Genomic DNA, 576716 nt, shown 5'->3' with positions numbered 1-576716 from the left:
ACCAGTGCTAAAGTGCTTGTGTTCTTTCTCTAAACATGATAACATTGACAGTGCTTAGTTTGTAAAATATGAGGTGCAGGTGCTCCAAATTTTTTAGGAGCCCACACCCACTTCCCTCGGCTCCACCCACTTTCACCAGTAGCCCCACCCACTGACTCTAGTTGCTCTACCCCAGTGCTTAATTTGTAAAAATAAATAAGTGCCAGGGACCTTTTCGGGAGAGCACCGCCCATTGCCCCTGCCAGCACTGCCAGTGACAGTACCAACACAACTATATACCATCTCAGTCCTAAAAGTGATACAATTCAGACTATTTTTATGTATTTTGACTTATTAAACACTGTTGTTGTGCTCTTGTGGGCAATATTTTTCAGGCATTGTTGGGATTTTAATTTCAAGGTAAATAAAAATGAAGAAAAAAGAGACAGAAAGAAAAAAAAACGACGGAGGAAATCATCCAAAACCGGCGTTTGCCCTTTTGTAACATACACTTTAAAAAATATATATGTACAGGAATTATACAATTCAAATCTGTTTTAGACCCATCTCATCTATCCATAAATGATTAGTAACACAAATAAAGACAGAACAAACTTGTTAAAAAGGTGATACAGAAGACTGTAAACAAGTATTGAACCTTCCAGAATTACAAATTAAGATCACATGAAGAAATATTTATTTCACTGAATAAGGGGCAGCCCAGGCCTCAGAAATAGCAAGAGAGGGGAGCAATAGGGAGAAAGAAGAGGGGAGAGATGATTGGAAAAGGACAACGGAGAATAGAGCACCTGCAAGAGCGAGAAATATGTACAGAAGTGGAGCGAGGTGCAGAAAGAGGAATAGGGGAATTAAGCAACCTTGCCACGCAGCTGCGCCGACAGGCCCCAGAAATCCTCGAGGCCCCTGCGCTTAAAATTTTACATGATACGCATTGAGCACTATGCACCTCAATCGTATCCAACAGCAAAACATGGCACCCACGCGCAGCTTCTATGCTAATGCACCTCAACAGTAAACTTGCTATATAAAGAAAGCATAGAACTCCCACAGTTAATGCATGGCAGAATAGAACGGTATAGAAACATAACAACGATGCGAAAACCATCACAAACACCACCCACGCAGTATGGCACCATTATACTTTATCAATCTAATGAAAAACATCCCATTCCACCTGGGCCTCCTAGTGTTAGGTCATAGCTGCGAGACTGGGGCCCCTTCCCCTGGGATTTGCTGCGGTAAAAGATAGTTGTGACTGCAAGGCCTACTAGGGGCCCCTACTACCATGGGTCCTGCAACAGTAGACCTTGGCATTGTATGTGCACATGGACGGTGCTGGAGGCATGATTGCTCAGGGCATGCCGGCTTGGACTCGCATGAAGTGAACCATGAAGTCCACTGTCCAAGGCCTGCCCTGAGCAATCCTGCCTCCGCAGTCGGCACTGTCCGTGTGCAAGTACAATGCCATAGTAGGGGTCCCCAGTAGGCAGCACAGCCATATTTTATAGTACCGCTGCAAGCCTAGGGGGAGGGGCCCTAGCCTCGCAGCCATGACCCAACCCTGCCTGGGACACTGGCCTAGGTGAGGGAAACACGCAAAAAACAACTCTATTGACTGCCAGTGCCAGGAGAAGGCTGGTCTGCTGGATGAAGGGCAGCAGGGCCGGTGCAGCCTGCAGGGCCTTTAAGGTTAACCCCGGAGGGATGGACTTCATCACGCCCGTGGGAGCCGGAGCCGGAGCTAGCCTACGCCTACCACGCCCGTGACCGTCGGTCGCAGACAGTGTCACTCCACCAACCATGCTCCAAAATAAAAAAAAGCAGCCAGCGTTGCTACTTACGGTTTGCTGGTGTTGATGGGCGGCCAGGCACTGGCCTGCCTGCCTGCCTTTATTCAATAGGCGGCCTAGGCCTGCTGCTGCCAGCAGTCAGCGTCGGGCTAACCTTCTGCCTGTGAACCCTGATAAGTAATGGCGAGGACAGGCGTGCGCGTAGGTGTGCTGCAGCATGGCATACTGAAAAAAATACACGCACACGCTTCCTGCCGCAGAGCACAGCCCTACCCCAGCAAAACCAAACTCAGCCCCCTGCCCAATCAGTGTCCCGGGGCCACGGCCAGCCCATTGACAGCAACACTAAAGGGCCGCAGTCCATCCGCTGTGGCGACGCACAGCTTAAAGCAAATTTGAAATGCGTCATCATTGGAATAAGTGAAATGAGTCGGACGGACGGTCTGTGGAGTCAGTAATATGAATCATATGTGATGCGCACCAAGCACCGCGTGCCGCGTCTGAGCCTGAGGTAATTTAATTTTATATACTGACTGACATTCACATTACCTACCATATGACCAATTATATGACGTGCAGAGTCAGAGTTGCAGACGCGTGGTGGTGTTATGTAGACCCGGCCCTGTAAAATAGGTGCCGGCAAGCACCGGCACAAATTAAGCACTGCCCTTACCCACCCCTAAACCCTAAAACCACCTCACCACTCAATACCCTTACCTACCCCTAGACCCTAAAAACACCCTTACCACCCAAAACCCTTACTCACCCCTAAAGCGTAAAATCAACCTATACCCTATACTTCTACCCACCCCTGCACCCTAAAAACACCATTACCATCCAAGGTGTTTTCAAAATTGTATGTACTAAAGCATAGTTTAAAGGGGCAGTTGTTGTTTAAGTATCAAAATAGCCACCACAGACATTTTATAAAGATGTCAGTTTTGGTTCTCTGCTCACTCCATGCCTCTTTTCAGATTCATACCGACCCCACTATTGGCTTTTCTGCATATAAACGCAGCCCACGTTACTCTGAGTATGCCCTGTGTTGTAGTAATTGCGACTTTGTGTATGTGGTCAGTGGGTCTACCTGATAGCAGGTAGGTGCAGAATGTTAAATGTGTGTTTTATGGGTGTATGCACGTATTGAACTGCCATGCAGGTATGTTAATTTTGTTTATTGTTTTTGTTCTGCGCTCACAGTAACCCAAGATCGCTTCTGAGTGCTGTAAGAGAAGAAGGGGCAAACCGTGGCTTTTGAAACAGACAAGTAGAGGGACAAGGCCATCACTAGTCTGAATCTCTGTCCTAGGATGGAGGTCTTTATCTCTCTTCTGTGTTTCCTAAAATCTTATTCTAAGGGGCACAGAAGCAGGAATGAGTTCCAAACAATCACCCGATCCGTGTGGCGAACTGCAAAGGACACTTGTTGGCGCCTGGCCTCAGGTGATATTGTCCAGAAATACAATAAGTCCTTGGTGGCTTGGGGTGAAGAAAGGCAAGGCTTTTGAAAGTTATCCTAATGCAGTAAAAAACAACTTCTATTTTCCTGCCTAAACTCTACAGATATTAGCAAGCATTGTCGAAGCCAATAGCCTGACTTTAATGTGCCAGCACATGGAAACACACACCGGGCATAAAAACAGTCTGTCTTCAGTAGCACATTCAAGCCAGAGCTATCTGCTCCGACAAAAATGTGTGCATTCGTGAGAAACAGAGAGAGCACGGCCTTGTGTGTGCAGGGGCGCAGCTACCAAACGTGCAGCAGGTGCAGTGCACCGGGGCCCTTTGAGACCTGGTAATTGTTGTATTTTACTACTGCAACAACAGTGAAAGGGGCCATTTCTCTTGCTTGCACCAGTGCCCGTGGCACCATTGCTGCGGGACTGTGTGCGCGCACGGACGGAAGCACTCTGCAGTATCTCCTTTCACATCCTCTCTGCACATTCCCATGTCCTCCATCTGGACTGTAAACCAACCTCCAGACAGGGGTTTTGAGGTCAGGCAACACATGTGGCTGCGATTACTGTCTTATTCTCGTAACTCACCAGGAATGCAAGTCTGAGCAAACATGGACGGAAAATCTTTGTTGGCCGTTTCTATTTTTATGGTGTTATGTAGACCCGGCCCTGTCAAATAGGTGCCAGTGCTAAGCACCGGCAAGCACCGGCACAAATTAAGCACTGAACATTGGCTTATACCCAATTGGTATATTTAATTTACTTGTAAGTCCCTAGTAAAGTGGTGCGATCTGTGTCCAGGGCCTGTAAATTAAATTGTACTAGTGGGCCTGCAGCACTCATTGTTCCACCCACTTAAGTAGCACTTTAAAGAACATGTCTCAGGACTGCCAGTGCAGAGCTTGTGTGGGATGCTTTAAACTGCCATGTCAACCTGGCAAAATAAACCTTTTGCTAGGCCAAAACCCTACTTTTTAATACATATAAGTCACCCCAAGGGTAGGCACTGGACAGCCCAGAGGGCAGGGTGCAATGTATTTAAAAAGTAGCACATGTACATTTAAGTTTTACATGTCCTGGCAGTGAAAACGCTTAAATTAGTTTTTCACTACTGCAAGGCCTACCTCTCCCATAGACTAACAGTGAAATTACAGTATTACATTTTATAAGTGTAATTTCTAAATGGGAACAGCTAACCAGTTCATGTTTGGTGTCTTTGGAATCACAATATAAGATCCTATATTATAGTGAAGTCAAAGTTTAAATTGCAATTTTGAAACTGACATTTTTAGAAAGTTGGCATTTTCATGTCTTAGCCGTTTGGTGCCTGCAGCCTGTCTCTGGGTCACATGACTGGATGTGAGTGGCAGATGGGCTTTGTGTATTTCTCCAAGACAGCCGACAGACATAATGGGGAGCTTAGGTGTGACTGGATGAACCATCACTGGCAGGATGGGAGGGAGGAGTTGGGCACAGCCCGCTTTCACTTGAATATGCTGTGTCCTGCCTCCACACATAGAGATGCATACCCTCTCTAGTTAGCTGGAGCCATGGCCAGGAAGGCAGGACATCAGTGCACTTTAAAGGGATGCCTTTAGAAGCTTCTACCCTACTTCAAAGGCACAACTGTGTATAAATTCTGGACCTCAGACTCCAACCCTTCTGTACGCTTCTGGACTTGTGGGTACTCTGCCAGGAAGAAGTACTGCTGTGCCACTGAAAGGACTGCCAATCTGCTGGACTGCTGCTCTGAAGGAACTGCTGAGTTGCTGTCTGCTGCCCTCTTGCTAAGGGAAGAAGTGCTGGACCTGCAACTGAGTCTTGAACTCAGGACACCAGCGTGAATCCAAGAGCTAGTCTGCTGGCCTCCTGATCTGAGCCTCAGGGACATAAATGCCTCACCAACATCCTGCATCAACCCCTGGACCCAGATGCAGCGAGTTCCAGACCCCCAAGTGGTGCCTCAGTGGTCCTGGACCTTTGGTGTGGCTCAAGGGTGTTGAAATCAAGCTTGTGGTCTGTACGCAACTGTGTGCAGGTTTGTTCGCACCAAGACCTCATTGTTCACACCGCAAATCAGTGCAAAGCTCCGTCAGCCCGACTCTTCGCACTGTAGCATCGACTGCTCATGAGGACGGCCAACACAAAGCTCCAGCAATGTCCCCCTCTACTCTGGCTGGCTCTTTGCACTTCACAATGCTCTCTCTGCTCCTCGTGGCCCTCTTCAAAGCGAACAGGACTCTTGGCACAAACTTGAGGAGGTAAACTTCAGCTTACCAAACCTAGTGACTGTATCTGACCTGTCCCCCATTGCGGTCGGCCTGAAAGTGTGACCATGGCCCGGTCCAGTGTGACCAGATATCCTGAGATGGCACTTTGTGCTTTTTGGTGCTATATTCACTAAATTCTTTAAATATTCATATCGCCGGATTTACTATTTTCTATTTATCAAATTTTACTTTATTTTTGTAACTTGGTGTGGGATCCTTTTTATATTTTGTTTTCACTGTTTCACTGCTTGAAGTGTTGCACAAATATCTCAGACATTGCCTCTAAGTTAAGCCTGACCGCTCTGTGCCAAGCTACCAGGGGGATGAGCACAGTTTAATTTGTGCCTTACCCTGACAAGGATTGTGGTTGCTGCTTGACCAGGGCTCATACACCATTCAACCAATAACCCAATTTCTCACACCAAACAATAATGTTTCTACAAAAACCATGACAAAACAAAAGCAGAGAAAAAGCCAAAAGGCTTGAAGCCAAAGCCAGACCCATAGACTTTGATAATGCTTTTAATCACTTGAGTTTCAGCAATGTAGTTTAATGGCTGAAGATCTACTTCGAGATGAAGGCCGTGGAACACAGTGCAGTACCGATGGGCACCACTCTTTTTCAAAATTTGCATCCTAATAATCCTGGTCAAACTCGGATCCAAGCGCAGTTGCAGGGTACACATAAAAGTCAAGTGTAGAAATCTTACTATTAAAACATTAATTAATGGTTAAACAGATAAACCCCCATTTATCTGGTGATCTTGGCAAGACCCCCCTCCCCACATGGTTGCAAGTATGTTACTTGTAACAATCTCTCTACCGAGCTGCCAAAACAGACATAGGCTTACTAATGTGACATTGGCATTTATATCATGTCACTCTTGACAGTTTTTCTGTGCACAGATATAAAAAAGAGAAGTTGTACCTATGACCAAAAACCAAGCCTTGTTTTTCCTGAACATAAGTTGTCAACAGGTTTTTCCTTGCATTACAAAGTGTGACGACCAAGTTTATGTTGAAAAGTCACATTGGTTCTATTGAGACACGATCTTCTGAATATAAGAGAATGTTGAGATGTTAAAACTTTAGGGAGCAACTTCTAGGAATAACCAATGAAGAGGGAAAAATGTGAAGATATAAGAACACAGCAAGGTTATGTCTCACCTCTGCTTTAAACCACATGAAACCAAAATCTTCCTGGTTTGTTATATCCAGTTGAACCTAGAGCCACATTGAGCTGTAAGATTGCCTTATAAGATACAACGTATCTGAGAGATGTCTGCACCATTGAATGTCCACCACGACTGTCCAGTATGTATTAGCATGTTCCACAGAAGTCTACAAATCAGGCACATAGTCAGCCTTTATCTGTCACTATGAATTTCAATGTGAAACACTAATAGGACACTAATGGGATATGTGGTGGAAAGTCCACATCTCATGTCTATATCCTACCCTGTTCCAAGGGATCAATTGATTCAGCACTGAACAATTTTCAAGCTGCATTAAGAGTATTCACCCGAAGACCTTTGCACCTGTATCCAATAGGAAGACTAGACAATAAAAGACTGGGTTAGCTCGATAAAATAATTTTTGGAAATTATTTTATTGATAGAACAAGTCCACGAGGCCTACAGTGAACAAGTCCAACTTATAGAGTAAAGCAACAGAAGATATAACGTAGCCCACCAAGATGGAGACCTCTTTGCTACTGTACTTGGGATACTTCTCAACTAGGATCCCTGCTAAATTTAAGAGATTCAGTTATTTGGATTATATTACTTTTCTACACACTGTCCTCAAAGAAGAAATATATACAATGAGTTGTGAAATTGCCTACTTTTTTCCAGATTTCATGAAGCTCCATGAACATTTTGTGAAATTAATCAAAATACCAATTCCAAAGCAGAATATGATTTGCCGGTATCACACCAAGCATAACAATTCTTGCACAATATTGGGAAAACACAGATTCAAGCTGAAACTGCAAGTCACGTTTTGCACAAACATGTCCCAGGAGGCAAAAATGATGTGATGCACAACAGGAAATGTCTCAAATTTCATGTTGCACGGAATTTGAAAATTTCGCAGCATAATTAAAATTTCACCTATGACGAACCAATACTATAATGAGAGGAGGTTACAAAAGTAGTACTTAAGGGCCAGTATATATATGTTAGATTTTTGATCCAAAATTCCTAAGGGATCTAAAGATCTGAAGACGTTTCAACTAAGGATAAGTCCTTCTACATTCACTGCCAGAATTTCCTGGAATCCAGTTTGGGAATGGCTTCGTCCATTGCAAGCCATGCCCACTGAACACGCATTCTCTTTAACATTCTCAGTAGGCTCTTATAAATGTTGTTTTGGGCCTTCAAAGCTAGTAAATTTTCTGCATAATTAGTTTATACATTACTACAGGCCTTGCTCTGTAATCAATACCTGCTTCTAACACACCCTTTTCTAAATAGCCTTTATAAAATGACTTTGATTTTGAAATTTCTAATGCAGAGGTTGGTTTCAGGATATAATGTCAACACTTAATGTGCCGAGAAATTAGAGGCCACTGGCAAACCAGTTCTTCATAGAGCTCTATTCAAGTCACACTCATCGCCCAAAATGATGTTATCATGCATAATTTTTCACTTATTGAACACAGGGAGGTTAATATAAAGACCGTGCACCAACGTGCCCAACTTATGTTCAGTATGAAAGCATTTGGTGTCTGCTTTCCCTCAGAAAGACTAAATCAATACAATAGGAGAAGACAACTAAAATTCATGGCAATATAGTTGCTTGAGTGGTCCATACCACCTTGTTTAAAAATTAGACAGGCTGAAGTCTCACGCCCAAAGTGACAATTTAAATCACAGATCCTGACCTCACTTAAAATCTGTAACGGAGAACTATGTAACGGAGAACTATCTCTAGATAGAAGGCATTGACAGCATATATTGAATATCTTCTATGGAGCTTTTTTCTCACAGAGTTGTTCATCATCCCACAGAAACTGTACCTTAACATTTTTCATATTTCTGTCTCTCTCTCTCTAAAATTAAAGGAGTTGAAAGAAGTTAACAATTATTTTTCCTATTGTCAATTAAAATAAATCGAGGAGTTCACAGTTTACTCTGGAATTCCAACAGGGCTTCAAATATAGATCTTTATCATATTCACTCCTGCAAAATATTCATAGAGCATTTTTCATTTTCAAAGAAGAGAAACTGCTCTTTCTGTAGTACTAAAGATGGTCCATGCAGCACTGTCCAATTACCAGGCCACTTTTCCCCTTTTTTAAAATGTATTTACCAGCTATACCACAAGGTCATTCAGGGTGATGGGCTCCACTAGTCAAATTTCAGAAAAAGTATGGTGCATCCTGTCAATGTGTTCCTCATACAAACAGACCCTCCACGATTTTACAATTTCGCAATTTGCCCAAAAAACCAAAATTGGAACCTTTGTAAAAATGTAGCGAATTTTACAAAAGCCCCCATGAAATCTTAATATCCTGGCCTCCTTTGGCAGTCTTTGGACCCTTCCCCCTCTCCCCCGCATCCCACCTTGGCACTTATCTTTTGCTCACCTCCACCCTGCAATCTTCCTAGATAACAACTCCCTCCCCAGCCTCCTGCCCCTAGTCTACGCTTCCACTGGTCCTCCTCCTTCTCGCCACTTCATTCCCTGTGGCACCCATCATGCACAATTAATAGTTAAAATGCATGGTGCTGGAGGGAAGCTGTTACTTTAGCCCCCTGCAGCCCTCCTCCCACATTAATTTAAGGTGAGGGCTAAATTAAAAGCTTCACAGCACCATGTATTTGATGCTGGGACGCATGACGGCAGGGTGGTGACAGAAAATTGTAATCTGCACTCTCTCTGGCACCAAACATTTGTCTTCCCAACTTTGTCATGCTGTGCATTGCGGGTTTGATGACCACATCTAGGCCACAGTATTTTTGTGCCTGTCGCAAAAATACAGCAAATTTGGCTTTTTTGGACCACAACGTTTTTATTTTGAGGCTGCAAAAACTGGCAAAAGAGAGCTCAAAATCCTGGTAGTCTGTATAAGAAGATGCTTGCCAAGGGATGAAGCCATGTTCATTCCACAAAACTCCAAGTCCACCAGGGTGCCATACCCAGCTTTAAGAACTGTTTGCAAAGCCTGGTCCATAGGTTCCCCTCTGCCTCAGTATATGAACATGACTTCATATGCCTTCTGTATCATCCAGAGCCTTTGCTAGGGACTACTACTTTCAAAGCACTTTTTAATTACCAATATAATGGCAGGTCGCAGCACTAAATAGTAATTTGTTAAGAGTTCTAATGCTTGAATGTTTGCCTTGTGGTCAATTGAGCCTTACCTCTCAGAATGAGTTCCAGATTCCATTAGTACTGGGTGACTTACTGCTTTCCTGCTGGAAAGACAAGATTAAACAGTTTAACTATGCCTGCCAGAGCAACCTCAAAACTTCAAAACATTTCTTAGACCAGAGATAGATGCACAGTGAATTACTGTTATTTCACCAGCATCTTGGTCATAGTAAAATGCTATCTCAATGGCTTTGGAAGAAATAGGGAACAACCAATGTATTGACTAAAAACTCTCAAGAGTGTACTATAGCTTCAGTACTCAAAGCCAAATGCAGTTTGTCTTTTCCAGAGGGATACGTCAGATCACATTCAATGATGGTCTTTGGCTACTGATGACATGTCCTACAAAGCTTTTATGGTTTTCCTTTTCTGAAAATGATAAGCGGAGATAAGCATTGGCTTAAAAAAACACAGGCCTGTCAAACATCACCGCCAGAGAAAGTGGTTCAGGAGCTAGCTAGAGGATATCTTGCCATAGTGGGGGATTGTTAAATATTGAATGGGTGCGAATCTGTTCTTTAATAAACTATGTAGATCACCTTGGTTGTAAATGTCAGCATAATGCTTCTTTCACTAGATCTCAGAACTTAATGAGAAGACAGATTCAGGGATTTTCCAAAGGTACTTGAGTATTTAGAGTATCACCATTTGATTTGCTTACGGCACCGCTCCGGTATTCCCAAACACTGCGGCACATGATTAATTTGTGCTGGGGTTACAGGCAGTGGACAGCAATCCTCAATTTGGAGACCCAGTCTTATTTTTCGTCATCAAACTCTAAACAAGAGCAAGAGAGAGAAAAATAGAGAATGTGAATATAAGAGGAAGCAAAAGAGAGGAAAACAGTGACAAAGAGAGATAGCAGGGATGAAATAGAACCTGCCAAAGTGAGAAAAAGAGACAGGAAGTGTAGGGTGTTGGAAGAAAGAGACATGGGGTGGAATCAGGAGTAGGCAGCTTTGCATTCAGCAACCCTGACAGTAGGCAGTGCTGGAGGGAGCTCCTAAGGAAAACGTATCAAGAAGGGCGGCAGAAAGCGGAGTTCTGGAATACAGGGCAGTAATCAAATCTTTGTGTTTGTGAGCACTTCTGTCAACAAAACAGCCCAGGAGGGGGCCATACCTTCTCCTACCTTGCTGCCAAGTCCTGGAACGACCTACCCTTCCACCATCAGACCTCCACTACCCTCCCAGATTTCAGAAGAGCACTCAAGACCTGCCTGTTCAACTGACCTGCCAGGATATCCTCCGGGGTGATAAGCAGAGCTTTACAAATCCGAATTGATTGATTGATTGAACTTAAAGATGTTTTCAAATTAATATAAAACAGAATCGCATAGAGCAGAGACCACTTCTGCACCAGTGCAGCGCAGGAGTGTCCCCGTGCTAGGATTCCACACAAGAAGGTGGCTACAGATAACTCGATCTAAACAATTATTGTTTACAGTTGCATAAAGAGCCAGGTTTCTAACTTCTTCCAGAAAATAGTTTCGGACTGTTCCTGCCTGAGATCTACCAGCAGCGTGTTCCAAAGTTTGGCGGCAAGATAGGTGAAAGAGCGCCCTTCTAGACGCGCTCTAGCTATCCTGGGAACCACAACCAAAGCAGCATCAGAGGACCTCAGGCAGCGATTGGGCTGATATGGTTGTATAACAGGTATTAATAACAGGGACTCCTTGAGTTTTAAATTCTATGACAAAAGCATAGAGCCTTAATAGAGATACTTTCCCTCATCAGAAGCCAATGTAATTCTCTGAGGGCAATGCCTGTGGATGAGAATCTAGGGATGTTAAGCAACATCATTCTGCCGCAGTCTGGACATGTTGGAGCATTCTCATTCTACCTTTGGTAATAATGAGATAGAGCACATTGCAGTAGTCTAATCTAGACACCAAGGGGCATATCAACAACAACCGGCGATAATTATCTCTAGGCGCACTTAGCGCTAGGATAATTATCGCCGGCTAGCGTGAATTTTTATCGCTGAGATAGCGTGCTATTAGCAACGCTTATCTCAATAGCGATAAAAATCCTCACACTAACAGGCTAACGTGAGATTATCGCTGGAAACCCAGCGATAATCTCACGTTACCTTGTTGATAGGGACAGGCAAACTTAGCCATGATATCCACCTTACATAGGATATCATGGCTAAGTCAGAAAAATACCAGACGTAAAAAAGCAGCGTTAACCGCGGTTAGCGCTGCTTTTTTTGTCTCTAACAGGGTTAGCGACATTCTTGATAATAGGAGAAATGTCGCTTAGCGACATTTCTTCTATTATTTTACTCTGGAACGCCCCTTTGCATCTCATTAGAGATGCAAGGGGAAGCGTAGAGTAAAAGGGAGCTAACATGCAAATTTGCGTGTTAGCACCCTGTTGTTGATAGGGCGCTAGTTTTATCTCTGCTTTTTTGGCTTTTAAAGCCAAAAAGCAGAGATAAAGCCCTTGTTGATATGCCCCTAAGAGGGCTTGAACCACAGTTTTCTTTAGCCGCATCAGGAAGCAGCCCGAGGATCTCGCACAGCATCTTTAAAATGGCAAAACAAGTCCCTGCAAGGCTGATGATCTGGTCGTCAAAAGACAGATTATTATCAAACCACATTCCTAGGTTTTTGGTCTTGGATTTAGGAGAGGAGATAGGTCCCAACACATCAGGCCACCACATGGTGGACTAGGTGGAAGGTTGTATTTCTACAATCAGCAACTCTGTTTTTCCGGCATTTAATTTCAAACAGCTGCAGTCCATCCACCTTTCTAAGCCTGTCAGGCAGTTCCTAAAATTGGTGACAGACAGACCATCATCCTGCACTAGGGAAATGATTAACTAGATGTCATTGGCTTAAGATACGATTTTGATAGCAAAAGATTCCACCACATCAATCATAGGGTGGAGGTATAGAGGCCGAACCCTGTGGCACCCCCTGCTGCAGGGAGAAGATCTCCGAGACAAAAAGGCCATGAAACACCTGAAAGGTACGGTTTTGGCGGAAATTAGCCAACCATCTTAAGGCTGACCCTCCACACCGAGACCCCCACAACCACTCAAGAAGAAGGCTGTGAGACATGGTGTCGAAGGCTGCACTCAAGTCCAATAAGACTAGCGCAGCAGTCTTACCCTCATCAGCCATGAGTCTCAATGACCCAAAAGCAAGTAGAGGAGCCGATTCTGTGCTGTGTAGGGGATGAAAACTGGATTGAGTCTCATGCAGAAGCTTTTTCCTCTCCATATATTCCATCAGCTAATTTAGCAAAAGACGGAAGCAAGGATATAGGTGTAAAATGTTCATGTTTGGCTGGATCTAGAGAGGGTTTTGTTAGGAGGGGGATGACTGCTGCATGTTTCCACTGGGAAAGGATCTGACCCATAGAAAAATATTGATTAAGTATATCACATAAGACATGCAACAGGGCCTCCATACCAGGCACTAATCTCATAGGAGGGGTGGATCAAAAGGAGAACCAGATTTGATTTTAAGGACCAGAGACTGAAGTTCTTGAGTAGAAAGAGCAGTGTTCTGAATAAAGTCTCCAGAAGAATTAGAAGGAGAGGACGTTGTATATTAAGTGTAGACACTCTGGATTGTTCCAGAAAGGACATAGAGATCTTTTCTATTTTGTCGAAGAAAAACCAAGCAAATTGATTACATGTTCCTACCAAACGGGTGGTAACTGCAGAGACACGCTCTAAGGAAGGAGGAGATTTTACAATCTGGAAGATCTCCCGAGGGGAATTCTTAAAAAGTTCGATCTTCTGGGCAAAAAGTGGCTTTTAGTGTGCCGAATCAGAGCTTGATAGTCTTTTAGAGTTTTTCAATAGATGTCTATATCTGCCGTATTATAGTTTGTTCTCCAAAAGCGTTCAAGATGTTTGCAAGATTTTTTCTTTAATAATAGTTCCTCATTAAACCACTCGGCTGGGGGCTTCAATCAGACAGTATTGCCCTTTTTTTCACACGCAATGTCATCCAAAGCCTTACGGATCCAGGTGTCCACCTGCCGATTGGCTCTGTTCTTCAAGCAAAAGACGCTTGAATTTAAGGCCCGTAGTAAATGCAGTAGCAGTAACCTTGGCCCAGTTACATGATTTGTACTGCCGATCTACTATAGAGGTGGTAATTAGGGAATCAATAGAGATCCAAAAAGGTATAAGATAGTGATAAGACCAAGCTACTGGCTCTGGTGGCGCCACCCTACTAGGGGTAGAGTTTGACAAGGTAGGGTCAAGAGTGTGACCACACATATGCATAGCTGTCTGAACCATTTGAGTGTATTGAATCATTTATAAGTCCTAAATGAGAGATATCGCCACTTGGCAAGTGGGGTCTTCAAGATGAAAATTGAGGTCCTCTAGGGTAAGGAAATTAGAATACTGCAGGGCATGGGCCGAAACAGAGTCCGTCACTGAGCAAAGTGAGTAGCGGGACCTAGTGGATGGTAGATCAGCAGGCCTGTTAAAGTTAATTGACTAGAGAGAGTCATTGAGAAGAAGGCTGCCTCACATGGAAGATGCAGTTTAAAAACGATTGCAATCCCACCTCCCCTCTTGAAAGGCCTATCCCTCCTCAACATGGTATAGTTTTCTGGAACAGATTCCAAAACATGGGTAGCCGAGGAAGACTTAAGCCAAGTTTCTACTAGGAATAATACCTCAGACTGAACATCATTAACTTCTAATTTGTGCCTAGGCAGTGATTTGCCTTTTGACATATAGCACTGCGCAAATTAACTTAGAATCGGAGCAAGAGTCATAATTCTACAGCTACACTTACTGCAGCTTGCATCAGCTTCAGAGCCATCCATAGACTGTTTACAGCTATCTCCGATTTTGGGGGCCAGCTGGAGGAGCTTATACCTCGTGTAGTGTGGGGTAGTAGTTTTCACATGGACAGGGGTACTGGCATCTGGTGCCGTCCAGGCACGGACGGCGCAGTCGGACTTGCCAATGGGAAGTGCAAGCAGAAGTGACCTCCTGACGAGGGCCCTGGCACTTATTTATTTACAAATTAGACACTGATGCCATTCCTGTGATGAGGAAGGGGCATAAGTAGGGGGGCATGGGGGGTATCCAGGCCAAAAGGTTGTGTCAGCACTGTGGGCGGGAGGTGCAGTATGTAGCTATTCATGCACTGGGGCAGTACTAGATCGTGGTTAGTGCTGCTAGTGATATTATAATGGTATCCCATGCTCTCACTGTCTCACTCTTTCAGTCTCTCTTTTCACTTCCCTATGTAGTGAGGTACTCCCACACTTTGCCCATTTGATTCTTGTACCACTTCTGAATACTATGACTTCCCCCTTTCCAGCTCATGGCAATGTGTTGTCTATCCAAGATAAAGCATACATCAGTAAATCTGCCTGTCAACATGTTATGTTTTGACCTTGAGTACAGGCTTCAGGAGCATTCTATATGGTTCTCTCTGCTATTGTGTTAGTCATGTCAACCACCAGTGTCCAACAGTTCTGCAGTAAGAAGCAGCTCCATACCATGTGTTAACAGTGGGGTCTTATTCCTTACACTGGGGGCATTTGGCATTAGCATTGTGATAAAATGTATTAATCACTCTAGGGGTGATGTGCACTCTGTGTAGATACTGGTTCTGTATCAGCTTAACTGTAGCATTTTTAGAGGTATTTGGGGTACATCTCCAAGTCACTCAGAGGTCTATTCATGTCCTCTGCCCATCTATTCCTTAACAAATACAGCAAACGTTTGCTTGAGCTACCAGTGCATGGTAGATTAGCGTAACCAATTTGTGCCTATCGCTAATAGTGTAAATCACCCTCAGCCCTTGGTGTATCAAAGGTTCAATGGGGCCTAGTTTCCACAGCATTCACACTGCCACAGTGTTGGACCTATGGAGGTGAAAGTGCCCACTAGGGATATTATACCTCTCCTGCATGTCCAGGAGATCAATATATGCCCACCCTTCATATAAATCCCCGATATCCTCTAGACGAAGTTCGATATTTATATAATTTCTAGTAGCTATGATATGATATACTATGCAGATAGATCTAATTTAAGTAATGGCATTCACTGCCCATGAAGGAATAAGATGATGTATTGCGACAACAGTTGTTACTGGTGTTTAAATCAAGTGAATACACTTTATTAGAACATTGGACTGTTGGGAGCTCCATTGAAGACAATGGAGTGCTCCATGCTTTTACGTGCCGGTAAAGGCCCGCAAAGCAACATATCAATGTTGTTTTCAAAGGCCTCTTGGAGCCCGAGGGAATTTAAACCCCTCGAACTCCGAGAGGCCTTTTTTTTTATTTGTTGGAACATTCTGCCATTTACAGGCAGAATGTTCTAATAGCCTTATAGCCCTTCGTAGCTGGGCTATACCGGCCATTAAAGTCCCAATCCCTTGTTAAAGTCCCTCACCTTCGGCTCGGGCCATTAACGCTGGAGCGGGCCTTTAATAGCCAGTATAGCCTGCTACGGCGGGCTAGAAGGCTATAATAGAGGCAAATCTTGGCAGAGCACTCAAAAGGGAAAAGTTGGAATTTCTTCGATATTTTATAGCTTTATGTACAAGTGGTGAGATGACTTTTGTTATATGTTAAAAAAAGAAAGAAGCAGAGCTCCTTTTGCAAGGCTCCCCGCATACTGCATTACCTTTACAATTCTTTCATTATGTACCTTTACCTTGATGTAATTACAATGCAAATACAGTTGCAATGCGTGCTGTTACAATGCGTTACTTTCCAATGCAAGTCATTACAACGCATTGGTAATAGATAAATAAAGGGGTTGAAAATTTGTTAATTAGCTTTTAGGTGGTAGGATTTAAGGATTATAGCTTTGGAAAGGGGAGTTGGGAGTGTGTACTCATAAATAAGTATGTTTTTTAGATTTAGGGGTGGGTTGCAAGGGTTATAGGAATAGTAAGAGGGATGGGGAGGGAGAAAATATGGGGCAGATTTACAAGCCCCTTGCGTCACTTTTGCACCGCCGTTGCGTCACTTTTGTGGCGGAACGGTGGTGTAAACAATGCAGCTTAATTGCATGATTTATGTGTCACTCTATGCATGTTTTGACTTATGCCGGGTGCTCCCTTGTGTCTGGACAAAGCTACACCTCTCTGAAGAGCTCTAATGAGAGCAAAACAGGTGTGAGGGTTTGCTTTTATTCATTTCTTCTTTTTCGGAGACTGGATTCAAAGGTTTCGGGTGAATATTAATTTTAGTTTAGGGTATCTGTATGTTTTATTTTTTGAAAACTTGTTTTTCTTAACGACATACTTATGGATTAATTTAAAAAATCATTATGAACTTCTATAGTATGTGATATATTTTTAATATTTTCTATCCATTAATGAAAATAAACAAAACATATATATTTTTTAAATATGTAGCAGACATTAAATAAATATATGTATATCTATATATCATTTTTCAAAACTATTTTATTTATTTCAAAAATACAAATGCATTTGTTAGATTTTATTTTTAAATGGAGTAAAGCACATTAAAGCACGTATTAACATTATATTCTGTTTCCATAATTTTGTGAGAACAGAATTGTTCCTTATTTATTTATACCTGAGCAATTTTTTTTACGTAGTCCTGGTTTGGGCGTTTGTTTCTTCTTTCAGTGGCGCATGGAGCAAGGAGGGATGCTGCTTTTCCAATCAAGTAGGAACTTTGGCCTTCATTATGATGGTGGCTGGAAGAGTGTCTGACCGCCATCGATTCGGGATGGAGACCGCCCGGCATGTAGTTGGCGGCTCCACCTCCCTTATTACGATCCAACTACTGTGAAGGTGGTTGCAAACATGCCTTTTTTAATTGCAGCTTGTGCTGCGGCCCAGCACAAGCCACAATTGAAAAAAGCATGTTTTTAAACATCCATGCACCATGTTCCAGGCACCATATGGTGCCTGGCACACAATGAATGAATGTATGTGGGGATATCACATGTACCTCCTGGGCCACTCTACAATGGCTCACGAGGGACAGAGGCCCTGTTTGGGGCCCCCAAAGTCTTTTTCCGCACAGCCTGTACATGATGGTCGGGCCACCATGAACAGGCTGATCCCTACGGCGGTGCTTGCACAGGCACCACCCTCTTTGTAGGGAATAGGAGTCTGACCGCCGCCTTGATGGGTTGCTTGATCCCATGGACGCGGCAGTCTTTCCCCCTGACAGCCAAGCTCCGACTGCCTGCATCCTAATGCGGCAGTGGGACCGATGGGCGGGATGTTGGTGGGACTGCCATGACGGCCTGTCGGTGGCAGTCCCACCACCATCATCATCAGGCCCTTTAGGTTTTAAACAATAACTCTTAAAAAGGGTGCCTTTATTGTCAGGGGAGAGTAAGGGAGATTTGTCTAGTAAACAAATATTGTTTGCCTGTTTTGTACTTTTTAAAAACTTTTTCTCTACACTATGGTGTCAATTCCGATCCTGGAAAACCCAGGTACGAATAGTCGTATGGAGCGTATTCTCCATACGACTCGTACCCGGGATTTCCATCTTACAAAGCTGCAAGTACGAATCGTACAGAAAATTATTTCCGTACAATTCGTACAAAAGTACTAGCGTAGAAAACTTACCCACAATTCCGATCCGGGACACCACGTACGTGACGTCCGGACGGAGTCAGGCAGCGTTTTACGAACCAGCAAGTACGAATCGTGCCTACGTCACTCCGCACGGATAATATTTTACGGCAGCCAAAAACTGCCGGGAAATTGAGGAGGACGCGACGAAGGAGCACCTGTACGCGATGGACAGCTATGGACCCCATCCTACGTGTCATTCCGGCCCTCATAGCCTACGACCTCGTGCACAGGAACCGACGCAGACGCGGCAGAAGGTCAGAACAACACCCAGGGGCAAAGGTGGGGGGCAGGGGCAGGAAACATAACCCCCACCCAAGGCAAAATGTATACATGCCCTGTACATACCGTACCTCCAGGGTCTGGTCACTTCGGGGGGCGTGTCCACCAAGGCCTGCGTCCCACACAACGGAAGTGGACGTGGACGCATCCCATCACCACAACAATTGTGGTACGCACCGTACCCAGGCCTTCAGAGCGTGGGTACGGGTCGTACCACGCCTACCCCTACGTCACCCCAACAATGGTGGTACGGCCCGTACCCACGTTCTGTAGGCCTGGGTACGGTCCGTACCCCTACGTCACCCCAACAATGGTGGTACGGCCCGTACACACGTTCTGAAGGCCTGGGTACGGGCCGTACCCACAATGTTGGGGTGCCGTAGGTGTACGGCCCGTACCCAGGCCTACAGAACGTGGGTACGGGCCGTACCACCATTGTTGGGGTGACGTAGGGGTAGGCGTGGTACGACCCGTACCCACGCTCTTCAGGCCTGGGTACGGGCCGTACCCCTACGTCACCCCAACAATGGTGGTACGGCCCGTACACACGTTCTGTAGGCCTGGGTATGGGCCGTACCCCTACAGCACCCCAACATTGTGGGTACGTCCCGTACCCAGGCCTTCAGAATGTGGGTACGGGCCATACCACCACTGTTGGGGTGACGTAGGGGTACGGCCCATACCCAGGCCTTCAGAGCGTGTGGGCAGGTGGGTGGGTGTCGTGCTACGATCCACATCAGTGGACAGAGACATAGGGGTGGGCGCCTATCACTCCCAGCAGTGCCCAGACATATGAGGGGTGGGTGCAGAGAACCCCCAGCAGTGCCCAGACATATGAGGGGTGGGTGCCTATCACTACCAGCAGTGCCCAGACATATGAGGGGTGGGTACCTATCACTACCAGCAGTGCCCAGACATATGAGGGGTGGGTGCTGAGGACTCCCAGCAGTGCCCAGACATATGAGGGGTGGGTGCAGAGGACTCCCAGCAGTGCCCAGACATATGAGGGGTGGGTGCCTATCACTACCAGCAGTGCCCAGACATATGAGGGGTGGGTGTCTATCACTACCAGCAGTGCCCAGACATATGATGGGTGGGTTCAGAGGACTCCCAGCAGTGCCCAGACATATGAGGGGAGGGTGCAGAGGACCCCCAGCAGTGCCCAGACATATGAGGGGTGGGTGCCTATCACTACCAGCAGTGCCCAGACATATGAGGGGTGGGTGCCTATCACTACCAGCAGTGCCCAGACATATGAGGGGTGGGTGCTGAGGACTCCCAGCAGTGCCCAGACATATGAGGGGTGGGTGCAGAGGACTCCCAACAGTGCCCAGACATATGAGGGGTGGGTGCCTATCACTACCAGCAGTGCCCAGACATATGATGGGTGGGTGCCTATCACTACCAGCAGTGCACACACATATGAGGGGTGGGTGCCTATCACTACCAGCAGTGCCCAGACATATGAGGGGTGGGTGCAGAGGACCCCCAGCAGTGCCCAGACATATGAGGGGTGGGTGCCTATCACTCCCAGCAGTGCCCAGACATATGAGGGGTGGGTGCAGAGGACTCCCAGCAGTGCCCAGACATATGAGGGGTGGGTGCCTATCACTACCAGCAGTGCCCAGACATATGAGGGGTGGGTGCAGAGGACTACCAGCAGTGCCCAGACATATGAGGGGTGGGTGCAGAGGACTCCCAGCAGTGCCCAGACTTATGAGGGGTGGGTGCAGAGGACTCCGAGCAGTGCCCAGACATATGAGGGGTGGGTGCAGAGGACTCCCAGCAGTGCCCAGACATTTGAGGGGTGGGTGCAGAGGACCCCCAGCAGTGCCCAGACATATGAGGGGTGGGTGCCTCTCACTCCCAGCAGTGCCCAGACATATGAGGGGTGGGTGCAGAGGACTCCCAGCAGTGCCCAGACATATGAGGGGTGGGTGCAGAGGACTCCCAGCAGTGCCCAGACATATGAGGGGTGGGTGCAGAGGACTCCCAGCAGTGCCCAGATATTTGAGGGGTGGGTGCAGAGGACCACCAGCAGTGCCCAGACATATGAGGGGTGGGTGCCTATCACTCCCAGCAGTGCCCAGACATATGAGGGGTGGGTGCAGAGGACTCCCAGCAGTGGACAGAGACATGGGGGTGTGTACATCATCCTCCGATGAGCAAAACTCCATGGGTACATGAAGGCATCCACAATGTGCGACTATGTTGAGAGTGCCAAGACAACACATCAATGACAGCAGTGTCCCACTCCCATGAGGATGGATGTCCTTCCCCCACTGCATGACACACCACATATGGGTGTGATGACAAATTACACATGCATACCCACCCCTGGCGGTGGAAGCACAATACACACACTGAGATCATGCAACAAGACTGTATCCTCATGTTAAACCCCACTAAACTAAGAGAGCCTAAGGGAACACACACTGTCACCCACATTCCAGGACTGATAGGAATGTACAGGTGCTGGGGCAGCCAACAAGTTGTTGCCTCCCATGGGAGGAAAAGGGTGGAGTACCCACAGATACAATGCCCACAATTGTTAGTCAGGTGACCAAATACCCTGCAGAACAAGTAACACATGTGTGCTAGGCTGGGAGTGCACACATGCATAGTGCAGAAAAGGGACCATGTCCACATGAAGCCATGGCAACATACTCCATACACAAGTACAGTGACTACCAAGGATGGCACAGACGATGCATGCGGAGACATTGCTGAGCAGGCATGGGCAAAGTTGAAGGGATCCCTCACACAGCAAGGAAATGTAGACACAGGTCAGCACAATAATTGGGAAACATCCTGCAGGGAAGACATCATTTGCCACACAGGAAGGAACACTCCTTGGGATAATGTCACCATACAGTAAGAGCTTACATGACCAAAGATTATTTGCAGAGACCTTGTGATGGCACGCAGATTCCAGGGTACACCCCATGAGCAGCACACTACAACATTTCCCAGACACCTAACACATTATCACCACCCCAACTCAGGGAGCAGCAGCACCAACAGCAATACCAGAAAAGCATTTGTGTGCAAATGAAAAACAAAATGCTTTATTCAGCATAAAAAATGATTGGATTAGAAATGTACACTATATACAAGGCCCATAGGCCAGTCCATATGCAAATTCCTGGGGGGGGACACATTGGGACGCGTCTCCCCTAGCTTGCCTGCACAGTTCAGAGTTCCTTTTCATCCACAGGGGGGGGGGGGGCATCATGTGGGGGGGAAGGACCAGGCACTGCAGGGACAGGAGGGGCAAGGGTAGGTGTTGTGGGTGCAGGGACGGACGACTCCACCACAGGGGGTGGGGCAGCGCCAAAGGTGGTGGTTAGGATGGCGCTGCACACGGTTGCAAGGTCTCCCAGCGTCTCCCCTGCACCCGAAGGAACCAAAGGCCCCAAGGAGGGGGGGGGGGGTCGGAGGGATGGGTTGCAGCGCTACTGGGGGAGGGTGTGGACAGGGGGGGGGACTCAACTCCCCTGCCTGGGGACTTCCTCGACAGCTTGCGGGGTGGTGTCACACTGGGGCTGAGGGACAGACTGGCCATGAAGGACTCCTTGTCCAACTGTTGGGCAGGGGAGCTAAGGGGAGTGGTTTTGGAGGAAGTGGGTCATGAGGACTGCGGACTCCCACTGTGGCTGCCTGTCTGCCGTTTGCCCCCCGACCCAGTGGGTGTGCCTACTTCCCCCTGTGTGTGCATGACAGGAGGTGTGCGCTTGGCCTTCCCTGTTGGTGTGCTGCCTGTGTCTGGTGGGGTGCGTGCATGGGGATGTCTGGGTGTGCTTGGGGCAGGCATGAGAGTGGGAAGTGTGGATGGTGCAGGGGTAGGGAGGGGGATGGAGCGCTGCAGGAGACCCACTGCTGCCGTCAGTGACGAGTCCATGGACCTCAGCAACATCCGTTGGTCAGACATCGCTGATGACATGCCCTCCATGTACGACACCATCTGTGTCAGCAGTCTGGTGTGGCAATGGAAGACATTAAGCAGCGATGTCTGACCAACCTGCAACTGCCGCAGGATGTCCACAGACTCGGCATTGACGGCAGCAGGGGAGACAGGGGCAGGGGGTGCGGTGCCTGGCACGAAGGAGACATGTTGTCGCCTATCACGGACATGAGGGACCCGAGCAAGTGGGAGGGCGGTGATGGGAATGGAGGGGGCGGCGAGAGATGTACTGCTGCTTTCAGCTGTGGGAGCAGCCTCCGCCCCCTCTGGGAGCTCAGCCTCGGACCCGTCTGCGTCATAGTCGGTGTTGGGACTGGACAGGTCCTCCGCCTGACTCCCCTCGCCCTCCGTGCCACTTGCTGCGCCAGACTCCCCAGCACTGGTGGCACCAGTGCTGGATCCCTCCTCCACGTCCGTGCCGGTGTCTCCCTCGGTGTCCCCTGACGATGCTGTGGGCAAGGTGAAGAGACAGGAAATAATCAGACACCTGTATACATATGACACATGAGTCCAAACTACATAGGTCATAGTGCATAGCATGAAAATCATCATGAGTAACATCTACAATACTACACACATATGTAGGCCCTGCACTACACAGTTGGTTGACCCACCTTGCCACTTTGAAACAATGGAGAGCATGACACAACAGCAAAGAACTTGATATCGAATTATACAGAGAAGCTAGTGTCTGTGGACAGTCGAGCACAGCATCTGGACCACACACCGTTGCCAAAAATGGATGAGCAGGAACCATGTCTTTTAACTTTTGACACATGCTGCAAAGCACAAACATTAAACACTGCACAACATGACTGGGTTAATACTTGTTGAATGTCTGTTCAGACTATCATCACACACAGGCCAGACCTGGCAAGGAGACAAATAAGGTTTGGACATGTAGGCCTTGCCCGCACAAACCCCCCCTACCTGAGACAATGTGATTGAGACAGAAGAAGGACTTACACCTCTTAATCAGGGATCACAGAAATGTGCTCCAATTATTCCTAATTGCACTCCAACTACCCCTCGTGGGGCTGACCACACATATTATTGCCAAACAACCATCATCAGATAGTTGTACACAGACACACAGGCACTGGCCAGTGTGAGGATGCACAGGCCACATTGGGTCACCCTGTACAGTGGACACATGTAGCACACTTTACGTAAATACAAATGAGGCCAGGGTGCAATGCCACAGAGGCCAACCTATGCTGAAGACACTGAGAATGTCCACAGTGTTGGATGACACACATGATTCCTAGGAAAAGGTGTCTCAGGGGACTGTAGTGGCCACACTGCTCCATGGTCCTGGATAGATCTGACTGCAACAGGAGCAACAGTCCCCGCACTATGCATATCTCCCCCTCATGCACATCATGTCTGAGGCCACAACATTGTCATGCATGCTGCAAGGCAGTTCATTTTAAGCCTCACACTCCTATGTTGAGACTCTGCATCAGTGCCAACAATCATGGACCCCCAAATGACTGAACTGGACAGGGCACAGGCAAGGTCCCAACACATGTCACAGACCACCCCAACACATGATGCTGCAAGCATTGGGCACTTGGATTAACTGCCAGCCTAGATTACCTTGTGCAAGAGTGACTACACATAGACCAGGGAACACATGTCAAGGAGGGGAAGGGAGGAAGAACAGCAGTGGATGACTTTGGGGAACAGAATATGTAAAGCACATATCAACCCTAGCAGAGTATCCATGCGACTGAGCACTCCCAAAAGCTGGTGACACACAACAAACACACATGTACCTACCCCCTTCCTGCTGCTGCTTCTTCCGTAACCGCCTATCCATGTCAGGGAAGTCCACTGCCAGGACACGCTTCATCTGGTGGGTCAGGCGCCGGCGCCCGCCGTGGGGGCGTGGTGGTGAGTCCCCCAGCAGGACCCGGGCGATCCTCCTGGTCCAGCACCGGATCTCCTGCCAGCCTTTCCTCACCTGGGCCAGGCGCCGACTGCGACCCTCCACCGACCTCATGGCCCTGACGGCCCGCTTCCATATCTCCCCCTTGGCGTAGGCAGCTACCTGTGAGGATGACAAAGTGAGATAACATCAATACACCTGCTCCATGTCACAGAGACGCACATTAGAACAATTAGGCTTGTTTGAACAGGGCATAGTATGCAGCCAACTCATTGCACCTTTGTCATAGGGACATTCTCCTCTGGGGAAGGCCAAATGCACTACGTGGCATTTAAAGTACACAGGTGGCATGAGGGGTGCGACAGAATCAATGATCATGGCTCACACTGTGCATCACAAGCAACACCAGGATTATGGACAGCACCTCAAAGCAGTCACATGCCCCAGGCCACTGACGCAACCTCAGCGGAGTACACAGACACACACAGGCACAGGACAATCACCTGCCATTGGCTACTGCGGGTACAAACATCACTCTGCACATGTGCCACTTGACTGGGGGGAGTCACAGGTGTGGGGCTAGCTCAGCACGTCAGACACACAGCACGGCTCCCTGCTCAAATCAGATGGGTAGGGCATATGCATCCTCCATGCAGCTGGGGTGCAACACTCCACATAGACACTCACCCACATGACAGGGGACTTACACACACACCAATGTCCAGGGGCCGTACACATCATTTGGATACTATCACCACAGGTACACTCAACTCACACACATCTGTGAGTACAGTCACCTGTCACAATGGGGGGACCACAGAATCACAGCAGGACTATAGAAACAACATTCCCAAGATGATTAGCCAGGCTGAATGTGGCATGCACCATGTAGTGATTGTCACAGTAAGCACAATGCAAGTGAGGAGTGCAGATATGAACCACATCATGCTCTGCATGGGAGACATAAGGCATCCCCCCCCTGGGACTCACCATGAACAACATTGCATGTCTGTCACACCTGGACACAATGCCAGAAGTGACAGACACAAAAAAGGGGCACAGTCAAAGCTAGTGGAGTCAGCACTCACCTGCTCCCCTGGTCTGCCATACAGGCTGGGGTACTGTGGGAGGATGACGTCCAGCAACGCCTCATTCTGCTCCTGGGTGAATGGCTGGGCCCTCTCCACAGACCTGGACATGGTGCCAGAGGACTCACAAGCAGCAGCAGTGGTGTGGAATGAAAGGTTGTGCAGGCAAGTGCTCTCTCATGGGTCCTGGCTGCCTTTTATCTCCCTTGCTGGGCTGTTTCATTCACAGGAGTACAGAGTGATTGGTCAATCTCATTGGCATCCTACGTTTCCTCCAATCCCTTTAAACCTACCACAGTGAGGGCCTTTGCATGGTTCAAAATTTGAGCATGATGTCAAGTCAACAACCACTTTGCAACATAGTATATTGTCTCCAACCGACTTTTGCTGGCCACCTGATGCAAAATTTTGAACTGGAAACTCGGTCTCCATGACAACCAGCATGCATTTAGGCCCTTATACTTGTCCCTCATGTGTCCCCTATGTAATTTCACTATCCACACACAGGTACGGTGCGTTCCACACGTACCCCTATGGCACCACTACTCCAGTGATACGGTCCGTACACGCGTGTGTACGGACCGTAGCACTATGGTAGTGTCGCCATAGGCGTACGCCATAGTGCTACGGACCGTACCCGTGTGTGTACGGTCCGTAGCACTATGGTAGTGTCGCAATAGGCATACGCCATAGTGCTACGGACCGCACCTGTGTGTGTACGGTCCGTGGCACTATGGTAGTGTCGCCATAGGCGTATGCCATAGTGCTACGGACCGTACCCGCGTGTGTACGGACCGTAGCACTATGGTAGTGTCGCCATAGGCGTACGCCATAGTGCTACGGACCGTACCCGCGTGAGTACGGTCCGTAGCACTATGGTAGTGTCGCAATAGGCATACGCCATAGTGCTACGGACCGTACCCGTGTGTGCACGGTCCGTGGCACTATGGTAGTGTCGCAATAGGCGTACGCCATAGTGCTACGGACCGTACCCACGTGTGTACGAACCGTAGCACTATGGCGTACGCCTATGGCGACACTACCATAGTGCTACGGACCGTATACACGCGGGTACGGTCCGTAGCACTATGGCGTACACCTATGGCGACACTACCATAGTGCTACGGTCCGTACACACGTGGGTACGGTCCGTAGCACTATGGCGTATGCCTATGGCACCACTACCATAGTGCTACGGTCTGTACACACGCGGGTACGGTCTATAGCACTATGGTAGTGTCGCCATAGGCGTACGCCATAGTCCTACGGTCCGTACACACGCGATGCTGGGTGAGGGTGCTGTGCTACGGTGTGGGGGTACGGTGCGTACAGTAGCGGTGCTTGTCTACGGTGTGGAGGTCCGGTGCGTACAGGTGCGGTGCTGTGCTACGGTGTTGGGGTGCGATGCGTAAAGGTGCGGTGCTGTGCTATGGTGTTGGGGTACGATGCGTACAGGTGCGGTGCTGTGCTACGGTGTTGGTGTACTGTGCGTATGGGTGCGGGGCTGGGCTACGGTGTGGAGGTACGGTGCGTGCAAGTGCGGTGCTGTGCTACGGTGTTGGGGTACGGTGCGTACGGGTGCGGTGCTGTGCTACGGTGTTGCGGTACGGTGCGTACGGGTGCGGGGCTGGGCTACGGTGTGGAGGTACGGTGCGTACATGTGCGGTGCTCTGCTACGGTGTTGGGGTACGGTGCGTACAGGTGCGGGGCTGGGCTACGGTGTTGTTGTACGGTGCGTACGGGTACGGGACTGTGCTACGGTGTTGGGGTACGGTGCATACAGGTGCGGGGCTGGGCCACGGTGTTGTTGTATGGTGCGTACGGGTGCGGGAGGCTGGGCTATGGTGTTGGGGTACGGTGCGGAGGGGGGGTACGGTGCTGACATACGGGGGTACGGTGCTGACATATGTGGGGTGTGGGGGGGCTGTACGTCTCGTATCCGGGCACGAGTTTACCCGTGTACATGTGTGCTACAGCGTTCGCTCCGTACGGGGCCTTTTACATGCGGTTGTGTATTCGGACGGCCGGTACGGATCGTACTTGCGCGCTCGGACTTGTGTTTTACGATTTGCACGGACAAATTTCTGCCTCCCTCTCGTACGCTTTTCCCAACGCTATTCGGACGTAAAAATTCCCGGGTCCCTCTCGGATGCTTTTCCCGACGCTATTCGTAGGTAATTTTCACGTCCGAATCGTACTTCGCTGTTTGTAAGGTACTTGTACGATTCGTACGTGAAAATTTACGGATACGAGTCGTACGCAATTTTTTTTTACCGGATCGGAATCGACACCATAATGTTGGAGAAAGTACTTGCCAGGGCACATGTATTTGGAGCATTTATTTTAAACAAATTAATTAAGGATAGTTGAGAGTATGTATTTTCCACACATTTGTCCTCTAACCATAATCTTTATCGGGTTATAGTGAGGTTTTTTGTCTCGTCTGGATATCACACTTTATTTTCTAGCTTTTGACTTGCCTTCATGGTGCTTTGTATTCCATTGTAGGGTGGTGTTGGGTGCTAAACTTGACCTAAATGCTCTGTCTCCCGTCTTTATTCCATTTTTAATGGTGCATTGTTTTAAAGTAGTTGCACGGTTTTTAAAGGGTGCCTATACACATTGAACTTCGAAGGATTGAATGTTTTTTTATGTTTCAATTCCACCTTTTTAACATGTTGATTCATTGTTCCTGGAGCTTTTTTAAGTTCAGAATGCTTATATTTTTTGCTAGGCTTTGTATGGTTTTGACAGGGTATTGTATATTTATAATTTGGAATAATTTGGAGTGTTGGTGGCGGAATTTCTAGTACTAATACTTTAAGAAACAAGACATCCCATCAAGTAATGCATTTTTTAAAGTAAAAAAATATATATATGAATGTTATTACAGATGTCAGATTAGTAATGCAAGTGGGTTACAGTTTTAAAATGGCCAATTGAAATTTTTTAAAGGCAAGACACCAGAGTAAGGGAAAGTAGTATGGGCTTACATACCATGGTAATATGGTTTCCTTTATTACTGTAGTATATATGCAATGTATGTGTCCCCAAATATGCCAAACCGTAAAACTGTTGAAAACAGTCATTTATTCCTTTCTTTGTTCTTTTTACTGACTCTGGGTTGCAGACTCCCTGTACAAGATTGTACATGGCCAATTTCCTAGGAACTTTGTTTTTTCTTCAAACTTCCATGCAAATAATGGAAGTTAGGGTCAACTTTACAAATAGAAGAGAAAGTGTATGCCATCGGCTGCACTCCATAGGAACAACAAGCTTTGACTTCCAGTCCCCAACTCTCCAATAAATCTTTTGAATCAAAAAAATCTGAATATTTGCTCTTGGAATATAGATGGTGTGCACAACAGGTAACACAGACCTAACAAATAACTGGAAGAAGTTCCATATTGTGCTCTTACAAGAAAATTGGCCCACCTAATTTCTTCTGCTGACAGGATTATTTGAATTTTACAAACCTTCAATTAAGTCACGAAAGTACGGGTACCCATAGGGTAATCTAACCACTAACATATCAGATGCATTAAAAATGTGAAGTGAAATCCTGCCTGAAGTTGATCCAAGCATACTGTTGGTCTTCCAAAGGATTTGGCTTCCAGGAAAAAACACTCCACTAATGCGTATCATCTTTTACATCCACCCAGGCACAGGATCCCAATAAGACCTTATACAGAAACTTACCTCATTAATCATGGAAAGGAAGAATAAACTGCAAGTGCCAGAATGGAAATCCTAATTACAGGGGACTTCAGTAAGAACTTGATCTTTACCTGATGAAACACTTACATCCCAGACCCTGAAGTGGGGTAACCCCAGAAGGGGTCTTGGCAAACCAAGCTACGAGATGAAAAAGGCGAACACTTTGTTAAAGACCTGGAACAACTGGGCCGGAGAGTATTGAATGGTAGGTGTCAGGCTAACAGGCCACCAGCACTGACTCATCATACTTCAAACTTGTACTCCACTCTTGACTAATCAATAGTCACCTTGTCCCTATTCTTTCAAGTTAAATCATTTCACATAGAAGAGAAATTGGAAAGTGGTCACTTCCTTCAGTTGATTGAGCTGGCTGTCAACCCGGTTTTACATCCCAGGGTAAAAAATCTACCAGTCACCTCGTACACAGTAAACTTTTAAAAAACTAAAGTGGGCTGAAGACTCAATTAGCTCTTTAGAAGCTACAGAAGTACAGATAACAGAAACCTGTCAAACAGAGGAGCTCTCACACATTGAAAACTGGAAGCTCTTTATGACCCAGTTCCCAGACAAGTACCCAGGGAATGTTCAGTTAAGGGCTACCAGCCTCTTGCCAACCGAGCCAATATCAAGGTAAAGACAGCTGTCAGTTATCTGTCTATAAGTAAAAAAGAAACTAGATTAGGCACTGCCCAAACAATCACGAGCAAATTACCAACCTACGTAATGTAAAATCATATAAAATATTATTCTTGAAAGAAAAAATCGAAGATGGAGACTGACATTTAGGCCGAGGCTCTATTGTACAGCAAAAAATCAAACTCACAGGACTTTGGAGATGCTGAATTGTATAAATAGAGCCCACAATTTAATATATAACTCTAACATTACAGAGGCTTGCTTGCTGGGTAACCTACCTAAATAACCATTTCAACTTAGACCCGGGAAACAGCCTGCAAGTTTTGTTGGAAGCCCCTCTATTCTATTCAGGAAAACAAGGTAAGCAACATCTTTGCCTTGGAGAACAACCCCTCAATTTGGGAACTTATGGACTCTAACATTGCGGAGTGGACTTCTATAATCCTCCTTCGCTCTTTTGATTATACTGTCTGCACTATTAATATTGAAGTGACACCCCTCAGAATTCTCCTCTTGCACAAAAATTTCCATCATTAAAGCAATAATTGCCTTTTTGTCACCGTCTCAAATTGCCAAAGCTATACAACTGGGCCGTCAAGATGGAGCACCTCGGCTAAATGGCATCCCCCAGGCCATTTACAAGATCAGCCATGCATACTGGGCTGCCAAAATGACACCAGTATTTAACAACGCCCTACGGGCTATTCCAGAATCCTAGGGAGAATCAATAGTTAATCCAATTTATAAAGGAGGAGATCGGTCGCAACCTGGCAAATACCGACTCATAGCCCTCCTGGAGAGCGAAGTCAAGGCTTTTGATGCACTATTTTTAAGAGAGCTAACAAAGGGGGCGGGGGATAAAAAAATGATACCAATAAATCAGACAGGCTCACTCGAGGAACTGGTACAATATCCAATGTCATGGGACGTGCTCTAATTCTGACCAAATGTTGCAAAAAGAAACAGACTTCATACCTATGCTTCATAGACTGTAAGTCCATATTTGACTGAGTACAATGCATCCTCTTGTGGGCCAAACTAGCACATTGATTAATACCACCTCATCTCCTAAAGGAAATACAGCTACTTTTCATAAATAACTGGCCAAGAATTGAGATAGGAGAGGGCACCTGCCTGTCAAGGAACACCGGAACACCGTAGACGGAGCGAGCACAAGTTGTGCAACCTGCCAATTTCAGCAGGTTACCGAGCCCACCAGTCCCTTGAGGAAGCCCTACTTGGGAACTGTAAGTTATAGGTACTACTGACCAGTAACGATTAAGAAAAAGGGTAAATCACTTACCTACCCTTATTGGGTGCTTAATTAGCAACCTCACATTTGCACAGGTCCTGAAGAAAGCCCCCCGCCCCGCCCGGGCGAATGAAGGGCTGAAACATGACGACCACCCACCCGGACAACAAGGTGCTATAGAACAGTAAAATTTCTATAAGCGCACCGCCCTGTTTTTTTAACCTTACCTTCTCTCCAACTGAATAAAGTTTCTTTGGGATGGAGCTGCAGGCAATTTTAATTCACCTCACTTAACTCTGTCTTATCACTGATCACTACTGTAATCACCAGATGGTCTACCTCCAGGTGGAGGAAAGCATATTGTCAAAAAAAGACCCTATGATAAAGCGTTTTGTAAGAAGCGGATAAACAAGATATACTGCTCTACCACTCCTGTACGTGATTGAAGGTTTTTAAGTCGGTCAACACATCTGACCCTGGTTCTAATACAGGTACAAGTGAGCCATTCCCCTATGATTACCTACCCTTGTCAGGAAGCCGAATGGATCTCAGCTTCTTTTTCCCTCCTCTGATTAAATATTTCAAGGAAAATAGTCACACATCAGTGACTGAATCAGCGGTGTGTCCTGGCTCCATACTTATTCAATCTCTGTCTGGCCGACATGACTACGGTACTGGATGCTGAAAAGTCACACTCACCAAAATTAGGAGGGCTAAACAGTGTAAATTTGTTGTATGCGTTTCAGTCAAACAAAATCTGGACTTCAGCATTTGATTGATGAATTTTACAGCTATTCAAGTGCAAACATGATGTTAATTGATCAGAAAAAACTAAGGTCACAGTTGTCAACAAGAAAATAAGGGGCAATCACAAATAGTATTTACAAAACCAGCCCCTAGAAAATGTAAATGAGTACAAATGCCTCTGGGTATTATTTGATGCGAAAGTCTCTTTTAAACCTTAAAAACAATAGTCGTCAAGGAGAGGCAATGCATTAAAATCAGCCTTCAACACCTTACAGAGAATGCCAAGTCTGGCACTCATATTAAATATCATCTCAGCCAAACTCCTCCCAACTCTGACATACGGCAGAGAGGTTCTCCATGGCCAGGATGCAGCTTTATTAGACTCAATGACTTCATAACATTTCTGATACCTTCTTAACTTACCCAAAAACGCTTCACCAGCACCGACACGTTCGTATTTTGGGCTAATTAAATAAACAATAGCAAGACAAGGGCCCTATACTAAATGGCCCTATACTAAAGGGCACAATAGGCTGACAACCTCAATTGATAACTACCTAAGCAAAGCCTTGCTGTCATAATGACTGACTCAGTAAACCGTCAGGGCTTACTTAGATTCCGCTACACAAGACCTTGGGATACAACCACTTTGGGACCTTACAATGACCTATGCTGCTTTTAAAAGATTTAAAGACACAGGATAGAAACCCTTAGGCCCCTAGACGAAGCAGGGTACAACATGGAAACATACATAAAGTTCTGTTCATTTATGTAACCCCATGAAGATATAATCAAATAATACAATAAAGTCTTCCTCAGAGTCAACAATCACTCCTTCTATTTATTCACCTAGCAGGTGTTAACGTTATTTAAGTTAGTGCAGACGGCACAGTGCTCAAAGGTGCAGTGAAGGGATCACTGACACAATACTGATATACAAAAATATTGGAAAATAAATATTGTTAACAAAAATATCGTCTTCCCATACTTAACTACAAAATATCGAGAACACACATATCATTTTTTAAAGTATTGATTTTTACTGCTAACGACATCAAAAAAATCAGAAGAAAAAATATTATCTTTAAATAAACATATGGTTTGTCAAAAATATCACCTCACACAATATCAACTACAATATTATTGCCAAAATAATGATATTATCTTTAACCCCTTCAGTGCCCCGCCCTTTCCACGCCCTGTGCCGGGCGTTTCATTAGCGGGTGGGGTTCATGACGAGCTGGACTCGTCATGGGCACAGCGCAACCGCGGCCCATGACGAGTCCAGCTCGTCATGGGCACAGAAGGGGTTAAGAAACCTAGAAAATAACGACTTTTTATTTTAACTGAAACATTAAAATAAACATGAAACAATATATCAACGTTTTAACAAAAACAATGACATCATCAAAATAATGATAATTCAGTACCCTAAAAAAACTAAAGACATAACAATATGAGCTAAAAAATGTTTTACATAAACTACAAACATTTATGCTACAATCTAAATATTTATATATAAATAAAATAATATTCAAAATTATCGAACTACATATCAAACATTATGGGGGTTATTACAAGGATTGCCAAACTCGTGGTGGCAGTCCGACTGCCATAAGACCACCGCCTCTGCCAGGATCCCACGGCGGTGGCAATGCTGTACGGGGCCTGAATATGCTGCCGGATTCTCAGACTAGACCCTGAAATCAGAAATATATGCATCTCGACAACTGCCTTGCAAAGTAAATAAAACTTATATTTAAACTAAAACATACTTTTAAATATAATTAAAATTGTAAAATAACGAATACTTAATAAACATTCTCCAACTTTTATCTCTTTACATGTACTTACTAAAAGAAATTACTACAACATTGAGAAAGTGTTAACTTACTGAAAGAAACACAGATCACAAACCAGAAAAAAGACATTTAAAAGTAAGTATATGTAAATTATTATGAAGTAAAAACCTCTACAAATAAGCATTCAAAAAACATTTAAAAATATGAAACCGATACTCTCTTTATCTTCCAACAAAAAAGAAAGCACCTGCTTCACATTACAACACCCCCAGCGGAAAAGCTGCAAAAAAGTGTGAAACATCTAAGAAGAACATACATGTAAGTATAAATAAGAAAAGTAGTTGCATAATTTTATATGTAAATAGCAAATGTATAAAATGTTACATTTGTAATTAGTTATACAATTACACTACTTTCAGACTTAATGACAGAAAGAGCTAGCTACATACCTTCACTGAAAGGAAAACAATTATTAAGTCACATGGGCTACACCTGCAACCAAGAAAGTACATAGATGGAAACTGTGAATTGGAAATGTACTAAATATTACTCTAATGCATGTAATGTGAAGGCCACTACAAAAAAGGATGTTGTAATTAATGTATAGGAACACAACCACCCCACAAATGTGACAGAAATAGAAGTACGGGTGGTATTGCAGGATATGAGAGGCAAGCACAAGCTCCCAGGAGCACACAACAAAAATCCTAAAATATATACTCTCGAATTTCCCCGAAAACATCACAGGCCAACTACCACCTATACCCACTTTAAAATGTTTAGGTATGCACAAAGTCCTAAGTACCTCTTCTCTTCGATATCATTCCTCTAAATTAACTTTTTTTGGCAGTTCCAGGTCTCTTCAAGAAGGAAAGTTCAGCCAGTGTGACCAGCATGCGTAATTATCTTCCTCCGAGCCTTTGCACAACTCAGTGGAAGCTACTTCTCTTCCAAAGGCACCTTCTGTTCTGTTCTAAATTCATCCTTCCAGGTTCTCCTTCCCTTTTATCACTTCCCACTTGCATTTCTGTTCTACACTCGCAGTTATTTTACCCTAAACAGTACACACTGTTACCCTGTAACGCAGTGATAATAAAAGTACATTGTTTTTTAACGTTTCATTACCTAAATATTTTTTGCTTATGTGGACCTGATACATAAACAAGCCCTTGTCACAGAGGTAAGCGTAACCCCTTACATTTTATGTGCCTGCCCGACATCCAAAGAATGCAGAAAAGTTCTGCCAGGGATGTTCTGCTGAAGGGCACCTATAATGTGAGTTTTTATTAGGCACACAGCAGTGCGCTCTTGCGAGTGCTGTAAATTCCTATGAGCAGTATTTAAATTAGCAATAACATCTTACATCAAAAAGCCCATTACCTGCTGTTGGCTTCATTATAATAAACACAAGGAGTGTTTGAAAGCGTGCATGTTCCTTAACAGGACCCCGTCCTGACATCATTTCCTGCCACAGGGTCCTCCACATTGCATTGGTTACTTTCCATGTGAACCACAAAAATATCCACCCCTTACGCAGATGTGCACTTCTGCCTGACATCTTTTCCCGCTACAGCATCCTCCATGTTGCAATAGTGACTATGAGCAGTACCTTTTGGTTAGGTTTAGACTGAATCTCTTTCATCGTTTAGTAGTTTTTCCGTTGAGAAACAACTGGGCTAAAATACTACCACCTTGCCCTTGCGACGGGAGTTCCTCCCAGTCTACAATTCATACCATCCTATTCTGTAAATATTATACGGACCAACGGAGAAAACTACTAATCCCCCTATTAAAACACTTGGGCTTCTGTACTTGCCGCCCAACTTTACTCTTTTTACAGTCACTCGAGGGGGAGGGGCTGGTCTATACTGTTTCTAACTTCTTAAAGAACATCATGCGACACAGACCGAACCTAGGCTGATTTAATCTATTTTTGATCTCACTGTTAAACTAACCGTAACCAATCAAATTGATGTTTCTTACCCAGATATTCTCCCTGCACTGCCACTTTAAATTTGTGAATCGATATCACTGTGATCATTCTTGCCTGTGATGAATTTTCAATTAATGTGACTTTTAATGTGATATTTTATCATGTATTTGTATTTGTACCTGCATCTTTTATGACTTTTCCTCGGAAAGTCGAATAAAGAAAGTTTTGATTTGATGATGATTTGATTTGACTTTCATGTGAACCACAAGAATTTCCACCCCTTATGCAGATGTGCACTTCTGCCAGCACCAGAGGCTGGGTCTCCCATCTGCATAAAATGACTGAAAGCCTGCTTCCCCTGACTACGGTTGCCCCTCGGGCGCACTGGGCAGCAGATCTGGGATCCCAACTTTCCCACAAGATTTAGGCCCATTGTTGTGAGCAGATAAAACATGTCTCTTTCAACCACAGGTATAGACTCCTTCATTTGAACCTCATTAATCATGTATACAAGCCACTCCATGTGCATCAAAAGGCCCAGAACCGGTCCTCTGCATGCACTCGATGCCCTACAGACACTGCCGGCTTTTTACACTTGCTTGAGGGTGCCCCCGATCCAAGTGTCTTGGACAGAAGTAGCCAATACAATCAGTGGAATGATACATGCACCAATACTCTGTGTCCTGCTCCCTATGCTTCTGGGTTATGTGTTAGATATACCTCGCCCCAGGTGCGCAACACCCGTTGGGCAGAAAGGGCTTCAGCCCCCTCCCTTCCCCTGTCGTGTGGGTCAGCCCGGGCTGAGACCGCTTCCCGGGCACACACACAACCGCACCCGAGTACTTCACAGTTCTTTAAAAGACCATTTACTTGGTAACGAGGCTTTGTTGCTTTTCACCCCTTCTTAGAGCCCCTGCCATCTCAAATCTGGCTTTGGCTGGAAGAATTAACCCCCCCCCCCAAATGTGGCTGTGGTTGCGCCTCTGCCTCGCCCCGAGAGACAATTAGGGGCCTTATTGTTTCTGCTAGCTCGGCACCGGGTGGCCCGGACGTGGATGATGGGTTCCCTTCCCAAACTTTGTGGCTAGTTGAAAGGTGTAACATTCTGTGATGAACAGGCCAAAACAAGCATCTCTACAAGTTAAGAGATTGCGACCTAGAGATATTCGGGGATCATACTGGGAATTTATGCTTCAAGTCGCTGCAACTGGCGAAACATCCAATGCACCCTCCTCGGACCTTCCGCCCTCAATGGACCTAGAGATATTCCTCTCTCCAGCACGTTCCATGGTCAATTCCGCAGCCACCTGTTCATGATCATTGCATGACAGTTACACTGGGGTGTACTTTCTCCACTTAGGTCGGCATTTGTGTTTTTTATATGTCCAGTCTTCTTTATATGCAGCATTGTAATGCACCATACTTGGTCGAGCTCAAATTTCCTGCTTTTCTAAAAAGGTTGTAAAGTTTTGTTGTAAGCTAATTTAAATTCGGTAAAAATATTTACACGTTTTAAAAATGAAACTGCGTTATGCTGCTTCTGAGTATGACCACATCGACCTCTTATACTCTGCCCTTGTTCTGGGAATTTATAAAAATGGCTTTTTAGGGAACACATCTTCAGATGAGCAGGAGGTGGTCGTGAGCCTTTTCAATGTTTCACCAAGCTACCAACACACTGCGTGGAGGAGCTACATCTGGGTGGCATGTCTCCCTGGTGAGGTTCCTCATCTGGAACATTTGGGTACCATTCTGCATAATGTTATTATTCTTTCTTGCACATTCTGGGGGCACTTAGATTATGGCGAAGATCCCACCATGTTGGTACAGGCCCTGGCCTCCGCACCCAACAAGACCACTACCACTCATATCGAGAAATCATAGCCGCCTGGCTGAAATCACTGCGATGAAAGTATATATGGTGGTTTGGCAGACAATAGTTTAATCTCTGTTGAATGCCAAGTGTATATTCTGTTTTTCCAGCTCATTTGTAACAAATCCCCAAAGTGCTGCTTCGTCGTTGAAAAACAAACAAAAAATTGCTCCCGACACAGGCAGAGAATTTTCTCCATTTTCCTCACACGATGGCTCCGAAATGGTAAAATCATATGTGGTAGCCTAGCCCATATTGTCACTGTGCCATGGTGGTCATACGGTGGACGGGTCACCAGGTCAAAGGAATCCGATGGCAGAATTAACCAAAACCACAGAGATGTTCACCTACCTTTAAACAGGCAATGGAACTTCAAGTTTGGTAGAGAGGGAGTCATGACATTTTATGGTGGCCTACGTAATAATTGGACACTATAGGGCAAAACACACTAAACTGAGGCTACCAGAAAACTCCATGTCATTGGTTCACCCTGTTTTGAGTCTTGCCCTTTCCATTTACAAATCATTGTAATGTGGTCTTTTAACTAATTGGCATAATTGAGGTAAACCAAGACAACAACTTCCAGAATGCATTACATTATTAAAATAAAGTCTGGGGCACGATGGAATGATTCAAAATGATGGGGGTTCCAATGCAAATTTGTTGGGAGGGGCCAGGGAGACTGCAGAGTCTTGGAATACAAGGTGGGGCCAGTAATGCTCAACATTTCATCAAAGGAACAAGAGACAAAAGAGATGGACAGAAAGTCTACCTCAGAACATCAAGCTTTCAGTTTAATACTGGGTTGTGGAGCAAATGTAAGTGGGGTGTGAATAGCTAACATCCATAGTCTTCAGGAATGGAAAGACGCTGTGGCCAGTTATTTTGTTTTGGTGGATCTTATTGCTTAGTTCTTTGCGAAAATCGGTAGGCGTTTTTTTGCATGCTAGAGGAATGGTTTCCACAGATTTGTCATAAAAAGATATCCAGACTGACAAATGCCAACTGAAGTCTAAATAATGTTGTCTTTTTAATCCTCATTCGCCTCAGACCCCAGTAGAAAAAATAAGCCGTCCATACTATTACTCAATATTAAAGAGATGTAGGCTATTGGATGGGGACCAGGAGGAAGCGCCCCGCCTACCGGTACAGAACAGTCTTAAGATGACACTTGCCCCAAGATGGAAAGGGGTGGTCAAACTCCCCTCTGGTTCCAATGGAAACAGTGACTGTTAATGTTGGGCCATAGGTGGAAGGACTGGGAGGCCCAACACAGTCGAAAGGGGTTTCAAAAGAGGCATAATCATAGGATCAAGACTTCTTTATAGGTGAAGACTTAAAACGTTGATAACACTAATTAATAAATCCCCAAAACTAAGCATTAGACCATGTTAGTAAGAAATCCCATAGTGCTTTATTTTTACTACTGTGCATTCTACACAAATCTAACCTAGATCTTGTAAATAAGAAGGACAACCACTCAGAATGTGAAGGAGGTGCAACTTCCACCCATCTTTTACAGATTTCCCTCCTAGCCAACAGCACTGCATAGAAGAGGAACAACCTAGCGGGGCCACTAATTCCGCTAGATATACCAAAAAGTATCAGGCCAAGATTAATTAATTTGGATTGGAAGTCCCAAGATGTCGGCGACGGTTTCCCCTACTTTTCCCCAAAATTCTGCTATCGCAGGGCATTCCTTAAACATATGTATGTCAGAGGCTCCTTCTAAATCACATTTCTTACAGCAGACTGGAGGCCCCTTTGACATTTTGGTCAATCTTAATGGCGATAAATAAGCCCTATGAACGGTAAACAAGTGGTTCCTCCTCAGCCAAGCTGGTTTTACGGCAGCAAAGAAGTCTAAATAATGTTTGTTTTACCTAACACATATGAACATTTCACACAGGAAGAAATAAACCACTATTTGGGTGAGGGTGCAGAAGATACCATAACTGGATAAATCAGGTAGTTACATATGGTCTGGGCCTACCGAATTTCCCCCTCCCCCCTGCGCATAACCACATTTCTAATGATGGACATGAGAAGGGAATCACTTTTGGAGGCGGGGGTCGTACAACCCCCGGCCGTATTTATTAAAATATGAAAACAAATTTTTTTTTTTTTAAATAAACAATATTTACACAATTATACGCAGAAACATAACACGACATTTGATTACAATTCATATGCACAGATTTCAGATGGCTAACCTTAACATATCTCTAATACATAGTTTTCCTATCTGAATCTAACATAAGGATCATAATCATTTGGGCCTACGGCAAGGTCGCTAACTGGTGTCAGATCCTTATCAATTTGCCACGCCCTCCCGTAGGAGTTGCGCATGCGCAGAGGGCCCGCTTACCGAGAGGGTACTTCCCCACCCCGGTTACCCCCATACGTTCCCTGAGCTCCATTCAAATTTGGGGGGTCTTGCACTCTGCGCCATTTAGTGACGTCCATGCCAGTGCGGGGTGGCCAACCAGCCTAAAGAAAGCTTGACTCCCCCCTTTCCCCGCAACCATCCAGCCAACCGGATGTACCGCCCCTGGAGTTATAGGAGAGACCCCTTGTCCCTCCCCCTGGGCGACCCCATCCGAGAATGGCGCCGCCCCCTAAGGACCTTAAATTTACTGCTCACCAGTCATGACCTTACCGCCTGACCAAGGAATAGCAATAAATACGACGATTGATGACCTGTAAATGGGAAAAACGCCTAAGGAAGAAAACCACACCGTCAACTTCATTCTCCAATAACCATATTGCTACAGGGGATGGAGGGTGGGTAACAAACAGTTAGCAGCCTCCCAGAGGCTGCGTGCGGATGCCTGAGAGCGCGGGACAAAGAGTCCGAGTCCCGCGCTCCCCGGCCTTTTAGTCTTTGTACTGGGGGCAGGCCAGTTCTAACTGGCCTGCCCCTGCCCCCCCTTGACCCGGAAGCGCCTTAATCGCTTCCGGGCCAAGGGTTCGCCGTCACCAGCCAATCCCCGCCGCGGCGCGCCCACCGCGTCATGCTGACGCGGTGGAACGCGCCGGGCCGGGCGAGCAGGAGAGGGGGGGAGGGGGTCGGTGCCCCACCATATCTGCAGCGGGGCCGATCCCGGCCCCCGCCTTTCTCTATGGTCTGGGACTACCGAATTTCCCCCTCCCCCTGCGCATAACCACATTTCTAATGATGGACATGAGAAGGGAATTACTTTTGGAGGCGGGGGTCGTACAACCCCCGGCCGTATTTATTAAAATATGAAAACAAAATTTAATTTTTTTGAACTAAACAATATTTACACAATTATACGCAGAAACATAACACGACATTTGATTACAATTCATATGCACAGATTTCAGATGGCTAACCTTAACATATCTCTAATACATAGTTTTCCTATCCGAATCTAACTTAAGGATCATAATCATACATTAATTAATTTCTGAGTATCCTATTTGGGCCTACGGCAAGGTCGCTAACTGGTGTCAGATCCTTATCAATCTGCCACGCCCTCCCTTAGGAGCTGCGCATGCGCAGAGGGCCCGCGTACCGAGAAGGTACTTTCCCCCCCGGTTACCCCCATATGTTCCCTGAACTCCATTCAAATTTGGGGGGTCTTGCAATCTGCGTCATTTAGTGACATCCATGCCAGTGCGGGGTGGCCAACCAGCCTAAAGAAAGCGTGACTCCCCCCTTTCCCCGCACCCATCCAGCCAACCGGATGTACCGCCCCTGGAGTTATAGGAGAGACCCCTTGTCCCTCCCCCTGGGCGACCCCATCCGAGAATGGCGCCACCCCCTAAGGACCTTAAATTTACTGCTCACCAGTCATGACGTTACCGCCACAGGCCAGCATAGTTGCCCGACTATCTGGCCCCCCCCAACCTGTCCCTCAGAAAGGTCATGTCCCCTCTTTTAAACCATCTAGCCAAGCTATGAAATTCTCTAACATTATTTCCTTACCTAACCTTGTCAAGTGGACCCCGTCTTTTAAGAAGCACGGTTCTCCCCTGACACACCCATGTGCAATGCTCTGTAATTTAGGAGATCTGAAGAGTTTCCCTATTTTATTGTTGACCCTCTTTACCGAGTGATTCAACGCTCTCACAGAGTTCCCCCCCCTCCATTTCAATCTGGGTATCATGTGCGACCAAACTATGTTGCAGCCCTGGCACGCCTTGGCTAACCAGCCGATCTCGGAGATTATGTCCTCAAACAAGACCCTCCTGCCTAACGTCACCAAGTCGTTGCCCCCCAAATGCAAAATAACTATTGTGGGAGGAGGACTGTGTCTCTTAAGAAGATCAGTTATAAAACCCCTAAACTGACTAAGGCAAAGGCCCCCTTTTCCATAGAAAGATACTGTGAAACCACCCTGCTCTGCTCTTTGCCTGTAGATACCTGAAAGGAAAACAGATTTCATACGCCGTACATACGAATGACCCACGACCCACACATTACGTGTTCCTGTGCTCTGTAGTTTTGACCGTCGTTGAGGAGAATCTTGCTGTTGTGGCCACGGCAGTTCCCCTCCTGCGTGACAGGTTTGAGAAACTGTGAAGGAAACCGACAAACAAGACAGGCATCAGTCCACAATTGTATTGTGTATTCACAACATGTGCAGCCGCACATAACGCTTATAACTATTGGAAGCCCATCGTCCAATCCTCTGTACACTACTGCAATGCAACCCCCTAGCTGTTGCCTCAGTGGCAGCCCCTATCCTGAATGAATGCGTCCCAAAAACCTTTGGATTCAAACCTGCTTTGCTGATTGCCATTGCCAATACCTTTTCAAACTGGAATATGGTAAGTGGGGTACCGTCCGTGTGTAGTAACAATGTCCCGCCTAACGCGCTGCTCCTCTGTCTGAGGTAAGTTTCAAGGTGCATTACCGGGCAACATGGGTTATTTTGCGCCCTATGAAGTACCACCCCTTCTCCCCGAGCTTCTTGATCGGTTTTTGATGGTTAAAAGCAAAATGTCACCTTGTATCTTCACGTGCTCCATTAGAAGCCCCATAAAAAGCCAATGCAAAGGCAGGTCTGAATAATAATGTCTCCCCAATTGAACTGCAGATGACGCCCAATGCCGTCAGCAACGCACTCAGCCGCTCCAACCCTATTGGCTGCCTGGTGTCAGGAGCCGCTCCCTGGATGCGTCGCCACCTCTTCAATGCCTTCCTTACAATGAAACTGTTCGTGGGATCTTTTGTGTCTCTGATCTGCGCAAAGAAAGAAACTGCCGCTACATGTCGCCTGGCCGCCGCCACAGAGCGCCCCTCCCTATGTAGGTTGTCTAAAAACAAGAGGAATGCACCCGACGTATCCCATCTATCCTCCCAGTCCTGCACCAAAAAAGTACAGTAAGACCAAAACGCCCCTTCATAAGCTTTCCTGGTCCTGGGTGCAAGGCTAGCAGCCACGAGGTTCTGTAGTTGGGGACACCAATCTGCCAAAGTACTTCAGGGAAGTGTGCTGATGCTGTCTCTGCGGATGGTAGATGTTCCCTGAAAACCTGCATCTTGAAGCGAGAGAGTGCGTCAGCAGCATTATTCCACACCCCTGGGACATGTTTAGCCTTAAACTGTATGTTCAGCTTCATACAGAGCAGCACTATCTCTTTCAACAGGCGGAGAATCATCTTACACCTTGCCGCCTGTTGATTGATGGATTCGACCACTGTCATGTTATCTGACCAGAAAATTACAGACTGATTCTGCAGATAATGGGGCCACGCCGTCAATGCCACCCAAATGTGGAATAGTTCCAAGAAACCTATGTTGGCTGTTAAACCACTCTCGAGCCACCAAGCCGGCCACCGCTGGGCCACCCACTGGTTCCCGAGTATGGCACCAAATCCCACACTGCCCGCTGCGTCAGTCCATAAACCCAACTCAGCAGAAGTAGTGGGGGGACCGGGCCACACTACTCTGCCATTGAAACCCTCCAGAAATGCGATCCAAATCCGCATGTCCTGGCGAACCTCAGATGACAGTCGTGTGTGATGGTGTTTTTCGTGCAGGCCTGTCATGGCCTGTGAGATGGAACGGGGGAATGGTCGAGCCAATGGTATCACCCGTAGCGCAAAGTTCAACTGTCCTACAGCCTGCTGCAACTGGTGTAAGGTTACTTTTTCTTTTGACAAACACTTTTGCAAAGCTGCACGAAATTTCATTATTTTTTGTTCAGGTAACCTAAAACACCCTTGTACTGAATCCACTTCAATGCCTAAAAATTCAATTGTGGTTGTTGGCCCTACTGTCTTTCCCGGTGCCAGGGGGACCCCAAATGTACGCATGAGCACACAGAATTCCTCCAATGCCCCAGAACATTCCTGGGAGCCCGCCGATCCCAGAAAGAGAAAGTCATCAAGATAATGCATGACAAATTGGTGTCCCGTCACCTGCCTGAAAACCCATTCCAAAAATGAACTACATTTTTCAAAGTAAGCACAGGAAACCGAACAACCCATGGGCATGTACCTATCCATGTAGAATTTCCCTTGAAATGAAAAGCCTAGCAGGTGATGATCTAAAGGATGAACCGGCAGCAGCCGGAATGCAGATTCAACATCCGATTTATCCAGCAAGGCCCCTGGTCCCAAAACCCTCAACATCTCTACCGCCTGATCAAAGGAAGCATATTTCACACTGCTAAGTTCCTCATTGATGGCGTCATTCAATGACTTGCCTCTAGGGGCTGATAGATTATGAATCAACCTGAACTCCCCTTCTTCCTTTTTTGGGACCACCCCCAGGGGGGAGCAGACAAAGTTTGGCACAGGGGCGAAGTCAAATGGACCCGCTATTCTCCCTAAGCCCAATTCCTTATTAATTTTTTGCGCTGCCACCCCTGGGTTTGATCTTACAGACAACTGATTTTTGCACTCCGATGTCCCTGTGTAATTCCCAACTGGTATCCTGAAACCATACAAAAACCCTTCTTGCAACATCCTAGCTGTGGCATGATCTGGGTACCTATTTAACCAGGGAGTCATAGCAAATACGTCAATGGGTGAATGCGTTACCTTTTCTCCTTTTCCTTTATTCTTGCTTCTTCTTCCCTCTATTCCCTGAAAAGGCATTCCCTTTTTTTAAGGCATTTTGACTCTAGGTGAGAGGGATGGTTACATATGGAGCAGGCGTGCCTGAATTTACAGGTGCCTTGGGCTCTGGTACATGACTCTCTATTAAAATCCCAGCATACTCCTTTTCGCCTTCCCCCCTTCCCAGTACCCGGTGCCGTGCCCCCGGTTTGCGTTGGCCGAAAGGACTGATGTGGCTGAGAAGTGTGACCCTTGCCCCAAGTTTGGCCTGCATTGCCCAGCTGCCCCGGGCCAAACTGGTCAAACCATGAGATAGAATCCACCCGGTCCCATGTGAGTGAAGGGTCAAACTCTTTCGCCTTCCTGAAATTCATGTCGTATTCCTTCCAACCCACGTCACCATATTTATCATGTGTCATTGTTACCCTGCTATGGTAACATGCCATTTCTGCTTGCAGATTAGGGGAACGTTCAGCTACTATGGCCATAAACACTGAAAATGCCCTTATCCAATTTGTCAATGTCTCCTCTAGCCTGAATCTTGACATTTCTACCCGCCACTCACTGGGAAGCATCCAATCTTTCTGCCTCTTAGCATACTCCATTTCCCTGTTGTCAACCAGTAAAGAAAACATGTTTACATACGCACCAGACCAAATCAATTCCTTCACGTCGCGCGCTACATGCCGTGCTACATATTCCTTCCTGGAGGGTAACACCCCCGCGCCCAACAATGGCAAAGCCAGCTCCTTACCCATTGCCCCAACTCCCGCTGGCTCCGCCGTCTTGCCTTTTTCGCTGTCGCTCTCCTGTAGCGCTGGTTGGGGTTGCCTGGCCTTATCCACGCCCAGGCTCGGCTCCCCACTCAGGGCCGCCATAATCCTTGCCACCATTCGTTGTGCCTCCGCCAGTGGCTCCTCCCCTACTTCTTTGGCGCCCACAGACAGTGGTAACATCCCCCCCTTTCCTAACCACGGAAGAACGGCCGCTATTTGAGAAGCTAATTCCAGCGGCACCTGCCCACCCCCCACTGGTGCTAACACCGGGACCGGGGCAACAAGGTTCAAGAACGGGACACTTGGGCATGGTGGGGGCAACACTGGCATGACACTTGGTACTACCGGTTCGGCCGCTGGAGGCACCGGAATTGGTGCAGATACTGGCACAAGTGTCCCTGGAACAATGGGCGCTAACTCAGGAGTTCCTTGTGGGGTCTCTGGCGCTACAGGAAACCTAGAAGGACGGCCCCCCTCAGGTGTCTCTAAAGGTTGCGCTGTTTTTGGGTCCTGATTCTTCCCCTTCTTGTTTCTAACCCGCTTGGGGAGAGCTTCCAATTCCCCCCTGGGCTTTGGGGGCACTATTGTCCGCTTGGGCCTGCCTGACGGCCCGCCCTGGTCCTCCACCTTCTGCCTGAGCTCCGCTAAGCTGTGCCCCATTTGTTCTACCTTACCCCATCTCCTATCCATTGTCGCCATCCTGCGCATCATGGCCTCCAGCATATGCTCCATGCGGGAACGCTTGGCTCCCCGTTTACCCGACATGCCAAAATATCAGATAACCAACACACTGACAAAAATATCCTGCAACTACACTGCTACTTGCTCCTTTACTGGGACCCAACGGGCCCTTACCTGACGCTGGGAGTACACAAGCTGGCCACAAGCACCACGCTACTGGGACCGCACCACACGAGCTAACCTGGGCGGTAAGGCGAGCGAACTCACAGCCCCGCGGCCCACAGAAGCAGTGAAGTGCAGGCCTGCCTGTGCACCCTTGCTGCGACACCATCAGTCACACCCCCTTCGTCTAGCGTGATGCGCCTCCCACAGTCTTCCTACAATGAAAAACAAGTTAGCATAGGCTTTGCTGGAATAGGAAACCACAGTGTTATTCCCACACCTTACAACCTATCCTCTTAGACTGAATCAATGGTGACAACCTGTAAGCCTGTGAATAAAAGATAAACCTACACAGAATCACTGCAAAATTAAAAATTCTAATCGTAGCCTTTGCTTAAGAAGTGTAAAAAGCGTGTAAAAAAGAAGTGTACTTTTATTTAGCACGTTATCTGAAACACCATATTACATTTCATGGCAGGCGATATGAACATGCAACCTTCTGATCAGGAGTCAGGCGCGCTACCGTTGCACCGCTAGACCAGCTCTTATAAGTGCCTGCGCCCCAACTGATGTATAAACCGTCTCTCAAAACCACACCAACTATTTAAATTAATAATACCCACACCGACTGCCAAAATACACATTGAGCAATCCTTTAAATCAACCGGAACAGAGGCAGTGAGAATCGAACGTGTATCCTTAAGAGTCAGAGTCTCTGGTCTTAACCATTAGGCCACCGTCACTCCGTAGAGCGCTCGCCTTGCTGCACCAGCTCCCCGTGCCCCCCCCCCCCTTCTCCAATACCTTATTGGCGCGTGCGCGCGCCTTACACGAGACCACCCGAGCCTCTCCGGCCGACAATCCACTCACGCCACTGCCCGCCGATGCCTCGCAACTGCAGGGATTCCTCCACCTACGATCCGATCTGGATCGCCTCACGCCACTACCCGCCAGGGAGTCCTCGCCGCACACGATCACCGTCGTTGGAGAGGAGCCTGAAGAACGATCCTTCGTCCACGAATCCGCCGCGCTGCAACCACGAATCCGCCGCTAAAAACCTGCAGTAAAACAAAACCAACAAACAGTTAGCAGCCTCTGGGAGGCTGCGTGCGGATGCCTGAGAGCGCGGGACAAAGAGTCCGAGTCCCGCGCTCCCCGGCCTTTTATTCTTTGTACTGGGGGCAGGCCAGTTCTAACTGGCCTGCCCCCTGCCCCCCCTTGACCCGGAAGCGCCTTAATCACTTCCGGGCCAAGGGTTCGCCGTCACCGGCCAATCCCCGCCGCGGCGCGCCCACCGCGCCGGGCCGGGTGAGCAGGCGAGGGGGGGGGGAGGGGGTCGGTGCCCCGCCATATCTGCGGTGGGACCGATCCTGGCCCCCGCCTTTCTCTTCCTCTGCCGGACATTGTCTAAATTTCCAATGTATTTCAGGCATAGCCTGCCCACAATCTTTACTGGTCCATTATCTGATGGCCTCTTTCTTGCAGTTCTTTAACATGGTGCATTTGAGGGCAGAGGCTGAGCATTGCCGTTGGCATGTTATTTCTCCTCATTCTGGGTTACAAGTGAAGAGATTTTCCTTTCTTCAAGAGTCACTAGTAGAGGGGGCCTGGTCTTGGTGTCTTTCAAGATAGTGGCAGTGTGTTGAGCTCCGTGACGAGCGGGGCAGTTTCCTCACTAATTACTGGCTGAAATGAAGACCAATGAAATTTAACAGGAGACATTGCCTCCTTAGAAGCTGGTGAGTCGTATGACTGGCCTCTGCCCGACATACCTCCGTGCATTCTTCTGCAGCCGGCCCCGAGGGCTTAACGCTTAATTACAGTTTGGCACCAGTCATTTTACATGGCGTTTTCATGCGCTTTCACTGAGGAAAGCTTCCAAACGGAGTACCTAACAATCTCTTCCCAACACTCTACAGCCTCCGGGGAATTGTGGTTGCTGCTCATTACACAGTATTTATGTGAGACAGCGCTCACCGTTTCTTGCAGCAATTTGGGCTCATGTTTTCTCCTCATCGAAGCAATATTCTGAGACAACAATTTTATTTTACGAGGTCACTTTCATCAAATATCATGCCACTAAACATATAAAAGTATTCACCTTAATGCCTATGACAATATATGCAGTCTCCTTTGAAATAATATTACTTTTTGTCAATATATTTATGCTTACTGCCACCCCTGCACGTGAACTTAGCTTCTTGTCATGTGTGTTCAATTGATGGAAGAAACCCCAATGATTCCACCTGCTAAGATGTTTCTGGGGTCTATTTTTTGCATTGTTTTTGGATAACAACTCTTTGGACACTCCTTCAACAGTCAACATTACAAGGTATATGGGTAGAACAAGAACATTTTCAATTATTGGTCCACAAACTACCTATTCTGTTCTGGATCCAGACTGTGCTCTACAAGATATGGAGGACACCACAGCTCTCAAATCAGATGCCACCCCAGTGACAATTTAAAAAACGTTCGCATCAGGTTCTAACAAAAAACCCTCAAAGTTAAATTGACTCCTTTCTCTCTGGAACTGATACTTGATGAAATGTGTGTTTTAAAACCTTTCATGGAGGGATAAGCTCAAGGCCGCTTTGGCCGAATTTCAAGAAGAGGCGGATTGCGAGGTAAAACATATGGGGAAATACGCTTCGGCCTGGGCATATGGGGAATCAGATAGGCAGGGTTCTGTGCTTGCAGCGCTAGCTCGCAGCAGATCCGAGACTAGACGTATTACCGAAGTGCTCAATGAAGACGGGTCTGTCTTGACGGAGCAAGACTCGATTAACACTAGTTTTTGTAACTATTATTGAGACTTCTACAGCTCTAAGATCTCTCCTAGTGTTGATGACATAGCATCGTATCTTGAGTATATTGAATTGCCGTGGCTGCAAAATTGGCACCACGAGTTCTTGATGCGCCCAATTGAGACTGCGGAGGTCCGCCTTGCATTAAACTCTATGCGTGAGGGGAGCGCTCCTGGTATGGATGGACTAACGGTTTCCTTCTATAAAGCCTTTAGTGATCTCCTTATACCTCATATTATCACTCTGTTTCAGGAAATGGGCGCAGATGGGATAATGCCCCCAACCATGTGCGAAGCACTGGTCATCACTCTGCTGAAACCTGGTAAGGATCCTCGCGGCTGTCCCTCTTACCGCTCACTATCTCTAATTAATGTGGACACTAAAACTTTTGCTAAAATATTGGCTAACAGGCTCTCCCCCTTACTGCCCCAGCTGATTGGGCCAGAGCAGGCCAGGTTTATACCCGGACGCACGCTAGCCTCTAATCTCTCTACAGTTTTTGGAGCCATTCAGCACGTACGACCAGAGGTCCAGGCCGCGGCGGTCTTTTTAGAGCCGAAAAGGCATTCGACTCTATAGAATGGTCATTCATACGTGCGGTGTTGCGCCGTATGGGGGTCAGCGAGGTTTTTTTGCAACTTATTTCGGTGATGTATAATTTACCCATGGCCCGTGTGCGCACTGGTGACAAGGTCTCCGCCTCATTTCAGATCTCGCGTGGCACCCGTCAGGGGTGCCCGCTGTACCCTTTATTGTATGCTGTGGCAGCAGAACCCCTGCTGAGGGCGCTTAGGGAATATCATGGTCATCGCGGCCTTTGTTTCCCCAACTACAATTTAATTTTTTTGGCTTACGCTGATGACACACTTCTATATATTCATAACCCTGACACTAACCTTGCCCCGGTCATTCGGGAAGTATTGCGATACGGGGGCCTTTCAGGACTAAAAATCAACTGGAATGAATCCATAATCTTTCCACTGACGCCTGCAACTAAGCCACCCACACTGGACTACCCACTCCAGTGGACGTCAGATCCGGTGCGATACCTTTGTATCCAAATCCATACTGACGCAGATTTGGTTCTGAAGGCGAACTATGGCAGGGCGATAGATAAGCTTGGCGACGACATAGACCGCTGGATTCTGCTTCCACTTTCTGTGGTAGGGAGGGTGGCACTGATGAAGATGGTGGTGCTTCCTCGCCTTCTTTTCCTCTTTGTTAACATTCCCATGGTTGTGCCTCAGCCTCTCTTTCGGGAGTTGTGCTCCCTGATGAATAAATTAGCATGGGCAGGTAAGACGGCCAGGGTACTCTCATGTTGTCTTACACAGCGGGCGTCCTGGGAGCCCCGAATCTAGAACTTTACTATAGAATAGCGCAGGCCTCACATGCTCATAGCTGGGTGCATGGCCCACAGGATCTACCGCATCTTCAGATAGTATGGGTGGTCACCTCCCCCATCCCCTTTCCCGTCTTCTCACTCAGGCCCCTCAGAGAAGATGCGGTACACTGGACTCGGTTAACTCCACGGTTCATGCATGGAACGCCATACTTAACCTGTTTAGCGGTGCTCAATTGTACTCGCCCCTTTTACGGGTGGAGTGGTGCCAATGGTTTGTCCTCAGCTCAGAGGCAGGTATGATCAGCTCCTTGCATCAGTTGAAAATACACACAATGGGGGACCTATTCGGACATGGTCAGGTATGTACATGGGAGGAGGTGTCTGAGGGCGATGTGGCGCCTACGGCTCTCACGAAATTTCAATTCTTTAGAACTCGTCATGCGCTGCGCTCGCTGCTGGGGGCCAATCTCACGGAACCTATGGTAATCCCTCCTTTGGCCACCCTGCTAGGATCTAAAGTGCCTGGTAAATTAATCTCTAGGCTCTACGCTGCATCCTTAGGCACTAAGGTTCCTCCCCATACAAAAGCCAAACTTGCCTGGCAGGCTGACATTGGTGTTCCCATCACTGATGAAATCTGGGTCTACTTCTTCGAAGTCACGTGCAAGATTTCTATTAATGGCCGTCACAGATTGGCGCACTTCAAATTCCTGCACAGAGTCCATTACTCTCCACAACGTCTGCATAGCTATGGCATGCGCGAGTTGGACGCCTGTGAGCGTTGTCATATACCCGGTGCTGGGTTTTTTCATGTTGCGTGGCTTTGTCCACAAGTAGAGATCTATTGGTCCAATATTTTTAATATGTTGAGCAACATCGTGGGTCACGCTCTGACTCCGGACCCCCTGGTAGCGCTATTGGGATATACGAAGCCTCTCCAAAAAAGCATTCGTAAATTAATAGCAATGGGTCTACTGCTAGCCAAGCGCAGACACGCCATGAGGTGGATGCGTGGTCCCGTTCCTACTGTGGCCAAATGGGAAAAGGATATGTTGTTTTGTAATACACAGTCAGACGTTTATAATGAGATGCGTTCTCCCTGTAACCGACCAAAGAGTTTCTGGGGACTATTTGGGCAATACCACCAGTCTAAGCAGGTCACTGATATCGCTCAGGAAGAGTGAAGAGCTGATTATTACTAGATGTTACATATTTTTTTTTTTTTTTTTGTCCTCATTTATGCGATCTTAGAGAAGAGAAGTGCAATCAGGTCCTCTTAAATTTAGGCGCCCTTGGGGTAGAATTAGAGGCCTTGCTTCAATACCAGCAATTTCATAGATCAAGGATTTTGGTACCTACATCCATGAACCGTCGGTTTTGATTACGATATTCAAATCATCGGACAGCCCTTCCTACCCTACCATCTAACATTGTCCCATAAATCCCAATACTCAGTGCTTTTACATACTCCTCTAGATTTATCCATAAACCTAAATTTATGCACTGACCCCACCCATTCATGGATTAGTGGAGGAGAGGGGAGTATCCACTTTATACAGATTTCACGTCTCGCTACCAGTATAAGTATAAATAAAAGATATTTCTGTTTTTTAGTCAAATTAATTTTACAGTCCAGGCTACCCAGGATACCAAAAATAATAGTAAAAGGTCTTACCTTAAAAGTCAAGTTTAAGCATTTGCCAATAAGTTTGTCAACTTCATTCCAGAACTGACCAAGTTGAGGGCAAGAGTAAAACATATGGATGTCATTTGCTTCATTCTCACCACATTTTGGACATTTTCTCGTCGTCTGGATACTCATTTTGGAGAGCTTCCCAGGGGTCCAGTATGATCTGTGCAGGGTAAATAAATGATGGTGCAGAGATAATAGTATACCACAAGTAAGTATAAGATACTTGCCAAGCCTGTTGCAGGTCTTCAGCCGGAAAGATCCTCTTCCATTTATGATCTGGGATATCGTAATCTGATTCCTTCTTCTCTACCAGGGACCAATACCACTTTGCGACTTCTTTCTTTCTAGGGGCTTTATGTAGATCGCCCCCTACAATTATGGAGTCCTCTGGTCCAATGGTTTGCGATTTAACCCAGTTAGTCAATTGGTAAAATTTGAACCTCGAGAATCCATTCGCAGTTAACCTTGCCAAGTCATCCCATGATTTTAAGTTGCCATTTTCTAATAGATCTCCCCATGTTGTTATTCCAGATCTCTTCAAGGGAAGAGCTAAAGAATCCTGCAAACATTCAGGAGTACCGGGGGAATTCCATATCGGGGCTTGTGAACTATAGTATGGATAGCTCCAAATTTTCCTTATCTCAGACCAAAGTTTACATGCTGCTCTCAGTACCTTTAGCTTAATTTTCTTATAGAATCTTGGATGACCAAATTTGTACAAGCAATTACTATGATTTGTTATTGCTTTCCAGTAAAGGGAGTACGAGGCATAATCTAGAAAAAGATGTCTTATGTTTTTAAAGTGAAAAGCCCTATAATACATTAAGAGATCTGGGCTAGCAATCCCTCCTCGATGTTTTTTTTTACTCAAGTTCTTCCAGGCTATCCTAGATATTTTAGATGCCCAGATAAAGGAGTTCAGCTCACTTTGAATCTTCTTTATTTGAAATGCGTTGAACTCCAGAGGGATAGCATTAAAAACAAAGGTAAACTTGGGTAAAATAGTCATTTTTATTACATTGACTCTCCCTATAAAGGATAAGGATAGACAGGACCAAGATTTAAATAGTCTCCTCATTTCTAGATGTTACATATTGGTCTAATTTTTGCGTTATGTGTATATATTTCCATGTTCTTTTTTTAAAATTGATTCTGCCCTCTCCTTTCGTTATGCCTATTTGTCTCTATTTGAACCCATGGGAGTCTAACACTGTCGTATTGCCTTTATTCCCTTCTATTGTAGGCCACTCCGACCCAAGTATGTCAATAACCTTTTTTTTCTATGGAGTCGTCATTGACTATGCGATCTACCTTATAATGTGTCTTTTTGTTTGTAACTTATTGTTTGACTTGAAATTTCAATAAAAATAATTTTTAAAAAAAACAAAACTTTCATGGAACAAACTAATAACACCTTACAACATCTGGATGATAAATAGTCCTCTCTCGACTCACAAATGTCCATGGCTCAGCAACAGATTGATGACTACAAGACACTACTTCACCTATTGGGCATTTTGAATCAGAAATCTCAATGCTCCAAAAATACACTGAAGACCTTGGTAATGGTAATGCAAGAATAATCTCTGAATTTATAGTCTCCCCGAAGACTGGGAAGGCCCTTATCAAATCACCTTCTTTCAATCCTTCCTTTCCAAGCTTCTGGATATGCCTTCCTCTACCCCATTTAACATTCAAAGGGTGCACAGGCTTGGTCCAAAAATTTCAAACAAACTGAGATGGGCCTATCCATCTCTTTTTGCAATATACTGAACTTCTGCTCTCCATGCCACTGGAGTCAAGCTAGCCTGGCTGATGATGGGTGAAACCCCAAAACCAGGATTTTTATTTCCGGTCCAGCGTGGACCTGGCCTGGCAGTTCGGGCTGGATTGTTCCCATAGGGAGCAGGGTCAAAACTGATTTGCATATGGCTAGGTTTAAACTGGAATGGCATGGGGAGCAAAAAAATGATGGATTTAGGCCCAGATCTCTGTACTGGGGTGAATGTTTGACATTGTTCAACATTTTGTCCATCGATTGTTCTTTTTGCACTTCTAAAGATAATGACTGCTGTCAAATCCAACAAGCATTGGCATAGCCAATAGGTCTCGCTTTTGGGACTTCTAAGTATTTAGTTATGCAGCACAATATCCTTGGTGCAACCACATCAAGTGTTGCGTGGCTAAACACTTATAAGGTCCCAAAGGCGAGACCTATTGGGCATGCCAATGCTTAGTGTGGTTGTGTGTGTGGTTGTGTGTGGTTGTGTGTGGTTGTGTGTGTGTGTGGTTGTGTGTATGTGGTTGTGTGTGTGGTTGTGTGTGTGGTTGTGTGTGTGGGCGTGGTTGTGGGTGCGGTTGTGGGTGCGGGTGTGGTTGTGGGTTTGTGTGTGGATGTGTGGTTGTGTGTGGTTGCGTGTGGTTATGTGTGTGCGTGGTTGTGTGTGGGTGTGTGTGTATGGTTGTGTGTGGTTGTGTGTGGTTGTGTGGGTGGTGGTGTGGGTGGTTGTGTGTGTGTGTGTGGTTGTGTGTGTGTGTGGTTGTGTGTGTGGTTATGTGTGTGGTTGTGTGTGTGTGGTTGTGTGTGTGTGGTTGTATGTGTGGTTGTATGTGTGGTTGTGGTTATGTGTTTGCTTGTGTGTGTGGTTGTGTGTGTGTGTGTGGTTGTGTGTGTGTGGTTGTGGTTGTGTGTGTGTGGTTGTGGTTGTGTGTGATTGGGGGTGTGGTTGGGCGTGGTTGTGGTTGTGTGTGTGTGGTTGTGGGTGTGGTTGTGTGTGTGTGGTTGTTTATGTGGTTGGGTGTGTGTGGTTGTGGTTGTGTGTGGTTGTGTGTGTTTGTGTGGTTGTGTGTGTGGTTGTGTGTGTGGGTGTGTGTGTGGGTGTGGTTGTGTGTGTGGTTGTGTGTGTGGTTGGGTGTGGTTGTGTGTGTGTGGTTGTGGGTGTGGTTGTGGGTGTGGTTGTGTGTGTGTGGTTGTTTGTGTAGTTGTGTGTGTGGTTGTGGTTGTGTGTGTGTGTAGTTGTGTGTGTTTGTGTGTGTTTGTGTGTGGTTGTGTGTGTGGTTGTGTGGTTGTGTGTGTGGTTGTGTGTGGTTGTACGTGTGTGTGGTTGTGTGTGTGTGTGGCTGTGTGTGTGGTTGTGTGTGGTTGTGTGTGTGGTTGTGTGTGGGGTTGTGTGTGGTTGTGTGTGTGTGTGGTTGTGTGGGGTTGTGTGTGTGTGTGGTTGTGTGTGTGGTTGTGTGTTTGCGGTTGTGGGTGTGGTTGTGTGTGTGTGTGTGTGTGGTTGTGTGTATGTGTGCGGTTGTGGGTGTGGTTGTGTGTGTGGTTGTGTGTGGTGTGTGTGTGGTTGTGTGTGTGGTGGGTGTGGTTGTGTGGTTGTGTGTGTGGTTGTATGTGTGGTTGTGGTTGTGTGTGTGTGGTTGTGGTTGTGTGTGTGGTTGTGTGGTTGTGTATGTGGTTGTGTGTGTGGTTGTGGTTTTGTGTGTGGTTGTGTGTGTGGTTGTGGTTGTGTGTGTGACAGTAATACTAATAGCATCTCAAAATAAAGGAACACAAACATCAAGTTTGTGGAAAGAAAAGCACGTTGTAAGTCAAACGGCGCAGCAAAGCATTAACACAACAACAAAACAAACAAGATCACTTAGCGAAAACTGAGTGCTGATAATGGATACACACAGCCCATCATCTTAAGAGTTCGATTGCAGCCAATGTGCACTCAAACCTGCCCCCTTCTTGTGAGTTGCACCCCATATTTCATGAGTTGTAACTGCTGCACCCACCATAGCGCTTTGAGATCTAAAGCGCTACATAGGTCTAATCGATTAACCAGTCACCAACATGCTGTGCTTTTAAAGAGAATGTGCCAAAAGTTTCCAGCTTTCTCATCATGTCCTCATGAAAGCGCCGACGAAAGGACTCCCTGAATGGTGCAACAGACATGAAGCAGCCGCTGCGATCAGAAATAAACACTGTGAACGTTGTCCAGTTTCACAGTAACATTTCCTTAATGTTCTTTAAGTCACAAAACAGTAACACTAAAAGCATCTCAAAATAAAGGAACACAAACATCGAGTTTGTGGAAAGAGAAAGCACATTGTAAGGCAAACGGGCGCAGCAAAGCATTAACACAACATGTTCTTTGATGTTTGATGTTCTTTGAACGAGAACATCAAAGGGGCTCCGCGAAAGTGAAAGTGATCGCGGGCGCTTAATGAGCATGACGAGGTTTGCCAGCCCCTGCTCCTAAGCACGCACCCGCGCACATGCACTGTAGCTCTAGGCTAGCCATGGTAGCATTTTTTGAGCCGTCACAAAACGTCTCGCCAGACCAGCACATGTGCTGGGTCAGGCAAGACCTAAAAAGCAAATAAAATGGTCAGGTTGTTGTCTTTACGTCTTTCATGATGTAGCAAAGGCCACAGCTGATCATCAAAAGCAGCTTTTGGATATGCGACCTGCTCTCAGGGCCATGAACACCAGATTTGGTCTTCTCCACCCTTGTTTATTCAAGATGACTTACAAGGATAAAACTTATGAGAATCCTGCTGCTCTAAATCAATTTCTTCAGCAGCATGGAGGAGAAGCAATGGAGACTTCGACAACTACATAAAGGTTCACCTCTTATTTTTATTGTTCATGTTTTGCCTTTTATCTTTATGCTACCTCTTATATGATATGCTACGCTTACATATTTCTCTTTTTCCGAGTATAAGTTTATGTAATTTTGCCTTGTTTCCCCATGGTCTCATTTTGTATGATACTACATTCAACTCCCTAACTGCCCTCCCCGTCTCTTGGGGGTAAAAAAAACGGTGCTGTTATCTCCTCATCTGACCACCCCACTCTGTGTTATTCGTATCTTTCAGTATGTTTCTCAGTCATCATCTGTATGATTTTTACTGTCTCCTTTTCCTCTTTTTTGGAACTCTTTTTTGTATGATCTATTTTTTCTCCTTATCTTGTCCTCCTTCTTCCTCTTGACTTCTTTCACGTCCCTTTTAGCTCACGTTTATTGCCCTTTTCAAACTGACTCCTATATGTTCAGATGTTTTAATCATTGTTACCTCATATACTTCAATTTAGTTTTTCAAATTGTTACAGTAGACATACAACTTGATCATGTTTTCACTTTAGTCATACGTTCAGAGGTACTTCATGGAATATTAAGGGTTTAGGTAACCCTATTAAATGACAGCGGGTCTCATCTCACTTAGCTAGGCTAAAAACAGATGTTACACTACTTCAAGAATCTCTTCTGTTTGAATTTGAAGCTCATAAATTGAAAAAATTTTGGGTTTACAAAGTTTTTGTTTCTCCTGCCATAGGGAAAAGAATGGCGTGTTAATTCTTTTTATAAGAAGCTACACATTTGTCACATGCCAAGAACATGATGGATTATAGTTAAGTGTCTGATCGATAACATTCCAGTTACAATGTTTAATGTTTATGGTCCAATTTCTGTTGATAATATATTTTGGTCTAATATTTCTAACAAATTGAACCAATGAAATGATGAATATATTATCCTTGGGGGAGATTGTACTCAGGTGCTGGACCCTATTTTGGACAGGAGTCCAAAAGTCAAATGTATCCATACTAAAATGCATGCACAATTCAGATCCACTTTTGAAAGTACATCTCTATTAGATGTTTTGGAGATTATGTCATCCAGATCTTTGAGAATACACCTTTTAATCCCCACTTCATCACTTTCAATCACGTATAGATAATCTCTTCTTTAATAAAAATCAATTTCAACTCACTTCCCATTCCGATAAAGGATCTATCCAAATTTCAGATCCTGCCCCAATATACACCAACCTAGATCTTATACCTTTTTCAACACATTCAAGAAGATGGCGCTTCAATGATTCCTCATAATTGGATGCTAATTTTGTATTTCAATTTGAGAATTCACTCAACAATTTTTGTTTTCAACAATACAAATGACTCCACTTTTCCAGTGGTATGGGATTCCTTAAAGGCAGAGGCTTATGGTTTTATCACTTATTTTATCTTAATCTATCAAGTCATCTTCTTGATAAAATTAAACAACTTGAGTACACATATTACAATTCTAGGAATTACGTTTCTTTACGAGAATTAATAGATGCTAAACTAACATTTAAATACTAATGCAGCCTTTACATATTTGTTATAAAGCAGCGCAAAATGTTACAGAGACCCAAAATAAGATGAGGGAAATGCTTGTTAATTGTCTAAAAGTTAAGAAAGACTGCAGAAAAATTGAGTCCTTGAATAACACCAATGGTGATATCCTTCTCAAAGACAACAATCTTAAATGAATTTGTTAACTTTTATACACAGCTGTACACTCCAGAATTACAACCTTCCATGGTAGATGTTTCTAACTTTTTTCAATCTATTAATTCTGCCAAGCCTGACATGCTGACTTTACCTCCTTGGATACAGATACTTCATTAGCTGAGATTAATATATTAGCTGCCACCATACAGAAAGGGAAGGCCCCTGGATCTAAAGGTTTCAATACTGAATTTTACAGTCATTTTGCAAATATTCTTCTTCCCAATCTTTTACTTTTATTTAACTTTTACCTAAAAAATGAGGCATCTCAAGGCACTTTTCAGGAGGCAATACTTTGTTTAATCCCAAAAGAGAGCAAATATCAAAAATCTTGTAAAGATTATCCTCCAATATCTTTAGTTAACACTGAATAAAAGATTTTTCAAAAATACTAGCTGCATGCCCTATTCTACCTGACCTCTTGGCTTAGAACAGTGATACTCAAAGTACGGCCCAGGGACCACATGCAGCCCTCCTGACCTTTACATGCGGCCCCCTGGTCAACAGCAGCACTGGGATGCTGTTTACTCAACTCAGACTAACATGAAAAAGATGTTATCTAAACAGGCAAGCATTTATTTAAAGGTTAATTGAAGTTAGAGACAGAAAATAACTAGGGTGTCCAGCACCACTTAAGTTTAGGAACACCTTCAGTTTTAAAGACAGCTTGAAACCTGAAAACAATGATAAAGTCTCGTCAAAATTCAAAAAGTTTATTTCATTAACATTGAGAACCATTTCACCTTAGTACATCAGATTATATCAGTGCATTGAGAATGTTTTTTTTTAAAGTTAAAGTTTTCAAACTTGAATTTAGTAACATACATTCTTTCCCCCTCCCTGACAACAATACCAATAGTTAACTAAGGGGCAGGTTGGTTCTTATGTGCATTCTTTTGCTGGCCTGAGTTCCTATTATACTGGAACAGCAATGTAGTTTAGTAAATCAATCACATGTGAACATTTTGTAAAGCACACATCTTGAAGCCATGCATTTCGAAGTCCTCTTATATGTGATAATGAGGGAAAAAGAGAGAAAGTGAAATAAAACACTTACCTAGGATCACATAATCAGGTAAATCGGGAAAGCTGGGATTAATCCCAGGTTTTCTAGTTTCACATTGTGCAATTCAGCAACTAGATGTATATGCTTCACTTCCCCTACAACCACGTTACTGCCAAGCCCTTCAAGCCCCCCCTCCCTTCCGGCTACTTGGCTGGCATTAATGTGGCTCTCGGGCACATCACAAACCCAAAATGTTGGCCCCTGGTAAAAATGTTTGTGAGTAACCATGGCTTAGAACAATCCAGTTTTGTTAAAGGTTGCTTGATCTCTGACAATGCCCATCTATTTCTTGACGTCCTAGAAAATGCATCTACGCTGGACTATCCTTTGGCTACTTTTGCTTTGGATTCCGAAAATGATTTTGACAGAATTGGATGAGATTTCATGTTTGAAGCATTAAAATGGAACGGTTTACCTCCTAAAATATGTAGTTTAATTTTTATTTTATATACTGGGCCCAGTGCTGCCATTTCTGTTAACGGTATCCTATCAGACTAATTTTCCCTATCTAGAGGAGTGTACCAGGGTTGTCCTTTATCACCTCTTTTATTTATCATTGTGCTGGAACCTAGCCATGTCCTGTGCAGGTGACAGCAGTGCGGCCGGGTGGGGGGATTTTGACACATGAAGGAAAATTAATTATTTATTTAATTTTCCCCTGCAGTCGTCTGTCGAATCCCCCCAACCTCGCCCTACTGCCCAACTGCTCTTACCTACATTGGCCGCTCCTGCTGGAATCCTTTCTAACTAAAATCCAGCAAGACTCAAACATCTAAGGTTTTGAAACTGGAGGTCAGCACGTTAAAATGTCGGTTTATGTCAATGATATTCTTTTGTTCTGCTCTCATTCAACCACATCTCTTCCAATTTTCTTAGAGCATGTTTTTTATTTTCTCCCAAATGTCAGGCTATCGATTAAATACTGAAAAATCAGAAACATTACCTTTCAATATTCACTGTACTACTACTAAACAACTTTTTGAACGTGCAGATTTCAATTGGCAACCTGTTAATAAAATATCTCAGCTTGTGGTTCACAAAGACTATCAAAGACACCATCAAATTAAAATTTGATCACATTACAAAGTCCTTGAATGACTCAATTTAAAGATTTAACCCACTTTTTCTTTCGTGGTGAGGCAGAATTGACTCAATCAAGAGGATGTTGACCTCTATAATACTATACATTATCTTTATAATCCCAACTCGCATACCAGATCTCTACTTTAAAAACTAGACTCTCTGCTATCTAGATTTTTCTGGAAGGGGAAACCTTCCAGAATAGCTTTGTCAGGCTTAAAGAAAAACAAATCTGAGGGAGGCCTTAATTTCCCAGATTTCAGGAAACACCACTAAACTGTCTCTTTAAAACAATCAACTCACCGGCTTAATGTCACTCACTCCACCCATCTGCTTTATGGTTCCTCTTAGGAGAAATCCCTGATTGCTCCTTTCGACTTTGCAGAATTACTGTAATTGTCAACTAATATCTCCCAATTACGTAACCCTGTTATTGTACATTCCCATTGCATTTTGTTGCCTCTACTTCATTGCACATATCTCTGTTACAAATTTTCAACAACAAGCTATTTGTCATAACCGTAACATCCAAATCAACAATGGCTCCATCTATTGGAAAACTTGGAGAAACAAAGGCATTTGTCGAATCTCTCCTCTTTTTGATAATGGACATATTTTGCCAATTTCAGACCTTTAGGACAAATTTTCCTCCTCATCTCGAAAACAACATGGGCTCCTCTGCAATTCTCTAACTAGCTTAATGTCAAACATACCCCACATTGCTAATGCTACGCCAGAATCGGCTGAGTCATTTCCATCATTATCCACTAATCCCAAGGCCTCTTTGTAGTAACTACACAGACACCGATGTAGGGCTCTTGTAGTAGATTTAATGGTAGCTACACGGTCAGGAGCAAGCTGCTCCCTAACACAGCCCAACAGCTTCACAAATTTTAAACAAACACATTCCACATAATACATCACAATACACATTGAGTGTTCTACAATGGAATAGGATGCCTAGAACACTCATAATCTCTCACCATTGCACAGGCAGTAAACACCAAATATCTTCCCTCCTTCCTAAAAGAAACAAAAACTGGGATTTCTTCTGATTCTGGTAGCGTTGGCTTAGGGAGATGCCACAAATTCATTGTTATCCCCTGACTCACTCCTCAAACGTGGGCTAGACGGTTTTGAAAAAGGTCTCAGTTTAACAACACGATCAAGATTCCACCAATGCCCACCTTGGACCATTACAGCATTACCTTTGATTTTAAGAACTTTGACAGGTTCACTGAATTTACTACAACCTTTTTTGACATGTACAGCAGATTTAATTTTCACAGCACAGCCCAACAGCTTCACATATTTTAAACTAACATATTCCACATTATACATTACAACGCACATTGAGTGTTCTACAATGGAATAGGATGCCTCGAACACTCATAATCTCTCACCAATGCATGAGTAGCAAACACCACATAACTTACAGTTGTTTATGTACAATTGTTCATTTTTTAAAAAGGCTCTTGTAGAAGGTTAAATGGTAGCTACACGGTCAGGAGCAAGCTGCTCCCCAGCACAGCCCAAAAGCTTCACATATTTTAAACGAACACATTCCACATAATGCATCACAATACACACTGAGTGTTCTACAATGGAATAGGATGCAGAGAATACTCATAATCTCTCACCAATGCGTAAGTAGTAAACACCACACTCTTTTATTTACTATTTATTACATTCCCCTAATGACAGATCTAAATCAGAAACTGAGTTAGCGTGGGAAGCGGATTTCTTGGAACATTGGCCTTTCAGTTTGTGGGGCAAAATTAATATACATGATATATCTCTGTCTCAATTTGTAGAATTTGTTATTGTATTATGGATTGATTCTCAGTTTTTTACAACATGTCTACAGTTACAATTAGCCTCTATACAATTTTATATTGTAACATGTTTCCATCAACCCTCCCCCTTTTTTCCACTTTATAATGTTCCTTGTTATGTTATGTTAAAAATATTTATAGAGCGCTCGTACACCAAACGGTTTCATGGCGCTAGTGGGAGAGATGCAGCAGAAGTGAAATGGTCGTGGCTTACGCATATGCCTGTGTGAATAAAAGGGTTTTAAGAAGGGTTCTAAATCTGGAATAAGAAGTTACTAACCTAAGCTCAGTAGGGAGGGAGTTCCAGAGTTGGGGGGCCAGGAGAGAAAAACTAAGGCCGCCGTGTTTTTTCCGCTTGAAGGGAGGGACGACGAGCAAATTTGAGTGAGAGGAGCGGAGAGCGCATGAAGGTGTGTAGCGAAGTATTAGAGATGAGATAAAAGCTGGGCCTAGGCTTTAAATATAGTACAGCCCAATTTAAATGCGCAGCGGTTTGCTACTGGAAGCCAGTGGAGGCTCTTCATCAAGGGGCGGACATGTCGATGTCTAAGTTGGTGGAAGAAGAGTCTGGCTGCTTGGTTCTGGACCAGTTGTAAGCGGTGAAGCTGATAAGCCGGAATGCCAACATACAGTGAGTTTGCATAGTCAATACGGGAGATAACTAGGGCCAGGAGAACCAAGGTAAGGGCCTCAGTGGTCAAAAATCTAGAGATCTTTCGGATTCTGCGAAGGTGAAAGAAGCAAGATGATACAACGGCGCCGATTTGAGCTTAAATGGACAGATCTTTGCTTATAATGACCCCAAGGCTTTTCACGGAATCAGCAGGTTGGGGAGGGTTGCCTAGGAGAGGGGGCCAATAATTGGCGTTCCAGGGGTTAGAGGTACCGCCAGTAAGAACAAGCTCAGTTTTGTCTGGATTGAGTTTCAATTGACTAGTGTTCATCCAGTTACTGATGAGACATAAGGTGGACTGAATACTGGAGACAGACGTGATGGAGAAATCAATTTTAAACACTAGTTGAAGGTCGTCGGCGTAGTTAAAAGTGGCCACCTCGCAGTTACGTAGGGAGCGGATCAGGGGAAGCATGTTCAATTGAAAAGAAGGGGGGAAAGAGACTATCCCTGAGGGACTCCGCAGGTCAGACTTGCCCTCCTAGCTGAAAAAGTGGCCAGGCGAACTGCCTGGGACCGATTTTCGAGAAAGGAGGAGATCCATTTCAGGGCGGTTCCCTGGATGCCTGCGCTCCCGACACGGTCTATCAGAAGATTATGGTCGACCGTATCGAACGCGGCAGAGAGATCCAGGAGGATAAGAGCCTGAGGGATGTTGTTATCGGCCCCCTTTCTGAGTTCGTTCATGACTGCAAGTATGACCAGCTCTGTGGAATGAGCTGGTCTGAAGCCAGCCTGCTGGGGATCGAGAAATAGCGAGAGTTCAATAAAGGAACTCAGACATTTGGTGACATGGGCTTCTAAAATCTTACTGAGGTAAGGAAGTAGGGAGATCGGACGAAAGTTGGTGAGAATTGAAGGGTCGGCGTTGGGTTTCTTAAGGATAGGGACAACCTCGGCAGCTTTAAAAGAGTCGGGAACTAAGCCTAGTTTCAAAGATTTATTGAGAAGTGCTAAAGGGGGATCAGGACATGTGGAGAATGCTTCTTGAAGAAAGTGAGGAGGACAGGGGTCTGTAGGGGAGCCAGATACAACTTTCTTTACGAGTGCAAGAAATTCCTCTTTCGAGATCAGGGGTATCTGATCTAGCACCTGCGGGTTCTTGAACAAGATCAGGGAATTTGTAGGGAGAACGGGCGGGGGAATGCTACTTTTGATAGTGGCGATTTTCTCCAAGAAATAGTCATTAAGAGCATCGCATAACAGTTGGGAAGGGAGTGGTTTAACAGTTACTCTGTCAGGCAGAGATAGTTCATCCACAATAGCAAATATGTCTTTGGTTTTGGTTGCTGAATTGATGATTTTCGAGGAGAAGTACGTGGATTTGGCCTGAATAATGGATTTTTTATAGTCATTTAAAAGACTAATATACATAGTTTTTCTTTCCAAGGAGTAATTACGTCTCCAACTGCGTTCTGCCTGTCTGAGCGCTAATTTTTGTGTTTTCAAGTCATTAGAGAACCAGCGTTGGGCATCATGAGGACGTTTAAGTTTAGATATTTTAAAAGGAGCAACAGCGTTGCTGGCTGAGTCAAGCCAGCACTTGATGGCGGCAGCCTGATTATTAAGGCAGTCCACCTCGGCAGGGATGGAAGTCTTTAGTAGGGAGCGAAAATCGTCCTTGTTGGCCCGGTTCCAATTTCTGGCCCAGTGCTTGCCCAGGGTTGGGAGTTTAACGAGGGAGGAGCAATTCAGGGAGAAGTGGATAATATGATGGTCTGACCAAGGACATGGGGAGATGGAGGGAGGTGTAATAGTCAGGTTGGCAGCCCATACCTGATCCAAGGTGTGACCCTTAACATGAGTAGCAGCATGAACATGCTGAATACAGTTAAGCCCGGAGAGGAGGTCTGTAAATTCTAGGGAGCAAGTGCTTTCCTTAGTGTCCGAGGGCCAATAATTGAAGTCACCTATTATAATAATTTTAGCATTGTTGATGACTAGTTCAGAGATCAGTTCACCAGCCAACTGAGGAAAGGAGGGCATGTGTTGGGGGGGTCTGTAGAAGAGAGCACAGATGAAAGGGAAATGAGGAGGATCGAATTTTAAAATAAGACTCTCAACAGAGGGTATGCCAGTGACTGTTAAAGCAGTGCATCTAAGTTTATGATGAATAATGGCGGCAACTCCTCCACCAGGTTTCCCCAGGGGTCTATTGGTCTGGAGTATATAGTACCCCGTAGGAATTGCTGCCAGGATGTCGGGTAGAGAGTCGGCGGTGAGCCAAGTCTCTGAGAGAAGGAGTATGTTGGGTTTGTTGGAGTCAAGAAAGTGAAAGATTTCTAATTGGTGCTTAGTCAACGAGCGAGTGTTTAGATAATTAAACACCATGTACGTCTTGTTTGAGGGCGGGGGAGAGATATGGTCCGGTGTTTCATCTGAATTGGCCGGTGGGCACTCTCTAAGCGGTAGAGTAGGGAGTTCAAGCGCCCCATACCTGGGGTTGAGGATACCTATAGTAGATAGATAGGTTTTTAGGCGGGGGTCAATAGGCCAATTCGCCTGATTGTTATGCAGTTCAGCAGCTGAATAGGATAAAACTTGGGCATAGTGGGGCGCCCCTAGCCCCGGCCGGCCGCGGACGGGCGCAGACGGGCTTGCCTTAGGCGAGCCTACAGCGCGCCAGCGGCACGCCCTCTGCGCGCGTCCGCTGCGCGTGCGTGTGACCATGTGATTATGTAGTGGTGGGGCGCGAAGAGCTAGTGCGCTAACCCTCACCGGAAATACCTCCTTATTGGAACTCCTGAGAAGCCCTCCGCGCAACGGCACAAGCCGCGTCGGACCGGGGCGATGGAGTTTGACTGAAGCAGGTAGGATCAAGTGCAAAGTGCGAATTAATAATAAGCAGACAAATTTTAAAACAGATTTAGGCAGCGGTATATTTAAAACCAATTCTGAGTAAAAGATTCGATTATACTTAAAAACACCCACGGTGTTTCATGTGGAATGATTGATTAAATACGCAAGGCTTGGCAGCACAACTAGCGGCATCACCCGCTTGTCAGGATTCTGCCGCATCGCCTGTGCATGCGTGTGACCATGCGATTATGTAGTGGTGGGGCGCGAAGTGCTAGTGCGCTAACCCTCACCGGAAATACCTCCTTATTGGAACTCCTGAGAAGCCCTCCGCGCAACGGCACAAGCCGCGTCGGACCGGGGCTCCTTAATGTTATATTTCATTACACCTGTTTTCAAAGCAGGCAATGAATATTTCTTTCAATATCACCAACATTTTCAATAGGTTTGTTTATTGTACTAGCATATTGTCATATTTTCAAGTGTTGTTTCTGTTTCATTATTTTCTTTATTATTATGCAACTGCTGTTAAATGTTCTAAATAAACTTAAAAAAAGAGTCATTGGTGGATTATGACTTTGCTGGTGCTACTTTTCCAGCTGATGTTGAGCACTGAATGTCAGTGGCTGTGCCTGAGCCCGCTTCCTGTTTGAGCCTCATGTCAGTTTATCTTCCTCCGCAGTCCTCACTTGGGCCTTTATTACTTGAGGCCACTTCTGGGCCACTGGACCATGAGTGGGCCTGTTATTTGTCATTCATTGAGACTGGTTCTTCATTTCTGGGCCATGTAGGGTCCTAGCACCTATTCTCAGGGCAGAGTTTGGGCTCTCTTCATCGCATGCTTCATCTTTTTCTCCAGATCACATCTGGTTTCTAGTCTTGATCTTCTTCATCCTTTTCTTCCTCCTGAGCTGTTTGTGTTTAGTCTTCTATGGCCCACATATCTGTTTGCTACTTTGTCTTCTCTGCAACATGACTTGGACATTTGATATTCTCATACTCTGGGCATTCATTGCATCTTCTGTGGTCAGCATCAGATAAGAATTATCTTTTTTCCCTGGGTTGTATCTGGACCATTTTTGGACCCACTAGTTCTTCATTTCGGGGCCGTGTCCAACACTCTTTCCTCCTATAAAGGCCATGATTTCACTCGCTTTATCCGTTATCAAGACCACATTGACTTCAGTTGTATCCTCTTCTCTCTTCTGCCTTCCCTCCATTTCTTGGCCATTTCTTTCTCTTAGGCTGTGGTTCTATATAATATTTGTCATCCCTTAAGTCAAGGGTTACCCTGTATAACTTTTCTTTTCCTCTCTGGTTGTAGGACATGTTCTATATGCTTTGACGGCATGAGGGTCAGCTGCGTGAGGTTCTCCTTCGAAAGATTCTTAGCAGGGTATTTCAATGAATAGTTATGATTTGCACTTGTGAACAACCTCAGTCACTCACAGTCCTAAAATGATTGCTGAAGGCCCTGTTCAGGCAATAAAAAGAAGAGATTTTCGATAAAGATGGCGAATATGTATGGACTCCAGATGATTCAATTTGTAAAGAAAAGGATCGTTTGCCTAGGGGTCTTGTTCTGCCCTTACTTTCCATGCTCTGTGATATATTTGAAGATGCCCTGAAATGCATCAATGATGAGCACTCACACTGTTCTTGCTTTCTACCTTCCTGAGACGGGAAGGTACAATTTGTGCAACTTTAGTATTCATAAAAAGCCTTCCCTTTTGCTGTTTAGGATTCAGATAGCAAAACTCTAGTAGTTATCAATTTCTCACAATTGGCACAATGTACTAGACTTATCTGTCCTGAGAATTTCTGGGACCCACTGTGTAGGTGTGCCTGCTAATGGGAAATGATTTTCACTTTTAACTCCAGAACTACTGGACTTGAAGAATCATAACCCATGATGGTCACATAGAAAGGTCATTCTTTTCTGGAATTGCATTTTTTTTAATTACGATGAATTTAGAAGATCTCAACATTTAATTCTGCCTCAGTAAAGGCTACTTTATTCTCCTTCACATAATATTTCGACATGGAGTGACAATTGACCCATGTGCTAGGGATTGTGATAACACACACTTCCTGATCCCCACTGGCATTACAGGGTTGTCCTCTTCTCCCACCTACATCTTCTCAACAAGGAGAAAGGGAAGAGCAAGGGTGGAAACAACAGAAACCAAACGTGGCTCATACAGTTCAGCTTTCTTTATGTTCCTCCCATTGTCTTCATGATATCAAGGGCAATACCTGGGACACCAAAGAGCAGGTGCAACCCCTGGTAACTTCAGTTATCACCTGTTGTGTAGAGCCAGATAGAAGCAGTAAACCAGCCTAAAACATTTACAGAAAAAACACTTATAGACAATCACCTCCTAGCAAGGAGTTTGTCTGCTCTATATGTCAAAAGTTTATTACTAACACAAATACTTTCACATACCTTAGTGCCTGCAAAATGTTATTAAATGATAGCCATACTCCTCTTGTATATCTCCCACCTCCCATCTCTTGGATCTATAAAGAGCCTCTTTGTTTAGTTTGGTTCAGTCGTATCTGACTAAGGGCTTGATTACGAGTTTGGTGGTATGGCAGCGGGCCGCCATGTCAGTGCCCTGCTGCCACAACAACAAACTCGTCCTCACACCTCCCACCAGATTAAGAGTTTATTCGTGGTATGGTGAGTGGTGCTTTTGCTGTCCCATGGTGGTGCCTTTCAAAGGCTCTTATCTGAGCCTTAGAAAGGCTCTGCAATGGGAGCACCTAAGTACATCTGTGCACTGCATGGATTGTGAAGTCTATGCCGTGCAGGAACTGGAGTTGCATACAGACAGACTGTGGTGGTGAGGAAACTCGTAATATGCTTGGCGGTGCCACAGTGGCACCGCCAGCTTATTGCTGACTTACACCGCTGCAAAACCGCAGAGGGATCACGGATCCCTGCGGTAGCAGCATTCTTATGGCGGTCCGACCGGCAAACTCATAATAGGGCGGTCGGACTGCCGGTGCAGCAGTGCCCGCTCCACCACTGTGATTTTGGTGTTTTCTTGGACCGCCAAACTCATAATTAGGCCCTAAGTGTCCTCATATATTCTATCTGTAAGCCTGAACATATATCTTTAACTACGATGCATTACTTACTTCTCCTGCCCCTTTTCTATAGCAGGAGCATGTACAAGAGCATGTGGGGACTGAGCCCCGCTGTTCTCACTAGAAGGGGAAGAAGAAAGGGGCAGAAACAACAAGGCAACGCCTGAGAAAAAGGATATCAGTAAGGGCGGGAAATGAGTGGTGTTGGGGCTAATAGCCAAAGAGCTAGGCGCCAATAAAGGAAGGGGCAGCGGTGTCAAAGGACACTGTAGCTGCCACCAGAAAGGTGGGAGGCTAAACTGCAGAGCAACCGGAGGGAGATCACAAGGACACGAAAGACGGCCTTCATGAGCACGTCCTTGTAGCCAATTTACGGTGGAGGCCCGGAATAAGATGATAGCAAGTGTCGCCTAGAATCCCGCTACCAATTGCCACCGTTGAAAGGCGGGAAGAGTTAGAGAGAACTTTCTTGATGTGTGTAGTTTATGTAGAGGAATGATAAGTACAAGAGAAATGTGAAATATTGAGATTATCAAACCCCCGTGTGAGTGGACAAGTCTGCTCAATTTAAGACTAAGCCCACCTGCGAGTGAGAAGAAATGCTTAATAAGGTACAGCCAATTAATCCCAACAACATCTTATGGTGCTTTAAAAAAGAGTGATCCGAATGCAGGGATTAGCAATAGAGGGTATCATCTCCTCCACAGTCTTTAAATTATTTTCCTGACCAACACCCTGTTTCTAACTTTGTTTTCTACTCCATCTTTGAAATTGGTTTTCTTGTGTCGCTCCAGAGTCTTTGAAGATGCTCTCTGTAATACTATCACATTCTCACACATCGCTATCCCTTTCCTCCAGTTGAGTATTTCATTGGAGAACCTATGATTGAAATCATTACATCCGGTACATTAGGCTGATCGCCCTCTATGTGCTGGCTCCCTTCTGTTCTCACCCTTTTGGAAGTGTTATATCAGAGATGGATGTAGAAATCCTTCCTAATGAATACAGTGGTACAGACATTCCCCTGACCTGTCTCCTGCTTGGGGCCTTTAAGATCTTATCTTCCATCCTTGCTCAGGTGTGAGTATGATTTTGCTCTTGTCTGCATTAAACATCCAATTTCAACACTGTCTTAAACTGTCTTTTGTGTGTCCCAAACCCACTAACTAGCCATGCATTTAACTGATATGTTTGGTTCATTAAATTCATTCTCCTCTGCAGCAGTATTATTTTTCAAGACTATTATAATAGCTGACCGGTTGACGCCCAGAGCAGCTGTCATGATGTACACAGAATGCACATCTGATGAGATTTTGGGGGGTCTGCAAAGGAGAGCTACAGTAAGTACACTGTACTTGCCCAAAGATGTTGAGTAGGAGATTACATTTCTCATTTGCGAGATCTCTGCCTGGCTTTTTTTGACTCCCTACTAAAATAATCCTTTTTACTTGTTTCAGTCTCTCTATCCCACCGTATTGATGCAGGCATGGTTACTAAGGAGCATTTCTAACCTTTCAGGGCTCGCATATTATTCATGACACCTTTTAACTGAAACCATGACCAACCCACACAGTGACATCTGGTGAGCCTTTTCCGCGTAGTTTTCTTTATCTGCTGCTCTTTGCTTCTCGGACAATTTTCTAGCCATTTGTTTTATATTTTCTCATTGTTTTGTTTTTTCCATATAGTTCTTCTGACTTTGAAAATATGCAAGTTATATATGGGATTCTTTAGCCCTACATATTAGCCACTTTTCTTACTTTCTATTTTTCTACAAATTTCAGCTCTGCCCTCAGGCTCCACCGTTCAGAGCCCTGAATATGATCCAATTTTTCTTGCAGGATGGGGTCTGGGCTAGTTGGATGCTTTGGGGTGCTGGCGGCCCATGGTGGTTTGGTGCACAGCAAAGGCCATGCAAAGCAGGGTGTTGGCCGCCTGTGTGGTGTTGGGCATTGGGCTTGGCCTCCAACTCCCCCCAGCTGCAAATGGCCAAAGGAGTGCGCGTCGAGGGATGTCTGCTGGCGCATGGTTATAAGATCTTACTTTTCGTTAATAAACACATAGAAATTCATTGACAAAACACCAGGGTTAGAGTGGAGTTATTCATTTGTACGGTCGGAAGATTTTAACTTACGTTAAAAAACATCTTAGAAATTAACAGGAAACAAATAAAGTTTAAAGTGGAGTTATATGTAGGTCTTCGAATAATAAAAAACAATAACATTTTAATACCAAAAGAACACTGAAATTCCTAAGTATAACTTGCAGTGGTTGGGGCAGTGGAAGAGATGTTCCCTACTAGCTAGAGTTGAGAATTTAGAGCATGGGGTATATGTAGGCTGTCTGTGTTAAGCATCAGAAGAATTAGTGCTGTGAACCTATTTTCTGTAATGTTAGCCTTTCTGGTATGTGGATGGCGACCAGTGAATCTGCTTTGAATGAGGATTCAAGATAAACAAATGTGTTGCAGGTATATGACGCTTGGACCCGACTTGACACCAGCAATTGGGCTGGAACATTGCCTTGATATGAAAGAAACACGTTAGGCAACAAAAGATGAAATATAGTGTTACTGTAGGCCTCATGCATTAAGATAGTCCCATAAAATAAGTGAAGTTCAACCTACTGGAGTGCACTCCTACCCAGATAGCTCTATCTGTTGAGGTCCAATATGGCGTACATACACGTTGAAGGATTTTAAGTAACTGGTGTTGGTAAGCATGTTTATAACATTTGAACGCGTGCAAGTGGGCAGGCACGATGTCAGCAGGAAGGTTCACACTGACGTGGTTGAACTGGTCAGCTGGGTAATAGTAGCTTAACTTACACAGAGACTGGAGGCAGCTTTCTTGGAATGTGATTCTCATTTCCGGCAGGCTTGTAGAACTATTGCAAAGGTATCTGATAAGGTAATTTGTAATATCTTTAAATGCAGTGATTAGAAGGGCTAACTGCTGCTGGTGAGACACATTTATGGTAGCAGTTAAAGGTAATCTGAACTTTGAAGTTATTTGCGCATTAGCACTAAACCATAATCTCTTTAGAGTTGTGGTTACTCCGCCCAAGCTTCAATCAAGTTTGCATTAAAATGTTTTCATTTTGATAATTTCAAATATGTAATGATTCACTATATGTGTAAAATTTATATGTGACTTGCAATAGTACCAATCACTCACAAAGTCAACATGTTTAAACTGTGTCGTACAGATACACAAACGCACAGAGTATTTGGACACACGCACAGCATGCACATAGGCCATACATATACATATACAACACATTTTCACATGGCTCAATAGCCTTACAGGCACATCAGAACACAGACCACCACTCACACAGAAAAACACCTACTCCCAGCTTGGCAGACAAGCATTCATTCACACACACCAAGAGCCATTAGGGGCCATGTTCAAAAACCAAACAATATGCATCGGGCACCTTTGCTGACCAACCAAAAATCATGCTGGACACAATCATGCATATGAAAACCCATGCAGTTAGACCAACAAACATACAAGCAGTTGCACAGACCTATCCCCTAATCCAATATGTCATAAATATGTGTTCTATTGTAAAGTTTCATCAAGAGCGTGAACACTGGAGAGGAGGACTGTGGTTTGCATTAGTGCACAAGCTATTATAAGATTGCAGTTGACACAGTGTTCCCTCTTTGTATTCAAAAGTGTTTTTAACACAGTTAAGTGAGTTTAGTGAATTAAAAAACCCACTGTGCAACAAGTGCTAAGCCAATTTTGCCTTTCATCTTTCTGAAGGAGCATACTCAAATATGTTATCAGTAACATCCATTAATAATATCATTCTGAATGTTGCTGAGTAATATTTCTATAGATGTTGTAATAATTAATATCACTATGATTGAAATAAAAAAACTGTCTGTAAGAAATTGTTCTAATATGTTCATTGAGACCAGGGCATGTAGCCCACCACCTGTAATTGTCAATGGAGGCAAAATCCCGCCCCTCATGGTAGAGGGGTGCTTGGACAAAATATTGAGTCCAAAAATACTGTGTTAACAAAATATCATGTGAGAATATCGAGGACAAGATTATCATGAAGATAAGTTTCTATGGGTAGGAAACATTTTACTATACTTAATTCCACATGCATGGGCATAAGCAGGATTGTTTTCAGGGGGGGCGCAACATTTTAACGTCATCCATTCTCCAACAGGATGTGTGCAAGATGGGGCATAAGAAACACTGGGGCGCAAGAGGAGCCATGAGGTGTAGGAAACAGGCTGCACATGTTTCCTTATACCGTAGGTTTGTTGTGCCACAGCCGTCTCCATCTTTTGTGGCCTTTGGGAGATATCACACCTTCTAGCAGTTGGCAAAGAAAAAAGCAGAGCTGCAGGCAGGAGCGGCTCTTGGCCAAAGTTGAAAAGGCACAGGCATGTAAAGTGTTGAAAAACCTGATGCAAAAGCTTAATAGAAAGATCAAGCTGCCATTGTCTGATTAGGAATTTCTAATCTGTTTTTATGTCACCACTATTGAATATCACCACACTATTCATACACACATGATCAAGGCACTATAACTGAATTAAAAAAAAACATGTATAATTTGCATTTGGTGTTTACGTGCACAAATGAATGACAAATATATAAAAATAAATAAAATTAAATATATTAACTTAAATGAAATAACAACTGTTCTCATCCAAATTGGAAAATAAAACATATAAACTTAAACAGGATAACTGTTGTAGGTTAGGAACTGCAAACATCTACACTCTTGCTCAAATTTAACAATCACATTTTTCAATGTGTAGTTTTATACAGTTTTTGTTTACTTGTTAGTAATCTCAAAAAAGGAACTGTAAACATATGTAGCCGTGTACAAATGTATAAATTACTTTTTCAATCAGCTGTTGTTTGTTTTCATCAAGTTTTACTTGATGTATGTATGACATAATGTAATCGATTCATATTCAACTCAAACTGATGTATAATGTGTATTAACTGATGTATTTTCCAGATGGTTCTTTAGGATCACATCTCCTGTTTCAATGTGAAATTGGTACAGACTGCACGTTTCCGTGTGTACTTTTTTCCCTCGTAAAGCAATGTCATGGTGTGCCACTAAATAAGAAAGTGGACAAAAATCGGAAATACCTTTTTCCGATTTTCTTCAACTTGCCTTTTCACAGCGCTGTCTATTTGGCAAACAATACTTGTTTCCGGTTTCCGGTTTCTTTCTGATCTCCAAAAAGTGAGTTGCGCCCACTTGTGTGCTTTTATGGCAAGACGATAAAACATGGTTGCATGCACTTTCATGGAAGTCTTTATATATAGTTGAAGGGGTTGTTATGAATGCTACTTGTGTCCCACGATGAACTGGCTGAGGAAAAACTGTGCAAAACTTGCACATCGCACCTTTCAGTTGTGGAGAGTAGCTAAGCCATGGTGAATATTAATTCATCCACACATGACGTGAACAGCGTGGTCCACCTGAATCCTTCTTGAAGTCACTTTTCTGGTGGACTATACATATTTATTAGTGGATTATATTTAAAATCATCAGCTAGTTTTTTTTAATGAATTCAAATACAATCCAATATCATTTACAGGAGTATCAACATCATGGCTACATTCTGTTGGAGCTGAAACTGGACCTGCATAACTGCTCGTGCTTGGTTCTCCCTCTTCTACCTCCTGTTCACCGTGTCTAAATTATTTTCTTGCTTCCTTAACATCTGATTCAAAATCATCCAATTTTCGCTTTGAAATATAATTTGCAGATGTCCATTTCTAAAAAGAAATGGGGATCATTAAATACTCCGCTCATCACCAGGCTGGCTGTATTGATAAAACTGTGAGTTGTGGATGAGCTGCAGGGAGTTAAAAAAATCCCTTTGAATTTCTCCTGCAAGGAGATCCATTTTTTCCTTGCATAATGCATAGTTATGTTGGTAAGATGAGATTTGTGAAGGTCAAAAAACTCACCTACAATGCACTATTTATTGAATACAGCTCTGTATGCAGTAATAGAAACTTGAAAAAGGAAAAGTGTATGTGTGTTGGCATATGTACACACACACATGCACACGCACACACACACATACATATATATTATAGTACCAGATTTCACGTGCCACAGCACCAGACTGCACGCATAGCAGTTGCCAAAGCACTAGATTGCACCCACAGCACCAGATTGCACCTAAAACACTTGCTATGGCACCAGCTATAAACCCACAGCACTTGCCTTGGCACTGGATGGCATCCACGTCATTCACCAGATATAATTCCATATCACCAGGTATAACCCCACCACACCAGATAATCATACAACCCGCCCATAGTGGCACAAAATATAAACCCACTGCTTACTCCTTCTTTTGTTTAGCTTTTTACTGCTTTCTCCTTCCTCTCCCCCATTTTATTGAGTGCTTTCTCATTCTTTTACCTTGTATTTTTACTGCTCTCTCCATCCTCTTTCCCTGTTTTTCGGAGTGCTTTTTCCTGCTTTTGCCTTGTTTTTTACTGCTTTTTCCTTCCTCTCCACCCATTTTTCTGAGTGCTTTCTTCTGCTTTTGCGCTGTTTTTTTTTACTGCTTTCTCCTTCCTCTACCTCATTTTTTTGAGTGCTTTCGCCTTTTTTTCTGCTCTCTCTCCTTCTGTTACCCCTATTTTTCTGAGTGCTTTCTCCTGCTTTAGCCCCATTTTTTGCTGCTTTCTCCCTCCTCTACCTCATTTTTCTGAGTGCTTTCTGCTGCTTTATTCCTTGTTTTTTACTGCTTTTTCCTTCCTCCCCTGTTTTTAGAGTGCTTTCTCCTAGTTTTGTCTCATTTTTTACTTTCTGCACCTTGCACCTTACGCCGTCTGCACTGATGCTTAATATTTTTGATGTTATGATGTTGTGAGAATTATACATCACATTGACATGAGCTTGTGGGCCTGCAAGTTCATTTGTTTGGTCATTTATTAATGCACTGCCACACCCGCAGAGAAGAATGTATCAGCGGTGAGCGGAGATCATTGTGTGAAGTATACCAGTGGAACTGTTGTGTATTATTTTGATCTGATTACCCAGTTTCTGTACAGGGTGTATGGGTCAGTGTTTGTGTTATTTGTCAGTAGATTTATAACTCTGGTACTTTACACATGGACTTAACTTGGTGGCGTTCTCCAGGTTTTTGATAAGTCTTCCCTGAGTCTGGCCCGTTACACAGTCCTATGTGCATCTAGGTGGTAGCAATAGTGTGATCTGTGTAGCATCCCTTGCAATACAATTTGAGCCTCTTCATAATTCTTTTACAGTTCTACTTAGCCTATATATCTGTTGAGACTTGAGAAGCCTGTATGGAGGGATTTGGATTGACAGACATCCCTTTCCAAATCTGAATAAACCGGTATTGACTTTATCTGGGGCTTCTGGTTTTTCCACCCTCAATTTAACCCGCGCCTTTCACCAAGTGAAGCTGGAAGAAGACTCAAAATATCTTATGGCCTTTGTGACACCTGAGAGGATGTTTCAGTTTTGCATGATGCTGTTCGGTTGGCAATTGCTGAGTCAGTCTTCCGGCTCGTCATGAAAGAGACAACGAAGGGAACGAGTGAATGGCGCAGTAGCTTTCCAGGATGACATTCCAGTTTTTTGGGAGTAGTATGGAGGAACACAGCATGAATTAAGAATGCCACAAAACCTAAACAGAACCTAATGTGCGTCATTTTAGATGCACCGATTTCTTAGTCCAAAGACCAGTTGTCTTTTTCGGTCTGAGTTCTATTCCAGGTTTTCAGATAATTATGATACTAAAGTTGAACCACTTTGTTATCAATGAAAGAAGAACACATTACTTGCCAGAGGAGTGAGTACCAAGAAGCTTTTGAGAAGCTTAAGCGAAAAATTGGTTAATGCTTTATTTGTGCGATCATTCATGGGTGGGAAGGCGTGGATAGTTGCAGTGCTTGTTGTTTAGTTGTGGTACTGATGCAACTATATGGTTCTGATGAGTGGGTAGTATTGTAAATGTTTGGTACTATAAAAACATCAGAAGCAAACTATTTTGTAATAGAGAAGGAATTGCTGGCATGTTCTTGGACTGCTGACCATTTTAGACACTCTATTCCTCCTTGGCTCACCCCAAACCTCATTTTACTACTGTGATCTCCCAAACAACCCTTTCTAAATTCTTCCCTCCTCTATCTTTCCTTTGACTCATAGCAAACCTCATCCCAAATCCCTTTCTAGAGGTTTTTCCCTCCTCCATTTCTCCTTTTACTCATCCTAAACCTCATCTTAACACTATAGTCTCCCAAATAACACTTTCTAGACTCTTCCCTCTTCTATCCCTCCATATCCTTTTCAAGCCAACTAACAGACTCCCCTGTCCACCGCTCAAATGAACTGCTATTTCCCTGTACAAATCCACCACTAATCTTTTTTGGGTTCCAGAGTTGCGTGATATTCACCGAAAAACACTTTGACGCCTCGTCAGCTGTATTTAGTGCTATATAATTACAATCACAATTTCTTTTGGGTACTAGCCATACTTTGAGGACTGGCCACAAACCTTTAGGTAATGTTCTATCCCTCATGGAAGGTCTCTCAGGGCAAGATTAGCGCATCTACTTGCCAAATTACAATCATATCCGTTCAAGGTAGAATATGTATCTGAAAAGGATAATGCTCATATTGATTGTGTGTCATGTTTACCTTTGAAACCAGGGTTTATTGCAGATGAGAAGGATATAGAGTGCGAAGTAGCATTAATGTTACGAAATGTCAACAGTTTGTGCATGCAAGATAATGTTTCAACTGTAATTTCCAAGCAATTATGGGAAGTGGAAATTAATAATGAAGTGGAAATGAAAAAGGCAATTGAGTATTTAAGGATGGATTGGCCACAAGATTCAAGGCTCAAGGGAGATTTGAGTGCAATATTCAAAGTAAAGGAGAAATTGATGACTGTAGATGATATTTTGATGAGAGGTGATAGGATAGTCTCTTACTTGGGGTGAAGGAGGATTTTTCCATGGGTCACGAAGCACGTAGACAGATGTCAGGCACTAAAAGGCAGATCAGAGGATTTTATTGGTGGCCTGGAACTGACAGATTGTTAGACAATTGGGTACGTAATTGCAAGGTATGTTCTCAAAGTGACAAGTCTTCTAAACCAAGTGTTACTGAATTTGTCAGCTAAGCGAAAAGTTTCCTGGTTTTTGGAGGAAAGTTGGCATTGATATTCTGGGTCCTTTTGGAGTTTTAACTAAGAGAGAGGCATACACTTTGGTAATGGTGGATTATTTCACCGAGTGGCTGGATGTCAAAATGTTACAAAAAGTCAATTTGAAGACTGTTACAGAATATTTTGGAGAATGTGTTCTGTAGAGAGGGTTTGACGGAGGAACTAGTATCTGACAATGGACCACAGTCTGCAAGTACACAGTTTGGCAATTCTCCTTTGAGTTGTGGGAATAAACACAGGAGAACTGCTAATTATTATCCCTAATCCAAAGAGCAAGTAGAAAGATTCAACCGAGTAGTTAGAGAATCCATACAATTGGCGGGGAAGAGTGTACTGTCCTGTAGAAAAGCACTTCAGTCTACTTTGTTGAAGTATGGGCTTACTTCTAATTCTGCGACAGGTTGTTAACCCTTTGAATTGCTGAGAGATAGAAAACCTGGATCCATGTTGGTACATTGATGGCTTAAAAGGGGCAGGTATAGAGAGAAAGTGGTTGATTTGCATGAAGTATAGAAGCGAGTGCTGAGGTATCAAAGCAGGATGAAGATTGGGATGGATCACAATACTCATCCTAAGGTGTGTGACTGGGTGTATATCAAAATTTACAGTGCAGTAGTGACAGAATAGCCTGGATGGTCAGACCCAGTTAGTGTCCTAGAAGTATTTGTTAGGCTGATAAGAGATGTTGGAGGAAAGATATGGGATCTGAGAAGGGTTTCTGTTTGTAAGAATGTGGGTGTTGCATCTCATTCGGGTGGAGTTTTCTGCAGCCATGAGTGGTTCTGAGAACATGGGCATCTGTGATGAATTAATTCCTGAAAGCTATGCGTGTTTGGACTTACCAACATTACATGTTAATAATGGTAATCTTTAGAGTCTTGTTATGCCTTTAAAAAGTGTGCTATTAATGGCAATGAACATAGCCCCAAATGTCTAAGGATTTCAAACTGGAATGTCTAAGAGAGTCAGTGTTGAGACACAATAAACGTGTAAAGCAGACAGCTGAGAAGTTTCAAGCGCGTGTAAGATACTGATGCTTCTTCTTTACTATGTTATTTTTTCTTTATGAAGTTACTAGTATCTGTATCTGAGGCCATGACTTGATATCTGAGTCACGCCAGTTTAATCCTTTTCGCCTTTCCCTGGGGTCTGGTCGAGTTCGTCTGACGGCTGCCGCTGTTCTGCTCGACGGGTCTTGGCTGATCCTTCTGTCTTGTGGGTACTCACATCCTCTTCTCCAGGACTCTTCTTTCCGTTGTTCCGCCTTCTGCCTTTTCCTGTCATCTGTCCTTTCTCCGTCGATGCCTCCTCTCAGACCGGAGTCGCTTCCGCTTCTTCTGGGCTGTGATGCCATTGTACCGCAGGCTTTGACCTATAAGCGGCGTGACTGCTTGCGAGGGCGTGGTTTGCTCCACCACTAGAACGGCAGCCTGTAGCAAACTCATGCCCCCAGGGTCCCGATTCGGGCTGCTGCTGCCTGCGTCATCGTATGACTCTTCTCAGGGCCATGGGAGGAGAGAAAGAAAAGTACGTGAAAATCATTGTGTCTCCTGTTGTATTTTATGAAAATAAACCTTCAACTTACCATCCAATGCAGTCTCAGCACATCTTTATAATGCTCCCACTTCAGAGCTGTGTGTGCTTCAATTTGGAAAGGTCACCCCTGAAGCCACAATTGTACTTTGTTCCTTTGCATCCAGCAGTTTTGAAATGGGGGACTCCAGCATAGGGACCCCTGCGGATAAGGATGGGATCCGCAGGTGGGACTGGCAGGATTGGCAATGACAATACAGTTGGTATTGTTTATTTTAGCAAATCTGGCTACCACCCTGATTAGTTGGTGATGAGCTACAGGGGAAGCTGAGGCAGTTGCAGGGTGACATGTGACCTTGGAGTTGTAGTCTTTACTCTATCTGGACACTCTGCAGATGCATACCAGAATCATGTCCTGATAATCGTTTTTCGCTGTCAAGCCCTTTGTTCCTTTTGCCATCTGCAGTTTAAGCAGAGCATAAAATGTCTTCCAAGATGTGCAGAGGTGCCCAGCAAAGGAGATACCCTCGCTGGCTGAGTTGAATTTCCAAGCATGGGACCTGGGTGGTGGTGGTGAGTAGGGCCCAGGTGTAGGCCTAAAACGCATGGAAAGATGTCAGGCCTGCAGTGACTTTTGACTGGTTTACATTTCCGATCTTAATTGCTAAGATGGCAGAGGTCAATGGATCTTTACAGTAGGCCTCTTCCATCTGGGGTTAGCCGCAAGAGCGTCCAGACCCATTTTGTCGAAGGGTCCCTCAGATCATTGTGCCTGAAAAGCACAGGTGGATGGCCAGAGCTGCAGAGCAAACAATGAGTCACTTCATGGCTTGTTAGTGGATCATAATGTGTGAATACATCCTTTGGGAATATTTCTGCTTATATGTTATAATAAAACTTGAATATCAGCTGGTACAATGTATTAAATAAAAAAAACATCTAGTACACTTATCAGTGCTATTTTAGATCTTCTTGGCTTTCTCTCCCCATCAATAAAGTGTAGTGATTGGGCTAAGTGAGTTTCACACTTTAAAAATAAATGAGAATGGGATTCGTAGCGTGAGCGCGAGCCCACCAAGATGGCTGCCTGGCTTTAAAGCTCTGTTCTTTACCTGCAGACAATGTAGATTAATAGCCAAGCAGAGATTAGACTCAAAGTCCCTATGGTTTTTGTTCTTCGTGGGAAGCCAGAAGCTATTTTTAGACCAGCATTTCACAAATGGTTTCCTCACGGAGGGATTCCTGTTACAACAAGCCTGTCCTTCCCTCTGTTGACTTCATTGTAAAGTGAGATGTGGCCTCCAGTGAAACACCTCACAAAGCTGGTTTTAGCTGCTGAACAGAGTTGCAAAAGAATTACTACCAGCAAGCAGACATTTTCATTGTGGTGCAACTTTTTCTACCTTTCTGAGGCTTTTATTTCTGACGAAGCAAATTCCTTGGCATAATTACTCATAATGTCTACTCTTCTTAAATGCGTTGTATATTATTCATTTGACATTCTTCTTATTATCATTTGCCTTAGTATATTTTTAGCTATGGCTGACTTTCAATTGTTCAATCTACTAAATGAAAACAATCAGCACCCCCTCCTCTCAAAAGTTGTGATACCTGAAGAACCCCCTTTCACAAACATTCTAGAGGAAATTCAAGTAATATGATGCAATACTGACTCCATAAGTACAGACATTAAATGCATTCATAAAGAATTATCCACAAGAGTCTAGGATAATTAAATCAAAATTAACAATAATATAAAATGGCTGGATAATATAACACCTATTGTGAAAATGCTTGTACCTGTGCGCAAAATGTTGACTGACCTCAAAAATAGAAACAGGCAATATATGTATTTCTAATCCTTCAGAAAATATAGAAGGTCAGAACTGAAAATGATATCTGGAGAATCTTATACCTAAACTATAAAATTTACATTTCACTGATAAGTTTGAAATTGATAAAGCACATTGAATTCCATCTCATTGCAAACCTAATGCTGGTAAACCCAGGTAAGTGACTTTCATCACCTTATTCAGATTACAATAACTTCACTTTTAGTTTATGGTCAAAAGGTATTTATTCATAAGAACTATGATACGGAAACTGCGGAAGCTGGCAAGGAATTTCTTCTCCTCAGACCACGCGTCAAAGAGGCTGATTACACATATGATCTATATGACCCAGCAATAATGAAGATTTGGAAAGGTGAAATCCACAAATATTTTACGTCTCCGTCTGAACTTAGCTCATACCTGAATCTTAATGCTCCCATCTCTATAGATTGTCAAGATTCAGAATAATTATTACTCTTAATATAGACCAGCTCTGCACTCTCTTAAATTGGCCTGAGTGCATTTCCCATTGTACCGTCAATATTCTTTTTTTTCTGTTTTCCATATTTCTGTCTCCTCGACTTTATTCTCTCTTCTTAAGCAAGTAACCTAGGCCATCTTTGGTGTACTCCTCTGTACCCATTTCTTTATACCCTATGTGGTCTCTATCTTGCCACTTTTGTGTGGTCTGTCTTTTCTGTCTTTTTCTTTTTATTGCAGGTATTATGATGATAGTTAACCAATTTTTGTATGGTTTCTAAACAGTTATATTATTTACCTATTTCATTTCACAGATATGCATTGTGACACTAAAATGAAAATGATCATGCTAAATGTGAAGGGTTTGAGGCATCCGGTCTAGCGATGGAAGATTGGCGAATACCTATACAGACATAAAGCTTATATATATGTATGTTACAAGAAACCCATAATGTTTAGAAAACTGTTTCTTTCAAGAAATTAATTTGGATTGGTTATATTGTTTCCTTGAATACTACTGGCCATAAAACCGGGGTGACAATACTTTTGGAAAAAATTAAATGTCCAAATCCTCCATCATCAGTGACCCAGATGGGAGATTCTTGTATGTTCAAGCTAAAACAGACAAATTCATGATTTAACTTAATTAATTTATACGCACCTACTAGTGATGATACTATATTTTGAAAGCATATTACTAAGGAAATAATACATTGTAGGCGGCGTTTTTAATGTGATTACTTATCCCCTATTGGATAGACTCCCTCCAGTTAAATTCAAACCTTCTAAGGCATGCTTGCTCTTTAAATCTTTTTCAATATCAAAAGATTTCAAATTCTCATTCCTTTCTTTCTAGAATTATCTTCTTTCCTCTCGCAATATATGTAATTCCATTACAAATCCGAAAATTGAATCAATAGACATATCAGATCACACATTGATTCCCTCTGGCATTACTTTGCATGGTCTCCCAACCCCTTCATTGAAATGGAGAATTAATGCAAAACTGTTTTGAATGGACTAAATAAGCAACATATTGTTCAACATATTACTAATTTGTTATCGATAAGAACAAATTAGATACTTCCCAAATTACAAGGTGGGATGCTCTTAAAGCATTTCTTGGAGGCATAACCATATCCATTATGTCCAATGAAAACAAAGTGTTTAATACGAATATTGCTGATCTTTCCAGAGTCATCGCTAAATACGAACAACTTTTTATATCTACCAATAGTAATTCTTATATATTTAAACTGCAAACATTGAGATATGAATTCAATAGATTGCACAGTAAAAGAGCTGGAACACACGTTTCTAATGATTATGGTAAACTTTAATATGGCTCTAACAAATCGCGTAAGTTACTAGCTAATTATTTGAGAATTAAAAAAGCCAAAACCCAAATCCATGCAATAAGATTCTCCAGTGGGAAATTGCTTACCAGTTCAAATGCCATTGCAAATGAATTTGTATCTTTTTACAAAAATCTATATACTAATAATTCAACAGTGTCTGGTCAAACTATCGAAGATTTTCTAACTTCCTTTGATTTACCAACAATTTCTCCACAAGACGAATTGGCATTAGAAAAATCTATTTCTCAACAAGAATTTAAAGTGTCTATCAAATGCCTCAATTCGGGTAAATCCCCAAGCACAGACAGTATTGCAGTTGAATTCTATAAGGAATTTTCGGACAACATCTGCTCCCTTTTTGATTCCATTATACCAGTAATTCTCCCACAATGCCACTCTAGATGGGTCATTTAGAGATGACTTGATAGTTGTTCTCCCCAAACCTGACAAAGATCCTTCATCTGTTGTTTATTACAAACCTATTGCTCTTCGAAATCATGATTATAAAATGTACATAAAAATACATGCAAATACATTGTCTACAGTTCTCCCTTCAATTATTCATAATGATCAAACTGGTTTATGAAAGGTAGAGTTTCCTCGTATAAACTAGGATTGTTTGTCATGTTCTAGCTGATGCTATAAAACCTCCTTTTGCTTTGGGATTTATGGCTTTAGACCCTAAAAGAGCCTTTGATAAAATTAATTGGCAGTTCCTATTCAATTATTGACAACACTGATTTTGGAGAAACGTACCTCAATATGACTGAAGCTATATCCATGAATCACAGAGCTCAAATATATGTTAATATTTATACAACTGATTTTTTTCTAGTATATCCTTGAACAAAACAAGGCTGTCCTATATTCCCACTTTTATTTTGATTAGCAATTGAACCTTTTTTTATGTCTCATTGGTAGATCTACACTGATTAAAGGAATCACCATTGCAAACGTTAATTGAAAGACTCTGGCTGATGCAGATGATGTTTTATTATTCTTTGACCCTCCCTCTACTACACTATCACATATTTTTGACATTATTCATATGTAATAACTTGTTTCAGGTTACACTGTAAAAATATCAAAAACAGAATTCTTCCCTTTGAATATTCATTGCAACCCTGATATGATTGTTACTTCTAGTATTAAATGGTTGAGGCATTCCCTTAAATACTCAGGCATTAGTTTTTTTCAGACAAGTAAAGGTACAGTTGACTGAAACTGTGAGAGTCTTATAAAGATTATCAATAAAATAAAAAAATTGTTACCTCTATTCCTTTCATGGCGGGGGAGGATAGAAGCTGTCAAGATGATCCTGATACCGCAAGTATTATATTTACTGTCTATGTGATTGGTTCAATTTCTCACAAAAGTATTTTCTCAGCTCAATAAAACTCTTCAAAATCTATATGGAATAATTAAAAAAAAACTAGAATATGCTACACGAAACTACAAACAGCACAAATAAATGGTGGACTGGGATTGCCAGATTTCTCCAAATATCAGACATCTATTTTAGTGAATGCAAGCACACTTTTGTTGCATAACATTTCTGGTGACTTAGAACCCAAATAGCTTACAATAGAAAAAAATCTGGTCAGCCCTTATCCACTGTTGGCTTTATTTTCTATACAGTAAGTTACTTTCCCCACCTATTATTCGCATGACAACGAAGCCTTTCTTACAATTTGACTCTATCTTTCATGCTAATATCCTTTTGCCATGACACATTTCTCTCTGGTATAATGCACATCTTCATTTTAACATGAATATATCCTTTTTGGACAACATGGATTTCAGTGGGTATATTGTTTCTACATATTTACCATAATGGTATTTCGTAATCCTTTGCTGAACTTAAGACATGGGTATCACCTTTCTTCAAAGGATTTCGATAATTATGACATTTTATGCAATACTATTTTAATTACGTTTCCCTTGAGAATACTCAAACAAAAGTGTCCCGATTCTATACTTTTTCTTATAGCCTCCCATAATATGGCACATTTAGCTTCTAAAATGTATAACAATTTCCACTTAGTTCAGTTATCCATATTACAAGGTGATTTTCTCAGTTGGAATGAGGGCCTACGTATTAATGTTTCTGTTGAAACATGGCAGAAAATATGGTTAGATTGTATAACAGGATTGTCCCCTGTAGCTCTTTTTCAGACTAATATTTGGATTTTACATGTATACCAAAACTTAATAAGGCTAATCTGACAAACTCTGGTTTATGTAGGCACTGTTCTAAAGTTATTTGTTCATTATCTCATATGTTAATTCAATGTCCTTTTATATTTCAATTTTGGATGGAAGTTTGCTATATAATTAAAAGTAATGTGCCTCTTTCTAATGACATCTAATATACTATGATAATCTGTAGAGCACAAATAACTACATCTACTTTATCTGTATCCAATGCTAAAAAGTTACCCTTCATCATTTCAGTAACTGTTAAATCTATTACTTCTAAATGGAAACTGGCTAATAATGTATCCATACATTCTTGGTGTTCTTCAGTTGTTTTTTACAAAAAAGGTTTTGAATTGTATGTATCCAAACTACGGAAACACCCTAATTCTCATATATATCATTCTGAAAACATTTAGATGACCACATTTTGCATAACTCTTAAATGTATCCCAAAATAGGTCACATTTTTAGGTTTGCACAATTGTTTTCGTATTGCTTCTAACTTATTGTATTTCACTACTTGCCTGATATAATTCTTTTTGCTCACAATTATGTTCATGTCTTTTTGAGTAACTTGCTACTATAGCTAATCTTTTCTGATACATGATGTACATTTTTTGTCTCTTTTATTGGACATTTATGAAACAATCTTAATAAAAATATTTGAACATAAAACAAAATATGTGTATGAGCAAGTAGTATTGTCACTGGATTTAGATATATTTGTCATAAAGGTGAAAGGCTCACAGGACTGTGTTTGGCTTGTAAAGTTTTTAGGTAGTTTCTAAATATAAGCTATTCTGCCATGCTGTCGACTGATAGCCAGCCCACGGTTTATAATCAGATATATCAGAGCAGGATAGAGAGAGCAAGAGGTTCAAGTCATCAGAATTCAAAACGATATAGGAAAATGTACTTCAAATAATATACAGAAAAGGCAGCAAGGGATGATTAAAGCCGCACTACCTTGCTCATCACTAAGTAATTGGACACAATTAATCACAATTGGTCTAGATGCCCACCTCCAGGGTCCGCTGCCAAAAGACCCAACAATTATGATACATGAAAACAATGTTCGGAGAGGCAACACAAAAGAACGATTTTTAGTACATTAGTAATGCCACAGAATAAGATCAGGAGTCTTCAATGTCACTGATGCTTCTTTTATTTTCAAAAAAATACTTGAGTACAGGACAAGCAAATGCAGCCAACGCGTTGCACCCTGAATAGGGCTTCATCAGGGCAGTATTTCTTGCAAAAATTATTTGGAAGAGCATTTTTTTGAAAATAAAAGAAACATCAGTGACATCCAAGACTCCTGATCTTATTCTGTGACTTTACTAGTGTACTAAAAATCGTTCTTTTGTGTTGCCTCTCCAAACATTGTTTTTAGGAAAATGTACTTAGCTGAGGATGGAAGGGACATACTAGGAAGTAATGCTGTAGCATATCTTTGCTTTAAATATTACTCGCACATATTCCATTTTCTGTCTTCCAGACTGCTTTGCATCTCTAAGAACCATCAACAATAAACATTCTAGAATGTTCCTCTGTTTACTGATGTCGGCTGGAGTATTTGAGCTGTACTGGAACATGATTGGCTGGTTGGCACATTTTGAAAGTCTTGTTTCAATGTGTAGCTCAATTTCAATGTTAGGAAAAACAAGAGAAGCTGAGCTCAGGTAGATGTGGTTGTTTGTCCAGGACTACCCACTTTAAATGGGGAACACCCAGATTTTAGATGACAGTCTTCCTCCCCAGACCACATAGCAACCTCCAAACTCCAAACTGAGTCAGGACTGTCAGGATTAAAGCCAAGTTCAAATTGCAACAGCAGGGATACACTTCCCATGAGTTATCCCATGAACTACAGCAAACTATTCCGCACAACCTCTCCATTAAACTGTCAATGTAAAATCAATAACTAGGTAACACCCTTCATGACCTACAAGACTATTTGAGCTTTATTTCATGTTTGCGTCTCTATGCCAGTAAAGTGGTGCTGCGTGTTTGGTTTGGATAACCAGAGAGTCAGAAACATTCCCTGGTGCTTGGCTTTGTTTTTTAATGATTGAGGGATAAGTTCATAAATGTTCATGCGGTTTGAAAAGTCCAGTTATCCTGAATGTAGTACTCTTTATTAAACTGCCTAACTCTTGAGCACTTTTATCTTGGTCCAGCACGCATTCCATGTTTGGCACCCTAGTCGGTACTGCGCAAATATATTTGTAAACACCTTCAAGCAAATTTTGGGCTGCGGACAAGTAGTGCTGTTAACTAGTACAAATCCCAGCACTGTTTCATCCATTGGGGCTTGAGGACTTGAGTGTTGGTGAAGTTGGTGAGTAGCAATACCTAACCGCAACAGTGATTGTAACTACAGGTAACTGCCATAGTGCTCTTTGTGCATTCTTCCCCAGCTACTCAATTTTAGCTTTTTAACACGTAACTTACTGCTGAATATATTTAACAATTACCAGACAACAAAACAAAAGTGCAACAAATAATACCTTAATTGTGATGTAGACAGTGTGTACCATTAGATGGAACGGTAACTAGCCATAATATTGGAAAACAAATATCAACTGAACAGAATATCAAGATTTTTATATCGAATGGAGAGAATATCGAATTGCAAAAATGTAGTGGTGCAGAATATCGAAATGCAGGTAAGAAATATCGATTTCCACAATATCGAAGTTAGTAATATCACATTTTTTATAGTGTTTTAAGTGTTAGTATATGTGTTAAAAGTATGTATTATTTTTGTAATGGATGTTTGAATTTTGTAAAAGTAATGAATTTTATGTTAATTATTTTTGTGGAATTTAATTCTGTAGCGGGTTGTGGGTTTATAGGGGAATAGGGTGGGAAGTAATTTAATTATAATATATATTTTTAGCATTATTTAGAACTAATTCATTATATGTTAAATATTTTTTGGCGTAATTTAAATCTGTAGCGGGTTGTGGGTTTATAGGGGAATAGGGTGGGAAGTAATTAATTTATTATTGTATTACTTAATAATTTAATATTTCATAATTCATATTGGTAATTAGGTTAATTAATGTATTACTACTTAATTATCAATTGATTAATAACAATTAATAATTAATTGGCACTTGTGTTAATTGTGTAATTTGTTTATTAATCAGTAATTAATTAGATATTAATTATTAACAATTAATTTGTAAATATGTTAATTGTGTACTTTTTTATCAGTGGGTTGAGGGTTGATACTTTATTTTTAATGTAATTTTTATTATGTGTTACATTATAATTTTATAAAGTTAGTTTATAGTGTTAATTGTGTAACTCAATTTAGATTTGATTGTTATTAATTATATTGTTAATTGTAATTATAATTGTAATTCATTGTTCATTGTTAATTAATTAAGTTAATTTATTAATATGTAACAATATTGTAGGTAATGTTTATAGGGGAAATGGTGGGAGGTAAATTAATTTAAAAAAGTATTAATTGTTAATAATGTTAATTATATTGCAGGAGTGGGTATATTAAATTATTCCCCTACGCTATCCAACACTTTCCTTACTGTTGCACTCACTGGAGTGGGAATAGTAATGTTTACCCTCCCGCTATCCAACACTTTCCCTACTGTTGCACTCACTGGAGTGGGAATAGTAATTTTTACCCTCCCACTATCCAACACTTTCCCTACTGTTGCACTCACTGGAATGGGAATAGTAATTTTTTACCCTCCCGTTATCCAACCCTTTCCCTACTGTTGCACTCACTGGAGTGGGAATAGTAATATTTACCCTCCCGCTATCCAACGCTTTCCCTACTGTTGCACTCACTGGAGTGGGAATAGTAATTTTTGCCCACCTGCTATCCAACACTTACCTTAATGTTGCACTCACTGGAGTGGGTATACAAATTTTTACCCTCCCGCTATCCAAGACTTTCGCTACTGTTGCACTCATTGGAGTAGGAATAGTAATTTTTACCCTCCCGCTATCCAACACTTTCCCTACTGTTGCACTCACTGGAGTGGGAATAGTACTTTTTACCCTCCCGCTATACAACGTTTTTCCTACTGTTGCACTCACTGGAGTGGGAATAGTAATTTTTACCCTCCGCTATCCAACGCTTTCCCTACTTTTACACTCACTGGAGTGGGAATAACATTTTTTAACCACCCGCAATCCAACGCTTTCCCTACTGTTGCACTCAGTGGAGTGGGAATAGTAATTTTTACCCTCCCGCTATCCAACACGTTCCCTACTGTACCACTTGTTGGAGTGGAAATAGTAATTTTATCTTTTATGCTATGCAATCTTTTCAGTATTGTTATATTTAATGTAGTGTAAAATATATATATATATATATTTTAATTAATTTTAATGTTTTAACTTATATATAATTTATTTTTATATTCATATTATAGGTGTATTTGTATATATATATATATGTAATTATATTTAAAATTATGTTTTTAACATTTAATTATTAAAAATATTGATTGTTTTTTAAGATTATTAAGTTAATATATATGTAATAAAAATACAAATCCATGTTTTTTTTTAACTTACATTTATTATTTATTAATTTAGGGTTATTTAAGTATTTTTAAGTATGTTTTACTTAATTATATTTATTATTTCATTAATTTTACATTACTTTTAAGACATTTAAAAAAGTCGATATTTTAGTAAACTTTATTATTTACAACGATATTTAGGATTCGATATTTTTGTACTTACCTGTTTGTAGATAGGAATTCAATATTCTGGTACTCGATATTTTGTCACCGATATTTTTGTAGGTCGATATTTAGCTCCTCGATATTCTGTCAGTGATTCAGATGGAACACATATAAGTAAACTCATAGGCATAATTCATGAACCATCACCTCAACAACCAAAACTGCATTGTGAAAAATTGTAAAAAAGTTCTTTTTAAAATAAATAAATACAAACAAATACATTAGACAAATGGGAACTTTGTTTTGAAATGGAACACTACCCAGTTTGAGCATGTCTGGAATCAAAGTTCTTCCTTGATTCAATGCCTGCCCACCAAAATGTTATGTTTAGTAACTTATACGAAAGCCGTCTTACAAATAATAGTTATGTTAATATGTGCAGTATACACTGGTTTGCTAAATGAACTTCCTGTTGATGAGCCCAACATAAATCAGTAGCATTTATGTTAGAGCATTTCAATTAGAGAATAAGAAATGGGTATTATCATGCCATGCTATAAAAAATGTTTGTGGCTTAACACATAACTGTGCTTATTCTTAGAGGTTTTGTTCACTGCCACCTGGTGCAAGAGTTTGGCAAATTGAAAAAAATAAACATTCCAGCAACTCACTGCTAGAAAAGGAGGGAGTGCTATGAAAAGGGCAAGAAGCACATTCAACACGCTATAAGTAAGCTTCAGGGATGAAATACTCTTTGGCAGCCGCGGTCGGTAGTAGGAGTAACTGCAGTGCGGTGATGTGGGGAGGGGGAGGGGCAGGGTGGGGGGTAGTAAACTATGGATTACGGAGGTTTACAGGTAAGTTAACATATAAATTAATAAAACAAATTTTGTTGCGTGCACTGCATCCCCAAATGCGATGCAGTGCACGCAACTAAATTCGTTTTATTAATTTATATGTTAACATACCTGTAAACCTCCGTAACCCATAGTTTACTACCCCCCACCCTGCCCCTCCCCCTCCCCACGTCACCGCCTTGCAGTTACTCCTACTACCGACCGCGGCTGCTCTTTGGGAACCCATCACAGCTGCCACACTAAAGATGATAATATCAAAATTTGTAAGCAAGAATGCTAATTATTATTGAATAGTACTCTACTCTGTAAGGCTGTAACACTTTTATTGGACAGTACCCACAAGGAGGGGCCGCTCCTCCTCAATGGTGGGTGAAAAATAAAACAATATACTATCATCGTTTTATTTTCCCCTGCTGACTCTGAGCCAGCATGTGCAGGGAGGGTCGGGGCTGGGGCCATAGGAGGGGGTAGGGAGGACTTGTTGTGCACTTCTAAGGGGCAAGGAAGAAGGAAGAGCACCGAGGCGCGATGCAGGAGTTGGCTACCGAGGAGCGACGCAGGAGTTGGCTGGCAGCCTCAGGTAAGTTTTCTTTTTTTTATTATTATTATAATTAAACTCTCCCCCAGTGCTCCCCCTCCTGCACTCTCCCCCGCATCCCCTCCATCCAACTCACCACTGCTTTCACCAAGGTCACAAAGCTCCAGCCAGCATTTGGGTTCTTGGCCAATCATTTGCATGAAGTAAATAAGTTGTGTTGGATTTTGGCAAATCCCGAAGTCAGGCAAAGGCTACAAGTCTCAAAATGAATAAGGCTGACATGGTGGACTTTGTTTGGGATAGACTGTGCCATTTGGTAAAGGAGATGGTGTAAGAAATTGGATTGCTGGTTAAGGGGAGGGGTAAAACCCTACTCAACCATAAACCACAATCCTTGTCAGGGTGAAGTCACAAGCAAACCCTAAACCATGGGTACTCACAAACTTTCTCTCGGGGGCCAAATTTACAGTGTGGTTTCTGGCCGAGGGCCGCACTGGTGGGGGCGGGGTCATTGGGGGCGGGGTCAGTGGGGCGGGGCTATAGGGGGGAAAAAAATCACTGCTGTTTCAAAACATTACTAGACGATGCTGTATTTCCAAAGCAGATGTAACTACATGGAGCACATGTTTATAATGTTTTTTTATTATCAGACAATAGCAATCTTAAGTGGGATTGCATGGCAATTTGCACTAACCGGATATTCAGCACATGCCCAGTGCAGCACAGGCTTCAGAGTCCCAAAAATAGATATGTTAAAGACAAACACTACGAACTTATTTTACATTTCAGGTCACCGATTAGTTTTCTGTAATCGGGTACCAAGTTGGAACCGGCAAGCCTTAAAAGCTGCTCCAGATGTATGTCTGTAAGTTTATTTCTGAGTTTGCTCTTCAACAGTCCCATTGTGGAAAATGAACATTCGCAAGCATATGTTGACCCAAACATACAAATTACCTTCTGGGCCACTGTAAAAAGAAGAGGAAACTTGTCAGGGGGCACAATTTTCCAGAATTCTTCGGGTGCTTGCCCCAAAAAAGATGCTTAGAGGGCTGAATTGTGCTGCATGTCAATGAGCTCTATTTCTGGCGGCCCGCGGGCCGTACTATGAGTACCCGTGTTCTAACCTATACCCAGGGCCACTGGAATTATGCAATTGTGCGGACGCCATGTTTAACGCATGAATATAGATTTGACACATCTGCCCGTAATCCATCATCTGCTGCAGAATCTGCAGATTTTACCAACGAAAAAAATTGTTTCTAGATGAAATGGTTGAAAAGTTACTAAAAATGCAGCAACGTGTGTTGCCGCGCAGTGGAAGGCTCTTTGCCAAGGTTAACTGGTCACCTTTCGGTTGCTTATTGCTATTTTTGGGTGATAAAATGGTACTAATGGAGGTGCAACCAATGTCCTGATAGTCTTAACACATTTAAAAATTACAAAATAATGAAGTAATACTGTTATAAAATGTGTCACATTAAGCCCAAAATGTGCCTTATCTTGCAGCATAATTTACTCAACTCTGCCACATAATTTGGCCCTGCCATGCCAAATAATTCCAGCGGCCCTGCCTTAGCATACAGTTGGCATGCAGCTCTTTGATGACAGTTCATAGCTCACTGTACTATATTAAGGTTGTAGCTTATGAACTGCAATTAACAAAAGGATCATTGTGACTGAAGTAGTAACTTACTGAGCAATCCATATAAAATACAGTTGGGTGATTTGTGTGGTACACGTTCTTTGCAGCAAGCCCATTAACACTCTGGGCTACTTTATCATGAGTAGAAACTGACAGAAGACAACATTCCCATCTATCTCCAGCTGGCAAGTTAATCAGTAAAGTTATCTTGAAATGTTCATTGTTGCCTGAAAACTGGACGCACTGGAAACTCTGAAGCTGATGCTTTTTGAGCCTGTGTTATTTCTAAAATCGGCCCTGAGGTCAGCGCCAGATGCAGCTGCACCGGTCGCACCACCCTAGAGATGGCCCTGGGTAATGCAGTATTCTCCTGGGTGATATCATTCGAGAGTTAAGCCGATGATGTGGTCCACATCCCCCTCACACAAAACCGTCATGACAACACAGAACCAACTAGTGAGCACTGTCAAAAGAGAAACCAATAAGGACTGACTATGGCATCTGCTTTATTTTCTTACTTTCACGAGATCCTTCCTATTAAGGGGACTTTATTTTGTCATGTGTGCTTTTGTCAGACTTTGTGCCTCATATTGTGGCAGCACACAGTTTGCCGTTTTTAAGGACACTTTGTAACGGGTTATTATCACACAATGTAATGGTACACCAATAATCGACTTTAAAAGGATGAAATGCTGCATTGGCCCTGCCAGGGTTCAAACGCAGATGTCACTAATCAATCATGCTTGCACTCTTGATGCCCTTCACCACATGGCACACCTGTAGCCTTAGCGGGCGCTGATTGGAGGAGGGGACAGTATCCTGTCAGCAGAAGCACCCTCGAGCTGGGTCAGTGCTACCCTGGAAACAGAGCTGGTTCTCAGCCTTGGTACAAGCATGGCGACCACAGCCATCTCGAGCAGTCTATCTCAATTAAACAAAAGCAGGCAATCCCACTACATTCACCAGCAAGCAGAACTGATTGCACATTGTTATTTAATTGAACTAATTGGGTGTGATTAAGCACACTGCAGTGCTGTGGATGTGATTCTCATGATGTATTATTGTATTCCTGTTGAAGGCTGTGCTGTGGCTACCGCTGGAGGTTGTTTCGTGAGAATTCACCCTAATTGAATATTTGTTCCCTTTTGTGTGTGTATTATGCCCATTGAATCTTGCTTGACTAGTTTCATGGATTTTCACACGTTTTCTTTCTGACTCTGCTGACTTTGGAAAGTAACAATTTACATTGTATTCAAGCAGCTTGCATGCAAACCCTCCCCTCTCTAACCGGGCATTAATGTGAGCCTTGCTCTAAAATCCGGTCACTATTACAGCATCGCAGCCCAGGCAATCAAACCATTGACGGCGCTGATCAGCAGAGAATTGGCAGCTCGTACACTTTAGGAATTAATGGATGTTACTGACAGACCTGACCACTGAGGAGTTGGCAGCACTGATCATGCGAGGAGGTCGACGTCGACGTCGCCACGGACACTGGAAGCTTCTTCAAAGGTCCTTTAAAAGTCAGCTGTAAAAGCGCTAGTTACAGCTGACTTTTAAAGGGCTTGTGCTTCGCGCCGGGTGCCGTGTGTGACGTCACGTCACGTCTCAGCGGCCCAGGCCAATCCGAGGCGAGAAAAGCAGAGAAGATGGTCGCAGGAGCAAACGTTGTGAATACGTATTGAATACGTATTCACTACGTATGCTCCTGCGGCCATCTTCTCTGTTTACAGGAAGGAATTTGCATACTGTATGGATGTGTATGCAAGGGTCCGCGGGCCGCCGATGAAGGCTGGGCGGGCCGCCAGCGGCCCGCGGGCCGTACTATGAGTACCCGTGCCCTAAACTAACCTCTACTCAACCCTCGGGTAGCTTGGCAAAGAGCAGTCAGGCCTAACTCAAACGCAATGTGTAAAATATTTGTGCAAAACTTCAAACAGTAACACAATGAAAACACAACACAAAAGGATACCACACCAGCTTAGAAGAATTGAGTATTTGTAGATAAATAAAACAAGACCAAAATGGCAAAAATCCAATCAGTAGTACCGAAGATGTGCAAGTTTAAAGATTTCAGAGACAATTGCGCCAAAAAACACAAAGCACCAACTTTGGATATCTGGTCGTGTCAGACAGGGTCAAAGTCACAAGTTTCGACCAATCCCAATAGAGTGCGGAGAGACTACAAGGACCCAGTTAGGCCCGCTGAATAAAGCACCTTAGAAACTGGTATGCGGAGCGTTGCGAGGGCCTGCGTTGAACATAAGACACGTGCTGAAGCAAAGCATTGGTTTTAAGCTGAGGCGAGGCTGCGGTACAAAGTCCTATGTTGTTGTAGAGGATACCATTGATGAGGGCTTGCGATACAAAGTCCGGTATCGAGGATGTGATGCGTATTCAGGACAATGCGTTGGTTCTGATGAGCTGCAAGGCTGCGATGCAGAGACCACCGTCATCGTCAGGGGTTGTGCGGGCCTATGCCGAGGATGCATCGCGCTGTGGAGGTTCAGATGAACCAAAGGGCTGCGATGCGGGTCCTTGCGACAGACCTACTCCACGCAGCAGAGGCGATGCTTCACTTCTGCTCTGGGTTGCGTAGAGGAGATGCACTGGTTCTGCTGGATCCACAAAGGCTGGCAGAGTATCTTAGGCCCACTTCCAGAGGTCCTTGGTTGGGATGGCACCACTTGGCAGGGTAGATTCACAGATGGGAGAGTCCAGGTGCTGGGTTCAAGGTTGTTGGAACCTTCTGTCCCTGAGGCTCTATTCAGGAGGCCAGCCAACTAGCCCTTGGGTGGGTCCTGGGTTCAACAGATGCAGTCCATGCAAGAGGGAAGCAGGCAGCACAGCAAGGCAGCAGTTCCATCAGAGCAGCAATCTATCTGAGCTGCAGTCCTTTCAGCATCACAGTAGTCCTTGTTCCTGGCAAAGGTTCCACAGGTCCAGAAGAATACTCAAGAGTTGGTGTCTGGAGTCCAATATTTATTCCAGGTACCCTTCCTCTGGAAGGTGGGAGGAGCTTCTAGAGGCTTCCCTTTGAAGTCTCCACACTTCCACCCTGCCAGTAATGGCCCATCCAGGCACATCTAAGCTCTCTATTGTGTGTGACTGTCTAGGAGGAATACACAAAGTCCAACTGTTAGCTACAACCAGTCAGGTGACCCAGAGACAGGCTACAAGGGCCAAAAGGCTAGAAAATGCCAACTTTCTATCGAGGTAAAATGGTATTGAAATCTGGGGATCTCCTCCAGATATATTATTTTTTTGTGTCATGATTTAATTTTAGTCAGACACACAGCTTTAGTATAGGTTCAGCATACAGCTATGATTACTCTTTCAATATGGCTGCTAATTTTCACACAGGCGGACTTGATCTGGCGAGTGCATGACACCCGGAAGCATTTATATGCTTCCGGCGTCAGCCTTGAACTCACGGCTCCTGCTTTACTCAGAAACACCGTCGGTGATGGACGCACAGATTGCTAAAATGTAATTAGAAGGATACAGTTTGGGATACAGTTTGAAGCTACTTAAGGCTATTTTTTCATTTGTTGTATCTTTCAAAGCAGGCAATTAATTTATTATCTGAAATTGTGGTTTTCACAGCTCGAACATTGTCTTGCATATAATCAACCAATACAGACAAACACATTACTTCATTGATAATAGTAAGGTTAATTTTCTTTCTTTTTATGATCTATTGGGCTATACAGTGTTATTCTTGTGCGTAGAACTCTGCTCATTGTATAAATAAGATGTTAGGCAGTATCGCACCTCAATACAATTAAATGATGCCCGCATCTTCGGGTTAATGCTTTCATTTGGTGAGACCCAAAATGGGTATCAATTCGGTCAAAATACAAATATAATGTGCCGTCTTTTGGGCCATTCAGTTTGTTAGTGGATCCTTTTTGGGAATGCCTTGTTTTGGATTTTCATTAACCTAGCTTTTAAAGGGAGCTTTGCCTATCTAGAGATCAAGAAGCAGCGCAGGCTGCCATGCTACTTCGCTCCTAGGAAGCTGACTTTTTAAAGCTGATATTTTAAAATTGCATACTGTGTTTTTACTGAAAATCTGATTAAGAGATTACTTGTCTGTGTTCTTCATCCCGCTCGGACTCGATCCGCCTCGGCTTTGTGCCGCTAGAGCGGCGAGTCCCTGGAAGCGGCACTTCCGCCCTCAGCGCTACGGGGAAGGTGATTGGACTAGCCGCCCTCGCCTCGTGGCTTCCCATAGGCTATTTAAGTCACGTGATCGTGACCGGGCATATCTAGAGATCAAGAAGCAGCGCAGGCTGCCATGCTACTTCGCTCCTAGGAAGCTGACTTTTTAAAGCTGATATTTTAAAATTGCATACTGTGTTTTTACTGAAAATCTGATTAAGAGATTACTTGTCTGTGTTCTTCATCCCGCTCGGACTCGATCCGCCTCGGCTTTGTGCCGCTAGAGCGGCGAGTCCTTGGAAGCGGCACTTCCGCCCTCAGCGCTACGGGGAAGGTGATTGGACTAGCCACCCTCTACAGCGGACTATTTAATATGGGGGAGTGGCGGAGGCGCAGCGGACGGGCGCAGCGGGGGTGCCGACTTCACGCCGAAGTTGCGCCTAAATTAAGCCCGTCTGCGCCCGTCCGCGACCAGACGGGACCAGGGGCCACCCCCCCTGCTCCGCACCCCACTAACCCCAGGCTTTACTACTCTAGCCATGCCTTGCGATCTCTTCGTCCCCCTATAAACAACACTTGCCCCTGTCTACGGGCTATGGACGCCCCTACATCTTGCCAGGTTTGCTCCCTGACTCTAATCTCAGTACCCTCACTTACCCATATCCCCAGTTCTACGTTTTGGAAGCCCTCCCCATGTCAAGTCATCCCCTCCCCCACACATCATTCCACCGATTTTACTTTTCTGAGCTTGAATTGCAGGTCCCTGCCTAAGCATAAGAGGGACATTTTTGATATTTTGGTTTCCGACAGTCCGGCGGCCCTGTTCTTGACAGAAACCTGGCTGAACGACTGCACGGGACCTGACATTGCCACAGCTCTCCCTAACAACTACACCTATGTGAGCCGTAACAGACCGGGCAAGGAGGGAGGTGGCATTGCCATTAAATACAAACGGACTTACTCATGTAAGTGGGAAGATTTAGCCATACCCAACTGCGAAGCTGGTTGCTTCAAACTATTATTGAATCCTAACTACACCCTGTCGGGCGTTTTACTCTATCGTCCTCCGGGCACTGCTGGCACATGGGCCTCTTCTTTATCGGAAAATATAGCTCCTCTATTGATGCAAACCTCGAACTTTCTTCTCCTTGGCGATCTTAATATCCACTTTAACAACACACTCTGCCCTATCTGTACACATCTTCTTCAAGATTTGGCCGCTCTTAATCTACATCTTCACAACACTGGCCCTACACACAAGGCAGGTAATCTACTTGACCCCATCTTTTCGAACCTTGACGTCATCACCTGCCTCCCTTCCAAACCTATTACCTGGTCCGACCACTACATTGTCGAATTTAACATCTTGACTAGTGCTATTGTCGGTCCACCAGTTCACATTCAGACCCTCAGACCGAATAGAAACTGGAAAAAACTTAATCTGCCACAACTGAATCGCCAGCTTGTCACAACCCTACCCTCTCTACCCAACAATATCACTACCAAAGATGAAAGTTTAATTAACACATGGCTTTCTTCAGCCATTGACATCTGTCTCCCGGCCCGAAATGGAAAACAAAACTTTACCCACCCCCCTGCCCCCTGGTTTAATGACCAACTCAAATGCGCCAAATCCAAGTGCAAGAAACTTGAACGCATATGGAGATCTGAGTATTCCCCCAATGATAAAGACATTTATAAAACGGAACTTCGATACTACCACTCCCTGTGCAAATCTGCCAGGGCAAACTATGTAAACACCTCTATTCTATCAGCCCAAAACCGTCCAAAAGCTCTTTTTAGAGCAGTCCAAGAACTTTCTGGACAATCAAACTCGCCAAAAGCCCCCTGTTTGGACACAGTCCAATGCAATACACTTGCTGAATTTTTCACGGAGAAAATAGACCGCATCTATGCCGGTTTTGATGCCTCCCCACGAGCATTAGACAACCCCCCCAGTATAGATCCTGACACCACCTTCCCCCAGGATACTACTACCCTTGCCCCTCACACTTCCATTGACAAATGGGATCCGATCTCTTTAGAACTCTTCTTTAAACTCATGGCTAAAATCAAATCTGGCTCCCCACTTGATGCCATGCCCCCTCAAATTCTAAGCACCCTTGACACTCCCGCTCTTTTACCCATCCTAGCCCTCCTGAACGCATCTCTGTCGGAAGCCACCGTTCCTGCAGTTTGGAAACACGCCATGGTGGTTCCCCTTCTCAAAAAAACTAATGCCGATCCCAACAACCCTTCTAATTTCTGACCCATATCTCTACTCCCTTGCCTGTCCAAGGTATTAGAAAAACACATCAACCTCTGCCTCTCCTCTCACATTGAGGACACGAAATTCCTACACCCATCCCAGTCTGGCTTCAGGGCTGGATTCTCCACCGAATCCACCCTCTTAGGTGTCACAGAGGCTATCAGACAGCAGGTGGACAGAGGGGAGACGGTGGCGCTTATCCTGTTGGACTTAAGCGCTGCGTTCGACACCGTCTCCCATGACATCCTCCTCTCCACCCTAAAGGCCGCTGGTATCCATGGCACTGCTCTAGCATGGATCGCCAGTTTTCTGTCCGCACGCACTTTTCAGGTCTTTTCCTCCACTTCTGCCTCCACTGCCCTCCCGTCCCCACACGGTGTACCCCAGGGCTCTATCTTGAGCCCCCTTTTCTTCAATATTTATGTCAGTCCTCTCGCCTCTCTGGCAGAACAATCTGGTCTCTCTATATTTTCATACGCGGACGACACCCAAATCATTTTTTCTCTCTCTTCTAATAAACACGCCCCCATTTCATCTCTCCGATCTGGGCTCATTAATATTGCCAACTGGATGCAGACCAATAAACTAAAACTAAACGGCGACAAAACCGAACTCCTTCTATTCGGTCCTGACACCTCTCTCTGGGGCCCTAAGCATTGGCCTCACCAAATGGGTCCCCTGCCGGTTCCATCCACCAAGGCTCGCAACCTGGGAGTTACATTTGACAACCAACTGTCCATGAAGCAGCATGTTGTGAAAGTCTCAGCCACCTGTACTAATATCATGCGGTGGCTGAGAAAAATAGCATGGATGCTTCCGCCAGACACCCAAAGAACTGTGGTCCAGGCTTTAGTAACTTCCAGGTTAGACTACGGTAACGTGCTCCTCCTTGGGGCTAGCAAGGAGGTAACACGTAAATTACAGGTGGTGCAAAACATGGCAGCTCGCCTGCTCTGCAACCTGCCCAGAACTGCCTCTGCCACCGTTTCCCTGCGCAGCCTTCACTGGCTGCGCATCGAATCAAGAGCAAAATTCAAAGCCCTCTGCTATATGCACCGGATTAAAACAGGCAACTCCCCCCCCTACCTTTCCATTTTGGTTCAACCGTACTGTCCAGTGCGCACCCTCAGATCCTCCTCTTTTGGCACCTTCTCCGTGCCCCGTTTCAAACGCACCAGAGTTGGTGGTCGCTCCTTCTCCTATCTGGCGCCATCACTCTGGAACGCACTCCCCATTTCTTTGCGCTTTGAAACTTGCTACCTGAAATTCAGTAAAGGCCTGAAAACCTGGCTTTTCTCTGCTTAATCTTCTCCCATCTTTTGTCTCCCTGCTTCTTTTCCTCTGTCAGCGCCGGGAAACCCCTGGGTATCTGTGTGCTTTACAAACCCAAATATAATAATAATAATAATAATAATAATAAACTAATGCTAAGTGTCAACTCTTGTATGATCACTAATGATTGCCATTTTTAATGAACCCTCTAAGCTTAGGATCAAACGCAACTGTGCGCATTTTATCAATGTATCAGCACCAATACAATTGGCTGCATTATCAGTATTGATATCTCATCTCCTTGCTGGAATCAGGACTCACATTTTTCCAATTATTGTGACAGCATCAATGATCACCGTTGAGCAGTTCCTATCTGTGATAAGAATTACCATTGTTCTGCTTCTTATATCAACGTTGCCTTTTTCAGTTTATCAAAATTCAGTCTTTTCCATCTTGCAGATACTGGAGGATAATTGATTTATCTCATCCAGATCAGATTGAGCCCTTCAATCTGAGACAATTCTCCATGAGTTTATAAAATGTTCATACTCTAAGTAAGCTATTTTTGAGTTTACTTTGCACAATATAGGTGGATGATGATTTCCTTATCTATTGATTTAATTTAAGGGAACACATCTTGGTAATTTGCAGAAAAAGAGTTTTCCTGCTTTTTTTACTCCTTGGTATATATCTTTCTTTCTTGGATTTCTTCGATTGACAACATTTAATTTTGATTTATTGTTTTCAATGGGGGTCTTCAGTCTACATTTATATTTTTGGTCCTGAAGATGGGCTTCCTGATATTTTACGAGACCGAAATGTTGATAATTATAGCCAACTTTCAGTATCGTTGTTAGAGGAGTTGATCATCATATGTTTAATGACAATTTCTTCAAATATATGAAATGGGTTGTAACAAAATGTTCTTAATCATTTTTGTTTATATGAACTGTCTTTTGTACCCTGATGTTATGCTATTTATTTACATAAATTTGTATAGAAAAAGAATGCACCCGCTTGTTCTATTTTGTTTGGTTTTGTTCTGTTGTGTTGTTTTGTTTTGATTTAGTCCTTAGTAATTTTCTAAATTAAGTTTAACAATTTATTTGATGGAGGCCACTGCTTTCGGGTTGGCAGAATTGGTTAGTTAGAAGTTAATTAGAAATGTATGTAAAATAAATCCCTCGTAGGCACCTTTACCCGACATTAAGGTGCAGATTCCGATCCGTTAAAAATAATTTGCGTACGACCCGTATCCGTATTTTTTTACGTACGAGTCGTACAAGTACCGTACAAACGGCCAAGTACGATTCGTACGTGAAAAATATCTACGAATAGCGTCGGGAAAAGTCTACGAGAGTGCGTCGGAAAGTTTTTACGTCCGAATATCGTCGTGAAAAGTGTACGAGAGTGAGCCGGACATTTTTACGTGCAAATCGTAAAACACAAGTCCGAGTGCGCAAGTACGATCCCGACCGTCCGTCCGAATACACAATCGCGCGTAAAATGGCCCGTACGGAGCCAACGCAGTAGCACACATGTACACGGGTAAATTTATGCCCGTGTATGAGCTGTACAGCCCCCCCACCCCCAAATATGTCAGCACCGTACACCACCCTGTCCGCACTGTACCCCAGCCCCGCAACTGTACGCGCCGTACCCCCCATATACGCGCCGTACCCCCCATGTACGTGCCTTACCCCCCCTGTCCGCACTGTACCCCAGCCCCGCACCTGTACGCACCGTACCCCCCCATGTACGCGCCTTCCCCCCATGTACGCGCATCACTCCCGCATGTACACGCCGTACCTCCGCATGTACGCGCCGTACCCCAGGGCCGCACGTGTACGCACCGTACCCTCACCGCATGTACGCGCCTTACCCCCCATGTACGTGCCATACCCCAGGCCCGCTCGTGTACGCACCGTACCCCCACCGCATGTATGCGCCTTCCCCCCTCATGCACGCACCGTACCTCCGCATGTACGCGCCGTACCCCAGGGCCGCACGTGTACGCACCATACCCCCACCGCATGTACGCGCCTTACCCCCCCATGTACGCGCCGTACCTCTGCATGTACGCGCCGTACCCCAGGGCTGCACGTGTACGCACCGTACCCCCACCGCATGTACGCGCCACACTCCAACACCGTACCCCAGCACCCTCACCCAGCATTGCGTATGTACTCATCGTACCTACGCGAAAAAGACTCATACAGAACCAGGACACTGTAAAACAGCAGAAGGAGGGTCAATTCGACTCGCACAACACCACAAAACACGTCTACATGACAAAATACATCTCAATGACTGACCTGGCACATCCAAACAGGCAAACAGAGGCCCCAAATCACAACCACCTCTTATAACACACCCACCAAAATTCAAACACAGCCACACCCAAAAATTGACCAATAAAAAGGGCCCACACACACAACCCATGAGCCTTTGCAACAGACCCACTGCTGCCAGACCCCACAGAGAAACAACTCCACATTACTCATACCTTCACTACACCTTCACTCACACACCTTCACACAACCTCCTCCACAAACATCCCCCTCTTCACATTCACACACACACCGTCACATTCACACCCACAACCATCCACACCCACACCCACACCCCACACCATGCCCACAGACAAGAATCCAAAGTTCACAACGGCGGAGCTGGACCTCCTTGTCAACGAAGTCATCAGAGTCGAGCCACAGCTGTTTGGAACATTGGTCAGACAGACCAGCATAGCTGAAAAATCTGCCATGTGGCAGAGGATTGTTGATAAGGTGAATGCTGTTGCGCCCATCCAAAGGACCAGGCATGAATGCCAAGCCAGGTGGTACGATCTGCGCAGGGCGGTCAAGAGGAAAATGAACGAAGAATATGCCCAGAGTAACATCACTGGAGGTGGGCCGCCCCGCAGACCCGTACACTACCATCCCTGGGAGGAGAAGGTGATGGCCCTGCTACCGCCGGTGGGAGTACACAGAGTCGAAGGAGTCGCAGAGCCTGGTGAGTACACAAACAACTTATGTAACATGTGGCCAATTGAGTCCACACCACATATACACCAAATGCACGCAACTTCCCCCAAGCACTCACCGCACACAACCACACTCAAAAACCACACTCATGCCACTAACGTCTCCATGCACCCTTCACAAATCAAGGCAAGGCCATGTCCAAGGCTACAACAACCACAAACAGAAGACTGGATGTCCGGGAGGCTGGGAGGGTGGGCCCCACACAACACATTGTGAAAATGAGACGCAGACACCAATGCCCTCAGCCCATATGGCATAGGTACATACCCATGCACAATGCACAGGGACTGGCAAAGTACTGACAAGGTAGCTGACACTTGGCCCTGCTGTATGCAGCACAAGGCCCTCCTGGGACCACTGTACACTCAAACACCAACTCCACAAGCACAGGTATCTAGCACAGGAACTCACACTCACTGTCATGCCAGCATGCACCATGAGGGGACAGACACATCACCTGGGAGACCCAATGACAACTCACACTACACACAACAGCAGGCCCGGTCACAACCCCCCCTAACACAAGCACACACCCCCAGGGCAGGCAACGGATTTACACACTCCCACAATGGACATGTGACACAACAAGACCAATCCAGAGCCAAATAAGCATCAGAGCCAACAATCTACAGGTCAAACACTCAGGAGAACATCCCAATCTGTCCCCCGCAACATACCCATCCCCAAGTGGACATTGAGAGGAATACTAGGCACATCCAACTACCTGGAGGAACTGTGTCAACTTGAATATGTATGAAACATAGATGTCGCATGAAACACCATTAACATTGTCCCTCTCTCACACACAGGGCAACGTCGTCGATCTCCCCCCAACACTGGGGGGGAAGAATCACAGTCCCAGGCTCCGCGTGAAGACGGTCCCACCGGCAGCGATGACTCTCACCACTTTGTGGATGACCCCGATCAACCTGGACCCTCTGGTGCCCAAGCCCCTGCAGCACCTGCGTCAGGTACATCTGTGCCAACCCCTCCCCCATTCCTGCCACATCCCAGGACACACCCAGGAGCCCTGCTCACACTGAACAACAGAGCCAGTCTGACCAGGAGGGACAAGGTTCTCTGGGCACCCAGGAGGAGGCAGGCAACCCTGCAAATGCCATCCCTCAGGGGTCCCGTAGACCCGATGTGCCCACAAGGCCAGGCCAGGCTCAAGTGGGCAGGGATGGTGGGAGTGGAGGCAGGCGGAGGCGCGAACCTGACCAGCCAGCTCAGGACACCGGTATGTCACACATACGCAACATCCTGGACTCATACCGGTGTGACACCAGAGGCATCAACCAGGTCGTGTCAAGACTCTCCAAGATGCAGGGGACCTCAATGAGATTAAGAACCTGCAGGTCGAGCATCATGCCAGTCATCAACAACACCAAGGACGGATGGAGGCAAGACTGGCTGAGCTCCTGGCGGTGCACAGGGACATAAGCCAATCACTCCGTTAGATTGCCCAAAGCATGGGCAACCCTCCCTGTGCTACCAGGCATTGACCAGCACCAGACACAGGGAGGGAGGAGGAGGAGGAGGATTCATCTGACGGAGCGTCCCCAGCATCGTCAAGGTCTGCATCTGAGGGTCCCCGGAGGAAGGTGGGTCATCCACGGAAAAGACCGTGAGAGTCAGCGGACCATCCCCATCTCCCAGGTCACCTGGCCTGGCACCTGGCACCTGGCCCTCTGGCGCAACAGCAGCACCTCATCCAATGACATTCTCTGCCACATGGACTTGCTGGTCACAGTCTGACCAATGATGGCCAACACTGTGCCCTGGACTCTGATGACTTCCAATGCCAAGGATACCATCTCCCCCTGTGAACTTTGGATTCTATTCCCCCGGTAGAGCACCTAATTTCATCTACCAAAACACGTACCCCACCGCAAATAAATATATCACTTTGGTCATGAGACGTTCCTGTCATTTTGCATTATTCAACGACATATGTGTGTGGAAATGTCTAACTATGCCTGAGTGTTGAACTAACTCCAGCCATCCATACCCTGGGATCAGAGTCTGGTACAGGACACACATGGGTCACAAGGTATCATTCAATGTAGGCATGGAGCACAACAATCACCTGTGATGGCCTCTGGCTGCTGAGGGGGTGCTTGCTAAACTGTGCGGAGAGACCTATTTGGGAATTTATCATCAAGGCGTAGTGGTCATGGCTCATGTGGAGGTTCCTGGGGAGGGAGTCCCAGGTATGTGTGGCCAGGTGGGAGAACAATGTCCTGTATGCTGGAGTACGGTGGATGTGAAGAACGGTGGCCTGGGCAAGGTTGGATGCACGGAGATGGCCCAACGGGATCTAGGATGACAGACGTACAGGGTTGGTTTGGGGTCGGGGTTGTGGACTGCCTCCTGAGTGTGGGTGGGGAGTGTGGAGGTCATCCTGCAGCAGACAGTGATCCATTGCAGCTATCTATGGTGGACGGTGAGGTGGCTGGGGCGCAGGGTGTTGAAGCTGAGGTGTTCAGATGCCCCCTGGAAGTGGACCAGTTTTCTGGGAGTTTGGATGTACTTGCTCCGTAGAGGGCAGGGCAGTATTTGACACGGATGTTGTCATGGACCTGGGGGATGTTCTGTCTTTTCTTGGAGTGGATCTATCTGTGGATCATGTGCATAATGCAGAGGGCGTTGCAGCATGAGGTACAGATGCTGTGGACTAGCATGGCATATGTGAGCGAGCCAAACATGATGCACACCATCTTGTGTGTGTGGCCACCGGGTGCTTGTGCAGGGCTCTTGCGGGTGGGACACAGGCACTTGACCCCGCTGGAAGGGGACAATCCTCAGATGATCACCTCAGTCCTGTACAAGTCCAGCCTCAGGTGGCTCGTGTTCAGCCATTCATCAATGGATCTCATGCATACTTGAATGATGGAACTGCCAATGTCTGTGTCTTTGTTGAGGGTGAGGAGCAGCTGGCTGTCACTGGCATACGAGCTGATGATGAGGTGCTGTGCGCATGTGATGGTGGAGAGGGGGGTCCTGGACACTCTGTAGATTGACATGCTGAGAGATGATACCTGTGCCATGTCCCAGACGATGACACCATACTACATGCTAAAGCCTTGAGTCCCACTCCCATGCCCTTGCTGGGCTACAGAGCCTGTGGGGAGTATTAGGGACGTGACCTGGTTGGTGTGACAGGGCCTGGAAGGCGGGGCAGCGCAGTGTAGGCAGTTGGAGTTGCACACTCAGCATGCAAAGGTGTCGTGTGTGTGCCCAGGGGATGTCTGACAGCAGGCGTTAGATGCACGGATGGACATAGCTCGGAGTGTGGCTGATACATCAGACTGTAGTGTGATGTGGGTTATGCAAGGACAGGATGGTGGTGCAATGTGCACCTTGCATGTGCTGATGGTCCAGCCTTTGGCACCGCGTGGCGGCAACAGTGGCATAGACAAGCTGAGGACAGCCAAATGAATGGGTGGAGGAAGTGAGGAGCATCTTGGAGGCGTGTGTGTTGCCAAATCTGGATACTCTGTGGGCCCTTGCTGCAGGGGCCGCAGCAGCAGGCGGCATCTCCTTGCAAAATGATAGAATTTGCACACAAAGACTAGGATGTCATAAGGACAACTGCAACAGGCGCGTGTGTAAAGTAAGGAGTGTCCAGTGTCACATGGGACACCCAGAGACAATGCATGCACAATCACCAAAGAAGTATGACACCGGATTAGGAAACTGAAGGCCAACCTGCGCACAGGAGACACACCCTCAGCAGCTGTTGATGGCCCATTGTGTGCACCAACATGCCAAGAAACATACACGACCATGTACTTCATGCCCAATAGGGAGCCTAATCCATGAGCAACTGCATGCATGTTGCTAAACGACACATGGACTCCTATGCATAATCTTCCACAACTATGCCAGATATGCCGCATGCAAAGTGGCAAGAAACCTGCATTGATAGAGATGAGGCACCTTGGAGTGTGACGAACACCTTTATTACTCAGCCTCACACTAAGGGAAATGCATCAATTGGAACAGACTCACAGGTCATTTGGCTGACCATGTGTGACCTACACTGGACACCCCCTTCAACACACAGATGTGGTAAATCCTACTGAGCTGGCACACAAGTGAAGGGGTTGAGCCTAACACCCCTTGCTGCACATGGAGAGTCTACAATTCCCCATTGAGCCTCATATGGGGATGTCCCACACTATGTCCACCATCAGCATCCCGTATGTTCCTGAGGGACGTTATACACACATTGATGCCTTCATCAGAATCCACAAACCATCACAGATGACTGTCAGGAAGGGTGACTATCAATTAATGGGAGCCATGCAACACGTCATGTGGCCCATGGTGAGTCGACATGTATGCATGGTAACACAACATGCACAGGAGCAGTCCCCACATATCACAAACACGTACCACCCACAAAATGCCTTGCTGCACTCCTTCCCCCAAATGACTTTTCACCATGTCTGTGCATGTAACTCTGATCCAGCACACGTTGTAATACTCATGAGGAATAGCAGGAGGGCAATGATGACATGAGCAGACGACAGCCGCAAGAACCTGGGGAGGCCAGACACACAACAAGTCAGCGAAGAGCTAGTAATCCTCAGACATGTACATGTACTCTACAGGAATGATGTTGTCACCATGCCCTTAATAAATTTAGTGTCCCAGCTAATATGTGTGGAATGACATCATCACTTGAATGACACATCAGAACACACCTCCAAGTCACTTAGCACACAGTCAGCTCGACACACACATTGCAACACATGCCACACAAGGCTCAAAGCGTGCACACTCAGACAGAGGGACTCACCATCATGAGAAGAAGTTGCGGATAAGCTGACTCCGGATGTCCTCATCCTCATCCTCACTTGCCCCGTGCCCGAGCCCTTCATCCTCCACGGGTGGATGATCCTGCTCATCCGGATCAAGGATGAGGGGCACGGCCTTCTCCACTGCCATGTTGTGAAGCATGCAGCACACAATGAAGATTTTGCAGACCTTCACCGGGGCATATGGGAGGGCACCGCCGGTCTTGTGGAGGCACCGGAATCTGCTCTTCAGGAGTCCAAACGTCCTCTCAATCACGCGCCTCGTCTGCCCATGGGTGTCGTTGTACCGGTGTTCTGCGGCTGTTCTGAGGTTGCGGAGAGGCGTCATCAGCCATGGCATGTTGGGATAGCCAGAGTCCCCTACATGGAAACATCATGTGAAGAAGTGGGTCAGGAGATGCCGTAAGATACAAAGATAGCGCTAAACACAGGACTAACAGAGTATACCCACCAACAAGACATGCTCGTTCCGCGTGCAGCTGCAGCATCATTTCTGGCACCCTGCTACACCTCATGATGTATGCATCGTGTGCGGACCCTGGAAAACAGGAACAGACATGGGAAATCAGCATGTTAGCAAGACACACCACAAGGGCATTAATGGAGTGGTAATGTTTTCTGTTTCTATAGGCTACCTCCTGTGCCTGTGGTGGTACCAAAGCCACATGTGTCCCATCAATGGCCCCAATTACATGAGGCATCCCTCCCAGGGCATAGAACTCACCCTTGACACCTGTCAACTGCTCACGAGTGGGAAAATGGATGAATTCATCCAGGTGCACCAACATGGCTTCTATAACATCATGCAGGACACGGCTGAACATTGTCTGGGACATGCCACCGACATCAGCTATGGTCAATTGAAACGTGCCGGTGGCAAAAAAATGTAGGGCTGCCATCACCTTCATCTTGGGGGTCAGGGCTGTAGGATACCTGTGTTGTGGTTGGAGGTGTGGTGCAAGCCGGCGGGTCAAGTCCTCTATCAACTCTTGCAAAAAGCGGTATCTGCGTATGCAGTCATGTTCACGCATGGCATCACGGTCTGGCATTCGTCTGGGGAGAGGCGGTGCCCTGCAGAGATTTGGAAGGAATAACGAAGAGTGAGTACATTACGACACCAATGTCACTGAGGTGAGCACATGTTCAACAGCTAATACACATCTGCTTAATACAGAGTCTGGGCTGTGCAATACATCCAAGACACGTAGGCCAGCCAGGTGATACTCCTACGAAGAGCCAGCCACAATAGTTGCATGGCAATGTTGACGTGACATGCCATTAAAATAGCTGTGGGCCAGTGTAAGTGACAAGCCAGACACATTACATGAGTGACAGACATCCACATATCAGCATTTGAAGGATGTCATCTCATACAGACAGCTGGTAGGAGTCTACACGCACAGGTCACATGTCATCTGAAAAAGGACAGATAACACACATGTCCATGAAGGGGTACATGTCAAAAACTGATGACACAGACATTGAGAGAACGCAGATATTGCCTCATGTCAGGAAGTCATCTTCGAACCATCATGACACATGTAACGTGTGAGTCCACATGTGGCATGGTGTGCGTATATGTGTGTCATGCACATATGCACACAGACACATGTTGGATGCTGCAACAGCAGATGGAGTTGACGGAACACCAACGGAAAGCTCATGGGAACACATGACACACACATGACATAGTCACATCATGGCACGCTGGGAGTCACATGTCAGGTGTAATTATCCGTGTACCTGGCATCAGGGGACAGTTGTGTGTGTTGCTGACTGTGCCATACCAGTGATGCGGTGCCTGACACGTGTGTCGTACATGCACACATGTGCAAAGTGTGAAGGGGAAGTGTGCCATGTAGTGCCCCATCACACATGACATGTGTAAACAGCTCATCACACATCTATTGTGCCACAACATGAGGAGACATGTGCCACATCACTGCCTGACACACCTAGGCCCTGCACATGAAGGACTGCACTGACAATGACTTGATGTACAGCCTTGTGTGAGTCTGACACCTCCATTCATTTCGTGTGCGCCTCCTATCACCAGTGTAAGCTGTGAAAGGCAGTACACACGCTCTGAGGGCATGTGTAGGGCCCGTACTCACGCGTGAGTACCTGCCGTACACGCGTGAGTACGTGCCTATCACTATAGTTGTGTTACTGTAGGTCCGAGTGATACGGCACGTACTCACGCGTGTACGGCCCGTAAACGCGTGAGTACGTGCCTATCACTATTGTTGGGGGTACCGTAGGGCCTAGTGATATGGCATGTACTCACGCGTGTACGACCCGTACACGCGTGAGTACGTGCCGTATCACTAGGCCCTACAGTAACACAACAATAGTGATAGGCACGTACTCACACGTGTACGGCCCGTACACGCGTGAGTACGTGCCATATCACTAGGCGCTACGGTACCCCCGACAATAGTGATAGGCACGTACTCACGTGTGTACGGGCCGTACACGCGTGAGTACGTGCCGTATCACTAGGCCCTACCATACCCCCAACTATAGTGATAGGCACGTACTCACGCTTGTACGGCCCGTACACGCGTGAGTACGTGCCGTATCACTAGGCCCTACGGTACCCCCAACGATAGTGATAGGCACGTACTCACGCGTGTACGGGCCGTACACGCGTGAGTACGTGCCGTATCACTAGGCCCTACGGTACCCCCAACAATAGTGATAGGAACGTACTCACGCGTGTACGGGCCGTACACGTGTGAGTACGTGCCTTATCACTCGGACCTATGGTACCCCCAACTGTAGTGATAGGCACGTACTCACGCGTGTACGGCCCGTACACGCGTGAGTACGTGCCGTATCACTGTAGTGATGGTGCCCTAGGGGTACGTGTGAAACGCGCCGTACCTGTGTGGGGATTTAAGAATTATAATGGGGACACATGAGGGACAAGTATTAGGGCCTAAATGCATGCTGGTTGTCATGGATACCGAGTTTCAAGTTCAAAATTTAACATCATGTGGTCTGGAAAAAGCAGTTGGCCACATTATACATTGTTGCAAAGTGGTTGTTGACTTGACATGATGCTGCAAAATCGAAAGATGCAAAGGCTGTCACTGGTGTATGTTTAAAGGGATTGGAGGAAACGTAGGATGCAAATGAGTCTGACCAATCACTCTGTACTCCTGTAAATGAAATAGGCCAGCAAGGCAGATATAAGGCAGCCAGAACCCATGAGAGGGCACTTGCCTGCACAACATGTCAGTCGATACCACTGCTGCTGTATTGTCTCCCTCTGGCACCATGTCAAGGACTGTGGAGAGGGCCCAGCCTTTCACCCAGGAGGAGAACGAGGCCCTGCTGGATGTGATCTTCCCACGGTACCCCATGCTGTATGGTCGACCAGGGGAGCAGGTGAGTGCTGACTTCACTACCTTTGCCTGTGCACCTTTATTGTGTCTGTCACTTCTGGCATTGTGGCCAGGTGTGACAGACATGCAATGTTGGTTGGAGTGGGTCCCGGGGGGGGTGGGGTGGCTTATGTCTCTCATGCAGGGCTTGATGTAGTTCATCTGTGCAATCCTCACTTGCATTGTGCTTACTGTGACATTCACTGCATAGTGCATGGCACATTCAGCCAACCTAATCCTCTTGGGCATTCTTGTTCTATTGTCCTGCGGTGATTCGGTGTGACAGGTGACTGCACCCACAGATGTGTGTGAGAGTTGAGTGGAGCTGTGGTGAGAGTGGTGAGAGTGTCCAAATGATGTGTACGCCCCCTGGACATTGATGTGTGTGAATGTTTCTTGTCATATGGGTGAGTGTCTATGTGGAGTGTTGCACCACAGCTGCATGGAGGAGGCAACTGCTCAATCCATCTGATGTGTGAAGTAAGCCGTGCTGTGTGTCTGACTTGCTGAGCTAGCCCCACACCTGTGACCCCCCCCTGGCAAGTGGCACATGTGCAGAGTGAGGTTTGCATCCGCTGTTGCCAATGGCAGGTGATTGATGTGTGCCTGTGTGTGTCTGTGTACTCTGCTGAGGTTTCGTCAGTGGCCTGGGGCATGTGACTGCTTTGCGGTGCTGTCCATCAGCCTTGTGTTGCTTGGGATGCACAGTGTGTGCCATGATCATGGATTGTTTCGCACCCCTCATGCCACCTGTGTACTTACTATGCCATGTAGTGCATTGGTGCGTCCACAGTGGAAAAAGGCCCTATGACTAAGGTGCTATTACTTGCCAGCATACTATGCCCTGTTCACCAAATATAAGATGTTCACATGTGTGTCTCTGTGACATGGTGCAGGTGTAGTGATGTTGTCCCACTTTGTCATCCACACAGGTATACCCCTACCACAAGGGGAAGATCTGGAAGGATGCCATCAAGGCCATGCAATAGGTGGAGGGTCGTTGTCGGCGCCTGCCACAAGTGAGGAAGAGATGGCAGGACATCCGGTGCTGGACCCGGAGGATCGCCCGGGTCATGCTGAAGGAGGAGGCTCCTCGCAAGCATGGCGGGCGCCGGTGCCTGACCCACCAGATGCGGCGTGTCCTGGCGGTGGTGTTCCCTGACCTGGATAGGCGGATACAGGAGTTACAGCAGCAGGAAGGGGGTAGGTACATGTGTGTTTGTTGTGAGTCGCCAGCTTTTGTAGCTGCTCAGTCGCCTGGATACACTGCCAGGCTATAAATGTGCAGTGCATATCCTGTTCCCCAAAGTCAACCTGTGCTGTTCTTTCTCCCTTCCCCTCCTTGACATGTGTTACCTGGTCTGTGTGTTATCACTATTGCACATGGTCATGTAGGCTGCCAGTTTAGCAAGGTGCACACTGCTTTCAGCATCATGTGTGGGGGTGGTCTGCCTGTGCCCTGTCCAGTTCAGTCATTTGGGGGTGCATAATTGTTGGCACTGATGCTGAGTCTCAACATAGGAGTGTGAGGGTTCAAATGAAGACTTGCAGCATGCATTACCAATGTTGTGGCCTCAGACATGATGTGCATGAGTGGGATATATGCATAGTGCCGGGACGGTTGCTCCTGTAACAGTCAGCTCATTCCAGGACCATGGAGCAGTGTGCACACTACAGTCCCCTGACACAGCCTGCCCTCCTACTCATGTGTGTCGTCCAACACTGTGCACATTCACTGTGGGTTCATCATGGCTCTGCCTCTGTGGCATTGTTCCCTGGCCTAGGTAGTAGTTTTCACATGTGTGATACATTTGCCCACTGGACAGGGATACACCAGTTTGCTTGTGCATACTCACACTGGGCAGTGCCTGTGTGGCTATTCACAACAATATGTTGATGTTTGTTTGTGACCAATATGTTTTGGCAGCCCTACAAGGTGATGTCGTGTTAATGAAGCTAGTTTTCAAGCACAGTTATTGTAACCCTGAATAAGAGGTGTCACTTCTTGATCGGTATCAGTCACATTGACCCAGGTATGGGTGGGTGTGTGCGGGAGGGGCGTACATGTTCAACCCTGATGTTTCATTGCCAGTTCTGACTTGTGTGTGATGATTCGCAGTACAAAAAGTCATCGTGCAGTGCCCCCGTGATGTTGGCCAGTGCTTAATGTTCGTGCTTCATTGCCTGTGTCAGTTTTTGACAATCATGTATCCTGCTTGTACATTTTTGGCACCTGTGTGCGGTTCAGATGCTACACAGTTGTGACTTTGTGTGCTGACATCTGTGGGTACATTCTGGCTTGCCATGAGGGGGAACCCACAGTACAGCTAGGCTTTTTTGCTTAACAGTTCCAGGCCCATTAGCTTATGCATTGTCCTGGGTGTGGACATGTGTGCCACTCCAGATGACAGTCAGTAGGTCATATGTGTAGCCAACTGTGTGATGAGGTGACGGATAGCCATGTGACAAATGACATTATTCAAGTTGTTACTCAGAGAAAATGTCCATTGGCACTCACTACACCTGTCGACATGTCTCAATGTTTCATATGCTTGACCTTGTTGTTTTGTTGTGAAGGACAATGATGTGCCTGTATGACAGATGTCTCCCAAGGAAGTGCACAAGACACCACCTTTACACTTTCCAGGGACACGCTGGCACATTTTAAAGTAAGGCACAGTTTGAACAAAACTTGTTAGGAGTTCATACATATACATGTTCCCACAGTGTGCTAGCATTTGGGTTAGTCCTTGGTTGTTGCTGATACCAACTTACGAGTGTCAAGTCATCCAGACCACCCTGGTGCCATGTATATGTACTTACTGATACGCCATTTCTGCCTAACAGTGGCTGATTTGAATGAGTCTGACAGCTCAGACAATGACAGTGTACATGTAGATTGGTGTGCACCTCCTTGTGTGACTTCTGCTATACAGACATATGTGTGTTATGTTCACAGAGTGCCACATTCACACATGCTAGACATGTCCATTGTGTAAAGGGTTGTGATACTCCAGGAGTCACAATGTATTTCTTTGGGGCGTCAAAAGTACTCACAGGTCTCTGAGTGTGGGAACACCTTCTACATTGGCATGTGGTATTTGGTCTTGGGTGCGACAATACTGTTTGGTTCACAGTGAACAAGAGGTGGCATGCTTTCATAGTCTTGCTGTGCTCAACTGATCCCAGACACTAGCTTCTCATGATCTTGTGATTTCAAGTTATTTGCTGTTGTGTCCTAATTTTCATTGTTTCCAAGTGGCATGGTGGGTCAACCAACTGGGGAGTGCAGGGCTTACATATGTGAGGAGTATCCTAGATGTTACTCATGATGCCTTTCCTGATATGCACTGTTGCCTATTTTGTTTGGACTCATGTGTCAGATGTATACAGGTGACTGATTTTTTCCTGTCTCTTCACCTTGCCCACAGCATCATCGGAGGACACCGAGGGAGACACCGGCACGGACGTGGAGGAGGGATCGAGCAGTGGTGCCACCACTGCTGAGGAGTCGGTGGAATCTAGTGGCACGGAGGGCGAGGGGAGTGAGGCGGAGGACCTGCCCAGTACCAACACTGACTACGAGGCAGACGGGTCCGAGGCTGAGCTCCCAGAGGGGGCGGAGGCTGCTCCCACAGCTGAAAGCAGCAGTACATCTCTCGCCGCCCCCTCCATTCCCATCACCGCCCTCCCACTTGCTCGGGTCCCTTCTGTCCGTGCTTGGCCACACAGTGTCTCCTTCGTGGCAGGCACCGCACCCCCTGCCCCTGTCCCCCCTGCTGCCCTCACTGCCGAGTCTGTGGACATTCAGCGGCAGTTGCAAGTTGGGCAGACATCGATCCTGACTGTCCTCCATGGCCACACCAGACTGCTGACCCAGATGGTGTCGTACATGGAGGGCATGTCATCAGCGATGTCTGACCAACGGATGCTGAGGTCCCTGGACTCATCACTAACGGCAATAGTGAGTCACCTGCAGCGCTGCGTCCCCCCCCTACCCCTGCCCCATCCACAAGTCCCACACCCATGCCTGTCCCAAGCACACCAAGACATCCCCACACACGCACCCCACCAGACAGAAGCAGCACAACACCACGTAAGGGCAAGTGCACACCTCCTGACACGCACACTCAGGGGGAAGCTGGCACACCCACTGGGTCTGGGGCACACAGGCAGGCACGCAGCCACAGTCCTCGTCCACATGACTCACTCCCCAGTCCCTCCGATGTCACTCCCCTTGGCTCCCCTGCCCCAGATTCGGAGAAGGAGGCCTACTTTGCTGGGCTGGGCCTCAGCCCCACTAGTTCACCTGGCCGGAAACGGTCAAGGCACTCCACGGGTAGGGGAGTTAAGTCCCCCAGCCCGTCCACCACCTCCCCCAGTAGCGCTGCAACCCATCCCTCCGGCCCCCCCCCTTGGGGCCTGTTGTTTCTCCGGGTGCAGGGGAGACGCTTGAAGAACTGGCAGAAGTGTGCAGCGCCGAGCTCGCCTTCACCTTTGGCGCTGCCCCACCCCCTGTGGTGGAGTCGTCCGTCCCTGCACCCACCACACCTACCATTCCCCCTCCTGTCCCTGCTGTGCCTGGTCCTTCCCCACATGATGCCCCCCCAGTCGACGACACAGTCTTGTGATGTGCAGGCAAGCTAGGGGAGACGCATGGCCATGTGTCCCCCCCCCAAGGACTGATGATATGGACTGGCCATTGGCCTTTGTGAATAGTCTCGTTTACACATTATTATTTTCATGATGAATAAAGCTTTTTCTTTTTCGTTAGAAAAGTCTTGCAATTCAGGTATTGATGTTGATGCTGATGCTACAGGAGTTGGGGTGGTGGGCATGTGTTATGTTTCAGGGAAATGTTGTAGTCTGCTGCTCATGGGGTGGGACCTGGTATCTGCGTGCCATCACAAGATCTCTGCAAAGATTCTTTGTTGTGTATGCTCTTTGTGTTTGGAGACATTGTCCCAAGGAGTGTTCCTTCCTCTGTGGCACCTGACATCTCCCCTGCAGAGAGTTGCACAATTGTTGTGTTGCCCTGTGTCTACATTTCCTTTGTTGGTGATGGATCCCTTCAACTCTGGCCATGCCTGCTCAGCAATGTCTCCGGCTGCATCGTCTGTGCCATCCTTGGGACTCACTGTACTTGTGTATAGAGTATTTTGCCATGCCTTCATGGAGAAATTGTCCCTTTTCCGCACAATGCATGTGTGTAATCCCAGCCTAGTACACATATGGTACTTGTTCTGCTGGGTATTTGAACACCTGACTCACAATTGTGGCCATTGTATCTGTGGGAACTCCACCCTATTCCTTCCATGACAGACAACATCTTGGTGGCTGGCCCAGCACCTGAACATTCCTATCAGTCCTGGGATGTGCGTGACAGTGTGTGTTCTCTTTGGCTCTCTTAGTTTATTAGGCAGTGACATGACTATACAGTCTTGTGGCATGATCTCAGTGTGTGTATTGTGCTGCATCTGCCAGGGGTGGGTATGCATGTGTTATTTGTCCTCACACCCACATGTGGTGTGTCATGCAGTGGGGGAAAGACATCCATCCTCCTGGGAGTGGGACACTGCTGTCAGTGATGTGTTGTTATGGCACCATCATCATTGTCCAAAGTTAGGGATACGTACATTCACCCATGGAGTTGTGGTCATCTGATAATGATGTACACCCCCCATGTCTCTCTCCACTGCTGGGAGTCCTCTGCACCCACCCCCATGTCTCTGTCCACTGCTGGGAGTCCTCTGCACCCACCCCCAAGTCTGTGTCCACTGCTGGGAGTCCTCTGCACCCACCCCCATGTCTGTGTCCACTGCTGGGAGTCCTCTGCACCCACCCCCATGTCTCTGTCCACTGCTGGGAGTGATGGGCACCCACCCCTCACATGTCCCTGTCCACTGGTGGTATTCCTCTGCACCCACCCCCATGTCTGTGTCCACTGCTGGGAGTCCTCTGCACCCACCCCCATGTCTCTGTCCACTGCTGGGAGTGATGGGCACTCACCCCTCACATGTCCCTGTCCACTGGTGGTATTCCTCTGCACCCACCCCCATGTCTGTGTCCACTGCTGGGAGTCCTCTGCACCCACCCCCATGTCTCTGTCCACTGCTGGGAGTCCTCTGCACCCACCCCCATGTCTGTGTCCACTGCTGGGAGTCTTCTGCACCCACCCCCATGTCTCTGTCCACTGCTGGGAGTGATGGGCACCCACCCCTCACATGTCCCTGTCCACTGGTGGTATTCCTCTGCACCCACCCCCATGTCTCTGTCCACTGCTGGGAGTCCTCTGCACCCACCCCCATGTCTGTGTCCACTGCTGGGAGTCCTCTGCACCCACCCCCATGTCTGTGTCCACTGCTGGGAGTCCTCTGCACCCACCCCCATGTCTCTGTCCACAGCTGGGAGTGATGGGCACCCACCCCTCACATGTCCCTGTCCACTGGTGGTATTCCTCTGCACCCACCCCCATGTCTCTGTCCACTGCTGGGAGGTCTCTGCACCCACCCACCCACCCACCCACCCACTTGCGCCCTTGCTGTGGTACACTGCTGTCCTGGGCATACACCACCCCCAATTTACAGCTGATGTGCTGCACCAAGCCGTACACCTACATCCGTGGCATGTGTACGCCTTGTATCCATCATGTAATGGGGCTGTAGGGGTACGCGTGGTACGGCCCGTACCCATGCTCTGGGGGCGTGGGTACGGGCTGTACCACCATTGTGGCGGTGACGTAGGGGTACGCGTGGTACGGCCCGTACCCACGCTCTGGGAAGCGTGGGTACGGTCCGTACCACCATTGTGGCGGTGACGTAGGGCTACGTGTGGTACGGCCCGTACCCATGCTCTGGGGGCGTGGGTACGGTCCATACCACCATTGTGGCGGTGACGTAGGGGTACGCGTGGTACGGCCCGTACCCACGCTCTGGGGAGCGTGGGTATGGGCCATACCACCATTGTGGCGGTGACGTAGGGGTACGCGTGATACGGCCCGTACCCATGCTCTGGGGGCGTGGGTACGGGCCGTACCACCATTGTGGCGGTGACGTAGGGGTACGCGTGGCACGGCCCGTACCCACGCTCTGGGGAGCGTGGGTACGGGCCGTACCGCCATTGTGGCGGTGACGTAGGGGTACGCGTGGTACGGCCTGTACCCATGCTCTGGGGGCGTGGGTACGGGCCGTACCATCATTGTGGCGGTGACATAGGGGTACGCGTGGTACGGACCCTACCCACGCTCTGGGGGCGTGGGTACGGGCCGTACACGCATAACCCTACATCACCACTGCAATGGTGGTACGGACCGTACCCACGCTCTGAGGGGCGTGGGTACGTCCCGTACCACCATTGTGGTTGTGACCGGTACGCGTCCACGTCCACTTCCGTTGTGGCGGGATGTGGGATTGGTGGACACGCCCCCCGAAGTGACCAGACCATGGAGGTAATTAATGTGCAGGATATATTAGTTTTTTGTGGGGTGTGGGTTATGTTTCATGCCCCTTGCACCCCCCCCCCTTTGCCCCTGGGGGTTGTTCTGACCTTCTGCGGCGTCTGCGTCGGTTTCTGAACACGAGGTCGTAGGCTATGAGGGCCGGGATGACGCGTAGGTTGGGGTCCATCGCTGTCCGTCGCGTACCGTGCTCCTTGTTCGCGTCGTCCTCAATTTCCCGGCAGTTTTTGGCTCCCGTAAAAAATGCTACGTGAGGAGTGACGTAGGCACGAATCATACTTGCTGGTCCATAAAACGCTGCCTGACTCCGTCCGGACGTCGCGTATGCGCCGTCCAGAATCAGATTTGTATGTATTTTCTTGCCGGTCTGTGTTTTTTACGACTCGTACGGAAATGGTATTTCTGTGCGAATCGTACTTGCGAGTTTGTAAGGTGTTTTTCCCGGATACGAGTCGGACGGAGAAAATGCTCCGTACGACCATTTGTACCCGTGTTTTACAGGATCGGAATCGGCACCTAGGTCTTACTCTAGCCTTCAAGGGTATATTGGGTTACCCAATCTTTGAGTAGTAGAACTTTCAAAAAGCTGCATTTTCAAAATTGCAATTTAAAATCTGACTTTACCATAAGAGAGGATTTCTTATTACAATTCCAAAGACATTGGGCTACACATTAAAGCGGGGTGGTTAAGGGGGAGGGAGACATCCAGGTAATGATGTCACAATATGCCCAAAAACTCGAGCTGACCTCATTAACATAGGAATATTCTAGAATGTTATTGTTGGTGATTGTTAGACATGCAGAGCAGTCTGAAAGACAAAAAGTGAAACGATGTGCCTGAAGTGATCCTAGCAAAGCTAATCCACAGCATTAGTTTCTTATATGTCCCTTTCTTCCTCAGCTAAGAACATTTGCCTACACCCCTCTGAATTCCAAGATCTCAAATCTCTTGCTCTCTCTATCCTGCTCTGATATATTTTGTTACGCCCTGCAGGCTGACTATCAGTCTACATGGCAGGATGGCATGGGTGTCGATTCACCAAAATGCCTGGGGTAGCATAAATGACATCATACACCCTTTCAGCTTACTGACATCAAAGGAAGTGACATTGTACAACCTTTGAATCGGAATCTACCCAGGAAGTGATGCGACTTGATCTTACCCCACATGACATCACAATAATTGACATCACTGAAGTTACATTATAAATGTGTCATTAATTTAAAAAAAATACTAAATTGTACTGAGCAAAGCGAATGAACCAGAGGTCTTTTAAATGGACTCTGGGGTAAGGGGTTCAACAAAAATTAGTCAAATAGTGCATTTCAAAGCAAATGTTTCACATAAATCTACTAAAAAGCTATGGGGGTTGAAAGGGCACTCATTAAATATATACATCTTTTTATGGTGTGCCAAGCCAATGAAACCTGATGTACCACAGGAGTTGACCACCCTTTTTTTCCAATTTAGTAATGGGTGCCCCATATGCCAAAAATAACCTCCATTGTGCCAGGGTCCTCTTTTTGCCATGGGTGCCCCCTATAAGCCATGTGTGCTACTTATGCCAACAATTACATATAATATGCCAGTCCTAGAATTTAGCTATCAATGTTATACATGTAGAGTGGGTGACCCTTATTTCAAAATGAACCTCTAGCCAATATCTTGTCATCTTTGTCTCACTCCTATATGCCACAATTGTCATCCTGTAAGCCAAGAATCCCATCCAGCATGCTAGTGGGTGCATTTTGCCATAGGTGTCCCATACCAAGACTTACCTGAAGTATGCCTGCACCAGCCTTTTGCCCCATATATCAAGTATAATCTCTAGTATGCCAGGTTCCCATCTGTTAATAATTGCCTCCTGTATGCCAACACTAGTAGTTTGCAAGGGTCAAAAGCAGACTTGCAAGCAGACCACATTATCACTCATGCTAATTTACATTCACTCACACTTATTCTCTCCTACTGACTCCTGTTTAACCATTCTCATACACTTGCACTCATTTATTCTCACTTTCTTGCACTCAATCTTACACTCACTTACACATTGTCACTCATTCTTACACTGATTAATTCATCCATGTGAACACACACTTACACTCACACCCTGGCTCACTCATACTTATTGATATTTAATCTCATTTATTGCCACTTCTATGTCTGACTGCTACTTTCACGTATACATACATGCGCACAGACACACACGCTTACACATAAATACTCCCTTTGTCACACAAACACACTCTCACCAGCAAGCACTCACACAACATACATTAAAAAAAAAATACTTACTTGATACTACAATTTTTATTACACTAATAGTGATTCATATACATTTAGTCACTGTTATTATAAATTTAAAAAAATTCGCTAAAATAAAGGAGGGCGAAGTCTCCCCTGTCTTCTTGGCACTGATTTTGCCCGAGGCCAGGGGTTGCAAAGGCAGTGTGAGGGGTTGCAGTGAGCAAACTAGGTATCACAGCTGCGACCCCTGGTGACCCCTAAATGACGTCCATGAAGAATGGCTTGGATTAAGAAATAACCTGGAAACATTTCAAGTCAAACACTGCCCTGTGAGCCTTTCGCCCATATAGCAAGTGTATCCAAATCTAGTATGATACGAGAGGCTCATATATTTTTTAAGTGTGAAACACAATTACTCAAATCACTACATTTTATAGAGGGTGACAAAAAGACAATCTTCTCTAAAAATAGCACAAGGAAGTGAACTAAATGCATAAAACCAAAGGGTTTTTTTGTTAAGCAATTCTGTACACTAGCTGCTGTTCAAGCTTTATTATGATATATAAGCAGAAATATTTCCAAAAGAATATATTCACACATTATAAAACACTAACCCCTGAAGTGACTCATGGTTTCCTCTGCAGCTCTGGCCATGCACCAGTGCCTTTTGGGGAAAAACAAGCTTAGGAATATTTCGCCGATATAGGTCAGGGCGCTCCATCAGCAGACCCCAGTTGGCAGGCCATGCCGCAAGGACCCCCTCACCACTGCAATGCTAGCAATTAGGATGAGAAATGCGAGTAAGCCCAAAGCACTCAGTAGACCTGATGGTTTTCTGAGGAGGCTCATGCCCACATTCAAGAACTACTCTACACTATCACCCTGGAGATCAAAAGTGTGAACACCATCTTTTGCAGCTTAACACAGCAAAACAGATGCCTCTGCCCATCTTGAAAGCCAATCACCGATCCACTTAACCTACAGAAGAGAAAAAGAGCATATGGTGGGTTAGGGTATTAAGATGTATGGGGCATGAGTGCAGGACATCCAGGTAGTGTTGAGGACAACTCCAAGTCCACCTAGTCTAATATTTGTCTGACCTGTCACCCTGCAGCTGTCCATGTAGAAACACCTCAACTTGAATTTCGCTGGCTTTTGCGGCCCTGGGGCAAAATTCAAATGATCCCAATGGCATTATCATTGGTCACCCCTCACTTGCGTCGGGCCTGCACCTAACTGCAGGAGACTCTATGCAAGAGGATCTTGTTTCAGAGATGAGGGACCTGCCGAGGAGTATGAGAAGAACCAAGAACAAGAACTATTACAGGAAAACCTCCCTGTCAAAAAGTTAGAAACATTTGCCTGAGAGGTATTTTATTGGCTTTAAGAAAACACTTCTCAGGATGATGTATTTATTACAGTCAGGAGGTAAAAACATACACATTGCACACAAAATTCTCAACAGTACACAAAATAATTTAGATCAGTAACTTAAAAGCTGCACAGATATCTATACATCAATCCCCTATCTTCTTCTCCGTCGAGTCCTGTTGACCACCAAGCTGGCCCTTCCACCACTGGAGAATTGATTGGAGTCCCTTCTGCTAACTCTTAGGACACTTCCACTTCGTACATTTAATTTAGGACAAATTCACCAGCCACACAACACCAGGGAGCCTTGCCCACTAGTAATTTGAGCCCAAAAACCATCATACTAAAGCCAACCCTAAAGATGGGTGCCCCCTGGTGCCCCTGAGGAGCTGGGCCTGGACAAGCAGGTCATTACATGGTCCCCTGGTTTAAGCACCTTCTACCCACCTTCCCAGGTCAGTACTGTGAAGTATTAACACGAGCTAATGATAGTCACAGTGGCACCCACCCCAACTCCATCTTGATCACTGGAGGTCTACTGCCCATGCTTAGGTTAAAAAATAAGCCACATCCAGAATTCGGCTGACTTTTAGGAGCATCTAATGACAAGGTGCCTACCTGCCTTCAAGCCAACCATGAGTCCATCGTGCAACAGATGCATATAATTATCTGACCCTGTTTTCCTCAATGGGCTACCCCATTTTAGTCTGGGTAAATTGATGCACAGTAAAATGCAAGCAGTGAATTTGCAAAAGCGTATTATCTTGGCAAGGAAAATGTACACAAATCATTATGAAAAATTTGATCAACCCTTAGGCAAGCATGCATAACAGTCATCAAACAAGATATATTATGGAGTTTCAGTACGGTACTGGTTCGGTGCCTGGCAGAATCATTGACACCCCTAGGAAGGGTAGCTACTCTACAGAACTTGTGCAATATATTTGACTAGGCAATAACTATCTCTGGGACCTTTTTGTGTTCAATCGGGAAATCTCTATCATAGGCAGATCAAAATAAGTCCAGCCTACCAAAGATAGCTAAGTCAATACCCCCAGCAAAAAGAATGATGAGCACATGTGGCTAAAACCTCTTACTCAGTATCTCTTTGACCAAATGTAATAGTCTTCCCCAAGCGAAATCCACTATGGTTGCCCAGTGCATTCGGAGATGAGCTGCCTTTGCTCAACTTCCGAATTTTACTAGATCCAACATGATGCCTGTTCTTCTTACTAATGAGTGGCAAAGAACCCAAATGCTGACCGGAGCTGTGCAACCTTGGATAAAGCTTTTGTGACCTAGATTAGAGCAATTGTCTGTGTAAAATCAATATCTAATTAACGCCCTTTACGACCTACAATACTATTGGAACTTTATGAGTTCATAAATTTGAATGCAGTTTGCATAGTACAGTTGTCCTGAGAGTAGTAGTCTTTATTAAACTTCCTAGCTCATTTCTTATTAGTTCAGCACATATTCTACGTAAGCCACTCTAGTTGGTACTGCTCATATATTTATCGAACACCTTTAAGTAAAATATTTGCTCCAGCCATGTAGTCTTTTCGTAACTAGAACAAATCCCAGCACTGCTCATCTATCAGGGCTTAGGAGCTTGACTGTTGTTGAATCACAATAGCGGTTTTACCTACAGGTACCTGCCATAGTGTTCCCTGTGCTTTGTTCCTCAGTTACTCAGCAGTAGGTGGTTATCATGACTAACGGCTGAATATTGACCAAGGCTTTAACCAAGGTCATTGGTATTATTTGAATCAGGGCCAGGAGGTGACAAAAGCCCACAAAATTCAGCTCTCACCCTGGTTGGTAGGGCGCTAAGGAGGCAGCTACAAGGTGGCAGGTATCTCTTAGATAATCTGCATGATAGTGGCGCCCAGATACTGGACCGGGGACTGTGTTGACCTCAAGAATAGATGAGGCAATGTATCCCTAAAGACAAGTTCAAATAACATTGCTAAATACAGTCAAAAAGAAGAAAGGAAGAATGTAGTTCGAGATCAGTAATTGAGATAATTAATTTAGAGAAAACCCATGAAGGTTTAGTACTATGTCAAAGTATAATACAGTATCAAAAATATAGCTCAGTTCAATAAACAATCATAGGACCTACAGGATCAAATGCCATGAAGGTTTTCAAGAATAAAAATGGATGCAATAATGAGCAGGATCAGAAAACTCTCCAAGTCGAAAATGTACAGCAAATTGACAAGAAATCAGGCCCAAGCGCTGGGGTGGAGGGGGGAGGGCAGGGTGGCTCCTATCAACCCGTGGCACCTCCGAGAACCTGCCATACGCAAGGCCCTAGTGGAGACCATGGATAACTATTTCCAAGAGAACGAGGGTACAGTTGACTCCTCCCAGACGCTGTGGGAAGCATTTAAAACGGCACTCCGAGGGCAGGCGCTCTCCTTAATAGCAGGTAAACAGAAAGACAATATGATGGACCTGGTGTGTGTACAGAGCAAGATCCTTGTCCTAGAGAGAAGTTTGGTAGAAGGAGTGACACCCGAAAAGACGCACGCCTTATTGCTTAAAAAAGACTAATATAGGGTTATAGCAACGGTTAGGGCAAAGTCTGCAGCACGGGAGTCGGAGTATAGAGTATATGACCTAGGGGACAAAGCCGGGAAACTCCTGGCATGGTTGGACAAAAGAGAAATGTCATCCACATTAGTGCCGGAAATACTCGATAAAGATGGCCACGTACTCACAGACCCACAAGCCACAAGCATTTGTAAACACTTTCGCTGCCCACCATAGTAACATCTACGAATCGCACACACAACAAACGGAGGAGGATTCCCAGTCCATGCTTATTGATTGTGTCCTTCCCCCCCTACCACCCGAGGACCGAGCACTTGTAGACAGTGAATTCACCAACGATGAACTAGCAACAGCGATTAGAAGCCTTCAGGCGGGCAAGACATCCGGCCCTAACGGCCTACCAATCGAGCTGTATAAACTAGCACCAGAAAAATTGGGCTATGTTCGCGGAGAGTAGGGAGAGTGCAGAGCTGCCATTGGACCAGCGAGTAGCCACGATAGTAACAATCTACAAAGGGGGCAAGCCCAGACTGAGTTGTATGTCATACAGACCCATCTCCCTTCTCAACGCTGAACCCAAAATTCTTGCTACGGTATTGGCCAACCGGCTGATTAAAGTGATTTGGGACCTAGTACACCCGGATCAGTCGGGCTTCATGCCCCACCGAAACACAATCCTGAACCTCCGGCGACTGCATGGAGTAATGGGGAGGTTGGAAACGATAAGAGGACCGGCAATCTTAGTCTCGCCAGAAGCCACAATGATGTTCGACACTATAGAGTAGCCCGGCCTGTTTGCAGTATTAAAGAAGTTCGGATTCGGGGAGGGTTTCATCCGATGGGTTAGGCTTCTCTACACTAAGCCCTTGGCACAGGTCGTGGTGAATAACCGACGATCTGCGCCTTTCGAGTTGGGCCGCGGCACAAGGCAAGGGTGTCCCCTCTCCCTGCTTCTCTTTGCCCTGGCGCTTGAGCCCCTGGCGCCATGGATCTGAAGGGACACGGTCATACGGGGATTAAAGTGGGCTCCGTCATGGGAAGACCGCATATCACTATACGCGGATGATATCTTGTAGTTCCTAGCCGCCCCCAAGAAGTCGCTGATAGCAGTGCTAGACATATTCACAATTTTCGGGAGATTCTCTGGTTATTCAATTAACTGGAGTAAATTCATACTGTATATATTGCATGGGGACCGCCCCGCAATTTCAAGGGACTGCCCAATCCAGGTTGCCACAGAAGGCTATCTATACTTGGGAATATACGTGACGTCTGACTCTCAACTCCGGTACAACCGGAACTTAACCCCACCCCTGCAATGGTTGAAACGGGACACTGCTGCTTGGAGGGCGCTCCCTCTCTCACTCATGGGAAGAGCAGCGCTCTTTAAAATGATGTCTTTGCCCCGCTTTTTATACGCATTACAGAACTTCCCGCACCCGGTTCCGGTCAGCTATTTCAGAGAGATCGAGGGGTTGCAGAGAGAACTACTGTGGAACGGTAAGCCTAGGATCGCACTACACAAACTCACGCTCAACTGGTACGACGGGGGAATAAGCCTCCCCGACCTCAAGAGATACTACAGGGTGGCCCACCTAGCGGCGATAAACCACTGCACATACCGTAGAATAGATGACCCGGGCTATGCCGTGGACCGCTGGGTACTCCCGGGTGGACACTATTACAGAGCCCTATATTCCAAACCAAAGCGTTTTCCCCGGACGGGACCGCCGAAACACTCCGTGCATATCTGGCACACTGCCACTAAGAGTTTAGGGTGGGAGCGGAAGTTGACTGCAGCTACACCTCTCTGGGACTCTGAGATCCTGGGAGATCTTTGGAAGACAAAGGGTTTCGATAAGTGGGACCTTATCGAGATCTCACACATCCAGCGACTTATGGGTCAAGGGGACAGTGATATCATTTCCTGAGCTGCAACAAAAGTATGAGCTCTCAGACACGGAATACTTCCGATACCTGCAGGTCCGCCATGCATTACAGTCACACATACCACCGGGCTCCTCTGTCCCAGAATATACTCCTCTTGAAGACAGATTACTAGACGGCTACCTACCAGAAAAGACGATATCTCTCACCTATAGCAAACTGATTAACAATGTAGCCGACTCCTTACAAGATCTTAGAACAAAGTGGGAAAGAGACAGTTTTGAGCTGGACGACGAGGAGTGGCAGGAGGCCCTATCCTCCCCAAGGGAAGTAGCCATATTGGCCAGACTGCGACTTGTCCAGCTCAAGATACTTCACAGAGTGTATATCACGGGGATCTACCTGGTTCGAATGGGGAGAGCTGAGGAGAGTGTATGCAGGCGCCAGTGTGGATCGGAAGGAACACTCATCTACATAATCTGGGAGTGTGATCTCATTCAGCGTTACTGCCGTCAAATCCACGAGGTGATGAGTGAAGTACTAAATCTAGAAATGCGCCTTGAGGCGAAAAAATGCCTGCTGAACTTGTGGGAGCCTACAGACGTGGGAAGGATGGGCAGGATTTGGGTAACATTGGGACTCATGATCGCAAAAAGAAATATAGTTCAGCACTGGGGAGCCGCCCAGCCTCCCGTGTTAGCAGAATGGAAGAAAAATATGGACTGGTGCATGTTTATGGAAAAGACTGTCTATGTTGCAAGGGGGTGTCCGAAGAAGTGGTCATTAATTTGGGGGGCCTGGAACGAGTTCCGTGGAGAGATTTGTAGTCCACCCCGTAGCACTGATCTAGATGACCAGGACTTAACTTGATCTGTGAATTGTAACCTCGATTTGTGAACTTTAACTGTACAAACTCCTCCATGTCTGAAAGTGCAAATATGTCCTCTATTTTGTGCTGACTGTTTATTGTGTTAAGTTTTAATAAAAAGAAATACAAAAAAAAAAAAAAAAGAAATCAGGCCCAAAAAAGAGTCTGTCTCACCCACACATTCGGGGGTCTTCTATAATAAATTTCACCCTAGAAAATAATGAAGAACTGCATAGTCTGCATTAGATGAACAAATATATAATTTCAATGAAAATTCACTATACAGTATCACAAAACGTCATATATTCCCACCACGTTAGCACTATGCGCTAGTATGAACAAACTGAAATCTTTGTGACTTAATTTTATCAGAGGTCGCAGGGCATATATTTTACAATAAAGAATGGAAAGACTCATATATGGTCCATCACCAGCGTGCAAGTAGGAAGAGCCCTGAATCTAGCAACGTCTTCCTACAGACTTCTTCTAGGACAGTACTACATTACAAAAAATAGTGCACATTTTGCTGTGTTGGTATCAAAATGAGAAAAAAATAAACACATGATTATTATGAGAAAGCAGTCCTCATAATCAAAATGGAGATGACACCTAGTTGAGGCTTGGTTATGAATTGGTCAGAAAATTTGATTTATAAACAGCTCAGTGTTTTCACTTCAATTGTAATAGATTACCATGCACATATAAGTCTAATTAAAAAACTAGCTCCTACAAAATTCTCAATCTCATGATTACAATCATCACCAAAATCCCACAAGTACATTTATGATACATTATGCATCACCTTCTGTCTTTTGCGTCTCGATTTTTCCAGCATTTTGATGTCATCGTAAACTTGTGCTTTGATATCTTCTAGGTCGATCAGATCGCATTTCCTCTTAGACGTTGTTGCGACTTTCTTAATACACCCACATTTTAGTCCCATTTTAGAAAAGATTACTTCAAAGAAATTAAAAAAGCGAATACGACCAATTGCACAAATTAACATAATAGTTTTAGGGGATAGTATTGTACACAAAACACTCCCACCTAAACCATCAAACCACTCTCCACCAACCATCAAACCACTCACCATCCTTATTAAATGCAATCCAGTAAACTAAGAACCAACTGATTCCCACAACCTATACCGCTCAAGAGTTTTTGCCTCATGAGAGATGTTAGTAACGTTAGCCTTAATAAGCTTACTGTTATCTGTACAGCACTGTTGTACCTTTAACATACTGCAGACTCTGCCCTCTTTTACAAGAAGGATATTTAATGCAAAGTGGTTTTGCATAATCATAACATGCGTAGCAATCAATTATTCACAAATTTTAGTTAGCACTTCAGCAGTTTCTGAAGCTCAGCGATCTATAAGTCAATAACCTTCCAACCTTCACATAATTCAGAGCCACACCAATAGACTGAATCATAGCACCTAGTCATTCCAACACAAACTGTCCAAATCCACACCACCCTTTTCAAATCAACAGCATAATTTGTTTCACTCGTATGGTAAACCTTTGGACTACCAATGAAAAATAGCAACTCACAACCCAATGACAGGGCATGTTAAAATAAATAGTCTTACCTCAAACATAATAAATTCCTCTAAATATTGGCTCTTAACCAACCAAAAACATAACTCCTTTCACTCTCAATCTATTCAATAAATTCCACTGTGCACCATACACAACACTCCATTTCTCTCATGCGCCATTCTCAGTACACATTCAAATTTTTTAATTTCTCTTCACCCTCAATCTGTGTCCTACTCTCACGCATCATCCCAATTTCTCAGAATATTTACCCTTCTTTTATTATACTCCTTAATAAACACATGCTCTTCTTCACTCAAACCACAAACAAACTCATTTTTAGTTATTTAAGTTTTTAAGTTATGTTGTGCAATTGTTTTCAAGTGTTTAGAAGAAAAAACACAATTCCTGGAGCCTCCAGATGCTAGTAGATCTTCCAGTGAATGGAGACAAGAACTCTCTACTGTAGAACATGTTAAACATCTCAAGAAAGGATATATGAAAGGGGAAATTGGAAATAGGTTGATACTCTTTGACCAAAGAAGATAAATGCACACAAACAGAATCATTTCTAACTTTCATAATTTCTACATACTTCTGTAATAAATTTGAATACAGATTTCCTTTATACTTGCCTATAGATCTGTATGTATGTGTTAACATAATATGTACTAAATCATTGAGTATAGTGGTCAATTCAACTTGTGATGTTGAAACATAATGGCTTCTAACAAATCCAAAATATATGTCCCATTACAGATTGAAATACCAGAGTGAAGCCCCTTTGTAGCCATAATTGTCCAAAGTTGTGTACCACTCCAAAACCCACACAGGCTATCTGTATAAATTGTCATACTAAGGTAATTAGCCAGTCAACATCCTCTTGTCAGGGGAATCAGTTCAGTTATTTGTGCTGAAGTTACATTACATTTGTATGATGCTTTAACAACTTCAGAATTGGAAAAGACAGTGTAAGCTTAGTACTCCCTGATGGTCTCTCAGACAAGAAACATCCAGAAACATTGTCAGATCAGCCAATTCACTAGGAATATCTCTGACGTTTGGTCTTGGTTAGGTACACAACTCTGTAACATCAATACAATTGTAATCGGGATCTTAATTATTTTTGCCAATCTTCAGAATCAGCAGCAGCATTGCAGGATTGAAAGTATTTCATTTCCTGATTGAGATGTTCTTACCTACCAGTATCGATTGCTCATATTTTGTTAGGTGGTAATATGTCACCTGCTCAGTTTGTCTACGAAAGACACACAATTGATGGACAGAATGCAGACCATGACTCCCCAGTTTAAGACCTGGCCATATGCAAATCAGTCTTGACCCTGTGCCTCATGGGAACAGTCCAGCCTGAACTGCCAATCCAGGTCCTCCCTGGACCGGAAACAAGCATCCTAGGACCGGTTTCGGGGTTTCACCCCTCTTCAGCCAGGATAGCTGGAGTCCAGTGGCACAGTGAGCCCAGGACCCACGTCTGGGCAAACCTGGCGCACTTAGGGCGAGAAAGCAAAAGACACTCAATTGATGGACGGAATGTAGAACAAATCAAAACATTCCCCCCCAGTCAAGAGATCTGGGTTAAATCCATCATTCTTTTGCTCGACATGCCACCCCAGTTTAGACCTGGCCATATGCAAATCAGTCTTGACCCTGTGCCTCATGGGAACAGTCCAGCCCGAACTGCCAAGCCAGGTCCTCCCTAGACCGGAAACAAGCATCCTAGGAACGGTTTAGGGGTTTCACCCCTCTTCAGCCAGGATAGCTGGATTCCAGTGGCACAGTGAGCCCAGGAACCACGTCTGGCCATACCTGGCGCACTTAAGGCGAGAAAGCAAAAGACACATAATTGATGGACGGAATGCAGAACAAATCAAAACATTCACCCCCAGTCAAGAGATCTGGGTTAAATCCATAATTATTTTGCTCACCATGCCACCCCAGTTTAGACCTGGCCATATGCAAATCAGTCTTGACCCTGTGCCTCATGGGAACAATCCAGCCCGAACTGTCAAGCCAGGTCCTCCCTGGACCTGGACCGGAAACAAACATCCTAGGATCGGTTTCGGGGTTTCACCTCTCTTCAGTCAGACACGCTTGGATCCAGTGGCAAAGTGAGCAGGGACCCACCTCTGGGCATATCCTGCCAACTTAGGGCGAACAAAGCAAACACAAAGAGATGACGGACGGAGCGCTGACACTTTTCAGACACTCACCCCCAGTCACTGGCGTCAAGCTAGCCTGGCAGATGAGGGGGCAACCCCGAAACCGTTCCTAGGATGCTTGTTTCCAGTCCAAGGAGGACCGGGCCTGGCAGTTCGGGCTGGACTGTTCCCATAGGGAACAGGATCAAGACTGATTTGCATATGGCTGGGTTCAAACTGGAATGGCATGGGTGCAAAAAACGATGGATTTAGGCCCAGATCTCTGTACTGGGGTGAATGTATGACATTGTTCTGCATTCTATCAATTGTTCTTTTTGCATTTGTGACCCCGAGTGGGAAGGGTATGCCCAGACGTGGGTCCCGTGCTCTCCATGCCACTGGAGTCAAGCTAGCCTAGCTGATGAGGGATGAAACCCCAAAACCGATCCTAGGTTGCTTCTTTCCAGTCCAGGGAGGACCTGGCCTAGCAGTTCGGGCTGGACTGTTCCCATAGGGAGCAGGATCAAGACTGATTTGCATATGGCTGGGTTCAAACTTGAATGGCATGGGGAGCAAAAAAACGATGGATTTAGGCCCAGATCTCTGTACTGGTGTGAATGTATGACATTGTTCTGCATTCTGTCCATCAATTGTTCTTTTTGTAGAGTTATAGGAAGGCACTCATGCATTCATTGTGGAATAAAATTGGATCTGCTATGGCGCTGTGAGCCAGCCTTACTAAAGACTTTGCAATCAGGGAAACGTTTGGAATCCACTGACAGCAGTAGCCAACCATTTACAGAAACATCCTCATTTCCCTCAAGTAATCGTAGGATTCATTTTCAGTATTGCAGAAACACAGTCTTTGGACATTTTCCTCTCCCCTTTTTCAGTGTGGTGGCCAAGGTAAATCACTTCTCTTTGATGACAATACTGCATCTTTGTTGGTGAGACCTTACGACTATTGTCAGCAAGATGGTTCAAGAGTACAACTGTATCCAACTTGCAATCTTCCTATGTCTTTGAAGCAATTAAAAGGTCATCGATGTACTGCACCAGCACTGAGTTACAGGCAGCTGCATATTTCCAAATGTTTCTTCAGGATCTAACAAAAGATTGAAGGACTCTGTATATCTGTATGGATTGCCAAGTGTGCCTTCCCAAACTCCTTCAAAAACATCCTTTGCTCTCTTGCCTCTTCCCTGTTGCTTCCTTTGCTGACCACCTGAGCCTCCCTCCTCATCCTTTTACTGGTCCTAAAGTGCACTTTTTTCTTTAGCACTGATGCCCCTCTCTGGCCCTCCAATCTCACTTCCATCACCAGGGTCCTCATTTTGCCCATGGAAGGCCATACCCCTGCCTTCCCTGACTGTTGCCCTTTGTGTTTGGTCCAATTGATCTCCTCACTAAAAATTTTGTGAGAGTTTTAATTCCCACAAGCTTTCACCTACTTACTAGGTGTGGTCACTGGGCACGGCCTATAAATACTGCACCCAGTCCTCAGAGCCCTGCTTGGCTTCAAAGATTCTCCCCGAGTAGGAGCGTGCGGTCCAATTATACCCGAGGCCAAGACGGATTTGCATATGGCTGGGTTTAAACTGGAATGGCATTGGGAGCAAAAAAACGATGGATTTAGGCCCAGATCTCTGTACTGGGGTGAATGTATGACATTGTTCTACATTCTGTCCATCAATTGTTCCTTATGTAGAGTTCTAGGAAGGCACTCATGCATTCATTGTGGAATAAAATTGGGTCTGCTGTGGCGCTGTGAGTCAGCCTTACTAAAGGCTTTGCAATCAGGGAAACGCTTGGAATCCACTGACAGCAGTGGCCAACCATTTACAGAAGCATACTCATTTCCCTCTAAGTAATCGGAGGATTCATTTTCAGTATTGCAGAAACACGGTCTTTGGACATTTCACTCGCCCCTTTTTCAGTGTGGTGGCCAAGGTAAATCACTTCTCTTTGACGACAATACTGCATCTTTGTTGGTGAGACCTTACGACTATTGTCAGCAAGATGGTTCAAGAGTACCACTGTATCCAACTTGCAATCTTCCTATGTCTTTGAAGCAATTAAAAGGTCATCGATGTACTGCACCAGCACTGAGTTACAGGCAGCTGCATATTTCCAAATGTTTCTTCAGGATCTAAAAAAAAGATTGAAGGACTCTGTATATCTGTTATGGATTGCCAAGTGTGCCTTCCCAAACTCCTTCAAAAACCTCCTTTGTTCTCTCGCCCCTTCCCTGTTGCTTCCTTTGCTGACCACCTGAGCCTCCCTCCTCAACCTTTTACTAGTCCGAAAGTGCACTTTATTCTTTAGCACTGATGCCCCTCTTTGGCCCTCCCATCTCACTTCCATCACCAGGGTCCTCATTTTGCCCATGGTAGGCCGTACCCCTGCCTTCCCTGACTGTTGCCCTTTGTGTTTGGTCCGATTGATCTCCTCACTCCAAATTTTGTGAGAGTTTTAATTCCTACAAGCTTTCACCCAATTACTAGGTGTGGTCACTGGGCACGGCCTATAAATACTACACCCTGTCCGCAGAGCCCTGCTTGGCTTCATAGATTCTCCCCGAGTAGGAGCTTGCGGTCCAATTATACCCGCGGCTTACCTGTTTCCTTTGGAGTCTCCATCAAGCAGACTCTCCTGTCAGCAATTGAATAAAAAAAGACAAAGAACATTATCATGAAGGTTCGACGTTATCCTACAACAAGAGAAAAGGTCAGTGGACTGAACCAAAGAACAAAGAATGATTTAGTTTTTGAACTAACAAGAAAGTTAAAAATTGATTGCTATTTAATATGCAAATCGCTTGCTGTTAAATACGGACTGAGTCGTTCTCTAAAAGACTTAAAATACTTCCTTTCTAGGATCTCTATTAAGCAATAGAGTTAGAGGACTAGTACTAAGACCAAATCTGCATGCCTTGATGAGTACAGTGTTATACTGAAGATGCATGAGTAATATTGTAAAAGACTGGGTGGTAATGTGAAAGAAGGATAACTCAAGCTGTTGTTTTGCTGTTCTCAACTTAGATGTCATAGAAGTGAAAACCCAATCTTAGTGGAGACGAGTCCTTATTGTTGATAAAGACATTTGGATTCAGCTGCCACAAGTTAAGGAAGAAATCAAACTCCACTTCAATCCCAAATTTCTCAACTCCTTTCCCTGGGAAACAACCCCCATTACCTGTAGCAATTCGTGTGTTGAAGGTTGTTTCACCTGGGACTGGCTGGATTCTCTTCACTCCCACAGATGCCTGCCATTCAGGTCAGTGTTTTTTGACAATATACACCAATTGAGGACTTTATTTTAGAACCACAGTGCAAATATATATTTTCTATTCTCATGTAGATGAACAGAGAAAAATGTTTGTCACAATTCAATGACTGTGTACCATTCTGCATCCACAGGAATCTGACACAAAATCACAGGAGGATTTGGTATTACTGGACAACATGGAACTACGATTTCATTTATTTTATGAAGATCTGAACCAGCCTCCATTTTCCACTCGTGTTTTTTATGTCCATCACAGGTGAGTTGTAAGGACTACCTCTCGTAAAATGAACTGGTCTATCAATATTCCTATGACTGGTTTCATTCCTTCCACCGCTTCTCATGAAAGTGTATACTGTCAAGTCCTGGGGTAAATTGCATCTGGTTTGCTGTAATTTTTACTGGTTCTGCACTCTTTATCAGTCTAATCTCTTTATCTGGAAAATTTCATTTCATATCACTTTATTCACTGTGGACCTGATTCATAAAGGTAAACTAACACTTTTGTGTAAGTTTACTACTTTTTGGTATTCACAAATGTAAACTTGGACCAAAAGTCGAAGTTCACTAGTAGTAACTTACCTTTTTGAATACTGAAAAGTAGTAAAATTAAACTTTTGGTCTAAGTTTACTTTTGTGAATTGGGCCCTGTGTCTCTTCAATCAAGAGACAGGTCATCTTTTGTAAAGACCAGAACAACTGAATTCTCGACTCTTGTGGTTTAATTGTAACTTTATTGCTAATTCCTACAATTCTTGACTTCTCTAACCAATAGGGGTAGGTTTGATATTTCCATGGAGCGACCCGTGGAGCAGGTAGGACCAATATCTATAAAGACAGTGACACAAGGTAGCCAATCACCTCACCATGTACATATGGGCCACACTCGTTTACCTCTAGGACTGCATTAGGCATGCAATCCTCCTTCCCCCTCAGGCGCCATCATCGCGAATTTCTGGCAATTGATGTAAAATAGGGATATTCACTATTCAGAATCAATGGACAATGCTGAAACCCTAACTTTTGTGGAATTGTATTTTCTATGTTTTGCTGCAATACTGGAGCTATGAGCATATTTGTATGGAATTGCACTTTTGCATCAGTGTCTGTTGGGCTGGGGCAGCAAACTTTGGCATGTGATTCATATCCCTGCTGTGTCTTTGGAACAAAATTATTTTGAATTGAATCTGGATTCAGTCGGAATTCATACTTCCAGTAACAAAATTCCCCACAGAAATGACATGCAATGCTTTTCTTAAGCATGTTAATGTTTGCAAGTGTTAAAGGATTTTTCACAAATTCTTTACCTCTGCCTTGCATAACTACACTCCAATATTGTGCAGAAAACATATTATATCCTTGCACGCCAACTCCTTGCAACCCAAAATTCAAATTCACACTCACAGCAAGATTCACAGGTGGTGCAAAATCTGCTTCTGATTTCATCTCCTGGTTCTTACCACCTCTCTAAAGCTACTTTGTCTGTGTCACCATCAACCTCTCTTTCATCTTACTCTGCTTATCATCAAAGCAATTACTGAAATATTTGGCATACTTGGTTGATACTCTCGGTTTGTCAACATAACACACTCTGCTGAATATGCACATTGAGCTTTAGATGCAAACCCAAAATAAAAGCCGATACAAATCTGCTAATGCCTGCTCCCACTGGATCTTCAACTCTGCTGTACTTTCTATTGATCTGCATAAGCATCTCATAATAGATAAGCACCAACTCTTACAGCTCTTTTGTGGTTCTCGTTATTTTTACCAAGTTCACCTCTTTTTCTGGCAGCTTTTGTTTCGAACGCTCTATCACTGCCTTGTATTGCTTCATTAGCTGAGCATTCTCTCCATTATTAGGCTGTACACTTTGAGGGTCATCTGTCATCTTCCTAACAGCAAGCTGCCTTGCACTCAGCCCGCAAATCTTTGAGAACGATGATCCCAAACAATTTATTCAAATATGTCCAAAGCACTTTTGAAATAGTCACTAGTCTTTCAACTTCTGTGTACCAGTTATATGGTTCCTCTCTCAGTGTTGGAACATTCGTCATAAATGCATGAAGATCACTTCCAAAAACATTCACATAACTTCCTCCACGTACTTCACACAAATAGAGCTCTGATAAAGCCATTTCAATTTCAGGCTCACTCGTGACCATCATCACTTTATTTTCCGTATCAATACTTTTCTTTATAGAACTAGCCTTTTTCGTCCGCTTCTCTCTGTACTTTAGTGAACCTCTTGTCTTTTATAGACTCAATCAACTCCTTGATGTGAGCTTATAGGGTCAGTATACCCATTTCTCTATTTCTGCTTCACGTAATTCTATTCAAAAGTTTCTATGCAAACTATTATTTCTGTAAAGATCAATGTCACATTCTTCTGCAAAATCCTCAAGGCTGTCGTATGCGTCATGTGCACACCTAGCTGCATCCCTAATCAAATATCCCAGCTCATCTGATTTATACCAAAACAGTCTTCCTGTATGAATTGTATCCTGCACAAAGACTTCAAATTAAATTTCCAAATTGGCAATATTAATTTCCCTTCTGACAGGTGGAGTGGTAGCAACAGCCTCAATAAGGGCTTACCACCATATCCACAGTAATTGCAACTCACTAGGACCAGGTAAAGCTGCCATTGAACTCTCAAGCAGAACACTCTCAAGCAGAGCACTTGCTATACTGAATACTGCTATGTCATGATGTCATGCGTACCCATACCTGCCTATACCTCACCCACATCATGCAGTAGCGGTGATGTTGGTAAGCAGGAGGTCTAGAATCTAACAAGTCATTTAAGTAATTATCGTCCTCATCAGAATCACTTTCTGTATCTCTCTTTCTATTTTCAGTGTTATAATCATCAGATTTCTTCTCAGTTTTCTTTGTATGTGTCTTAATAATTATTGCAGGAAATACACCCACACCTTGCCTTTCTCTGCATTGCCTGACTTGGATTCCAACCATTGATTTTCTGTGTTTCTAACCTGCTTCTTCTTTCTCTTCCTTTCTTTCTTGATGGCCACTCAGTCCCACTCATTTAGTACTCTGAACTGTGTAGGTCAGGGTTGCAGCTTTCACTCACATTACATGTCTCAGGTAATCAAGCTTTCTAATATTAAAAGTAGCCTATAAAGGAAATCGCAAATTGTTATCACTCGATGTAATTTGATCCCAGTCTTTAAACCACAAACACGTACGAAACCCGCCATCTGTCAGCATTTCAAGGGTAGGAGAATCCACAGGAGAAATCTTTTCTATTTACATAATAGGAAACACTTTAGACTTTTTCAGTACTGCATCTATTTTTCCTGATCAAATTATTTGCAAAATAGGAAGAAAAAAAAACATCAACCAACTAATCACAGCGTGGCTATAGCAAAGGTCAACCAATCTCAGCGTGATCTACACTGGTTTAACTAGAACAAATCCCACCACTGATCCATCCAGAGGGATTGGGATCTTGAGTGTTGGTGAAGTTATTTGGCTGCAACAACTATTCATGGCAGTGGTTTTGACTACAGGTACCTGCCATGGTACTCTTTGCGCTTTCTTCCTACTAATCAGTGGTAGCTTTTTAAAATGTGCCTGCCGAATAGTCATTTCATGATTACCAAACAAAGGAATAAATCTAAAAAAAATCAAAACTTAAATGTGAAGTAGGCTGTGTGTACCCTTAGATGAGAAACATGCAAGTGAACTCATAGGAATGATTCATGAACCATCTACTCAACAGCCAAAACTTGACTGGCAAAAATTGTAAAAAGGTGAGCTTAAAAAAATTACTAAATACATTTGACAAATAAGAACTCTGTTTTGAAAGGGAAAGCTATCGAGTTTTAGCATCTCTGAAATCGAAATCCTTTCTCAATGCTGTGAGTGCCCAGCAAGAAGTGAAGATTGTAAAGAAATTTTTAAGATAGCCATCTTAGAAATAATAAATAGGTAAACGTGTAGCATACATTGGCTTGCTAAATCAACTTCCTATTGATGAGCTCAACATAGACCAGCAGAATTGTGTTAGAGCATTTCAATTACAGACTAAGAAATGAGCATTCTCAGGCCATGCTACAAAATAGTCTGTGAATCCGCTCATAACCATGCTTACTTTTAGAGCTGTTCGCTTGCTGTTGCATAGTGCAAGAGTTTGTGAAATAGAAACTCACTGCTGCTAGAGTGACTTCTAGGAACAGAGATAATAGAACACGCTGACAGACTGTAAGTAAGCTTCAATGATAAAATACAATTCAGGAACCCATTACAGGTTTCAAATTTTTATCATGGACATAGGAACATTTGTCTTCAAGAATTCTACATTATTAATAAGTTATATTGACTCTACTCTGTAGGGCTGCAATACTAGGGTAACCAGATGTCCCGGATAACTCCAGGGGACTGTCCCGGCATCCTGAGACTTTTTCTACTTTTAAATATGTGTCCCTGGTTTTCGGAGCATATGTCAAATACCACTCACATTATTTATCTTTTCAGTTTCAGATAGTACAAGAGGAGGTCAACTGTGTGCTCCCAGCAGAGGGGAGACAGAGTGGGAAGGAGGGCAGGGGGGCACAGGGTAAAGGTCCCGCCATTGTTGGATAATAAATCTTCCAAACCTCTTCAGAGCAATGCAAAGCAAACACAGACTCCAGCAGCCACAAAACACAGGAAATCTATTTGAACCTTTCTTCTTTTATTGGCATGCCAAGGCAGAAGGCAGACGCACATCCCAGTGTCACATCTTGGAACAAGCTTCTTCTGCCCCTCATAGATCTTTCAGGGGAGCATATATAGGGCAGAAAGTGCTATCATCAGTAAAATCCTTAGATCTGGACAAGGCCATTTATGGGTATATATATACGAATAGAATTGCCTTGCAAGCCCAAGACATAGAGCAAAATATACCTATTGCCGTAGAAGGACAGAAGGGAACAGAAAATAAGTTTAAGCTAAACTTGCAAGAATTAGAGGCCTTTGACAGCTGTTAACCCAGGATGTGTCAGAGAGGGCAATAAAGGTCCTTGGGTCAGGCTGGAATAGATTTGTAAAAGAGGGGATGTTTTAGGAGCACAGAGCAAGCAGTTCGGTCAGAGACAGACATAGTTAGCTCAGTAGGTCTGAGATAGTGCCGGCAAAATTTGGGATTGATTCCTTTATCTGGCTGGTGCAAACATATAGATATATATTTTTCCCCACAATATCCCTCCTATTTGATAGCAATAGAAAAATATGGATATATATATATATATAGTAGAAAAAGTACCAATAAAGTACATATCTTTGAATTGCATTGCACAGTGTTTAAATAACATGCATATATTGGTGCGTAGACATATCTAAGAGGTATTCGTTATTCAACATAGACAAAATTATATACTAGTACTCAACACATTTATGTTACATATCTATAGCCATTAATTCAAATGTTTCTTTGTGTGCTTTCTCTACATCCTGTTTTATTTGAAGATATCTGCAGACTAGCTCCTGCTCTGTAGGAGGTAGACTTTTAACTGTAGATATTGAAAGGATGCTTTTTCTTCACAATTGCTGTCCCATGGAGCAACAACACTGAAGACAACACAAAAATATCACTATTGTTATAAAGATACCCAGTAGTGCTAGAACTAAGTGTTTTAACCATCCTGTTGGTAGCCATGACCATAGCCAGGACCAGTCATCAGAATCTGTAATTTACTCTGCTCCACAGAATATTTGAACCACATTCTTAATTTGTGCCACATCCCTTGCTATGTTTCCACTTTAAAAAAAAAAAAATAACAGCAAGAGAAATTTAACAAAACACACAGTCCTCCTTGTTGTAGTGTCAGGTGGTCAAGTGCGATTCGAAGTTGAATAGTCATGGCAGCTACTGAATTAATTTCCATCTGCAACTGTTGAAGTGCATCTCTTGTTGCATTGAATGCTACAGCTAGCTCAGCAGACATATTAACAAGGGCCAATTCTAAATCATATACCCCATATCCAGGAATAAATATACCCATTAGTCCAAAGAATAGACCTTGTCTAGCTTCCAGAATGGATGCATGTATATCTCTTTTATATCAATGAGCAAAACTCCCCACATTTTGTGGCTCATGGGCTGCAATGTGAGGCACGACTGAAATGTTTGGTGTAAGATAAGAAATGCCTTTCCAGTGCTGGGGAAGCACCTTGTATGCTTTAGTGCCACAAATAAAATACATTCCGCCCTGTAACTGTGTATCCAATGTGTGATATTTCCTAAGAGGAAGGCCTACCCCTTCAGGAAAAGTGTTTTGAAATTGATAACACCATTTGTAATCAATCCGTGAAGAATTTATAAGCGTAACATTTGCCCATGGTGCCATGTATGAGCAGCGAGCTGACCATAAGGGGTATTCTAATATTTTAGAAATCACATTTGGTGCCCTAGCATGCTTATTCTTCTGCTTAATTAATGGATCGTATAGAAGGCCATCAGGTGTTATTAATAGTGTCTCTCCATCTACAGTGATGTTCTGGTAATGTAAAGTGTAGTTTACTTGTTTTCCATGTACCTTAGCCGTCCAGTTCCTACTTACTAACTGTCTGTCCCTTATGTTCCAATTACCTGTGGTATTATCAAATTCTAATATGTTAGGACACTGGCTACTTTTTAAATGTCCTAAGTATTGGGAAGCTGGGTTACATTGTGAAACATGATGCTTTAAACATACAGGAAATGTTTTTTCCTTGTCATTGTATTCTACTGTAGGTGTCACTTGGTATTGGGCTTGAATATTTGGCAGTATGGTACAACGTGGGTACCATCCAATCCTTCCTTCTCCACAATCCCAAGTTACGTTTGTATAGGCACAGGTGTTTCATATATGCCAATTGGGTTGCTGGGGTGTCTGGATAATTTTCTACAAATCCAGCAATTTTGAAGACCTAAAGCCTGGGCGACTTTCTCATGTACTGCAATGAGGGGATGGTCAGCAGGTTGTTGCAATACAGGCAGCACACACATAATTAAGGTACTAAAAAATAGTGTTAGCACAATGCAATGCAATTTCTTGACACTGGTAAATATCACTTTCAGGAATTAAAATATTGTTAGGCAGTGTCTTTCTGTCTCAGTTCCAGGGGACTTTCTCTAAGTGTCAATAATGAAAATTCTCGTGGTGCGCTGTCATCTGCTTCTCCTCCTGGTCTGTAGTCATCTTGTTCAGGGGCTTTTTCCTGGGCCTGCCCTGTGTTGTCCTATTCAGTCTATTTTGGCAGGTACAGACCATCACCTTTTTCTAGACTGCGTTGCGTGCTTCACTCAACAGCATCAGTTGGTGTCACTGTTCCTGGGACACTTGATGATGGACCATCAGCATTGTTGTTAGCAAAGGTCTGGTCTGTCTCCCCCTTGTCCTGTGTTTCGCGCTGCTCCACAGGTGGCCGGTGCTCATCTGTTATAGGTACCTCTGCCTCAGGCGTTGTTGGTGCAGCCCTGCATCGTGTTCCGTGTAGCCACTCGGGACGTCCCTGCACCTTTAGTGATGTTCGGGTAACCAGGAGCACAACGTGGGGTCCAGTCCACCTAGAACTAAGAGAAAACATCTTTTATTTTTCTCACCAAGACCATGTCTCCAGGTTTAAAAGGGTGTAATTGTTCTGAGGAAGGATGGGGCAAAGCTTCCTTCACTTGGAGATGCCTCAAGACCACTGACAATTGTACAGTATAGTCAGAAATATGCTCATCCATCCACAGCAGTGCTGGTTGGGATGCTGTGAGAGGCAACCTCAACCCCACCGAGATAGGCCGCCCCATCAATACCTCATGGGGGGACAAGAGAGTTGTTCTAGATGGTGTTGCTCTTATGGCATGCAGCACTAAAGGCAGCGCATCTGTCCATTTAAGGCCTATTGCATCAGTTGTTTTAGCTAATTTATGTTTTATTGTGGAGTTCATTCTCTCCACCTAGCCTGAACTTTGGGGGTGGTAAGGGGCATGCAGTTCCCACTCTATTTCCAAACAGTCACACATCTTGTGCACAACTGCAGCGACAAATTCACCCCCTCTGTCACTGTTTATGCTCGGGGAATGCCAAACCGGCGTATGATATCTTTCATCAAGCATCGCACAACAGTTGCTGCATCATTCTTCCTTGTGGCAAACGCCTCCACTCATTTTGAAAATTGATCCACACATACCAGCAAATATTTGAATCCATTCACTGGGGGCATATAGGCGAAGTCTATTTGAATGTTAGTAAATGGACCCTCTGGTACTGGCAAGTGATCATGGGTAGTGGGGGACCGACGTTTAGCATGTTGGGCACAGACAAGACATTGGAAGCAGAATTGTGCAGTGAAATCTGTTATCCCTGGTGCAAACTATTCTTGTCTAATCAAAGCATTCATCCTTCCTTGAGCCATGTGAGTGGGCCCATGAGCAAGCCTAGTAAGGGGGAGGAACATACTGCGTGGGGCTACAGGTCTCCCATCCTGGTAGAACCACAATCCCTCATCATTCGGCTCACATCCAGCATCAATCCACACTCTTTCTTCCTCTGGTGGTGCAGACTAGTATGCTTCTTTCACATCAGCTAACAACAATTGTCTCTGAATAAGCTGTATTTTTGGAATACCTTTTACTATTAAAGGCACCTTCTGTACTGGCTGTAACATGCTCTCTTTTGCTGCTGCGTCAGCCATGGTGTTACCTCTGGCTATCTCAGTATTAGTTCCTGTATGTGCCTCACATTTTATCACTGCTATACTGTAGAGTAGTAGTGTTGCCTGTAGCAAATTGTTTACTAAGGGGCCATTTTGAATGGGGCGTCCGGCTGCTATTATGAAACCACGATACTGCCACAGCTGGCCAAAATCGTGGACAACTCCAAAGGCATAACGTGAATGAGTGTAAATGTTAACTTTTTTCCCCTCAGCTAGGATGCATGCTCTTGTTACAGCATACAGCTCGGCTTGCTGGGCCGATGTGCCAGGGGGGAGGGCTGCACTTTCAACTATGGTGTCTACTGTTGTTATAGCATACCCTGCTCTATAATCTGTGTCTGTTAGTCTGCTGGAGGAACCATTAGTGTACCACTCATGGTCTGTTTTTTCTAATGGTGTTTGCTGCAAATGTGGTCTGGGTGTGGTGCATGTCTCTACAACCTCAACACAGCGATGGTCAGGGGTCTCGTCTGAATCACCTGTTGGAGGTAATAATGTTGTCAAATTAACAGGTGGGCATCTTTTAATGGTGATATTGGCGTTAGACAACAGAGTGACCTCATAACCTGTTTGCCTGGCCGCCGAAAAATGTTGTGTTGCTGCAGATGACAACCACAACTGTACAGAATGTGGCACATAAACAATGCAAGAGTAGTCCAACACAATGGGAGCCGTCCTTTCTACCATCACAGCTACTGATGCCACTGCTCTCAAACAAGCCGGATGCCCAATTACTGCTGCAGGCAAAGTCATAGAGTAGTATGCCACAAGTCTTTTTCCTGAGCCATGCTGCTGTGTCAGCACACTATTCACCATACCCTTTTGCTCTGACACATAGGGATGGAAGGGCAGTTTGTAATCAGGCAGCCCCAGAGCTGGCGCAGTACATAAAGTCGATTTCAGTTTCTTAAAATAGTCTGCAAGTTCATTTGTCCATACAATGTTGTTGGGAGCATCTTGTAGTGTACATTGTCGCAGGATGGCATCATAGGATCTGTACTCAAGGATCCACTGGCGGCAGTAGTTCATCATCCCCAGAAATGACAGCATTCCTTTCTTGGTGGATGGAGGCTGCATGCCCTGAATCATTTTTATCCTGTCAGGTGATATGCGGTGTGTACCTTTGGATACCACATAACCCAGGTAAGTCACCTCTTTTTGACAGCACTGGAATTTTGACAATTAAGCTTTGTGTCCTCTCTCCTGGAGGTGATTCAGCAGCGCTACAGTGTCTTTTTCACAGGCCTCAAGTGATGGAGATGCCACAAGGAGATCATCAGCGTACTGCAAGATGATGCTACCAGCTTCCAGGTGTAGGCTGTCCAGGTCTCTCTTCACTGCCTGCGCATAGACCGTGGGACTCTCAGTGTGGCCTTGAGCTAGTCTTCTGAAAGTATAGTGAATATCTTTCACTGTGAAGACAAAAAGGTACTCGCTCTCTGTATGGACTCTAATACTTCTAATACTGAAAAATGCAGAGGAGAGATCAATGACTGAAAAGTACTCTGCCTCTACAGGTATAGAAGATAATATAGTATTGGTGTAAGGCACAACAGGTGCTAAGGGAACCACAATGTTGTTTATCTGTCGTAAGTCTTGTATGAACCTATACTGCCCCGTATTGCCGCTGGGCAAGGGAATGATGGGACTATTACAGGGGCTGGAGGTCTTTTTAATGATACCCTGTGGCAAGAGAGATTCAATCACAGGTTTTATTCCCTCCTCTGCCTGAGGTGACAGTCTGTACTGATGGACATAAGGTAGTTCTGCATTTTCTGTAAGTGTCACTTTATGGGGAGGGCATGCTTTCAATAATCCTGCCTTATTTTTGTGTTTTTCCCAAACCTCTGAGTTCACTTGCTCTAGGACCTTGTTTTTAGCCAGCTGTAAAGCCATATTGCCTTCAAGCTTGTCGAAAACTGCAGTCCTGTCCTTTCTGTTCATACACAACGTCTAACACCACCCTTTTCCATCTCCCAACACAGACACAATTCCTAAAGGAAATGTAAATTCCTTAGTTCTAGGTAAGTCCTGAAGGCATTTGACCATGGTTCCCAAATCCTTAGGGTAGTAACCTGGTGCTACAGCTATGGATACATGTGGTTCAGAATCTGGCACTTGAAATAACCTCATTTCCTGTGGTCCTAGTTCAATGCTCACTGCACACCCTTCTATTCCTATATATAATGTGTGCTCAAGCAATTCCATTGTCCAGTACAAATGTTTGTCTGCCCTTTAGGCATACCATTCAGGAACTGCTCCTGTGAAAAATGCTGCAGTACAGTGTATGGGCCCAGGTACTAATGTCAACTGCACTAAATGAGTGACCAATTCACTCTCAATGTCAGGGCTGTATTTAAACAGTTCTAGAAAGATGTTCTCATAAAAATCTTCATGTAATGGAGTCCATTGGTAACGTGTTGGAGAGAGAGACAAGACATGCAGTGCACATAACACAGATTTCTCACTTAGTTTGCATGCAGTAAGTGCTCTATTAGCCAATTCTAACCTGTCCACAGGTACTTGTAAGTAAATCCCATTTTGTGAAAAATATAATGTTGTATGCAATTTACAGAGGAGGTCTCTCCCCAGCAAACTGATGGGTGCATCTGGCGACAATAGAAACTGAGGGGTCAGTGTGAAGTAATCAACAGAAACTGGTAGGGGTTCTGACAATTCTTCATGCATCATCATTTCATTTACTGCTATAGTAGTGACAATTTCACCACTACTAGGACCCAACTTGCTTCTTACTGCCGATAGGGTTGCACCACTGTCTATTAGGAAATCAGTCTCTTTACCTCCTACCCTAATTTGGAACATGGGATTCTCGTCAGGTGTGTCTGATACCTTCAACATAAAGTACTGGGCTCTGGTTTCTGCTGTTTGTCCCATCTCTCTCTCTGCGTGGTCCTATGCTGATCCATGTTGCTCCTGGAAAGGATTCCTCAGGGAGTGCTGGGTCTGCTTCAGGTCTCTGGGCATGGGTGGTGCTGATGGCTGGATCTCATTTCTGTCAAGCCTTTCATTCCTGTTGTTTCTATAATTTCTATTATACTTGTCACTTCTCTCATTCCAGTGCCTTCTACCACTATTATTTCTACAATTGCGTCCCCAGTGTCCATACCTCTGGCAAATATAACACTGATCCCTACTCCTGTCTCGTCGCTGGTATCCTTGTCCATTGTCCTGTCTATGCTGTGCCCCCTGATAGTTCATTCCCTCTGGCTCCTCCTCTCTTTGTACTTGCTGCAATATTATTCCTTTGTCATTTTTAGCGATGTCCTTCCTTACCCAAAAAATACCATCTATTTCCATGGTTATTAGAAGCTAGGCCTGGGCTAAAATTTCGTTCCGTTCGCGGAAATTGCGATAATTTGACATTTTCGCGTTCCGCGGAAAGTGAGAAAATGTCATAATTTCCGCATTCCGCAGCTTGGCGATAATTTGTTTCTTGCTCGCGCTGTAAAATAATACATTCTCTCGCGCGCGCGATCGCCTTACCTGAATCCCTGCGTTCGCCGACAAGTTTTCTTGATCCGGTCGCGTTCTCCATGGGATGTTGTATTGTTTTTAGCCATTTGCGCTGTCTCGCGACTGTTCGCGCCCGCAGTGACATCATGCGTCGCGCGATCACGTCTTTCTTCTCGCGATCATGCACCGCGAGACATCTGAAAACAAGATGGCCGCGCCCGCGAGCAACCACATGGGTAAGTTGGAGAGCCGCAACCATGCAGAAAATCTCGCGAACATGCGGGGAAAAAACTTCCGCATCTTCGCGATATTTCCGCGTGTTTGCGATAATTTTTAACATTTTCGCGATCATTTGCGAAAGTGGATTTCGCAAATTCCGCCCACCCCTTTTAGAAGCGTGCACAACTCGTGATATCCTTTAGTGGACCAATCAGGGTGGCGCAGTTTACAACTGTGGGCTACAGAAGCTAGCAACCCATTCATAAGGGTTTGCGTAGCCAATGCCTTATAGGCCTCTGTCGTGCGCGGTACCCCTGCACTGTTATCCAATGCTTCATTGTACCTTAAGATGTATTCAGCCACTAACTCACCTGGCTTCTGCAACATGGCACTGACTTGCGAAAAATCACCATGTTTAACTGCTAGGCCATTAATTGTGTCCCTGATAGACTCTTACCAGTAAATCAATCTATTTTCGGTGACATCCATATTATTAGTCAGTATGGTCAAATCTCTTTCCTGTGGAATTTGGAACGCACTTTTAACTAAAGACCTCTGCTCCCAGATCCTATTTTTAATAACATTTCTACATCTCGGGGGGGGGGGGGGGTATAGGCAATACAAATTTTATGAAGCCACTCATAATATTTCACACTGGCAGTGAGTGGGTCAGGCGCGTCCTTAGTCATCTGAGTTGCCTCCAAGGCTTCCATGTGATAGAGCTAGATTTCATCAAGATTAGGCATTGCTTTATGTTTGTGATTCAGACAGACTCCATTTAACATGATGCAGATTTTGGTGCAAGTGGAAAACGCATGGCACATGAAACATGAAATGAGGCCTAGACAAATGCTTATTAAAAGTGGCACTTTTGGTGCAAAGCAAAGTGAAAGGCATAAAATGAGGCCTGGTCAATGCTTTCAATCTGAAATGCTTGTGCGGAATTAACATGTGTTTTTGTAGTGTAGAGAAAACCTGTGATTTTAGTGGCCTCTTTAGCTGTGAAGATAATCATTGAATGTGTTCTCTCTTCCCAGCTCATTTTCCTTGTAATCTACACTCCCTATTCCTGTCTTAAGAGACTTTGGCTTTGTTGCATATTTTAACAATGTATATTCAGTTCATAACACATCTTTTTATAATGTGTATTAAATTAACCATGCACCATCACTACACGTGGGGCTAAAGCATTTTGCATGAAAAGCTATCTAAAACATTAGCACATGTTGCTATAAGTATGTATTCACTGCTTGTGCTTTGAAAATTTGCACTGGTGCATGTTTTATGCTATGTTGTACATTGCACATTTTTGCATGTTGTGCACAAATAATAGAAAAGCTGCTTTACACTAATAGCTTTTGCTAGGAAAAATAATACAAGGTATTAGTATGGGGGAGGTAAACAGCATGGGTTCTATTTCGTAAATTAATACTATTTTTGTGTTTGTTTTATCTTTGGGCCTAAGATAAATGGCTGCCTAAGAATGCAGCATGGCTAAGAATCTTGCTGAAAAACGCATGCGCAAGACTGCCAAGTGCCTCAAGTACAGAAAGAGTCAAGGCCAATGTGAACTGTATATTCTTGTTACCCTGCCAATGTACCAGTGTTTGTGGAATGTGCTTATCCTGCGTGTGATGTGGCAAGAAGGAAAATATAGACTAAAACATTTTTCCTAGTAAACGTTGCTGAAATATATGATTATATTTATCATTAACGCTTCTTTTGTTAAAACCGGATTTGCAATGAGAACAGGATGGTGAGACCCTCGTGTCATCTATGCTAACCAATTGGTGCAAGCTTTACTGAAAACTGCAACATTATTAGTGTAGTCTGCCAAGAATTAGAGTATAAATAATGACCCCATAGGGGGCGTGTTAGCCTTAGGACTTAAGCCTTAGCTTTAGGAGAGAGGAGAGGCAGCAGATGAGGCCAGGCATCATATGGGTTAGGTATGTGAAACGTCGCGGGTGCAGCCTGGGTTGAGATTGCGTCTGAGGAGAGACAGAGAGAGGTGGGGCCTTTTGCTCATATATTTTTTTTTTCAGAGAGTCCTTGCACGTCATATTTTTGGCAAGGCAGATCACATTCCTCTGTGGTCTGTGAAGGAGGGGCTGTCTTACTCCTTGTGTAGCTCAGAGTGGCAGAGATGAACAGACCAGGGCAGAAGGTAGATTTAGAATGTTAAAACTTTAAGTTTATGCTTTGACTAATTAATTAGTTTTGAAAAGATGTATTTGTCCTATGCATTTATTTCTCTTTTACCCCAAGCATGGGCAGTGGACCACAACTGATCAAGAAAGGGTTAGGGTGGGTGTTTCTGTGACTATCGCTGGCCCTTCTTATTACTCTGTAGTAGACACGTCACTTTGGAACTCCAATTGGTGGCCCGCGATAGCAGGGCCATGCCCCCAGCCCGTAAAGAAGGTAAAAAATCTTGGAGTCCTGATTGATGACCATCTTTCCTTATCTGACCAGGTCAACAGCATTACCTCTTCCTGTTTCTGTACCATTAAAAATTCTTAAGAAAATTCTTCCTTTTATTCCTATGCCTCTAAGGAAAATGGTTGTCACGGCACTGATCCTGTCAAAAATTGACTATTGTAATTCTCTCTACATTGGAGCAAAAAAAAAGTGTGATTCATAAACTCCAGACCCTGCAGAATGTGGCGGCCCTGTTACTATTAGAACTACCCAAATTTAGCTCAATCAGTTTAATTACCCAAGAACAACTATATTGGTTGCCCATATCTGCTAGGATCCAGTTTAAGTCAATGTGTATGTTACACAAGAGTCTGCACGGGATGGGACCTACGCAGATTGGTCAATACTGTAAGCGATATACTCCACAGAGATGTCTCCGTTCCGCGTCAGCATACTTGCTTGTGGTTCCAAGAGTAAAAACGATGAAATGGGGGGGGCAGAAGTTTTCGATACTTGGCCCCAAAGCTTTGGAACACTATCCCTTTGCATCTTAGAACGCAAAATGATCTGCTACAGTTCAGGAAGGGACTAAAAACTTGGCTATTTGGGTGCACCCCTTCGGGGGTTTAATTTCCGGATCAACCTTAACGGTAGCAAGCGCTAAGACGCCACGGCAAGCACGCGTTTTATAAAAACCCATTTTCATTTCCTTCATTCATTTTCATTGACCTGGGGAGGTAGTGCTTGAAACAGGAAACCATGTTATGGCCTGTTTGCCCAGGCCCATCTCCCAGAGGGTACCAGATGACAGCCCTAATTAGGGCAGCTCTGGCATGATGGTTTGAGGCTCAGCTTTCTTGTTGGCCTGCACTGGTGGCTGCTGAGATTTGAAAGTGGTGGGGCGTAAAAGTTTGAGATGAGTGGCCTGTGACGAGTGAGCATAGCGAGCAAGCCTAACTGCCATAAGGTCGGTTTGAGGTGGGATTTTTTTTTTAAATGGGGAAAAAGGTGCATTTCAAGCACCCATGCAAAGCACTCCAACACTCAAATTTGAGTTGTAAAAAAGGCTAGAGACCTTAAGTACACTGGGCATCGGGGAAACAGGACAATGGACCTGCCAGTCTGCACCCATAGTCATACCCCCTGCGTGATCCTCACCGTTCCTTCATAACACCTTTACAACAAAACCCTCATCTGAGCCATCGCAGGTGTAACATGAATTTCTAAAACTAGGATTCCTCAAAGTAATAGGACAAGGGGCCAGAATAAATAAACAATACCTCTTATTTGACTACCAGGATTATGGAGGCAGCACATGGACCATGGAGCTGCGCATCAATAAGGTGTCCCTAACTAAAATACATTAGAGGGGTGATAAAATCTTCTCTGCTCCATAAAAATCGGCGTTTTTTTCCCCCACGAATTAGTGGCACTCATTTTATCCACCACCGATAAAGAAAGACTGAGCCAGCCATTCCGAGCATGAAATCTTACCGGTTCCCTGCAGGTAACTGCAGCAAATGCATTAACCCAACGAGCGGTCTTACTGCATGAAGAGGATTCTGAGGCAGGGCCCGTCCTTTTCCGAAGACGCAAGGGATACCTGCTACTTTCATTGGCAAGGGTTTCCCTTGGTATCATCCTAGGGGCCAAGGAAAGCATTTTTAGAGGACCTGCGAGGCTCTATTCCTGGGAATCATGTAGCCCGGTTGGTAGCCGGACTCTGCAGTTGCAGTCAGCTGCACCCCAAACAGATATCCGGGGAGTCCCAAGCGGCAATCACCGAAGACAGTGCCGGTCAGAAGCAGCCAGGAGACGTAAAGCCCCCCCAACGGCCATGGGTCCCAAGTCAGCAAGCTCACACGCTGTGTCTCATATGTGAAGTGCAGGACCTGTATCAGTTTGCGCACTGTGTAAAACACGGATCCTGCATGCAAGTGTGCGAGTTGTTTCCTGCTCTCTCCATGGCAGTGAAAGTGTCTTTAACCCCTTCGGTGCTCATGACGGAACGGTTCCGTCATGAGCCACGGTTGAGCTGTGCTCATGACGGAACCGTTCCGTCATGACCACGCCCGCGCAAGATTCCGTCAGCACAGCGGCGGAATCTGCGCAGCATGGAAGGGGATAAAATGCCAGCCTCTGCATTTACAAATAAACAGACATGATTCGTGTCTGCTAAAGAATCACACTTTTAATACCACAACCCTCCTCCCCTCGAGGTAGCGTAATAAATGTAACCATCGAAGAAGAGGGCGTGATATCACCAGTCATATCCAGTGTCTGGGGATTAGTGTAAATGATTACCCATCCTGCCGCTAAATTCCCCAGAAGAGATAGACTTCACTACTCAGTCGCTCACACATGAAGGGGCGGCTTTTTTCTTGGAGGGGCAGCCATGTGGAACTCTTTCGAAATGTGAAGCCTCAGGCCTACTGCCACATTCTAATGTGAAGTTGCACGGCAGCACCAGTATAAAGTAATGGGGAGCAACGCTAAACTTCATGTGCACTAGGTCGACCACAGAATCCACAAAGGGAATAAACGAACACTCAAAGGGATGGATGGATGCAAACATGAATGCATGGAAGAATCAGTGTATGGTGGATGGATAAACCGAATATTAAACAGACTGACGTGACGGGTGAGTGGAGGCAAAAAAGCACAAAGGTATTAGTGCATGGACGGACAGATAAATGCGTTGGTGGATGGATGAAGCCATGAATGCATGCACTCATTAATAAATGGATGGATATAAACAAGCCGAAATGAATGAGTAGTTGAAAGGGAGAGAAATTGATTGATACATGAAATCAGCAATAGATAGTAATCAATAAAGACACATGTTTAGATATATGGAGTAAACAATCTGAATGCTCTATTATCATCCTTATCATCCTAGGGTAGGTGATGCCCCCTCGCCCGCTTACTGGCAGCACCAGGCACCCGTTCAGCTGGCCTCTTCCCGGTCATGTCTGTCCCTCAGCGGCGGCCGGCATGCTCGAGGGAAGAGTGGGGGGGTTGCGGGGGGGGGGGGGGGGGTGAATAAACTAACAATAAAATCAAACATTAAACCTACCTACCTGAGTGAGTGCCGGGGTACCGCACCGCCTCCGCTCCAGGCCGGTCACTGGTGAGTCCTCGTGTTCCTGCTGCAGGAAGCAGGCAGCTTCCTGCTTCCCTCCCCTACGCAACGGACGCACTACGCACACCAATGTAAACGCTGGTAGGCGCAGCAGGCCAGCGCCCCGGCCGGGACCTTTTCTCTGCATAGAGAAAAAGGGAGAGTGGGCGGTCCTGCTCGAGGGCAGGGGGGGAGTGGCTTTCTCACTATTGTGGGTATTGACTGTTTGTTCGGCTCAGGGCCGACGGCCAAAAAGTCAGTACCCACAACAGTGGGTAAGCCACTCCCCCCCCTGCCCTCGAGCAGGACCGCCCACCCTCCTGCCCCCAACCAAGCACAGAGGCACTTCTGCTTTCTCGCAATGCGAGAAGGCAGAAACATAAATGGTCGTTTTTACCGTTTATGTTTCTGCCTTCTCGCACCGCGAGAAAGCAGTGGGGCAACGCCCCCACGCCCTAATGGGGGAGCCGCCACTGTTGGCCTGGCTCCCTGGTGTTGTGGAGCAGAGTAATTTGTCCTAAATTGAATTCAGCAAGAGTAAGGAGCCCGAGAATTAGGACAATGGGTTCCACTCAATTCTCTGGTGGTGGTAAGGTTAGCTGGGTGGTCAACCAAATCTGGATTGAGACGAAGGTACGGAATTTATGTTTAGTTATCTGTGCAGGTTTAATTTACTGATCTAAATAATTTTGTACTGTTGATAATTTTCTGTGCAATGTGTATGTTTTTAACTCCCACCTGTAAAAAATACATCCTGAGAAGTGTTTTCTCAAATCCAGTAAGATGCTTCTCGAGCTAATTTTTCTAACTTTTGCACAAGGAGGTTTTCCTGTGATGGTTCCTGTTCTTGACTGTCCTTACCCATGTTAGCGGGTCCCTCATCTATGAAACAAGGTCCTCTTCCATGGAGTCTACAGCAGTTAGGTGCAGGCCCGACGCAAATGGGGTGGCCATTGATAATGCCATTAGGATAGTTTTGAATTTTGGCCCAGGGGCCGCAAAAGCCTGCAAAATTTAGCATGCAAAGTTCAGGAGAGCGCTTGTGGACGGCACTGATTTAGTCTAATGCACTAGTACTACTAAGATGGAATACTTCTGCATGTGAATGAAATAAAACTTTTGGAATTTTTGCAGACTTTTTCATATTTAACAAGTTTTTTGCAAAATACCTCTTCTTTGGTGAGGCCATTTAGTTTGTGAAACTGCCATTTTTGAAACAAAGTACACAACCGCATTTCAGTCTCAGGGTCAGCCTCACATATGGTGATCTTGGACAATTTACAATTTTTATTGCCCATTCACTGTCAAACAAAGCATAACATGTTTTCACAGAAAAGAGTCTGCCACATTGTAACACTACTTAACAATGCTTGTTTTTCACTTTAAAAAAAAAATATATTTTTATTGATGTTTTTTCATGGTATGGGTAGCAATACATCCACAATATCAATCAAGAGACAAAATGGCAGCGTAAAGGATAAAAAAACATTAAGCAGTGCTGTATTGACATATTAATATGGCAGGGTCAGTGCACAAACAATATCCAGTCTAAGAGAGCCCTAAATCATAAGCCCTCTGGAAGTGATAGCAGGGTACACTACAATGATATGAATAACAGTTTAGTAGACCATTTATCAAAGTAGCTGAGTTTCTTAACCATTTATCAATGTACCCGAGGTTTGATCTATACAAGGTCAGAACCAGATAATGAAACTGTTGAGAGGAGAGACATCTCTCTACTGCAAACATCCCGACAATGTGGGCGAAAGCTTCAAAGCTTAAAGTGCATATAAAAGAACAAAGTGCTCTGATAACATGGTCGTCAAGAGTTTAATCTCGTCTCATTTTGCTTCAGTTAAAATAAGGGATTTCTGACTGACCATTTTATCTCGCTTAGTGGCAACTCAAAGAGCAATGATAACAAAACAGCACCGTAAATCTACATAATCAGTCTGCCATTCAGAAAAGTGCACCCGGATTATTAAAGTGCATACAATTACTGGTGTATGCTGATTAGATACTCAACAAATTACATTATTCATTACATTCTGGTTATCCCTAGATAACCACTGCTGCACATAGTGACAGCATAAAGTACAGTGATACTGCCTAGATAAACAAAAAAAAATGTAAACAAGTCCCTAATAAGAAAAAGTTTATGACTAAAAAGCTATATTGTGCTGGTGTTTAGAGAAATGCATAGAGTCAATACAATTGTATCATGTCAGTGATTCAGAAAACAACATGTAATCAACATTAAAATATGTAAATACCAAGGATTCACATAGGCATATATGAATTAATATTTATTGACACTTATATATACAATCAAATTCTTAAAAAAGTCGTAAAATACATATATTATGTATCCTGACCCGGAAGCTGTACATTGGTTGCAAGGAGGCCGGACTTTTTCTGTGAGGTTCCTATTGCTAAAGCTGCGCACACGCCAAAACGACCACAATAGACTGCTGCCTTTCACTTTAACCCAATCTAGCGGCACGTTAGTCTACTTTGGGATTCTCATTGCGATGCTTTCCTTGGTCCTCTGAACCGGTCCAGTTTTCCTCAATTTCGGCACTTGGGGATTTCCAGTGCAATACAAATGAACGGTGGCACCAATGTACATACATATACCGACCTAATTTTTATTTGCAAGGTTTTTGACGAGGTGATCATCCTTATTCCCTCAGTTCTACAGATTGATTTGCACAAAGATCTATGAATACAGAATTCTAGTATCGGTCTAAATACCTTTTAGAAAACTGTCCTGAAGGTGTCTATTTCTCTACTCACCGAAAAGCAGCGTCGACAACTCTGTTTTCTTGTGATTATTTATTGTATTATGAAATGATGTTTAACCTTTTTTAAGAATTTGATTCTATTTAATGCTTGTACTTTCCCTGTCCCCGATTGGACCTGAAGGGTACCTCCCTCATTTTTTTGACTGCTTAGATAAAGCCTAGATATTGCAGACCAATAATGCAGACATAAGCAGCTATAGATGAAACCCCGAAGATTGATAAAGTACAGCAATAATAATGAAAATGAAATTTATAAAGCACTGCTATTACCCAGGGGTGCCTAGGCGCTGGCTCATTGAGGAATTGAAGCTGCAAAAAGAGTGATTGATTAAAAAGCCAAGTTTTGAGCACCTTCCGAAACGTGAGTAAGTTGGTTTCCTGTTTCAATTCAGAAGGAAGGGTGTTGCAGAGTTTGGTTGTGCCAACCAGGAAACTCCTGCTGCCCCAGCCAGCATTTCTGAATTTCTGTACTACCAAATAATTAGCTGAGGTGGACTGAAGTGGTCTAGTTGGAACATACCATTGGAAACTCCGGGACAAATCTGTGGAGTGCTTTGAAGGCCATGCACAGAGCCTTGAAAATAATGCACTTGCTGATAGGTAACCGGTGTAAATCTTTTAGCACGATTTTTGTTTGGGAATGCCTAGGAGTAGACGGGCTGTGGCATCTGCACAATCTGTAATTTGGTTAGGCATTTTCTTCTGATATTAACGAAGAGGGCAATGCAATAATCGAGTTATGGAAACATGTGGCGGTATTCATAGGGTTACTAGCCAAAGATATCACGATTTGCGTGTCGTCGGCGTACAACACCACTGAGACACCAAATGATGCAAATAGTTTAGCCGGGGAAAGGGACATATACATTGAAGAGCGGAGGGCTCAGTGAGGAGCTTGGGATACTCCACAAGGAAGAGAAAACAAAGGTGATTTAAAGTCCTCCAGTGCTACAAAGTGTTCTCTCTCACTGAGGAAAGATTACAGCAGTAATGATGCTCGACCCTGTATTCCGATCGAGGCAATTCAATTGAGTTCAATGTAATGATTAACTGTGTCAAAAGCTGCGGAAAGATCTAAAAGCACATACGCAGCATTACCTCCAGCATCTACTGCTTGTCTAACCTGCTCTGAAGCAGTGATCAAGGTGAGTTTGTTGCTATGATGGCTTCTGAAGCCGAACTGAGTAGGGTCAAGATGTCCATGAGTCTCTATGAAGGAGTAGATTTCCGTATTCATAGCCTTTTCTACAATTTTGGCTGGGTAAGCCAGTCTCGATATGCGCCTGCAGTTGTTGGGATCAGTGTTATCTAGATTTGTTTTTTTTTAAAAAGTGAGCACCGATGCCAGCTTCTAATGGGAGGGGAAACTGCCCAACTTAAATATTAGGTTGAAAATAGAAGGTGTGGCTCTACGATTTCGAGAGCCAGGCGCAAAATCCTTAGGGGGACAGGGATCAAGAGGAGAACCCAGTTTGGTTTGGTGAAAAAGGTTCATAACTTGAATTAAAGTGAGGGACAGGAAGGAAGAAAGGGTGGGTGAGACCTCGGAGATATTATCTCGAACCACCGGGTAAGCTGTCGCTGGGTGATCTGGCACAGCATTAAAAAGTGGTGCCTATCCCACCGAGAGGTTACTAGAGAGATTGTGGTACACAGCCTGAAAAAAGTAGTGAAGGAGTTACAGAAAGTTTGATTGCCATTAGTGAAAGTGTTGAGGGGAGGGCGTGAAAGCTTGTTTACCGTTGCAAATAGTTCTTTGGTTGAGTTTTTAGCAATTTCAATGGCGTCGGTGTAAAATCGGGTTTTTTTGGCACGGATAAGTGTTTTATATGTTGCGAGGGATTGGCTATATGTCTACTTGTCAGTGGAGTCATAATGGAGTCGCCCTTTCCCTTGTTGTCGGTGACACAATTGCTTCTGTGCCCTGAGTTCCGCAATGAATAGTTGTGAGAAAGGGCTGACTTAAAGGTCTCTAATGAGATGGCTCACCAGGGGCAGATAGCTTGTGGCCCTTTAGATGGCTGAGAATTCTGTAATTTGTGCTGAGCCTTAACAATGCAAAAGATCGCTAGATGGTCTGACCAAATCAACAGAAGAGGTGGTAAGGTTTGAAGAGCGTCGTAGTTAGAAAAATGCCGGTCAGCTGAGTGAGTGGCTCCCTTGACTAATTGGGAGAGGCCTAAACTGTGCATAGCGTCCGTTAATTCCACCGCATCCTTATCCTGGGCGTCTTCCAAATGAAGATTGAAATCGCCTTAGATTGTGAATTGAGGGAACTGGACTATTAAATCTAAGAGCTGATTTAATGCTAAAATAGATGCTACACTGGGGCTTGGTGCTCAGTAAATTAGTAAGATCCTTTATCAATACTGCGTCATCTATCATTCCCTACATGATGAGAAAGGGATTTGACAGCTATCCCACAGGATTATAGACATAGCCATACCTTTTGAGCTGTAAGAACAAAGTGGACACTTTTAGAGTTAAAAAATACCTTCATATTCCTCGGCCACAGCCACCATGGATATCCCCTAACCGGCCCACATCTCTCCTCCTGTGCCAGGGCTGATTGCATCATCCATATTAGTAATCTCCATCCATTCATCTACTGGGGCCCAGATTAGATCACCACACTTCCATGATCTCCTCCCCTTCCGCTCATAGAGGACTTTTTCCATGTTGTACACAGCCAGAAAATGTGATCTCCACTCTGTGAACATAGGGGAATGTAGGATGATCTATTCAGATGCTATGCACATTTGGGCCATAGCTATTGCCACAAAAATCAAATGCATTCCCCCTTTAGAGAGGTTTCGATCCTCACAGACTCCTAAAAGAATTACTTAGGGTGTGATATTATATAACATGAATTTGAGAATCAATCTGATCAAAACTGCAATTTCTTTAAAATAGTTGAATAGCTGGGGACTGGAGCTAAACATATGTATTATGTCGGATTCTTCAGCACCGCATCTGTGACACTTTGAATCCAGCCTCTTGCCCCATTTAAATAATTCTTGGCTGTATGGAATAGAACAAAAGCTGTCTTAAAGTGTTGGCTTCTGAGGCCGGCATTCAAGAGTGTCTCTTTAGAGATCAGAAGAGAGCTCACACATACTGGCCCTGTTATTCCCAATCTTAATTTCCACTTCATATTCTGGAATTCCATATCATCTGGTAGACCCTCTATTAAAACATCGTAAATTTGCCAAATTCAGCTTCCTTGATCCACTATATGTATTACCGGGAATTTAGCAACAGATTTTTGATTTTTGTCCAGTTTACTGAGCTAATCTCGAATCTGAAGATACTTATAAAACATTTCCTCAGTCAGCCCGAACTTATCCTGTAACTCCAAAAAGGAGCACAGTTGGTCATTATCATAGAGTTCCCCCAGCTTTGAGATCCTGCAGGCCTCATACCGCTTACACATGCCATCTTGGAATATATCTGGCATGGCAGGGGAGTCCCACAGAGGGGTATGGTGATGTTAATCTTTCTTCTGATCTAACGCCAAACCTTGAATGCCCCATCCACAGTTTTAAACGTGTTCTTTTTATAATAGCTTCTCTCTAAAGTCCTTAAAAAACAGCTCTTGGCATCAGAGCCCAGTGTAAGTTGCTAGATACATGGCGACGCAGCAGGATTACTGTTATAGGTATTGCCAGTTATCAAGACCGCAAAGTGCTCCAGCATGCAAGACCAATAGAAAGTACAAAACTAGTTACCGCCCATCCTCCTCGACATCTACGGAGGATCATGAATTTTGACTCCTTCCTTGGCTTCCTAAACTTCCACATGAAGTCGTAACATACATTTTCCAGCTTAGTGAGCCAACTCCTATCAATCTCGAGTGGGATAGTTCTAAATAGATACCACTCTTTTGGGAGAACAATAATTTTTAATACGTTGCATCTCCCAATCAGTCTAAGATGCAGGTTATTGATTCTATAGAAATCATGCTTAAAGAGTAGTGGGGCTAGATTTAATTTCACTATCTTCTCTAAAGTGGGTGTAATAACCACTCCAAGGTAGGTTGCCTCTTCTACCTACTGTTGATCTCCAGAGTTGGAACCTTCAGTACTTATCACTTGGGTCTTGCCCTCATTGAGATGGTATCCTGCGATAGCACCAGATGCGTTAGCTTCCTCTTTGATAGCCTTTAAAGCATTAACAAGTCAGGTGTTATAACCACAATATCGTCGGCATATGCCAGCACCTTATACTGTGTTTGAGTCACAAAGACTGGTTGGATCCTGTTGTACTTTCCAATCGGGTGATGAACGGATCAATGTATTAGGCAAATAACAGGGGCAACGAAGGACATCCCTGCCTTGTTCCTCTAGTAATAGCAATCTGGCCCGACCCCTTGCACATGATCTGCAGTCTGGCCTAGAGGGCTTGATACAGAGCCCTGATGGATTTAAGCCTGGACAGAGTCCCTCCCACCTCAATACCTCCCAGAGGTAGCCCCAGGAGACTCGGTCGAAGACTTTCTCTGCATCAAGTAACACCAGTCCCGTGGTGATTTAATTACCTCAGCTATGACCAGTAGCATAATTACCCTGAGGACATGATCAACAGTACCCCTTCCCAGGATAAACCCATTCTGGTGGGGAGACAATGACCTTCCCTAGTCTGCAGGATAAGACTTTTGCATAGACTTTAGAGTCTGCATTTATCACCCAAATGGGTCTATGTGATATATATGGATATCGAGGGGGTTTACCCTTTTTCTTAAATACCACAATGCTGGTGTCTTCCCATGAGAGCGGTATCACCCCCTCTGTCTAGGTGGCAAGAAAAGTGAGAGACATGACCTCTAAGAGCTCAGGGAGGAATATTCTGCGAAATTCCAGAGGACTTTTATCCGGCCCAGCACCTTTCCCCCTATCCAAGGAGCCTATCGCAGCTACAAGTTCTTAAACAGCAATAGGTTGTTCAAGGGAAGCCCTTTCCTCTCCATTTTATGAACTCCCCTTAACTGTATTAAAGAAATTTAGTTAGAAACTTGGTTCTGGAGAGATATCTTTTGCATATAGCTCAGAATAATAGCTTCTGAAAATGGTGAGAATCTCTATAGGGATTTTAGCCATCCTGCCTTGTTTGTAGCGGATAGCCTCCACCCCTTTTTCTGCCTCCATCTGCCTGGTGTGGTGTGCCAGCATCCTGCCACTGCCCTCTTCATATTCATAAGAATCAGCCCTACAGCTTTGATATTTAGCCGCCACCTCCTTGCTATATTGACTTTACTTTAATGTGTAAAGCATATGCTTTATTTAAGACATCTGTGGCAACTCGTTTCGGAGAGGTGGTCAAGTTTAAGGTACTTTTCATTAAAGCTTATGTAGTCTGTCTGCAATTGTGCCTTTTTGAGAAAACATATATTAGTGGATATAAACTATTTCCTCATTTGTCCTAGCAGGCACTAGGTTCATGATCCGAATGGTGCAGCAGGTGCAGTTGCAGCAGGAGCCAAAACAACTAGGAAACCCAATTAACACCGATTATTGCTGTATTATATCACTAAATTAGCAATCACAAATGCAATTATCTTACAGGTACTAGGGTCATGATTTGAATGGTGCAGCAGTTGAAGTGGCGCAGGGGCAAATAGATCTATGAAACCCACTGAGCACTGATTTTTTTTTATATTTTACTACTAAACAAGTAGTCACAAGTGCAATTACCTTGTAGCCACTAGAGTCATGATTTGAATGGTGCAGCAGATGCAGTGTTACAGGGGCCATAAGGTCTAGGAAACCCACTGAATACTGGATATTGCTATATTTTACTGCTACCCCCAACTCAGAACCAGCTCTGGCCAATATATCTCCATGCTCCCTACCGACCGTCTGCTGTCCCAGTGCTACCTATGGAGCACTGCGATGCCGCCTACTCCACTGCTGCCGTCGCGCTGCCTGACCCTTCCTCTATCCCCTCACCAGCTTCCTTCCTTGCAGGCTTCCTCTTCTCCTCACCTAGGAAAACTGACACACCTTAAAAGTGTATGGAACACCTTTTTTCACAGTACTGGCAGCTTTTATAAAAAGCACTTAAAAGTTCTATAAAATATTTAAGCAGTTTATAAGAGCACCAGTTATATTGCACAGAGAAACTTTTTATGGCACTGGGTAGATGACATGATTTGGCAAAGATCACAGGATTTGGAGCTGATGCCAAGACTCAAACCAAGTTCCTGAAGTCAGCAGCTCTTTCTTTTATTTCACATTTTTATTATAGTAATCTGCAGCATGTACAAAAAATATTTACAAAGACAATAGATTTCGCACAGGCGACACCTATTGGCTTTGCCAGTGCTTGTTTTTTCTTATGACATATAATACCATCTTGAAATACATACCTCCGGAATGTGCGCTGTATGAAAACTTCTCCAACATGCGATTTTACTAAAATGTGTCCATGTAGAATATCAACCCAGGCCATCCAAAGGATGCACAAAACTGACTTGCCTCTTATTTCACTATTGACATTGTCAGGGTGGGTGGAAGCATGGACGTTTCAAAATTCATGTTTGAAAACTATTCCGTAAAAAAAAATACTTGCACTGATTTAGTCTGATGTACTACTACTACTACTAAGATGAAAAAGTTCTGCGTGTAATAAAGTACATTTTTGAAATTTTTTTTTTTTTTTTTTTTTTTTTATAAATTTTTATTAAACAATAAATCAGTTACAAGCATGGGCCTACAACCACCAGGGCCGGCCGCTAGATTCAGAAATGATCGTACATTAGTTAAGGCCGTAGGCGACACCTGGGGCCCAGCCCCGTAAATGGCTCAGGATAGCTCGAAAGAAACAGGAGACATACAGTTTACATAAATAACAACAAAAAACAAAAGGCGAGGCATAAGGGCAAAAAGCGTGGGTCAGGCTACATCCGGGGGACTCTACTCCAAACCTTCAATTAGCTATCAACAGGAGGGAGTACTGAAAGATCGGGGGGGGGGTAACGGGAGAGGAACATCTATATTCGATTATTACAATCAGTTGCAAGGAACCATCAAGGGTCAGGGGGACAAGGCAATATCGGTGTCCACTAGGGGGGGCGTACAGATACCCCCACGATACACGTTCCATTGCCCCCAAATTCTACCCCATGCCCCGGGTTTACCGCGGGCCACATATACAGTCTTCTCCCTGAACATACACCAGTCCATGTTCTCCTTCCATACTGACACGGTGGGCGGCCGCTGGGAGCCCCAAAGCTGCGCTATATCCCTCTTGGCAATCATGTAGCCCAGGGCCGCCCACCGCGTCTGCGCCGCGTTATAGTCATTGGGCTCCCACACATTCAAGACACATCGACGCACCTCCGGTAGCAGCGCCACCCCGGTGACTTGTCCCATGACCCCATGAACCCGACGCCAGTATTCCGCCACCTCCCGGCACTCCCAAAGGATATGGAGAAAGGTGGCACTAAGCCCACACCCCCGCCTGCAGAGCCCATCTTCCGAGAATCCCATCGCGACCAAACGGGGGCCCGTCACATACACCCGGTGGAGAATCTTTAGCTGGACCAGACGGAGACGGGCTGGAATGGCAACTTCCTTGGGAGACGATAGTGCGGACTGCCAGTCCTCGTCGTCTAATTCCACCCCGTCCCCCGTCCACGCCTCCCGAAGGCGCACCAATAGGTCCGCCCGATTATTGATGAGTTTTTTATAAATTAAGGAGATAGTACTGTCGGGGACATGACCATCAAGTATGCGGTCCTCGAGGGGCGAAGAGGCAGGGATCTTGGTCCCCTCCCCAAAGACAGAGAGCAGGGCGTGCCGAACCTGGGCGTATCGGAAGAACTCCTTTTCCGTGAGTTCGTATTCGCTCTGGAGCGCCGCGAAGGTCTTAACCGCGCCCTTCATCCATAAGTCTCCCACTCTACTGATGCCAATCGTGTCCCAACGGTCAAACCCCTTCGTTGTCCAGAGGCTTCCCAGTCGGTCGGAGGCAAATAAAGGAGTAGCGCATGTTAGTCGCTCACTCCAGCCCATGGCTACATTGGCCGCCTTCCAAATCCGTACCGCGATCTTAGTGGGGCCCGTCAGGTTCCGTCCAGCCGAGCGGGAGTAAAGCGCCCTGTTATAGTTACCGCCGGGAAGCAGGAATTTATCCATCTCGTACGCCGGGTTCAAGCCAGGCGCATACGTGGCATGGTTAATGGCTGATAGCTGTGAGGCCCAATAATACCTGCGAATGTCGGGAAGCGCGATGCCCCCGTCGTACCAGGGGAGAGTGAGTTTGGCCAGGGCGATACGTGCCCGTCCGTCCCACACCAGTCTCCTCTGCAGGCTCTCCACTTCCCGAAAGTAGGCCACTGGAATGGTGTCGAAGGAGTTCTGAAGTGCATATAGGAACCTGGGAAGGGACATCATTTTAAACAATGCGGCCCGACCCAGTGGGGACAGGGGCAGCCTACACCAACGAGCCGTGTCTTCCCTCAAACGCCGAAGTGGAAGCAGGAGATTGTGCTCATAGCGAGCCACCGGGTCCAGCGAGATGTGTATCCCCAGGTATTTAAAGCCGGACAGAGATATTTGGATCGGAAGCCGAGGCGGCAGGAGAGGGGGGCCACCGGAGATAGGATAGACACAGGATTTAGACCAATTAATCGTGAGACCCGAATTTCTCCCGTAGGAAGTCAGAACATCGAAGAGAACGGTAAGCGACTGCTGCGGCGAGGTAAGATACAGGAGGATATCGTCAGCGTATAACGAGACCCGATCCTCAAAGCCCGGGGCCCACCGGATCCCCCTGATCGAGGGCTCCCAGCGGAGCCAAGCGGCGAGTGGCTCCAGGGCAAGGGCAAAGAGCAGAGGGGACAACGGGCACCCCTGCCTCGTACCCCTACCGAGAGCGAAGGGCCGAGAGACCCGCCCATTAACCACCACCTGAGCCATGGGTCCCGTATAGAGAAGCTTCACCCAGCCAAGAAATCCCTCCCCAAAGCCGAATTTGGTCAAGACAGCCCAGAGGAATGGCCACTCGATGGTGTCAAAGGCCATCGTGGCATCTAAAGAAACCAGCACGGCCGGTTCGGAGAGGTACTCTGCCCTGGCGAGGGCGCCATGGAGACGCCGCAGGTTGAGGGCGGTGTTGCGATGTGGGATGAAGCCGCATTGATCAGGATGAATCAGATCGCAGATGACGCTCAACAAACGATTGGCAAGGACTTTAGCCAGGATTTTAGGCTCTGCATTTAGCAGTGAAATAGGCCTGTAAGAGGCACAGCGGTCCCGTGGCTTACCTTCCTTGGGGATCACGACTATCGTGGCCAGTCGCTGGTCGACCGGAAGGGAACCGGCCTCAAGGGACTCCTGAAACATACGACGGAGGAAGGGCGCTAGTTTATCAGGGCGCAACTTATACAATTCGATAAGTAGACCGTTGGGGCCCATGGCCTTGCCCGAGCGAAGGGACCGAATCGCAGTTGCGATTTCATCTACCGACAAGGGAGCGTCCAGCTGCTCACGGTCCTCGGCAGAGAGGCCAGGCAAAGCAATGTCCCTCAGTAGAAGGCGAGAATCTTCCTCATCCCTATCAGTCACCGGGGAGTACACGGTCCGGAGGTGGTCGGCAAAACATTCCACTATCTCACCAGGCTCAGTCACACACACTCCATCCGAGACACGCAACTCCGGGACCACACGATTCACTCTCTCCTTCTTGTCCAGCCACGCAATCAGCTTTCCCGCCTTGTCCCCTGCATCATACAACCGACCCTGCTGCTCCCTATACATAGTTTTGGCAGCGTCAGTGACAAGAGATCTGTATGCAAACTGTTTCAGGTTGAGGGCATGGAGCCCGTCCGGAGTGACACCCACCTCCAAGGCCGACTCCAGCCCCGAAATGTCAGTCTCCAGCTTCACCACCGCCTCACTCCTAAGCTTCTTAGCCACCACTATCTGGGAGAGGGCGCGTCCGCGGATTACGGTTTTAAAGGCTTCCCACAGGGACACTGCAGACAACACCGACCCCTCGTTTTCAAGAAAGTATTGGTCCATAGCCTTAACCAGACTCTCGCGAGTCGTAGGGTCTCGCAGGTACCACGGGTTAATGGGAGCGATCCGCCCGTCAGACCGCGACTCGGTGTCAAAGAGAAGCCACAGCGGGGAATGATCGGAGATACCCCTCGCCAGGTGCCTGACCTCTCGAATTCGACCCGTCTGCGCCGCGGGCATAAGGAAATAATCTAACCTAGAAAGACTCCCATGTGCCCCAGAGTGAAAGGTGTATTGACATTGGGTCGGATGCATTAATCGCCAACTATCCACCAGGCCGAAGGTCTCCAACAGACCACCTAGCCACGCCTGGGCAGCGGGGAGGGCCCTGGGTGGGTGACGATCCAGGTCACCCGAAACCACCGAATTAAAATCCCCGCCCATAAGCAGAAGGCCATCCGGAAGTTCAAGCAGCATTCGACCCAAGTCCGCGAAGGTGGAGTTCTGGAGGCCCGGGGGGACGTAAATTGAGACCAGGGCAAGGGGATGCCCCTCCCACCTCCCAGTCAGACAAACATAACGCCCTCTGTCATCTGAGACTACCCTCGTGATCTCCAACGGAAGTGAGGATCGCAGGAGAATGCCCACCCCCCTGGAGCCAGTTGTGAAACCAGAGTGAGCCACGAGGCGGTATCCCCCCCTGTTCATTGCATGGCAGACATTACCAACCAGATGCGTCTCCTGGATGAACACCACATCAGGAGTCAGACGACGCAAATACTGCAGATCTACACCCCGTTTGATACGGTCCCCCAACCCATTGACGTTCCATGACATCAGCTTCAACCCGTCCCCCCCCATCCCCTCCAATAGATCAAAGGTCCCCCCGCAAGTAGCACAAGTCCCAAAGGTGGAAGAAAATCAATACCTCGCCCTGCAAACAAAAACCACACTACAAAACAACCCCTCCTTCCCCCCCACCCCCCCCAACACCCAACTCCCCCCACCCTGCACCCCTGCGGGCCAAAAAACCCCCCCAAATTGCAGTGTGCCTGTCGCCCAACTAACCCCAGTCTACAAAAAGACCCCGGAGGAGGAAAGGGACCCGTCCCCGCCCGCCCCCCATACTGGTCCTAGCAAAACACACTGAACCAAAGAAGTACAACCCAGCTGAGCAGTGCAAATTAGCAAAACCAAGGACCAAGAGTCACTCCAAAGGGGACCCGTCACCGTTGGCACCCGCAGAGGGCCCGGGACGGCCACCTCTGTCCGGCAGCGAGTCCAACCAGTCACTCACGGCCACAGGAGAGTCAAAGAAGGCAGTCCGACCCTCATGTTCCACTCGAAGTTTGGCAGGGTAGAGCATAGAATACTTTAGGCCCAGCTCACGAAGACGGCGTTTCACCCCCTGGAATCCCATCCGCTGTTTCTGGACAAGTTGAGTAAAGTCCGGATAAAAGTTAATGGATGAGTTCTCATGTCGAACCGGGCCATGGGCCCGTGAGGCCTGCAGAATCGCATCCCGGTCTCTGTAGTAAAACAGTTTGGCCACGATAGGCCTCGGGGGGGCCCCCGGCCGTGGCTGCCCGCCCGGAACTCGATGAGCCCGTTCAACAGCAAAAAATTTACTCAAGCCCACAGGGGTCAGCTGTTGGAGGATAAGCTCCTCGACCAGGAGGTCAACCGGGCGGTCATCGGAGGACTCCGGTACGCCGATGACACGGATGTTGTTGCGTCGGGCCCGTCCCTCGAAGTCCTCCAGCCGCCGGGCCATCTGATCATTGACCACCTTGATGTCGCCAAACGCGGCCTGCAGGTCCGACACATCCGCACCCAGGGTGGAGGTCCGCGCATCGAGAGTTTGAACCCTCTCGTTTGTTTTGGAGAGGTCCGCCCGTATTAAGGTGACATCAATCGCCACCGTATCGATCTTGCGGGCCAGGGCCTCGTATTGCGTGGCGATAGTCTCCCTGATGCCATCAATGGCGCCCATGATGTCCTGTAGGGAAAGTTCCGAAGAGACGGATGTGCCACCACCGGCGGCGTCTGAGGGGGGACCGGCCGGTCCAGGAGAGCCTCTGCCCTGAGTGTAGCGGTCCATGTTGTTGGTCTGGACTGATCCTCCACGGAGGGAGGCCTTAGTTTTACGCCCCTCAGGGCCCCCCTTGTCCCCCATGCGGCCACGGACTCCGAGGGGGACCGCCGATCAAAAGTAGCCGGGATACCGGCCCTGGAAACCAGCGCCTCACCCGAAGCCACAATATGGCGGTGCGGGGGGACCCAAGGCGATAGGCACTCTAGTGGCAGGTGGAGACAAAGCCTTGTGCAGAGGTCCAGGAAACCCCCCGCCACCTCAATCGCTCCACCGGCCAGCCCCCTGAAGTCTGAAAGTGAAACCGAAAGTGGCCGAGCGGCCCCTGGCACCGCGCCGCAGCCGTTGTTGTTCAACTGCGACACGGCCCCACGGCTCACCTTCGCCCCGGGCACCTCCGTCGGGTGGGCCCCAAAAGTTCAAACAACGATAACTCAGGATTCCCGGGTCCAATTAAATTTCTGAAAAGAGATACGTGCTCAGCCGGTCGTCATCTCCCAGATTCCAGGAACCAAATCAGGATATTGTCAGGATAAATTCCGAGGAGCAGCGAGGGTCCGGGGAGCCCTGTGCTCACGCGACCATCTTGGATGCGCGCTAGGCTCCTCCCTCATTTTTGAAATTTTTGAAAAAACGTTCTCATATTTTACACGTTTGTTGCAGAATGTCTTTACAACTGAAGGTGGCCCAAAAGTAAACTGTGCAGAACACCCCAGTTACTTGCTTTTTTTCACGGTGATTATAAATAAATGCTTGCCCATTTTGAACAGGGGGCTGCATGCAAATGTCAGGTGTGCTCCTGCACCCTCTAAGACTATAGATCTACACGTTATAGTATAGATTATACAGCAGCGCTGGATTCAGTACAGCATAGCTGCAAGTAAACAATACAAAATGTTAGAAAACAGTCAATGGTAGCTTTGTCATAAAGCTTTTTTTCTTTACTTTCAGACATTTGCAACATGGCAAAAAACCATTGGCAAAGCCAATAGGTCTCGCATAGGTAAGATCTATTGGCTTTGCCAATGCTTGTAACATTTGGACAGGGAGATTTCCCTGTGATCCTTCTTATCTCTGTCTCTCCTCACCCTCTTTGGCATATCCAACATCTATAAAATACGGGGCTTCCGTATGGGGCCCCTGGCAAGCCTAACAGAAGTGGAGAGATGCCAAACGACGATGCCATTGGTATTGCTTAAATTTTAGATAGAGGCCCCAAAAACCTGAAAAATTAGGCTTCGGCTCCCACCCGGAAGGGTTGGAGGGGTGCTGGGGGGTAGCTGCAGGGTGACAGGTCATCCATATTTAAGGCTGGGTGGCCTTCCATTTGGCCTTTTGACACTACATGACTGCCCTGCAGCTACCTCCCTCACTTGTGCCCCAGACATCTTTATACCCCTCCACCCCCTATGTTCTTATTCTCCTCTGTAACTTTGTAGCTTAAGCACACCAGTGATAGGCTTTCAAAGATGGGCAGAGGCACCCGGTAAAGTGCCGAGCATGGTGTCCATATTTTTGATCACCTGGGCAACAATGTTTAGTAGCCCCTGGGTGTCGGCCTGAGCAATCTGGGAAAACATCAGGGGCCAGATATACAATGTTTTTTTCTGCTGGCAAACGGCCCGATTCGAGGCCATTTGCGACCAGAAAAACGCATTTTCTGATGCACCAAACCCTATTTGCGATTTCCGAACGCAAATAGGGTTTGCAATTCGGTGTTAGGAGGGGGAGTGTTTAGGGCGTCCCTTCCTAATACCCAATCACAGCGGAATGTAAGAATGTTTTACGACCAAAAAATGGTTGCAAAACATTTGCATTTTACCACCACCTTCAAGTTGCTGGTAACCCTTCGCAAATGGGAACAGGTCCCCTAGGGACCCCTTCCACTTTGTTTATGGAAGTACAAACATTGTTTCAGAGCAGGCAGTGGACCCATGGACCACTGCCTACTCTTAAAAAATGAAAAGAAAACTTTTAATTTTTAATTTTGAAATACATCCCATTTTCCTTTATGGAAAACGGGCTGCATTTTTTAAAAAAATGCCTTATTGTAAAGCAATCACAGACATGGCGGTCTCCTGACCCCAGAGGCCACCATTCCTGTGTTGTTATTGATTCCCAACAGGGTGCCAATTGAGACCTACCTCACGGAGTATTAATGAGGCAGGTCTATTGCGACCCCATTAGGAACCGATTATCTGATTGCAAATTGCTAACATTTGCAATTAGAAAATCGCAAACGGGATTCTACGTACATCTGGCCCCAGGTATACAAAGTGCCCTTCCCTTGGCTCACACTGCCCATCTTAAAAACGAGTATTGCAGCGATGAGTAGGGTCCGGGGTTAGCCGATGGAGCAAATGGGGACATATAACCTAGGCAATTAAATGGTCATACATTGACTCGTGTCGAACTCATTGATATGCATGTAGACTCAGTATACTGAAAAAAAAATTCAATTAAAAGCTTCATTTTATTAATGTAAATTCATAATAAAAAAATGTTGTCAAAATAATAAAACATACTATATCTGACAACATATTGAAGACAAAAAATACATTTATACATACAGAAAACACTTCTATACAAATACTTTAGACATACAGCACAATTAGAAATAAAGATGGACAGTTTATCTCGTGTTAAGACATAGTGGCTGGAAGGTGGACAAGTTATTTTTATGTCAGATGGAGCACCCTGACCCATACTGGCGAAGGGTCCCTCAGGTCTTCTTGCCCAGAAGCCCTGGTGGGTGGCCAGAATTGCCGAGCAAACCACAAGTCACTTCCTGGCTTTTAAGTGCTTTATAGCGTGTGAATACGTGCTTTAGAAATATTTCTGCTGACAGGTTATAATAAAACTTGAATGGCAGCTGGTGCACAGAATTACTTAAAAAAATATGTATAAACCTTGGGTTTTATGCATTTAGTAAACTTCCGTGTGCTATTTTGAGAGCTGCTTGTCTTTTTCTTCCCCTCTATAAAATATAATGGTGTAGTGATTGGGGTAATTGTGTTTCATACGTAAAAAATATATGAGCATGTACACATTGTCACTAGATTTGGATACATTTGCTATACCGGTGAAAGGCTCCTTGACTTGATTTTGACATAAAGTTTTCAGCAGGGCAAAAGTCCTAAAAAAAAGAAGTGGGGGGACTAACCTAGTTAATCAGTAAGCAAGTGGCATCACAGCGTGTGACATCATACCGAGTGACATCGCAGCGCGTGATGCGCGAGACTTCACAGGAAGTGACATCACAAGAAGTGACATCAGATCTTAAGCCATCACATACATGTTTAGCAGGTGTATCCTGGGTACATTTGAGCACATTCCGAGTATACTTGCAAACCCTCCTGATTTAGGCAGAAGATTCTCACTTTTCTACGCTACACATAAAACAATGTTGCCTTTTGTCAGCGTAAAGCTTCCTCTAGCTAAAGTGCTTTAAAAGGAAAAATAGTGATATTTAAATTATTACAACGCCTCCTCAGGGGTAGTAAGCACTATATAACACGTTCTTACAGTGAATGCATATCTCATAAACAGGGACTGAACAAAGTGAAAAGTTACCTCTCTTAAGTATGTGGGAAGTGCTAACAAGGTGTGAGCCTTTGTTTCCCCTCTGCTGCATTTGCTTCTAAGTGTGAGGCTCCTGACTGCTGCCAGAATTGAAACTCCAACAAAAGGAGGCCTGATGACCCCTCAGACTCGGCCGTTGTTAAGGGCCCAGCAGGAGTCAGAAATAAGAGAGCCCCTCCCCGCCTGCACGTTGTTGCAGATCGAAAGCAGATAACGTGCAGGCGCTGCTGAAAGTGTCCCGGTGTTTGGATATTACACCGTGACGAATTCAGCATCTTTATCGGTAGGACCCAACTTCTTGGCAGGGTGGACGGTGTCCACCCTGTGAAACAAGCATTGGCATAGCCAATAGGTCTCGCCTTTGGGACCTTATAAGTGTTTAGCTTTCAACAGTTGATGTTGCACCAAGGATATTGTGCTGCATAATTAAATACTTATAATGTCCCAAAGGCGAGACCTATTGGCTATGCCAATGCTTGTTTCTTCTTTTTCCCATGAATGGATGGCAGGCACCTGGGAGTTATGAATTTTGAAGTGATCATTTTCTTTCAGGCCCTCGCAGGACAATGAGAAACTCCTTTTGACTCATGTTCAGAGCTTTGAGAGGCTCTCAGATCAGCCACATTCCAAGCAGACTGGAGTCAGATCAGAGCTGCGCTGAGCAGCGCAAGCGTCTCCCAGAGAAAGACAAGGAGCAGATGGCTACGGCCGCGCTCTCCTCCCCCCTTTTAGGCTGCAATGGGTGGCAATGTGGGAACGCGCTCTTCTGGCATTGCCCATTGACTGCTGAATGGGACCACCACATGCCACCAGCCCGTAGGTATGAACCTCTGTTAACAGATGGTGAGATCATTATAAGCAATTAATTCCTTTACTGTATCACTGGGAACATGCCGGAAGTTGCATGACGCAAGCAGGCATAGAAAAGCGGACTCCACGCTCCTTGGCGGGAAACCGGCCGGGCTCAACCCTGCACGGTGGGAATGTGCTGCTCGCAGGCCTTTCTGCGCTTGCTGAGAGCCGGACCCAGCCGCTCTTGTTCTGCGGTGCAGAGGAATGTTTTGTGTAACGGAACCGGCCCACCCTTTCGATTGACTGCGATTAATAACAGATTTCTAGACGTACTCGAGCCAAATGGCAAAATCCGCAATTCTCGTATGCCAACACGTCTGGTCAGCCACAGACAATGTGGGTAGACATACAGCATGCCCACAGGGACGCCGGTTACTTTTACATTGGTAGCCAACAAAAGTTTATTTTTCTTTATTTACTTACATTTTCGGGGAAATCCTATTGGCAGAAATAGGCCTCAGGTTTTTCTGGCCACATTGAAATTCACATGCTGTTCCGACTTTTGCACTAGTGAAAAAAGTTCCCCAATGCCAATGGGTTCCACCACAGAGTAGCCCAACCCAAAGAGTGGGGTGGGAAAGGTGTCACTCACAGTTGTGAAAATCGAAGATATTTCAAAAGAAAACAAAAAGATAAAAAACGCCTGACTCGAAAGTGAAAATGAACTGGCGATCCTGAGAATGGCCATATTAGGTACTGGATTCGACCACCGTTTGGGGAAAAGAGTGGGATACCCATCCAAAGCAGGTAGGGTTGTAGAACCTGGCAGCAGGGCAAGCTCTGAGCCACCGACTGCTGCACACGGTTGTAGAACCTGGCAGCAGGGCAAGCTCTGTGCCACCGACTGCTGCACACAGCCAAAGGCTAGTGGGGTTGAAAAGAAAATTAATTAAAAAAACATAATGAAATTCACAGTTGAAAAGAAGACAACAGCTAATAACTGAGTTATAGTTCTGACTAAAAAGCATAAAATCACTGAAATACAAAAGTTATGGCAACCAACAAACACACTGTAACTCGTGCAGTCTGCCAAGCTCAAAACGCCAATTTACCATTGGCAGAGGAATAAAAAACAAGCGTGCGCCTCGCGCAAGTAGGAGGTGGGGGGAGTGCGGCCGAGAGCAGGCAGCGTTTACCTTGCGGGAGCGAGCGCAATAATTGCTACCATATGGTGCCCCTCGCACCCGCAAGGGAATCGCCAAACGTGCACGCGTTGCCATTGGAAGCAATGCAACGCGTGCACGCTTTTGCCCGCAAAGCTGTGCCGATGGCTAAAGGTCTCTTTCCTATGCAGCGCATGCGAGACCTAAAAAGAGGGTGGACGTCGTCCACCCGCGTGTACCCCAGACTCGTGCCCTGGTTTTCAGGTAGGTAGGTCGTCAAAGAAACAAATCTGCAACAAATGAAATATTAAAAGTGAAGTAGACAATGTGCACCGATAGTGTGTACCCCTAGATGGAAAACATCTAAATAGACTAAAAGGAATGTTGTGAACTAACTACTCAACAGCTGAAACTGGATTGTTAAAAAATGCAAAATAATGCTCTTAAAAATAAATAAAAAATATACACATTTGAGAAATTAGACATTTGTTTTGAAATGAAACACTGCCCATTCTGAGCATCTCTGAAAATCGAAGTCCCTCCTCGATGCAATGCCCGCCACCAAGATGAGGAAGCTGTGTATAAATTTATACGATGACCATCTTAGAAATAACAGATAAGTACATATGTCTAGCATACACTGAGTTTCTAATTGACCCTCATAGTGAGTGATGACCTCAACATACCACTGGTTGACAAACTATGGTCCGGGGTACCGGGGGGCAGGGTCTGGAAGGTGGGGGTCGACGAATCCTCTTCAGGGGGTCCGTGACTACTTTGAAAATTAAAAATGATTATTAACAGATTATTAAAGCATATATAAATAAAAAAGATACCTGTACAATTTAACATTTTAAAATGTACTGTAAATGTGAAGCAATTGGAAATTGGCGGATAAAAATTATATTACTATCCTCATATTGATTCGTGGGAGCAGTGCAGGTGCATCAAACAGAATATAGTACGGACGGTGAGTGGCCTCAATTGAATTTAGGAAAAGTTTCAACCTTTCTATTAAAATTCAATTTTGATTTTTTTTAAATGTATATGTGTTTTCAAATTAAATAAAATGTGTCATCATTTGTGTATTTGTTTGATGAATGCTTTTACTGTATTTTGTGTGTACTATTTTGTGGTTCAAATCATCGACAGTGCTTAGACCGGGGTCCCCGGTTCCAGTAATGACTCTTGGGGGTCCCTAGATTCCAATAATGATTCAATGATGATCCCAGGGTTCCAATAATGATTAAGTGGGGGTCCCTAGAAGTCAAATGTTTGGGAACCATTGACATAGACCATTAACATTTCTGTTAGAGCGCTTCGATTACAAAATAAGAAAAGGACATTCCCACAACATGCTAGAAAAATGTATGTGGATTAACCGTGCTTACTTTTTGAGCTTTTTGCTCGCGGTTGCCTGGTGCAAGAGTTTGTGAAATAGAAACAAGAAAATATCCTGTGGCTCACTGCTGTAGAACAGGAGTGAGTTCTAGGAACCGGGCAAGCAGCACAAGCAGCCAGCCTGCAAGGAAGCTTCAAGGGTGAGATAAAATCCAAGGACCCATCTCAGCCAACACACTTTCAACATGACCATGACAACACTTGTCAGCATGAATTCTATATTATTAAAGAATAGTACCAGATCTTCCAGGTAGGGTCACACGGCTATTATTGGACAGCACCCGTCAATTCTCAGCAGGGTCCTTATACCTTTACTAGGCTTTGGACAGTACCAGAGCTCTATAATACCAATGGGCAGAACTGGCACTTCTAAGAAAGGCTGAAGATCTTTTAATGGAGCAATGCTAGACCTTCTTAGGAGGATTTTCATACATTTAGTCTGCACTTCTCAGCGGTTGCCACAGTCTCATTGGCAACCGACCTCTCATACTTTTAAAGGAAAGTACAGGCACTTCTCAGCAGGCTCCATAACCTTTTAAAAGATAGTGCAAGCACTTCTCGGTTGAATGACATACATGTAAGGAATAGTATAGGCATTATTCCGAATGACAATAACCATTTAATAGACAGTACCATCACTCCTCCATAGGGCTGCTACACTTTTAATGCATTAGACCTGATACGTCTAAGCAGCAAGTATTTAATTTGTGAGAATTTAACTGAAAATGATCAAATACTACCAATTCCATGTATGAGATCAGAAGATATATTCGTATTGTGAACATTAATCCATTTAAAAGTGCATGTCTCAAGCTCAATAGTCTTTCCATAAAATATCATAAGTGCCAAAACCCTTGCACACTCAGTCCCTCTCAAACCTTACACTTTGAGATAGTCTCATATGGGCACTACGCTTGATTTGCGCTGCAGCACCAACAAGAAGACCTAAACGGTTTCTCTCGACTTCTAAGTCAACCAATTAAAAGTTTTCCTCAGTGGCTGTATGTAATCATATAGCGTTTGTTGTAACTGTAATCATATAGGCAGAAACATTTGTGGATGATGGCTAAATAAGGATGCTAGTGGGCAGAGTAAGGGGTGGCCTATGGCAGCTATTTGACCTGCAACTTATGAGGTTTACCATCGAATTATCAAAATAGGACAAGCATCTATCATCTCTACGCATTATGGTATTAGGATTAATTTTTCTGGGTGTGGCACTTGATTAAAGCATAGGGATACATGGTGGTAGATAATCTCCTTGTGCATAAACGATTTATAAGGATCGAAAGGTGATACATGAATAAATCTAGGAAAGTTAAGGCCATCATGGAGAGTAGATATTGGTCCTCTAAAATCTTAATTGTGCGTTGTCTCCCAGCATCCCTTATCGATGTATTAATGATGCACCTTTGCATAGTAGGGATTCATTCTCCCATTTCAAGTGGTAGCTCTCCAAGACGCCTGACACAGGCACATGGAATCATCTGACATGCAACCGTTTTCTAGGTCCAACACAATCTGAACCCATTGCTCCGTGAATTTGTTAAATTTGGGGGTCACTCTGGCATACATATTAACTGGTCCAAATCCCAACTCTTCCCTCTCACCCCTGCAGCCACTCGATTCACAATGGACTACCCTATCGCATGGTGTTCCGAAGATGTGAAATATTTGGGAATACGGGTCACTGCGGACTGTGAGGAGCTGATGAGGCTCAATTATGGCTGCGTGTTGGACTACGTCTCGGAGTGCATCAACAGATGGATCGCGCTTCCCCTGACCAAGGCGGGTCGAATCTCCCTTATTAAAATGGTCATATTTCCGAAATTCTTGCATCTATTCCTTAACATTCCATATGAACCCGGCTGCCACTTTTTTACCTCTCTCCGATCCGAGCTGATTAGATTGGTATGGGGTGGCAAGCAACCTCGCATACAGTGGGGTGTACTCATGCGACCATACTCACAGGGCGGTTTCGACATTCCCAACTCCGAACTGTACTATATTTGCGCCCAGGCACATTATGCTCATTTCTGGTTTTGGCCGCCCCGATATATACCACATGTCGCTACAGAACACTGGCTTGCAGATCCTCTACCATAGGAAGGGATTATACTATCCAGAGAAGGCACTCTGGAGCCCCAGCCCTCTTCCATGGACTGCATGATTAAAGCTTGGTCCCGGATTACAGAGCGGGTACATGCACCCTGCCTATACTCCCCGTTACTCCCTCTGGTCTATCACCCAGACCTTTCATTTTTACAGGAGGGTTTATTTACAAATATTGCCACTGCTCGGCGGCTTCGATGCTGGGGAGATCTGTACCTTAATGGCCGATTTCGTACGCTCCAGCAACTCTTTACGGAACCCTCGCCCACCACTATGGAAACCTTCTTGTATGCCAGACTCGGGCATGGCATTAGGGAGTGCACTCCGTCGTATCCCCTGGAACCCGAGGTGGTGGCTCCCCTGCATCAGGTCCTCCGCACACTAACTGCCTCGCACCTAGTCTCCGTGCTCCATCACAGCCTGTATGTGGACACTGAGTACCCTCAATGTGCGGCTAGAACTAAGTGGGCTGTTGAACTGGAGCACGATATTACCAATGAACGGTGGTCCTATTGCTGTACTCAAATGGCTCAAATTGCCTCCAATAGCAGGCTTTGTATTATTAATTACAAGTTCTTAGAACGCTGCTACCACACCCCGATGAAACTCCACAGATTTGGCCTACAAGACACAAACAGGTGTGACAGATGCCAGATGGAAGCTGCTGACTTTCTCCATTTGGCTTGGGGTTGTGCCGAAGTATACGTATACTGGCAGCAGGCTTTTGAGACTATAGATTGCATGACTGCATTACATCTTCCTAGATCTCCTATTACTGCTCGAAACAGATACCGGCCTCACATCGTAAATTTGTGTCTTTCAGTTTGGTCCTTGCCAAACGTCGTGTGGCCTGTCGCTGGGGGCGGGGCCACGCCCCAAAATTTAAGGACTGGCTTGATGATAGGATACGTTGGCAAGACCAAACCAGTATCTACGCTGAACTCATTCCCCTCTCCTCATGCCCGAGAGACATTTGGGGACCACTCAAAGCATATTTACTTGCTCACCCAACGCATATCCAACAACCACCCCCAGCGTGCGTTCACCCACAAATGCATGATTCACCCTGCACCTCGCACATTTTGTTTTCTCTTTTCTTTCTTGTTCTTCCCTTCCACAATCCCCTACTGTGCTCCATTTGCTAATCGGTGCTCCCAAGATAGACACTTAAGCCTCCCCTAACTATTCCCTGATGCTGTTAAGGATGTATGTGAGTCCCAATGTAACGCATGTGTTTCTGTTGTGTTACGCCGCATGTCATTCTCACTGCCGATAGCTAAGTGTTCTGCCAATGTTGTATGTACAATGGAAGTGTTACATGTTTACTATGTATTGACAGTAAAAATGCAAAAATAAAGTTTATAAATTCAAAACCCTTTTCTAGGTGCATGGGGCGGCAGGGACCGATGACTCTAGTTTAGATTGCATTCATTGGCCATTGGGGCTGGCACTCCCGCTGTGTGTCTGGTGCTCTGGAAGAGCTACCTACACCCAAACCTCATTGAGGGAGGGCAGTTCTTATGGTTCTGTTTCACTTTGCTAATTTGTCTTAGGATCAACATTTGGACTTTTTTCCCCAGCTTCGTACATTAGGTACTTTGGACCTGGTCAGCGTTTGGGTGCTAGGTCAAGCCCTTTTGCTGTACAAACGTTGCAGTGACTTTTCGCCAAGGTCGCACTGCTACAGCCAGTGTTTGGGTTATTGGCCTCTCATTGTTAAGAACAGGAGTCATGTTGGATCTCAGCAAATTCGAAAGTCAGGCAAGGCAGCTGGTCTCCAAATACACTGGCTTTGTGGACCGTGCCTGGGGTAGGCTGCCCCATTTGGATGATAAGAGGGCTGGTACGGGGGCTACAGTCGCTTGCACTCATCAACCTGAATGCTGGGGGTAATGACTTTGCAGTTCCTGGTAGAAGGGACCTGATTTGATCTGTTTATGATGAGGATTGCCTGGTGGAAAAGAAAAAAGTTGCATGTGGTCTCAGGTTGGCCCCTCTTCTAGGGATCTCACTCTCAATGAGTCTGCCAGGCCCCAGACAGTCACAAGAGGAAATTGCTTAATACATCTTGCATGAGGACAGTTGCTCGGGGTTGCTTGAGGAGTGTTTCTGTTTTAATATTGATTGATTTATAGTTTGTACCTTCAGCATAATGCGCTTTGGGGATTCATGCTGGTATTTCCCTGTGCAGCGCTTTTCCCCACCTTATAAGAGCAAGAGGGTTTTGCATGCGCAGATGGTCAGTGAACCATCTGTGCTTGTGACAGGGTGGACTCAAGGTTGGCCACAAGGTAGACACCTTGACCTCAGACATTCCAAAAAAGTCCAGCGAAATCAGCATTTGGTTCATTTTTTCCCCCTAAGCATGGGCAGTGGACATCCGGTGACAAAAGGGATTGGGGCAGGGTGCTTTTGCGACTGTGTCTAGTCTCTCACAGTCACTCAATAGTACTGTCCTCGGGATGTGGGTATAAGGTGCTTGCACCAGGGTAAAGGTTATATAGCCCATTGCCCAGGCTCATCTCCCAGATGCCAATGGGAAATCCCTCATTTGGGGTGGCTCTGGCATGGTGGGCTTGGGCTTAGCTTTCTACTTTGCACAGCTCTCTAGTGTTCCTCTGCGGTCCTCAACCTATAAAACAGGGTGCTCCCGCCTGATGGCCGCAGCAGAGCGGTGATGTCCCGTCAATATCTTTTTAATTCTGACGGGATCTGGGTGAAAGGGAGGCACAGCAAACGCCCATGAAATTCAGTCCTATCCTGACTGGTTAACGGGGCGCTACAGCGTGTGGGGGAGCTGCAGGGTTACAGGTCAGCCAAGTTTAAGGGTAGTTTGCCTTGGAGTTGGCCTGTTTCCACTAGCTGGGCGCCCTGCCACTGTTTCCCGGAGTTGTGCCTCAGACATTGCTTTAATCCACCCATCCATCCATGGTGTTCAATGTTTCTGAGCAAGTAGTTATACGGGATAAAACAATGGTCTTTTTTCTTAGTGTTTTGTTGGAATTTACAGGGTGAGCTCATGGTTGGCCACAAGGCAGGTAAACACCTTTCCATCAGATTCCCCAGAGTCATGTGAATTCTGTATTTGGCACATTTTTTACTCCAAGCATGGGCAGTGGACTTCCTGTCATCTAAGTATGTTTGGGGTGGGTGTTTCTGTGACTGCCCCTTACCCTTTATGGGCACTCTATAGTACTGACCTGGGGAGGTGGGTATATGGTGCTTGCGCCAAGGGATTGAGTTATGGACCAGTTGCCTAGGCCCATCTCCGAAAGGCTGGCTGGGGGAGATTGCTCATTCGGGTTGGCTTTGGCATGACAGTTTTGGACTCAGCCTTCTAGTTATCCTGGCTCCTGGTGTTTATGGGGGTAGGTGAAATTGTCCTGATTTACATTCAGTTAGGGACCCCACGAGTTAGTGGAAGGAGCCCCTTTCAATTCTATGGTGCTGGAAAGGCCAGCTGGGTGGTCAGCCAGAATCTGGATGTAGAGAAGATTAGCAGATTTTTGTCTAGCCATCTGTGCAGGTTTTGAGTAACTTATGTAAATAATGGTGTGTATTGTTGATAATTTTATGTACAATGTTTATGTTTTTATCTCGTATTTGTAATAAATACGGCCCGAGAAGTGGTCTCCAAACCCTATAGGATGCATCTCAGGGCAATTTTTTCTGAAGTTTGGTCAGGGTTTTTTTTCCAGTGAAGTGACTTTTTGTTGCCTCTACCCACCCTCTTGATCGTGTCCCTCATCTATTCATCCAGTCACCATTTTCTGATGTTCCATTTCTTTTACTACAACCCCATTTAAAGATATTTGCCCCACTCAATTTATCACCAATTCTTTGAGAAGTAGCCTTTTTTAGCATCACGCATTAGCTAATGGGCTTGTGCCCCAAGCACCTCTGTGTCACATAGCATACCTCCACGACTATCTCCAACTCCTTCCACTGAACCTTCAGTATGTCTTACAGAAACAAGCTTGTTAGCCTTTTTCAAAGCAAGTATTACCAATAATGTCCACAAGGAACAGGCCCCCTTAACCAGCTCATGCATGTGTTCATCTATGCAGTGTTACACCAGTCTGGGCACAGGGGTGAAAAGCATGACGGAGAACATGGTAAAAATCCCCTTTCCGATGAATGCCCAGGCTCTGCTGTATCAATGTTGTTCGATTAAAGGCACAATGTCCTAGATTTATTAAAGGTTGGTCAGGCATTCGGTGGTGCTGCCCATTTCTGCTCTGTGCCCAAGGACCTTTTTAGTGGTAAGTAAATCAACACAATCTTTTCTGTTGCATTGCACCACACAGGCGCAATGCAAAATATTGGTTAATAACCCCCAAACTGCACACACTGAGCGCGGATATCTGGAGGGTCCTGCACTAGGTGGTATGCTGGCCATCACCGCCATGAGAAAGAGGATCTAAGAAGCAGTTCCCATAGTGGTATGAGCTAAATGAAGGTCAGGATAGTATTATTATTTAATTCCCTTGTCTGTAGTTTCTCCCCCTTTGTTATACATATTTTACACCTTACATGAGCATCAGATTATATTATACAAAATGTTTTGTATTTTGGAGGCACTGAAGAGATTAAGGGTACGATTATGACTTTTGGCGGTGCAGGAGTGGGGGGCACACCACCGCCAAGAGTCGCCACCACCCGCCCGCCAGATTACAACTTAAAAGTGGTCTGGCGGGTGGGTGGCGTAGCTGTCCTATTGTAGTGCCTGCTTCAGAAGGCGGTGCCTTTGAAAAAGGCACCACAATGAGACCACACAACAAGGTGTCTGCACGGCATGGACTCGAAAACCAATGCTGTACATGAACTGGTGTGTCCCCGGTGTGCATCCACATGCGGAGGAGGCACAGGGGGCCTTGTAGGGCCTCCTTTATTTCCTCTCCGCCACGGTGCTCATGGAGTAAGAATCTCCATGACACCGCCGGTGGAGGGGAAACTCGTAAAATGCTTGGCGGGACCGCCACATATTGCGGCCTCTGACCACCGCAACATCGCAGGGAATGGTAGCTCCCTGGCTGCGGTTCTAGGGAGGTCTAACCTCCCAACTCGTAATGGGGTGGTCGGACCGCCCGTGGATGGACCGCTACCACCGTGACCCCAATAGTCTGTAACGGGGTCTAAATGATTTGCCCAGAATCACTGGATGTTGAGCCGAAGCTGGGACTCAAACCCTATTCCTCAGTTCTAAGACAGGCCGCTCCATAGGAGTAGGAAGTAGAGGTGCAGGGGTGACGCAACACCAATAACCAGGGTGAAGTTTAGAAGATGAATGAGCAATAAACAAAATCAACATTTGCTGCGCATTCAAAGACAGGTCAAACGGAAAGGTATGTCTTCTGACAAATTGCCTCTTATTCTTTTAACACGGAGATTGGTGTTTACTTTCTTTTCTTTCTCTGACTGCAAAGTGAGAGGATTTTGCTAAGTGCACTGTTTGACAATGTTTCTGGGTACAGACAGCGTGAAAGGAGAGGCGATAGGATGTATATTTTTTTGTAGCACAACACATCTAAATACCTGTAAATGACTGCACAAATATTTCAAAATATATTAGCACTCAGAAAAGCACATAGCAGGCACATTTTTTTTGTAATTCTGAAGTGTGATGGAAACAAAGATTTTAATAGAATCAAAACAAATCAAGACACTTTTCTTGGTGCTGCGCAAATGATATATATTTGCTGAAACCCGATTTCCTCTCATTATCGCTTTTATACCATATCATTTTATCAGTAAAACTGCATCTCTGTGTAAACTTAGCGGCATTTTCATTGGCAAATGTGTTGTGTGTAAATGTCAGTGAGCTACTACACTATGCTTTAGTAATATATTTGTGACAGTGTGCTCCAAAATGCGCTAGCAGCCACATACCACACCCTTACCGCTTTCCTGCTGAATGGGCGTGGCTCATTTGCTAAAGTTGTTCTTTGTGATACTTAAATTTTCCAAAATCCCTATGACTTCTGTCTTGGAACACTGATGGCACCACCCCCACGCTAAACATTGATCCAGCACTACTGGGCAGCTCTGGCCATTAAGCCACATCTCCTCACCCACAGAATGTTAGTCTTAGACTATAAATCAAATAACCAGCTGACATAACTTTGTATCGATGTTGGGGACAGGGACATATGAATCGAATCGACCGTATTGTGCAAAAGGTTATTTACACTAACTGAGTAGTGTCAAAACACATACAGTACACGGGAGGGCTTTTGCAAAATGTCAGTTGTTCACTTAAGGGTACAATGGATTTTTTTCATCAATTGATTAGTGCCCTGATTAGAAAGCAATTTCAATTTAATGTTGCAAAGTTTATGTATTGCAGCCTCCTGATTTTATTTAAAGATGCGAGTGCTCTCTGGTTAAAAGGTGCTCTGAAAAGATGGTGAGGTGGGAAATAAAGCACGTGGTTCAGGGCATTTCGGGAGAAATATTAGGAATTAGGGGCATATTATCAACACACTGCGATAAATATCGCAGAGCGAGCTTAGCGCATTTTTTTTTTATCGCCGGCTATCGCTGGATTTCATCGCCGAGTTAGCGCGTTATTATCAACGCTTATCTCAAAGGTGATAAGAAATCCAGCGATAGCAGCAAAAAGCGTGAATAGCGCGGGAAATGCTGCAATAGTTTTTGAGCGATAAGGAAAACCTCGCTGATATGCCCCTGTGGCCTTAGCCCTGCAATTTACCTCCCATTATTAAGATGGCTAAGTCAACTTTATAGCAGTAGTTAAATTCCTGCGATAAAGGGGGCTTAGCACGTTTATTATCATCGCTTTGCGGGTCGGCTGCCGGCTTGATAATATCGCGAAGCCGTGTTAGCGAGTTCTCCCATGCTGTTTTACTCAGGAACGCCTACTTTGCATGTCATTAGCAATGGCATGCAGGGTGATATAAAAACGGCAGCTATCGCGCAAAAACAAGCGCTAACAAGGGTTAGCGTGAGCTTGTAAATGAAAATATTGCTGCATTTTTGGCTTTTAAAGCCAAAAAAGGGGCGATATGGCCCTTGATAATATGCCCCTGTGTCTTTTTGGGAGAATCCGTCTTGTTTAACAACTTGGGAAATGCAGAAATTTGCACTGTGGACCTCACCACACTTTGACCCCGGAACCCATCACAGGGTGTTCTTCACAGATAAAACAGTCAGCAAAACTGATGATCGTGCACAGATAAAAGGCATATAAGACACAGACCCGACCAGGGGCCCCCATGCGCCACCCATGGAACCTGACGCAAAGTAACGCAAGGAAGTGGAAAGCTTTACGTTATTTCTGCGTTACTTTTTCTTACAAGGCTGCACAAATCAACATTTAAGTGGCTTGGTAAGTGCCAAAAAGGATTTAGCATCAGAGCTGCTTCAAAATAAGTTATGCAACCATGGCGCAAAACCTTCGTAAATCTGGGTCTAAATGTATTTAAGTTCCTGATCAAAAAGAATCACAAGTTAAAACCTCTTGATGAAATCAGGATGACAAGAAAACCCGACACAGACACAGCAGCCCCAACTCAGGGTCCCTAGACCCAACTACCAAGCTAACAAGCATTTGCAATACAATAGGTCTTGCATTTGCAGGAGTTTAAGCTATTGGCACTGTAAATGACAATACCTTTTATAGATCTTTTTTGATAATTAACACATAAATAAAAGGCATTGTAATTTACAATGCCAATAGCTCAAACTCTTGTAAATATGAGACCTATTTCAGTTCAAAGAAGAGGCCACCATTGTCCTGGGCAGCTTGGAAAGTGAAAGCGCGCATGGAGCGCTGAATGTTGCAGAGAAGCATGTGGTGCCTGTAGTAGAAGAAACTCGTAAAAGAAAATAGTGCTTACAGACTAAATAAGACACCGTGTAACAACAGAAGTAAGAGGGCCAGTCCTCATGGGAGGCTACAAATGAAGACAAGATGGTACTAAGGAGGGACTAACAAGCCTATTAACGAATCAGAAACCAGCATTTACAAGAGACAATGACACAAGCCAATGATAAATATGGGCGGAGAATATGCGTGGCTTCAAGTCCATAATCGAATACAGCATGCCTCGCAGAGCAGCGCATGCGCTGCCCAGGCTCGACCTAAAAATGTATTTGTTTGGTGGTGTCCCACCTCAAACATCCCCAATGAAGCTATGCACATGGAGCAGACATTCCAGAATTGACCAGTCCTTCCCGCCTTCCCTCCCTCTCCCCTTCGTGGCCTCAGTGTGGTGGGAAGCTTTCCTCGGTTGGCAAGAAACTGCTGGTGAGGGAGTGAGTAAACTTTCTTGGCCTTGTAGTGGTCCTGTACCAGATTATTGGGCAACTAACAGCAAGTGGGTGAGCAAAAGAAGGAGCCAGCCAATACATACAAAGTACACTTTATAGGTTCGCTCTCACTCCTCGTATGTTTGTGCTTACAGCGCCCTGATTCAGTAGTGGAGAAACCAATGGCCTAGAGAGGGTGTCCCAGCCCTGATTCAAGTATGGGGAATGGGCTCCATGATAACCCCCTGTTGGACAGTGCAGAGGGTCCCTCCCAGCCCTGGTACTACTGCACCGGCTCCACCAGTGACAACCACACCCCGGAAAGAAACTTTACTCACTTCCGGTCGCAAGGCATTTAACTGATGACGCTAGAGGGGTGTCTAAATATTTCCTACAGTATGGTGAATAACAAAATGGTTGGAAAACGTCAATTTTAATGTGCAAAAATTAATGAAGCTTTCCCAATAATCTACACGTCAAACAGACCTCTGCAAGCCTATAGCTAAGAAATTGACCCAGAGTACAGGCATGTTTAGCTCCTTATACTCCAAGCAAAAACCTCAGATTAATCTTCAAATGTAAAGCCTGTGTCAAATGTAGTCTTTGTCAGACAAACGCGCATATCTCTCATGCAAAGTCAGGTTTTGCCTCGTCTGTGACACTAACTAGTGTGAGACAAGATTTATACCCATGTATTGGGATGAATAAAGTTGAGACAGAGCTGGAAGGGGGCCTTGTGGTATGTAAACACATAGGAAAGGTGTATTTTCTGCTTTTCTTGCTATATTAAAAGTATCTGATATGGCATTGAATGAACGTGTTGCTCCGCGTATCAACCCAATGTCCTCCTAAAAATATTTATCATTTATATAGCCCACACCACACAGAGAACAGTCTCCCCGTGCTTAGTACTAAGCAGCAGTACTATGGTCTTTCTTGGAACTCATTTCATCAGCCTCAAAACGCAAGAAATGCTGAGCTAATGCTACCAGTTTTCACTCTAAGGGGCATATTATCAAGGACTGGCGATAACTAACGCTAACCTAGGTTAGCGCTAGTTTTTCTATCGCCGTCTATCGCCTATTTCTTCCGCCCTGTTATCGCTGTATTATCAACACGGCGTTAACAGGTGATAGCTTCCGCAAAAACTGCCGCTAACCGCTACGTGATGGCAATAGGAAAACCGGCGATAGCGGGCAGAATCCAGCGATAAACTTTTACCGACAATAAAAGCATGCTAAGTGTGGACTTAGAAAAAATAGCCTATCAGTCCACCTACCATAGAAAAGATGTACAAAAAAAGTTAAATGCAGATTTGAGCACCCAGGGCCAAATGCAGCACACATCAACAACCCCCCTCAAGCCCCCCAACATCCAGGATGAGAGCCTGGATGCCCCGCTGGACTTGCGCCTGAGATGTCTGCGCAGTACCCGCTGTCTTCTTCGTCGCTGCCTCGGTGGTGGTCCTGGGGGTGGTGGCATTGGCAGTGGTCGTGGTTGGCTTTGTGGAACCCCAGTCTCCATGATCGCTATCTCCATGGCGTCTGTGGCTCTCCTAATGGGGCTCTGGTCCAGACTCCCTATGTAGCTCCATTCATCACTAGTTTAAGTCATGTTTTTATCTGGTGTTAAATTCCGGGTGCTAACGGGGCTTAGCACGACTTTTCTTGTCACTTCGCGGGTCCGGGTCATCATTGATAATAGAGCGATGTTGTGTTAGCGACTTTTTTCGCGTAGTTTTTGTAAGGAACGCCTACTTTGCATTTCATTAGCGATAAATATTGCTGGCATGCAGGGCGATAAGAAATCCGGCTGCTATCGCTGAAAAGCTGTCGCTAACTCCTTGGTAATAGTGCGAGAAAAAAAAACACATTAGCGCCACGCGGCGATAACTCACTTGATAATATGCCCCCAAATACTGTCAGGTTACTGTCAGTCTGCTACAGGTGCTAAACCCGCTTGGCTGTAATTACCGGGTAAATTTGGCAGCCTTCGCTCTCCACAAACCCACTTCCGTGTCTCCTTGCTCCTTCGCACGTGGACTCTCACAACAGCAATTTTGAAGGCAAATCAAACGTTTCATCAGTGATAAGAAAATAGACAATCATTAGCTGTCCACACTCCGATTCCACATCCCGCAACACCCTCAAGTAATTTCCAAATAAGCATGGTGTTCTTGTAAAAAATTATTAACAATTATATGGCAATATTCATGTCATGAGTACATTTGAAGGAAAAACCATAATTTGAAAAAAAAATGATCCTAACTGCAGCTCATTTGAACACTCTCTATAAACAGCCCTTGACTAATGTCTCGTTCTGAAGCAGACAATATTATTCTCACAGATAGATAAATGTTCACGCAGCTTCAGTTATATTGTATTCAACAGCGACATCCAGTGGTCACAAGTGAGAATTACTGGTGTAATTTTAGTTCTCATCATTTGTGCTATTAAGCGGGGATACTCAATGAAGAAAAGCAAAGCTAAGTGGAAAGAAACTGCAAATAAGAAATTCAGGCGTATTTTTATTACTGCTGGCATGTTGTTACCTTTAGACCTTTCAAGCCGCCAGTTAATTTCTCTATTTTCACTTCTTACTCACACAATAATTATGATTTCCTAAGCCTATTCAGCGATTCTGGAATCGCTCAATGTCTTTAGTACATTTGAAAAACACATTTTCTTGTTGTAAAGCCTGCAATTTACTTTATCACAGGTTTTAAGACAAGAAAATACGTTTGTACATGTGTCCCTCTGTTTTGTAGAGTTACGTTTAAAGAGTTGCCACCCAAGTTTGATTTCTTGCCGAGGTGTTGGAGAAAAGGATAATGTCATCCGGGGATGAGCCCTTGAAGTAGATCTGGGTCAGCTGAAAGAGGATTCCAGAGTTCCTAAAGCTCTCACAATGTGGCTCAAGATGGAGGTTAAAGAAGGTTGGTGAAAGGATCAAGCCATGAGGAACTCCTCAGTGCAGGTTCTCTTGATTACAGACAGATACCCCAATTTTCACTGCTTAGGAGTGGGTCATCAGACATGAGCTAAATCTGTCGCAAACTACCCATTACATGCCCATTTGATTCATCAGGATGCTGATCATGTTAGGTGGTTGGCTATATAAAAGGCAGCCATGAGTTTGAGGAGAACTAGATGACATGAGCTTCCAGGGATGCAGAGTGAGACAACAATGATCTGCAGAACCGAAGTGTTGGTGCTGTAACGCTGTTTTGGTTTGCTTGTGTTCTGGTTCAGGGAGGACCGTACCTGGCAGTTCAGGATAGACTGTTCCCATTGGAGCAGGGTCAACAATGATTTGGATATGGGTAAGTCCAAACTGAGATGGCATGGTGTCTAAAATAACAATTGACTGGGATGCGGCCTGAGTAATTACCAGAGGTAAGTCCAAACTGAGATGGCATGGTGTCTAAAATAACAATTGACTGGGATGCGGCCGGTGGCTCAGATTAATTCAAGCATTCCAACCAAGTGCTTGCTTGAGACTTCCACTCTCCTACACATCAAGCGGTCAGCAGATATGACTGGGCACTAATTTGCACTGCTGAATATCTCTCTTATGCCTATGATTATGACATATTGCAACTTGACCCATGAGCATTGTTTGGGAATATGTTCCTTCTCTTCAACTTCTGCTGCTATGAGTTTTTCGCTTTTCCTGAAGAACTAATTTTTAAAAAAAGGAACAAAATTTGTTTACATTAAAAAAAGGGTTAATTTAGCCCAGAATGTGATAAATAACGTTCAGTCTTAGACTGGAAGCAGTGTGGTAGTAGCTTTCCATGGGCAAGCACTGGAAGGAGTGATAGCAATTCAAAAGACGGAGACCGTAACTTAGTGAGTTTTTGTGAATGACTGCTACCATGCTTGTCTTCTCAATCGCAGCAAAGAATGGAGTAGAGTGGAGGCAAAGGAAGGTCCAGTATGCTCTTTGTGGTATAATTACACCAAATTTAATAGAGTAACCTGGGACCAGATTTATCAATATATGAAGCAGCGCAAAGCAGCAAGACATCGTGCTGTGCTGCGTGAAATAGAGAGGGCAGGAATGTGCCATATTTACTAACATATGGGGTGTTCCTGCTCTCACTCTGTACTGGTGAATTTCTGGCTGCTAGGCGCCAACACAGGCACTCTGGCATTTGGATGAGTGCTTTACAGCCAGAGTTTTCTTTGAGAGGGAAGGGACATGGTTGAAAATGGCACTTTCTGCAGGTCATCCCCTAACTTTTTGCCTTTATCCTCCTCTTCTTGCTGAATTCATTTTTGATGGCTTTAGGACTCTGTACACTTTACCACTGCTAAAGTGCTTGTGCTCACTCTTTAAAACATGGCAGTATCAACTTACACCCAATTGGCATATTTAATTTACTGATAAGTCCCTATTAAAGTGCGCACATATGCCCAGGGCCAGTAAATTATATGCTACTAGTGGACCTGGAGCACTGATTGTGCCACGCACCTAAGCAGCCCTTTACACATACTGAGACCTGCCACTTCAGAGCCTGTGTGCGCACTTTACACTGCCATTTCGACCTGGCAAAATAAACCTTTGGCCAAGCCCAAACGTTCCTTTTTTAGTACTTATAAGTCACCCCCTGATTTGGGCCCTGGGCAGCCTAGAGGGCAGGGTACAGGGTATTTAAAAAGTTGGACATATACTTTTAAGTTTTACATGTTCTGATAATGAAAAACTCCCAAATTTGTTTTCCACTACTGCAAGGCCTATATCTCATATAGGATAACATTGGAGTTGCCTTATTACATTTTATAAGTGTAATATCCAAATGGTAAGAGATAACTGGTTCATATTTGGTGTCCCTGGAACCTTGATTTAAAATCCTAATTTATGATAAAGCTGGATTTTAAATTCCAATTCTGTAAATGCCTCTTTTAGAAAATTGCCCTTTTTTGCCTTAGAAATGTGTTTCCTAACTCTGGTCACATGACTGGGTACAGTTGGACTTTGTGTATTCCTCCTAGACAGCTACACACCATAGGAGCTTAGGTGTGACTAGATGGGCCATCACTGACAAGATGGGGGAAGAGCTGGACCTAGCCTCACTTACACCTGAATAGGCTGTGTCTTGTCTCCACACAAAGGGGGCTGCATATGCCCTGTAGTTAGTACTCCAGCCATGGCAGGGAAGACAGGGCATCAGTGAACTTCAAAGGCATAGACGTTTCTCCCCACTTCAAAGGCACAACTGTGTATAAAAGAAGGACCTCAGACACCACCACTTCAGTATACCTCTGGACCCATGGATATAGGAAGAAGGACTACTGTGCTGTTGATCAACCTCCACCCCCTGGACTCTCAGGGACATAAACCCTTCCACTCAACCTGCTTCTGGACCTAGACTTTGCCATCTGTGAGTCTACCCTGCTAAGTGGTGCCACCCCAGTCCTGGACCCTTAGAAGTGGGCCTAAGGTGCTTGCCAGTGGAACCGACGCATATCCTCTGCTGAGCGCCGCATCTCGAGCAGAACTGAAGCATTGCTGCTGCTGTGTGGATTGGACCCATTACAAAGACCTGCATCACCTCCGCAGTCCTTGGAACCAACACGTCTCCAAGATGGAGCCTGGATCCCTGACCCAGGTCCTCGCATTGCCTGCAGACAGCAGCCCTGACAACAAATATAGATTTCACATTGCAGCATCGCAGTTCCTTGGAACTGACGCATCGACAGCTGCCCACCGCATCTTGATGCCAGACTATGTATCGCAAGCCCCGTTGATGGGATACTCGATGACGACACAACAGGACCTCGCACTACAGCCTAGCCACATATAGGAACCAACGCAACAAGATGGCTGCGCGGTACAGCTTCTATGCAGATCCACTCAGCAACCAGGATTTAATGTACTTTGTTCAGCAGGGCTAACTGGGTCCCTGTAGCTGGCCTGCACTCCATCGCTATCGGCCTGAACTTGTGACTTTGTCCCAATCCGGCACGACCATATAACCGCAGTTAGCGCTTTGTGTTTTTTAGCTCTATTTTGACCTAAAACTTTGAAAATTAATATCTCTGGTTCTATTAATGGGAGTTTTGTTGTTTTGATCTTGTTTTCTTTATTAAATTAAGATATATCTTTCTAACCTGGAGTGGGATCCTTTATGTGTGGTGTTTTCCCTGTCTTATTGTTTGAAGTGTTGCAAAAATACTTTACACATTGCCTCTACTTTAAGCCTGACTGCTCAGTGCCAAGCTACCAGGGGGTTGAGCACAGGTTGATATAGGGTTTACTTGTGACTTACTCTGACTAGGGTGGTGGTTGCTGATTGACTAGGGCTTACATCCCAATCAACAACTGACCCAATTTCTAACGTTGGTGATCAGTGGTGAGGATAAGACTTGTGTTTGTGCAGTGCCATACAGTGATTTGGTGTACACTACCATCCCATATCTAAATCTAATTCGAATTACATTCTCCCTGAATGGCCTATTTGCTTTTGCTAAATTCTCTCTCTGACAGTTGTGCCTGAACACACCTCTAAAAACAAGGAGTTTGAGCTGGTTAACCTGGAGTCTTACACTGTGGTCCAGCTTAAGAAGTTCTATAAAGAGCAGGGGCTGCCCACAAAGAGCACCACCAGGAAGGTGGCGCAGCAAAAGGCGCTGACGGGCGGGGCGAAAGTCCTCCAATCGTTGGAGACAGCAACAGAAACAGATGATGAGGCAGGAGAGGAGGATGAGGAAGAATCAGAGCAGGACCAACAGGAGGAGCTTGGAATGCAGTCTGTTGAGGAGGGGGTAACCTACCCCCAGGATTGGAAATCCCGCCCAGTGCACGGAGCAGTGTGTCTTCCAGGGGCCTGAACAGAAGAGCTAGAGGTCAGGAGGGGATAAAGGAAGCTCAAATTAGAGCTGGTCAAATTGAAACTGGAGAAAGAGAAGGCTGAGAGTGCCTTGGTGGAGAATAGACTAGCCATGGAGGAAAGAAGGCAGGCCCATCAGCTAAGTCTCAGAGAGCTTGACATCAGAGCTAACCAGCCGAAGTCGAGCAGTAATGGTGGCAGCATGCTTACAGTGCCCTCTGGAGACAAAATGGTCCATATCCCTAAGGGTCTGGTGCCTGACTTTGTTTTGCGGGGCAATTTTGACAAGTGGTTTGAGGCTTATGAGAATGCCTTACAGATGCACAAGATCTCTGAGGAGGATTGGGGAGCTAGCCTGTTGAATCATATCTCTAGTGAAGGGAGGGACACTCTATTGGCCCTAGAGAAGGGAGACAGGTTTAGATATTCCCAATTAAAAGAAGATGTTGTCAGGGAGTATGTTTTGACCCCAGAAAAGTACAGACAGAGGTTTAGGGACAGCTAGAACGTGGCCCAATATCCAATCCAATCCAAAAATTCTTTATTTCGGCCATTGTAGGCCATAAAAGATACAGCAGTGTAACCATTAACATTATATACAAATAAGTATATTCTCACATAAAAACAATCCGTGGGATTGCAAGTTACAGATAAAAATAATATTCATATTTATATAATCCCCATTTTGTGTTAACTAGACATTAGTTTTCAGCAGTAAAACCATTAATATTATATACAAATGGGTATAAACTCACATCAAAGCGGTCCGTAGGATTGCGAATTACAAATCAAGAATAGTGTCCGTATTGATGCAATTCCCTAATTTACGTTAACTAGACATTAGTTTTCGTCTTCTCATCCACATGGCTGTCAAAAACTTACTTACTGCGAACACAACAGAATTCAAGGTACTGGTCTTTAAAATTCTAAATGATTGTATGCAGTTTCTGAAGCCTAGGTTTCTACATAGAGGAATCGGCCAGTACTTCCTATGCTTACTATGGGCAGGACAGAAGAAGAGCACATGCATTTCATCTTCCGTATGTTAAATGGTAGAGGCAGTTTCAATCGATAACCTTTCAAGTATTTGCCCGGCGGTAATCGCCTCTCATACCACTCGATAATTTACCAATGAAAGAGGCAGGCGCCGGAGACTGGAAGGCAGGAAACAAAGTTTTATTCCGTCGGAGCAGAACACATCAGATCAGACAGCAAGGTATCGTCACGAGGTGCTCTAACTGCATCTCTGAGACCTGGTCTCTTATACACAGGTTTATTGCTTTATTACATATGGTACATTCTTGTTGAGGCTTTGATGTACGGAAAGACATTTCTTGGAACCCCCACTTCAAGCTCGTTCCCACACATATCTACAGTAGAAGTCCCCACCCCACCCACAGTAGGAGATGGCTATCACGCAGCTGGATATTCCGCCAATTCCCGGGGGTGTGTGCAACCGGCCGGGTCTCAGGGGGTAGGGGCTTTGATCTACTGTAATCCCTTTGATGTGGGGTGTTTCCCTTACAGTAGGGGCAATAAACTGCATCCGCAGGGCTAGGTGATGGCCTGGGATCGGGTCGGACAATGGGGCGCAGAGGAAGGGGGGTTTATCAAAGAGGGGCATGACCATGTATGGGATGTCGGTCAGGTGTGGGATGTGGTCCCATGGCAGGGTCGTGCTGAATGAGAGGGTTTATGGCCCGTGTATGAGAGAGCGGGGGTGGCCGGCGCGCGGGGGATGCTCGCAGCGCCAGGGGAAAGCGCTGGCGATCGAGAATGAGCGGGGAGAGAGTGGGGTGCCTAAAATGGCGGCCGTGCATTCGCTGTGCGTGGCGCTGGGGAGAGGCAAGATGGCGCAGATAATGTTCAGTTTGCAAGCTAAATTTCCACAGTCCTCCCTTTTAACATATCTCGCCAGCTTGCCTGGCCGACGTTTATCTTCGTTAACCTTCAGCTATAATATCGTTAATGTCTTTTGTACATTCCTTAAAGATACAGAGTTTTTAGGGCAGGCAGGAGTAATCTGACACATTTGCTTATAGTTACATACAGGTGATAAAGTAGGCGAGGAGGTAGTACATACAGAGTTACATCAGCTGTGCCGCATGTCAGGCCCAGGGACAGGAGGAGGGGAGTTTGTTTGAGCACAAATAGGATACTGTAAAGCAAACAGGATGTTTCTGGCAAAACAAGGGATATTTCATACATTACTTAAGGCCCAGACTTCGTGTGGATCGAAAATAGTCAGTATAGTCGTGTACATGGCTGGTGTTGTATGAATGTTACTATACAAAGTTACATTTTCTTAACTTCTCAGTGTACAGTCGGAAGTGATTGATGCAACATCATGAAAACTTGATAGGAAGATAGTTAATATAAAAAGGTGGTTGGGAGAGGATTTTCAACTTTGACATGGGTTCTTCTTTCCAGTGTCCTTTTTTATAAAGAGCCATCACTGGTAAGCTCTTATTGTTGTTCTTCTTTCGTTGGCACTGTTGAGCACCGGCGGTGGAGCTAAGGTCCAACTCAAATCCAATTTCTCACGTTGCAGGGTGTGACCATTCACTGTTCTCCGATCACAGCCCTGTTCCTTAACACAGTTCACCATAGGTACTTTGAGACAGGGTACCTGCTTTTTGTTCTTCTGTAGGTAAGTCAGATTCATAATCCATATAAAAGAGGGTGAGAGAGAGAAGGGTGTGACGTGCTTCGGGATGCCGAGGGAAGAGGGGGTGGAGTGGGGTCGGATCAAAAATGTGGACCAAGGGGAGCAGAATATTCCAGCACTGGGCCCATCAATCGGGCCCGACGGGTTGAGACTTCAGGCACGCTGGTCAGTGAGCAGGGGGGCCTCGATGTAACCCTTCGCGCTTATCATCCTGAAAATGGTGTCTCGTCTCACGCCCTTTTTGCTTCGTAGCTTCCCCCTTGGTCGATGTCATAGATGTTCCATGGTCTGCAGCCAGGCTGTGCGTCACGTCCGACCCCTCCCTTCCGATGGCAGCACGTTATCTTTAAATGAGTACAAGAAACAAAAATCTTAGAGAGTTGGCAGGGAAGACATTTACATACTTCATCCTCTCTCCCAACCACCGAGTAGTTGCGGACATGCTTTTATCGGTTGCTGTATGATTGGTGTCTATTAACTCTGATGTTAGTGTGTGCGTTACTAATCTATTAATCATTGCTGTGGTGCAAGTTTCTGTGGGTGTCCCTGTCCATCGTCTGGCCCTCTAGGTGCCGATTCCTGCGCCCGATACTGGTTGCAGGAAGCCTGACATCTGTCAACCCTCTAGTCTATTAAAAATTCGAACCGGCTTCTCCGGCAGGGACTCGTTCGTCTCAACACAAGTTTTGTTAATACATATTTCCTTCCGAGGACTGCTAAGTTTATGAAAAGAAAGTGCGAGGTGCTACTGTCACGGGTTCACGAGTATCCATTTCGGGGAGGAACATAAGCTAAGCATTATTTTTGCTGGCGACAATAGGTAACCCTTTATCAGTTTAGGCGATGTATTATTAGTGATTAAGGTCATCAGCTGTTTCGTTCGAAATACTCTGAGCCGGCTAGTATAGGGCTGGGGTTATCTTGGGAGAACGGGGTGCTTTAGACATTCTATTTCGGGGTAATTGGGCGGGGGTAATTCTGGGCGGTGGAGATGGTGTTGTTAAAGCTCTGAAAAAACGGAAACCACTGACATATAGTCCCCGTGATGAGGGCCAAATTGGGAGACATCAGTCGTCTTACCTGTCCTTTCTTTACTCCGCTAATTAAGCTCAATATTTGAAGAAAGGAGAGGTAGTAACGTGGCAAAGTACGGTCGTTTTGTTTCAGTCAATTTGTTCGAACACCACCGTGCTCCAGGCCAATTATACACTTACCGAGGAGGTATGTGTCGTTAATTAATTCAAAAAGAAAAGAGGGTAGGAAGGCTTTTTAGTGAGGGAGGGAGTGAGAGAGAGAGAGAGTGAGAGAGAGAGAGAGAGAGAGAGAGAGAGAGAGAGAGAGAGAGAGAGATAGGTGTGCATCAAGTAGGCTATTTGGCATACATACGACACAAAACGAGGGAGACATGGGTAAGATAATAGGCCACTTGGTGCACACACAACATGGAGTAGCATGGGTCTGTTCCATGTAAGAAAACACAAGCGGGGAAAAGACATAGATTCGGTGATCACGTACACACAAATGCCGGATAGGGTGTGACAGTACATGCATCAAGCGCAGAAACTTAAGACGGAGACTCAGGGCTACGCTGAGTATGGGGACCTCTCCTTTCCTGTCCTCCTTTCCTATGCATGCTGCGTACTTTCAGTATTTTGTAGTTTATCCTAGGGGGTGTCGGACCCTTTATTCTCCTCCCTTTGATCGGTGGGCGAGCACTTCAATCATACAGTGACGCTCTCTTCAAGTGACCTAAGCATGAGATGCATACACATTCATACCGTGTAATCATAGCACACACGCACAATCATGCCATACAGTTTCTCATGTTCTCAATGGTGGTCTGCACTTCACACACTATCTCACAACGTTTGTCTAAATTTTCCCTGATATTGAACTCGGTGCGGTCCATGTCCACTTCATTCTTCAGTCGGAGCTTCGTCGTGACCTATAGAGGGGAAAAAGAGGGGAGGGGATGTGCAGCATTCAAAGTACCCTAGCGCGCGCAGACACGAAAAAGTTCTACTTACCACGTACCAGGCTAGTCGCAGGAATGGGTGATACCACAGACCTATTATTCTTTTTGTCCGAGACAAAGATGCTCTAATTTATTTCATTTCCTAAATTCGGGTTCCCTTGTCATACATGCATTTCTCAATCGGTCGTGTATTAAGGTGCAAGATACCATACCTTGCGTTCGGCATATACCCTGAGCTATGGTTGACCATTGTTTAACAACTCTTGGAAAAGATAGGTGTGATGGGTACAAATTCCGTTAATCAAAAAGATTCAGGCAAATGGGGACTGCATTATCTGTTTTCTATTGCTTGGGAGTAACAATCATTTATTTCAAAAGAAGAAATCTTTATCAACCTATGTGATTAGTCATGACACTGATTCCGTAATTCTTTCAAGAGGCCCTTTATTTAAAACAATGTCAGTATATAAGATACGGGCCTACAACCGTTCAGGCCGGCCACGGTGTGAGAGGCGTCGAGTGTCATGAGCAACGCTACTACGGCATAAAATCGGTTCCCTCCCCGCCCCTCCCCGACCATCATGTGTGGAAGCATCGCATATATATATATATATATATATCTCTCTTTTTAACACAAATGTCACGTGACTGGAACGCCACAAGGGTTTGTAGGCCTCTCCTACATCGGCGCCATCTTGGGGCGAGGTCGGGCCAGAGTACAGTCTAAGTCTTTCCATGAATTAGCTGTTGGACCAGAATTCCTTTCAGTAGTTCGAGAACTTTCGTTAGCGTCAACTTTGCGTCAGCATGGCGTCACTGCGACCCCGTAGAAATGCCATGGTTCGTTCTTGGGGCGGGGCAGCAGGCGGGTTCTTCCGCCGACGCTTCGAACCAGTCTTTCTCACTGCACCAAGCGGAGGCAAGGTGGCTGCCGTCCGGGGCAAAGAGCAATGGCGGCGGTTTTGTCCTTACCGGAAGTCCGCGGGAGTCGAGTGTCAAATGACTCCAGCCGATTCTGCAAGGCTGAGGGGAGCATTTTGTCAAGGGTGGGGCCCACGCCCAAGCAGACAAGCTTTCGAGTCCAGAATTGTCTCACGGTGGGCTTTAGGCCTGGATCCGGAGGAGCCGACCGCCGGAGTTCAAGGGCAGCAGTAGCAGCAGCTCTTCGGTACAGCCACCGGAGAGGAGCCAGCAGCAGTAACAACGGCAGTTCGGATGGTACTGCCACCGGGGTGATTCCAGTAGCAGCGACGACAGCAGTTTGGATGGTATCGCCACCGGGGTGGGTCCCCGATTACTTGGCTGCGGGGGCCCACTCCTCGCGTCGGGAGCTAGTGGCGATCCTGGTGAACCCGTGCTTAGGCGGTTGTCCGGTGGTCGCGTGCAGCGGCAGGGTGCAGCTCAGCTGGCCGGTGAGTCAAAGACGGTTGGGTGCAGCTTAGCTGGCCGGCGAGTCAAAGACGGTTGGGTGCAGCTTAGCTGGCCGGCGAGTCAAAGACGTTTTGGGTGCCCTCATCTGCTGGCGAGCCTCCACCTGGGGAGGTGGGGGAGGCCCGTCCGCGTCGCCTCCCCCCGCCAGGGCACCCTCCGTTATTGAAGGAAGAAGAGAATGGGAAGATCCGCACAGCGTGCCAGGGTGCAATTCAGCAGACCGATGAAAAAGATGGCTGGGGTGCCCTCATCTGCTGGTGAGCCTCCACTTGGGGAGGCGGGGGAGGCCCGTCCGCGTCGCCTCCCCCCCACCAGGGCATCAGCCGTTATTGAAGAAAGAAGAAGAAAACGGGAAGGTCCGCACAGCGTGGCGGACTCCGCCTTGGTGCTGCCAGAACTTCGGCGCTTCGTGTAGCCTCCGGCCTATTCGCACAGTCGCCCGCCACTGATGTCAATGGATTTTTGCATGGCTTTTATAGCCCAAAGTCAACTAAAAAGGACCGCCCAAAACAGGCCAATGTTGCAATTTCGAGGAAGGAGAGGCGAGGACGGTGTCACGTGGACGTTAAGGCTTTGGGATCGAGGTTGCAGCAGACTGTCATGTAAATAGTTGTTTTAAAACGTGTTTTAACCTGTTTACCCTGTTGGTGTGTTTGTTATATCTTATAAGTTATTAAAATGTTATAACTATACTACTTCGTTGGAGTGTTTGTACATATTTGCGATCTGGTGACGAGCACAAGGAGGTTACTGTGCAATCGGAAAAATAACATATCCCAATTGTGCGCGATCTAGCCCTAGTTTGGTGACGTCGATGGTGGGTGTCAGCAGGCTTCCGTTTGTGCAGGATTTTGTCATGCTTATTGGGCGGGGTGGGCAGTAGGGCAGACATGTTTAGGTAGCGAGAGTAATGGAGTCGGGCTACCTCGTGGCCGTCTCGACCGTGAGCTTGGCTCCTTCCCTTGGTTTCATATGTCCCACAAAGGGCTAACTCCTAGCGTTACTTTAGTTTTTGTAAGGTCAAAAAGGATCCCACCAGTGCCTTTACTATTTTGTCGATTCCTGTTCGTTCATCCTTTGTTAGTCGATTCATTCTGATGGACTCTTTCTTTCTCATCTCAGGGTCATCCAACGTTATTGCCGACGTTGTGTTCAGTACAGGAGGCTCGGCCGGCACGGAGGCCGTGAGGACCGAGGCCCCTGTACTGCTTTCGTTCGTGTTTGGGGGTTGTGGGTGTTGCACTATTGATTGGGAGGGTGCATATGGAGGGGGCATGTAAATGATCGGGGGACCTAACAGTAATTCGTCATTCGTTCGCTGCTTGGAGAACAACTCAGGGTAGAGCAAAGAAGGGGTCCTAACAGCGTACTGGCCTGATGTTTCGGGCTCCTGTCTTAGTTTAGTTTCCCTTCTCTCCTTTATTTCTTCTTCTAACTTTCTAGCGGCAAGGTGAGCTGCTTTTCGTAATTCCTTTTCTGCTTTTACTTCTTCCCTCTTTTTCCGTTGCGTTGCTTCTTTGCGCCACATGCCGATACTGTCAAGCATAGTAGGCGTCGTCTTATTGCTACGCAGAGCTATTTCTAGCACTTCTATCTTATGGTCGTCGAAGGATCCCATCAGTGGCCACTGACTCTCGGGGTCCTTCTTGGTATATTTATGCCACAGCTTGCTATAAGCTACGGCGACTAGTCCATATTTAGTGAACATGTCCTTATTAGGGGTGCCCTCCAGTGGAGCCGGATGGTTCACCTCTAATAAGCGGTCCGGGCAGAACCAACTACCAATCAGTGGGGAGAAGATAGGCATGACGGGTTTCAACGGGGACAAAAGTCAGCACTACCTATCTTTTCACTGCTTGCAAAGACTAGACAGAATATCTCTATTCCTCGTTATTTGTAAGCAGAGAATACCTCCAAAAGAACCAATATCGAACAACTAGTGTTCGGACAATCAATCAATCAATCAATGGGGAGATAAAGATAGGCACGACGGGTTTCAACGGGGACAAAAGTCTGCGTTACCTACCCTTCACTATTTGCAAAGACTAGACAGAATATTTCTATTCTACGTTATTTGCAAACAGAGAATATCTCAAAGAGCACTATTCTTCAAAACAATCAATGTTCGGACAATCAATCAGTGGAGAGATAAAGATAGGCACGACGGGTTTCAACGGGGACAAAAGTCTGCGTTACCTACCCTTCACTATCTGCAAAGGGAGAGAGAGAGAGTATTTCTACTCCTCCCCGTTTGTAGACAGCGAATATCTCAAAGAGAACAATCAATGAGCACAATCAATGAGCAATACTAGTATTCCAAAGCTTCAAACAATCAATCAATTATTTCGCAATTTGTCGTGTATCACGACCTTACCCGGACCGCGTGGACAGTTTCTCGTCTTCTGCCTCCAGCGCCCGATCGTCCTCTACTCTCCGTATTTGCCGCGGCACTCCTGATGGTTCCCAGTCAGGACCGTAGATCACTCGAGAGAGGTCTGCTCGGAACCAGTGAAGTTCGGATGATCGGCTGCCAGACGAGGGTCTATTGGGCAGGAGCTCTCCCGATCGTTGCAGTCGTTCACTCTGTCGTCGGGACCTCTCCCACTGGATCCACGTGTCGCTGATGGGCCCCACGTTTGGGACGCCAATTGTTAAATGGTAGAGGCAGTTTCAATCGATAACCTTTCAAGTATTTGCCCGGCGGTAATCGCCTCTCATACCACTCGATAATTTACCAATGAAAGAGGCAGGCGCCGGAGACTGGAAGGCAGGAAACAAAGTTTTATTCCGTCGGAGCAGAACACATCAGATCAGACAGCAAGGTATCGTCACGAGGTGCTCTAACTGCATCTCTGAGACCTGGTCTCTTATACACAGGTTTATTGCTTTATTACATATGGTACATTCTTGTTGAGGCTTTGATGTACGGAAAGACATTTCTTGGAACCCCCACTTCAAGCTCGTTCCCACACATATCTACAGTAGAAGTCCCCACCCCACCCACAGTAGGAGATGGCTATCACACAGCTGGATATTCCGCCAATTCCCGGGGGTGTGTGCAACCGGCCGGGTCTCAGGGGGTAGGGGCTTTGATCTACTGTAATCCCTTTGATGTGGGGTGTTTGCCTTACAGTAGGGGCAATAAACTGCATCCGCAGGGCTAGGTGATGGCCTGGGATCGGGTCGGACAATTTGCTGTGCGTGGCGCTGGGGAGAGGCAAGATGGCGCAGATAATGTTCAGTTTGCAAGCTAAATTTCCACACGTACTGCAATTACAGCCTGGACAGATCGTGTCTGTTGCAGTTGACCATTTGCTAGTAAAAACTTTAAGAGGGAGAGTACCATATCTCCATTGAATAAAAAGTGTTCTTGCTAGAATTGGAAAAACAATGTCCATAAAATCCTCAAATTTATAGGAACTTTTAAAAGCCAAAAAAGATACAGTAAGAGTGCCACCATTAGGAGTGCATAGCGCCAAATTCAGGCTCTTCTCCTTAAAGAGGCCTGCCAAGGTCCTGGGGGATAACTCAAAACATCCCCTCTCCGGGTCACTCCACATGTCACGCAAACCCAGACTGAGGAATTCTCGTTTAACAAAAGCCAGCCAAGGTATTTTATCTGGATTACAACGGCTCAGAACCTCCTTTAGCTCCTGTCTGTTGCATGACAGTTCCGCAGTGGTCCATAGCCTGTGCCAGAACCTGAGTGGTTTCAGTGCTAATTCGTCTCCTATGGATAGGAGACCCAAATCTAGTCTTAGCGGAAAAAGTGAAGTACTTTGTGGGAGTGACAATAGCCGTCTAACATAATTGGATTCCAATTTGGAAATTTCGGGACAGGCAGAGTAACCCCACAACTCTCCACCATATAGTGCTGCAGCCCTGGCTTGAGTCTTATAAATCTCCAGAGCTGGACTTACTGGCTTAAATGTAGATGAATTTGAAGCCTTCAGGATACCACCCACCAGTTATGACAACTTTAAACGGGATTTTGCTTGTTGTGGACCCCAAGAAAGGTTTTCATGTAGTGTTACCCCGAGATATTGAAACGTGTTAACCCTTTCCAACCTTACAGTCCCCAGGGTCGGGTTTAAGCGTTTGGAAGCCGTAGGATTGAATATCATGAACTTGGTTTTATCAGCGTTTATCTCGAGACCCCTAGAGCTGCAAAACTACCCAAACCCATCCAATATCCGCTGTATCCCCATGGGGGATTTGGAGAGCAGGAGGGTGTCATCAGCAAACATAATTGCCAGTACCCGCCTGCCCCCCAACCTTGGTGCATCATTATTCGGGACACTGTCAAGATGTGAAATTACACCATTGACATAGAGGCAAAACAGGGTTGGTGCTAAGACACAACCCTGTCTCACCCCTCTGCCAATCTGGAACCTAGATGACAATGTCCCATTTCTTCTGCATCTGACCTGGGCAAAATTCCCAGCATGGAGCCTTATTAATGTATGCAAGATTTGTGATGGAACACCCAACTCCTGAAGAACCAGCCACAGTTTCTTCCTTGGGACTAAATCGAACGCGGCCCTGAGGTCCACAAAAACCATGTAGAGGCTGCCACCCTCTATCTTTGCCGTTTTCCAGTAAAGGAGAATGAGACGAAAGACTTGGTCCATGGTAGATGTGTTCCTCCTGAACCTCGCTTGCAATGGACTTAAAACCTTATTATCCTCCATCCAATCCAGAAGATGGTCCAGTATCAGGCGTGCAAAAAGTTTTTGAGGGACATCAATCAAACTTATTGGCCTGTAGTTGGCTGGGAGCAGGGGAGAACCCTTTTTAAAATATGGGACTATCTCCGCTCCGAGCCAAGTACAGGGAATCTCCATACCCCTAGAAATTGCATCAAAGAGAATAAGTAAGTAAGGGGCCCAGATCTCAGGTTCATGCTTAAATAAATCCCCAGGCAGTCTATCTAAACCTGGGGCCTTGCCCCTCGCAAGTCTCCCTATCGCTTTGTGCACTTCATCCAGCGTAAACTGTAAAGGTTCACATTGTACATTTAAGTCTTTTGCATCAATGGAAATTTGTGAGCAAGGTTCTTTACAATAGAGAGACTTGAAATGGGACTCCCAGATCGAGGCATCAATGTTTGGATCTACTGCAGCTTTGGGGTCCCCTGACCATTTGGATCTACTGCAGCTTTGGGGTCCCCTGACCAATAGACCTGGGTGGATTGTGTGGATTCCTTATGCAAGGCACTGGATGGAGGGGTGAAGGGCAGTGAGGTAAAGAATTATCAGGATTTTGTGCAATTGGGTTACAAGCGGGCACATGTTCAGTCTTTATTTTGCAGATCTGCATTAAAACTCGATTGACAGTAAGCTCTCTGATCCTCAGGCGATTGCTAAGGAGGCCGACCACTGGATCCATACAGGGTCCAAAAGAAGGGTGGTTTAGGTTCCCCCCAGCAGAGTGAAGGGGAGGTCAAGGAAGACTCAGACAGGTCCCAATGGAAGGAAAGGGTTACCATACTCCTGCTAAAAAACAGGGAGAGGTTCTGATGGGAAGTGGCCCACAGCTCTACATTTCCAGCCCCACTGCTCTGATTGTTCCCAGCTGGACACAAGTTGGGGGACTCTGTCTGTCCAATGAAACCACCCACTGATGGGATCTCTACAGGGGTGGCCAATATGACATTAGGAATAAGGAGTCCCCAGGGGCAGGTCATCAGTTATGCAATGATATACCTTAGCTGGGCGATAGCCTCAGAGGGTGAGCTGGTGATTCCTGAGGGTGAGAGTCGTCACTTCCACCAGGGGAAAATGAATAGGGTCCCTGTCACTGCTCTGAGGGACACAGGGGTATCCAGACCATGGTAGCAGAAAGGCTAGTTTCTCCAGAGCAGTACACCAGCCAGGTGTGTATTGTAAATCAGGTCCGTAGGCAGGACTTTTTCCACCCTATGGCCCTGAGGTCCCTAGGGTGGGGGATGGAGATGACCCAGGAGAGGGTAATAGTTAGACTCCAGATGCCCATAGACTGCTTTCTGGGGAATGAACTGTTCCCGGTGTCAGGGTAACTGGAAGGGGCAGCCGCCCAGGATGCCTTGACAGTTCAGTTTCCTAGGGGGTACCACTCCCAAACGGAGGGTACGGGAGCCCTGATGGAGGGGCAGGCTCAGCCGTAAAACTGAATGAAATGTAGGGTCAGTGGCAAGTTGTTGGTGATAAGGGAAACCTCGATCATGCCATTGCCTTTCCAAGATAGAGCATTATAGAGAAATTGGTTTAGACATTAGTGGTCTATATGGGTGTGGAGGCATGAAAAGTGGGTATACTGTATGGATTACTGAACATGGGTCTTTAGTCCCAGATCCTGTGTCTGTACTTCACTTCCATGAAAAAATGTTCACTTGTCTTTAAGTAAGGATGGTCGGAAGGCCAGTAAATCATATACTTGTTGCTCATGGTTTGACAGCTATTGTAGAACGGCGAGAACCAACCGTTTCCAGTCAATAAAAGTAGGGAATAGAAATGAAATCTCTTGGGCCAGGAAAATCTAGAAAATCTAAAAAGATACACTGACTCTGGCCAAATCTGCTTGGGTAACAAAGAGTGTGAGAGGGCCAGATAGTAGTAGCTAAGGTAGGTGACAATAAATCATTTTGGGGTATAGTGGCCCATGCTTGTCGTCATGCTGTTACATGCTTTGATTATGATGGAGTGCAAAAATTTGTATACCTCCTCTATTCTTGCATGAAAATACTAATTATATAATCTAATAACTATAATAATATTAAACGAGTATTGCATGTATACTAATCAACATTATTAAACTTAAATTACAGATGGTATTTGCTATTTTGCATGGCTAAATAACTCTTATGACTAAAATCTGTACACATATTAATGAATAGTTTATGTGGTAATAGAATACTGCATGATATATGTTGCTTTGTGATGTTGCATCATCGAGGAGGACCGAAAAGGGTGAATATAATAGCTTTAAATGTCGCTATATGATAGATAAATACAAGCACATAGAGGGATGAGCAAGGGGTTAACATTAGAATCACCATTTCCATGAATTAATCATTCTTTGTGTTTGTTTCGCTTAAGTTGACATCTGGTCCTAAATCCAATATGGCCGCTGACATCGCACGCAGAAGTGGCCACTGTCTCATGAGGCGCGGAGTGAGCTGCACATGTGCGAGAAATATCCTGAACCGCTTAGCGACCTTTGCTCATCATGTTCCCGGTCAAGGATGTAAATCTGGAGGTTCGCCAAGACAGGGGAACAATCAACCTTACAGTAAACCGGAACAAGTCGACACTTCGCTAACAAATGACCTCACCCCTCGAACTGTACTAAGAATTTGGGAATAAGAATCGGACGATCCCAACCAGCCAATCATGACTGTCCTAAAGCATAAAATTGTATCTTCTTTAACTTGATTTTATTATAAAAAGGGTAGTAGAATAGTGAGGGGTAATTCATCTCCTTTAACCTTCGTTCGTGACGCCTTTCCTGATGGTCCAGATGCTGCCCGACCGCTTGATGACTGCAAACTTTTTCAAAATCCACGGGCTATGAAAGATGCTTGCACGATTTCTGGTCCTTTGATAAATTGGGGACTGTAACGTGCTGAGCAGAGGACTTTGAGCTTTGGCCTGCTTTTTCTGACAATTTACGACAAAATTTGGTTATGCAGAGCCAATGAATTAGAGGACTTCAAATAGCCAGATTAGGTAAATATGATGTTCTGCGATTTACTTGAATTGATCTAGAAATTCTAAACTTTGACGAGACAAATGCAAATATAAATCATTATGAAAATTTAGATAAACAAATATTGATTAACAAGAAATATGAGTTTGTGGTTTTTCATTAAGGGAAATAAGGATTCCGAGTCTTAAAATGTGTTTTAGCTGGTTCTAAATCACCATCAACCAATCCAACTAAATTCGTCCGTTGACCAAGTGGGTGGAGTGCCTTGATGTTTAGGATTAGGGATCTATAGGCGAAGGATGTTAATGTATATTTTGTAAAATACCTTTTCTCTCCCTATAGGTTATAAGGTGTTCCTCCCATGTCCAGCGCTTGAATTACTCATCCCTCCTGTGTGTGCAGACTCGTGAGAGAGCCGTATGAGTGTTGGTGTTATGGGCCCCGCCAATGACTGCGTGTGTGAATGAGCTGGTGTGACGTCGGGTCTGCGACGCAGGGAGGGTATCGGTATATGTTATTCCCCATTTTCCAGTCTTGCGCTGGATCAGTTTTTCTGTTAGCAGAGTTATGGTTTTTATTGTTTTGGTTTGGTGATTATTGCTTGTAAAATTGCTTATTGATTATTGATTGTGGGAAAGTATTGGTTTATGTATTAACACTCTATGTTGAGTCGCGTCGAGTTCTGTGTTGTTTGACGGCTTCTGGGATGTAGGAAGTCAGAAGTTTGTAACGGTTCCATAGTAGAGCAGAGGTAAGCGCTGCTCTCGGGAAAGACGGAATTGTTTTTGCCCTGTAGGTACACGGGAAAACGTGTGACGATTGGAGTTGCACGACGCATTGTCTGGGTTCGATTCGGTAACATCGTCGGGTGTTGCCATTAGGGACATTTTCTGTATGAGAGAAATGTATGGTAGCGAAGGTCACCTGTGAAAATTTGGTCTTAGGTACCAGGAGTCCAAAATGCACTCTGATTACGCTTATCACTGGAAAGGTAATAGGTGTTCCCTAAGCTTGATAGAAGGATAAAGTAGAGGGAAGTGCTACTTTATTAACGTGTGACATAATTCTGTAGTAGGACAGACTGTTCGCTGTTCTTGGGAAAGACAGAATTCTGTATGAATGAACTACATTTTCCGTATGAAAGAGCGTGAATGAAATAGCATTCAGGTTAATTGTGAAACTCTGGTTTTATTTCTCAGGAGCAGAGCGTCTCCAACTAGGTGTCTTATTTCTGGAGAAATGGTTAGCTAATGCTTGTTAGAAGGGTAAAGTAGAGGGATGTGCTACTTTATCAACGGAAGTAACGATTCCGTAGTAGGGCAGAGGTAAGCGCTGCTCTCAGGAAAGACGGAATTCTTGTGAGTAAGGTCTTTAACTATACTTTTATTAGCGAAACAGATAATGGCGGCGTTTTTATCTCGTTACTAACAGATTTGTGAGTCAGAAAGAACGTAAGAAAGTTTGCCGATAAATTTTGTAAAGGAGCGGTCGGCAGAAGCAGAAGTAGCGAGAAGAGCTGACGTCAGAAAGACCGCGCTGGGATTGGCCAGTCAGTAAGAAACGTAGACGCTCCTGATTGGTGCGTTAGTGTATGCCGTGCTGAGAGTGGAGATTTACAGGGTGACGTAGATGCTCCTGATTGGTGCGTTAGTGTGAGTCGCGCTGGGATTGGAGAATTACAAAAGTGACATAGATGCTCCCGATTGGTGCGATAGTGTGAGTCGCGCTACGATTGGTTAAAACAACAAGAATAGTCGTAGGGAAAATCTAGCGATACACGGAAAACAAAATGATGTATAACGATCCACCAGAAAAAGAGAAAAAGTCCTGGTTTGGAAAGATCAAGAGTTCATTTAAAAAGGACAAACCGATTGTGACTAGAGAGGCAGTTGCTTCCCCCGCCAAAATCGCCCGCATCCTTAATGGTTGCGAAATACGGATATCATACATGTATTTGGTTGGACAATTGGGCAAAGTATACAAAAGATGATGGAGTTTTAGCATTTCCGGAACATGGTTAATTTAATTTAGCAGTTTTGAGAAATTTGAGAGAAAGAATGATGAATCTAGAACCGAGACCTAGACCAACACAGTTTGAGGCATTGACAGAATGGGAAGATAAGATGCATGACAGAGAACGACAGAAGAGTGGCGGAAGGTACAAATATATGTTTGGTAGATCATATGGACAGGAGAATCATGATGATAGAATGAGGAGATGGCGAAGCGCAAATATGACTGAGGGTTTGTTTCCTGTGAGAAATGTTGAAGAAATTAGCAATAGAAAATGTATGGAAAAGAGAAATAATATTGAGTCAAAAGGGTATGGTGTGCATGAATCGGAAGATGATGTTCTTGATGACATGTTTTATAAAAATCCACCCCCTTATCAATCAGATTCCACATTATTGACACCAAGTGCCCCAATGAGAGAAACTCCACGAAATATAAAATTTGAATCAGTATCACAAGAAACAGGAAGAAACGACCCTTGTAAAGAAATAGAGAAAAAACAACATGGTAAAACAAGTAATGAGAATTCAGCTGAACTAGCGAAAACCCCTTTAGAATTAACTGAAAAGATTAGGGAATTGACTAAAAATTTGGAAGCCGTAACCGTTCCAGTAGCTATAGGACCTGTAATGCCTATTTTTGATAAACAGAAGGATAGTGAGCATTGTCTGACGATTCCTTATAACAGTAATAAACAGATTGAGAGGCCAGAAAAAATTGCAGACGAGAACCCATGGAGACAAACAACAGGTATTCTAGAACAAAGTACGCCTAAAAACTTGACAGTAAATCAAAGTTTAGTGGATAGAATAATAATGACGACAGAATCAGTCCCAGGATCAACAAAGAGATTAGCACAACAAATTACTGAGAAAGATAGTGTAGGGCCTACTTCAGAAGAATTAAGTGAATGGGTAAGGAGTTTGCAGCAGAAAGATAAAGAATCCCAATCTATAGATGTGGCCAAGCTAAAGATTGTTTTGGAAGAATTAATAGTAGGGACTATCCCCACGGAGAAGTTAAAAGCCTATCAGGATGAAGAATTACTATTTTTATGTAAAAGTATAACATGGAGAGCAAAGAATCTACATGAGAGACTAGAAGAAGTGGCAAATGAAATGGGTATAAACTTCGAAAGAGTAAAAGCTTTACAAAAACCATACAGAGTAGATTTTTCTGAAAAGGATATTGAAACTCTGAATACCGCAGGAAGAACAACTCAGATTAAAGACATAATCATTTTATTAAGAAAATGGGGAGATGTAGATAAATGAAAGAGTAGGTGGTTCCGAAAACTAGATGATGCCTCAGACAAAACGTTTGCAGCCTTCCCCGTAAGAGAAAATGAAAAGGTAGTAACAGAATGTCCCATGAGAGAAATTCCAGGAGGAGGATATGTACATGTCCCTTGGACTAGACAAGATATTTTGTCATTTACCAATGATTTCCGTCGACTACACGAAAAGCCAGTCGAGTGGTATAGACAAGTGGATAGGTTTGTAAAGTTATCAAAAGTTTTATGGATCGATTTAAATAGTCTTTTTGACATAATAGTACCAGCAGATTTATAGGCAGAATGCAAGATCATGATTAGTTGGCCTACACAAGAATACCCTAGAGACCCAAAAACGGGTGCCCCTGACCCTGAAGTTATGAAAAACTATGAACAGGTAATTGCCTTTCTGAAAAACAAAGTACCTCCCAAGGAGACTGATTGGGTAAAAATTGACAGGACTCATCAGGAAGCTAAGGAATCAGTACACGCTTATTATGAGGTTAATCCTCGCCTTTAAGCAGTTTAGTGGTGATGAAAATTTGAGTGAAAAAGATTTAAGTCACTTTGTATACCGATTTGTATATGGGCTGCGTTCAGAAATAAGTGAAATGATTAAACAGCATACAGTGGATTCGCAAAATAAGAAAATAGATGAAGTACTGAGACATGCAAAATATTTTAGTGATGAAATTGAAGCCAAACAGCGTAAGTTAAAAGAAAAGGCTATGTAGGTACAGGTAAAAGTGGCAGAAAGACAGGAAGCTCAATTGATTGAACAGGCAAATGGTGCAGGCATGAAACCAAAATTTAATGTTGTAAAAGGAAAGGGACAATTTAATATAGAAGAAGCCAAAAAGAAGTGGCCTTGTCATAATTGCGGAAGAATAGGGCACTGGAAATCCGAGTGTAAATTTCCCCCAAGTACTAATGGTGATAATGCATCATTGAATTCGCAGGTGCAGAAAGAGGTGAGTTGTCAACCACAGAGACAGCAGCAGGTTGTTGCCCAACAGAATCAGGCGCCAAAACCACCTTTTCCACAGAGCGTAAATCCTCTGAAATGAGACAGGATTCTACAACGAAGAACAGGTAACTAAGCTGCCGCGCGCTAGTGCTGTTTCGCAGTATTGGCTACAACGCGATGAGAGTGAGTCAGAAGAAAGCTATTGACGGTGCCGAGGGGAGGAAGAAGAGTGCGTACTTGGCGCAACTCTAGAAGTAGACCAGACAGGCCCTTTTGTCGATGGAAAGGTAAATGATGAAAATATTACTTTCCTAGTAGATACTGGTGCTACTCGTTCAACTGTCAGGTCAGCTGATGTTAAAAACCTTCCTCTCTCGGATGAAACAATCCAAGTAGTTGGGGTATCCAACAGACAGATTAAAACGTATCTCACTGAACCAGTAAAAGTTAACATAGGGAAATTTTCTGAAATGCACCACTTTTTCGTGTGTGATTTAAGCCCTGTAAATTTGTTAGGAAGAGATTTATTGTGCAAAATGAATTGCACCATATTTTGCACTCCCGATGGTATAGCATTTGAGACCCCTGATGAAGATGTACTATATAAAATGACTATGGCTAATATGGAACCTGAGATTACTGAGGCATTTGCTGTATTTAACCCCGAAGAACTACCATAGGAACTGAAAAAGACAGTAAAGGCAGAGGTCTGGGATTTCACAGGAGAAGATGTGGGATTCATGAAAAATGTAGATCCTGTAAAATTGACTGTAAAGGAAGGAATAAGTTACCCAAATATTCCTCAGTACAAATTGACACCCGAAATAATTGAAGGAGTTACTCCTATAATAGAGAAAATGATTAAACAAGGTATTTTGAGAGAAATAATGAGTAGTCCATGTAATTCACCAATTATGGGCCTAAAAAAGCCTAATGGAACATTTAGAATAGTACAAGATGTGAGAAAAATAAACAAAATAGTTGTGTCATGTTGTCCTATTGTACCAAATCCATCTGTGATTTTGTATCAGATTCCACATGATGCAGAATGGTACACAATAATTGACCTGTGTCATGCTTTCTTTTCCATCCAATTGCATCGAGACAGTCAGCAGATTTTTGCGTTTCAGTTTGGCAAACGTATTTTGGCATGGTGCCGAGTCCCTCAGGGGTATACAGAGAGCCCCTCAATATTTAACCAGATATTGAAAAAGTCCTTAGAAGATATAGAGATGTCCGAGAGCTCAGTACTAGTGCAATACATTGATGACCTGCTTGTGGCGTCAAAAACACAAGAAGCTTGTGTAGTGGATACCATAGCATTGCTAAATCATCTAGCAGATGGAGGACTTAAAGTATCCCCATCGAAATTGCAATTTTGCCAGAAAGAAGTACAATATTTAGGCCACAAAATTGAAAAAGGATTGGAAAAATAACTGCAGAGAGAATCAAGATAATAAAGGGAATGAGTGCCCCAATGACGCAAAGAGAAGTGAGAATGTTTCTTGGAATGGTCGGATATTGTCGTCAGTGGATAAGTAACTTTTCCCTGATTGCAAAACCTTTGGTACACCTGACGAGAAGTGATGTAAAAGACCCCATTGAATTAAATAGAGAAGAATTAACAGCCTTTAAACAATTGAGAGACGGTTTGTGTGAGGCACCAGCACTTGGTATGCCTGATTATGAGAAGGAGTTTGAACTATACTGCAGCGAAAGGAATGGATGTGCACTCTTTGTATTAATACAGAAACATGGAAAACTGAGAAGACCAATTGCATATTTTTCAGCTATACTCGACCCAGTAGCTGTAGCGTTGCCTGGTTGTTTGAAAGCAGTGGCTGCTACTTGTAAGAGTCTGGGACAGAGCGAAGGAATTGTGATAGGATATCCTGTGCGAGTGTTTGTACGTCATGATGTGGCAATCCTTTTAACAAGGAGCCGCACTCAGTTCATGATGCATAGTCGGCGGACTAAATATGAAAAGGTCATATTAGGTGCAACAAATGTGAGCCTTGTAAGATGTCTGAATGTGAATCCTTCAACGTTATTGCCAGATGCTGAGAATGTGGAAGTCAGAGATGATGTGGATCATGACTGTTTGGATGTGCTTGATTTCTGTACTAAACCACGACCTGATATAAAAGATGTACCTTTGACAGAAAGTGACTATGTGAGGTTTGTGGATGGATCATGCTTGAGAACAGACAAAGGAATTCTGAGTGCAGCATATGCAGTATGCATGGTAGCAGCGGTAATGGAAGCATCTTACCTAAAGGGAGTAAAGTCAGCCCAAGTTGCTGAACGTTTTGCCTTAACCAGAGCATGTAAGTTGGGAAAGAATGTGAGAGTGACTGTGATAACTGATAGTCAATATGGCTTCGGTGTCGTGCATGATTGTGGCCAACTTTGGTCACAGAGAGGATTTTTGACTTCAAGTGGAACCCCTATAAAGAATGCTGAAGTGGTTGGGAAATTGCTTGAGGCGATACAGCTGCATAAGCAATTGGCTGTTGTGAAGTGTGCTGCACATTCAAAGACCGGAGATTACATCGAAGCAGGGAACCTATATGCAAACGATATGGCTCAATATTGTGCGAAAAACCAGAATTCAGTAAATCGGGCAAAAGAGAAGGAAATTAATTCATGTCCCTTGTTGTTTACTAACATTGTGAATACATGGGAAGAAGTGAGACAGTTACAGGAAGAAGCAGGAGATGAGGAAATGAGACAGTGGGTAAAAGCGGGATGTGCACCAAGGGAAACAGATCATGTGTGGGTTAATCGGGATGGAAGACCCGTAATGCCTGATAGCATGGTGTCAGCCATGGCCCGGATGTATCATGGACAAGCACACGTAGGGAGAGATGCAATGCTTAGATTATTTAAGCAGACATGGTACAATGCAAAATTCAGACTTGTAGCTGAGAGCCTTTGTCAAAGATGCCTTATATGTCAACAGTTCAATCCTGGAAGGAAAACAGTGGTAAGTCTAGGAACGATAGGTCGAGAAGGAGGGCCTTTCACCAGAATGCAAATTGACTTCATTGAAATGCCTCCCTGTAACTGGTTGAGGTATGTTTTAGTGATGGTCTGCCAGTTTTCTAGATGGGTAGAAGCATATTCCACAAGAATAAATGATGGAATTACAGTAGCAAAATTGCTTTTGAGGGAGCTCATCCCTAGATTTGGGTTTCCAGTCAAAATTGAGTCAGATAGAGGAAAACATTTCCATAACGAAATCATGAAGCTAATTTGTGAAGCATTGAATGTACAACAAAAACTGTGTTGTGCCTATCGCCTAGAGGCTTCTGGTGTGGTAGAACAAGTAAATGGCACTATTAAAAACAGATTAGGAAATATGTGTTTAGCCACAGGACTGAAATTGCCTGATGTCTTGCCGCTGGTACCCATGACTATTAGATCAATTCCAGATAGGAACACAGGTTTGAGTCCCCCCGAGATTGTGATGAGGAGAGCAATGAGGCATTTGTTCATACCAGTCAACAAGTTATTGCCTATCTCTGATGACTTGGTGTTGGATTACTGTAAGGGGCTGGCTGACGCCTTACATTCTGTGTTTCATCAGCTTGGATCGGATGCCACCACCCTTGAAAAGAAGCCAGCTCATGATCTAAGCCCAGGTGACTGGGTGAGAATTAAAGTACACAGAAGAAGGAACTGTTTGGTCCCACGTTGGGGAAAACCACGACAAGTGATTTTAACTACGACAACAGCTGTAAAGTGTGCAGGAATAAAGAATTGGATCCATGCTAGTCATACCTTGCGAATTCCAAACCCAGTGGATAACAAGGAAGGAGAGTATTTTGAAGAATCAGAAACTAGCTCTGAATCTGATACTGAAGACACCAGAACAGGACAAAATTCTGAAAGGGGGGAGTCAGAACCAAATTTGACCATTGCCCCAGAGAACATTCCCTTGAGGAGGAAGTTGCAGATTTCTGACACCAGCTCAGACTCAGAGACTGAAAAAGCACAGGTACATACAGGGAGAGAAAAAACACAGTGAAGAGACAATTAAAGAAGTTTTCGATAAAGAAATTCCTGATGGAAAGTTTAGAGAAATTCCACTTGAAGTAACAAAAGCTGATGGTCAGGTGACAGATACAGAAAGTGAGGGAAAGATTTTTGCGGAAGACCCCCGAGGAGTTGTAGGGAATTCAAACACTCAGTTAGAGGAAGGGATAGTTAGTCAGCAGGAAGATTGTGTGGAAGAAACACGAGGAGGGACAGAAGTAGGGAAAATAAAGAAAGTGGTGTAAAAGAGAACAGTCGAAAGTAAAAGTCAAGTTGCAACAGATTCAGAAAGCAGTGATGATGAAGTACCAGAAGGTCGAGTACTGAGAAAGAGAGCATGGAGAACTGAGAAAAATGATAAAGGAAATAAATTGAAAAGACCAGCAAGAGATGAAATTTGGCCAAACAAACTAAAGAGATTGAGATACTGATTGACACAAGTGAATTCATCTAGAGCTGAACAAGTGAATGAAGTATCTAGTCAAGAAAAATTGAAAGACGAGGGAAAAACGACAACAGAAGAAAATACGAGAACAAGAAAACCTAATCAGAAGTATAAGTCGCCAGAATGGTCATATATGGCGCTGCCTGAAATAAAAGAAGCGGCGGATAGCCAAGAAAATCCAGAGGTGACTGTACCAGAAGTGGTTGAGGAAGACGAAGAATCGGAAATCCTGAGAGTTATCTTGTCCGACATTGGAGAAGAAACGGATGTTCAGGAAGTTCTGTATCAAGATTGTGAAAGAAAAGTAAAGGACGATCAAATGCCAAACTGAAAAGACCAAAAGTGATACCAATGGAAAGACAATAAATTACTGGAAAAGACATAATTGATAGAACCAAGTAGGTGCTTAGATCCTTGGGTTAGACAAAATTAGTTGTGAAGTAGAAGAGGCTAAGTCAAAAGACACTGATCATTTTTCGAAATGGCAAACACAGAAAGTAGAAAAACTAAATGTGTATTTCTTAGAAGATGGTTAAAAATGTGTTATTGTTGTACAGGATTACTAATGCTTCTATGGAGTGCGTTGGCTTTGATGATCTCATTTAAAGTTACACTAGAAACAATAGAAGGTTCTTTCTTACAATATGTGATGGGGAAAATGGGAATAGGGGGCGCCTATGTGAAATGGACCCGGATTCTCTACAATGGGGCCACGGCCAGGGTGAGGACTTGTGCAACACTTTCACGGGCATACAACGTAGAACGGGGGACTCGACAGGGCTGCTCCCTCTCCCCGCTACTCTTTGCGATCGCTATAGAGCCACTAGCGATGCTGGCTCGCACAGGGGAGCAGTATCGGGGACTAGTGCTGCGGGAGAACGTGCATTACATCTCGCTGTATGCGGACGACCTCTTAATGTTTTTGGAGAACGCGGGAGAGGCGGTGACAGCGGCGAAGCATTTGTTGACTGGATTTGGGATTAGGTCAGGGTTGCGGGTTAACTGGTCAAAGACCTGCCTGTTTCCGGTGAACTCGAGCTTCTCGGCACTACCCCAGGTGCAAGAGATCAGATGGGAGGCGCATTGCCTGCCCTACTTGGGAGTTCTTGTTTACCACACACAGGAAGGGCTCATCGAAGGAAATATTAGTCGGGCACTCCGTGGAATTAAAGGGAGTATGGAGTTCTGGGCTGCTCTGAAGCTGTCGGTGGCAGGAAGGGTGGCCCTGCTCAAAATGATAGTATTGCCACGGTTGTTATATTTCTTCAGGACTCTCCCAGTCTGGATACCCGGGGTGATGTTCCGACAGTTGAAAACGATGGTGGGGGACTTCTTGTGGGGATCCGGTAGGAGGCGGGTAGCACTAGATACAATGATGCGCCCGAGGGAGGCAGGGGGCTGGGCAGTGCCGGACTTTGAACGATATTATCTAGCAGCTCAGCTCCAATGGCTCACGCAGGCGGTGGCGGAGACGTTCAGAGGGCCCAATCTGGGCCGGGACTGTTGGGTACCGAGACACGTGATTTCTTATATCTTGATGGGACAACGCCTGCGCAGAGATACCATCACGAACGAGGAGAGAACAATGCAACGTTGTTGGATCCGAAGTAACAGAAAGCATGGAGTGGAGTGCCCTTACGCGCCTGAGATCCCGATAGGGGCGTGTACAGCGCTACCCCATGGCGGCGATTAGTCGGCATTGGGGATGTGGGAAGAGCAGGGATTATTTATGATGGGCGACCTCTATGATGATGGTGTCTTGCTGCCGTTCTCGAGTCTGCGGGACCGGTTTGACTTACTGCGGGGGCACTACCTGATGCATGCGGCACTAGTAGCGGCGATACAACGCAGGTGGAAGACGGGGCTGTCAGAGCCGGCGACCTCGCTAATCTGCCAATATGTGGCTATGACGGCCGGAACCTTTAGGGCTGTCACATGCCTTAATAGGAGAATGGAACAGGAGGGCAGGCAGCCGCTGGGTCGTCTTAAGGAGAAGTGGGAAAGGGACTTAGGTAGGGACATCCCGGACACTACTTGGCCCAAGCTAGTAGAAAGGGCATGGAAGAGCACGAGAAATGCCAGGTTCCAGCTCATACAGTTTTATGTGCTGCACAGGGCATACATGACCCCGAGCCATATCAAACGGATCTTCGGGCGGACGAGGCTCGCTGCCCTAGATGTGGACTAGAGGAGGCGGATTTCCAGCATATGCTGTGGTCCTGCCCGAAGCTGACGGCGTATTGGGAAGACGTGATCGGGGCGTTGGAGCTGGCAACAGAGCGTACACTTAATAAAGATATGGCGGTGGGTTTATTGCACTGGTTCCCGCGGACGAAACGCAATAAAGTAACCAGCAAATTCATAGATTTGGGACTGATACTAGCCAAAAGGGAAATAACCAGCCACTGGAAGCATAGTCAGGGACCTAGAGTGCAGAGGTGGAAACACAAATTCTTTAAGTGGGCGGCGAGTGAGAATGTGATCAAGCTACGACTGGCGCATAGGTCCCAGAAAGAGACGATGTTGGAAGGGGGGCGAGCCTGGGAGGCGCTAATTGAAGCGTTACGCGGTTCTGGAGGAGACCAAGACGATGAGCCGGCCCACAGTTAGACCACGGGTGGTTAACAGCGCAAGGGAGAATGAGGGGATCGTAAGCACAACCGTAGGAGAGGAAGATGGGGGGCAGGGGGAGAGAAGCCGAGCAATTGCAAGAGTGCGCAGAGAACACACACCTATAGATCAAGGCACATTGAGATTAACGACTGGGGGGGGAGCACACTGGTGGGGAGGGTAGGGGTGGGTAGAAATAGTAGTTCTGGATTTCGGGAGGGTTGTGGGGAAAAGGGCGTAAGGGGGATAGTAGAGCGGAAGTTGGCAAATAATAGGCAACGAGACCGTGGGTACTAATGTAAATCATTGTGATTGCATAATCTGACAACTATGTGGGGATGAAGGGTGGAGCACAATCTTCCTGAATGATGCCTACAACAACTGTGTAAGAGATGATGAGGAGATGGAAATGGAAAATAATAAAAAATGTATTTAAAAAAAATAAATAAATAGAAACAATAGAAGGACATAGTGAGAATAAAACTAATGTAGAAAAGTTTCAGAAAGTATATCCGACTAAAATAGATAGAAATTATTTACATAAAGACAGGTCTATAAATGATTTCTCTAACAATGTATTTTCAAAATTACTGTATGAATATGTAAAGACGATGGACGTGAGGGACTGCTACGTCTGCATGCAGTTACCTGCATCTGTGTCTGAGGGAGTGACCTATCATCACCTCCCAGTAACGTATGGAATCAGATGTAGTGTAATAGCGAGTTTGTTTTACAAAATAGGGAAATTAGAATATTACTTTTTGGATGTAGATAACATATTTTCACAAGTACCTGTATTTAACAAATTAAATAAAGTAAAACCTACAAAGATATTAGATGAATTTTTCTTAGAAACTAAAGAATTAACATTAGAGTCCATATTTAGAAATATTCTAACTTGTAGTTTAAAAAAGGAGGAGAAAGTGTTCTTGGATATGGTTGAAGAAAGGAGATTGAAAATGCAAAAGAAAGCATCTGAGGGAAAAGAGGAAAGGACAGTCTGGGATGTTGAAAAAGAAGAACATTTGAAAGGAGAAGCTAGCCCAACAATGGCTTTAGATTGGCCCCAGAAAGGAAAGTTGTGCATTAGAAGGAATCAAACTGCATATGATAATTATTTTGAGGTACAAGTGATTGCCATGATACATACCGAATCATGGGTGGATGGGGATTCAAAGGAGGAAATTATCCAGTTTTCCTGGCTTATATTTTATCTGCGGGAACAATGCATATTATCGATTACCAGATCATTGGTTTGGCACATGTTATGTGGGCCTGGTTTTCCCAAAGATATTCCATGTGGGCAGAGGAAGAGATGGTGTACGTGAGTTAGGTAGACAACTAACATGTAGAAAGAGAGAATCTTGGTCAGAAATTGTGGGAGACATTTTTGGAGCATTGATACCAGCAGTGGGAATATCTCTGAATGCACATAAAATTAGAAAATTATCAACAGTAGTGGATCGCTTGTCAACAAGCACCGCTGGAGGATTTGTATTGTTAAATACTGAGATGGTTGCCATGCGTGCCATGGTAATGCAAAATCGACTTGCCTTTGATATAATTTTGGCAAAAGAGGGCGGAGTCTGTGGAATGCTGAAAGTTCAACATTGTTGTACTTATATTCCTGACGGAAGTCAAGATCTAAAGTCATACATTAAAAATATAACTGATTTGCATCAGGAAATTGCACCACTGGAGGTTGAAGGTGTTTGGGAAAAGATTGGAAATAAATTATCTTCTATTAAAGATTTCCTATTAAAATTAGGTAGTACATTTATAGGTAAATTCCTATTTCCACTAAACTGTGTAATTTTTCTAGTATTAGTTTTAAGACGAGGATGTTTATGTTGCAAAAGGGAGAAAATACAGAAAAATTTAAAAAGAGAAACTTTGAAAAAGAGAGAAAGTAAAAGACGAGAAAGAGAATTTGAAGAAGTAGAATTAGAAGAAATGAAAGATAGTATGTATAGAAAAGCAAGAGGAGAAGAAATAGGGGAAACAGAAATGTGAACTAATAATCTATGAATTCATTTACTTTTTATAATAAATGTACAACATTTTAGGTATTGTGGTGATAAAATCACCAAAGGGGGATTGATGGAGCAGGTAGTGCAAACATTTGTATACCTCCTCTATTCTTGCATGAAAATACTAATTATATAATCTATTAACTATAATAATATTAGACGAGTATTGCATGTATACTAATCAACATTATTAAACTTAAATTACACATGGGATTTGCTATTTTGCATGGCTAAATAACTCTTATGACTAAAATCTGTACGCATATTAATGAATAGTATATGTGGTAATAGAATACTGCATGATATATGTTGCTTTGTGATGTTGCATCATCGAGGAGGATCGAAAAGGGTGAATATAATAGCTTTAAATGTCGCTATATGCTAGATAAATACAAGCACATAGAGGGATTAGCAAGGGGTTAACATTAGAATCACCATTTCCATGAATTAATCATTCTTTAGTGTTTGTTTCGCTTAAGTTGACATCTGGGCCTAAATCCAATATGGCCGCTGACATCGCACGCAGAAGTGGCCACTGTCTCATGAGGCGCGGAGTGAGCTGCACATGTGCGAGAAATATCCTGAACCGCTTAGCGACCTTTGCTTATCATGTTCCTGGTCAAGGATGTAAATCTGGAGGTTCGCCAAGATAGGGGAACAATCAACCTTACAGTAAACCGGAATAAGCCAACACTTCGCTAACAAATGACCTCACCCCTCGAACTGTACTAAGAATTTGGGAATAAGAATCGGACGATCCCAACCAGCCAATCACGACTATCCTAAAGCTTAAAATTGTATCTTCTTTAACTTGATTTTATTATAAAAAGGGTAGTAGAATAGGGAGGGGTAATTCATCTCTTTTCACCTTCGTTCGTGACGCCTTTCCTGATGGTCCAGATGCTGCCCAACTGCTTGATGACTGCAAACTTTTTCTAAATCCACGGGCTATGATAGATGCTTGCACAATTTCTGGTCCTTTGATAAATTGGGGACTATAACGTGCTGAGCAGAGGACTTTGAGCTTTGGCCTGCTTTTTCGGACAATTTACGACAAAATTTGGTTATGCAGAGTGTTAGAATGGGGAACCTCTGGTTGGCACAGGTAGGTACTTGTGACAAGCAGTGGTCCCTTCTTCTATTCAGGGCGAGGGAATTACCCCTTCAGAACAACCCCTGCTCACCCTATAGGTAGTGTGGCGCGAGCAGTCAGGCCTAAACTTCAGGGCGCTGTCGGTTAAGCATTTACAATCACACACAGTAAATCACACCGATCCCCCACAAACGGACACCAGGCGTAAGTTGTATCAAAAATACGGATGCTTTATATAAAAGATTCTTGGTTACGCAGGCATGTACAAGACCATAAATAACGGTTGCGAAATGGAAGCCACAAGATGATAATGAGGCACTGTTCTTTTCTTTGGTAACTTATTCGATCACGAGCGCTTCACAGGGCTCGGTTGAGTCGGTCCGGTCACGATGATGCGCAGTGCACCCGGGGTACAGTGATACGGGGAAAACAGAACGTTGCGGACCCCGAGTCCGATAGAGAGTTCACTGTACCTGGGAACGTGCGATGTGCTTGGACGAGTCTTCGGGGGAGATGCAGGTTCTGCACCTCGCGGGTCTCCGGATCAAGAATTCAGCGGGCGGCTCTCGGTAGACAGGTGCGGCCCAGGGCCTCCGACACGGACTGTGCGGGAGGTCACTGCGGAGGGCGGCACGGTCAGACTCAGGCTGGGAGGTGAAGCGGGGCGGCCGGATACGTTGCGACGTACGGGCGGCCGTCCGAGGCTGGATTTCACTTCCCAACTAGAAATCCGGCGGGAGGGCGAGAGGGCACCAAGCGCGCTCCAGTAGCAGGCAGGTGACAGGGAAGCGGGACGGCCAGACTCGATGGGTCCAGAGCGACTCAGGTAGAGCGGGGCTCTCGGCGAGTGGAGGCGGCCAGGCTTCTGGGTGTCACGGCCCTAGGAGGGATGCGAAGGTGCGCAGAGCACTCCGGCGGGAGAAAGCACACGGCTCGAATTCTCAGACGAGCGGAGACACGGTGAACCCACTGGTCCTGGGGTTCAGTTCAGGGGGCAAGCTCTTCTTCCAAGCCCTTGGAGACAGTTGAAAAACAAAGTGTAAAGTCTCTTTCAGTCTTTTCCTCTCCTTCCTCAGCAAGGCACCTACTGCAGGCCAATCCCCCAGGTCAGGGAAAGTTACTCCTCCTTCAGCTTCTTCCAGGTCCTTCTAGTCGGGCAGAGTTCCTTCGTGGTTCAATCTGGATCTGATTTCCTAGGAGCCAGGCTCCTACTTTTATACAGTGATTCTTTTGTTCTTTAGCGCCAGGGGGCCTGGGCCTGGCTCAGTCCAGTTTTGGAGCACTCTGTTGTGGTGACTCGGCTCTTTCCTTTCAGCAGCAGGGCAGAGACATCAGCCGCTCCACAGGGGGCGGAGCCGGCTTTGTGGTGGCAGAGCACAGGTCTATTCAAGAGTCAGGGTGTACTCCTCCCACCCATCCTGGTGTAATCTTTCTACGCACCACCTGGCAGCCAACCTGTCTCCTGGAATCCCCCAGCCCTGCTCCTGTACTGTTGCTAGGCAGAACACACACCCACCGCAGAGGCGGACTGAGATGGTCAGGCACGCAAAGGATAACTTTCTAAAAGTAGCATTTGCAAACCCAGGGTATTAAAATAACCTTTACTAAAAGATGTATTTTATTATCCCGAGTTCAGGCATACTAAACATGACTTTCTACCATGCTCTCTGAGTCCACTGGGGTCACAGCGCGTAGCGATCCCAGCAGCCCATTCTGGCCTATGGAGAGCAGGTAGCTTTCAATAGTGAAAAACGAAAATGGCTGTAATTCACTACTAAGACATGCCACACACATCAGGGCATGTCCTACCTTATGCCTACAATGCACCCTGCGCTTGGGCCTACCAGAGGGGTGACTAACATGTAGTTAAGGGAAGGTTTAGGGACTGGCAAGCGGGGACACTTGCTCAGTCAGCGCGACGGTACCAGACCGCGCGCAGGTTCTGCAGTGGCAGATCCTAGACACATTTCACCCCGCTGCTTCGGTGGGTGGCACAATCAGTGCTGCAAGCCCACTAGCAGCATTTGGATATACAAGCCCTTGGCACCCCTGGTGCACTCTACTAGGGACTGACAGTAGACCAAATATGCCAAACGTGGAAGTCAATTCACATAATACATTTTACCATAGGGAGCACTTGCACTGTGGCACTGGATGGCAGTGACACAGTGCCCTGAGCAGCTAACACCAACACAAAAACACATTGAGGCACAGACAAAAATGGAAGGGTGACCCACGCCAATGGTGCCAGGTCTAACACGTGTCCCCTCCAGCTGAAAAGTGGGGAGAACTACCCTACCCCAGGGAGTTCTTCATCACTAAGGCGGAAAAACCTGGACAGACCGTCAGCATTGGCGTGATCTGTGCCAGGGCGATGCTCCACCGTAAAGTCCATACCCTGTAGGGAGATGGACCACCTCAACAGTTTTGGGTTCTCACCCCTCATTTGCATCAACCATCTGAGGGGCCTGTGGTCGGTCTGAACCCGGAAGTGAGACCCAAACAAGTAGGGTCTTAGCTTCTTCAGCGCCCAGACCACAGCAAATGCTTCTCGTTCTATCGCACTCCACCTTTGTTCCCGGGGAAGTAGCCTCCTGCTAATAAAGGCTACTGGTTGGTCAAAGCCCTCCTCAGTGATCTGTGAGAGAACAGCCCCTACACCATGCTCTGATGCATCCGTCTGCACCAGGAACTCTTTGGAGAAGTCAGGAGCCAAGAGCACGGGCGCCGTGCACATGGCAGTTTTCAGGGTGTCGAAGGCTTTCTGACAGGTGTCAGTCCATATCACTTTTCTGGGCTGCTTCTTCGAAGTCAGCTCTGTCAAGGGGGCAACGATGCTGCCATACCCCTTGACAAACCTCCTGTAGTACCCGGTGAGTCCTAAAAAGGCCCTCACCTCCGTCTGGGTCTTTGGGGGCTCCCAAGCCAGGATGGTTTCAACTTTGGGTTGGAGGGGCGCCACCTGGCCGCTCCCCACTTGGTGTCCCAAGTACACCACTGAACCCTGCCCGATCTGACACTTGCTTGCCTTGATCGTGAGGCCTGCCTTGCGCAGCGCCATCAACACTTCCCAGAGATGTTGCAGGTGTTCTTCCCATGTGCCGCTGAACACTGCGATGTCATCCAGGTAGGCGGCGCTGAACTCGGTCAGCCCAGCCAACACCTGGTTGACCAACCTCTGGAAGGTGGCAGGGGCATTCTTCATCCCAAAGGGCATCACCCGGAACTGGTAATGCCCATCTGGTGTAGAGAATGCGGACCTCTCTTTGGCCCCATCAGTTAAGGCGATCTGCCAGTACCCAGACGTTAAGTCAAACGTGCTGAGGTACCGTGCAGCCCCTAGCCGATCGATGAGCTCATCAGCTCTGGGGATGGGGTGCGCGTCAGTCTTCGTGACTGAGTTGAGTCCTCGGTAGTCCACACAGAACCGGAGTTCGGGCGTGGCACCCGGCGCTGCAGCCTTTGGGACCAAGACCACTGGGCTGGCCCAAGGACTGCTGGAGGACTCAACCACCCCTAGAGCAAGCATCTTCGAGACCTCCTCTTTGATGCAGGCCCTGACCCTGTCAGTTACCCGGTAGGCCTTGTGCTTCACAGGTAAGCTGTCTCCCGTATCCACATCATGGACGCACCAATTTGTGATACCGGGAACCAGGGAGAACAGGTCAGGAAACTGCCCCAGCAGCTGGCGGCAGTCACCCTGTTGCTCAGGGGTCAGGGTGGGTGAGAGGTTAACTCCATCCACTGACCCGTCTCGCTCTGAGGCTAACAAGAGGTCAGGAAGAGGCTCGGACTCCTCTTCCGTCCCATCATCGGTGGCCAAGAGCATGCCCACTTCGGACCTCTCCAAGTGGGACTTCAGTCGATTGACATGTAGGACCCTTAAGGGGTTCCTAGGAGACCGCAAGTTCACCAAGTAGGTGACAGAACTCTTGCGCTCTACAATCTCAAAGGGTCCGGTCCACTTGTCCTGGAGTGCACAAGGCTCCACAGGGGCCAGGACCCACACTTTTTGGCCAGGTTGAAGCTCAACCAGAGTGGCGTTCTGGTCGTACCACCGCTTCATTTCCTCCTGGATGGCTTCCAGGTTTGCCTCAGCAAGTTGCCTGAAACGCCTAGTCTGGTTCCGGAAAGCCAGCATGTAACTGTATACATTCTGGGGAGGTTTCCTGGGAGATTGCTCCCAGCCTTCCTTGACCAGACTAAGAGGTCCTCGTACTGGGTGGCCATACAAAAGCTCAAAGGGACTGAACCCTAGAGACTTTTGTGGCACCTCGCGGTACGCAAAGAGAAGGCATGGTAAGAGGACGTCCCACTTACGCCTCATGGGTTCCTCGAGACCCATAATCATGCCCTTCAGGGTTCGGTTGAAGCGCTCAACCAACCCGTTTCCTTGGGGATGGTAAGGTGTGGTGAACTTGTAGGTTACACCACACTCTTGCCAAAGGGACTTCATATATTTCGATATGAAGTTGGTCCCCCTGTCAGACACCACCTCTAGAGGGAATCCTACTCGTGAGAAAATTCCCATCAGTGCCCGTCCCACCACGGGGGCCGTCACTGTCCTCAGAGGGATGGCTTCAGGGTACCGGGTGGCATGGTCCACCAAGACCAGGATAAACCTGTTGCCCATGGCTGTCTTGGGGTCCAGTGGCCCCACAATGTCAATCCCCACTCGCTGGAATGGGGTACTGACCACAGGGAAAGGTTGGAGTGGAGCTCTCAGCTTCCTCCCACTCTTGCCACTTGCCTGGCAAGTCTGGCATGTCCTGCAGTGAGTGTCAGAACTCCTGCGCATTTGGGGCCAATAAAAGTGGGTGACAAGCCTTTCAAAGGTCTTGTCCTGCCCCAAATGTCCTGCTAACGGTACGTCGTGAGCCAGCCCCAGTAGGAAGGCTCTGAACTTCTGGGGTACCACCAGCGCACGGGCTGACCCAGGTTCAGCAACCTTAGGCTCTGAGTAGAGGAGGTCGTTCTCCCAGTAGATCAAGTGAGTTCCGGACTGATCACCATTGGCCTGGGCTGCAGCCTGCTGCCGCATACCCTCTAGAGAGGGGCACTCTTTCTGCTCCCTGCAGAATTCCTCCCTGGTGGGGCCTCCTTCTTGCTGCCAATGGGTCAGCTCAGGCAGGTCCCCCAGTTCGGCTATCTGTTCCCCGGTAGGCTCCAGGGCATCCCCCTCAAGGTCTGCTTCCTCCTGGGCCGTGGGAACTTCAGGAGCCGGATTCCCGTGCCTCCCTTGCCCTCTCTCTAAGGCCGGTTCCTGGGCCTCTCCCTCAGGCTCCAGGGTTCCTTCAACACCCCTACTGGCTGCCATTGACCGGGTGGTCACGCACGCCCAATCAGGTAAGCCCACCATCCGCAGGTGAGTTGTCTTCTCCACCTTTTCCCAAGGGGAGCTCTCCAAATCGTTACCTAGGAGACAATCAACAGGCATGGCCTCTCTCACAGCCACTTGCAGAGTACCAGAGACCCCCCCCCCCACTCAAAGGGAACCTGAGCCATTGGACACTGACTCTCTGTGTTGTCGGCGTTGACAACACGGCAGAATGCGTGTGGGACAACCTGCTCTTGAGACACCAGGTGTTGCTTGACAGCAGTCACACTGGCTCCTGTATCTCTAAGAGCCCCCACCCTCTTGCCATTTATGGTCACCCACTGCCCATACTTTTGAGTATTGGGGGGCAGTTGGGCCTCAGCGACCATCTCACTGTCTCCTAATGAGACTAGGGTCATCTGTACGGGATCCCCCGCCCCTTGGACATCTATCTCCCTCCCAAAGGCTATACTATTCACCTGCTTGGGGGGTGGAGCACCAGGGGGTGCTGGTTTACCATACAGGGGGCACTTGGGATCCACGGAAATGTGCCCCAGGTTGTTACACTTGTAACATCTGAGGGGCCCTCTTTGAACAGGGTTACCTGTCGGGGCCCCGGTCTGCTTCGGGGGTGGGGGTGGCTGAGAACCTTTCCCTTGGTTCCCTTGGGAATTACTTTGGGGCCCTCTGTAGAACTCCCTCTGTTTACCCTTGTCCCCCCCACTCTTCTGCTGGGGACCCTGAACACCCTTGGCGGGGCCTCCCACGGGACCCTTGTGGACCCTGGTGCTGATCCAGCGGTCCGCCTCCTCAGCAAGCTTCCTAGGGTTAGTCAGCTTGCTATCGATCAGGTGCTGGCGTAGCTCAGGAAAACAATTATCCGACAAGTGCTCCCATGCAATTAAATCAAACAGCCCTTGGTAATCATTCACTTTGCTACCCTTCACCCAACCATCCAGCGCTCTGCAAAAAAAGGTCACATATTCTACATAAGTGGTACCAGGTTTCTTGGTGCAATCCCTAAATCTCTGTCTGTACAATTCAGGAGTTAACCCATACCTTGTCATAAGAGCCTCCTTCATGTGTGGATAGGATGTCTTGACCTCCGAGGGGAGATCCAGCAGTGTGTCCCGCCCTTCACTCAGGAACCTTCCCCACAACCCCGCTCCCCAATCCTTCTCAGGGACCCGGTGGGAGGACATGGCTACTTCATAGGCCCTGAACCACTGCCCAATATCATCCTGCTTATAATATTCTTTGACTACATCTTTAGGAATGTGCACCCTTGACTCTGTTGAATTGCTGCCACCAGAGGGTGAGTTGTCCAAACTCCTGGCCTTGAGATCCAACTCCCTCATTTTTACCTCATGCTCCATGGCCAGTTTTTGCCTTTCCATCTCCATTCGCAGTTTTGCCATCTCCACCTCATGTGCTCGTGCAGCACTCCTGTCGGCCATCTCCTCTGGCGACAGGCCTCTGCTAGGCTCACAAACACCTTCGGGGGGTATCACCTCCCGTGCATTCTCTGGGAACTTTGATTCGCGCCAGGCTCTCAGCGCTGTCACGTACTGATCCTTGGTGGTTAGTCCACTTTGCTTAATTCTGTACTTGGAGAGATATCCCTTCAAGACATCATTGGTGCACTTCCTCAGTGCGTCTTGCTCCCAATCGATGTCATCAACTCCAGAGAATATAGAGGACGCTCCGCCTCCACCGACTGAGCTAGGCATGGTTTCTTAAAGTGGAGATTCTTCTTTAGCAACAACTGTCAATCAATCTGTGGCTGCGTTATAGGTCTGCTCTACGTGGTGATCAATAATTCACTGTATGTAAATCATAAATGCAAATTCGAAATCCCACCGCTGCCACCAATGTTAGAATGGGGAACCTCTGGTTGGCACAGGTAGGTACTTGTGACAAGCAGTGGTCCCTTCTTCTATTCAGGGCGAGGGAATTACCCCTTCAGAACAACCCCTGCTCACCCTATAGGTAGTGTGGCGCGAGCAGTCAGGGCTAAACTTCAGGGCGCTGTCGGTTAAGCATTTACAATCACACACAGTAAATCACACCGATCCCCCACAAACGGACACCAGGCGTAAGTTGTATCAAAAATACGGATGCTTTATATAAAAGATTCTTGGTTACGCAGGCATGTACAAGACCATAAATAACGGTTGCGAAATGGAAGCCACAAGATGATAATTAGGCACTGTTCTTTTCTTTGGTAACTTATTCGACCACGAGCGCTTCACAGGGCTCGGTTGAGTCGGTCCGGTCACGATGATGCGCAGTGCACCCGGGGTACAGTGATACGGGGAAATCAGAACGTTGCGGACCCCGAGTCCGATAGAGAGTTCACTGTACCTGGGAACGTGCGATGTGCTTGGACGAGTCTTCGGGGGAGATGCAGGTTCTGCACCTCGCGGGTCTCCGGATCAAGAATTCAGCGGGCGGCTCTCGGTAGACAGGTGCGGCCCAGGGCCTCCGACACGGACTGTGCGGGAGGTCACTGCGGAGGGCGGCACGGTCAGACTCAGGCTGGGAGGTGAAGCGGGGCGGCCGGATACGTTGCGACGTACGGGCGGCCGTCCGAGGCTGGATTTCACTTCCCAACTAGAAATCCGGCGGGAGGGCGAGAGGGCACCAAGCGCGCTCCAGTAGCAGGCAGGTGACAGGGAAGCGGGACGGCCAGACTCGATGGGTCCAGAGCGACTCAGGTAGAGCGGGGCTCTCGGCGAGTGGAGGCGGCCAGGCTTCTGGGTGTCACAGCCCTAGGAGGGATGCGAAGGTGCGCAGAGCACTCCGGCGGGAGAAAGCACACGGCTCGAATTCTCAGACGAGCGGAGACACGGTGAACCCACTGGTCCTGGGGTTCAGTTCAGGGGGCAAGCTCTTCTTCCAAGCCCTTGGAGACAGTTGAAAAACAAAGTGTAAAGTCTCTTTCAGTCTTTTCCTCTCCTTCCTCAGCAAGGCACCTACTGCAGGCCAATCCCCCAGGTCAGGGAAAGTTACTCCTCCTTCAGCTTCTTCCAGGTCCTTCTAGTCGGGCAGAGTTCCTTCGTGGTTCAATCTGGATCTGATTTCCTAGGAGCCAGGCTCCTACTTTTATACAGTGATTCTTTTGTTCTTTAGCGCCAGGGGGCCTGGGCCTGGCTCAGTCCAGTTTTGGAGCACTCTGTTGTGGTGACTCGGCTCTTTCCTTTCAGCAGCAGGGCAGAGACATCAGCCGCTCCACAGGGGGCGGAGCCGGCTTTGTGGTGGCAGAGCACAGGTCTATTCAAGAGTCAGGGTGTACTCCTCCCACCCATCCTGATGTAATCTTTCTACCCACCACCTGGCAGCCAACCTGTCTCCTGGAATCCCCCAGCCCTGCTCCTGTACTGTTGCTAGGCAGAACACACACCCACCGCAGAGGCGGACTGAGATGGTCAGGCACGCAAAGGCTAACTTTCTAAAAGTAGCATTTGCAAACCCAGGGTATTAAAATAACCTTTACTAAAAGATGTATTTTATTATCCCGAGTTCTGGCATACTAAACATGACTTTCTACCATGCTCTCTGAGTCCACTGGGGTCACAGCGCGTAGCGATCCCAGCAGCCCATTCTGGCCTATGGAGAGCAGGTAGCTTTCAATAGTGAAAAACGAAAATGGCTGTAATTCACTACTAAGACATGCCACACACATCAGGGCATGTCCTACCTTATGCCTACAATGCACCCTGCGCTTGGGCCTACCAGAGGGGTGACTAACATGTAGTTAAGGGAAGGTTTAGGGACTGGCAAGCGGGGACACTTGCTCAGTCAGCGCGACGGTACCAGACCGCGCGCAGGTTCTGCAGTGGCAGATCCTAGACACATTTCACCCCGCTGCTTCGGTGGGTGGCACAATCAGTGCTGCAAGCCCACTAGCAGCATTTGGATATACAAGCCCTTGGCACCCCTGGTGCACTCTACTAGGGACTGACAGTAGACCAAATATGCCAAACGTGGAAGTCAATTCACATAATACATTTTACCATAGGGAGCACTTGCACTGTGGCACTGGATGGCAGTGACACAGTGCCCTGAGCAGCTAACACCAACACAAAAACACATTGAGGCACAGACAAAAATGGAAGGGTGACCCACGCCAATGGTGCCAGGTCTAACACAGAGCCAATGAATTAGAGGACTCCAAATAGCCAGATTAGGTAAATATGATGTTCTGCGATTTACTTGAATTGATCTGGAAATTCTAAACTTTGACGAGACAAATGCAAATATAAATCATTATGAAAATTTAGATAAACAAATATTTGATTAACAAGAAATATGAGTTTGTGGTTTTTCATTAAGGGAAATAAGGATTCCGAGTCTTAAAATGTGTTTTAGCTGGTTCTAAATCACCATCAACCAATCCAACTAAATCGGTCCGTTGACCAAGTGGGTGGAGTGCCTTGATGTTTAGGATTAGGGATCTATAGGCGAAGGATGTTAATGTATATTTTGTAAAATAACTTTTCTCTCCCTATAGGTTATAAGGTGTTCCTACCATGTCCAGCGCTTGAATTACTCATCCCTCCTGTGTGTGCAGACTCGTGAGAGAGATGTATGAGTGTTAGTGTTCTGGGCCCCACCAATGACTACGTGTGTGAATGAGCTAGTGTGACGTCGGGTCTGCGACGCAGGGAGGGTATCGATAAATGTTATTCCCTATTTTCCAGTCTTGCGCTGGATCAATTACAATCTACAACCAGAGACTTGTGTGGAGCACTTCCAGAAGGACTATGAAGCTAAGTTGGCCCCAACGTATAGAGCCACTGAAGAAAGTCTCTCCCTTCTTGTAAGGGAAGGCACTCCGCTTGTGCTTTAATTTAAAGACATTCTGGAGGCAATACTGGTGAACCCACTCCATAAAGCTCGCGGTTCTAACATTATCCCAGGGAACCTGTTCCAATCGGAACCTATTGTCTGGGCCCCCTACTGCTATCTGCTCTTTCATTTCATCTTGGAAGGTGGCCCTTGCAGACCACCGAGATCGTGATGATATTTAGAAAGGGTAGTAAAGACAACCAAGGGAACTATAGACCAGTTAGCCTCATCAACGCCTCCCAGAAATGATTTCTTGTCTTATCTTAGGTAAATTGATGGAGCGGGTGCAGGCGAACCCCATCCACTCACAAATGAAGGCGGGCTTCAGGAATAGGAATAGTACAATTGATCAAATTTTACGTTTCTACAGTATATACACTCGAAAACAGTAACGCTAGACAAGGGCCACATTTACGTGGTCTTTGTGATCGAAGATCAGCTTTTGATTCGATTCCTAAAGCCAAACTATTGGAAGTCCTGAAGCAGATGGGTGCCCCTGTAACCTTCTGTCAGTTTTAATTAAGCTGCATGCTTCAAATATTGCTTGTGTCAGATTTGAAAGTAAAGGCAGCCTCTCTGACCCTTTTAAGATCGAGACAGCTGTCCACCAGGGAAGCGTATTGAGACCAACACTGTTCACACTTTACATTAATGACCTAGTAAAGGCTCTTGATTTCTCACAGTGATGCACCTAAACTGGGCCCTCACAAAATCTCCAGTCTGCTCTTTACAGATGAGATCAGCCGCGGTCTGTGCAGGTAACAGCGGTGGGGCGGTAGGGCCAGGTGGGCGGGATTTCGAGGGACGATGCTGAGGGAAAATTAAATAAAGAAATAATTTTCCCTCGGCTTCGTCCCTCGGAATCCACCCCCACCAACCCCACCGCCCCACCGCTGTTACCTGCACGGACCGCGGCTGGATGAAATGCTTTTAATTTCCAAAACACTGTGTGGCCTGCATGCGATAGTAAGTTGCATTTTGCAGCAACAGGGGTCTGGAACTTAATATTAACAAAACCAAGTTTATGGTTTTCAACCCCTATAAAACAGGGACGGTGAATATACTGGTGCAGGGCACCGTTTTGGAGCAAGTATAGGAGATTGTGTACTTATGGGTTTGTCTAACGCACAAGATGAACTGGTCTTCGCACACTGGCTAAAGTACCCTGAAACTCCACCAGGAATCTGGCTCTGTGATCATAAGAAAGCTCAGGCCTACCCCCTTCATCTGCAGTGGAGATTTATCATTTAAAGCAAAAATCTAAATTATGCAAGGGTCTGAGCTTTGGGGGTTACACGAGGGTTGACAAACTGATCAAGGCAGAAAACAGGTTTGTCCCCCAAGAGGGCTCCCGGCCTCCCTCAACTCATGGAAATAAGCATTTACCTGATCAATCTTAGTGTGATGCTCTGATCCATCTTGTACTAGTACAGGCTATGGTCCCCTGATGACTTGGAATCATATAGATTAACCATAAAGGTGCTCTTATGATCTGCTGGCAGTGAGAGGATTCCTTGGTTTGCCTATATTAAATTTATATTATATAAGATTGGTTTGCCCTCCTTGTGGGACACTCCAGACGCAGTGAAGTCCGTTTCTCACTTTGTGGTTAAGGAGCCTCTGAAGGAGTGTTTCTGGTTGCGAGAAATGAAGGAGGTTAAGGCAGGGAGTCTGACAGATTCTTTCTTAGACATTAAGATTATTGCTGCCTATGAGTTGCTTCTTGATGTTGTCCGGGGGTGCCCTACATTGCAACTCTGTCTGAAATGGAAGTATGGGGTTCTGTCTGTAAATAGCACCTGTGTTAAATGGGGGGGAGAAATACTGTAGCACCAGCAAGTGCTCCTGGTGCATTTCAGTAGATGAAACTTTCCATCATTCTGCCTTCTTTTGTCCTGCCTATGTTGGACCACGTAAAAAGTGGCTCAGGCCTATATGCAAGCGTCTAGGTTTCAGTCAATAAGCAGCTGCTCTGCGAGCTTTACGCTCTGACCCTAGGGAAGTGGTTGTTCTTGCGGCTGTGGAAAAATATTTGCATGCAGCCTGGCTCATTCATAATGCATTGTTTGCGTGCCGAATGTGCGACATGATTGCCTCAGCGGGCCCAGGTAGTCACCCCATAGAAGTCTTCTATGGTTAGGATACTCTCCTTTTAATCCTTTTTACAGCCCTGGTTCTGTTAGCTGTCGAAACATTGACTTATGTCCTTCATTCGAATGAGCAACTGCAATTTATTTTATTCTAGTTATTAGATCGCTGTCATTACAATGTAGGTACTTTTAAAAGATTTTTAATATGACTTTTTAATTGGAATCTGGAGGTGTCTGCATTTCCAGTGTGCTTAATGTTTCTTAGTGCTCTGGAATATTTTATGTAACTGTGTTTGTGTAAGTCTTCTTCTGTGCATTGGTAACTGCACTTTTCATTGTGATTAACAGCACTTTAGTGTAACTATACTCCAAGTACTGTAGTTTTTAATCTTGTATGCTGTTTTAGCCTCATGGCACATGTATGAAGTTTACTGTGGTTTTATGGATTTCAATATCCAAAATAAAATGATTGAGGATGATGATTATGGAACATTTTTTCAAATTTCCTGAAGTTAATGTTGTAAAACATTTTAACGCCGAAATTGTTTTTGTATTTTTCAAACAAGTTTCCATGAGGGAAGGGATTCCAGAAGCAGTGGTGGAATAGTTCACAATCTGTATTGTAAATAATGGGACATTTCTTGAAGATGTATGATATAACTGAACATAAAACAGACTTACAGCATCCAAGAGAGAATGGACTTATAAAGAAGTTCAACAGACTTTTGGGTGAAGCCTGCTATAATGTGTTGCTCTTGGATCGGAAAGTTCAAACCCAGTTTTCTGATGGGATGATGGTGGTAGGTGCAGCAAAGGTAGAAGCAAATCAGGAACTCTACTAGAAGCAGCAAAATGAGAGATGGTTAGGACCAGAGCAAAAGATTGGAAAAGGGAATTGGGTCAGTGTCTAGTTGGGAACAATGTGTAGAGAAGGTATATCCAAATATTGAGAACTAAAGAAGGGACACAGTGTAAATGGGAACACTGTGGTGTTGGAAAATGGTGAGAAGTGGAATGCTGGGAGATTGTCTAATTGCAAACGGAGAAAGAATGGAAGTGTTGTTGATGAGAAGTGTTCTCCCACAGAGTTGGAAAAGAGGAAGGAAGGAAAGAAGGAGACATACAGGATAAGCGTAAGGGTATAATAAAGATCCATCCCAAATGGTTGACTTATGTTTCATAAGCACTACCACATATTCTGTTCAACTGCACAGTTTTATCTGGTGCAATGGAATTTCTCGTAGAGTTTTTCCTACATGTTGTTTATGTTTAGAAAAGGGTAAATGTTACATGATGTGTTAGAAGCTCATTTTGGAAAAAGAACGTTGTGATATTAGGAGAATATAAAAATGAATGTTTGTACTGCTCGATTTTCCCGGCCTTTCCTTGTGTTAACGGGTGACTAGTGTGACTTCAGTCTCTTTCCATCCAAGTCTAAGGGTTAGAGTAGTGAATGGAGCCTATTTACTAGGCACTTTGACATGATCCGGTGCTCTTCCCCATAGATCAGGGCTTACACACATAGCCTAGGGGATAGATTCGTTAGTATTAGGGATAACCTGTCCTGTAGTGAGGGTATTTCATGGAGCCGTGCTAAATTCAGGCCTGGTAGGCCTCAAACGGGAGAGACTCCATCTTTCTTTCTGCTCCGGCAGCTTGGGAAGCTTCTAGGTCGAGGGTGATGTTTTAGTTATGAGGTGTTATTCGCTTGGAGAGAACCGGTTCAGGCCAGCCCTTATCGAAGGATTGTATTTTTCTTCATGCCGAAGACACTACATCAGGCCGGCCGGCTGGGAACGTGTCCTTGGCACGGGGAGGTACAAGAATTCGGTGGGCGGTAGGTTACGGGCTGGAATTTTCCATGAGAGAATGCACCTCCATATTAGTGAAAGTCTGAGGCAGATACTGGCACTTGCTTGTAGTCCGTAAGCGGCACCTGGCCGTTAGCAGAAAAGCTACTACTTATTTCAGGGAAGACAGATGACGAACTGGAAGGTGAAGAAAGACCAAGAAATAGATATTCCAAAGAGAAGAGAGTAGCCGATGAGGAAGAGGTCCGAGTGACTCGGAGAGAGAGAAGGGAGTAGATCCGTGACTGCGGAGGTGTGACTTCCAGGCGAAGCCGAGGCACAGACGAGAAGGGAACCTAGATGACCATTGAGTGCAGGCTACATACGACCAAGGTGATGTCGACCCCTTTTTACTAGAGTGTACAACTTAATCTTTCGCTTTTCTTTGCAGGTTATGATATATATATATATATATACTATGTTCTGTGAGTGTGTATGTAGTAACTAAATAAAGTATATAGTTTGTAGTGAATCAACATTTGCTGCGTGTTCTTGTATAAGAGGGTAGCCTATTCTTCTAATCAGTTGTGACTTGAAATGAACAGATGCTAACCCTGATCAGGTAAGTGGTAACTGGATAAGGGAGAAGGGAGTCCCTCGAACTGGAGAACAGGTTGTGCTCAACTAGCGGTCTTTGTGTGATCTGATATATAGTAACACTGATTCCCCTGTCGTATGTCATGGTAATAATAGGATGAGCTCGTGCTAAGGCTGCCGGCTGGGCAGGAAGTCCTGGGTCTGTTTGAGACCGCGAGGCTGCCACTTGTCTGAGGCTGCCGTCTGGGCAGGAAGTCCTGGGTCCGTTTGGGACCGCGAGGCTGGAGCTGCCGTCTGGGCAGGAAGTCCTGGGTCCGTTTGGGACCGCGAGGCTGGAGCTGCCGTCTGGGCAGGAAGTCCTGGGTCTGTTTGAGACCGCGAGGCTGCCACTTGTCTGAGGCTGCCGTCTGGGCAGGAAGTCCTGGGTCCGTTTGGGACCGCGAGGCTGCTACTTGTCTGAGGCTGCCGTCTGGGCAGGAAGTCCTGGGTCCGTTTGGGACCGCGAGGCTGCTACTTGTCTGAGGCTGCCGTCTGGGCAGGAAGTCCTGGGTCCGTTTGGGACCGCGAGGCCGGAGCTGCCGTCTGGGTAGGAAGTCCTGGGTCTGTTTGAGACCGCGAGGCCGCCTCTTGTCTGAGGCTGCCGTCTGGGCAGGAAGTCCTGGGTCCACTTAGAACCGCGAGGCTGCCACTTGTATTATAAGAGGTCTTGATATATATATATATAATAGGAATTCCCTGTCCTTAGGTGGTACACATATATGTGGTTATTTAGGTGTAAATAGGCCCTAGGGAGGGGGTAACGTTCTGGTTTGGGTCAGGGAGGCTCTGTTGAGCGGGTTCTATCTGATCCGAAGACCCAAGCAGAACATTTGGCGTCACGAACCGTTTACGAAACCTGTGTGCGTTGTGATTGTCTTGTGTTTGCTTTCGGCGCGTGCGTGGTTCTCTTTGTATTCTCTTTTTCTATATTTGCGTGTATTGTTTTTTTTTTTTTTTTTTTTTCTCTCTTTCTTTCTTTCCTCTCCGTTTCTTTTTTTTCTCTCACGATGTTTTCTAAAAAATCTAAATCTACTTTTAAGTTGCCCGTTGATATTCCCGGATGGGATTCAACGCCTTATGGAGCCTTAGCCCGTGAGTGGGCTGACTCTACTGGTTTGAGTGAAAATTGGAATTCTTCTTTGGAGTCGGCGGAACCGGCTAATGTGATTGCTTGTTTGCAGAAGGCACCCGTATTGAAGGGTGAGGAGATTCCCGTTTTGGGGCGCAGAGGTTGGGTTCTTCTGTCTGCGTATCGGATTCTGCATGAGAGATTATTGAAATTACAGATCTCTCTTAAGGATGTGGAAGCACACTTTGTTGAGGTTCAGAATTCTCATACTTTGTTGCGGTGTCAAAATAAGTTGCTTTCTGACAAACTTGACACTTACCAAACGATTGCCGAAAGGGCGGCTGTGCGGATTGCTCGTTATAAATACAAAAACAGGCGCGGTCGGGTTTCGACGCGAAAGGTGCGTCTAGTCGTGGCGAAAGCTGGACTAGATTGGAATCCTGATGAATGGGATGGTAATATCTGGAACTCGAGTGCCTCTTGTTCCTCGGGTGAGGAGTCTGTCAAGCGCGAGTCCTCTCGTTCCCGTCATGAATGTAAGTCTACTTCCCGCACCTCGGAAGGTGTACCATGTGATGGTGCTCGTTCTTCGGGTGGGATCGATGCCCCTTACACTGATTGTCCCTCTACGAGCACTGATCGGGTTCCTTGTGATGCTCGTCCTGCGGTCTCTGCGCATCCAGTTTTTCGTCGGAAGTTGCAGCAGTCTCCCAATGCTCCGCAGGGTGTTTCTTTAGACTGTTTAGAAGACTTTACTCAACAAGAAATTAGTGATATTTTGCAGCGATTTCGGCAGCGGGCTGGTGAAACCTTACTGACATGGATGGTGCGCCTTTATGAACTGGGCGCTGCTGGTATTATGCTGGATACTGGCGATTGTTTGAAATTTTGTTCTTTGAGTTTGGATTCTACTGTGCAGGATCATTTTCGTAACTATAATGGTGGTGGTCAAATTTCTTTACTACACTTGGCGACTGAGGGTTGTAATATAAAATTTCCTACTGAATCTGACTGGCCTGTCAATGACAAGCCGTGGTATACCTTGCGTGATGCTGCGCAACGTCTTAAAGAGGAGGTGATGAAAACGGCTATTTTTCTGGGTACTGCTGACAGGTTGCTTGATGGGATGTTGACGTCTTCTGTGCGGAATCGTATTATTCGTTCTTCTCCTGTCGCCTATAAGCAGGTCATGATGACTTTATTGATTAACCAGACTGGTAATGTGTTATCTACGGTGTTGGAATCGGTGCGCCAACTCGGTGAGTTGGGTGAATGGTTTAAACCTGAACGTCAGTCCCGGTCTGACACTCGTACTCCTGGTGAAAATAAATTTACTAGACGTGATATCTTTTCTGGTCTTTTGGCTGATGGTGTGCGTCGGGAAGACATTGACGGTGAGACTACTGCTCGTTTGTGGGAGTTGTTTCGCAAACGGGGCTTGGATCGAAAGGAGGGCGCCCGGCGTGTTCGGACGACTGAGTGTGATCGTGGTTGTTCTGACGGTAGCGGTGATGATGACCGCCGTGGGCGCTCTGATCGTCGTGATTATCGGCGTTCTGTACGTGATGTGTCCCCCCATCGAGAGAGAGACAGGGAGAGAGAGGGGGAAAGGGAAAGGGGGAGAAATGATTATGCTTACAGCAGGCGTAGAGATGATAGGGATCAATCTCCTGAGTTGAGGAGGAGAGAGGATCGTCACAGTTTGGTTGATCGTAACCCGCGGTACAATACTGAAGACTCGAACCCGTTCCGTACGGGGAATGGATATGAACAGGAGGTACCGATACCTAAAAAACGTGAGAGTCTTTATCCTGATTTGTCCTGGTACACAGAATGCAGTAAGAATGACTAGGAAATAGGTCAAGCTCCGGTACACAGATGGGCTCATAGAGATAATAGACCCTATGTAGATATTGATATTTATTGGAGACATCGTAATATCCAAAGGGCCCGAGCATTGGTAGATACAGGAGCGGAGGCCACTCTTATTCATGGAAAATCAAAGAAGTTTACAGGTCAGCCTTTTACTATTACCGGATTAGGTGGAAAAGAAACCCCTGCAGTTCAAACTTTGCTTGAAATGAGAATAGGTAGAATCCCTAGAAAAGAATATTCTGTATTAGTGGTGCCACTCTTAGAATTCATAATTGGAATTGACATTTTGAAAGGAATGACGTTGCATCTTGATGATGGGTGTTACCAATTTGGAACGACGCATTATATATCGTCCAGACCTATACGGGTTGGTCGTTTAAGAATGCCCCCCATACAAGTTCCCCAGGCGACCAAAGTGGTCTGTCAGAAGCAGTATCGTATTCCAGGTGGTCATGAGGAGATTAGTACCACTATTCAGGAGTTGGTGGATGCAGGTGTTATAACTCCAGTTACTTCTGCTTGGAATAATCCTGTTTGGCCGGTGCGTAAGAGTGATAATTCTTGGCGCATGACTGTTGATTATCGAGAATTGAACAAACACACGCCCTCTTTGACTGTCGCAGTACCGGATGTTATTACCCTAATTGAAAGAATCCAAAAACATCCAGGTACATGGTATGCGTCCATTGATATTGCTAATGCTTTCTTTTCTATTCCAATTGCCCCTGAGTGTCAGGAACAGTTCAGTTTTACGTGGAACGGGCGTCAGATGACGTTTAGATGTCTTCCTCAGGGCTATGTGCATAGTCCTACTATATGTCACCGGCTGGTGGCAGAGCATTTGGCTGAGGTACCGGTTCATCCCCAAATTCAGATATGTCATTATATTGATGATGTTTTGATCCAAGGCGAAACACAAGAGGATGTTCAGACACAATTAGACAGAGTCATCGAGTGTCTGCGTGAGAAAGGTTGGGAGATCAATCCGGATAAATTACAAGGTCCGTCCCAGGCTGTAAAATTTTTGGGTATTAATTGGCATGAGGGGCACCGTGAAGTGATCCCTCAAGTTAAACAGAAGATTCTTGATTTTTCAGTTCCGAGGAATAGGAAGGAAGCCCAAAGCTTCATTGGTTTATTTGGTTTTTGGCGCCAGCATATTCCTCATTTGAGTCAAATATTGGCCCCCTTGTACCGGGTCACACGTAAAAGGAATGTATTTGAATGGGATAAGCCACAGCAAGATGCGTTTAGCCTGGCAAAAGAGGCAATTCAACATGCTATGGATTTATGGCCTGTACGTGATGGTGATGTGGATTTGAATGTGTCTGTACAGGGCCCTTATGCAAATTGGAGTTTGTGGCAGAAACAAGGCAGAAGTAAAGTACCGTTAGGTTTTTGGACCAAAAAGCTACCTGATGCTGGTGAGCGTTATACACCCTTTGAGAAACAGTTACTTGCTTGTTATTGGGCTTTGGTGGATACCGAGCAATTGACTTTGGGACATGATATATTCTTGCGTCCTGAAATTCCTATCATGCAGTGGGTTCTGAGTTCACCGAGAACTCACCGAATTGGGCATGCTCAAGAGGCGAGCGTGATTAAATGGAAATGGTACATACAAGACAGGGCACGTGTGGGCCCGAAAGGAGTTGCTTCTTTACATGAGCAGGTGGCGCGGGCACCGTCGACTGAGATTGAGAGTGAGTGTTCCGTACCTTTAGCAGGAGTCTCCTGTTAAATGGGGTAGACCTTTTGATGATTTGTCCGCAGCGGACAGAAATCATGTTTGGTTCACAGATGGTTCAGCGAAGTTTATAGGGACGACACGGCACTGGAAGGCGGTGTCCTATAATCGGATCACGCAGAAACTGCTGAGCACAACTGGTGAAGGGAAGAGCAGCCAATTTGCCGAGCTTTACGCTGTTTACCAAGTTTTGAAACAAGAGTTACCTGGTACATGTCATATTTTCACCGATTCTTGGTCCACTGCCAATGGACTGGCTGTTTGGTTGCCGACTTGGCATTCCCATAATTGGAGGTTACACTCCAAGGAATTGTGGGGAAAAGAGTTATGGCAAGAGATTTGGGAGATGCTCCCACAGAGTACTGTTACAGTCTTCCATGTGGATGCTCACACCCCGATAGACTCCCTTGACAAATTTTTTCATAACATTGCAGATGAGAAATCTAAAATTGCTGAGGCAGTGGTGGACAGGCAAGATTCTGATATTGCGGGATTGGCGAAATGGGCACACCAGAAGGCAGGACATTTTGGAGAGAAGGCCACTAGTAGGTGGGCTGCTGATCGAGGAATTTATATTCCACTAGATCTAATTAAAAATGTTATTTTACATTGTCCCGTTTGTCAACATATCAGACAGCGTAAGGTACCCCAAATTGTTAAAGGTCATTTACATCGCGGGAAACTGCCCGCTCAAATTTGGCAGATTGATTACATCGGTCCACTTCCCATGAGTAGGAATTGTCAATATGTTTGCACAATTGTCGACACATATAGTGGCTTGCTGGTAGCCCTCCCATGTAAGCAAGCTACCCAATTGAATACCATCAAAACATTAGAATTGATTATGATGTATTATGGTGTGCCATTCCAAATTCAATCTGATAATGCATCCCATTTTCGTGGAAGATTGGTACAGGAATTCTGTGCGGAAAATAATATTGAATGGATATTCCATATACCCTATTACCCGCAGGCCTCGGGCCTGGTGGAAAGATTGAATGGCCTGTTAAAGGACCAATTGCGCAAGTTAACAGATGACAAGTATAAAAATTGGCGAGACTTTCTACCCCAAGCACTATTGATTTTGAACAATCGTCCTTTTTTAAATGCTGAATCTCCACTTATGCGTTTGTTTCCCCCGAATGTTCAGACTATGCCTAATGAAATCAGAGAAACTGTGATGTATTGGGAAATTACTCTCGGAGCTCTGGCTCCATGCAGAGCGACCCCAGGGTCGGCAGGTTTAGACTTGCATGCCATGGATGACACCGTTCTAGAAAGTAAGAATCGGGTCATCATTGCTACCGGTGTCGGTATTCATATACCACCTGGAAATTTTGGATTGATCGCCCCTAGATCGGGGCTGGCTGTAAAAGGCATCCAGGTGCTTGGAGGTGTAATTGACAGTGACTATCAGGGAGAGATTAAGGTACTTCTGCTAAATAGCAGTGAGGTTGACTTACTGATACACCGCACTGACCGAGTGGCTCAATTACTCATTATGCCTGTTTTCAGTGGTGAAATACTGAAAGGCACTGCCCCAACTTTGCTAACTGTACGAGGCCAGAAAGGTTTTGGCTCTACGGATAACCCTGGGGCCAGGGTTTGGGTGCAGTCACCTAAGAGTCCCCCTGAACAAGCAGAGGTCATTGCCACCGGTCAGGACAATACCATTTTGGTTATGAGGCCAGGGAAAGATAGCTGGGAAGCAGTCCCAGCTGCTAAATGTTATTTACGAGAATGATCAATGCCTGTATTTGGTTCTCTTTCAGATCATTCTTTGGACTGTTGCTGCAGGATGTGTCGGAACTGGACTCCTTTTGGGATGGTTCGACGAGAGAGAAGGGATTCCGTCAACCCGGGATGAACTGAGAACCCGAGTGTTGCGTTCCTTCAATGCGTGGGATTCATCATCGAACTTTTGGACACTACTGGCCAAGAGAGTGACTGATGCCCCTCACTTCTGTTTGACACCGATGAGATCTGTACGCGACATTCTGGCGACTTGTCTAGTTGCTGTCCCCGCCTCATTGGAGACTTTAGTTCATATTTTTAATGTTTCGAAGGCTCGTCCCAATATTCTCCTGGGTGATTATGCTACCCATGCATATTGCCCCTTGTGCACTGAATTGCCGAATGAGCAACTCCCCATCCAGTCCCAAATAATTACGTATAATATCACACGAGGTGATCTATGCTTCTTTCTTACATGTAATCCTAGTGCAATCTCTGAATGTCTACGCCTAAAACTAAAAGGCGCCACTTCATTTACGTCTCATGAACGAACTTTGTGCTTTCAAAGGACACCAACCACATGTGTTTCAGTTCAGAACAATATGACTTGCAATAGTTTGGTAGTTACCCCCAGTCACTATCGTGCGATGTTACTACCTGCCGGATGGCTTTTCTCATGTGGTAATACTTCCTGGCCATATGTCCCTGCAAACATTTCCGGAGGCCCTTGTGCCATTACGAGACTCAGTTTGCTAATGTTTTCGTCACACCCGAATGCCAACTCTCGTGTGCTTCGAGATACTGTGATGTTACAGGAGGATTGTGACTCATCTTTGCATTTATATTCCAAGTCTGAATATCTTAGCCTGGCTGTTTCAATTATTGGTGTTCCTGCCTTGGCGGTTTATAATGCCAAATCCATTGGGAAAATGGCTTGCTGGATGGTGAAATCTATTAATCATACTTCTACAGTCTTGTCTGACTTGCTATTAGACGCCCAGGGTGAACGTAGGGCCATTTTGCAAAACAGAGCAGCCATTGATTATCTTTTGCTTAAACATGGACATGATTGCTCGGACTTTGAAGGCCTCTGCTGTTTTAACTTATCTGATCATACACAATCCATTCGTGCACACCTGGATAAGTTGCATGACTTGACGGAAGAAGTTAGAAAACACATTGATCAGGGCTGGTTTGACTGGCTCTTTAATTGGTTACCGGATATACACATGCTACGCCAAACATTAGGTGGCATTCTGATTGCTGTCGCTGTTTTGATTGTTATCTGTTGCTTCATTCAGTGTATTCCTTCACTACTTCAATTCTGCACACTTGGTACTAGACGTAGATCAGTTAGCTTTGTTTCATATTATTCTTCCACAGATGTTAGCTCCATTTAATGAATGTATAATAGACTGAAGTCAAGGGTGAAATGTACTGCTCGATTTTCCCGGCCTTTCCTTGTGTTAACGGGTGACTAGTGTGACTTCAGTCTCTTTCCATCCAAGTCTAAGGGTTAGAGTAGTGAATGGAGCCTATTTACTAGGCACTTTGACATGATCCGGTGCTCTTCCCCATAGATCAGGGCTTACACACATAGCCTAGGGGATAGATTTGTTAGTATTAGGGATAACCTGTCCTGTAGTGAGGGTATTTCATGGAGCCGTGCTAAATTCAGGCCTGGTAGGCCTCAAACGGGAGAGACTCCATCTTTCTTTCTGCTCCGGCAGCTTGGGAAGCTTCTAGGTCGAGGGTGATGTTTTAGTTATGAGGTGTTATTCGCTTGGAGAGAACCGGTTCAGGCCGGCCCTTATCGAAGGATTGTATTTTTCTTCATGCCGAAGACACTACATCAGGCCGGCCGGCTGGGAACGTGTCCTTGGCACGGGGAGGTACAAGAATTCGGTGGGCGGTAGGTTACGGGCTGGAATTTTCCATGAGAGAATGCACCTCCATATTAGTGAAAGTCTGAGGCAGATACTGGCACTTGCTTGTAGTCCGTAAGCGGCACCTGGCCGTTAGCAGAAAAGCTACTACTTATTTCAGGGAAGACAGATGACGAACTGGAAGGTGAAGAAAGACCAAGAAATAGATATTCCAAAGAGAAGAGAGTAGCCGATGAGGAAGAGGTCCCAGTGACTCGGAGAGAGAGAAGGGAGTAGATCCGTGACTGCGGAGGTGTGACTTCCAGGCGAAGCCGAGGCACAGACGAGAAGGGAACCTAGATGACCATTGAGTGCAGGCTACATACGACCAAGGTGATGTCGACCCCTTTTTACTAGAGTGTACAACTTAATCTTTCGCTTTTCTTTGCAGGTTATGATATATATATATATATACTATGTTCTGTGAGTGTGTATGTAGTAACTAAATAAAGTATATAGTTTGTAGTGAATCAACATTTGCTGCGTGTTCTTGTATAAGAGGGTAGCCTATTCTTCTAATCAGTTGTGACTTGAAATGAACAGATGCTAACCCTGATCAGGTAAGTGGTAACTGGATAAGGGAGAAGGGAGTCCCTCGAACTGGAGAACAGGTTGTGCTCAACTAGCGGTCTTTGTGTGATCTGATATATAGTAACACTGATTCCCCTGTCGTATGTCATGGTAATAATAGGATGAGCTCGTGCTAAGGCTGCCGGCTGGGCAGGAAGTCCTGGGTCTGTTTGAGACCGCGAGGCTGCCACTTGTCTGAGGCTGCCGTCTGGGCAGGAAGTCCTGGGTCCGTTTGGGACCGCGAGGCTGGAGCTGCCGTCTGGGCAGGAAGTCCTGGGTCCGTTTGGGACCGCGAGGCTGGAGCTGCCGTCTGGGCAGGAAGTCCTGGGTCTGTTTGAGACCGCGAGGCTGCCACTTGTCTGAGGCTGCCGTCTGGGCAGGAAGTCCTGGGTCCGTTTGGGACCGCGAGGCTGCTGCTTGTCTGAGGCTGCCGTCTGGGCAGGAAGTCCTGGGTCCGTTTGGGACCGCGAGGCTGCTACTTGTCTGAGGCTGCCGTCTGGGCAGGAAGTCCTGGGTCCGTTTGGGACCGCGAGGCCGGAGCTGCCGTCTGGGTAGGAAGTCCTGGGTCTGTTTGAGACCGCGAGGCCGCCACTTGTCTGAGGCTGCCGTCTGGGCAGGAAGTCCTGGGTCCACTTAGAACCGCGAGGCTGCCACTTGTATTATAAGAGGTCTTGATATATATATATATAATAGGAATTCCCTGTCTTTAGGTGGTACACATATATGTGATTATTTAGGTGTAAATAGGCCCTAGGGAGGGGGTAACGTTCTGGTTTGGGTCAGGGAGGCTCTGTTGAGCGGGTTCTATCTGATCCGAAGACCCAAGCAGAACAATGTTCTAATGAGGCACCCTGTTGCACTGTTGCAGTCCTGCTGATGTCACCATTTAGGAACAAACCTTGCTATCACTTGGCACCTTTGTCTCCTGATAATTTCACTATGGTACATGAAGGCATAGGAACATTGAAGAACAGACACATCTAGTTCCATAAAAATTATTCCGTGAAGTATTTTGCTCAGCAGTTTCAGGGCATCCCTTTTAACAGTCAACAAAACCCTGATGCAAAGATGAAAGACCTTCTGCATCAAGACATCAAGGAATAGGGCAGCGAGGCTGCAGCAAGGGTATGTAAGATTGTTTATTGGACCCAAAAGCAGGAAGCAGGCTGGATCCGAGTCTGAGTGGGCACAAAAAAAAGACCCAATCTTGAGATCCCATCCCCACATTCAGGACATGAAGCACCAGGCGAATGGCACCAAAATTTTCGCCAAACTAGTTCTTACGAAAGGCTATCATTTGGTAGAGCTAAAGTAGTTTTTATACTATATAGCAATGGTTGCTCCGCATAAGGATTTTCAGATATAGACAACCGAGTTTGGTGAATCATTGGTAGCCAGAGTCTTCCACGTGGAAACTGCAGTCATTCAAGACATTCCTGGATGCTAATGCTATTTACAAGAGGCGGGTTTTGGTTTGATGCCATTAGCGGACAACACATGCCCTAGATACTCAATCTCTGCCACATCAAAGCGGCACTTGTCAGCTCTTAAGGTCAGACCTGCTTCACATAATCGTCCTAAGACCACTCTCATCCTACTATCATGCTCTTTGCTGTCAACACCAAACACAAGGATGTCATCTTGGTAGATTTTCACGCCACCCACACCCCTCAAGATTCGCTTCACGAACCTCTGAAATACAGAGGAGGCGGAAATGAGACCGAAGGGCATCCTCAAAACATTTTAGGTGCCAAATGGCGTCACGAAGGCCGTAAGATCTTGAGAGATGGGATGTAGTTTGACCTGATGGTAGGCGGAGGTCAAATTGAGGGACGAGAAATGTTTTGCACCACCTAGTGAGCACAACATTTCACTAATGTTGGGTAGAGGGTAATGGTCCACTACCACCGCCTTTTTTAGCTCCCTCAAATCCACACACAGCCTGACCTCGCCATTGGCCTTATGGGCCATAACAATTGGAGAAAGCCACTATGTGTCCTCGACTTCTTGTATAATGTCCTTAGCAACTAATTTGTCAAGTTCAACCCTCATGCTTTCCTTTGCTAAGAGGGGTACACCCCGAACCTTAGCCACTTTTGGTACAGAATCATGCCTAACCTTGATGTAATGCATGTAGTTCTTGAGACACCCAAGATTGCTGTCGAACACCTCAGGAAACTCCTTGACCCATGGTTTCCAGCCATCACCAACTTGATTAACAGACGGAATCTCCTTCAAGCACACAGGAGGATTCTCATTAGGGTCCATGAACATGTGCAAATCACATTGATGGAACCAGCTTATGAGGGAATCACCCTTCATGGACACATATACCTTTCCGAGGATGATCCTACCCTTAAAATCAATTGTTCCCCAAAAATATCCCAAGAGATCGATTATTTCTCCCCCATACCCCCTTGGCCTTATGTCAGGTTTGGGCAATTTCACCTTCTTCCCAAAATGTTGTTCAAAGAAAGACTTAGGAATTAATGTAACCTTGGCTCCTGAGTCAAATAGCATCTTTACTGGTGCATCATTAATTAGCACCACCTCTACGGGACCATTACTACCAGATCCCTTGATTTGACAGATGTTTATCTCCTCTAATTCTGAATCATCTTCATAAAGATCTACTTCCCTGACTTTCTTCAGATCTTTACCTGATCTGCAGCATTTCGTAAAATGGTCCTTGCGTCCACAAACACTACACATAACCTTCCAACCCGGACAAGCTTTGAAATTAGCCATATGTCCAGGATTGCCGCATCTGAAGTACTGTCCAGAGAAAGGTTTTGAAAAAGAATGTTTGTTCTCTACCTTAACAGGAATTTTGGTTCTAGTCACTTTTTCGTTCTCAACTACCAATACACTATTCACACCACTCTTGTTCAAAGGTTCATTTTTATGAATTGTTTCAACACATGCCTTAGAGTGTTCATGAGTCTTAGCTATAGTAAGGACCTCGTGTAGCGACGGATTGTCCTTCTGCCACAAGTTGTCCCTTGCTTTATCAATACTACAGCCCAACATGAATTGATCTCGGAGTCGTTCGTCCAAAGATGCCGCAAAAATGCACGTAGATGCAAGTTTGCGTAACTCAGTAATGTACTGCTCCACAGACTCATCTTGTCCCTGTATCCAAAATGATACCTTTCGAGAACAGTACTAACTTTTGGCAGATAATGTAAATCCAGTTTCTTTACTGAAATCTCAAATTAATTTAGACCCGTGGCATCACCATCCAAGAGTTCAGGAAGGTGCTCGAAAACCTCTTGCCCCTCTGAACCCAAGCAATGCATTAAAAGAGATGTTTTCCTTTCAGCGCTGAGAGATGTACCACACACTCTCGCATAATGGGCAAAAACCTTCTTCCACTTCACCCAAGGAAGAGCTGGCTTCCCAGGGGAAGATAAGAAAAAGGGTGGAGCGGGTACGTTTTGCATACTGGAATGACTTGAAGCACAGAATCACAGGAAAGAAAGAAGATAACAGAGGAAATATATGTATAGGAGTAGCAGATACCAAAATGTAACTATGTCAGAGTCAATCAATGCAGACCAATAAGAGTTATGTAAAAGGCTGTGCACCCCAACACAAAACATAAAAGGCTGTGCACATCAGTGCATGCTCCTTCTGCAAAATGTAACAGCTGTGCACATCAGCGCAGACTCCTTTGTAGACACTTTTATGAGGATCCACAATATATCAGATGGAAAATAAAAGGCTGTGCGCATCAGCGCAGACTCCGATGATCCACAAAGTGTCAGATGGAAAGTAAAAGGCTGTGCGCATCAGCGCAGGCTCCTTCGTGGACACTTTTACATCAACCCACAATGTATTGGACGAAAATAGTTGTGAGCAACAACAGTAAATTTCTTCGCACGGTTAAGGAAGAAGAGTAGTCAATAGAAAGATGCCATACGGTGACAACTTGCTGTGTGCGTCAGCGAGAATAAAAACGCACAGCATACCATAACAGAAGACGAGTGAAGAAGCTGTGCACTTCAGAGGTGAAATGCCGTGACACGCGTAATTCCCAATCCAAGATGGCGCTGGCAACACGATGATGTCACGCGTCAATAAAAGGAATTGTGGGTGAGAGTGCACACAGTACGGTTGCGAGGCAACAAGTGGCAAGATCATAGCTTAGCAACCCCTCAGCCCACGCGACGTAAAGTCAAGGACACGTGGTCAATGATGTCGTCAACTCACGTGACTTCAAGTGAAGGACGCGTCGTAGATGTCTTCGCGTGCCCCGATGAGTTTTACCAGCACGCGATGTCCTCACGCGCTGCAGCTATGCCCTCCATCGGTTTTTCAAGAGATATCAGGGATGATATCGAACAAGGAAACAGGATGAAGGATACTGGACATCTTCTTTTCCGATCCAGACGAGGTTGGACTCAAAGTAAAGGTAGAAGGGTCTTCTGCAGGATGGTGTGTTGAGGTCTCTAGACGGTAAGGGTTCGTCTTCTTATACTCCGGTCGTCGCCAAATGTAGGATTCACCTCTACAGGTACACAGGAGACTGGAGTAGTAGAGTTGGGTTGAGTCTTTATTAAGTTGCAGAGAACAGAGACCCCATCCAGCACCGGAGACTGTCAACTGTCAACTGACAAGTTCCACAGTCCTCCTTAGCAACCTTGGGATTCCATGTTCCATGGTGACAAGGTAACATTCTGTTAAAAGATAAAGTAAGACACTGCAGTATGCGCCCCAATCCAATTAAAATTGTCACACTCACATATGTATTTGTCCTGGCAACATGTCTGTCCTTGGTCTTTTCTAGACATACTGTGCTAGAAACAATCGAAAAAAGAAAGTCTAGCCATTATGTGGGCATTTGAAAATGTTGATGTACTGTTATATAGGAAAGTGCTTGCTGATGTGACTGATTAAATAGGCTTGTGTCGAGATTTTTATCACCATCTCAAAAAGAGAGATTGGGCCTTGCTTTTAAAGCTATTGTCTTTGCACTGTACATAAGTTTTGGAAGGACAACAATCCTGCGAATTTGTTCTCTTGGTCCCATCTCTTCACCATGCAGTTTTGGCTCTTCATTGCCAAGGAACGCATCTGCTACACTGTGAAACAAGTTTGGCCAGCAGTCAAGAGTAAGAGTGATATCACTGAAGTCACATGAGGTCATTACACATGGTTGCAATGACCTCATTCTGACAGAGGCATCTAGACAGGAGTAGTGATATTCTCCAAGTGACTGTTTTCTCTTACATCCCATTCCCCTTCCCCTGGGTGTATGTCAATGCTTGAGTAAGCAACCAGCATCTGTCTCTCTAGCAATGCCTCCATTGCCATAGCATGTTTGAGAATATGTTAATGTGGACTACTTGGAGCAATTTTTACTGGGTACTTTTTCATGCTTGTGACTACTCCAGATTTTCTGAAGTAATATTACGTTACAGCATTTCAGCAGGATATTCTCAAGATACCAGTGACTGAGAAATGGGCAATGGTCCAGTGACTGTTAAATGGGCAATGGTCCAGTGACTGTGAAATGGGCAATGGTCCAGTGACTGTGAAATGGGCAATGGTCCTCCATTCAAAAGCAAGTAGTTTGCAAACTTCGCGCACTACAATCACCATTCCCATTCCTCAAAAACAGCGCCTAGGCCAATATCAAAATAAGAAGTCAAGCATCAAGATTATCTCAAGAATCAAATGACTGGCCATGCTATCAGCAGAACAGCCGTATTACCACGTGTAAGTCAGGGATACCTTGCATTTGTTTAAAGTGGAGGCTTTGCTTGATCTTGACCCTTACATTGGGGGCAGTTTTCAAAGCGGGATCACAGCACAGCCACAGGGTCACTCACTAAAATAATACTTATCCTTCTACGGGTCCCTGAAAGGAACTTCCTGAAGCATTGCTGATGATGACCTCTTCATTGAGGAACCTCCTGTTAATAGCTGTTCTGCTGGCTTGCCAAGCTCACAACCTCAATCACCTAGTCTTGCCGCCTCTTAACATGTAGCACCCTTGCAACTTGATCAGACCTTCTCAATGGCACCCCACCACAACCACAATTATACTAGGACTATGCATTTTTAGTAGAATAGAGATGTAAACTTGTCAATCTGTGTGCATCCTACAGCATACAGCAGTGCTGCACCCTTTGGTAGTGGTTGCAACAAATGCTCAAACACCCCCTTTCAGCTCCAGCAGGTTCAACTAAATATGCAGGCTTGGGAGACCCACACAACTGACAGGAAGAGACATGCTTAAGAAGGGAGGGTGTTTATTTAGATCTGGCAGATGGGACACCCTGTTAAAACGTGAGAAGTATCCTGTCCACCATATTACAGGTGCCATAGGCTAATCCTTTTAAAATTTTACTCAGAAGAGGGACACCTTTCATACTGAGTGGACACCAGTTTTCATATGGAGGCCATCTTGTAAATAACGTGACAACAGGTCTCATAACTGGGCAACATAAAAAAGGGGCGTTCTGGAATTTTCATTGGCGGTGTGGCCTGACTGTTTTTTTACTGGATAGCTCTTTTCACTCTAACATACAAACTCAATGCCATCACTCAATAATTAACACACACCTCCATGAGGACACCCACCGCCTATGAGCCGCGCAGTGCACTCAGTCCACTCAGCGCATCTTTCATACCCGATGAGAGCATCTTAAGATGCTTTAAAAATTACTATAAGGCAGAACTCTACACTTTTAAAAAACTCTGCATGAGTGAGTACCAGTTAGCATAATCAATGACATCACAGAAAGCAACACCAGATCTGCAACCTTGACATTACAATTAAGCTTGAAAACACTGCATTCAACTTTTGCATTTTTTATCATTACATATTATTTTCTCAAATGCTGTCAAGAATTAAAAAGGTCATTGAAAGAGATATTCATCCATTGGAAGAGTAGCACAATGTATGACCTTGAAAACTGGGTTCAAATCCCAGCTTCCTCAATCAACTCAATTGTGTAATCTTACGCAAGTCACTTTGCTTCACTATCCCTCATTTTACTTGAGGATCTGAGATCCCCTTCAAGAATTTCAGTTCAAGATGTGTGATCTATAAAAACCTCAGGTGCACTTTAGCCAACAGTAGCATTGTTTCACATGCAGCAAAAATATTGCCCATAGGTGCAGTGCACATGGCAAAATAACAGCTCGGCTTTACTTATATCATCTGTGTTAGGGCCCAAGGGATAGTGAAAAGAGCATGTTTAAAACTATGAGCGCCGAACCCCAATCGGCACCTAAACCCCAATAATTGATCACCCCTACTTTTATCAAAATACTTTGTCTCCAGTTGATGTAGTGGTTAGCGACTACACTCCTCACCAGGAAACACAATTTAGCAAAGTTAAACAAATAAAATATTGTAAGCATAAAAGCCAGTTCTAGATCAAAAAATACAGAAAAAACTGAATTTAATAAAGAATAGACAAAATGTGGTATAGAGAAAAATGCATGAAATACCTTGAAGGCTTGACTACAAAAGTACAGATAAATACAAAATCATAGAACTTAATAATCCCTAGATAGGCAGAGTCTAAGTAAAATTTTAAGTGTCAAATGCATAAAGAGTACTGACCAGTCGCGGCTCCTAGTGGGAGTGCTACGGGGCGGTGAGGCGGAGGAGGAGCAGGGTGGAGGGTAGTAAACTCTGGCATACGGCCGACTGGAGTTAAGTACATAAATAAATAATAACGGATTACATTAAAATGGCGCTGCAGTGCACGCAATGTAATTTGCTTTATTTATTTATGTACTTAACTCCGTCTGCTGTATGCCGGAGATTACTACCCCCCACCCTGCCCCTACCCTACCCCGCCCCACCGCACTCCCACTAGGAGCCGTGGCTGGTACTGACAACATCCAATTAGCAAAGTTTAAGAGCAAAATGAACAGAGGAAAAATGGCCACCCACAAGGAAAATAATGAACCAAACCACACAAATTTAAATCTTTAAAATCCCCCGAAAGACAGATGTTTAAAATGAATAGATTCTGCAAATTCAGCATGATATGATCATGGATAGAGCTGCATTAACAAATCAGAAACAACCACGTAATATTCAAAAAATGTAATACTAACCCATTTCTTATGGTAAGAGAAATCTTCCTTCTGCTTTGTCAGCAACTGCACCACAGAATTGTACGATACAAATGAATCATTTTTTAAACAATGGTTCATAGAATTACCATGTCAAGTACACAATAGAGGCTTCATTCACAATGCATGTTCTTTAAGAGCACTGCATATTGGAAATACATTGACGTCATTCACTTGATGCTCTGCGGAAATAAGGGGAGAGATGACTTTGCCTCAGGACTCTGATTGGGAGGGGGAAATTAGCAGGGGCAAGTTGAGTAGAACACCAGAAACTACATCCATTAAAAACATAATGGCGTATTATACGAAAATAAGGTGTATTCATAACATTTTTGACACTTCTAAGAGACCTTGGTAACTCGTTCCATGTACATCATTGTTTCAACGGCTACGACTTTATGCATCATTAAAAACACTAATTATAGAAAATCATTTTTACACATATTTGCACGTTTTGCCTATTTGCGAAAACACTGCAACAAAACTGTTACGTAAAAAATGACAATGCAGTGATATAATCAGCTGTCTCGTGTGACAACTAGTAATGAAATAAATTTTCGTTATTTTCACACGATTCTCACACGGTGAGTGAGGCTTGCATTCTCTTGGAAGGCAATTCTTAGTATATTTTACAGCTCACTGGTTACAAATGGTTTCAATCGGATTTCGTTCCAGTGTTTTTTCAAAATTGAGTTACACGCAGCGGAAAAACAAAAGGCACTTATACGCGGTCAATTAAAAAAAAAAAGCAAAAACTGAAATTAGAAGGCAGCATTGTGGCACTGGGGTTCTCACAAGCATGAGTCTCCATTACGGTAGTCCTTCTTCCTTAGCGGGCAATAAATACATTCATATCACATGCTCAATCTAACTAATGTTGGCCAAAGTTTGGTCCACTCTGCAAAAGCACAAATGACGTAGAGCGAAAAATCCTAACAGCGCTACAACAGAAAGTCTCTTTGATTTAAAATACTAAAAGTATAATAAGCAATAAAATGAAAATAAAGTAAATGTAAATACTTGCAGTTTGGATGAATACACCCAGCAATCATAATCTGTGTGTATCCTACCAGGAGCTAAGGGGTTAAAACTGTAGGACACACCTTTTTGAGGAAGCCCATGCTGTGGCCAATCAGGGAGCGCGCTTGAAGATTCCTGATACTGACAGCGCCTTTTGGCACGCGGAGCGCACGTGCCACTGCGGGTTTTTGGACCGAGTCACTGCACCCACTCCTCGACTAGGACCTTCTGTAATGTATGTATCTTATCTCTGGCTTTTGGTGGTTTTGAAGGCCTGCTGCTTGCAGCACCGCCTACCGGACCTCACCTGCTTCGACCGCCCTCGGACCGTCTGCAGGCCCCAGGCTCACCATGCTGGGTCCAAGTCCCCCGCTGCTGTTAGGCAGGAGAGAGACACGGCCGCCCTTCCCCCAAATAAACCCCTCATCATCTCCTGCAGTAACTAACCGCCTACACTTCTAAACCTAAACCCGTAATTTTTCTACCAACTACTGCCCTCCCCATATTTCCCCCACTAATCCACATAAGATTTAATATTAAATATATATTAGTTATTGGTCTTACTCCATTTTCTACCCATTGTCCAGCTAATTACAATACGCAAGGGGCTGTCTTTTAATATGGTTCTGCTGCTATTAATGAGAGTGATCAAAATACGATATTGCCATTTGACAGTAACGTAGGGCAGATCACTTTATCGAAGTGCTTTCCGTGGTACGGGGAGAACTTTTTTTGCAGACCGTAATTGTACGTCTAATGTGTGCTGATGTGTGTGAGCCAGGATGTTTTTAGAGATACCTACCTGCTGTTCTATGTATGTCACGGTAACATTATTTTCTTAATTTAAATATAAATGAAAAATAAATGCAAAGTTATATATTTGCCCCCATTCTTACTGAAAAGCGAAATTACCCCAGCCAACACCATATGGATGGAAAATTGGAAATCATTTCCATTGGGGTCCATTTGGTAACACAGTTGTTCTGTTGCCAGCATACGCTCACTAAAGTCAGTTTTAAATAGCTGACTTGAGTCCCTCTGCCTGTCTTATCCAGAAAATAATTTCTTGGCACATTTAGAAAGGCATAACTGCCATGTTTTAATTCCGCATATGCGTGATTTGTCAGTGTGCATTGACCCAATGTGTCACATTTACATGCCTCAGGTATGATGACTCTTTAGTGGGTGCTCAGAAGCTGTCCAAACCCTGTTTAGTTTTATTGTTTTTTTAATCGCTTTGTGGCTGTGGTCGCAGCTCCCAAATTTGTAATTTGTTGAGGAAAAACAAATGCACAACTGGTGCCCTCAAAGGCGTTCACATCACTTAACATTGGACTTCAGTAATACCGCCAGAGTTAGCATCATAGAAAGTGGCAAAAATAGCAACATAAACACAGAATTTTAACATAACACTAATACCTTACAAAAATAAATATATAACGTTTTTCTGTATAAATTAAAAACGAATGAAGGTGCCACTTTAAATTTGTGCTGAATATAAAAGCTCTCTGAAGTAGTACTGTCCATAATGCTTTCAAAGAAGGAGTTTGTCAGTAGTGTCGAAACGTATATTGATTTAGAACCCAGTATTTAAGTTTCTGGGCCAAGGTTTAATATCCATCTGTAGTGTTAGACATGAATCCATGAGCCCCGCCCATATTACCATCAGCAACTGTATTTTGAATATTAGCACAAGCAGTGATAGCCTGCATTGGTCCTGGAGACCAGTGTGCATAAATGAAGCATGTCAGCATTATGTATTACTGCCCCTTGTTAGCACTAAGTAGGAACAGTCAATAGTAACTGTAATACATATGAATGGCCCCAGGCAGTATCAGTGCTTCTAGGCAGTGTATGCATCACTTTCCTGAGTCTGTCCCTAGTTGTTCGAGGAAGTCAAAACAATACACTTTCATTCATAGAATTAGTTCCAGGCTGTATATTTATCAATAATGTGTCTCAAGGGACCTAGGCAGTAATGTGCATCAGTGACCCAAAGCATTAATATGCTTTAATGACCACTTATGCCCTCTAAGTCATACATGCCAACATTTTAGGACAGGGACGTGGGAGATTTAAAATAAGATATCGGGAGAATGAAAACTCCCCATTGACTTCTATTGTAGAAAATGCAGTTTCAGGCGGGAGACAGCTAAAATAAAGCCATTTTTGGCTTGAAAAATCAGTAGTCTCCCGCCTGGATCAGGTCTATTGGCATGTATGCTAAGTTCTCCTTCCAATGTCTGTAGCATCTACTGCCATGTTTGGCAAGTCCTCTCAGTAAGTGTAACTCCTGCTTTTATCATATCCTGACAATCGTGCTGCTCTCACTCCGAGTACTGCTATACATTCGTGTAATTCCTGCCTGTCCAACTGCTGGCTTTGGCCAACATTGAAGTATACAAAAAGTGATGGACGGAAGGCGTGAATTAATTTCAGCCACTGGTAATTACCTAGGGCCGCATCCCAGTGCATCATTGCCACCGCACCTTAATTTGGACCCAGCCATATGCAAATAACTCTTGACCCTGTCCACTGGGAACAGTCCAGCCGGAGCTGGCAGACCATGTCCTCCCTGACACAAGCTACCTAGCATCGGTTTCGCACTGATTAGGGACATCAGCCAGGTACATCTTGATTTCAGTGATCTGCCTTTCGCTCTGGCTGCAGACATTGAAACGTCACAAGTCAACTCTAATAGTTTATTTAAGTTGTGCAGCTAGGTCCTTTCTTTATTACAGGTAACTAGATACCTGTAATAAGGTAATTAGAAACAAGCATGTTATACCATTTATACTAATGTAATCGGAAAATTAGAGACAAGCTTCTTATAAATGGATTACAGCTTCCCATATATCGTGATCTATAGCATAATAATTCTGTGGTAATTCTTAAAGGCCATTTCTTATAAATAGGTAGGATTAAACAACCCATCCAACAGGGTCGAATCTTACCGGTTTAGATTCGGAGTTTGATAAGAGGACATAAGATCTTGACCCATTTCTAGTGGAAAAGTATAATAGGCAGTTATTGATATACCACCTGGAACATCTAGACCAGAGGTCTTCATCAATCTGTGTAGCTCGACCCCTTGGGGGCTGCGGCGTCCTGGGAAGGGGGCGTGCATTCCCGAGCCTCACTTGTGTCTTTAATCCAAAACGTTTGCTTTCTTTTTTTTAAAAAAAAGACAACCGTCCCGGGATGGCTCATTTCGATCAAATGCTTCAGCTGAAGATTCATTAATTGAGTCTCCTGTGTTGTGAAAAGCCTTCCTGCCAGGGTGCCTGCTTGCCTGAATGAAATGTAAATGTGCACTATTATTTAATCTGCAAGTGTAAAGGGTGCTTGTGAGCTGGTTCTGGCTTTAATTGATTGAATCACTCTGAGATTTGTGATGACAAAGATTTAGTTTTTTGAGTGATAATGCAAAGAGTTAACAACTGGTATCGTAAAACTATTTGCAGATCTTGTAGCAGTCTATCTTATACTGTGTGTAATGCAAGTATAAAAAAATGACTTACATATTCACAGTCCTCTCTGGCAAAGGCTGTGACCTCGTAGCACTACAAATACCAAAGCCACTATTCTCCACTGACCAACCAAGATTAAATTATGTGGCTCTCTGGTTACACACTGACCTCTGCAGTGCTTTAACTAATAGAGATTTCATAATGTACTACAGTGCATTTCCCACTGAGTAACAACTTTTTAATTTTTCATTGAAGCTGCCCATTATTTTATATGTAGCTACCAGACGGTGAAAGACCTAAAAAACATACAGAATATTTTTGGGCTTATTTACGAGATGCTTGCACTGCCAGAGCATTGCTTTTTTTAATGCACCAACAGCGCAAGTGTCTCAACTATACCTATGAAGCCGCACTAAGTCACCCTCCATGGCTTTGCATGAGCTCTTATATATGGAGTAAGACAAAGCGGCGCAAGCCACTGCGTTGCCTTTCTCTGCGCCAAGAAGGCTTTTCTTGGGCGTTTCATAGGGGTTCCCACACAACACTCATGGATTTTGATGCTGCCCCAGATTAGCAAAATCACGTAAACCTGGGGCAGCGCCAAAAACTTACGCCTCCCCAGTGGAGGCATAATAAGGAGACATGTTTTTATTTCATAAATACAGTGCATTCCTACACTTTCACTTTGGCGTAGGGCATCGCAGCAAGATGACCTGCGGTGCTGCCCTGCGCCAGTTCCTCATAAATGAGGCGGTTTATTTTTAGCTATACCTTTGACGATGCCCCCACGCTTACTGACCTTTGGCGTGCTAAACACTGTTAATATTATTTCTCCACTGTAAAAATGATTAGTTGTAGGACTTGGGAGCGTTTGTGGTTGGCTATATATGTAGATGATGAGGAGTACCAGGTTCTAGAAATTTTTGTCAGGAGGGGTCCTTACACCTAAACAAGTTTGACAAGGGGGCCACGGCCTCAAAAAGTTTGAAGACCCCTGATCTAGACTGTAAGGTCTTATGTGACAAAATTAATCTTGTAGTCATGTGTCCATTAGCCTATAATTACAAGCATTATGAAGGAAAGATCTGCTAGATTCCACTGTTTGTATATTTGAGTCATGATTTGTTTTTTTGTATGTCAACCGAATTAAAGATGCTTCTTCTCATATCTTCTTGACAGATTTTGTCAATAAGAAACTCCTGACCAGGAAATGTTAACAAAAGAGTATGCTATCTAGCCTGTGTACTTACCTGGGTGTCAGATGTTTATGATTTCTAGATCCGAGTTCATTATTATTCTGTTAATAATGATCATCTTGGGTCACCTCTGTGCCTTGTGCTTCCAAGTCTTGATATAAAGCGCAAAGGTCATCTTTGCAATTAGACTCTGCCACAGCATTTTTATTTTCCTACACTTCATGATGTCCCTTTGCTTTGCTTGATTTCAAGAAATTGGATTGCATTTTATTGGGCTCAACAGAATAAGATCAGTTATCCAAATGCTTGTAGATGTATTTTGTATTCGACCTTGATACTCGTCATACTGGTCTTACATCACACATGGTAGGTGTTTCAGCAACTTGTTTGTGGCAGAGGGAACTGGATCCTGTTGTTCGACTTGTACCTCATCTGTAAAACTGTGCGTTTGTTAGACAGCATAAACGTTGGGATGATGTCAGTCTTATTCTTCACACCCCCTCAGGAGATGTTATAGTCCTGGTAGCTCACAGTGCACCATTTGCCCTCCTAACCTTACAGGGTAACAAATGTGTGTGCAACCTCAGAAAATGACAACCCTCACTCCCTCAGGAAATTGTGGTAACAGATCTAGAACCTTTTCATTTGGACTCTCATACATACCCGAAATACATGTGCAAGAAATACATAACCTGCAGTTTCAGTATTTATTGAAGCAGTAACATTCTGAGTAAAATACATTTGCTGCAGTTAATAATAGAATGAAATAATTTTGCCTGATTAGCAATACGAGACCTGTGCAGAGGATGAATAATTCCACCATTGTGTTAAAACAATGAATATAGGCTGGCATATATGTGGTGTAATTTAAAGTTCTCCTACCTAGCAGTCCCTAACCTAATTTTGCCTAAGGTGGGTAATCTGCCAAGAATCCATGCCAGTTGATCTAACTCCCCATTACCTGCAGGCAAGTGTCATTAGGCTGCCAGTCTTGGTGTAGAGCTGGACATCCCTTGTGGAGATGACAGGAATCAGGTGACCTGGGATTCCGGCCCCGAAGTGTCAGCAGAGTGCTCCTCTGATTTAAACAAGGAAGCACATTCGTATGTATAATAAACAGTGCCCATGCCAACATGTTGAGGGCTATGTCGGGACGCAATTGTTTATATAAGCTAGATAGAGTCATTGCCTACTAGGCAATATTAACCCATGACATTTTGTGCTGGGAACTTTATACATCATACTGAATGTTCAAGGTGTCATGATAGTGTGTCTACGAAGTTGAATGTAAGCAAATGCAGTTTCTGGGAACACTATCCTTCTGTTGAAGAAACCCACCCTGTGGCTTGAGGTTTTCTTTATTTTTATTACTATCCCACTTCTTGACAGAAGAATCGGATGCTTGCTTTGAGTTTCTTGTCAGAATTACTCTTTATCTGTGGTTTACTAGGTCTGGCTGCCAAATTAATGCTACCCACTGTTGCGTACGTTTCTTTGATAATATTTGGGAATTTGTGTTCCTCCTGTCATGGAGGTATATCCCTAAGGCACTGGTGTATAGCCTGTGCTGGTGCTTCCCCTCGGAATATAACTTAACATTATGGCAGACACTACGGCAAAATTGCACATCAGTTTTATCCACAAGTCAAGGGCAGGGGCTGCCCCAAAATCATTCTGAATCTGTTTTAGCTCCTCTGGCAAAACAGCTAATGAGGGTGTACCATGAGTTCTGGTATATACTGTAGCGAAGACTATACCCTAAGTGGTGCAATCCTTCACCGGGGAACCATCCCCATTGGTAAGCATACTATAAGGATCCTGTGCTTTTCCTGGGGTCCTGTATGGGGAGACACTGCTTCAATCTGACTTGTTTTTTGAGCAATCCAGAACGGGATGTCCTCCCGCCTGACTGGGACTTTACCCATGGCTGCATTAATCATCTACGGGCGATATCTGGTGTAGCCAATTATGGTTGGGCATCTTGAACAGCGCTTTCAGGATTTATGGTAATTGTTCGCATAACAAACTGTGTCAGGCTTCTGTATAGTCTGACTAAGCTGTTATATAATGTACGCATTTGTACTGATTTTAAATGAGCTACATTTGGATGTGGTGTGTAGCCATCTAAGACTGGCCATGTTGCTCCCTCATTGCTAAGGGGAACTAGTCTAACTTCTTCTATATTGTGTGGTAGGGTGCCATTAAACCAATTTTGATGTTCCTAGTATGTTAGTGGTATTTCTAGATGTTCGTCAGCTGTGTAGTTATGTGGTTGCAGTGTAATTGTGAAACAATCTTTTTCGATCGCCTGTAGCTGGGAATTTAACCTATTAATAGAATACCTTCTCCTAAATGCCTCGTGGGCCTCAACCATGAAGGTAACTTCCCCACCCGTGAATGCAATGCCATGTTGTTGCAGCATCTGAGTAACTGCATGTCGGCAGTTTTCAGGTATGTTTACCGCTGCTGCTTCGGCCATCAGAGCATGTGGAAATCAGTGGGGGTACCACTACGGGACTATCCTTTAAAGGTTCAAACTTGAACAACCTACAGCCAATACATAGGGGGTCCCTATTCAGCTGAGGAGGATTTTCCCTAACACCTTGGACATCTCTTTTTAGTAGGTGGATAGAGTTCTTTGGGTATACTAAAGAAAACTACTCAGGGGATCCATATAATAAGAACCTGAGTTAAAAACGTTGGTGGCGCCATGTCATACGACTTGTACCTCATTGGTAAAACTGTGAGTTTGTTGGACAACATAAACTTTGGGATGGTGTAAATCTGATTCCCCACACCCACTCTGGAGATGTTGGTCTATAGCCCTACTCGCTCACAGTACACCAATTGCACCCCTAACCTCACAGGGGAACAAATGTGTGTGCAACCTCAGAACATGACAACCCTGACTCCCTCAGGAAATTGTGGTAACAGATCTAGAATTATTTCATTTGTACTCTCATGCATACCCAAAAGAAATATGCAACAAATACACAACATGCATATTTATTGAAGCAGTGAGATTATTGAGGAAAATACATGTGCTGCAATTACTAGTACAATGAAATAAATTGGCATGATTAGCAATACAAGAACAGTGGTGAGGATTAATAATTCCTCCATTGTGTTTAAACAATGAATATAAGCTGGCATATATGTGAAGATAATGTGCTCCTACCTAGCGGTCCCTAACCTAGTTTTGCCTAAGGTAGGTGATCTGCCAAGAATCCCTGCTGGGTGATCTAACTCCCCATTACCGATGGCCAACTGTCAGCAGGCTGTCCTTGGTGTAGAGCGGACATCCCTTGTGGAGATAACAGGAATCAGCTGGGCTTGGATTTCGGTGTGCCGCGGCCCGTAGTGTCAGCAGAGGACTCCTCTGATTTAAACTCAGAAGAATATTTGTATATATAAAAACAGAGCCCATGCTGACATGTTGAGTTCTTTGTCAGGCCGCCATGGTTCATATAGCTAGATAGCGTCATCGCCCGCAGGCAATAGTACAATGAACTTTATACATTGTACTAATGCTCATGGTGTCATGATACAGGTGCGTACGAAGTTGAATGTAAGCAAATGCAGTTTCGAGGAATACTATCCTGCACTGACATGCACACAAATGTATTTCAAAAGTCAATGTGTGGCAGAAAAAGGCAACTTAAGAATGATGAGCATGAAAATGGCATAGTTTCTGACCGGGCCACGTATGGTTAATGTCCAAGTTTCAAAACAAAAATCTATTTATGATTAATATGTATATAGGTCCCAGATCATTCATGTGTGTAGCCCTTCCACAAATCATATTATTTGTATTTTTAACTATGCATTAGTTAAGTTCATCAAGTTGAAATGCTGTAGAGAGGTGACATCAAATACACAATGCATGGTAACAAAACACCGTTTTTGGGATTGAGAATGGTTTGAGATTACAGCACATATATAACAGTTATGTTGAACCAACAGTGTCCAGCATTGCCCAAGACGTGCCTTGCGAGGTTTTAGGATAAATATGTAGATTTGTTCTGTTGGACTTGGCCCTTATGGCAAGTTCACCCCTAGAACTTTTTGCATTATCCTAGCCTTTTTCCTATGTTGTACTAGTGGTTTTAGGCCTCTAGGCGCTTTCACACTGTGTCCCAGTGGAAAGTGCGTGCGCTCTGTGTATGTTTTTAGTGAGACTGACCTGCCCTCCCATAGGAATGCATGGGGGATCTGAGTGACCGTGTTAAGTCCTGATGTGAGAGGAGTGCAGGGTCGAGTTTGGTATGTGCGAACTCGTGAGAGTGAATGCTGCGCAATGATGTGTGCGGCGTTACGGTGTCTCGTGTAGAAGTGCCACTTCTAGAAGCTGGCCTGTCTGTATAATAAATGTGCAGTGACTGTCTGGCTTGCGATTGGCTGGTGTGTCTGTCTCTAGGAGTCAGGATGGGTCTGCCCCGGTGGTGAGTGGAGAGAGCTGCATGTTGATGGCAGGGAGGAGTACACCTGGGACCTGAATAGGGCTGGGCTTTCCCTACACAATGCTGGCTCCACCCCCTGTGGTGCGTCTGTTGTCCCTGGCCTGTCCTGTGAATAGGGAGAGGGGCTGAGCAAAACAAAGTGCTCAGGAACCAGTTGCATCTGGTTCGCCCCTTCCCTGCACCTTTGGAGACAAAGGATTCTGTGTATAAAAGAGGGGCTGTGACCCCATGAAAATGTTCTTGTTCTTGCTCTGACTTGAATCTACCAGCGGCGTGCTGCTGCTGGGGCCCAGGGGAAGGCTTGCCTCCCTGGGCCCTGCCCTGTCCCTGGATGCCTGATGGACTTCCTGGACCTGTTGCTTTCTCCCTCTGGTTTTGCCAAGGATTGATACAGCCTTCTAGCGCCCTGGGAGCGCTTTATCTTTATTTTGCCAAGAAGAGGAGCGTGTATGCTCTGCAGCGCTCCGCTGCCGTCTTTGTCCCCAGAGGGAATCCCCAGAGAAGGGATTCCCCCATAATGGCTGCTGAGCGGGAGCCCACCCCGCTGATTGATCGTGGTTGCGGGAGCTCAACCCGCTTGTGGGTTTTAATTAGGAGGGAGCCCACCCCTCATTGCCGCATCTTTATTTTATTAATTTGAATGTGGGAGCCCACCCCGCTTATGGCCGCTTATTTTGATTAGTGCGCGGGTGGCCACCCCGCGACTTTGCTTTATTTAGCGGGTGCCCACCCCGCTTATTTTGTATTCAAGATGAGGGAGCCTACCCCTCTTGCCGCCGAAAAGGAAATCACTGCCGCGGCCCGTTTTGCCGTGAAAAACGGAACTCCGGCCCCCGCGCCTGACTAGGGGCGGAGCCTGAGGAGGAAGTCCGGTGTGTGGCGGCGAGGTCGCAGGAAGAGCGGGGCTCCCGTGAGCTGGTGGGAGCCCCGGTGTGGAAAAATGGTGGCCGAAGCTCGGCGGGAACCTACCCCGCCTTCGAGTGCCCTGCAGAGTGCGGCCACCGGTATCTTAAGTCCCGGTCCCAGGAGAGGGACCGGGTGAAGAGCAGAGCACCCGGGAGCTGCTGGGAGCCCCGAGTGAAGAGGAGAGGTCCTGTGCACCGGCCGGACCAAGACTGGCCGCAGGGAGTAGAGTCCTACCTTCGCCCCAGCCGGCTGGGGGGGGAGAGGGGACTGAGGCACCAGTGCCGGTGCCTACTGCCTGAGCGGCCCCACATGGCAGAGGGCCGCTCCATCGGGGGCGTCTGTCGTTTTGGGAGCCAGCTGCTCCAGTGCTTGGGGAAAGTGTGTTTTGGGCATAAGGGAGCCCAGAGGGGCTCGTGCCATGGTCTCCAGCTGCCCCACTTTGCAGGGGTCAGCTGCAATGATGGGGGCACATTGATTTCCCGAGCGTATGGCTCCAACGGTGACATATTGCTCAGAGCCCCGTGTGGCTCCCACGAGGACCATGTCTGTTGTAGACGGGCCCAGAGGGGCCCAGGCTTGCTCATGATTGTTCTAGAGCCCCAGATGGCTCCAACAGTTGGGGACACATTCCATTTTAAAAGCGCCAGTGCGCTCCACAGTATTGGGGGCACATTCCATTTTAAAAGCGCCAGTGCGCTCCACAGTACTGGGGGACATGTTGTGTTTAGAGCCTAAGTGGCTCCAACGTTTTGGCATATTGTTTCAGTGGCCATTGAGAGCCCATGCCTCCTATTTGCCTTCCACAACTGCGCAGCACTTAGTGCCAGCTGCAGCGTTTAGGCCCTATTCTTGTCCCCAGCTGCCCAGCAAGTAGTGGGCAGCTGCTACGTTTAGGTTCTGGCGCAACCTGGACCCCAATGTGACTGAAGTACTATTGTGTTTTAATGCTTATGGTGTTAGGAAATGTACTGTGTGTAGTATGTTTTGCGCACCCTGGGTTAATGCTTATGGTGTTAGGAAATGTACTGTGTGTAGTATGTTTTGCGCACCCTGTGTTAATGCTTATGGTGTTAGGGAATGTACTGCGTGTAGTATGTTTTGCACACCCTGTGTTTTATACCTCTAGGTATGATTTCTGCATAGGAGGTTGTTTTACCTGGTTAGGTTTATGTTAGGGAGATTATACTTCCCTGTGTGATATACGCCCCTAGTGTAATTATGCTTAGGAGGTAAGGTCTAATGCGTTAGACTTATGAGAAATTGCATGATGCCCCTGTGATTTGTACAGGATAGGTTTTATACCTGATTCTATTGTGATAATGCTGAAGTCATTATTGCGCCAGTGGTTACTGGTTGTGCTCTACAGTTATAATTTGTGTTACAGTTGGTATATGTTCTGCATTTACAATTGGTGATTTGTGCTAATTCTGACAGTGGTCCATGTGGCCCTGTCTTGTGTAAATAGTCCCCTGTAAAATTCTGCCCAGTGCCTGTTGGCACAGTGTAAATTATGTGATTATCATCTAATGTGTTTATTATAATACAAAGGCTATTTTTCATATATAACCTTGTGTGGAGTTTCTTTTGTGGTGGGCCTAGGGTGTTGTTGCTGTGTGCGCGCGCAAACGCTTTACACATTGACTCCGGGATAAGCCTGACTGCTCGTGCCAAGCTACCAAGGGGGCATTATTATTACTCTAAACTCTTGGGTGACTTAGTGTCCTAGTAACTGTTTTCTCTGTTTTTAAAAAACATTTGAGCATAAACCATTTGTTGACAGTTATTATGAACTAAAAGAAGGAAGTATTATTAAGTAAATACTGATCTAATTATGTTTCGGGAATATATGTTTGATGCGGTTGATGTGTGCTTATTGGTTTTAATGGAGATTCTAATCATATAATGGAGATGAATGTTTATTACTTGGATTTATTTTTTGTCGGAGTCACAATGTTCGAAAATTATGATTTTGAAACTAATCTTTAGATTATAATTTTTTTATATGTACTGATTGAGTTCCTGGAAGACTGTAAGGTTAGGTCTTCCCGTGCAGGCCTTGAAGCCGATCCAGATTTTATCAGGGCGAGCTTTATTTAGGGCCTACTCACTCCTGGTGAGCTGACAAACAGGTGTTTTGTTTCTCTCAAACTGAAGGAGCATTAAAGATGCCTTTAAATCTTCGTTTTATCTTGTCACATTTATTCTGTGTTCAGAGACAGTGGTCAAAAGACAGTTTACATCTACAATTACTATTCTTTCTCTGATTGCAAAGTGAACTGTCTGACAAAATACGCTGTGCAAAAAGTGGGAAAAGAAAGGCTGTATGATGTTAATGCTTAAATCTAACATGCTTAAATAACTAAAAGGAGGGCTGTACAAACATTTCAAAATACATTTCAATAGCTATGAAAGCCGTTGTTTTCTCATTACGTGTGATTATAAAAAATATTTTAATAGGATGAAAACGAATAAGATCACTCTACTTGGTGCTGTGCAAATGATAAATATGTTTGCTGAAACCCAATTTCCATAGATTATTGTTTAAAACTGCATGTTAGTGGGATTTCTTTTTGGCTATTTCAATGGAGAATGTTCTGTCTGTAAATGACAGTGCACTACCACATCATACTTTACTAATATATTTATTAAAAGTGAGTTTTTAAAGAGGAACTGAGAAACATTCGTCCCCCTGCTCTAATGGCAATGCTATTAGTGAACTAAGAGGCAAGTCAGTGGTCATGTGTACCCTTTATGTGGGCTAGTATCTTATTATGCATGGAGAAAACGTCTATTGCATCAAACCAAATAGATTTTTTGTACAGCAGGAATGCTTAACTCACATATTGGAAGGTGCTGTTATATGTGATAATGAAGAAAAAGGTGGCTCTGCAAATTAAAATATTTGCCTAGGATGACATAATGAGACCAGTTTATGAGTCAAGTACAATAAGTCGATTAGATTATTCAAGTTATTAGACCTGCTGGTCGAGTAACATTTTTATGATTTATCAAGGCCTGCCATGAATGAGATATTGTGTCAAAAGGTTATATGTTAAAGAATGTTAAGATAATGTGGAGAGACGTATGCAGTTATCTCACTATTGTTATTGAGGGTGTTATTGTAATAACGAAATGAAGTTGATTAGGAGATGTGTAAATATTAGTGGACTTAAATGTTTTTAATGGTACTGTATTGTTATATATGTGTTTTACAGCCCTGATGAAGTCCCATGTGGGGAATAAACACATTGCTGGGCTCTCATTGTCTGTTTTATAGGAAGAAATGAAGAGTAAAAGTTGATAAAGTATTTTTAATCAAAGGCATCTAAGTCTATTTATTGGACATTTCAAAGTATATAGCTATGCTTCAACATTATGGACTTTTAAGAATCCGATTTATATAACATGTGAGTGATTAATTTGAGAATTGGACTGGATGATCAAGTGGTTTTCCTTTGTGAGATTATTCTGGAAAATTGATTGGGGAACTGTTGCACTAATCAATCTAACTAATGAATTGTCCTTTGCAGAATGCATTCTAAGGTGCAAGCAGATTTTGGGAATGCTGAAGCAAAAATAGTAATCTAGATTATAAAGCTGGCCACATTTTTCTGTTGATGCAAAAACAGGTTTGTGGCAAAGGCAAGGGAGAATATAGTCAGAAGGTAAATAGATGGACTGAAATTCTTATGAGAATAGTGGAACATGGCCTTGATGGTGCTTGGCACTGGGTAGTCTGTGAAGTAGTGAGGCAGTACAAAATTAGGTATCTACAAAGTTATTTGTACACTGCATTTAGGAAAGTTCCAGAGTTTTTTCCCTTTGAGACGTTTCCAGAGTTCATGGTTTTACCTTTGTTTATGTAAAGTATTTCTCTTCTCATGGAGATAATTTTCACCCGCACAGTGAGATCATTTCCCCTTCAGTTGCACCTAGACAAGTTGAAATATGTATGCTGGTTTACCTAATGTGGAGCTTTTCTGTGCACAGTGATCTTATGCAGGAGATGAACAATAAGGGCCGGTTTCAAAAAGATGTGTGCATGTGTAGGTGTGACTTAGTCTCATAGTACTTCAAGCACATTATTAAATTACCTGCTTACTCCTGTAAATGCGGAGTAAGATGAGTCATTGTCAGATAGATCTTTATATATCAGGCTCTAAAAATTGAATATGGTGTATATCTTAAGTAGAACCATGCTGTTATGTGTTACATACGAATATGCAACATAAATGATTTCAAAAGGCATGTTCTCGCTAAGTAAAAAAAAGTGGAAAGATTTTCGTGGACGTCTGCAGAGATTGCAAGGAAACTTTCAAACAACCCTTATAAAAAACATGTCATTGAATTGATTCTTTTATGGGGTGTAGCAAGGAAAATTTAAGTCCTCAGCAAATAGATCCGAAGAAAAGTATCTTGTCTCTGAAAGAAGAAGTGGATGAAGATTCTGAGCAAAATTGATTTTTCTAGATTGGAAGAGAGCCGAATCCACTGCCAGTGATGCCCTAATCCAAAACTGTTTATCTAAGTAGGTGGAGCACTCGAACAAAATGCTTAATGTAGAATGGTAATTGTGGTGTTGGGAGGTTATCATCAGAGGCGTAGATGAGTATTACATGTTATTTTGTACGCGGTATTGATTGTTAAGGTCTGCAGAAAGGTCACATTCTATCTGATTGTATCATTGTAGAAGTTTTCAAAAGTGGTACAGATGAACACATGTATTATTAATATCATCAATATAATGTTTAAAGTAGGAAGTATGAAAAGAAAAACTAGCATATATGTTATGTTTAAGTTGTAACGTGTAATTCTAACCATCAGTGTGTTATCTCCTCAAAACAGGCTAATATGAACTGCACCCATAAAGATCCAGAGCAGTTTACAAAGATTAAACAAACAAATGCCTTTTTTGGAAAGACCTCAGGTGGGAAAGCAGACAGGCTATCCAGGATAAGCAAGAAGCACGGTGTTTGTAGAAGAGAGGGGATGAAAGAGATTCATCCCTGTGATGTTAGCACATCTCTTATCACTTCAGACCTTATGAGTAAAGAGACCTATAAGGACCCAGTGACTGACTCAACCAATGGCGATAATCAAATTATTACTCTTCAGCTAGTTAAATTGTTGGCAGAGGAGGACCATCTCAACATGGGGCAATTTACATTGCAACCAGGCACAGGCGTGAGCGTGCCTGCGGGCAGGATGGACTGGCAACCACTGGGGTTGATATGTCACCCTTGTCCGAAACAGACCAACATGCAAGAGCTGAACATTCCATTTGATGGGGATCTGGAGTTCCATGCAGTGCGGCAGCCATGCAAAGGAGGCAAACTTCAGCTGCATCTGCCTGCTGTCAGTGGCCCTCAGGCGGAGGAGATCCATGCGATTAGGACTGAAATCTATGACTTGCATGATGTGTCAGTGGAGATGGTGCAACTTCCTTGTTCGCCAGACAAGATTGAGACACACAGTGATGCCAACACCAATCGTACCCTCCCTTCGGGTAAAGGCTTGGAACTTGTTGAGGTGATTAAACAAATCCATATTGTGATGTACCAGCATGCTGCTTTTCAGCTCCTTCTGTGCATTATATTGTAAAATTGTTACTCAGATATTTATCTCTTCGACTGCTATAAGGCACCATGACAGACTCTCAAATTCCTGCATGTTTGGCTACAGGTAGTTAGGAAGCCAAATGCCAGATTCAGACTCGAGAGCATATCACCCAACCCTTAAATGCTTCTATTTTCTAAGAAACAAGGAACCAGGCCCAATTATAAACCCAGCACTATTTACACAAAATTGTATTGTCATGCTTGAAAATAAATTAAAATACATTAATGTGATATTTCCTAATTTAGCTCCCTCAAACCTGCGGGAGACTGTTTTTGGAGTAAAAACGTAAACACTCCCGAATAGAAAATGATCTATATACAACACGAGAAGCCATAAAAATTCACATGCTTTTCAGTGGTCTATGAGAATTCCAAAGGCACATAACCCTTCAGTTTAGAGAATACTCCTAGAGTGGCTGTTCAGGAATACATACCTAAAATAACTGCCCTAAAGGACCAGCTGATCCTGTCTCTTCTCTCACTTCCCTAATAATCCTTCCCTCACATTTGGCTTACTGCTTTATGAGACATTGATTATTGAGTGATCTGATGAGAATTCTACGTCCTCTCCTCTGGGTGGAAACAAAAGGGCAGTGCAACTCAGGCCCTCCCCACATCTAATTAATGCCTTTGACTGCTTGCTAAGTTCTTTCCTGCTAGTTTGCTTTCCTTTCGAATTTCCCATCTCATTCAAACCTTTGCCATACAGCTTCCTAATGTTTTGGATCTTCTGAAATATAGGCAGAGAATTCCTTAGGATTCTTCGTGACAAAGGTATTTTTGCTTGTTTGAGAAATTAGGATATGTCATTCAGTTAAAAACTGTTTGCAAAACCAGGGCAGATTTGAATCCCAGCTAGGTCACTCAGTAGTTCACCCATTCAAGGTTGAATACATTAGTTATTTTGAGTAATTGCTAAGCAAGTATAATTTTAAAAACATATTATTACTAATCTTATTACTCTAATGAGCAGGTTTAATTTTTTATTAATAGAAATAATAATGCAAATAACAATAGCACCTTATTCAAAGTCAAAACAAGCTTTATTCGGTATATTAGAGAATATTTCCATAAAAGCATTCTACATTACAAAACCAAATCATCAGTAATTTATACATTTTTCAAATATAATTTCACCTATTACATATTACAATAAATATATCATAGCAATCAATTAATACTTATTATCAGTGCATGGGAACTTCAAAACATAAAATACATTTAAACATGTGTAAAAGACCGAATAAGACTGTACAACGTATTCATAAACAAGAGATTCCAAATAGGAAAGCTCCTTTCTTCAATTAATGGCTAATTGAGTATAAGCAATTACCGCATTACATATATAAACATGTTCTAAGTCACAAATAAAATAAAAGGCGGTTTTGTATGAGTACAGTCTATTCGAGATAAAAAGTGGGCGTAAAATGTTTTTCATTAGATCCCTATAAAAGTTACAAAAAAGTACAAAGTGCACAGTGCTTTGGATGGACTTACCATCACACGGACATTTCGGGAGATTTGCACTCCATTTACCCATCTTTGGGAAAGCAATTTGGAAGTGCAAAGTACTCAGCCTTAGTCTAGTTAAATAAAATCTATGTTGAGTATTTCTAGTAAAAATAAGGTATGGCTGAATACCCGGAGACAGGGGTCTGTCACGGTACAATCTAACGTTTGATTTAACACATACTTCTGTTTCCATGGCTGTTTCCCTTGACATAAGGAATCTCCTTTTTAGTTCCCCCTTGCTAAATTTCTCGAAACTCATTGGATCTCCAAAATTAGCACTCACATCACACTCCGTAAGGAGACTGTGAATGTATTTCAGCCAAGGTATATTCTTCCAATAGTCAAGGGTTAAGCAATCACGTATTATGTCCTTAGTAAAATGAGTTTCTTCCTTCGTCCAGATTCGATACCATAAAATTAGGGCGGACACGCTAATCAGGTTACTTCCGTTTCCCTATGTACGATGTAAGTAGCTGTGGAATTTGGGACTGAAAACACTCTTCATAGAAATTTGTTTTCCAATATTTGTAATGGGGAGGTACCCGCCATACCCCAAAGCGGTCCGCCATAACAAACCCCAGTTATACATTTGCTCCCATACAGTTTTAAAATCTCTCGCACTGGCTTATTGCCTATTTTTTGTGAGAATCTAAAAATGGCCTCACTTATTCTTAAAATATTTAGTTTACATAAATTAATATGTGCATTCCATGAGCCTTTGCAATTAAAAAGTGACCCCAGGTAAGAGAAAGTTAATGTCCTTTCAATCCATGCATTATTAACGTAGTGGGTTCTAATTTTAGCTTTACTTTTTCCACACGTCATTACTAGAGTATTAGACAAATTAATCAATACGTTTTTGTTAGTCATAAAATTTGTGAATTCATCAATCAAAAGTTGTAGGCCATTTGCAGTCCTAGAAATCAGGACTGCGTCGTCGGCATAAAACCGGTGTTACGTGTTTACCAACGACAGGGGCATCTGTCTTAGAACTCTGTAATAAAAGGTCCACTCCATTGATGTATAATAAAAATAAGAGTGGAGCAAGGACACAACCTTGTCTGATACCTCGGGTTATTCTAAAGTGCGATGTGCATTCCCCATTCTGTCCAAATCGAATCTTTGATATTAAATGGGCCTACATTTGTGACAGGAGGCTGATAATATTGTGAGGAGCACCCATCCTTTCCAGCGTTTGCCATAACATACTATGATTTACTAAGTCAAACGCACTGGAAGGTCGACAAAGCATACGTGAAGTGAACCAGCTTTAGCCATGGTGTATTTCACCTTATTCATGTTCATCTTCTTTTTCTAATTCTTATTATTGTTATTACATTACCTTTCACTGCCCTTATGACATATGAGTACAAGAAAGTTTTATTAACATTATTATTATTATTGTTAGTTTCTTTTAAGCAATTGTATTGGCATTGCAATGTATGTCATGCAAATTGGCAGATCACACTAGGAAACATCCCTAGTCATAAAAAGATACGCGTTAGCTTGGGTAGACCAGCAGTATGACATCTGGATCATACCCCAGATCATCTATAAACAACTGACATTCTGAAAATAGTTTCTATACTCAGGTGGATTGCTAGCTATTATCCATAACACCAAAATGTTCCTGCCCTGGGCCAAGATTTTCAGATATTTAAGTGCACAACTACAGGCAGTGTATAAAGGTTCTCCTATAATTCTGCACCTACTTGTTCCCCGATCTAGCTATTAATATGCAGTACTTCTGCAGTACACTAATAGAAAGTTTGTTGGCATCTAAATGTTTGAGACTATGCAGCAATGGCAATTTAGTAGCCTGTGAACAAACTACATTTGATTGTGCATGAAGTACTACTGCAGTAGCACTCCTCACGTACATTTTCCTATGATCAAATTTCCTCCAACACACACATATATACGTATTTCATGCATAAATACATATATATATGTATTTTATTTATAGATCTCTCTCTCTCTCTCTCTCTATATATATATATATATATATATATATATATATATATATATATATATATATATATATATATATATATATATATATTATCTACTGGCAGTCGCCAGTAGATAGTTATAGTTAGGATCGTGTTTCCATAGGAAATCTGAAAATTCTATTTTGAATAACTTTTGCGCCGGTTGACGAATCCTTGCGAAATTTTCAAAACTAATGGGGCGCTCCGTTCAGCTCCTACCCTGAAAGTCTCGGGGTGATTCGTCAAGTAGGGGCCGAGAAAAAAGGGGGGTCCCAAAACGCGTTTTCCCCATGCATTTTCCCATAGGACCTTTAGACACAGCTACAGCCCGAACGGCTGAACAGAATTACTTGAAATTTGGCAGAGAGGTAGCCATAAGGTCAAGGAAGTGCCTTTTGAAGGTCTGGTGTAAATATGTTCAGTATTTCCTGAGAAAATTGCATTTAAAAGCATATCAATATCTTAACGCGCGCACCGTGCGAGCACCCTAACGTGCGCGAGCGTAATTCTGATTGGTGGTTACATGTTAGTCAACGTTCGAATCGGTCGAAATAAGGAAGTGTCGGCCGCCATTTTGTTTGTTTTCAGTGCGAGAGTGAAAAAGGAAGATGGCTAACGTGAAAAGGGGGCAGGGTAGAGAGTTCCTGACCCCCTAGCCTTTGTCAGGGGGTCCCTGAAGGACCCCGAAGGCAGGGAAAAAAATATTTTTTTTTGTAAAAATCGCGTGGTTGCGCGCACCGTGCGCGCACGGTGAAAAACCCAAAAAATATATATATATATTTTTTTTAAATCGCGGGGGTGCGCGCACGGTGAAAACCAAAAAAAAACAAACCAATTTTTAATACGTAGTTTATTGTAAATTAAATATATAAAAACAATAATAATACATAAATAAATTAGCATTTAAAAAACCGTACAAATTCACTGAAAAAACCATAGGTTTCACACACGTTATAGTTAGGAATTAGCATTTAAAAAACCTTGCAAATTCACTTAAAAAACCATAGGTTTCACACATGTTATAGTTAGGTGGATATTTCACTCGTAAAAAACCAATGAAATTCCCCCGTTATAGTTAGTTCAGATAACTATAACTCGCGCGACCGCCACTCTATCACAAGGATGATGTCATCAGTGATGTCATGAGTGATGCCACTGACCATGTCATGAGTGATGTAATATGTGACGTCATGAGCAGTGGATTGCGGGCGCGCGAGTTATAGTTATCTGAACTAACTATAACGGGGGAATTTCATTGGTTTTTTACGAGTGAAATATCCACCTAACTTTAACATGTGTGAAACCTATGGTTTTTTAAGTGAATTTGCAAGGTTTTTTAAATGCTAATTCCTAACCATAACGTGTGTGAAACCTATGGTTTTTTCAGTGAATATATATATATATATATATATATATATATATATATATATATATATATATATATATATATATATATTGGGTTCTTCACACGACCAGACGCGTTTCGGCTATCGCCTTTGTCAATGGTAGCCGGCGCCGGTATGAGACACACTTAAATCAATGTTCACTGTTAAACATAAACAAAGGACACCAACCATGCTTTGGTCAACGGTGTCGGCCATTACTGAACATGTTGTTTGTTGCAACAAAGCAAATTAAATCATGTGAATGTGTCTATACATACATTTAGCATTCATAAAACATTCCATTGATATTCTGCCCTGGATGGGCTTAAGTGTGCATGTTGCTATTTGTTTAAATAAACACAAGTTTCCACATGCATATCTTCAGTGAATTTGCAAGGTTTTTTAAATGCTAATTCCTAACTATAACGTGTGTGAAACCTATGGTTTTTTCAGTGAATTTGTACGGTTTTTTAAATGCAAATTTTTTTTTGAGATTTTTGGTAAACCTATGTATAAAATAATATATGTACTATATCCTGCATTATGGAATGGTTAATTTTTTTTTTATGCATTTTTTTCCGTGCGCGTACGGTAAGCTGACGCTACGCGCTCCGTACGTCATAAGTACGGTGCGCTTACGTGATACGATGCGCGTACGGTAAGCTGACGCTACGCGCTCCATACGTCTTAAGTACAGCGCGCTTACGTGATACGTACGTGACGTACGCGTACACGCGGAAGCAACGTCGCTGTTACGCAGGGGCGTGTAATGCGCATGCGCGAGTGCGTCTTACGTACGCGCTCCGTAAGCGCTCCGTAAGCGTCACATTCGCGCATGCGTACTTGTTTCCGAGCGCGTACCGTAAGCTTACGGAGCGCGCACGGTAGGTCATGTGATCCACAAAGAACACTTTTCATTGGTTGAAACTACTTTCAGTTCCAGAAACTTCCCACACCACACCCATTCCCCTCATTACTGCTTGAGATCCCCTAGGAGAAGGAGCTGAATTGACATTGAGATACAATGGCAGAACAGCAGACCTCTTCTGAGAGTGAGGCTAGCAGCACCACCATCATCCAGAGAAGGAGGAAACAAAAGAATTCTTTTGTATGGGAGTATTTTACTTTTCCAGAGGGGGAGAAAAAGGTCAATGCTCCATTGGTCACTTGCACACTTTGTGACCGTGTTTTATCTAGAGGAAATCCAAGGAAGAAGTATTCCTTTGGAAATCACTCTATGATGAGACACCTTAGGGATAGACATCCCAGGACCTTTGCTCGACATACTGGAGAAAACTCTTCAGTAAGTCACCAGAGCCCAACCTCAGAAGCTCAGCCGAGTACATCATCAGCAGCTCAGCTGAGCCCTTCCTCTGAGGTGGGAGCATCACCTTCTTCTGCTCCTCTGGACGTTAACCCTTGATTTGGGAGGGTTGCAATGAGGTGTACAACGTGTTGTGGTCTTATTGTTTTTGGGGAGAACAGTGTTTCCCTTATTAACAATAAGATAGACCAGCACGTTTGTAGACGCTCATAATAATCCCATTCTTTCTTTCCTCCATCCCTGTATGAACCCAACGGCTCTTTTAAGAGCCAACCTTACCTCACAATTTTTTTTATTTTTTTTTAAGCTTTCCTTTTTGAAATTTTTTTTTTGCCGTGCGCGCACGGCACGCATAATTACGCGAAGTTCGCGGAATTTCTCCGTTTACGCCGTGCGCGTACGCTACGCGCATTCGGCGATTTTTCGAAAAAAAATTAAAATTAATTTTTGCCCTTGGGGGTCCTTCTGGGACCCCCTGACAAAGGCTAGGGGTCAGGAACTGTCCAGCCTGCCCCCTTTTCACGTTATCCACCTTTGTTTTTCACCCCCTCAGACTGCGAGAGACAAAATGGCGGCCGACACTTCCTGGTTTCGACCGATTCGAATGTTTACTGAGATCTAACAACCAATCAGAATCGCGCTCGCGCACGGCAGCGTGCGCGTACGGTAAGCTTACGGTACGCGCTCGGAGCGCGCCCATAGATATATATATTGATTTAAATGCTATTTTCTCAGGAAATACTGAACAGATTTACACGAGACCTTCAAAAGGCACATCCCTGACCTGAGGGCTACCTCTCTGCCAAATTTCAACTAATTCTGTTCAGCCGTTCGGGCTGTAGCTCGGACTAAAGGTCCTATGGAAAAATGCATGGGGAAAACGCGTTTTGGGACCCCCCCTTTTTCTCAGCCCCCGCTTGACGAATCCCCCCGAGACTTTCAGGGTAGGAGCGGAGCGGAGCGCCCCACCTATTTTGAGAATTTCGCGAGGATTTGTCAATCGGCGCCAAAGTTATTCCAAATAGAATCTTGCGGATTTCCTATGGAAACACGGTCCTAACTATAACTATCTACTGGCGACCGCCAGTAGATAATATATCTATATATATATATATATATCCGTACTTCGTACCTGGACAAAGGAGTCGGTCGTTTGGTAAATTGCTCCCAATAAAAGAACTGTGGTGAAGCTGAAGAGTGTTCGTGGTTGCCAAGTTTGTCCAGGTACGAAGTACGGAAGGATAACGGCGTTTTTGCAATTTTAGAGGATTGCCACCTCGCCACAAACCGCCATCATAAGTGAGTGAGGGGGGAGGCTAACAACAGCAGATGCTGTTTCTTGCGGTTTAAATATATATATATATATATATGTATATATCCACTCCAACTCGCTTTCATTTTTTTTTGTTCAAAACAAACGAGCGCAGACCCAATAGTTCTTGTGCAGAGTTTATTTAGCCATTATCCGCCATTACGCGTTTCGGGCGATCCCGCCCTTGATATATATATATATTACCTACTGGGGTTGAGAGTAGGTAGTAATAGTTTAGGACCTATTTTCCATAGGAAATCCGTAACATTCTATTCCCAATAAGTCTGGCGCCGGTTGACGAATCATCGCGAAACTTTCCAAACTTTTGGCCAGCTCCAGTCCGCTCCTATCCTAAAAAGTTTCGTGGTGATTCGTCAAGCGGGGGCTGAGAAAAAAGAGGGGTCCCAAAACGCGTTTTCCCCATGCAATTTCTCATAGGACCTGTTGACGCAGCTGCAGCCCGAACTGCTGAACGGAATTACACCAAATTTGGCAAAGAGGTAGTCCTCAGTTCAAACTCTTGCCTTTTGCATAAATGGTGTAAATCCGTTCAGTAGTTCCTGAGAAAATTAGAGTAAAAAAGATAGATATATCTATGGCCTCGGAGGATCCGCGCACCCTATGCGCACCCTGAGCGCACCCTCTGCGAACCGAGCGCGCACCCTTCCGATCACGCGCTGAATGCTAATTGGCTGTCAAGTGTCTGTCAACATCCGAAAGCAGGAACTGTTGGCAGCCATTTTGTGCCTCGGTAGAAGCGAGGCTGATTAAGTAAGGGAAATAAGTGTGTGAAAGATGTAAAGGGGGCAGGGTGGAAATACTCTGACCCTCTAGTGTTGCTTAGGGGGTCCTAGAAGGACTCCCTGGGGCCCCCTTTAAAAAAAAAAAAAACGGCGAAATGCGCGCATGGGGCGCGGATCCGGACGGAAAAAAAAACCCCGAAGCGCGGGCTTCCGCGCTTTGTTAATAATTAGCCCCCGGGGGTGCCAAATCCACGGGGCAAAATCTGTAAAAATGAATGGGGGGGTCCAGGGGGGCCCCGGGGACCGCTACCCCCGGGGCTAGAAAATAGACAGGGTGGGGGGCTGAACGGCCCCCCCAAGCCCCGGGGACCACCACCCCTGGGGCTTTATTGTTTGAGGGAGGGGGCTGCGTGGCCCCCCTCCTGGAGCCCTTGAGGGCCCTGTGGACCGCCACCCCCCAGGGCCGGCTCCTACAGTGTCCTTGGGTGCATGTCAGCAGCTCCCCATGTGGAAAAGCAATGCCGGCTCCCGAAGGACGCGGGGAGTCGGCTGGGACCGTGGGGGCGTTGGGGCTCCCCCCATGGTCACCAACGTTTTTTAATAAACCCCGGGGATGGGGTCCCCGGGGATAATAAAAAGTAGTGATAGGGGCTATTTGTTTTTTTACGGTAAAATTAGGAGTCGCGCATCCTAACGCGTTGGGTGCACGATTTCTCTCGCGTTGGGTGCGCGGTTCCTAACGCGTTGGGTGCGCGGATCCAAGGAAAAAAAAAAGAATTTTTTTTTAGATAAACATCAAGCTTAAGTGTTTTGTTCTTGAGTGGCTCTAAAAAGAGCTGTTGTGTTCATTGAGAGTTTTTGGTACTTATAAGTAAGTACCTATACAGAGTCTAAAGTTGTTGAGGAAGACTCTGTTTCCTTCATCAGTAAAGTGTACTCCATCTCTCCTATACTTCTCTTGCATATGAAAGCGCAGATTGTTATTGTAAATGGACCCCATTCTATAGTCTCGGAGAAAAGCAGGAACAGATTTATTCACATGTTTCCTAGCTTTCTCAATCTGTGGACAAAAATGATTGGACCAGTTCCATGTCTGCCTTTGGCATATGTTAGAATACACAAAGGCAGTTTTGGGAAAAAGTGAAATCAATTCTGCAAAGGTGTCCTTCATAAGCATTTCCAGACCTACCCCAGTAAAAGTGCCTAGGTCATTGCCACCACAGTGCTCTATTATGAGGTCAGGGTGTTGGATATGCATAAAGGATTTTACCAATGGCATCAATTGGTGCCACTTTAACCCTCTCTGTCCAATCCATTTAATGTCTACATTTGGCAAACCTAGGTCTTTGTGAATGCCTTTGTTTTCTGCATACCTTTGGCTCCAGAAAATATAGCTGTGTCCCACAATCCACACTCTAAGCATCTTGAAGGGAGGTCTGGATGCACTCAGATGGTCTCTGTAAATTAAATGGCAGTTTGAAAAGTAAGATTTTTCTAAAATGGTGGCTAAGATGCAGTTTTGAAAAAAGACAAGAAATCATTGGTTGTTTGACAACCTTCTACACTGAAAGGTAGGGTGTATGTTTCTGTTTTTTAAACGCATGATTATTATTGGTTAACAAAAATTGATTGAAAGGAACATTATATATGATAAGCTGATATGTTGAAAAGTCAAGCACACTTGCTGTTTTGATAAGCAACATTGTGTGCTGAACTTGTGACCTGTGTGCTCAGTTCAGTGTTCCATGACCTGTTTCTATGGTAACAGGCAGCAGGCAGATTGGGGGTAGGGTTCAAATGTATGTAATTTGGAAAGGGTTGAAATGTTTAACCAATAGAAATGTGTGTTAGCGTTTGAATTAATGTGGGAAGGAATGTGATTTAATGTTTACATGTATATGTGTGGAAAATGAGAGGGAAACTTTGCCATTCTTTGGTTTTGCTGACAGGTGCACAGTGCAGAGATTCTGTATAAGAAAATCTGGAGTGTGACTGATATACTTCTTAATCTACAAAACAACTTGAAAGGTGAGTTATTTAATTGTGAGGGGATGTATGTGGTCTATTTTGATTTTAATCAGACAAATGTATTTCTCCTGCTAAAGTGCAGGGAGTACTTTTTTTGTCTACAATCTTATTGACAGTGTGTGTGCATGTAGAAACCATTCTGTGATAAGCATTTGTGTTTTTCATGTGTTTGCAGACAGATAACTGTGCTGTTTTTATATTTTGGTAGAATTAGAAACCAGTCATTGTTTATGAATTTGCAAAATGAGTCATGTTTCTACACTAAACTGTAGTACTCGTAGATTAAGAAGTGTGTTTTGGTAAACTCCTAGGGTTAGTGTTGCTTGTCTAGAATCACACTGTGAGTCTGTGTGCATTTGGGTAAGGATTGTGAGAGAAGCATTTGGTAACATCATGTATTTGCTGACAGATAACTGTTTTAAAACCTGTCATGTTGTCAAGTTTTAGTAGCATTAGAAGCCAGTCTTTGCTTATGCATTGATAAAATTAGTCAGGCTTTGACACTAAAGTGCAGTACTGAAATATGTAGATTGTGTGCAGTCCCCTTACCCCTTCCAGAGTAGTGAATGAGTTTGGGTAAACTCCTAGGGATAGTGCTGCTTGTCTAGAATCACACTGTGAGTCTGTGTGCATTTGGGAACCACTGTGAGAGAAGCATTTGGTAACATCATGTATTTGCTGACAGATAACTGTTTTAAAACCTGTCATGTTGTCAAGTTTTAGTAGCATTAGAAGCCAGTCATTGCTTATGCATTCATAAAATGAGTCAGGCTTTGACACTAAAGTGCAGTACTGAAATATGTAGATTGTGTGCAGTCCCCTTACTCCTTCCAGAGTAGTGAATGAGTTTTGCTAAAGTACAAGGGATAGTGTTGGTTGTCTAGAATCACACTGTGAGTCTGTGTGCATTTGGGTAACCATTGTGAGAGAAGCATTTGGTAACATCGTGTATTTGCTGACAGATAACTGTTTTAAAACCTGTCATGTTGTCAAGTTTTAGTAGCATTAGAAGCCAGTCTTTGCTTATGCATTGATAAAATGAGTCAGGCTTTGACACTAAAGTGCAGTACTGAGATATGTAGATTGTGTGTAGTACCCTTATCCCTTCCAGAGTAGGGAATGAGTTTTGGTACACTCCTAGGAGTGTTGCTTGTCTAAAATCACACTGTGAGTCTGTGTGCATTTGGGTAAGGATTTTGAGAGAAGCATTTGGTAACATCATGTATTTGCTGACAGATAACTGTTTTAACCCCGTCAGCGCTGCGCGGATTCCCCCGCGGTGCTGAAGGGTTCTAGCGCGGGCGTGGTCATGACGGAACGGTTCCGTCATGAGCACAGCTCAACCGATGCTCATGACGGAACCGTTCCGTCATGAGCATCGAAGGGGTTAAAACCTGTCATGTTGTCAAGTTTTAGTAGCATTAGAAGCCAGTCTTTGCTTATGCATTGATAAAATTAGTCAGGCTTTGACACTAAAGTGCAGTACTGAAATATGTAGATTGTGTGCAGTCCCCTTACCCCTTCCAGAGTAGTGAATGAGTTTGGGTAAACTCCTAGGGATAGTGTTGCTTGTCTATAATCACACTGTGAGTCTGTGTGCATTTGGGTAACCATTGTGAGAGAAGCATTTGGTAACATCGTGTATTTGCTGACAGATAACTGTTTTAAAACCTGTCATGTTGTCAAGTTTTAGTAGCATTAGAAGCCAGTCTTTGCTTATGCATTGATAAAATTAGTCAGGCTTTGACACTAAAGTGCAGTACTGAAATATGTAGATTGTGTGCAGTCCCCTTACCCCTTCCAGAGTAGTGAATGAGTTTGGGTAAACTCCTAGGGATAGTGTTGCTTGTCTATAATCACACTGTGAGTCTGTGTGCATTTGGGTAACCATTGTGAGAGAAGCATTTGGTAACATCGTGTATTTGCTGACAGATAACTGTTTTAAAACCTGTCATGTTGTCAAGTTTTAGTAGCATTAGAAGCCAGTCATTGCTTATGCAGTCATAAAATGAGTTGGGATTTGACACTAAAGTGCAGTACTGAAATACGTAGATTGTGTGCAGTCCCCTTACCCCTTCCAGAGTAGTGAATGAGTTTTGGTAAACTTTTAGGGATAGTGTTGGTTGTCTAGAATCACACTGTGAGTCTGTGTGCATTTGGGAACCACTGTGAGAGGAGCATTTGGGTACTTCATATCTTTGCATACACATAACTGCTTAAAAACCTTTCCTGTTCTCAAGTTTTGGTAGAATTAAAAGGCAGTCTTTGCTTATGTGTTCACCCAGGAACTGTCCTTGCAATACTGTAAACATTCAGTTAATATCCTGGTAGTAACGGAGTGAGGCAGGCCTTAGCACATGCATTGATTCAAACGCTTATCAACTATGCATGCAGTCCTCTAACCATCTACACAGTTCTCTTTCACACCTTCAGTTCCCCAGTCAGTATCCATACACTTCCAGCAAACACCCTGTCACTCCCCTTGCACTCCTCTAGTGACCCATTCAGCACCATGTACTAATTCATTCACTGCGCCAAAACCCAACCACTTATAAATTCACCCAGGCACTCTCCTTGCAGTACTCTAATCATTTAGTCAGTACCCAAGTACTCATACAGTGAGCCAGGCCTTAGCACATGGACTGCTTCAAATGCCTATTCACTATGCATGTAGTCCTCTAACCACCTACACACTTGTCTTTCACACCTTCAATCCCCCAGTCAATATCCATACACTTCCAGGAAACACCCTGTCACTGCCTTTGTACCTCTCTACTGATCGATTCAGCACCATGTACTAATCCTTTCACTGTGCCAAACCCCAAACACTTATAAATTCACCCAGGCAGTGTCCTTGCAGTACTCTAATCATTCAGTCAGTACCCAAGTGCTCATTCAGTGACCAGGCCTTAGCACATGGACTGCTTCAAACGTCTGTCCAGTATGCATGCAGTCCTCTAACCAGCTACACACTTGTCTTTCATACCTGCGATTCACCAGTCATTATCCATACACTTCCAGCAAACATCCTGTCACTCCCCTTGCACTCCTCAGTGACTCATTCAGCACCATGTACTAATCCATTGACTGCACCATAACCCAACCATTTATAAATTCACAGAGGCACTCTCCTTGTAGTACTCTAATGATTCAGTTAGTACCCAGGTACTTATGTAGTGAACCCGGACTTAGCACATGGACTACTTCAAACTTCTATCCACTATGCATGCTTGCCTCAAATCACCTATACAATTGTCTTTCACACCTTCAATTGCCCAGTCAGTATCTATATACTCCAATAAACATCCTGTCACTCCCCTTGCACACCTCCAGTGATTCATCCAGCACCATGTACTAATCTATTCACTGCGCCAAAACCCAAAAACTTAAAAGATTCATGCAGGCACTCTCCTTGCAGTACTCTAATGAAGTTGAAGTTGAAAAGCATTTATATAGCGCTCTATCACCAAGCGGTTTCTTGGCACTGTAGGCCAGAGACTAAACCTGAGAAAAGAGGGGAGGAGAGAGTTTAGGAGGGGTAGGCTAGGGAGAACAAATGAGTTTTAAGTTTGGCTCGAAAATCTAAGTAAGAAGGGGTGGAACGGATCGCAAGAGGAAGTGAGTTCCAGAAGAGAGGGGCAAGAGTAGAAAATCTGGTGCCACCAGATTTCTTCTTACGGAAACGGGGCACCTCAAGAAGGAACAGAGTGGAAGAGCGAAGGTCTCTGCAGGGGACATATGCAATTATTTTAGATCTAACAAAAGCAGGGGCAGTACCAGTGAGGGACATGAAAGTCAAGCAGCCTATCTTGAAAAGTGAGCGTTCCCTGATGGGAAGCCAGTGCAGAGTCTGTAATACAGGAGTAATGTGACTAGATTTAGGAAGCCTATAGATGAGGCGGGCCGCTTGAGTCTGGATGAGTTGTAGGCGGCGACATTCATAAGCGGGAATGCCGACGTAAAGGGCATTGCCGTAATCCAGGCGGGACGAGATAAGTGCTAAAATGATGAGTTTAAGAGCTTCAACTGAAAAATATCGTGAGATTTTGCGAATGGTTCTGAGGGCCAAAAAACATGAAGAAACTACGGAACTAATCTGAGGGCGCATGGAGAGGTCTTGACTAACTTTAATGCCCAGGGTTTTCACGGAGGCTGAATGTAAGGAAGGGGAGCCAAGGGTGGGGGGCCAGAAAGCAGAAGACCAGGGGTTGGAGGGGCCACCGAAGAGAACCAGCTCGGTCTTATCGGGGTTCAATTTCAATTGGTTGGAATTCATCCAGTTGAATATGAACGTAAGCGTGGAGTGCACCTTGAAAATGGAATCAGGGGAAGGAGAGAGATTGAAGATGAGCTGGAGGTCATCGGCGTAATTAAACGCCGTGATCTCCATATCCTGTAAAGCAACAATAAGGGCGTAAATGTAAAGATTAAACAGGAGGTGAGATAGTGAAGAGCCCTGGGGAACTCCGCAGGTGACGGGGTTGATGGGAGCAAGAAAGCCCTCCAGGCGAACAGCCTGAGTGAGGCCGGTTAGAAAGGAGGTGAGCCAGGCCAGGGCCGAACCCCGCAGGCCGGCGCCTCCGACACGGTCGAGAAGGATGGAATGATCGACCGTGTCAAAGGTGGCAGAGAGATCGAGGAGGACTAGGGCCTGGGGGGAGTTGGTATCGGCGCTGGGCCTAAGCTCATCTACTACAGAGAGAACAACGGATTCCGTAGAGTGAGCCGGCCGAAAACCGGCCTGATTAGTTGCTAGGAGGTCAATGTGGTTGGAGAGTGAAGTGGTAATGTGACTCTCCAAAATTTTGCTTAAGAGTGGCAACAATGAGATGGGTCTGAAGTTTGAAGGGGCAGCAGGATCGGCACCGGGCTTTTTAAGGATGGGTATGATGGTGGCAGATTTGAAAGAGTCAGGTACAGAACCGAGGGTGATGGAGGTATTAAGAAGGGTAATAGGAGGGGCCGGACAACGGGAGAAAATATCTCTTAAGATATGGGCTGGGCAAAGATCAGCAGGGGAACCCGAAGGAACTTTTCCCAGGAGAGAGCGGAAGGCCTCCTCAGAGATCAAAGGGAATTGATCAATGAAGGAGGATGGCAGGGGTCGTGGGGGACAGATAAAGGAGGCGGGTGCCAAAGGGATATTCGGTTTTATGATGACAATCTTCTCAATGAAGAAATTGTTGAGGGCATTACACAAAGTTTGAGAAGGAATGGGCCTAGAGGCGGCTCTATCAGATGCAGAAAGTTTGTGCACAATTGTAAAGATCTCCTTAGGTTTATAAATTGCCAGATTAATTTTCTGAGAGAAATATTCCTGCTTGGCGGAGAGAATGGATTTTTTGTACGCCTGCAACAGGGCCAAATAGTGAAGCTTGGAAACGGGACAGTATTTGCGGCGCCAGAGGCGCTCCACCTAACGAAGTGCGAGTTTCTGAGATTTAAGGGTATTAGAAAACCATCTGTTGGCATCGTGAGGGCGACGAATTCTGACACGTCTGAGAGGAGCAATCTGATTGCAGGCTTCAGAGAGCCAGGTATTGATAAGGGCTACCTGCTTATTTAAAGGGGAATCAGTCAGAGTAGGAGCCGAAGAGGCTAATGAAAGACCTAGAGTGACCGTATCTACTTTATTCCAGTTACGAGCATAAGTGTTTTTTGGACAAGGGGGAAGGTTGACCTCTGCCAAAGGAGCGGAGAAAGTGATCAAAAAATGATCAGACCAGACGCAAGGGGATATGTTAGGTATGGAAATGGGAAGATTGACAGTCCAGACTTGGTCGAGAGTGTGACCGTGAATGTGAGTGGGAACAGAAATATGAGGGGTGAAGTTAATACTATGGAGGGTGTCAGAAAAGTCTTTAGACATAGAGTCTTCACGTGGGTCCCCTGGCCAAAAATTAAAATCACCTTATAACAGAAGAGAGGAGTTGTTAACGACCAGGGTGGCTAGAAGATCCTGTATGGCTGGGATAAAGTGGGACATGGATTGTGGGGGACGATAGAGCAATACAACAGTGAGAGGGGTCGCGAGATTGGTAGAACGTACCACCAAAAGGTCGACTGATGGGATAGAGAGGTGAGGAAGAGGTTGAAATAGGAGGTTAGAACGAACAATCATAGCCACTCCGCCCCCCCCATCTTACCCTCAGGGCGGTCAGCACGGAGGATATAGTAGGAGTCTTGGAGAGAAGTGAGAACATCAGGTAGGGAATCGGCAGAGTACCAAGTTTCAGTTAGACACAAAATCTCAGGACTGGAAGTGTTAAGAAAGTCAAAAAGCTACAATTGGTGCTTGACAGCAGAACGAGTGTTGAGAAGGGAGACCGAGGCCAAATGAGGGGGGCAAACCGATGATTTAGAGGAGGAAAAGGGGGAGGTAAGGCATGAAAGCATGGCGTGGGGCGTAGGTATAAGGTTAGAGGGATCAATGTGGGCGGGGCGTGCAATATCTAGTGAATTGATCTTAGCCAAAGTAGATGGACAGATGGGCCAGGCGTCGTGGCAGGCCAATAGTTGACTAGATGAATATGTAGGGGAACAGGCAGGGTGCAGGGCCCCAGGGCCCGGCCTGGCGCGGACGGGCGCAGACGGGCTTGCCTTTAGCGCGCCTTTGGCGCGCTGGCAGCGCGCCCGCTGCGCGCGTCCGCTGCGCGACCGGGGCAGGCACATCTATGAAATAGGGCCTGAGGGGGCGTGGCCTAGCGATAGTGGGCGTGTCCTCGGCCCATGGATTCCCTCACAATGGCGGCGATCCAAATTCGAGCCCCGCGGCAGCGCCTAGATCGGCTGCGCGGTCCAGAGGACAGGCACTGAGTGAGCACAGAGTTAAGGTAAAAAGAACACAGCACAGGTATGCCAAATATACAATTTTTAAAAGATTAACTAACGCTCCCGGCTTCCGCCTCAGGAGTTGGTTCCGGGCTAATGCGCGCTGCGAAGGGAGGCGCGATTCAAGTAACCTGAGGGGGCGTGGCCTAGCGATAGTGGGCGTGTCCTCGGCCCAGGGATTCCCCCACAATGGTGGCGATCCAAACTCGAGCCCCGCGGCAGCGCCTAGATCGGCTGCGCGGTCCAGAGGACAGGCACTGAGTGAGCACAGAGTTAAGGTAAAAAGAACACAGCACAGGTATGCCAAATATACAATTTTTAAAAGATTAACTAACGCTCCCGGCTTCCGCCTCAGGAGTTGGTTCTGGGCTAATGCGCGCTGCGAAGGGAGTCACGATTCAAGTAACCTGAGGGGGCGTGGCCTAGCGATAGTGGGCGTGTCCTCGGCACAGGGATTCCCCCACAATGGCGGCGATCCAAACTCGAGCCCCGCGGCAGCGCCTAGATCGGCTGCGCGGTCCAGAGGACAGGCACTGAGTGAGCACAGAGTTAAGGTAAAAAGAACACAGCACAGGTATGCCAAATATACCATTTTTAAAAGATTAACTAACGCTCCTGGCTTCCGCCTCAGGAGTCAGTTCCGGGCTAATGCGCGCTGCGAAGGGAGGCGCGATTCAAGTAACCTGAGGGGGCGTGGCCTAGCGATAGTGGGCGTGTCCTTGGCCCAGGGATTCCCCCACAATGGCGGCGATCCAAACTCAAGCCACCGCGGCAGCGCCTAGATCGGCTGCGCGGTCCAGAGTCAGTCAGTACTCAGATACTCATGCAGTGACCCAGGCCTTAGATAATGGACTGCTTCAAATGTCTGTCTAGTATGCATGCAGGCCTCTAACCACCTACATACTTGTCTTTCACACCTTCAATATCCCAGTCAGTATTTATACAGTTTCCGCAAACACCCTGTCACTCCCCTTACACTTCTCCAGTGACCCATTCAGCACCATGTACTAATCCATTTACTGCGCCAAAAGCCAAACACTTATAAATTCCCTGAGGCACTCTCCTTGTACCTCTCTAATGATTCAGTCAGTACCCAGGTACTTATGTAGTGAACCCGGTTTTAGCACATGGACTACTTCAAATGACTATCCACTATGCATGCAGGTCTCTAACCACCTACACAATTGTCTTTCACACCTTCATTTGCCCAGTCAGTATCTATATACTCCAATAAACACCCTGTCACTCCCCTTGCACACCTCCAGTGACTCATTCAGCAGCATGTACTAATCTATTCACTGCGCCAAAACCCAAAATCTTAAAAGATTTATCCAGGCACTCTCCTTGCAGTACTCTAATGATTCAGTCAGTACCCAGGTACTCATGCAGTGACCCACGCCTTAGCCCATGGAGTGCTTCAAACGTCTGTCCAGTATGCATGCAGGCCTCTAGTCACCTACACATTTGTCTTTCACTTTTTCAATTTACTAGTCAGTATCTATAAACTCCAGTAAACACTCTTTCAGTTCACTTCCACACCTCTACTGACTCATCTGGCACTATGTAGTAATATATTTACTGCACCAAAACACAAAAACTTAAAAAGATTAACCCAGGCACTCTCCTTGAAGTAGTGTAATGATTCAGTCAGTACCCAGGTAATCATGCAGTGTCTGAGGTCCTAGCTCATGGACTGTTTAAACGTCTATCCAGTATGCATGCATGTCTCTAGTCACCTACACACTTGTCTTTCACTTCTTTAATTAACTAGTCAGTATCTATATACTTCAATAAACACCCTGTCACTGATCTTGCACTCCTCCAGTGACTGATCCAGTACCATGTACTAATCTATTCACTGCGCCAAAACTGAAAAACTTAAAAGTTTTACCCAGGCACTCTCCTAGCAGTAGTCTAATGATTCAGTCAGTTCCCAGGTACACATGTAGTGAACCTTGCATTACCACATGGACTGCTTCAAATGTCTATGCAGTATGCATGCAGTCTTCTAACATACTATACACTTGTCTTTAACAGCTTGAATTCCCCAGTCAGTTTCCATGTACTTCCAGCAAACACCCTGTCACTCCCCTTGGACTCTTCCAGCGACTTATTCAGCACCATGTAGTAATGCATTCACTGAGCCAAAACTGAAACACTTATAAATTCACCCAGGCACGCTTCTTGCAATAGTCTAATCATTCAGTCAGTACCTAAGTACTAATGGAGTGAGGCAGGCCTTAGCACATGGATTGAATCAAACGTGTTTCCACTATGCATGGAGGTCTGTAAGTACCAACACAATTTTCTTTCAGAACTTCAATTGCACACCTCCACTGACTCATTTGGCACTAAGTACTAATCTATTCATTGCACCAGAACCCAAAAACTTAAAAAGATTCACCCAGTCACTCTGTTTGTAGTACTCTAATGATTCAGTCAGTACTTAGGTAGTTTTGCAGTGATCCAAGTGTTACTCTATGGACTGTTTCAAACGTCTATCCACTATGCATGTAGGTCTTTAGCCACCTACACACTTGTCTTTCACACCATCAATATCCCAGTCAGTATCCATACACGTCTAGCAAACACCCTGTCACTCACCCAGTGTCTCTCCTTATAGTACTGTAATCATTCAGTCAGTTAGCTTGTAGTCTTTTAGTGAGGCAGGCTTTAGGGCATGAACTGCTTCAAAGTAGTATGCACTATGCATGTAGTGTTTTTGCCATCGTCACACTTGTGCTTCAGGGCTACAGTTTCTTAGTCAGTATTTATATAAAATGTGTTTGTACAGTAATAGAATAGTATAAATTTGAAAGTTATTAATATACATTTATTTGTGATTATTTTTTACAGATACTGTTCTTCACCGTTAAAATAGAGAAATCATGCCAGAAAGAAAAAGAAAAGAACAGAGACAGGAGAATTACTTGAAGAAACATCAACCACAAGTATTGAATGTACAACATAATGTGGCTAAAAAGAAAAAATCTTCTGGTAAGATCACAAAGGAATTTATTAAAAATGTTTGTAGGACCAAACAGAATGTACAGAATGCTGAAACCTCTGAGAATACTTCAACTACAAAAAAAATTCAAAATAAGAGGAAAAGCAAAAAAGCAAATGGATAGTTAAAGAAGACAAAGTATGGTAAAAAAAAAAAGGCAAAATCAGTATAAGGAAATGAGCAAAAAAATATTTTCCAAGAGAGTAGGACATAATTTGCTGAAGGATGTAAAGAAATATAAAAAGAGAGCTTATTGAAACCATTGTTGAAAAGGCTTTTGAAGTAAAAAGGAAACTATTCATTTTAGTATTAAACAGAATTCGATCACTAGATAAACCAATCCATTTAATGAAGTAAAAGAGTAATTAATAGAAAAAAATGTTAATTTTTTTTTGGGGAGAATGGAAACACAGTTCCAGTTCAGAGCCTTTCTTTAATGAAGAGAGTTATTTACAGAGCAATAAATTATAGTATGCAGTTGACACCAGTGGTCGAGGTTATGAGGTTAGAGATTGTTGTCCAATTGACAAAGAGAAAATGGTTGAAAGAAATGCAGAAGAAATGACAGCTGATGAAGTTCTAGGGAGACGTCCTAAACACCCTGTGTACACTTGGGATTGCAGTAGTATTTGTAGTGTACGACAAGAATCTATTAATAAATTATGTAGTTTTTTACGAGCATATAGTAAAAAAAGTGTTAAACAAAAGATTAAGGTGTTGCAAGGACTAGACCCTTGCAGAGTGAAAAAAAATACTGCTTTGCAAGGTCATTCTCTGGCTTGTGTTTCTAGGAAAGTTTGTTCTTGTGTTTTTCACCATTTCAGGATGTTGGCAGTACATCATACTCAAATGCGGAAGTTAGTGAGAAGATTGTATTATGCAAAAAGTCCAGCACTAAAGTTAAATGAGTTGAACAGTGCTCTTTTGCGTGGGTCAGTATCAGATGTGAAGAAGGTTTGTGATGATATTGAGTTTGGTTACTTTGGTCCTCAGCAAGAGAGTGCAGAAACTGACACATTAGTAGAACAAAATGTTGAAGACAATGTAGAACCCGTGATTACAAAAAAATTTGAGGATGAAATCACAAAGTTTAAGGTAATTTCAGGTGAAAGACCAAATGTTTCTTGTATTTGTTGTCGGCGAAGTCACTATAAAAATCAGACTAGGGGTGTCAATCTGTATTTAAACAGTGAAATAGAAGATAATGATAAGTGGAAGGAATTTGCAACTTATTTGTTGGTAGAGGATTGTTTTGATTTGGGATCTGAGCAGCGTATTTGCAAATATTGTTATAACAAATTAGATGAGAATAAAATGCCTGCTAGCGCTGCTCATAATAATCTAGAGTTGGTTGCTATTCCTCCTGAGCTAATAGATTTAAATACATATGAGTTTATTCTCATTCAATGTGTGCACCTGTTTCAGGCTATTGTTCGTATGGAGCCTAAAACAGGTAAATTACCTCCATCAGAGTTACAAGGAGGATTAAAAGGAAGAGTTTTGTATTTACGGTTAGATTTAAGGAAAAATATTGAAACTATTGGTGTAGACCATGCAGAAAATGAATCACCAGTCATTCTAGTTAATGGTGTTCCTACTAAGAATAAGAAAATCTGGCAAGAGTTAGTGGATTTTAGAAAAGTGCAAAAGGCATCATTGTATCTGATAAAAAATAATGAGTACTATAGAAATGTGTTTGTAGGAGAAACAGAAATAGATTTAGCAGAAGATACTGAAACATTAAGTGGACAAATTGAAAAAGTGGACATGTCCAGATGTGAAGAAATCTATGAACATTACAGTGTACATCCACTTCATTCCAAAGAGATGATGGGGAATACGATTGAGTTGTTCCAGATGAGAAAAGCAAGAGGAAGTCCCATGAGTGTATGGGAAGAGAGTTTGGAAGCTCGTTGTTTCCCGCAGTTGATTCCAACAGGAAAAGGTGGACGATATGATGAACGTCCTGTGCAGATTCCTGCACCTGAATATCGGACACCAAGATTATATGCAGAAGATCCAAGATTTCGACAATGTATCCCTTATATGTTTCATCTTCTGTTTGAAAGTGACTTGTCTGGACTGTCATATGCAGTAAATCACATTTTAAAAACTGGAATGCATCTGAAAAATGTAACTGCAAAGGATTTTATGGATAAAGTGCATCAGAGAGATGATCATTTGGAATCTCAGTTGATTAATCTGATGGCATGTCAGCGTGGGACTAATGAATATTGGTACCGTCGTCATGGAGAACTGAAATGTATGCTACGGAACTTGGGAACTCCTACATGGTTTGTTACACTAAGCTGTGCTGAGTATGCTTGGGATGATTTACTTGAATTTCTTCGAGAGGCAAATTCCAATATAAAAAATATTGAATACAAGACATCCGGAGAATTGTGCTCTTTGGATCCTTTTATTGTATGCAGATATTTCAATCCTAGATTTGAAGCTATGATGTCTTTCATCTGCAATAAAAAGAATCCTCCTCTTGGAGAAGTTGTGGATTTCTTTTGGAGAAAGGAGTATCAAGCAAGAGGTGCTCCTCATATACATATGTTGTTATGGATCAAGGACGCCCCCAAATTTGGAACAGATTCAGATGAAACTGTTTTGTCTTTCATTGAAGATTATGCCACATGTGCTGTACCAAATAGCAGAGAAGATAAAAAATTAAAACAACAAGTCTTACGATTCCAAAGCCATAGGTGTGGAAAATACTGTCAACGAAAGTACAAGTCAAAGTATAAGTTCTATACCAAATGTCGTTTTGGATTTCCACGTCCTGTATTATCCAAAGGAAGAGTGAACAGTTTTATGTCAGCTATGCGACATACCATCACAAGAAAGTCTCCAAAAATACCTACAACTTAAGAAGAAGCGAAGAATCAAAATACATAAATGACTACAATCCAGTTATTTTATCCATGTGGAACGCTAACATGGATATTCAGTATGTTGCGGACAATTCCATTGCTGTTGTTCGATATGTAACGTCCTACATTACTAAATCAGAAAAGACGGAATTGAAAGAAATTTGGGAAGAGATTTCTCACGAGAAGACTCTAAGTTAGAAATTATACAGTTTCAGTTTGAAGATGTTATCGCATCGTGAAATTGGAGCATATGAATGCTCAGATCGGTTATCATCTGCAAGTCTATATTCCAAAAGTAGAAGAATCATTTGGGTGAGTCTAGGTCTTGCAGCAATGCGAAATCGGGTCCTGAAATCTGTTCAAGAAATTGAATATTTAGCAGAAAAAGAACCAGAAAGTACAGATATTTTGAAAACGAATATGTTGGACACATATTACCCAAACAGAAGTCATCATCTTGAGAACATGTGTCTCTATGAAGTGCTGCAAAACTACACTTTTAAACGGAATACTACAGAGAACATCAATGATGGAAAATATGCAGTGATTGGTTCCGAAGGACGTCTGGTGAAACAAAGGAAAGGAAATTTAATTAATCACAGGAAACTGAGTTGCGACACTGCTGACAAAAGAGAATTTTACTATTTAGCCCTTTTGCAAATGTTCAAACCGTGGTGTTCAGAACTGGAATTACTTGGAGATTTCCAGAGCTATAAAGATTCATTTAATGCTTGTAAAGATAGCATACAATGCAGTGCTTTTGCAAATTATGTGAAAATGTTGAAAGATGAAATTGATCAAGAAGCTACAATTGCAGCTGAGATTGCTAGAGACAGTTCTCAAGAGAGTCAAAGTTCTGCTGCACTGAGTCAAGATCCACTAGGAGAACCAATTGTTGAAAATGAAGCAGCGATTGCCATGAATGAGGTGGAAACAGCAATGTATCAAGCTCAAGATTAAATAATACAGTTAGTAAACTTGGAAGAACAACTAAATGTTGAACAGAAACAAATATATCAACAAGTGAAAGAGCAGATTGACCATGGATTACTTCATGAAAAGAAAGGGTGCTCATGTACATCATTTCAACCTTCCGAATGTATGTGAGTGGTCAAGCTGGAACAGGAAAAAGTTTCTTAATTAAAGTAATTACAAGTTATCTGCAGACAACAACTGAGTCGCATTTGTCTTGTGTTGTCACTGCTCCAACTGGGTTGGCAGCACATAACATTGAAGGAATTACTTTACATCGTTTATTAATGCTACCAGTCGAGCATGAGAACAAATTGGAATACCACAAGCTATCTGGAGAAGCTTGTTGTGAAGTTTCAAGAGTCTTGAAGAAAATTAAACTTCTCATTATTGATGAGGTAAGCATGGTCTCAAACTTGATGCATGCCTTTATGCAGCAAATTCTTAAAACAGAGTATGACGTGTTATTTGGAGGAAATCATGTCATAGTTTTTGGAGATCTACTGCAACTGACTCCGGTAAAAGGACAACCGGTATTTAAAACACTTGCACATGAAGATACCAGAAAGTCTCTTGGTAGTGTTGGTAATGTGAACATTCGGACTTATTTTGAATACAAAGAACTGACAACAAATATGCGACAGGCAAATGATGCTGAATATGGAAACATTCTTCAAGATATAAGAATTGGAATTATGACAGAACATGGCAAACAAGCTTTGGAGAGTCGATAACTTTGCAATTTGTTTCCAAATGAAAATGTAGTTCCTGAGAAAGCATACATGAAAACTGCAGAAAATAAATCAGTGATATGCTTAATGCCAACACTGTGCGTGTGTTTTATATTCAACGAAGAACTATTGAAACTGGAAAATGAAGGAATTATAAAAATGGAAGCCATCGATAAAATAGAGCATGAAGGAATCACTATTATTTTGACGGGAAAGTTGAAAACAAAACTGGATTCTTTAGAAAAAAAATATCTAAAACAGCTGGTTTAGAAAAGACACTATATGCATGTGTAAACTGTCGGGTAATTTTAAGGCGTAATTTGGATGTACAAAAAGGTTTAGTTAATGGAGCAATGGGTAAAGTGGTGGATTTTGTTAATTATCAGAAAAAAGATGGAATTGAATTAAAAAAAATTAAATTTGATCAGATAGAAGAAGTTAAATTAATTGGTCGTTGTTCAGTCCGTTTCTTGCTTGTTAAAGATTTATATGTCCGTAGGAAACAATTTCCATTTTCTCTGGCATATGCAGTGACTATTCATAAATCTCAAGGATTAAATGTAGACAGTGCATTGGTGAACATTGGATCTACCGTATTTAAAGAGGGTATGGCATATGTTGCTTTGTCGCGAGTCAGAACATTATCTGGTTTGTTATTGATTGATTTTGATGAGACAAAGGTTACTGCAGATGCAAAGTGTGTAAAAGAGTATAATAGGTTAAGAAGGGTGTATGCTCCCAATTTAGGTCAATATCCTGTATTTGAAAAGCGTGTGGTTGGTCGAAAAAGAAGGTTTGAGAATATCTGCACTGAAGGTGTAGAGAAGGGAAAATAAAAGATAATGTTGTGATTGCAAGTAAAAAGAAAAAGGACACTATTGATGAGATTGTTGGTCATCAGTTTGAAAATAGTTCAGGTGTCAATGTAGTGGTCAATGTTGTTTTTTATCTTGAAGGTTTGCAAGAACAAATTATGCAGAATCGGCAAAAAAGATTTTGTTCTCTGTTGCATTCTGTTTATGAAAAATTGACAACAGATACAAGTAAAATCCAATCTGTTTCAGATGTTCGTAATCTTTTGGATGTGTGTTCTGATTCTACACAATTTACACAAAATATCCAACAAGATGCTCAGGAATTTTTAATGTGTATGCTTACCATTTTTGAAAATGAAGGTGTAGAAATAGAAAATATTTTTGGCCTTTCCTACAAATGGGAACATCATTGTGAAAATTGCATGTATACATGTACCACTAATGTAGACACCGAAAGATTTCTGTATTTAACATTACCAGACTGTAGATCAGTGTCTTTCAATAAATTAGTTAAAGGTGTAAATCAAAACATGGAGTGTAGCCAATGTAAATCAGAAATGTTATCCACATTATTTTTAACAAAATATGGACAATACATAATTTTAATGATGCAACGTTGTACAGCTGATGGAAGAAAATTGGATACTTTAATAAAGCAATTTGTAGCAACACAACTATCAATATCAGGAAGGACTTTTGTAGCAATTGCAATCATTTTCCATGATGGTCCTTCCACAACATCTGGACATTACACTGCCTATCTAAAATGTGACAAAGGCTGGACACTTTGTAATGATTCCCAGTTGGTTTTCAAACAACGTTTGCCTAGGGAATTACCAAATTCCTACCTAATATTTTTAAAGTCAAAGTTTTAGGAAGATAATTCACTCTCTGTGGAATTTATTATTATAATTTAATAGGATTATCATTGGACAATTTACATAAAAAGGAGTGCAAAAATACCATTTGGCCTCAAGGAAAGGTATATGTTTGAATTATGGACTTTTTCGTGCTCATTGACTCTGTGAATATTTTAAAGCGACAACATTTACAGTTTTTATAAGTTAAAGTTATAAAATGTTGTTAGCCATAAGCATTTCATATATGTGTGATTTGTATTTTCTGGTATTTTACTGAGAATAGCATGTTGTTTTTTTTAAACAATCTTTTTGATTGTTTTTGTTTTGCCCGCTGTTAAGTGATGAGTACGATTGAAATCACTATTTGTAGTGAAATTCAATATATTCTGAGAACAGCAAAAAAGGCAAACAAATTACTTTGTTTAAATTATGCTGTGTTGTAAAAAATGTATTATTACATGTTTTAAGAATTTTTTCTTTTCTTTCACAGATCCTAATTCTAAAATAAGCAATTTACCCCAATTTACATTACAAAAAAACATCTGAAAAAAATGAGTACCATTTTTAATTTCTATTACTGTGAAGGTAAGTTTAACTAAGTATTAATATGCTGAATGGACAGATCTGCAAGAAGCTACAAAGTTTGAACATGTTTTTAAAAACACTCTGTTTATACCTATGTAGTTTTGTTATCGGATATCATGTGACCTCCAAAAAAACAGATTTGAGTGGTTCATAATATTTCCCATTGTACCTATTGAAGGACCGCAATCATTTCAATCATTCTTCTTTGAGCATCTTTGCAGACAAAACTCTGTGCTTACCTTCTATCATTCGCAAGCAATTTTAAAAACTGAAATATGTCACTTTTTGTAACATAGTTATTGCGCAAAACACTCTTTCATATTTACAAAGAGAGGAAAAGGCACTCTGTGTACTTTTTCTACTCAATGTAAATACAACTTCATCATACACACCACTTTGCGTTGAAAGGGTGTTCTATAAGTGTTGTTGTGCGTGATTGCACTGAATACTTATTGAACAAGACACATCTCCAGATTCATCATAAATCATAAATCTCGATATGTGCGTGAATGCTGCACCATTCTCCAATTGGTGTAGGAAAGCAGAACAAGGAGAATTGTTTTCATTTCTCCTCATTTTTTAATCTTCAATGCATGCTAAAATGTTCAGCATACATTGAAGGAGAAAAATGCGTTTTCTGATTGTTTTTGTGCAGGAAGGTGTGTTTTCCTACACAAAAACAAACACCACATGACACAGATATCCTTGCACCATGGTGCAAGGGTGCCTGTGTCACCACATGGCTGCAGTTTAAGCAGCAGTGCAGAGAGAAGCATAGATTTGCTACATATTTATGCACATATTTTGCATCCCTGTGCTTCCGAAGTACTACAGCACACTGCAGTTAAAGAGGTTACTGTGTGATGCTGCAGCACTTCCTCATAGTTCTGCACTTATACATTCACCATATGCTACTAATGCATTCATTCAGTCAATTACATACTACACATACATTCATCTAAACTTTCACACACTAACAAACAAATATAGCTCTTTTTTAAACCAGGAAAGTTGGTTCTTAGAAGAACTTTTTTTTTTTCTTTTATTTTTTTTTGGGTTTTTTTGAACAATTTTTAATTTTTTGGGGGTTTTCTTGAAAAAAAAAGGAACAAAACAGAACTGGAGGAACAAAACAATGAACTTCAGGGGGAAAAAAACTAGCAATGATGACTCTCTTGCTTTCGGCAGATAAGATCAATTGACTGCTCTCCATAGCATAATACAGCATTGCATTTTATGCAGAGCACTTTTAGGGTTTGAAACTGTGGACGGATGTCCAAATTTTGCACAGAAGGATCCACCCTTGAAGTGCTTGGCTGCGATGGATCTGATGGAGCAGGAACAACTCTCATTGTGCGGCATTCCTCCCGAGCAAGGTTCACCGGATGGAGGGTCCTCAGATGCTTCATCATACTTGCTGTTCCGCAGGAATATTTTGTGTTCGGATCCCCACGGGACAGCACTCTCTGGCAGATCTTGCAGGTTACTAAGGTGGCATTGGTTTTCGTTTGCCCCTCAGGAAAGGTGAAACATTTCCACACCACAGATGAATATCTTGGTGGGCGTGGCGGTTCTTCCAAAAAATCATCCTCATATGAATGAGGAGATCCTGGAGATGCCTGCTGCCCTGAAGCCATTGTTTTAAAAAAAAAAAAAAGTTAGAACTAAGTGTAAACTTAGTCCAAAAAAGGTTCTTCTCTGCAAAGAGATGATCCTCCAAAGAAGGTCAAAGAAGAATGATTGAAATGGGTGAGGTCTTTCAATAGTTAGAATAGGAAGTGTAATGAACCAATCAAATCTCTTTTTTTCAGGTCACATGGGATCCGCGCACCATGCGCATAGGCAGCACGCACCGAGCGCGCATCCGCGAAATTGAATTTAAAAGGAATATAGGATCAGAAGTAAAAATATATTACTTTTATGAGTAGTTTAGAGTTTGTCTTCAATTAATATTCACATGAAATACATATATATATGTTTTTATAGATGTAAAATATTTCGCGGGATTCGCACGCCCACCGCGTCATACACGCACATGACGTATGGCGGAAGCGCGCAAGCGTCACGTATCGTTTGTGTCGCGTATAGGCTTGGAGTCGCGTACCAGTCGCATTACAATCGCGCACCGAAATACGTACCCAACATAAACCGTATGCGAATGCTTTCGCGCAAGGATCGAGAAAGGTGCACATAGGGTGCGCGAGTCCCCCAAAAAATAAAAATAATAAAGTATTGAAAATATAGTTTAAAAAATATTTAAAGAAATATATTTAAATATTTTTTTAAAATGTACAATCTTTTTTAAAAAAACATTAAAAACAAATAATATTTTTTAATTTTTAAAAGAATTAATTGTAAAAATAAGTTACAAAAATGGTGCTAAAATTATTTTAAAAAACATAATTAAAGGAATTGACACACTGAAATAGAAAAATTTAGAAATCCAATGAAAATCATTAAACATCATAGCTTTAGAGATAAGTTATAGATAGGAATTAGCATTTAAAAAACCTTTGAAATTCACTGAAAAAACCATAGGTTTCATGCACGTTATAGTTAGGAATTGGCACTTAAAAAACCTTAGAAATTCACTGAAAAAACCATAGGTTTCGGGGGTGTTATAGTTAGCTGGACATTTCCCTCGTACAAAACCCTAGAAATTCCCCCGTTATAGTTAGTTCAGCTAAGTATAACCTTGTGCCCCCGCAATGCACTGCTGATGATGTCACATATTAAATCACTCATGACATGGTCAGTGACATCACTGATGACATCACTGATGACATCTCAAATGACATCACTGATGATGTCATTCATGTGATCATTTGATGCTTCTTGTCACACCCTAATATAACCTTTCATACACCCACTCTAAATTACATACTGCCACTCTCAAAACCATAGACAATCCAACACCAATAAGTACATACCCCATCACTGACTCTTAGGTCTAAACACTCATCCACTCACTCATCTGTACAGTCACTCATACTTATGGTCATTCAGTACAGGACTATCATATGCACTTTTACAACTATATAGACACTCCCACACCGCTATTCATCCATAGAGTTACTCACACATATACTCAGTCATCCAAGTAATTAATCACACACCTATACAATTATACACGCACAAGCTCTAATACTCATACAAATACTAAACATTTTTTATGGTCTTATACAATCAATGATACTAGCATACACTCATCCATACAGTCACTCACACTATCACACATTCTCAGTTATAGTTACTTCTGTACTCCAACATACATATATACTGCTTTTCACATATGTAGTAAATTACACATGTATTAATGAAATATATATTCTCTCACTAACAGAACCATACATACAATCACCTACCCATACAGTCCATCACAGCTGCACTCTTAAAACCATGCACCCACTGAATCACCCACTCACACATCTATGCACAGAGTCACACACACTCCACCCAATCAAACACTCAGGCACCCATACAGATACTTAGACAACCAATCAATAACCCATATAGACACTCATGTAGCTGTTCACAAACCCATGCAGCTGCTTACACGCCAACAGACAGACAGATACAGACATTCACACAGTTTAGTCACTAGTCCGCAGTTACATAGATTTAATCACTCACTTATGGAGTCAGTCACGCATCTACTAAATCATACATTCACACACTTATACACCCACTCATTCTTCCATAGGCCTTTCCCTATATATATATAAAACATACTTAAACTTTACAGAAACACACAGTCACTGGATGATGTCAGCAGTGATGTCATTTGAGATGTCATCAGTGATGTCATCAGTGATGTCACTGACCATGTCACAAGTGATGTAATATGTGACGTCATCAGCAGTGCATTGCGGGGGCGCGAGTTATAGTTAGCTGAACTAACTATAACGGGGGAATTTCTAGGGTTTTGTACGAGGGAAATGTCCAGCTAACTATAACACCCCTGAAACCTATGGTTTTTTCAGTGAATATATATATATATATAGTTACAGGGATGTTATAGTTAGAAAAATAAAATTTAAAAATCCTCAGAAATTCACTGAAAGAGCCAAAGGTTACAGGGACGTTATAGTTAGGTTCAGATTTTACTCACACAAAAACATAAAAATTCAGTCGTTATCTCAATTAACTATAACTCGTGTCCTCGCCATGCACTAATTACCCCACATATTACATCCCTCATGACATCTTCTATGACATGTTTAATAATATCTCTGCAACATTTGCATTCAAATTATTGATGAGAAAACTGTGCATGGCGGGGGCACATCAAGTGCTGTGATGAACTACATGTGATTAAATAGCCCAATGCCAATACTTTCATGAGAATCTTTTAGTCTAAATTACCCTTAAGTGGTATAATGAGAAGACAATTTCACTATTTTATCCCTTGCCAGTTTTTCCTTGATCTCTAGGATATGGGTTTTATGGTGTATAATCAACATCATCCTCTAGTAGGTGGTTGAGAGGATGCTTTCCGGAGCTTTAACTTTCCTGTTATTTTCAGTAGATTCCGGGATATGTAGCTGTTAGTGCTTGATTTAGCTCAATGACATCCTAACAGTGAGGAGCTTCTGGCGTCATTTAGGAGAACACAAAGATATTTGAGTCACTTTATCGTATGTAACATACCAGTTGGTCTTTCATATCTCTAACATATCCATTCTTTTGAATTCTGGAATATGTAGTTCATTGTTTTAGTGCTCTATTTTATACAGTGAAATCACTAAATCGGATTGCTTCTGAATGTAGCACTATTTAAATTACATTGTTATGTTGTGATCCTCCATTTGGTTCTCTGTCAATGTTTATCGTTGCATTTCTAATTAATTAATTTTTTACATCCTCTCTTTCTCATGCATCATTTTTAGTAGAGGCCTAATTTCCTGCCTGTAGTGTGTGTCTTTCATGGTTGTAAACAACTCGGGGTATCTGAATCCCATTGTTGCAATCTACAGTCCACTTCCTTGCCCTTCTCTCATTCTGAAATGAAAAAGTACAACATTTGGACTAATTGGAGCACCAAATTAAGTACTCTCTAAGGGTTTAAAGTATGAGCATTGTTCTAGGACTTTAGGTCTGTGCATTTATATTTTTCTAGCTTTTTTTTAATATTCTATTTTATTGACATTTTGTAAAACAAGGTAACCAAAGTAACATTTGTATCACTGTGACATGGAAAACATTTAATTGCAAATCCAAATATTATCCCCCCCATCAGTTGGTTTAAAAAAATAAAAGGAAAAAAAGGAAAGGGCCTGCCCTTAGCGCTAAGAGTAGTCAGTCCAGTGGTCCTGTCCAATTGCCCCATATTTGTTCATGCTTGTTCAGACACCCTCTTGCCTCATTAACTGCTTTTTCTTGGACAGCACACCAATCAACTCCCCTACGCCATTTTGAAATAGAGGGAGATTTTGAGCCTTTCCAAGCTATTGCAATGTCTCTTTTAGCAATCAACATGGCTGTTCCTAGAAACAACTTGTCAGCTTGAGAACCGTCCATTCACTTTATCACCCCCAGAAGAAGAGCAAGAGGATTAAGGGGAACCTCCCCACTCAATTCAGATGTAATTGACGCCCAGTATTTAGATAATTTTTCTAGCTTTTGTAGTGGAAAGTTCCATTTCTATTAAGGACACAGAGGCGAGGATTATGCTTTACTTTCTCTGCTTTGTTAAACAGCAGCCCTATTAAACCATATTAAAGAAACTTCAAATCCTGTGAATCCCTGGGGATAATGCAACAACAGTTCATTCAATCAATGTGTAGATGTCCCTTCATAGTCTTCTGTTGAATCTCTTTCTTCCTCTTTCTTCATGCGACATTATTCTGAATTCTTGCAACCTATTCCTTTTTCCTCGAGTCAGCTCCTGTGAAATTATAGAGAGCATTGAGTCAAGGACCCTAACACTGAGGGAAGCAAAATATCCATCGAGGCAGCAATGAACATTGATTCATTCTTCACCTAGTGAAACTGTGACTATATCAAAGAACTTTTAGTAAGGATAAATTACTTACTCCGAACTCGTCTATCTACATAAGTCACCGTCGATCCTGGACCCCGGAAGGGATAATCCGCACCTCTGTGTCCTCAAATTTTATATTCTATGTCAGGACGGGAGATGAGGATTATGCTAGTTTATGCGCCGTGCCACAAGGATCATCCCTCATCCCCACCCAGTTCAACATCGACTTGACCTTCCTCGCAGATGTCGTCAGATCCCACGGACTCAACATAATCTCCTATGTGGATGACACTCAACTGATCCTCTCACTCACCGATGACCCCTCCAACACCAAAACAAACTTCTGTAACACCATCACCAACGTAGCCAAATGGATGAGAGACAACTGCCTCCAACTCAACTCTGACAAAACTGAAGTACTGATCTTCAGGAAGAACACCTCTGCATGGGACCACAGCTGGTGGTCTGCAGAACTGAGACCCACACCCACACTGACCGATCATGCACGCAACCTCGGCATCATCCTCGACAGCCAACTGACCAAGAAACAACAAGTCAATGCAGTCGCATCCTTCTGCTTCCATACACTTCACATGCTCCACAGAATCTTCAGATGGATCCCAACCAACACCAGAAAGACCATCACTCAGGCCCTCGTCACCAGCCGCCCGACTACGCTAAAACACCCTCTACGCCAGCATCACCGATCAGCTCCTCACAAGACTTCAGACCATTTAGAGCACTGCAACCATACTCATCCTGGACCTCTGCAAACAAACTCACATCGCCCTCCCCCCACCTCACCTGAGAGACCTCCACTGACTCTCCATGCAGAAAAGAAGAAAGTTCAAGATCCTCACGCACGCATACAAAGCCCTCCACGACCTAGGACCTGCCTACCTCAACCATCGACTGAACTTCCACCAACCTGCTGGACACCTGCGCTCCTCTTTACTCGCACTCGCATATACACCCTGCATCTGTCACAGCCGCAGCAGTGGCCATTCCTTCTCCTACATCGCTGCCAAGACCTGGAGCGACTTTGGCCCACCAGCTCCGTACAGCCTCCTAGCTGGCAGACTTCAGAAAGTGACTCAAGACATGGGTCTTCGACGGCGACACAGTGTCCAGATGCCTCTTGGGGTGACAATGTTGCGCTTTACAAATACTGTTTGATCGAGTATTTTGGTATGGGGACCAGCGATATCCAGTGGTTTGTCTTCGCAGGACTGCCTGAAGCAGCTAATGCCTTTCTTGGGGTCCTGGATGTATTTGGCGAGGAAGATAGCCATCCGGGGGTCTCTTTCCGGACGGATGGCCACTTTGCCTTCCAATGACGGGTGGGGGCATTTCGCCCTAAGACTGTTATGGACCGCTTTGAAATTGTCCAGGGGCTTGCTGGGTCTCTCGGTCACGTATATGGCCACCTTGCCTGCCGGCACCCAGTCTAACAATCGGGGGTGCAACAGGCCATCCGGGTTTAATATGTTGGAGTCTTGCCACTGCGTGCTCTTTCCATCGCTGGGCGACCAGAAGTCAGAAGAGGGTCGCCGGGGTCTGTCTGGCTCAACATCTCCATCTGATCAGGTGGGGGAGTCATTGCTGTCGAGCAGCGCTGGGAAGGCGGGTGATGCTGCCGGACTCGGAAGACTCTTGTCTGGGAGTATTGACTGGGGAGAAGACCCCTCAGGGGCTGGAGGAACAGTGTGATCCATAAAAGCACGCTTCAGCCTGTCAAAGTGATCTAAATAGACACCCAGGTCGTGGTTGCTCTTTTTCTTTCACTTCTGGGGTGCCTCTGGCTGTCTTTGGGTAGATGACCCTTGGGGGTTTTCCCTTGGGTTGAGGGGCTGATGGCACCTTGCAGCCATGTGAAGTAGCTTCTGCTCCAGGGGTGTCATAGCCTCAGAGACTGCCTTTCGTATAGAGGCATCCAATACCTCGCAGAAGTTGTCATCTATTGGGAGGTAGGTAAGAGACTCCTACTCCATGTAGGAATCATGAGACTCATTCATATCAGGGCTGATTGGGCTGGGGAGTTCTCAGGGATTTTTTATGATGAGCCTGAGAGGCCATTGTAAGGAAGCTCTAGGGACACCACACACACTTATTTCTATAGGACAGATGAGAAGTATTTGCATAACAACAATTCCTGGGTCGGTGTCCCTGTTGAATCACTTAGTAGTGCTCCGCCAGAGGCATTAGAGTGCTAAACATTTACTGAGAAATAAGAGCACCTTCAATACAGACCGCTGCCTGGGGCATCTTCAAGCGACCTGTGCAGCGGAGTCTCGCAGTCCCCTGTGTGGCGTCTGACTCCAGGTGATTCAGGGCAAGGAAGGCGGGCGTGGCTGGTCGCATTGCTCCAGATCAGAAAAAACGATCCGAGCAAATGCGGATGTTGCACTCACAAACGAGATGTGCCTCACAGAGAATGCCTGCGAGTGCCCTCTAGCGGTCGGAAGACTGCACCGCCCGACAAGCGTCGAAGAGGCACCAGCCCCCGAAGACCCTCAGCGACTGCATAGGAGCAGCAAGGCATTCCCGCGGTTGCGTTGCATATAAAAGGTTAATGGCCAGTAAAACGTAAAGATTATAAACCAGATAAACGCGGCCCATAGGCATTCATCACCTAACTGCCGGCTGCTGGAGCAATAAAGAAAGATAGTCAACATAGGGCTATGAATGGACATCTACTTACTGATTAGATGGACTGTTGTTGTATTATACCCAAGGTTTCATGGGATTTGAAGTTTCTTTAAAATGGCTAATATGGCTGCTGTTTAATAAAGCAGAAAGAGTAAAGCACAATCCTCGCCTCTGGGCCTGACATAGAATCACAAATACATGGAAGGAGATGGTATGCGGAGAGTGACATTTGATCTTCCACTTAAGCAACCCAGTCAAAACCTTAGACCATAGTATCGACTTGCATGCTACTCTTTCGCAGTGTGGATTGGAGATTTGCCCAGTATACCATTCACCCATAGGTTCCCTGGCCATGGTATACACACATTATTTGTAAATTTTTTAGATGGCTTTCCAAAGTTGACGAGTAAGACAGTCACATCCATCTATTCTGTCTCTGGGCCATCAAAGGTGTCGACCTTGGAATTTATGTTGAGTTTTGATTTGGCCTGGGTCAGATGCTTGGTGGTTTTAATTGATACTTTTGAAGGATTCTGCTGCTGAGTCAGCATTGTGTAAACAAGGAAGAGAATAATGTGAAAGTACTCGCAAAGGACTTGCTTCCGGATTTGGACTACTATCAACATTGTATGTCTATCTTTATAATTAGGGAGTCTTCCAGTCAGAGGCATCAAAGGGACTTGGGAGAAGGTGCTGTATTAGTGCTTGATAAACCTGCTCCCCTCCGCAAATCAGGAAGAGGATTTTTCGGGTGGTGCCAGCTACTAAAAATCTCATTGATTGAGCTCTAATTAACAAGCAGGAATAGCTACAATACTTCGATTATTGCAATGTAACCTCCCCGCTCTACTTACAACCCACAATTTAAGGGATTTAGCGGTTCAAGCTAGGCAAACAACCATCTTCATGAGCTCTCAGACTTTGGCCTCCAGATCAGATACTCGTCTATCTGCGTCAGTCACTCTGGCAGCTTTGTTCCTTAGATCCTGGTGCCGCAGTGCCTCGAACAACTCAATCTCCTTAATCTTCACTTAGAGCACTATACTTGTCTAACAACATCATCTCCATTGAGGAGGTCAGTCCAACCTAATACGTTGCTGCGATAGAGGCTCCCTGGGACAGAGGGAGCAAATTATCCAGCTTCTATTGGCTGGGAAAGAGATCAACTTTGCCCTTGGTCATGGTATTTTAGTTCGTATGACTATGAGCGAATACAGCCGAGCAGAATAAACTTCCCAGGTTTAAGTGCTGTTCCGTCACCAGGTAATAGACATCCCACACAAAACCAGGAGTAAGGAACAAAAAATAACCAGATTGCAATACACTGTCCAATGTGCTTCAACCATTTTTTAGCCGTCAATCCACTTTGTGTGGCCTTCAGAACAGGCACAGGTTTTCAGCCTTTCCACTACTCGCTCCTTGGATCACCAAATACCCTCATGTTAGTTAGAGGGCCTATTCCAGGTGCATTAGTGAGGTCCGAGGCAGCGCTCAGTTCTTGGACCACTTGCCTCCAATAGCACCCTTTAATTTCCCAGACAACAGTTCCTGTCACATGGAAGCTCATCTACATCCATCACAGACTATACTCTATCTTTGACTCATGGCTCTGTCTCTCTTCCCATGTTTTACCAAAGCAGTCCATCATCAGGTTACTAGTAGGGTTGGTATTGCTTCAAGATTAGTTATGGTTCTAAGCCTTCTCTGTCGTTGTGTGAAGTCTCTCAGTGGGTAATCATGTGGGCCATGTCAATCGGGAGGGGAGAAAACTTTGACGACACTGGCAGTCAGCCCCCTTAGCGTGTTGAACAGCCTGGTTCATGGGTACATCCCGTCCTTCCTGAATGGCTTACTTTGTTGATAGTGTCTAGAAGATGACCCAACCCAGAATTTAAACCATTCAAATCACCTGCTAAGGCCTGGTCACTCACCATCCTGTCTCTTCCGATATTACCGCTGTGCATACATCTCACTGTCAAAGAGGAACTCAGTGTCCTATAATCCACCATGCCTGGGATTTGGGGTTGGAGGGTACTGTTCAGTTCCCTGCACACTAGGGGATTGTGCCACATTCATTACAGGTATGTCGCTGATCTTCAGCCTCCCCAGGCTGCTGGGCACCAGTCACCACCCTAATGGAGGAAGGGCCCCAATCCACAAACCACATGGCTCTTGGTACAGTTCGAGTCTTGGGCAAGTCCAATCTCTCCCAGGCCCCCACCATCTAGATTGTTTTACTGTCCCAGCAGCCACTTAGACCCTTCCCACTTTTGTCGCAATGGGGCACTCCGAGAGGCAGGGCACACCCAGAAGCAGACATTGCAATAGATGATCACCTTGGGTACCACATCAACTGGGTTCTTCTGTGTTCCTGCAGGCATTGGAGCCTCACATACTTCAGGCGAGAAGTGAAGTGGACCGGAAGTCAGACTTGCTTGTCACCACCCCGGGACGACATGTAGCTGCCTGTCCAGTGCACCCGAGTCGTGATCCAATGACCATTCACCAGCCGTGCCAACCAAGCTCCAGTTTGGAGAACCTACCACCAAGGAAGGCCCAGGTAACACCATTATTCTTCAACTTTAGTCCGTCAGAGCAATTCTCATGGCTCTATACTAATGCCATGAGTGTAAAGTATTGCTATGAGTCTATAGTAATGTGGTCATGTCTGGAGAATGAAACAGGATAACAAAGCATCTGCTGTCTTGTTCCTTAAAGACACTTCCCAAGTATTATTAATATTGATGATAATAATCATAATAATAGTAATACCAATAGTTTAAATTCATTGAAGTCTCATGCAGTGCTTTGATCACAAAATAGCTTAACCATTGAAGATTAACTTTGCCCTATATATAGTCACTAGCAACCTTGTCAACAAAAGTCTGAAAAGAGTATCTGACGCACAGGGTTCCATTTGAGCAGCCAAGCTGTCTGGCCAGTTTAACTCACCTAGGCAGAATACCAAAAGGGCATCTTGTCCCTTCACTCCGGAATGGTATGAGACAAGGCTTAGAACATGGAAACAAGTTGCAATGTTTTATCTCTTAAGTTTGAGGAAGTTAATGACCATGTTTTTCATAATTCGCTTTTTGTAAATTTTAGGTTTGCCAAACTGTAGCTGGTGATGACGAGGGCCAACAGAAGGTTGTTTTGATGGAGGAGAACATCAAAGACGTTTCACAAGTTAAGAAAACTAAAAGGATGAGTAGATTGGAAATAGAGGAGCCTCTGACAGTTTTTACATCCAGTGAAATACAAGAAGATTTGCTGTTCTCGCAAACAAATGCAAAAAAACCTGTGGATCCCAATGCTCTTGTGACAAAGGGAAGTTCCGGAATAGGTAACTAGATCATTCTGTTTGATTAACCTACAAGACATCTTATGCAGACAGTTAAAGCAAATGGCGTAGGCCTGTGTTGAGCGCTTATGAGTCTACCAGTCTGCTGTCTCCTCCAAATGCTTACTTGTCAGTCTGTCAGTGACACTGACCATTTAAATGCCACGTTTGCTATGCCCTAGAGGAGGTTTTAGCCAGCCCACTATTATTGTCTTTGGGAAAGAAAGTCGCATTGTTGTTGTTATTTAGCTGCAAATACCACAAGCCTTTTCTACAGGTCCCTGCTCTCATTGGATGTTCTGGGGTAGCCCTCTACTTGGTGCATCCTCTCCAATTATTATCTATGAACTAAACTACCCCAGCTTTACATTATGAAAATATTGCAAGTCAGAAAGGAGTTCCATAACCATATAGAGGCATAAAGCTGCATGGACACTTCACACTGTACAGGGCCTGCTGTGCACTGTATTTCCTTCCCTCTTATGTCCATTGCTGTACACCTCTCCATATCTGACCAGCAGTAGAAAAGGCATTTGCATCAGTGAATGCCTGACTTTTCACAGAGTATCTTCTGCAGGGGTGGCTCCTCCACTAAGGCGGAGGAGTGTCGCCCCACTGCTTTTTCGCAGTGCAAGAAGCAGAAACATAAAATGGTAATAACTGCAAGAAAGCAGAAGAGAATGGTTTGGTTGCGGGTGGGCGGGTCTGCTCTGCGAGCAGGGCTGGCAGGGGAGGAGTGGAGTGCTCCCTCCGGAGTGCGCATGACTGGTTTGGTCGGCCCATTGGGGTCGACCAAACCAGTCATGCAAACTCTGCCCTTCTCCATGTAGGCTGAAATGCAGCCTACACGGAGAACGTGGCCGGGCCATTAGCCCCTGGCTGGGCAGCGTCCCGACCAATCACAACGCTGAAAGTGTTGTGATTGGCTTAGGGGTGGGAGCCTGGCTGCCTGCTTCCTGTTTCAGCAGGAGAGGAGCAGAAACGATGTGGGACCCGGCCACCGGGAAGGTAAGTTTGTTTATTATTAAATTAATCCCTGCACGTGAACCCCCTCCCCACGAGTCATGCCAGCCGTAATTGATATACTGCCAGCAGCACAGATGTGCTTCGGACACAGTACTTGAACTTCCATTCTACAAACCCATAGAGAAGGTCCGTGCTTTCTGCTGTAGGTCAGGTAGGCGCCATTGTGCCACCACTGCTTCCTTGTTATATTATCTTTCAGAAGACTAGCAATACGTTTTTCTCATTATAGACTCGTTCAGAATGTGTAATAATGAAGCAAATTAAATAATTGCATGTAGAGATAAGAGGCTCTGTGGGCCTCCCGAGAAGACCCTTGGTTTTCACCTTTACATTAGGTCACAAATACAGTGTTAATATATTGAAGTGCATAAAAGTCATTAACCCTTTGTCCATGAGTAGCCAAATAGTACATATATTTTGCCTAATAAGTACAGTTTTCTTTCATTTATTGTACATCATGCTCTATAAATTGACTTGATACCATCGCAAGTTACATTTCTATTATGCACTTCTTTTCCCCGGCTAATAATTTGGGTGTATATTTAGAGAATATTTTCAAACTGTATAAACTCCTTTTCTAATGAAGAGCACATATATATTGATGTCATTACTCATGGAGATTCTTAATTCTTAATTTGAATTTTAATGTGATTCTTAATATGTTTCAATCATTTGTATTTTCTTTTAAACAATAGATCAACAAATGAATTCACAATTTCCTTTGCTTTTTCTCTCCCTTCCTGAGTTCTCGCGATATTATGTATGATTTTCCTTCAGTAACCCTGCTGAAAAAAGGGAAGCCTAACGTAGCCACTTAACTCATGATCAACAATTTCAAATAGTTTCCTGATCATCTTAAAGGATGTCCTATGAAAGGATCTGAATTGCCCTCAGTGTTCTTCAACATTTAAAATGTCTGGTGATTCAGCCGAAGAAATCTAGCAGCACACTCCCCTGGGTACTGAATTCCCTCTTCTGCCTGCTTTACCAAAGGCACTGTTTTTTCCAATCCCAGGTCTAGCCAAAGCCTACAGTACCATTCCAGTTCAACGGGGTGATCAGCTCTGCCCCATCTTTTTAGCTGTGACTAGTAGCCATAGGACTCTTTGTGTCCCTCTCAGTTGCCCATCCAGGCTAGCATTGTCCTCAGTCCCCTGAGGGGAGCTGCAATACCAGTGATATATTCTATGGCGCTTAGTACGGATTCCTCTCATTCTTTTCAGTTTGTGGATACGCCATAGGATGTGGGTTAGTTCTCCCTTAACACCGCATTCTCTCCAGCATATCTTCGGACGGTGCTTATTCACATTGGAGTGTAGTGCTATCTATAAAGTATTTTCAAGTTATCTTCCCTACGATTGGTATTAATTACTCCTTTCTGGGAAGAGTACCTAAGGGCAGCCCATTGTTTATCATAAGGTGGACCCAAACTCCTTCTCCAATGCCACTTGCAAACTCCATTTGGGATGTATCTCCGCTGTGCGAACTATTGTGTAGAGTTTAGATATTAATTGTTTTCCTGAATGTGAGGACTAGCAATTTTTCAAATGATGTGATGGGTCTAGAGTTGACCTTTCATGCTGTTGTGTACATGGCCCAGTAGATATCTAAATCCTTCTAGCTCTATTAGACCAACATTTTGTTTGATTTGCTCCAGTGAATTTATGTTTCCTTTCTGTAATACAAAACCTAGTTCCATGCATCTGCTGTCTCTTCATGGAAGGTACTTTGTCTAAGCTAGCTTGGAAGCCTGTGTTTTCAAATCAGGGGATAAAAGGAGAGGAATAGCTGATTAAGTATTTTTTAAGATTTGTTGCATCCCAGGTTGCTAGAGTAGCTTCCATCACCTGAAGTGTTTCCTGAGTGGTTTCAATCGATTCTGCTGAACCATGGAATTTACCATAGGGACCTCCCCACAAACATATGGCCTATAAAAAAGCATTGTTTGTTGTTGCCCTGGACCAGTCCCTCTTGTGCCATAAATGAGTCCATTGATTTTCAATGGGAGAAAGCCTTGTCTGAGGCTTATCCTTAACCATTCCCCTCCCCAGAATATTTGGACACAACCTTTGTTGTCCTGAGCCTTCACCCGGTCGGGTCGGCGCCTTCCAACCGCTCAGGGGTCAGTTCTGCAGTCAGCAGCTACTGCGCACATCGGTGCGTCACTTCCCAGGGCACCGTGACAGTAGTTCAGGAGGCAGACCGGCCTCCCTGAACAGACATCGTTGGCAGCCGGGATGCCTCATGGGGTGCACTTGGCTCTCGCCACAGCAACGCTACTTTTCCCTTCCTTCCTCTCTGGGGTACACATGCAGGGCTGCGGATGCCGACACGGGGCTCCGTCATGTCGCGCAATGTCATGAAGGTTTCCCACTTCACTGGGGCTCAAGGCAGAAGGCAGAGCAGCATGCGGGCGCCTCCGAAAGTCTGACTATGGAAGTGCACTGGCCCTTCTGTGCCTTGAGGGTCCTGAAGCGCATTCACAATGTTGGCACTGTTCCTGTTGGCACTCTTACAGGGTGGTCTGAAGAGCTTCACAGTCATTCAGGGCACCCCCTCCTGCTTATGTCACAGTGATGTACGGTTCAATGTCACACAGTCTTCAACCGCATCCTACCCACTTCCACACCACAGTGAGCATTCAGCTCATCGGCAGTGCTGGTTGCCTCCTCCTGTGGCAAGTCCTTCCCTCCAGGGCGGGTGACTACTGCGGCTGCAGGGGTGTCAGCAATGTGGGCGGCTGCAAGGGCCTCATCGGGTGGCGCCGGTTCCTACACTGGGCTGCCTTCTTCTCACCCTGCTTCAGCCGCTTACAGTAGGTGCAGGGGTGAGCCTTAGACTCAGGCCACACTTCCCCCATTACACACTGACGCTGCTGCCAGCGTACAGGCGGGGCATGTCCAGCTCGTCGCTATTTTAAAAGGTTCGGGCCCTAGGCCCACATGCATCATGAATAATGCCACGGGACACTGCATTATTTTATAGGTAACCAGTCTAGGGCATGTGTGCACGGCCCCTTTTATTAGCAGGGTCACCTGACCGGTGACACCTGTGATGGATGGGTGTAAGCCACACCTCAAGGAATTGCTGGCGGAAACACATAGTGTAGAAACACTAGCTCGTGACCAGCTGGTCACTACAGTCGCCTTTATTATTTGATGAACTGGTGAGCATTTCTTGGACTGAAGTTTCTTTTTTACCTTGTCAGTGAACTACTCTCCTACCAACACAGCTCTGCCTAAGTAGGTGCTGCCCCTGACCCTTTCTGGTCTGAGTTCGAGGCCCTCCTTCTCCCGCAGGCACCCACATGTGCCTCATCCCTGGTGGTCCAGAGGGGAACTTTTCTAGTCTACCGCTGCTCTGCCCTTTGTCCCTCTACCTTCTGATCACTTTTATCCCTCCTTCATTTTTTTTATCCTCTCATGTCTCTTTCCTCTTTTTGCGCCTGTTTTCTCTGTGTCCGTGCTGCTGCTCATTACCTGCGGCACACCCTCCTTTCAGCGCCGCCTCTTGCTTTTCTGCCTCCCAGCTGTCCAGCCCTCCCCCTCACACTACCTATGGTGACCAATGTGTAGCCGCGCCGCTTTGGCGCGCCAAAGGCAAGTCCATCTGTATCCGTCCATGCCTGGACCACGCCGAGCACCACAGACCCTGGGTCTTGGACCATCCACCGCCATAACACCAGCACCCTCCACACCCACGTCATACCGCCTGCCGCCAGGCATCGCTGAGTGACATCCAGGGTCCTTTTTCTTGCCGGAACTGCATCTGCACCTTCGCCTGCCACCGCACACCAGCCCCACCCACTGCACAACTGGCAATTACCAGACGCGACCGCCTCAACTGCATCCTGCTCAACACACGTTCCCTCCACAAACATACCATAGAGACCTGTGACCTGCTCGACTCTGTTGACCCTGATATTGCCTTCCTCACAGAAACCGGGATGAACCTCACCTCCACTCCGGTCATTGCCACCAACATCCCGTACGGCTACAAGATCATTCACAAGGACCAAATCAACAAACTGCATCAACAAACCGGGGGAAGGCATCGACATTGTACACAGAAACACCCTCTGCCTCACCACCCATGCGGATGACCACTCGACCAACATGGAGCACCTCCTCTTCCAGGTCCAGGTACAGACCAACCCAAACACCGACCTCCGCGGCACCCTCATCTACCGACCCCCCAGACCCCGCTCACCCTTTAGTGGTTCCATCATCGACTTCATCGTACCACGCGCTCTCGCCTCCACAGACTACATCCTCCTTGGTGACTTCAACTTTCACCTGGACAACCCCAACAATAAGAACACCTCATCCCTGCTGGAGAACCTCTCCACAGTCGGACTCAAACAACAGGTCACCTCCCCAACCCACTCAGCAGGACACACGCTCGATCCCATCTTCTCTGCCAGCGACATCACCTTCAGCCACACCACCGAGCTCCTGTGGACCAACCACCACTGTGCCCACTTCTCCTTCTCCAAATCCACCGTACACCACCACACCCACCGCTACCCTCGCAGAAGTTGGAACAAGATCCCAGAAGAACAGCTCGCCACTTCCTTCAGCAAAACCCCCCCACTTACATCCATGGATGCTAATACCTTCGCACGCGACCTCCACCGATGGATCTCCAACTACGCAGACACTCTGGCTCCCCTGAAGAAAGCCCCAAGTAAGCGACACTCCAAGAAAGCCAAATGGTTCCCTCCCGCCCTTCATGAGTCCAGACACACCTGTAGACTGCTCAAGAAGAGGTGAAGGAGATGCAAGACACTTTAGTCTTCAAGTTCACTGTCACCACACAACACCACCTCATTAGAACAACAATGAAAGCGGCCATACTAGAAAGGATCAATGCCAACACACTCGATAGTAAAGAACTTTTAGCTACTAGAAAGGATCAATGCCAACACACTCAATAGTAAAGAACTTTTTGCTGTGGTCAAAGAATTCGCCAGAGACAGCAGATGACCCACTCTCCTAAGACCTCTGAAACAACCTTTTTCCACCGCAAGATTAAGGAGCTATTCGACAGTTTCAACAGCCTCGATACCCAAACCTTCCTACCCCACCCCACACCCAGTGACACCGGACCCAAGCAGACCCTACTCAGCTGGACTCCCTCACCGCTGATGACACCCTCAAGATCATGAAGAGCATCCACTCTGGAGCACCCTCGGATCCCTGCCCGGACCACATCTTCAACAGAGCTGGCACCACCATCGCACGCAAACGATGTCACACAATCAACTCTGCCACCTTCCTGGAAGACTGGAAACATGCAGAGATTAGCCCTTTGCTGAAGAGACTCTCTGTTGACTAGTCGGAACCCAAGAATTTCAGACTCATCTCTCTTCTCCCCTTCCAAGCCATGGTCATCGAGAAGGCCATCAACGCTCAAGTTTCTGAGTTCATCAAAGCAAACAACATCCTGGACCTCTCTCAATCCGTCTCCCAAAGCAACCACATAATGGTGACCGCCCCCGTCGCTGCCACAGACAATGTCTGCACCCTCCTCGCCCGAGGTGAAACTGCAGCCCTTATCCCCTGGACCTCTCGGCCGCCTTTGGTATCGTTTCTCACTGCACCCTATGCACAAGACTCCACGACGCAGGCATCCATGATAAAGCCCTGGAATGGATCCGCTCCTTACTCACTGGCTGAACACAGAGTCAGACAACCACTATTCCACTCTGAAGCCGCAGAGATCAGCTGCGGAGTGCCTCAGGGCTCCTCCCCAAGCCCCTTCAACATCTCTCAGCCATCATCAGGAACCACGGACTCAACATCGTCTCAGCACACAGGTGATTCTCTCCCTCAACAACGAACCTACAGTCGCCGAGAACAAATTTCATGACGGGATAAAGGCTGTTGCCACCTGGATGAAGAACAACTGTGTTGTGCCCTATGACAGGTTGACACAGGTAGCCAGGTAGAGTTTTGTTGTTCTCTTTATTGGCTCCATGTAAGTATGTACATCAGTCCATATTCCAGTTGCCAGCCTTCACTCCTGCCCCACCAGGAGCATCCTCCCTGCTGCTCAGCCCATCTCCAACTATCACCACTCATCCACACAGGCACCCAGGCATTCCATTCATCACAGTCACACCAACATTCCGATACCATCTCACACTCTGGCTGAGTAGCTAGGAGGAAGCTAGGCTGAGTAACATACATAAACAATATGAGGATATAACAAACTGCCTCAAGTTCCACTCAGAGAAGACCGAAGTCCTCATCATGGGCTCCACCTCATCCGCCTGGGATAACTTCTGGTGGCTCACAGCACTTGGAACCCTCCCCCCTCCACAACCCCCCACCCCAAAAGCCCCGGCCGGAACCTAAGCATCATCCTCGACTCCTCGCTCACCATGTGTCACCAGATCCACACCCTCTCATCATCCTGCTTCCATACGCTACACCTGCTCCAAAATATCTTCAAGTGGATCCCCATCGATTCCAGAAAGATGGTCACCAATGCACTCAGCAGCAGAATCGACTACGGCAACTCACTGTATGCCGGCAACACCCCAAAACTCCTCAAGAAACTGCAGAACATTCAAAACACCTCCGCTAGACTCATCCTCAACATCCCCCGCCACAGCCACATCAACGGCTGCCTGAGAGACCTCCACTGGCACCCAGTCAACAAAAGGATCACCTTCAAGCTCCTCACTGACGCCTACAAAGCTCTACACGACGCGGGACTTGCCTACCTTAACCACCGCCTGCATTCCATGCATCCACCAGAGCCCTCTGCTCCGCCCAACTGGCCCTGGCCACCGTCCCACGTATTCGCAAGACCACGACTGGAGGAAGATCCTTCTCCTACCTCGCAGCAAAGACCTGGAACACCCTCCCTCTCCACCTCAGGCAATCACAGTCACTGCCTCAATTCAGGAAGGACCTCAGACCTGGCTCTTCGACTGAACCACAGCGCCTTAGATGGACCAGCAGTCCCACCCCCCACCCCCCGGTTGAGACCATAATGAGCGAGTAGTTGCGCTTTATAAGCCACCGGATTGATTGATTGGAGTGCTTTGGCTGATGTCATTGGTGTGTGTGTGGGCAGATAGAGTAGAGGCAAGTGCTCCACACCATGTGTTCCTCGTGCTTTCTTGACCTGAAGTTGTTATCATCTATTCTTTTCATCCCACTCACTTGCAACGTGCACGTAGCTGCTAATCTAAGGCCCAAGTAAGCTCCTTTAATTCTCAATCGGCGGTTTCTGAGAATCACAGTCTCAATTCCACTTGATTCCCAGGTTGGGTGGGTGTCACGTGTTAGCACTCTCCATTGATGTCCATCTTCCTGTCCCAGCATGCTGAATCTATTGTTTCCACTTCTGCCCTTTCTGGAGTTTACACCAAATGCCATCTCAGTTCCTTGTCTTGCTCTCATGTGGGGCCCCTCGGGAAATCATAGGGCTTCCTGCTGACAACACTCACTAAGTCCACCAAGTTGCCGCTGCTCCGCGTAAATGTTCTGGTGCTGTACCCTATAATGCCCAGAGAAAACGACTCTCTGTGCTGCTTCCCAAGAGGCTGGTTTCCTCACACTGTCATTGCTGCTCCTCCGGACGGCTCACCTAATGCAGCCACCACCTTATAAGATGTCCACGCAGATAAGATAATTCAAATCCCAGGATGTGCGCTGATCTCCTGTTGCGGAGTCCCTCAGTTCTAGCGCGTCCACACCTAGCCTTGCTCATTCTTGCAACCCCCATCATTGTTGATAATATATGCATCACAAAAGTAGACCACACAGTTTTTGGTTGGAGAAAAAACTGTTTCAGGTTTATTAATCTTATTGACATACAGCCAGGGTTAACTTATGAGCGAACTAAGTGTTCAGCTCTGTGTTAAAGTGTAATTGATGACACCTCAACATGAAGACCACTCCAGAGCGACTGGGAATACGATGATTTTTAGCACATCGACATCCGGTGCTCCCTGTTCACAAGTGGAGCTGCGGCCCCCTGGAATTCTTGAGTAGCTGCACCCCGGAGACATGGAGGGATTAAAAGTCAACTCCCAGTTGTCAGAATAACAACTATCCTTTAAGGAATAAAGGGGTCGCCCTCGCTTTCTTCTCACGACCCCATATTTGTCTATAGGTTGACTCTTTAATCGACATGTAAAGTTGTGATGATAAACCCACGTGCTGGATCCATTTCCTTGTCAACCATTCATTACTTGCATGTTAATTTATTAGTGGTACTGGTTTTAGTCAACTTCCCTTCGGCTGTTACGGAAATCGCTGAGTAAATGGCTTCTGGGATGGTAAACATTTAAGCAAGATGGTACCAGGTGATGTTGTGTGATGGGCTGTTAGCCTGTTAATCATACCGGCTTGCCTTTTCCTTATATCTGACTGCTCTGTTGGAAAGTGCATGCTGACAGCATAGGCCACCACCTCCATATTTTGAGTTTTCTAACAAATCAGTACCACAACAGAAAATCTAAGATCAGGAGAATAATTCTATGAGCTACGACCAAAGAATGGGCCTTAATTCTGCCTTACGATTATGTTAAATATGTTTTCATTTTAACACTTCTTGCATGCAGTTGAGATCACTGACAGTGTACACAAGGTAACATGTCTGAAGGGTTCTTAATTTCAATCTTAATATCTGATTTCTGGGAACATCAATCTTAGGACTAACTTTTTTTAAATCCTCTGCTTAGCAAATTAACTGTGCAAAAACTAAACAGTCATGTCTGAATTTAGTTAATTGAACTAAAGCCACTGTATAATGAATTTAAGAAAATAAGTATTTTCCTTTCTGAGGAAAATTCCCAAACTCAACCCAATCTTAATATCTCAAGATAGACATGTTTTGTTAATAGAGGAAGTGCATATTCCTGTTTTCTCTCCAGCCTATCACGAGTCTGGATTCTGAAACCTTGCTGAAACATCCTGGAACCCTTTCACTATCTGAAAAATTAAATCAATCCCTAAGTAATTTCATACCTGTATGCTCGACTTCAGCCCCTTTGCATAATGAGTACAACCGCTTCGCTAAAGAGATGTACGTAAGACTCAAGGTATAAACTTTAACCGTGTTCTGAAATGTTCAGGGTCACGTTTAGAGGTGAGTGGTAAGGGGGCATCCCTGCCCTGTCAGTCCACCTCTTCCTTTCTCCGCCTCATCTAGTGGTGGCACAACCACCTTGTTACCCACAGCAGAGGGTCACTCACCTCTATGGTCAGAAATGCCTTCACAGCAGGCCAGATGCCTCACAAAAGCCTGCCCCCTTTTAGGGGGGTAACTTTTGTTTTTACCTACTTAACACCTGCCAGGTGCCTCACAGGCAAAATTACCATTGGCCCCTACATCCTAGGAGAAAACTCCCATTCGGTCAGAATTTTCTGTGATTGAATAACAACCCCCCACCTTGGGGGCTTGTCTTTAAAACAAACAAAAAACATACTGGCCAGTCAATCATGCCATAAATTGGCAGCACACTTGCCCGCCCGTTTAGAGGTGGTGGAAATGAGAAGTTTCTACCGCCAGAACCTCAGCTGGCACAGCGTTTCAGACACTTGATCTGCAAGACAGTTTGCTCTACAGCCAGTTTGAGGCTTTGCACCTTTTAGAGCAGGCCCACCATCACTAGATTTTCTTGCCCTGGGTCACCTGGTCAGGCATGGAGAGTATTTCCCAGAGACTAGAAACTCAAACAATGTCCAGAACATGAAAAAACACTCCATGTTTTTCTGGGCCATTGATTTGTTTTCAAAAATAGATCCCCGCTGTGGGAGTTAATTTTTGAAAAACAAAAGAGTTTGCAGAAAGTGGCCAAAACAACGTGTCACAGCTTGGCATGCTCTTCTGCCTTAAGAGCAGCAACTACTCTAGCCAGGCATTCAAGGATCCCACGGTAAGACAGACAGGCCTTTGCCAGGGTGACATAGCCTCCACTTTCCTGTTGGCCTGCCCTCCAAGGTGTAAATTACCCTCTTTGAGTCCAGATTTGAGGTTGGTGGAGCAGAAAAGCTTCGTAAATTGGTGGGACCCCCAAACTCCTGTTTTGTGCTTCTTTAGGAAGTTAGAGATATGCCAGGTTTCACCATAGAAAACCTTTGACTGGTGGACCATGCTGCACTGGGCCATTGGTTAGTGCACTTTAAAGAGCTGTCCTATTAGGGCAGTCCTTCAGATGTATATTTTTCCTGTTGGGTATCTCCAGGAAATGCCCGGTGGTCCAGAACTGGAAGCAAAGCAAATGACCGCCACCCCCTGAAGAAAACGAACTTCCAGCAGGTAATCCTACAAGGACATGGGGCAGCAAGTCATGAGAACTGGACCTCGTCCTTGTCCCCAATGTGTTTCAAAATATTCACAGTTGATTGAAGAAATGTGTGCATTCACCCCTCGCTGTCCATCGATGCAACCATCTGATCAGTTATACTCTAAACTAAACTTTTGATGCACCACACAGATTATGAGTCCCAATCAAATTGCAGAAGGCAACTTTTTCAGTTCTTAATTTTTATTTATTTTTCCATGAAAAAGCACCCAAAGATTTACAGCCAATATGGTTGATGTCTGTCTGGGTGTAGACTGACACATTGTCTAAGATGAGTATATGTATACACTGATTGTCTTATTGTGATGACAATTTATGTTTTATGTATGACTTTTCGATCAATATTTTTAGTTATGTATTGTTTGTTTCATTGATTTACAGCCCTAAAGAAGCCCAGTGTTTGGACGAAATGTGTTGGCTGTTTTGTGCTGTAAATCTTTGGATGCTTTTTCAGAGAAAAATAAAGAAAAAAGAAGAACTGAAAAAGTTGCCATCTGGAATTTGATTGGGACTCATAGTCTCCCAGCAGGTGTCTGACTAAAATAAACTGACATCAGAGTTAATGGAGAGAATCGTAGATTAGTTAAGGGAGAGAAAAGTTGATTGTGTCCCACACCACTGATCATTCCAGGACATGTTATCTGCTAGAAAAAAAACACAGGAATTGAATCAATTGCGACTTGGAGGCCAAGACCTATGCTATTCCCTGAAAAATGCATTGCATAGGTTTTGAGGTTGGTAGGTGAACTAGAACAAAATCTCCCTATGACTGGGAAGACCTAATGTCAGATATCGAAATGTATACATGGATGTATTGAATAATGCATTACAGTGGATAGACTGTATGAATGAAAAGCTTCACAACAAAGTGGGGCTTCGCACTCTACTGCAGTATGTCACGCTGATCTCCATGCAAGCTCAGTTGTGTCATTCTAGACAGGACCGAACTGGGAACAGCAACCAGCCCTGGCAGATTTCTCCTCGACCGGCCCAGAGGGGTGTTGGGCGCTAGCAAGAAATACCGCTCCCACTTTTGCTACAGGGGGCCGATATTGCAGCACTGCGGCATAACCGCCCCCCTGTGACAAAACTGGCCCTCACAGGCATAAAACTAGCCCCTGGCCTACTGGGGAAATGCCCGGTGCCTGCTGCGGCCAGTCCGACCCTTCACTGCCATTGACAAACATACAAACAGCTCCTTCCACTACTCTTCTTATCTGATTACCCTTTGTAGTTACACTTACATTTTTCGTGCTCCCATTTAAAATATTCTGTACATGAAATTACATACTATTTGCTAGGTTATTTTTAGGAATTTAGTTATCAGTCAGTCAAATTTTGTTTATTTCGGATTAAACGGTTCTATAAAAACAACATCAAGGATATAACATTAAAGACAGTATCTGAAGCAAGCAGAAGCCCAAAGTTCATATAATTTCAGACATTTCTGGTAATAGTAGCTTAGCTGAGTATCGCACAAAGGAACATCAAGAGCAGAGTATCTAAAGTAAGTTAAAACCACAGGGTTCATGCCAGTTTAGACAGCTTAGCTGATAATGACATTCTCCAAATAATAGCGCATCAAATCATTATTCATAAAATGCAGGTGTGCAATTTCAGAAAGCATTCTCATGTTAAAAACCCAACAGAGATATTCATTATTGACACCAGACAGTACCCAGGTGGAATAAGCTTCAACAAGCAGCATAGCTTAACATAATTCTTGTAAAGTGTAACGTGTATAGATCACTTTCGACACGGCAAAAAGTGCTAGATGGAGAACAGACTATAAAGCTAGGTAGGTGCAGAACATAAAGTACAGGGCGAGTCACTTAAACAGCTGCTATGTACGATATCAGTGCCTTACATCTAAAAGACTACATCCCGCACAAGATCTTCACAACAGCTCATTCATATATGGGTCTATGATCGGATTTTAAGATTCTTAATGCCGTTACGTAGTTCCTTACACCTAGTAGTAGACAGACAGGCCTAATCCAGGTCTGTCTCGGGCAGGAGTATGCCGTGCAGACAAACAAAACATGAGCTACATTTTCTTTATGACTGTTACAGCTTGGACAAATGAATAGTAACCCTATTTGGGATGTCCATTTGGTAGTGGAATTCTTCTGTGATAAAGAGCCTAACGTGAATTAAATATATAGTTTCCTATCGACAGGATTAGTTATAATGTCCAGGTATTGTTCGTATAGAGAACTTGATTTGATCCGTACAAAATCCACAGAAAGAGTCCCTCTCTTACTGCTTTCAGCATCTTTTTGAGCCACCCAGTGCCAGTATAATTTCTTGATTTGTTCTTTGGAGGAAATCAGCTTGGAGTCTATGGACTCCCAGAACCTCTAGAGGCCTAAGGATGACAGCATCCTACTAATGTTCTTACACCACTCGATTTTATGGAACCTGTCTAGCCTGATTAGATCTTGGAAGGCCTCTGCATAGTTTGCTAATTCGGGAGTTGTTCTTAGTCTCCGCCAAAACATGATTGGTCGGAGACTCGCTTTGTCGGCAATTAACTGTCTGCCCATGTCAATATCGAGCTGATATGAGAGTTTGCTCGGGGGAAGAGAGACCAGGGTTCTAATGACTTTATGTTCGTTCAGATTTGGTCATATCAGAGAGGTTACAAAACCCCCATAGTTCTGTGCCATACAACACTGCAGCCTCAGCTTTAGAATCATAGATCTGCAGTGGGGATGCTATGGGTTTGCAAAATGAGGCATGGTGCTCCTTTGGGATGGTACCTGTTATCTGTTTGTGTTTGAGGGTTGCGTTGTCTATATGGTGTTCCCATGACATGACCTGCTAGTTTGATACCCAGATACTCAAGTGCATCCACTGAAGTTCCTCTCCACCCATGTAAATTTTCCCTCTAAATGATTTATGCTTGTTTATCGACAGAAACTTTGTCTTAGTTGCATTGACCTCAAGACCTTGTACCGAAGAAAACTCCTCAAAATGAGATAGAAGGGTTTGAAGGCTTTTTGGTGTCTGGCACACAATCAAGGTGTCATCAGCAAATAATAAAGTAGATACCTCCATTTTGGCCAGGTACAGGTCATCAGCGGGTACACTGGAGAGAAAATGCACTACCGCTTTCAAATAAAGAGAGAACAGGTTGGGGGCAAGAAGGCATCCCAGCCGGACTCACTTCAATACAGGTATTGGGTCTGTAAGCTGACTCTGTTCCCACCAGCGAAATCTGGCGTAATTGCCCTCATGAACCTGTACGATAATTGATCATATATTAGGTGGCATTCCCATCTGTTGTCGCAATTGCCAAAGCTTTTGCCGGGGGACCAAGTCGAAAGCAGACTTCGGGTCGAAGAAGGCCACATAAAAGTGACTCTTGTCGATTATCCCTGTTTTCCAGTACAAAAGGAGGAAAACCTGAATGACAGTGCTGATTTCATCCCTGAAGCCTTCTTGAGAGGGCGATAGTATTTCCCCTTCTTCCTTCAATACATAGGCGTATTTTCTCTAGGACAATCCAACAGAAGACCTTCTCGATAGAGTCAATCAAGCTTATCGGTCTATGGTTCGATGAAGGCTACGATCCCCTTTCTTGTGGATGGGTAGCACCACAGCGCTTTTCTATGAATTTGGGATTTGCACTCTCTTTTCTATGACTTTGCTAAAAAATAAGGTGTAATTGGCCCATTAAATGTTTTAAACAATGTCACCTGGAGTTCCATCCGGTGCAGGGGCTTTCCCCGGTACGATGGAACCTATAGCAGATTTTACATCCCGAAGCTCAGATGTCTCCACAAGATCAATCTCATCTGTGATAGTTAAGTTCTGGTCCTATATATTTCTGTCGGGCATATCGTATCATACAAGTCTTGAAAGTAGTTAACCCACAGGGCGAGATATAGTTTGCTTGTTGGGCTACTGCTTCGGAATTTTGTCTTTCTCATTTGGAAACTTAGTTATACTGGTACCAAACAGCAACTTTGTCAGGTTATGAAAAAAATGCTCATTATGCAATTCAATACAAGTTTTTAATTTTGTTCAAAGAAGTATTTTCTTGAAAAGCACTATTTTGTCCTGGAATATCAGATTTTCATTATTAGTAATACATTTTTTGTGTAGAAAATCAGTTTATATTCCTGTCAAGTACTCACATAAACTAATGCTACACATGGATTGTTTCTGTCCTGCCCTGTCTACCGAAGTACCACCATTTCCATCCAGGGATGGCAGCATCTGCAACAATAATCCCTGCTTTGCCAGGGCTGGTATCATAACCAGGTTGGACACCTTAATCAGGGGCGTAGCTTCAGGAGGGGGTGTTTGAGGTGTTACATCCCCACCCCCCCATAAATGCATCTTCTGATAAATAGTTGGGTACAGGTGCTTTCAGTTGGGTAGTGTGAGATGGCAGTCGGATTTCACCAGTAATTTTTTACATATACACAGAAAAAAATATCAGCATTCTCTCCCTCTGTGTTTTCAAAGTCCTCAGAAATATTGGTTATTTGACAAAATATTGTATGAAAGGCTTTGCAGTCACAAATTTAGGAAATTCCATTTTTTTGCGATTACCTAAAATTGCAAATGTAAATAGGGAACCCCAGTTTGCGATTTGTAATTACGTGTATGAAGCATTTTTCAAATGCAAACTGTGCATTTAGGAAAATGCATTTACCATTGACTTCAAGTCGATGGTAACGATATGCAAACTTTGAAAAATGCACAAAACAGCATTTTTCAAAGTGCCATTTAACGCACACATGCCCCTTGGGCATGTGTCCGCTTTACATGTGTACAGTAAAAAAAATTGGGAGTGCTTCAGGCAGACCTTAGGCCCCCTGGAGAACCTTGGCTTTGCATTCACTAATTTGCGATTACCAATTAGGTAATCACAAATTAGGTAAATTAGGTAATGCAAGACCATTTGCACCTATTAGCCTTTTGGCCCATAGGAACGAATGGAGTAATATTGCCTAATAGCGATTCCCTATTTACCGAATCGTTATTAGGTGATATTAACCCCTTCGGTGATGCGGACGGCCCTCGGCCGTCCCTCGTGATGGTGGGCGTGTGCGGAGGACGGCCGGGGGGCTGTCCATACCCCGCCTACTGATTAACTTGCCTGCACCGCGGCGGAATTTGCACCGCGGTCAACGTGTTAAGGAATCGCAAAATCTTTGGTGATTCCTTACGTACATAGCATTTTGTGATTACCAAATAGCGATTCGGTAAAAATCTCTATTTGGTAATCACAAAATGCTATTTTGCTACATGTGGCCCATTGTGTTTTCTCTATTAGTACTCGTACTCATTTGCAAGCTTCTCCCTTTCCACTGCTCCATAGGCCCCTCTCATGTACTCTGCTTGTTCTATAATGTATTTAAACATTATATGCCAACCTGATTGTCGGAAAATCTGAAGCTCACACCCGCCAATTTTACTGACTAAGCTACGACCCTGACCTTAATGACGTTAATGTGCATGATATTCCAAGAATCACCACTACAATTGCAGATCCAGGATTTACACCACAAGTTGGTACCATCATCACATAGCTGTCCGAAATATGCTTTGAACTGCCACCATTAGGCCTGCGTCAGAATTATACGCCAGTATTATATCGATGAAGGGTACCATCATTCAAAGAATGCCTCAATCATACCACAAATTATGACCAGTGTGCAAGGGACAATATTATACCTGGGATTGCAATGATCATAAATGAATGAATAGTTGAATGAAAAGTCTCTTTTAGAGCCCAAAAATAATAACCCAGTTCAGGGGTTCCTGGCACTAATACCCTGCAAGTCTAGATGGGAGAAACCTTTAAAGGTTGTAAAGCCACGTTTTCTGTTTCATCTTGAAGATGTGCAATGGCGGCTCAAAACATACTAGAAATGGAGGAGGGGAGACAAGGAGCTGGATCTAGGCCCAGTGACTCGTGCTCCTGAAAAATAGTATAGTTGCTGAGGGAAGTCAACGTTCCTAAGGAGGAATAAGGGAGAGAGAGATGAGTGTTGTTTTTTTAAAACAATAGCAGGGGACAGTGTGTTCTTTTCTTGATGCCCTCACACACTTCGAACAAGGTCATGCTTCATCATGGGGCGGTGCTGCAATGCCCTATGGAGATCTTTTGAATGATCTAGCCGTATGGGTGTGTGCGGGTCTGATTTTAAAGTGGTGTAAAGTTCAGTGTTAAAAGATGGCTAGAGGGGAGTAAGGGTAGGTTTAATCGGAAGAAGTCCCTCTGTCATCATTAAAAAACCAGAAGGTTGTGTGCTGCTCGAGAGTGATAATGCCCTCAGTAGCTAGACAAGTGTCAAGTCCGACACTCAACTCTCCCTTATACCTCCTGAGGAACTGTGACTCCCCTCAGCAACGGCTAAAAACACACACCGGATAGCATCAGATATGGGGCGGCTCCTCTGTTTGATCGGAGGAGCGTCGCCCCACTTAAAAATCCCCAGAGATGAAAAATAAAATGGTAATTAATTACCATTTTATTTTTTATCCCCGTCCCGAGCCGAGCGTCAGGACGGGGGCAGTGCCGCTGCTCAGTGACAGCAGCAGCGAGATGGGTGGGCTGGTATGGCACTGGTTAAAGTGTGCATATCTTTCTGGCCAGCCGTCTTGCGATGGTTAAAGCCAGCCAAAGCGCTGTGAAGGGCCAACAGGGATGTGGAATTCCTATAGCCCAACGCCCAGGACATATTGTTTGGGGTCAAGGGCAACACGTTTTCATGTGTATTTTGTCCTTGGGACAAGTAGGCCCAACCCCCTACAGCACAAACCCTTTGGCTGCCAGTTTACCATACCACATTATGAATCGGGAAAGGGCAATGTCTGCAGTTAAGGTAATATTTGTGTCCATGTGTTAAATGCTGTTCAAGCTTGTATTTATGGTTCATTAATGCAAAGCCTTTATTATTAGGGTGAGCACTAAATGTAAATGTTGTAAGCTCGGCCTGCACTACCAACGGTGGTTCCAGTATAAATGTGTACACACGTTTTCAAAGTTTAGTAATATGAGGCTATGTATAATGCTCCCAGAATGCTCTCTGAATACATGCAAATATTTGCAGAAGCTTGAAAGCAAGAGTGATGATTCTTTGCTTTCAAAATAAAATGTTCACAAAAAAATGCAAGTAGGAAAAAAAACATTTTGCTAAACTACTGTGAGATTTTAGGTACCATGGGCCTCATGTAGGTGGCATACACTTTACCGATTCTAAAATACCAAATCATACCGATTCGGTATTTAAGAATCGGTAAAGTGTATGTAGGTAAAAATTCGGTAAATGTTACCGAATCGGAGTGAGTCGGTAATTACTGAATCGGTATTTACCGATTCGGTAATGAGGCATACCTTCCCATTGATGGGAAGGTATGCCTCATTACCGATTCGGTAAATACCGATTCGGTAATGGGGGGAGCACATGCAAGGGTGGCAGGGTGTCACATTGACACCCTGTTGCACCCCTGATTCGGCCATGTGTGCACATGTGGCGCACATACATGCCCTAGGGGCATGTATGTCTGCCACATTGCACACTTCACAGTGCACAAAAATGCATTTTCACACATATTCGTCATTTACCACCAACTATTAGTTGGTGGTAAATAACGAATCCCCACACCCACCACACAGTCCCCCTACATCTCATTACTGTATTCGGTATTTACCGAATCGGTAAAATTACCGATTCGGTAATTTTACCGATTCGGTAAATTACCGAATACAGAAATGAGCCCCCTACATGTCAACAGCCTAAATACCGGTCGGTAACGGTATAATTACCGAAAATCGGCCATTACCGACCGGTATTGGGCTACGTACATGAGGCCCCATGTCTTTGCAGCATCCTTTAGTAACATGTTGATGTATGCTTGTATTTCCCAAAAATATTCATAATGGAAAAGCAGTGTAACCAGTTTAAATACGATTGTGGGAATCAAAAATTAACAAGCATTGGCAAAGCCAGTAGGTCTGAAATTGGTGGTCAGCCTTTTGGTTTTGTCAATGCGTGACTTGTTTAGGCATAGTTTTTGTAAAACCTTATCGGTGTGGGAGCTGCTGGGCCCTCACCATTCCAACAAGCATTGGCAAAAGCAAAAATTGGTTTTGGTCTCAAAGCACACATTGCCACTGCAGTTCAGGGCACTGAACCAAATTACTTTGAGTGCCAATATGCTCCTTGAAAAAAAAGAACAGAATACGGTCACTTACAGTGAAGCGAGCTGATAGACTGAGAGCAAAGAGAGAGAGACAGAATTTTATTAAGCACAAAAGGTCATGGTTGGCGCCAGGTATAATTAGAGGCCCAATTATTAAAGAAAGTCTCAAAAGTACATCCTTGGTATATATCCTTGCATTAAGTGCATATATACAGTTTCCGTGAATGCACAATAATTTACAGAAGTAGGCCAAGAAATAGTACTCCTAGAAAATATTTGTGAACTGCATTTTAGCATGAGCAAATGTGCATGTGTAGATTTGCTCGTGTAAAAATCTGAGGGCCCGATTCACAGAACAAACTTAAGACTAAATCCTAAACTTAGTACCAATCTGGTATTCACAGAATGCACCTAGTACTTCTGGTATTCACAGAATGAACTTACTACTTTTGCGATTCACAAAATGAACTTAGGACTTTTGCTATTCACAGAATCCATTTACGACCACTAAACTTACGTCCGCACTCGGGCCGGAATTTCCGCGTCCGGAGCGGAAATTCCGGGCCCGGAGCGGAAAGTCCGCACGCGGGCCGGAAAGTCCGCTCCGGACGCGGAATATCCGCTCCCGGGCCGGAAACTCCGGCCTCGGGCCGGAAATCCCGCTTCCGGGCCGGAACATCAGAATTGGGACCAGACTACATTAACTGTTGCCATTGATCATTTGAGCCAAGGGGAAACACCTGTTCAAGTCCCTTCCATCCCCCACCATGCATCAGCTGACGCACTCCAGCCAATCCCAGCCAACAGCTCCAGTTAGCCATCATGTTGCTAGTGCCTACCATCCCCCACCATGATCCAGCTGAAGCCAATTAACACTGATTGACCAGCAGCAAAAAACATTTAAAAGCAGCACACAGTGAAGGAACCGGTTTGGCCACAGACAGTTTGTATTTGCAAGCAGAGACCGGCTAAGAAAATGGAGCTCCTGAAGAGAAAGAGGAACTATACAGCAGAGGAGACCACCATGCTTGTGGAGTTCATTGTCAGGCACCACTAACGCCTCTATGGACTCCCACCCTACTGCACCAGTGGGACCCAGAAGGCAGCCCTGTGGCAGCAATTAGCCACTGTTGTCACAGCATTGGGGGAGGAGAGGCGCACTGTCCAGGACCTTAAAAAGAAATGGCAGGATGAGCGGCTGAGGGTAAAGGAGAAATACTCCAGGATGGAATTACAACGGATCCTCCCAGCCGCACACTCTGGACCACGCATCCGCCTCACCACACAGGAGGAGGACATCCTGACAACCATACACCCCCACTTGGTCCATGGGCTGCCTGTCAGTGACGTCCGCTACGTGGTACCAGGTAAGTGGGATGAAAAGTTAAAGTGCATGAATAGAATGTCTGTGTTGCACTGTCAGTGTGAATAAGGAAGTAGTCCAAAGTGTATAAATTAATCCGTCAGTCAGAGACTCCTGTGTCACCCTCTGTATGTAGCACTACAAGTCCCACAATCCTTAGCGATGGAAATGGCAAATCCCTCCCCCACTTCTGAAAACATGGCCACTGTCCAGTTGCATTAATACACCAGCCCGCTAAGTAGCAATTGACAAATAACAGCAGAGATGCGCCAGTAACAATGCCACACCCAATCCAACTCTTGTGCAACCGCGGATGCGTCACATTGACAATGCGGTGCACTGTGGCGCTGGGATAGACAGATGGGTGTCGCAACTGATGGCATTAGGGGGATGCTCTGCTGGAGTAGTGTTGCAAGTGTGACGCAACTCCAACTATGTCCATGGACCGCCTACACCTAACGTTCAGGGCAACTCATTACAGGTGCCTCAAGCTGGTTTAAGTTTGCATGGCAACACCCTATGAAAAGTGACTACGTGAAATGCCGTCGATTACAATGCATCACTTGTACGAGGCATAACCAAATAAACACACACCCTGCCTACATCACAGCTGATGCATGTTTAATGTTGTGCAGGACCGCACACCGTGAGGCATACCCATAGATGCATTACATTGTGAATAAGTCTAAATGTGTCACCTGTATTACCCCACCGCTGTGTCACAGAAGTGACGCAACTGCGGTGTAAATGTATTACAAGGGGCGTGGAAACATGCCACTAAATCTCTAAGAAGTAAATCACCCCGTGCAAGCTTAAAGCACAAAGCAGAAGGTGAGAGAACCATCTGGTCCAAAAGTCAGACACCTATTCTGTTGTACATTTCCCACCCTGCCACGCCACTACGACCCCAATGCACCACTGCTCCTACCTGCCCAGTCAGCAGCAGTACTGCATAACACTGTTAGCATGCAGAAGAAATGGTGAAATCACAGAAATGTTCCACAAGCACATATTCCAGATGTTTAGTTTTCTCTCTTCTCACCCATTGACACATTCAGCCAGAGCACAGACAACTGCCGCAGCAGAGGTCCCTGCTTCGACTGGGAGGCATCGCCACCGTACACCCTCACCGAATGGTAAGTCAAAGTGGCCAGGAGATGGTCAAAATGCATACATTGCCAGGAGTGACCGAGGGACATGTAGCGCCCACATATGAAAGTCAACCAGAGATGTACAAATAGCTGCATTACTATTGGAGTAGTCAATGGACATCCACCTTTAGCTAATAAGAATTGTGAACAGCTGAAGACAATATATTACATGTCTTGGCTCATCAAACCTTCGTAATTGCGGAACATGACATGTTTTACAGCAACAGGCCCAGACCTGGGAATCCAATCCTGTTATCGAGTGCCACAACTACTCAAAAGGGTGCCCCCACTATGTTGTAATGGTGTCTGTAGACGTAATCAATCAAAGTAATTGACTAAAATATGGCTATGATGAACAAGTGAGATCCCAGGGTCATTAGTATTGACAATGCATACACTGTCCAACTTTGAATGTTTCCAATATAGATCAAATGCCCAGTCCACACAGCTGGTCATGTACCACTTACATTGTCTGGCTTCTGTGTTGCCCATCAACAAAACACGATAGTGGACCTCACATCAGGATCCGTAGACATGTCATTGTGATATAGGTTGCATCCAGGTAGTGGGCCCATTCGAAGTAATGTGGGAGCAATTATGATATTACGTATAACACACTAATGCAACGCTGGTGCCCACAACTGCTTGTGCTCATCCTTTGTGCCAGAAATCTAGTGCATCACATGTGGCTGCCGGAATGTTAAGTAGCAAAACACACTTATCATTGTAGGTACAACGAGGTCCTCCCAGAATCAAAGACACACACTGACTTCTGCTACAAGGTTGGCTGTGACATCTGTTCAGGGCCCACACACTGTTCCCGTGCTGGGCCAAGGGAGGGGAACCCAAGAATATATCAGGCTGACTGCTCAAGAAATGTGCCTTTCACGTCCGCCGTATGTTGCATGTGTATTACAACACTGTTGTTCTGCATCACAATATGCTCACATATGGCATTTGAACCCATGCAAGATCAGACCCTGGTGGCTAATGAAAGGATGACACAAAATGTATGCCAAGTGAGTGCAGAATGGACATTCAATAGTACCATGAGTCATATGAAGTGACCAAAACACAACCGGCTTGCAATTCAATGATAGGAAATACCATGATGAAAATAGCATTGCTGAGGCCAACACTGATGCCAGTAGTGTACCTTTGAGATTAATGTAGGAGCTGCTAAGGTGAATCTTCATGCAGTTACACCTGCTAAATGACTAGGCAGAAGTGCAACACGCTAATCCAGTGCAGGCTGAAGGCATCAAAGCCTCTCAGCCTATCCGCAATGTGTGAGTATAAACCAAATGTTACATTCTGCTTGCCTCCTCTCCTACTGTATTCACATGTATAGGTTAGTGTTTGACAAATGAGGTTTGGATGTCTGCTGTACAAGACACCAATCGTCGTCAGCTAAGTAGTACCATGATCTGGGAAATAGAGTACGCAAAGAGAGGACACTCAAAGGACGGACGTAAGACATCTGTGTTCTCTCATACAAATATGTGTGACTTCATGCGTGGGGAAGCACAAATGAGCAACATCATGTCCCTGACTATTGTAAATCTCACACATGAAACCCTTTCTGACTTGACAACAAACAACATGAGACTCTGGAAATATGTAAGTCTGAATGGCAAAGGTGATAGCAGTGTAATGGGGAGGAATCGGGGTCATTTATCCCTTCCTATCAGTAATCTTCTCATACATGTGTGTCTGTTGATGTGTCATCTGATTGATGTCACTGCTGTGTGGAGGGAACGGCTGGCAATTGCTGCATGTGAGCAGGTGCCCAAATGTACAGTTCAGGAGCTACACATGCTGCACATAGTCCTGGATTACCCACAAATGGTCATTGAGAATGACATGTTGGCTCAGAACTACCATCTGTTGTTGCAAAATATAGACCTGTATGTCTTATCACAGCTGCTGACCGGATTACACCCCAGCAGCGTGCACCATCCCGGGCACTCAATGACATCCTGGCTGCAGCTGTTCACCCCTCGCGCAGCCGTCCTTCAGGTAATTCTAGCATGAGGTGTCTGTTGATGTGTCATCTGATTGATGTCACTGCTGTGTGGAGGGAACGGCTGGCAACTGCTGCATGTGAGCAGGTGCCCAAATGTAAAGTTCAGGAGCTAAGCATGCTGCACATAGTTCTGGATTACCCACAAATGGTCATTGAGAATGACATGTTGGCTCAGAGCTACCATCTGTTGTTGCAAAATATAGACCTGTATGTCTTATCACAGCTGCTGACCGGATTACACCCCAGCAGCATGCACCATCCCGGGGACTGAATGACATCCAACCCTCGCGCAGCCGTCCTTCAGGTAATTCTAGCATGAGGTGTGTCACTGGCTTCGACTTCAAAGCCATGTCAGAGATCCAGATTCCCCTCTGCATGTAATCAGCAGTTGTTGTGTACAAAGTGAAATACAAATCAGGAGTGTCACGTGCCTGTCTGACAATTGGTGATGCAGATAATTGAGAATGTTGTCACTTCCCTCTACAGCTGCTGGTTCAGGGACAGCTAGGCCCGTGAGGAGACAGGTCCAGCAGGTGACACTAGGGGGGAACACCAAGGGACAGAGAGTTGTGGCTGGAGCTGGTGAGTTTGCCTGTATCTGTGTAACACCTCAGTGCTATGGTGTGAGCTGTCATTTGTGGTGGTACCCTACACAGGTCACATGATCCTCATCTGTTGATGCAAAGTACAGTTGATACAAACCCTTGTGTTGCACCACATGTCATACCAGGTCAATCCCCAATACGGTTGCAACCTCTGTTCCAGGGGATGCTGATGACGAGGATGACAGGCCTATGACCAGTGCGGGCCGACGTGGAATCAGAGGGGAGAATCCCCTGATCCTCCAAGCTGTGATGTCGGCTGCAAGCACTGCTCAGGAGGAGGAGGAAGAATTTCCTGAGGACCTCTACTTGGTGGATGATGAGGACTACATGTCTGACGATGAAGATGCCAATGCGCGATATTGTGCCAGATTGGCTAAATCGGTCAGGGCATCAACTCCTCTGCCAAGCAACGTCCCTCCGCCTCCTCCCAGGCATACCATGGCCTGTCCCCAGACTCGAGCAAACCAGCCACAGCACACACGCATCACAACACAGACATCACTCCCTCACAGTCCTCACGTCCAGGAGCAACATGGTGGTTCCCCTACCCACTCTTCCCTAGACAGTGTATCCCTGCCATCCTCTCCACCATCTGGGGGTAGTACCAGCCCTGTTGTGCTGCTGGAATCCCCTGGGCACCATTCACCTGCCCACAGGCTCCCACCTCCCACCCCACCCCCTGCCGTAGGACCTGCACATCCCATCCATGGCAGACAGCTGCAGAGAGGGCCTGCACCTGGCTGTGATGACCAGTGGGAGCAGGACTTCTTCCAACAGCAGAGCGATGTGAGGCAGGACATTAGTGCCATAGGGGCTACCCTGTCCGCCATGTCGGACTCCCTGCAGGACATGGTCCACTTCCCTCAGGCGGTGGAGAGACTGAGCCAAGTGTTGGATAGGATGGATAGGACTTGGCAGGACATGTCCAGAAATATGCGAGACATGCTATCCATCCAGAGGGAAGAGAGTGCAAGACACCATGCCTTGGCCATGAAGATGATGGAGGGCATATTAAGAGTGAGCCAACCTTTCCCTTCACGGTCAACGCAGGGAGGGGAGCCATCATATCTGCCCACAGGACTGCACATCCCCACACCTGTACCAACTGCACACCAACACAGCAAAGGGAGACATCCACACCAGCGGGCTGAACTGGCACTCCCAACACCACCCCCTGTACAGGCACTCCCACCACCTGCACAACCACCACCACCACCTGTACAGTCACTCCCGCCACCTGCACAACCACCACCACCTGTACAGTCACTCCCGCCCCCTGCACAACCACCACCACCTGTACAGTCACTCCCGCCACCTGCACAACCACCACCACCTGTACAGTCACTCCCGCCACCTGCACAACCACCACCACCTGTACAGTCACTCCCGCCACCTGCACAACCACCACCACCTGTACAGTCACTCCCGCCACCTGCACAACCACCACCACCTGTACAGTCACTCCCGCCACCTGCACAACCACCACCACCACCTGTACAGTCACTCCCGCCACCTGCACAACCACCACCACCACCACCTGTACAGCCATCAAGTGTGCATACACCATCTGCCCCAGCACATGTGGATGACCCTGGACAGTCCCTTGGACAGTACCCACCTCCACGTAGGCGGCGAGCCAGACCTGAGCACTCGGAGCGGTCATCCCCCCCCCAAATTGCGGCGTCGCACTCACCAGTGACAGGAACCCAGGACAATGTGATCACGTGATTGTGTGTGCACCAAATAAACACCTACCAAAAATAATAATCTGTTGTGTATCATGTCCTGTGTAACGTTGCAGGTGGCCTCGAGATGTGAGAAGGTATGTGTGTGTGTGACACAGTTACAAGTGTAACCCATCGTTGCAACCAGCCATTATGTGCATAGCAGATGACTCACCAAATATGTGTCCATATTCAGAACCAGACATTCAGAATGAAGTAAAACAAGTGGAAGTTATTAGTATTCCGAATTGTATTTTAAGAAGGTACAAAAGAACAACCGTCCATTTGGAAGGGAGAAAGGAAAACAAATGATGATCTTAATGCAGAGGGAGATGGGAACCTGGATTGGGGTGGGGCAAAAAAAATATAACACGTCAGGGAGCGTCAGGGAAAACAGTCTATTTACAAGGGGAAAATGAAATAATTGTTCACGTCAAAAGTCAAGTGTCCTTCTGGTCATCCTCTAGGACCACAATGTCCAGATCCTCAGAGTCCGATGCAGGCACATGTATGGCGGGTGCAGGAACAGGCACCACTTGGGTTCGTGCCACACGAGGAGTACGGGGGGAAACAGTGTGGGGCAACGGACAGGGGGAGACATTGACAGTGGTATGGGAAGGGATTGGGGAGACAACAGACGAGATGGCTGCGGACAGTGAATTGATGCTGGTGGTGAGGGTGGCCATTGTTCAGAGCATGTCCTCTCGCATCATGCGTACCTCCATACACACTTGTAGCTGGATGCGAGCGGACATGTCTGGCTGACCCTCACACATCCACATCAAGTCCACTGGCACAGCCACAGGAGGAACAACACCGGGAGGGGCCTGGGTGGAAAAGGAGGGATGTGGTGCCTGAGGTCCGGAGCCAATGATGTTGGGGAGCTGGCGGCTACGATGAGGGGGACTGGTTGCAGGGGATGCAGCTGGGTCCCCCGATGGAATGGGGAACTCTAGAGGTAGGGAGGGGCTGATGGCAGGCCCAGATTGTTTGTTGGCCTGCCCCGAGGACACCTTGTCAGGGACCACAGGTGAAGATTCCCGAGGAGAGTAGCTCTCCAACACCTCATGGTCCGAGGTGTCGTGTTCACCCCCCCCCCCCCGATTCAATGTCTGCAGACTCCACCCGGGATGTGGCACCAGCATCAGGGTGTCCCTTGTCAGTCCGGGTGGGCGCAATCCCCTTGCCTCTTGATGTTGAGGGTCCCTCCTCATCCTCCTCTTCCTCTCTGGTGGAAAGAGGGTGTAGCCGCCGCCGCACTGGTGGCCTCTTGTTCCGGACCTGGTCCTGCTGCCCTTCTGTTTCGCCAGCTGTGCCTGCTGAAATGTAAGCAAAATCCGAATGTTATGTTTGTGTCATGCAGGACGAGACACATTCATAGGAGCCAAGGTCAGACTTATTTTCCTCTGATCACACTCAATAGTTGTCAGTGTCTATGAGCTGACATTACGTGTATGTTCACCGTCATTTCCTGGATTGAGTCTGACATGGCCATCTCACGTGGATGTGTGTGGCTTACACAACTGTATTGGCCAACCCTCAACCTGGCATTCTGGGGATCTGTGTGTCCTGCCACAGCTACATGTGCAGGTTCCAAAAGCAGTCCACCAATGGAGAACATGAAGTCCCGAATCTCAGATTATGGCCATTCATAGGGAGTCGCAGCTATTGAAGGTCTGGACAAGTGTCATCTGCTTTGTAGCATTGTATGGGACACGACAAGTGGCGAATGTGGGTCACACATGCACTGAGGCTCTGGCCTATTTCTGTAGCTAAATTGTGAGTCTAGCCTTTGGCTGTCCCCACACATGTACTGACAATCCAGTGGCACATATTAGCTTTGGTGACTGATATGGTAATGCAGTACACCGCTGAACACTGGGGGAATTTAGTGACAGCTACCTGTACATGTGAAATGTGAAACAGGCCACTGAGGCTGAGACGTCTGTCAGTGGACACCCCTTGTAAATTTAGAAGCGCTTCAGAGTGATGCAAGGATGTCAAAGTCTGTCTTGACTCCATGGCACATGATGTTTTGACACAATTGGAACCCAAACTCTAAAAATGCAATGCAAGTCATAGCATCCAATACCCTTTGGCCTGCCATGCGCACACTGGACAGTGTCTGTACCATTGCTCATCCAATGCACACATGATTTCCTAGTGCCAATTGTAGTGGTGCGGGAAGAGCTGATTTCAGTACAAATGCACAAATATGGCTCATTTAGCCAGTTGTCATGACGAGACTCCAACTCCCAAAATGCACTCTGCCCTGTACAGTCCATATGCCACAGTGTGCCTTTTTAAGCTTGGTTACTGCTGCATGGACACGGAATCTGTGAATGGAGGCATCGGACACACAATGGTACAGCACTGTTTCACTCACATCATACTCCCAGACACATTTAGCATATGATGCACTTACCATGTTCCTGCTGCTCATGCTCCTCCAGCTGAGCATGGAGGGTCGGCCAAGCTGATCGCAGGACCCTCCTGTACAGTGGGGATAGGCGAGGACGATGCACATGGTGCTGGGAAGACTGGCCCACCAGCTCCTCAGCCTTGTGCCGGGCCCACCGTTTTAGGTCCTCCCAGCGCTTGCGGCATGCCCTCGCACTCCTGGTGTGGACTCCCACTGCACTGCAGCGCTCGGCGATGTTGGCCCACAGCCTGGCCCGGGCTGCATTGCTCAGCTGGTGTTCAGGGTCCCCATATAGCAGAGAAAATTTGGCCAGCACCCCCTCAGCCAAGATGTCCAACTCACTTTCAGTGAAAGGGGGTGCCTTCTCTTCGTAACCCTCAGCCATTATGGGGATAATAAGAAGGATGAGAGCAGCAGGATGTCAGAGGATCTGTCTGTGATAGAGGATGACTCAGAATGGAAACAAAATGGCTGCTAACTATTTCCTGTGATGTATTTCCTGCCTCCCACTTCCTGTAAAACATTTCCTGAATGAAATTATGTGTTCCGGGTCATTTTCGGAGTTTACGGCCCGTGAGCGCAGTTTCCGGTTCCGGAGCGGGGGGTCCGCACACGGGCCGTACGCTCCGTAATCGGAGCTTCTGCACACGGGCTGTACGCTCCGTAATCGGAGCTTCCGCATTTTAGCCGCAAACTCCGAAAATGACCCGGAACATATAATTCCATACAGGAAATGTTTGACAGGGAGTGGGAGGCAGCATATACATCACAGGAAGTAGTTGCCTGCCATTTTGTAGTCATCCAGATCCATCCACAATCTGGAATCACATCTACTGCCATCCTGCTGTTCTGTTGTGGAAAAAAAAAAGAAAAGACAGTGCATGTGAGAATTATTTAAATGTGACAAGAGGGTGAAGTGACCATTTCAAGACATTTCTGCAGTTTCTGTTTCAGTTTCTCATGCTTTGCATTATGGTACATGTAGTCCATATTAGGTGCTCATTTGCAGAGTTGTGTGATGTGTTCCGGAACATTGTGTTTGAGAAGTGTGGATATATCACAGACACATGGGGGCAGATTTACGGCTTCTGGCGCATCTCTGCTAATCAGCAGAGATGCGTCAGAAGAGTTGCGATGCATCTGCCCACCCGTGCGCCAACACAGATGCACCGCATTGACATTTCGGTGCACCGTGCTGCTCGGATGTGCAGATGCGTGACGCATCCCCCGTTGGAAAGGCGCCGCATTGCTGGAGTTGCGTCGCATGCACAACGCAGCTCCAGCAAGGCTCGGGGGTGCCCTATCCCTATGATGCTGCGTCAATCCTTACGCCTGCTTCAAGCAGGCGCAGGGTTTTGACGCAGCATGGCCTTAAAAGTGACTGAGTGAAATATTGTAGATTTTTAGGAGGCGTTTCTGCGCCCGGAAGGCCCCCCCCCTGCGCCAGAACGCCTACATGTGGCGCAGGCCTTTACAACGTGACGCATCTCCCAGATGCGTCATATAGTACATACCCCGCAGCATGGCGCTGGCTTTGCACCGCCCCAGCGTCACAAAAGTGACGCAACGGCAGCGTGAAAGGGCTGCAAGTCCCACGTTAATCTGCCCCGTGGTGTCTGATTGACCCATTGCATCACTCACGTCGTGGGCGCATCATTTGTGGGGGAGTCACATCTGTTGATGGCACAGGGCCGACAATGCTATGGTTATGGCCTTTTCTGATTAAGAGACCCATCCTCATGAGGTCCGGCTGTGTCTCTCAGTACATGTATCATCTTGCATCTGCTGCTATAGATTCTTTCGGGACATCCACTACACTGATCGCTGACATGGGCACATGTGCTGATGCAGGCTCAACCTTTTGACTACTGTCAAGAGCTGTGATTAACATGCAGTTAGTGTGGCTTGCAAAGTTGCCTCAGGAAGGAATTTATTGACACAGTCGTGTATATCCAAGTTTCATCATTGGCAACAGACAGCAATCCACATTTGGTCCATTCCACTACAGGTTGCTCATGTGAAGAACGTGGCAACAAGCTGCTCACGGACTTGCATGCCCTGACCTGGGTTATGTGCCATGGCCCGGTTTCCCAGATTCATAGGTAGCCGAGGTTCCAGCGGTATCTGTAAGCCATGCGTTAAGGCAATGTTGTGCAAGACACAACAGGCTAAAATGATCTTGCACACTACTTCTGGGGAGTACTGCAGCACCCCCCCTGTACGGTCGAGACATCTGAATCGCGACTTCAACAGACCAAAAGTGCGCTCTATGATGGCTCGAGTCCGTATGTGTGCCCTATTGTACCTACGCTGTGGTACAGTGTCTGCACGCCTGTAAGGGGTGAGGAGATGTGGGGTGAGTGCATACCCAGCGTCACCTGAGTAGAGGGGAAAGGGCAGTTGGTTAGATTTCCCTCTTTGACTTGCACAGGACATGATCTATACTGTATTACATGCATTGTCAGGTGGGCCCTGTATCTAGCTTTATGATTCTTATAGTACAATGGTTAATTTTGGGGGGCATTCAGACATTTCAAAAACACATATTCCTCCTTTCTAACGCTTGGTACTTACCCAGTAGCCACATGTTGCCAAATTCTTCCGCAGCCATCCGCCGGGCAAGAGGTGACATGCGGAATATGAAGCTGTCATGGGTACTGCCGGGGAACACCGCATGCACATCAATGAACCTCCCTCTGGCATCACAGACAGCTTGCACGTTGATGGAATGCCATCTGTGTCTATTGCAGAAGATGTGTGCAATGTGGCGGGGTGGCTGAAGGGCCACATGGGTACAGTCAATTGCACCCAGCACACGTGGAAATTGTGCAATGCGAAAGAAATCTCGTGCTGCCCTTTGTCTCAGGGCCAGTGTCGGTGGCATATGTATGTGGTGGTGGGATCTTGCAGTGATGCATCGCAGTACCTGATGCAGGCACCGCGACTGGCTCGCCTGGGATATGCCCACATGGTCACTGGAGACCCTTTGGAATGAGCCAGTGGCGAAGAAATGGAGCGCTGATAGGATCTTGAGGTAAGCTGGTATTGCATGTGAGCAGCAGGTCACAGAGTCAAGTTCCTGCTCCCACTCACATACCATATCCAAGATGATTTCTGGAGGGAAATGGTACCTGGCCCTTATATCTTGACTGGACATTCCAAATAAGTTGATCCTCTGTCTGAAGATCCTCTCTGCTCTGGCTCTCCTCCTCCTCCTCCTTCTTAAGTGGTTTTGCTGCATGGCAAGGGGCAGTGCAACAAACACATTCAGTGACATGTTGAAAGGGTTTGTGTGTGTCTGCTCTGCAGTTATACGTGCTTCTGAGCTAGGATTGGCTGGAGTGTGTCAGCTGATGCATGGTGGGGGATGGTAGGGACTTGGACAGGTTCACCCTTGGCTCACATGATCAATGGCCACCAAACCGGATTTTCCGGCCCGTAATCGGAACTTCCGGCCCGGAAGCGGATGTTCCGCGTCCGGAGCGGACTTTCCGGCCCGCGTGCGGACTTTCCGCTCCGGGCCCGGAATTTCCGCTCCGGGCGCGGAAATTCCGGCCCGAGTGCGGACGTAAGTTTAGTGGTCGTAAATGGATTCTGTGAATAGCAAAAGTCCTAAGTTCATTTTGTGAATCACAAAAGTAGTAAGTTCATTCTGTGAATACCAGAAGTACTAGGTGCATTCTGTGAATACCAGATTGGTACTAAGTTTAGGATTTAGTCTTAAGTTTGTTCTGTGAATCGGGCCCTGAATGTTTTAAGTTCACTTTTCCTCCAACCACTTTTTTTCACAATCCTGGAAGAAGTTATATGTCTGCCCCTGTCAGAAGTACATTTCCAACCTTTTTCAGTATGGTAAAAAATTAGAAAAGAGTTGGTGCAAACCCTTAAAGCACGCAAGTTAGTAGGTTTGCACAGACTCAAAAGGGCATTCCAACCCTTGAACTATTGCTTACCACTACCTTCAGCCCCCGTATGTAGACCTGCAGAAACATAGCAACATAAGGGAATTGCTAGTATTCAACCCTACTATGGTACGAGCCCTGGCATAATTAGAGAGGCTATATCAGAACTCTTATATAATGAGATTGCTGCCGTAATTTGTCGCCGCATTACATGGCACAAAAGGGACAAGTGGATTTTGTTACTGGACAAGTAGATTTATGAAGCAACCTGCCCCATGGACAAGTAGATATTTTATTAAATTCCACACCCCTGGGCCGAGTGAGGCCGCTCCCACCAATCCTAGGTCTTCTCTCGTGCTGGTGAGAGCAGCCCTAGGATTGCCCAAGGGAATTGCTGCATCCGGTTCCTGTGTCGAAAGAAGTAATCCAGAGTGAGGACATCCCTGAGTTCAGGTACGTTTTGTAAAAATATATATATTATTTTAAGTGTGCGCGTGCCTGCCACCCTCTCCCCGTAGATGCCAGCCGCCACAGCTTTAGATTCTACTGTTTGGCTGCCAAAAAAAACCATAAAGCAGCAGCCTTTAGTATGTACACAGCGAACTTAAGGGATGGTACGAAGCATGGCCCCTGCTGATCTTAAGTTTCTAACGTGGATATGTCGCTGTACTTGATTTTGTAAACATCATGGACCTTCCCTCTTCACTACCCTGGAAGTGAGTAGCTTTTCTTGATGCCCTCGCACACCCCGAACAATGTCATGCTTCATCATGGGGCGGTGCTGCAATGCCCTACGGAGATCTTTTGAATGATTTAGCCGTATTGGTGTGTGCGGGTCTGATTTTAAAGTGGTGTTAAGTGCAGTGTTAAAAGATGGCTAGAGGTGAGTAGCATAGCCTTAAAAATCACTCTCGTGCACTAGAATCGAGTGCAGGTCCCGCAGCTGGGCGCAGATCGATTGAAGCAGATGAATGTGCAGCAGCAATCAAGCTGCTGCATTCTGCACCTCCTGCAGGTGCTGACATGAATATTAAGGTAAGCTCAAACACAGCATATTATCATAGTCCATCTTGGGGTGATCATGGTGTTAATTGCTTTTCTGTAGGGTGCCTTGGATTCCCACGATATGTCAATAATGCCATCAGTATACCACGGCCAACTTTATATTAGGAATGTGTATCATCATACAATGGATGCCTGCAAAATGCTAGGAATTTCCATCATTTAGCCAGAACCAGCATTCTGTCAGTGTTTGGCACCGTCAGATATTCCAGAATTACCACACCTAGGCTCAGGCCAGCATTATAACAAGGTTAGACATCATTCTGCAATTAATGCCCACAATATCTCAAGATGTAATGCTGTTGTTCCAGGGCAATCTGTGTACCAAGGAGGATCACCCTCATTCCTTTGATGCCTACACAATGGTAAGAATTATCACCACAGTGCAAGGGCCAGCATTATACCAATGGTGAGCTCTGCAATGCTTGGAATGACCGCATTATGGCAAGAATGACCTCTTTTATTCCTGGAGTGGACACTATTATACCTACAATATTCCAAAAATTGGCAGTTTTAAACCAAGGCCATCATTGCATTGTACTGGGGTGGCCACATGCTGCCATGGATTCCCACAATATGTCAATTACCGTTACTGTACCGGTGCCATCCATATGCCAAGATATGGTTACATTGTGACATGGATGCTTATAATGTGCCAGGTACTTACTACCATTAAGCCATGGATAGCAATATAACAGATGTTGGCATCATGATGCCATAGATGTTCACAATGTGCCAATAATTACCACCATTGTGCATCATTGGATCAGAGTTGGGCGCCATTATGTTTGATGTAAACAGTATTTCACGATTTACCACCCTCGTGCCAAGGCCAGCGCTATGCATGGTTGGGCCACATAACGCCAACAATGTCCACAATATTCTAAGAACTACTACCAGTTTGCAAGTGTCAGCACTGTACCAGGGTTTGGCATCATCATGCTGTGAATGCCTACAACATGCCAAGATTACCACCATCATGGCAAGGGTAGTATTGTACCAAGGATGGGCATCATCATGCCATATATGCCCGCAGTATGCCAAGAGCCACCAGCATTATCCCGGGCCACCAATGTACTAGGGGTGGACATCACACACACTTGTGCACACACAAAGATGTGTGTGGGTTTATAACTTTGTGCATCATTAACAATGTGTATAATGTATTGTCACACTCAATTTACATGTTTATACTGATATGATACTATTTTTATGATGAGTAGAAATGACATTTCTAGCTATGCATTAACCAGGTCACAAATTAAGTTCAAACATCATATTTTCTAAAAATGGAAGTCACCTCTGTGTACATCGAGTTTTGTTCTAGTATCCCCGGACGACATTAGCAAAGAGCGTGCCGAATATTTATTCATGTAGTGGGTTAGTGCTTAGGTGTTAAGGCAATATGATGTTTATTTTTCATGTGCTCTTATTTGCTGATGGAATGCTGCATTAGTTGACATCACAGTGAGTATGCAGATCTTGCAATTTCTCCTGCAAAAAAAATGTATAAAACCTCCCAATGTTGGGGGTGAGCCAGAAGGCTTTCCTGTTATACTAGGGATGCTGTCAGTTACTCTCTGAATTTTGCTGTTCATTTGGGACTTAAAATAATTTTTGCTTTTGCATTGCTGTATATCCTTTCCATTGAGAGCCTACAGGGTGTTGCTTCTGTATCACCCATTTTGAAATTTTAATAAAACCCTTTGGCCCTCATATCAAATCAGCATTTTGTGATTACCAAGTTGCAATTTTTAGCAAATTGCTATTTAGTAATCGCAAAAATCTTTATATGTAAGGAATCGGCAAACATTTTGTGGTTCCTTAATATTACCTAATAGCGATTCGGTAAATAGCAAATCACTATTAGGTAATATTACTCCGTTCGTTGCTATGGGCTGGAAGGCCCATAGTTGCAAATGATTTGCATTTACTAATTTGCGATTATCTAATTAGTAATGGCAAATTAGCTAATGCAAAGCCAAGGGTGCCCGGTGGCCCAAGACCCCCTAAAGCACCCCCAAAAAAATAAGGGCCATATGTATGAAAGTTTTTTGCATTCACACACGGTGTGATTCTGTAAAATCTTCCGTTTGTGAATGGAAAATAGCCTTTCATGATATATGAAAGGCTTTGTAGTCGCAAATGTAGGTAATCGCAAAAATTGCAATTACCTAATATTGTGACTACAAATAGGGAATCACAAATTGTGATTCCCTTAGCACATGTCTGAAGTATTTTTCAAATGCAAACTGTACATTTAGAAAAATGCAATTACCAACAACTTCAAGTAGATGGTAACCATGCCAAACTTTGAAAAATGCAAAGCTGCATTTTTCAAAGTGCCATGTAGCACACACATGCCCCTAGGGCATCTATGCTCTTTACATGTGCACATTTATTTTTTAGGGGATGCTTTAGGTGGTCTTAGGCTCCAAGCACCCTGGGCTTTGCATTACCTAATTGCAATTCCCAATTAGGTAATCGCAAATTAGCTAATGCAAAACCATTCGCACCAATGGGCCTTTCGGCCCATAGGAACGCATGGAGTCATATATAGCGATTCTCTATTTACCGAATCATTATTAGGTAATATTTAAGGAATCGCAAAATCTTTGGTGATTCCTCTGGTAATCGCAAAATGCTTATTTGATACATGTGGCCCTAAATGTGCACATGTAAAGTGCACACATTCCCTAGGGGCATGCGTGCGCTAAATGAACCTTTGAAAAATGCAATTTTATGCATTTTCCAAAGTTTGCAACTCTATATACCAAGGATGGCTGCTGGGACCAAATCATCAAAGACGTCGAGCCATCGCCATGGACTAAAGTGAGGCTGTGACCGGTGGGCCTAGCCACCCCGAAGAATCTGCCCTTACAGACTCCCATGCACCAGGAGGACGATGCACCCTCACAGGACTTCAGTCAGAAGCCAAAGGACTGACTTCCCCCGCTGCGAAGGTCTTGACTTACTGCATCACTGTGTGCTGGAATCTGCTCCGATCGCTGGGAAGAGCGGCTGCACCACTCTGGAGAGTGAGCTTGCGCCCGCCTGATAATGCCATGTGTACAATGAGCTGCCTAACTTTCCTGAACAGGATTAGATCTCGTGAGTACCCGTGCTGAGGGTGCCTGCTGTAATGCCGAACGCTTCTGTGCTACAGGAGCGGAAAATATTTGAACTATTGGGGCTCCAGGGATTCACTGCTAAGGGTTCTGCGGCATTGTAGACACTTTTGACTGAAATACTGAAGAGCCATAAGGGAGCTATAGAGTGAGGCGACCAGTGAATGGGGAATAACACTGAGAAGGTTACACAAAGGAGAGTGAGACAGAAATTTGCCTGACGATCAGTAGAGCCCCGATCTCAAGAGTGATTGTATTGTTGCATATGAATGCTGTATCTCTTTGCATACATAGAGTAAGAAATAAAATGCTACTTTTTCTTATAAAAGCAAGTATTTGGCTGGACATTAATTTATTGTTCGTACTGTTTGTATTTTGAGTTATGAGTCGTGTTCACTCACCTGTATCTACATCCCCCCACCCCAGTCAGCCTTGACTACTTGCCCACAGCTACCACTGAGAGTCTGGTGCAGAAGAATAACTTGGCCGAGTCAAGTGGTATCCAAATTTTAGGTCGGGTTCCGGGACATCAGGAGTAAAAGACCTGAGCCACCACAGTTGGGCCCAGTACCGGTAGCCCCTGCATGCCCCATGGCCCTCCAAAAGAGGTTCTGACAAGAGATATTGGGCATTTATTTTTCTGGAGTGTAGTGCCTTCCCCTTGTTCTTTTAGTAGGGGTATTGGTGCTGCATCCTTAAAGAATTTTGGAATTATCACATGAGCAAGTGAATCATTCAGTAAAGTCAACATGGGATTCTAGGCTACAGATATCATTGATTTTAAGATACAAAGGTCACAGGTCGTGTAGTGATCAGAATTTCACCTTTGTCATCAGGGTTTGAAGTCGATCTTGGGAGGAAGATTAAAGATTGTTAGGATTCCTACCAAAAGCTGCTAGTTACTGTCTGCACTTCTGAGGAGAATGCTTTCTTTAATTAGTTTATCTTATCTATAAAGTAGTCATTTTATCTGTCACAAAACACTTGTGTGGAGTTGATGTTCTGGGGTTCTCTATCTGGAACAGAAGCGTGTCCAATACTTTAGAAATCTTTCCGCATATTGTGTGCTTTTGCTATGTTATTAGCGTAGTAATTAGTCTTTATTTTAGTTATATTTGTATTTTTTATCCGTAGGCGAAATGAAAACTTTCCAATGCAATCAATGTGTGTTCAGCTGTGCGAAGCTCTTCAGCCTCATACGTCACCAGAGGAGCCACACGAACGAGAGACCACATATGTGTCACCTATGCAGCAAGGCGTTTCGCACCGTGACCCTCCTGCGGAACCATATGAATACACATATGGGTATGCTGCCACTCTAGTTATCCATGTATCTTGTAATTCTTGTACATAATTACCATTTAGAAGCCTACAGAAATGCTCATTTTATATTGAGTTATTCCAATTTGTTTACCGCTATCCACAAATATTATCACATCTAAGAACTTTCTGCATTTAACGCGCTTTTCTTCAGACCTGGGATGGCCATTAAGGAGGGAAAGATTGTTTGATCATGTCTGTTGTTGGAATTTGAAGAGTGTAGTTAGTAGAGATTGCGTACAGTAATCACGTTTTGGAGTGATTTGAGTGAGTTAATGTGAAATTAAAATAAATTTGATCTAGGAAGATCTTTGTTGTGTCTGATGTGTACGTGTGGGTGTGCAGAAGGACTTTTTTTCTCCCGAATAAACAAGGGGAACTGTCCATTGGTCACCTATAGTATAGTGCTTTTTTGTATATGCATGCAGCAACAAAGGATGGATGGAATACTGAATGAATCAAACATTCACCCCCAATCAAGAGATCTGGGTTAAATCCATTGTTCTTTTGCTCACTACGCCACCCCAGTTTGGACCCAGCCATATGCAAATCATTCTTGACCCAGCTCCTCATGTGAACAGTCCAGCCCGAACTACCAAGCTGGGTCCTCCCTGGCCCGGAAGCAAGCATCAAGGGACCGGTTTCGATTTGATGCCCCTCATCAGCCAGGCTAGCTTGAATTCAGTGGCACAACGAGCAAGGGATCCGAATCTCGGCATACCCATCCCACTTAGGACGAAAAGTGCTGCGTCAACAAATGATGGACGGAATGCTGACTGAATCAAACATTCACCCCTAGTCAATCGATCTGGGTTAAATCCATCGTTCTTTCTCTCACTATGCCACCCCAGTTTGGACCCAGCCATATGTAAATCAGTCTTGATCCTGCTCCTCATGGGAACAGTCCTGCCCGAACTGCCAAGCCGGGTCCTCCCTGGACTGGAAACAAGCATCCTGGGACCTGTTTTGGGGTAACACCCCTCACCAGTCAGGCTAGCCTGAATCCAGTGGCCACATCTGGGCATACCCATCCCACTTAGGCCAAAAACTGCTGCAGCAGCAAATGATGGACAGAATGCTGAATGAATCAAACATTCACCCTCAGTCAAGAGATCTGGGTTAAATCCATAGTTCTTTTGCTCACTACGCCACCCCAGTTTGGACCCAGCCACATGCAAGTCAGTCTTGTCCCTGCTCCTCATGGAAACAGTCCAGCCTGAACTGCCAAACCGGGTCCTCCCTGGACTGGAAACAAGCTTCCTTTGACCGGTTTCGGGGTCACATCCCTCATCAGCAGGAGTCAAGCTAGGAATGGCATGGGGAGCAAAAACATGATGGATTTACGCCCAGATCTCTGTACTGGGGGTGAATGTTTGACATTGTTCAGCATTCTGTCTATCAATTCTTCTTGTTGCATTTTTGTATATGCATAGCAGTCCAATTTGAAAGAGGCATGTTTTTGAGACATGGTTTCCTGGTGGTGAGGCAGAAATTCCTTGAAATGCAGTTCATAGTCCCTATAGCTTGTGTAGGTGTTTCGGCAGATTTTTGGGAAGAGACCCCCTCGAATGTCATAAGATGAAATTTTATGTCAGTCAGAAATTCTAAATAGTCCCTAAAGATTTTTGATGGTGTGGTACTTTCTGGGTATCTACAGAAAACTCCACCAAAAATGGTGGCATAGGCTTTAGTTAAAACACAGTGAGCTGACGTACTTAGTAAGGTAGCATGAGTGATCCAAGAAGTGTGGCTTTTACATGCATGTTAATGAGACAGGATTCCCTCTGCGAATTCTACTGAATAGAGTGATTAGAACCTATGAAGAAATGCTGCCAACCAACAATACAGCCCCCTTTTTATTGGTATTTGTAAAACGCTGTGATCCCAGCCCTGTCCCTTAAAGGAATAGTGGCTGTGATTGGCATGGTGCTAAGGTAGATTGTGGGCCCCCTGGACAGCCTTCTGTAAAACCCTCAAGCTCAAGCTTAATATTTTCTATCTAGAAAGAAGAGCAGGGCAGCTTGCTGGGCATGGCCCTTGCCAAGATGGTACCAAGGTCCCTTGCTTTTCAGGAATCCTTGGACGGGGGGGTTGAGACTATTTGGGTCTCAATGAATCTGTCTGTTCCTCTGCTGTTGCTTTCTATTGCACATTATGAGATTTGCTGCTAGTGGCTTCTGCTTTTATCCTAAATTATTTTAAACAGGATGTCTTTATTTTAAAGGAAGAAATAAATATTCTATATTTTTATGTATTTATTCTGTACTTTTATAGCAACTGCCGAAGTGAAGATATATGAATGAATGAAAACCCAAATGCACCCCCACATTGTCAGTGTGTAGAGCTGTCCCTCACAGAGAGCTTCCGATCTGCAATATATATCATCCCCTTTGAGGTGTTGGTAATATCCATCCGATCAAAGGTTTTTGACTGTGGTAGAGGTTGCAAATCATTGTTAAAACATTCTTCCGGAAGAGGCACCATGTCTGTCAACCTAGCTGGCCTTCCAAACCTGGAGTTGGCTTCTGGCTCCGAATACGTTTCCAGTCCCCGCCCAATAATAATTCTAGATTTGTAAAGCACGACTAAGGGTATCTAGGTGCTGGGGGCCCTTGGGGAGATTAAGTGAGATTAAGTGAGCTATTGCCCAGAGTCACATGAAGCTCAGCTGAGCTGCCTCCGGCGCTGGGCATCGAAACTCGACCACCACGCTCATGGGTCAGCCGCTCTGGCCGCTGCGCCACATCTCCCCACCCACGAAGACCCCATGTCCATGTGTTTGTGGCAGGAGCCGTTGAGTGGTGGAAAGGTGACAGTAGAATCAGCATTGATTTACAAATCTGCCATCACTTATCATTTATGAAAACAAAAAACATATAAATATTGCCCCACAGTTGCTGAGAGTTTTTCTGTCTGGGACAGTCACGGCTGGCATGGCTGTCCTAGAGTCAAGGGCATATACTGGCAGGAATGGCGTCGGCGAGGGAGTCCTATATAGGGCAGTCTGTCTGATGACCAGTGTCGGGTCAGCAACAAGGATTATCCCAATGGAGCGATGTCTGGAAACCGCGTTCCCCCAGCCTCCAGATGAGGTAGGGAAGCGCGGGGAGACAACAGGGTCAGCCACAATTTTTGGGGGCTGTTCTCTTACCATTTTTCTCTAAATAGCACCCTATTAGTCTATTCCATTATAAAGGGGATCAGAAAGATGAGACAGGCATGAAAACTTCCATCTACCATCAGAGCCTATATATACTTTTCTTACAATGACGCCAGACGATGGAACTCGCTCCCTCTGCCCTTGCGGAAGGAACACAACCATTTGGCCTTGGCTTTGTCCGTAGGTGCTCCCGTCCGCCCCTATGAACTGCCTCAGCGCTGGGATGCCTCCAGGTAGCTACGCGCTTTAGAAGTGCTGTTTCATTCATTCATTTATTCATTCATTCAAAAGAAATATTTATTCTGTCCAAGTTTATATAAGTGTACAGGTGCCATTCGTTATTGAGAAAAAAGAAATGACTGTGTTTATGTTTCAGGGGTCCGGCCACACAAGTGCCCTGATTGCGAGATGGCGTTTGTGACCAGTGGGGAGCTTGTGCGACACAGACGCTACAAACACACCAACGAGAAACCCTTCAAGTGCAATATCTGTGATTACGCAAGCGTGGAAGTAAGTCATCATTTATTTATTTATTTAAAGAGTTTTATATAGCGCGGACAAGACCACAGAGCGCTTCACAGAAAGGTAGTTGCATAGTTACAAGGGTACAAGCTATATAAATGACATTAGAACGGGGAGGACCGAAAAACGACACCATCGGTCAAACCAGTAGCACATTTCAAAATTGGGGATGAGTAAGATGGCGAACCCTAGTTCTTTCAGTATAACCCTTTGACTTCCTTAATAGGGGAGCAAGAGTTAATATCACAGCTGAACAGAAGAAGACAGAACTAAATGTCAAAAGCAGTCGTTGTAGTACACTCGAGACAAGGGTAAGGCAGTAGTTTTTGGAGAGACAAATTATTTTGTAGCTTTGCTGAACCTGTTCATTAGCATCTCGCCACCTCCAATTGCACTGGCTTCACCAAAATGAAGTGTACTACACTACATCAAATCATAAACACCTGCATTATTCCTTTCTCCTCTGCTTGCCACCCTAGAGATCTTTCCTGCATCTATATGTATAACATTGAACACAAAACTCTCAACTGGATAATTTCTCATTAACCCTTAGAAATGCAAAAACACACCTTCCACTTCACATGAAACCCTTCCAGTCCGGGTGCGGTAGGGCTGGCACAGCAGAGGCAGTAGGCAGTACCTCTAACTCATGCACCAGGACCTGGCTGGCTAATTTAAAGCAACAACAACAATTGATGGACAGAATGCAGAACAATGTCATACATTCACCCCAGTACAGAGATCTGGGCCTAAATCCATCATTTTTTTGCTCACCATGCCATTCCAGTTTGAACCCAGCCATATTCAAATCAGCCTTGACTCTGTGCCTCATGGGAACAGTCCAGCCCGAACTGCCAGGCCAGGTCCTCCCTGGACTGGAAACAAGCCTCCTAGGACCGGTTTCGGGGTTTCACCCCTTTTCATTCAGGATAGCTTGACTCCAGTGACATGGAGAGCACGGGACCCACATCTGGGCATACCCGTCCCACTCGGGGTGACAAATGCAAAAACAACAATTGATGGACAGAATGCAGAACAATGTGATACATTCACCCCAGTACAGATATCTGGGCCTAAATCCATTGGTTTGTTGCTCACCATGCCATTCCAGTTTGAACCCAGCCATATGCAAATCCGTCTTTACCCTAATTTAAAGCAGTCCTTCTTGCAGGTGGACATGTTTCTCCTGTACAATGTACATGACGGGTGCTGCTTCTGGGTATAGTGGCAAGGTGGAAAGGGTGGTAATATTGACTTCAACAATATCGTGAAGGTAGGTATATATAGTTAAGTATAGATTTGTTATACGTAACATCACATATGTATATACATGTTCAGGGTATATAGATGTAAAGTTAAGAATAGTAAATCTGTACTTACCTATATAGACTTACCTTCATGATACTTCAGTAGTCAATTTTTTGTCTACAATTTATTTGTAACAATATTTTTGTGGTCAGTATTCTGGCATACAACCCATGGTTGAATAGAGGCCTTATCGTCAATTATGTTTTTTCTGAAAGTATACCCTTAAGCAGGGGGCTTAACAAATAACATGTCAAATTCTCCACATGTGCAAGGAGTTTTCTTCCAGCATCTGAGAGACAATCCCTGACCTCATCAGTTCAGGACTGCTATGGATTACGTGGTGGACTCTGAAGGGAAGTGTCATTAAATGGTCATTAAATGAGAGAAAATGTCATTAAATGATCCTGTCCTACAGCATTCCCACTGGCATCAGCTCCTTCGCAAGGGTCTTTGCAAAGGGAAGCCACCAGCATGGCCGCCATCAGACACATCACATTGCACAGCACTATAAATGAGTTTGGGGAACACCGAGAAGGGTGAACGCAACATATGCATTTTTTTAAGGATATCTTATTACTGCCATTATTTAAATGCTGCCCATTGTTCTTAAACGCCTTTGCATACATTTTTGCTGCTCCGGTGAGATGGGCTATCTGTGTTGATAATGCCTTCATCCACACCTGCAATTACTTATTAAAAGTCATCTTTTTCTCCACTTCTAACCAAAGTTTAATTACTACCACAACTTGCAAGTTTCAATCTCTACAGTCCAGCATGCAGAGTAGGTTACACAAATTTAAAAGGCGACCTCTCCCAAATGTATGCTGAGAACTTAGGGCCTTATTTAGAGTTTTTCTTTTTTTTTTTGGTTGCATATTTATATAGCGCGAACTCAACCCGAAGGTATTGGAGCTCTTTACACGAGCACCGTATTTACATTACACATTCAGGCACAGGTAGATTAAGTGTTTTGCCCAGAATCACAGGATGCGGACGCGACCCCGAGTCTCAAACCCTAGTTTCCAGCACCAAAGTCGGCAGTCTAGCCGACGGACCACATCCCCTTGGAGTTTGGTGGATGGGGCACCGTGTCCAAACGTGATGAGATCCTGTCTGGAGTATTACAGGTGCCATGGGCTATCATATACTTGTAGTATGGAAGGCGGGACATCCACCACGTTTACGAGGAGCATCCAGTCCACCAAACTCTCAGAAAGGTCCTAAATCTCCAATCAGTGACCGTCTTTGACATGCATAACATCGGTTGCTTTCTCTGTATAAGAAAACAAGATTTGTAGTTTTTGCTTCTTGGCCACCCTATGCTAGGGGTGGGCGGAATTTGCGTAGTCGCGCTACGCAGAGCTCCACGAAACAGTAAAAAATCTCCGCGAGCACGCAGAGTTCCACGAACATGCGGAATTGCTTGTTCCGCCCGTTTGCGATGCTTTTTTCCTGTTCCTGAATGCTATTTGCGTGCTCGGGGAGAAATATCTCGCGAACAGGCATTTTGAAAGCGCGAACAAGCAAAAAATTCAGAGGATCGCGGAATTTTTGGCAATTCCGCCTCCTCCGCGGAACGCAAAATTACCCAAATTCTGCAAATTCATCGAGCGGAATGGAATTTACCGCCCAGGCCTACCCTATGCTAGATTCTTCATCAATTTCAGTCCTTTCTGCACAGCCACCTAGGGTATGAGTTGGTGTTGAGCTTCTTCTCTTATAAAACCATGACAATTTCAAAACCTTTTATGTAAGAGGGTGAAAGCTAATAGCCTTGCACTTTCTTATTTAGCAAAGTTCCTAATGCACAAATGTCGAGTAAGGTCTGCCTATACTCTTTAAATGTCCTACTGAACATTTGAATTGACCCATTGGCGTCTGGATGGGTACTCATGTCTGTTATATTTTCTTAAGAGGTCAGTTTAGAAGCTGGAAACCCTACCCTGTCAACCATCCCCTATCTAGCAACGTCACCATGAACATGATTATCCAACGGGTGGAAATAACATCAGCAACTCTATTTGGCTAACAACAGAGACTGGGCCAGAAGAATGTGATGCTCAGATCTCCTAAGACTGAGCATTTGTCTTTTAATCAGGTTTCAACTTCAGGAGGGCATCCTGTCTCGGCAACAGGGCAAGGTACTGGATCTGAGCCTCCTCAATCAGCACCTCCTACTTGTGTGGAGATTGCGCGGCAGCAGCTAAATATATTTGACTTACCGACTGAGGTGGTTGATGTCATCCTTGCTGCCATATGTTCTTCCACTAAGTCAATCCACGTTTGTTGCCTGGTGTGGTATGGGAGGCACAGGCATCATACAAGCCTGTCTATTGTTCTTTTGTTAGCTCAGCAAAGCCCTTTCAATCTTTTTGCATTTGCCTGACCAACAATCATTAAGTCACATAGTCCGAACCCCTCCCATCGATTCTGAGTGATAGACGTTCCATCGCCAGCAGATGCCAGAGCCTCCGGACCCAGTCCCTAGGATCCGGCGCAGCCGGAGAGCCCCATTGTGCCAACAGAACTTGCCGCACCGCGAGCAGCGCCAATGCCAGTTGTCTACCCCACATCGTGCGCAGGGGAAAGCACTTGGGATGAGGGAGACCTAACAGTGTGTGCACAGGTTCCCACGGCAGCTTAATCTGAAACGCCTCGTCAAGGTCAGCCAAGATTGCCGCCCAATACCGCACCAACTTCGGGCATCGCCACAGCAAGTGAACGAGAGTGCCAGACTGCCCACACCCCCGCCAACAAAGACCGGATTTAGTAGGGACGCAAGACTGACTGCGCGCCGGAGTATAGTACCAGTATGCCGCCACCTTATAGGCAGATTCTGCCCCCGCCGTGTCGGACGCTGTATGGTGGACGCGGTAGAAAACATGCTCCCACTCCTTGCTCGTTAACGGACGCCCCAGCTCAGTCTCCCAGCGAACCTGCGCCTTCGACCTCTGCTGCGTAGGACGCGCTATTATCAGTGCATACAGTTCCAAAATGAGCTTCCGATCATCCTTCTTGTAAATCAACCAGCGCTCAAAAGCGGTTAAGGGACGGGACATCAAGGCGAAGTTGGAGGGGATGGTCACCCAATGTGCTAGCTGTGCGTAGTGATAGGCGTCAATGGACGGCAGGTCAAAATAGTCTTTGCGCAGTTGGGCGAAAGGGATCACTCCATCCGGCTCCAACAGGGAGCCCACTCTCTTACAGCCTTCCTCACGCCAGCGCTGAAAAACAGGAGACGCGCATCCCGGCGTAAAGTTGGGATTGTCCACAATAGGCGTCATAGGGGAGGGGAACGTGGTCCATCCCCGGGAGCTCACTAACTGGTCCCACACCTTAAGAGTCGGAGAAGTCACCAGGGATGAATAGAGACCCCATGCCGTGTGCTTCCGCGGAAGCCAAAGCTCACGCCAGATATTACAACCCGCGACTGTCTGATCCATAAAGAGCCAATGTTTGCTAAATGAAGGCCGGTTCCACTCTGTGATATATCGGAGGTAAGAGGCTTGATAATACGCACTCAAAAGCGGAAAACCCAACACTCCGGCAGCCTTCGACGTAGTAACGAGTGATAAGGCGAGCCTTGGCCTCTCTCTAATTGTGCCATAAAAACGTATTAAGCAGATCTTGCAACTTGCGGATGGTACCTGAAGGCGGCTGCGCGGGGAGCATCTGAAACAAGTAAAAGACCCTCGGCAACACCGTCATCTTTACCGCCGCGAGCCGCCCCTACCAGGCCAGGCCAAGGCGAGAACAATCAGATAGCGATTGTGTGGTTTGCTCCACCAAAAGTTTATAATTAAGGTGGGCCGTTTTGACAACCGATGAGGCCAAGCGAATCCCCAGGTAGGAGATATCAGAGTGCACCCACTGGAAGGCAAAGTCCCGCTGCAAATCACCGACTTCCTCTTCAGGGATAGAAAGATTAAGCACCAGCGATTTTGAAAAATTCACTTTAAATCCTGCAACCGATCCAAAGTCGTGGAGCTCTCGCATCAAATACCGCAAAGAGGTGCGCGGATGGGTAAGAGAGAGAATAACATCGTCCGCATAGAGACTAATTTTATGAATGTTGGCGCCGAACTTTAGGCCCTCGACATCCGGATTCGACCGTATGCGCTGAGCAAAGGGCTCCATATAGAGCGCGAATAACAGTGGAGACAGGGGGCACCCCTGCCTCGTCCCTCTAGTGATGGGAAAGAGGGAAGACCGGCACCCGTTCACCCTCACCGACGCCTTAGGGGCGACATAGAGACAGTGCACCCAGCGAAGGAAGTGTTGCTTGAAGCCAAAAGCACGCAGGACCTCGAACATATAGTCCCAATCCACCCGATCAAAGGCCTTCTCGGAGTCAATGGAAAGGAGACAAGCTTGGGTCCGAGACCGATGGACCAAGTCAATAAGATGGAGAAGACGCTTGGTGTTATCCTCTCCCTGGCGCGTAGGAATAAACCCTGATTGATCCGGGTCTATGATGCCATCCATCAGCGGACTGAGACGAGCCGCCAGAATGCCCGCGAACAATTTGGCGTCGATATTTAAGAGGGAAATTGGCCTATACGAGCCACAGTCCCTCGGATCCTTCCCAGGTTTAAGGATAACTGTAATCGCAGCTTACGACATAGTGGGGTTCACCTCCCCCGTCTCCAGAAAAGAGTTAAAAAGACTTGTTAAAAGCGGAGCCAGCTCAGCACAGAATGTCTTAAAAAACAAAGCAGAGAAACCGTCAGGGCCAGGCGATTTGGCGACCTTAAGGCGAGCTATCTCCGATATGACTTCCTCAATACGGATGGCAGACTCCAACGCATCAGCCGAGGTCGCAGACAGCGGCGTGATACGGCAGGAGGCAAGGTAGGCCTCTCGTTCCACCGGACCGGTCGCCTCTCTGGTATACAAGCGCTGATAAAACTGTCGGAAAGAATCCACAATAAGGGCGTCAGTAGTCTGTTCCACCGCCCGAGCGCCTCAAATGGACTGGATCGCCGCGCGCTGCGTGCTCGCCCGGAGCCTATGGGCTAGTAAGTGCCCCCCCTTAACCTGCTAAGGTAAAATTTATGTCGCAGACGCAACAGCGCATATTCGGCCCTGTCGAGGTCCAGGTGTTTCACCATGCGCCGCTTTCTTTCAAGCTCTCTCCACACCCTGGGCGCTCCGGTGCGCTTATGGATGGACTCCAGGGTCCCCACCTCACGCTCCAGCTCCACGAGCTTATCCCTACGTAGACGCGCAAACGCAGCCGCCAGCGCAATGAACTCACCCCGGACCACCAGCTTGAGGGCCTCCCAAACCACTGCCACAGACGTATTGCCCTGATCATTAACCGCCAAATAAGCAACGATCGTGTCGCGAATACGAGTAACTGTGGAGTCGGAACTGAGCAAAGAATCGCGCAGGCGCCATCCAGACGAAGAGGGACGGACAGTAGGAGAGTTGAGTTGCACAGAAAGGAGGGCATGGTCGAACAGGGAGCGGGGAGTGATAACCACATCCGTCAGGCATGGCAAAAGGGAGGTAGAGGCAAAGAAATGATCAAGGCGGGCATATGTTTTATGCGCTGCCGAGTAGAAAGTATAATCGCGCTCGGTAAGGTGCTGTATGCGCCAGACATCATGCAGACCGCCGTCACTCAACCACTGTTTGCCCCCCGGCTAGAGAGCACCCGCCTGATGTGACCGCTGCCCTGACCTATTCAGACCCGCATCCATCACCACATTCAGAGGCCCCCCAACACCTCAGAGAAGGCCATCTTTAGGAAAGACTCCTGATGCTCATTCGGGGCGTACGTTGAACCTACAGTGAAGCACATGTCCCCCCATTGCACGCGACCACACTGGCAGAGGGAACCGCAGATCCTTCATCCGCTTAATATCTTTAGAGAGAAGATGAGTCTCCTGCAATAAACACACATTACCCCCCGCACCCTTCTGGAGGGATAGAATAGCTGAGCGCTTAACCGGATTATATAAGCCCCGAACATTCAGACTCACCACTTTGAGACTCCTACCCATGAAAGACAAGGGAGGAACAGCCAGGTACCAAGCGCAACAACCCAGAGCAAGGAGGCAGACCTACCGACAATAATTCGGGGACAGACAGATCCCCACCCCAAAGAGGACTGATGCAGGGCCCCACCACATTCCCAAAAACAACCCTTGCCCCTCACCCCCAACCCCATGAACAAAAAACACCCCGAACATAGAAAAGACACTGCAAAACACAGAACCCAAAGGCCCCGAAAAGGGACAACAGTCTGTCATGTAGAACAAACGATGTGGGGAACGTGGAATCCAGGAGGACGACACCTCGGCACGAAGGGCACCAGCCATCCAACCCCCACAGGGCAGTTGACGAGAAGTACCCCCAGCCAAGGACCTCCCCCCGCCGGCGCCGCAAGAAAAAGTCCACCTGTTGCTGGCTATAGAAGGTTCATGGAGCGCCGTTGCTGTCTGTCACCTGCGCCACTAAAGTAACCGCCGCCTCCCGCTCTAGAAGACTAGTGGACACGTCAGGCCCCGAGGGCCGGGGGGAGCGGCCCAACCGCTGCCAGCCATTCGAGCGTCTACGCCGCCGCGAGGGTGCGCCAGCTACCCCAGCCGGGGAGGAGGGCCGCTCCAATCCCAGAGCCTCATAAGCAGCAGTCAATGAGCGGAGCTGATGGAGTTTGCCCTGGTTTTTAAAAATAAGACGAAATGGATGACCCCACGAGTAAGGAATGTTATTCTCGCGCAGGTGAGTAGTGATGGGCTTGAACTCCCTGCGTTTCACCAGAGTAGAGGCAGCTAAGTCTTGGAAGAGGGCCGGCTGGTGACCGCGGAACTGTACCGGATTAAGATCACGGGCCTTGCGCAGAATCTGCTCCTTAAGCTGAAAATCGTGCACACAAACCAATATGTCTGGTTGTGGTGCCCTCGGGCCCCTCGGCAAGCCAACTCGGTGCACGCGATTCATCCGAATGTCCCGCTCCGTCTCCTCCCCGAGAATCTGCCGGAAGAGCTGAAGCACATAGTCTCGGAGATCATCCCCCTCACCCTTCCATGGCACTGCACGAATTCTAATGGTATTCCGTCGGGACCGGTTTTCGAGGTCCTCGAAATGTGCCTGCAAGTCAAGGTTTTGCTCCCTGAGACGGAGGACATCCTGCTGAAGCTGATGCATATCGTCTTCATGCCCTAAGTCATGCTCTTCCACAGTGGCGACGCGGTCCCCGAGAGCGTCCACGTCAGGCCGCACTTCGCGAAGGTCAGAAGAGAGCTGGGAGCGGAGTTCCAGAATGTCCTCCTTAATGGCAGAGAAGAGGTCGAGCATAAAGACCTCAGACGATTGCGTAGGGGGAGACAACAGGGAGGAGGACTGCCCCACGGACCGCTGCAGAGCGTCCTTCAGGGCCTTATCTCGCCGAGCCTTAGTGAAGGACATGACAGCAACCCGGGCCCTCCACCAAGCAGCCAAAGCAGCAAGGCCCCCGAGGCCGAAGGATCAGGGCTGCACACCAACACCACCCCAGCCCGACTCCAGAACACCGGTGGCTAACCAGCCCCTTCACCGACCGCTGATGCGCGGCCCGAGCGCCCCCACCACTCAAGCAGCCAGTGCCCTTCAACCGTAAGGCAGCGTGCGGCTCACCGGCAGCGGCAGCAGAGGGCCCCAATCCCACAGACCCAGCAGGCCTCACCACTGACCCTCCACTGAAGGACACTGGTCAAAGAGCACCGCCCGCCGAACTGCAGGCCGAAAAGTGGGCCCAGGAGCCAGAGCCACCAGCCCCCTGCGCCCTCAGCCAGACCCTCCTACAGTTAGGGAACACACAAGCGGACCCAGCGCTCTGCCACACAAGGTCACCGCCAGCACAGGGGCCACATGGAGCACCACCACCAGTGGCCGGTTACAGGGCCCCAGTCAGGTCCCCGTCGCACCCCAGCAGCTCCAATCTCACCGTCAGCCGAAATGCGGACCGATAAGGCTTCACCACCGCCCCCCCACTGAAGAGCACCGGTCAGGGAGCACCGCCCGCCGAACTGCGGGCCGAAAAGCAGACCCAGGAGCCAAATTCACCGACCCCTCGCGCCCTCATCCATACTCTCTGGCAACTTAGGTAAGCGCAGGGAACTCTCCAGCAGCCCCAACGCTCCGCTACACAATGGCACTGCCATCACAGTAGCCACGTGGAGCACCGCCACCAGCGGCAGGCTACAGGGCCCCAGTCAGGTCCTCCGCGCACCTCAGCAGCGCCAACACCACCGTCCGCCGAAATACGGACCGAGCAGCGCCCCCCAGCAGCCAGCACTCACCAGGGGCATATTGAAGCGATGAGGCCGATAGGGGCGCGGAGCCCCGCCGGGAAATCTTCAGCCCGTGCAGAAGGTAGGAGGGTCCTCCAGAAATGCAGAGCACCGCCTCACAGCAGGCCCGCCGCTCGGCCCGCGCCAACTCCAGCCGGTGCAGGGGGCCCTCTCCAGGCAACACCGTCGACGATCACAGGCCCAGCGGCGACACCAGAGAAATCCAAGGGGCCGCCGGGTCGCAGCAATGCCGGGACCGGAGGGCCCCGCTGGAATCACCAAGCAGCGTCTCTCCACCAGGGAACATCGCCAGAAGGCATCAGGGTCCACCAATCACATCGCCCCCAGCCGCAGACCCACCGCAGCAGCGGACGCCGCACCAGCTCCTCCAGTCGTCAAATGGCGGCCACCGCCGCGCGGACCCAGGTCTCCTCGAAACGCCGCCGTCGCTCCTGCCTCCACCAGGGGCGATTCCCAGTCGCGCCTCCAGTACCAGCCAGTCAGTGCCAAAGGGCGCCGAGGCTCCGATCTCCCCTCCCCACCGCCGGGCACGGCGATCAAGTCACCACAGAGGGGCCGCCGGGCCACAGCGAGGCCGGGGCCGGGCAGGCCCGCCCGTCACACAGGGTATCGCCGCTCTCCGAAAGAGGGAGTACCAGAGGCAGCAGGCAAGTGGTCCACACGTAAGGGGGGCAGAGCAGGAGCGGATGGGCATCAGGGGGCTAGATATTCCTTGCGATGATCGGCGGCGCCGGAGAGACAGAGAAACACGTCTCACTTGGCCGCCATCTTAGCCACGCTCCCCTACCGACAATTTTGCAGCAACTGCCCTGCACCAACTTTTTCTTGGTCAAATTGGTACAGCGCCTGCGGCTTTCTTGCCAAGGTCTATGACTACTTTCTGTGTTGACCTTGCAATCACTGCCAGTAGTCTTTGACCTGCCTCTTTCCTCAATAAAATAGGAGGTTCCGTCATCTTGACCCTTGAGAATCCATTGAGCTTTTACATCAATCACACAAAGGGCCATTGCATGGATGATCATCACCTTGTACGACTCTAGTGCAAACAGAGGCAAAGTGGTGCAGAAGAGGACTCTGTTAAGGTGAATAGTCCTCTGCATCAAAATCTGCTATGCACTGGATACAAAGCAGACACCAGAAGGACTGCAGGCTCATTCCACCAGTGCTAAGGTCACTACAGCGGCGATGGTTTATAGACATCTGCCCGGGTGCGAATGGGGCATTGGGGCATACATTCAGGAAGCAAAATTGCCTTGACAGCTAGGTCCAGCAGGAAGGTCACTTTGCCCTTCCAGTTCTGAAAGACATATTAATTTGGGCACACTCCCCGACCATCCACCTTTGGGAGTTATTCCTTTTGTATCCATTTTACAGGTGAGTCGTTTGTACTTATAAGTATCCCATCAGAAGAACAAGTTACATACCTTTAGAAAAGCTCTTTCTGGGGGATCCTCTCTAACAGCAAAACACACAAGATGATGGACGGAATGTTGCACAATGGCAAAACATTCACCCCCAGTCACAGATCTGGGTTTAATCCATCGTTATTTTGCTCACCACGCCACCCCAATTCAGACATGGCCATATGCAAATCAGTCTTGACCCTGTGCCTCATGGGAACAGTCCAGCCCGAACTGCCAAGCCATGTCTTCCCTGGACCGGAATCAAGCATCCTAGGACCGGTTTCTGGCTATCAGCCGTCATCAGCCAGGATAGCTTGACTCCAGTGGCGTAGTGAGCACGGGACCCACGTCTGGGCATACCCTTCCCACATAGGGTGAACAGCAAAACACACAAGATGATGGACGGAATGTTGCACAATGGCAAAACATTCACCCCCAGTCACAGATCTGGGTTTAATCCATCGTTATTTTGCTCACCACGCCACCCCAATTCAGACATGGCCATATGCAAATCAGTCTTGACCCTGTGCCTCATGGGAACAGTCCAGCCCGAACTGCCAAGCCATGTCTTCCCTGGACCGGAATCAAGCATCCTAGGACCGGTTTCTGGCTATCAGCCGTCATCAGCCAGGATAGCTTGACTCCAGTGGCGTAGTGAGCACGGGACCCACGTCTGGGCATACCCTTCCCACATAGGGTGAACAGCAAAACACACAAGATGATGGACGGAATGTTGCACAATGGCAAAACATTCACCCCCAGTCACAGATCTGGGTTTAATCTATCGTTATATTGCTCACCACGCCACCCCAATTCAGACATGGCCATATGCAAATCAGTCTTGACCCTGTGCCTCATGGGAACAGTCCAGCCCGAACTGCCAAGCCATGTCTTCCCTGGACCGGAATCAAGCATCCTAGGACCGGTTTCTGGCTATCAGCCGTCATCAGCCAGGATAGCTTGACTCCAGTGGCGTAGTGAGCACGGGACCCACGTCTGGGCATACCCTTCCCACATAGGGTGAACAGCAAAACACACAAGATGATGGACGGAATGTTGCACAATGGCAAAACATTCACCCCCAGTCACAGATCTGGGTTTAATCCATCATTATTTTGCTCACCACGCCACCCCAATTCAGACATGGCCATATGCAAATCAGTCTTGACCCTGTGCCTCATGGGAACAGTCCAGCCCGAACTGCCAAACCATGTCTTCCCTGGACCGGAATCAAGCATCCTAGGACCGGTTTCTGGCTATCAGCCGTCATCAGCCAGGATAGCTTGACTCCAGTGGCGTAGTGAGCACGGGACCCACGTCTGGGCATACCCTTCCCACATAGGGTGAACAGCAAAACACACAAGATGATGGACGGAATGTTGCACAATGGCAAAACATTCACCCCCAGTCACAGATCTGGGTTTAATCCATCATTATTTTGCTCACCACGCCACCCCAATTCAGACATGGCCATATGCAAATCAGTCTTGACCCTGTGCCTCATGGGAACAGTCCAGCCCGAACTGCCAAGCCATGTCTTCCCTGGACCGGAATCAAGCATCCTAGGACCGGTTTCTGGCTATCAGCCGTCATCAGCCAGGATAGCTTGACTCCAGTGGCGTAGTGAGCACGGGACCCACGTCTGGGCATACCCTTCCCACATAGGGTGAACAGCAAAACACACAAGATGATGGACGGAATGTTGCACAATGGCAAAACATTCACCCCCAGTCACAGATCTGGGTTTAATCCATCGTTATTTTGCTCACCACGCCACCCCAATTCAGACATGGCCATATGCAAATCAGTCTTGACCCTGTGCCTCATGGGAACAGTCCAGCCCGAACTGCCAAGCCATGTCTTCCCTGGACCGGAATCAAGCATCCTAGGACCGGTTTCTGGCTATCAGCCGTCATCAGCCAGGATAGCTTGACTCCAGTGGCGTAGTGAGCACGGGACCCACGTCTGGGCATACCCTTCCCACATAGGGTGAACAGCAAAACACACAAGATGATGGACGGAATGTTGCACAATGGCAAAACATTCACCCCCAGTCACAGATCTGGGTTTAATCCATCGTTATTTTGCTCACCACGCCACCCCAATTCAGACATGGCCATATGCAAATCAGTCTTGACCCTGTGCCTCATGGGAACAGTCCAGCCCGAACTGCCAAGCCATGTCTTCCCTGGACCGGAATCAAGCATCCTAGGACCGGTTTCTGGCTATCAGCCGTCATCAGCCAGGATAGCTTGACTCCAGTGGCGTAGTGAGCACGGGACCCACGTCTGGGCATACCCTTCCCACATAGGGTGAACAGCAAAACACACAAGATGATGGACGGAATGTTGCACAATGGCAAAACATTCACCCCCAGTCACAGATCTGGGTTTAATCCATCGTTATTTTGCTCACCACGCCACCCCAATTCAGACATGGCCATATGCAAATCAGTCTTGACCCTGTGCCTCATGGGAACAGTCCAGCCCGAACTGCCAAGCCATGTCTTCCCTGGACCGGAATCAAGCATCCTAGGACCGGTTTCTGGCTATCAGCCGTCATCAGCCAGGATAGCTTGACTCCAGTGGCGTAGTGAGCACGGGACCCACGTCTGGGCATACCCTTCCCACATAGGGTGAACAGCAAAACACACAAGATGATGGACGGAATGTTGCACAATGGCAAAACATTCACCCCCAGTCACAGATCTGGGTTTAATCCATCGTTATTTTGCTCACCACGCCACCCCAATTCAGACATGGCCATATGCAAATCAGTCTTGACCCTGTGCCTCATGGGAACAGTCCAGCCCGAACTGCCAAGCCATGTCTTCCCTGGACCGGAATCAAGCATCCTAGGACCGGTTTCTGGCTATCAGCCGTCATCAGCCAGGATAGCTTGACTCCAGTGGCGTAGTGAGCACGGGACCCACGTCTGGGCATACCCTTCCCACATAGGGTGAACAGCAAAACACACAAGATGATGGACGGAATGTTGCACAATGGCAAAACATTCACCCCCAGTCACAGATCTGGGTTTAATCCATTGTTATTTTGCTCACCACGCCACCCCAATTCAGACATGGCCATATGCAAATCAGTCTTGACCCTGTGCCTCATGGGAACAGTCCAGCCCGAACTGCCAAGCCATCTGTGACTGGGGGTGAATGTTTTGCCATTGTGCAACATTCCGTCCATCATCTTGTGTGTTTTGCTGTTCACCCTATGTGGGAAGGGCATGCCCAGACGTGGGTCCCGTGCTCACTACACCACTGGAGTCAAGCTATCCTGGCTGATGACGGCTGATAGCCAGAAACCGGTCCTAGGATGCTTGATTCCGGTCCAGGGAAGACATGGCTTGGCAGTTCGGGCTGGACTGTTCCCATGAGGCACAGGGTCAAGACTGATTTGCATATGGCCATGTCTGAACTGGGGTGGTGTGGTGAGCAAAATAACGATGGATTAAACCCAGATCTGTGACTGGGGGTGAATGTTTTGCCATTGTGCAACATTCCGTCCATCATCTTGTGTGCTTTGCTGTTCACCCTATGTGGGAAGGGTATGCCCAGACGTGGGTCCCGTGCTCACTACACCACTGGAGTCAAGCTATCCTGGCTGATGACGGCTGATAGCCAGAAACCGGTCCTAGGATGCTTGATTCCGGTCCAGGGAAGACATGGCTTGGCAGTTCGGGCTGGACTGTTCCCATGAGGCACAGGGTCAAGACTGATTTGCATATGGCCATGTCTGAACTGGGGTGGTGTGGTGAGCAAAATAACGATGGATTAAACCCAGATCTGTGACTGGGGGTGAATGTTTTGCCATTGTGCAACATTCCGTCCATCATCTTGTGTGTTTTGCTGTTCACCCTATGTGGGAAGGGTATGCCCAGACGTGGGTCCCGTGCTCACTACCATACACTGGAGTCAAGCTATCCTGGCTGATGACGGCTGATAGCCAGAAACCGGTCCTAGGATGCTTGATTCCGGTCCAGGGAAGACATGGCTTGGCAGTTCGGGCTGGACTGTTCCCATGAGGCACAGGGTCAAGACTGATTTGCATATGGCCATGTCTGAACTGGGGTGGTGTGGTGAGCAAAATAACGATGGATTAAACCCAGAACTGTGACTGGGGGTGAATGTTTTGCCATTGTGCAACATTCCGTCCATCATCTTGTGTGTTTTGCTGTTCACCCTATGTGGGAAGGGTATGCCCAGACGTGGGTCCCGTGCTCACTACACCACTGGAGTCAAGCTATCCTGGCTGATGACGGCTGATAGCCAGAAACCGGTCCTAGGATGCTTGATTCCGGTCCAGGGAAGACATGGCTTGGCAGTTCGGGCTGGACTGTTCCCATGAGGCACAGGGTCAAGACTGATTTGCATATGGCCATGTCTGAACTGGGGTGGTGTGGTGAGCAAAATAACGATGGATTAAACCCAGATCTGTGACTGGGGGTGAATGTTTTGCCATTGTGCAACATTCCGTCCATCATCTTGTGTGTTTTGCTGTTCACCCTATCTGGGAAGGGTATGCCCAGACGTGGGTCCCGTGCTCACTACACCACTGGAGTCAAGCTATCCTGGCTGATGACGGCTGATAGCCAGAAACCGGTCCTAGGATGCTTGATTCCGGTCCAGGGAAGACATGGCTTGGCAGTTCGGGCTGGACTGTTCCCATGAGGCACAGGGTCAAGACTGGTTTGCATATGGCCATGTCTGAACTGGGTTGGTGTGGTGAGCAAAATAACGATGGATTAAACCCAGATCTGTGACTGGGGGTGAATGTTTTGCCATTGTGCAACATTCCGTCCATCATCTTGTGTGTTTTGCGGATCCTCTCTAACCACAGATTTCTCACTGCCCTTCCACATCCCAGTTCTGTGGAGAGGCCTCTTTATCATCTCAAAAGTCCCATGTTAGACGCTTAGCACACTGACTCAGACAATTTGTTTTACCCTCTGCTTCCATGGGTACTTAAGTAGAAGGGTCCAAGAAAATGACGTCAGTGTTCAGGGTAGCATGTATATTTGGCTCCACTCTGTCAATTTGGGGCGAAACAGAGTCATAGCGCAGCCACAGGAGCATTGCCGGATCCATTCTGGCACCAGAGCATATTCTAAAAGCAGAGTAATCTGCAGTTAGATCCACCAGAAAAAGCGGTACTGAAGATAAGTGGCTTGTTCATTGGAAGTAGATGGTGGGGAGGTTCTTTTCCATTATGTTTCTATATACATCCATCAATACATAAGTAGCTCTGTTGCCAAGAGCATGCCCACTTGGGACCTCTCCAAGTGGGGATTGAGGCTGTTGACATGAAGGACCCTTAAGGGGTTCCTTGGAGACCGCAAGTCCACCAAATAGGTAACAGGACTCTTGCGCTCCACCACCTCAAAGGGACCGGTCCACTTATCCTGGAGTGCACAAGGCTCCACGGGGGCCAAGACCCATACCTTCTGTCCAGGCTGAAGCTCTACCAGAGTGGCATTCTGGTCGTACCACCGCCTCATCTCCTCCTGGCTGGCTTCCAGGTTTGCCTCAGCAAGTTCCCTGAAACGCCTAGTCTGGTTCCTGAAGGCCAGCATGTAGCTATATACATTCTGGGGAGGTTTCCTGGGAGATTGCTCCCAGCCTCCCTTGACCAGACTTAGAGGTCCTCTCACTGGGTGGCCGTACAGAAGCTCAAAGGGGCTGAACCCTAGAGACTTCTGGGGCACCTCTCTGTAAGCAAAGAGAAGGCATTGCAAGTGGACGTCCCACTTACGCCTCATGGGTTCCTCAAGACCCATCATCATGCCCTTCAGGGTTCGGTTGAATCTCCCAACCAACCTGTTCCCTTGGGGGTGGTAAGGTGTGGTGAATTTGTAGGTTACATCACACTCTTGCCAAAGGGATTTCATATATTTGGATATGAAATTGGTACCCCGGTCAGACACCACCTCTAGAGGGAATCCCACTCGGGAGAAAATTCCCATCAGTGCACGTCCCACCACGGGGGCCGTCACTGTCCTCAGAGGGATGGCATGGTCCACCAGGACCAGGATAAACCTGTTGCCCATGGCTGTCCTGGGGTCCAGCGGCCCCACAATATCAATCCCCACTCGCTCCAAGGGGGTACTGACCACAGGGAATGGTTGGAGAGGAGCCTTCTGCTTCCTCCCACTCTTTCCACTTGCCTGGCAGGTCCTGCAGTGAGTGTCTGAACTCCTGCGCATTTGGGGCCAAAAGAAGTGGGTGACAAGCCTTTCAAAGGTCTTGTCCCCCTGCTCTTCTGCTGGGGACCCTGCCCACCTTTGGCGGAGTCTCCCACATGACCCTTGTGGACCCTGGTACTGACCCAGCGGTCCGCCTCCTCAGCAAGCTTTCTAGGGTTAGTCAGCCTACTATCAATCAGGTGCTGGCGTAGCTCAGGAAAACAATTACTGGACAAGTGCTCCCATGCCATTAAATCAAGAAGCCCTTGAAAATTATCAACCTTGCTACCCTTTACCCAACCATCCAGTGCTCTGCAAAAAAAGTCACATACTCCACATACGTACTATTGGGAATCTTAGTGCAACCCCTGAACCTCTGCCTGTACATTTCAGGAGTTAACCAATACCTAGCCATTAAAGCATCCTTCATATGGGGGTAAGAGTTATACACATCTGAGGGCAAATCTAGCAGTGTGTCCCGCCCTTCACTCAAGAACCGCCCCCACAACCCTGCTCCCCAATCCTTCTCAGGGACCCGGTGGGAGGACATGGCTACTTCGTAGGCTTTGAACCACTGCCCTATGTCATAATTTAAAAAAAATTCCTTCACTACATCTTTGGGTATGTACACTCTGGACTCTACCTGCACTGGGGGTGTGCTGCCACCAGAGGGAGTGCTTCCCAAGCCCTGGGCTTTCAACTCCAGCTCCCTCAATTTCATCTCATGCTCCATTTGCCTTCTCCTCTCTTCCCTCTCTAGCCTTTTTCTTTCCATTGCCAGTTGTCCATTTAGTTTCGCCATCTCTATCTCATGAGCTCTGGTTTCCTTCCTGACGGCCAATTCCTCTGGCGACAGGCCTTTGCCCAAGCTAGCGATGCTCTCTGCCTGCTCAATTTCCTCCACCTCATCAGAGTCTTTTCTTGACTCCATCCAGGCCCTCAGCGCCTTGCAAAGATCTACTTTGAGCTTACATCCAACAGTGGGGACTTTGAATTTTCTGCAGAAGCCCTTCAGCTGGGCCTTGGTGTAGCTCTCTAATCTCTCTTCTTCCCATTCCACGTCTTCAGTTTCAGAGATGAGGGATGCTGCCCTTTCCACAACAACTGAACCAGACATGATTCCTTTAACAACTGGCAATTTCCAAAAAAATGCGAATTAAAAGTAAGTGGTTGCGCTATTGGTCTACCATCACTATGTGACGTTCACCAATCACTGTGTATGTATCACAAATGCAAATTCGTAATCCTCACCGCTGACCACCAATGTTAGAATCCGGGTTCTCAGGTTGACACAGGTAGGTACTTGTGTCAAGCAGGGAACCGTTCCTCCAGTCAGGGTAATGGGGTTCTCTCCAACAATAACGCCTGCTCACCCTCTAGGTAGCTTGGCGCCAGCAGACAAGGCCTATCTTAGAGCGTTCAGGTTAAGCATTTGTGAACAAACGCACAGTAACTCAGTGACAACCCCACAAATGGACTCCACACTGGGATATAGAAAAATAATACTTTATATAGGTAGTTTAGGCTTAGCACAAGACCAGATAACTTAAAAACAGCCCACAATACTTATTAGACAAAGAGTTCTTGGTTTTAGCGTAGTTTTAAAGTTCTGTGCGCTTCGTTCCTGTCCGTACGCTTCGTATGCGGTAAAAACTGCTTGGGAACGAGTCTCACACGCACTGTAGGCGCTTTGGGCTGAAGCATACACCCTACGGTGCGAACAGGCACAGTACTTTTACTTTTGGTGAGTTCATCACGGATGCTGCGCTGACATCAAGCGCGATGTACAGTGCGTTGTCCTCCTGGTGCGATGCGTACTACGGTACGTTAGACCTTGGGCGTGCAGGGCTTATGGGGACGGTGCGTAGGTACGGTGCGTTCAAAGTTTGTCGCGGCGTTCGTGCCGTACCATGAGATCGGCAATCTTGATTCAAAGCGCTGGATACACGCATACAGTACGCTCCGCACAGGAGAGACGTACGCGACTACCGTACGCACCACAGCCTTTCCAAAGCAGGGGAAAGGAGCGTACGCCGGTAGTACGGTTCGTAGGGGATAGTAGCAAGTACGGTTCGCAGTCCTTCCGTTACGGTGCGAGCTATGGCTCGTAGGGGCCTGTTAGTCGCATTGCTCAGGCCGGACGATACCTTCCTTTGCGGTGCGAGCTACGGCTCGTAGAGGGGCCTTAGTCACGTTGTTCGGGCCGGACAGCGGGATACCAGCTTTCAGGGGGTACGCTGCGATCAGCGAGATGTACGCAGCAGTTCGATTCAAAGATGTGGGGAAAACGGTCCGTTTTCCAAGGCGATCTCACGGCGGTGAAGTCCACTGGTCCTGGGACTTCGTTTAGGGGGCAAGCTCACTCACAAGCCCTTGGAGATCTCTCAGCACAAGTCAAATAAAAGTTTCTTGAGTCTTTTCTTCCTCTTCTTCAGCAGCAAGGCAACCACTGCAGGCCAATCCCCCAGATCAGGGACAGTACTCCTCCATGCAGCTTTTCCAGTTCCTTCAGGTCGGACAGAGGTTTCTTCTTGGCAGGACAGAATCTAGTTTCTTAGGAGCAGGGCTCCTACATTTATACCCCAAATCCTTTGTTCTCTCAGGCCAGGGAGGCCCTTGCCTAGTTCAGTTCAGTTCTGGAGCACTTTGTTGATGCGATGCAGGCTTCTTCTTTCAGGGTGCAGGACAGAGCTATCAGACGCTCCACAGGGGGCATTGTGGTGGCAGAGCACAACCCTATTCAGAGTCCAGGTGTACTCCTCCCACCCATCTATATGTCAATCTTTCTATTCACCACCAGGCTACCTAGCCCTGCCCATCTGGATTTCCCCAGCCCTGTCACTCACACAAGCCAGACAGCAGATACTCATCACGCAGAGGTGGGCTGAAATGGTTAGGCAAGCAAAGGCCATCTTTCTAAAAGTGGCATTTGCAAACGCAGAATATTAAAATAAACCTTACTAAAGATGTACCTTATTATTCTGAGTTCAGGCATACTAAACTCGATTTTCTACAACGTTCCCTGGGTCTGTTAGGATCATAGGATGTAACAATCTTAACAGCCCATTCTGGCCTATGAGAACAGGGTAGCCTTACAATAGTGAAAAACGAATATGGCTGTAATTCACTATTAGGACATGCTACACACATCAGGGCTTGTCCTACCTTATGCTACAATGCACCCTGCCCTTGGGCCTACCATAGGGTGACTAACAAGAAGTTAAGGGAAGGTTTAGGGACTGGCAAGTGGGTGCACTTGCCAGTCAGCATGTCAGTACCAGACTGCACGCAGGTGCTGCAATGGCAGACCTAGACACATTTTACCAGGCCGCTTCTGTGGGTGGCACAACCAGTGCTGCAAGCCCACCAGCGGCATTTGTATTTACACGCCCTGGCACTCCTGGTGCACTTTACTGGGGTCTGATAGTAAACCAAATAAGCCAATCATGGAATCCAACCAACATATACATTTTACATAGGGAGCACTTGCACTGTGGCACTGGTTGGCAGTGGCACAGTGCTCTGAGCGGCCAACACCATAAAAACACATGAGGCACAGCGACAAAAAGTTGAAGGGAGACTCACGCCAAGGTGCCAGGTCTAACACTTGTTCATTGGAAGTAGATGGTGGGGAGGTTCTTTTCCATTATGTTTCTATATACATCCATCAATACATAAGTAGCTGCTAAAACAAACAACGCACACCACTCACCTTCATAGCATTTTTCAGAAATTTGTAAAGCGGAAGGAATCACCCTTCTTGATTGATGGACACTCATTGTTATTTTAGGGAGAATGAGGTGACCAGTGCTTCTCGAATGACTCACAGTATGTTTATTTTTATGGGAAGAAGAGTGGATGAAGTTCTATTGCTCATTGACTTACATATCACCCACTTTATGTCTGTGGGTTAAAACACTATAGGGTATTTTCTGTTACTTGCAGTCGCTTTGAAGTGATTTCTGCAGTAAGCAACAGTGAGCAATAATTGAACGCCAACACTTCAAAACAACACAACATCTACTGTATGGCCAACAGTTTGTTGCTTTGACAAGTGTACATATTTCCATTCTTTTTTTTATATAAATGTTTTTATTTTCAATAAGTGCATCAGTGAGAAAAAGGGCACCAAAAGGATTTTGGGTATTTAGCCCCAATGCAACAAAAAAAACATTGTAAATATTAACCTAAACCAACTGAACCCTCCACCACTACCACCCTCCTCCCACTTCCCAAACATCCGTCAGCTGGTACAGTTGCAAAATAATAAGAAAGCATAGAGTCAGTGGCATCATTTCACACCACCACAGATCAATTACGGCCCATCTTGGCACTGACATCCCACCCTCCTCAAGTAACTCACAGGAGTAGTATTGCATACATCCGCCCCACACCTTATGACCCCCGCTGGGGTATGGGACTATTTCTGCCACCATATACATATTCATGCCCCCTTTCCACTCCTGGAGCGAAAGGCTCTCACTCACCCCGCAGTACCGGGCTATATCCCTCTTGACTATTACTAGCCATACGCCTCAGAGCAGCAGCTTAGCCCTTGGGCAATGGGCAACACCAAATAGTGTGAAAAAAGGAACCCTCTCTTTCGTGACACCTCAATCAGGGGAAGGTCTTGTGCCTTCTCCATTGCATGCAGTTTCCTCCTATCGTAGTACACCCTATGAATGACTTTAAATTGTATTAAGCGTAGTCTTGATTTTATTTCTACCTCCCTTGAGTGCATCAGGGCCGCCTCTCAGTCTATATCTTCCAGGTCTCCCTCGTCTTCCACCCATTTTGATAGCAATCTATGTAGAGTGTTGGGTATATTGTTATTGAGGGGTTTATTTATATATTGGGTAGAACACTTCCTTCTCCAGCAGCCTCCGTTAGCAGTTGCTCTTCCAGCAGGGTGAATTCTAGCATGCCCTTCCCCAGCCTACCAGGCATGGCGTACCTGTGCGTATTTCAAAAATTGATTAGCGTTCATCCCATACTTGCGCTGCAATGAGGAAAATGGCATTAAGTTCCCTCCTTCTAGCAGATTACCTTCCTTGGAGATCCCAAACAGATCCCAGGCCTCAAAACCCTGTAATTTCCATATCTCAGGAAGCCATATCCCCTCCCATAAGGGTCTTCCCCTTGAGGGTCTGCGGTGCCAGCCCAAGTGTTTCACTGCTCCCCTCCCAGGCCGCCACGGCCATTTGGGTGGGCGGAAGAAGATGCTGCGTCCCCTTCCCCCAGACAATTAGTGTAGACAGGACTTTTTCTCCCACTGCGATGTCTTAAGCCTAAAGGAGGAATGATTCCATGGGGCAAACAACCAGTCATTGATATTGACCAAATGGGCTGCCCAATCATAGGCCGCCAGGTCCGGGAGATCCAACCTCCTGTTATAGGGATTACGCTCTAGCTTTTTCAGGGCAATTCTGGGATGTTTCCCATTATCCTGGACGGTTCACATGTCACCCACCAGTCTAGTAAAATCTCAGTGGGATCCAATAGAATGTGTTCTACAGAACATACAGCAATTTTGGAAGCAAATCATCTTAAACATGGCTGCGCACCCATGAGTGTGAGGGGCAGCCCTCTCACCCTCTCAATCTCTTCCCGGCATGCTCTTGCCACCGGCCCCCAAGTTGAGCACAAAACAGGGATCTCTCAACAATGTCATAAAAACCTAGTTATCTAATGTCTTCCGCTTGGGTCTAGCGATGAAGGAGCAATTACGTGTCAGTTTATGATACTCGGCTCTCAAAAGCTTCAACTGCCTACGCCTTGGGGATACTGTCTCCAGACCTGGGTCCCCTTCCAGTTCCAAAAGTTTTGTCTCAAGCTGCCCCAAGGTTTCCACCGCCCTCCTCCACTTTTGGGCAATCAGGTTCTGGACACTGTCCCAGAGGACTATCTTAAAGTAGAGCTCAAAGTCCACCCGTAGCCAAGTGGCAACTTCTCTGTGCCGAAAATCCCACTCATTGATCCTATGCCTCCTCCAGGACCCCTTCTACCCAGTTTCACCAGTAGGGGAGAGAGTGGTCAGAGGGTCCCCAGTCCAAGTATTCTGCCTGATGTGTGGCTCCCACCTTCCCAGCGGAAGCAAAAATGTAATCTAACCACTAAAGCGCCCTGAGGGCACTGGAAAAGTACTAGTATTGCCTCTCTGTGGGGTACGCCTGTCTCCACAGGTCCGAGAGGCCAAAGGTTTTGACAAAGTGTGAAAGCGGGGTAGTTGGAATGTGCATCCCTGGTATCGCGGTCCGATTCAACTCTACTGCCATAACATCTTTAAAGTCCCCTCCCAGAATGTTGACTGAGGGGTTTGCCTCCAGCAGAATTTCAGTGAGTTTTCGTATCGTGGGGGCCTGTAGCTGGGGCGGCAAGGAGTAGAGTAACATCCATCCGTCCCCAGAGCCCCTGCACTCCCATATATCTGCCAAAAGGGTCTAAACACCTTTTAACCACCTGGAAGAGAGGGTTCTTCATAACCAGTATGGCCACCTCCCGGGATCCCAAGGTATAGCCTGTGTGGGCCAGAGTGGTGTACACGCCCATTCCCAGTAATCTTCACTGGACCGCTTCAAGTGTGTGCCCCTGTACCGCAACTAGACCTACTCTACAGGGAAGACTGAGAGGTCTGTAGCCCACCACCCCCACCCACTAACTCAGTCCCACAAAGTCTGTAAACACCAACTGAACCAGCCACCCCTGTACACAGTGGCTCTTTACGGGGAAAAAGAAAAAGTTTTGCTTGAACCCGTTAAGCCGTCCATGTAGGGGCATGGAAATACTAATTCCACCACTTTCCAGCCCCAGATACCATTGCAACTCTATTTGCTTTGTCGCCGCTGTTAGGCCTGAAGCTGTGTCATCCGAAGGAGTGACCTCTGGTTCATATTCGAGACCATTGATGGCCACTGCCTGAAGGTGAGGGGTCTCTGACCCATTCTCTTGGTCATCTCTCGCATAGCAATGGGTTGATTCCCTTCCAGAGCATCTTTTCTCTGCGTTTTATTGTCCACTGTCCGGTCACCATCCGAATCTGAGAAAACCTCTGGTCACCCTTTGGGTCGTGTCCCATGCCACAGTGTACTACTTCCCCTCCATGGCCGGCACTGACCTCTCTGTCTGGGCCATCAACTGATCTTCAGCCAGGCACCCTCCTCCATGTAGGGACGTGGGCCACACACATGCTCTCCACACACCCCGATAGCCTGGGACGCTCTTCCAACCAAGTCCAAGCATCCTCCGATGACTGAAAGAAGACGGACTTCTCCTGAAATTAGAACTTCAGTTTGGCCGGGAATAAAAGCATATATTGCAGTTGGAGACAACTCAACCTGGCTGTCACCGAATCAAAGGTGCGTTGCTGCTTCTGGACCTCCTGAGAGTAGTCGGGAAAGATTAGGGTTTTTTAATTCTTGGAATGCACCTCCCAGAGTCTATGCACTTCACTAAGGATTATTTCCTGATCCTGAAAATTCAGGAAACATGCTATCACAGTTCTCTGAGGGGGTGCCCGGCAGGAGCCTGCCCCAGCACACGGTTTGCCCTTTCTATAATAAAGCAGGAGGAGCCCTTGCCCTGAGGAAGGGTGCTCTGCAGCCACTTCTCTAAGAATTGTACCATGTCGGGGCCCTCGACCCCTTCAGGAAACCCTACAAACCATAGGTTATTCTGCCGGGCACTGTTTTCATCATCCTCCATTCTCCACACGACATCCTTAGTAGTGGCCCAGGCCTCCATCACCTCTTTGCAAAGGCCCTTGACTGTGTCTTCTAGTTTGGACATCCTGGTTTCTGCTGAGAAGACCCTCTCTGCCTGGTTTCTTTGATCCTGGTGCAGAAGAGAGGCCTCTGAATGTACGTCACCTACTCTACCCTCCAGGGCCTCCCGGCAGCATTATCGGGCATAGGCTGCAGAACGACCACTGGCGGAGGCGTTACCACTTTTGTGTCATGGTCCATTCTTCTCTAACGAAAGGGCTTGTGTTCCTTGCCCTTGGCCATCACCACAGCACCAGCACTCCACACGGTGTATCCCAGCACAGTAGGACCTCCACGTTGTCACGTAGGGGCTGAAGCAGTGGCTCATAATGCTAATTGGGACTGTTAATTGCGGCCCACCACCACCCGGGCGAGCAGGGCCCCAAGGTCAGCAAGGGAAGGGCAAAGAGAAAGACCCAGGCACTTGATTTGGCAGGATAAGGAGTTGGTCCACCAAGACTTCCTCACTGTAAAAACAAGTGGGCCTGCGGCCCGGAAATCGAGGCCCCACTCACAGTCCATCAGGGATGTGTGGTGCCGCCAGGGTAGGAGATAGTCAAGAGGCCCTGCATAGGGAAGATAGGTCTGGCACCGCACCACTGTGCACTACCAGTCAGAATCTGGCCTGTCAGGAGTGGGCCCTGCACACATGGGGTAGGTTCCTGACAGCAACACAGCAGTATAACAGCCCTCCTGTTCCCCTGTAGGTAAAACACTGGTCGCACACCTCCACGTTGCACCTGGATGAAACCGGCTATGTCTCGGCCTCCAAGCATTGAAGGGGGCTCACACTCTGGCCCTGGGCCAACAACCCTGCGCAACCTCACCGGAAAACCCGGCCACCCTTCCTCACGCAGGGCTTAGGCAGGCTCCAACAACTGACATGCAAACCCCTTCAAATCTTGGCATTGTGGATTGAGGGAGGGAAATAAGGATGTGGTCCCACACCTTCGACGGCCACTCTGACCCAGAGGTCCTACTGCACAAGCCTTGTGAGCCCACCTCAGCAGCTTCCCCTCCACCAACTGTCCATGTGGGTCAAGCTTCACCGCTCTTTCGCTCCCAGCGGTGGCCACCTTAGCTCAGCAGCGCCGATCTCATCTCAAGCTCCAACTGTTTATACCTCGCCTCCAGCCCCTAGGGGCAACGGGCAGACCGGCTTGATGTCGGCTCCCCTCAGCGGCAATCGCATGCCTCTAACCTCTAGCGACCCAGGCAACGCAGATAGCTGCAGGCCCCGGCTGGTGTCACAGAAGCCGGGCGCCCGTCCCAGACTCACTCCACCCGTCACAAGGCCTCCACCGACCCCCACCTCTCGCAGGGCTCTCTGCTGGTCCTGAATGCTTCCCCTAGGGGGGAATCACCCAGGTGGCCACTGGCCAGCCTCAATCATCTCTGGGCGGCACTCTCGCTGCGATCCTCGGCCAGGTGGCCTAGCACTGGCCGCGGGTCACTGGAATCGCCACTATGCCTCAGCACAGAGATCTGGCCCCCTGCAGCACCTGTCTTACCTGGTAACCCGGTAACAAGATTCTGCTCAGTGACATCAGCGGTGGCAAGGATTTAGCAGGATTCACAATGGTCCGGTGTGGAGCTCGGTCAAGGAGCATCTGACTCGGTCGCCATCTTGGCCGCGCCTCTACATATTTCTATTCTTAGTCAGGATACCAGTGTACATTTCAGAAAACGTGAGTCCAGTGATTTGGTTGTTTCTCTCTAAATGGGTTATATGCTTTGTCTTGCTATTTAGTGTGAGTTTTGCTGTAAATTGACACAATCTGTTTCAGTGATCTTTTGTTTTCTCTGCTTACCTGGTGCTTTTGCCACTCACTTCAGCTGAAAACAATAAGTCTTGGGGTTACCAATTGGAAGACTTTCAGTTAAATTTGTCAAAAGAAGAAAACCTTAAGGATCATGCTTAGGATTTTGTAATTATACTCTCTTGGAGATTTAGATACTTACATAAATGAAATCTTGTGATTGAGTGAGCTTTGTGGGAAGAAATGCAGGTCTTTAATTGGGTAATAAGTTGTTCATGAGCCGCATACTATGCTGGGGGAATGCAGAGAGGAGCTGTTAATAAAGAAATTGCTTGTCACTCTCTTAAGAATACTTGAGAGAAAACCCTCCACAGCTGGAAGAAAACGTTGACCACAAACCGTCTTCTTATTTTTTGTTTTGCTGGGTAATATTTGAGCAGTTTTATTTAGTCCAGTCAGTTCACTTGTAGTAAACCATGATAGCTTCAAGAATCTCTCAGTAGGCTGTTGCATGAGGTTGCAGGAATACTGCAACTTTTCTTGTCGTCAGGATGTGTTCACCTAGACACCCAGCACTCCCAAGAGGTACTTGAGATCTGTGATTGTTGTATCTGGTTTTCTGTGATTGTTGTATCTGGTTTTCTGTGATGATGGGGGTCTGGACTAATTTGTCTATTTTTCGTTCTGCACACCACTGTAGGTCAGTAAAATGAAGCGTCATGTCCGTTCACATACCGGGGAACGTCCATTCCCGTGCTGTCTTTGCAGCTACGCCAGTAGAGACACATACAAGCTAAAAAGGCACATGAGAACTCATTCAGGTAACCGATACAGTGATGAGTCTGAACCTGGGCTAGTGCTGTTTGTTGATGGTAAATGCAAGTGATTGTGCTTTATTTATATTACAATGCTGATAATGTTTTTCAGGTAGATGCTTGTTGGGGGGGCTGAGCATCATTAGCCCCTATCCATGTTGTTTAGCACATTGCACTGTGGTAATTGTAGCCCTCTGGGTTCCAACTCATACATTTTAACAATACTGTATTCCTAAGTTCAGTTTTCTTTCAAGTGTCCCTTGAAACATTGTGCTCACAACATTTATGAGAGCTGCCCAGCCTTTATCTGTGACCACACTGGTGCCCTCTTCAGTATGCCATAATCAAACTGAATTACGTTGGTGTAGTAAACCATAAAGACAACAGAATAGATCCCATAATGCTAGAGAATATGCTAATTATTTAAAGATGCTTCACTCCTTTGACTGTAACATATACAAGTTATGTTGCCACAAGATACATGTACAGTGTGTTGTATTAAATGAAATATACCCATGATATTATTTTGTGAACGAAACACCTAATATAATTTGCCAGAAAGTTTATTACCTCCATTATCATTTTATGCATAATTGCCCATGAAATTGTGCACTCTTGTCTTTCTCTCCTTCTCTCTTTGTCTGTCTGTCTCTCTCTTTCTCTGTCTCCCTTTCTCTCTCTCTCTTTGTCACTATCACTTGTCTAACTGACTTTGCCGTTCCCCTCAATCTCTCACTGTCTCCCTCTTTTATCTCTCTCTCTATCTTCCGTTGTGTCTGTAAGCCTCTCTTTCTTGTGATGTCTCTTTCCTGCTGTATGCTTTCCTCTACCCTGCCTTGTCTATCTTCTCTTCCATCACTCTCTCTTCTCTTATATCCACATCACTGCCTCTGCATTGCCCCTGCTGTACCTCAAGCCTTGATATAGCTCCCACTGCTCCCGTGTCATTCCTTTTCCCTGCTCTGTCTCAGTGCCCTGTCTCACCAGTCTCCTATTCTCCCTCTCCCATTTATCCTGCTCTGTCTCGCATCTACTATTTTTCTCTTCCCGCCTGTCTTATGTGTCTCCTCACTCTCGTCTTTCCAACTTTTAGTGCATGTCTCTCCACGTCATGTTGCCACTCATCTTCCATCTCATCTGCCCCTCCTGTCTCTCTTCATTCATGCTCTCTCCTCCCTCTCAAGTTTTTTCTAATTTCTCTTGCCATCTGGTCTCATGTCTCCCTCTTCTGTTTTTTCCCTTCCCTGAGCCCTTTCATCTCGCTTTCTCTTTCTCTCTCTTCCTTCTCTGATTCTATCTTTCCCCTATATCCCCACCAGCCCCAAGGCATCTTCTGCCTTTTTTTCTATCCTCTTCCCTGCTTTTCCTATGCCATGTTTTTCTCTCCTCCTGTCTGTTTCTTCTGAGGCATACATCTATGCGCAGTTGTGCACTTTTTGAATGCTCCAAGCTGCCAGACCGGATCTCGGGAAAGGTGCACTAGATCCTGCTGGAGCCCAAAAGGGCTCTCCTCAATGGTTCAGACCTTTAAATATACCCACTTACAAATAGCACCATGGGGAATCCTCCAGGCTCCAGAGAGGTTGATGGACCTTTTCCACCGTGCTCAGAATTAGAGCCACCTACAAAATAAAGACAAGGGTAACTGACTCATGGAAAGGCTCTGCGACAAGCTTAACAAGGGAAACATTCATCTGCTTTCATGCAATATCACAGGACCAAACAAATAGCTGGAAAAAGGCTGCCTCCCTCAGAACTGGGAAACATGTGACATAATAGCGCTTCAGGAGACATGGGCAATGGACAACTTACCCCTGGCTAGGTATATACATTATACCTCACCTGCAGTAAAAACTATGAAAAAGGGGCCCGACAGTCTATGTCTCCACAGCATTAAACATCAAATCGGAACCAATAGTCTCTCCGGGACCCAATGTGCAAATAATTAAACTTACCTCATGCATCGCTGGTATATCAAAAACAGTTTTGCTGATCAACACATATAAATATCCAAAAGTAAGGAGAAAAAAAAGCCCACATCGTTCAGTTATTTGCCACAATTACAGACATAAGGTGCACACATCCCTCATAGGACATAGCACTGACAGGGAACTTTAATTCCAATCTAATTTATACCCCGGATGAAGATGAGAAGCTAGCAGCTGATAACATATAATGGAACGTCCAACTTCAATACCAGCTAAAGAAGATACCCCCGGACCACGTAGGCTTGGTAAAAGCTTTAAAGTTTCTGGGATTGAGAGTTAAAAACAGCAGGACTACAGACGACTTTCTGCCCAAACATACATTCCATGGAGGAAAGACGCAATCTAGACTGGATTATACAGCCATCTCACTATCATTGATGCCATCACTTTCCCATTTTTCTATGGAGTAAACAACTAGGAGTGACGGTGACCACTCTTATCAGCATATTCATTTCAACTTAAAATTACCCAAACACCAGGTCAATCCCACTATAAAGAGAAGCATCTATACAATCGATGATAAACGGTCAAATAAAACTATAGATGCGCGTCAAATTAAATTAAAGAGGCTGATACGGAATGTGAAATCCAGGTCTTACATAAAATTCAAGCATGGGTACATTTTACAATAGAACTAACAACATTAATGCCCAGGACACAACATCAGGCCACAAAAAATAAAATCACAAACAATTTGACGGCTCCCTGAAACGTGAACTTAAAAAAGCCATCTGAAGGTTAAAAACAACATACCTCGATCAAACAGCTTGGTACAATGTATGTCAGTTGAGGAAAACGTTTAAAAAAAGCTATGGGAAGAAAAGAGAAATATCAATGATAAATTCTGGTCTGAATTACTCTTTTGTGCTAAGAAACCTAACTCTAACACTTTCTGGGAAATGATAAATAAATTGAACAGGCCAGTGAATACTCTAACCTCAAACCTACAAGAACATGAGTGGGCTAAATTTCTAACAACCAAGTTTACAGAAATCACAATTCTATATAATCTATCATCGATCCATCAGGAGGGCCAATCCCACCAAGAACTAGCGGTGGTTAAAAGAACCAACTGAAAACATCATACAAGGAGGAGTTGATATTAGTAAACTAGTAGAGGCCAGCACGAACAATCTAACAGTAAAGACTGACTTAGGTGCCTATTAAACTGAGGAAACCACAAAGAAACACAGCAAATATGGCACCAGTTCCCTCAAAGTAAAGATAGATCGGTCCTTTTATTCGGCTGACAAAATAATTCGTATAATACGGAAAGGCAGAGGAGACGGTGCTCCAGGACCTAATAGCATTCCTCAAGACATCTTTAAGAACGATCCATCCTTCTGGAGCGAGCATCTATCCATGTTATTCAAAGAAATAGAGCTATTAAATTGCATTCCACCGAATTGGCAAGGATCAATAATGACACCGATCTTTAAAGGAGGAATTAGAACAAGTCCATCGAATTATAGTTTGATAGCCCTATTAGACGTGGAAGTTAAATACCATGCCTCACTCATTCTGGAAGATCTGAAGGAATGGTCAAACAAGCTTAACCTGATTCCAGTTCACCAAACAGGTTTCAGAAAGGGCATATGGACGATCACGAACATCCTAGCTCTCTCACTTATAGCAAACAAATATAAGCGGAGGAAACAACAACTTCACCTTTGTTTTATAGATTTAAAGGCAGCATTTGACAGTGTAGACCGTCACCTCCTATTGTAAAAACTGAGAGCCTGGAAAATCCCGATGAGTCTTTTACGAGGAGTATTGCAATTCTATTCCCAAACATGGATACGAATAAGTTGGGTGACGGATCTGAAAGAAACACGTTAGTTATAGATTCCTTACCTTAGAATTACCCCCAGGCGTCAGACTGGATCCGGAAAGTTTTTTCGTCAGCAGTACCCCTGCGTGTCGGAAGGTGGCGTCGGTCAGCTCCGCGTCCGTCGTCAGCGTCGTGGCCGCGGGGATGATGTCGCGGCAGCTACTTAGACGCCGCCCTCGAGCGCTGACGTCAGTTCTTTCTTTTCCGCGCCAGCAGCGCAGATCCGGGAAGAGCGGTACCTTAGTCATTTTTTGACTACGTTTTTCTCGACTTTTGTCGACGTCTTGTTTCGAATCTCCGACTCCGAACAGGTGCACGAGGGATGCCCGGTTTTAGGGCCTGTGGTTCCTGTAGCCGATTAATGTCGGTGACGGATCCACACCGCTTGTGCCTCTTTTGCTTGGAGCGTGACCACGACCACAAGTCGTGCTCCGACTGTCAGTTGTTGACGCCGAAGGCTTTACGGGAGCGGTCCCGAAAGCTGCTTGAACGCCGACTGTCGGCTCCGTGCCGTTCGAGGTCCTGGTCGAGAGGGAGGTCAAGGCACCGGTCGCGGAGCCACCACCATTCCGGTTTGAAATCATCGAAGTCTTCGCACTCGGTCGGGTAAGTCGAAGCATAAGAGAAGTCGAAGAAGCATCGTCGCTCTTCGACTTCTCCTCGTCGGTCAGCTGATCCGACAAGGCACGTGGGTGGTGCGACTCCCGCGGCTCAGTGCGCGGAGCCCGAAGGGTCGACTCCGAGCTTCCCTCCCTTTCAGGGACCTTGAGCAACCCCCGCCCAGCTTCGTACGTTCTACGAAGCGATGCATGCCATCTCTGGGCGCACAGACCTCGCCGGCGCGCCTTCAAGCCCGCGGTCTCAGTTGGGGGGCCTAGGTCTTCGCTGCTGGTGGCTCCGGCTCCCGCGCCGCAGGCCCCCCTTGGATCCAGGCCTGGATCCGAATCGGCGCCGGTTGACTTTGTTACCCCTCCATCGGTGCCGCTTCCTCCGGCACCATTACCGCGTTCAGCGCCGGTCGGAGCTGGACGACGCCGGATCCGGTGCCGGGTGGGGTTTTCATGCCCCTGTTCCCTCCTGAGGTCCCTTTCCAACAACAGTGGCACCCAGAGGATGATGAGGAGGGCGGGGAGGGGTCAGGTGACCCTTTAACTGACCAGCTAGATACTGAGCAGGACTGGAGAGAGGAGCTGGGGGATGCCAGTGGTCTTGATACTTCACCCGATCTTGGCATGTTGTCTCCTCTTACTGTGGCTACGGAGGAGGGAGCGTCATACACAGTGGTGTTGCGTAGGGCGGCCGAGGCTCTCAACCTCGAGCTTCCTACGGTGGCGGTCAGGACTAACCTCCTGACTGAGGTGCTTCAGCCGGCAGCAAGCTCTTCGGAGCCCCTACTGCCGTTTAATGAGGCCCTCACCGACGTCCTTTTGGGCACGTAGTCCAGGCCCAACACAGGGGCTCCCGTGGACAGGATGATCGCCCAACGCCACCGCCCGGCTCCGGGTGACCCCACTTTCCTCTCCCAACACCCCACCCCGGAGAGCTTGGTGGTCCAAGCCCCCACCTCTAAAAGTGCCTTCCCTAGCGCTCCACCGGAAAGGGAATCCAAGAAGCTGGACCACCATGGCAAGAAAATGTTCTCTTCCGCCAGCTTAGGACTGCGGTCCGTAAACACCGCAAGTCTCTTGGGCCGTTATTCGCAGTCAGTGTGGGATACGGTGGCGCAAGTGCTGCTTTAGTGTCCGGAGGAGGCCTGGGCAATGCTCTCCCAGGCTGTTGCCGCCGGGAGAGATGCAGCAAAGTTTAAATCAGTTGTGGGCTGAACACCGCCGACTCTCTGGGCAGGACCATATCAATGTCGGTAGCGCTTCAGCGCTAAGCCTGGATGAGGTTCACTGGCTTTTCAGGGGATGTCCAAAACACCTTGATGGACATGCCCTTTGATGGCCGTCGCCTTTTTGGCGACAAAGCAGACAACGCCCTACAGCGCTTCAAGGACTCATGGGCTACGGCCAAGTCCTTGGGCCTCTCCTCCCATCCGGCGTAGTCTGCTTTTTGCCCCTTTCGTGGCTACTGAAGGGGTGCCTTGCTACATCCTACCCAAGGCCGCAGCAAGTTACCCAACCTCTGCGCAGCCGGGGACGTGGAAACAACCGTTGTGGTTCCGGGGGCCAGCGAGCGGGCCAGTCCACGAACCCCCCCCCCCCTCTGCAGCAGCCTCCAAACCCTCTTAGTCCGACCTTTCAGGCCCATCAAACGCCAGTGGGCGACAGGATTCGCCATCACCTCCCCCATTGGTACACCATCACTTCGGACAGGTGTGTTTTGCAGATAGTCCGAAGGGGCTACTCCCTCCCCTTTGAGACTACCCCTCCAGCCATGCCACCGCGATACCACCACATGTCAGAGGATCATCTGGCCCTTCTGCAGCAGGAAGTTACGGCTCTCTTGGCCAAGGGAGCCATCGAGCGCGTTCCTGTCCTAAAAGTAGGTCATGGTTGTTATTCCCACTACTTTCTGGTTCCCAAGAAGGACAAGGGCCTGTGCCCTATCTTGGACCTCAGGGACGTTAATTTTGGTTCCTCTGGAAGGAGAAGTTCAAGATGTTGACGCTCGCTCAGGTCTTGTCTGCCCTCGACCCGCAAGACTAAATGGTGGCGTTGGACTTGCAGGACGCTTATTTTCACATCCCCGTCCTGCCGGTCCACTGGCGTTACCTACAGTTCACGGTAGGCCACAAGCTTTTTCAGTTTACCGTGCTCCCCTTTGACCTTACCAGCGCCTCTCGGGTGTTCATGAAAGTGATGGCGGTGGTCGCAGCTCATCTGCACAGATCAGGAGTTTCAGTCTTCCCCTATCTCGACGACTGGCTTTTGAAGGCGGGCTCCCCCCAGGCAGTCGTCTCCCACCTTCAGACTACGGCCGACCTCCTGCATTTGCTGGGGTTCTTCATCAATGTGCCAAAGTCGCACCTGATTCCCTCTCAGATGCTCCTCTTCATCGGAGCGGCTCTTGACACGACGCAGTTTTGGGTCTATCCCCCTGAACAGCAAGTCTGGGATATTCGGGCTATGATTCCGATCTTTTAGCCTCTGTCCTGGGTTTCGGTCAGAATGACCCTGAGGCTGCTGGGCCTCATGGCCTCCTCGATCCTGCTGGTCGAATATGCCGGGTGGCATACGTGGGCTCTGCAGTGGGACCTGAAGTTCCAGTGGGCGCAGCATCAGAAGAATCTGTCTGATTGCGTCCAGTTCTCGGTGGGCATTGCTCAACAACTGCAGTGGTGGCTCACGATCCAGGATTGGATCAATGGCAGATCCCTCTCCCTTCCCCAACCAGACCCCACTGTGGTGACGGACGCATCCCTTCTGGGATGGGGCGGCCACATGGGAGAGGCTGAGATCAGAGGACTCTGGTTTCCGGCGGAGTACGGGCTTCACATCAACCTTATGGAGCTTCGGGTGATTCGTCTTGCACTGAAGGCATTCCTTCCCTCAGTCCAGGGAAGAGTAGTGCAGGTGTTCACGGACAACCCCACCGGCATGTGATATTGCAACAAACAGGGCGGGGTGGGGTCGTGGACCCTATGTCAGGAGGTCCTTCGCCTCTGGACATGGATGAAACATCAGGGCATTTCCTTGGTAGTTCAACACCTGGCCAGTTCTCTGAACGCCAGGGTGGACGAACTTAGCCGCAGGTGCATGATGGATCACGAATGGCATCTTCACTCGGAGGTGGTGCAAGGTCTCTTTCGACAGTGGGGAGAGCCTTGGTTAGATCTATTCGCCACCGAAGAGAACGCACAACGTCAGCAATTCTGCATGTTGGAATTTCCAAGGCGGCGACGCTTTTCGTCGTGAGTGGAGTTGCTGTCTGTTGTACGGCTTTCCACCTATACCACTTCTGCCCAGAGTGCTGAAGAAGATCAGGCGCGACCAGGCCCAAGTCATTCTTGTGGCTCCGGATTGGGCACGAAGAGTCTGGTATCCTCTGCTCAGATTGCCCCTTCGGGAGGATCTTCTGTCGCAGCAGCAGGGGACGGTCCTCCACCCGAACCTGTCCAGTCTCCACCTCCTTGTGTGGAGATTGAACGGCGGACGTCTTTTGACCTGCCTCCTGAAGTCTGTGATGTAATCTTGGCAGCCAGGCGTCCCTCCACTAAGACAGTATACGCCTGTAGGTGGAACAAATTTGTGGCATGGTGCACAGCAAAGGCTGTGGATCCCTTTTCTACCCATCTTTCTGAAGTACTCTTGTTTCTTCTCTCTTTAGCCCAGCAGGGCTCTGCTCTGGGCACTATCAAGGGCTATCTTTAAGCCATCTCTGCTTTCCTTCGGTTGCCAGATCAGCCTTCTCTTTTCAAGTCTCTGGTAGTTAACCGTTTCCTAAAAAAGGCTTAACACATCTTTTTCCTCCAATCCCCTTTGTTATGCCTCAGTGGGACTTGAACTTTGTACTAACCTTTCTCATGTGTGCTCCCTTTGAGCCACTGCATAACTGTCATTTACGCCTTCTGACTCTTAAAACCGCTTTTCTGGTAGCCATCACTTCTGCTAGAAGAGTGAGTGAGCTCCAGGCTATTTCTTCAAAACCTCCTTTCCTGTCGGTTCATCCGGACAAGGTGGTTCTCAAGACCCGTCCATCCTTTCTTTCTAAGGTGGTCACTGCCTTCCATATCGGGCAGACCATTACTTTGCCCACCTTCTTTCCGCCTTCGTATCCTTCAAAGGAAGAAGAGAGTCTCCACCGTCTGGGCCCAAAGCGTGCGCTCTCCTTCTATCTGGATCGCACAAAACAGTTCCGGGTGGATGATCAACTTTTTGTTGGCTACGTGGGTGCAAAGAAGGATCGGGCCGTACACAAACGCACCATTTCTCGATGGGTCATGCTGTGTATTAAGGCTTGTTATTCTCTAGCTAAAAGGGAGCCTCCAGTCGGGCTATGCGCTCACTCCACCAGGGCGACGGCAGTCACTACTGCCTTGGGAAGAGGAGTGCCTCTGAATGACATCTGTCAGGCAGCCACGTGGGCATCGCTGCATACGTTCACCAAACACTATTGCCTGGACAGCCATGTCCGGAGAGACGGCTTCTTTGGCCGTTCTGTTCTCCAGGACTTTCTGGTGTGATCTTGGTTCGCAGACCCACCACCGGGGTTGGTATTGCTGGGGTATCTATTCTAAGGTAAGGAATCTATGACTAACGAGTTTCTTTCGGATGCTCAAGTTACTTACCTTTGGTAGAGATATATCTGTAAGAAACATTAGTTAGTTATAGATTCCTTACCGCCCCACCCATCCTCCCCGTTCTGCAAATTGATTTCTAGGGTTAAGGACCTCCTTTCAGGGCCATAATTTTGTGCACCAATGGTCAGTGTTGTGCATGGCTCTGCGTTTCTGGGCGGCGTCTAAGTGGCTCATCCCGGCGACCACGACGCCGACGACAGACGCGGAGCCAACCGACGTCATCTTCCGACGCTCAGAGGTACTGCTGATGAAAAAACTCCGGATCCAGTCTGATGCCTGGAGTAATTCTAAGGTAAGGAATCTATAACTAACTAATGTTTCTTACAGATATATAGTTACCGAAGGTAAGTAACTTGTACTTCTAGACTATCCAGGAAGCTGCCTACAACCAAAGGCCTAAAACAAGGTTGCGTATTGGCGCTGCATCTTCTTAATTTGTTTATGTCTGACCTAGCTCAAAGGCTCCACCGCATCAATTCCCACCCCCTGCAAATAGGTAAATTATTACTAACACATCTCTCATATGCAGACAACGTGGTGTTAATTAGCCAAACTAAGACCGGCCTCCGAAGAGCTCTCGATAAATTGTTGGGATATATTTCATCTAATAAATTAGAAATAAATACATCGAAAACTAAAACAAGGCTGATCGGTAATCATCAAAGAATCAAGCAGAATATCTGGCTGGAGGGCAACCACATAGAGGAAGTAACAAGTTATAAATACCTGGGGGTTTAGATAACAGACAAAACCATCTAGAGCAAAAAAGCTATTAGTCACAGAGAACCAGTGCACTAACATTTGTCTTTATAACGCTGGCAAAAAAATTGAAGAGGCCGTCATGCAAACCTTTGCTTGTGGTGATGGCGGCCAAAATGCTTCCAACGCTAACGTATACTAGGTCCGCTCTACACAGCAAAGACTCTGACCTTTTAAATAAATGATTAATTTCATCCTATAAAAATGTCTTCCAGATCCATCAGTCTACTTTGCCGCCCAGATTCGACTCAAATTTGGTCTTTTAAACGAAACAATAGGGAGAATGTACTTTACAACAAAGCTGTGGTACCGATTGAAACAGAACATGGTAAACTCTCCAACTAACAAAGCCCTCTGGACAGAAGTGGATGAGGATAAAAAATCACTGCATAAGCAATATCTTTATAAATCCCTGATAACTACCTTCACGACCGAGCTGTGGAAAAATAACCTGCCCTATCAGTCCTTTAAGCAAGTAATAAACAAATCAGAGAAATTCCATTCATTGCTATTTGATAAAAACATCTTCAATTCAAAGTCGCATGCCTGTATGGTGATTAACAACTACAAGACCCTTGCATCGGCACCTTACTTGAGCATTACTTTGTCAATTTATTTAAAGAGACAATAGATGGCTATACGCTTTGGGAAACTACCGTCTATTGCGGAGCAGCCTACCTGGGTGCACAAAGGGTCTATATCATGCCGACTTTGCGGTAGCAATAAAGAGAATTTTGTCCATATAATTTGCACATGCCCTAAACTTCCTAATGCACGAGTCACTTTACTTAGGAAAGCTTTAAATGCTAGATGTATCAGGACCTGTAGAGCTGCAATAATTACAGGACTAGACCCCTTGGATCCTCAATTGAACTGTAAATTGATCAAATTCCTTAACTCTTTTGAACAGGCCCTCAAAACTGCCTCAAAGGTATCCAATTAGAAGGTGGTAATCAGGCCTCCTCATAAGTTATGCCAATGACTTAAATTTTTAACCACATACCAGGTCAGCATATTGAACCATGAACAGCTGAAATGGTTGGTATTCCAGCGAAGTAAATAGATTGGGATTCTGGGTAACAATTCGAGAATGATTAATCAACAGTTTTTTATTAATGTATTGATCGGCAACAAACTGATGCTTTGTTTTAAAAATTGGCAGACTTTATCGATGGTTTTATATGTTCTTTTATTTTGTAATATTGTTAAGGTTTTAATTAACTAAACAATAAACTTACTTTGAACGCTTTGTTTATCCATAGGTTAGAATCTCAGATATCTTTTTTCAGTTTAGTAATTTACAGAAATATTAAAGAGATTAGAAATTAGCAATCAAGAGATATGTTCCATAAAGAATCCCAATAAGCTAACTAAAAGATCGGTTCTGGATAAGAACCCATAAAGAACTCTGTTGGAAAAGAGCTGTAAATAAAAGACGAACCCCTCCTGAAGAGTAGTTCTGGAAAACTCAGCAGAGTTCCCCACAATTGCAGTAGCAACTGTTTAGAGTAGCGATCTGTACAGTAGCATCCATTGCAAATCAGTAAAGGAAGTCACCTCAAGAGATCTAAAGAAAATTAGCTCTCCATGAAGAAGGGTCTCAGGCAAAGGAGAAATCCAGCAGCGAGACTACCGGACGGGTAAGAGGGAAAGTAGAAGTGTGTTGTCTAACTAGCTAGGAACACTCATTATTATAACCTTTTAATACATGTATTGATTGTTTGATGACGCCTTCCGTCGATGTACAAACAGCTCGTAACTCTGTACTCTCATCATCTGGATTGATACAGTGCTCTAACATAATTGTTACATGAGGGATGGTTCCCATGAGAATCCTCTAAACTAAGCTAAAGATGCATAAGGAGTTTCAACGCCGAAACAAAGGCTAGTCAGCAAATGTGAAAACATATATCAAGTTAATATTAAAGCAACATTTTTAGTCTTCATCACCATTTATTCTTTACAGTTTCAATAAGTCTATTATTCTTAGTGGAAATGATCTAATATGGGGTGATAGGAGCGAGTTGAACATAATACTAAAGTCAGCACATTTCTAAGATGACATCAATGTTAGGCTGTTGCAAAGAAACACTTTACTATGAGCAAAGGTCGAAAAGGAAGCTTTGGGCCCATTCGGTGCACAGGCTAAAGTATAGTTGCTTGGGGCAAATGTTAAAATACATGCAATTGCAATGAATCATTTCTAATAGCATCTTTCACATCTACATTTGTCACTCTACAATATGGTTTGGTTTTATTTACTTATTCTACTAAAATGTATTCACACATTTTGTAAGTCATTTCTAATGTATGTATTTTACTTGTATTAAATTATGTTCCAAATTGCATTTCTAATGTGCTAGAATATGTTGATTTCAAAATATGGAGCCAATTCTCTCACTCCTGTTTAGCTCTAGGTGGCTCCATTGGCATCAATCATGGCTCCTTCCTCCACTATACCTGACGACACAGAGTCGCGTACAGGTGCAACCCCTGCACAAGTTTGTCAGTAAATTTTTTCCGGGCCTTCAGTGCTTTGCTCCTACCCGTTTTGGACATTTTCCTTCAAACCTAGAAACTATCTGAGGTGTGATGCTAGGATGTTACCACCAAGGACTAAAGGCTTGAAACATTGTTGTGCAGTTTGGAAGAAAATGTTAGCAAAGGACCCAGACAATATCTGTTGTGTCTGGTGGCTGAACACTCCTCCAAGGACTGCAGAAAATGCTCCCTGATGCACGTGCAGGTGATCAGCGAGCAACTTTACTTGCCCAAGCGCAAGAAACCAGACCGGCTCCACTCCAGTTCTCACAAGTCAGGAAAGCAGAAGTCCAAGTCCAAAAAGAAGCATAAGAAAGACAAACAAGATTCCTCAGCCTCCTGACTCTCTCATTCACGACAGAGATCACGTAATTGACATTGACAGGATCCGCCTCTGGCTTCGTCTTTTTCCTCAGAGCCCTTCTAAATTGCCCGAAGGTTCCCAGACCACTTCTAATCTGCGGCCAGTGGCTGCTTTAATAGAGACAAGGCTGCAGACATTTAATATAGCTCACACTCCCTCTAGTACAGTGGTTCCCAAACTGGGGTCCGGGGACCCCTGGGGGTCCCCGAAGCCTCCCCAGGGGGTCCGCGACTACTTTGTAAATCGAATAATATTAACAGATCAATAAAGTGTAGATATATAAAGAGGCTAAATGTACAATTGAACATTTTAAAACATACTGTAAATGTGAAGTAATTTGAAACTGTAGGCTAAAAATTAAATTAGTATCCTCAGATTGATTTGCAGGAGCAGTGCAAGTGCATCAAACTGAATATAGTATAGTATGGATGATGAGCGTCCTCAATTGAATTTAGAAAAGCTCCAACCATTCTATTAAAATTACATTTTGATTTCTTCTTTATTTATGTTTTCTAATTAAATAAAATGTGTTATTCGTGTTTTTGTTTCATGAATGCTTTTTTGTATTTTTGTGTATTGTTTTGTCGTTCAAATCATCAACATTGCTTAGGCCGGGAATAATGTTTAAGTTGGGGACCCCGGCTTCCAGTAATGATTAAGTGGGGGTCCCCAGAAGTCAAAAGTTTGGGAACCACTGCTCTAGTATATCTTCTTTCCTCACTGAGCTGTCACGCACCCCGAGACATGCTTTAACTGGCAGGTCATCCTCTGGCATCCAATGCCCTGCTCAGGATCTGCCCCATGTACCCTCTGCGCTGAGTCATTTCTCTGCAACTCTACAAAAGCCCTCCCTGGATATTGTTCCACCAACTCCAGCTCAGGATTGTCAATACCGAAAATGCAGGATTTGGATTCTTCGTCTGTGAAAGTGCACCCCATAGCACTGCATCATTACTAAAGCCAGACCCTGAATTGAAGATAAATACCTAGCAGCTCCACCTTGTTGACACCAGCGGTTTGCTAGAATGGAATCCTGTTTGGCTCTGATGCTATTTAGATGCCCCACATAGTTCTGTCTGAGGTTGAGGAAGCAGGCAGCTTACACCATCCACACTACGCTGATGCTTAAACTGAATTTACAGAATGCCAGTGATCTTGAGACCTTGCCTGAGTCGGCTCTTGAGACACCATATTACCCTCTTTTGAAGGGAGTGCTTCCTTTGCTGGTGATATTAGGAGATCCCAGAAGTGTTAGAACTCCATCTTCAGTCTACGGAGACTTACAGAACTCCTTAGGCAGGGGCCCTCCACTTCTGAGCTTCTTTTATCCTTCTGTGTTGCTCTAGTTGATCTTATCTTAGCAGCTTGGTCTAAGCCCTTCTCTTCGAGAGTCAATCAGATTGATGCCATAGGCAAGGAAGTCTTACTTCTGGCTGTTTGGCACTGCATTCCTTTGATGCTTCTTGCCTTCTGGGCCACTACTGCAACCCCTTTAGGGAGATTACACAGGCTCTTCTGATTGCATTACCAGATGATCTCTAAGTGTCCTTTGCACAAACAGTTAAGGACAGACAAGACACAGGCATTATAATTTTGAATTCCCGCCTGGATTCCACAAACTCTGTTCCTTTTGCAGGGTTAAGAAGTGCCACCATTTGCAGATGTCTGAATACACTCTACTGGACTTTCAGGAGGCAGTCACTCTTTCTTGATGAATGTTCGCTTTGATGAAGCCGACTTTTTGGCGACAAAGCTGATTCTGCCTGGGGGAAGTATAAAATACTAATGCACCAATGTGTTCTTTTGGTTTTGCCTCCCGAGCACATCAGTTCCACGAGCATTATGGGGAATTTGAGGTTTCTCTGCTGCCCTCATTATCTGACAACCACCGCATCCTATGCAGCAGTCCAAGCAGAACTTTCTTGTCTCTAGGGCAAAATCGGTTTAAAAGGGAGAGAACAACAGCAGCAGTATTCTCCCTCCTTCTCCAAAACCTAATGCTGCAACAAAACCACTTCAGTTCCCCATGGCCCAACATGAGCGTCCAGTGGGGGTCAAATTTGACATTTTCTGTCCCTCTGACGTTCGATAACTTCAGACCAGTAGGTCCTGCAGACTTTTCAAGTTTGTCAGAACCTACACTTTCTGGATGCTCCTCCTTCTATACTTTCAGTGTTCCCCTTGGTTTCAGTGGACAGGCTTAAATGCTATCCAGGGAGGTTCCATCGCCAAGGGCATGATTGATTTGTGCAAAAGCGGAGTGGATGCACTTGGGTTACTCATGTTAGTTCCTAGCTTCAAATAAAAGATGGCGGTCTGCAGCCAATTCTAGATCTCTGAGTATGGAACTTTTTCCTCCACGAGGACAAGTTCAAAATGATGACACTCATGCAAGTTCCGCTAGTCTTGGATGACGAGGACTGGAGGGTGTTCCCGGACTTGCCGGATGCATATTTTCAAGTACCTGCATTTTATGGAGGGATGCACTCCTTTCCAGTTCATTGTCCTTTGGTCTTACTTTGACCTCTTGGGTCCTAAAGAAGGTCACATATATGTGCTTAGCATTTTTGCTGATTGGGAGGTCATGTGTCCCTCTGCCCCATTGAATGGCTGTGAAGGAACACTCACATCAGCTAGTATTGGGCCACATGCAGTGCACTGATTGCTTTTCAATCTGGAGTTCTCCATCAAAGAATCCAAATCTCACCTGCAACCCGCACAGCGACTACCTTCATTAAATCTGATGGGATGAGTAAACGGACTTGAACCCCTTTCCTGAGTGGCCTGACTTCACGTGAAACTGATATTGTGACTTTTCTTTGGCCCAGCTAACACACTAATCAAGCCTGTGTGCTGAGGCCTAAGTGCGTTAGTTAACAGCAGGGCCACGGGAATTATGGGGCTGCGGAGGACCAAATTATGTGGCACGGTTGACTACATTGAGCAGCAAGAAAAGCCAAATCGTGCCGCATAATGTAGCACATTTCGTGATGGTATTACTTCATTATTTTCTTATTTTTACACTTTACATTATCTGGGCATATGTTGCACCTCATTAGTACCGGCTCAACACCCAGACATAGCAATAAACAACAGAAGAGGTGGCCAGTCAACCTTTGCAAAGGGCATCCACTGCGCGGCAAGAGATGTTGCTGTGTTTTAAGTAACTTTTGAACTACTTGTGCTAGAAGCAAAAAGTGTTTTTGTTCAAAACTGCAGATTATGCAGCAGATAATGGATTATGTGGCCAATGCTGCAAATCCTTTATTGTGTGAAAAAGGCTGCAGCCGCACACTAGCATAATTCCAGTGGCTCTGGTTAAGAATTCTCTGGTCCAGAACCCCTTCTGTGATCTGGAGAGGTGCACCAAGCATGCCCTCTGTCTTGATTTAAACTACTGTCCATGTTCTGGTTTGTTGACATAAAGCGGTGGTGGCAGCATATCGGTTTTTGTTGATCTTATCGACTGAACAGTCCTTTCTAATTGTTCAGATGGAATATTGTGCCAACATATGCACTCATGTAGAGTTCTGCATACATGTGGACACTGGCCTTTTTGATGACATCATGTGTGTGTGTGTGTGCATGTGTGTGTTGAAGGGAGGAGTTGCAGACACAGTAGTGTTGAAAGATGGAGACAAGGCGATACTTAGACATTAGACTTTTTAGCTGGGAATTGCTGATTAGACCTTCCTCAGTACCGCCATGCGGTTATTGGTAGGCAGATGGAGTTGAGTCAGCAGATTTTCTTGTTAGGGGTAGGGAAGCTTCTTGGCAGGGCCTGCCCCTTTTGTCATTCCCTGGGTGCCACTTCAGGAAGGCTGATAGCTTGTCGCTGAGTCTTCACACTTCATTCTGCTCATGTTTTGGATACTCTGGTTTGTAGCCAGCATGGTCACTATAAACACACAACACCTTACTCAAAGATTGTGTCTTCCTTGCAGGCAGACAATTAATCTCTGAACAATGGATCAACATCCCCTGTCTGGAAAATCAGTATAGAGGTAGGACCCAAACTATCCCAATTTTATCCAGTTCCAAGTTCTTCTTCACCAAAAAAGAGAGTGCAATGCAGAATACTTGAAGAGCTTTTAGGGATGGAGAGTGCCTGACAGCTACTCTCCCAGAGGAGAGGGGACATCCACTGCAGTCTACGCAACTCACTGGAGAGCTGTGTGTCCGCTTAACGCCTGGAATCCTGCACATCTGCTCAGAGAGGGAATTAGTGCGCCTGGCATTGCAGGAAAGACTGCTAGAAGGGGAAATTCAGCCATGTTCCAGGCTTGTTGAGCACCCAAGAGAATTGATTTGATGCAGGAGTGTAATCAAAGCGTATCTGAGCTATGAGGGGTACCCGGCCCCCCTGCATGATTTATATGGCAAAATGTGCGAAGTATTGACAGCCTTCCAAGAGAGCGCACTGTCCAGGATCATCGCAACATGACCAAAGGGATCTGTGCTGCTGATTGTTGGACTTGGCCCTTCTGGCAGGTTCACCCCTGAACTTTTTGCTTTTTATTGGTGACTTGGTGTGGTGATTTTTTGGTTTATGCGCACTTTCCCTGTGTCCCAGGGTAAAGTGCGTGCGCGCTCTGAGTGCATGTGGTGAGATAGGCCTGCCCTCCCATAGGAATGCATGGGGAATGTATGTGTCCCTAGTAGTTCCTGATGCGTGGGGTGTGCAGGCCCGAGTTTGGTATGTGCGGACTCGTGGGAGTGAATGCTGCGCGATGATGTGTGCGGCGTGCATGTACCTAGTGTGGAAGTGCCACTTCTAGAAGTGGGCACTTCTGTGTGCAGTGTGTCTGTCGCGTGATTGGCTGATCATGTCATGTGATGGGCTAGGGATTCCCCAGAGTCAGGATGAGTCACCCAGTGGTGAATGGGGAGATCAGCAGCTAGATGGGTGGGAGGAGTACACCTGGGTCCTGAATAGGACAGGGTTTTCCACACACAATGCTGGCCCCGCCCCCTGTGGTGCGACTGACGACCCTAGCCCTGCCAGTGAATAGAGTGAGGGGCTGAGCACATCAAGGGTGCTCTCCAACCAGCTGCGACTGGTTTTCCCCCTCACCCTGAACCCAGAACAAAGGGATTTGGTGTATAAAAAGGGGCTGTGTCCCCTTACAAAATGTTCTTGTTCTGCACTTGAATCGACCAGGGGCGCGCTGCTGCTGGGGCCCAGGGGAAGGCTTGCCTCCCTGGGCCCTGCCCAGCCCCTGGATTCCCTGGAGGCTGAAGGACTTCTGGGACTATTCTTTTTGCCATTGCCCCTTACCTTTTAAAGGCCTCTTTGCTGGGAGATTTTTGCTCCCTTTCTTTATGCCTCCAGGACTTGTGACCTAGCGCCTGAAAAGCGCTATCTTTTACCCCAGGAAGGAGGAACATGTGGGCCTTGGCGGCGCTGGGCTGCGATCGCCGCCGAGGGAATCCCGACGTAGGGATTCCCCCGTAATGCTGGTCTTGCGGGTGCCCACCCCGCTGCCTTTGCGTTAATTCTACGCAGGTGCCCACCCTGCGTCTTCGTGCTTCAGGAGGGATACGGGTGCCTACCCCGCTTATGGAGTTATGTAAAAATGACGGGTGCCCACCCCGCACTTTGCCCGCCAAAGAGATTACCGCCGCGGCCCGAGCTGCATGTAAAAACGGCCGCCGAGTCCGCGGCCCGCCTGGTTGTGGGCGGGGCCGCGGGACGGAAGCGGAAGTGCCGCCATTGTCCCCGGAGCCTTGCAGGCTCCACCAGAGAAGTCCCGGTCCCGAGATGGGGGACCGGGCGAAGACCGGCGCCTCCAGGGGCGGAGCTCTCATGTGGTGAGAGAGCCCCCGCCATGATCGCCAGTGCCGGAAGTCCCGGTCCCAGAAGCGGGACCGGGCAGAGAGAGAGAGAGAGCCGGTGAGTGAGGCTGCCTAGGGGGAGGGGGCGAGGTGAAGGCACTAGTGCCGGTGCTGAGCGGCCCCGCTTGACAGTGGGCCGCTCCAACATGCCCTCCCCTGTTTGTGTGTGCCAGATGAGGCACATAGTCCGAGCGGCCCCGTCTGCAGTGGGCCGCTCCAACGATTGATGTTTCGAGCCCCGAGGCTCCAACGAGGCGGGCAGGGTCCGTATTGTATTTCTAGAGCCCCGGGTGGCCCTAGCGATGTGGGGACAGAATTGCCTTGAGCCAGAGAGGCTCCAACCCAGCATGGTTTGCCCAGAGAGCACCAGTGCGCCCCACAGTACTTTGGGGCAAGCCCCTTTTTCTATATTGGACCACCATTATTTTAGGAGCCCGTGCGCTCCATGGGGGACATGTCATTTTCGAGCCTAGGTGGCTCCAACGTTGGATATTGTCTCAGGGGCTAGTGAGAGCCCCTGCCTACTATGTGCCTTCCCCAGCTGCGCAGCACTTAGTGCCAGCTGCAGCGTTTAGGCCCTGCTTTGTCCCCAGCTGCCCAGCAAGTAGTGGGCAGCTGCTACGTTTAGGTTCTGGCGCAACCTGGACTCTGATGTGATTTGGGTGCTAGGAAATGTACAGTGTAGTATGTTTTGCGCACCCTGTGTCCATGCTTTTGGGTGCTAGGAAATGTACTGTATATAGCATGTTTTGCGCACCCTGTGTTGTGTACCTCTAAATGTGGTCTTTTCTGCCTAGGAGGTTGTTTTACCTGCGTAGGTTGATGGTAGGGAGAATGTACTTCCCTGTGTTATGTACGCCCCTAGTGGAGGTATACTTAGGTGGCTAGGTCTAAGGCGTTAGACTTGCGAGAATTGCATAATGTGATTTATGCCCCTGTGATAGATACAGGATAGGTTTTATACCTGATGCTAGTGTGATGACGCTGAGGTCATTATTGCGCCAGTAGAGACTGGTTGTGCTCTACAGTTACTTTGTGTTATGTTCTACGTTTACTATTGGTGATTTGTGCTATGTTCTAAGTGCTAATTCCTGACAGTGGTCCATGTGGCCCTGTCCCCTGTATATATAATCCCTTGTAAATTCTGCCCGTGCCTGTTGGCACATTGTAGAGTATGTGTTTTTATCTAATGTGTTGTGTATAATACAAAGGCTATTTTTATAGAATACCTTGTGTGGAGTTTCCTTTGTGGTGGGCCTTGGGTGTTGTTGCTGGGTGCGCGCGCAAACGCTTTACACATCGCCTCAGGGATAAGCCTGTCTGCTCGTGCCAAGCTACCAAGGGGGTGAGCAGGGGTTATCTTTGGCGTGTAACTTCCTTGCCCTGACTAGAGTGGTGGTTTCTGCCTGGCTTTGGCGCAAGCCTCAGCCAACCAGAAATCCCATTTCTAACACTGATGCCCCAACATACTTCGAGTCTTGCGAGGCCAGCCCGACCACCATTGGTTTGGAGGCTGCACCTGTCGAAGATGAGTGACCACCGCTAAGGCCTGCTGTGGTGTTCTTCTTCAGGGGTGAGATATAAGAGGAATGGCCGCTGCCTGCTAACCCGCCCTCAATGGCTCAGGTGCAGACTTTATAATTGCCAGCGCCAAACATGTCCTTCGGAAAGGTACCACAACACCTGTAATAAAAGTCTGAGACACTCTGCTTTGATATCAAACATTAGATATGCACATTAGAAGGATTAACGATTGCCAATGTGAACTCTTTAGACGATACAAACTGAACTGACTCAAAGGTTACACAACTTAGTAACTGCTTGTACAAGTCAATAAGTGAACTTAAATATGTGCCTGTTCCTACCCATGATCTCCCTTTTGCTGCTAGAACCCTGTAGTGGTGTGAGAACCAAAGAATTTATGCTAGAACAATGTGCTGGTGTGGGAACTGTCGCCATTTTTTTTAACAGTGTGGTTGGTGTGTGTACTTGCAGTCATATTTAGTGGAATGCTATACTTTTACTAATACTACTTTTACTGTGTGTAGAATCTCATTTTGATGTCACGTTTAAGTAGTTTTACTAAGACAAGCATTGGTCTGGACAGTTATTGTGTCTGTTGTTTGACTGAGCTCTGAATCTTTAGCCCCGGCACCCCCACCCTTACCACCACGCTACCTCCCTGTGCTGGTTTGGATTAGTTGTCAATCATATCCTGTTACTTATTGTAGGTAAATTCTCCCTGGTGCCTGTGCAGGACCTTATATTCTTGGGCCCACTTCACTCACAAGTAGACAAGATGTACCCATTAGAAGAATGAGCATGCAAGCTGATCCTCATAGCACTCAAATTTGAAGCAAGACAGTGTGCTCAGTGAGGTTTATAAATCCCTCCCAGGCATCAAGTCATTGTGCATTCCTCTTATTCCATTCTGTCTCAACGAATGAAGCCCATACAAGATGAACTTGAATCTCAGTGTAAAGAGGTAAGCCTTAAGCCGAACAAGGCCTGAGGGACGCCGACTCTGAGGTCAGCTTTGAATTAGTGCACATCGATACATAATGTGTGGGTAGGTGTTGAAGAAAGGGACCGAGCCGATGACCGCAGTTCACAACAAAGTTTATTCTTCAACTGTGGAGAAGTGTGGCTCAATGATTAGAGCGGCAGACCCTGATGCAGAGGTCTAGCCCGGGACCAGGGTTCAATTCCCCGCCTCGGCGGGTCTTGGGCTCAAAATTCCACGGACCTGATAATTCTCGCCTCGGTGCCATTCCAATCATGGAGTCCCACTCTGCAACTCTGGGCAATAGCTTGCTTAATCTCCACAACGGCCCCCACAACGCTAAGGATGCCTGGCCTCCACCTTGGGGGTGCCCAGGAGTGGACACCTCACAGGGAAAGCCAGGATGGGTTCCACAGCGGTATTCGTACAAGCGCCTTGAGACCCTTGTGGGTGAGTAGTGCGCTATACAAGTATCAATTTCAACTGTGGCTGAAGGCACACCCTGACTGGCTAGTCGGGACTCCAGCCCATCAAGGAACTAATCTGGAATCCTCAACCACCGCCCAGTAACCGCGAGGACCATGTGTAAGTACACAGCACATAGTGAATAAGGAGCACGCAGGGCTTCCACGTGCCCCGAAGAATGTATAAATAGCAATAAATAAAAACAATGAAAATGGCACGCTATTACTACCAGACATAAATAACTCACAGCACTACTACAGTAGGGCAAGGCTTCCAGGCCGTGGAACCACGTTTTTTGTGACACAGTTGCCTTTCTAGAGGTTTGTGGACACAACTGGAGCATCTTACTACAGGAGACAAATGGTCATATCAGGAGAAACACTTCCACAAACAGATCTTGGAGCCATAGGTGAGCTGTCAGCTGCTGCAGGTGTTTCACTTCTCTTAAAAATGTATTCCTTAAACATTTGAACAGGCAAAATTACCTCCGTGCATTACATCAGAAGGTGAGGAGATACCTGGTCAGAACTACTGTAAACAGAAGCTCAGAAACTGGGGCGTTGGACACTTATGGATCAAATTTCTATCAAAGTGGAACATCTGCCTTGAATAGCAATGTGTACCCACTATTGACTTAAACTCTGTGGGGAATATTTTCAAGAACGTGGGATAACTATCGCAAAAGTAGCTTAACGCAACTCTTCACCTCGCAGTCTATCGCGGGAAAATAACACCGTGTCAACTTGGTATTCTCAACATGGCGGCACCATGCGATAAACCCACCACAACGCGTCAAATGGACTTGCTAAAATCAATGAAACGCCGCAAAAGTGCGAAACACAAACGCGAAAAAAGTGGCGATGACGCAAATCGCAATACAAAAATCTGCGGAAAAAAGCACTACAAAAGTAGAAAAAACCCACATACAAAAGCCAAACAACAGCGAAGCACAATGGAGGTAGCCGGGGCAAGTACAGAGGACAACCAGAACCCCACAAGCCCCCCAGAGGACCAGCCTGGGACCTCGGGGTCAGGGAAGGGCAAGGACAAGAAGAGTAGAAAGAAGCGGTTCAGTCTGCAGGAAAACAGGATCATGATAACGGAAATGATAGAACACCATCAACTACTGTTCGTCACCTCCACTGTGTCACTGGCAACGAAAAATGGAATATGGCAGACCATCGTGGACAAGGTGAATGCAGTCGGACTGCTGAAGAGGACAATGGAAGAGATCAAGAGGCGCTGGAATAATGTCAAACGAAAACCAAGCAGAAACCCGCAACCAACCGGAAGGCAGCAATGCAGACTGGAGGTGGCAGTCCAGCGCCACAGGAGGAGCAGGACGAGATGGAGGAAATGGTGTCCACAGTCATCAGTGGGAAGATGGTGGCAGGAGACGGGGGGCCCAGACTCTGCTCAACAGGACCGGACACAACAGCAACAGGGTGAGTAACGACCAGGGACTGGGGGGACAGGCGGAGATAGGCACAATGGCACACATGCACAAGTAAGCATAGCACATCTGCTGACAAACCATGCCCCAGACCCCCAACTCCCACCAAGAGACCAATGCACCCAAGTATGCAGCATTCCAGCACTGTATAAGCACAGAAGTCAGAGGCACATCGCATGGAAGGGATAAGGGGCAGCAAAATCAGAGCTGCAGGGGCGACTCCCCCAAAATGTGGCACACACACATCACATGAAGAGCACCTCAACATTGACAACGATGTGGCACAGTCCGCAACACATCCACAACAGAACAGAGAACACAACTGGTGCCGCTTGTGTGCAGAAACTGGCCAATCACATATGGCATTGCAGGAAAATATGAGTTGACAATGTACAAGTACAAACACACATCCGTGATGTTGAAATGTCCACTGTCCCGCATCATACAGGCAGCTCCCCACAAACATTTACAATGTACACTGTCATTCAGCCCGAATGAAAACATATACAATGTGTCAACATACATGTGAACACAATGTTAAACTGCATCTCCCCTTCACATTGCAGAGGGAAATTCAACACTTCCTGCAGAACAGTCCCAACCTCTCTTCTCTGATGACGAAGAGGACCACCACACCTTCGACTCCGACGCCCTCCAACAGCTCGTGGACAGCCTCCGCAGCCCACTTAGAGGAGCAGGGCAGCTCATGGAAGGCCATGTGTTCATCGTGGGGGTCCTGGGAGGCAGCCGTGGTGGTGGGTGCTGCCTGGTGTGTGTTCTGTGCAGGGGGTGGGTCCGCACCACGGGACTCAATCATAAAGTGTCCATGGCTTGCGGTGCACCGACTTGGTGGCACCGGATATACTGCGGCAGGCACAGGCACATCGCCACAGGACGGTGTCTTTGGGTGCACTGAGGTATGGGCACCTAAAGTGCTGAACAGGTGTGCAGCCTGCGATGATGCGCCATCCAGGCGGTCCGGAATGGTGGCATTGGTGTGAGCCCTGCTGGACCGCAGTGTAGGCCTGAGCCAGCGGGCAGTGCAGGCCTACCGACACGTGGCATCGCCTCACAGTTCACAGAGTTAGTGGCACCTCTAGTGCAGAGCGGGTGTGCAGCCTGCGATGAGGCTGGGTGCACTAATATGATCTCTGCCATAGCAAAATCAAGACCCAGAATCAAGTGTGTGACCTGGTGGCCCTCGGTGCAGGGCTGCATGATTTGAGGGTGCCATGGTTGAGGGCCTCGGGCTTGGGGCTCCCAGTGGCACGTGGTGGGCCCTCTTGGAGACACGCCGGTGGTGGAAGGTGAGCAGAGAGGCCTGGTTGTGCAGGGGAGGGCAATCTCGGCTGGGCGGCGGGGGGGGGGGGCTGGGGTGCAAAAGCCTGTGTGCGCAGGTGCGGGCAAGTGCGGATGGCGTGTGCTACTGTATGGACTCTGTCATTCATGTCTCTGGCAAATGTTTCAGATGAGGGACCTGGGGGACTGCAGTGTGTACCAGCACGTGGTTGGAGACACACTGGTGGTTGCAGGTGAGCAGTGAGGCCTGGGTCTGCAGTGTCAGCACTTCCTCTTCCTCTCTTTCTTCCTCCCTCTCTTTCTCTTTCCCTCTCTTTCTCTCTCCTTCTCTTTCTCCCTCTCTCTTTCTATCTCCCTCTCTCTTCTTCTCTTTCTCTCTCCCCCCCTCTCTCTCTCTCTCTCTTTCGCTCTCTCTCTCTCTGTACTTTGATGGGCGCATGGCACACCTTCTTATCTGTATTTCTGTCTTGCAGGCTGTGACTTACAGAATGCCCAGAGAAGACCCACCGTGCCTCTTCAAGATTGTTGTTTTTTGTTTCATCTGTAATAAAGTTTTTATATGGATGGTATGATTTGAATGTATGATTTCCATTTTTCTGTCCGCACCTGTATGTTAGGTGTTGTGATTGAGCGACTTCAGGCGATTTGTTTGGTGCATGGTTTTATGGTGTTGATGTGCATTCTCTTTGTCCAAAGGGAGGGGGGGTATGCTCCTGGAGGTGGTGGCGGTGGGTGTTGTTGCCCTATTGGGGCTCCGGGCTGCATGTTCAGTTGCTCGGGGGCATCTGTTGTTCTTTATGTTTGGCTATGGGCTGTTCTCCCTTGGCTGCTGCCGGTTGTTGTCTGACTTTACACCAGGTCAGAGCAGGTGTTAGTTTCCTGCTACTAACGTACCTTATCGCCTGTTTGGGGATCTTATTGCCGATCTGGCTGGTCGTTGAGAATGTTGCGGGGTGGTGTTGTTGCGGCTTTTTGCTTGGGAACGCCTACTCTGCATCTCATTAGCGATAGTTTCCGGGGTCATCAGTGGCGATGTTTTTTGAGGATGCTATTGCCAGAAAACTGGTGATATCGGCTGTTATCACCAGCTTGTGAATGGGGCGATACATTTATTGCGTCTTTGGCTGCGCTAAAGTGCCGATAACTCGGCGATAGATCCTTGAGAATATGCCCCTGAATTTCCAGCCTCTCTCTAAATGCCTGTTTGTGGTGGAAATGGAGTTCACACCCACCATACAATCAGGACCCAAGCAGTTATTCAATGCCTGGAGCTGCTAGTTGACCAAAACCAGAATACCTGTACACAAATGAACCAAGTTTGTTTTATTGTACCAAATGGCTTGCAACATAATTTAGCGAAGATCGATAATGGCGAAACGGCCCAAAACTGTCATTTTTACCACTCGTGCCTCCAGCAGTATATCCTTTTTTATGTGTTTCTAGAAGGTGGAAATCCCGCCAGATGCTACCCCTCTTCCTTTGCCGCTTGGTCCTCCAAGGTGCTGAGGTAACTGCTTGAAATAACGAAGGGGCAGCCTCCAGTTGATCCACAACCGCGTGTGTCTTAGAAAGGGTGACAAATGTATACAAAAAGGTGAGTTAAATGGCACTAATGAGCGGGATAGCACCCAAGCATGGTAGGGACACTTGATTAGTGGACAAAGACTTTGCACTCCCATTTTTGGGTACATAGTCAGTGCCCACATTCGGTGGCCAAAATTCCATTGTCTGACATAAGCACTGCTATATTTTTGTCAGTGAAGGTCTCATGGCTGATGTGGTTATTCCTGTGTCGGATAGAACCACTTTGGTGGTGAAACATATGCTGTCCGGGCAGGAACCTCTATTTTACTCAAAATTCCCTTCTGCTCTTTGGCAGAAAAAGAAAATCCGCCACAATAGCAGATAAAAATTCGACTCTACAATCCCTAACTCAGTCGTCAGTTTTCTTATAAATATATGATATAATAGGGACACAGAGAAGTTGTCAGGGAAATTCAGTACATTGTGTAGTAAACTTGTAAAATAGTGACTTTGTCCTTCTTAAATTGTTTTCTTTATTCACTGCGCTGTATTTTCATCTCAGTTTGTCTGTGATTTTCTTTTCCCCCATAGGTGAAAAACCATATGAATGTTACGTTTGTCATGCCAAGTTCACGCAGAGCGGTACCTTGAAAATGCATGTTTTACAAAAACATACACAGAATGTACCAAAGTATCACTGTCCGCACTGCGGCATTGTCATTTCGCGGAAAAGCGACTTAGGTAAGTATCAGACAAAAAATAAGCATGGCTCAATTTTTGTATTTATGTGTATTTTATTTAAAGCAACATTTAATTTAACAAGCTATAATTCTCAGCCTTCACTTAGTACTTCCAAGTTCAAAGCTCCATTATTTGGAACAGAGAACTGTAATTCTAAACAAGATTTGCCCACATTTCCATTAGAGTAATGTTACATATATGTGAACACATTAAGAACACATTTTTGTACATAATCAAATGAAGCCTTTGCCGTTGGTGTCCACATCGAAGTTAGCAAAGAAAAAAAACATTTGAAATATGTGTCGCGCATAGTGAGGATTTTACAAGTTCACTTACTGAACCTGAGGAGGTACAGCACTGGAAGCAGTGCAAGCTTCTCTCACACACACAGAAATGGTACACCCTAAGTAGCTGCAGTGCAGGCACAACTCAGTCATAAAACAGGTAAAACAAAGTATTTGTCATGTAACATTTCCTCACACACTAATCAGATAAAGTACAGCAGAAATAATAACCCCACTCAAAGATTACCTGTACAGTATGTGCTGATAACACCTGTTACCTCACCTGGCATTAGATAAAATATCATTACTCCTATTTTTAAGCATTATGCTAAAGAAGATTCCATTATTCATTGTATTATTACAGAAAATGGTCCACCTGATTACTTTGCCCCGCATTAGAGATCCCTCTCATAATTTCACTCAGTGTTGGATTACAGAACATTACTTCTGAATTGGGTTACAGAATTAATCTACTCTTAAACCAGCATTTAATTGTAAATGGAGATTTCTTAATTTACCTTTTATTGTATTATAGGAGTAGGTTAGATTGCTTTACCCTACCTTAGAGTGTTCTTATTACTGCATCTTTCTTCATGTTACAGACAAAAAATACCCTGATTACTTTATCCTGCACTGGATTGTGTATTGAGGGTAATATGAAGACATAATTCTACATCTGGCTACAGGATTTACTTTTTTTAGATTAGAAAATGAGATGATATTTCCTGTGCCTTACCCCAGTTTAAAGGATAGTACATTTTCTATTTCAATTTGCATTACCTAACAGGAGACTGTTTTGGTGACCTTACTCTGATTAATTTACTGTGAATGTGACTGCAGTGGAAGGAAAACAATAATTAGTGTTTACCCTGTGCCAGATCACACAAATGCATTACTCTTTATTTTTTCTTTTCCATATGTTGCATCAAAGAAAACATTGTTTTGTCCAGCATAGGATTACAGGATATGCTTCCTCTGATTATATTACACCTAATTTGATTGAGGCGATTATGTGGTACTGTAAATTTCGGAACCATGTATCTGGCATGATTCTAACATGACGATTTCTTTATCAACAGACAAAGAATGTTTAGGATACTATGCACAAGCATTTGCGTCACATTCGAGTGACGAGATCGCCTGAAATCAGAGTTTCTGTCCTAATACCTCGAGCTCCATTTTAGGACGACAGCCATTTTGTGATTGCCCTCCCATAGGCAACAGGACTACGGCCGAGCATGGGTCTGAAGGACACACACACCTTCGCTGACTCCTCGGTGACCTGGGTGAACTGACTCCGCTGCCTAAGGCCAAACCTGATCGGTCAGTTCCCTTCCCGCGGCCGAATGAGATTAGTGTCAGGGCCCAGCATATCACGAAACCTTTCATCACACACGAACCATGCCTAATCTTCTACACACCTGCCCCTGTTTCCCTCTTTATGACCCGTTTTACGAGGAGGAGGTGCCCGTTTTTATTGGGTGTCCGTCGATATCTGATGAAGGCGCTAAGCTTTGCCGGGTAATTGATTAAGGGCTGAACGAACTGAAATATGTACTTGCCATTATGACTCTGTCTTTTCCTTTGTAATGAATGCATGTGAATGATCATACCGTAAAACGAGGAATGTTTGCCTAAAGCATAATATTTGGTACATAAGGAGAAGGCTGGTTTTCGTAAGGGAGCAGTCTCCTGAGAATTTACACGTGTTGTACTTCTAGGATACCTGTTACTGGCTGCAGCCAATAAATACGATCTTTGACTTCACCAAGAAGACTCTGTGTTTCTGTAGTCTGAAACAGGAAGAACTCGAAGTCTTCGGGTGTGTTCCCTGGCACCGCTGGGTTCCGAAAAACCCAGTACTTCAGTTATCCAAATTACTTTACATTCTATCAGATTATAGCGCCTTGCACTGATTTCAGTATCCCACACTAGAGTACAGAATTGTATTACACTTGCTATTTTAATTTGAGTTATATAATATGACCTTCTTATATACTCTGCTATGTGACCCATAACAAGATCACTTTACCCTGCATTAGATCACAGAAGATGTTTACGAAATATTGGAGTAAGGAAGGATGCATTTAATTCTATGCATTCAAAACAACATGGTTGCTCCAGTGGTAGATGGTGCTGGCAATCTGTTCAACTTTGGGGAATTCTTAAACATAGACTGCTTCAGCAGGCATGCTAATATTCTTCTACCTGGTCTTGGATCCCTTGCAGCCATTTGCACACCAAGAATGCGTTTGTATGGTTTTCTGTAGCGCAGGTCAAGTTCCAGCACATCCTAGTGTTGTACAGATTAAGCATTTCTGATGGATAGTTCTTTCTGTAGATTGTTATGAATATTCCGAGGCGGCATACTGGATCTGGAAACCTTTTCTCTCATGCATATATCTCCAATACTGGTAGGTAGCACCACGTAACTTCGGTCTCAACTCTACCCACCTATACAGTGAGAAGTGAGGCATGCGGAACAGAAGGCAAGTCCTGCTTTGAGGCATTGCAAAAAGGCCATTGCAGGGAAGCTCCAGTTTGGTTGAGCGCAATAGCAGGAATTTTTTTCAAGTAAATAAGAGTATCACTGACATTGTAGTGATGATGAAAACAGGTCGTTACCAGAGCGGAGGATCACAAAGTAGAGCCATAAAACATATGTACAACAGCATGTATCTGTATACTGAAATGAGTCAGCATCACTTAACAAGAGATAGGTAGCTGGTCCTTGTTTGAGAAGAGGTAGTTAAAGTATCTCAGTACAGTGATTCCCAATCTGTGGTTCACGACCAGTTTTTGGCGGGTCGTGAAAGTCCAAGCAATACACAAAAATGCCTTTAAATTCGGTATTTACCTTACTCATTTGCTGTGCTTCAAAGACAGTGATCAAATGTCAGGCTATGTCAAATTGCTGCTTATGTTTTTTAACATGGAGATTGGTGTTTGTAAACTTCTCTCACGTTGTAGTCAGAAAAAGAAACGTAAAGTGAATTATGAGATAATCTTGCTGGGATACAGAAAGTGTAAAATAAAAGACTGTAGGATGTAATTTTTCAAAAGACACTACAGAATATAAATATCTGTAAATGAACTGAACACATTCAGCAAATAGGAAAGGAAAATTGAAGCACATTTTTTTGAATTTCTTAAGTGCGATGGAGGCAAAGATTTTAATAGGATCAAAACAAATTAAAGCACTTGGGGGAATATTATCAAGACGCAGCAATAATTATCGCTGAACGCGCTTAGCGTGTTTTTTTCTATCGCCGCCTATCGCTGGATTATATCGCCATGATAGCGCTGTATTAACAACGCTTAGCGCATTGGCGATAGGAAATCCAGCGATAGCGGGAAAATAGGCCAACATCGCTGAAAAACCAGCGAAAATCAATGCAAAACGGAGAAAAGCTTGCTGATACGAACATGTGGCCTTAACCCTGTAATTCACCTCCCATGTTAAGTATGCCTTTGTCAGGAATTTAGCAGACATTCGATTCCTGCGTCAATGGCGAGTTAGCGTGATTATTTTTATCGCTACGACGGTCGGGGTCTCGTTGTAAATATCGCGAAGCTGCGTTAGTGATATTTTCCAGTGAAGTTTCGTGAGGCACACCTACTTGGCATCTCATTAACGATGCGATGCGAGGCTGAGTAAAACGGGTGCTAAAACATGGAAACACGCGCTTGCGTGTCTGTTAGACCCGGCACCTTGGCGTGGTCTCCCTTCCATTTTTTGCTGTTGCCTCATGTGTTTTTGCTGGTGTTAGATGCTTCGGGCACTGTGCCACTGCTGTCCAGTGCTACAGTGCAAGTGCTCCCTAATGTAAACTGATATATGAATTAGTGATTCCATGATTGGTTGGTTTGGTTTGCCTGTCAGACCCTAGTACAGTGCACCAGGAGTGCCCAGGGCTGGTAAATCCAAATGCTGCTGGTGGGCTTGCAGCACTGGTTGTGCCACCCACAGAAGCAGCCTGTAAAAGTGTGTCTAAGGCCTGCCATTGCAGAGCCTGTGTGCAGTCTGGTACTGTCATGCTGACTGGGCAAGTGCACCCACTTGCCAGTCTCTAAACCTTCCCTTTTCTTCATATCAGAGACCCCTATGGTAGGCCCAAGGGCAGGTTGCATTGTAAGTATAAGGTAGGACATGCCCTGGTGTGTGTGGCATGTTCTACTAGTGAATTACAGCCATTTTCGTTTTTCACTATTGCAAGGCTACCTGTTCTCCATAGGCCAGACTGGGCAGTTTGATTATTACATCTTATAATCCTAACTGACTCAGGGAACATGGTAGAAAGTCGCATTTAGTATGCCTGAACTCAGAATGATAAAATACATATTTTAGTGAAGTTGGTTTTAACATTATGTGTTTGAAAATGCCACTTTTAGAAAGTAGACATTTTCTTGTCTAAGCATTCAAACCTGCCTCTGCTAGGCTGTGTATTCCTTGTCTGGAGTTTGAGTGACAGGGCTGGGGAATTCCAGGAGACAGGGTGAGGTAGCCCAGTGGTAAATAGAGAGATCTGCATCTAGATGGGAGGGAGGAGTTGCACCTGGGACCTGAATAGGGCTGTGCCTTCCCTCCACAATGCTGGCTCCACCTCCTGTGGTGCGTCTGATGTCTCTGCCCTGCACTCTGAAAGGAAAGAAGGAGTCATGTAAACAAAGTGCTCCAGGACTGACCAGAACTGGTTTGGACTAGGCAAAGGCCTCTCTGCCTTCAGAGAACAAAGGACAACTTAGTATAAATATTGGGACCCCAACCCAAGAACTTTAGATCACTTTGGGAAACAAGAAGAAACCTTTGCTGAGGAGTGGAAGCAGAAGAAACTGAGGAGGGACTATCCCTAAGCTGAATTGCTGCTTGGGGGATTGGCCTGCAGTGGTTGCCTGACTGCCAAAGAAAGGAGAAAGGAACTTTGTGTGTACTTTTGATCAACTTGTGAAGGATCTCCATGGGCTTGGAAAAGAGCTTGCCTCCTGCGGAAGTCTCAGGGACAACAAACTTCAACCCCCAGCTCCCCAGAGTTATTTGGAAGTGCCTGCTGCTGATTTGGGCCTTCTGAGGGACGCGTGTCGCAAGGAGCTGAAAGCGCGACTCATAGAGAAGAAGCGTGTCGCCACTGCCGTCGCATCACTGAACAAGGGTGTCGCCACTGTAGCTGTCGCATTGCATCGCACCACGAGAAGCGTCCCGCAACACCGAAGAAGTGTGTCGCCGTCGCAGCCGCTGCCGTCGCATCGCTGAACAAGTGTGTCGCCGCTGGAGCTGCCGCATTGCACCACATCACGAGAAGAGTCTCGCAACGAAGAAGAAGCGTGTCGCCGTCGCAGCCGCTGCCGTCGCATCTCTGAACAAGGATGTCGCCGCTGTAGTTGTCACACTGCACCGTATTAAGAAAAGCGCCTCGCATCCACAGAGAAGCGTGCCGCTGTCGGAGCTGCTGCCGTCGCATCACTGAACAAGGGTGTCACCTCTGCTGCTGTTGCATCGAGTGGAAGCGTCTTGCATCGTCGGAGAAGAGTGTCGCCGCCAAAGCCACTGTCGTCGCATCACTGGACAAGGGTGCCGCCGCTGCAGCTGACGCATCGAGTCAAGTCTTCTCGCAACATCGGAGAAGCGCGTCGCATCAGGAAGATCTTCACGTCTTTATTTATTTGCACCAAACTTTCATCGCATCACCATCGTTGCAACACTTTCGATGCCCTGCGTGTCGCATCTAAAGGTACATTGAACTAAAAGTGTCGCATTTAAGAACTAAGCTAAAACTACCATTTTAATTAACAGTATTGTGGATTTTTGTCGTTTATGGTCTTGTGTTAAATCTATATAAATAATACTTATTTTTGATATAAAATCTGTGTGGTGTCCATCTTTAGTGTTGTCACTTGATTACTGTATGTGTCCACAAATGCTTTACACACTGCCTCAGAGAGCCTGTCTGCTCGTGGCAAGCTACCAAGGGGGTGAGCAGGGGTTATTTTAGGAGTGTACTCCCTTACCCTGACTAGAGGCAAGGGTACCAACTAGAGACCCCCAAATCTAACATTGGTGGTCAGCGGTGAGGATTCTGGACTTGCATTTGTGACTCATGTACAGTGATTGGTGAACACTACTAGTGAGTGCAGACCAAAACGCAACCACATACTTTTGGTAGATTTATTTTTGGGATTTCCTATTTTTGCCAAGTTTAACCATCATGGAGGACAGAGCGTCCATCGCCTCTGTTGATTTGGAATGGGAAGAGGAGAAACTAGGAAGCTACAAAGTAAGGCAGATGAAGTACCTCTGCAAGAAATTCAATGTCTCCACTATTGGACTCTCCAGGAAGGAGGAGTTCTACAAGGTGCTGAGGGCCTGGGTAGAAGCTAGGAATGCCCCTGAGAATGAGGAAGGAGATGAGAATCCAGATAGGCAGCTGGGTGGGCCATTGGGTCCAGAAGGAAGTAGAGCACCTTCCCCCGCAGGTAGCAGTGTTTCTGCCAAGAGTCTGTCTCCAGAGGAGCTGGAGGACAGAGAGAGATGCAGAAGGCATGAGATGGATCTGACCAAGCTCAAGTTAAGCGGGCAGTTGGAATTTGAAATGCAAACTAGGAAATTAGCCATAGAAGAGAAGAAAATGCAGTGTGAACATGAAAAGGTTTTGAGGGAGTTGGAATTGAAGGCCAAGAGCTTAGAGGTTGCTCCCTCTGGTGGCAGCACACCGTCATTGCCTGTTGAATCTAGGGTGTATATTCCTAAGGATGTGGTGAAACAATTTTTTTTAAATGATGATATTGGGCGTTCAAGGCCTATGAGGTAGCCATGTCTTCCCACCGGGTCCCTGAGAAGGATTGGGCAGCGGGGTTGTGGGAGCGGTTCCTTAGTGAAGGGCGGGACACACTGTTAGACTTTCCTTCTGAAGTCTAGAATTCATATCCCCACATGAAAGATGCATTAATGTCTAGGTATGGTTTAACTCCTGAATTGTACAGGCAGAGGTTATGGGGTTGCAAGAAGATAGAGAACAGTACCTGGGTGGAATATGTCACTTTTTTCTGCAGAGCATTGGATGGTTGGGTGAAGAGTAGCAAAGTTGATGATTTTCAGGGTCTCTTTGATTTGATTGCATGGGAGCACTTGTCAAGTAATTATTTATTTATTTATACATTTATAGAGCGCTTGGTTACACCATTGGTGTGTCCCCGCGCTTAGAGAGGTCTCCGGGAGATGCGGCTGTTACCTGCAAGCAAGGCCGCTCTATGAAGTTTTAGACCAAGTCTATCCATGCTATGGTTGTACAAATAGCCAGGTCTTTAGTAGCTTGCGAAATCTCCTTTCGCATGGCTCTCTTCTTAGATCCGACGGTAGGCTATTCCAAATTTTTGCCGCTCGGTACCTGAAGGTGCGTTCCCCCATTCTAGCTCTAAAAACTCTTGGTACCGTCACCAGGTCCTTGTCTAGTGATCTCAGGATACATCTTGGTACGTATTTAGTAATCAGAGGTAAAAGGTATCTTGGGCCTTTCTTTAGTAGGATGCAGTGGCAATGGCACATTCCCTTAAACACGACTCTCTTCTCCACTGGAAGCCAGTGGAGAGTTGTCAAGATCTGTTTCGTGTTAGATCTTCTTGGCAGGCCAAGTACTAGACGTGCTGCCGCATTCTGTACTTTCTGCAATTTGGATAAACCTCTCTTTGTAGTACCCAGATATAGTACATTGCCATACTCCAGTTGAGAGGTTATTACAGAGTGTACAATGGTTTTCCAGGCATTGGAAGGTAGGAGATCTAAGATTTTCCACAAAGTTTTCATAGCATAATAGCATTTTCCCGCTACCTTCCGGATTTGGCTCTCAAAAGTCAGCTCCAGAGCTCCAGAGCTACGCCAGCACCTGATTGATAGTAGGCTGACTAATCCTAGGAAGCTTGCTGAAGAGGCAGACCGCTGGGTCAGTACCAGGGTCCACAAGGGTCACGTGGGAGATTCAGCCAAGAGTTGGCAGGGTCCCCAGCAGAAGAGTGGGGGGGACAAGGGTAAACAGACGGAGTTCCAGAAAAGGCCCCAAAGTAATCCCCAAGGGAATCAAGGGAAAGGTTCCCACCCTCCAAAACAGAAACCATCAGGGGCCCCGACAGGTCCACCTGTTCAAAGGGGACCCCTGAAAGGCTTCAAATGTGGAGACCTGGGTCATAGGGCGAATAATCTCAAGTGTCGCCTGTTTGGAAAAACAGCACCCCCTGGTGCAGCCCCCCGGCAGATGGCTAGTGTAGCCCTGGGTGAGGAGATGGGTGCCCAAGGTGGGTTGGGGCCAGCAGAGATGTGAGGTGGTCCCTAGTACCCAATTGCCTGATAACACTAAGAAATACAGGCAGTGGGGGACCATCAATGGCCATAGGGTGGAGGCTCTTAGAGATACAAGAGCCAGTGTGACAGCTGTCAAGTGTCACCTGGTTTCTCAAGAGCAGGTTGTCCCCAATACTATCTGTCCAGCTGTTGCCACTGACAACACAGAGAGCCACTGCAAGGTGGCTCAAGATCCCTTTGAGTGGGGGGGGGTCTCTGGTACTCTTCAGGTAGCTGTGAGGCCCACCATGCCTGTTGACTGTTTGTTAGGGAATGACTTGGAGAGCTCCCCTTGGGCGAAGGTGGAGCGGAGTGCTCATTTGGAAATGCTGGGTTTGCCTGACTGGGCTTGTGTGACCACCCGGTCCATGGCAGCGAGTAAAGGTGCTCAAGAGGACCTGGACCCTGAGAGGGAAGCCCAGGTACCTGCTGTCAAGAGAAGAGGCAGGGGGTGCGGGAAACCGGCCCCCAAAGTTCCCACGGTCCAGGAGGAGGCAGACCCTGAGGGGGATGCCCTGGAGCCTACAGGGAACAGGTAGCTGAACTGGGGGACCTGCCTGAGCTGACCCATTGGCAGCAAGAAGGAGGACCCTCCAGGGAAGAATTCTGCAAGGAGCAGAAAGAATGCCCTTCTCTTGTGGGTCTGCGGCAACAGGCTGCAGACCAGGCAGCAGGTTATCAGTCTGGGTCACATTGGATTTACTGGGAGAATGATCTCCTGTATACTGAGCCTAAGGTTACTGAGCCTGGGTCAGCCCTTGTGCTGGTGGTACCCCAGCGCTTCAGAGCCTTCCTACAGGGGCTGGCTCATGATGTGCCTTTAGCTGGACATTTGGGGCAGGACAAGGCCTTTGAAAGGTTTGTCTCCCACTTTTATTGGCCCCAAATGTGCAAGAGTTCTGATACTCATTGCAGGACTTGTCAGACTTGCCAGGCAAGTGGAAAGAGTGGGAGGAAGTGCAAGGCTCCTCTCCAGCCATTCCCTGTGGTCAGCACCCCCTTTGAACGGGTGGGTATTGACATTGTGGGGCCACTGGACCCCAAGACAGCCATGGGCAACAGGTTCATCCTGGTCTTGGTGGACCATGCCACCCGGTACCCGGAAGCCCTACCTCTGAGGACAGTGACAGCTCCCGTGGTGGGACGAGCACTGATGGGAATTTTCTCCAGAGTGGGATTCCCTCGTGAGGTAGTGTCTGACCGAGGTACTAACTTCATTTCCAAGTATATGAAGTCCCTGTGGCAGGAGTGTGGGGTAACCTACAAGTTTACCACTCCTTACCACCCCCAAGGAAATGGGTTGGTTGAAAGGTTCAACCGAACCCTAAAAGGCATGATTATGGAACTTGAGGAACCTATGAGGCGTAAGTGGGATGTCCTCTTACCATGCCTACTCTTTGCTTACCGTGAGGTGCCACAGAAATCTCTAGGGTTCAGCCCCTTTGAGCTTCTCTATGGACATCCAGTGAGAGGACCTCTGAGTTTGGTTAAAGAAGGCTGGGATCAATCTCCCAGGAAACCTCCCCAGGATGTATATAGCTACATGCTGGCCTTTAGGAACCAAACTCGGCGTTTCAGGCAACTCGCTGAGGCGAATCTGGAAGCCAGCCAGGAGGAGATGAAGCGGTGGTACGACCAGAATGCCACTCTGGTTGAGCTTCAGCCTGGTCAGAAGGTGTGGGTCATGGCCCCAGTTGAGCCCTGCGCGCTCCAAGATAAGTGGACCGGACTCTTTGAGGTTGTGGAGCGCAAAAGAACGGTTACCTACTTGGTGGACTTGCGGTCTCTCAGGAACCCCTTGAGGGTCCTGCATGTCAACCGCCTGAAACCCCACTTGGAGAGGTCCCAAGTGGGCATGCTCTTAGCGACAGATGGTGGAATGGAGGAGGAGACCGAGCTCTTCCAGACCTCCTGTCGGATACAGAGCAAGATGGGTCAGTGGATGGTTTCAACCTCTCTTCTGTGGTAAATAATTTAATTACCGGGACTTAATTTGATGCGGAAAATCTATAACAATAGCTCAGTAAAATAAGAGGCAGAATCCGTGGTATTAGAGGTTCGGAACGGGCTTTATTCCATAATCAATTTAAATTGATGAGCTCCAGATTCCATCACCACGAAGGTTCAGGAAGTGAAGACCGTACTTTATTGATAGGTAATCATTTTTATACAATAGGCATTACAGTGAAACAAATGCAGGAGGCGTAACAATTGATAGTAAAGATAAAACATACATGCGTAGCAAAAGTGGGTGTAACTGGGCGTAACTAAAGAACGTCATCAGGTATGATGTCATAATAGGGTGGTTCCATGAAAGAATTTCGCAATGTCAGCAGAAATACTTGGCAGAAATGCGCGCGCAGCAGCATGACGTGTGATTGACGTGTAACTAGGGGGTGAAGGGGACTTGACATTTAGCTCTACATGTGGCGACAGAAGTCTGGAGGGTCAAGTCAACCTAATCCCAAATCATATCTAACATCCTATGTTTAAAGAACTATGTTATCCAAAAGAGAGGTCTCTTAGAGTAGAATCTTATTCTATACTGACTATACTGACTGTTAGTGCGTGTACAAGCGTCTAAGTGTCTACACTAGATGCGAGGGCAGGAATCTTCCATAGTAACAGGGCTATGAATTACTTGCATAAAGACAGAGAAGCCGGGCCCTTTGCTCGGTAGCTGGAAGAATGTTTACTTAAACTACTAGACAGGAATGCATTGGGTAGGGAACGGAGCAGATAATTTCGAAGGTGAAATATAGTTTTTGGCAGGCAACAGGCTGATGTCAGGCACCGTTAGCTGCGCAGAGAATGAGGACAAAGTTCATGGATACAGATGCGAGCTCAAACTGGAGCTTTCAGAGGCAGAAGGCAGGAAAAGCTTGATGGCAGAATCAGGGCCTACTTGCCTGGACTGTAAAATGGCATAAGTGAACCTATATAAAGGCGGTGGCCTTTCATACTTAGGAATGGAGTATCCAGCCCATTCATGGCGGATCTGAAAGAGGACATGTTGGCGGTGGACGCACATGTGTTTGCGTCTTCATAACTGGAACTGGAGGAAACATACATGTACTTGTGATTTATACATGAAACCGTTGGGGTCCAAGATAGGGGACATAACTGACCAGAAAAATCCATATTTCCACATTCCCTCCTTGTCCCCTACTTGCCCGTCAAGAGATATCAATCTTCATTAATCCATCGATCTGTTCATATAGCATCATTTGTTCTTCTTTCTTCTTCCGTGATGAATGAAATCTTGGTGGTGGAATACACGATGTGGCACACAGACCACAGATCGCTGGTCCACATTGTAGACATAGACAGCAACTGAATAATATGAGGAAGCCAATACCTAGGAAGGATAGGACCTTCCATCCAAAGGTAGATAATACACTCCAAAACCAACCGGACCAAGTCCAGGTGCCTGGATTCTGGTGTATCTGGCTTACAATCTTATGAAGGCGAGTTATGGCTTTATATACAGATGGCGAATTTTCTGGTATGAAAATGCAACAGCTTGATCCGATGACCCTACAAGCTCCGCCCCTATCGGCCAGGATGACGTCAAGGACAAGACGATTTTGAAGCACAACAATCCGCATAGCAGACTGCTCTTCTGTTAAATTGCCTAAGGCGGAAATAGTTTCATTCACTACTGCTTCAAGGGTTCTGGTTAATCTACGTATCAGCTTACTATTGGTAACTGTACCTATATAGGGAAAGAGACCTTTATTAAAATCTGTGTATTTTTCCCATGCGGTCTCAGTGTAATCGACTATTGGGAGATCTCTCCTTTCTCTATTGTGTACTAAATGAGTATTTCTGTGATAATCAGGAGGAGCTAGGAAAACAGGTGGCAAAAGGAATCCGATGTAGCAGGTACCATCCCAATCTAGTGGCAAACGTATGTGTGCCGTCTGACCACATATGAAGTAGGAATGGCGGGAAGCTCTAAATGTAGACTTGCCTTGATCACTAAATTCTATTACAGTGGTGCATCCACTATGGCCCATATGTATGGAACCATTCTTTCTTACACATAATTCACCTTTTACTGGAAATACTGACATGGCGGGCAAAATTGGAGTAGCTTCGGATTCGACATTCAAGATCATGAGATCAAGCGTAAAATTACCTAATCCATACACTTCATTTTCTAGATCAGTTCCTGTTCTTTTGGGAAGTCCCTCCTTGTTGGGGTGGCAGGCTGTGAGTAAAACTAAGTTCAGATTTCCCCATACCCAGTTATTCTGGTAAACTGCAGAATTCGAATCTAGGGAATTAATTAAACTAAACCATGCTCCACAGGAGCCATTGTGTGTGAACGGGTATGGAAAGAGAGGTAGAATTCCTTTATAGTTCTGATAGGGAGGGAGTCGAACACATATCCAACAATTTGTAGCATTGCTAACCTGATGGGAATGATGTAACATACTAATAAAAGTGTTATTGCGCAGCGCAAATCTATAAGACAATTCATGTGGAGGTAATTCACTAAAAGAATGTTCAGCAGTAACATTATAAACATGTCTAGAAATAGGATAATATGTGTGCAACAATATACTTGCAGTAATTACTAAAAGACTTAAGGAAAACAGAATTAATAACGTCACTGTGCAATGACTACGCAGTGATTTACAGTACGCATGTCGTTTCAGCTTTATCCTTTTGTTTCTTTCTCTATACAGGTCTAAGGGGTACATGTCAGAGACAAATTCGACCGCTTCACCTTGGAGAGGACTTAAACAATCAAATTGCCTGACTTGTTAGACCTAAGTTTTAGTTTATATAGTTCATGGCTATTCAGTTCAACCAAAGGAAGTTTTGAGTCAATCGGGGAAGACACGCAAGGTGTGTCGTTTACGTCTGATGGTAGTCCATGAAATTTCTTGATATGACTTGAATGTATCCAGCCTTTTCGACCTTCGATCTTTACGGCTGTCCTCGTCGTTAGCAGTACGAGCTGAGGCGACCTCCACCTAGGATCCAGTTGAGACTTCCGATCAAAGTTCCTCACTAAAACCAAATCCCCTGGAATTACGTCATGGGGTTTCAACTCGGTGTTGTCGGGAAAGGCTGCAGCTACCTGTGAACGACAAGATTGTAGTGCAGACATCAAGGAAGCCAAGTAATCTGTCAGCATATTACAGTCAATATCAGTTATTTTGCGTGGTATAGGCGTCCCCCACATATTTGGTGGTCTACCGAAGATCACTTCATAAGGGGATAGCCCTGTTCGAGAGTGTGCTACCATTCTCATGTAAAAGAGTGCAACGGGTAAGGCTACTACCCAGTCGACACCTTTCTCTCTGCATATTTTGGACAATCTAATTTTCAGGGTCTGGTTATGTCTTTCCACGAGACCTGCTGCCTCGGGGTGTCGGACACAGTGAAACTTCCACTGATAGCCTAACAAAAGTGAAACGTGTTTCATTAATTCGGATGAGAACGGCTGGCCGTTATCTGAGTAGACAACACGTGGTAAACCGTACCGTGGGAAGAATTCTCGAACTAACTGTTTGGCAGTAGTTGGGGCAGTGTAATCTGAAACCGGGTATGCCTCTGTCCAACGGGAAAGAGCACAGACAACTACGAGAACATATTTGAATCCTCGACATCGTTCCATCTGGATATAATCCATCTGGAGGACTTCAAAAGGGTGATCAGGAGGCTGAAATCCACCCTGCTCTACGGGAATGCTTTTACCTGGGTTAAACTGACAACAGATCATACAGGTACGGACTTTTTGTTTAGCTGCTGCTCGTAAATGTTTGTTGAACCAAATGTGTTGGATGCTATCTAGCATAGCTTTTTCTCCTAGATGTGCTGGACTATGTACAGTGTTAATAACGACTTGGACCATTGAATCAGGAAGGAACCACACAGATTTTTCCTTCGTCATCCATCCTTGATCCGTTTGGATCCCTCCTAATTCAGTCCATTTCTTTATTTCGTCTGGTGTAGCATGTGTCTGTATGTCGATTACGTCAAGAGCGGGATCCTTAACCATCATGCAATATGTTGATGTCGGGACTATTGTCTTTGTCATGTCGGATGTTTGAGTTTGAGCAGTCTGTTTAGCTGTTCTGTCAGCTAGATCATTGCCTTGAGAAATGATATCAGTAACTTTCGTATGAGCTTTACATTTCATAATTGATATTGCAATGGGTAGATGTATTGCATCTAGTAAGGCATGAATAAGGGGTCCGTGCTGGATGTGGGTACCGTGAGAAGTTAAATAACCTCTCTCTCGCCACAGCACGCCGAAGTCATGTACAACTCCGAATGCATAACGTGAATCAGTATATATGTTGACTTTCTTATTCGTAGCTTGAATACAGGCTTGTGTCAGAGCGATGAGCTCTGCTGCTTGAGCTGACAAGGTATTAATACGATTTGTTTCAATGACTTCAGTGTCTGTTGTGACTGCATACGCGGCCACTAACTCTCCTGTACTTGTTCTCATACATGAACCATCTACATACAACGTCAGGTCTGGATCTGACAATGGGACATCTGTCAAATCTTGTCTGGGTTTCGTCGTGATAGTGATAACTTCAATACAATCATGTGCAAGTGGGTCTGTTCCATTTATAGGTAACAGTGTGGCAGGATTCAATGTACTACAACGTCTGATTTCTATATGTGGCTGAAACAATGTTAATTCATAACCAGTAAGTCGTGCTATAGTCAAGTGTTGTGTTTGTGTGCGGTTCAAGAGAACCTCTACTGCATGTGGTACTTGTACTGTCAATGGATGTCCTAATACTATGGCATCGCTTTGTCTGATTGCTAAAGCTGTTGCTGCCACTGATTTCAGGCACGCAGGCAAAGCCTGAGCTACGGGATCTAATGTACTAGAAAAATAAGCACATGGTTTGTGTGATCCTGCTTGTTCCTGTGTGAGTACTGACAAGGCAGTACCTTCGCGTTCTGTAACGAAGAGTGTAAACTGTTTATTGTAACATGGTGTTGCTAAAACAGGTGCTTGGCATAAGGCTTTCTTTAGGCTTTCAAAAGCTTGTGTATGTTCCTGAGTCCAAGGGAGAACAGTCGATGTGGCTGCCTCCTGTGTTGTCAATTGAATGAGTAGTTTTGCTAGAAATGCATACTGAGGGATCCACTGCCTACAATATGAAGTGAGGCCTATGAAAGCCCGCACCTCCTTTTGTGTCTTGGGTATTGGCATATTTGCAATTAGCTGGATGCGATCTGGTGTAAGCTGCCTTCCCTCCTTGGACAGCGAGTGACCAAGGTAAACAACTCGCTGGACACAGAATTGCAGCTTAGACGGGGACACCTTGTGCCCCTTTTCGGCCAAAAATTGTAATACCGTCAGTGAGGCTTTCTCACATTCAGGTTCGCTTCTAGCGGTGATCAGCAGATCATCGACATATTGAAGCAGGGCAGTGTTGACTGGCATGTGGATACTGTCGAGTTCTCGTTTCAGTGCTTGGCTATAGATGCTGGGGCTTTCTGTGAATCCTTGAGGTGCGCGTGTGAATTTAAAGCTTCGTCCATTTAAACTAAATCCGAACAAGTATTGGCTTTCCGGATCTATTGGGACGCTGAAAAAGGCATTCTTGAGATCAATTACAGTAAAGAATGTTGCTTCGGAATCAATAGCTGTCAGTAATGAAGAGATGTCTGGAACTACGGGGTATTGTGGTACAATACATTTATTTAATTCGCGCAGATCAATAACCAATCGATATACTGGTGGAGCCTTTGGATCAGTTCGTTTAAGAATTGGAATTATCGGTGAATTACATACATTGGAGTCTGTTTCCACAACCACTCCTTGGCCAATAAGCTCGTCAATGATTTGTAGTAAAGCCACTACAGCATCTGGGGGTAACTTGTATTGTCGCATTCGTGGTAGTACCACTCCTGCCTTTAGTGTGACTCGATATGGTGTAATGTTCATGCAACCAACATCTGTAGGGCCTTGTGCCCATAAATGTGTGGGTAAAATCTGTAGTCGGTGATCCATGTCTCGGGACACGTAGTGCCCTTTGAAATCACGTAAAAATAATCTTACTCCTTCCGGAGAACAACATATAATAGCTCCTAGAGCTTTCAAAGTTTTTATGCCTAACAAGTTTTCTGGACATGATTTAGTAAGTAATAAATCTGTAGTTCGTGTCAAGGGACCAATCGTAAGTGGAAGAGGCTGTGTTACTTCGTTAATGATAGGTTTTCCTGAAAAACCAAGGGAAATATTCTGTGTGCCTGAGAGGGGTGCCCCTGGAACTTCACTACGTTTTATTGTTGTTCGGCTTGCCCCTGTATCGAGTAAGAATTTTCTATCTTGACCTAACAGTTCACTGTGTACATAAGGTCCTTCTTGATCCACAGGGACCTCAATAAGGGGTAAGCCAACTTCCCTCTCTAGGCTGTTTCATGAGTATCGTTGGTAATCAGGATAGTCATACTGTGCGGTCTGATACATCTGTCGGGTCGTTGTTTGTGTGGCAGCAATAGGCTGCGATGGTGGAGCTGGCATAGACTGTTGCGGAGCTGGCATAGACTGTGCATGCTGCGGAGCTCCTTGTTCATTCTGATCCTGTCTAAGTGGCCGCGGTCTTTCTTTTGCGTTACCTATGGCAATATTATGTTTTAAAACGGGACAATCGTGTACATAATGACCTGGCTGTTTACAATAGTTGCACGTCCCTTTAACAGGACCTGTTGAAACACCGGACTGTGTTATACCCTTCTTATGACCGTCAACTGGCACTGTCTGGGAAACTAGCATTTTCATTTTCCTGTCTTTCATGCGTCTATGTTCATGTTCTTGTTCTTCTCTAATTCTGTTATGATGATACTGTAGCATTTGTAACATTTGTGACGGAGTGTTACCTTGCCAGGTACTTTCGAACTTCAATACTCTATTCTTAACTTGGGGCAAGGCATTTTCGACCAATTTTGTCACGAACAGATGTGGATATGACTCACTACTCGCTTTTATACCACTATTTATACCAAAACATTTCTCAAATCGGGAATAGAAATCACTAGTGTCTTCATCTGATTTTTGTTTACAGGCTGAGATTGCACCCCAGTCTTCCTTTTTCGTAGTTAATAAACGTGGCAGTACCTGTACTAGTAGACCTGGTAGTGCTTTGATCTTGTCCCCGAGCCCTGAACCTGGACCTCGAGCTTTTTCTTCGTTTTCTAATGCTGTCCAATCTATCTTCTGGTCTCCCACCTCCCAATCTTTTTCCTTGAGTTTTTCGTAAATGCCCGCAGGCATTAATACCTTCAATATTGTCATAATGTCGGGGTAGGTATATTCTCCCATGAGTAACATATCTTTAATTTCACGGTGGAAACCCGCTGGGTCTTTGTCATGACTGGGTACCACCTTCTTCATTTCCAATAGTTCTATTTTAGATATGGGTGTGTATACAAACACACGTTTAAACTCATTGTCATCACCCTTTATCGGGTGCACTTCGCGTAAGGGATTCTGTCTATCCATGTAATACGTCGTTCTTTCCTTGATGGGCAGTGAGACATGTTCAGGACATACAAAAAGAATGTACTGCCTTCTGGATTCTAGTATTTCTCTAATTAACTTAGTACCGGAACCTCTCCATTTATTCGTGAGTAATTCAGTCAATATATCAGGTAAGGGACCAGGATCGGAGTGTTGGCCTTTGTATAATATAAGGAGTTGTTGAATCATATAGATACCAGCTAAACGCTGTTCATCTGGGGCGAGGTTCAAAAACGTGTGTGCTAGTGTATCATCACCATATTTTCCAGGACTATCAACCCAGTGAACGGCTGACCTGGCTAATTCTTGTTCGTCCATAGAATCGAGTATATGATAACCCCTTCGTTCTCGGAGTAATTTGTCAGCGGCTTGGAATGAATGTTCGGGGGACCTTATATTTATTATAGGAGTTTGGAATTTTCTGTTATTATCTGGACGTATCGGACACATCGGATCAGTAAAACATCTAGTATTATTGCAAGGTCTTCCTCTACCTACATAGGCCATAGTTTCTAACTGTCCTGTGGGCAGTTCTAATTCTTCCTCGTCCTCGGTTTGTTCTGGTTCGTCTACTGCTAATCTTTCCTCGTGTATTCGTTCTATTTCTTTGCGGATCTTTCGGCTCATAGCTACTATACATGATCGCTTATCATGTCTCCCCTCTGATATATTCCGACTCCATGTGGTAAGAATTTGCATTTCTTTCGGATTTACCCCTGGTCGGTCTTGATTTCTGATCACACAATTTATTAAGAAACGTAACAGTTCCCCCTGTATTTCCACTTTTTGGTACTCCATGGCTCTGTCAATACTTTCGGAAATCTCGTCCTGACTGGACAAAGTGATATATATTTTCTAAGTGTGTAGTCATTCCTGGTAGCTTCCCTAAATATATTGCAGCTCGTCGGATACGTAATGATGCTAGCACCATTTCGTCCCCTTTTCCGGGCACCGGGTCATATCTACAATCTATTAGAAGTTCCTTGAGCGTGTTGGGAGTTACTAGTTTGGGCGTACGTTGGTGAGCTAATTCTTGAAAGGAAAGTTTATTTGTTCTGGGTGGCGTAGAAAAAATGCTTGATGTACCTCCGGTAGCACCACCTGGGGTGCTGGATGTGAAAGGATTCATCGAACGTGACATAGCAACTATAGGTGTGGATACAGATGTCGAAGCAGATGTGCTTGCCTGAACTTGTGTCGGAGTTTGCTGTTGCGGAGGTACAGACGGAAGAGGGTCTTGGCGTTGAACCCCCTCTGCAGGCGGTCTATGTGGCGCAGCACTAGTATACTCGGGAGCTGCGTCGTCTAAATAAGAGGAAAGAAAAACATCTTCTGCGGTTCTGGGATGTCCTTTGGGATGCACTTTTATCGGAAACAATGGGGGTGGCAAGTCTCTTGGTATTTCCGGAGTAGCCTTAGGTAGTCCTTCGGCCAGAAGAGGATACATACCATTCACAAGGGCATTTCTTTGTCTGTCTACTTGTTCTGATTTTACTCGAGTACCTTCTTCAATTAATACACTTTCTCGAACTTTATTTGAATTCTCCTTACTCTTCTCTTCCTGTCTACGTGCTTTTTCCGTACGTCTATACGATTCTTTTCGCCATAATTCAATGGCGTCTTTCTGTGATTGTCTAGCTTTCTTTTTCCATAATTCTTCCTCTACTTTCACGATGCAATCTGCATCCCAGGTCCCAGCTGCGGGCCACCTCTGACTTTCTGATAATTCCTTGGTGTAGTCTACCCATAGATCAAGAAACAATATGGCGTCTAGGCCATGTTTATGATACATGAAGTACCCTGGAGTGTCCCTAGGAGGAATGGGAACAGCTTCTTCGAGTACCCCTTTTCTGGTTGTGATCTGTCTTAATTTCGAAAAGAGCGGCATATTGAGAACTGATCTGATACCTAATTTTGAACACGTTTAATACCATAAAACACAATAATAAACAGTCATTCACACCACAATATACAGAACGTAATTAAAACATTTAACATTTAACATTTAATGAACAACAATGATGGCCGTTCACTAAGCATAATACTCGATACTAACTAGATAATTCTGACTTCATATACTAGGCATACTTGATATACTGCTAAACAGTACAGATACACTGCTGAAACAGTGCAGACCGGATTTGTGTACCCAAACCCGTCTTGACCGGCACAACCTATGTGCACGTCAGAACGCCTCCCCGATAATGGTACTCACCGGGTAGCTCGGAACGGAAGGCCTCGGAACTGAACTGAACTTGAACTCGGACCGGACTCGACTCGGAACTTCGGAAACTTCGGAAACTGGTGGGCCTCTGTATACCTCGGATCTTGCTCTCTCAGCTAGGCTCTGGTCGGGATACTTCGCACTTCTCACCGCCTCGTCTGGGTGTTGATCGCAGCCTCAGTTACCCCCGCTCGGCAGGAGGGAGATACAGGAAATCCTGTGGGTACGCGTTGTTGTCCGTCCAGCTGTGACAGGAGACCGGGCCTGCAACGCACCGCCGGCGCGTGAGATGAGAAAGTGTCCCTGTTCGGGCGCCATTCATGTGGTAAATAATTTAATTACCGGGACTTAATTTGATGCGGAAAATCTATAACAATAGCTCAGTAAAATAAGAGGCAGAATCCGTGGTATTAGAGGTTCGGAACGGGCTTTATTCCATAATCAATTTAAATTGATGAGCTCCAGATTCCATCACCACGAAGGTTCAGGAAGTGAAGACCGTACTTTATTGATAGGTAATCATTTTTATACAATAGGCATTACAGTGAAACAAATGCAGGAGGCGTAACAATTGATAGTAAAGATAAAACATACATGCGTAGCAAAAGTGGGTGTAACTGGGCGTAACTAAAGAACGTCATCAGGTATGATATCATAATAGGGTGGTTCCATGAAAGAATTTCGCAATGTCAGCAGAAATACTTGGCAGAAATGCGCGCGCAGCAGCATGACGTGTGATTGACGTGTAACTAGGGGGTGAAGGGGACTTGACATTTAGCTCTACATGTGGCGACAGAAGTCTGGAGGGTCAAGTCAACCTAATCCCAAATCATATCTAACATCCTATGTTTAAAGAACTATGTTATCCAAAAGAGAGGTCTCTTAGAGTAGAATCTTATTCTATACTGACTATACTGACTGTTAGTGCGTGTACAAGCGTCTAAGTGTCTACACTAGATGCGAGGGCAGGAATCTTCCATAGTAACAGGGCTATGAATTACTTGCATAAAGACAGAGAAGCCGGGCCCTTTGCTCGGTAGCTGGAAGAATGTTTACTTAAACTACTAGACAGGAATGCATTGGGTAGGGAACGGAGCAGATAATTTCGAAGGTGAAATATAGTTTTTGGCAGGCAACAGGCTGATGTCAGGCACCGTTAGCTGCGCAGAGAATGAGGACAAAGTTCATGGATACAGATGCGAGCTCAAACTGGAGCTTTCAGAGGCAGAAGGCAGGAAAAGCTTGATGGCAGAATCAGGGCCTACTTGCCTGGACTGTAAAATGGCATAAGTGAACCTATATAAAGGCGGTGGCCTTTCATACTTAGGAATGGAGTATCCAGCCCATTCATGGCGGATCTGAAAGAGGACATGTTGGCGGTGGACGCACATGTGTTTGCGTCTTCATAACTGGAACTGGAGGAAACATACATGTACTTGTGATTTATACATGAAACCGTTGGGGTCCAAGATAGGGGACATAACTGACCAGAAAAATGCATATTTCCACACTTCCACCCTGAGCAATAGAATGACTGCCGCCAGTTGTTGGGACAGTTCTCTGATCTGTTCTTCCTCGTTCCCGGTGTCACGGATTGGTGCGTCCATGCTGTGGACACTGGGAATAGTACACCTGTGAGGCACAAAACCTACAGGGTGACTGACAGGGTGAGAGCTTGCATCAAGGAGGAGGTCTCCAAGATGTTTGCGTTAGGGGTGCTTGAGTCCTCTAACAGTCCTTGGGCCAGCCCAGTGGTCTTGGTCCCAAAGGCTGCCGCGCCGGGTGCCACACCAGAACTCCGGTTCTGTGTGGACTACCGAGGGCTCAATTCAGTCACCAGGACTGACGCGCACCCCATCCCCAGAGCTGATGAGCTCATAGATCGGCTAGGGGCTGCACAGTACCGCAGCACGTTTGACCTAACGTCTGGGTACTGGCAGATCGCCTTGACTGATGGGGCAAGAGAGAGTTTCAGCATTCTCCACACCAGATGGGCACTACCAGTTCCGGGTTATGCCCTGTGGGATGAAGAATGCCCCTGCCACCTTTCAGATATTGGTCAAACAGTAAGTTATAGATTCCTCACCTTAGAATCACCCCCAGGCATCAGACTGGATCCGGAAAGCTTTTCATCAGCAGTACCTCTGCGCGTCGTAAGGTCGCGTCAGTCGACTCCGCATCAGTTGTTGGTGTCGTGGTCGCCAAAATAACGTTGCGGTAGCTACTTAGATGATGCCCTCGTGCGCGGACGTCAGTTCTTTCTTTTTCTGCGCCAGCCAGTGCAAATCTGGAGATAGCAGTACCTTCAGTCATTTTTTGAGCGACTTTTGTCGACATCTTTTTGAGTCCTACCGATTCCTGGTGCACGTAGGGATGCCCGGCTTCAAGGCTTGCGGTTCCTGTACCCGACTGATGTCGATGACGGATTCGCACCGCATGTGCCTCTTTTGCCTGGAGCGCGACCACGACTCCCAAGTCGTGCTCCTACTGCGAGACCATGGCTCCGAAGTCTTTGCGGGAGCGATCTCGAAAGCTTCTTGAGCGCCAGCTCAAGGTCCTGGTCGCGAGGGAGGTCAAGTGACCGGTCGTGGAGCCATCACCACTTGTCATCCAAGTCTTCGCACACGGGGTCAGGTAAGTTGAAGCTCAAGAAGAAGTCGAAGAAGCATCGTCGCTCTTCGACTTCTTCCCGTCGGTCGGCTGACATGATGAGGTATGCGGGCGGTACCCCTCCCGCGGCTCCATGTGCAGAGCCTGAAGGGTCGACTCTGATTTGCCCTCCCTTCCCAGGACCCGGAGCGAACCCTGCCCAGTTTTGTCAGTTTTACGAGGCAATGCATGCCATCATTGGGCAGCCTAACTCTGTTGGCGCGCCTTCGGGCCCCGCGGACTCGGTTGGGGGTCCTAGGCCTTCCCCGCCGACGGCTCCAGCCGGTTGACCTCATTACACCTTCACCGACGCTGCATCCATTGGCACCACACCCGCACTCGACGCCAGTTGAGCCCCCAGCCGCCGTCGACCCCAGCCTCCATCCTGATGTGCACACGGAGCCGGACCGGCGTCGCCCGACGCCGGATTCGGCGCTGAGCGGTGTCTTTGTGCCCCTGTTCACTCCTGGGGTCACTTTCAGGCCAGACTGGCACCCTTACCAACGCTCCGCGGGTGTTCACGAAAGTGATGGCGGTGGTTGCAGCTCATCTGCGCAGATCAGGGGTTCCAGTCTTCCCCTATCTCGACGGCTGGTTGTTGAAGGCGGGCTCGCCCCAGACAGTCGTCTCCCACCTCCAGACATCCTGCATTTGCTGTGGTTCTCCATCAACGTGCCGAAGTCACACCTGATTCCCTCTCAGAAGCTCCTCTTTATCGGAGTGGTTCTGGACACGAAGCAGTTTCAAGTCTATCCTCCTGAGCAGCGAGTTTGGGCTATGATTCCGATCTTTCAGCCCTTATCCCGGATTTTGGTCAGGATGACCCTCCGATAACTGGGCATGATGGCCTCCTGCATCCTGCTGGTGGATCATGCCAGGTGGCATATGCGGGCTCTGCAGTGGGACCTGAAGTTCCAGTGGGCGCAACATCAGGGGAAGGTGTTGGAATGCGTCCAGATCTCGGAGGGCACTGCAGTGGTGGCTCACGAACCAGCATTGGGTCAACTGCAGATCCCTCTCCCTTCCTCAACCAGAGTTCACAGTGGTGACAGATGCATCACTGCTAGGTTGGGGCGGCCACATGGGGGAGGCAGAGATCAGAGGCCTCTGGTCTCCGGCAGAGTCCGGGTTCCACATCAACCTTCTGGAGCTATGGGCGATCCATCTTGCACTGAAAGCATTCCTTCCCTCTGTCCGGGGAAGAGTAGTGCAGGTGTTCACGAACAACACCACCACCATGTGGTGCTGCAACAAACAAGGCGAGGGGTGGGGTCGTGGACCCTATGTCAAGAGGGCCCCCGCCTCTGGACATGGCTGGAACATCAGGGCATATCCCTGGTGGTTCAACATCTGGTAGGTTCACTAAACGCTAGGGTGGACGAACTCAGCCGCAGGTGCATGATGGATCACGAATGGCGTCTTCACTCGGAGGTGGTGCAAGGTCTCTTTCAGCAGTGGCGAGAGCCTTGGTCAGATCTATTCGGCACCGAAGAGAACGCGCAATGTCAGCAATTTGCGCGTTGGAATTTCCAAGGCGGCACTCGCTCGGCGACACTTTTCGTCGCAAGTGGAGTTGCCGTCTGTTGTACGCCTTTCCGCCTATACCACTTCTGTCCAGAGTGCTGAAGAAGATCAAGCGTGACCGGGCCCAAGTCATCCTTGTGACTCCAGATGGGGCACGAAGGGTCTGGTATCCCAAGCTACTGCATCTGCCATCGTTCCTCCGATCCGTCTGCCTCTTCGGGAGGATCTTTTGTCGCAGCCGCAGGGGACGGTCCTCCACCCGAACCTGTCCAGCCTCCACCTCCTTGCGTGGAGATTGAGCAGCGGCAGTTGGCGTCATTCGACTTGCCTCCCGAAGTCTGTGATGTAATCTTGGCAGCCAGGCGTCCCTCCACTAAGACGGTATACGCCTGCTGATGGATCAAATTTATGGCATGGTGAGCAGCAGAGGCTGTGGATCCCCTTTCTGCCTTTCTTCCTGAGATTCTCTTGTTCCTCCTTTCTTTGGCCCAGCAGGGCTCTACTCTGGGCACTATCAAAGGCTATCTCTCGGCCATTTCTGCCTTTCTTAGTCTTCCTGATCAGCCTTCTCTCTTCAAGTCCTCGGTTGTAAATTGATTTGCAAAAGGCATTACTCATCTCTTTCCTCCTAGTCCCTTCGTAATGCCTCAGTGGGACTTGAACTTGGTCTTGACCTATTTGATGTGCGCGCCCTTTGAGCCGCTTCACAACTGTCCTCTTAGACTCTTAACACTCAAGACTGCATTCGTGGTGGCCATCACATCTGCCAGAAGAGAGAGTGAGCTCCAGGCTCTTTCTTCCAAGCTTCCTTTTCTGGTTGTACATCTGGACAAGGTTGTCCTAAGAACTCATCCATCTTCCTTCCCAAGGTGGTCACATCCTTTCATATTGGGCAAACCATCACTTTGTCCACCTTCTTTCCGCCTCCGCATCCTTCGAAAGAGGAAGAGAGACTCCACTGTCTGGACCCAAAATGCGTGCTTTCCTTCTATCTGGATCGCACCAAACAGTCCCAGGTGGATGACCAGCTCTTTGTTGGCTACATGGGCGCCAAGAAAGGTCAGGCCGTACACAAGCGAACCATCTCCAGATGGATCGTTTTGTTTATTAAAGCCTGCTATTCTCTAGAAAAAAAGGATCCTCCAGTGGGGCTGCGTGCCCATTCCACCAGGGCGACGGCAGCCACTAATGCTTTGGGGCAGGGAGACTCTCTGAATTTCATTTGCCAGGCAGCTACGTGGGCATCATTGCACACGTTTACTAAGCACTTTGTCCACCTTCTTTCCGCCTCCGCATCCTTCGAAAGAGGAAGAGAGGCTCCACTGTCTGGACCCAAAATGCGTGCTTTCCTTCTATCTGGATCGCACCAAACAGTCCCGGGTGGATGACCAGCTCTTTGTTGGCTACGTGGGCGCCAAGAAAGGTCAGGCCGTACACAAGCGAACCATCTCCAGATGGGTCGTTTTGTGTATTAAAGCCTGCTATTCTCTAGAAAAAAAGGAGCCTCCAGTGGGGCTGCGTGCCCATTCCACCCGGGCGACGGCAGCCACTAATGCTTTGGGGCGGGGAGTCTCTCTGAATGTCATTTGCCAGGCAGCTACGTGGGCATCATTGCACATGTTTACTAAGCACTACTGCCTGAAAAGCCAAGTCTGGAGAGACAGTTTCTTTGGCCGTTCTGTTCTTTAGGACTTTCTGGTGTGACTTTAGTTCGCAGACTCACCTCCGGGGTTGGCATTGCTGGGGTATTTATTGTAAGGTAAGGAATCTATAACTAACTGTTTCTTTCAGATAATCAAGTTACTTACCTTAGGTAACGATATATCTATAAGAAACATAGGTTAGTTATAGATTCCTTACCGCCCCACTCATCCTCCCCGTTCTGCCAACTGTTTTCCAGGGTTAAGGACATCCTTTCAGGCCCCTAGTTTTGTGCACCACTGGTCAGTGTCTTGCATGGCTCTGCGTTTCTGGTGCGGAAAGTCGTGTACAGAACTGACGTCAGCGCGCGAGGGCAGCGTCTAAGTAGCTACTGCGATGTCATTCCTGCGACCACAATGCAAGCGACGGACGAGGAGCCGACGCCGCCACATTCCGACGCGCAGAGGTACTGCTGACGAAAACCTTTCCGGATCCAGTCTGATGCCTGGTGGTAATTCTAAGGTAAGGAATCTATAACTAACCTATGTTCCTTACAGATATATAATTACCGAAGGTAAGTAACTTGTCCATTTGGGAGAGGTTCCATATTCTGCAATAGTAAATTGGTGGTAGGAGAGTTTAATTTTATTTATAGCCTCTTGGTGCAGATGACAGGCAGCATTGTTGGAAGAGAACTGAGATTTAAAATGTAGTGCTTTCAGTATCCTACCCACCCAATTCACATGTCAGAGGTCAGCAGGGATCTTCCTGAATATTTGCTTGATTGGATTTTTGAGGCTTGAGTGGTGCAGTTTGGTCAAGGGCTGCTGTAATTTTTTTAGTAGGTGATTACCGCAGTTAGTGAGGCGCAGCTGTTACCTTGTAAGGCATTTGGTGGAAAAACTCTCAGGAACGATGGACTGGTGTTATGAAGGTTCTTCCGATTAATCCGCATTGGAAATGGCCATGCTGGAGACCTGTAATTAGTTTGCACACACACCTTATCTCACATGTAGGGTCAAATATAACAAGGTACTGGTCAGTCCATGACAGGAGTTGTAGACTGTAGATGCAGGTCTTTCCTGAGTTGTTCCATCAAGAAGCTGGGAAACCTGAGGTTATCCATGTTGTTTACAATTCCCTCAGCAAAGCTCTCTGAAGGATTATCTGCCCAAACAAAGAAGTCCCTTCAGACACATCACCAAAGAAGAGTTCCCTTAAGGAAAGAGAGTTGTGTATGAGAGACAGCACAGAGCAGTAGATTAAGAGAGATTTGTTAGGACGGTGCTAGATGACTGTGTAGAGGAATGACGAGGCTTGGCCAGTGATACAATTCATAATTCGGTATTCAAAGGAATTAACACAGAGCCCTCAGCGGGCTTCTATGTTAATGAATCAGCAAAGATGAATGTATCACTCCTCGATAAGTAGAGATGTCTAAGCTACAGGGAATACATGGTGAGGAAACATTTTGAAGAGGGACAAGATTGGGAGGTTTCTGGTATGACTAATATGACCTGACACTAACGGGACAGTATCAATCAATCAATCAAAACAGTTTATTTTGGTTAATTTGATTACAAGCGTAAAAACCTCTAAATGCACTATACATAAAATATAGAAGCAGACAAATCAGACAAAATTCAGAGTGCAGTTTATATCATAAATATCATTTTAATTAAAAACACCCTATTGTCATAATATGGATACAAATCTTTTTTATAGTAAAATATTCAGTTATTTTTACCACCATGTTTAGTAAACAGTCGACTGCATTACAAATCAGTAGAGATTGTAAAGAAAGAAAATATACAATGCCTGGTTATGCGACCTACCAGGACTCTTTGAATACTGGGATAAAACATTTCTTATGTAGTGTAAAGTAAAATTTACCAAAAACAATGAAAGTACATAGGAGTCCATCTAGAGGAATTATCAATAGTTGAATACGTCTCTAAATACTCTATAGGAAACAACTATAGTCCAAAGAGAGACACAGCATAACACAAACCAAGCTTCAGTCTAATCAAAAGAGATTTGACATAGCGGCTAGTAATTTACCGTAGCTAAGGCTCCATCACAATAACTATTGTTGAAATGAAAGAACCTCTTATGCCGCTTTTCTTTGGAGCAGTCTCATCTCTCTCAATTTGTCTATGGCATCCCTGGGGAATGTTATTTTCTACCTTTGTCGATTCTTCCAGGGTTAGTAAAAAGATCCAGCTGTTGGTCAGTATCCCTGCAGATGTCTTTTTCTATTTTTTGCTATGCTTTTTTTACTGAGGTTTCTGTACATTTTACATTGCCACACCAGAGTAGAGGTACAATTACATCAACCGGCCGGATCAGACAAGCATGTGGCTACATTTATATTGCATTCATTTTGGTTGTATCTAATTATACAATGTTCCAAACAAAACTATTATTCTTAAGGTTTTGTCCCTTCAAGGCAGTCTGTTATTTTGCGGGTTCATTTTTTGATAGCATCTCTGCCCAGTCTGCTAAGTCCTCTGTTTGTTTCTCATCTCTTCTTGAAAACGTCTTGTGTTGTTCGTCAGCGAGGGCCCCTTTAGCTAAGTCTTTCCTCTACCTGGCCACCCTGGCAGGATCAGGGGTAGCCCAATGTATGGTTATTGTTCTTTTTCCAAAACCATCCCCAATTCCCACGACCAAAGTTTCATCTTACAGTGCTTTTGTGACGGTAGTACCCAAGCAGACATGTATTAACGGTTTTGTCCATTTCATTCCAGTTAATTCATGTACTACCTTCATCAGTTCATCCCAAAAACCCTCAATCTTTGGCTATCCCCATGTCATATGCAGGAAATCAGCTTCCCTTCACCCCACACGTACTGCACGCTGATGATCTGCCTGGATGTATTACTACAATCTTCTTAGATGTTAGATATGTCCGGTGTACACAGTGAAATTGTGTCAACTTGACCTGGAAATTAGGGCATATAATTTTCATTTGTTGATATTCTCTTTTCTAATCTGAGTCAGACATTTCCTCTGGACAGTCAATCGCCAACCTCTCCCTGGCCCTCTGTTTTTCACCCCTCTGTCTTGCACCAATTCTGCACGAAGCAGAGTTATCAACCGTCTGCTACCAGCCAAGTATGAAATCCTTTGCATAACTGCAAATTCTGTAGGGGCCTTCCGAAAATTATTCCAGATGGGACTCGCCATGTGGGCTATCTTGGCAGACTGCAGGATTTGCCCTGGCCCCACCCTAAATTGGCCCATGCCTATGTGTAAATATCAAGAACCTAACATTGAGATGCAGATCTTCAGTGCGTTCACAACCTCCTTCTCACCAACAGTGGAAGGACATGTCCCTAGTCACGGCTTGAAATGATCTTAGAGACCAGATTAGAGTCCCTACAGTGAATGGGGCTCTCTTCAGTATTTTGATCACCACTGTGTGCCACAGCCCCACTTGCCAGCAACCACCCAATCTTGACCCTCTACACATTTTTCCTCACCATCCATTCCCTCTTAGACCAGGTAGGACAACTGCTTTGGGATTCCCTGTCTCATAAGAAATAATTCAGATAAAGTATGTTGTGTGCATGATCTCATGAGTAATGTCTTCTCCCATTCTGGATCCTCATTGAACCACCCAAGTGTACATCATAACTGTGCTGTCGCATAATATAAGAAAATATCTAGTAGCACCAAGCCACACCCCCAACCACTGCAGCTTTAATGTAGCTAACCTAACGCGGTACACTTATCGTCCCAAAACAATTGACACGTGGAACTGTCCAAGTGGAGGAATGTACTTGCTGGAATTGGGCACATTGTGTTTTGCAACGCATATAGATAGCAGGGTAAGAACACCATCTTTGCCACAGAAATGCCACCCATTATAGTAAGCTGCAACGTTGTCCAAAACTCCATTGAATGGCTTAGACACTCCACTACTTTACTTATAATTGTGAAAATTGTGCCATAGGACATCTAGACATTCAGACTCCCAGGTACCTGAAACTGTCTCTTTGAAAACCCAGGTTTTTAGGAATGCATGCTCCAGCTAGTGCCCAACTCCCCACTGTAAGTTAAGATGCAACCTGTAGTAAAGGATGCCTCTTACTACTGGTATCAACTAAAATTATTAAGGACATTAAAAGCCTTTTAACAAATAACACTCATTTTTATATATTAATCTCTAGTAAAGGCTAAGGTGAAATGAAAAAAGCGGACTTTTTTAGGTCCTGTTCTGATTAAAAGGCGTCCTAGTGCTGAATCCCACCATTTCTAATGTGCTGAGTTTGATACAGATTCATCTGACCCAACACTGTGCAAGACAAACATCTTTCATGTGTTTGTTCTTCCTTCCAATAGGTCAAGGAAATTCTTCGTTGATACCCTTTTGAGACGGTTTATCTGAAATATCGTATTTGGGGGGCAGATTCATAATGTGCTTCAAATAAGGTTTTTCAATGGACCCCCAGGAAAGAGAAGGGTTGACAAACCAAGAGTTCAAAGCCACATAAAACCACTGGGGGCACTTTGCTCATAAAAGCAATAATCTGCTGTAACACTGAAAGCCCTCAGTATTCAAAATTACATCTAAGAAGTTGAGGTCGAAACAGAGTGCAGATGGTTCACCCATTTTAAAGAACTAACAAAAGTCAAACCTAAATACTGGCAGGTATTCACACTTTCCACAATGTTACCAGTAAAAAACCAGGAGAACGTAATATGCTTCTTCACTAATTAAAAGATCTGGTTTTGTCAAATTTAACTGTTGAACAATTCTCAGTGCAGAAAGAGTGTAAAGTTGGCAATTCTCTCAAAAGGCCTTTATCTAGGGTGCAACCCTCTGGTGCCAAGCTGGTAGAGTTAATGAGACAGGGGCATTGTCTCTATCAATGTTTGGAGAACAGAAATTACAGTCTGACAATTTCGATGGTAAATCTTCCAAGTACAAGCCAAAGAAACCTGGTCCAGAACACAACCTTGTTTATGGAATTGATGGATCATGATCTTCTGAGGTAGATGGCAAGAAAGATCTACTTCCACTTGAGCCCAATTAGATGATGAGAGGAACAGAGAACTGACAGAAGACCGGGAACATTTTACAATCAGCTAGCTTCTTCCAAAAGGATTCTTGATCGGCTCAATTAAATGCCTAGGGAAAGTTGAGCAGTGACTCACGATCGAGTGGCTTTTCAGAAGCAGGATTAAGCTATTCTAATCAACCCACTCTTACCAAGTATACCAAGTGATTTAATCCTCATTTGTCCAAAATCCACCACTACAGGAAAATGGTCTTGCAACTAGGTTAGCCAAGAAACTGATGTATCATCAATGCTTGTGGTTAATTTACAAGGGTATTCAGTGGGAATTGGAAATACTCGTTTTCTTGAAAGAGAAGAACTCAGGTGAACATAAATATGAAGGGGCCAGAGGTCACTACCCTCTCAATGAAGGTTTCTAAACTGTTTAAATACCAAATATTTTAGGGAAGGAACAAAAATATAATCAGTGGGCAACTTGGAGAGCCTAAACAAAATGTCTGCCTGGCCGGGTTTTCATGAGGCCTTTAACCATTTAAGCAGATTATTCTGAAAAATGGCATAAGGTTACACAGCCTATATGTTATTTTTGAGCTGAGACAAGATAGAAATAGGGTTGTGGGACTATTATTAGCCTCCAATAACCCAGAAGCAGCTTAGTCCATCACTGATGGATCAAATTCTGGTTTGAAGCCACCCCAATGACAATTAAGGGTAACAGAAATTGACTGAAACTACTCATAAGATACAATTCAAAAGAATTCATACCATTAGCAACATAATTTAAATCAGATTGTCTAGGTAAAGTCGAAGAGTTTCCTTATAGAAAGAGCTTCCATGAAATTGTATGAGGCTTTTGATAAAGAAAATTAGATTAGTGGACTCAGATCTGGGGCCTGAATTTGAGTTTGGTGGACAGGTTACTCCATCACAGACGTGACAGAAAGCCGGTCTGCCCTATTATGAATGCATGATATCCTATGGCGCTTGCAATATCACAGGCGGGATATCCGTGATGGTTCTGGCGTATTTCCCCTTGGCCTCTGAATCAGGCCATTGATCTGAGCCCCCTCTTTGAAGCCCAGTCCCTGTCTCATAGATAAATAATAAAGAAGTTAAATGTATATGACCTCTGAATGTAAAATGCATAATTGTACATATCATATTCGACTATCTAACGCTCTAATGCTTTTACTCATGACGTATAATTTTAAGGTCTCTGTTTATAAAGTATGCATTAACTTCCCCTATAGCAGTGGTGGTTGAACTAATGGAAATGCGGGAAAGGAGTTAGCCTAACGGCTAGGACGGTTGACCTTGAATCTGGGTAACCGGGGTCGATTCTCGGCAATGACGCTGAACATACTGTGATTCTGGGCAAATCACTTAGGGGCATATGTATCAACATCTCCATTTGCGATTCTCAAATAGCGATTTTTAAAGAATCGCTATTTGAGAATTGCAAAACGGTATGTATTTAAAACATCGCAAAACTTTAGCGATTTCTTAAAATTCCTTAATTGCGATTAGCAAATTGCGAAATCGCAATTAAGGAATACCTTCCCATTCATTTCTATGGGCCAGGAGACCCATAGGAATGAATGGGAAGTAATTCTCAAATTGCGATTCGCAATTTGCTAATCGCAATTTGAGAATAATTTCAAAGGTGCAAGGGTGCACCCCTGAAATGAGCATGTGTGTGCATATGGCGCACATACATGCCCTAAGGGCATGTATGTGCGCCACGTGGCACTTTTTAAAATTCCAAAAAGTGCATTTTTCACAGAAATCGCAAATTACCACCAACTAGAAGTTGGTGGTAATTTGCGATTTCTTAAGGATAATTCGCAATGCTTTGGTGCGTGTTACATATCATTTAAGAAATCGCAATTTGCAATTTCTTAACTGCTTACGCAAAATTAAGAAATCGCTAAATTAGCGATTCCTTAAATTTGCGATGAGAATTTGCCTCATACATCCCGTTTTGCAAATTTTTAATCGCAAACGCTGTTTTTTGCGAATCGCAGCGTTTGCGATTAAAAATTCGGTTGATACATATGCCCCTAAATCTCCCCGTGACTAACAAATATGAATGTGTCCTCATGTAACGCAACTGGTACTATTTAATGCGCTCTGATTCGCGAAACTCGGTCAAGTTTGCGCTATATAATACTCCGTGACATGAAAAAAAAAAAAATCCACATTTGGCATTTTGCTTTAGTTGAAATTTATTAGCTGTAAAAAATGTGTACTGGATGGTTTTACAGGATTTGCAATGTATTCATGTAAAGAAAATGTATTCTAATTCAGGACAGGAAGAGGATGAGGCCAAACTTTCTTCTATGTACAATTCCAGCAGCCCGCTTCAGCATTTTAAACAAATCTATCTTGCTTTCCCAGCAACACCCTGGAAAGGTAGAAACAAATCCTCTGCCAATCGGGTAACATTCTTTTCCTCATAGTCCCATGTCTCCTCTTATGCACTCTCTTTCTTCGCTGCTGCCGCAGCCTCATAAGATAAGTAACACCAGCTCTTTTTATCTGTGCCCAAGGTTTTTTTTATTGCCTTATTCGGTTGTTTTTACCTTATTCAGCTTTTTTCTCTAATTGTAGCTTCGCCGTGGGACTACAGTCAGTAGGGTAGATTTACAAGGAACTGACGCATCTGCATAAATGTGTCAGTTTCCTTGCGTCAGTGCCGAATGTCACTGTGCCACTATGGATGCACTGTATTTACAATACAGTGCTCCATGGCGTAAGGATTAAAAAATGCGTCAGAAATTCTGACCCATCTGTTGGCACAAAAGTGACGCATTGCTGGAGTTGCTCATGAAAGTGACGCAACTCCAGCAATGCGCCACAACAGATGGGTGAGTCCCATTCAAAAAGCCCTGCGTCGTTCCTTAAGCCTGGTCTGAGCAGTTTTGACGCAGTGAAGGCGTAGAGTGACACAGTTAAATCTTGTAGATGTCACTGCGTCAGTTCTACATGGCTTTTTGCGTGGGAACGCCCACCCTGCATACATTATACCTGACGCAGGTATAATGTGACACAGGTCTTTTGATGGTGTAAAGTGGCCGCATTTTTTTAAGCCACTGCTGCGTCACAAAAGTGACGCAACGGCAGCACAAAAGTGTCACAAGGGGTTTGTAAATCTCCCCAAGTGTTCCTTAAGTGACTTTACTTATCTTGTTTATACCAATGGCATCATGCTGTATGCATCTGCCCGCCGAATGCATGAGAACGGTCTTCCTATGCAACTGAAGATTTTGCTATTGAAGAGATGTGCAGAAGCTCTATAATATATCTTGGAAACGCAGGGAGAAGCGTGACCAGCCGTAAAGCCTATAGCCTATTCCCGGCTGCTGCCTGGAGTGAGACGGTCAGTACTTACAAAACAAAAATAACTAAATGAAGGAAAACTGATCGAGCATCTTTTGTCCAATAGACACTGAGTTTTTTCAGTGTCTAGGGCATTTGCACCACTCATTTAAACCCCTGGGTTCCACTATTCCACTGGCTCCCCAGACGTTATAACTTGTTCTCAATGCACCCTCCAGAGACCTCAAATATTAAGGAGGAATCTGTCATCTACCTCCCATGGGATGAGGAATTCTGTGTGGCAGTGGACTCCTCTAAAATAGGGCTGTCATCTCTGCCATGATATTTGTTGAGGAGAAAAGTTGCAACTTGCATGCAGTTGCCCTGAACCCCTCCTTCGGAAGGAACACCTACTCGGTTCCTCCATGATCTAACCCCTCTGGAGAGCCCTACCCCAGCCCCCTTCCCGCCAACACGCCTGAGGGCCTAAATGTCAGGGTCTCCCTTCCTAATACATACATAACCTTTCTCCAGCCCCCCTAGACAGTGACGATTGCCAAGGGGACTCTGATGACGAGCTGGGTCACGGTAGACCCTGACATTCTTCTCTGGACACCCTGACACCGACAGCAGAACCTTCTAACCCAGAAAAAGCCACATGCAACATGTTAGACATACTAGATTTCAAGGAAATTCTCAACCCATGCCCACATGGAGTGGGCCCTTGCGGGGGACGTGGCTTGGCACCGATGTGAGGGGAAGCAGACTCCGGAGCTCCGGCCGCGCCGCAACCCTGCCTGCAATCATCCTGGTACTTGAAGGGGTACGTTCTCGAAATCCTGGTGGCGGCAGCCCTGCTGCCCATGCTGGGTGAGGGGGGGAGCTCAGCGCTGCCCCTACAGTGACCGTCAGCGCTGTGACTGACATCGGACGGATCCGAGTGCCACGCACCTAAGATGGCGGCCGGGAGAGGCGGGGGACGAATTCGCCGAGCACGCACAGAGATCTGGGGCTCCCTGAGAGACTTCCTCGCTCCGGAGACAGTGCGGAGCGGCGGCTGCCGAAGCGGCTGGTGAGTGCAGGGCATCGGGACTGCTGAGAGCCGGGAGTGCGCTGCTCGACCGGGAGATGCACCCCGCACACAAAATGGCTGCGCCCACTGCTAAAGAGGAGATCTGAGGTCTGGGGTGCCGCGGGAACAAGCAGCTGAGTTGCGGGGTACAGAGCGAGGCAGTGGGACCCTCTATTTCTGGACGCGGCGGACATCTACTGTATAGGGCTGCGACGGGTCCTGGCATTAAGCTGGGTTTGGGGTATTAGAAGCGCTGACCAGGAGACCCCCGCGACGAGGGATTGGCTGCTGGCGAGATGATGGGAGTCCGCTGCCTCTGAGGGGGATATTATACACGGACCCCCATACTGTGAACTCTGAGTCCTGGGGAGGCCGTCCAGTGCCAGCAGAGCACAGAGACTGACTGCGTCAATAGGGGGTTCCTGCACAGCTTATGTTGGAGCCTTGACGTGCCCTCTCTGGATGGGAGTGCTCCCGTGAAGAGGACGAAAGGGGGACCCTTTTGATCGCCACCGAGGGCTGGTTCGGAGGACGCAGGCGGCGGAAGCCAGTGCGAAGAGGGGGGGCCCAGGACTACAACACCCCTCGCTCTACCCTGCAGCTCTCTCTGAAATTGGTGGAAGACAGGGTCAGGATCTTGGAGGTGAGAGCGGAGAATAGCGAGGGACGCTCTCGCAGGAACAATCTGCGCATAGTGGGGGTCCCGGAACGAGAGGAAGGAGACAACGCTGTTCGGTACTTGGAGAATTGACTTCGGACCGGCTCTCCCCCTTCTTCGCCCTTGAATATGCACACAGGGTCCCAGCCAGACCTCCAAAGCCGGGTGCACCCCCGCGACCGATGGTTGTGCGATTTCTCCACTACCGCGATAGAGACCACATCTTGCAACAGGCACGAGGAAAGCTGAACCTCCAAATCGCGAATGCCAGGGTGATGATTTTCCCAGATTTCACCAGGGAGGTACAGAGACAGCGCTCTTCCTTTCTTGCACTAAAGCGGAAACTCCGGCAGTTGCAACTACCATACGCCATGTTGTTCCCCGCACGCCTCAGAGTAGTGGATGGGGCGGCTACACATTTTTTCACTACACCACAAGACGCATGGCAGTGGCTGGAGGTGCGAAAAATGGGAACGGGGGTGCTTCCCCATCGGGCACAGCGGAACGCAGGTCACCTGAGCCTTTGAGGTCACAGAGATCCATAACGCCGCCGGGACTCCAGCTTGAAAGGGACAGGGCTGTGAGGGTGGTTGCAGAGATCTGCTGGAGTGCAGCTAGCCCGTGCTCCACTGTTGCTAGCCGTGACATGGGCAGGCTGGAGACTTCTCCTACCGACAACACGAGCGGGGACTCCGAGCCTGAACTCCCTGTGGTTACACCCCAGACGGCGGACTTCCTCATGTGAAATGGATCGATGATGTTGGGTGAGAGATGCCCGAGCTGGCGCTGGGGATCAACTCCTGATCGCGCTGAACTCTGGGGGCGGAGGGATGGAGGCCCCTGCCATGAACGATAGCTAGGTGCCCTTCTGCTTGATACGGGCGGGGGGAGTTGCCGGGGGGGCTCTGGGTCCTATTGGATCAGCACACGCCTCACCACGTTTAGTGACCAGTTGATTGTTGTATTAGTTTGGATGGGAGATGGTTCGAATGTACCTGTCCTGGGGAGTGGGTGTTGGGGAGTTCCATGGGGTTGGGGGGGTTACACAGGGGGCAGGCATGTCGCTGAGGTGGGGCAGGAGGGGAGACCACTGAGGTTTAAGATATGGGTTCCACCGTAGGACTTAAATGTATGTCATGGAATGTTAGGGGCATGCACACAATGACACGCCAGCAGAAGATTCATGCGTATTTGGTGAGGAGGGGTGTACAGATAGACGGAGGGGGCGGCACTACACCGTAGATGGAGGGGGCAGTTGTTCTACACCTCATACTTGGCCTTTGCCAGGGGCACATTGATCTGGATACGAGCGGGGGTCCCGTTTCAGAGCACTGGGCAGCTGATTGACCCAGATGGTAGATACGTGGTGGTAGCGGGACGACTGGACGGTAAGGATATAGTGTTAGGGAGCCTCTACGCCCCCAGCATAGCTCAAGCTGGATTCTTTGAGCACCTCTCCAGGAAGCTGGCTCCCCTGTTGACGGGTTGTGTTGAGGGCAGAGAATAGGCTCCGAGATCTGGAAAAGGAGAGACCGGAATGACCTGATAGACAGGAGGACCTGCTTGCGGCACGCGAGGAGGTGGCGACGCAGGTGGAAAGGCTGCGCTCCTTTGATTATAGGGCCTACACCACTCGGGCCCAAGCAGGACGGGACAAATCTGGGGCACTGCTGGCGTGGTTGGCAAACCCGGCGCGTAGAGGCACGCCGATCCTGGAGATTAGGGACTGGGGGGGGGGCGTATTACACTCAACAAGCCATCAACACACACTTTCTGGACTACTATACCACTCTTTATCAGAGTAGGCTTGATCCTGGGGCTGCTAATGGAACGGGGCTCTTAGAGGGTATAGAACTCCCCCAGATTGATATGGAGGCGGCGGAAGAGCTTGGTAAGGATGCTGAGGTGGAGGAAGTGCGCAGAGCTATCAAGCATATGGCTAGGAACAAGACGCCGAGGCCGGACGGCCTTCCGGTAGAATTTTATTCTGCATTTGTAGATACCCTGGCCCCAAAGCTGGTTGTAGTATATAACAAAGCGCGGCGGGGGGGTTGTCTTCCTGCTTCCACAAGGGAGGCAATCATCGTGCCTCTCCTTAAACTGGGTAGGCCGCCCGGGGACCGGACTGCATACAGACCGTTTGCCATGCTTAACCTGGACTATAAGATACTCAGTCGAATCCTAACTAGTCAGCTAATGGCCCACATGATCATGTTAGTTCACATGGACCAAGCGGGATTTATTCTGGCTAGGAATACGGCGATGAACATACGGAGGTTACTGCGTGTCCTGCGGGCGGACACCTATTGCAGGGAGGAGGCTTGTATTTTTGCGGTTGATATCGAATGGACAGCGATCTTGTATAACAACTCCACTGCCAGGGTCAGAACGGGAGGGTTGGTCTCTGCTGCTTGCAATGTGGGTTGGCCGCTGTCGCCTTGCTCATTGCGCTGGCAATGGAGCCAATGGCTGCTCAGGCCCGATCGGGACGTCACTACCAGAGGTTATTAGTGGAGGGACACTTACAACACATAGGGCTGTATGTTGACGATTTACTTTTGTTTCTGGCTGACTCGGGGAGGCCATCCGGGGAGCTAAGGGGCTGATGCATTCACTGGGGGAGACCGCGGGGCTTCGTGTGAATTGGTCCAAGTCCTGTCTTTTTCCGACACATCCAGGCAGGGATGGTACGCAGCCGGCGGAGGAGGTCCCATGGCAAACTAGCTGCTTACCTTACCTCGGAACCCAGATCTATCACAACCCTAATGATATGCTGGAGGGCAACATAGGTCGGCTGTACATAAGGTCAAGACCTGTTTTGAGTTTTTGGAAAAGCTCCCGTTATCGGTAGCGGGCAGGGTTGCCTTGGTGAAAATGGTCACACTACCCAGGCTTCTCTATTTTTTTGGGACGCTCCCGATCTGGATCCCAACTAAGGTGTTCGCGCAGCTCAACACATTGCTTACAGGATTCTTGTGGGGTGCGGGCGCCGAAGGGTGGCCCTGGTCACCATGCAGCGGCCCAGGGCGGAGGGAGGATTTGCCGTGCCGGATCTAGAGGCATATTACCATGCAGCCCAGTTACAATGGTTCACCAAATGGGTAGCAGGCCGAACTAGGCACCGGGAGGAGCCTGATGGGCCAGACCCTCCCTTGGCGCTGCTATCCCGGGTGCTGCTGTGATTGCCCATAAGGAATAGGTTGCTTCCGACTAACTTACAGGTGGTGCGCCAGTGTTGGAACCGATTGGCCAGGCGTGCGTGCACGCGCACCCCCTATGCTCCGGAGATCCCGCTGACGATATGTGAGGCCCTACCACATGGAGGTGATTGGGGTAGATTACAGGACTGGGAGGAGGCGGGGATCCCTACTATAGGGGATCTATTTGAAGATGGCAACCTCCTACCTTTTAATGACCTGGTGGAGCGCCATGACCTACCACGCGGGGACTTCCTGCTTCATGCCGCACTGACAGCAGCCATTAGGAAACACTGGCGGGAGGGGATGGCAGAACCTCAGACCTAGCTGGCCTGCCAAAATGTAGTAATAGCGGCGGGAACGTTTAAGGTGGTCACGTGTCTCTACAGGAGGATTACCCACAGCTTGCGAAAGCCCTTGTCGGCCCTGCGTCTCAAATGGGAAGAGGATTTGGGTGAACCCATTTGGGAGAAGCCGTGGGGGGAATTGGTAGAACGGGCCTGAAAGTGCTCCAGGAACGCCCGCTTCCAGCTAATCCACTTCTACGTGCTGCATAGGGCATACCTTACCCCGGGTAAGGTGAATGAATACTTCGGGGTTTCAACAGTGTGTCCACGGTGTAACCTGGAGGGGGCGGGGTTTCTCCACATGTTTAGGGACTGTCCACTTCTAGGAGTGTTCTGGAGGGGTTTGACGTCTGGCCTGGCGGCAGCGACAAAAAGAGGGGTAGCACTGACACCGAGCTGTTGTTTGTTGCATTGGTTTCCACATACTGCCAAGACCAAAGTCACTAGCAAGTTTATAGACCTGGGGCTGGTCTTGGCCCAGCGGGAGATCAGCAGCCACTGGAAGGCAAGGACTGGCCCCAACTTAGCGCGATGGACTAGGGAGTTAGTGAAATGGGCAGAAGCGGAGGGGAACTGTAGATTGCGCATGGCCAGCCGATCTGGGAGCGACAAATCTCTGGAGATGGCGCGTGCGTGGGTTGCACTGGTGGAGCAGGTAAAACACCCACCTGGCGATATTGAGGGCACTCCTGACCGGGAGGAGCCAGCAGCAGATAACTGAGGTTGGGAGGCACTGATTGACTAGAGGGTAGAGTGCAGATAAGGCGGGGCGATCCTGGGTGAACACTTGTCCCTAACACTGACACTTGCGATTTGGAATGCATGGGCCACGGAACATCACGGTCCTGCCCACGGATCCAGCAGCGAACCTTTTCTTAATATGCCGGGGAGGGGGAGGGAGGAGGGGATAGTTTAGATTAGGAGGGAAGGGGGGTTGTTAGAGTTACAGGTTATAGATGATGGCCGGAGAGATACCAATTAATAGATCTCACTGACTCATACTACAGGACAGAGGATGGGGTACCGGGGATTTTTCCCCATTCAGATCACATTTCCCCATGTCAGGAGAGGGTTCCTTTTCTCCTTTTGTTTACCGATGATTGCTGATGTAATGTGGAAATGTAATATCCTGCTAAGTACTAATTTTGATTTCAATTTGTCCATTTGCAGCCCTATTCGAGTACGTTATTGTGCCTATGTTTTTGATAACTCAATAAAATTTGTTTTTAAAAAAATGGAGTGGGCCCTTGCAGAAAAGATAGTCTCATATGTAGCGGGTCATTTAATAAAGCCCCTGGTCAAACTAATACTAAACCACCTCAGGGCAGAATGCTCCACCCTTCTTTGGACGAGAACGTAATCCTTGCACTTGAAATTTACATCAACATAGCCACTTTCTGGTCAAATACTACGTTTGAGTCCCCAAGAAGGGTATAGATCGCCCCTGGCTTTCTTTCCGGGGGAAACACCTTGCCATAACAGGTCCCTTGATCAAAATCATGGATATGGTAGAGGAGGCATGTGAATTGGGGTCTCTTATGTCACCTAATACTTTATATGGGATGTAACAGAGAGCTGTGACCTTCAGGGGCAATGCTAACTGTGGAGTGGTGCACGCCCCCCCAGAATCACAGTGGACCCAGGTTGGGGGACCTTGTCCCATAGAGGCTGAACCTGTGACGCAGGAATGGCTTTTTAAAGATGTGTTCATAAAGAAGCAGGGGACATTTGTCTCTAAATTTCTTGATAAGGCCCCCAAAAATATTTGTCTCTAAAAATTTCCCTGTGGCCAGTTGTGGAAAAGGCGCTTAGCCGGCCAGTTTTCCTCACAGGCACCTGCTAGAGAACAGGGCTTCAGACGTGGTCAGTCGCAAAACCAATCTCGATTTGGTTCCCCTCCAGAGGTACACCAGTGCAGAGACTCCATGGAAACGTCATTGAGTCGCCCATCCAGGAGGATTACAGTGATCAGACAGGGACTTCCCAAGACTCTATTCAGACCAAACACGCCTTTACGCCTGACTGCTCACCTGGCGGCCTTCCTCTCCCTGTCAGTTCAAGCCATCTTCCTGGGGCCTCTGCATCACAGAGTACCGTAATTATTGTAAGCACCTTTGGAGGATGATGCCTAAATAGGTCAGGGGTTGGCTGTGCAACATGGGATAGTGATCTTTGGCACCAGACCTCATCATCGAATCAGATGCCAGCAAAAGCGGCAGAGCAGCCAGGTGTAGGGAGCTAATCACAGGAGGAAAATTATCACTTCAAGAACATCAACTTCAAATAAACAACTTCAAATCAACTGCTAAGAACTCCTGGACTCCTGAAATGCTGGACCAAGGAAAGGATGCAATGCTGCAGCCTGTTGAATATGTATAACATCTCAGCACTATGATACATCAATCACCTAGTGGGGACAAAGTCTAAGGCTTTTTTTAACCTGGTCAAGAATTTCTGGAACTTCTGTCTGGACAATCAAATATCAATGATAAGGAATACCTCTCAGGCACTTCCAAAAATGTGGTGAATTAGCACTCATAGCAAAACCAAAGGAAATGATGGACGGAGTGTTGAACATTGCAAGCACTCACCCCCAGTCAACTGATCTGGGTTTAATCCACCACCATTCTTTAGCCCACTCTGCCACCCCAGTTCAGACATGGCCATATGCAAATCAGTCTGACCCTGTGCCTCATGGGAACAGTCCAGCCCGAACTGCCAAGCCATGTCTTTCCTGGACCGGAAACAAGCTTCCTAGGACCGGTTTCTGGCATTTCAGCCGTCTTCAGCCAGGCTTGCTTGAATCCAGTGGCAAAGTGAGCAAGGGACTCACGTCTGAGCATACCCTGCCAACTTATGGCGAACAAAGCAAAACCAAAGGAAATGATGGACGGAGTGTTGAACATTGCAAGCACTCACCCCCAGTCAACTGATCTGGGTTTAATCCACCACCATTCTTTAGCCCACTCTGCCACCCCAGTTTAGACATGGCCATATGCAAATCAGTCTGACCCTGTGCCTCATGGGAACAGTCCAGCCCGAACTGCCAAGCCATGTCTTTCCTGGACCGGAAACAAGCTTCCTAGGACCGGTTTCTGGCATTTCAGCCGTCTTCAGCCAGGCTTGCTTGAATCCAGTGGCAAAGTGAGCAAGGGACTCACGTCTGAGCATACCCTGCCAACTATTTGCATTAGCACTCATGACTCAAGTCATGAGCCTGTGGAAACTGGACTTTAGGGCAGTGGTTCTTAACCTGTGGTCCAGGGATCCCTGGGGGGTCTGCAAAGCATACTCAGGAGGCCTGTGACTTCTTAAAAAATGTAATATTATAAGCATATAATAAAGTGCATATAAATAAAGAAGCAAAATATAAAATTGAGAATTGTAAAATGTTCTGTACATATTGAAGTATTCTGAAATCGGTGGCTAAAAAAATCAAGTTAGTATTCTCAGGTTGATTTGTGGGAGCAGTGCAAGTTCATCAGAGTATATAGGCATGATGAATGGCCTCAATTGAATATAAAAAAGCTCCAACCTTCCGATTATTTATTTATTTAAAATATCTTTTTGTGAACTAAATAAAATATTCCATGATTTGTGTATTTGTTTGATAAATGATTGTTTCTGTATTTTTGTGAGTATTGTTTTGCAAATCAGTTCTCAAATTCTTCTACCAGAGCCTCAGCTTCCAGTAATGACTCAGTGGGGCACCGGGTTTCTAATAATCATTCACTGGGCATCCCTGGGTTGAAGTAAAGATTAAGTGGGGGTCCACAGATATAAAAAGGTTAATAACCACAACCCTAGGGTTTTCAAGGACATATCGGACAGATTGTCTCCCTTCTCTGTGGACTTTTTTGCCTCAAGATTGGATCACCATGTGGGAAAGTACTTCTGTTGGAAACCAGATCTAGATGCAGTGGTATTATTAAGATCAATGGGGTCACCCTGTATCCCTCTGAACCTGGGTTAATAGTTATAACGCTACAAGTGGTTCCATTGGATAAGTAGCACGGGGTACTGGTTCAGAACCTGATTATTTCTTTCACAATCAATAGTGATTTTGTACTAGGCTTTTATAAATGTCCACACCTCTGTCAGTTTTTATAAAAAATATATATGTTTATTAAATTACTTGTTTTGTTTCTCTATTTTTCTCACTAATTGTGTAAACAATTTTATGCAAAAAATAATACCAATGGGTGCTGTCTGACAAAGAAAACACAATAACAAATACACAGACAATTCAATGGGTGACTGTGGTGACATATAGTGCAAATGGCTGACCTTTCAAATTCAAACAATAAACAAGACATTAACATAAATTCTCTGTCCTGTCCTGTCCTTTTCAGGTCTTTCACTCTAGCTAGTCCTGTTTTTCAAAATAATTGCTAAAGTTAGCCACGACATGAGATGGTTGTACGTAGACGTTTCAACCCTTTATATATATATATATGTGTTTGTAGATACATCAAGTAGGGTCTTCTTCAGGACAAAAGAAGGAAGTGTGACAGCCTTTGGTGAATCGGAATTCACAAGATTAAATCTATTAACTCCTCTGAGCCCGGGAGGAGTTCTTATTCAAGCATCATCAATCAACCAGCTTTTTAAACTTTAGCTGTGTACCCCTCTGAATGTGATCATCAGCCTCCTGGGGATAGTGGCTTCAAAATGTTAGTAGTATTAAGTGCTTAGAGATTGTCATGTATTGATGCCAAAGTCCATCAGTGCTTGCTTCCCAAACCTCCTTAAATACTGTATTCTTGAGTTTCTCTCACCAACTCATGGTCAAGTCAAAGATGCAGTGGTAGCACTGCTTTCCTTCAGGACCGGACCCGGAAAGACGGATATGCCTTCCCGCGGTTCTTGATGATCATGAGGTATACGCCCAAGAGACGTGACAGCAAGCTGACCGACAGCAAGGTGACTTGGCCTACGGACCCTGAGGTGGAGATGTCGAATTTGGGGTCCGGTTCTGATGGAACTTTCTGGGATTCTCCAATCGTCTTCCCATGTTTCAGGAACTCAGTCTAGTTCTGACAGGGAATCCCCATCGTCTGGTGGCGAAAGACAATTAAAATGTCATGGCATGGAGAGTTGCAGTGAACATTGGAAAAACCCTGAACTTTTGCAGCAAGTGGAACAGCTTCTCTCCAAGACTTGGGCAGACCAACTGGTCTAACGCTACAAGTCAGCTTGGTAGAGGTGGATGGGCTGGTGCCTGCAGAAATACCTATGTACCACTGGGTTCAACTTTGTGAATATCTTGAATTTTAGGCCTAACCTTGCTTCAAAAGGAAGGCTTACATGTCAGTAAACACCTTTCGATCAGCTAAATCAGCAGGCCATGTACCTGTTGGCGGCACCTCTGTGGATGAACCACTTGTCAGGAGATTACTGAGAGGAATGTCTTTCTCTTCCCTAGAACCCAGATATTCCTCACTAAGGGATGTCAATAAAGTCCTTAACTTTTTTGCTTTCATGGCAGAGCAACGAATACCTGGGATCCCGTCGCAGCAGACTGTTTTTCAAATATGACCTTTACGATGTTCTCCTTTAAACTGGCCATGGATATTGCTCTACTGGTGATAGCGAGCTTATAACATGTGCAATGTTCACCTCCAGTCCTGCCATAGAATGTAAAAATGTCCTTGCCGTCGCAAAAGAGAGTTTCAATTCTTAAAGGACATGGAGGCGAGTATTATTATTGCAAAAATTGGAAATCATCAGCTACCCACCTGTATGGGTTGCAGAAGGGGATAGTAGGACAGGCTTTCGCATCTACATACCTGATGAGTAACTGTGTTAAATAATACAACCATGCATTGAGATCGCTCTGTGAAGGTGTTTGAATCTCTGAAACCAGTTAGTTATAATTATCTCGTATTTACAGGAAATGAAACTTCCAAATAGGAATAAGCTGGAGACACAAACTTGGTTCTATTGAACAAAAAAAGGGGGGCAGAAGGGAAACATGGGACTATAAGGAGTGGACTGTTACCTGATTGGCTTAGGTTTTTTTCTTCCATGTCCGGGTGTTGCTGGGAAAGCTAGTCTGTTTTTTTTACAATGCTCCTATGAGCTGTAGTTATGATAAATGGTATAATGAAGTGAAGAAAGTTGAGCGGAACCCTCGTCTCCGAGTCCTTCATAGAATTTAAACTTTCCGCTACGATAGCTAGGATATTTTATTATTATAAACTATTTGTCAAAATAAACAACATTTTGACCTTGATTCAGAAAGTTATAATACTGCATTATGTAATGTTTGGCAATTAGTTGCTTCTGTATGATTGCCTCAATGGCATTGTTTTCCTGACTTATACTTTAATCCCCAGGCTAAAATAATCCCTTTTTTGTGTACATTGACATTTAATGAGTTTGAATTTGACCAATTCTGATGAAAGGGGCACTTTATTCTCTGCATGCTACTATTGTACCTCCTTGATTCCTGGCTTTGGTCAAATAATTTCAAACAAAAAAAAAAGCTCCAGCCACCTTAGACATAAAATATTAGGATATCAACATAACTTGATTGTGAACGCAGATGCAATACAATTCTTGAATGGTCGTTGTGGTTTAACTCCTTGAAACATTTGTGCTCTTCAATGTGCCCTCTTTGCTATGCATTGTCTCTGGACTGTCGAATGAAAACACCAGGCCTCAGTGCTTTCTCTGTAGAGTTGTTTGGTGAAAACAATAAATTGATATGGTTCAATCTCATGCTCCTTAGTGTTGGTCAGTTTCTCAGTTTGTATTCTAGTCCTCTTCCTTTCATTAGTAAAGCTACTCACAATCTCAGCTTTGAAAAATATTGTGATGTTGTCCTGTAAAGTGGATTGCATTATAAAATGTAAAGTCCTGGGGCAAAAAGGACAATGATAAGTTGACCTCCCTTTTTAATTCTTTTCAGTTTCACTTTGTAAACTTTGTTTGGTAGAAAACAACCATAAAAGCGTACATACAATAAAATACACGGTACAACATTAACAACAGGAGCTCATTTGCCGTACCACTAAGGAACACAACAAAATAGATTAAATGTATTAGAGCTAGAAAAGTGATGAAGTGCAAGATCATATAACCCAACGATTACAGAAACCACAAAGTTGTTGAGGATACTGATTTCTTAACTTCATAAAAGGGACTAAAAAAGACTTTGTGTACAGTCTATAAAAATTATAAAAAAATAAAAAGTGCAGCATAAATTGCGTACACGACCCATTGCAGGGCCATACGCTCTCTTCGAGATTCTGTTGGTACCCAAGAGGCAAGCAAAGTAAAAATGTTGTTGTATCAGTCCAAAAACGAAATCGCAGAGAGCGCTCTCAGTCCCCTCTACTCTGCTACAGATGACTTGCGGCAAGGGCCGCAGTACTAAAAGTCAAGTAGGTTACAACTGGGGGCTGCAGGGATTCAACCTTCAACCTTTCTTCTTGCAGTTGGGCTAAAAGTAGTGGGGACACATGCCTTTTATCTGTGTCTGCACATAGGGTAGTATCTGAGAATACTTAACCAATACCAATCCCTTCCCATGATCTTTTGAAGTTTGTCTAACATGGGATTGATAAGCCATTGTCGCAGCCTAGACAGTCCATGATTATATCTCTTGTTAATATAGCTTCCTGTGCCCGCCAAATTGGTAGCCATAGCAATAGGGTTCTTGTGCGTATAAAATCTCTCAAATAGGTAACAACGCTTTATGACAGATGTAGTTGGGAGTCGATATGGGAGCCTCCAGACTTTTTCTGCAAAATCGATTTTCTTCCCTTTCTAAAGCCAGGCAGTTTGATATGCCTCAAATTCCCGCCCCATAGGAAGCTATTGGGGCACATTTTGCAGAATATATTTGTAGCACAGTGGCCAACACCCTACCACTAGGGGGGATGAGAGGCTTAACAGAAAATCAGTCACTCTGACTAACTTAGCTTTACCTTGGGTGATATGTGGGGCCTAAGAACCTGCTGAGCTAAAAGTTACACCCAAGTAGGAAAAAGTGTTAGTGCTTAATAGAGAGTTTGAGCCAACTGTAATTCTGGACATTTTAGAGCACTTGGGGCCACATGTCATACATAAATGTTTTAGAGAAATTGGTCAAAAAATCTAAGCTAGCCATAAACTGCCCAAAAGACTCAACTAGCTGGCGTTTGGCATCTAGACCATTACTATGGTGTCATTCACATAGAGTAATGCGGGAAGAGGAGCTTTTCAATTTGACTCAGTTTGAATTCAATCTAGATAGCTCCTGTCAGAGCCCCTTTCTTGGGGCCACTGGGCATGCAGAAGCTACTGGGCCCAATAGTTTGAGTACAGGCCTTTCCCTCCTGATGTTCCGGGGCCCTACCTACCAGGGATCCTGAGCAACTGGGCCATGTATCACTTCAGCACTTGACTCTCCGTGGCACATGTGAGCGAGCAGTCTAAGGCTCCATGGGGGGGGGGGGGGGTTGTATATACAGATTAGTATTTTAATTTATTTTATGCCTAATCCATGCCAGTGTCACTGAGCACTGATACGAATAAGAGAGTAGAGTCCTTGGAACATTGTCAAGATCAGCGAGTTAGTCTTTTAGAAATAGCTCACCAAATGAAGACCCCAGGTTGTATTGCACAACAAATAATTTTATGCAGGAGGAGTTATGTTAATGCATTGATACAAGATGTTTCAGTCAGTCTTGATTTCTGCATCACGTGTTCTGCCTTCCAGGTGTTCATTTACGCAAGTTACATACATACGTTGATTTGGCAATGAAATGTCGGTACTGTGAATCTGCATTCCACGAACGCTACACTCTTCAACAGCATCAGCGATCACATAAGGGAGAAAAGAAGTTCCGTTGTGATCAGTGCAACTACAGGTGCAAACAGGTACAGTATAGCAGTTGGTTGTGTTGGTCTAACCAAGATATGGAACAGGATCGCTATTATAAATTGTAGGGTACAGACTGTTGTGGCTCTTTCCAAATAGTTGTGTGTCGGAATATCAAGTTTTTACTTTTATGCTAACATAATGTTTTAACGAAAATATTGGTGGCCAAAATATCGAAAGGGTAAGTATATAGGTAAGTGTAGATTCTTAACTCCACATCCACATACCTTGAAGATTTATATATTGTCAAGGAATATATATGTTGGTTTAAGTTGAGTCTCTACTCCTACATGCATGTATCCTTCCCTCGTCAGTATTGTAGTCAATAGTTTTGTTGCAGTATTATGGCTGTACGTATTAAGGATTCAACATTCAATACCATAACACTGAGAACACATACATTCAGCAACATACTGTCTCCTCCAGGAATGAATCCCAGCCTTGCTTTGAACACAATGAATTATTTGCTACTAAGATCCATATATTTGATATGCTTCACTGATAAATATTTAACATGCTGTTAACAGAGGACTATGGTAAACTTCCCCACCTCTAGTCTTACATGAGGTACCACAATGACTCATAATAGTCATTTGTTTCAGAGGAGCACCACAGCGATTATTATCCAAGTCTGCTGCGTTGGGTTACTCCTCGCTCAGAGGTTGGAGTCCATTGTGATTTACAATAACCGCAAAGGAACTCAACTCCTTGGTTAAATATTGCAAATATACCCCCTTGTGTCCCAGATATTTCAGAGGATTTGATTTATTCCAAATATAAGGGTGTTAGTTGTCTAATTCATCAAATTGTATGACAACTTTGTATTTTGGATTGTGTATATAATGATTGTTCTTTGTGACATTTCATTTGGTTGTTTCAATGTTTGATTATTATGAGTTTATTTGTAATTGTATGTCAAAACACATTTTTCACGTTGTTCATTTTCATTGTGTAAGTACTAATGTGGTATTTCGTGTAGTTCATTATGTGTTCTTTTTGTGATCAAAGATATTTATTTAAAAATGTAAAAATAAATAAAAGGCAGAAATTACTGCTTAGGTAAACGTATTAATTTTCGTTTATCTTACTTCATATGAATAAGTGTTGAAGTCACTAGAGGTATAGGTAATTGTTTTCTTATGTAGTATAACTGGCCCTACCTACCCTCTAATCCTTTGGGCCAAACCCCTCCTTTTTTGATTGTTGCAGAAAGGCATGTCATGTCTGCAGTAGGAGAAATTCATTAAAGAAAATAGTGCTTACAGACTAAATAAGACATACTGTGTAACAACACAAGTAAAAGGGACAGTCCTCATGGGAGGTTACAAATGAAGACAAGGCAGTGCTAAAGAGGGTCTAACAAGCCTATTAACGAATCAGAAGCCAGCATTTACAAAGGACAATGACACAAGCCAATGAAAAATATGAGAGGAGAGTGGGCGGAGCTCCAAGTTCATACTCTAATACAGCATGCCTTGCAAAGCAGCGCATGCGCCACCCAAACTCGATCTAAAAAACAGTGGTGTAATGCTGCGGTTATCTTCACATTAAATGGCAAAAAGCTGTTTTACCAATCAGAATATATAGCCTTTTGGTTTTTAAGTTATTACTAACAAGTGAAATACATTAATGTCACAATCACGCACTTTGAACTGGCTTTTAATGTATTAGCTTCACTCTCAGTCCTACCATTTCCACAATTTTTCCTTTCTTTCTGAAGCAGCGGCACATGGAGATGCACAGGCGAATGCACACTGGGGAGAAACCTTATGCCTGTAAGGAGTGTGACAAGTGCTTCCGGCAGAAGCAGCTCCTGGATGTCCACTTCAAGAGAAACCACGATCCCAATTTTGTGCCAAAGATGCACAAATGTGTTTATTGTGGCAAAGAATTCACTAGAGGGGTAAGGATCTACTTCATCAGACTTGGACTGGGACGCCATCAGCCACTAGGGCAAGATGCAGGTTTAGCCTATTTTTGTAAACTATTGTTTTGTTGATTGGTAAATTAATCATTAATTGTCCATTCTTTACATGAGTCACCGTGGGAGAGAGTTGTTGCAGCCCAAAGGTGTCATGAAAAATTACGTTTAGCAATACTTTTGTCTTCGTTCAGTATTTGGGCTCTGTGCCGAATACTACTACGTTAATTGTTGGACTGTATTTCTGCACTCAATTTTTCTGTGTATGGGAACATTGAGCCTGATTTTACAAGGTGGGATATGTAGGAAAGGCGAACGGCATTCCCTGGCACAGTCCAACCATCTTCCAAGACACGGGGGAAGCATATAATACCCACCCCTGCAAGTCAACATCCTCCCCTTCGCTGTCTCACCCTTGCGTCCCCATTCCTCCCCAGTCACTCTCAGGAGTCCAGACTTAAAATGATCAGCTGCTTAGGACAGGTGGTAAATGTGTGTGTTAAACTCCCTGTAATAGGGAACTTTGTCCAGCATTCAACCCGGTAAATCTGGGTCCTCAAATGTATTCCCTACTACTTGTGATTGAACTAGTAATATGTGGAGTCTGTTCTGAGATTCTAACTTGGTAATGGAAGTTAATGCTGCCTGAAATCTCTCCACAAACTTCCTCCTAAGTGCAAGTGTGCTGGATTGTTACTCCTAGTACCACTACAGCTGTTACTCAGCATGGACAAGCTTCGGAAGCTTTGATGCGGGATGCCAAATAAGATATTGTCAAATGGACTGTCATACCCTATTCATACTTATCTGGTGTGGAACAAGCATCCTTGTTCTTTAGAAATAGCAGTCAACAGCCTGTCGAGCTTATCTTTTTTCAGGGATTACATTTTTTATTGGTATGTGAAAGGTACAATAAGCCTGCGTACTTCCACCGGGCCAGCATGGAAACATTCTAAGCTTAACCCACAGTCAGGATTCATATTATTAATGAATAAACATATCTCTTCCCACTCTTTAAATCTCGACATCAGTGGAAGCTTAAAAAAAGGTAATTGTCTATTGTGCCCACCTTCACAGATGGCTACTAAATCAGGACCCCAGATTATATGGCGTGTCAAGTCCCCAGCCTAGGCAGCTGCATGTTCTTTTGCAGGTTAATCTGTAATACCCTCAGGTATTTGGGGCATGTGAGTTCCCTAAACTATGTCAACAGGTAAGTCAGGAATGGTTACAATTAGTTTCAAAGTATTTCCCTTTCTGTTCTATCGTCATGGACAGTTTCTCATCCCATGAGGTCACCAAGATGGAGATACCGACTCTCTTGTGTTTTGCCACTTCACGCGGAGTACACATAGAAAGAGTAAACAACGAGGAAAGATAAGGATATTTCTCCTTGCTACATCTTCCCTGGGAAGGGGAAGGTGCTTGATGCATTCCCAGGTTTACCAGTGTTGGTAAATCTGGGATTGCTCCAAAATCTATGGGTGGATGCCTGGGAACACCCATGTACCGCCTTCCGGGGCGGAGTAACGTAACAAAGTGGTTTGCGCTGCATTGCGTTATTCTGGATTTTTTGTCATGCAGGACCATGCAAGGCGGCCTTGTGTGAATGATAAATCTGACTTAGTGCGTCACCTTTGCGCTACCTTGTGTGGCGCAAGGGCAACGCAAAACCTTCATAAATATGCCCCAGAGTTTTTTCTCCTAGGACTGCTGGTAGATCTGGGTTATGGTGGTGGGGGCCACCCTGTTCTCATTTACCTTTCTGCTACCCTCAATTACATTGTGGTAAAGAGCATTGAGTGACATCATACTGTGTTCATTGAAAATTTTGGTTTCTATTTTATCAATAGAATACGATGCGCAGGCATACCGAGAAATGCAGGAAAGCTAGGAGATACAAGAACTCAAAAAGAAGAAAATCCAAGAACAACAGTCAGGACCGGCAGTCTGAGCGTAAGGAAAAAGGTGAATAACTGACAAAATATGAGTGGCAACGGTTAGAGAGCACAGAGAATGACAGCACTTTAGATGGGTCATTAGATTTGTCCCTTTGACTTGTCCTTAGGGTTGTCTTTGATCCTGTGATTGATGTAATATTGATCGCTCCTGATAAATACCAATACTCTGGGGATGTTATTTATTGGATGCAAGAAATGGCACCTATTACAAGCTTCCCTAATAATGGGGAATAACAAATGCTTACCGCACCAAAATCCACATGCCTTAGTAATTGGGGAGTATTTTAAGTAGTGGCTGGGCTCGCATCAGAATGGCGGGGGAGGGACGTGGGGTGGGACAGACAGACGGCAAAATAGAGAAAATAACTTAGCTGCTCCTCATCAATCGCCGCTTTTCTTCTTCCTCCTGTGGACGTGCTGAGGCTCCCAGACTCCCCACAGCCAATCTCAGCTCTTCTATCATGCTAGCCAACATGAGAGAAGCGCTGGGAGTGGTTGAGCAGGCTTGTTTTCTGCTCCAAACGGTACTGGGAGCCTTCGCCTGCTGTTCTCTCCACCCGGCAATGCAGCTCGGGTTGGGTAGATGTCAATGCGCATGACGGTTTGGCCGTCCTAACATGGCTGGCCAAATCGTCATGCGCTCTGACAGCAGTACTGCCCACCACTCCCCTTCCATGCCTGTCATGGCATCGTCGTGCCAAAAAGACTCGGCTCCGTCCAGAAGAAATATACATTGGTAATAATACTGTTTTATTATCGTTTTATTTTTATCTTTCCCTCAGCTGGCCAGCGGGGGGCCACGCTCCTCCGCCATTGTGGAGGAGCCGCAACTGAGCATTTTTCTCATCCTAAAATCCTGAAGGTTTTACGTGCCAAAATTTAACTCTACGGTCGGACTTTGTCGTGTTGGTCACTTACTGAGTGTGATAAAACCTTCAAAACTTGAAATTGCGACCTCGGACAAGCAGACAGTTGCTCAGGGGCTGCAGTTTTACAGACCACTGGTGAAGGCCTTTGTGTGAATAGACCTGTACTATGACAGTAATTACAATGTATGGAAAACACCTGCTGTTCTGAGTTTTGAACCAGAAAATAGGCTTCACATGCAATATTGGTGTTAAAACACCAAATTCAGAATTCTTTACCTTCTTCCAGAGCCTTTTTGGCCAATACATTTTTGCACTTATGTCCTGCCAGAATCTATAGTGAGAAAACTGCGAGGGCGTGGTAAATATTACACAACTCCTAACTTCTAACTAAGAAGGGGCTAGAATTCAGCCCTTAACTTGTAGTGAGGGCCTCAGTGTTTTACAGAGTTGGTTGACTGACAAAAACAAATATGAAGAGACTTGTGCAGTGCACACTCACAGGAGTTACAGACTGGTCATTCCACGCTTTGGTAAACCTGATACGTTGCAGGTTTACCCTCGGGCGATTTTGGGTTTCAGATTTTGGAATCATGGTTAACCACCTGTTGTAAAGGAGTTAGCTCACCTCTTTACTATTCTTTATTCCTCTTTCTAACTTAATTTCACAATGCAAATGTCACCAGGTGTTATAGAGTGGAGGGTGCACGGGGGTAAATCTCAGAAGTATTATCACTTTGCACAACTCAGAACACCAGGATCACATGCAAAGGCAACTTGTACTTGAGCTCCTTATTTTCATGCAAGCTGAGAGGGCCAATTTAGGGGTCCGTGGCTGTTAGATGAGGTGATTGACTTGCAGGTCTTCTATGCACTTTTCTTTTAAGCCCATCTGTTTTTAAACGTGGAGAAGATTTTCTTCCTAGTGTGCTTCTCTAGCTATAGATCTGCTTGTTTTCGGGATCCCACAGGTTTACAAATTAGCTATTGTATAGACGAAAGAGGTATTATTCTAAAAAGAGCAAGGGATACTTGTTTATTACATGGTTTTCCATTTCAATGTACTTCATACAATCTGTACTTGGTCTTTGTTTGTTCTGGATATCTTTTCTAAGGGCCTTATTATGAGTTTGGCGGTGCAGGAACGCCCCGCACCGCCAAACCCATGTTTGAACCACCCGCCAGATTAGGAGATATCTCCTGTCTGGCAGGCTGTTCTTTGGCGTTTCCAGGATGGCGGCTATGAAATAGGCACTGCATTGGGAACATCAAAGGCAGTACCTGCACGGCATGGACTGCAGCAGTCCATGCTGTGCAAGATATTCTATGCATGCACACAAGGGGGCACATGTTGTGTCTCCCTTTGTGCATCCACATGAGGTGAGGCACCAGGGCACCCTTTGTTTCCTCACTGCCACACTTTTCATGGCAGTCACACCTCCATGAAAAGTGTGGTGGTGAGGAAACTCGTAATAGGCCTGCCGGGCCGCGGCTGCCCCACCAAGCATATTGCGGCATCAGTACCACTGCGCCACCACCAAGGATCTCTTATCCCTGGCTTTGCTGGGGTCCCAGGGAAGTCTGACCACCCTAGTTGTAATAGGGCAGTCGGAAGACCTTCAGTGCTAGGCCCCCGCGAGTCGGACCGCCAGACTCGTAATAACCTCCTAAGTTGCTTCACCTTAACCTTCTTTGATGAGAGAGCCTGTCTAATCTACCAAGGGACTGTTCACATTGAAAAGAGGGTTCAGGTGCCTTCACCTGACCTGACAGGTAGAAGTTGAAAACGGGTTTGTGCTGTTCCTGCTTTTACTTCTATTCTGAGCAACAAAGCTGATTTGTTAGCCAGGCTTTGTTTCTACCAACTGCGGTGACGGTATATCTACTGCAGGATCACACCTTGCCAAGCAAGATTCCAACATAAGTGCAGCTCAATTGTTTGAGACAAAGGAAGAAAGAGAGGGAAGTTCTAAGGCAGAACCACATAGAACCACCTACAGCCATGATCAAATTCATGTTAAATGTCTTAAGGGTACGGAGCCGTAAGAAGACTTCAAGACTCTAAGTAGTCGCAGTGGGAAAGAGAAGAGAAGCCCATCTAAGCAGGAGGCAGCTTCAGAAATACGACCAGCACCGACAGCCCCGCAGGTTGAGGTCCTATGATGGATATTGATGCAACTGAAGCCCTGGGGGGATTTTTGTCTGCTCACTTATCCACGCCAACCATTATATAAAAATCAGAAACATAACTCTAATGACAGGCCCATAAGTCATTATCACTCGATTAGCAATATCAAAGGTCCTACGATGAATCTTTGTTGGACTAAAAGGGACTAAATAATGAAAGACGAAATGCTATTTCCCCACGAGGACCTACAATGAAGAAATACGCTAAACTTTGGTCATTAGAATCATTATCCAAATAACTCAGTGACTCCATAGTAAAGGCAAACAATATTCTTTTCTATTAGTTTTCTTTATATTTCATAAAATGAATGGTCACGTACAATATACAAATTAGAATGTCATTATTCAGTTGTATAGTACAAAAAAGATTCACAATAATCAATGCAATTCATTAATTAAACATCAGAACGTCAGGAAAAGAGGAGTGAGAGAGAGAGAGAAAACATTGGTGAAACAATTTCTTCACTTACGAAACGGAAATACTTATGCACAGTGTGCAATTAGTCTGAAAAGCTAACCCCACGGCCGTTAGGGAATAGCGAGAGCAGCACCATCAGCCGACGACGTGCAAAGTCTCTGGAAAGTCTCTTAGGATCAGCAGGTATTGCCAGCCAGAGAATCAGGATTCAGCACGGCATGCAGCAACATGAACGCAGGGCAGGTCACCATTCATGTGAACGAGCCGAGGAACTCTTTCCCACAGGAATCTTTGTAGTACGCTACTTCCTTTCTTCTGCTAAAATGTTGCATTCTCTCTCTTCGGCAAGCCTCTCTATTGGTTATTCATAGTGGTATGACAATCTACTGACAGTGACTTTACTACTATTTTCTAAACTCTCTTTGTCTAAATATTGTATAATTTCCAAGAAAGGAAGAGGAAAAGAACCTGGTTACAAGTGTATCTAGAATATTATAACAGTTACATTCGTCATGTACAGCCATCCCTCGCCTAGACAGGAAAGTAACCCAGAAGACCTTTAGAAACGGGCTGAATATCTACATTCTAAGGAAGCATTTGTAACATTTGAAGGACAGGAGCACGGGAAGTACATCCTCTGACAAATCTGAGGCCTACATTATTTTAGCAAAACAGAAAATATTTTCCAAAAACCTACACTACTTTCATGAAGAATAAAGCTGTTTCTTTTGTCGTTTATTTTTCTGCAGTTAGGGAAACAGAATAACAGTCAGTTAGCAATATTTACATTATTTTAGCTAAGAAAAATCAACTATCGTGCCTTGTGCACGTTTCTCATGTTATAAACTCTTGTGTTATATTAGTAGTTTTGCGTATGTTATTAAAATACATGCATTTGAGTGGATTTCATCAAGCAGATTTTATTTTCCAAAATCGTGCTCCATCAATATGATCCTTATTCTGAAGATCGGATGTGATATCAGAAACCACTGCTGCTAGGAGAGCTGCTGGATTTCTCACGGCACTACAAAATAGAATGTAGGATTTCAAAGCCCACTTTCCCAGGACGCATCTTTTAACATCACCCCGAATCCCACCCTGCAATAGTTTGAAGCCTACCCTACATAAAATGTTCAGCCCTTCGATATCTTCATCATGTCTTATATTCTAGCAGGTATTATAGATATAGCGGAAAAATATCTAAGAACGTGCAGCTAATGGACACATCCTTGTGCCTGCTCTCCAGAATCTCTCATATCGTTTTTTTTCCTGGGGGCCATGGTCAGGTCCTCGAGTAAAGGGGGTGTTCCTCACCATTCCTGGAAGTGCCACTCCTTTTCTACCATGGAGGACACAGCAGCAGAACTTACCGCTCTGGAGTAAGGCATGTTCCTAGGTTCAGTGGGAATAGCTAAAAGTTCTTGACTTGGTTCAACACCACTTAACTGGTGTTGCAGAGCCTAATCCAAAGTTAGAACGAATATAACGTACTGTCTTTGCAGATCCTGAACTTTTGGCATATTATCCTGTATGTGCCCTCTGTGTTGTGCCGTCTGCACCAAAACTCAGGCCTCATCTCCTTGTGTCTTTGCGAACTGGGCAATAAACAATCAAATCAGTTAGCTATCTTACCATTGTAAGGATTATGTGTGCTCATGGACATTTGGTCTCATAGCATTGACAGGTGGTTTAAATGTTGTTCACATACTATAGCCTTAGAGCCCGATGTAGCGGGCTCTACCAACCATTAAAGGCCCGCTCCTTCTGCGAGGGCCTTAAACAAGGGAGAGGGCCTTTAATGGCCTGTAAGACCACTACGGAAGGCTCTAAGGCTATTAGAACATTCTGCCCCTAGAGGGCAGTGTATTCTGATTTGTAAAACAAAGGCCTCATGGAGCCCGAGGGGGTTGAAATCCCCTCGTGCTCCATGAGACCTTTGTTCAAAGCAACAGCTGTGAACAAACATTTGAATGTTGATGCTCCGGGTTTCTACCGGCCATTAGAAGCCCGGGGCACTCCTTTGTCTTCAATGGAGCTCTCAGCATTCCAATGTTCTAATACCACACAAGTAATTATTCCCCTTTTTGCAACTTATAACATAGCGTCTTCAACATTGACCTTGCCAGGTAGGTCGCTCACCCCCCCCCCCCCCCACCCGACCCCCCTCGCTGCAGCTCCACCTGCGTTCCTGCTGTCACCGTCGAAGTCAAGGCCCTCCTCCACCCGCAGGCTACCACCTGTGCCTCATCCCTTGTGGCCAGTGGTGGCCTTAGGTTTGTATGTTTCTCTGAGTGCCCTTGTTGCCCCATTTCCATTTTCTTCTGCTCTGTGTGCCCTTTTGTTCCTTCTGTGCCCCGCTGACCATTTTTGCCTTCTGTTCCCCGTGCTCTTGTGTGCCCTTTTGTTCCTTCTGTGCCCCGCTGCCCATTTTTGCCTTCTGTTCCCCGTGCTCTTGTGTGCCATTTTGCTCCTTCTGTGCCCCGCTGCCCGTTTTTGCCTTCTGTACCCTGTGCCCCCTGTTGTGCCTGCTCGCCCCCCCCCCCCCTCGCCGCTCCCGCCGCTGCATCCCCTGCGGCCCCGCCCCCTCCGTGCCCATTCGCTGCCCCCTGCCACCCCCCTCCCAGCTGCTCCTCCGTCCTACCTCCCCTTAAATGGCGCCCGCTGCGTGGTGAGGAGAGCGACCCTTGACCTTGCCAGGTAGGTCGCTCCCCCCCCCCGCTGCAGCTCCACCTGCGTTACTGCTGTCACCGCCGAAGTCGAGGCCCTCCTCCACCCGCAGGCTACCACCTGCGCCTCATCCCTGGTGGCCAGTGGTGGCCTTAGGTTTGTATGTTTCTCTGAGTGCCCTTGTTGCCCCATTGCCGTTTTCTTCTGCTCTGTGTGCCCTTTTGGTCCTTCTGTGCCCCGCTGCCCATTTTTGCCTTCTGTTCCCCGTGCTCTTGTGTGCCCTTTTGTTCCTTCTGTGCCCTGCTGCCCATTTTTGCCTTCTGTTCCCCGTGCTCTTGTGTGCCCTTTTGCTCCTTCTGTGCCTCGCTGCCCGTTTTTACCTTCTTTACCCCGTGCCCCCTGTTGTGCCTGCTCGCCCCCCTCGCTGCTCCCGTTCCCGTCGCTGCATCCCCTGCAGCCCCGCCCCCTCCGTGCCCATTCGCTGCCCCCTGCCACCCGACTCCCGCCTCCCAGCTGCTCCTCCCTCCCACCTCCCCTTAAATGGCAGCCGCGCAGTGGACGCACACAGCGGGCGTGCTGCTGGCACGCCGAAGGCGCGCCTAAGGCAAGCCCGTCTGCGCCCAGCGCCAGAACCCCTAGCCCCCGCACCAACCATGAAGACCGCCTCCGATACGACGCCAGCACCCTCAATGCTCTCAACTCAGGACGGACCCTCACCTGCTGCAGGGCCACCCCGAAGCACACCCACGGTCCCTTCGCCTGCCGGAACTGCAGCTTCTCCTGCATCGAAGACGCCGAGACACCCGCCACGACAACACAACCAGCTCCGATGCATCCTGATCAATACCCGCTCCGCACGCAAACACGTCATCGAGCTCTGGGACCTACTCGACACCGGATCACCAGACGTCGCCTTCCTGACCGAGACCTGGATGAACGAAGCATCCTCGGCAGAAATCACCATAGCCATCCCCGACGGATACTAGATCGCCCGCAGAGACCGCACCAACGGAGTTGGAGGAGGAATCGCCATCATCCACAAGAAGACCATCAGGGTCTCAACAAACACCGACGACACTCTCAGCACCGCCGAACACATGCACTTCCAGATCCACACGGACCCCAAGACCATCCTAAGAGGCACTCTCGTCTACAGACCACCCGGACCCCGACCACAATTCTGCATCGCCATCGCCGACTTCATCAGCACGCACGCACTGACCTCCACTGACTACATCCTCCTCGGAGACCTGAACTTCCATCTGGAGAACAACAACGACAGAAACTCCTCCACCCTGATAGACAACCTCGCCAACCTCGGACTGGAACAGCTCGTCACGACGCCGACCCACATCGCCGGACACACGCTCAACGCCATCTTCTCCTCAAGCCCCCACGTCTCCTTCAGCCACGTCTCCGAACCCACCTGGACCGACCACCACTGCATCCACTTCACCTTCCGGAATCCCGTCGCACAGCACCGCACCCTACAGATCCCCCGTCGCTGCTGGGGCAAAATCACCCAAGTACAACTACAGACAAACCTCGCACTCAACCCACCAACCAACCCCGACGATGGTGCGCGCACCCTCAGACGATGGATGGACGACTGCGCCAACACCCTAGCCCCACTGAAAAACAAACCCTCAAAGACACCAGCAAGAGAGCCAACTGGTTCACCCCGGAACTCCTAGCATCAAAGCGCACCTGCCGGAAGTTGGAGAACATATGGCACAGCGAGAAGTCGCCGCGCAGCCCACAAAGACGCCATCCGCATCCTCCACCACCTCATCAGGACCGCCAAGAGGACCTCCTTCAAAGACCGCCTCGACAACAATGCACACAACAGCAAGGAGCTCTTCAACGTCTTGAAGGAACTCTCCAACTCCAGCTCCAATGCCAACGACATCCCGCCGTCGCAAGCCTTGTGCGACTCCCTCACCACCTTCTTCCACCGCAAGATCGGCGACATCCACGACAGCTTCAACCCCCGGACGACTCTAACAGGCCCCAACACGCCGGACCCACCACACCCCACCGACCACGACCCCCTGACAACCTGGGCCAACGTGAGCATCGAAGACACAATCAAGACCATGGGCACAATCCACTCCGGCTCGCCGTCTGACCCTTTTCCTCACCACATCTTCAACAAAGCCGGCAGCTCCATCGCACCCCACCTGCGCAGCATCATCAACCTCTCCTTCGAGACCGCGACCTTCCCTGAGAGCTGGAAACACGCCGAGATCAACGCCCTACTGAAGAAACCCAAGGCGGACCCGAGCGAACTCAAAAACTTCCGGCCCATCTCCCTGCTTCTGTTCCCAGCTAAGGTCATCGAGAAGATAGTCAACATCCAGTTCACCCGCTACCTCGAAGACAACAGCATCCTGGTGTGAGAAAGTGCCCTCTTTCTTGCATGGTATGCCCCCACTTTTTGCTAAATTGCTGAATGTACTTTGACTGAGTGTACCCTGGACTCCTGCCAATCAGGTGCCCAGGGCCTATGTTCCTTCCTTAAACACACAAACTCCAAATTGGCAAACCCTGGCCACATGTCAGCCCCTAGTAAATGGTACCCTAGGTACCCAGGCCCTTGTGACCAGGGAAGGCCCCTAAGGGCTGCAGCACTCATTGTGCCACCCTTAGGGGCCCTGTACCCTTACACACACACACTGCCTTTGCAGGCTGAGTGTCTGGGTGCAGGACAAAATGAAGAGTCGACATGGCACACATCCCTGTGTGCCATGCCCAACACCCACACTGCCAAGGCATATGTCAGTCACCCCTCTGGCTGGGTGCCTTATGCCCATAGTGTGGGCACAGGAGCAGGAGCCCTGTGCCCCTACAGTACCCAGGTCCATTCCCGGGCACTGTAAGTGCAGTGCTGCCATTTAAGAGTACATGGTGCTGAGAGCTCGTCAAACACGAGCTCCACAGCACCATAATGGCAACACTAAAGACTGGGAAGTTTGGTATCAAACTTCTCAGCACATTAAACCCACACTGATGCCAGTGTGAGATTTAATGTACCAAGCACCCCAGAGGGCATCTTAGAGATGCCCCCTTACAACTAACCTACAATCCACGTCTGCTCTGAGGCTGCCCAGGCTGCCACACAGCAGACACGTTGCTGGACCCCTGGGTGGGAGAGCCCCTGCTCTCCCGGGCCTGCAACAATGCACATCCTGGGTGAGGTGATAAATCTCCTCCCCCAGGATGAGCAAAGGGAAGCTTCAAAGGCCTGCCGCCTCTAGGAGTTACCCCAGGCCACTGCAACCCCCCACTCTGGAGGGAAGCTTGGGCGGAAACCCCATACAAGGACAGGGGATGTGCCAGCCTGCCCACCCCACCCCTCAGGTGGGGGAGGCGAGGTGAAGCACATCTCCGGGTTCTCGCCATCTTGAAGATGGGAGGCCCTACCCTATCAGGATTAGGCTACTGCCCCCCTACCACAGGAGAGGGGCAGGATAGGGGGTGTACCCACCCCAGGACAAAGACCCATTGGTCTCTGACCTTCACCTACCTGTAACGCCCCTAAATCTAGTATTTAGGGGCACCCTGAACCTTCCTTCCCGAGATTCCAGATTCGAAAAACTACAAGAAGAGCAAGAAGAACAAAGACCTGCCTTGCAGCTGCTAAAAAGGGAAGAAGACACCAACTGCTTTGGCCCCAGCCCTACCGGCCTGTCGACTCCCGGACCTGCACCAGCGCGGCATCTCTCGTGGCCAGCAACCTCACCAAACCCCGGAGGACCTGGCTACCTTTTGGCTCTAAGCCCCTGGGACTCCCATGAGTAGAGGCTCTACTCAGAAACCTATTTCTAACCCCTGGCAGCAGCCCGGAACCGCGAACCCAGCACACTCTGCACCAGCCAAGCCTGGCCAGTGTCGGAGTGGACAAAGACCCTGAGGACGACCCCACGGCGACTGTGACCCCGAGTCCGGCACCCAAGGACCCCCCTCGACATTCCGGAAGAAGCCTGCAGCCTCGGAACAAGGTGCCCCCCCAACCGCGATCATCAGAGGGTAAGATTTCCCGACACCAAAAGGCACCCCTGCACGCGGCGCCCTGCGGCCCCCTGTGCCCAATCCCGGGGTACCCACCTAACCTACAACTACCCAACTTACCTCTCGAAGTGGTGGTGGCAACCTGAAGCATCCTCGTCCCCGAGCTTGCAGCCTTTTTCCTAACCGGAACATTCCCATTGATTTCCATTGAGCGCCCGAAGGCTCAAAAGCACCCTGCACCCAGCCGCCTGAGTGGCCCTGGCAGTGCACTCTCTACACTAGCCTACTTCTCCACTTGCCCTGAGTGAGTGACCAGGAGCCCAGCTCCCACAGCCACGTGGCCTGCTAGTCAGCAGCCACCAAACCAGGCCCCCCTATTCCTCATAGGCTAACATTGGGCCTAACTCTCTCTGCACCCGGCCGTCCTGAAACCGCTGAGGGTGAACTGACTGTACCTACCTGACACTGGGAGACCCCTGAGTCTATGCCCAGAACTTCAGCTCTGCCAGTCGAGAACTTACCCTTAAACCGCGAACTTCATTTTCCTCATAGGGTAACATTGGCTGGCTTTTTCTTGGAAATTCTTCTAAGTGTGAACTTTTCCAAACTCAAAATATTCACCAAAAATCAGCCGAGTACCAAAAACGAATTTACTCACCTGCTCTTAGGTGAGCTCCCAGTGCTGGATCTTGGTGCCCAGCACTGACTCTGTAAAGTACCCACAACTACACTTACCTTTAACTCATTTTTCTTCCATAGGAAACCATTGACTGCTTTTCTGTGAAATTTCTTCTAAGTGTTGATTTCTGCAATCTTGAAATATTCTTTTAAAATCGTACAATTTCTGCAAACAGAATTACTTACCTGTTTCTGATAAAGACCCCAGTGCTGAGTCTAGGTACCCAGACCTGGATTACAAAAGTGACGATAAAGTACTCTACCTGCAACTTGAATTTCTTGCCATAGAGATCCATTGAATGTTTTCTTTGAAATATTTTCTAAGTGTAAACTTTTGAAATAGCTAAATATTATTTAAAAATCAGTACAGTAATTAAGTCGACTTTCACCACTTGATTCTGAATATTGTCCCAGGGCTGGATCTAGGAACCAGACCTGGAATTCCAAAAGTAATCTGAAAAGTAATTTATTACAAATAACCTGAATTTACCATTGAGCTCAATGCATTGTCATGTTTAGGAAATAGGATTGTTTATTGCAACCAACTGTGACTATTTACAAAAATCCATTGCTTATTGCAAAAGTATTTATATTCAACCTCTCATTCTGAGAAAGTATATTTTTATTCCCTTTGTGGTTCTAAAAATAAAACAAGCATATATTTTATATATATAAACCATTGGCCTAGAGTTCAGTTATTGAGTGTGTGAGACCATTTGCTGACTGAGTGTGTACAACAAATGCTTTACACTGTCCTCTGGTACTGCCTTACTGCTCGACCAACCTACCACTTTGGAGAGTAAGGTCATACCTAACTTTAACCTCTATCAGCCCCTGGGGGACTGTGGACTCTGTACACCCTGTACCTATTAGGGAACAGTATATACAGAGCCACTTTCTCACACCTGGCCCCTCCCAGTCAGGATTCCGCAGCAACCACAGCACAGAGACCGCCCTCATCGCCGCCACAGACGACATCAGGATCCTACTGGAAAACGGCGAGACGGTGGCCCTCATCCTTCTGGACCTCTCCGCCACCTTCGACACCGTCTGCCACCGCACACTACGCACACGACTCCATGACGCAGCGATCCGAGACAAGGCCCTGGACTGGACCTCCTCCTTCCTCTCCGGCAGAACCCAGAGAGTCCGCCTCCCGTTCCGATCCGAAGCCTCCGAGATCATCCGCGGCGTCCCGCAGGGATCCTCCCTCAGCCCGACGCTGTTCAATGTCTACATGGCGCCTCTCGCACGCATCGCCCCACATCACGACCTCAACATAATCTCCTACTCCGACGACACGCAACTGATCCTCTCCCTCACCAAGGACCCCCTCACCGCCAAATCCAACCTCCACCAGGGAATGAAGGCCGTCGCCGACTGGATGGGGGATAGCCGCCTTAAGCTGAACACAAACAAGACGGAGATCCTCATCCTCGGGCCCAACCCCTCATCATGGGACAACTCCTGGTGGCCCGCATCGCTGGGGACACCCCCCGCACCTACCAACCACGCACGCAACCTGGGAGTCATCCTCGACTAGAAACTCACCATGACCAAACAAGTCAACGCTGTCTCCTCCACCTGCTTCAACACCCTCCGTATGCTCCGCAAGATCTACAGATGGATCCCGACAGACACAAGGAAAACAGTCACCCAGGCCCTAGTCAGCAGCAGACTCGACTACGGAAACGCCCTCTACGCCGGAGCCCCGACCAAGCTCATCAACAGACTGCACGGAATCCAGAATGCCTCTGCACCCCTGATCCTCGACGTCCCGCGCCGGGACCACATCACCCCCCACCTGAGGAACCTGCACTGGCTCCCCGTCGACAAAAGACTCTCCTTCAAGCTCCTGATCCACGCACACAAGACACTCCACAAGACCGGCCCAGCCGATCTCAACAGTCGACTCTCCTTCTACATACCCAACAGGAAACTCCGCTCCGCAGACCTCTCCCTGGCTACCGTCCCACGCATCCGCAGAACCACAGCCGGAGGCAGATCCTTCTCCCACCCGCCGCCAAGACCTGGAACACCCTCCCCCTCAACCTACGACAAACCGAAGACCTTCTAACCTTCAGGAGACGACTCAAGACCTGGCTGTTCGACCAGTAGCAACAGCCCCCCTCCCCCCCCCCCCCCCACTCCCCACCCTCAGCGCCTTGAAACCCTTGCGGGTAAGTAGTGCGCTTTACAAATTATTTGATTGATTGATTGAACATCCCACTATCTTACTATCTCTCTGCAATTGTATACTCCTACACACAAATCTGCACAAATCACACAATAGAATACCATGAAAATTATTTAGAAAAATATATACTGTATTAAGCCTCTCATATTATTAAAAACTTTAAAAACATATACATCCAGAGTGTAGTTTCCAGCGCAATAGATGAATTGACAAGTACGGCTACCCTGTTGTTTGAGGCACTGATTGGTGAAAAGCTCTGACACCCCGGAGTGATGCAAGTGAGTTTTTTATGTATATGATGGATACATATAGGACCGTGAAAGAAAGAATTGAAGTTGGAAAATCACATTAGCGGGTGACCACCTGAATTGACAATAGTGACTTCCTGGTTTAGGAATTTGGGGTCCTGGCGGATGATACCTTTCATGATTCTAGTTTTAGAACACCATAGAGGATTTTTTCTGGACTTCGGGACAAGGTTCACCTGGGGTCCAGTTCTATCCTAGGTGGAGCAAAGTGAACAACAATTTGATCATTGCAGCGGTGTTTGTACTACCAGTAGATGATACATGTTTTCTGTCTACTAGGGGTTGTGTAATTGTAGAGAAAATGGACAGGCCTAGAGAATAGAAGTGAGCAGAGGTGTTAATCTATAGGTAGGGTAGTTGTGTTAGGGTATAAAGGAAGTAGGGTATAGGCAGTGGTATGGGTTAATCTGTAAAGTCAGAGGTCTAGTTAATCGGTTATGGGGCAATGGCTTTATGGTAAAGTTAGTGGTGGCGGTAGGTCTATGTAGTGTATAGTTGTGAGGGTATATGTGGTGACATGGGTACTATAGTAGAAATAAGGATAGAGGTACTCAGTGTAGGGGAGTTGCAGAGGTTCTAGGGTGTAGGGAGGGCTAGAGGACTGGGTAAACAAAAGAACTAAGTTGAGAAAGACTTAGGGAGAAGGAGCGAAATGTGGTTCGATGTAGGGTGTCATTTCACCGACCGCAAACAAGACAAAGTGGCTAGAAATGGAGGATGAAGAAGTAGGGGGACAAGAATGATCCCGTAAAATGGAAGGAAATGATCTATGTATTCCTTGAAGGACATTCAGCCAGGACAGATTAGACATCTTGAAAATGACATTTATTTGTGAAAAAAACAAGGTAACCTGTTCCAGGCGATGGTTCTCGTAAAGAGGTTTACTTAATGTTTTTGGGCTGATTCACAGAACTAATCTGACATAAAATCCTAAACTTACAACTTTTGCTATTCACAGAAGACATTTAGTAGTAGTAAAGTTAGGACTCCTAACTTTACTACTACTAAATCCCTTTTGTGAATACCAAAAATCGTAAAGTTAGGATTTTGTCTCAGTTTAGTAGTAGTAAAGTTAGGAGTCCAAACTACACTACTACTAAATGCCTCCTGTATATACCAAAAGAAGTAAGTTTAGGATTTTATCTCAGATTAGTTCTGTGAATCGGTCAGTTTGTCTCCAAAATCACTTATAACCAAAAATTAGGTGCTAAAAATTTAAAAGTAACAATAGAACAATTTCAAACTGAAAAACACCGATGATGTAAAGCTTCTTGCACTGGAACCCCTATCACAAGGGTTTTCACCTGCGGAAATGAGATAGTATGGGAAAATCAAGTTTACGTCCTCATCATTCAAGGAATAGGTAGATAAAAAGGTTTCAGGCAAATAAATCCCAATAGTTGTTTATGTGTTGAATACAAACCACAAACTTGGGTAGATATGTGGAAATGTATACTGGATGAGCCTAGCTAATGGCAAAGGAGCGCTCTACAAGGCCGGCTGCTAAGATATAAGGTCAATGGCTGTGAACAAGTGGATGACAGGGCTACTTTGAAGGAGAGGAACGTTGGGGCATATTTACAAGCACCTATTGCCACGAGAACGTCACTTTTTACGTCGTTCCTGTGGCGATAGGGGCTTCGCCTTATTTACAAGGCAGCGTTAAGCCACTTAACCTGGCTTAACGCTGCCTTGTAAATAAAGCCCCCTTTCACACTATGCTTAGCGTAAAAGAGGAGTGTTGCTGTGGGCGTTCCACCGCAACACCCATTGATTCTGACGCTGACCCCTATTTACAAGGGTGGCGTAAATCAGAGGCAGCGCCAGAATTAAGACCAGTGAAAACCTGGTCTTACCCTGGCGCAATGTGGAGAAATGTTACATTTCTCCTCGTTTTTGCTGTTTTCATGTGTGCTGCGTTGTGCAGCACACATGAAAACAGCAAAAGCCAATGATTGTTTATGTACAGGAAGGTCCCCCTTCCTGCACATAAACAATATTTTTTTTTAAATGCAGTTTTGCAACTTCTATGTGTGTTGCATTAAGCAGCACACATATAGAAGTTCCAAAACGGCATTTAAATATTGTTTATGTGCATAAAGGGGGACCTTCCTGTACATAAACAATCTTCCCCTGCGCACAGACACCCTTGCACTATAGTGCAAGGGTGCCTGCTTTGGTGCTAGACTGCTAAGTGTAGCGCCAGCGGAGGGGGAAATGAAGGGCTGCACGTATTCTTTTAAATATGGTGCAGCCCTGCGTTTCTGAAGTGGCGGAATGAGGCGTTAAGCCAGGAAGGCTAATGCCTCACTCAGCCACTTCCCTTGTAAATATACCCCATAGTGAGGTGTTGAGATGTAGTGTGTCTTCAACTCATTCCTGAATTTGAGTTTGGTTGGTGGAGTGGTCATCATCACAGGATGTTGTTCTGAATCCTGTGTACATTCATGGAGAAGGCTTGTTTCTTGTTTTTTTTGTCTTTCTTACATTTCTTTGTCTTGACTGCAGTGGCCTTGAGACCTGTTAATGGCTAGTTTGTGAGCGAGATAGATGAGGTAGTCAGTCATGGTGACCTTGTTCATTGAGCTTAATGTGAGCCGGTGTTTGCCGATTTTCACTTAATTATCTAAACTGGCAATTTCGAAAGTCTACCACATAGTGGGGTTGTTTGTCTATTTTTGGGGTGAGCACATCAATATGTTTACAGTTCAAAAACAGATTTAAAAAATACCAGTGCGTCCAGGCCATTTTTGCAACTTTGAGTAGCATGGAACAGCCCAAATGAATACACTTATAGGTGTGTGATGATTACAAGTTATGTCGAAGCTGGCATTTGGCGGTGGTGGCAAGGGCAGTGGGTGATGCAAGCTGCAGTGACTTCCTAAAATATACCTTCGTCCCTGGCTCAACCTTTTGTTTACAACTCAGGTAGTGGATTCAGCTGGTTTTGAACATGGTGCATCTATTTAAGGGGAACCTGTGGAGTTCCATCAGGGTAGTTGCGATGTCGATTAACTTCTTCAGGTCTGTCACGAGGCGTGCCGCAACGTGTAGAATGCCATTTGGGGAGTGGTTTCGTATCTGGGAAGCCACGTAGCAAGTCTTTGCTGCCATCCAAATGGGAGAGTATGACAGCTTGGATGGCAGTTATGAAGTTACTTTAGTTACGAAGAGACCAGCTTGGCTTTTTTCAAGTGGGAACGAGCGGCTACTGTGTCTTTTTGATCTTCATTGCAATGCGTTTCTTAAGGCGGAGGTTGATGCTACCTTAACATTAGTTATATGGAGCCAGAGGTACTATGCAGTTTAACGCTTGCAAACGGCTCATTGGGCTGTTTGTGACCAGTAAAACAATTTTTGGCATGTACCAACCCTATTTTGTGAATCGGTAACCTATTACCGACACGCCAAATAGGGTGTGTGAACCGCTATTAAGAAGGGGCGTGTTAAGGGCATCCCTTCCCAATAGCAAGTCACACTGGTATGTAGGAATGTTTTGCGACTACGAATGCGGTTGCAAAACACTAAGAGTTACCACCAACTTCAAGTTAGTGGTAACCCATTCGCAAGCTGGAAGGTTCCCCTTTGTAAATGTGGGCGCCAACATTTTTTAAGAGCAGGCAGGTGTTCCACAGACCACTGCCTACTCTTAAAAAAGGAAAAGGCAGCTTTTCATTTTTATTTTTGAAATGCATCCTGTTTTCCTTTAAGGAATAGGGCTTCATTACAACAACAAAAAATTGCTTTATTGAAAAAGCAATCACATACATGGAGGTCTGCTGACCCCATCAGGCCACCATCCCTGTGATTGTAGCCATTCACAATGGGTCGCAAATTGCGACCTGCCTCATGTATATTGATGAGATAGGTCCATTTGCGACACACTACGAACCGCTAACAGTGTCAAACACACTGTTGTACATCAAAGTTTGGGATTTCCTAATAACAACATTTGCTATTAGGAAATCGCGAACATGCGATTTCGTACATCTGGCCCTAGTTGAGGTGAAAATACACTAGGCTTATGGGGCCACATGTATCAATATTGGAAAAAAGTGATTGCCTAATTGTGATTTTCTGCGAATTCCAATTAGGTAATCGCTTTTCCTAATGCATGAAACTTCATGAGTTTCATTTAGCGATTCCTAGTGCCAATTATTACTAGTTATTATTAGTACTATTTGCGATTCAGTCAGCCCTGCCAAGTACCACACACCAGGCGTTAGGCTAACTCATTTTAATGGCGTGGTCCGCATCACCACACTAAAATGCGAAGTTAAACATTTATAGCGCTTCCTGGACACCACCGGCACTAAGGCAGACAGACACTAAGTAAGTTTTCATCATGAATACCAGGTCAGGAGTGTCAGTTGTGCTGGCCTTGGAGCTCAGCTGTAGCATTCATTATCGCAGCTCTGCTGCGGAGACCCAGCCCAGGCGGCCGCAGCGGCATGTTTTGCGCTTGGCGGTCGAGTAGGTTGGGATTTGTCAGGTTATGTTTGAGAACTATAGCCCCTGAGAGGTTTTTGAGGGTTGGTTGCAGTCATGGTGATTGTCCTGACGTGTGTTAATCACGTCGTTCTCCAGCACTTTAGTTTCACTTTAATCCCTTGCACAAGCACTCTCCTGAACCCGACCACTACTGGCAGTCCGGCACTCAGGCACCTCCCAGGAAATAGCTACTTGCTACGGCATTGTGCCCCTGCCTGTGACATAGGGTGACCAGACATCCCCGTTTTCCCAGGACAGTTCCCGTTTTTGGGGAAGTGTCCCCGTGTCCCGACACTTTTCTCCAAGTGACTCAAATGTCCCTGTTTTCAAACAGTGTCCCCGTTAAACACAGAAATGTCCCTGTTTTTCATTGTTCCGGTTGAGCATGCACGCGCATGCTCTCTTTGCACTGTTTACGACATGTGTCGTCACTGAGGTACAGCGCTGTAGCAAGAAGGGAAATCCTTTGAAGGGAGACATTTTAGACGCAGCGCCACCTACGTCATCGTGCCAGCCAAAGTTTCTTCTTTGGATAAAACAATATTTCTTCATCCTGTAGCTTGTATTCATAGTCATATAAACTTTTCAGTAGCCCTTATGCATACCGTGCAAGGATTAATGCATTGCTCATTGCATGTTTTATTCATAACCAATTGATGCATGCTTTGTGTTCTCCATATCAAAGCTATGACTTGACCTTTTGACTGACCTTTCAGATCACGGCAAACTGTTTATTTGGAAAGGACTTAAAAGAGCAGGGTTAACGCCTGTGGGGGAGGCGAGCAGCGCTGCTCGAGCTTTTTGCTCAGGTCTTCACACTATTGCACTATGAGATGATACCAATGGCTAGAGTGCACTATACATACCCCAGTAAGGTAACATGACATCTCAGCAGTAACTACGCAAATGTGGGAGGACAGTGTGGTCGGCCAACCTTTGCCACCCTTAAGACCGTAAGGCAGTAATACCTGGAGAGAAGTTTTTTTTTGTACATTGGTACATGGCTGCCATTTGGCAATTTAGCATTCCGCAGTTTACCTCCCATGCTTTTCTGTCATGAGCAACTAAGCAACATTGGTGAGTTGTACTTTATGTGGTGCTGACGTGCAGCTATAGAAACGAGCATTGATAAAGCTAGTAAATCTGGCGTTTGCTAGCCTGTGATGTTTTATTGATTTTTGGCAAATATATGCTATAATCCTTAAAAGTGTAAATGTAATAAAAAGTACTAATGCTGCTGTGTGAAGGAGAGGGTTGCCAATAAAAGACAACGTATTTGTTGTCTGTAATGCTTCATCTCGGTCTGTGGAGGGAGCTGTAATTGTAGTCCTTTTTCTATGTCTATGACAGCTGTCAAATAGTCCTACTTTTATGTCGATGGCTAGTTACTGCAAACCATAGTCCTACTTCTATGTCTATGACCTGTCCCCGTTTTTTGTTTTGAGAATCTGGTCACCCTACTGTGACAGCACTAGACTTTAAAAGATCCCCCTTCGAGAGTTGGCAGGTAGGACCTGAGTTCAGCAGCAACAAGAGCTTCCAAGGCTTTGCAAGTTCGTGTGACTCTTGTCTCATATGGGCCGTACCGAGTTTGCCAATCTGGGGACTACTAGATTGTGTTTTAGAATTACGCAGATTGCCTAGCATGTTTTAGAGACTTACAAGAATGTGAACTTGCCAGTATGTGCGGGATGCAGTGTGCAGAGAATCTGTTCTGTTCTCTGAAGAACGTTGAAGTAGTGCTGTCATAATTGCCTTTCCATTGATTACAAAGTTGGATAGCTCAGTCGTTTAGGTACCTGCTAATGAGACCCTGTGCGAACTATACTGCGATGGGTTCACTCGACCATTCATTCTTCCCCGGTCAGTAAGTGATTAGTACCATGGCGGGACAGTATCGGGCCGGGGCTGAGTACTGAGATACTGTCCCAGCCTTAAGTGACAGCGAATCCATTCTGATGATAAATAAAACAATTTGCAATATTTTAAATCCCTTCGGACCAAGCGAGAAGCATCAGCCCTTGTTCTTTGCTTCTTTTAATGCTGCCCTAGGTGATTCTTGGCCCATTGCAGAACCGAAGGATGGCACGTGCGCAACTTGCTTGTTGCTGTGTATCTTCAATCTGCTCTGAAGGCCGAGAGCCGCGTGCTCGGTGACGCACGTTACGCCTCGCTTCGAGTCCGTTAGCAGTAGGGCAGCCTCCAGCGCCGTCACCGAGACCACCTGCAACAGAAGCGAACCGGTGAGATGGAAAAGGATGGGCTGTAAGTTTGAGCCCGAGGGTGGGAACCGTGGTGTCTGTCTGCGACCACTTTGACCATAGTTCTTTATTCTCTTTAAAAATGTAGGGGCATATTATCCAGCACGGCGTTAAAATTATCGCCGCTTTAGCGGCAGAAAACTGCTGCTAAAGCGGCGATAACTGGCTTGATAATATGCCGCAGAGAATTCCAATAGAAGCCCATGTTGACACCAGAACATGGGCTTCTATGGGAATTTTCAAGGGCCTTTTATCAAGCCCATTATCGCCGCTTTCGGGGCAGTTTTCTGCCGCTAAAGCGGCGATAATTTTAACGCCATTTCTTGATAATATGCCCCGTAGGTTCGTCTTGTGGCTCCTACGCTCCCACCTGTGCCTCAGAGTGTCATTTTTAAATGGACTTGCATAGTCTGTGCTTGAAGTGCCTTGATAACTGGAACTCTTGAGTAGATCATGTGTGATATTTCCTTTCAGCTAGTTAAATAGCCATCTTTTTCATTTTCAGTACTTAACGTTACCCGCAGTTTCTAGTACTTTTGTATGTCAAAGTAGAAACTCGGTAGACCTCTTTTTCTGCATCATCAAATCGTTAATTGGTTTGCATACTTTACATTTTTCACTGACGTCAGGTTGTCGATCCTCAGTAATTTATTAAATAGCAGTATTCTAATAAGTACTTTTAGTAAGTCAGCTATTATTCTGATTCTTGGGTCTTTATTTTTTAAGTCTGTGGGAGGCTACTCCTTAAGCCAAGTTGCAGTGGCCATCTTAAGGTTTTTATTGTATATTATACAAAAGGGTGCCCTTCAGCACAGTTGTAATCATAAATAGATTATTCAGAAAATATTTTAGAATAACTGATATGATAACTGTATGAATGTACCCTGGTGTCTGCCAAATGACCGGCCTTTATGCCATTCGTTTGTAGTGTCTGAAGCCCCTATGAGGGCGTAATTTCTGATATTTATATGTTTCCATCATCTTCATTGTTTGATTTTGCTAGCGGCAAAGTGTCACTCATATTTGTTGAATGTCACTCATAATTACACTGAAATTATGAAAATGTCACACATAAGCAATCTGAAACCTTGGCAGCTATGTTCGGGAATAAGTTACTGAATCGCAAATAGGGTTTGGTACATCATAAAAAGCTAACTCATCCAGTCCAGGTTTTCCCTTTTTTAGGTCTCGCCTGGTGTAGGCTGCGCAGACATGCGCAGTCTCGCTGGTGAGATTTAATGAGTTAGGGTACATTTCACTAGCGGGGTTTAAGCCCCACCCCTTTTTTCCATTGGCTGGCATCACCTTTTATGCTAAACGGTGGCCAGTCATTGGAAAAGAGCTTCCAGTGACGTACAGTTTTCTCTTTTAGAGCCGTCCCAGTTGGACTGGCTCGCTTGGTTTACGTTTGTGGTAAAAGCTTTCTTATCTTTATGGGGCCATGTGTTTCAAACATATGGCCCCATAAAGACAAGAAAGCTTTCGCGAAGGACGAAAGTGAAAGCCGACCGTGCCTAAGCAGCTCAGCCAGGCGTGGCGAGACTCCACCCCCACTGCCATCGCCATTCCCTCACACGCGGAACAATAGAGCCGCATCCAGGGAGCGCGCGCCGCATGCAGGACAGAATGCGACATCCCTCACTAACATGACCAGGTACAGTGATGGCTTGTTATTATTACCTGTTACAGTGAGCAACGCATGGGAGCATTAATCCTTTTTCCCGGTGTGCACTATGGCTCCCAGCTTCATACAAGGTCAGATTTCTTCTTTTGCAACTGCGCAGGACGAACAAGAAAGACGGAAGAGGCTGAGCGCGCCTCCCCCTGACAGTCTGAACACAGGTTGTATTACCCCCAAGGGCCTGCAAACTATGGCTAACCACTCAAGAAATGTGTAACATGGCCGCCAGCTAACGCTTCTTCCTATTGACGAAATGTACCACAACTTTTGCACACAGACGATGTTTGTTTTTGTGCTGTGCTCGGCTGCCATCTTGGGTTGGAACTTTTTAGTGTCGAATATAAGAGCGTTCGCTTGTAGCTCAAGAACTTGTACCAACGTTCTGAGGTTTGGTGCAAGAGGCCCACAGTGCCCATAAAAGGAGGGTTGTGATGTGGTCATCTAAGAATCAGATTTTTTGTAACAAGCAATATGTTGAAGGGCGCGCCTTGTGTGTTTACAGATCGTAACGCATTTGAAAGCCGATTTAAGGGCAGTGTTCACAATACTAGTCTGTACCTGGGCGAGTTCATCAACAAAGTAAGGCTGCCTAGTTTAACTAGGTGACTGGCACAACAGGAAAGACGATTTAAACTGCACGTACGAATACTGGCAAGAGAAGCCACTGCAAAATGTTGTGTTCGGTGGCCGGATATGATAAACACTGAAGACAGACCTCAGCTTTCCCCTAACGGCTAAACGAAATGTCACCACAGTGAACCAATGGGACGGGGGTTGTTTGTGCAGAAGGCATTGTTAAACCCTGACAGGTCCCAAAGCAGGAAGAATAGACGGTGTCTAGGTACCTGTCTCGAGCCGGGTAAGAGTTACCATAGTTAAACGTAGATAGCTAGGATCTGCAGATTTCCCCCTATATTACATAATAATTACTACTAAATGCAAACTTTTAGAATTAACAGAATGTTGGTTGGTTGCTTTGTTTTTTTTGGGAAACATTTTTGGCAAATTGCTATGTTTCCATTTTGGTTAAGACATCGTGAGTCCATCGATACCAAAAGGCTCACACTGTACGTTTAGGATATCATCATTAAACACCGCTCCTAATTTTCAAAATCAATCATGCACAGTCTGCAGGGCAGTGGCATCCCTTTTCTTGATGCACATTGGTTAATGTAAACAAGCATTTGCAATGCAATAGGTCTCGCATTTACACGAGTTTAAACTATTGGCATTGTAAATGACAATGCCTTTTATTTATGTTTTAAAAACCAAAACATAATAGCCAATAAGTGTCAGTATGCAAAGGAAAAGGCTGGTCTGGAAAACCTGTTCACAACTGGGATTGGGAAACATGAAGGCTGTGCACACCCTCCTGGTGCAGGCCCCTCAGATGAATCACAGTCTGCCGTTAACCCTCTGAGGACCGTAGTGCACAGGTACCAGTTAACTTGCTGCAGTTACTTAAGCTCCGGGCTTTAAGTGGGCCGGGTCCGGCTGGTGCTCAGCACTGGCAGTTCTAAAAAGCAGGTGCTGCGACGGGTCCCTATCAGGCTCTCCATTTGTTCCCTCACCCTCGGAATGAACAAAAAAGTGTTTTAGCTCGGCAGATTACCACCCGTCACCGGCCTTTGATGTAACTTCAAAGAGACTCGTTATAGTTATTTCACAGTCTTATTTCAGAACTGAAGATGTTTTAAATATTATAAACAAAGCCATTATTGTTTAACTTATGCAGCTAACAACCATTGACAAAGCCATTAGTCCTGGCTTGTTTTAGGTGTATATCAATAAAAATACTTTATTTCCGCATTGTCCTATAAAAGTTAGGTATATGTTAGTGGTTGTATTGTATCTAGAACAGAGAGAGGCAGCAAAATATCAGTCGGGCGGTACACCATGTTAAGCACAGATTTTTAGCTTAGGTGTTTAAGCAATGCCGATAATTACATAGGCCACGCCCCTTTGAGAGACCCCCCTTTTTTCATCCCACTTAAAGCCCCGCTTAAGCCCCTGGTTCTGTGATTAAACTCTTACAAATGTAAAGATTCCTACCTCTCCCCAGTAGCGGCCGGTGCTGGTAAGGGCAGTGGGGCGGGTCGGAATGAAAGTGACAAACGACGGGATAGGGAATGTAAAATAAATAAATAAATAAAACCACTTACCTTGCACACGCTGCATCGGTCGTGCTTACCTGCAGGGGCCGCTTCTGCCTCTCCCTCCTTTTATTTCATTCTCCATTTACATCTGAAGTGACTCCGCACATTGACACAGGTTGCGGTGGGTATTTGCGGTAATTGAGAGCAGGAACCAAAATTCTGCATCGTAGCTATGCCCATGAATGCGTATGCCTCTTGAAATAAGGCACCCCTTCATGTTTGAACCCCACGTCCCTCAGGACCTGCAAAATGCTCATCTCTGGTCAGGGCCGGCTCTAGAGAGGTGCGATCGGTGCCACTGCACAGGGCGGTGACTTGGGGTGGGGGGCGTCATTTTTAAAATGCATATTATAATTTTAAAAGCACCTGCTGCCTCCAGCAATTTTCAGACATCAATTAAAATGTAAAGATAACTCTGGGTGATTAATCGTCTTCCTGGAAAGAGACCGGAGGATTGTCCAGAGGAAGTTTTGACTCATCCTAAAGTAGCGCAGAGGGTTCATATGCCTGCTACTAAGAACGCGTACTATACAGATAACAAAGTGCATATAATGTAAATAGGTCAGTGGGTTTCTGCTTCTGTAAGAGAGCTCCTTTTGTAACTTGTCGTTTATAAGTCAAAATCCTAATATAGAACATAGGGCTATTAACTGTCATCAAAGAGCTGCATGCAAACTGCAAGGTATATGTTTTTTTGCCCAGTCTTGTATCATCCTAATTTTGTGAAAAGGGTTCATTTGGGTAGAAAACAATTCCAATTATTAAAGAGAACCCCTTACAATGATGTTACGTTCTAAATTCTGAATTTGTGCTTTTCCAGAATAAGGACTCAAACTATTTTGCCTACTAGTGTCGATGACATGTCACTCCTACACTACACATTGTAGTCCTGTCTGGTGTATCAACACCTATACACTGATGTACACATGTATGATTGTCTGTGCAATGTGTGTGTGGTGTAAGGTGCTCTAACAACCACTGGTAAGAATGGCACTCTAAAACTGAATGAATCTGAGAGACAGTGCTTATGGAGAGTTAAGGGGCACCGTTAAAGGGTGCTAGTGAGGGAATCCGTGGCAGAGGTGGTCATTGGGGGGGAGGGGGCGCCAACAGACAGTGTCGCACAGGGCGCCGCCATGGTTAAAGCCCGCCCTGTCTCTGGTTGACACGGCATATTTCCCATCACAGCTGCCATTTTGTAAGAAACAAACTGGTGCCACACACCCAGTGGCTCACGCGGGCACCCCACCACGCATTTTCATCAGAAAGTGCGCGCAGCCGAGGGCTGGGAAACTCCCTTTGATTCCAACTTGCAATCATATGCTTCAGCGCCCACCCAGGAATAGTAAGCGCTATATAAATATTGCAATACACTGCTGCATGTGCACGTTTAGCCCCGGGCTGTGGCCGTGTAATTGATGCACACAAGTCACCTCACCCTCTTCAGATGTGATGGGTGGACATGAAGAGGAGGCCTGTCTAAACGAACTCAATTACACATCATTTATCAAGACTGTTACAGGTACAACGTGCTCAAGAGTCTTGCATTCGTGAAGTGAATACATAAAAATACAGGTCAGAATAAAATTATGACTTGATATTCAGCTCGCACCTGATGCAACGACCTGGTTTCCTCTCAGTTTCTTTATACATAATGACATCAGCTTACAAGAAATTCAGATCCCCGTTGAATCCTCTCCAGGGAGCCGTTAACAGTTTAGGGCCGAGACGTGCGACGTGCGCCAAATGTAATGTGCCACAAGATGGCGCCATTGAAGTTCTGAAAACCAAATACCATGTTAACTGTAACACTGTTATGTTATAAATGCGATTGGCTATAGTTAGCTCGGTGACAAGACTGAGGAAGCTGAGAGTTTTGAGCCTCGTTGAACCTTGTTCAAAGCTAGTCCCGAAAAACGCGCACAGTGATTACCTCATATACCCCTCTCTTTAAAATACTCTCCGTTCTACAGTCTGAAGACAGAATCAGGCTTCCTCCTGACAAACTTTGATTAACAATAATAATCCACATTTGTAAAGCACGAACCACCTGTAAGGGTCTCTAGGCGCTGTAGGGAAGATTAAGGAAGCTATTGACCAGAGTCACATGCTGCTGGGCTAATCTACCGCCGGCGCCGGGGATCGAACTGTGATCTCCAGATTCCGGAGTCAGTCGGTGCTGGGCTAATCTGCCGCCGGCGCTGGGGATCGAACCGTGATCCCCAGATTCCAGAGAAAGTCGCCCTGGCCGCGGTGCCACACCTCTTCCCTGATCACTGTAACGTCGTCTTCAAAAACTCGCTGCAACCACGGCCGTCACAAGGTGATGGGGTGGGTACAGGAGCCATTGTGCTGTAGACCTCATGCTCTCTCTCAAAGGCACCGCTTTCCGACGCCATGTACTTATAGATTTTTCATTTCAATCAAGCCCTCCTCGTTTTCATTAATAATGTAGACTATTGTGTGTTCAGTGGCCACTGGATGGCGCTGATGCCATGTGTAATTCCCTGAAGTACCCTTTTCTTAATACTTTAAAGAGGTGCTGTTTGTCGCACCTGTCCAAACCGCAAGACGCTTCAAGGGGGCCCCGCATTACGTTTTGGCTCTAGCCTAGGCTTCGCACTAACTTCTGAAAAAGCCTGATTGCTAGGCTCCGAGCACTTCGGATCAAGGAACCGGCATGTGCCTTAGCCTCAAAAAGTGGGCCACATCAAACCCATTCTCAAACCTCTCGAATTTCTCCTTGTGGATGCTAGGATTAAAGTCAAGGACTCAAGTCCGATCCACAAAGCGTACGTGGGCAAAGGACTGCCCATTACAGCGATCTATGAAATCTGATGAGGTTGCAACACAATGGCAGATCTCTTTGGGGTGCAAGGGCGAGACTGTGGAATACTGTGTGCTCGACCCCTTAATCAACCCGCATGAGGTTCAGGAAACTCCTGAAAACTGATCTCTTCAACCACACCTTGAGTTGAAAGTTACTTCCATTCCAGTGGTCAGCCTGCTCTACATAACCATGCTTTGGGCTTACTTAATTTGAGCAGGTGGGCCCCACCGGCACTCATTTTAGGGACCACCACTTATTTTTCCTCATCCGGCATTTCCAGAGAGCAAGAGAGGAAAAAAAACACACAAAGGGGAAAGAAGGAGGAAGAGAAAGATGGAAAATCGTCTCAAAATGAGAAAGCAGGCACCGGCAAGAGTGAGCCATGGAGGCGGTGAGTGTCCGGAAGTGGAATAGAGAGCAATGAGGTGGATTCAAAACTACGTCGCTTTGGTGTTCTGCGTTCTGACATCTCCGAGGAGAGCTTTGAGCACTGGCACTCATTGATGTACAAATGAAGCACCTACAATGCTCTAAATTCATGGAAAGGCAAGAAACAGCGCTATACAAAACTCCTCAATAAATAAGTAAATACTACGGGCACGGTTTGTCATATTTTTCAAGCAAAGTATTTGGTATCAGCTAATGTTACCAAAAGACTCCATGTCACTAGGACATCAAGGGGCATATTTACTATAGAAGTGGCGAAGTGCGGCGTTAGCCTTGTCGACTTAACGCCGCGCCCGTCACTTTTGAAACGCATGACTGCACCATATTTACAACAATATGGTGCAGCCCTGCGTTCCCCCCTGCGCTGGCGCTAAATTTAGCTGGCTAGCGCCAGCGCAGGCACCCTTGCACCGTAGTGCAAGGGTGACTGCGTTGAGGGGAAGATTGTTTATGTGCAGGAAGGTGTCCCTTCCTGCACATAAACAAACTTTAAATGGCGTTTTGTAACTTCTATGTATGCTGCTTAATGCTTAATGCAGCACACATAGATGTTGCAAACCGTAATTTTTTTAAATGATTGTTTATATGCAGGAAGGAACACCTTCCTGCACATAAACAATAAATGGTGTTTTGCTGTTTCCATGTGTGCTGCACACGCAGCTCACATGGAAACAGCGAAAACAAGGAGAAATTAAACATTTATCCTTGTTGGGCCAGGGTAAGACCAGGTTTTCCCTGGTCTTAATTTTGGCGCTGCCCCATATTTACGCCACCCTTGTAAATTGGGGAGGCGTGCAAATCAATGGGTGTTGCGGTGGAACGCCCACTGGAGCACCCATTGCCTGCCCCTTTCACACTAAGTATAGCGGGAAAGTGGGCCTTATTTACAAGGCAGCGTTAAGCGCTTAACGTTGCCTTGTAAATAAGGTGAAGCGCCTGTCGCCACCACAACATCGTGAAAAGTGACGTTGTGGTGGTGATAGGGTTATATAAATATGCCCTCTAGTTTCTATGCCGTGTCATGGGTTTCCTATCACAAATCAATGCTTTCAGGTATGTTAGACGCAAAGGTTCATCTGAACTAAGCCAAGACTACAGGTCCCATAATTAACTTTCTTTTTTGTTTAAGGAAAGCCAAGTGCAGGACCGTAGTTGCAGCACCATTATGTCTCTATTAAAGTATGCTCTTCCGATGGTTATTCTCTCACAGTCTGTTACATACTGGTGTTAAGTTAGATGCAAGGCGCCTAAACGCACCAGGGACCTATAGGGCGATATAAGATTGTTAAATAAAAGAATACAATATTTTAGATTTGTTTTTAAAAGTGCAGGGGACTAACTCTGCTGTTGTAGCTGTGGATGGAGTTAGCATGTTCTCTCTGCTGACAGGTGGGTTAGATGGTAGCAGAAATCAGTGTCAGACTACTGTCTCTGTATCGGTTTAATAATTAAAAAAACATATTCACACCTATATATACAAATACACTCCAGAAGCACATAGTTTTCTCATGTTGTTCCTCCCTTTTGGTTAAAAGAAATTTGTTCCAACCTGGAGTAATTCAGAATACTTACCTGGGTAAAATATACCACAAAATGTGACTTTTTCTATTCATTTTTTCCACAAAAAGAGTGAACCCTTCTCCTAATTAAAGTATGGACTTTTCAAATCCTTTGACAAAAAATTGCTTTTGTATTCCATTTGACCACATGTATGTTCCTTGTGCAGGACTCTTGGCTGTGTTTGTGGTCAAAAGGCACTTTGTTTCTATGAGTCAGTTACATTGAATGAGCACTTCACATCAGGAGTAATTTACATATGTAGCTAAAATAAAAGTTGTGTAATAGCAAAAGTGAGTAAATTACAGAGGCGTTAAGTCTACATTGCACATGGGGTAAGATACTTACATTTTCTTGAACTTTTATTCCTCAGCCCCCACTTGGTCAGTGCAGGAGGTGGGGGGTGTAATGTAAGTTTGCGAGTAGGCTTTTCTGCACAGTGGGCTTCATTTATCTCTCCTTGTCTCTGTCAAGCCCGTGGTCAGGTATGGATGGAAGACGCCATTTCTGAAGCGGAGTTCGAACACAAGATCGTTGACGTGGTTTCCGTCAGCGTGGAGAAGGAGGTGATCGTTAGGGCCAGTGAAAATCCTGAGGTGACGTACGAGGCGCTTCTCACAATGATGACCTAGTGCTGTTGGAAAATCCTGAGATGACGTGCGAGGCGCTTTTCACAATGATGACCTAGTGCTGTTGGAAAATCCTGAGGTGACGTGCGAGGCGCTTCTCACAATGATGGCCTAGTGCAGTTGGGTGTAGGTACAATGGTCTGGCCTTCTCAGGAGACCCCATGAACATTTGGAAATGTGTTCTTTGTTCAGAAACTGATGACAACACAGTGATAATGGGCTAATTTCGTGTCTTCTCCTCCAAATCAATGTTCTGCTTCTTGTAGTTGGGCAGTCTTACCCCGCAGAACACAAAACAAAGGGGATGACGCCTGAAGTGTGCATTCAAGTGCTCTTGACTGGGGGCTTCTTGGTCTTGCCCTTTAGTTGCGTAAATAGTTACTATTGTAATTGAGGGGTGTCGTATCACATTTTAAAACCTCTTCACTTCAGTTACCAATCAGATTTCACACTTGAAGTTAGCATGTCCCTATAGTTGTGGTTTTTGTTAATAAATTATACACATATTAACACTGTGATATGTCCAAGAAAGCCCTCAGAATCCGTAATCGCTACCTCCTCAAACCCTCATGTTGTATTGAGGTCTTTGAGTGTACGGATGATAAACTGGACCGAGGGGATTAAACTTTCAATTTTGTAACTGTGATGCCACCTAAAAAACGTAAAAGTCTATATATTGTGAATACATAAAAGTGCGAGTAGAAAGGGTCAGCAGCGTATGACCTCCACGAGTATCTTCAGTGTCTCCCTATTCCAGCTTTCGATAATTTGAGAAAAAAATCTTCACTCTGCTTAGTATTGTGAAAGGAAAAATGTCCATTGTATGTCACGCTATCGGGTGACTAAATATCGTCCTTTCATAATATTGCGTCCAGATATCACCAAGGTAAGTATATATATGAAAGTATAGATTTACAATTCCTAACTCTACATCTATGTACCCTGAAGATATATATAGCTCAGTGTGTGTAGATGAGGCGTTCGCAATGGTAAATCTGGACTAGCGCATGCGTGCTTACCTTCATGGTATCTTGGCAGAACAATATTTAAAACTCGATAGTGTGATGGAATACCAAAATTTCAAAGACAAAAGGAACATATTGGACAGTTCCCAATAGTTCTATGTTTTGGTCCAAAAAGATTGTTTGTACAGCAAGCAAACGTACAGTTCGGTAAATCAGGGCACGCCCTCCATTTGACGTCAGAGGCAATCCACCCCGTACCGGTGGAAGTTGAACACCTTTGAAATGGATGTTAATGAAGGAAAATACAATTGTCTGAGCAATTTTCCGCAGCCATAGATACACCTCTCAGGTGTATTAATTAGATTATACCACGATCTACAAGGGCCTTACGGCACAATCAGAAGGTTGTGCCATTGTCTGGACTTTGTTACTTTAAATTTTAAAAAAAACAAGCTTTAAGAAACAACTGTGCACTCGGTGCTTCACCGCCGTGGGCATTTACTAAGCTGGGGTTGTCTGTAGCATGTCCCACAGTTAGGTGCCCCTAGATCGTTCTCTTGTTGGCAATGCTTTAAAACAGTCAAAGCTGGGATTTTCTAACTGTTGGCTTGTTCTGCTGCAAAATTGACTTTATTTTGCTCCCCATTTCATTATAATGTTTTCTCTTTACTAAAAAAAGTTAAGATAAATCTTGCATTGCCTTTGACGCATTATGTAAATGTAGAACTTGCGTTTGCAGCAATGTTGTCTACTTGAGACGTCACGTTCCTCTGTTTATGTTAGTTCTAGAGTCAATCAAAGAGACAAGTACTGCACCCATTTATTGGAAGGTTCAGTGTTTGGTGTTTTTTTGTTCTGTTACGTTTGATTGGTTGCATCGGAGTTATTTTTCCCCTGATGCATCTCAACAAGTCTCCAAAGTCAGTATTTTTGGAAATAAATACCTGGTAAGGGGGCTGTCAACTTGGGACGGGACACCATATGATAGTTAATGAGGAATTTAAGACGGCTGTGCTGGTTGTAACCTTACTAAAGTTAGACTGAGATGTGTCATTGAGTGGTGCAAGCATTCTTGTTCCACAAGGATCAGGAACAGAGTGGCACTGCATTCTTACAGACTTAAGTTTACATATATATGTATCTACTGAAAGGGTGTGTGCCCTAGCAACTTCACTATTGGATGAACAGGTGATCTAAGACCAAGCCACATCACCAGTGGAATAATTTGGAAAACCTGCTGCATTGTAGACATTAAATATGGCAATGTATATCAATGCACTTCTTATAATTCCACTGAGGTTTGCCCAAGGGACAGGAAAATGTGCCTATCTGACCGTGGGGCATTCTGAATATCTTTCATACTTTCTAAGTGGTAGTTTGTAGACAGCAGTTGGCATTTTCATGTGTCAAGGAGCGGATCCTTATACAATATTATGTTTGTTATTTTGTTTGTTGACATAGAGGGTTTGCAGCCATAATTTTCTTGCCCTGGATCAATTATAAGATGGGGTAATGGCCTTCAACCTGGTGAACCTGACATGCTTTTAAACAAATATGCCCTTGACCATTGGCTTCTGCTTGATAGATGGCAAGCCGAGCTATAAAATCATCTTTGTGATTAATTTAATGGGAGGAGATCGAAGGAAACAAATTACGTTCTTTATATCAAGGGTATTTTTGAATAATTTCTCATGGAAAACAATATTTGTTCATTTTTATAAATAATTCTGCTTATGTACTAAAATGAGTTTGTTTCTGAAGTTCATTGAAGTTAACTCTTTGTGTATTGCGGGCTAGCATACGTTTGTTAATGTCATTGTGCGATGCCATCATTTAAAGAAAAAATGTGCTTAATTTCTGTGCATTATAGTTGGTTGGTGAGAAATGTATTTTAATAAATCCTTTGGTTGATCGCCATTTACTTGGTGCTCCTTTGTATTTGAGTGAATGAGTGAGTGTGGAATTATTCTTATGTACAACGCAATGTATAAATACAAATACATGTCTTTATGGTTTAAGTAACAGGAAAAAAGAGGAACAAATGATAAAAACGTGCCACCAGATGACTGTCCTGGCACACGGCATCTCCACATAGCCTTCCTAGTCGTCTATAGTCACCCTTTCTCGACACTGCCATCTATTGCTTTTTTTTAAATGTCACATTTGCTTTCTTTATTTCTCCATTATGCTGCCTAAAACTCTTCCCATCATGCATTGGGATCACAAATACTTTCGCTAATTCCCCAGTGCACATTTTGTTGGTTAAAGGTTTGAGTTACTCTGTGCAGAAAAAACAATTTTGTGTCTTAGGGAAGTATCTGTTATGTTTGAGTACTCTTCACATCTAATCTTTCCTCGATTACTACTAATCCAACTACAGTGTAAACCAATACTACTGCCTCCTAGTACTCTTAAGATTGCCCAAACCACCCCTTAAAATCCCTTCTTTTAATTCGGATAATAACTTCACCAAATCTCATCCAGGAAAAACTGAACCCCGATTCACAAAGGCAACCTTTGACCTGAAGACTAGGCTTAGACCTGAAGTCTAAGAGCCCGATTCAAAAAGGTAAAGTTAGACATGAAGTCTAAGTTTAGACCTGAAGTCTAAGGGCCCGATTCATAAAGGTAAACATAGACCTGAAATCTAAGTTTAGACCTGAAGTCTAAGAGCCCAAATAAAGAAGGTGAACTTAGACCTGAAGTCAAAGTTTTAACCTGAAGTCTAAGGACCCAATTCAAAAAGGTAAACTTAGACCTGATGTCTAGGTTTAGACCTGAAGTCTAATAGCCCGATTCAAAAAGGTAAACTTAGACCTAATGTCTAGGTTTAGACCTGAAGTCTAATAGCCCGATTCAAAAAGGTAAACTTAGAACTGAAGTCTAGGTTTAGACCTGAAGTCTAAGGGCCCAATTAAAAAAAGATAAACTTAGCCTTCGACACGGTGTCACACGACATACCAACTCAAAGGCTTCAGGATTCTGGAATTGGAGGCAAAGCCTTAAAATGGTTAAATTCCTTTTTAAAGGGTAGATCCTTTCAAGTCACACTCAAACCCTGCGTTTCGGACCTATTTCACTCTACAGATGGAGTCCCTCAGGGTTCTATTTTAAGCCCCACTCTATTCAATGTATATATGAAACCCCTGGCTGACATCATCAAAAAGCATAAAGTTCAAGTGGTGTTGTATGCTGACGATACCCAACTAATAGGTAATCTGTCAAACCCTACTAGTATCACGGATGATCGGTTTAGGGCCTGCTTATCTGATGTTGCAGTCTGGATGACTAACAACTGCTTAAAACTGGACACTAACAAAACAGAGATCTTACTGGTCTGAAGAAATCCTTCAATTTGGATGTCAACCTGGTGGCCAGTGTCTCTGGGGGAACCCCCTTCCCCTAAATACAAGGCCAAAAACCTGGGAGTACTTTTTTACTCTAAATTAACTTTTGAAGACAAAATCAGGAAAACTGCAGGGAAGTATTTTGGTACTCTGAAGACCTTAAGAAAAATCCTTGGTCTAATTCCGACTAGATCTCGGAGAACCATAGTTCTTACGCTCGATATCTCACAGCTGGACTATGGGAATGTACTTTACCTAGGTGCCTCTAAAGGGAATCTAGGACTGTTGCAACAAGTCCAAAATTCAGCTGCAAGACTAAGTCTTAATCTTCCCAAAAGATCATCTGCCTCTTGCGCCCTAGATCTGCAGCATTTGGCTTCCAGTAACAAAAAGAATTAGCTTCAAAGCCCTATGTATATTTCGACGTATTTTAAAGAAACAAGGCCCCAGGTACCTCTATTCCCTAGTCCAAAACTATGCCCCTACTCGTAATCTCAGATCCTCTGACACCAACTTGGCTACCATCCCCAAGATCAAAAAGGCGAGAATGGGAGCTAAATCTTTCTCCTATATAGGGCCTAAATTATGGAACTCCCTTCCCAAGGGACTCAGAGAATCCCCATCGGAAACTGACTTCAGGAAGAAACTAAAAACCTGGCCTTCTAGCAATAACATCCAATTCTAGTCTACTCTTTACGTCTACCGGCCTTACTGATTTTCAGCATCGATCTCTCTCCTCTTAGCTGTTTCCTTGGTCCAGCGCGGGAAAATACCACTGTGGTTTAATCATGCGCTTTATAAATGCTTCTTATCTTATAAGTTTACACCTGGCCCGATTCAGAAAGGTAAACTTAGGCCTAAAGTCTAAGTTTAGACCTGAAGTCTAAGGGCCCAATTCATAGAGGAGAACTGTTTTGAACTTAGACTTCAGATCTAAGTTCACCTTTGTGAATTTGGCCCCATGTGTGAAAAACGAACAGCAAATTACAGCAAAGTAAGTAGGTTGGCCATTTTCAGCAAAAATGAATGCTAATTTGTTGAAATACTGAAATCAGTCTGGTTAGGATCTAGGTGCAAGAGAGCATGGTCATATCTGCCAGATTTAGTGAAGAGTAAGATATGCTCCCCTCACAGGGTTCCTCCTAGTGTTCCTCTACCTTCTACTCAAGTCACTATAGTCCTGGTTCTTTGAGTGTCAAAAGAACGAGCAATAAATGGGAAGACGCTTGCCATTGCTACCTTTCTTGTTTTATACTGTTATCTAACCAGAGAGTCCTCATTGCCCTCTCAGTTCCCCATTTTGTGGAGTGGTCTCTTCCACTCCCAAAAAGGTCCCAAGTTATAGATCAATACACTACCACTAATAATTCCTTTATGCTCTAAATCTGAGGGCATGGGTGGGCAAGAAATTGAAGTCAGCACACATAGGTGGCGCTTATGTGTGCCACCTATTGGCGCACAGGTGAGAAAAACCTTTCCCAAAGGTAAGGAACATGTTTATCAGGACTGGTGTTGGAGGCATCGCAGGGATGCCTGAATTTGGTCGGTGTTGGCTATCAGGATGCTTTAGAGAACCAGATAGTCTCTGACTTCACATGTTCTAGTAGAGTGAGCTGTACACTGTGGTGGCTATACGAGATTGTCAGTGAATCTGAGAGAGAGCAGAAAATAAAGGACGTTGCATTTGAAAAATAATGAATACGTATGTTCTGTAAAGAATTTTTTTAAACATGGCGGACAAGCATATTGTGGTGTTCTATTGTTTGATTTGCTCTCACCTTTGTTGCTAGGGGTTCATTTTGTATTCTAGAATGTAAGTTGATGTCAGGAATGTTGTGGTTTGACATTGAACAGTTGGAGCTTGGACATTGAGGATGAGTTCTCTATCGTTGTTGTTACAATAAAGCTACTGACAGCCATCTTTACGTGTGCTGCATGTCTTGTTTTAGCCGTGCACTTACCTCATTCTGGTGACGAGCGAAAAGCTACCTACATTCTCTTCAAACAGACCTCAACTCGGCAATCAAATCATAAGGAAGAAAGTCACAAAAAGAATTCCTCATCTTATATCTTCGGGTTAATGTACACCCAGACCAACTCTTATCTTGGGCTGCCCAAACTTAGATTTTCCCACACTTCTTTTTGGTACCTTAAGCCTGACCCAGTCACCAACACCAACAACTGTTTTCTTCACAGCCTTCCTCAAATCAAAACACTCTTTCCTCTTTTGCATCTTCTTCAAATCTCTCTCTTTCCATCCCACTGGACAGTCCACACCACTCCCAGCCTCCTTCCTTCTAGAAGTGACCCAGAACGGAATCACCTCAGTGCTGGCCGGTCTCCCCTTGAACAGCCGGAAGGCTGCAACCCCTGTAGAGGAGTGTGGGGTGAACCTGTACTCATGCACCTTTTTCTTCACAGCTTCTTCCCCGTTGTTTCCTGAGACCAACGCTAACTGCAATGCTTCCTTAAAAACGTACACAAACCTCTCCACCACGCCTTTGCATTCAGGACGATACAACGCAGCCCGCCTATGTTTGATGCCTCTCTCTCTCAATAACTCTTCAACCACCAGAGAGGTAAATTGAACCCCACTGTCAGACAAAATCGAGGCTGGAAACCCCTGCTTCTCCAACATGTCCTCCAGAAAGTTAATTACAGCACCAGATTCAACTTAGTTAACAATCTTCACTTCTGGCCATCTGGAAAACATGTCAAAGCAGACTAGAACATAACGATCTTGAGACCTCAACTCAACTGGACCCAAAATCTCTACAGCTATGTCCACCCACGGATCGCTCACTTGTTCTCTCATAATTATAGGCTGCGTCCTACACTTGAGTATTTTGTCACTATGTGCACACAGAGCAATCACGCACCACCCTCTCAATGTGCACATCCATGGCAAACCACCAGTAGTGCTTTCTGAGCCTTTCCTTGTTTTTTGCAATGCCCATATGACTTGCATGAGCATTGGCCACAAGTTTGTCTCTCAAACCTCCAGGCACCACCAACCTGCTACCCCACATAAGTAATCCATACAACACAGCCAGCTCATCCATAACAAACCTAAAACCTTTGAGATACTCCCCACAAACTCACTTCTCACCCATTCTTCATGTACTTTGAACATCACCCTTTGTAAAGTTGAATCAGTATTCAGGCTTTCTCTCCACACAGCTTCAGAAACCAAACCTTTAGTAACAAGACAAACATTTAACTCCTCCTCAACATCCTCACCTGCAAAGTAATCACAATTATCCAGGTAATTGAAAGTTTCCGAACCACCACAGAGCCTAGTAAAACAATCTGCCAAAATTTTCTTCGACCCTGGTTAATAGGAAACATTAAACTCAAATTCTTGCAAGGCAACCACCCATTTCCTTATTCTATGCGAGACAAAGTCTACACCTTTCTTTCCGAACACTTTTTTTAAAGGTTTGTGATCTGAAATAACATCAAAATGCTTGCCCCACAAAAACCTTTTTAGTTTGTGTAATGCCCAGTAAACACCCAGCACTTCTTTTTCCACCACCGAGTAGTTGCATTCTGCGCCCCTCAAAGGTCTCGAAATGAATAAAATAGTTTTCTCCGATCCTTCTCAATCTTGTAGCAACACCACACCTGAGCCCTTAGAACTTTTATCAGTCGTGATAGACGTGCTCTTGGAGGGGTCAAAACTTGCTAGACTGGGGAGCCTCATTCAAGTATTTTTTAACCAAACTCACCACTACGTTTTTCCACATTCAAACTCACGTCCCTTCTTCAATAGCTCTCTCATGCGCTCAGTCTTCTGTGGAAAGTTTGGAACTAATTTATTTTAAAACTCTGCCACACCCAGAAACTTTTTGGATAGTTGAGATTGGAAATGGTGTTCACTAAAGAAGTCTTGGGTTTAATACCTGACCCAGATTCCACATGCCCCAAGTACTCTATCTCACTCACATCAAACTTGCACTTGTCTAATCTCAGAGTCAGGCCAGAATCTTACAATTCACATAACACGGCTGCCAGTCTTTTATAATATTCTTCCAAATCTACCCATGATCATAGGGTTTAAAACCTCAACAGAGTTGTCAAAAGCCAACCGCAAGGAGTGTATGTAGAAGAGGTTCCTCCTACACAAGTAGAAGGGAGAAAATCCTGTAGAGTGAAGAGGGTTCCTCTTTGTTTACAGGCTTGTGTTTGTTAACGCAGTCCCGTAAAGTTTATACTCCTTAGGTATTTCGTTTGTTGACACACATATATAAAGTTTATACACCTTAGGCACTTCACTGTCTTTTCTTTGCATCATTTTTCTTTATTTTGCTTCTTGTATTCTTTTGGGTGTTGTAAAGGGGGAGGTGATGTGGTTTGCTTTACTCTCACCTTTGTTGCCAGGGGTTCATTACGCATTCTAGAATGTAAGTTGATGTCAGGAATGTGTGGTTTGAAGTTAGACAGTTGGAGCTTGGACCTTGAGGATGAGGTCTCTATGGTTGTTGTTAAAATAAAGCTGCTGACAGCCATCTTTACATGTGCTGCATGTCCTGTTTAAGCCGTGCACGTACCTCACCTATCTAGAAATGCTGTATTTAGGAAGTGTCATATATCTCTTTCTCTACTTGATTTTGTTACAAACGAAAATACAGCGTACAAATAAATCAAAAAGCAAAAACTGTTTACAGTGATAATGACCACCATGGGTGTGCCTCCTGAATACTGAAGACAAAATACCAAGGCATGCAAATATTGAGATCAAAATATTGAATCCATAACACCGGAAAGTAAATAAGGATATATTTTCTATACCTAACTCCTCTTATATATATTTTGAAGATCTATAAGTATATAATACATTGGATTCTTTAATCCCTGTATAATCTCTAGTAACTAATTTCTTTATAATGGGTGACAGGGGACGCACCTAGTAGCCGATTATAAAGAATAGATGTCAGAAGTCGACTATTATGAAGTTATTACAGTTGAGTTCTGATGTCACAATGCCTGCTGCCAGAACCACAGCCAAGGTGAAAGGCAGGTCAGGCCACGGAGCATAATTGAAGCAACTGTTTAGCAACGAAAATTGTAACATTGCTTTTCTTTCTTCTGCTCTATTTTAATAGCTTACAATACCAAGCAGAGAGAATATGTTTATTTTATGAATTCTTTAGATAGAATCTTTCTGCAGGTTTCTACATATCCAAGCTACTGCAGATTTATTTTAACTGACTTGTATTGAGCTGTTTATAATATCTGTTTTCAACAGATATCTAACAGGTCTTTGAAGTTCTTAATTTTACGCTAGAGATTTAGGCCCACATGCATCAAAGCAAAAGCCAGTCGCAAACGGCAGATTCTCAGAATCTGCCCCTTTGCGACTGGGATTTTTGCATTTGGGATGCATCATCCCAAATGCAAAAGTCGCAATTTAAGGAATCTCTAAATTGCGATTCCTTAAATTGCTATTGCATTTAAGGAATCCCAAATTGAGATTCCTGAAATGCAATGCATGAAAGTTTAAAAATTAGCGATTTCGCTAATAGGGGGAGCAAATTACCATGAAGTTGAACTTCATGGTAATTTGCAAAAACTTTGAAAAATGCACTAAAGTGCATTTTTCAAAGTTCCATTTCACACACAAACATGCCCTTGGGGCATGTGTGTGTGCAAGATGTATTCATATGCAGATTTCAGGGGTGCAACAGGGTGTCTTTTTGACGCCCTGGCACCCTTGAAATAGCATGAGCAATTTGCGATTCTCTAATTGAGATTAGCAAATTGAGAAAGTCTTCCCATTCATTCCTATGGGCCTCTAGGCCCATAGGAATCAATGGGGAGGTATTCCTTAATTGCGACTCGCAATTTGCGCGTAGCAATTAAGGAATGTTTAGAAATCGCTATTTTGTAAGCGATTTCTACATGCATAGCCTTTTGCTATTCCTTATTAGCGAATCCTTATTTTTCGCCATTAAGGAATCGCAAATGGCATTGTTGATGCATGTGCCAGTTAATTTTTATTGTGCATGTTTGCAAACATGCTCGCTCTTTCATATGAAGGAACTTTGCACCAAGGTTTTAAGGGGTTTGTGACAAAGGTGATGGTATGGCCATGTATTATATGTAATAAAGTACCCCCTTGGCATACATGATAAGGATTTTAGAAGTCACCTTAGAGTTCCATAATCTTATAAAGGAACTCCTCAATGACTTGCAATAGCCGCATAATATACGTCAGGGGGTGCTTTATCCCTCATATCTTCAAGGTGCATATATGTGGATTTACAAATAGGAAAACTATAATTACTCAATATGCACTTACCTGTCTGAATTTGGGTGTTTGATATTTGGTGCACAAAATTGTTATATCATTATATTTCTGTGTTCAGTATTCAGTAGTACAATCACCACTATTTGATGAAAAGAATGTTCCAAACAAGCAGTATCTGGTACCATTCAAACTTAAAGGTACACATTTAAGCAAAAACACAAATTCCCTTAGGAGCAGTACAGTGGTTAATGCAGTGCCAGGTAGCTCAATGACGTGACCGGGCAACACTAAGTTAACAATTGCCCCTCTATCTAACAGCGACCCAAAAGAATCGAGGGAACAACCCTGGCTTCAAACTCTACATCAGCTTTGCGCAAACAATGCAGCGTTTGCATACACATGCCCAGTACCCTTTACACTTCACAAGTTTTGAAATGTTTCATATCTTGACAGAATGTTGGAAAGAAGTTGGAATCCAACATAATAAATGCCTCTCTATTCAAAGCAGCTGCACTCCCTCGGGGTCTGCCATTGTCTGAGGCCAGCCTTGGAAACAAGTAGACGCTGCTTTGGTCTACATGTGTATCCAGGAGTGGTAAGAAGTGAGCAATCACCCTAGTTCAGGCTGTTTTCGTTATAACCAATCCATTGACCGCCAACTGAAATAGACTTCTTTGTTTTTGTTAAATGAACCACTTGATCAGCTACCCACGGTTATATATTTTCCATACTTGACCCTATTGTGCGCTCTCAGTTGAGTATTAGTTGTTGGTTCCTGTGCATCTGTGCCCATAGCAACTTCAGCGGGCAGAAGATAGGCGTTCTCCATAATTTATTTTGGGGTAAAAAACAAGGCTCTGTTGTCAACACCGGTTGACATACTGTTGAGGTTGATACAGTGGCTACCATGGAATTTTGTAACACTAAAAACTGGAACTCGCACCAGTGTCAATGTATCTTGCCATGTGTAAGCAATAGAAATAGTTGATCCAAATATTATGACCATACCTAGATTTTGCATATTGAAATTTTATCATTCGTAAGTGTGGACTTAAATGACAAGTATGTTCAGACCACTGTTGTTGCAAACCACATCCACAGGTCCCTTAACTTGACAGTGTAGCCACTTAGGTTACAGATTTGGGTTGGTGAATGGGGGAAGCATGAGCTACTGGGCCCAACCTTGGGTTGTGGCTTTTACTCCTGATGTCCTGGGACCCGATGTACTATAGGTCATAATCATCTGGTTCAAGTACTACCCCTTAAACACTTAGGGGCAGATTTACAAGCCCCTTGCGTCACTTTTGCACCGTCGTTGCGTCACTATTGTGACGCAGCGGCAGCGTAAAAGTTGCGGCCCATTTACAACGTGACACATCTAGGGAGATGCGTCACGTTGTGAAGCCCTGCACCACATCAAACCTGCGTCAGGTTTAATGTATGCAGGGTGGGCGTTCCGTCGCAGGAAGCCCTGTAAAAGTGACGCAGTGAAATCTACAAGATTTCACGGAGTCAATTTTACGTCCATGCTGCGTCAAAACCCTGCGCCTGCTTGAAGCAGGTGTAAGGAGTGACGCAGCATGTTAGGCATATGGCGCCCCTGAGCATTGCTGGAGTTGCGTTGTGCTTGCGACACGACTACAGCAATGCGTGACTTTTCCATCAACAGATTCATCAGATTTCCTGACGCATCTGTCAATCCTGCGCCATGGTGCGCCGTACTGTAAATACGGCGCATCCACGGTGACGCAAGGATTTGGCATGTTGGCGCAGGGAAAGTGACGCATCTCTACAGATGCGTCACTTTCTTCTAAATCTGCCCCTTGATTCTCAGTGGGAGTGATGGTTGAACAGTCCAAGTCTTCTAGAGGATTTGGGAGGTAGAAAGTGCAGACAGACTCGCAACTCAAAACACACTCAGCAACCCCAGTAGATGGCCAGTTCGATACTTGCTTTGATAAGAAGAAGTAGTATTTAGATGCCTACACAAAGTGAAATACCGCACACAGCAAATAATACACAGAGTCTTTGTAAGGCAGGCACTCTAGCTTTGGCTGGGTTTGTCTCCGAGTTCAACTCCCTTATCTAAGGGCGGCGGTTGTCCCTATTCACTTCAGGTGATCATTCAGCTTAGGCCTCGCTAGAAAGTACAAGTCTTAGAATTTCCACGATTACTTCTTAAAAGTCAAAGTGTCCCTGCAGTAGTGTTTTTAGTGAGAGCAAGTTCCCCCAGCGGCTCGGTGTCCTGGCAATCAGCCTTACTTTGCTCTCTTTTGGAGCTCCAGTTCAGGAGGCCGTGGCCCGGCAGTGAGCAGAAGTCTGGATGCTGCTGTGCGGTGGTAGGCATCAACAGAGCTCCTCAAGTCATGCAGTAAATCTTCATGAATCCGGCATCCGGTCTCGGGTGATCCTGGGTTTGGGTTATGGAATAGGTGCTCTCCTCCTGTGGATCACAATGGATTTCGATTCTCGGGCACCCTCAGCTCCTGGGCAAGAGCCCAACTCTTCATCGTGGACCCCTCCATGCGATGGGATTCACAATCAGCTCCTTTTGGACTTACTTTTGGGTCACAGCACTTCATGGGAATTACAGCCCTTTCCATCACACAGCGCTGTACTAGAGTGAAAGCATTATCTTCACCGATGCCCGCCTTGCCATATGGGGTCAGGAACAGCGCACTCCAGGTGAAAACCCTTTTGAGTCACAACACTGCTGGACACAGGACTGCTTCTTGACACAGCAGTGTACCAGGGCTCTAGCCCTTATCTTCATAATGGCCCTCACCTGGCAACAGGAGTCTAGACAGCTCACATAAGGTGGCTGCCCCTTTGCATCACAACACTGCACTGCGTTGGCCCTCTTCTTGCCACAGCGCTGCACCAGAGGACAGCCCTTATCCTCACACAGTCCCCACGTTTTTGTAACCGGGGGCCTGCAATATTGTCTCCCGGTAACCAAATCAGCCGAAACCGGGCCTAGGAACAAGCTCGGCCCTCCCCCTCCCCCCGGGGGGCCGGCTGAGCTGTTTGCCAGGGCCGGGTTCGGTTCCCAGTCCGGCCCTGGAGGAGCCAGGCTCTTTGGTGCCCTTATATAGGAGCTCTTTGATTCTGTACGAAGGTCATTGGTCAAGGGGACCTGGCACATCTGAAGAAGGGGATGGGGCTGATAAGAAAATCATTAAGAGTTGGGTTGGGGCCTTTTAGTAACCTATTAAAGTGCTTATAACAGGCTGACATACAAGTGTGAACATCTATTCGCTCCCTTGGTCTGTGTTTTGGCCTATCAAGATTGTAGACTATCCTCCTGTGATAGGCTGCTCTCTGGAGGAAGAGCGCAACAAAGGAGTTGACACTTCAGAGAGAGCAACCCCAAGAACCTAAACTTCAAATACAGAGACACTATATCACAGGTGTGTCTGAAAATGGATTATAAAACATGGGGCCTTGAAACTCTCAAATTGTCAAAAAGAAGCTATACATCAGCAAGGAGAAACTCAGCATGAGTTCTACCTCTTGTGACCAGGACTAGTGACTACAGGTCGGCCAGTCTCCCATTCTGAGTGACGGGACATCACCCTGAAGTATCAAGAACACTCGCCTGGAGTGTAGCTTCAGCCATACCCAAAACTAGTGGGCTCTGTGATGTGAAGGTGATGGCTTGTAGAGAGCGAGGTCCAGTAGGGATCCTGTTGCATGGATCCCAGGAGCGGAGTGTGAGATTCTGGTCCATCTGGACCACTGCACAGATCGGACTGTCGGCCTGTGTGCCAAAGACTGTGACCCCCTTACCAGGCCGGGGTTGTGATGAAGAATAAGGGTTACAGCCCTTGGTGCTGCACTGTGAGATTGGGGGCTATTGTCCGATTTTGACCCACAAGGAGCTATCACCTTGTTTGTGCAGGCCCACAACCCACTTTTGTCAAGTGGCGTCCGCAGTGAAGTGAGAGGGTTATTGCCCTGTATGTGCTGCAGCACCTACCTCCGTATCAGGAGGAAGGGGTCATTGAGGAGGAAGAGGGCAGTTGCTCTAAATCCCCACATTCACCAGAGAGGAAACCGGGGGGGTCGTGACCCGTAGAGCTTGTGAGCAACAACTTCAACTACCCCCTTCAGGAGCATCGAAGGCCTGCCCCTGGCCCGCAGGAGAGGCTTACTGCATCGGAGGAGGACGGCAGCCCCCGCAACTGCAACTTCCCACCATCTGGGCATGACTCTGTGGCCGAGGGGCACCTGGAGACTCTGAACCGCCACTTTGCAAGAGCGAGTAAGACCGACAAACAACCTACCTGGCCTTGGGAGAACTTGTTCGGAATTAATGTGCTCCAGCCCTGGGACTCGGTGACCTCGCCAAAGAGCCCCCATAGAAATTTTGAGACTGTAATGCATTAGCATGGTCTAGCATGGATGTCGCAACACGTGAATGGGGAATAATCACCCTTGAGCTGTGAAATGTGAATGTAAAGCTGACCCGGGTAACGCTAATGTGTTTGCCTCAAGAAGGCCGTGTATATGGTTTGCTATGTGCTTCATATTAGTAGATAAATGCTCCTTTTTACATAAAAGCAAGTATTTGACTGGACAATTATTTATTGGGGTTGCTGGATGTGATTTGAGTTGTGAGTCTGTGCTCACCTTACCCCTATCTCCTCTCGAGAAGCCTTGGGTGCTCGATCCAAGAGTCAGTTGTTAAAGGGGTACTTGGTCCAGTCAAGATGCTCAGCAGCCAGGACTGCGGGAGACCAGACTAGGTTTACGGCGGGTCTTTCATCTTGATGAAAGTTTGACTATAGATGAGACCCCTCCCAGGCCCGTACTTCAGCCGAACACTAAAGTCTAGTGTTTTTAATTGAGTGTCTGTAAGTATACCGACACCATCGTGCACTACCACACACCTTTGCGCGTGTGTAGGTTAATCATATACACGTGGCATGATTTTTCGCCATTCACGCCTTATTCTACCGGTCCTGACGAAAGCCCATTCAAATGTTTTTTCCTGGGCTGAAACACGTAGACCAGCACTTGACAACCGAGGAGCAATTCCCTCCACTGGTTACGCCATTTGTTTTCAACCATATCCTGGGCCTTCATTAATAAATATAACAGGCAAGGATTCTCAGAGATATTTTTTAACCCACACCATCTCACATAAATACACCACACCCGCTCCGCTGTAATCAGGCGTTGTAGCACAACCGGGGTGGCATTTGGCCACCCGGTTGGGACCCCAATGATGAAGCATGACACCAACTAGGTTGGTGTGTGAGGGGTCTTTTAAGAAAACCTAATGGTTTCTTGACACAGCTTATCGGAACAGTGAGTTTCGTAAGTTTATCTTACAGTGGGTTCGTCCACATTGTTTAACTAGTTCGGCAACAGATTAACCTGAGCTTTTCAAGTAAAGAAGGTAGATCTCAAGAAGGCCTGAATGGCCTGGGAGGAAACTCACAGAGGCCAAGCATTTCTGAAAAGTTAAATTATCCCAGACAGGCTAGAAGAGGTTTATGACAGGTTAGTAATCAACGAAGAGCATAAGGGGGACAACAACACTGTCCCCCAACCATCTGCCCCAGGCTCCCCTCAATATATGGAAGTTAGAGGAGCTCAACTCCAGAGATGGGGGTCCAAGAGGCCTCAAGGCCCAAGAAAGCCTCCTAGGAGTGGAGGAAAGGAGATTGGCCCTGGAAGAGAGAAGACTGGCCCTCAGGTAGAGGTGGTCAAGCTGGGCATGATTACAGAGAGAACTGTGGCAGCAGCATTGAGACTGAGGTACCTGCAAGGGTACCCATAATTGCCCATAGGTATTGTGCCTAAGTATGTCTTGGGGAGGTTGACATAGATAAGAGGATGGCATCCTATAGCAGAGGTCTTGGATAAGAAGGGTAGGTAGTCCTTATTGCGGGAACTGGTACCAGTGGTAGACAGAGATAGGCTTCTGACCCTAGTAAATGACGTGGCGGAGTCTTACACACACATGAAGGCAGCACTTAGAGTTATTTGGTCTCACCCGAGAGAGGTATTGACAGAAATTCAGAAACACATACAAGTGGGTAACACAGACATGGGCGGACTTTGTGGATGCTTCAATCAAGGCACTGGATGGCTGGATGAAAGGTAACAAGCTAGTCGCATATGATGGGATCTATAATTTGATGGTGAACGAACACATATTTAACAATTGTCCTGCAGAGTAGTAACACCGCATCTGGTATACTTAAATATATTTAGTGCCAGAGAGCTGGGCAAAGGCTGGGGTGTGCTTGAACTGCAGCCAGTCAGGACACAAGAGAGGCGATTAGGGGCCAGATGTACGACCCTTTTTTGCATGCGCAAATGGGTTTGCATAAAGAACGATGGTGGATTCACCCCCAGATTTGTGACTGGGGGTGAGTGTCTGAAAAGTTTCAGCGCTCGGTCCATCTTCTCCTTGTGTTTGCTTTATTCGCCCTAAGTTGGCAGGGTATGCCCAGATGTGGGTCCCTTGCTCACTTTGACACTGGATTCAAGCTAGCCTGGCTGATGAGGGCTGTTAGCCCAAAACCGGTCCCAGGATGCTTGCTTCATGTCCAGGGAAGACGTGGCTTGGCAGTTTGGGCTGGACTGTTCCCATGAGGCACAGGGCCAAGACTGATTTGCATATAGCTGTGTCTGAACTGGGGTGGTGAAGTGAGCTAAAGAACGATGATGGATTCAACCCAGATCTGTGACTGGGGGTGAGTGTCTGAAAAGTTTCAGCGGTCCATCCATCATCTCCTTGTGTTTGCTTTGTTCGCCCTAAGTTGGCAGGGTATGCCCAGGCGTGAGTCCCTTGCTCACTTTGGCACTGGATTCAAGCTAGCCTGGCTAATGAGGGCTTTTAGCCCGAAACCGGTCCCAGGATGCTTGTTTCCGGTCCAGGGAAGACATGGCTTTGCAGTTCAGGCTGGACTGTTCCCATGAGGCACAGGGCCAAGACTGATTTGCATATAGCTGTGTCTGAACTGGGGTGGCAAAGTGAGCTAAAGAACCATAATGGATTCAACCCAGATCTGTGACTGGGGGTGAGTGTCTGAAAAGTTTTAGCGCTCCGTCTATCATCTCCTTGTGTTTGCTATGCAATTTGCGACTCCATCAGGAATCGCTAACAGTGTCTCTGACACTGTTGTACATAGATGTTTGCGACTCGCAAATTGCGAGTCGCAAACATCAATAGTCGTACATTCGGCCCTATGTGTGCTGTAAGAAGCCCCCCACTGGTTGGAATCCAAAAGGGCACTGCCGGTGCATGAATGGGGGTGGAAGTTGTCCCTGGAAATTCCAAGGGGTACACCGAGGTCATCTAGTATCAGTGGGTGGAGTGGAAATTGGTGCAATGGTCACCTGACAGTGGCCAAAGAGCAATGGGACTGAGGTCAAAGCACTGAGGGAATCTGGCCAAGCTGGTTCCCTCCGGACCAAATCATTCCTGATGAAGTACACCAGATAGTAAACTCTGACAATAACACAGGGAAGAATAAGAGAAAGTGCAGGAAGTCTGGGTAACCAGCTTCAAGTAGTCCTCAGACCCAGAAGGAGTCCAACTCTCTTAGGGAGGGCCTGCTATCTCCAGAGGAGGATGTCCACTTGATAGAGGTGGCCGTACTTCAGGGGCTAGGTGGTCCCTTCAGAGAGGACTTGTGTCAGGGACAAAAGACAGGTCCCACTCTCAAAGACCAAAGGCAATTGGCTGAAAGGCAAGAAAGTGGAACCCACAGAGTATAGTGAAAAGATGGATTGTTATTCAGTGAGGCAAGGGACCTCCAACCAGGAGAGTGGTGGTCCTCCAGCAATATAGAGCTTTTCTCTTTAACCTAGCCCATGACATTCTCCTCACTGGACATCAATGGCAGGCTAAAACCAGGGAAAGCTTAGCCAACCATTTTTATTGGCCTCAGATGTCCGAAAAGGTGAAGGAGTTATGTTGCTCCTGTGTCACCTATCAATCCAGTGGCAAGACAGGGGACAAGCCCAAAGCTTTCTTAACCCTCTAACTGTGGTTAGGACTCCCTTTGAGAGGGTAGGGATCAAAATTGTTGGTCCCCTTGACAGTCAGACTTCATCTAGGAATAGGTTTATCCTGGTGGTAGTGGGCCATGCCAACAGTTACCCAGAAGCAGTTCTATGTAGGACTGTCACTGCTGCCACAACGGCAAAAGCCCTAATTGGTGTCTTCACCAGAGTAGGTTTTTCTAAGGAGGTGAATTTAGATATGAGTGCAAACTTCATGTCTGCATACCTAAAAGCTATGTGAAATGAATGTAGTGATACCTACAAGTTCATCACCCCCCAGAATAGTGGTCAACAATATTATGAGGAGTATGATTATGGGTTTACCAGAAAAACTCAGAGGAAGATGGGATTCTTTCTTCCTTGCCCACTGTTTGCTTACCGGGAGGTGCCACAAAAAGGAGTGGGCTTCAATCAATCAATCAATCATGTAACTTGTAAAGCGCACTACATACCCGGGTGGGTTTCAAGGTGCTGGAGGGGGGGGGCGGGGGGGGGGGAGATGTTACTGGTTGAAGAGCCAGGTCTTGAGTTGTCTCCTGAAGGTCAGCAGGTCTTCGGTTTGACGTAGGTGGAGGGGGAGGGTGTTCCAGGTCTTGGCAGCGCGATGGGAGAAGGATCTGCCTCTGGAAGTAGTTCTCCGGATGCGTGGGACCGTGGCCAAGGCGTGGTCAGCGGAGCGGAGTTTCCTGTTGGGTACGTAGAAGGAGAGTCGGCTGTTGAGATAGGCTGGGCCGGTTTTGTGGAGTGCTTTGTGTGCGTGGATCAGGAGCTTGAAGGAGATTCTTTTGTCGACGGGGAGCCGGTGCAGGTTCCTCAGGTGGGGGGTGATGTGGTTGCGGCGCGGGACGTCGAGGATCAGGCGTGCATAGGTATTCTGGATTCTCTGTAGTCTGCTGATGAGCTTTGACGAGGTTCTGGCGTAGAGGGCGTTTCCATAGTCGAGCCTGCTGCTGGCCAGGGCTTGGGTGACAGTTTTACTCGTGTTTGTCGGGATCCATCTGAAGATCTTGCGGAGCATGCGGAGGGTGTTGAAACAGGTGGAGGAGACTGCGTTGACTTGTTTGGTCATGGAGAGTTTCGAGTCGAGGATGACTCCCAGGTTGCATGCGTGGTCGGTGGGGGCCGGGGGGACCCCAGTGACGTGGGCCACCAAGAGTTGTCCCATGCGGAGGGGTTGGACCAGAGGATGAGGATTTCTGTCTTGTCTGTGTTCAGTTTGAGGCAGCTGTCCTCCATCCAGTCGGCGATGGCCTTCATTCCCTAGTGGAGGTTGGATTTGGCGGTGAGGGGGTCCTTGGTGAGGGAGAGGATCAGCTGAGTGTCGTCGGCGTAGGAGATTATGTTGAGGTCGTGTTGTCGGGCGATGCGTGCTAGTGGTGCCATGTAGACGTTGAACAGCGTCGGGCTGAGGGAGGATCCTTGTGGGATGCCGCAGATGATCTTGAAGGCCTCGGAGCGGAACGGGGGGAGAGGGACTCTCTGAGTTCTGCGGGAGAGGAAGGATGTGGTCCAGTCCAGGGCTTTGTTTTGGATCCCTGCGTCTTGGAGGCTCGTGCGTAGTGTGCGGTGGCAGACGGTGTTGAAAGCGGCGGAGAGGTCTAGGAAGATGAGGGCCGCCGTCTCGCCGTTGTCTAGCAGAATCCTGATGTCGTCTGTGGGGGCGATGAGGGCGGTCTCGGTGCTGTGGTTGCTGCGGAATCCTGATTGTGATGGGTCTAGGATGTTGTTGTCTTTGAGGTGTCGCGTGAGCTGGGTGTTTACTATCTTCTCGATGACCTTAGCTGGAAACGGGAGCAAGGAGATGGGCCGGAAGTTTTTGAGGTCGCTCGTGTCTGCTTTGGGTTTCTTCAGTAGGGCGTTGATCTCTGCGTGCTTCCAGTTCTCAGGGAAGGTGGCGGTCTCGAAGGAGAGGTTGATGATTTTGTGCAGATGGGGTGCGATGGAGTTGCTGGCTTTGTTGAAGATGTGGTGTGTGAGGGGGTCTGAAGGGGAACCAGAGTGGATAGATCCCATGGTCTTGATTGTGTCCTCGATGCTCACGTTAGCCCAGGTAGTCAGGGTTTTGTGGGTGGTGGGGTGCGGTGGGTTAGGTGCGGCAGGGGTCGTCCGGGGTCTGAAGCTGTCGTGGATGTCGGTGATTTTCCGGTGAAAGAAGGTGGCGAGTGAGTCCCACAGGGCTTGTGATGGTGGGATGTCGTTGGCGTTGGAGCTGGGGTTGGAGAATTCCTTCACGATGGTGAAGAGCTCCTTGCTGTTGTGCGCGTTGTTGTCAAGGCGGTCTGTGAAGGAGGTCCTTTTGGCGGTCCTGATGAGGTGGTGGTGGTTGCGGATGGCGTCTTTGTAGGCAGTGTGGCTGTCTGGCGTCTTGTCCCTGTTCCGTGTGTTTTCCAGTTTCCGGCAGGTGCGTTTGGAGTCGAGGAGTTCCGGGGTGAACCAGCTGACTCTTCTGCTGGTGCCTCTGTTGGTGGGGTTTATCAGCGGCGCGATGGTGTTGGCGCAGTCGTTCATCCAGCGTTTGAGGGAGAGTGCACCATCATCCGGGTGGGTGGGGTTCGTCGGAGGGTTGAGTGCGAGGCTTGTCTGGAGTTGTTCTTCAGTGATTTTGCCCCAGCGGGGGGTCTGTAGGGTGCGGTGGGGTGTGAGTGGTTTTCGGAGGGAGAAATAGATGCAGTGGTGGTCGGTTCAGGTGAGTTCGGAGACGTGGCTAAAGGTGACGCGGGGGCTTGAGGAGAAGATTGCGTCAAGTGTGTGGCCGGCGGTGTGGGTCGGCGTTGTGACGAGCTGTTTGAGTCCGAGTTTGGCGAGATTGTCGATCAGGGTGGAGGAGTTGCTGTCGTTGTTGTTTTCCAGGTGATAGTTCAGGTCTCCGAGGAGAATGTAGTTGGTAGAGGTCAGTGTGTGTGAGCTGATGAGGTCGGCGATGGAGTCGCAGAATTGAGCCCGGGGTCCTGGTGGTCTGTAGACGAGGGTGCCTCTTAGGGTGGTCTTGGGGTCCGTGTGGATCTGGAAGTGCATGTGTTCGGCGGTGCTGAGGGTGTCGTTGGTGTTTGTAGAGATCTTGATGGTGTTTTTGTGAACGATGGCTCTGTTTACGCGGTCTCTGCGGGTGATCTTGTACCCGTCTGGGATGGCTATGGGGATGTCAGGCGCCATATATGGGGAGGTGGGGAGGGAGGAGCAGCTGGGAGGCGGGAGGCGAGGGACGGGAGCGGCGAATGGGCGCGGAGGGGCGGGGCCACAGGGGAGGCAGCGGCAGGGTCGGGGACAGGAGACCGGCGAGGTGGTACAGAAGATAAACGGGGCACAAAACAGGGTCACGGGCGCAAATTAAACACATGGACGGCAAGGTGGTACAGAAATAAAAAGGGGGCACAAAACAGGGTCACAGGCACAAATTAAGCACGCGGACGGCGAGGTGGTACAGAAATAAAAAATAAAAAGGGGGCACAGAAGCGGAGCGGCGAGGGGCAGGGGGCACAGACAGTCACAGGCACAAAATCAGGGTCACAGCGGCAAAAAGCAGAGGAACAGCACAAGGAAAATGGCACAGAGCAGAGCGGCGAGCGGGGGCAAGGGGCACGGCAGTTACAGACACAAAATCAGGGTCACAGCGGCAAAAAGCAGAGGAACAGCACAAGGGAAATGGCACAGAGCAGAGCGGGGGGCAGGGGGCACGGCAGTTACAGGCACAAAATCAGGGTCATAGAGGCAAAAAAGACAAAGAGACAGCACAAGGGAAATGAAACGAACCTAAGGCCACCACTGGCCACCAGGGATGAGGCGCAGGTGGAAGCCTGCGGGTGGTGGAGGGCCTCGACTTCTCCGGCGGCAGCGGCGATAGCGGGGTTGCAGGCGGAGCTGCAGCGGGGGGGGAGCGACCTACCAGAAGGTCAAGGGTCGCTCTCCTCACCGCGCAGCGGCCGCCATATATGGGGAGGTGGGGAGGGAGGAGCAGCTGGGAGGCGGGAGACGAGGGACGGGAGCGGCGAATGGGCGCAGAGCGGGCAGGGCCGCAGGGGAGGCAGCGGCAGGGACGGGGGACAGGAGACCGGCGAGGTGGTACAGAAGATAAACGGGGCACCAAACAGGGTCACAGGCACAAATTAAGCACGCGGACGGCGAGGTGGTACAGAAAGAAAAAGGGGGCACAAAACAGGGTCACAGGCACAAATTAAGCATGCGGACGGCGAGGTGGTACAGAAATAAAAAATAAAAAGGGGGCACAGAAGCGGAGCGGCGAGCGAGGGGCAGGGGGCACAGACAGTCACAGGCACAAAATCAGGGTCACAGCGGCAAAAAGCAGGAACAGCACAAGGGAAATGGCACAGAGCAGCGAGCGGGGGGCAGGGGGCACGGCAGTTTCAGGCACAAAATCAGGTCACAAAGGCAAAGAGACAGCACAAGGGAAATGAAACGAACCTAAGGCCACCACTGGCCACCAGGGATGAGGCGCAGGTGGAAGCCTGCGGGTGGTGGAGGGCCTCGACTTCTCCGGCGGCGACAGCGGGGGTGCAGGCGGAGCTGCAGTGGGGGGGCGACCTACCAGAAGGTCAAGGGTCGCTCTCCTCACCGCGCAGCGGGCGCCATATGTGGGGAGGGAGGAGCAGCTGGGAGGCGAGGGACGGGAGCGGCGAATGGGCGTGGAGGGGGCGGGGCCGCAGGGGAGGCAGCGGCAGGGACGGGGGACAGGAGACCGGCGAGGTGGTACAGAAGATAAACGGGGCACAAAACAGGGTCACAGGCACAAATTAAGCACGCGGACGGCGAGGTGGTACAGAAATAAAAAGGGGGCACAAAACATAGTCACAGGCACAAATTAAGCACGCGGACGGCGAGGTGGTACAGAAATAAAAAATCAAAAGGGGGCACAGAAGCAGAGAGGCGAGCGAGGGGCGGGGGCACAGACAGTCACAGGCACAAAATCAGGGTCACAGCGGCAAAAAGCAGAGGAACAGCACAAGGGAAATGGCACAGAGCAGAGCGGGGGGCAGGGGGCACGGCAGTTACAGGTGCTGGAGTGGAGTTTTCAGTTTGAAAATTCTGGGGCTTTTGAAGCTCTAGCATGTCTATGCGTTTTATTAATTTATTAATGATTAACAATTAATTACTTGTCTTGTGCAAGTGTGTTTATATTAATCAATCCGTTTGTCCTAACAAGAGAGAGTTACATGAGGGTGAGCCTAAATGTGCTGGTTAATAAATAACGTGTGTGTCTTCATGTTTAAACGTTGCTATGTGCTGTTTATTTTTGAGCACAAAATGCTTTCAGAATTAATGGTTTTCTATGTCGCAAAGAGCTAGATAAATACATACACATAAGGGTATTAGTGGGGTTAACACTGTTTAATCACTATGTTGTGGTAACGTTGTTTTGTCTCTTTTAATTAAGATGGTCAATTATGGCCTATGGTGGCCTAAGCCGAGTTGGCTGATTTTTGAACCTGGCTGTGATTTATAATATGAAAACTGTGACAAGGGAGACCCCTGCTGGAAATGGTCCTGAAGTCAACTGACCATAGTCCTCGCCTGAGAAACTTTCCATGAGGACAGCAGCAATTTTTGGGAAGTCTCCAAGTGAAATGAAGGTGTCCTTGGCAGCCTTGGGAAACAAAGGAGCCTTAGAGAGAAGCTATGAACTGTGGCTCGATGGCCGAGGAGAAGCAGGATTATAGTGATACATATTTTATTTTCTTGGTTCCTGTTCCGTAGTTTTCGTTATGTGTATTTTTCCTGAGCGGAGATTTTCAAATGTAGCGATGTTACATCCTTTCCTTCTCGCTCTGCTCAGCAGGTCCGGCGGACATTACTGCATTTTTCGATGTTTCCAATGTATCTTTCTATTGTTTGTTTTGCTATAAAAAATGTTAGCTTAGGGAGGCCACTTGCCGATCTTTTGCCACTTGCCATTTTGCCTTTGCCGCGTACCGAATTTGCGTTGCTGAGGATTGATGCTGAAGGGACTTCGTCTTGAGAGACATTTACCGAGAGACTGGTCCTGACCTGTTCTGACATTTAGCTAGAATAGGTAACTATGAGAAATGATTTACTCTGATTGATTTCCTTGACTAATTTTAGATAAAGCAATATAATTTTAAACATGGTGTTGGATATTCTTTCTTGTCAATTATTGGGTTTACATTTTTGATCATTGCTGTATATATTGTATAGATCATGTTTAAGGGCAGTCTCAATAACCAGATCTTATCGACCCCGATAGGGATGCAGGGTGATTAGGAGTTTTCTTTCCACAGGTTTGTTGCTGGTAGAGTATTTGAGTGTATGTAGTGTAGTGAAATGGGCCCTAGCGTATGATGTATGCATGTGCGTGTAACTATGAGATTACTCTATCTGTGGTAGTGGGAATATTATACACACCCTGATCTCCAGCAATTTCCTGGTAGCAGAGTTTGATGGTTATTGATGATTGTCTTGATCAGATTAGATTACATATTGATTATTGATGTTGGTATATGTACTAATATTATATGTTGGAGTCGTAATGTTGAGTTATATGTAGTGCTTCTGGAACTTGGAAGCTGGTAGCAGTTCCGTAGTGGGGCAGAGGGAAGTATATGCTGCTCTCGGGAAAGACGGGATTGTTGGTCCTGTACGTATGCAGGAAAATTCACATTGTCTGGGTTCGGAATTAGTGACATCGTCGTATGTTACTATTAGATATTTCTAGTATATAAGGAGTGTGGATGATAGTGAAGGTTATCTGTGAAACTCTGGTCTTAAGTCCCAGGGATCCGTAAAGATTTCCGTTAAAGCTTATCGCGGGAGGAGTAATAGGTATTCTCTGAGCTTGTTTGAGAAACTGGACAGAGGAGAGCTGTTTAGTTGATGTATGTTATAATTCTGTAGTGGAGCAGATTGTCTGTTCTCGGGAAGCAGGATTCTGTGCGTAGGTACTATATTTTCTTGTAGGAGTGAATGTGCGTGAATGTTTGTACATTTAGTTGATTGTAAGACTCTTTGGACAAGTCCTAGAGGAAACAGTTAATGAATGTATGTTAGTAGGGCAGAGTAGAGGAATTGCTACTGTGTCAATGAAAGGTTTCTTATGAAATAGATTCTTTACTATTCTGTGGTTAGCGAAGCAGACAATGGAGATGTTTTTATGTTGTAACTAATAGATTTTGTAGAAATTTTTTGACACGAAGTCTACTGAGAGATTTTGTAAAGGAGGGGTAGACGAGTGACAGGTGACAGAGGCTGCAGTTAAGCGACTGTTGACGTCAGAAAGACCGCGCTCTGATTGGATAGTAGATCAGAATAGTGCTCGCGCTGGGATTGGTTTGTTAGTGTGAGCCGCGCAAGGATTGGAAGAGCTATTTAGTGACGTAGACGCTCCAGGATTGGTGCGTTAGTGTGAGTCGCGCTGTAATTGGTTGAAAAATTCGTATTGTATATTTATAATACGGGAAAGAGTAGAGAGTTTTGGTAAGCGCTAAAATGTATTACCAAGAAGAGAAAAAGAAGAAAACGTTCTTTGGAAAAATTAAAAAGTGGTTTAGCAAGGATAAAGATGTTAAAACAAGAGAGGGTGAGTTGTTACCTACACCGAAAACACCTGCATCCTTCATGGCTGCAAGATATGGGTTTCATACCTGTATATGGTTAGAGAATTGGGTTAGGTATACTAAAGAAGATGGTGTTCTAGCATTTCCAGAACATGGTTCATTTAATCTGGCCGTGTTGAGAAATTTACGGGAAAAGATGTTATGTCTCGACCCGAAACCAAAACCCACACAGTTCGAGGCTTTAGTGGAATGGGAAGAGGAAGTTCATGAGCGAGAAAAACAGAGATCTGGAGGTTACTATAGGTATATGTTTGGGAGGAGACATGATCGTGAGACTCATCATGATCGGATGAAAAGATGGCGAGATGCTAGTATGTCAGAGGGATTATATCCGATGAGAACAGTTGAAGGAGGAGCAGAAAGGGTTCCTGAGTCAGAAATGAGAAAATATGGAGAGTATGAGGATGAGGTCTTGAATGACATGATTTACAAGAGACCACCTCCATATAGACCAGAACCAGATGAGAGTACACCAGTTGTTTCTCCGATAAGAGATACAGTTTGTAGTATTGAGACAGAAAAAGTGACTCCTGAATCAAGAGGTAGTAATTCTTTCAGGGAGAGAGAGAATCGAAGTGGTGACGAAAATGCCAGACAATTAGCCAAAACGACAACAGAATTGACTGAGAAGATTAGGGAGTTAACGAAGAATCTAGAAGCTGTTACGGTGCCTGTAACTATAGGTCCGGTTATGCCTGTGTTTGACAAACAGAGGACAGGTGAAAATGGACTGGTGATTCCATATGTTTGGAATGATTTGACAAATTCAGTTGGTCCTTCAGGAGATTCGGGCAAAAGAGCAGAAAGAAGTGACCTGAGACAATCGAAACATGACACATGTAGTGAAATAATGGATGCTAGTGAAGCTAGTTGTTCAGGGATGCCAATTTTAGAACCGCAGAAAAGGGTGGTTCCAGTGAAAAAAACTGCTGAAATAACAGTGGAAGATTTGAATGATTGGATGAAAGTTCTTCAGAAAAAAGATAAAGATTCGCAAGTAATTGATGTAGCTAGGTTACGTGTAGAACTAGAAGAGCTTGTCACAGGGACAGTTCCAACAGAGATTCTGAAGAGTCATCATGATGGTGAACTAATGTTTATGTGTAAAAGTGTTACCTGGAGAGCGAGGAATACACATGACAGGCTAAGAGCGATAGCAAATGAACAGGGAGTTGACATTGATAAAGTGAAAGCTTTACAAAAAACTTACAGGATGGATTTTACAGAGAAGGATATTGAAAATTTGAATGCTACTGGTAGAACAGGACAGATTAAGGAAATGGTAGCATTACTGCGAAGATGGGGTGATGTAGAAAAGTGGAAGGATAGGTGGTACAAGAAAAGAGAGGAATCTGAAGATAGGACAACTTATTCAGCATTTCCAGTGAGAGAAAAGGAGAAGCCAGTGGATAATTATCCTATGAGAGAAATACCTGGAGGAGGATATGTACATGTTCCATGGACCAGACAGGATATTTTATCATTCACGAATGATTTCCCTCGATTGAGAGAAAAGCCCGTCGAGTGGTATAGGCAGGTAGATAGGTTTGTGAAATTGTCAAAAGTGCTGTGGGTTGACCTGAATAGTCTGTTTGTTATAATTGTTCCAGCAGACTTGTGGACTGAGTGTAAAATAGTTGTGAGTTGGCCTACTGAGGAATATCCAAGAGACCCAAGAACAGGGGCACCAGATCCAGAGGTAATGAGGAAGTATGATCAGGTGATGGTATACCTGAAGAGTAAAGTACCTGCAAAAGAGACAGACTGGGTAAAGATAGACCGAACACAACAGGAAGCAAAAGAATCAGTTCATGCTTTTTACGAAAGGCTGATACTGGCATTTAAACAATTCAGTGGAGATGAACACCTGGGTGACAAAGATTTGAGTCATTTTGTATACAGATTTGTATATGGCCTTAGACCTGAAATTGGTGAGAGAATTCGTGAGCACACAGTGGATTGGCAGAGTAAGAAAGTAGATGAGATCCTGAGGCATGCAAAATACTTCAGTGATGAAATTGAAGCGAAACAAAGAAAGCTGAAAGAGAAAGCAATGTGGGCACAAGTGAAAGTTGCGGAAAGACAGGAAGCGCAGTTAGTGGAACAAGCGAATAATCCAGGAAATAATGCAGGGAATAGACCTAGATATGCAGGGAAAGGAAAAGGGAGTCTTGAGGAAGCGAAGAAAAAGTTCCCTTGTCACAACTGTGGCCAATTGGGGCATTGGAGATCGGAGTGTCCTAATCCACCATTAGTGAATAATGAAAACAAAACTTTAAATCAACAGGTGCAGAACGAAGGAAGTAATCAACAGCAGCAACAACAGAAAGTTGTGAGACAGCAGAGTCAAGAGCCAAAACCGCCCTTGCCGCAGAATAAGGGGTTACAAAAGTATAATCAGGATTCAGGATTCTACAATGACGAGCAGGTAAACAAACCAAGACGTTCTAACAAAGTACAGCAGTACTTGTTAAAGAGTGAAGGGAGTGAATCTGAGGGTGATTATTGACGGTGCCGAGGAGAGGAGGAAGAGTGCATACTTGGTGCAACTCTAGAAATAGACCAGGCAGGACCATTTGTGGATGGGAAAATAAATGAGGAGAGTGTTACTTTTTTAGTAGACACAGGTGCGACAAGATCAACTGTCAGGTCAACAGATGTTAGAAATCTTCCTCTCTCGGATGAAGCAATCCAAGTAGTTGGTGTAGCCAATACGCAAATCAGAACACGTCTTACTGAACCTGTAAGAGTACAGATAGGGAAATTTTCAGACATGCACAGATTTATTGTCTGTGACACGAGTCCAGTGAACCTGTTAGGTAGGGATCTGTTATGCAAGATGAATTGCACAATTTTTTGTACACCGGATGGAATAGCTTTTGAAACACCAGATGAAGATGTTTTGTACCGAGTGACTCTAGAGAATAGAGAAAGTGAGTTAATTGGTGCATTTGCTGTGTTTGATCCAGAGGATTTGCCTCGAGAGCTGAGGGACACAGTGAAAAGGACAGTTTGGGATTTTACTGGAGAGGATGTGGGATTGATGAATAATGTAGATCCAGTGAAAATTGCAGTGAAAGAAGGGATTACATATCCTAACATTCCTCAGTACAAAATGACACCAGAAATAATTGAAGGGATAACTCCTATAATTGAGAAAATGATTCAGCAAGGAGTCCTGAGAGAACTACTGAGTAGTCCGTGTAATTCACCGATAATGGGACTAAAAAAGCCCAATGGGAAATTTAGGATCGTACAGGATTTGAGAAAAGTTAATCAAATCGTGGTGGCATGTTGTCCTATTGTGCCAAATCCATCAGTGATCCTGTATCAAATTCCACATGATGCTGAGTGGTATACAGTGATTGATTTGTGTCATGCGTTCTTTTCAATTCCATTACATCATGATAGCCAGCCGATTTTTGCATTTAGGTTTGGCCAGCGTATCTTAGCATGGTGTCGAATCCCACAGGGGTATACAGAGAGTCCTTCGATATTCAATCAGTTATTGAAGAAATCGTTGGAAAGTTTGATCATGCCCGAGAGTTCAGTGCTAGTGCAGTACATTGATGACCTATTGGTGGCATCAAAGACACGTGAAGCTTGTGAAGTAGATACCATAGCTTTACTGAATCATCTGGCAGATGGAGGGTTAAAGGTATCTCCAGCCAAATTACAATTTTGCCAGAAAGAGGTGCATTATCTTGGACACAATATTGAAAAAGGTCTGAGAAAAGTGACTACTGACAGGATCAGAATAATCAGAGAAATGAAAGCTCCAAAAACCAAGAGAGAAGTGAGGATGTTCCTGGGTATGGTGGGTTATTGTCGTCAATGGATAATTAATTTTTCCTTGATAGCAAAGCCACTGATTAAACTGACAAAAAGTGAAATGACGGATCCATTGGATCTGGATGCAGAACAAATGGCAGCATTTGAAGAGCTCAAAAGTAAAATGTGTGAGGCTCCAGCTTTGGGTATGCCTGACTACGAAAAGGAATTTGAGCTGTACTGCAGTGAAAGAAATGGATGTGCACTTTCAGTGTTAATTCAGAAACATGGATTACTGAGAAGGCCTATTGCGTACTTCTCATCGACACTTGACCCTGTAGCTGTGGGTTTACCAGGTTGTCTGAAATCTGTGGCTGCAACATGCAGGAGTCTGGAACAGAGTGAGGGAATCATAATGGGATATCCTGTAAGGGTATTCGTACCTCACAATGTGGCAATTCTTTTGACTAGAAGCAGAACTCAGTACATGTCACATAGTCGGTTGACTAAATATGAAAAAGTGATTCTGGGAGCATCAAATGTGACTCTCGAGAGATGTGTGAATGTGAATCCAGCGACACTCTTGCCAGATATTGAAAATGTGGGTGTGAAAATGGAAGATGATCATGATTGTTTGGATGTACTTGAGTACTGTACAAAACCGAGACCAGACATAAGGGATCTTCCCTTACATGAGAGTGATCATGTGTTGTTTGTGGATGGATCATGCCTGAGAAATGATGATGGTGTGCTATGTGCAGCATATGCGGTGTGCAAAGTTTCAGAGGTCATGGAAGCATCACCATTGAAAGGGGTGAAATCTGCGCAAGTTGCTGAATTGATAGCATTGACAAAAGCTTGCGAAATTGGGAAAGATTTGAGGACAACTGTGTTGACTGATAGTCAGTATGGATTTGGAGTTGTGCATGACTTTGGCCAGCTATGGCTACAAAGAGGTTTCTTGACATCGGGTGGAACTCCAATAAAGAATGCTGGAATGATTGGTAAATTGCTTGAGGCGATACAGCTGCCTAAAGAGTTAGCAGTTGTAAAATGTGCTGCCCACGGTCTAGGAGAAGATTTTATAACAGTCGGAAACAGATATGCAAATGATGTTGCACAATATTGCGCAAAGACAAATCAATCTATTAATCGGGACAGAGAAGGGGAAATGTCTTTACTCTCTGTGATGTTTACTAATGTCTTAGAGACCTGGGATGAAGTGAAACAGTTGCAGGATGAGGCAGGAGAGGAAGAGAAAAAAGATTGGATTAAAGCAGGATGTGCTCCAAGAGAAACAGACCATGTTTGGGTCTACAGAGATGGCAGACCAGTAATGCCTAACTCCATCTTGTCGTCAATGGCAAGGATGTATCATGGCCAGGGACATTTGGGGAGGGACGCGATGGTTAGGTCGTTCAAGCAGACCTGGTACAATGCAAAGTTCAGGACAATTGCAGAAAGCATCTGTCAGAGGTGTTTAGTTTGTCAGCAATTTAACACTGGGAAAAAGACAGTGGTGAGTCTGGGAACAATAGGCAGAGAAGGAGGTCCTTTTACAAGAATGCAGATTGATTTCATTGAGATGCCCCAAGTAAACAGACTGAGGTATGTTCTAGTGGTAGTCTGTTTGTTTTCAAGGTGGGTGGAAGCTTACCCGACTAGAAGAAATTATGGATTAACAGTGGCCAAGTTACTGTTAAGGGAGTTGATTCCTAGGTATGGGTTTCCAGTAACAGTTGAGTCTGATGGAGGTGGACACTTTCAAAATGAGCTTATGGATTTAATTTGTGAAGCATTGAAAATACAGCAGAAGCTACATTGTGCATACCGACCAGAGGCTTCTGGTGTGGTTGAGCAGATTAATGGCACAATCAAGAACAGGATTGGAAAAATGTGCTTAGCCACTGGCATGAAATGGCCAGATGTTTTGCCTCTAGTTCTGATGACTATGAGATCTACTCCAGATAGAACTACTGGTTTGAGTCCGCACGAGATAATCATGGGACGTGCAATGCGCCATGCATTCGTGCCTGTCAATAAGTTGGTGACAATAACTGATGACATGATTTTGGATTACTGTAAAGGCCTGGCTGACGCAGTTCATTCTGTGTTTCACCAGGTTGGAGAAGAAGCTACCACACTTGAGAAGAAGCAAGCCCATGATCTGAGTCCAGGAGACTGGGTGAGGATAAAAGTTCACAGAAGAAGAAATTGCTTGATTCCAAGGTGGGGAAGGCCAAGACAAGTTATTCTGACTACGACGACTGCAGTAAAGTGTGCTGGAGTGAAGCACTGGGTACATGCAAGTCATACTCTGAGAGTTCCAAACCCAAAAGAAGGGACTGGTAAAGAGTATTTTGAAGAGTCAGATTCCAGTGATGATGGAGATACAGAATCAGTGGGGAAAGAAGTAGGAAAAGCTTCGAATGAACCACTGCGAGTATCAGAGAAGAGATCAGATTCTGTAAGAGAGCCTGAAGTTTCAAACAGCAGTGAAGGAAAAAGAAAAGAAAAGAGAAATCACACAGAGACTACTCCTGAATCAGAAGAGGAGGAGATTGAAGAACCACTTGAGATTATACTTGAAGAAGTAGGGTCAGAAAAAGATAGAGAGGGACAGATTGCGGAAGACCCCCGAGGAGGTGTAGGGAACTCTTCTAATAAGTCAGGTGAAGGGACAAGTAGACAGCAAGAAGATTGCATGTCGGAGACCCGAGGAGGGACAGAAGTAGGGAAGTCTCAAACAGTGGTGAAAAAATCTGTGGAAAAGAAGAGAGCTGCTGGAAAACGGAAACAAGAGGCACTTGAAACAGATGATGAGGATGAACAAATAGAGGGTCGAGTTCTGAGAAAGAGAACTTCGATTGGAGAAAGAAGTAATAAAGAAATAAAGCCGAAAAAGGTGTTTAGAGGAGATCGTTGGCCTAACAACAGAGTTAAGAGGCTGAGATACAAAATAATAAGAGCAAGTACATCGAAAGCTGAACAAGTGAATGAAGTATCGAGTCAAAGTTCAAAAGCTGAAGGAGAAGAATCAAAGGAGTCAAAAGAACCAGTGGAAATAAAAAGAATAAGAAGACCCAACCAAAAGTACAGATCACCGGAATGGTCTTATGTGGCACTGTCTGAAGGAGGGAAAGAAGAAACAGTGACTCGAGATAATCCGGAAGTGGTTTTGAGAGAAGTGGTTGAGGAAGATACTGGTGAAATTCTGAAAGTACTCTTGACTGACATTGGAGAAGAGTCGGGTACTGAGGATCTTGATGTTGGAGATCTAATACAATTTGATGTTGAAGAAATTGAAGTGAAAAATGACAAGTATCCAAACTGAATAAAGGAAGGATTCACTTGGATTAAGTGAACGAAAAGATCATTTGGAAAACTGAAAGCTGAAGAATTGCAGAAGAATTGAAGAAGTTCAAACAGTAGTGGAGTAGTAGAGGCTAAACTAAAATGGCTAACATAGAGGATAATAGAAATAGATGTGCCTTCTTTAAGAGGTGGTGTAGAATGTGCTGGTGTTGTACTGGATTATTAATGCTTCTATGGGGTGTTTTAGTTTTATTAGTTACTTTTAAAGTAGAGTTTGAGATGCATACAGAGAATGTGACAAATGTAGAGAAAAATTCGCAAAAAGTAGTTCCAATTAGAATTAGTAATACTTATATACACAAAGATAGGTCAATTAATAATTTTTCTAGTAATGTTTTTTCAAAATTGTTATATGAATATGTGAAAACAATGGAAGTAAGGGATTGCTACGTCTGTATGCAATTACCTGCATCCGTTTCAGAGGGTGTTACTTATCATCATTTACCAGCTACATATGGTATTTCCTGTAGTATTTTAAGTAGTGTTTTTTATTTGTTAGGGAAAGTAGATTATAAGATGTCTAACAGAGATAGTATTTTTGGGCACTTGCCAATGAACAAAGAGCTGAATCCAGCTAAAGAAGCTAACACTTTTGGTGAGATTTTTATTGAAGAAAAAGGATTAACATTAGATTACATTTTTAAGAATAATTTAACTTGCAGTTTGAAAGGAGAAGAGAAAGCTTTCCTGGATATGGTAGAGGAAAGGAGATTGAACATGCATGAGAAAGCGGGAAAATATAAAGTAAGTGAGACAATTTGGGACATTGAGATGGGAAAAGAGTTGAAGAATGGGGCTAGTCCAACTTTAGCTCTAGATGCACCGCAGAAGGGTAAACTTTGTATTACAAGAAGGAAATCCCAATATGATACATATTTTGTTGGGACTAGTGAGTGCCATGATACATACTTCATTGCAACAGGTTGGGGTTTCAGAGGTGGAGAAGATACAATTTTTCCGGGAGTGTACTATGTTTGTGGGAACAAGGCTTATTACAAGTTGCCTGACCATTGGTATGGCACGTGTTATGTAGGCCTGGTTTTTCCAAAGATTTTTCATATAGATAAGATAAGAGATGTAGAACATATTAACTTACTAATGCGTTTTAAGAGAGAAACTTGGTCTGAAATTGTGGGTGACATTTTTGGGGTTTTGATTCCAGCAGTGGGAATTTCTTTGAATGCTTATGGAATTCGGAAACTGTCCACAGTGGTTGATCGCTTATCGACAAATACCGCTGGAGGGTTTCTTTTGGTGAATACGGAATTAAGTGCCGTACGTGCCATGTCAATGCAAAATCGACTTGCCCTTGATATTCTATTGGCCAAGGAGGGTGGAGTCTGTGGAATGCTGAAAGTTCAACATTGTTGCACTTACATTCCAGACGAAAGCAGAGACCTGAAGGTCTATATCAAAAATATTACTGATTTGCATGAAGAATTAGTACCACTTGAAGCTGAGAGTTTATGGACTAAAATAGCTAATAAAATGATAGCTGTTAAGGATTTTATTGCAAAAATAGGTAGTACTATTATAGGTAGAATATTGTTTCCTTTGTCTTGTATAATTGTTGCTTTATTGATAATAAGATTGGTGTGTGTGTGTTGTAAAAACAGGGGAGGGAAGAAATTGAATAAAGAAAAGAAAAATAAGAGATTGAAAAGAGAACCTCAAGAAATTGAACTAGAAGAATTGAGGGAGAGTGTTTACTTAGAGACGAAAAGGGATGATGAAAGAGTGACTGGTGTGTAATGTTGTGTAAGGGGAAAAGACATTTCCGATTTCTCCTAAAATGGGACTAAATTTTCACTAATTCTTTTTTTTTTGGGTTTATTTGGTGATAAAATCACCAAAGGGGGGATTGCTGGAGTGGAGTTTTCAGTTTGAAAATTCTGGGGCTTTTGAAGCTCTAGCATGTCTATGCGTTTTATTAATTTATTAATGATTAACAATTAATTACTTGTCTTGTGCAAGTGTGTTTATATTAATCAATCCGTTTGTCCTAACAAGAGAGAGTTACATGAGGGTGAGCCTAAATGTGCTGGTTAATAAATAACGTGTGAGTCTTCATGTTTAACCGTTGCTATGTGCTGTTTATTTTTGAACACAAAATGCTTTCAGAATTAATGCTTTTCTATGTCGCAAAGAGCTAGATAAATACATACACATAAGGGTATTAGTGGGGTTAACACTGTTTAATCACTATGTTGTGGTAACGTTGTTTTGTCTCTTTTAATTAAGATGGTCAATTATGGCCTATGGTGGCCTAAGCCGAGTTGGCTGATTTTTGAACCTGGCTGTGATTTATAATATGAAAACTGTGACAAGGGAGACCCCTGCTGGAAATGGTCCTGAAGTCAACTGACCATAGTCCTCGCCTGAGAAACTTTCCATGAGGACAGCAGCAATTTTTGGGAAGTCTCCAAGTGAAATGAAGGTGTCCTTGGCAGCCTTGGGAAACAAAGGAGCCTTAGAGAGAAGCTATGAACTGTGGCTCGATGGCCGAGGAGAAGCAGGATTATAGTGATACATATTTTATTTTCTTGGTTCCTGTTCCGTAGTTTTCGTTATGTGTATTTTTCCTGAGCGGAGATTTTCAAATGTAGCGATGTTACATCCTTTCCTTCTCGCTCTGCTCAGCAGGTCCGGCGGACATTACTGCATTTTTCGAAGTTTCCAATGTATCTTTCTATTGTTTGTTTTGCTATAAAAAATGTTAGCTTAGGGAGGCCACTTGCCGATCTTTTGCCACTTGCCATTTTGCCTTTGCCGCGTACCGAATTTGCGTTGCTGAGGATTGATGCTGAAGGGACTTCGTCTTGAGAGACATTTACCGAGAGACTGGTCCTGACCTGTTCTGACATTTAGCTAGAATAGGTAACTATGAGAAATGATTTACTCTGATTGATTTCCTTGACTAATTTTAGATAAAGCAATATAATTTTAAACATGGTGTTGGATATTCTTTCTTGTCAATTATTGGGTTTACATTTTTGATCATTGCTGTATATATTGTATAGATCATGTTTAAGGGCAGTCTCAATAACCAGATCTTATCGACCCCGATAGGGATGCAGGGTGATTAGGAGTTTTCTTTCCACAGGTTTGTTGCTGGTAGAGTATTTGAGTGTATGTAGTGTAGTGAAATGGGCCCTAGCGTATGATGTATGCATGTGCGTGTAACTATGAGATTACTCTATCTGTGGTAGTGGGAATATTATACACACCCTGATCTCCAGCACAGGCACAAAATCAGGGTCACAGCGGCAAAAAGCAGAGGAACAGCACAAGGGCAATGGCACAGAGCAGAGCGGCGAGCGGGGGGCAGGGGGCACGGCAGTTACATTCACAAAATCAGGGTCACAGAGGCAAAAAAGGCAAAGAGACAGCACAAGGGAAATGAAACGAACCTAAGGCCACCACTGGCCACCAGGGATGAGGCGCAGGTGGAAGCCTGCGGTTGGTGGAGGGCCTTGACTTCTCCGGCGGCGACAGCGCGGGTGCAGGCGGAGCTGCAGCGGGGGGGGGGAGCGACCTACCAGAAGGTCTTTTGTTTGGTCACCCTGTAAGAGGTCCATTTCATATGGTGAGGAGGGATGGGAGAAGCGTATCAAAGAGCCAAAACGGGACATAGTAGACTATGTATTAGGCCTTCATTCTTGCATGTCTGAGTACGTGAAAAAGGCTAACAAGAGTTTGGAGGAGAGCCAGAAGCTTGTCAAGCACTGGTATGACCAAATGTCATCCTTAGTGAAGTACAGCCAGGTCAGTTGGTGTGGGTACTGGAGCCTGTGGGTCCTAGGATTCTCCATGACAAATGAACTGGGCACTGTCCAATCTCGGAGAAGAAGGGGGAGGTCACCTACATGGAGAACCTGGGAACCCCAAGGCTCACTCACTGGGTGATAGATGTCAACATACTAAAATCCCACCATGACAGGGTTGACATGACAATGCTCATGGTCACAGATGGGAGAGAGGAGGAAGAGAGGGATCGTCTCACAACTTACTATCAAATAATGTCAAAGATGGAGTAGTGTTTTTCTCCACTTTGGCAGACCAACAGCAGAGAGACTGCTATAAATTGTTGAGACAGTGTTCTGGTCTGCTTTCCTTAACCCCAGGTCTGACAAATTGGTATGTTCATTGTAATAGCATTTATATGGAGCTTTCTACTCCTGATGAGGCGCTGGGGAGATGCTGTATATTTATGTTTGAGAATAGTGGTTATGTGGGGAAGAGCATACTCTTGAGTAGTCTTCTGAAGACAAGGTAGTTATCCTTGGATCTTATGTTTGGGGATAAAGACCTCCGACAAAGAGACCCTTCGGGGGACCGTCTGGTATTGCAGCGCCGGCCCGACGAGGAGCAATAACAAGCCCGATGATGAAGCAAGACATCCTTCGGGGTGTGTGAGGGCCATCAAGAGGCCATACCGAGTCCTCCCCTTCGGGATTGGATCCTTGATACTGGGGATAGTTCTCTCTGCCTCTTTTCATCTTCACTCCTACCTCTCTTGTCCTCTCCTCTCTCCCCCCCCCCTTCTCCCCCTCTCCTTTCACACTCTCTTTCTCTCCTCTCTACCTTTTTCACTCTCCCCTTTGTTGAGCAGGTGTGCACTTTTTTCACCGCCAACATGGAACAATGTCCTCTTTGATTTAATTGGGGATAAAGAGTTCCATAGTTTGGCTGCTTGAACAGAGAAGGATGTGCCGCCTATTGTTTTTTTCTTGTATGGTGGGATTTTGAGGCGAAGTGCCAATCTAGCGCGGAGGTTCCTTTGTTGAATGTATTTAGTGATTTTATTCCTGATGAAAAGCTGCCCTGTTCCATGTATCGCTTTGTGGGTGATACAGAGTGGCTTGAAAGTGGATCTTCAGGCAACCGGTACCCAATGTAGGGCCCTCAAGGCAGGGTAGACGTGGGCTTGTGGCTATATATGCAAGCGTAGTCTGGCAGCAGAGTTCTGAATGATGGCACAGGATATCTTGCTTGTCACATGTAAGATGTACAGACTGCCATACCAGGTTAAAACTAGCATCAAGACTGAGGTAGCCAAGATATTAGAGCTTGGGGTGATTGAGCCCTCTAAAGAGCCTTGGGCCAGCCAAATGGTGCTGGTGCCCAAACCCAATTCCAAAGGTGGAAATCCTGAGATGAGGTCATGTGTGGAGTAAAGAGGCCTAAATGCAGTTACAAAAGCTGGTGCTCACCCCATACCAAGTGCTGATGTTTTGGTCCCTGAAGAAATTGAGACCCAACCTGTTTGGAATCCACTTCAGAGTTCAAACTAACCACAGGCTTCTCAGGTGGCCTATGCGTATGAGAAGAGAGAAACACAGACTGTTAAGATGGTCTATTTCCCTACTTGTGATGGGCTTTACATTGGAATTCAAACCTGGGAGTGGCCATGCCAATGCAGATGGTCTTTCCAGATTTGTCCACTTAAATGGTGAGGTGTGTGTTTATCACCTTTTCTTCTGGAGGGGGCCCATGTACAGAAATGCCTCTTTTTGCATGATCACCCCTAACTTTTGGATTGATGCTGCTGGTTTTTTCGGCTCTAAATGTGCACTGCCAAGCAGACCCTCATGATAGCACTCCAACCCTTAAAGATATATGTCTAATTGGTGTATCCACAATTGGCATAAGTTAACTTCCTTATAAGTCCCTAGTATATGTTATCAAGGTTAACCATGGCCTGTAAGTTAAGTGTCCCTTGTGGCCTGCAGCAATGATTGTGCCACCACAAGTGTGACAATGGAAAACATGACTGCCAGCTCGCCATTGCAGTCTGGCAGAGCAGTTTAAAACTGCTGACTCGACTTTGCCATTTAAACCAATAGCTAAGCCCGAACCTTCCTTTTAAATACGTCACCCCTAAGGCAGGCCTACTGAGCCCTACAGGCAGATGCATCATATTAAAAAGATGGGCATGTGTTTTATTAACTACGTGTTTTGACAGTAAAAACCCTGCATTGTCATTTTTACTGTGGAAAAGCTAGCAGCCCCATTGGTGAGTATGGAGTTTATATGTTGACAGCTGAGCATTGCTAACTTCTATATGGGACTACTTAACTTGATACTTCAAGGTATCAAACGAATTGTGGCATTAAACCCAACTTTGCTGCTGTAGTCGAATTTAATGTAACTTTTACACCAATAGCAACTTTAGAAAATTCCCACTTCATTGCCTAAAGTCTAGAGTAGCCGTTGACGGTTGCACACAAGCTTCTGTCCTCAACAACAGACAAACAATGTATCTACAAGGTAAGAGATGTGACCTCCTCTTCCTGGCTTGATGGCCAAGAGTGGGTGTGAGCCCAAAAGGCTAGCTTCAAAGTGGAAGCCACCTTTGAAGGGCAAATGGTGATCACACATGCCTTTTGTTTAGGCAGACAGGCTCGCATCTCGGGGAGAGGGAGTGTTTGTCAGAAGAGTGTCAGCCACTGGTTAGCACCACCTCTGGGTTGGGCTAAGGAGCTCCACACACCAAGAGAAGGGTTCTGCCATGTTGGGATTGGGCAGAATGCTGAATTCTGGGCTGGCCAGATGACACACTTCCCAGGAAGTCATCACTAGGCACGAGGGGACCTGGTAGCCTATTGGCTAGTAGTTGCCACAACCCCCGAGGGCCTGAAACTGGCATAAAAGTGACACCTCTACTACCCAGAGTATGTCTGAACTGGAGAGAGGACCAAAGAAGGACTTCCCTGCTGTTCCCCGGACTCAACAAAGAGACGCTACAACAATTACTGGACTGCACCTGCTGTACCTTGGACTGGCTAAGAAAGGACTGTACCTGTGGTGTCCAGGTCATGAAAAGATTTTCTCCAAACCCCAGACAGAGAAGGTGACTCTAAGAATCAGTTGGCTGACTCCGTATTACAGTCACAGAACCAGAAAAGCTGAGAGACTAGCACCCTTGTGCCAGGAAGCCTGCTCGCTGCTGAACTCTGAGGTGCAGCCTGGGAGACCAAGTCTCAAACCTCAAATGTTGCACCTGAAGTGCAATTTGGTCTCCCAGCATGGAAGTTACTGAAAGTTAAAGTGAAGCTCTGGTTTTGCTGTAACGGGAGACGAGTACACCAGTGGCAACTGGTTTTGTGCTGGACCTCATCAGGACTTCATGTGACATTGACCCCTGAGGGTTGATGCTGGTCTGTATATCAGTTTGAGCTAAACAGCATCTATGGTGACTCAAATCCATTCAAACAAAATGTACAATTATGGAAGCAATATATTGGAATGTTCATCATTTGGAAAGATGATGACACCTGATTACTGAATTTGAACAATGGATCAATAGTAGAGGTAGCCACCTACATTTCACCATGACATGCAATAGAGATAGTATGTCCTAACTGAATTCCGAGATTATGGATAAAGAGGGCACCACAGAAAAGCCATTGCAAACCCATCAATAAGAATTCTCTTAGTTTTTGAAGAACCTAGCGAAAATCTCTGGGACATTTTTCCATTTCTTTGCATAAAGAGACACTGCTCTGAGACTGATTAATTCCATATTAAGCAGAATCGCTTGCTAAGAAACTAGAGGCTAGGCAGTAGTCCAAAATGTTAATCCAAAGAGCTAAAAAGTAGTAGAAAATAAAGACAACAACTCCTTCTTAGAAAACTTTCCAAAATTGGAGAAAGAGAAACTCACCTATGAAGCCACTTTTGACCAGCTCTCAAAAGAATAACTGAAATTGATACAAATTGGTGTATTTTCAATATGAGAAAAACAAATTGGATAATCCACCCTGTATTAAATTGCAGGCAGAATATTAGAAACACCAAACACACAAAATGTGAAAGGGTGAATGCTTACAATTTGGCTATCCACTGGCAATCGCTCAAGGTAGTATTTCAACCTATAGTTTATGTGCCCACCATGCCACCTCAGTGTGGACCCAACCATATGCAATTCAGTCTTGACCCTGGGCCAATAGGAACAGTCAAGCCCAAACTGCCAGGCCAGGTCCTTCTTGAACCAGAACTCAAGCAACCCAAGACCGGTTTCTCCCTGAAGGGGGCTTTTCATTTGGATGTTGTGTGGTTCCAGTGGCACAGTGATCACAGGATCCATGCCTGAGCATTCCCTTGCAATTTAGGGCGGTACATCAAACACACAAAAGGTGGTGGGAGGAATGCTTGCGATTTGTCTAATCACTCACAGTAGCATTCCAACCCGTTGTTCTTTTTCCCACTATGCCTCCTCTGTTTGTACCCAGCCATATGCAAATCAGTCTCGACCCAGCACCAGCAGGAATATTCCAGCTCAAAACTGCCATGCCAGGCCATCCCTGACCCAGAACACAAACAATCCAAGACTGGTTTTTCCATGGTTGGGGCTCTTCAGTCAAGTGTAGCTTAGTTCCAGTGCTACAGTGAGGGTTGTGTGATGGAAAAAACGCATGCCTTAACAACGCATGCCTTAACCATGTGGTCTAAACCCCGACCGCATTACCATGCATGCCTTTACCATTCAAATTTGTGGTAAAGACATGTTTGGTAAATAGGCATGTGTGGTAAAGATCACACTACTGCCCCTCTAGCCTAAACCCTAAAAACACCTTAAACATAAAATCCCTACTTCCAGCCTAACTGCCCCCTTGGCCTGAAAATGGACTCTATCCTGTCCTCTACCCTGAACCCTACAACTCAGCCCCTTAAAACTACTCCGACCCCATCCCCCTCCCTGAGCCCTAAAACAAGCCGCTGCCCCCTAAAACCTAACCCCACCTACCCCCGCTCCAGCCCAACTGCCCCTCAGCCTCAAAACTGTACTTTTTTCTGTCCCTACCCTAAGTCCTAAAACTCCCTACCCCAGCCCTGAAAAGTACCATGACGCCCCAACCCCCAAAACTACCCCCAGCCCAAATAATCTACCCCCACCTCCGTCCCCTGCCCTGAGCCCTAAAACTTCCACCCCTGGAAACTACCCTGACCCCCATAACTACCCCAACTCAAATAATCTACCTCACCTCCATCTTCTGCCCTGAGCCCTAAAACTCCTGACCCCCGTCGTCCCTGTAAACTACCCTGACCCCCTCCCAGTGCTGAAAACTTCCCCAAACTAACCCCCACCCCCTCAAAACTCGGCTTACCTCTTCTCTTCGTCCCAATCCTTCCCCTTCCTGCTCTTCCTCCCGACAGCAGCAGCAACTAGACTGCGCATATGCCTTAACCACGTATATGCGTGGACCACGTTTATGCGTGGTTAAGGCCTATTCGTAGTTTAGACATGCGTGCTTCCACCTGCGTGGTTCAGCCCCGCGTAGCTCATGCTGCGTGGTTAAGGCTGTTTCCCACAGTGAGCATGGGATCCAAGACTAGGCTACCCTTACCATCTAGGGCAGTATATCAAACACACAAAGTGCGATGGGCGGAATGTTTTCAGTTTGTCAAACCACTGCCATCTCTCTGGGTAGGGTTCCAACCAATTACTCTTTTTTGCTCACCATTCCGCCTCTGGACACAGCCATATGCAAATCAGTCCTGACCTGGCTTCAGCAATAACAGTCCAGCCAAAAGTTCCAGGCCAGGTCCTCCCTGAACTGGAAAAGAAGCAACACGAGACCAGTTTCGTCCTGATTGGGGCGCTTCTGTCAAGAGTAGCTTTGTTCCAGTACACCTCATCAGCCTCGGGTTAGGTTCCTGTTCTGGGGCACTTGAGGAAAAGCCAGCATGTAATTGTCTTCTTGTGTTGGTGAGTTTTCTTTCATGACTTGGATTACTCAACCCTTCCCTCGCTGCATTTGTCTTATTTTATTTGTGTTCCCTTTAGGCTTCTTCTTTCCCTAAACACTCTCTGATCATTTTGTTGCTTCTTATTATTCAGGCTTTCAGTTTTCCTTCCTGTAGAATCTGTCTTAAGTTGTGTATCCCATGATGTCCTGAGACTCATACAAAGAGTATATGTTTCTGAATTTTGACCATATACACCTGTGACTGTTTTATGCCTCTTTCTAATATCTGATATTTTGGAAGCTGAAGTATTCTCTAATTACCGTTTTGCGTATTTGTCTCTTCTTTCTGTTTCTAATTTCCCTTGTTTCCCCCGACTTTGCCTATTGTTTTTTAGATCTCGGCTCTAGACGGCACGCATGCGTTGTCTTGAACGAAGACATGCTGTATCTACTTCATTGGCTTACAGCACGCCTATAGGCTTCCCATTTGCTGGCACCATTGTCGCTCTATTTTTCATCCTCCCCATTTGTCAAGGGCATGCATACGTCATGCCTCTTCCGGTGTATAGACCTCCCCGAGTGCACCGCCCAACTACTTTTTAACCTACGCAGAGGCCATTTTTATCCATTGTTTATTGAAAACTTTTTTTTTTATGGGTGACTCGTCCTGCCACACATTAGGAGAGCTGTTGTTTTAATTAGCGCTCCTAATTGCTCCTATTTGCCCCATTGCTGAGCCACTAAGGGCTGCAGCCACCACTTCCACCTCCTGTGCTGGGCGCGACATGAAGCCTCCAGCGCTGCCCCCTCCCATCGTCTCAGCACCATGTGTCTGCAGGGCTGCTGCCAGCAATGCCGCCACAGCTGTTGTTCGGCTTGTTGTCCTTGCAGTAAACCCTCAGCAGCCAATAGGCAGACCCCCCCAGGATTTCGCGATTAATTGATTTGCTAAAAAAAATCACACAATCAGCAGTTTTAAAAAAATACCTCGATTTCTACAAAACCACCTGCGAAATTTGGAGAATAAACAATCTGATATTTTTTTTGTTGACGAAGATGACAGGCTCGTGAAGACATAATTAACAGATATTTTCGTCCCCCATATTCCCAAGTTTTGGGAAACAAGGTCATCTTGTGGCCATCTTGTGGATGTGCAGGCTGGGCACCTGGTTGGCAGTGCTGCTCAAGGTAACGAGGCCCTAGAGGACTAGCTAGGGCCTGAGGGGCATAGTTCTAAATAAACTAGTGCCAGGAGCTAAAAGAGCCATCGGGCCACACAAAAGGGCCTCTGAAAAAATATTTTTTCACGTTTAGACTAGAGGTCACTTTCAGTGGCAAAAGTAAAGTATTGACCAAAGCTTATCCATGAAAACCTCTAATGGTGCAGTGAATAATGCTGATTAATTTTGATGGAGCAAGAACTCCTGAAACCCAGCTGTTCCTAGGTATACGGAAACTAACTATTGGTACAAAGAAGATAGAGGCCATTAGAAGGAAGACAATATGGATGTGGGAGTAGCACGTAACGAGCATGTTCTCACTGCCAGAAATGACCTTGCTAACCACAAAAATCAAGCTATTTTCTCTGGCTCTCTGTTGCGCCCAATTCCTGTTAAATATATTTTCGCTTTTGTGGCGCTGCTCCCAATTTTATTCCCTGCCTGCTTTACCCTAAGTATTGTTTTTAAAGTCGCCTAGTTACCTTTCTTCATAATTGTTCTCTATGCCTTCCTTTCGCTTCACAGTACACATCAGTGCGCAGTTTCTCTCCCGCACTCTGTGGAAGAATAGTCAGGGTACAGTACACACATCCAACATACCAAAAGTTCTTTACTTTACGGTACCAGGGTAATCTCTGCCCCCATGGGACCCGAAAAACAATCCAGAAGAACACCTTGAGGGGCGGCAAAACATCCATTAATGAGTCATTTCTCAGCTACTTTACTGTAAATAAATATATATTTGAACATGTGAGAGTTTCCTTTCAGGGATATCATTATGCATTCCTTTGTGATGACTGGGGCAGAGCTGTGATTTTTGGTCAGATCATTGCTAAGTAATATTAGTATAAGATTTACCATATGCCTATGTGACTGTGGAAAACGTACTCCACTACCACAAATTTCTCCACCCACTGCGATCATGTGCCTAGGGTGCCTGAGGAGGAGTCATGCCTCACTGATCCGGCAGGCAGCGGTGCCCGGCAGGGCTGCATACATGAACGCTAGAACATTCCAGGGAGTCATACGGCCCCCTTCTAGGAGGTTAGGATTTGAGCTGTGCTTCTGTAGAGCTGCAGAAATTTTAAACATGCCTATTTCAAAGTGGAACACTCTGCTAAAACACGTTCCATTGATTTAAGGCTGAAAAGGAATGATTACAAAGTAAAATAAAGTGCCGCAGTAATAACCAAAATTTTTTCATTTTTGTCCTTCAAAATGTCAATTTTTGTGCCGCAATATTTGCAAATCTATGCCGTAATATCCTGGGGGTCGGAATAGGAGGCTGTGGTTTAAAACCAGTTTGCTTGTAAATGCTATATATTTATAGATAAAGACTTCCTGGCCGCACACCAGCTCTCTTCCCTGACTGCACCCAGGTTTTTTCCAGGCTAAGTCAAGGGGTGCAGCAGGAATGGCGTGCTGCGGGTGGGTGGCATACCTGGGCCCAGCATCACCAGGGAATGCCCTGGGGTACACACCCGCCAGGATGACCTTGGGGGCCTGGGCCTTGGGGACCTGGGCAAAGCTCAGCTCCTGTGAAGCTCTGCCTCTGTACTGAATGCGGAGGGCAGCATCTGCCTGCCTTTTGCCATGTACTCAATGCCCAGTCCGGACACTACTGCAGTAGGGGCCAGGGGCATCAGCACCGCAGCAACCCATCATCACCAGAGTCTCCAAACGTGACATTCCGTCATGTTTAAGATGCCACGTGTGCCTTAGGTCACACCTGTTGTCCCCACTCACCACAGAGGTTAAGGGCTCAGCACCACGGAAGGGTATTCACTTAACTACTGGAAATTGTTCATTATCATCCTCTCTGGTACAATCTTTTGTTTGCCAAACAATTGCAATCCAGAACTTTAGTCCAATTAAGGAGAAGCAGGACTACATTTCCCAGAAAGCGCTGTGTTGTTAAATGAATTACCAGGACAAGAATAGCGCCTCCTGGTGACGTGGGCCATCTGGTAATCACACTGAAAGTTGCTCTTGCTCTGAGTTCTGCTCAAAGTAGCATTGTGGAAGTAAACCGATATCTTCACTACATAAAGCTGTCTGAATGGTGCCTCTCTGGTTCATTCACTCCTTCACTCCATGCTTGGACACTTTTGTTAAATGGTCCCTCCCTGGGCAGCTCTGTTGGCCTCACCCTCTGCATCCTGATTGTGCCACATGCTTGGCCAAGCACTTCAATTTCAACAGGTCACCATCTTTTGAAAATGTCATGGTCGTTTGAGGACAGGACTTTTCAAATATGTGCTCGGTGGGGGGGGCAGCACTTCCAACAAGCTAGGTACAGACCAGTCGAACAGCCCCACCTAGTGGTGGTACAAAATATTACTAGTGACTTATAATTGTTACTGTTCTGGTATTTGAGGAGCACTCCGGAGGTAAAATAGCATTTTAGCTGGAGCACTGAAAGTCCCCACACCATTCCTGGCTCGGGTTTTTAGCACTCTGCTCCAAATCCTAGTCCTCTCGAAACTAGACTATAGGAATGCCATCTTCACAGGGATGCTGAAAATTCACCTAGTCCCTCTAAAGTCAGTCCTAAACATGGCGACCCGGCTCATAACAGGTGTTAAACGGTTTGAACACATCACACCAGCCCTCAAGTCCCTCAACTGGCTTCCCATTGAAGGAAGCAGTATTTACAATACTGCCTGCATCACACACAAAGTCCTTCACACACATTCCCCCAACTATCTAAACAATACACGTATGAATGCAAGAAGATCAAGAACTCTGAGAAGCTCCAACTCACTTCTTCTCATTCCACCAAAACTGAAAAGGAAAACCACCCAGACATGCTCTTTTTTCTGGAAATCTACCCAGGATTTGAAACTTACTCCCTAGAGACCTCTGATGCAACCCCTGCTTTAAAAGGGACCTGAAACTCCTTCTCCTCAACAAATACTTTACAGCTCAAGCCAACTGAACTAGGCTTCAATAGCCTACTCTCCTCATGACTCGACCGTCTGTGATAATTGGTTATTTGATTGTTTCAACTATCTAACATGTCATTGACCCCTTCAATTTATGCTGTCTTAAACGTTATGCTTGTTATTTTATGCATCCTATGTTATGCTACACTAGGCTATTTCTTTTATGCTCCGATACCCTCTGGTCTAGCTAGCGCTATATAAAACTTATACATAAATAAATAAAAAACCAACCTCTTTGGAGTTGCTGGTGTCTGTGACACTACCTCCTGCAGTGTCACTCATGCAGGCTTCGCATTCTGTCGCCTCAATAGGATTGGCCGCACCACACGGCTTCTGAATCTGAAATCTTTATTCCACAACTCTTCAAATGTGGGCTGCACCAGACTTTCGCGGTTCCATAGTACAATTTAATGAGTCAATGTCCTGACTCTAAAAAAAATCCAACACACCACATACATCCAATCCACACCACATAATTCCAACTCATGCCACAAAATTCAACACCACACCACATAATTCCACTACACTACATGCAGTGCCACAACACACAGTTCCACTCCACATAATTACACTTCATGACATATAATACCACTCCACATAATTCCAGTCACTCAAAGCCACATAATTGCTATCCACATATTTGCACTGTGCACCATGACACATAATTCCACTACACATACCTCCACTCAACACCACACAATTCCACACCAAATAATTCCAATCCAACCCACATAATTCCATTTGACACCACATACATCCACTCCATAACACATGGCTAAAAGACATTGTCATTAACAACGCCAATCGCTCTCAGATTGCCAAGATCTATTGACTTTGCCAGTGCTTGTTCTATATATTTACAGAGAACTACGGGTCGTAGGCCACAGGGAGATACTTCGCCAGTAGCACCATTATCACCACAAATCATTCCTGCCACCTGTCGTGAGTGTGAGATACCAAAGAAGCTGAGAATGACTGAGTGTCACAAGCAAAAAAGCAAGTCATTCCCAGCAAATACTCTAAGCTTGTTAAGACTATAAAGAAATGGCTCACAGAGAAAACAGCACAATGACACCCATGGCATAGTATGATTTTCAAGAGGTCATGGCCGCTCACAGAGAGGTATTGGTGGAACAGGGAAAGCAAAACCTGCAGGGCACACAACGAGTCAGGTAGGTGGTCCACAGTGAAAGTCAATGTCACCCAGTGAAGCAAGAAAGAAATCCATGGAGCCAAGTGGAAGAGCAAAGACTCAGGTGGAGTGCAGTTGGTGGTGCAAAATGAGGCTGATGAACAGGGGAAGAGACACCGGAAGGCTTGTTTGGGAAGAAACATGATTAAACAATGAGGTTGGCAAAGAAAACATGAACAAAGCGTAACAGTATAGAGAATTAGTCAATGGTAAATCATGGATTGCAAAAGAGCAATTGAAAGGAAATGTTGATTTGTGGAAGTAATAGAGCAAATATAGAAAGAAGGGAAATTGTGAATTGAGAGTTATGAGTAACATAAGAGAGTTTTGTAAGAATGTTTGGGAGTTAGAGAGAAAACAGCGATTGAAAACTCATACAAAGAGTTTAATAACTAATGAGTCGGGGAGGAAAACAAAAACTCAGGAAAAGAAATTAGCGACTAGCAAGTTCGGGAGGGAAAAGAGTGACTGAATAATAAGCGAGAATAATAGGCGAGAAGTGAGAGAGCTAAGGAGAGAAGTGTGTGAGTGAAAGAGTGAATATAAATCTCCACGAGGAAGTGATGAAGGATTGAATGCCTTGGCACTGGGTGCTGCATTTAGAGGACAAGTAACAAATCATGGAACAATGAGAAACCCTCCCAGTTTCACAGAATATGCACAGAGGTCACTTGAGCTATGGGTTCTTGGGAAGCAGAATGCACAATAGCAACAGATATGGTGGAATGGCTTCCAGGAACTCCACTTGGTTTTATTCTATTTGCACTTGACCCATAGCGGAAGTAAGGTAGCTGACGAGGTGTACTTCCTGTATAGCAGAACAGACACACTCTGCTGTTATCTAAGAAGAAGGCAAAGCAGGGTGGTGAGGTTCAAACTCTGCAGTGCAGCAGCTGGAAATATGAGCCTGCCTGGATCTCTGGAAGAAGCTAAAGGACCACTCATCAGATGCTGAAGAGCCTCATTATAGCATCAATTCACCCACTTCCCTACCCCTTGTCTTTCTGTGTTGGAAAACGAGGCAGCATCTGTGAGGCCTGCACAAATAAAATGACTACATTTGTCCTTCACTCGGAACCAAACACCCAATTGTAACGCCTGCCTCTCAGAGGGTAGCGTTGCAGAGCAGTCTGAGGCTTACTCAAGGGAGGTGGTGTGGGCTAGTAATCGCCATTTGTAGGTGCACAAAAATAACACTCAATAATTGATTGTCCAGTCTGTACTTTGCTTTATAAAAGTAAGAGTACATTTATTAAACACACACACTACTCAATACTATGCACCAATTTACAAATATACATAAGCTGTTGGAATTACTTTATGACATTGCAGAACATCTCCACCCCTTCCGCAAAGGGGGGGGTGGGGTCTAGTACCACCACTCCCATGTATGCACATCAACTTGCCCCCAATGCAGTTAGTTGAACATAACCTGGAGCGAGAGCCCTGCGCACTGGCACCATCCCAGTGGCAACCCACCCCATTACCTCAACAAGCATTAAAAAGGGGTAAACCTGCCTTGGTGACACATGACCCTGACTGAGCCTCTCCTACTGACCATAAAGTATGCACCTCTATATCTTAAGGGCTAGCAGTCTGGGGTGCTTCACCTAAGCGCAGCAGCAAGAATCCATGTTTACGCACACTTTAGAATGACAGTACTCAGCCCCTCCTCTGGGGGCCACCAAGCACCAAAACGGCAGATTTCTTCGTGCTGGGGGGGGGGAAAGACTGCGCTTCTCCAGCAGCTCCCCCAGCACCTTTTCACAAGTGAGGGTGACCCCCCTCCTCTGGGGGCCACAAAGCACCAAAACGGCAGATTTCCAAATGCCATGCTCCTCTTTACCAGCCCCAGCCACTGGGAACACTCTCCTCCGCCCTCGGGGTCTCTGATTCAGCAGGGTACTGTCTTCACTGGCTCCCTGCGCCAGCCTTTCGCCTGGCTCTCCTACGTGGCCTCTCTTCTCCCTGCGCATAGGCCACTGCTCCTGCGCACCGGTCCTGGGCTCTTCTTCTGGTGCTGTTAGGGCCCTGGGGGCAGTCAGGGGGTCTCTCCTTCCAACTGCCCATTGCGCCAGGCTCCAGCACCTTCAGCCTCAGCAGACCACACCCCAGAGAGAGCTTCTCTTCCTGTGCAGGCACTTTTTAAAAGTTGAGTAGGGGGCTGGCAGGAAGTCTCTGATGGTCCTATCAAACAGCGACACATCACGTCCCTGCCCCTGCTCCCTCCTTCTAGTCCAGCCTCTAGGTTTGTTAAAGATGGCGTCGTCCAGTGTCTCTGGCCACATGGCCTCTGAAACCCAACTCCTTCCCTCCTTGGTGCAGCCTGGTGCCTGGCACCTAGTGATGGATGAGCCTGTAGCCCCACCCATCATCTCTTCATGGAGAGGAGGCCCTCGCTTGTGGAAGAAAGGTTATCAATCCATCCAGCTGAGGTCAGCCCTCAGCCTGGGTCTGGTCATGGCTGGCTCAGAGAAATATGACAGTTCTGGATGACCCAAAAGCAGTACAAATATGACTTTGGACTCTGCGGAATACTTCTTTTCACATTTGCTACATTGGACTTAAGTGCGTGTCTGGAATCTGTAGGCCTAATGGAAGTTAATCTAGCCCCTGGCTCCACATTCCCCTAGGGGAATAATGAAGTGAAAAAACAGTAAGACACACTGACTTTCCCTGGCATGTTTCTTTCCAGTGTATAAAGCCTATTCCATGTCACCACCCAATACTGCATAAGTCCTGCCACACCATTCACTTTGTAGCTGCTCCCGGACTGCGCACGCTAGGAATCTCCCCTGCGCAGCCTGTACATGTGTGCACACGCATGTACACATGTGTCTGCATGTAACCAGCCCGGTGTCCCTTACTTCAGCTGCTGAACAGTGGCCTGGTCAAGCCAGGGGAACACCAGTAAAATCCCCATGCCGTCTCTTACATCCTGAGTTCACTGTGGGTGAGTCCCAACTTATGAGGCTCCCCCACAGTAAAAGTTCAACAATTAGGTGCTCAAAAAGCGAAAACTCCGGACGGCCCATAGTGTCAGAACCACCTTCTAACATTCTGCAACCTGAGTAAACTGAAAACAAAGCAAAAGATTGAAGCTGCAAGTGTGGAAAACAAAGATTGGTTTGTCTACGTGGAACATAAAACAAATTAAAAAATATACAGCACACTTAAAATATTATCGACCTAAAAATTCATAAAATACTGTCGTAAAATATTATTGACCTATTATAATCTTGAAATAAGTTTTCACATTAAAATGAGCTTGTGCTGTGATTGCATTGAGTAATTTCATCACTTGAGATACTGTTTCCAAAAATGTTACTTAAATAATCTACATATATAAAAAAAAAAATCTTAAACCTGACGAGACAAATGTACACCTAAACAGTGTTAATTGATTCCATCTAAATAAATTATAGAGTCTCTATCAGAATCAAATTATTTAATACAAAAGAGCTGAAATTCCTGCTGGTCAGTAAATTCCAGGCAGACAGCATGGGATGACATACTGGACAAATATAATTAATCCTGCACATTTGAAGAGACCCTAACATTCATCTTAACTAGTTGTTTAAATTGATGTTTTGGAATGCTGTGATCCAATAAATTTCCAGTGAAGAATAGGTCACTAATCTATGTAGACGCTTTCAGCAGGATTGTGCTGTTCCTGCAGACAATACCAGATAATCTCAATAGACAATTCCTTGGTGTAGGGAGTAGCCCACTGATCAGTTGGAGGCCCTGGAATCTGCTGAAAATGATGCTAGCCATGCTTAGTTACTGGCTTCAGGTAAAACCTGCACTTAGTAAATAATGTGTCAAATAACTCAGAAAATGTATACAATGCATGATTATATAAGAAGACATCTTTAGTAATTGCATGTGTGTGTAAATAGTTCAATTAAAGCACATAGTGCTACACAATTATTAGAAAGAGTGCACCATCAGAAAATCTAAAGAAACCTTCAATTTCAACATTCCTTTAGGGAACAAATGCCCCTCCCACGCAGAACTATTTATCTGGATGTGACACCAGCCAAGGGCCTTCCTAGAACAGTGTAGACCTCCAGACAAGTTTGCTCGGCTGCTGGCGCTTTTAGAAAATAATTGGCTTTGTCAGTAAGGATTAGTGATCTAGTCTTAAGTGGTTTTGTTGCATCACATGGACATGATCCTGCTGCAGATTGCCGTGGGGGAATAGAAATAGTCAATAGGTTTTCTTGTTGGTATGTAAATGTGTCCTTTGCTAAGAGACGTACACATTATTTCAAAGCACGTTCCACAGGGCGCTCGCCAAATGAGGCTTCATACTGTGTGGTAAGTCTTGCGGGGGATGTGGAAGTAAGAAAATGTGTCCGCGGGCAGGCTCGTGCAACCACTAAATTGAATGGATAGGTCAGAAAGGGAGATCGACAGATATCTGGACGGTGCTGTAGGGCTGTGGAAGTGTGACTAACTCTGCCACAGTACTACTGAATTGCAGCGGCATCGAAGTGCTCGGAGATCTCAGCACCTTACAGGGCTAAGGGCCAAATGTGCGAAGCACTGGTCACAAAATACTGGTGGCAATTTTCAACCACTATACTTGTGACCAGTGCTGTATTTTGTGAACCCATGTGTGTATTAATAGGTCAGTTCGCTAAATACTAATTCCTAATGGGTCGCAAATTCACCTACCTCATGAATACTAATGAAGTATGCCACAATTTGCAACTCGCTAAGAATTGCAGCCATCACAGGTATGGTGGCCTGGTGGGGTCAGCAGACCACTATGTCTGTGAATGATTTTAAACAAAGCAATCTTTTTTTCAAAACGCAGCTTTTTTTCCTTAAAGGGAAACGGGATGCGTTAAAAAAAAAAAACATGTAACTAACAATTTTTGAGTAGTAGGCAGTGGTCCATTGGACAGCTGCCTACTCTTAAAAAATATTTTTTTCATCATTCTCAAAGGGGGAGGGTCCCTTGGGGTCCCCTTCCTGTTTTGAATTGCTTACCACTACATGTTTGTAGTTAGATTTCGGTCGTAAAACATTAATACATACCATTCAGATTAAGTATTTGGAAGGGCCGCCCTAAACAAGCCCCTTCCAAAATATGAATCGGTATTGGGTTACAAACCTAAATTGCCAATCAGTAACGTCGTACCGAAATGCAATTTGTGGTTTGCACTCACCAAATGAAATTTTCGCGATTGCAAGCAGCCTGAGTCTAGGAATAGGGCTGTTTACGACAGCAAAAAGCTTTCGTACTTCTGGCACCAGGTTCAACTCAAAGGAACACATACAGTGTCACTGGAAAATCTATGTACAAACTGGACATTTATATTGATATATTCGCTGGTACATTAAAGATGTTCCGTCTGATGAAATGAGGAAACAGGACTGAAACTGGACTAGCATAAGTAGTTACGGTCTATGTGTTGATTACTGTTTTTTTTAATTATAGGCAGAGTTTTTGTCCAGGATTTTGTAGCATTGTTTGCATGCCTGTTAATTTTTTTATTAGTATTTCATATCGCCAAACGTGCATCCAAGTGGATTAAAACTTTTTTTTAGATAACAGTTTGTATTCACATACAAACACAGATACAGAAGATGTCAAAAATCCGAAACATACTTTTAACATAAAACCATGTATTTTATTTGGACCCAGTATTTAAACTCGAGAGCTGAATTAAAACCTGCCAATTCCAAAGTCCTTAAAGCTACAATGGATATATTTTGCCTTGAGAAAGCTCACTGAGAGAAACAGGACAGATTGGTGGAAAGCCTGAATTAATCCCAGCCGCTGGTAATTACTCAGGCTGATTTCCTGTCCATGGTGTGTTTTTTCCCATAATGCCGCCTCACATAGTAACCAGCCATAAGCAGAGCCTCAGTCCTGCTGCAGTATGAACAGTCCAGGCCTGGTCTATTAGAACACAAGCCACTCCAGTCTGAAAGCCCCATAACCATGTCAAGTAGAGTAGAGAGAAGCACATGTTGGGCTGAAAATTGCTACACATTCTGGGCATCATGTAGAACCTGGCAAGTAGCCCGAGAGGTCAGCCCCCTGACTGAGGACCAAGGGCCATCTTTTGAGATCCCTTCTTGCCTAGTGGGGACTCAAGGGCTTCAGTGCATTTACAGGTACAGAGAATGCATGTTAGGTGAGAAGTTTGATGAGCTGATGCATGTATTTTGGTGTTGCTCAACATACCTTTTTTGTTTTACCCAAAGCAGGACTTTGTTTCAGTAAATCAGTAAAATAATGTTCTGGGAGTTTCTCCCTGGATGTCAAGGTCATTCTTTGTTTTCTCGCCCGAGGCCGCCATTTTTCAAACATTCCAACCATATCAGTCCTGGCCACATTGATATCCTCCTCTGAAATTTCCCCCTAGCCTGCACCCTACTTGAAACTTGCCAGAGTAACAGAATGGGGAGTACTGTTGTGCTTAGAAGTGGTTGGTGTCAAAGTGCGCCTACATGAGTAATTGGACAAGCACTACTGGTTGGATATGTCTTCTTGTTACTGGTTCTCAGACCTGGGCAGGTATGGCAGGTGTGTACAACCTTGAGTTCTACTTCTATGTTTCCAGTTCCTTTGACTTTAACACTTGGTCCATCCTCTTTTAGGTTCTCAGAGCCGGTTTGCTAACTTTGGTGCAACTTATACCCTGAAAAATATTTTTGTTAAATGCCACTAGTAACTGGGTACATTAATGCAATACTGCGGTATAGTAAACAACTGTATACTTTATCATGAAGATGCCAATTCACGTTGGTTAGCGAAACATTAACTGAATGCAATTGTGGGTATAACAATACCATGTTGTGAACAAGCTAGGACACTAAAGGAAATGTCTATGAAATCACCGTAATGTCCTAACTTTGATTGTTTTTGAAACGGACTTTAGATCAAAATGTAAATATACAATCTTACAAATGCCAAAACTGTGCAATGTTTAAACGCATACTTTCTGCTTTTCTCTTGTTATATTCTCAAACCAATGCAAAGTATTTTTTTAATGTTTGTTGTAATGCACTGTCTGTCACTTTAAATATGGCATGAAGTCAGCATTTGCCTAACCCGTGATCAAGGAGTGCGTCAACTCCGAAACGCGTTGGGTCTTACTTTGGTTGTCGTGTGTGGATTAAACATACGCTTTCTGAAATAGAGTGTCGGCTCTGTACTTATCTTCATGCATTATCTATACTGAGGACTGCTGCAGTTGTGTTGGGATTATTGAGGTTCGCTCCCTCGCCAAACACTCCTCATAGAAAGAGGCTCGAGCTAACGCAACTTTCTTGCTGGGATATATATATATATATATATATATATCACTTAAAAAACCATAGGTTTCACACATGTTATAGTTAGATGGATATTTCACTTGTAAAAAAACAATGAAATTCCCCCGTTATAGTTAGTTCAGATAACTATAACTCGCGCGCCTGCAATCCACTGCTCATGACGTCACATATTACATCACTCATGACATGGTCAGTGGCATCACTCATGACATCACTGATGACATCATCCTTGTGATAGAGTGGCGGTCACGCGAGTTAAAGTTATCTGAACTAACTATAACGGGGGAATTTCATTGGTTTTTTACGAGTGAAATATCCACCTAACTATAACATGTGTGAAACCTATGGTTTTGTAAGTGAATTTGCAAGGTTTTTTAAATGCTAATTCCTAACTATAACGTGTGTGAAACCTATGGTTTTTTCAGTGAATTTGTACGTTTTTTTAAATGCTAATTTATTTATGTCTTATTATTTTTTATATATATTTATTTTACAATAAACTACGTATTAAAAATATATATATATTTTTTTTGGTTTTTCACGGTGCGCGCACCCCCGCGAATTTAAAAAAAAAATTTTAATTTTTTTTTCTACCTTCGGGGTCCTTGAGGGACCCCCTGACAAAGGCTAGGGGGTCAGGAACTCTCTACCCTGCCCCCTTTTCACGTTCGCCACCTTCCTTTTTCACTCTCGCACTGAAAACAAACAAAATGGCGGCCGACACTTCCTGATTTCGACCGATTCGAACGTTGACTAACATGTAACCACCAATCAGAATTACGCTTGCGCACGTTAGGGTGCTCGCACGGTGCGCGCACGGTGCGCGCTTTTAGATATTTATATGCTTTTAAATGCTATTTTCTCAGGAACTACTGAACAGATTGACACCAGACCTGCAAAAGGCACTTCCCTGACCTGAGGACTACCTCTCTGCCAAATTTCAAGTAATTCTGTTCAGCCGTTCGGGCTGTACCCTCGACTAAAGGTCCTATGGAAAAATGCATGGGGAAAACGCGTTTTGGGACCCCCCTTTTTTCTCAGCCCCCGCTTGACGAATCACCCCGAGACTTTCAGGGTAGGAGCTGAACGGAGCGCCCCATTAGTTTTGAAAAGTTTGCGAGGATTCGTCAACCAGCGCCAAAGTTATTCAAAATATAATTTTCAGATTTCCTATGGAAACTCGGTCCTAACTATAACTATCTACTGGCGACCGCCAGTAGATAATATATATATATATATATATATATATATATATATATATATATATATATATATATATATATATATATATATATATATATATATATATATATATATATATATATATATACATATATATATATGCAAAAGGCACATCCCTGAGCTGAGGACTACCTCTCTGCCAAATTTCAAGTAATTCAGTTCAGCCGTTAGGGCTGTACCTTGGACTAAAGGTCCCTATGGAAAATTGCATGGGGAAAACGCGTTTTGGGACCCCCCTTTTTTCTCAGCCCCCGCTTGACGAATCCCCCCGAGACTTTCAGGGTAGGAGCTGAGCGGAGCGCCCCACCTATTTTGAAAATTTTGCGAGGATTCGTCAACCGGCGCCAAAGTTATTCCAAATAGAATTTTGCGGATTTCCTATAATATATATATATATATATATATATATATATATATATATATATATATATATATATATATATATATATATACATATATATACATATATATACGTATATATATATATATATAGCAACTAGACTGTAATAGATATGCATATGGGACCCGGTACGGCAGCCATCATGATTACTGATCATATATACGTTACACTGGGATACTCAGTTCATGTTGCATAACTGCATAAATATTTCACAATATATTGCAAGATTTCATATGACACATACCTAAAAAGGGAAAAGATTGACATATATACATATTGCTATCATCATATAAAAGCTTCATTATAAAGTGCATATTTTCATCTGGTACATTTGGTACGCATTTTATATACTTAGGTGCAAACCAGACAAGTTAAAGTGCTTCAGTGCTATAAATCAAACGAACCATGGTTAAAAACAATTCAAGTCAATTTCCACAATCTGTCATCAGTGATATCACTGATCATGTCATGAGTGAGTAATATGTGAGGTCATAAGCAGTGCATTGCAGGGGCGTACGTTATAGTTAGCTATGGTAACTATAACTGCTGAGTTTCATTGGTTTTGTATGAGTGAAATCTGAGTCTAACTATAACGTCGCTGTAACACTTGGTTATTTCAGTAAATTTCTAAGGTTTTTAAAAAAAAAATTCCGAGCTATAACGTCCCTGTAACTTTTAGTTGTTTCAGTGAATTTATACTGTTTTTTTAATTCTATTTCCAAACTAAAAGGTCCCTGTAGCCTTTGGTTTCTTAAGTGAATTTGTGAGGTTTTTTTATTTATTTCCTAACTGTAACCACCAACATTTGACACTGAGTGGGTGAGTGAGTGCATGAGTGAGTGTATGAGTATCTGAATAGGTTTGTAAGTGGGTGTGAGAGAGTATGAGTGGGGCTGTAATTGGGAATATTAGTGTCTGAGTGGGTCTGTGAGTTGTGTGAGTCACTGAGAGGGTCTGTGAGTCAGTGCTTGAGTCTCTGAGTGCGTGAGAGAGAGTATGAGTGATTCTGGAAGTGGGTGCATGAGTGTCTGACTGTGCCTGTGAGTGGATGTATATGTCTGAGTTAATCTGTGAGTGGGTGCATGAGTGAATGGGTCTGTGAGTGACTGCGAGAGTGTCCGAATTGTTCTGTAAGTGGATGCATGACTGCCCAAGTGGGTTCTGCTCATTATCTGCCTTTATTCTGCTCACTTCTAATCTTTATTTTTCCTCTTTCCTCTTGTTGCTTACCTTTACTTTTCCTCTTTCTGCTCCTTTCCGACTTGTATTTTGCCTCTTTTTGCTCATTTCTCACCTTTATTTTGCCCTATTTCTGACCTTTATTTTGCCTCGTTCTGCTAATTTCTGATCTCGATTTTTCCTCTTTTTGCTTTTTTCTGACCTTTATTTGGCCTCTTTCTGCTCGTTTCTGATCTCTATTTTGCCTCTTTCTGCTCGGTTCTGACCTTTATTTTGCCTCTTTCTGCTCATTCCTGATCTCTATTTTTCCTTTTCCTGCTCGTTTCTGACCTTTATTTTGCCTCTTTCTGCTTAGTTTTTTTACCTTTATTTTGCATCTTTCTGCTTGTTTCTGAGCTTTCTTGTGCCTCTTTTTACTTGTTTCTGATCTCTATTTTGCCTCTTTCTGCTTGTTTCTGATCCTATTTTTCCTCTTTCTGCTCGTTTCTGTGCTTTATTTTGCCTCTTTCTACTAATTTCTGTGCTTTCTTGTGCCACATTCTGCTTGTTTCTGATCTCTATTTTGCCTATTTCTGCACATTTCTGGTCTCTATTTTGTGTCTTTCTTCTAGGGTCTGATCTCTATTTTTCCTCTTTCTGCTAACTTCTGACCTTTATTTTGCCTCTTTCTGCTAATTTCTAGGCTTTCTTGTGCTTGTTTCTGGTCCCTATTTTGCCTCTTTCTGCTCTTTTCTGGTCTCTCTTTTGCCTCTTTCTACTAGTTTCTGATCTCTATTTTTCCTCATTCTGCTCATTTCTGACCTTTATTTTGCATTTTCTGCTTGTTTCTGAGCTCTATTTTTCCTTTTTATGTTCATTTCTGGTCTCTATTTTGCCTCTTTTTACTCGTTTCTAGGCTTTCTTGTGCCTCTTTATGCTTGTTTCTGGTCTCTATGTTGCCTCTTTCTGCTCTTTTCTGGTCTCTATCTTGCCTCTTTCTACTCGTTTCTGATCTCTATTTTTCCTTTTTCTGCTTGTTTCTGACCTTTATTTTGCTTTTTCTGCTTGTTTCTGAGCTCTATTTTGCCTTTTTCTGCTCGTTTCTGGTCTCTATTTTGCCTCTTTCTGCTTGTTTCTGAACTTTATTTTGCCTCCTTCTGTTCGTTTCTGATTTCTGGTTTTCCTCTTTCAGCTAGTTTCTGAACTTTATTTTGCCTCTTTCTGCTCAGTTTCCGCAGGGGAAGCCTCAAAGCCCCTGTGGTCCCAGCCAGATCCCCACCTCTTGCGGAAGCCGGCATTGCTCTCGTATGGAGGGAGCTGCTGGAAAGGCAGCGCCCTCCGTGCAAAAGCAGTCTGTTTCATCTCTTTCACTACCCTCGTGTCTGTGGGCAGGGAAAGAGATGGAACCTTCGCTTCCAGCGGGCGGGAGCACTTTGACAACTCCGTCCCGCTGGAAGCAGAGTGTTTGCTTTTGCTTTGCGGCCCGTCAAGCAAAAGCAAACAGCTATGTCCCGGGGGTGGGCACCCCAGGACATAGCAGGAGTCGGCTCTTGTGGGTGGTGGTTCCCAGTGCCATATATGGTTCCAGAAGGGGGCCGATTGGCTCCCCTCCTTCTGTTTCCATGGACTGACCCCGAGGAGGTGGTAGTTCCTGGGGCCATATAAAGCCCGGGAGGCTTTATTTTAAGTGATTTGGCCCCGGGAGGTGGTGGTCCCTGGGGGTGGTCCGTTTGCCACCCCTACCATTCCTTTTATATTTAGCCCCGCAGAGGTGGTGGTCCCGAGGGCTTGTAATAAGCCCAGGAGGGGTGTCCGGATGGCCCCATCCAAAATTAAAATGAAAGCCCCGGGGTGGTGGTCCCCGGGGCTCAGAGAAAGCCAAGGAGGGGGGTCCACATGCCCCCCCTATTATATAAATAAAGCCCCAGGGAGGTGATGCCCCCCGGGGTCTAAAAGTCTTAGGAGGGGGGGCCCTGTTTGCTCCCTCTTTTTTTTTTTAAATGCCCCCAGGACCTGGCCCACCCAGGGGCTCATTTCAAAACAAGTGCAGGAGACCACGCTTGTTTTTTTCCTAATTGTGCTGCAATCTAGGGGGTCAGGATATTTCTACCCTGCCCCTTTTCTATATTTTTAACATTTTTTGTGGGGCTCGGCTGAAGCTGAGCCCAAGATGCCTGCCAACATTTCCTGGTTGTAGTGTTGGTAGCCAATTAGATTACAGTACTGTCACTATCAGATCCGTGGAGGAACCACTCCCCTAGATATACAAATTTGGATTTTGGTTAATATCTCTAAAACTACTAAATGGATTTACACCAAACTACAGAAATGCACTACTCTGGACCAAGATCTAGCTTTCTGTCAAATTTGGTGTAATTCCGTTCAGTGGTTCGGGCTGTAGTCGTGTTCAAAAACCCTATGGGAATTAACATGGGAAAAACTCGTTTTGGGACACCCGATTTTCTCAGCCCCTGCTTCACAAATCACCCCAAAACTTTCCAGACACCAGCTGAAGTGAGTGTCGTATTCGTTTTGAAGGTTTCGTAAAATTTCATCGAACGGCGCCAAACATATTGGCAAAACAAAAAATGCTCTTCCTATGGAAACAAGGGCCTAACTATAACTACCTACTGGTGACTGCCAGTAGGATGTATATATATATACATATATACACACACACACACACACATATATATACACACATATATATATATACATACATACATACATGCATATGTATATACATATATATAATATTAAATATATATATATAAATATATAAATTCAAGTTAAACAGCTGAGAATACTCACAAGTGGCTCTGTGCTGAGTCGGCACAGCACATTATGACAAAGCCCTAGGTGTGATTCCATTGTGAATTAATTCTTTTGTATATTTTCAACAATAAGAACTAATCACCCCTCCCAGAACGATATTAAAAAGCCTTTTCCTCCTACTGTCTAGACAATGTTTCTTATACGAGCTGTAGAGATAGTCAGACTAGCCTAAAGGGCAAACTGACAGTGTTTGAAGGGCTTGTCGGTCAGGTCAGTTAGTGGGCCAGTTTTGTGGCTGTTCGTAGGTCTGTTTTATTTACAGTGGTTTGTTTTTATAGTTAATTATCCTGATGGTACCACAAATATTTCCTGCAGCAGGCACAAATTAATCCAGTCTCCAATACTTTGCAAAACACTGTATAGTGTGTTGTTAAAAGTTCAAAACTGCCTGATTTTCAGTATGCTGGGTACTTTTTTAGCTATCTGCTTCGCTAATGGGGGACACTTTTATTTTGGTGCCGGGCATTTTTTCTCTCCTAGTCCGTCCTTGCCTGTAGATAGCCTGAAATCGAGACGAGTCACACCGGTGAAAGTAAGAAACTGTCATGTCAGCTTGCCAAGTGGCTGAGGAAAAGCCTGTTCCTCTCTGCTGCACTCTCAGGCATTGACAACTAGCCCAGACATGCTCTCTCCCAGACAGACAAAAGAAATGTGACAGAAAAAAAGGGCAGTTTTTCAGGTAAACTGGCACCCTTTTGTTAATATGCTATTTCATGTTGTCAGCATTCCGACCTTAGCTCAATACATGTAATTTTGAATACTTTGATCACTTTGATACACTATATGTTGATAAAGAAAACGTTAGTGTTTTACCCTCGGCTTTAGCTGCACGGATTATGTGTGGATAACCGTCTTCCCCAGTTTCAGCGAGGTCAATTCTCGAGGGGACTATCCTTTTGTTTCCTAGTAACAGCAATCCGGATGCCTTAAGTGAAACAAGCATTTGCAATGCAGTAGGTCTCTACTTATTTGAGCTTATGGCATTGTAAATGACAATGCCTTTTATTTATGGGTTGTTTTTAAAACAGATAAATGAAAAAGGCAGTGTCATTTACAATGCCATTAGCTTAAACTTTCGTAAATGTGGGACCTATTGCATTGCAAATGCGTTCAAGCTATACATTTTTAGGTCTCGGGACCATCCGGTCTGCCGAAGGCAGAACCGGAAGTCGAGAGATTTAATGTTTTGGTAGAAGAGGGGCTTGAACCCGCCCCTCTTCTCGCCTCTTCTCCATTGGCTGGCCTCTTGAATGCTGGCCAGCCATTGGAGAAGAGGTTTGTCTCTCCGATCAGGCCCCGTCCTTTTCGGATTCGGGGGCGTGTTTTTTGGCTACTTTTCTCATTTTCTCCTCCAGCCAATGGCAAGAGGAGAGAAGAGAAAAACACGCCCCCGAATCCGCCGCTGCGTTTCTCCGAGGCATTTCTGCTTCGCCTCGGAGAAAGGCAGTGGTGTCTTGCAGCTCAGCTCGTAGGTTTCCATTCCAATGATGTAGTCAGTGTCCCGGAGATCCCTGTGTAACCTGCAGGTTCGCACGTTCACTCACTGGTCAGGTAACTCCTTGAGTCCCTGCAGGCACCTGCGCCTCGAGGAACCCCCCAGGCCTTGCCCGCATTACTCCGTTATTCTGTGATTGAGATGCGTGCATTTGAATGGTGGTGTAATTACACAACAAGCTTGTATTGTGGGGAAGCGCTGCCAGCTGTTGGGTCATGTGCTCATTGCTTTGCATACCTTGATTACACAGAGAGATGGAGAGTGTGAATAGTGCCTGCCTCGGTCAGCATTTAAATGTAAAGCAGTGGGCGCGTCCTTGCCCCCCCCCCCCTCCCTCTGCACTCCTCAGTGTGCGGGGAAGGGTCCGGAATTGTTTCCAGTGACCCCACGGGCACTGCTGTGATAACAGGATTAATCATTGTTTTCTAATCGGGTGATTGGGGTGTGTGTGTGGGGGGGGGGCGGGGGCGGTGTAGAACGTTGCAGCTGCACAGGCCACATTTAAAGAACTAGGGTGCCGGTTGCCATGTGTGTCCCGGTGCCGCTGGGCTGGGTCCAGGCCTGTCCTGTTGGCGTTTATGAATCCTAGTGTCTGATAAATAACTTAAGCATTTGCAATGCAATCGGTCTCACATGAGTTACATTGTTGGGTATCGGCGCTGTAAACAGCAATGTTTATTTATGTGTGAGTTTACAATGAACCAGTAGCGGGGATCCAGAGAAAAAATAAGCAACGCAAATTCAAGCAGATAAAGTAAATTGCGGCACTTGGCTCTTAAGAGAGGAGAGAGAGTGGAAGGGAAAGAAGCAAAAATGAAAAGGGCGTTTAAAAACAAACAAACTGCATGGATGCCGCACAGCCGTGAGCAGCGAGCTTTAAGGTGCAGGCAGATGGGGCAACGATGCAATCCTGTGATGTTGAAATGCGCCCTGGCGGCACATGGTTGTAGATGGGCTCGTGGGTTTTTAGCTACGCTGGGCGCCCGAGCCGCAGAACGTATTGAGAACAGCCTTAGCCCCTGTGAAGACATAAATGCTGTTTCTTTAGTCTCAAGCTGGAAGTACCTAGAAGTACATGTCTGCCGGTTTATCCCTACGCCAGCCAAAGGAAGCGAACACCGGGTTTACTGCGTTAGAAAACGGAGTTGGCTAAAAAGAGGGGTGAAAGCAAGCGCGAGTGTGGCACCTAAGAGAAGGGGGGCTCATTTCGGCAACTTTGTCCAAAGGACTGCCAAGAGTGGAATTCCAAGTTTAAGGGGGGACGGGCCTGCCCACGATGATTTGAGATGAGGAGGATGCCCAGGCAATAAAAAGCAAACTCGGGGTGCGCATGCGCAGCCTGCGCTCAGTTGCTGAATGATGAATGGATGGATGACTGGGTGAATTGAATCCACCTTGCCATTTATGTCACATTTGCAGAAAAACGGCAACTTTGGACAAGGGAGTGCCGAGAGTAGAAATACAACTTTAAAGGGGGAATGGGATTTCACAGGGGGCATTGAAATAAGAAGGATGGCTATGCAATAAAAAGCAAACTCGGCATGCGCTGCATAGGCGCACCTAATTACTGATTTTGCAGCTATTATTTACACGGTTTCTCTCCTCCTCCTCCTTTTGTTTTATATCTTTAAATAACATATTTACATTATATTACATACATGCACCACTCCAAATACTCTTATGGTGATGTGTGTTTTTAGGTCGAGGACCATCCGGTCTGCCGAAGGCAGAACCGGAAGTCGGAGATTTTATGTTTTGGAGAAGAGGGGCTTCCACCTGCGTTTTTGTTTTTTAAAAAGCTGAAGCAATTGAAAACGTGCATTTGGAAGCAAACAGTGTTTATTGGCAACTGAAAATACACGTTTTTAGCTACATGTTTTAAAAACAAAAACATAAACAAAAATAATGTCATGAGCAATGCCAATAACTCTAACTTTACCAATGCCGAGACCATTGCATTGTAAATGCTTGTTAAGTATTAGGTGAGAGTGTGTCCTGTCTGCAACAGCAATGGGGTGTCGCCATGGGAGGTTACAAAATGAGACAAGGCGATACTAAGGAGGGACTACTAAGTCTTTTGACCAATGAACAGCCACAGTTTACAGTGGACAATGACGCAAGCCAATGAAAAATATAGGCGGAGAGTGGGCAGAGCTTCAGGTCCCTACCTGAACACATGCAAAAACAACAGTTGATGGACAGAATGCAGAACAATGTCATACATTCACCCACAGTACGGGTCTAAATCCATTGTTTTTTTGCTCACCATGCCATTCCAGTTTGAACCCAGCCATATGCAAATCAGTCTTGACCCTGTGCCTCATGGGAACAGTCCAGCCCGAACTGCCAAGCCAGGTCCTCCCTGGACTGGAAACAAGCATCCTAGGACCGGTTTCGGGGTTTCACCCTTCTTCAGCCAGGATAGCTTGATTCCAGTGGTATGGAGAGTACAGGACCCACGTCTGGGCATACCCTTCCCACTCGAGGTGACAAATGCAAAAACAACAGTTGATGGACAGAATGCAGAACAATATCATACATTCACCCCAGTACAGAGATCTGGGCCTAAATCCATCGTTTGATGATGATGGATTAAAACCAGATCAGTTGACTGGGGGTGAGTGTTTGATTTGCTCAAACGCTCCGTCCATCATCCCCTTTGGTATCGCTTTGTTCGCCCTAAGTTGGCAGGGTATGCCCAGACGTGGGTCCCTTGCTCACTTTGCCACTGGATTCAAGATAGCCTGGCTGATGAGGGTTATGAACCCGACACCGGTCCCAGGATGCTTGTTTCCGGGCCAGGGAAGACATGGCTTGGCAGTTCGGGCTGGACTGTTCCCATGAGGCACAGGGTCAGACTGATTTGCATATGGCCATGTCTGAACTGGGGTGGTGGAGTGAGCTAAAGAATGATGATGGATTAAACCCAGATCAGTTGACTGGGGGTGAGTGCTTGATTTGCTCAAAGGATCCGTCCATCATCCCCTTTGGTATCCCTTTGTACGCCCTAAGTTGGCAGGCTATGCCCAGACGTGGGTCCCTTGCTCACTTTGCCACTGGATTCAAGATAGCCTGGCTGATGAGGGTTATGAACCCGAAACCGGTCCCAGGATGCTTGTTTCCGGTCCAGGGAAGATATGGCTTGGCAGTTCGGGCTGGACTGTTCCCATGAGGCACAGGGTCAGACTGATTTGCATATGGCCATGTCTGAACTGGGGTGGTGGAGTGAGCTAAAGAATGATGATGGATTAAACCCAGATCAGTTGACTGGGGGTGAGTGTTTGATTTGCTCAAACGCTCCGTCCATCATCCCCTTTGGTATCGCTTTGTTTGCCCTAAGTTGGCAGGCTATGCCCAGACGTTGGTCCCTTGCTCACTTTGCCACTGGATTCAAGATAGCCTGGCTGATGAGGGCTATGAACCCGAAACCGGTCCCAGGATGCTTGTTTCCGGTCCAGGGAAGACATGGCTTGGCAGTTCGGGCTGGACTGTTCCCATGAGGCACAGGGTCAGACTGATTTGCATATGGCCATGTCTGAACTGGGGTGGTGGAGTGAGCTAAAGAATGATGATGGCTTAAACCCAGATCAGTTGACTGGGTGTGAGTGTTTGATTTGCTCAAACGCTCCATCCATCATCCCCTTTGGTATCGCTTTGTTTGCCCTAAGTTGGCAGGCTATGCCCAGACGTGGGTCCCTTGCTCACTTTGCCACTGGATTCAAGATAGCCTGGCTGATGAGGGTTATGAACCCGAAACCGGTCTCAGGATGCTTGTTTCCGGTCCAGGGAAAACACGGCTTGGCAGTTCGGGCTGGACTGTTCCCATGAGGCACAGGGTCAGACTGATTTGCATATGGCCATGTCTGAACTGGGGTGGTGGAGTGAGCTAAAGAATGATGATGGATTAAACTCAGATCAGTTGACTGGAGGTGATTGTTTGATTTGCTCAAACACTCCGTCCATCATCCGCTTTGGTATCTCTACCTGAACACAGCATGCCTCGCAGAGCAACGCATGCGCTGCCACGGCTCAACCTACAAATGACTGCACATGCAAACACTAAATCATCACGCAGTTAATTGTGTGTACCCTTCATCAATTGTGCCTCTGTTGGTAGGAGAGATATTGGCAATAAAAGAAAGTGCTCTATGAGAGAGACACAAGTCTTGACAATTTTTGTTATTTTATATTGATTTGTATAGCACACTAATCACTCAAGTGGGTATCTAGCCGCTTACTAAACTAAACAGACATGGTGAGCCTTGGTCTAGTGGCTTCCCTGCTTACCTTTTATCCAGAAGAGCTTGCATTACTGTAACCACTTTATCACTTCACCCCTTGAAGCATAAGCGCTACACACAGAACACACAACAAAATCTGGATGGCTGGCTGAGAAACTCTCTTACTGGCCATATCAGTCTGTGAAGTGACCAGGTTGTAAAGGTACCCAAACCCCAACTGCACTCCGGGGCTATAATGTCAGTGCAGCGCTATACTGATATCTTTAACATGGCATAGTCCCTCCATGGGAATGCACCACCCAATTGATACGAGAAGTCGACAAAAGAGGCTTTCTACCAGAATACAGTGGGTAGAAAATTGTAATGCAAAAATATTGTGGCCTACACATTGAGTACAAAAACATTGTGAACGCAAATATGTATTGGTAACTACATTTAATTTTTTTGTTCAAGAAATACTTACAGACCTTCCTCTTCTCCGTACTCTATCACTCCCCCAACCCTCCCTCTCCTACCAACCAATCTAGCAACCAACCTACTTTTCTTGGACAATGGTCTAAGTCCCTCGTGTAACTTCTTCACCTTTGGTACACGCCCCCCTCTGAAACTCTCAAATTCCACTGTTTCCACCACCATGTGGGTCTGGATATAAGCAGCTTTAGCTGTCTGGGATGTCTCATGTCAATTCAAAACAGCACAATTGGAAGAAGAGAAAGAGAATTTCAGGTCAGGCCCCTTGAGCCAGGGATTTTCATGTTTTTTTCAGGGTTTGCTGCTGCTTGAATGAGCTGCCAATCAAAGTCACAGCATTGCATGGATGGTTACAATGTACGATTTGAGTAGTTTTAGTGATGGGGCAGCAAACAGTCCTTTTGTTAGATTGCAGATGCGACTTTCCACAGAGCTTAGCTTGTAAATGAAAGCCAGTTTATGTATTTTCTGTGCTGCCATATTGCTTTTTATGTCTATTTGTGCTTAGGAAGTGCATGTTGTTTGGATGCCCCAGCCTTTTGTAAAGTGAATATTATCAAATCACATTTGTGGTTTTGTTTGTTTTACTTTGTGGTGATGATTTACAGCTTTTTTTTAATTCCCACGCTAAAGGCGTGCACGCATAAAGTCTTTCTTAAAGATGCAATAAAACGGTGGCTCTTTTTCAAAAGCATCTACTATCACTATACTTTCAAATAAATAAATATAAAGATGCGGGGGTTGTGCAATGCACACTCTATTTCATTCACTAACACTCAGTCAGAGGTTCAGGCTTTTACAAGGGTAGCTACTTGGAAAGCATTCCATACAAATACATAAAGTTTGCAAGAGGAATCATTGGATGCAAATGAAAAAGAAAGGAACAAAAGGAACAGACGTATGAATGTCAGGTCAAACTTGGAGGCAAACTATGCTATCTCCCATTCATAAATCTTGAATCTCCACCTTGTTATTTATTTCCTGCCCCGTGTATGGATAAAAGTTTCAAAGTGAGGAATATTAAATCTGAAAAAATATCCCAGCACTGTGCCTCATTCCTACCCAATGTGGGGCATATTAACAAGGGCTTTATCTCCACTTGTTTGGCTTTAAAAGCCAAAGAAGCGGATATAAAAATATCTCCCTATCAACAACAGGGTGCTAACATGAAAAATCACATGTTAGCACCCTTTTTCACTATGCTTCCCTTTGTATCTCTAATGAGATGCAAAGTGGGCGTTCCAGAGCAAAATAATAGGAGAAATGTCGCTAAGCGACATTTCTCCTATTATCAAGCTTCACGCTAACCCTGTTAGAGACAAAAAAAGCAGCGCTAACCACGGGTAACGCTGCTTTTTTACGTCTGCTAATTTTCAGATTTAGCCATGTAATCCAATGGGAGGTGGATTACGTGGCTAAGTCCACCATGGGCTATCAACAAGAATATCCCTATCCTTGTAGTTTTATCGCTGCATTACCAGCGATAACCTCCCAAAATGCCGCTATCGCTGGATTTTTTATCGCCTAGGCGGTTAGTGTTGTTAATAACGCGATAACTAGGCAATATTATCCTGCGATAGCGGGCGTTAAAAAAATTAACGCTAAGGCCCTTAGCGTTAATTTTCCCCGTTCCTTGTTAATATGCCCCGTGGAGTTACACCCGGAGCTTATTATTTAGGATTGGATCAGCAAAAAGACCAGAACTATTTTATGGCTAGGCTTGCGCTTTGACAATATTCTGTACAGTATCCAATGGCTTATCATCTCAAAGGGGCACTGTTTTCCTTGCAGGCGGTTGCCATTCAGAATAAGCACAATCTTGTGATGCCGCCATTTTTACACCTGTGTAGTAGAGCTCCAAGACTTTTTCATTCCTTCTTCACTCTCATGTCCCAAAAAGATAATGTTACTACTTCTCTTTCTCATATTTGTGTTTTCTTAATAATTAAGGATGGTTGGAGTTGGGAACCATTGGCAATTTGGGTCACTTGTATTGCTAAAATGATATATTCGTGTGAGTCGCCAAAACTATTAAATGCAAAAATCATTCACTTAAAATTTGGTTCATGTACATTGCAATCTGAATTGCTGTGCAAGCTGACAGGCCCACAAAATTCAAGCTGAACAATCAATATAGCATTCTCTGATATGTAACTGAATAGGCCAACATTTAAGATCAAGGCCGGGGTGAAATTTATTTCTGGTGCATAATATTGTGTACATCTTGTTTCTTTGGATTTATATATTTCGTATACTTTTTGTTTTTCTTCTGCTTTTTAATGTGGTTTTCACCCACTCCTATTTCAGGCAAAAAATGTCTTGTGGGAACAGTGAAATTTAATGTGTGCGTTGGCAACACTTATCGTGTGACTTTAGAACTAAAGAAAATATATTGGGCAGGTATCTTGGGTGCCTTTTGTACATGAGGGCATACTGTGATTACAGTGTTCATGCAGATGATAGCCTGGGTGTATTTTGTGTACTATGCATACTTTTCACAAATCTTACACATATATTACGTGGAAAACAAAATCCCAATTTCTAGTTTTTTCCAACTGTGAGTCCAGTGCTCACTGTGTCATTGAATTCAAGCGGCACCTTACCGAAGAGGCCCAACAGGCTAAAACTGGTCTGAGGTTGCCTGTGTTCCCTTCTGGGGGGCCGGGAATGGCACTTCGGACTGCATTGGTCCTATTGAAACTGAAGCAAGACTGATTTCCATATAGCTGGTATCTGTGTAGAGTGGCACAGTAGGCAAAGAAAGCTAAGGCCCGGCATGTGGGCACAAGTGATTACCAGTGGCTAAGATTCATTCAAGCACTCCACCTCACTTTAATTGCAATTTCTGATAAAACTTTATGCTCTGGTGCTTTGGGCCACTTCAACGTCTTGACTGTGTGGACCATTTTTTTAGCCATCTTCTGAGTGAATGTTCATTGAACTGGGAGCATTGTGCAGTGTCATTTATTTTTGTACCCTGAAGGTTATCTCCACTTGCTTGTGTTTCATAAGTAATAAACTAAACTAAAACGTATCTATTTGTCAATGACGTAGCTCCTGGGGGGGGGGGGGGGGGGGGGGTTCTAGTGTTACATCTTCCTAAAAATGTATTCTGTAGTAAATAGTTGAGTACAAGTTCCTTCAGTCGGGCAATGTGAAGTGTCTGTCAGATTTCGCCTGGGATTTGTATATGCACCCACTGACAAAAACACAAACTCTCTTTCATCTATGTATGAAAGGCCTAAATAAATGGTGATGTGTTTGAAAAATATTGTGTTTTAAGTACACCAAACAGCCCGCACTCCCCTCTCTACCACTGCTTCTTAAGCCCCCGTCATGTCCAGCTTCTCATATAATGTGTTTTAACAAGATGCACAGCATGATTGTTGGAAAATCTGAAGCTCACCCCCCAATCATACTGACAAAGCTGCACCCCTGCTATTTGGCTGTGTGATCTATATTTATGGTCCCACTGCCTTACCAGAGAGGGGCAATCTGTCACATAAGCAATAATTGCTGCACTTGCGGGACCAGTTATACTCACTGAGACAAGATGCTTCTGATGATGATGGGCATTAGCTGAGAGAAGACTTGGGAAATGCATATAATGAGCAACAGCCTAACGCAGCTACAGTAGAAGGCATCTAGGGTAATCGGGCAGCACACGGGTGCATGTAGTGGTGAGGCTAACCCTTCATCAATGCCTAGCTCTCCTTGAGACAACATTGGGCCTTGCCCAACTGGTATTCGTCTGTATTTGGTAGGATTTAGGAGTTTGAGAAGGACTTGGGGCACGAATCCCGATTCAAAAATGTGACCTTTTTCGACCCATGTAGAGTAGGTTAAGTCTCGACCATTGGTAGTTGTGTAGTAACTGCTCAAGTCACCAACCTTGATTGCTCTTCCATCGCTCACTTCATTCAGGTGTATCTGTACTGCAGTAGACACTATCCGTGCCTTGAAAGCTGCATGACTACTGCTCTTATCGTCAACTTCACTTTTGTAACAATGCGTGCCGCCATTACTACAAAAGTCAATAAATAAAAAATAAATAGTCAACAAAAAAAAGTTGTTTCTCGCCGTATTACTTTCCCATTTGCAAAGCCAATAGCACAGCATTTAACTAATGCAAGACATATTGCATTGCAAATGCTTGTTACTAACTTGTAATTTCACTGCTGATTCATTCCATTCATCTTGGGACAAGCTGGAGAGATTGTCACACCTGAGTCTTTGTTAACAGTGACAAACGCAGGCAAGTTCTATTCACGACAAACAGCTGCTGACCTTCTGAGATAAATGTGCCCAGACTCCTGACACAAAGGCAGACGGGTACATCAGTGCCATGGTAGAGTGGAGCAGGAAGACCCCGGGAGTCGAGGGAGGTGGTCGGGCAGAGCAGCAAATGCTGCGGAGGGAGGAGCAGTGTGGATTGAAGACGTGTTGCCGCCTTATTAACCCCTTTGCCGCGGCACGAATTCCGCCGCGGCACTGGGGGGGTTTGGGGGCAGTGCGGCACCGCTGTGCTCATGACGGAACCACTCCGTCATGAGTCACGGGCGTGTGCTCATGACGGAGTGGTTCCGTCACGACTCCGCCCACTGCGCTAATCGCCCGCACAGGCGGGGAATTAGCGCCGCGTGGGCGGAGCGGCCGCCAGCGGCCGCAGCATGACGGAACCACTCCGTCATGAGCACACGGCGCCCGTGGCTCATGACGGAGTGGTTCCGCCATGAGCACGGAACGGGTTAAGGGAAAGGCTGCGGCCATTGTGAAAGTGAAAGCGCGGCATGGGTCACAAGATGTTTTCTCAGAGAGAGGGTGGTTGAAGCGAGGAGAGGCACCAATATGAGCAGTTAAAAAAAATGTGTTTCTTAAAGTGAATACGGCGAGCCGCGTCTAAAGAAAGGGGCGCAGACGCCATTAAAGTGAAAGCGGTCATGAGGCAGTTTTACAACAAAAAAAAGACTTTGGGCCATATGTAGGAAGCCAAATTGCAATCGCAAATGCTGAAATTCGCAGAATTTCAGTGTTTCCGATCGCAATTTGGGCAGTGTGCTATTTAGCACACAAAAACCCACACGCAAAATAAGGAATCGCAAAATTTGCGATTCCTTATTTTGCAAATGCATTTAAGGAATCACAAATTGCGATTCCTTAAATGCAATGTAGGAAGCACCCAAGTTGTGCAATTTTGGCTTAAGGAATTGCAAATTACCACCAACTTCAGGTTGGTGGTAATTTGCGATTTCTTTGAAAAATGCACTTTTTTGCATTTTTCAGAGTTCCATGTGGCGCACATACATGCCCTTGGCGCATGTATGTGCACCATATGTGCACACATGTTTATTTCAGGGGTGCAAAAGGGTGTCCTATTGACACCCTTGCAACCTTGAAATTGCATTCTCAATTTGCGATTCTCTAATTGAGAATCGCAAATTGAGAATGTCTTCCTATTCATTCCTATGGACCTTCTAGCCCATAGGAATGAATGGCAAGGTATTCCTTATTTGCGAATCTCAATTTGCGATTCGCTAATAAGGAATATGTGGGATTCGCAAAATATTATGCTAATCCTACCTACATGTCTTTTTGCGATTCTCTAATTGCGATTCCCTAAAAATCGCAATTTGAGAATCGCAAAAACAGGTTTTACCTACATATGGCCCTTAGTTTGTTACATTAAATACAGCCAACCTGTATAAAGAAAGGTGCGCTGCCGCAAGGCGTCCCGCGCTGGTTAAAACAAAAAAAGAGGTTGTGGGAGAGTATGTTCTGCCTGCAATGGCAGCCAGAAGCAGTCATTTTAGAAAATAGTGCTTTAACGCTATAATTAAAACCTACCAAGTAACAACACATGTAACACGGGGTGTCCTCATGGAAGATTACATGAAGAGAAAAGGTGGTACTAAGGAGGGACTACTAAGCCTATTAACCAATAAAAAGCCACCTTTTAGAAAGGATAGTGACAGCAGCCAATTAAAAAGATGGGCGGGAAGTGGGTGGAGCTTCATGCCCATATGCTGAATACATTTCACTCGTCGCCTGAGATTGACTAACTCCACCGACTGCCAGGTCCTTTTTTTGGCATCCAGTGCCTCTTTTACCTTTCACGAACCTGCCCAATTGCTCCTCTGTGATTCTTTACGCTTAGGCCCTGAACTCCCTTATTCATTAGGAAATCGCCACCGCCTGCGCCTCGGCATTTGCCAACGTCCAGGTCCAACGCGCACTGTGGTCCGAATTCGTTTATCCCTCCATCATAATATAAAGCGCCTGCTGAATTGTTTTCTATTGGTCGCACCCTCGAACAGTGATTATTACACTCTGCGTTACCAGCACTACTTAAGAAATCTGTAACCAAAGTCCCGATGATGACCATTACTTAGACTGGTCGAAACGTCGTTGACTTAACAGCGTTAACCGTAGCCTCTATAGGGTCATTTGTAACTAATATTGAAATTGTATTTACATTTATCCCAATTGTATATAACTTTTTAAACCTTACAATTATTTGTGCTTTATTGTTTTTCGCCGTCTCACGCTGTCCACATCACTTGAGTCACTGAGCCGTTCACTGTCACTAACACGACCAGTGCACATTTGGTTATGTTGGGTTACCTCAATATATTTGTAATGTAGTGCTGTTTAACTACCTGCAAATAACAAACTGCTTTTTCTAATTCTTTTGGTCTCCCTCTTTTGGTTTCCCTTCCCTTAAATAGACTAAAGCATTTCCTTTAATGGTCCTTATAAATGATTACCGGTTGAGACATTGTTGCTTTGAAATACTACTTACCCGGTCTCTACTGGGCTAACGGGTCCACTCCTGTACTTTTGGTTCACATTCACATATGCTGAATACAGCATGTATTGAAGAGACCTAAGAATAGTAAACTGTAAAAGATACTGAAAAACAGAGGGTTTTATATACAAAGGTAATCTTGATTATGTGCTACCCTTTTCCTGTAATTCCCTTTACGTACTCTTACATGATTTTTTGAGTTGACCCCAAAACATCTAAAGTAAAAATTAAATCGGAATATCAAGGCAATATGTATTTGCAATTAACACAAATAGAAAGGACTGAACACTATGCACTTTTTCTAATAAGGAGCTAGACGTTTTGAGCCCGATTCTTGAAGGAATGTATGAGTATGTGAAAGATTACACTACTTCCCATACTAATAAATTGTTTTGTGACTCAGCTTCATAGAGTGCAAAAGCCTTTTCTCAAATACATACAAATTAAAAAAAGGTATCATACATAAATATTTTGCCACAACATGTCAACATTCCCTGAAACCCCTATACCATGCTTGCCAACAAATTAGCTAGGACTATGCTTAAAAATAATTATAATGTGGTTTAATTTGGCACTTCATGCTATGATTCTGCAATTTGTAAACATCGAAAACAATAGCTATTACTGTCGTGCATTTTAATGGCACATAATTTACTAACCTCAGAAGGATGAAAGGCTGAGATGCTTTGCCAGAATTTCAACTCATAGTCTGCCAAGCATAGCAACAAACGTACCATACTGATCAGTCATCCCAGCTAGTACAGTAGGTAAACTCTCAGTAGCACAACATGCAGTGTGGATGGATTTAGGAACTTAAATTATGCTGAGAATTATTTGTTACTTTGCGTCAAGAGGGCAACTGTGGATGGTACATGTGCATTCCCATGCAACCAAACATGGATTTTGATGCAAAGCATAATTTACTTTAAAAAAGCTGGCAGGGCTTCACATAAAAACAATTGCACCTTTTTGAGGTAGGCTGAAGGTTGGAGAAAAGTTCTTCAAACGTATCCAATGTTGCCCTTGTGCACTATTGTACAGCACACATGCAAACTAGGAAATTATTTAAACTTTGTGTAAGCATGGGTACACTTTAATAGAAAACCTGTGGTAGACATCACGTAAACATCCTTGCACTATAAAGAAAGGGTGTGTGCCTGGCGTAAGCCAGCCTTAAGTGTGCTAGCACATGGGGAGCTAGGATACAGCACCATATCTTATTAGATATGGCGCTGTTCTACTCTCTCCACTTCACGCAACGCAGTGTAACAAATGTGGTTGGTTGCATGAAAAATTTGAAAATTGGCCCTATGTTTCCACATGAAACTTGGGGCTGACTGATCAAATTAAGCAGTGAACTTCCTTTCAAATCTAACACCTCTCTACATCAACAATAGAAGACTCCAGAATCCTCCACAGACATCAGCTTCTAGCACAAATGTTTTGCACTCCTTATTCTATCAGTTTCTTAAAGAACAATAATTGTTAATGCTTTGAAATCCAATTAAATTAGCAGAAAATATATTACCTTTCTGTATCCCATTAAGCTCCTGGCTAAAACAACCATATTACTGTACGTTTACAGAGGTCGCAGAGTATTGCATCTGCAGCTAGGTCAGAGTCCATTGGAATTACTGCTGGGATCCTAATTCTATGTCAGGACTGGAGGCGAGGATTATGCCTTCTTTCTCCACTTTAATCACACAGCAGCACAGAAAGAACAACAAAGACTACATTTCCCATGAACCATAGGGAAAAAAAGGTAGTCAACAACAACATTGTGTCAACCAATCAACAGAGAGAAAATTGTCCAATCAGGGCCTCTCCAGTTACTGATAGTCCCTTGTTAGTGGCCAGATCTCCTCTTTCTTCGCTGCTGCGCAGCCAGTTAAGTCCCCTCAGGGTTTCTACTGTTTGGGGGGCTTTATTATGTGCTTTTGTGACTATTTTGACGAAATACTGTGCCCTATCAGGGCTTATTGCTTGAGTCTTTTGTCTTGTGGCAAGGTTTGTTATTATAATGTATAGCGGATCCTATCGTCAGGCTGACACGTTCGCTGTGTAATTGTTTATTATTTTGCTGGTTGCAGCATTTGCTTTCGTTTTTCTTTTCCCCCGTTTGTAGTGAGGAGGTTGTTGTCAGTACAATTGGATTCGTCTGCACCGCAGGACCGAGAGTCGTCTCTCGCTCCTACGCGGTGGTGCTGGCGCGCTCTGGTCCTCCCGCCGCCTGGGGGCGCGAGAGGCGGTGTTTGACCGCGACGCGTCTCTGGTTTTGATCAGTTTCCAGAGACGCGCGCGCGTTCAACTGCCACCGGAGCCTGGGCTGAGAGAGACGCCGAGTTCGGTCTGTACCGGCCCGCAAGCTTGTTTCTTCGCTCACGGGCCTGATTTACATACCTGACGCTTGTATCCCGGTGCTTAATGGGATTCAAGTCTTGTATTTAAAGAGTATACTGACGCCTCTCTGGAGGTTGTATTTTTGCCGTTAGGCTTGATTTGGGGGACACTATCCAGCCCAGTTACCTGCATAAATTTAAAATTGGTATCAGCCAGCCTTTAGGTCCCCTCAGGGCTAGTCACCCTGCATGAAATTGTGGTTTGACCACGTATAAAACGTATCAACTGTCACCCAGTTGCAACAACTTACTTGCGAGTGCAGCGCAAAGGTCTTCTTGCCCTTCCCCCTGGTATGGATTTCTACGGTGATTATCAGGATGAAGAGGAGGATCCTCTGGCGGATATGCCATGGGGCGATGCTTTCTATGAAGCAGTGGATACCTCAATTTATAGGGCAGTGGACCAGGCCATCTCTCCTTTGGAGGACAGGCTGACACAAAAAATAGAGCAGGCGTTTTTACGCCTTGAACGCAAAAGTCCTCTACTATCCCAGGTCCAAGACCTTTCTGGGCCTCCTCCCCCTAAACGCACTTGTGCCCCGGTGTGGATGTGGATGCATTTGAGCGGCTCAAAAAGGCCTTTATTGATAGCCACCCTATGGGAGGTACTGGCGACTCGCTAGCGCTTAACCTCTCTCCCTCCCCTGCACTTCCAGGCCCTTCAGGGGATCCGGATGCCAGCCCGTCTAGACCTTGGCTTCCGACCCGTCCCTCACAGGTCCCTTTGGCACCTTCTGATCTACAGCCACCTCCTACACCTTCCGACATGTTGGACCCAAATGATATTGTTCATCCTCGCTCCTCAGACTGGGTTCCAGCGGACAAAGTGGCGACTTACGTCGCAGAGCATATCCGGCGCCCGCTTGAAAAGGAGGCCCGCAACTGTCTCCGAGCGGAGTGTCCTCGTCCTTCCCTGGAGGGTAAAGTTGCCCTGACCCCGGATATTGACCCACGAATGCTGACGTTCTTGCAGAAATTTATTCGAGACCCCAAGAAGGGCATAGATAGGTCGTGGCGGGCGTGCCAAGATAAGCTCTTGGACGCCCTGGGGCCCGCCACCAAAATTCTTGATATGGCTGAGGAAGCGAAGGCTTCAGGTTCGATGATATTTCCCGAAACGCTTTCAGGCTGGGCTCAGCAGGTAGTGGTCTTCCTAGGCAATGCCAACTGTGCCCTCTCCACCGAGCGGCGGAGATCTCTTCTAATAAAAATTGACCCAAAACTGGGTGACCTAGCGGATTCCGAAGCAGGGACGATTGCCCAAGGGGGCCTTTTTGGGGAGCCCTTCATCAAGGAACTGGGCAAGTTTGTCAACACTTTCACGTCATTGGACAGGGCGCAGTCCACCATTAAAAAAGTGTTCCCTCGGGTTTTTCGAGGGGCCGGTCGAGGAAGGGGCCGCTCGACCGGTCGACAAAATCAGCAAACCAACCAGAGAGGCTCCGGTCAAGATCAAGACCAGTCAAAATTTGGAAACTTCTACCCCACAAGAGGACGCCGTGGCAAAGGCAGAGGTCACAGGGGAGGAGCGTCTAACGCAAACTCTGGTGAGTGTTACCCTTTCTTCCCCACAAAACATAGGGGGACGTCTGGCAAGCTGTTACGGGGCATGGTCATCCCTCACGAGCGATGCATGGGTTCTTCAGACGATAAGGGGGTTTCACATAGAATCTTGCGGGAATCCTGTTCAAAAGACACCCCCACGCTCTATGCAATTTTCAAGTCACGACGCTTTCCTGGTGGACGAAGAGGTCAATTCATTGCTTCGCAAGGGCGCTATATCTCTCATGACACGCCACCCAAGGGGTTTCCTCAGCAATCTCTTTTTAGTGGACAAGTCCGATGGAGGCAAATGTCCGGTCATAAACCTCAGCGAGTTCAACGAGTGGTTGGTATACCGCCATTTCAAGATGGAGGGTATTCACCTCTTGCGGGATGTTCTTCGTCCTCACGACTGGATGGTGCGTTTGGACCTGAAGGACGCTTATCTGGTGATTCCTATCTTTCGGCCTCACCGCCGTTTCCTTCAATTCGAGTGGCGTCATCGCATTTACGAATTCACTTCCCTCCCTTTCGGGCTGTCTTCCGCACCCTGGTGCTTCACAAAGGTGCTCAAACCAGTGGTGGAATTCCTGAGAGTTCGTGGGGTCAGGCTAATCGTCTAATTAGACGATCTCCTTCTGATGGCTTCCTGCCCCAACCTTTTAGCCGACCAGCTACAGATGACGGTGTCCTTCCTCCAGGACCTCGGGTTTGTGATCAATGGAAAGAAGTCCCTTCTTCAGCCGGCTCAGTCCGTTACCTTTTTGGGGTTCGTCATCGACTCCAGGGCCTCTACTCTAAGCCTGCCGTCCAGGAAACTTACGAAGATTCGCCACGAGTTGCGTCGCGTTTTATCTCAACAGCGCGTCTCTCTGCGCCAGTTGGCCCGGATTGTAGGTCTTCTATCTGCGTCTATCCAAGCGATTTTTCCGGGTCCGCTCCATTACAGGGCCCTACAGCGCCTCAAGGCGTACTTCCTGCGGAAAGGGTATTCGTACTCCCACAAGATTCGTCTATCCGACGAAGCTCGGAACGAGATCCGGTGGTGGTTAACACACATGGAGGCGTGGAACGGCAGAGCAATCTTCGGTTCCGTTCCAGATTTGATCATCGAATCAGACGCCAGCAGGCTTGGTTGGGGCGCCCGCTGCGGGGATCTTGCCACGGGAGGCTTGTGGTCTCCCGACGAACGAACATTACATATCAACTGTCTCGAGCTTCTGGCCGGCTCGTTTGCAGTCATATGTTGGACCAGAGACTCAGTGCAGTCTTGCGTACTTCTGAAAATGGACAACGTGTCGGCTGTCCGTTATATCAACCACCTCGGCGGCACCAAGTCGAAAGCCCTCTCCGATCTGGCGGCGAGCTTCTGGCAGTATTGTCTAGACAGTCAGATATCGGTCACAGCGGAGTATCTTCCGGGCTGAGACAATGTGGAGGCCGATTATCAATCACGCCACTTCCGCGATTTCAGCCTCTGGAAGTTGGATCAGTTGGTGTTTGCCTCCCTCAACCGGCTTTGGGGTCCGTTCACGGTGGATCTGTTTGCATCTCGCCTGGACCACCAGCTGCCGAGATTTTTCAGCTGGAAGCCCGATCCTCGGGCAGCGGCCACGGATGCGTTTCTCCAAGACTGGAGCGTGGATCGGGGCTATGCGTTTCTCCCGTTCGCTATGATTACCCGGACAACGGCTCAGGTCCGCAGGCAGAAAGCGGACTTAGTACTCATCACGCCTCTGTGGAGGTTTCAAGTGTGGTTTCCAGTTCTTCTGGAACTTTCCTGGGATTTTCCGATCCTACTCCCCCGGTTTCCGAATCTCCTCACAGGTCCGTACGGTGATCCTCATCCTCTAGTGTCAGCGAACTCGCTGTGGCTCATGGCATGGAGGATTTCCGGGGTAGATGGCAAGCCCCGGGCCTTTCGCGATCAGCTGAGGAGCTCCTGTCTAAAGCCTGGGCAGATAGCACCATTAAACGATACAAATCTGCGTGGGGCAGATGGTCCCGTTGGTGTTTGCGACGGGGTTTTGATCCCGTGGTCACGGATGTGGTCCACGTTGTAAACTTTCTGGCGCATCTGGCGTCTATGGGCTTGGCATATAGGTCCATTAATACTTTCAGGTCGGCCATTTCCTCTGGCCACGTCCCGGTTGGTGGGTCGGCGGTGGGTGAACACCCTTTGGTCTGCAGGCTCCTTCGGGGCATTCGACTTTCCCTACCTCCAGAACCGCGGTATTCGGCCCTGTGGGATGTTAATCAGGTGTTAAACCTATTCCTGTCTTGGCAACCAAATAGGTTTCTTTCCCGTAAGGAGTTGTCGGCGAAGCTGGCAATGCTGCTCTGCTTGATCTCTTGTCGTAGAGTGTCGGATGTGCGTGCACTCGATATCTCGGGTCGCATCTTCACTCCGGATGGGGTGACGTTTACCCTTTCCCGTCGGACAAAGTGCAATACAAGAGTTGTCTCCTACCCGGCCTTCGCAGATTCTCCTAAGCTCTGTGTGGTCCGTTGTCTCAAGGCCTACGAGGAAATGACAGAGGAGTATCGTCCTCCGGGGGAGCGTCAGCTGCTCATCGCGCTCCGGAAACCCTTTAAGGCTGTTTCCTCCCCAACGATCGCCCGTTGGGTGCGCTGGGTGATGCAAGAGGCGGGTATTAGCCTCCGGAATTTTGGGGCGCATTCCGCGAGAGGGGCCATGGCCTCGAAGGCGTTTGGTCTGGGTGCCCGCTTGGAGGATATCCTCAATACGGCGGACTGGTCCTCGGATTCCACCTTCAAGAAGTTTTACTTCAAGCCAATTCTCAATATGGCTCATCTGGTTGTGGGCAAGCTTTAAACAAGCATAATCCTCGTCTCCAGTCCTGACATAGAATGAAAATTTTCCTAGCTATCGTAACCGGAAAGTTTCAATTCTATTAAGGACTCGGAGGCGAGGATTATCCCGCCCGGTGTTCTTAGAGGAAACCCCTCCCCGTACAGAAGTAAGTAAATTCTTCCCTTCATGTTTATGTGACAGGAAGTGGTTCTTGAGAGTATGTTCTGCTTTACATGTTCTGTTTTTTCTTTTTTCTGAATTGATACCTAGGGTTGTATTTTCCCCTGGTAATACTGCCTTGTTTGTTGCAGGTTCTGATACCCACAAACAGGACTCCTGAAGTTGAGTGCTAGGCTGTCTTCGCGCTTCGAAAGAGGAGATCTGGACACTAACAAGGGACTATCAGTAACTGGAGAGGCCCTGATTGGACAATTTTCTCTCTGTTGATTGGTTGACACAATGTTGTTGTTGACTACCTTTTTTTCCCTATGGTTCATGGGAAATGTAGTCTTTGTTGTTCTTTCTGTGCTGCTGTGTGATTAAAGTGGAGAAAGAAGGCATAATCCTCGCCTCCGAGTCCTTAATAGAATTGAAACTTTCCGTTACGATAGCTAGGAAAATTTTCATTACAGAGGTGAAAGGCAGAGCCACTCTAACTCACAGAGGATTGTCTTTCTACTGAGCTTTGGTAAAATATCCATTTTGCGTGCTCTGTGTGCCGTTGTCAGGAATGGAGGGTGGTCCCCAAGGCTTGATTCGGGAAGTGGTACAAGGCTGCTGAATTGACCAAATCTTGCATCAAAGAACTGGAGGATCATTGCAAGCCGAAGATTGGAGCTAGCCACACCCGACACACAGAGGCAACGAAGATGAAGCCTGAAATACCTTCAGTCTAGTGGCATGGTTAAGATTTATAACTGTGTGAAGAGATAACAGAAGATGTATAAGAGAGCAGAGGGGTTCCATCATTTTTATCAGATCCGTGTGGTTGGCCCGGGGGAGGATGTGTATTGGTGGCATGAGGTGCCCTCCGGCAAGAACAAGTGGTAGCGATGATGCTATTCCATTTAGGAGGTCACCTGTAGCGATGATCCTATATCATGGAGGAGGTGACCTTCATACTCAAGAATTTCAGACCAAAATCGTCTCAGGTGGGGATCCTCGTACCCGCCTATTTACTCAAACACCCACAAGGGCTACATCGTTATTTCTCAACCAGCTCCCCAGGAGTGTCATTTTAGCCTGGGGTATTCGATATAGAGACATAAGAAATGAAAGAAAGCAAGAGATTATAGTTTACAGCATAAAATAGAGGCAGGAAAGGAGATGGAGGTGGCCCATGATGGAGAGTTAGTTTGCAGAATTGACGGTTGAGCAATGTACTCTTAACTGCATCTGGTAAAAAATGAAAAAGTACGTAACTGAAATGCACGTAGTTTCTCTCTTAGGGAGTCTTTTTACCATAGAAACCTGCCATAATGATCATTGTTTTCAAATGATTATTCCAACATAAGTTAAGTTATGCCTAAAACTAACACCATCAGAAGAAGAATTCCACTGTCTCTACACAGGACTGAGTCTCCTTGATCTATGTACAGGTGTGAGGCAAAGAGCATCCCTTAACCCATGATGACGTCATATGGTTGATCTGTTGTTCAGCCCCTCAGCAGTCTGCACTTTTCTTTTTGCTGATAGTGTTAAGAATAAGGATAATAGTAACCTACTAACTGTTCCTGCTTTCATGACCGTTAACGGTGAGAGTAGGAAAGGCAGTGCCAGGGGTACCTAAAGTTATGAGTAGCAACTTAAAGATTGAAAGCCAAACGCACCCATACACTTAAGGTGTCTACTGTGCACTTCATCCTGCGTCATGTTCAATGCATCCCCCTAAGTTCTGTTCCCAGGTCCCTTCGTCTTGAGGCTCCCCAGACTTCGATCCTTGTTGTTTTGCTTTCATAAATGGGGGCTCCTTGATTTTCGTCGTGTAGGGGTTGGGTCATTGTGACTTGGCCTGGAAGGTTCTGTGGACAGAAGGTCATCGTATTATATTTCCTCACGTGTGGGTGTTCCCTTTCCCTCCTTCCCCCCACTGTGGGAGCAGTTTTTGGTTTTTCTCCTCATTCTTTGTGGGTCCTCCATGGAGGCCTGGTCTACAGATGGATTATGGGTTTACATTTTACCTTGTTGGTTTACTTGCCCTGCATGGCGATTTGACTGTATACTCTTTTTATATGTACCACTCTTGTTACAATCATTGAAAACCTAATAAGGAATTGAAACACCAAGAGTAGCAGCTGCTTCCCTACCTACCTCTAATCAACATGCATGCTTGGCACTTTATCCCACGGGGGAGGTCAAGGACTTAAATCAAGGCTAGGCCTGGGCGGTAAATTCAGTGCTGCCCACGGAATTGCCAAAAATTCAGCGGCTTTGCAGAATTTTTTGCTTGTTCGCGCTTTCAAAATGCATTTTTCGTGAGATATTTCCCCCCTAGCACGCAAACAGCATTCACGAACAGGAAAAAAGCATTGCGAACAGGCAGAAGAAGCAATTCCGCGTGTTCGCGGAACTCTGCATGCTTTTGGAGATTTTTTACAGTTTCGTGGAGCTTTGCGTAGCGCGACTACGCAAATTCCACCCACCCATAATCAAGACCAGTTACATCACCAATAAAGAGAATCATCTCCATCAGTCAACTAAACGCCACGCAAAAACCAAGAAACCAGCAAGTCAATACAACATCATAAGAAGCAAGTCCAGACACCTATTGCAATCTCTACAGTGAAAATGGAGACAATGGTAGGCCGAATCTTTACCTGCCAAGCTCTGAAACAGGATGCACCAAACGTTGCATGATAAACAATGGTAAGAGAACAAATCTTTATCTGCACACATCAACGCAACACTAGAATTCTTCGCTAATCCACATGATTCATTCTGATCCCCCTAGTCTTGGTGAACCCTCTGCAAGCCAGCCTCCTCAAAGTCTTTACTAATTTCAAACAAAGTTGTGTATGCAGCCCATATGTTTAATGTCTGTAATGCGGATTCCACTGATTTGTGCATCTCTGGTGTCCTTATTCAGATATCGTTTGAACTTTCACGTGGCTTACTGGAGTCCACCTTCTGTTACGCGTAAGTGGTTTTCAAATATTTTGGTCTGATTCTTTCTGACAAATGCGTTAATAAATACAATTAAAAAAGCATGAATGTTTTAGCATGAAGTTACTCACAGCTGGCCACATGAAGTGGAGCAGGACATGTTGAAATCTACAAAGAGTTTGCTCACAAACCAAAAACAATGACAATATCGACTACAACCATTGCTCACAATACACCTATTGATGCCCCTGAAAGATGACAGGATGAGTTGGGTTTGCTGGGATACGAACCTGTGACCTACAGGTTATAATCTGGACCAAGTTCTAGAATCGCGGTTTACAAAAGCTGTCAACCTACAACCATACCTAATTTTCCCCAAATGATCCTTTTGAGTAGAATCAATGGCTGGAATTATATTGTGCAAAAGAAACAATTGATGGACGGAATACTGGACAATGCAAACATTCACCCCCAGTCACAAGGATCTGGGTTAAATCCATCATTCTTTTGCTCACCACACCACCCCAGTTTGGACCCAGCCATATGCAAATCAGTCTTGGACCTGTTCCTTGTGGGAACAGTTCAGCCCGATCTGCCAAGCCAGGTCCTCCCTGGATCGGAAACAAGCATACTGGGGCCGGTTTCAGGGCATCACCCTTGATCAGCCAGGCTAGCTTGAATCTAGTGGTGTAGTGAGCACGGGACCCACGTCTGGGAATACTCTTCCCACTTAGGGCGACATATGTAAAAGAAACAATTGATGGACGGAATGCTGGACAATGCAAACATTCCCCCCCACCCTCCCCCCATTCACTAGGATCTGGGTTAAATCCATCATTCTTTTGCTCACCACACCATCCCAGTTTGGACCCAGCCATATGCAAATCAGTCTTGACCCTGTTGCTTGTGGGAACAGTCCAGCCCGATCTGCCAAGCCAGGTCCTCCCTGGATCGGAAACAAGCATCCTGGGACCGGTTTCAGGGCATCACCCTTCATCAGCCAGGCTAGCTTGAATCCAGTGGTGTAGTGAGCACGGGACCCACGTCTGGGCATACCCTTCCCACTTAGGGCGACAAATGCAAAAGAAACAATTAATGGACGGAATGCTGGACAATGCAAGCATTCACCCCCAGTCACAAGGATCTGGGTTAAATCCATCATTCTTTTGCTCACCACACCACCCCAGTTTGGACCCAGCCATATGCAAATCATTCTTCACCCTGTCCCTTGTGGGAACAGTCCAGCCCGAACTGCCGAGCCAGGTCCTCCCTGGACCGCAAACAAGCATTCTGGGACCGGTTTCAGGGTATCACCCTTCATCAGCCAGGCTAGCTTGAATCCAGTGGTGTATTGAGCACGGGACCCACGTCTGGGCATACCCTTCCCACTTAGGGCGACAAATGCAAAAGAAACAATTGATAGACGGAATGCTGTACAATGCAAACATTCACCCCCAGTCACAAGGATCTGAGTTAAATCAATCATTCTTTTGCTCACCACACCACCTGGTGACTGGGGGTGAATGTTTGCATTGTCCAGCATTCCGTCGATCAATTGTTTCTTTTGCATATGTCGCCCAACAGGACAAACCTGCAATAGGTCAGCAGCTAAGTAAAGATGTCCATGTGGGGGGAGGAGCTTCGCGCGCATCCAAGATGGCCGCGTGAGCACAGGGCTCCCCGGACCCTTGCCGCTCCTCGTAACTTATCCTGACATTATCCTGGATTTGTGGATTGATTCTGGAGGATGAACCTTGGCTGAACCCATAACTCTTCTCAGAACGAAAATCGGACCGGGGAGACCTGAAATACAGCGTCTTGCATTTTGGAGGCCCACCTGGGAGCTGTGCCCGGTGCTTTGGTGAACCGTGGGGCCGGGGAGTAGTTGAACAACAACGGCATCGGAGCTTTGCCAATGACCGCGCCCCCACTTTCAGTTTCGCTTTTGCACTTCTGCATGTCCTGATCGAGGAGCCACTTTGCACGGCTGGGGCGTCCTCCGGCCTTGGTACTTGACTGATTTGTGCCTTTTTCTCAACTCTCCCGAGCGGGCTCTCGCACAGTCTGTGTCTGCTCTGCTGGTGCCCCCTTTGTTATCGGTCCCCGCCGGTGACCATCGCCCAACATGGGGGGAAAGGGGGATCCCGAGAAACGGAAGACCAAGACATCCCTGCGTGGAGGGCCGGTCCAGAGTAACATCATGGATCGCTATACCCAGGGTAAAGGGACCCCCGGGCCGGCGGGTGCCGTCATGGAGGACTCCGGTTGGGGTCCGTCCGTCCCCACGGAACTGTCACTGCAGGACGTTATGGGCGCCATCAACGGCATAAGGGAGACCATCGCCCAGCAGTACGAGGCTTTGGCCCGTAAAATTGACACTGTTGCCGTTGATGTTACGTTAATCCGGGCGGATCTCTCTAAGACTAACGAGAGGGTTCAATCGCTGGACTTGAGGACATCCACTCTTGTCACGGATGTATCAGACCTCTAGGCAACTCTTGGCAATCTCAAGTCTGCCAACGACGCGATGTTCCGGCGGCTGGAGGATTTCGAAGGTCGGGCACGACGCAATAATATCCGTGTCATAGGTGTACCGGAGACTTCCAACAATCGTCCGGTGGACCTTATGGTCGAGGATCTCATCCTCAATCATCTTGCTCCTTCCGGCCTGAGCAAGTTCTTCGCCGTGGAGCGTGCCCATCGGGTCCCGGGCGGTAGGCCTCGACCAGGCGCTCCCCCGAGGCCTATCATTGCAAAACTTTTTCATTACAGAGACCGGGATGCAATCCTGCAGGACTCGAGGATACACGGCCCAGTCAAATATGAGAACTCCTCCGTCAACCTCTTTCCGGACTTCACCCAACTCGTTCAGAAACAGAGAATGAGCTTTCAGGGGGTGAAGTGCCGTCTTCGAGATCTGGACATCAAATACTCTATGCTTTTCCCTGCCAGGCTTCGTGTGGAATATGAAGAGCGGACTCTCTTTTTTGAACGCCCCGACACAGTGAGTGACTGGTTGGATTCCCTGCCGGAACCGGGAGACCGAACTGGGCGTACTGGCGGTGCCGAGGGCGGTGGGCCTCTGCAGGAATAATTCTTGGCCCTCCACTTTGACAATTCCTTCTGTGCTCGGCCAGGTTCTACCTCAACTGTATATTTTGTCTATTAATGTTTCGTCTGGGTGCGGGCGGGGACGGGTCCCTTTCCTCCTCTAGGGTCTTTTTGTAGCATGGGATTGTTAGGGCGACAGGCACACTGCAAGTTGGGGGGGCTGTATAGTCCGCAGGGGTGCAGGGTGGGGGGGTGGCAATGGTGTGGGGGTGGGAGGGTGGCAGTGGTGGATGGGTTGTGTGTTTTTTCTTTTCAAGGCGGTGCTATTGTTTTCTTTCAGTTTCAGGTGTCTGGCTGCGTGCACGGGGGTTCCAGCTTCTTGTGTTGGGATGGGGGGGGACGGGTTGAAACTGATGTCTTGGAACGTCAACGGATTGGGGGACCGTATCAAACGGGGGGTTGTGTTGCAATATTTGCGTCGATTGGCCCCTGATGTGGTATTTCTTCAAGAGACGCACTTGGTGGGAAATGTATGTCATGCTATGAACAGGGGGGGCTACCGACTGGTCGCACACTCTGGCTTCACCACTGGCTCCAGAGGGGTGGGCATCTTACTGCGCTCTTCCCTCCCGCTTGAGATTGACAAAGTTACTCTTGATGATAGAGGGCGCTATGCGTCTTTGACTGGGCGGTGGGAGGGGCAAACTCTTTCATTGGTTTCGGTCTATTTTCCCCTGGGCCTCCAGACCTCCACTTTTTCTGATGTGGGTCGTATGTTACTTGAACTTCCTGATAGTCTCCTGATTGTGGGTGGGGATTTTAATTCCGTGATTTCTGGCGAGCTGGACCGTTACCCTCCCAGGGCCCTCTCTGCTGCCCAGGCGTGGCTCGGCGGGTTCTTGGACACTTTCGGTCTGGTGGACTGCTGGAGGTTGATACATCCGACACAGAGTCAATACACATTCCACTCCGGGGCCCACGGGAGTCTTTCCAGACTAGACTATTTTCTAATGCCCGCGGCCCAGACAACCCAGGTCCGGGAGGTCAAACACCTGGCCTCTCCGATCATTCCCCATTGTGGCTCCTCTTCGACACCGAGACGCGATCCGCTGGGCGGATCGCCCCCATTAACCCCTGGTACTTGCGTGACCCCAAGATTCGCAAGGGTCTTATTAAGTCGCTTGATCAGTATTTTCTGGAGAATGAGGGGTCCGTCTTGTCCTCGGTGTCCCTGTGGGAGGCCTTCAAAACGGTCCTCCGAGGACACGCCCTATCCCTGATCGTGGAGGCCAAGAAAGCTAAGAACGGGGAGGTGGTTGCATTGGAGGCTGAGATATCGGGGTTGGAGGCTGCCTTGGAGATGGGTGTCACTCAGGATGGGCTCCATGCCCTCAGCCTGAAGCAGTTCGAATATAAGTCCCTTGTTACAGATGCTGCTCGGACAATGTATAGGGAACAGCAGGGTAGACTGTATGATGCTGGGGATAAGGCGGGAAAATTGATTGCTTGGCTTGATAAGAAGGAGAGAGTGAATCGAGTGGTCCCCGTGCTTCAGACATCGGAGGGAGTGAGTGTGACTGACCCTGGTGAGATTGTGGAGTGTTTTGCGGACTACTTCTGTGCTGTGTACTCCCCTGTGTCTATTAGAGATGAGGCTGACTCTCGTCACTTGTTGAAGGATATCGCTTTGCCCTGCTTGTCGGTGGAGGAGCGTGAGCAGATGGATGCCCCACTTTCGGTTGACGAGATTGCAACCGCGATTCGTTCCCTTCGCTCAGGCAAGGCTATGGGCCCCAACGGACTCCCGATTGAACTCTATAAATTGCAACCGGATAAACTTGCGCCATTTCTCCGTCGTATGTTCTCGGAGTCGCTTGAACTCGGCTCTCTCCCTGATGACCAACGCTTGGCCACTATCGTCGTGATTCCCAAGGACGGTAAGCCTCGGGACCGTTGTGCCTCGTATAGGCCTATTTCTCTGCTGAACACAGAGCCGAAAATCCTTGCCAAGGTTCTTGCGAACCGCCTGCTTACTGTTATTTGTGATTTGGTGCATCCGGACCAATCCGGTTTTATCCCGCACCGGAATACGGCCCTTAACTTGCGGCGCCTACATGGCGTACTTTCAGAGCCGGCCATCTTAGTTTCCTTGGACGCCACAATGGCCTTTGATACGATAGAATGGCCGTATCTTTGGGCCGCCCTCGCAAAGTTTGGCTTCGGGCGGGATTTATTTATTTATTTATTTTTTTTTTTTTTTGAAAAAGTTTTATTAAGCAATAATTCGGTTACAAGTACGGGCCTACAACCACCCGGGCCGGCCGCTAGGTACAGAAGGAATTCTACACATCTCAAAGCTACAATCAGTTCCCAGGGCACTGCCCTGCAGTGGCTCCAGATAGTTCTCGAGGAACAGGAAGCGTAAGTCCAACAATCACAAAAACAAAAGGACAAACAATACACAACAAAAGGCGAGTTATGAGGGAAACCAGTGCGGGTCAGGCTCCCCCCGGGAAACTCCAGTCAGGACAATTGAGCAAACCGCTAAAGAGAGGAGTACCGGGAGGCCGGGGACGGAGGGGGGGGGGGGGAGGGGGTCAAGGAAGATGAACGTCCATATGTAGTTGTTCCAGAAGGCGCCAGGAGCCATCAAGGGTCAGGGGGACATGGCGATATCAGTATCTACCAGGGGGGGTGTACAGATGCCTCCGCGATACGCGTTCCATTGCCCCCAAATTCTACCCCATGCCCCCGGCTTGCCACGGGCCACATACACAGTCTTCTCCCTAAACATACACCAGTCCATATTCTCCTTCCATACTGACACGGTGGGCGGCCGTTGAGCGCCCCAAAGTTGCGCTATGTCCCTCTTGGCAATCATGTTCCCTAGGGCCGCCCACCGAGTCTGAGCCGCGCTGTAGTCATTGGGCTCCCACACATTCAGGACACAGCGACGCACCTCAGGCAGCAGCACAACCCCGGTGACCTGTCCCATAACCGTGTGGACCCGGCGCCAGTAGTCCGCCACCTCGCAGCACTCCCAAAGGATATGAAGAAAGGTGGCGCTGAGCCCACAGCCTCGCTTACAGAGCCCGTCGCCGGAAAATCCCATCGAGACCAAGCGCGGACCCGTCACATACACCCGGTGGAGAATCTTGAGCTGTACCAACCGAAGACGAGCCGGAATGGCAACCTCCTTGGGGGACGACAGTGCAGACTGCCAATCTTCGTCGTCCAATTCCACCCCGTCCCCAGTCCAAGCCTCCCGAAGGCGAACAAGAAGGTCCGCCCGGTGATTAATTAATTTTTTATAAATTAAAGAAATAGTACTATCAGGGACATGTCCATCAAGTATGCGGTCCTCGAGGGGCGAGGAAACAGGGATCTTGGTCCCCTCCCCGAAGACCAAGAGCAGGGCGTGTCGAACCTGGGCGTA

General features: G+C 45.6%; 1 protein-coding gene across 1 annotated transcript; it reads left to right on the top strand.

Annotated features, from left to right (window-relative positions):
• Positions 1 to 253695: 253695 nt before the first annotated feature.
• Positions 253696 to 486260, top strand: CTCFL (CCCTC-binding factor like). The gene is made up of 12 exons (XM_085615156.1): positions 253696 to 253795; positions 268438 to 269121; positions 307195 to 307377; positions 307923 to 308160; positions 346194 to 346364; positions 349916 to 350049; positions 377485 to 377605; positions 403998 to 404147; positions 452633 to 452793; positions 454515 to 454697; positions 456569 to 456683; positions 485906 to 486260. Exons 2-12 carry the CDS (start codon positions 268444 to 268446, stop codon positions 486061 to 486063), a joined length of 2292 nt encoding a protein of 763 aa, XP_085471282.1. The 5' UTR covers positions 253696 to 253795; positions 268438 to 268443; the 3' UTR covers positions 486064 to 486260.
• Positions 486261 to 576716: the final 90456 nt, after the last annotated feature.

This window comes from Triturus cristatus, chromosome 7, assembly GCF_964204655.1.
Source record: "Triturus cristatus chromosome 7, aTriCri1.1, whole genome shotgun sequence".
Lineage (NCBI taxonomy): Eukaryota > Metazoa > Chordata > Amphibia > Caudata > Salamandridae > Triturus > Triturus cristatus.
Note: the sequence above shows the minus strand (reverse complement) of the source record. Positions and strands in the feature narration are given on the sequence as shown.

Excerpts from the sequence above, each read along its gene's own strand:
- CTCFL (XM_085615156.1), top strand. The coding sequence starts at position 268,444 with ATGAACTGCACCCATAAAGATCCAGAGCAGTTTACAAAGATTAAACAA. Across the intron at positions 346,365-349,915 it reads CCATATGAATACACATATGG|GGGTCCGGCCACACAAGTGC; the intron begins GTATGCTGCCAC and ends TTTATGTTTCAG. Across the intron at positions 452,794-454,514 it reads GCAACTACAGGTGCAAACAG|CAGCGGCACATGGAGATGCA; the intron begins GTACAGTATAGC and ends TTCTTTCTGAAG.